This window comes from Pezoporus flaviventris, unplaced genomic scaffold (genome assembly GCF_033815535.1).
Source record: "Pezoporus flaviventris isolate CSIRO_AGI_PZ_B2104156 unplaced genomic scaffold, CSIRO_AGI_Pfla_v1 ptg000158l, whole genome shotgun sequence".
Classification (NCBI taxonomy): Eukaryota; Metazoa; Chordata; class Aves; order Psittaciformes; family Psittacidae; genus Pezoporus; species Pezoporus flaviventris.
This window is the reverse complement of record NW_026892706.1, coordinates 451,565-958,896: the sequence shown is the minus strand read 5'-3', so window position 1 is coordinate 958,896 and position 507,332 is coordinate 451,565. Positions and strand designations below refer to the sequence as shown.

The window sequence follows — 507,332 nt, the reverse complement described above, 5'->3', positions numbered from 1 at the left end:
TAAACCCCAAACAAATTCTGGAGCAGCTGCTTAAGAGATGGGGGTGGGTGAAGGAGAATTAGGCTGCGTGTTTAAGATATCAGAATGGGTTGTTTATGCCTCTGGAAGTGAAGGCAATGGAAGATGGTAGCGCGACCTCCCCATCCCACACGCCGGCCCTGCCGTTGCCTGGACTCTTCAGCGGGCGGCCCCTCCTTGCAGCGCCGCGGTTTCCGGAGGGGACGCCGCCGCAGCTGCACCGCGGAGCCGACCGGAGCGAGATGGCGGTGGCACCGTCCGGCCGGCGCCGTGCCCTGACAGGGACCCGCGATCGCTCCCTCCTCCGGGCTCCAGGCGGCGGCTGCGAGCCCCGGTGCGGCGGCGAGGAGGGGGGGCTGCCGCAGCGCCGCTCGGGCGGGGGGCGGGCGAGAAATGCCGAAGCTGCGTGGGGAGGCCTTCTGGAGGGAGACGCTGCGGAGCGCCCACTACGTGGTGGCGCCCATGGTTGACCAGAGCGAGCTGGCCTGGAGGCTGCTGAGCCGCCGCCACGGCGCCCAGCTCTGCTACACGCCGATGCTGCACGCCCAGGTCTTCCTCAGGGACGCTAACTACCGCCGCGAGAACCTTTACGACGAGGCTTGTCCCGAGGACCGTCCGCTTATCGTGCAGGTGAGTGCTGCCACTGGCGTCCGACCCGGCGGCCCGCAGCGCTCCCCGAGCGGCGGCGCCTGCCCGGTCAGCCCCAGCGCCGGAGCGGCGGCAGGCACTGCCGGGAATGGCTCCCCGGGGTTCTTGCGGTGCGCTCTTGGGTAGCGCTACGAAGGCAAGTCGGCATTGCCAAATACACCGTTGTCATCCACCGCGTTTGTGTTCACAAATCCAGACGTTTTCCAAATGCTCATGAGTTCATGCCAGTCACTTGTTACCTGTATGTGTTTATATATATATATATATACCTGGTTCTATGAGATGACAGAAATCTCATTTTCTTCCCCTAAATACTGCTAGCAGTACTTAGCTCATGATGGTGTGTTTTTCTGTTTATCCCTTGTGTAGCAAAGGGGATTTGGTATCTTAACCACAGAGGCCTGGAGCACTAGACTTCTCCCAGGGTTTCAGTCCTCTAAATGTCATCTTTACACATACGTTGCAGCTGGTCTTCTAGAGTCAAGGGTTGTTCCAGACGTGATACCATTCAGGGAGGATCACAAATTTTTGAGTAGTACTCTGAAACAATGAGTTCTGTACATAGCTATAGAAAAAAGAAGATAAGACACACTTTAAAGCTTGTGTTGCTTCTGCTTCTTGAGTACCTTGTGAGGTTCAGATATGTCCCTCCACTCCATCCCAAAGAAGGAGAGGGCTGCAGAGCTGAATGCAGGGAAGGACAGCCAGCATGAGCAGAGGAATGGTGTGGTTTCCACATGTGGAGCAGTTAAATGAATGGGGACTCTTTGCCCTGGAAGAAAAGTGTCTCCCCTGTCTGAGGGGAGAGATAAGAGAAGTCTGTGAAAGTAAGACTGGCTTGAAGATGAATAGGAAACAATTGTTAAATAAAGGTAGTGATAAGCTTTGAAAATTATTACCGCAGGATGTAATGGATGCTGAAAGATTACATGAGTTTAGAAAGCAAATGAAAGAAAACTCTCTTGAGGGTCATTAGGTGCAGCAAACACCACTTCTGCTTCCAAAGAAGATGTTTTCTTCCAAAGAACCAGTTTCTGCTGTTTGCTACTCATCTGTTGTTGACCATTATCAGAGCAGGATGAGGTGGACCTTTGTTCTGTCTCAATAAAGCTTTGTATATTCTCCTTTTTCTAAGAGAGGTACTTTCATTTGCCACAGAAAAATACAGGTGGCAGACTTCTAGTCTTAGAAAGCTCTAAGTCTTTTGAACACAGATCTTCAGCTCAGTAAACTCTGTTCTGGGAAGCCTACCTGAAGAGTTACTGTGAGCTTGCTACATTATTCGTCCCACTGGCCACTACTGGACATAAGGCACAGAGCTAACTAGATCTTCGCTTGACCCAGTACAGCAATCCTTACCAATTTCTGCAATATTTCTGGGCAGGTTTGGGTTTTGGTCACAGACTCTTGGAACCAGATTAAGCAGATTTGTGTCTGAGCCCTGCCAGCCCTGTGGGTTGTGGGTTTTACTGTGTAAAAATCCTCACTGATGTGGCATAGTTGGAGGCTTTCTACTGTTTTAAACATCTCCGAGAAGGAAATGCCTTTTCTTGTTTTAGTTACGTAATTTACATAATGCTGTAGCACTTAAGTGACATCTTCTGCACATGTGTTTGAGTTTAAATCCATGTTATTTAAAGGTGTGATAGCATTGTTTTTTGTTAATAATGAATTTAAGAAAATCTGTTTAAAAGCAAAAATGAGAATAATAGTCTGTTACTGTCCTGTTCAACAAAGCAGCTTCAAATTCACCTGTTTTTTTCTTAATAAACTGATTTTTGCACTGTTTTACATGCAATATTAATTATATTTAAGACTGAGCATTTGACTATCAGCCCAGTGTGTCTGTTTCACATTCCACACAAACGTGAATTCATTTGAGAGGCAGTGGTACTTAGCGGTATCTAAGAATTGTCTGAAGACCCAGAGACACCACAGGTAACTCTTTTCTTCTGCACTACCTTTATGTATCAAATGCTATAGCTGTTTGTTCTACAGGGGATCTTAAGTGTTGTTCCGTCTTTTTCGTGGATATTACATGTCAAATATTCTATAAATATTTCTTTGCCTCTCGAATGCTCATCTTTCTCAGTTTTTCATTTGAAGTTTGAGGATCTTTGGCAGGTGAGTGTCACAGTTTTTGTCTGTGGTGGGTTTTCTTTTTTTGGGAAATGGTGTTTGCTATTATTAACTGTGCATATTATACCTGTTTTCTGTAGCAAGTAGATTGCTTCATAACTATGTCATAATGTGTTGTCAGTACTTCAAGAAAGCTATTGCCTAATTATTCCACTTCTTTTTGTCTTTCTCAGTTCTGTGCCAATGACCCTGAAGTGTTTGTCCAAGCAGCGCTGTTGGCTCAGGATTATTGCGATGCCATAGACCTAAATTTGGGTTGCCCCCAAATGATTGCAAAGAGAGGTACGTGCAAATCTGAACCCTGCATAAATAGAGAAATGGTACGTTTCAAATGTGACTGTTGCTAGTAAAACACCAAGAGGACCAAATGAAACCAATTTTGCAACACTGCATTTAAAATTGTTACGCAGGAATGTAAAGTCCCCTCTTTCCTTGATACTTGCAGGGAGTTTATTCACATTAGCATATAAAAGGATAACACCTACCGGATCCCTAAGAGGTATTGCAAAGATAGCTGGTTTGAAAACCAGAACCAGTGTTTGAAAATTTTGAAAAAGTTAGGATGCTGAGAAGAGATTTGTTCAGTAACTGCTTATTCCTCTTCTAAAATGTCTTTCAAAGACTAATAGGAAGTGATCAGTGGTGTACAGAGCAAATAGATCTTTCAATCTGATTGGGTATTATCCTGAAGGGAATTTTTATACACCTGATATAAACTCCTGAAAGTTGGACTTCGAGCTGCTGGTGTCAACACAACAGCCTTAAGGAGTAGCAGTGGAAGTAGGTTGTGGGGATTCATTGTTTGTCCTGTAAATCTAGGGTGGCATGGGGGACAGAATGACTCACCTCTTCCAGTTTGGGCAGGACAGAGCAACTCTGTTTCCAGAGGCGTATGAATGTCTGGATCTTTGTATGTGAGTTTATGAATCTTGGTCTTCTCTACAAGTCTGTTATGTTATTTTATCATAGGTCACTACGGAGCATTTCTGCAAGAGGAATGGGATCTTCTTCAGAGAATGAGTAAGTCTTTAAAGAGGCCTCACTTTACAGAGACTTCACTTTGAGAGGGAGTAGGATGAACTCATTACTGAGAGGAGGTTTATGGATTTGGGGGAAAGGAGGTGCAGCATGTTTCTTTGGGGAGGGTTGTGTTTGTGTTTTGTTGGTTTGGTAAAAGGTACAAATCAGAACGGCCTCAAGGTGAGAAGAGAACCCAGGTCATCCGGTTGGGTGAAAATCCAGGCTGTGTAGTAAGAGAGTTGTCTTATTAGACTGTTGTATAAAAGGTAGTCAGAGCTTCCTCTTCCTCCTTCTCCCCCATCCTTTTCTAATATGATGGAGTACTCTTTTCTGCTTACGCCTGTATACACCTTAAGTGTTCATTTGAAAGGGTGATAGAAAGTACCTATCAATAGGGCTCCTAGGATTTGAGTTAGAATACAGCAGGTGGCTATATTATACATCCAAGCTCTGGAAGTAAAGAGAATTTCAAGCATGCCATTGCTCAGTGTTTTTTCTGTTGGTTTTGTTAGCAATCTTTTCAGTAGTTTTCCAATTTCATGCACTGTATAAACACTATGGGAGTTTAAAATGTTCTAGATTTCATCCTGATTGTGTAACCTACATTTACTATTAAACTGGGTCCACAGTTGTCAAATTCAGTTGATAAGCCTCTTTTGGCCATGGACAAGACTCTACTTGTCAGGACTGTTTATGTGAAGATTTAGAAAGAAGCAAAGCATCTCTTGTAGAAAAGGTGGACAAGAGAGTATTAATGTTGTTGGCAGAGTAGGAGTAGTACAATAGCCTGTGATTACAGTAAACCTGTACCAATGATGAAGATTTGAGGGGATGGTCCTTGAAAGTGAAGGTTTGATGTGGTGGAAGCATTAGGACTATTAAACGTTGACTATTTTATGCCTTTTTGTTAGAATGCAGATTTTGTGCTTCATGTTGTACTATTACTTGATTAACATGTGCAGTAAGGATTGCAGAGGACACTGCTGATTGTTTAAGCTGTGAGAACTGCCTAGCATTAACTTTTGAGGCTTTTTACATACCACACCTAGTATCTTGAGGATATGCACTTTTCATAGCATTGTGCAGCCCACTTACGTGTCTTTTCAATCTTCCCCAGTTTTACTGGCAAATGAGAAGCTCTCTGTTCCCATCACATGTAAAATCCGCGTTTTCCCAGAAATTGACAAGACAGTGAAGTATGCACAGATGCTGGAGAAGGCTGGATGCCAGGTAAGGTGGCAGCTGCTCCCTGTACTCTTGCATTGGACACACGTCTCTTTGTAAAGCATCTGGTGACCGGATCTTGGATTACAGTGGAGATGAATAGGCTGCATCATTTTACAAAGAGGAAAAATGGGATGCAGAGAGACTTTATATATTCGCAGTTGTAGGCAGCAGGCCAATAGTGTGATGCAGAAGACATCATGATTTCAGAGTCTCTCTTATAATCACTGCACAGGGTGGCATCCTTCACTGTGGCTGAGCATCTCAGTCTGCTGCAGAAGGCAGTGTGAGTGCATGAAGTCCACAGAGCTATAATAAAAACCTAGTATCAAAAATGACTGCCACTAGTGAGAAAATAGGCAGCTTTCTAGGAGTTAACTCAAATAGGAAGAGATGCTGTGGTTAGAGCAAGTACTGACAGTGTTCAGACCTTCTGCTGAGGAGCAAGCCAGATCAATAAACCACAAATTCCAAAGTGAATCACAAATAGGAGCCAGTAGAGGAGGAAATCTGTAGGCCCTCCCAAGATATGATCTTGTCATGCTGTGGAATAGCAATCTGAAAGAAGCCCAAGACCATGCCATGGTAGGTGAGCTGCTGATGCCTTTCTGTGATACCAGAGTCGTTGTGCTGTTGAAAGAGCAGTGGGAATTCAGTGGCATCCATGAAGTGTATGGCGTGAAAGGAAATTTTTGTCAGTTGGTTTGTCCAGTGGTTCATGCACATGAAAAGTAGATGTAACTTTGTTTTCTAGCTGCTGACTGTGCATGGCCGTACTAAAGAACAGAAGGGACCGCTTGCTGGCGTGGCGTCCTGGGAGCACATTCAGGCTGTCAGGTCAGTGAGCAGTGCTCGTCTCGCTGGAATTCTGCTAACAGATGATGAAGGTAGATTTTAAGTGGATTAAAGAGCAAACAAGTTTATGTGTGACAGCAGTAGAATTTCTGGGTTGACTCTAATTCTCAATTTTATGCATCTGTTTTATTCACTGATATAGAAAAGCTGTAAGCATTCCTGTATTTGCAAATGGAAACATCCAGTGTCTCAGTGATGTTGAAGAATGTATCCGTAAAACAGGAGTGCATGGTGTCATGAGTGCAGGTAAATAAAATGAATTTTTACTCAGGTGAAAATACAAACTATTTCTTACTCTCTTAGCAGCCCCATATACATTCATTAAGAGCTTATGTCAGACTGACTTAGTGAACAGCTTTGATTGAAAGCTGAGTGGCCATTCTCCCTCTTCTTAGAGTGGCCATGTCTTACCAGGACCAGGAATCACTTAAGATTATGTAAGAATTGTTATGTTGGACTTCTAGTACCATTGAGTGGACAGCTCAAATCTAATTACTTGACAAAGGCGTATGGGACTCCTGTTGTCCTGGAATATTTTCATGACATCTGTTAATCAAAGCAACAGTTTTTGAATGGATCTTGATGCAGGGCATGCATCCACTGATTAATATTCCTGTAGATGTTTCATGTTGGGTTGGGACAAGAAAGAACTGGCGTAGCTTCCTACAGGGAGAGCTAGGACAGAAACAGAGAAAGCTTCCAATCACTTGCACAGTTAGATCAATGAAATATTTTCTGGGAGGTTGTAGAATCTTATTCTTAGAAAATACAAAAGCTTTTGAAGCTAACAGAGAAAAGCATAGTGAGAAGCAGTATCTGTAAACTTAGGCCAAATGAATGTTAAGACAGACATAAGACAGGACATCCACTGTCCAAGTATTTAACAACTGGGCAACAAAAACAGTGATTTTTCTATTTGTCAATTTTTTTTACTGTCTTTATGTTAAGATTGGATGCCTTTCTGTAAAATGTACTTTAGTTAGATATGAGCTATTTGGCTCAGTTAAGAACTGTATAGTCAAATGTAGTATCCTGAGGTCAGACTAGAGTTTTATGTACCCTGTGTTCCTCTGTGAGTACATGGGTGATGTGTCTCTGTCTGGCTGGTGGAATCACAACAGAGCTGATCAAGCTCCAGAGCCTGGTTTTTATTTTCTGTTTCAATCCTGAAATGGAAGTTTGAGTATTTCTTTTCATTCCGTAGAAGGTAATCTCCATAACCCAGCTTTGTTTGAGGGCCGAAACCCATTGGTGTGGGAGATGGCTGAGGAGTATCTGGAGATAGTGCAGAAGTACCCTTGTCCATTGTCTTATGTTAGGGCTCATCTCTTCAAGCTCTGGCATCACACGTGAGTATCTCCAGAGAACTCTTCATGTTTTCAGGGCTTATCTTGCTTAGCAAGTGTCTGGGTTTTGTAGACAAGATTTTGTTTGGCCAGAATGAGTATGCTGCAAGGTTTTCTTTCCTGGACCTGGCTGGACGGAATGTGGGCTGAGGCCTTTACTCTTCACTGCATATCTGGAAAACAGGGCATGGGGAATGAACAAGTTACCACAAGATAACTAGGGTGTGAGCTCACAGTATTTCAACTGCCATGTGGTAATTGCCCAGATACACATATGCACTTTGTGGCGAACACGAGTTAACTAACTCCTTGTTCAGTGTGAGGCAAGTTGTCTTGCATTTGTTGTGGAGTAAGAGCATGGCCATGGGTAGTTACTGAGGAGTGGCTGATGCACTGTGTATTCATGTTAGCTTATCTCAAAGTACCTTGGTTGTGTGCCAAGTATTTATTTGAAAAAAAGTGGGTAGGTGTGGTTTTCTGTGGACTTACAAGAAAGAAGATAAGCTTCTACCAAAGGCAAGTGCAGCAAGAGAAATCTGTGAAAAGCTTTTATAAATATATTTTCAGTTGATCTCAGTGTAGAAATAATGAATAAAATGACTTGATGTTTGGGATTTGCCTCAGGCTTCAAGTTTACCAGCAACTGCGTGAAGAATTAGCAAAAGTGAAGACTCTAGAGGGCATTGTAGATGTCAACAGGGAGCTGAAACTACGATGCCAGGTACTAAGATGGGTCCTAATCTCCCAGAACAATACTGTCTGCACTTGGTGGGAACTTACCATGTATGTCATACAGTTGATGTCTGTTAGTCACTTCATTGAAACTTTGTGGCTTACCAACCTTGATGTTGGTAGTTTACTACAGTAGCAGCCCCCGAAGTCTGAACAGTTTTACACAGGATTTAAGAGTTACAAATCTGCTCCAATTAATCTCTCTTAGTAGAAGTTTTTTGCCTATATTTGACTGTCAGTAACTGTCACTTGAAATTCCAATTTGTGGTTTCCTGAAGTTTGAAGTATTATTTAAGAGTGTTGCCTGAGAACTTCAGGAAGACTGACTGTAACTCTATACTGCAGGAAGAAATAGCTAATCAGAAAGAAGGAGAAAAGCCAAAAGAAGGGTTGCCTTTCTTCCACTGGATCTGTCAGCCATACATCAGGCCTGGGTAAGTTAGTTATTTTAACATGGACAGAGACCAATAGGCCTTTCCCACCTATCCTATCAGTACAGGGCCACCCAAATCTGTTCTAGGAGCTTATATTAATTTGAAAATAAATGAAGACTTTGGATTGGTTTTGTTCTCATTTCTTTTTTTCTGGATTATTGCTTTGTTCATGGGGATATTGCTCATTGCATTCATCTTCTCCTTTAGAGCCTTCTCAGATTTCTCTCTCTCTGAAAAGTGAAAACCAGTAATTCCTCTGCAGAACAGAAAGAGAACCTGATGAACAACAAATACGCTACCTGACAGTACTTTATCATTATATGTAACATGGATGTTGCTGGTAACTGCCAGGGTAGCAAAGATGAGAACTAAATTGTATTCTATAAAGGATGCTTGTGTTGTATGGACAGACTTTTCAGATAACTTATTCCCTTTCTGTTGTGAAAACTGGTCTGAAGACAGTGTGTCTGTTACTAATAGCCAATGATAACAAAAAAGTTCACTTTTTCTATTCCACTTCTATGGGCAGTGACACTTCCCTGTAATTTCACTGTAATCATAGAATCATGGAATAGCTAGGGTTGGAAAGGACCTTAAGATCATCTAGTTCAAAACCCCCCTGCCATGGGCAGGGACACCTCACACTAAACCATGTCACGGAAGGCTCTGTCCAACCTGGCCTTGAACACTGCCATGGATGGAGCATTCACTACTTCCCTGGACAACCCATTCCAGTGCCTCACCACCCTAACAGGAAAGAATTTCTTCCTTATATCCAATCTAAACTTCCCCTTTTAAGTTTGAACCTGTTACCCCTTGTCCTATCACTACAGTCCCTAACGAAGAGTCCCTGCTGCTATGAGGTCTCCACACAGCCTTCTCTTCTCTAGGCTGAGCAGCCCCAACTTTCTCAGCCTAATAGAAAAGTTTAGAGTTTACCCAGATTTCAGTAAACCAGAACAGTATCTGGGGATCACCTGCTTGTTCACTACAGCCAATTTACGATGATATTCACTGTTTCAGGCCAAAGGAGAGATGCAAGGAGAATGGAGCCAGTGAAAAAGGTGCGCGAGGAAAACGTGCTTTGGAAGAGGAGGAAGATGGAAATGCTGAGCTTCTGTCAAAGAATAAACAAAAAAAGAAGTTGAGAAATCCAAATAAAAGCTTTGATCCATCTTTAAAACGTAAGTTCCATTTATTGGATTAATGCTTGGAAAGGTGCTGATATCCCATTTGACATAAACAGCCACTGTTTATTTTCTTTGTTCATGTAGGTAGAAATTTCTTAAAACAGGGAGGATTACTGGGAAATTTCAGTAGTAGGCAATGTGATTCAGTTTATGTTCATTACTAAAGAAAACTAGGATTAAAGAAGTAGGTCACTGATCCACTATAATCATCTTTTTAAGATCAGAATGCTTTTACAAACTGAATTTTAGCTGTCATTAATATTTGAAATTGCCTGTGCATTTCAAGCAGTTGTCCTCCTTTCTTACACTTGAGAATTAGAATTTTCCATGTTTGGATTTAGTTTAGAGGCACTTAAAAAGTCCTTGACCTTTGCACTGTTCTTTGAGGTACTGTATTTTAATTTTAAAAAGTCTCTCTCGCTAGAGAAGTGCCAAGCTGATGCTGCTTTGTTTGGGTTGGTTTACTTTCTTCCACATAAAAATACCATTGCTGAAATCCTCTCTCTTTTTCTAGCCAAATATGCAAAATGTGATCAATGTGGAAACCCTAAGGTAAGTCAATGCCAGTGGTCCATTAGAGCGTTTCTGTTAAATGGAAATTAAATGACCATGAAGTGGTCAATGGCTCAATGTCCAAATGAAGAACAGTGATGAGCGGCATCCCGCAGGAGTCCACACTGGGACCAGTACTGTCTAATGTCTTCAACAGTGACTAAGACTGTGGGATAGAGGGCGCCCTCAGCAAGTTTGCAGATGACATGAAGCTGAGTGGTACGGTTGACACTCGTGAGGGAAGGGATGCCCTCCAGAGGGACCTGGACAAACTCGAGAACTGGGCCTATGTGAACGTCGTGAAGTTCAACACGGCCAAATGCAAGTTCCTGCACCTGGGCTGGGGCAACCCCTGGTATCAATACAGGCTGGGGCTGAGGGGATTAGGAGCAGCCCTGAGGAGAAGGACTTGGGGGTGCTGGTGGATGAAAAGCTGAACATGAGCAGGCACTCATAAGCACTTGCAGCCCAGAAGGCAAATCGTATCTTGGGCTGCATCCAGAGGCACATGGCCAGCAGGTCAAGGGAGGTGATTCTGCCCCTCTGCTCTGCTCTAGCAAGGCTTCACCTGAAGTACTGCATCCAGATCTGGAGTCCTCAGCACAGGAAAGACATGGACTTGTTGCAGCAAGCCTAGAGGGGGCCTACAAAAGTGGTCAGAGGATTGGAGCACCTCTCTATGCAGAAAGCCTGAGAGAGTTGGGGTTGTTCAGCCTGGAGAAGAGGAGACTTTGGGGAGACCTTATTGTAACCTTTCAGTACTGAAAGGAGACTTATAAGAAAGGTGGTGACAGGCTTTTTAGTAGGGCCTGTTACAATAGAACAAGAGTTCATGGTTTTACACTAAAAGAGGGCAGACTCACACTAGATATATGAAAGTAACTTTTTACCATGAGGGTGGAGAAACACTGGCACAAGTTGCCCATAGAGGTGGTGTATGGCCCATTCCAGGAAGGGTCAGGTTGGATGGGGCTCTGAGCAACCTGATCTAGAGAAAGATGTCCCTGCTCACTGCAGGGTAGTTGGAACAGATGACTTTTAAAGGTGCCTTCCAACCCAAACTATTCTGGGATTCTGAGTCCTGAGGTAGGTGCATGACAGTGTTGAGTAGCACACACGTACCAAGTCCTGCTGATACATAGGGGAAAAAAGTCAGTTCATACTTGGGCAAAAGTCTCTTAACTATTAACCATAAGCAGAGGTAAAGGTGCTGCACAAAAACCACTACCATACGTAGGGTCTTTGAGATCATTTGTCTTCCTTTCCAAAAATGTGTTGTCTTCCTTTCCAAAAAGTAGCATTACAGCATGTGGTGTTGTTCCCTTTTGTAACAGCTGTAGTACCTTAAAACCAGCAGCTAGGGCTCAGTTTGGAGCTGCAACTACAGGAGACAGTGTATTTTGTGCTGTGTTCATTGTTGGGAGAACACTGAGCACTCATCTGGCCTGCTTTCATAAGCCACCCTATTTCATTGCTAATCCAGGTGACACTGCTTGGTGCGTCAACAGACCTCTCTGAAGCTGGGCTTAATCTCACTTTTGTTTTGCTCTTGCATCACTGTAGTGATGCCGACAGACCTTGAAATCTTGTGACTGGGCCTGTTTTATTTCCCTCCCCAAGATCATGTGTTTCTAAGCTGTGTCATGGAACTGGGGGAGAACAAAATAAAGTGTGAACCAAAGCATTGTAGCCTCCCAGATAGATTGCTAAATGCAAGTGTCAGCTTCCCAAGACTCAACTGCTGCTATCCCCTAAGGGTCATACATTCCATTTTAATATATACTCAGGTACATTTTTAAGCTGCAAGTAGGGAAATAATTCCTGTGGTAACATTTACTTTAGGCATAGCTATAGATGGTAGCAAGCATGTCGGGCACCATGCTTCACATCTACTTTGGAATGAACTACAACAAGCTCACATGCAACAAATGTCACAGTGCTTTTCCAAAGCACTGACAGCACTTACCTGCTTGTGTTGTGCAGCTCAGGCTGCCCAGCATGTTACAGACGCTGCAGAAGTTGAATCTGAATTTTTTTCTGTTTGTCTTGGTTTGGGGTATTTTTTTTTTGTTTTGGTTTTTGTTCTCTATGTACAGTTGATAGCTGGGGCTCCCCCCCCATATAACATCAGCTCTGTCATCTTCATTAGACTGAGGTGTGGCTGCCTAATACACAAGTTCATGATATTTTTCCAAGGTCTGAATGAGCAGAGCTGTATTGTTGTTGCTTATTGTAGTAAACACTAATAATTTTATTTTGACTGATGCTAGCTTCTTTATTCCCCACCCCAGGGCAATAAATGTGTGTTTAACATGTGCCGAGGCTGCTGTAAGAAAAGTGCATTCAAAGCAACAGCAGACTGCCCAGGTAAGTGCAGCCTCCTTCAAGTCACTGAGCAGACGTCCCATCTCCCACGTATGTTCATTGCTTTAAACTTGTTTTTTTTTCGGGGGGGGGATGAGGAGGGGAGGAGCTGTTAGTGTTAAAATCTACAGCCTTGGGATGCATAGTGTCCACTGTGAGAACCCATTTGGTGCAGCTGTAAGGAATGAGCTGTTCTGTTTGCCAGTGCAGTCATCTCATTTCAGATTTGTTTTTCCCCATTCTTGCTTCTTCAGGTCATGGATTACTTTTTAAGACCAAATATGAAAAATCCCTTTCATGGCAGAGTAGTCAAAGAGTAATTCAAAACCCAGAGGTCAGTCGGAGAGGAGATGTAGGTGTGGGGGAGACTGCTGTACTGAACGAGGCTGGTGACAGTGCAGTGTTGAAGCTTTGACAATGCCCACTTAAAGAACTCTGCCAGACCTCTGCTTCCCTGGGCCAAGGAACATGCCGTCTCCAGCTCACCGTCAGCTGTGCGAACTTGTTCCTCAGATTTATTTTAAGTAAGTTCTTGAAAAGTTTTAAGTAAAATGCTGCTTACTCAGGGAATTATCCTGCATTTGAAATAAAAAGGGTACAATTAAATTTCTCATGCTGTGTTTTAAAGAATGAAAATGCTGCATTTTTTGGGTGGGGACAACCTATATAAGCTGCCATCACAATCTGCCTCTTGTATGTTCATTAATCCTTCATCTCCTGTTTTTAATATTGGGGAATAAATTTCTTGTATTAGACCAGTCTTCTGGTGTGCTAAAAACAGTAACGTCAGTGACTTCTTCACTAGCAGAAAATGTGTCACATTTGTCTGAGCTTCCACACGCCACGTTTTCAAGTGCAAAAAAGAATCTAGCTGTACTTTGAAAATGTGAATGTAAAAGTACAAGATGCTGCTGTAATGACATTGTGTATTAACAATTATTAGTTTTCTACAGTACAAAGCTTAACTGTCTCCCATGAGCCGAAGGTTGGGGAAAAATCAAATCTCTATAATAGAAAGGGTTGTCAGAAACTAAGAACCAAGTTCATGAACCTTTCCCTGCTCAAGGTCTCAAACTTAACTACATGATCATTCTTTCCCCTTCCCACCTGATAAATTCTGTGAGAAGTGTGTCAAAACCAGACACAGATCTATACATGCAAGACTCCTATCTGGCTTTTACCCTTTTGTCCCCATGGGCTCTGTGTTTCTCCCTAGGCATTTGGCCTGTTTAGCCTTACAGTGTTTGGGATGCAATAAAGAATGTCAGCAGCCAAAAAAAACCAAACCAGCCCAAAAAACCCACAGCAGTGGTACAAGCTCTTTAATAGACTGAAAAAAAATGGAAGTCAGGCCATCCCCTCCTTAAGCTAGAATAAATAACTAAAGCTTAGCTCAACTTTGAAAATTTATCTCCTTGTGGCCTGTTTGCTGAATGCTGTTTCCGTCGCTGCATGCTCCAGCATATGCTGCAGTGTGAGCAGCTTTTCTTCAGAGGTGCTGGCACTGTCTCAGTGCACAAAAAGCAGCAGATCTGTTAATGCTTTCTTGTCACCTGTAGCCTACTGAAGGGGACAAAGCAATGATGCATTGTGAAGCCGGTTAACTGTGCAGTCTAGCCTTGCCTGGTCTGGCAAAGCTGGCATGTTATGAACAAAACCATTGTAGCAGTAGTGCCCACAACTCTAAAATCAGTAAGTCTTAAACTACTGTTCCTCCAAGGGAAGTGGTGAAGAGAAGGAGGGAAGTGGAAAGGGAAGGAGAAAGAAACAGGCATGGGGCAGGGGGTACAATGACAGTTACATGCCTGGCCTGGTCCTGAGCAGCTGTTCCTGCCCATCCCAAAAGGCTTGTCTGCAACTGAGAGCATCAGGCCCTGAGGGGACGGTAGTTGCCCACAACCCAAACCTCTGTGTCACATGGCCAGACCACCAAGAGGTGTGGTGTATGGCATGGTGTGCTAGGCTAAGTGTGCCTGGTTTAAGCCACTCACTTCGCCTCCATGGGGGCAGGTTTTAGTCATAATTGGTCTTACTCTTTTTTTAATTTATTCTAGGTTGGTGTGTAACAATTCCCCAACAGCTCCTGCAGCTTTTACTGGCCAGTGACAAGAAATTATCCTGTGGTTGAGTTCTCAGTCTTGCAAGCACATATAGCAAGCAAAAGGCCAACACAGTGGACCACTGTACAGTATGTAGTAATGCATTGAGTGCATACTCTGTATTACCACTTTCTGGTCTACAGTTTGAGGGTTTGGCTGGGTGAGGGGGCCATTTGTGTTCTTATATTCTTGTGTTCAGCCTGTGCCACAGGTTGGAGCTGACTTAGGTGGGTACCTTCCACAAATTCAAAATAGGTAATTTAGCAAAGGTAGAGCTGTTTTGAACACAGGTGGAAGGACAGAAACCAGGAGGGAAACTTTTATGGTTTCCTTCCTTGATGCTTCATCTGCCTGGCACTTGTTTTTCTAAAATCTCAACTGCGGAGATTTTCCCTCTGCCTGTCAGAATCTGTCAGATATTCCCCTTTGGAAGTTATGTTGGATCTGAAAGGAAATGCACTGGAAACCCAGTGCCCAGAATACCAGGTCTGCATTACTGAACAGTAATAGTCCAAAAACCCAAAGTGCCTCTAAGGTCAGGAGCCAAAGGCAGCACCAGGCCTCTGTGACCCCAAGGCGAGCCCTTCCCTGCCTCTGCAACACAGGAGGCAAGCCTGGTATTTTTTTAATGCCAGAAACACTCGGAGGCCTCAGGAGCTGAAACGAGGCCCTGTCTGGGCTAAAACCCATTCTGAACACGGGTTTTTTTTAACTTTGCAATGACCCTTCACTGCTTATGCACACATGCGCCTGTACGTGTTCATGCATGCACGTGTACATCCCCCCTCGAGCCCTGCAAGCTCAGTTTCTATTTCCTAACCTGCATTACAAACTATGTTAGTTTACAGTCATAAGTTGACACATGGACAGTGTGCTGAAAATTGAACTAGCAGTTCAGTACTACCCTGAACTCTAGTATCTGTAAACTTAGTCCATGGAGAAACATTCTCATTCAAAACATTAACAAGAGAGCCCATAAGCAAGATTAACAGATCCCTAAATAGAGACCACATGTGAAGCAGAGGCCTTGGCCTACCCTTGTGTCAACCACCCTTACGTTCACTTGCATCTATGCTGTGTTCATACATGAAACATACTATTTCTTAAGGCACCTTCCCTATCACACAAGCATGTGCATCTTGATCTCTAGACATTTGCCTACATCTAGCTTGCTTTTATCTAGCTGATCCCATGCACCAAGTCCTCTAGAGGGACCACAAGAGCTAAGAACTTCAAACCCATTTTGGAGGACTTAAATGCTGGCTAACCTTTAGTTGTGGCTTTCTACAGATTATGACAATAAAAGTAGTTCAAACTCTCCTGTTGAGTCTTCCCATTTCATTTGCTTGTTCAAGTATGTTATTGGAATAGCATCCTCCAACTCTAATCAGCTCATCAACCACTACTTTCAGCAGCTTTCATCATTTCTGACTACCCTTGTATTCAAATCAAGTTTAGCTACTAAGCTGGCAGGTGTTACTTAGCTTGCCTTGTGAATTGGAACTAGCACAGAAAGCAAGGGGGAGGGAAGCTTGTGGCAGGCACCCAAGAGCCCAGCCAGTAGTGTGGGAGAACCGTGTGCCTTATTTAAACATGGGAACTTGGAACCACATCTCCCACCTCTTGTGGAAATGTTCACTTTTTCCCTCGCACAAGCACACACTTAAGTATTCCGAGTTCCCTGGTCTGTTTGAAAAATCCCTCTTATAATAAAAAGCTAAATGTTATTATGGAATTTCAAACTGCTTATCTGAACCCTTACCATTTACAGCTTCCCCAAACCCATCAGAAAGCTCACTCACCGCTCACTGTGCCAGAGAAGAGTTTACAGAGTCAGAAAAGAAATGAGAAACATCTGCTGTGCTGACACACCAGTGGACTGGTGCTATGTGAGACATTCAAGTCACATTCTTAACCACACAGTGGGATTTCAGAACACATCTCTCACAAGCAGCCTCATCACAGAATCACCAGTGTGAAGAAAGGATCAAGCTGGCGTTAGGCTCCTAAATTAAGGAAGGTCCTTATTCTTGGGAATCCCAATTTGGACATCTCTATACAGAATTAGTGTTTAAGGCATATGCGTCCCTACCTGCTCTTCCAAGGCCTTTCTGAATAGGCAATGCAGACAGATGCACACTTGTCTTGTGGGCTCCTGTCCCATGCTGTGGCAGAAGACTGCAGTGCTCCTCCCACAGGGCTGGAAACTGCTCAGGCAGGCACGGCAACACAGAACGCGCTTTTCCACACGAGTGGAAAAAGTTTCAACCTGAACTTCCAAGACATTCTAGAAGCTGATACACTGCGATTGAGGAGGTGGAGATGACCACTGTCATTCCTTAATTAAAAAAGCTGGTGAATTAGGAGGCAGTATTACAACATAAATAAAGCTGAGCCATTTACCATTCAGGCTGGACACATCTGCACCCACACTAACTAGGGATTGCTTTCAGGCAATATACTCATTACCCTGTATAATAAAAAAAATTCAGCCTGCCAAGTGAGCAAGGTCATGTCCTATTTTGTTACTGTTTCACAGGCCTTCAAGAAGATACACAGTAGTTAAGTTGAATTGAAATAGGGGGAGGAAAAGGCAAAGCTCTGCATGCAGAATGATGGTGAAAATGACCCTGTCTTTGGGTTTGAGGGAGATTGGATTCTTGTGTCTAAATCTATTTTCAGAGGCACTCAAAAAAGTAGTAGTCATTCACCTGACAAAAAGGAAGGCAAATGCCTGTGTTGGCAAAGAGCTCGTGAGAAGAGACAGGCAGGATTAAAAGAAAAAAAAAAAAGGTCTAAAAGCAGCACATCAGCCCCTGTACTGGGCACTGGGAGACAAACCCCTGGATCTCAGCATGGATTTACAGGCTACAAACTTTATATACACATAGACTTCAAAGGCACATGGAGTATAAGAGTCAAAGCGAAAGCTACAGCTGTAGAAGCACTAAAGAACTGAAACAGTGGTGTCTGTGAGATCAGGGACAAGAAGATTACCTGGCCTGGTCTACAGATTTTCAGAGCTTTCCACTCAAATTCTTGTTTGAATTAGACCATTTTTTGCTAATGCAGCTACCCTTCGATCTGTAGCTTTTCGTACGTGTACTGAATTATTTCTTTCCTGACAAGAAAGTCATTAGGCATTATGAAATACGAATTTACTCATTATGCATTATGAATTTACCAAACTTCTAACTACTCAATCTCATACATTTCTCTCAGAGAGAGTTTTCCCATGACAAATGGAAGACTTTTAACCAAAGAACTTACAGGAACTACTGCACCTAAGTCATGAAAAGCACAGAAAGCCAGAGGGAGAGAGCACTGCTGCAATTGAGCCTCTGTGCAAATGCAGTCCAGGAGTTTTGCAACCAGAACATTCTCTCAAGTTGTCCTTTCTTCACAGTTCATCCAAACTACATCTTGAATCACATTGGAAATGACAATACAATAGCCTACAAAACACCATCAAGCTTAGCAAAAAATCAATGGCTTGAGACCAAACCCCAACTTTAATACAAAACTCCAAATACTCACAAGCTTTTTAATCCTGTTCTTTAATGCACGAGATAGAACAACTCATTAAAAAAAAAAAAAAAAAAAAAAAGGAAAAAGAGGAAAAGCATGAACACAGTAACAGGAACATCTGGAGTCAGCTGAGGCAGTTGCCAGACCAGTCAGGGCTGGATCAAAATTCTTAGCTTGCCTTATGCATCAGCTGAATGCAAAGCTGCAGTGACTTCAGAAAATTCAGTGCATATCTCCTTTTGTTAACACAGAACACACACACCTGGGCTGCCACCTTTAATCCCTTTATAAAAGGAAAAGCAGAATAAATGCACCTGGAGAGCAGGCACCTAAATTGGCTGTTTTCAGCTCTTCCCCAGGACTTGAGTGGTATTTTATGGCATTTATCCATGCTACCAGAAGCAAGTGTTGCACATGTTGGGAAACCATCACACACTATGGCAGTAAGACTGGACAAGCAGCAGTATTTGCATGAAGTAAGAAATTTACTGCTATGATAACACTAGACCCCAAAGGCAGGTCACACACAAGTGGGAAAAACATTAGCAAACAGGTCTTTGAAAACAGAGTCCAAAGAGAAAAAACCTGTATCCAGGTAAACATAACACCCTAAAATAAAGGCCTGTGACTGAATGCATGGAAGCGGTGCCGTGTTTTCTAGTGTAAGTGAAAAAGTCATTAAGGGTTTCTCAGAGGAAGTCTCCTCTCCCACCAGAACTCTACCTCCATAACTGCAAGCAATGGAAGTTTATCTGGAATAAACTGAAAGCTCAGCACTGCTAAAAATCAAGGCAAAACTTCCAGGCTAGTGAAATTCATCTTAGATCACACATGTCCATTCAACTTAACACTATTTTTGCAGCTTTGAAACATGAAAACTAATAGCAGCTGAAAAACTCTTAAATCAGCATCTGTGTGAATAACCTGACAGCTCTTTATGGAGTGGTGGAGAAGGAAAATGGAGGAAGATGTTCTACCAAAATTGAAATGATGACCCATTGCAGGGATGCTGTTTTTAGAAAGAATTTCTTTTCAAGGAGAATTGAAGTTATAGGAATATTCATTATTATCCACCGTCAGCCCTGACCCTCTCAATCTGACCAAGAAGTGAGGGAGACAGGGACAGTTTGTGAAGCTCAGCAGTTAGTGGGTGAGACAATGGGTACAGTCCTGGAGGGACCATTTCTTTTGGTAGTACACGAAGTTTTTCACATGTTGGTGCTCATCCTGGACTGGCTGTTTGCTGGAGTAAGTTCCCCTTGGCTACCTTCTCTCGGAGGAGACTGCAACAAGACCAAAACACATCCTCGTTAGTGACATGTAAATATCCTGCAGGGTGCTTCCTGAGAGACCAAATGAAGCATAGGTGAAGAACAGCAGGATTAACAACAGTGGGAGAGCACACCCCCAACTCATAAATAACGATGGCTTTCAAAAGCTTTGTCTTTACAACTTCTACAGTTACAGTTCACAACAACTGTTACTAAAAAAGTCAAATCAGAACTTTTAAGCCACTCTTATTTACTATGTACAAGTTGCTGTTGGCCCTAGAAGTTGAATCCTATCTGCTATTTAGTCATCATAGAGATTAATATACTATAGAATTTTACATGTTCTGTGGCAGACGGCCTATCTTCCCTGAGGGCGTTCTTTTGGAACTGCATCCTGGAAGGAATACTCCAAGCAATTCATGCATTTTTTACTTCCTCTGCCAAAAAAAATTACTAAAACCAATATTTGTTTTGATAAAAGATATGTAACGAATGAGTAAGTTAGAATCAACCCAAGCATGTGACCTTCAAAGGACATTCTGCATTGTATAAGCAGGTGAATGTGTTGGCCAGAAACTTCTGTTCCTTATGTATTTATATTTACTACTGTGAGAATCTGTCCAATCATAAGCACAAAAAATCCATTTCCCCCCAGAATCTTCAATTCACCAATTTTGATAGTTTTGGTTACAAAAAAAAGAAAAAAATTTAACATCTTTACATTGTCTCGAAGTCCACATTTAACACGCCCATACCTTCACATGTATTTGGTTGCGCAAGACCGCAGCACGCAGGATCATGGCTTTGGCACGGCGCTGAAACTCTTTGCCCATTAGTAAAGACTTCTCAAAAGTTGTGCTACGCTGATCTACATCTCGAGCGTAAAGAATCTGTAACCAATACAGAGAACTGTACACAAGAGCTGTGACAGGGTTCCACAGCAGGAAGTCCTTTCTGCACAAGGGTACAAACCCAAGGTATCATGGACTCTGAGTTCACACACAGCTCAGCCCTACTGAACATACCAGTCACAACAGGTGAATTCAAAGTGTTCCAGAATGGAGAGTTTCTAGTCTTAGTACAGCTGTTCAGTGGCTCTGATGCACTCACCTTACTGTGCGAGTCTATTCTGGCATTGATCAGTCCCTCCAGGATCAGCTGTGTAAGTTCATCTTCCAGAGCAGCCACTGTAGTATTAAAAGCAGTGGCCATCTTGCGCATATCTGCTGACACATAGGGGCTGAAGTACTAGGAAGAAGAAAACACTCAGTTGCCAACTGTACCCCCTGCCCTCTGGAAAACCATGGGAAAAGCAATTACAAAGATACGGCCTTTCTTACTGTTCATCCAACTCTGAGGATTACAGGAACAATTACCTGAATAAGGGCACGATTTCGAATCTGGGTGTAAAGTGTCCTGACATGAGGTGCAAGGTACATGTCCAGCAGCAGGTTGTCCTGTGCAAACAAACACAAACACAAACAGACATCCAAATATTATTCTTATATTCTGAAACAAATACGTGTATATAATTGCACATTAAGAGTATTACACTACAGCAAGACAATGCCATAAAACAAGAAGGAATAAATATAGCAATCTATTTTAAAAAACTTGCTAAACTACTCCCAATTTCCATTTGCCTTATCACGAGACAGAAGACACAGAACAGCTGAACACTCTTAGTAGCTACTTTTAACAGTCTCTGCTTCTCAGTGAAGGCAGGCGAAGGGTCTGGTTCTGCACTCTTATCCTGCAACTCACCTTCATCTCATCCAGCATCTTCAGGCATGAAGCATATTTAGATTCATAAAACTTGAAGATGATGTCACGAACCTGTGGCTCCAGCTCCAAAAACAATTTGAAGGAGCTACAGGTAAAGATGACAGTGATAAGACATTGGAACCCACCACTTAAATAGCCCACAACCCCATCACTCCAAGTTGCAAGGTTACAAACGCTCACTAAGATTTGAAAATGCCAAGATTTTACTCTCTAACAGATCACACAAACCATTTTCAACAGGGCTGGGAGCCTGGAACACAAAGAAAGGCAGCACAGCATCAGAGCTATGGTGAAGGAAGGCAAGAGACTTTTGACAAACCAAGCAGAAGTGTCTGTCCACACAAAACAAAAAAAATGTTAGTAGGAATAGGTCAAAATGAGGACACACCACCAGAAAAAACAGGCCATGTTTGTGCATGCACTGTGGTCTGCGCTAGCCAGCTTTACAGCCTTCACTAAGGACAGCATGGCATAGGCAAGTTGAGCATGCAACTGTCTTAGGAAAATAACCTATCGTAAGTGTGGGAAATCTTTGGGGTGCGCACACTTTCTCAGCGCTCTCCCAATTCTCCATCACAGATTTGCAAACCCTGGGATCTCAACCTATGAATCAGCCAATAAAATAGCACTATAACAACCCTTTTCTCACATCAGTTTAAAATTATTGCTTCCATACACTTGGCTGACCATCTTATCCTTGGTGCCATCTTAAGGCATGTCAAGGATAAGAGGGTTATGAGGGGCAGTCAACATGGCTTCACCAAGGGGAAATCATGCTTGACCAATCTCTTAGCCTTTTATGAGGATATAACACGGTGGATGGATGATGGCAGAGCAGTGGATGTGGTCTACCTTGACTTCAGCAAAGCATTTGACACAGTCTCCCACAGCATCCTCGCAGCTAAATTGAGGAAGTGTGGTCTGGATGATCAGGTAGTGAGGTGGACTGCGAACTGGCTGAAGGAGAGAAGCCAGAGAGTTGTAGTCTATGGGGCAGAGTCTAGTTGGAGGCCTGTAACTAGTGGAGTGCCTCAAGGGTCAGTACTGGGACCCGTATTATTTAATATATTCATCAATGATTTAGATGAGGGAATTGAGTGTACTATCAGCAAGTTTGCTGATGACACTAAGCTGGGAGGAGTGGCTGACATGCCAGAAGGCTGTGCAGCCATCCAGCGAGACTTTGACAGGCTGGAGAGTTGGGCAGGGAATAACTTGATGAAATATAACAAGGGAAAGTGCAGAGTCGTGCATCTGGGCAGGAACAACCCCAGGTTCCAGTATAGGTTGGGGAACGACCTGTTAGAGAGCAGTGTAGGGGAGAGGGACCTGGGGGTCCTATTGGACAACAGGATGACCATGAGCCAACACTGTGCCCTTGTGGCCAAGAAGGCCAATGGCATCCTGGGGTGTATTAGAAGGGCGGTGGTTAGTAGGTCGAGAGAGGTCCTCCTTCCCCTCTACTCTGCCCTGGTGAGACCGCATCTGGAGTATTGTGTCCAGTTCTGGGCCCCTCAGTTCAAGAAGGACAGGGAGCTGCTGGAGAGAGTCCAGCGCAGGGCAACGAAGATGATTAAGGGAGTGGAGCATCTCCCTTATGAGGAAAGACTGAGGGAGCTGGGTCTCTATAGTTTAGAGAAGAGGAGACTGAGGGGTGACCTTATAAGTGTCTATAAATATATAAAGGGGGAGTGTCACGAGGACGGAGCCAGGCTCTACTCAGTGGCAATGATAGGACAAGGGGTAATGGGTACAAACTGGAACACAAGAGGTTCCACTTAAACTTGAGAAGAAACTTCTTCTCAGTGAGGGTGACGGAACACTGGAACAGGCTGCCCAGGGAGGTTGTGGAGTCTCCTTCCCTGGAGACATTCAAAACCCGCCTGGACGCATTCCTGTGTAACATTATCTAGGTGTTCCTGCTCCGGCAGGGGGATTGGACTAGATGATCTTTCGAGGTCCCTTTCAATCTCTAACATACTGTGATACTGTGATACTGTGTGTGTGAAAGACTGAGGGAGCTGGGTCTCTCTAGTTTGGAGAAGAGGAGACTGAGGGGTGACCTTATTAGTGTATATAAATATATAAAGGGGGAGTGTCAAGAGGATGGAGCCAGGCTCTACTCAGTGGCAAACAATGATAGGACAAGGGGTAATGGGTACAAACTGGAACACAAGAGGTTCCACTTAAACTTGAGAAGAAACTTCTTCTTGGTGAGGGTGACGGAACACTGGAACAGGCTGCCCAGGGAGGTTGTGGAGTCTCCTTCCCTGGAGACATTCAAAACCCGCCTGGACACATTCCTGTGTAACATTATCTAGGTGTTCCTGCTCCGGCAGGGGGATTGGACTAGATGATCTTTTGAGGTCCCTTCCAATCTCTAACATACTGTGATACTGTGAATTCAGTATCACTGCAATTCAATCTATGACACACAAATATCCATTTTCTTCCCAAGGCTGTAATTCTCTTAACCTCGTATACATCACAGTTAGATTACGCCGCAAGTTGCATTAAGAATTATTAAATTGTATTAATACAACTAATGTACACCAGAACAAGTGATAACATGATGGCAAATTGTCTTACAGCTGCCTCTGTAGGGCTCTACACCTTTGAATTAATATCTGATATGCACCAGTAAGGGAGAGAGAAAACTGGGCTATGCATATGCTGGATTTGACCTGGGCTGGAAACTGCCATTGTAATACAAAAATTAACCACTGCGGTTTAGACAGTGAAATGTCACTTAATGCTATAGCCAAACTGAAGCTCTGTGATTCTTTTTCTCCTATATAGGAAAGCTATTACTTCTGACAGAATCCACTCTCAACTCCCATGTCCCAAAAGATGTCCAGGACATACAAACTCCTCTCAAGGCATCACTTACCTGCTGGAGATAACATTTCGTTGCAGTTCCTGACGGTCAAAGGTAGCAAGGGCACAGAGACCACCATACACAGCCACATTACTGGGAGATAACAGCTGGAAAGAGGGCAGGGAGAGAGACAGGAAGCTGTCACTGACTACTAAAATGGCAGAAGGATGGAATTAAGTATTCTACCCCAGTCCTCCCCTTCACACAGTGACAAGATTAGGCCCTGTCAAATGCAGTGGAACTACTCAGCATGCTCTCAGGCATTCACCCAGAGCCTGAGTGACTGTCCACTGTTAGGACAGGAGAAGCCAATTCCAACAGACAGATTGAGCTACGAATACATAGATCTGAGATGTGAGATATACAAATCTCACAGATAGTTCCCATGTGATCTAGAGTATATCATTTAGAGAACCCAAGAACTGAGACTAAAAAAGAAAAATGAAACTCAAAACTGAAAGCCCAAAAAACCAACACAATTCACAGCACCAAACTATGCAGGAGTGCTGTGAATATAACTACAACATCTGAATTTTACAGCCTAATACTTCGATGAATTACAACCCCTTCAAGACATGCACACACCTCTCTCTTAGTCCTCACCTCAGGGAAATCACAGTGATCAAATGATGCCAATAAGAAGCACTTTGCTGCCTGTTTGTACTTCCGAGCAGCTAGTTCAGCCAAGCCTAGGAACCAAGAAAAGTTAGTTTATGACAGCATACAAATGAGGAGAAACTGCAAAATCCGGAGAGTCCAACAGGCCCCTGGCATGGCTGCTAGTGCCTTCAATACTGAAATGAAATGAGACTCTCAGGCAGTATCTAGTGTCCTTTGAACTACGCTGACTCACACTGGCATCCTCTCTGAAGAAATTTACGGAGAAGAAAGACATAGCAAAAACAAGTCAGCAGTTACATCTCATCAGCTCTGTCAAATTTTGCATTTCTGGTGAGAAAATAAAGTCTGACAAATCTGAGAGAAAAAATAAACAAAGTGCACACTGCCATCAGAGAACCCTGTGGATAGTTAACAGGCAGAATGATGAGGAGACAATACAGGAAGCTGAAGGATTCACTCACCTGCTGCACATTTCAGTTTGGTGAGAATTGCTTGTGTCTGGCTGTCTCTTTCTCCTCTTTGCTAAAGGTTAAGAAAAGCAGTAGTGAGCAAACAGTATGAAAACCATTTTGATCACAACTGTCCTTGAGATAATTCATCCTAATAATTAACTTGCAAATCTCAACAGCAAGATAACTTCATCTCATTTGTCTTGGGAAATATAGCAGGAACGAGGAAGTCTGGTTTTACCATGAGTCAGATTTCCTACAAACAAATCATGGTATAAAAGCAACAACAGAAAAGAAATAGTACAGCAGCCAAGGAGACTGAATTAGAGAATGAACAGGCTGTAAGATGAAAGGAGTCTTATAGAGAGCAAGTAATGAAAGCGGAAAGGAATAAATAGTTGTACAAATTTTGCAGACAGAAAACAAAGGGAATACTCATGCAAGTTAAAAAGCAGGACCTTACTTCTGCAATTTCTGGTGTAGACTCAGCCTTGCTTACATAGCTCAGAACATGAGACCAATTCTGGAGGTAGACACTGACCTGTAGAGAGCCAGAAACAGTGCAGAACAGGCATGGATAAATGGTGTTACTTTAGATAAGCAGTATCATTACAGACATAAGAAGTGTAACCAGAACAAAGTATAGGTGGCCTTCATAGCAGATATCAGAAAGACACCAAGTACCACTTCCTGCAAACCCTCCTACCTTGATGACATTGAGGCACATGTTGATAACATGTTTAGCACTGGTGCAGTAATCACGGGCTCGTGAGTAACACTTGAGAGCGTTGCTGAGGTCCCCACAGTCAAGGTAATGATCCCCTAAGTCATCATGGCCTCTCCTGGAACACAGGAATTAAAATACCAATGAACTGTGTGCTCAGAAAGGGACACAGTCAGTTTGTTCCAAACAAGTAACTCAACACACTGACCTAAGGCACTGAATGCAGTTGACATCCTGTGTTAGGTGCCTGGAGGAGCAAAATGCTCTTCCTTGCTCCAGCAGAGCCTTCTGCATCTCACCTGATACTCTCCTTGATGGAGTTCCCTTTGTAATTTTTCAGATCTGTGTCGAGTTTCTCCAGTTTAAGAAGAGCTTTTTTGCGTGTAGCTTCAACCCAAGCTGAGTCAAGAGGAGGGGGTTCAATTCCACTATCAGGGACAGCATCGGGTGTATTCTGCAGTTCTCTAAAAGGAAAGAGTTAGAGTGGGGCTATTATGTTGCAAACTTTTCAAAACAGAGGTCTACTCAGTGGCCCTGCTATCCTAACAAACAGCTCTGCACACATAAACCAGACCAAAGAGAAAACAAGAATGGGGGGCGGATGGGGGGAAAGATGCCAAGATCTCCAGTGAAAACAGTAACATCGATCAGAAAGCACCACAGATGTTTACAAATTCTTCTCAATGTTATCCTACTGATCTTTTGCAGTTATTTTATTGACAAGCAAGTCATTGCTAATTTTTCAGGAACAACCTGCTCTATAAAACAACTGAAAGCAAGTTAATAACAGAGCTACAATGGAAATATTTAATGACTCTAAAGAGTCACTGAATCCAATCAAACATCTCTATACAGGACACAGGGTGCAAGTGTTTATGAGCTCTCCCCCCAGTGATATTGCAATGGCTTGGTTGCAAACCTACACTGTACAGATACTATCCAACTTCTTTTTCCATCCAGCTCAGATCAACAATACTAGCACTGAACTCACATGCCAGTATTTTAAACATTCTGAGTTTTTTGGGTGGGGTTCTTTGGGTGTTTTTGCCAACAGTCCTTTTCACAGCCTGCAATGAACATACTGTCACACATACGTGGTAAAGACTCCCAGGGCAAAACAGAAAAGAAATCAGTATGCATAGGAACAAAAATAACGGAAAGACAGGGAGTGTGGATGGCCAAGTGATGTATCAAAGGCTACCCTCAACCAGCAAACTTGTTGTGGGAGGGGGACAAACCAAAAGAAGACAAACAGACATGGTTTTAATTTCTGAACACCAGAGCATCTAGAAGAGGCTTCATCTGCAGAATCTACTAAGAAAAGACAACTATGCTAATTCCTATTTGAAGTAGTTGCAAGGACTAAACTCCCCTCAATATCTGCCTGTAGCCTTTTAAAATACTAAGACTTCAGAATGAGATTATGTCTTTAGTGTTAATCTTTTTAAAAAGCGTGAGACCTTAGGCCTGAACACAGATATTTCACTGCTATCAAATTCTAAGGGTAAAGACAATTTGCATATGGAACATCCTGTTATTATATGCAAAGTCCCAGACTGTGGCACACTGCTCTTAAATAAAAAAGCTCCCCAGGTTCCCATGATCTTTTAGTACCTGGTGGCCTCAGACAACTTTCTGTGTATTTCTTCGTACACATCAACATTGAAAGTTCTCTGGACAAATGAAAGAGCCATCTTGAGAGCTTCCACCCGCAGCTGGGGGCAGTGATCAGCAATGAACTGCAGTCGCTCGATTCGCATCAGCCCACTGTAGCTCGAGGCGTACTGCTCCAAATCCTGCAAACAAGATCTGCTCTTAAAAGGTGAAGATGCAAAACAAAATCAGGCTACTACTTTGTGACCTGCACAGGTTTGCCTGCAGCCCTGACCCCTCTATGGAGAGCAACACGACTCAGACAAATGAAATATCAGGTAAGCTTATTCCATTTTCATTTTCTTCAAAGGTTAGCAATTTCCTCAGAAACATGCAGTACATCACAATTTTCCTTTCTTTATTTCAGGTGTGATGCTGTCCATAAGGCATCAGATCATCCATTGTAAGCATCAGCTGAATCACCTGCTAGTAACTTTATCAAGTTTCCATCATTGGAGCTGAAGTTTCCTAAACCAGAAAGCCATTCCAAATGTGGTTCTTCCTTGAAAAATAATTAAAACCGGTTTCTATATGACAGTTTGCATTCTTTTTTTCCCACTAATTTCTTAAAATATCTCCTCTGAGAACATACAGGATCTTTTACTCTTGAGGAAGGATTTGAGTTTTAAATTCTGAACACTTAACAGATTTTAAGCCTTGGGGTGGAAGGGAGAAGAGAAGCACAAAATGACTAGTAAAGATATGATACAGCATGGCAGGGAGCTTGCCTGAAGTCAGAAGTCCACATGCAAGCAACTATAGCAGAGTGTTCAGGGCAAAGTCAAGCATTTAGTCAGTAGGAGAGACCCAATGCAGGTTGCCTGCCTACATCTAATACACATCCTGTGTCATGTCTGACCCCCTCACCCCTGCATGTCTAAATTAAGATACCGTTACAGATGTCACGGTAACATTTTCTAACATGAATGACCTTGCTCTGAGATTTAAACACCATCGTGTGCACTGAAAATTTGTGTTTAGGATTCCTGCTTTATTTGCCTCATAACTTCAAACATATAACATGAGTATTCTTTCTTCCACAATTTCATGCCTGATGGCGTGCAATACTCCTGAAATACCCAAGTAATTTCACTTCACTCTTCAGCTCTTTGAATGTCAAAGGGTAATTATGGTCCCTCACATAAGTTACAGTGAAAAGAAAATTGCTAAGTTTTGCGGCACACTAGATCTATAGCAATAGCAAAGACAAAGGTCACAACATAACTGCTTCATCACTCTAGCTTCAGAACAGAATTGAAATGCAATGAAATCAAACAAAGTATCAGGTCATAGCTAAAAACCAAACCAAACAACAAACAAAAAAGACCAAACTAACAAATCAAACAAAAAACACTAAAAAAGAGAGTTGTGCAGTACAGAGTGAGTAACCATGTGACAATTGCTAATTACGCACAGGGAGAAGAGGAACCATTTAAAGCTCCAGAAGTTATGTGAGATCCAAAGCTTCCTAACTAAATGCTTTATTTTGCAATTTTAATGTTGCTTTAACTTTTTCAATCAATATTTTTGTTCTCTTCTGCAACAACCATCTCTCAGTGTTACAGAGCTAATACATAAAAATTGCTCTAAGTATCAAACAGTCAAAAACAAACTAAAAATTGAAGAAACTGATACGAGCAAATACAGCCTTTTATAACTCTACAGTTCTGTGGGCTTTAGTCAGTCTCCAGAGGATCAAACAATGAAAGAATTAAATCCTGATTTATATACTTAAAGCACCTGAGCCTTGCTCCTCAAAGACCAAGCCTCAAAATACAGGAATTACGCATCTCTAAGTAATCAGAGATGGACTAAACTATCTCAGAACGGAAACTGTCTCAAACAGGCAGCAAGCAGGAAGTCACAAAGCAGCGATTCCTCCTTCATCTCAGAAAGTTCAGTAAAGGTCAGTACGCGACTAGGAGCTACAGAGGAGATCATGGCTATTCTTACCCCACCTTGCTTTGAAGAGAATCTGTTAATCTCTACATAACAATTTGATAAGGAGTAAAATGAGGGTTTTTCTAAAACCTCAAAGGAAGAGTCCATGCCCAAGAAATGTAATCCACTAGCCCTCAACCAGCACATACCAGAGTGGGGTTCTCCACCACATAGTTGATATCAGGTGCATTTTGCTGATCTTCTTGTGGATCTACGTCAATCTGCATGGGTTCTACTGCACCCTAGAAATGCAAAATGAAGTGAAAAGTAGTTTATTACATTTGGGCAAAAAAACCCTATGTGATTCAATCTATTAAGAACTTGCTTAAATACACATTCATTTTTTAAATGAAAAAACACTCCTCAGTCTTTGGACATGTTTAGCATTTTTCTCTAGCAATACCACTACTCAGCACCATGCTTTGTCTCAAACAAGCAGCACTAAGGCTCAGCATTCCCACAGAACATCTTATTTTGTTTGGTAGATTATTAGGCAAGACAGTGAAGGGGTCAATAAATCTGGTTCTACAAAGTATCTCAGGCATGCACCCTAAATGCCATATATTGTTGCATTTCTCTTCCTTGAGCAAGTGCAGGCATTAACATTCAGCTCAAGGAGCTCCAGAAATACCCCAAAAATCACAAGAACCTTTCAAAGGGGCTTTACTCAATGCTTAAAAGTAGTTGTTGGGTATTTTTCGGGGGGGGGGGGGGAGGGGGGTGGGGGTGCAGAGACAAAAAAAAGATGACAACTGTTACACTTTTAAGAGTATTAAAAAAATGTAAAGAACAGAATGCAGAATGATAATTCCAGAGATCCTAACAAATACTGGGGAAAAAATAATTATCAGTTGAACTATCCCACTATCTGAGTCCAACTGGTCACACAGACTGTCCTTTGCAGAACAGCAGAATTTTTTTCTCCCAGTATATCTTGCACTGCTTTGAACCAGTTCAGTGACATCAGTACAGCTATATCAAGACAATGCCTGCAGGTCTTCCCATTTAAGAAGTAACCTGGTTAGCACTTGGATGGGAGACCGCCTGGGAATACTGGCTGGGGTTAAACCATGACAAAGACCAATTTACTATACAGTCCCACAAACAAAACCGGCATGCTAGCATGAAATTCTTTTCCTTCTCCTAGTCAAAAGTGTGCTGAACATTCATTCCATATATTATTTTCCTGATTTGATCTCAGGAAAAACATGCTGAATTTGTGCAGATATTGCCATAAGCAACACCTGATTCGAAGCAAATTGTACAAGTGGGCCTTAGAAAAGACAAAACCACCTTGTCCCCACCAACACCAAATTATTTCCATGGTTTAATCGATTTTGTTGTCTGTTAAGAAATAAATTATTAGAGGGATTTGGGGGTTGGGTTGGGGTGTGTGTGAAGAGAAACAGGGCAGCTCTAAAATTTGATCCATCTTGTATTCCCCCACAGCCTGCTTATTCTTTCACAGACTGGTATGTACCAAATATGTACATATCTCAACACGGATGTGGGTCTCCCAAAATCTAAAGTAAAGCATATAAATGTCTGTTTCCTAGCTTGGTATAGTAAAGAATACGATTCTCTGCATGAAGGAAAGAGAGGAGGATGCAAAGGAGAGTTTGACTGTTCAGATCACTACCCAGGAAAACCGTGCATATAAACATTTAAGACATCGTACATTGAGACCATTACTTTTTCCATTTTTATCTACCTTATCTCTTTTCTTATATCAGAAACACTAAGTGTCAGGGTTGGTTTTTTTTTAGGCTGTGTTTGCCTACCATAGGAAAAACCTGATATGGGCTCCTTAGAAGAAATCAGCATTACAGAAATTAAGAGTAACTCCAGCTGGTGGAACAGAATGATTTGTGTCCTGCTGCGCTGGTAGGCTGTACTCTGCCTTTCTCTCTTAACTCCCAGATAAGGAAAACCACAAGTGGGCTGGAAGCCCCACTAGGACAGGCAAACTCAGGCATTTTCAAGCTAAGTCTTTATTTTGGAAGATGCAAAGTTCAATTAAGAACTACTCCAGCCAATAAAATAATGCTCCTTCCCCAAGATTTCCTGAGCCCAGCAAGGCACCCAGTTGGAAAGTTCCTCACAAGGCCTCATACAGGCCGATTCTCCGGCGTTCCCCTGAAGTCTCCGACTGTACTCACGAAAAGGTGCGACCTACTGCGGGGGTGCAGTCCAGACCTGCCACTGATGAAGAAGCTGAGCTGGATTCTGAACTATCCCTCATTCTGTCCCGACTTCCTGCAACCCTGTGCCCTGACAGAGAACTTGCTAGCTGCTAAAGGAAAGAGAGACCGTTAACTCGCAAAGGGATCACCTGTGCTGTTACTGAAGGTCCAGGCTCTGTACACCGACCCTCTCTGGGTTCCTGCGGCTTTCCCCCTGCACTGCCGACTCTCAGTTCCTCTTCATCGCCACCTCGGTATACCCTGCGCCACTACCCAGGCCCTACCTACGGCACATACAACGCGGAAATCAAGCAAGGGGGCCGCTGCGGCGGCGAGGAACGCCGTGGGCGCCGGCAGACTCTAGGCTGGGCGCTGTTCACTGCGATCGCCAGCGGAAGCGACACAACAGACCCGGCGGAAGGGCGAACGAGGGCCTAGGGCCGGCCGAGAGCGGCTCCCCTGCCCGCCAGGCAGCCACGGGCGCGCACCCGAGGGGGAAGGCCGCACCGCGCCACCCAGGGGGGCGCGGCAGGGCCAGGCCGCGCCGCGCCATCGAGCACCGCGCGGGAGCAGCGCGGGAGCGGGAACGGCGGCGGGGGGAGGCGGCGGCTGCCCCGTACCTGCAAGTTAAAGACCTGGACGGGCAGCGGCATCCTTCCCCTCGCGGCTACCACTTCCGGTTGACCTCCCCGCCTCTCCCCCCGCTTCTGCTTCCACTTCCGGCCCGCGCGGCGCCGCCGAACCGCGTCCGACAGGTGAAGCCCTTAAAGGGGCCGCGGCCCGTCTCGCCTCTGCCGCCGGAGCCCCGGGCGGCGGCGTGGGGGACTCCCGTCGCTGTGGGGCCCGGCCGCGCTCGCCGGCCCACGGTGCCCGGGGCGGACCTCTGCCGCCGGTCAGAGTGGCTCGGGGTGCCCGGGCGCTGCCCTCTGTCGGCCGCGGCGACCGCCTGGCCGGGACCGAGCGCTGCTGGGGAGAGCGGGAGGCGCGGCCGGGCTCCCGGCGCCGGCCCGCCCGGACCCGACGCCTGCCTGCGGGGCCATGAGGCGGCCGCGCAGCGCGGCGCGGGCCCGCGGGGCTGCAGCATGAGCCCCTGCCTGGGGCTCCGCAAGGCCTGCTTCCTGCTGTCCGTTAGCGCTGCCGCCCTGCTCCTGCTCCTGTTGCCGCGGGGGCAGCCCCCCGGCGCGCCCCGCCGCCGCCCTCCGCCCGCCGCCGGGTCGAGCAGGCCCCCGCCGCAGCGGCCGGTCTCCGGAAGCAGCGCTGTGTCCGGCACGCGGACGAGCTCTCGCGGGGAGCCGGGGCACGGGGCTGGAGGCCTCGCCGGCAGCTCGCAGCTCGTGCGGAAGAGCCGCCCTGGGACCGCCGGGGGCTCGGGCAGAGAAAGCCTGGAGCTGAAGGACATCTTCATTGCCGTGAAGACCACGAGGAAGTACCACAAGAGTCGGCTGGACTTGCTGCTTCAGACCTGGATCTCCCAGGCCAGGGGACAGGTGAGCCGGGGCGAGCGGCCGGGGCCTCGCCCCGGGGCTTTCCCGGGCGGCAGCTGCGTTTTCTCCTTGTGCTTGTTGAAATCCTCTTTCCTAGGGAGACTGGGGAAGGTCTCAGCCTACCTCCAAAAGAGTTCATCGTTGTTTGAGGTAGTTACGTGCAAGCTGGGATCAGTGGTCCAAGCAGAAGCAGTTTGCTGACTTTTGTATGACTGGAAAATGCTACAGGATAGTGAAAGATCCTGAGTGCTGGCACATCTAAGTGGAAGTTTTGTCTAAGTAGTTCAGCGACTTAGGATTTCCATAGAATAATGTGGAATTTGTTCCCTTGTTTGGGAATTTCAGTCCATTCAAGCATGTTAATGTTTTGCCCAGCAGTTGGAACAAGACTGTTACCACCAGGACCTTTCCACCCTTTCTTTCCTTTCTTTTAGCTTGCTTAACACCTGAGGATGACTCTTAGCCAAAGAGAGGGCATGGAGTTGCAGAGGGAGGGAGGTATTACAAAAAAAATCAGTCATTCCTATATGGAAATGAGCTGTCTGTAGCCCTAGCTGAGGGAAGTAAAATCTTGGATGCTGAAATGAATTATTATTTTACTGAGACTCTTCTGTTTGCAGTGTAAAAGCTTATCAAATAAGGCAGGGGGTAGAGTTGCTGGGGTTCTCCCCACCCCATTTCCGATGGCTACTGTTAACTAACAAGAGAGAAACCTTCTGACTTCTTACTGCAGATGACCAAAGCTGGAACTAGTTTCTGAAATTCTTGAATACGGACAAACCATTTTTGTCTTCCACAGACATTTATATTCACAGACTGGGAGGATCGGGAGCTACGTCTGAAAGCAGGTAAGCTGTGTAGTGTAGGTGCATGCTGTCTGCTAGAGCTGAGTGTTGTCTCTGTCATACTTGCCCTAGAAGTTGTTCTTTCATGCTGTACAAGCAATTAGGGAAGTTAAGATAGAGAAAACTTCTCCTTTCACAGGAGAATATGCTGCTCCTTCTTACCACCTGGACAAGATGCCTGGAACTTCCTGAATACTGGGTTCCCCTTTGCACCCACTTCCTTCTTCTTAGTAATGTTAAGTCTATCTGTTTCAAAGTTATATTAGGTATTTCCTTTGCATACAGTCTCATGGCACTATTCACATACCCTGTACTCACATTTTTATGTTCTGTACAGCCCACATGCCATATGCATAACCCATAAGACCTGTCCTGCAGTTTACTCTCCATTTGTGCACCATATGCGCTTCAGATGTACTGTATTTGTGCCAAATGTGCCCTTCTTTTGTAGTCTTTTCTGGACTATGCATGCTTCTCAAACCTGAAAGAGCTGGTCTCTGATTTTCTAGGGGATCATATGATCAACACCAACTGTTCCGCTGTCCACACCCGGCAAGCTCTCTGCTGCAAGATGTCTGTGGAATATGATAAGTTCCTGGAATCTGGGCAAAAGTAGGTGAAACACATTGTTCTGATTGACTTTGTTTCTTCCAGTTCTGTATTCACAGGAAACTTTGAATAACCACCTCTGGTCCAGTAAGGAGTGCAGCATTAGCTAGAATGTAGTAATGAGCAGAGGGAAGAAGCACAGTATGAAGCCGTGTTTGTAAACCATCATTATCTGAAACATGGAAAAGACGATAATCTAAAGAGGGTTATTCATTTCAGCCTCTTTCCAGAATTAGAATCTGTGGGTGCTTTCATCTTGCAAAGTTTGTCATTCAAGACAATGGGAAATACTTTTCTGCTCCAAGCATGGAAGACTAAGACTCAGCTGTTAAACCTGTAACTCGTTTCTTTGCTCTGCGTAACTTTCTTATTTTGTTTTATTTGAAGATGGTTTTGCCATGTAGATGATGACAACTACGTGAACCCTCGGACTCTCCTGCGTCTCTTATCTGCCTTCTCACACAGCCAGGATGTCTACGTGGGACGACCAAGCCTGGACCATCCCATTGAAGCAGCTGATCATGTCCAAAGTGATGGATCAGTAAGCAAACTTTGCAGTTAGTCTGAAAGACATCCTGACCTTCTAAGCTTTTAAAACCTTGAGAGTTTGTAGGATTCCCTGATAAAAACAAGTTATATAATCTGTAAGCAACAAACCTGGTGGTTTTTCAGAGGTAGGGTCCTGGGTTAAATGAATCTTCAGTCTGACCTCCTGTGCGTATGTATAATAGGTTTGTTTCCTGGGTGGATGTCTGTTTCTCTTCCTTTACTCAGGTATGTTGATGAACTCCAACAGTATGTGATATCCAGTTGAACCTCAGGTTTCCTTCCCTGTTCAGCCAAATGGGAAAATCTGATCATCAGTAACTACTGTGTGTTTTTCTTATTGTTCTTCAGAAGACAACCGTGAAATTCTGGTTTGCCACAGGTGGAGCAGGATTCTGTATCAGCAGAGGTCTTGCTCTGAAGATGAGTCCCTGGGCCAGGTAAACACTGCTCCTAGCTGACCTCCATCAACATGTGTGTGTTAGGTTTTAAAGCATATTTCATCTCCTGTGCTCCTTCTCACAGCTTGGGTAATTTCATCAGTACTGCAGAAAGAGTGCGTCTTCCTGACGACTGCACTATTGGCTACATCATTGAAGGGCTGCTGGAGGTAAAGCTGCTGCATAGCCCATTGTTCCATTCCCATCTGGAAAATCTGCAAAGACTACAAGGCGAGTCTGTGCTGCAGCAGGTAGGGAAGCCTCATGTTTTGTTCTTATAATTACATCTCAATCTGATCACAAAGAGTACTCTCCATAAACTTAGCACTCTTCAGCAAAGAAGGATGTCTGCAGACTTGGTCTGTGCCCTGGGAGCTGTGTCCCATCCAGTTTGTTCAGTTAGGTAAAAAGCACACTTTCAGCTTAGCCAGTTAGGTCATACAGCAGTGCCCTCCTTTGGGGATATGTTCTGCTACATTGAGCCCTGATATGATGCTTCCATCTCATTCTAAACTCTGACTTTCCATGAGTCACAATAGGAGCAAGTGTAGAAGGGGGCAGTACTTAGTTTACTTACTATGAAAGAAAGTATTTGTGTCTTTGCCTAACAAAATCTCAGTCTTAATTCATGCTATTCAAAAAGACTAGTGTAGCAGCTGTATCAAGTACCTCTTCAACAGCTAAGACATAGTTAAATGTCTGATCATTTTTAAGAATAATTTGTCTGAATCTCAAGAAACAGAATCAATGTTTCTAGGAAAAAAAACAAGTATTTTTAATTGCTTGGATACCTTTTTACTCATGGGCAGTAGATGGAGCTGTAAGGCTATTCAGAGGTTTTGCCTTTTGCTGTTTGGCACCATAAACAAAAGGGAGTGTGGTTTTGCCCCTGCAAACTGCTTGGCTACATTTTCCTGGCAATTGTATTAGGCAGCAGAAGCGTACACCTAGGGCCAAATTCCAGCAGCATGTAATCTCCTTCACACTAGTGAATTTAACTGTAGGCTGAATACAGCGTTGCATTGATGATCATTGTTTCCCTGAAGCTGTAACAGCTGACCCAAAATCCAGAAAATTTGCAATCAGAAAGAAACTGTGAGTCATCGTGTACCTGGCACCTGAAGATTTCTTAATGCAGGGCTTCTGTGGTAGAATAGCACCAAATTGGAGTTTGAGTTATAAATGTTGCTGCCAGGTTTGTCACATGGGAGTCCTTTGCATGCCATTTAACAGCCAAACGTTTCTATTTTCCCTCTGTGCTAAGACACTACTATTGCAGATTTCAGGCAATGGCCAGTGAGGATGAACATATATTATTTGGTGAAGATACAGGTATTAGTGGAATTAATGCCCTTAGAAAGCTGCTTATAACTCATCCTTCAGAGCAATGCAACTTTCAGCTCCTTCGTTTATTCTTCCACGTTGCCTTTAAGTGAGCTGTGGTCCATTTGATAGCTACTGTTCAGTGCCAGTATTGCTTATATTAAAACTAAACACTGTTTTTCAGATGTAATCCACAGTTCAGATTAGACAGGATCCTTGTCTTTCCTTATACCTCATGAATAATCCTACTGTCCCCACTGTTCTCTGCATTAGTGTTAAAATCTTGAAATTTTATTTACTTTTACAGGTAACCCTAAGTTACGGAGACCCTGAGAACAAACACAATGTTGTGAGTGTGGGAGGAGTGTTTGGCCTTCAGCAAGATCCAACACGGTGAGTGTCCACTTCCAAAACAAATTCTCCCTACCTTGTTCATGTTTATCAACTGTAAGATGTTCAGACCCACTTCTGGGGTTATTTTCTCAGGTCAGCTCTCATTACTGTGCCAAAGGCAGATAGACCCACTCTCTCTGCTCAGACTGCTACACATTCAATACTAGTATGCTCCCTGTATGGAGAATTCCAATCTAATTTTTTTCCCCTCTCTTCATAGATTCAAATCTGTCCATTGTCTGCTCTATCCTGACACTATTTGGTGCCCTGCTAAGAAGATGTCGTAATTCTTGTCCAGTCATTGACACCTGTATCTTACCTAGTTTGCATAAGATGGGAGTTGTGGTGGACTTTCTGTGGTGGTTTTTCTTCTTCTGGAAGACAACCAGAGGTATCTACAAAGGAGGTAGACAGACTGTTTACAAAAGCAGCTGTTCAGCTGCAGCCTGGGACATTCCAAGAAGAATCCTTGTTCTTCTGTGTAGCGGCTCTTTGCATATGTGTTCGAGTCACTTCACACTTTCATCTGATGCCATGTGAATCTGTGCTTGGACACACGCTAGGCAAATGCAGTACTTGCAGTGTTAGCATTCTTACTGCTGCTAGGGGCTTTTAGAGGCCACTGTCTTGAAGCTGGAGTGCTATAGCAGACTGTAGTCCCCATGGTGACAAGAGGGGAAGTTTTCACTCATCTTTCTTGGGAACAGAATTATTTAAGAGCTTCTATGGCCTGACATATTAAAACTGCAACTGTGGGCCAGAACAGGGTCTGTAAACACCAGAAATCCTGGAATCACTAGGGTAAAAAAGGCTGAAAGCTTTAGTCATGGGAAAACTCATGTAAGAGTAAGCTTACTCAGGACTGGATAAGAGTTGCTTGCATGCATGTTCTCCCCTGTAGTCCATGTGTACCTCCCATGGAGGTGATTGTCAGACTTGTCTCTCTTACCAGCTGAATTGCAGTGGTTGTTGATTATGATGGTGGTCTGTCAGATCCAAGCCTATTCCCTTGATGTTTGATCCTGAAGAAGTATTTGCCAGACTACATGGTAATCATCTCTCCTGTGTTGCCCACAGCAGGTGGTATGAGCTAGAGCATGATCGCTGGCTGAGGAAACACCTTGTTTCTGATGCTGTGCAGTGTCTTTTGCTGTCTGTGAGGGAGGGGGGATGCTCAATAGCAGTTAATGCCCTAAGGAAGTTTTTGATGGTATCATTTGAGGACCTTTAATTGTATGACTGTGATTACTCCAGTTTGTTCAGATAATCTGTTGATTACCCTAAGGTCTAGATCAGTGTTTATTAAATGTTTCAATAAACAGTTCATGCTGTCCCTAACAGGAGACTGTACAAGCACAAAGGCGGAAGTTCAGTGCTGCTGCTTTTTAAATTAAGTAACCTTTGTTTAGAAAGTGGAAGAAATGGAGCTACATTTGTTCCTTTGCTGTTAGCCCAAACTTTGGCCATGTCAATCATACCTGACATGAAGAACGATATAAAAAATGATTCTGCAAAACCTCTGTTTATTCTCACAAACTCCTCAGAAAATACTTGCTAGATTAGTGCTAGAGTCCGGGGCTGAGTTAACGGGTGAATAATAGAATGGCATTGTGCAAACTGGAATTGTGGTTCTGGGCTAGAATGTGGACCTAGCAACAGTTCCAGATTTCTGAACAGCTGAAAAGTGGTGTCATGCAGGCAGAGGCCTGCAGGGGATCCAAGTATGAAACTGAGCAGTGGTGGCAGTGCCCTGCCACACACTGCTCCCCACACTCTTGTTTTTAACAGAAACTTGTCAGTGCCTGCCTGGGTACAGTGTCCTCTCTGCATGATTTTAGTTAATTCCACTGAGGAGCAAACAAGATGATGCTACTTGCTCCAGTCCTGCAGCTCATGCTTAAATTTCTCCTTCATGTCGACTAAGGTGACCATGAGGTATTGGAGTAAGAATGCTGCAGGGAATTGGCTCCAAGTCCAGCTTAGCACAGTGGCTGTTCCAGAACAGTTACACCTGTAACTCTAACAGCCTGTTCAGAGGAGGACTTGTGGAATTCCAGGCTGTGGAATGTTCTACCTCTTTATTAGGTCTTCTGCTCACTAGAACTGAGGTGTCCTGTGGTTTTAATGATTTGTCGTTAATGGCTCTGGAGATTCCTGGTATCTGCAGAAACTTTTTTTTTTTTCTTTTCCTAAGCCTTGTTTTCAACAATGTTTCAATAATGTTTTCAACAATTCTGGTTTTCAGTCTCCTGTAGCAGAAAGCCATGAAACTTCATGAGTTCTTGATAAGGTTTTGCCTTCAAACACTGATTCTGCACTCTTCTGTTGGAGCCTTTCTTTCTCTTCCCCTGACAACAGCTCTTGTAAGGTATCACAGCCAGCACGGACTGAGTCATGATTGTGGCAAACTTGAGTTCAAAAATAACTATATGTGGATGGCAGCAAAACTGAGTAGTACAAGTTGAAAACTGTAGTCACTGGTCACCCTGACATACCTAGTTTAAAGAGCTGCCATACTCTAAGCTGGTAGGGTGTTTCTTAAACAGAGAAATGACCACGTTCTCCTGCATGGCAATACAGAACTGTTCAATCTGTCAGACTTCTAAGGTTTCTTGTGTTGACAATGCCTTAGGCTGTGTGGATACATTTGGATGCAGCTTTTTAATCAAACTACTGTCTCATACATAAAGTGATTCTGCAAAATAAATATTTAAATATGTCAAAGCCTGGTTTGTAATATTTCTTTACATATTCTCTATTCCAAAAGAGGACCATAAGCCTGCAATCCAGAAAGCGACATCCTCCTACCAGGCTCTTGTAATGCCAAATGGCTAAAAATCGTGTGAGTTACATGACTTGGATGTGCACAGGAACAGACACGGATGAGAAGAATCCTGGCACAATCTAATGATTAACAGAGTAAAGTAAAAGAATTTAAAGAAGAACTAAGTTAATTGTTGTAAACTTGTCTCTTGCACTTTCCTATTCTGTTTCTGCACTTACTAAATATGCTGCAGGAGCTCTTAAATTTAAGAGTCCTCAGCAATGATTGGATTGGGTAGTATTACTGCTTCTCTGCAGTTACACAATGCCAGCTCTGTACATCAGGCAGTGCAACTGCCATGCTATCACTGGAAATAAACCGTGGTGTAGTAGCTTATCTGTGACCTCTTGGCTAGTTCTAGCCTGTTTGTCTGTTGTACCTTCTAGTACGTTGCTGTTGTCACACAGGTGCTGCATGCAAAGTGCTGCATGCCCAGATCCTCGGGCCCACAGAGCCAGAGTACTTGGAGCTGATTTTCTAGGCAGTGACTATTAGGTGAGGGCTGCAGCTCGAAGTGGGCAGAGTAGTCCTGGGTCTTTTCATCCTCTGGTGAAACAGCCCGTTTTCCTGCGGTATCTCGGTGACACTTCAATGGGAACCAGAGCCTAGAGGACCGACCTCTGCACCCCCATCTCCTGCTGGGCGGGCCCAGGAACGGCTTCTTCCTGCGTCCTCCGGGAGCTGCCGCAGGGCGGGTCCGCGCTCTGCCCCTCCCAGGACGCGGAGCAGAGCCCGGCGCTCCCGCTCCTCCCCGTCCGGGCAAGCCTGGCCCGTGCGGGGCAGGCCCCGCTGCCGCCCGGCCCTATCAGACTCCTTCGCTCTCGGGCCCCGCCCGGCCTCGGCACCGCCTCGGGCTGGCGGGCCCGCCCCGGCCGCAGTCCGCTCTCGTTCCGCAGCATGGAGGCGCCGCTCGGCTTCCGCGGGCGCCGGGCGCTGGTGACTGGAGCTGGGAAAGGTGATGGGGGGCCGGGGCCGGGGCCGGGGCCGGCGGAAGCTCGGGCTGACGCCGTCTCCCCGCAGGGATCGGGCGCGCCGTGGCCGTGGCGCTGAGCAAAGCCGGGGCCCGCGTGACCGCGCTGAGCCGCACAGCGGCGGACCTGGAGAGCCTCGGCCAGGAGGTACCGACCGCCCCCCCGCCTCGGGACCTCCCGGGACCCCTCCAGGGCCGCGCCTTCCCCGCCCGCTGTAACCTGGCTGGGCCCCGCCGCGCCTCCCGCTCCCCTGGGGCCGCCCGACTCACGGGGGCCGCCCTCGCCGCAGTGCCCGGGCATCGAGCCCCTGTGCCTGGACCTCGCCGACTGGGACGCCACGGAGGCGGCGGTGGGCGCGGCAGGGCCCTTCGAGCTGCTGGTGAACAACGCGGCCGTGGCGGTGCTGCAGCCCTTCCTGGAGGTGACGCGGGAGGCCCTGCAGCGGTGAGTGCCACGGGGTCAAGCTGCCCGGCGGCCGCTGCCCCCGCCTGTGCTGAGGGGACGCTGCCGGCCGAGCCTCAGCCGAGCCCGGGCGCCAGAATATGGCAACACTGTCCAGAAACGGGTGTCTCCTAGAAAGGAAGCAGCTGTGCAATGGCACCAGACACGCACGCGTTTAAAAATGCTAGCGTTCCCCTACTTGATGAAGCTGTCTGGTTGCTACTGCTTGTGTCTGTTTACTGTATTTCGCACTTCTCAAAATCACCTTGCTCCCCATAAGCATTAAAAGGAAACCAAGTAAAGCACTGCCTAGTCCAGCTACTGAATAGCCAGAGCCTGTACTTTGACCTCATAGAAGGTGGTGTGCGCACACCAGCCAGCCTGTGCGGGACACAGGAGCACCTTTTGCTGTTAATCGAGCTCAGAGCTTCCAGTCTAGCTGCAACCCAACCTCTGCTAAATCGAAAGGCACTTGTTTTTAATTCAGATATAAAGAAGACAGAGCCAGGTAACGGAGTATAGAATTGCTATGGTGGGAAATTAAATTTGCTTGCTGCAATAACATGATACCTGTTTCTCAAAAGATCCATAGTTCCAATCAGGGGGCTAAGCTTTAGGATACAGGATGTGGCGAGTCTGCTTCCTTCTAAGAAGATGGGTCGTGCTTTGTCCCTGTGTTAAGAATTGCTTTTGCAGGTCTATAATCAAGGATCCATTTGTGACTAGACTATAAAACGTATGAATTCCACTGACTGTTCTGCAGAACTAGCAGGTAAAAACCTGACCAAGGAAGGCCTGTGTGACCCATCCTACAGATTTGCTGTTTTACTGCCATATGAAGGGTTTGATTGACCTAGGAAGAATCACTGGCTGAGGACCAGGGCTCACAGTTTAAACTTCAATAGAGGACCTACATCAGGCTGCTCAAGACCAGAGTCCTGCTGGACTAGTTCACCTCCTGCTGCATCCGGTGAACGCTTTGCTGCTGGGAGCGCACCCTTTCTTGCTGGCCACTCAGCTGCCATTCTTGCCCCTGTTCTAGAGTACCACCAGCATTTCCAGGACAGCAGCAGCAGCGCTTAGTCTCTGCTGCCTCCCAAAACAACTCCTCTCTGACCTGCAACCACTCTGCAACTTTTCAATTTGATTTATTTGTAGGTCTTTTGATGTGAATCTTCAGGCTGTGCTTCATGTTTCCCAGGTGAGAAAGAATTGTCACCACAGGTGTTTCCATGAATAGCAGTGACTAAGCTGTTCTACATAGTGGGGATAAGTGTCCTCTGTGGGGACTAAAGGGACTCTAACCCAAAGTTAACCCGACAATTTGCCCTTTGTTCTCACTTAGACTCTCTTTTGTAAGTGGAAGGCAGGGAGGACTTACTTCCTCTAGATGTTTTTGCTCTTTTGGCTACCATAATAGCCAGCAAGATTCCTCCTGAATGAAATAATGATTTCTCCTGTTATGATTCTGGCATCTCTCTTTGTTTTCTCCTCCTGCTTCCAGATTGTGGCTCGGCAGATGATTGCACAGGGGGTGGCAGGTGCTATTGTGAACGTCTCGAGCCAGGCGTCTCGGCGTGCTCTGCAGGATCATGCTGTGTACTGTACGTACGTGTGGTTTAGCAGCACCCCTCATATTTCTGACTGAGCTGGAGCCCCACAGCCACCAAGCTGCTGGCTGCCAGCTCTGGGTGGTGAAATAGTTATGTGTGTTTCAGACCAAGCGCTATGCGCTTAAATGCCTTGTGTTCTTCCCTTCTCTTGAAGGTTCCACAAAAAGTGCTTTGGATATGCTGAGCAAGGTAATGGCAATGGAACTAGGACCCCACAAGGTAGGATTCTTTCTGAGACAAAGAAAAGTGTGAAAGCTGAACCTGAGCACTTCAGAGCAGCCTGGTTAGATTGTTGCTCTTGCTTGATCCCAGATTCGAGTTAACACCGTGAACCCCACAGTGGTTATGACTGACATGGGGAGAATTAATTGGAGCGACCCTCAGAAATCTGCTGCCATGATTAATCGAATTCCACTGGGAAAGTTTGCAGGTCAGTGGTATAATTTGTTGTATCCAAGCCTTCCCTTTAACTGACATCACAGCCATAAGCAACTTGCTGCTTCTGTGGGAAAAGCTGCAGGTTTGCTGAATGGCTGCAGCTGAATTCCTGAAGCATTTGATGAGGACAGGATGAGAATCAACCTTATCTCCTCTCCTCTACAGCCCTCTTACGTTAGGAGAAGTGAAATGCACACTATGACTGGGAGGGGAGCATAAGTACTTGCTTTGAACTATGTATCACTTGATCACAACAAGGACTTTTTGATGTCCAGCTCTCAGCCACACTGCCCTGCATGCTGTGTCAAGCACAGGTTGGAGGTGGAGATATTTGCCTGCTCCCATTACAGCTAGAGGCCAAAGCATACTTTTTGGGATGTTTGTTTCTCTAGTACAATTTGAGGGGTGCATCAGATGTTCTCTCTCTTTGATTCCAGAGGTGGATGATGTAGTAAACAGCATTCTCTTCCTGCTGAGTGACAAGAGCGCTATGACAACTGGCAGCTCACTGATGGTTGATGGGGGATTTCTTGTCTCCTAAGATGACACCTGCATTTCACACCCGGCCTTAATTTCCATACTAGTACTTCATAGATGTAAACTGCATAGGAAACAATGACACAGACCCAGTCTTGCTGGAGAAGGCTGGAAGCTTTATGAGAAGTGTGGCAGAAAGCTACCTTTAGAAGATGGCTATATAATAAAGCTCACGTACACCGTCATGGAGAATGTTTATTGCACCAAATAAGGTTTTATCTTGTCACTCTACATGATGATTAGAAATTGGACCTTTCTTCCAACCCTATTCCCCCAAAACACCCCTTGAGAAGCTCTCCCTATTCCATCCAACTCCATAGAGCTGGCCTGCACTTTCAGTGGGAAGGGAAAGAAGAAGCTAGCAGACTCCTCATTGCTTCCTTTGTTGTCTTTAGTAGAAAAAAAACAAAACAGAGGCAACAACCACAGCCCTGCTCTGCAGAGACTGGATTAAGAGGGGGGGAGGCCCTGCTAAAGCCTGATGGGGGGGGGAGCAGCACCATGCTCTCCTAGTGTGTGCACACACAAAAAGGCAAGTACATCGATTGCACAGAGCTTTCATTCAGTGAGTTTAGCTAGTACCCAATAAAGCACCTAATGGTTAGTTCTTCATATCTCATTTACTTCGACTCCCTCCTAGGCTGGTTGTGATTTCTTTAACAGTCTCAGGCACATATCTGCTAGAGCACCTATTTGTTACCTGCTAGATACAGCAGGCTGGGCTAAGAGAGACCTTACCCCTCTCCCAGCTGCTCTTATCACACAGCACCATCATATCAGCTTCCTCCCCGCTCCCACAAGGATCTTCACCACCTGTTTCACCTGCAGGTTGTAGCCAGGCGTTTCCAAGACAGGATGGATGTCTCAGCCCTTTTAGCTTGGGGGTTCAGGAGAGCCAAAACAGCCTATTGCCCCAAGAAGCTACTTTGCCTTCCCCACTGTTCCTCCCCTGGGGGCTGTACAGCCCCAGCGAGTCTCCGGCCCCCGCTGCCCCTTCACATCAACACTGACGTTAAATCAAAGAGACATTTAAAAAACACTGACTTCGTACATGATGAAGGGCCCTACACATCCCAGCCCCCTCCAGAAACACCCAGCTAATATGCAATCTGTCAGAGGACAGCAACATGCTGAGCCAGTGCCTCCGCCACAGCCCTCAGAACACAGTACACTTTTTGCCAGGCTTCTTCACAGGCGGTGGGCAGAGCACAGCCCGGATGGCTTCATCGAACACTGTCTTCAAGCCCCGCTGTGTCAGGGCAGAGCATTCCAGGTACTTTACTGACCCTAGGGGGAAGAACAAGAGCTGCAGCTCAGCCACTCCAGTCCAACCAGGACATACTGTCCCTCAGACACTCCAAAGGAAAAGCTCAATGCCACAAAGATCTGCCAGCGTGTAAGACTCACCAATCTCCCGAGCCATGGCCAAACCTTGGGGGTAGGTGATGGGGGCCAGTTTCTTATCACGTAACCTTTCAATGGTGTCTTTATCATCCCTCAAGTCCAGCTTGGTGCCCACCAGGATGATAGGTGTATTTGGGCAATGGTGTCGCACCTCAGGGTACCACTGAAACAAGAGAGGCATGGTAAGAAAAGTAGCTGTAGTGGTAGCTGCAACAATGTGGATGCATTTATGATTAGGAATGAGGTTTTTACTACTATCTGACACAGTGGCAACACCTGAACAGGATACTTGGATACTTCTGCCTACAGTTCTGAGCTCTACAGGAAGAGACTGGTGTAGATGTAATTATGAAGGCACTGAGACATGGCACCATGACAGACACTGCCAGTCAACTCTGCACAGAGTTCTTCCCCTAACTGTATTTTAGCTTCCAGGACATCCTGCATCTTCTTTAAGACGCAGATTCAAAAAGGCTAAAAATTAGCCAAAGAAGTAATGAAGAAGAGGTAGACCTCTCTTAAAGCCTGCAGACTCTGACCTTTCTTTATCAAAACACAACTGCTAGAAATTTTGGGCTGGTATGTGTGGAGGGGCAGGGGATTCCACTGATCCTTCCCTTCCCCTGTTTCACCCAGAAGTGCAATACTTTACCTTGGCTCTGACATTCTCAAAGGAGGCTGGACTCACAAGGGAGAAGCAGATCAAGAAAACATCCTGTGTGGAAACAAGACGGTCAGCCATGTAGAAAGAAACAGCTAAAGATTATGGAGGGAGAATGGACAGAAAGCCCAATAGATGACAACCTCCTCCCGTAAGCAAGGATTGTGGCTATAAGAAATTCTTCCCCATTAAGGGTGATAAACTATTGAGAGAGGAAGAGAATGGACTTTTGAGTGTATGATTTCATCTTCTTTCACAATATTGGGCCTTGCATGTTAAGCACCCATGGCCACAAATACCTTAACACTGCTACAGGCCTCACCCCTGGCAGGGGAGCCAGGGAAACACAAGTGACCTGTGGCCCAACAGTTACCTGTGCCACTAAGAAAATAGGAGTATGGCTTGATGCACAGCAGCCCCACACCATTCCTTTCACATGAGCCTCCCTATGGCATGCATAACTTCAAATACCATCACGAAGCAAGGACTAGAATATGACAATCTCTTAGGAGAAATTCAGCTATGATACTCCTTAAACAACCAGAATGATGGCTGCAGCTGCAGGAATGTAGACTTTCCTCAAAGGAAAAAAGCCTGGCTGTTCTTGGGAACCTCCCTGACTCCAAGAGGGAGCAGTTAAAAGCCAGTCCAAGCTCAGCACTCACCGTCTGTGGATAGGAAAGAGGCCTCAGTCGGTCATAATCCTCTTGCCCTGCTGTATCCCAGAGGCCCAGATTCACTGGTTTTCCATCTACCATGACATTGGCAGAATAGTTATCAAACCTGCCAAGGAAGAGTCCCCATCAGTGACAGTCTGGTTGTCACTCACACATCTCCTTATGTAAAATCCAAGGGGGCAGTGAATCAGGAGAGGACACTGCAGCACAGTTGCAGTGGGGCTTGTCTGCCTTCCTCACATACACAGCCATCCCACCAGCACCCTCCTTGTGCTAGAAGTTCACAATCTGATTTGGGACAGCCTCCTCCCACCTACAAAACCAACTTCTACACACCCCTGCATGCAGAGCAGAAACCAACTGAAGCCCAAGGCCATTACTCACACAGTAGGGATGTATTCCCCAGGAAAGGCATTTGTGGTGTAACTGATCAGTAAGCAGGTCTTCCCTACAGCTCTGCAGGGGGCAAGAGTGACAAGCATTAAGAAGGGCACAGCAGGAAGCCCTATGGCAGCAAAACTCATCTTCCCCCACCCAAAAAGAGGTTAAGTACGTAAAAAGTTACTGAGAAAATAAAGTTACCATGTAAGAAAGCAAAGCTCTAACAGTCTGGAGCTGTCAGGGACTAGGCCTAAACTTGAACTGTGCACCTTGCCTGGGCCTGGCGCTCTCTCCCTCTTTTTCCCACCAGCCTCAGAACACCAAGCAAAAGTTGCTCCAAGAAGCAAAAGAGAGGGAATAAATTAGGGTTCTGTGCTAAGCTCAACACATGCATAATAATCTATCAAAATGAGCAAACAGTGAGGTGAAAAAACATGTGCCACCACAATTATTCAAGCTCCTCAGATATAGGAATTCTATGACAATAAATACAAGGGGAAAAATAAGTATCCGTAAACAAAACAGGCTTTAAAATTGACCACTGTCAGTTTGGAAAGAGATCAGTGTAGATCATTGCAAATACTAGCACAGGGCTTTGCTGAAGGCTGGTGGGATTGATAAACACATGAGCTTTCCTTAGCCCTGTAGCATCAGGGAAAAGCTTAGTTACAGGAACAGAGGAGTCCCATGAGCATAAACAACCTTCTTATAACTGTGAAAGCTGTGAAGTGAGGACAACCTTCCAGAGAAACAGATCATAGTGCCAGTGACAGGGAATGCTGTCTCTTCAGTGGCCAAGTGAAGCTGAACAGCCAGCAGAGGTGGGTATCCTCTACCCAGCTCTGTAACTGGAGTGGCATAAGGAAAGAATCCAGGAGTAAGCGAGACCCCAGGGAACCCCACAGTCCCACACCAGGATGACACAAAGCACAGCAAGAACCATCACAGCAATCCACCCAGCCTTTCCCTGGGACCAGGTCCCATCTCTTTGAGAACAGGGAGGTTGCATAAGGAGACACTGCACTGACTTCCCTCCTGAACCCTGACCTCTCTCCCAGCAGTCAGGAAAGGCACACGACTCATAAACCCCACATATACCCGTGACTGAAGAGTTTTGCTGAGTTAATTTAGTGTCTGCCCTGTCAACGTGCCCTTAAAGCAAAACTCTGGACTGCAAGCTTTCAGCTGAAGTCCACTTCCACCACGCTGTGCTGCTGCTCTCCCCTCCACAAGGCTGTGCTGTTTTGCCCGGTGGCTCTTTCTCCTGACCCCCTCCTTTTGCCCTGCAGACTAGAACCCGACAGGATCAGCTCAAGGTGAGGGGGTGACATGCATGGTAAGGTAGAAAGACCAGTCCCTGCCTAAGACCAGTTCCCATTTAGCTCTCCATATCTCAGCTCTGTGCTTGGCGTGGTGATCATAAAAGCAAACAGGAATTATGAGGAAAAATAGGCAGGACAAAGTAAGAAAAGTTACGGAGCAGCATAAATCTATTGTGCGCCTGCAGCTTGCATATAGGTGTGTTCTCAAAAAAAGGCATATAAGAAAAGCCTGAAGAGCAAGAAGGATGATGTGAGGCACATGGTGAAATCAGAAACAGCGTCGTATTTCACCTTAAAACACAAGCAACAAAAGGAGGTAAGAGAGAAACCTCCGAACATCAACATTTTTAGTGAGGACTTTGCGATGAATCAAGTTTGCCCGACGAAAAAGGCGAAATGACGGCTGCAAGCAGATTTAAGCCCCACGGAAAGGTGTCTGTGCTCCAGGCCAACCGCGAGCCCTGAGGCTCAGCAGCGCCTGGGGACGAAGGCCCATGTTTATGAACTGAGCAGGGAGCGGGACGCGCGGGGAAGGACAGCAGCGGCCGCCGCGGCAGCAAGGCCCCAGTCTCCCTTCCGCTCGGCCTCGGCTCACCGCTCCGACACCCGCGGCTGCCGGTGGGCGAGCGCGGCGCAGGGCCGCAGGAACCGCCTGCAGCGCTGCTCCCCAGGTGAGGAGCTACGGCGGGGCCAGGCGGCCGCGGACTGGCTGGTGCAGCCCCGCCGGGCAGCGGGCCGGGCCTCGCCGCCGAGCACCGCGCCGGGCCTCGCCGCCGCGCCTCCCGCTGGCGGAGCCGGCTCCCCCGTGCCGCGGGGCGGAGCCGCGCCGGGTCCTCCCTCCCTCCCTCCCTCCCTCCCTCCCTCTCGGGCCGCCAGGCCCGGGCCCGCTTTGTGCGGGGCTGCGGAGGGTCGAGGCGCGGCCGCCGCGCACTCACCCGTCGCCCACCACCACACACTTGATCGCCTGCATCTGCCCGCGATGGCGGCGCCGCCGCGACTCCGCCGCAGTGACAGCCCGCGCGTGCGGGGCGGGGCCGAGCGAACCGAGCCCAGCCGAGCCTGCCCGAGCCCGCCCGAGCCTGCCCGAGCCCGCCCGAGCCCTGCGCCGGGGGCGGCGCCTCCCGCGGGCGGAAGGCGGAGCTCAGGCGGCGCTCGGGGCCCGCCGGGGGCGGAGCAGCCGCAGGAGCGAACGCGCGTGACCCGGGCTGCCCGCGCCCGTCCCGCCGGCGCGCCCTGTGCTGCCCGTCACCTGCGGGCCTGCAGCGCTGCCCGGGCCCCGCAGACCTCCCCGCGCCGGCTCCCTCCCTCCTTGGGAGCCGCTTCCGGGCTCCTACCTCGGGTCAGGGTCAGAACCAGAACCTGAAGCCACACGTGGCCTATCCCCCTGCAACAGCCCTTCAGCCCCCCGCCGGGCTAGCAGGTTCATCACGGTGACACAGCAGAAGGGTCCTCCCCCGTCAGCCAAACATCAGCTCGCCCCTGTCCGGCGTTACAGCAAAATGCAAAAGCTCTTTATTAAAAACAAAACAAAAAAAGCCCACCAAAAAACCACAAAACCCAGTAAGAAAAATCATACAAACGAACCGGTCCACACAGAGCTTCACCCTCCCACTGCCTCTCAAAACACAGACGGCAAGTTCATTTCTCCCACCACTGACTCACTAGAGAAACAAAGAGAAGACTCTCACACTGCTACTTTGAGAGAGGTCTCCACTTCGTCTGATTCAGGTCCTCGCCCCCCTCCCCTTTCTCCACACCACATGAGGACACATTGACAGGAAAAGGAAGCACCTTCTCCCAGTTGAGCTCTGAGACAAGCAACGCCCCAGTGAATTGGAAGCATCTGCAGGGCAAGGCAGAGAGAACAGGTCTCAGTTCTGGGATCCCAGGAAGCCAGCAGGACAGTTTTGGTATTTGCCATAGTGGAATGAAATCCCTGATGCATTTTGGCTGTGAGGCCTCCAGCTCACAGCAAGGAAGCACAGATGCTGGCCCTGACCGGCCCACCAGGACAGGCCAAAGCCCAGCTGCCCAGTAAGGATATGGCCAGCCACTGCACAGTAGCCCCCCTCTGCACAGCTGGTTGCGTACAGTGAATACCTTCTGTGCTCCACTACCACCAGAGCCATGAGGGGTGGGGTAAAAGGGCCAACATGAACCCTGCCAGCCACTATGCATGTGGGCAAGAACTGGTGCGTCAGCAGCTTTGGGACCCCATGAGCATTTACAGTTCCACTTTCAGGGAACTGTAAATGCTGCTCGCTGCCTGTCATTTACCAGGTTTCATTGTAAACAGCACTGGCATCCACACAAATGCTTCAGAAGGATCACTGCCCAGGGAACACAGCCCCTGGTAACCACAGAGTGTGCCAACAGACTGGTGCTGTACAAAAGGACACAAACTACTTCAAATGGTGCAGCAGTGCAGAGGAAGGGCTCCACATCAACAACTCGGACCCATGAGCCTCCACCCCAGCCCCAGACAGTTGTTTCCTCCTCTCCTTTATGTGGTCAGGAGCAAGATTTCTGAAGAGCAAGAGAAATTTTCTGTTTGCAGGCCTTTGTGTCACCCCCCTCTGCCAAAACTGTTTCACTGAGAAAGAAGAGGCTGTACCTGAGTTGCTCACCTTCTTCCTGACAGCAGGTATCTGGATGTTTTAAGCAATGCTCTCATTTCCTAGAACTGTGGGTTCCCAAGGGGGAGCCCTGCACATATGCCATGATAGCATTCTGCAAGAAACTTGCTCTTTGGGCCTCTTCTTCCCTCATCCTGGAGATGTCAGCCTCTTTCATTCTCAGCTTCTCCAGCAGCACAGAGATTTCACCTTCTTTGTCCAGCATTGACTCACGGTGACTACTTGATAGGGCTGCAAAAGAGCAGCAGTATTAGTAAAGAAAATTAGGGTGTCCCTAGAAATAACAGGAATAACACATTACAGCCACAGCCAAAGGCAATGGAAACAGGATGATCAACAGGCAAATGAGAGAAGCTGCATGGGACACTGTGAGAGGGTTTGCACAGACAAGATGTTACAATTCACTGTGCAGGAAATCCAAATATTTTGCTTGATGCATTGCTTTCGGTAGTTATGTGAGTCTTGGTCTCCATAAAATGAAGACAAGAATCCCTGCAAATATGTCAGGATGGAGGGTAAAATTCCTGGTTGTGTACACAGGCAGGAAGCACCATTGTCACTACCTGTAAGTGTAGCTAAGTTCTAGGCCCACTGTAGGGTAATTCAGCATTACCACTTGAGAAGCATGAAAGGATTCATCACCTTTCAGCTGTCTCTCCAGGGCTGCAATCTTCTCTCTCAGCCCGTCCTGTGCTGTGCGTTCAGCCTGCAGGTGTCCAATCTGCTCCTGTAATTCCACTTTCACTTTATTCACCTCTGTCACTTTCTCTTCTTCCTTTCTGTTCAGGTCCTGACACAGAAAGACAAATACATTACTAACCGAACAACTTCGGCAACATGCTGTGCCCCTGTGGTGAGAATCTCTCTACTCCAGTCCAAATTACCTGCTGAAGCTCTTCTAGCCGCCTTCTGAGCCCATCAGCATGCAGGCTCAACTGACTGGCTTTGGCTTGGGCCTCAGCAACCATCTGTTTTTGCTTAAGGCAGCAGTTCTGAGCTTCATCCCGTGACTCAGTCATCAGCCGCAGCTTCTCTTCCAGGTGTTCTAGTCGTTGCTGCTGTAAGACACAACCAAAATGAAAATACATCAGTCCCATTCCATTCCTGCAAAGGGATTCTCCCCTTTTTGTTCCCAACATAGTGAACCTGCTGCTTTCTCTTGCCCTGGAAAACATTCTGATGGCAATGCTGCAACACCCAACTCGCCCCTGAGAGACAGCAGCATGTCCTTGGCAAAAGCACCAACACCAGTGCCAGCGTTCACAACTAATGCTTTAGCATCATTTCCTCCATATCCTAAATGGCTCGAAACCTCTGTAGGCAGCTAAGCAAGTTCTGTGCCCCACCACAGACACACATAGCAGCTTTTGTTTGTAAACACAGTAAAGCCTTTTCTTTTGTGATGTTACACCAAGTAAATATTCTAATAGCTTTGGTGTATTTTCCTTATCCCTTGTTCTCTTTCATGGGGTGTTGACTTCATTGCCATTTTCACAAAGTTTAATTGTACAGTGACTTTTTCTATCCAGCGGCAGTAGCCACCTGCAGAAATTTCTCTGAGTCCAGAGAAACAGGAGCAGCCCATGAATGCTGCTGTAAAACAGAAGGATTGACATCTGGCTGTTAGCTTCAAACGTCAAATGAAATCTGCTATGACAATATCCACATCAATTCTGTTACTACTGAAAAGCACAGAGCACGTGGGGATAGTGGTTACATTCTGCAGACAATTCAAAGCAGATTTTTCATTACTCCTTCCTCAGAAATCACACTATTCGCAGGTCAGTGAAACCCAGGGCAGGGAGTTACTCAGCAGTTCCCCAAGACAAAAACACAGACTAGGCAGCCAAATGCACTCCCTCCCACAGACAGGTCTTATCTTTACCTCCTCCAACCGTGCCCAGTTCCGGACTTTTATTAACTCCTCCTCTGCCTGGCCTCGCTCAGTGAGTGCAGCTGCTTTGGTTTGGCTCAGCTCCTAGCACAGAAACATGACAGACAAAGAAGCTGCATCACTGCAACACTCACCAGAAAACACGAGCAGCTTCCCATTGCAGGCTACACACAACACAGCCGTCTCCCTCACTCAGGGGCAAGACAAACAAATCCAGATTACACATACAATTTCACATCCCACGATTGCCATCTAAATTCAATGAGAATTTCAGTCACATGAAGCTATGTAATGGGTGAAACTTTCTGAAGACAGTGGAATAGGAGAGGGCAGCACTGGATCTAGCTGGAGGAACAGGTAAGGAAAAATATGCTACCCTACTTGGATCTAGATGGGAAACCTGAGAAGTCAAATCCTGGTAAGAAACTAATAATCTTCAACAGAATCTTTGTTTTATCAGAATCTAAAGGTTTCCCCTTAGAACCTTCTCCTTCCTTAGTCCAAAGCAGTAAAAATACCGAAGTAAAATTTTAGCTGGTAAACTGCCACTTTCTGTTCCTCCCTAAAGCACATGACAATTTTTACATAGGTTAGCAACAGAAGACTCCACAGAGCTCCCTTCGCAGCCTTCTCCTGCCACCACTACATAAGCATTCCATTGCACCTGGAATATCCATTCTCACCTCCTCCAGAGCTATCCTGATGGCTTCCAGCTTCTGGATCCTCTCCTGCATGGAATGTTCACTGGCCTCCATGTGCTGTGTCAAATGATTCACCTGTAAAGCAGAAGAAACCATTTAAGTAAGTGCCAGAAAACCACTCCTATCTCCAAGCATAGCAGCCTGGCTATTTGGCACGAGAAAGAGTATCCTCTCATTGACTCAACTACCACGGAAGAAAAATTTATCTCCAGAGCTCCACTAGGACAGTGCAATATAGACAGAATCTGCCCTCTGGAAACTGGGAATATTAGACAGAGATCCCTTCCAGGCCAAGATGAAAGATGGAGTCTGAACTCTCATCTTCAAGAGGTACAAAAGGCCAAATATTCATTTTCCACTTGTAACATGGCTGAAATCTTCCTGTCCTGAGCCTTTTCTTGCAAGGCTTCAAAATCTTCAATCTGTTAGTATAATTTTATTTTTGAGACATTTCACACCTCAGTAACACTCCAAAGAGAACCTGTCACAGCCTCTTGTCCTGTCCACTCAGACAGAATCCCCATGAAACATAACTGAGAAGGATCTAGTAAGCTGACCCCCCTTCAAGGCATCTTTATTTCAGCAAGCATGATGAAACTGCTTATTCATAACTACCTCTGTGCAAGACTGACACAAGACCCAGTCTCCAAGGCTCTAGTAGAATCACATACCACTCTGGCCCATACTCTTGCAAGCCACAAAATCTTACTCGCTGGTAGAATGTGCTGTGATCTCTTCAGCCAGGCTTTGCTTGCAGAAATGGCCTGTTACTCCCAAGGAAGCCTGAGGCCACCGATTTTTAAACTTGTTTAAGAGCAGCTGACAGCAAACAATGACCTCCAGCGGCGCCTGTATGTCAGGAGCAAAGTGAGACTAACCTCAGGATGCTGCAGAAACCCCATTCTTACCTCTTTCACCCGAAGGGATTCCACGTCTTCAAGGCTTTGTTTAAATCTTCTTTTCTCTGTCTCCAGGCGTTCTGCAGATCAAAACCAGGCATATCACAATTCTGGCATTATTTATACTCTATCACAAACTCTTCCACCCTTCCTCCTTAGTTGCCTTACCCATTAACTCATGGGCAGTAATCCCAACCCATAGGTGTCCATGAGCTCTTCCTGCTCCTCCACCTACCCTCAGCCTGCATGGCCCGCAGCTTCAGCTCTGCTGTTGTGTTGGTCAAGTCTTGTTTCACCTGGAATAGCTGATCCTGTTGAATTTTGCACTTCTTTTCCAACTCATCCACCTAAAAGGAAATTACCACCACAAGGGATTTTCTTCTCCTGTTAGCAGAGAAATTTGGCTGTACAGAACAATCAGCAGAGACACAAACAAGGATCCAAGTAGAAGCATATATACACAGCAGAACTGAACAATGTCCAAATCCTGCTCCTCGGCCTTGTACTTGCTCTCGTACCTGGTTTCTTAGAAGCAGATTTTTCTCTCCGGCTGCAGACAAGTCACGGAAAAGCTTCGCTTCCCGATCAGCACCTTCCTGCAAACAGAATCCTAATTATAGAATAGAATCAGAACAGTTAGGGTTGGAAAGGACCTTAAGATCATCCAGTTCCAACCCCCCTGCCATGGGCAGGGACACCTCCCACTAAAACATGCCACCCAAGGCTCTGTCCATTATGAACCTGTTCTCACCATAGTTCTTGCACTGATCTACACCTGACAAATCCAACCTACCCCCTGAACACTACAGCTCCTCTCTGCACCCACCACTCACCTCTCTAACTTACTTGACAATTTTTGTCACGGCAGCTGTCGTTAACCCACTAGTGTCAAAACATCACACTCACCTACCCCATCCACGCTCCCCCAAATCTACACAAACCACATGTGACCTGGAACCCTGCTCTCAAGCCTAACTATGAAACTAGGACTTATCCAGCTCACCTGTTTTTGCTGCTGGAGCTCCTTCAAGTGGCACTCAGCCATGCTGGTTTGTTCCTGCCTCATGGCATTCAGTAGCTCTCCCAAGTTGTGCACCTTCTGCTCAGACAGAGCCAGCGCAGCTTCAGTCATCTGCAGTCTACACAGAGAAACACTTTCCAGAGTCCTTTCTACAGCAGACACTTCCAGTGATCTCTCTACACCACATGGTACAAGATGTTAACACATCTTTGGCAGCAGATGAAATCTAGCTAGCTAAATCTGTACAAGGGACACGTCCACACTGACACAAAGCAAAATGAAATTACCTTTATCTAAGAGGAATTGAACAAGCCAGGCTTATCAGTCTGAAGTCTAACCACTGTCATGTGGATACAGCTCTACACAATGTAACACTGCTTTCAGGCAGCTCCACCTCATTGTTACTGAGCACACAATCTTGCTGGCCAGCTCCCTTTCTATCTGCAGCAGTTCTCAGAGAACACTACCAAATGCCAGGGAAACAGGTACAGGCTCTTGCCACGCTGTAAACTGTGCAAGCAACATGCCCCCATCCCAACCACACAATCCTTTTCTTCTTTTTACCCTCTGTAATTCACTTGCTCTTACACAAATGCACTGTAATTTTACTTAAAAGCAGGCTAAATATCTAGCATGGCAAACACAATGGTCTGGGTAATTTCTGGATACTCCTGCAGAACTAAGTGACACTGTAAGCCAGCCGCTCTGAAAGATTATCCCCCTTCTTAGCAGCTCTGCCCAGGATGGCCCAGACAGCACAGAACAGTGGGAAGGCAAAGGTTCTCCTACTCCATACTTGGCTTTCAGTGAATTCATAATAGAGTGCTGCTCATTCAATGCTTCCTGCAGCTGGCTGACTCGTGCTGCAGACATCCTGCATGTGGGGGGGAAGGCAAAGAAAAGGAAAAGAAAAAAGGTTGGTGATTTCTGCCAGGAAATGGAGAGGGCCCAATTCTGGTATCAAAGTGGAGAAAGCATTCAAAAATACAACTCACCTGTCACTTCTGGCTATTTCTTCTCTCTGCTTATCTATAGTGTCCATCAAATCCAAGAACTGTGAACAAGGCAAACATCAGCGAGGAAATGGAACTGCATCAGTTTCATTTCCATTTCTCATCTTTCTCGTCCTAGTGACAGTTGAAGACAGGTCAAGTCACTCTACTGAAAGCAAGCAAACTGGAGGTTTGATGGGTTCATTAACACATCAGACTGAGGTCACCAAGTGTAGGGACTCTGCACCACTGGGTGTCAGAAGGAAGTGACTCATATTTCTAGGGTTTTGCCACTTGGAAAATATCAAACCAGTTGCAAAAGAACCATCAAAAGCGTAAGTATGAGTGAAAAGAACATCAAAACTCCTCCAAAATCCAGAATGAATATGTTCAGAAGGGCATGGGGTATGTGTCCACACCCATACTGCCCTGGATCTGATCCCTGGGTATCCTAGCTCAGAAAAAGGACCCAATTTGCTAAACCATGCTGTGTGCTTGCCCATAAAGATGCACATGCAACTTCAGATGCACAATAATCCTGTCACTGAGTGTTTCATAAAGACACTAAGGGAAAGCATAGGATTCTAGCTGCCCCATTGGAACTGCCAACATGTAAGACTGCTGACCTGCTTGGTCTTCTCATCCTTCAGACTCAAAACCTCCTTGCTGAGTACGGATGCTCGGTTCTGTGTCTCACTCAGGATAGTCTGACGGTCTTGGTTGTGATTCATGGCTTGTTCTGATGCAGAGAGAGCAGATCATGCACATGTTTCCAAAGCAACAGCATAGCAAGCACTGCTGGCAGAGAAGCACTCAAGTGACCCCCCTGGCTATGAGAAGCACCAGGATAGTAGCACTTCTCATGCTGGCCCACAGGTTGGGGTGGCATCAAAGACAGCAACCTATATGGGGTAATTAACAGCCCAGCCACAGGAAGCCATTCAACTCCAGTGATGACAAAGGATGTCCTGTGCTGGCTACATCAAAACTTGGCTACTCAGAGGTGAAGAGAGTCTCAAGTTCTCCCGTGTTCACACACAACAATAATCATCAATTCAACCATAATTCCTTTTTTTTCCTCTTGCTGGTAAGTGACACCTCCATCTTGGCCAGCCCTCCCCAGAGGACATGAGGAAGCGATGTAGGGCACTGTGTAAGTGCTGTTGAGAAAGGGAGGGGAGTCAGGATAGCTCTCTTCTTTAGCAGCAACTGCTCTATATCCCTCAAGTGTTGAAATGGGAAAGGACTTACTTACTAATTTTTTTCCAGTGCAACAAGTAATACTTACCCACAGCTTTTAGGATATCACTAGGAACGTTGTTCCCAGCCAGTTCCAACCTCTTCAGGGTCTTATTGCTGTGCAGGCAGTTCAGCAAAGCTCGGCCACCCAGAAGCCCAATATTATTCCAACGCAAATCTATACAGAAAGTAAATTTTCAGCCCAGTAGACACAAATCTGCTGAAAAACACAGGCCTCAAGAGAAACCATGCTCCTTACACATCTACAAGCATGGCCAATAATCCCAGATGGTCCCAGCACAAACACAGGTGAATACTGTCTTGCTTCTCAAGACAAACAAGAGGAAGGGAAAATGACAGCCAAAGCAGGCAAGGCAATAATGAATCTTCAGTGCAGTGAAGTACAAGAAACCGTTACAATTCAAGAGGGATACAAATGTGCCTCTCACATTTTCATCTCATGAGCCTTCCTTTCACAACCAGAATCTGTGGATGAGGAAGAACTGGCACTAATAGCCACAAGTTCCTGAAGGAAATTCTGGCAAAATTCCTTACTTAGGGCAAAGCAAGTGTGAAGTAAGTCTCAGAGTCTGACATGAGCCGTGCCATCAGCATCCACAAATGGGAAGGCACCCACTCCCCCCTTCACTAAGGACTATTCTGCTCCAAGCACACAATTCTTCATCTCCAGATTTGGTTCCAGAGATTCCAGTTACAGCTCCCACTCTCCAAAGGCCACGGCACCATGAGCTCTACTCCCTGCACAAAGCCTGCAAAGCACTCCAGACTGATGCAGATTAGGAATGACGCTTAACCAGCTGGCAGAGATCAGGGCAGGCTGCAACAAACCTGAAAATATATGTGTGTGCATTTGTATATACAAAGGCAAACACAGAACCATCGCTCTTACCCAGCTCCTGAAGGCTGGTGTTTTGTTTCAGTGCCATGGCCAGTTCTCCAGCACCTTGATGGTTGATCTGGTTACTGCGCAGATCCAGCCGCTGGAGAAAGCTGTTTGCTCCCAGTCCCTGGCAGAAAGACGAGAAGCCCTCCTCCCCCATGCCAAGGCTGTTCCACTCCAAAATTAGGCTAGGAAAAATCAGGCAGGATTGGAGTTCATGAAATAAAAGGAGAGTTGCAAGAGCTTGAATTATACCAGAAACAAGCTACTCATTCAAACACCCATCTCTGCTCACAGACTCAAGTTTCAGAAAGCAGGATGCTGCTAGGATCCTGCATCCTCCAGAAAGGTTCCTCCAGTTCTCACTCCTTCACCTGTCCCATCCCCCATAAGAAACTGCACTTGACATTCCTCCTAGCTCAACCAAACGCACTCCCATCCCTTTTCTTATGCTGTGTGCCATCTAGCAGGACTGAAAGAGAGGTAGACACAGGTTTTTACCTCCTGATGGATTTGTTCTGCCTAAGAAGTTTTCCCAAAGCCTCGGCTCCCATGCTTCGCAGGTTATTTCCCTGAAACAGAAGCCCCAGGTGATCAGCAGGCTATGACCCAGCTACCCCATAAACACCACCAGACACACACGCTGTAATGGGGATGTCAGTCTGTCAAAGATGGTCTGAGTAACATTTGTCTCACATATCAGTCAGCTTTCCAGAAGAGGAAAGACCCTGGGAGGAGTGGAGGACACACGCACTGCTGGGATCACACAGGACCAGTGGGGCAGGAAACGCTGGTTTGAGATAAGCAAAACATTTTAACATACTTCATTCAAAAGGGCTCAACTGGCACCAGCACAGGGGAGAAGAAAGGTATGATGTAGTCTAGGATTGTGGATTCAAGGGAATAGCTGTGCCAAAGGACTACAGACAGAAAGTCAGTCTCACAGGAGAGTGATAATCACATCTGAAGTTCCAAGCCCAGGCCAGCTGAAAGACACGCACAAATTGGATAAACTCTGCAGAAGCACAAGTCAAACAACTAGTAACTCACTGATTAATACAGCAGCCCAAAGAAAAGCCTACATATGCCTCATCTGATCAAGCAGCAACCCACAAGAGATACACAGCAGTAACTTCCTATTAAAACTGAATAAAAAAAGACAAAGATGAGCTACAAAGTAACTTGGGAGAGTTGTGGCATTGCGTTAAGAAGGCAAGGACTGAGTCACTTGAGAACAAGGACTTTATGGAAATATGTATCTTGTAGAACAACCCTGCACCAGGACTGTCTATTTCTAATTCTGATTAAGCTTATACTCCTGTTTCCTTCCCCACCTTTTGATCTTAATTTTATTTGAACAAACTCACCTTCAAATCCAACAGTTTGACCGTGGTGTTGGAGCAAAGACCATGCAACAGAAGCGTTACACCTGAGTAGAAAAATACAACATTTATTTCAGAGGCACAACCCTCCGCCTAAGCCGAAGGGGAACCATCCATCCTTCCTAACAGCCGGCTCAGGAGCCACAGCTCTGATTCAACACGGGCCTGGTGAACGGCCACTGCTGCAGGAAAGTGCGAGTCTGAACTTCCAGGGCAGGTTTTTTGTGTATTCTCAAAAAAAGAAATGACCAAGTGAAGAGCTGCCGGTCCCGCTGCGCACCCCCCACCGCAGCTCTGAACGGAGCCCACGTCCAGATGGACCGTTCAGACAAGACATTCGCTGGCCCACCGAACCCGTGCTGGTCCCAGCAGGGACGCATTCCGGCTCCTGCAGGATCCCATCCAACGCTTACCAGCTTTAACGACCCAGCGATCAGAGCCAGCAATGGCAGCTGGATGGGGGGAGCAGCCCGCCCGCCTCACGGCCCTCCGCCGCCAGCCGAGCCCGTCCGGTACGAGCGCGAGCCGCTCCCTCCCCCGCGCCCCGCTGCCAGCTCCAGACCCACCGCGGCACCGCCGCCGCCACAAGGACCCGGCTGGGCGCAGGGACGGGCACCCCCCGGCGCCGCTCCGCCTCGCCCAGCGTGAAGGGACCCCCGGCCCCGCCGTCAACAGCCGCTCGCTGCGCGGCCGGGCCGAGGCCGGCTCCGGCCCAGGGAACCCCCCCGGCGGGCCCCCCCCCCACCTTCCCCGCTGAGGCCGCAGTCGCCCAGCGCCACCTCGGTGAAGGGCGCGGCGCCGGGCAGCAGCCGGCCCAGGGCGCCGCACGTCTCCAGCGACAGGCTCTGGGCCGCCAAGTCCAGGCGGCCGCGACCCGGCGCCGCGCCGCGCTCCCGCAGCCGCCGCAGCACGGGCTCCTGCGGCGCCGCGCACAGGCGCGCGTAGGCCCGGCGGAACTCCTCCATGGCCGTGGCCCAGCCCCGCCCGCAGGCGAGAGGCGCTTCCGGGGGCGGGGCCGCCGGGGCCATGGAGCGGGCGGTGAACGCTGGCGGGTTCCGGAAGGTGTGGCAAGCGCGGGCTGTCGGTACCGGGGGCTTCCTTCCCCCAACCCCGCTTACCCTCTCTCCTCTCCGTGCAGGAGACCGTGGACCGGCTGCTCCGCCTCCACTTCCGGGACGGGAGGACGCGAGGTACCGGGGTGGCTGCGGGCAGTACCGGGGCGGCGGCAGGCGGTGGTGGGTGGGCCCCCACGCTCTGCTTTGTCTTCGCAGTTAACGGCGACGCGCAGCTGCTGATGGCGGAGATGCTGAACGTCTTTGTCCGAGGTGAGCTGCTGGTACCGGGCCCACGGTCAGCCTGAACCGTGATGGGGGCCCGTGACCAGCTCGCGTCGCGGAGCCCCCTCCCGCCGAGCTCCGGCGGAGCTGTCCCAGTCCCGCACGCCCCGAGCCCTCGGCGCTCTCCTTTCTCCCTTCCTCCGGCAGAAGCGGCGGCGCGAGCTGCGCGGCAGGCGCAGGCCGAGGACCTGGAGAAGGTGGATGTGGAGCACGTGGAGAAGGTGCTGCCGCAGCTGGTACGTACCGGCAGAAGGACGCAGCTCAGCACTGTGCTATGGGCGGTGTTCTGGGGACCCAGCAGCGCTGCAGGCAGGTTTGCTGCTCTCTCCTTACAGCTTCTGGATTTCTAGAGGTCCCTGAAGCATCTGTCCTGCCAGCAGAAGATCTTGGTCTGACTGCATGTCTGGTTCATCTCTGGAGTCCAGCTCTAGGAAGAAGAGTCTCAACTTTTTCTTTCCCTGCTATTTCGCTTCTGTTTCCTCTCTTCTTTACCAACAAAGCCCTAGGCAACTGTGCCGTCAGATGCTGGGTTTGAAAGGAGGCTGCCGCACGGTTGAGTTTGGTCTGAGGCACTGGCTTCCATCTTGAGCCTTTAGCAGGAGCCTGCTCTGCACAGCACAAGAAGATGCTGTTGCTTTCTCAGCTGTGAGATACAGGTGCTGCTTCAGAGAGATGCATGGAAAAACTTAATGGCTGGAAATGTCTACCAAACCAGGCTCTCATGGCCTCAGCAGGCAGCTGTGGCAGAAACTTTAGGTCCAGCTCCAAGCCTGTCTAATGAATAGGTCATTAACAGGAGCTCAGGCCCAGGCTCTTGCCAAAAGCAGGTAACTGATCTTCATTTTATAAATAAACAGTGTCTGTCCCTCACTACTTTCCAGCATTTCTGCAGGGCTGTGACATCAAAGAACGCTTGGAACCTTTTAACCATTTGATATTCTCCTCAAGCTGCTTCCTCTCTGCTATAAATTTGTTCTCACAAAGAAACATCAATAAATTAAAACTGAGTCCCCCTCCCTCGTGTAGGCTTCTTTGCTGCAATTAATCATCGAAAGTCAAATTGCTTCAAAGACTTGCAAAGTTTCCCCCTCACCCACCCTCTTCTCCAAATCTTTGTAGGACGAAAGGAAGAAGGACAGAATAACAAACAGCATGTGTGAGAATCCCACATCATGGGCCAGCCTGGCCCCGCGGGCAGCGGGGGGGAGCTGGGAAATAAGAAACCTTACACATGGAGGCAGGACCCATGGAACTGAACTGCCTTTGTTGGGAAATCCGCAGCCGGCTGCAGGAAAGGCAGCTGACACCAGTGTGCCTGAAGGGTGCACAGTGCTGGCAGCTTGCTCTGCGATTAGCAACACCCAGCACTTCATGCACTGACAGCTGGAGCCAGGAGAGGCTCTGTAGGTCACTGGACTCTTTCAGCCAAGAGCTATCAAGGTTATTGCTCAGGACATTAGACACTGGGAGACTTCAACTAAACCCACGATTTAATATACTTGCGTGTTCTTTCTGATGACAGTACCAGCTTCAGCAGTGCTCCATCCCTCAGCGCTGCAGCTTATTTGCCAAGACAACTGTTTGTGCAGCTGTACAATGAAACCAACGAAGGAACTGACCTAGTTCAGCCTTCAGCCCCACAACCATATGGTGAAAAAAAAAAAGCAATAGCAAAAAATGCAAGTAGTGCTACCTCTGAATGCCCCAAAACGCCAGGGATTAGTTCAGCTACGGTGAAGTGATACTGAAGCAAATCCAGCACCTCAGGTATCTGCATGTATTGTTCTGTGGCAGGGTAGGAATCCTTATAGCAGCTACCTTGGTGAAAAGCCTGGAGTTTTAAATATCTGGGCATCTTGTCCCCCATATAGAATTAACTCGTACCTTCTTGCCTCTTCCAGATCTCGAATCTTTCCCCCTGTTCTGACTCCTGCTAACATGGAGGTCTCTAAAAGCTGCAGCCCTAAATAGGCTTGAATTACATACCTAGTCCATGTATAGCATTCTTGACTGAGGAGGATTGCTGATGGTAATGTTAATAGTAAAGCAGTATTTTAAAAGCAGCAGATAAAACTAACTCTAGGAAAAGAGGAAAGTAAGACTTCTGGTCTATCTGTTGAAGGTACCAATTTTTCATCCTCCTGAAAGAGAAACAGATTAAATTCCATTTGATGCATGGCTGAGTTACACAGGGACAAGCATGGGCAGAACTGACTGAGGTATTGCACGTGGTTAGCGATACGAAGTCTCCTAATCCTCACCCCTGTACTTCACCTATGAAACTGACTCAGTAATAATGATATTGATGCTTGTGTCCCTAAACTTTTCCTCTGTCCCCCCATATCAGGTACTTACAGGTGATATTACAGGTGATAGTTATGGTGCTCCCTCTGTCAAAACTGGTGGGATCAGAATAGCAACATCAAATCAGCAGCTACCTGATGTACTACCTGATGTCTTTGCTCTTCAAAAATAAGCCTAGTTCATCAGAAAGCACAATACAACTTCCTACCAACCAGACTTCTGTTTATTCTAACCCCATCAATCTAAACCACCAACACAAGTATCTCCACCTATCTTTAGCTATGGCTGTTAGCTGCCCCCTGATATATCCTGCATAAATTCAGCAAAGCAGCTCTAGCTACAGTCTATCTTCAGCCTGACATAACACCTGGACAGTCCTAAGTGTAGGCTCAGCCCACACTTAATTCACTAAAGTAATAAACCTTAAGCACTATTTCAGTATTTCTGGTCTGCTGCAGTATGTCTTTTATAGCCTGTCGAGCACCAGAAGGTCTTCCTTTCCACAGGAAGGATTCAGAGTAGCAGCTGTACACGGTGCTCTTGCATTCCCTGCTGCCAGCGGCCGGACGCATTCCCTGTTTATGTTTGGGTGTCATAGAAGACATCAATCAACATTTTTTGCTAAAGCATTTTGCTCCCTCCCCTTTGAGCCTCCTTCTTCATCTTCCACCTTTCTTTCATGCCTCCCCCTCCCTCTGAGTTTCTTCAAAGCATCTGGGAGCATTTGGAAGTAATTAGACCTGAAGGGAAATGTTGGCCAAGCTGGGAGACAATGACAAGTGCCAGGAACCCTGGGTGCCCTTTCTAGCCACTTTGAAGTTCATTCAGATGGTACAAAGCTCCAGTTTGCTTTGTTGGGAAAAAAAAGGGGGGAGGAAGGGAATGAGGCATGACAGGCCCATTGAAAACGGAGCAGGTTCCTGTGAACTGACAGAGGAACCAAGTACTGGGGGAAGAAACATATTATCAAAGAGACCGACAGAAAGGCCTCCTATGGCCACTATGCTTTATTACATTTACAAATTGTGCAGATGCACACACAGTTCAGGGAACAATTGTCTATGGCAGGGAAAATGGAAAACATATTACCGTAACATGGAATCCCAGCCTCCCAGTATGAATCATTGATCCATGGAGATGACTTCAAATAAAATACAGCACCCTGGCTACTGTGGCACTACACAGTTCACCTCCAGTGTAAGTGCAATTCTAACCAACAGTATTAAGCGCCACACAACATCTGCAGGCGGCAAAGATCTGGACTAGTGATTCCCGCTGTACCTGAATAGCACTGCAGAGAACAGAAACTCTGCTGAGAAACACTCAGACCATGGAAGTCCACAGATGGAGTGTCACATGAAGAGACCCTTTTACTGGATGTTTTTTTCCCCGTCACTTTTTATTCCATTAACAGATACCTGTGTTCTTTGTCAACAAGATTCTGGCAACTGAAAACAACAGGAGTGCAGCAGAAGAAGAGGTTCACACGAAAAGCCTATCTGAACTGTTGGAAGTCACCCAAGTACTTCCTCTTTGCTCACTTTCCAGCCATCTATACCCAGAATTATCAGCAGCACTAACACCAACCAGCAAGAAGCAGAGAGGTCTTATTCTAGACAGCACTTAACTATAGGTAAAACCGAATGGGATTGTATCTTGCTGCTAGAGTTCAGGCAGCTTGACTCGAGTTATCTCTGAAGGTAGAACTGGGAAGATTTAAAAATACGCATAGAAACAAAGTCCTTCACAGAAAGTATATAGGAATTATTTCCCTGTTAATTCTCTATTCATATTATTTGCATGCAAAAGAAGACTTAAACCTTTAACCTTGCTTCTGTGGCAACGAAGACTACAAACAGGCCTTCCACTCCTCCAAGTGGTGCAACTGCCACCTGAAATAGCAATTTTCTATTTATTACTAATGTTCATACAGAGTAGACCTCTCCAGGGTCACCAACAATTTCTTACACATTCTCAGTAATTTCCTCAGGGAAGGGGCAGAGCTGACACTGATCCAGCAGCCCAGAATGTTTCATCTCTTTCCACCTACAGAACAAACATAAGAGTATTAGAACACTTAACTGGGTAATTTGCACTGTATTGTTTCTCAATAACATGATCAGGCCAGGTTGGATGGGACTTGGAGCAACCTGCTCTAGTGGAAGGTGTCCCTGCCTGTGGCAGAGGGTTGGAATCGGATGAGCTTTAAGGTCCCTTCCAACTCAAACCAGTCTGTGATGCTATCTGGTTGTTAAGGGTTCTATACACTGCTGTACTTGGGCAAGAGTTGGATAGTACGTAGGAGTGCTTCTACAGGAGATGGAATGGTGAATGCATCATAACGTTCAAATCAGGGAACTTCATTCTACATGTTATTAACATGCACGTTGAAGCATGTTACTAACCTTTCATACCAGATACTGATAGGTAACCTGCACAGGTGAGATGTTATTTTGTACTTTATCCAGATAATCTTTACTCAGGAAAGAAAGTTCTACTCTTAAGTGGAATGCTTCAAGTATACCGAAAGTAGGAAATGGTAAGGATACGGTTTCCCACATGATCTGCATCAGTATCCCAGTCTAAAGCAGACAAGCCACAGCAGGGAAAGACACCAACCTACTGTCTGCAGCCTTCCAGCAACCATTTCACACCTCACACTGTGCTTCCTGGAGTTGATGGCCCCACAGTATCTTCCAGAATCAAACTCTAAAATTCTTATTCAGGAAGTTAACATTTGGCACTACTAGCCAGGGAATTCCATATAGTTCTTCCTAGTTTTATTGACATTAACAGGATTGACTGTCTTCCTTCCACCTCCTTTGCCACTGCACCAGAAAGTGAATACCGCCCATTGTTTAATTGGGGAATCTTTCATATTTTGTATAAATTGCCATATAAAAACCACATATAAGTTACTGGTTCTGGGACTAAAGTCAACGTTGCAGTCTTCTGTTATAAAAATTCTTAATGGAAATTTGGCTGCAACCTTAACTATGCAAAACCACTACTGTTGTGCAGGGAAGATTGAAAACAGAAAGACCAACTCAAAAAAAAAAGAGAGAAGTACTAAACCAGATTGTAACAGCAAAGGAAGAATGAGAAGAACTCTCCTCTGATTTCATGATACCTGGCAGCTTCAGCCATTTGGGTATTTTCCCAGGGGCCCTCCTCAGCACCGGTGGAGCTTCACGCGCGCTTGCTGGCTCTGGCTGCTCATTGGTCTTTTTGTCTCTTCCCACTTCTGGTTCAGACAGGGATGGAACTGTTGATTGTAAAGATGATGAAGCAGAAGAAACTAATGAGTTGGACAAACATCTGAGGAAAAAAAACAAGCAAATAGAATTAAGCTTAATCTTTTTGTAATAGCTCCTTGTACCACCTCCACCTTTAAACTTTTGAAGTCAGACAGAAAAGGTTCTTTTTCATCATAAAAGGATTTACTTGATGTAGTCACTGAAATCCTACTTTGCAAAGACGGACTCACAAGGCCATGAAGTCAAGTATGCCAGTATGACTGTTTCAGGAGAAAATGAAGTCCTAGTATCTTCAGAGCACACTTCTTTGTATTAAGATGGGCTCATTTCATGCTTCCCATTCCAAAAATACCCATTTACAACTCTATTCAGTCACAACATACCTGGCTACTAATACATCAGCTGCAGAAGGGGAAACAGCAGAGCTCAGCATGTCTGACTTCAGGTAACAGTCTGTTTAAAAATGAAACCCAAACACTTGTTTGGTGACAGAGACACTTCAATCACCACACAATCACATAGGTCTCAGCTCAGAAAATACCTGCTGTATACTACAGTAAATCTCCATCACTTTCCCCCAGCTGACAAAGGACACTTGTAAACTATAACAGTTTCTTTCACAAATTGAGGTTCCCATTTCCTCATTCAGAGCTCAAAATTTTGACATTTTCTTTCAGTGCTCACTGCATCTCAAACTTTTCTGTGGAGCCAGAGCTTTAATCTGGGAGAAAAAGATTCTAAGCATAACACAGAGGTATCAAAGAATCAAATATTCAGATCTATTCGCCCATCTACAGCCAGTCCACTACAACAGGAAGTCTGTAAAAGTCTTTCAGTGTCATCTGTCTAGTTAACATTTTGAACAGCAGAATTTCCTTCTACAGACTTCTATCATTCTTGTCTCCATAGCAGACAATGTCCACTCCACAGCCTAACAAATCTCATAGGAAAGGTGCTGTGTTTACATGTACAATAAAGCTAACTGACCAAGCTAGTTCAGAGAGCTTAAGCCATTCCGAACAGGAACATTTACCAGCACTCGCAAGGACTGCATTATCTTTTATCAGAAGAACTCTACACATAAGGATGTAATTCTCCTGGATCTACTACAGGAGCTATACAGATGAACAAGAGAGGAAATTTACTCACCCCTGCACTCTTCAGATCCAAAATGAATGACAGCAGTTGGAAAGAGTTTAGCCTGCAGCAAAAAGGGAAGAGATCACTGACTGTACATGCTTTCACAGGTCACTGTGAACGTTAGAGACAGGTTAGACAGCTACAGACAAATTCAGAGTTCAAGCTGAGGGCACTGAGCCATCTATAATTTGGAAAAGGCTCAACGTGTGTAGAGCACAAGGTGTTCAGGGAGAGATCATAAGATATGATCTATTCTTCTACACACAGGTGTGCAGCATGTGCTCATGGGACTGATGACCTGCCATTTGTCCTCCTCTGTCCCCATATCTCAGGCCATTATATTTCACCCACATTCTCCACTGCTGAGCAGACAACGTGAATATGATTAAGAATCTTTCAAGACCTGAGTGACTGATAGTAAGAGAAGGAAAATCAAGCTATGCCCTCAGAAACCTACTCTAGATGATACGATTACATTTACACCCTGTCTCTAATTGTAATTTGTCTAGTTTTCACAGCTTCCCAGGCTACAGTCTACCCTTCTATAAATCCAGCCTGAATTCCAAGTTCCTACTTGTCAGAATAACTCTGCCATATTCAAACATTTTTTTCATCCACTGAGCTCATCGAGTGACCCAGATAACTGCAGGACTGCACGTTCATTGCTTTCCACACTCAGTCCCTTACATCATGGCTCAGTAGCTTTACTCAATTACCTCTGCATAAATATATACTGAATAATTCAGTACAAAATTTGAATTATGTTCAACACACACAAAAACAATAACACTGTATTTCTCACCTTGATCCAAAAAATAAAGAAATAGATAAAAGCAAGCAACTGCCCCTCTTCATATCATTAATGCATACGTAGGAATTGTGCAGGGCAGGCTGCCTGCTCTTGAGTTTTCTTGAGCCTCTGTTGCCAGAGACATCAGCACAGTCAGGATACTGGAATAAGGGTCCTTGGACCCGATCCAGCGCAGCTATTACCAGAACTCAAAGGTTCTGTGCATTCATCTGTGGATTGATACCTAATACTTAGACCAAAAAACTGTGTTAACCAGAGGCAAAATGAAACATTGTCACCTCTCTTCCTGACTACAACCTTCAAATGAGTACATGGTATTACAACTCTGACATTAACCAAAGGCTGTAGACTTCCACATAAAGCATAGCCTACATCATGTTAAACTGAAGCAGGAGACTACTCCAAGTCTCAGCTCCTGCTACAGCAGTCAGGCACCTCCGCATCCTTGAACTGCCATCTTAGCAGAAATCATTATTTATTAGGTCTTTTACCATTTCCCTCCTCAGCCGGCAGGGCCGGGGGTGCTGCTCCAGCCACAGAGACGGCTCGCCATAAACTTTTTTAATTAAAAAGTACCAGACACGGTTTAGAAACCCCAGAGAAAACTCTTGCAAGAGCTTTGATGTTTCCACTGCATTTGTCTGAAGGGATCCCTCTATTTAGGAAATGGGTGCCTTAAAAAGCTCCCCACACACACACACACACATACACTCAAGCCTTTTACACACAACATCCTTTTCATGCCAGCTGCAAGTTGGAAAATGAGGGTTTTGTAGTGTGTCAGTGTTGGAATTTTTTAATAACCTCCCCTCTCTTTTTTTCCCCTCCTGACCAATTATCTTGGTAAATAATTAACATTCTGAAGGAGATAAGTAAGCACAGCATCTCAGAGCTCAAAGCCCTTTAGTTCAAAGCCCTGCCCTTTTCTCTTGCTGCCGCCACCAAAACTTCCTTGTCAATCAAGCTCTGGGCACACACATCAAAGCTTCATGTAGGAATGGCCCCAAGGGGTCAGAGAAAATTCATGGCAGGGCCTGCGTAAGGCGCAAAGAGAAAAAGAGTGAGAAACACAGACCAAGAGCTAGACAGACACACTCAACCACACAAACACACAGAATGTGCCCCAATATAAACCTCTACCCTATTTACTCACAGGTTCACAAATAACCATAGTTCTAAGTTTCAGGATCCATGTCCACAACCATTTTCCACTGCTGGCAGCACATCAGTCCACATGTTTCAGTTCAAAATCTTTTAATTGAAAGAAACTTAAAGGAACCTGACAGCAGCTCCTAACTATACAGAATCCTTCCCATGGCTCATTTCCCTGCATCCCTATCCTTTCCTAGGGGTCAGCCAGCACAGAGTCCCCTCTTGCCAAATCTACATCCAATAAGTTCTTTGCTTTAGACAGACGACTGGCTCATTCATCCGACCCTTTACCTAGTTTCGTTCGGGCAGGATTCTCCGGTACCATCCCCATTCCAGCACTTCCTGAGGGTGCAGCACAGAAGGTAGGTAGCTACATCTCACTGATCTCCCTGGGATTCAGCCAGGCCCTGACAGGACATAACGCTGTCTGAGGGGGGTTGTAACAAAAAAGTATTTGAGCCAGTGGAATGACCCCACTGGCCAAGGAATGTTTTGGCATAAAGATGAGAAGGGCTTTGCTAGCTGTAGTCCAGGAAAATATACAAACCCAAAGCCGGAGCCTTTAGTATTCTCTAACACTGCTAAGGATGCAAGGATCAAATACTGGGCAGACCATTACCTGAAAACTATATTCCCAAGTGAGCTGGTATTCCCTCATTTGTACTTGTTCTAATGCATACATCCATGTCTCTAGAACTCTGCAGTTCTTAACCTGCACAGGATTCTTATCCAAACCTGTGCATAAACACATAGAAATCTCTTAGAGTCACCCTGAGCCTGTCAGATTGACCAAGAGATCATAGGCTGTTTGAAACAACTATTCAAAAATCTCCATTCGGTTGTATGTGAAGAGTTACTACAGTATGAATGAGTCAACAGTTAGTTACTATACTCAAATACCCATCATTTCTCTTCTTTTCTGATTTCCAGCCAAAGATACAATGCCACTCTGACTGGGAAAATAGATTACCTTAATCTATTGAATTATAATGTTCAAACCACACTGTGCAAGGCATATTTACAAAATGCAGTTTGATCATTAATTTGATTGCAATAGCATCTAGAAACCCAGGTGAAAATGGTGTTTGTGCAATTATATACATGTAATGAGCAGCAACATGCAGTATACATAAAAATGTAAGAAAGCACAAGGGTTTGGGATTTTATTTTGGTTTGTTGGGTTTTGGGGTTGTTTTTTTGTTTGGTTGTTTGGTTTTTTTATTTGTTAGTTGAGGTGTTTTTGGTACAGATGAGAAACTGAGACATTAAACAACTTAAGGTCACAGAGGATGGCAAGTAGCAGAAATGAGAACTAAGTGTGTAAGTCTCCAGAGTCCTATCCAAGGCCTTAATCACAGGACAGCTTCCTTCTGAAGGGATCAGAAAGTCACTGACGAGGCAAGAAGTTGAGGAAGCCAGTGTCCTGCTTACTGTCCTCCCCATTCAACGAGTACCATTCCAACCAACCAACTGCTCAGGTTTTAAAGGTCTGAACAAAACAGCATCACTGTGTTACTTACAGTTGCAGAAGTTTAAATGAGAGCTTTCCATTTCAGAAGCCTGGAGACCAGCTTGCTTCTCATAAAGCCACATTTGCTGTAAAACCATGTAGCCAAGTAACTCTGAGCTTTACTTCAGCCCAGCCAGGCACAGTTGATCAGACACCACAGTGGTGAGTGTGGTTTAGGAATGCAGGGCACACTGGCTGCAGGGTGGTACTGGGGCTACTGCATTTCGCATTCCATGATAAAAATATCTACACTAGGACAACATTCCCCTGTGAATCCATCTGCAATACCCAAAAGGAGCACTGCTGCTTTGTTTTACTGCACATCTTGATAACTTGATCTCTAGGGCACAGGGAAGATTTCAGGCAGACCCTCCCCAAATAACACCTCAACACTTCCTCCTTCACCAGGTACCTCCAGACATACACATTCAAAAACCCCTAGAACACAGCGTTGCAAAATACATCCATCACTACCATGCAGTTACTCTGCTCGCTGACAGAGCGATGCTTTCAGACCAGGCAGAGACTGCTGTCTAAGGGGAACTTGCAGCTGCCAGTGAGAAGCATTCTTTCCGTTAACATGATCTGAAAAGATTAGAGTGCCACAGGTCTGCTGTTAGTTTGATGTTAAAAGAAAATAAGCACTTCAAAGGAACACACGCATGGAAGGAGAAACCCAAGCTACCAACATGAAATACTGCATAGTACACACACCCCAAACACATAAACTAGCTCTTGGAAAATTCAACTGGAAAGCCAGTGGATCAAAAGCTTCTCCAGCAAGACTGTAAAGCATCGCTGAAACAGAAATAAACACTCCAGTCATAGTGAAAGGGGCAAACTGACTAAGTGGTTGGTGTTTATAACCTGGGAACAAAGCTGCTCAATGTGGACTGCAACTGCCAAAGAAGATGGATACTCTGCAGCCAATACGGAAGAGGTATGATCCAGCTAGAGCAAGGGACCTTCAACATTCATAGGCAAAGATAAGATTTGAAAGCACTATTCTGAGAAGGCTCCTTCAGAAGGAATCCAGGTATAAAGAGCACTAACTGAGCTCTTGAGTTGAGCTCAGGAAGAGCTGGCCTTCATAACAGACAGCACGAGAGGACATTTGGGCAGAATTACCACTCCAACACTAGGTCCTACAGAAGGCCCTCATTGGGATGGAAGTGCCTTGCTGGAAGTCAGCTTCAGGGGCAAGGATGGACAGTGAGCAAAACAGACCGCACCAGACAAGCTACCAAAATCTGGCCAGATGAGAAAATCCTGAACGAGTAAGCAAAGAGCCAAGACTGCACACAAGAAGATGAATGCCATCCTCTGGGCTGGATGGATTTCACTATTAATTGCAATTTTCTTTGCTGCTGCTGGAAATACCTCCACCAGACTAACTCTGATGAAGTAATTTTTTCTGAAGTTGCATTCAGGCTCATGCCAAAAGCAGAGAAGACTTCACACTGCTCAGTTCGTAGTCAGCTTCACTGGACAAGCAAGCCAGACTTATTGCCCAAGCTGGCATTAACAAACAGGATATGGAAACAGAACCAAAGGCAAAAGAAGGAACAAACAGCTCCTCTGGATGTCTGCCCCATGGTACCCACCAGAGGAAACACTCAATGCGCTCTAAGATCTGATTAGAAGATCTAAATATTTATGTGGAAGCCTGCGATTCCTTCAGCTCCTCTGAAGATGGACGATGGCCTCCTGCCCTCTTTGCTGCCTTGACTTTTCCAGTGGCTGGTATTCTTACCTTCTACTAACTCTTTCCTAGCATTAACACAGCAATCAATGATTTTTTTCCACTAACCCACCCCAGATGTGCACTCCACAAGCGCATTTCTGGAAGGAGAAAGAAGCTAAGAAACAACTCCGAAAAGCTTGGCTAGCCTAGAAAAACACAAACAAGCAATAAGAGTTATATGGAACCTGATGCCAAGTGCTACAACAGGGATGCCTGCAGTTGATCAGTTCTAGAGAGCAGAACATTATAAAACACTTCAAGGGACATGAGGATAAGGCAGCCAGCAAAAACAGCAATAACAAAAAATCAAAGCAATGCCTTGAAGTCTTTATGGGTTCAAAAAACTTCACGTTGGCTGCCAATCTGTGAGCTCACTATACTGTAAATACACACATATTTTGGGAGAATTCACTTCAGACAGCTTTTTCAGCCCAAGTATCTTGGCAAACAAGTTGACAATATTTGTCTTTCCCCGGTTTTGCATCGTAAAGGTTCTCCCTTCATGGGAAGTCATCAAATTTAATGAATGTGGTTCCAATCTTACCAGCTTGAATAGAGTGAGAGGGTGGAGAGAAAGCAGAAGTGTTGATAATATGGTACTCCACCATCTGCAGTGACTCCTGCTATTAGCTACAGCACAAACTTCAGTCATGTCTAAATACTGAATGCTCAAATGTGCTCACATTGCTGCCTCGGACACCATCACTTGTTCTCACAGCCTGTACCAAGGCCGTCTGCAGAGTGCAGGACAGCCTACTGCTAACTTAGGACTGGGAAAGCCAGGCACAAGTCCATGATTCATGTCTGACACTGGACAAACAATCCCAAACAGCCAAGTCCCAGTCATATCGCAGAAGCAACTCTGCCCTCTACCCTAGCGGTGATACCCTCAGGAATCATACAGGCTCCTTGACAGTAAGTTGCTGAAACAGCCAGGCTGGCAGTGACCAGTGTCCAGGACACTGTGCCTGGGCTCAAGCAGGCTCTGCCTCTGTCTCAGCAAAGACCATAAGTTTCTAGAAAATCCTTCTGAAGTTCATCAAGAGAATTCCATAACCTTGAAGGATGCCATTAGAATTCTCTATGTACCAAGGCACTTCCCAAAGGAGAAAGCAGAAGGCAATTAATTAGCCTACGACTAAACTGAAGGGAATAAATAATTGGATGTTTCTCTGCCATAGTCTTACTTAAAAGTAACAACAGTGGCCCACTTGTGCTTAGACATGACACAGTCATGTATTTTGAAAAGAAGCAACCCAGAAAACCAAGGACAGACCGTGCAGAAGCCACAAGCCAACCTCTATTCCCTTACTCTTAGGTTTTCTTAACTAGTTCTCATTTTTCTCAAGAGCTTCAGCACTGTATTTGGAGAACAGGAATTTAACAAGTCCCCAAGAGCAAAAGCAAAAGGAACCACATTAAAAAAAGGAGAAGCATTCCTGGGGCAGGGTAAGCACAGACCTGCATCTGGAAGTCAGGAACAGGAATTCTAAGGTTCATACAACTTCAATTATGGCTCACAGTTATCCCTCACATACTTAGGTTCAGTGCAATCTGCCCTACGATTGCCTTTGTAAAACCGGACCAGAAAGGGAGCTCTGACTAAAGCACAAAGATTTCCCTTCCACAGACCACAGGATGTCTGAAAGGGGCGAAGCCCTCACCCATGCAGAGCCCAAAGCCACCCAGCACAGCACCAGGACCGCAGCCCTGCAGTGAGGTTGGGCGCTAACCAGCACAAACTTCTCACACTGAAGAGCTCATGGTTGGAAGGCAACACTAGAGAGCAAGTGAGAAGGGTGAGCAAGGCCTGTCCCCAGCACTGCCCCGCCTGGCCCAGTACCAGAAATGTCACCTCTCTTCCTCCTGCTCTGCCCCACTGTGATTTCTCCTGGAGTGCTGAGGCCCAGGCAAAGCAGCCTGATTAGCACCAGCCACCCGCAAAGAGGGCATCCAACAATAACACAGCTGCCAGGGACACAAAAGCCAGAGCAACTTCCACAGCCGTTTCTTCCCTGAGAAGAAAGGCCCCTTCAGCCCCTGCCAAGCACTCGGATCTGCCACAGCAGAGGGAAAGCCTACCTGAGCAGAAGACATTACGGCACAGGCCCTTCACTGGCAGAAGTTAGAGATGAAAAAGGATTTACACTGTTAACAGAGAGCAAAGCTTCACACAGAACCAGCCAACCTAAACTGGGATAAGGCACCATCCTCCCAGGTCAGAGCCCTGTGGTCTCTGACAAGCAGCAGGGTAACCACAATGGTATGACAAGCTCCCGTCAGGAATTGGTTTTTTCCTGTTTGATGCTTCATCCAAATAAAATGCTTATAAACACACAGAATCATTCTTGCCATAACAGGACATGACCTGAAAGGGACAAAAGGCCCCAGGCAAGGGACAGAATGCTGCATGGTCACTGGCACTAAACACAGCTCTTCCAATCTGCAAACCCACTTTACATAATGGCCATTTTACACCCAGTTGCATCAAACAACTCTTTTCACACATGCTCATCTGCCTGGCCCCCAGCACATATTCCAGCAGCACAGGGGCCACTGCCCCAAAATCTCAAGCTCTAAACAGACTGTGGAACCCAACCCCATCCAGGCACAGCATTTATTTCCCCTCCCTCTCTTCATCCCATTTTATCCTTCCAAGTTGCCTCAGCCCTTTGCAGCCTTCTCCCACCTCATCCTGAACACACATGAATTTCTCTGCTCCTCTAACAAAATAATTCCCCTGCTGTTTCTTGCCAATCCAGTGACACATCTTCACTTATTGCTAAACCTCTACTCTGCTCACCTCACTGGAGCAGTGTTGCGAGCCTCAAGCATTTGGGTCAAATCATGCACTCAATTCCAGTGCCCAGGGCCCCACAACCAAGCTAAAGTCTCCCAGAATAGAACTTGATATTTTTAAAGAACAGCTCAATTACAACAATGCTCTCCTGCTCCTTGCACCATGAACTCTATTTTGCAAGTCAGCTCTGAAGAACTGGGTGGGTTTTCCTAATTGTGGGGATAAGCTTTCGAAATCAGGAGCATTTTGAAATCTCACAGTGAATGGGCATAGGTGAATACAGGTGAATGCCTACAGCTGCGTACACATTTCCAACCATCTGAGGCTTCTGCACCAAATGGACTAAGGCAACAAGCTGCACCAGGAGCAAAAACTTTGCACAGTTCATAACTGGAGAAGGAGAAAAAAAAATAATAAAGTGAGTTCTTTAAAGTCACTATGCACTTTAGCAAGGTCCCCTGGAGGAAAAGTCTGCTTGGGTCCATTGGCATAACTGCATTAGCCAACTCTTGTAGAGCTAACTGATGCGTGTGAACAAAACCTTTACTTTCACAGAGCTGAAATTTGGTGTGCCATTTCATGTGTATTAGTCCGTTACCATTCAATCTATAGGGTAATTGAGTCAATACAGGAAGTGCTATCGGGTCAGGTAAAATGCCAAAGTAGCCCACTTCCAGCAGTACACAAGGATGTTAAGAACAAGTGTACACAGGTCACAAGTTCATTCATTCCAGCCAGTATCCTGTCTCCAACCACAACCAAAACAACCTAAAAAAAACAGATGTGCAGAGGAGTATCCCTGCTCTTTCCCCTAATAATATTAGCTAGCAATGATTTTCAGTCCAGAAGCTTCCTGACATGGCTCAAGAGAGGTTCAAGAGAGACTCACAGTCAATATCTTCTTTGCACTTGTCCAAATTCCTCTGGAACCAGTACATACTTGTAGTATGCAGGACCCTGTGACAAGAAATTCTACACCTTGGTTTTCTGTTGCATGAACAACTACGTTCTTCTATCCCCTTGATGCCGCTCACTCCTTCCCTGGACAGAGCAAGAAATAAATCCCTTCCAGTTTCTCCTTGATATGTCATTTCTTTCCCAATCATATCTTCTGCAGACTGACAAGCCCTAGCCTACTCAGTCTTTCTCTATGCAAGAGCCATTCCACACATCTGATGATCCCCATTTCCCTTTACTGCATCCTTCCCAGCTCCTTTTTAAGATGAGACCAGATCTGCAAATATTACTCAAGATGCAAGCAAACCCTGGTTTCATCCAGTGATGCTCTTCATTTTGTTATCTACTTTGTTCTGAATACTTTGGGTTTGAAAAGGAGGTCATTTCAATTTTGACTATTCAGTGATGAGCTGATGATTCATCACCTTGCTCCATGGCAATGAGAACCAACCCAACAGGTCACTGAGATGCATATGATACATATGATATGATACATATGATATGATATGATACATATGCATATGCTTACTAAACTGTTCTTATCTCAACCCGTGGGAGTTGCATTCTTTTGATTCTCCTCTCCGTCCCTCCGAGAGCAGGGGGAGGGCAAGAAAGGGGGGGAAGTGAGCGAACGAATTACCTGACTGGGTTTAAACCACGACAAGTTCAAATTATTTTTCCCAGCACATGCATCACTGCATTTACATACACTGAACCAGGTGGCTAAGAAGAAAATGCCAAGTCATACAACCGTTGGGAAATGTAGTAACCTCTCAAAACATCACGTTACAATCCCTAACAAATGTGAAGCACGAGGTTTGTCTTTGCACATTTTACAAATAATTGTAATGATCCTGTACTCTTAGATTATGTTTAAAAAATCCACTTTTCTTCAAGCATACCCAAATTCTCAACACAAGCACTTTTTACACACAGTTTAGTCAGACTGCACTGGGATTACATGTTGCATGGAAAAAAATAATTCTTAAATAAAGTTTGGATTTGCCACCCTTTGTCTTAATCAGATGCTGTTGTTCTGTGTTCACACAGAGGAAGTGGGAAAAGAGAAAAATTATTCCTTAAACCAGTCAATTTGCAGGAGAATGTCCAGCTTTCGAGCACTGTACCTTGGACAGTCAGTTCTGTCCTAACATCAGCTCTGCACCTCTGCTGTGCAACACCACAAACACTTCAGTCTCGGGACAGACACCACACATGGAGGATGCTTGACAGGAAAACTGACCAGGTTCTCCATCAGGTTGTGATTTCTAAAGGAATCTGAAAGACTGAAAGTCTGAAAGACAAATCCGGGTCTCTACAGAGCACTAATGTAACACATGTGTATGTCCCAGTGAGCTGCTGCAAGGAATGAATTCCACACTACATGTCACAACTAGGAAACTGGGAACTTCCCACAAGTGTAATAAGCACAAGTAACAGTGCCAGGTACAGAACAAAGGCTTTAACGCAGCAAATGAAGCACAACTCCTGCCAGAAGGTTTCAAAGACAGGGACATGTAATTATTTCTGTGGTGTTTCACAGAACAAGTTATGTTTCAGAAGACATCCAGAGAAACATTAGATGTCTGTTGGGGGCAAGGGGTAAATATAGGTGAGAAGATTTTGAACTTTATTTGGAAGACAGACCAAAGCTAAGGACTAACAAGGACTGGATACAGCATCAGAGGCTGGATGAATAGGAGGCACATACAGGTCAGCAAAGGTGGTGCTGCATTCAAGTTCGTTGAAAAGGCAGAGACACGCCCTTTTCCTTGTGGAATGAGTATGGTTTGCAAAGGATTTAGAAGCTAACTAAAAAAGAAGAGGAAGACAACAGTCACAGGAGATCTCAAGGTAGTAAGGACAGGCACGTGAGCAGACAGGGTGTTTCCCACCAGTGACAGAAACAATGGAAGAAAGCTGCATCAGAAAAGTAATACCTTGAATTCAAAGGAGCAACAAAAGATCCAATAGAAAAGGAACTGAGAATAGGATAAAGGTTGATTACAGAGGCAGATTGTGAGCCTTCGGCATCTAGGATGCACTTAACAAAACAAAAAGGAAAGCCCATCTTAAAGGAAAAATAAATAGTGTCAAAACTTGAAATCCATGAGATGCTAGAGGAAAATATAGCATACTGGGTGGGGGACAACATCACTTCCTATAGAGACACTGAAAAGAACACCGGATATTTTGTAGGGGCACAAGTCTTAAGGCTAAGGTAGGAAATACAGAAACACATCCCAGCCAAATCTTAGAAAAAGACAGAAGAAAAAACATTTCATGCAGGAAACCTCTGTTGGTGAGAGATGCAGAGACAGCATGCTTTGGAAAGGCGAAATAAGCATTCCAAAGAGCATGACAAAAAACATGTAAATGAACTGTAGGTGAGGGATGTGCTCAGACATGACAGCTTAGGACCAAAAGAAGAGACTGAGAAGGAAGAAGGCTGTGAGTAGTGTGGTGTATCAGAGCAGTCTGTGCTAGTCCCAGCTCTCGGGCTGCTTCCTTTGCCTCAGAACTGCTAACGAGTGCAGACCATTTTTCATTATCTGCTGTTCCTCTGAAAGTTTTCCAAATGCATCATTAGCAGTGCAGCCACAGCAGCTTCCCCTTCGTGGTATTTCTCAGAATCTGAACACAAGATTTGTCCTTTGCTTTTCCCATCATGGTTACCATGTGTGTCTTGAGACAGTGTTTTGGGTGGCAGATGTGGGTGAGATGGCTCAAATCAGAGGAAGCTGGAGAACTGCCTTCATGTCCGAATGGTAAAATCTCCTGGCTCAAAGATACAAAGTGCTTTCCACTGGCATTTTCATTATTAGTTAAAATATACAAAATGGCTTTCACAGTATCACAGTATGCTAGAGATTGGAAGGGACCTCGAAAGATCATCTAGTCCGATCCCCCTGCCGGAGCAGGAACACCTAGATAATGTTACACAGGAATGTGTCCAGGTGGGTTTTGAATGTCTCCAGGGAAGGAGACTCCACAACCTCCCTGGGCAGCCTGTTCCAGTGTTCCATCACTCTCGCTGAGAAGAAGTTTCTTCTCAAGTTTAAGTGGAACCTCTTGTGTTCTTTGAAAAGAAAAATCGTTGTTCTCCCCACCCACAATGACATTGTCTTACCAACACAACCATAGTCCCATTCCTGTTGGTGGAAGCACATCCATGCACTGCCCATTCAAACAGAGGCCATGGTCAAGTAGAGCACAGGGAGGCTGGTAAAAGCAGAGAGCCCTCGGGCTGTGAAGCTGGATGGAGGCCAAAAGCAACTGCACAGCAATTCCTGAGCCACACAACCAAAGAGGGCTGAGATCCCCAAGAAGCTCCAGGCTCCCTAGGAAGCTAAGCCTGTCACAGGCATGGTGACAATACAAGGAACTCCAGCATCAACAAAACCACTCCCAAAACTTCAAATTTCAGGAAGTAATTCTTAGCAGGGTATTAGGAAGGGGAGACACTTCCCACTGTGAACACAGAGATCCACACTTTGCTTTCCTGAATATTCATTAGTCTAAAAAAGAGCTGCACGTGTATCTCTTCCAAATGACCTGGTCAGGAAGTTGTGGAATTTGGAAAGCTCCATTAAAAACAACTTCAGAGGCATGCTAATCCCTACCTGATTCACCATGCTGTCTGACAAGTGCTTTCTCTGTCCCTCTCCTGCCCCACCCCTTCTGCTTCCTTGGGAAGCATCTCACTGCGGTCTGTCTGGCCCTGTCACCTGCAGCCATCTCCAGTGCCTCTTTACAAACTCCGTGTTGTTCTGAATAACAGCACATTTAAAAAGGGTGAGGCTGGGGCAAAGTCACTGGCCAAAATTACTCTATCAGTCTCTTAATACATGCGTAATTACACAGCCAACGGTCTCTGGCCAGAGACTTCAAGTCCACCTTATTGGATATTTGCAAAAAACCTTCAAGAGTCTGGATGTCTAAAGCAGACTTTCAGCCTTGGAGAAGAGTTACACACAGAGAGTACGCGTTCCTCCACGTACAAGGTGGCTTAAAATAGATTCTCACAGTGATTAACAATTAACAAAAAGCTCAAATTTTTGTCTAATATGGCCTCTAGCTCCTGCTACAGAAATTGAAAAGTTACCTATCCAAATCCTGTCTCCCATCTCTTACTATACTAAGATACAACTGAGTATACTAAGTTATATATACATAAATGTATACTAAGTTAGTATATAAGTATACTATATATAGTATATATAGTGTGTATATATATACTATATATATACTATAACTATACTATCCAACTAAGATACAGCAACCTTACCTTAGCTCAGCTCTTGTAACAATGTTTCAAGGTTAAATACAGTTCACAATCCGCAAGGCAATAGCATTTGTATGAAACAATGTGATCCCCCCACCTCTGACACAATATGCCAGTGCATACTGTTGCACAAGGTGGACCTCTTCTGGTGAGGAGCTTGTGCTCCAAAACACCTGGTTCCATTAGCCCTGGCTAAGCAGAAGCCTACAGGGATCACAGCATGATACAGCTTTGTTTCAAGGTAACTAAAGCACATGGCAGGGTCAAGGGGAGCAGCAAGTCAGAGAGATACACACACGTTGAGCACTTACCTCCAAGAGCGTCAAACTTTCATCATTCAAGATGGTTCTGGGAGGTGCAACAACTGAAGTTAAAAAACAAGTTACAAAACAGGACCACCCAAGAAGCAAAACAATAAATACAGCAGCTATGGGAGGGACTGCTGCTTATTAAAGCAGTGACGCATTCACACTGCCCACACAGGCTTCTTGCTAGGCACAAGCACAAAGTGCCTGAGTGAGCAGGTTACACCTTTGCACTCTGAGGCTGTATTTAGGGAAGAAATTCTTCCCCAGGTGCCTCAAGGCATTAAAAGATCCCATATGCACCACAGCTAGGAATAGGCTTTGTAAAGTAAGGCCAAATATTACCAACAGCACACTCACACAAGTAAAATGGCAACTCTGCATCTGCAAGATGGCTTCTTACAAAGGCTCTCAAAATGCCAACTGTGGAAAAAAGAAAGAAAGGTTTGCTGAACTAGGTTTGCTTCTTCAGATGCAGGGCAAAAAGGATACCCTGTAACAGCTGCTGATAACCTTTTCCTTAAAGGAACACTTTTACTACTACAAATATCTTGAACAACAACAAAAAAAAAACAACCAAAAACACACAAAACCCCCCAAACAAAGCTGGACTGGTTGCTCCCTAGGCAAATTTAAGGATACCAGTGAAGTTCTCCTAGGAAATCCAACAGCAGCTGTAAGATTTGCAGAGCCCAGCCAGGTGAGACTCTGGTAACTAATTATTAGTTCTTGTTCCATACAAAAGTACTAAAAACAACCCCCCTCACTGTAGGTAAGCATCAATGCCAGCAGAGAATGAGGGGATCTCCACTGCAATAGGAAGAGCTACTTGGTGTATGGTCTGGCCACCTTTTGTGAACTGATAGAGGCAGAAAGGTTCATCCCATTATTACAGTAGGTAAAGCTTCTTTTTCTTCTTCCTGGTTTGGGGTTTATTTCAGATTGGGACAAGGGGGTGGTGCTGGTTTCATAGAGGAGGTGTCCAAACTCATCTCAGTAACACACTATTTGGACACAAGCAACGGGATATCAGAGGGGACAGTTTCCTGACTGCAAGTATTTCACCACCAAGCAGGCTGACAGTCTCAGCCAAGCAGTCCTGGAAATAAACTCCCCTTAGCTAAATTAATCCCTCCAGATTCCTCACCCCATTCAGGGGCCCTGTAAGGACAGCATAACCAGCTACTGTTGCTTTTTCAGAGCAGTATTACTTCCATGGACAGCAGAAAGATCTGTTCAGAGCCATGCCCTTCTATCATGCAACTGATCGGTGATAAGACGTCAGCTGCAGCTACACAGACTGGAGACTGCTCTTACCAGTTTCACTAGGATGGAAGAACCCCTGTAGAACATAACGGTCTGGAAAACGGACTCTCAGCACCACCTAAATCAAAAGCAAAGCACATCAGGTGAATTATTATGGCTGTACTGTAACATCCCTCCTTGGCTTAGAATTGGTGAGCAAGGTGGGGTCTGGGGGTTTTGGCTGGTAGGTTGTTTGGTTATTTTTAAATTGGGAGATTTGAGATATTTCCATTACAGGAGTAGAACAGCATACTGGCAGCTCCTCAAAGAACATGGGCTGTCTGTCTTTCAAAGGCTGTAAGAGAGTTGATCTATAGCAACAGCATGATGTACAATGCAGCAGAACTCAGAGAGCAGGAGCGTCCTGCCTAAGTGATGTACAAAGAAGAAAGTTACACATGGACAGGTACAGACAGCGCTATCAGTATCCTCAAGTGTCCATAGCAGCAGGAATCCTCCTGCCATATGTCTGAAGTAATTCTTACCATTCTATTTCCAGCACTGGTCAAAAATACTTAACTTGGGAACTTAATCTCATACTGCTTTGCAGTAAGTAACCAAAGACAAAAACGGCATTAGGACTGCATTTATAAAGTAAGATATCTCCAATCTGAAACATCTTATTATTTAGCCTGCAGTCAGATACTTTCAAAATATAAGTCTACAGAGGAGAGGCTAATCAGAAAGCTCAGTCATTCATAGAATCATAGAATAGTCAGGGTTGGAAAAGACCTTAAGATCATCAAGTTCCAACCCCCCTGCCATGGGCAGGGACTCCTCACACTAAACCATGCCACCCAAGGCTCTGTCCAACCTGGCCTTGAACACCGCCAGGGATGGAGCATTCACAGCCTCCCTGGACAACCCATTCCAATGCCTCACCACCCTAACAGGAAACCATTTCTTCCTTATATCCAAACTAAACTTCCCCTGTTTAAGTCTTAACCCGTTACCCCTTGTCCTATCACTACAGTCCCTAATGAGCAGTCCCTCCCCAGCATCCCTATAGCCCCCCTTCAGATACTGGAAGGCTGCTATGAGGTCTCCACGCAGCCTTCTCCAGGCTGAACAGCCCCAACTTCCTCAGCCTGTCTTCATACGGGAGGTGCTCCAGTCCCTGATCATCCTCGTGGCCTCCTCTGGACTTGTTTCAACAGTTCCATGGCCTTTTTGTGTTGAGGACACCAGAACTGCACACAATGCTCCAGGTGAGGTCTCACAAGAGCAGAGTAGAGGGGCAGGATCACCTCCTTCGACCTGCTGGTCACGCTCCTTTTCATGCAGCTCAGGATATGGTTGGCTTTCTGGGCTGCGAGCACACACTGAAGCCAGCTCATGTTCATTTTCTCATCATTCATTCATGTGTGCACAACATAAGGGGTTTGAAACATCTGGAACAAAATCAAAGGAGATAGATTGCCTGCCCCCACCCGTGTCACTACAGGACAGCTGATTTTATGTGGCACAACTGTTGTGCAAGTCCCACAAGCAATAAACAGGGACAGAAATTTGAAGTGTCTTCCTGTAAGTAGCTCAAGGTCCTGTTATCACAACTGATTCCCAAAGTTACTCAACCCCCGAGCCTGTACTAGCCAGAGGGACCGGAAAAGAACAAAGGCTACCTTTGGGTAACGCTCTAACTTTTCCTTCAGCTGAGCCTCCCTCAGGGATTTTGTCATCAGTGGAGCTTCTTCCAGGCGTTTCCTAGATATATGGGAAGAAGACAAGCTGTCACTTCTGTAACCAGCAGAGTTGATGAGAATGCTCAATTGTTCTGTGTCTCTCTCTCAGCATTTTCCCAACCTTCTATGGCTCCTATCCCAGAATCTCATATATAGAACTACTGAGCATCAGCAAAAATACTATATAACATTAATGTACAAGTTTTAAAATAAGTTCACTAGAGCAGATGCCAGAGAAGTTATTAAGAAAAGCACAGGAATGTTTGCTTACACTACCCAAGAAGAGACAGAATTATTAATCCCGTAAAACAGTGCCTAAGTTGGATGTAATTACTCCAGGGAGCAAGAAGAGCTACTGAAGCTGTAAAACAATGCTAGCACAAGAAATTAATGGGTATTAGTTAGCTACAAGGAAACAAGAAGAGAAGTTTCAGATCATTCAAGAACTGGCACTGCAGACTGATGTCTTAAAAGGAGTAGTGGGTGAAAACAAAATTTAAAATGAAACAATGAATTCAAGAAAACAATTATATATTTTCCTGTAAGTGAAGAAATAAGGTTAGACCAAACAGATTCGATGCTCAGCTTTAGACCTTCTTCCTTGGTCACACTTAATTCTGAATAATCAATTTACGAGGCTAGATTGTGGTGAAACATTTGATCTTGTAATTCTGCACAACCATTTGCAAGTTAATCTCTTACACCTATACAATTTGAAGTATCTTGGGAATAGCTGCTGAACAAAACAAGTATAGACTTAACCGAGCATGCCCAGACTGTCAGCTGGTACAGCATATCCCAAGATACTGTGGAAGTGCCAGCTCCCTTCCCTCTTTGTGTACCAAATACTGATCCACACAAATTTCCAGCTCTTCACAAAGTCAGAATTAAATTCTAATTGCATTTAAAATACTGCACTATGTGCAGCGAGTTTTTGGTAAGATTTGCTACGTGAGATCAGAAGCCAACTGGTATCAGATTCATGTGTAACTTGCTTTTATTTTTACCTGTGTCTGTGAGGGGCAAATGCATTTACAAGCATCAGCGAATTTGGAAATTAGGGTTTTTTCTGGTTTTTTTTTTGAGAGTGCTGTATTCCAGTAACCCCCAAACAAATGATCCTACCTTTGTACCAATAAATATTCTAGACCTACAAATTGCAGAATTTTCAGGCCAATCTGTGATTTCATGTGGATTTCAACAGCCTTTGGGGAAAAAAATCAACTCTAAGTAAGAATTTCAAATCAGACCTGGTTAGAGTGTGAAGCAGGCTGTCCCATAGTCTCAGAGAATGCTTGTAATGTTTAAAGGAATGTTATGACTCACTTGAAACTAAATACATTCACGAAATTGATTTCTTCAGGAAAATACAAACAGCAAACTGCTGCTGTGATGGGGAGGCTAGTTTATCTTAATCTGGATTTTTAGCCCAGAAGTGGAGTAAGAGTAAAATCATGAAAATTTCACAGCAAGCTACTTGAACAGTGAGATGCATAGTTAGTCCAGCTTCCTATACTTCTTCCCCTTCTTTGTGTGTGTTCCAAACATTCTCATGTGACTAAATTTGATTTCACTTTATTTCCATTTAAGTAACATCTCAAAGTTGGTCTTTTCTGTTAAAATATAAGGTGTTTCTTAACGGCTGAAAATGCTACTAGTTACTACTGTAGTTACTGAGAGTTATTCCTATGAAGCTGGATTATTGTATTCACATATTTAGCCATCAAAAGTTACAATTTCTATTCATTTCATTCCTACTTAAGTTAATGTAAAGTCAGTTCAAAACAGATAGCATGAGCTCACTGCCACTTTGGGCCTCTAGTAAGAGCACATCTCACTACAAAGCCAGTGGCTCCTCTTTCAGAAGAACAGAGGAGGAAAGAAATAAAATGTGGTGGGGTGTTAAGTGGCTTTGAGTAACTCCCTGAAATGCAGAACACAGGAATTTTTCTTCTAATCCTTTCTCAGTGGGGGCCCACCCTCATTTGCCTGAGGTTCTCAGATAAACTTATCCCCACATCAGACCCACAGACACTTCGGGATGGAAGTTTCAACATCCACATGAAAACATTATCCCATGCACAAGCGCTCAACTGATTCACACAAAAACACAAGTCCTATCACAGCAACAGGACATTGCCCTTAAACTCAAATGGCATAAAAGGCAGAGATTTGCAGTGCTGATCATTAATTCATTAATTCCACACCCAGTAACTTATCTACAACCCTTTACCCAGAGATCACAGCCAGCTATAGGCAGTGTCACTCTGCTCAACAAAAGCAAATGAAGCAGTCTCAAGTAGGCAGCAGGAAGGGAACTTGCCTCTCACTCTGCAGCTGTGCCAAGCGTTTCTGCACATCATCCACTGTGACTTCAAAAAACTCATCAGGAAGCTCTTCTGGGCCAGCAGGAAGTGGTTCCAGAAGGTCCAGGTGACATAAAAGTGGCTCTCGGTCTACAGGCTACAAAATAAAAATGAGTTTCAATTAGTTTCAAACGCATTGCTATGCTTATGCTGTACGGGTCCTGGAAAAAAAGGAAAAGGACAATATTTGCAAATTGGTGTGGAAATCATGTCAGTAGGATCAGACTAATGACATAGAGGTTGGCAGTGTTGTCATTCTTTATTGTTGATAGAGCATGGGGCACAACTCCCCTCAGTAGGCAGCAGCAATCTGTTGTCAGAGAAGTCATGGCCCAGCAGTGACCTGCTCTCCACCATCAGTGTAGGAAGCCCAGAGTAGTACCCTCAGCAGTCATCTAATGTAAGAAGAGATAACTCCCTTCCACATAGTGCCTGTAGAATCCCTTCACTTACAATACAGTATTTTGCAGCTGAATCATATTTCTAGCTAGTTACAAGCTCGTTACAAGTACTCAGGAATCACCCCTGTCCCAAAATCATAAGCTCTCTCTGCTCTACTCCAAAATTTTTTCAGTACATAATCACTTCCTGACTATTCTATAACTTACACAGGTGTCATACTTCATACTACAGAATATAAGCTGTCCCTTAAGTTTTCACCTGCTGTGCATTCCTGTTTCACATGGTATCTTCTGTTCTCTTTGCTTCACATCCTCTTCCACAGAATCAATGGCACTAGCTCCCAACCAGGGTTCACTCCATTTCTTCTCACTCTGGAGAGCAATGCTGTGTTTTGGTTAAGGCAGTTTCTGACCTGAGTTCTCTGAACTGAGCCACTGCAGGGTTTCATTGTACATGTTGCAAATTTTTAACTTGGCTTCCAGATGCAGGAAGCTCCCCTGGACAGTGAAACCCCTTTTGTTTTGTACTTACAAAGTACTTAGCACTGAAATCAGCCTTTGGTGTAGGCAAAGTGGGCAGATGCAAGGAACAGTTCACTGTATGTATTAGCTACAATAAAGGCACTTAATCCATTTATCAGCAATTTTCCCTATGCCCCAGTTGCTGAGCAGCACACAGTCTTCAGCCAGCCAAGATACCGCTTACCAGCGCTGCCCTGCTCAGCTCCCCCTTCCAGAGCCCCCCATGTCGCAGTGGGCATCGTGAGGGCAAACCCTGAGGACAGGGTCCTGGCTTAGGACTGTGGTCACACTTATTAAAAAAACCAACGAAACCCAACACCAAGACTCACAACCCCTGAAAACCCCAAACCAAAACCCCACTCCACCCTCCCACCCTATGAGACAAACAGCATCTGCAGTCTCTGAAGGGAGAACATTATGTGTCCCTCCCAATTTAGAAGAGATCTGAGACTGGCTACTACCCTTATATAAAAAGCAGCACCTGTGGCAGTATGCGAATATAAACCACTACCAGAGTCGAATACACAAGAGGCAGTTACACCTATTGGCTCTTCAACAATTCAAGCTCTTTAAATCACAGAAATGTTTAAGCACACAGCATTTGAAAAACAAGCAGCCAGGAGCACTGTGGGCTGCAGGCACTGCAGGGCAAGCGGCGCACGGCTGAAGAGCCCCACAAGAACAAATACTCTGACAGTTAATACAGCACTGCCATGGAGTCAACTGCCAGCCTAACCCCAGGCTCTGTGAACAAACCTGATGCTCATTTCTTCTCCCTTTATTCCCTCATATATTCTTCCAAGTCTCCCACATGTTCCATCCGCTCTCCCTTCCCCCAGGCACAGGCCCCTTGGGAACAGGAGTCTCCCTCAGTTGTCAAAGGGACAACACAAATTACAAGGCAATGTTCACTCTGCTGTGGGCACTAAAGGGTAATTTAAGAAATTAAAAGAGGAGGTTGTGTGGGTGGGACCAGGGCTACTTTTAGAAAGTTGAGCAGGGTCAGCTCTAACCAGCGGGTGAAGGAGCCTTATTGCAGCTTTCCTGGGGCCGGGGGGATGCCCAACACTGCGGGAGGGATCCTGAGCATGCAGAGACACCCCCTGGGAAAGGGGCTGTTGCACACTGGTCACAACTACTGCCCACAGCTGCTTCAGTAAGGCCAGAGGAGAATCAGCTGGGGCTCCCCGAGACTCAGGAGTACTTCAATCTCCTCAAACAGGCTGAAGTTTCATTTCATTCTGAACACACAGACTGAAAATAGACAAAAAACAGACTGAGCAAGACATATCCTATGATCCTATGGCATGTTGTGAAGGGTGCTGGGATACAACGGAGAGAATTCCAGTGTCTGCATTAGCAAATCCTAAACTTAGCATTTAGTATTGGCTCTAGCAGGCACTTCAGCTAATGCTAACAGCAGCAGGATTCCACAGGAAAAGCATCAGTCGCTGCCCAAAGCACAGCAGTAGCTAAAGACTTCAGTCAAGACATCAGAAATCACAAGATAGCCAAAGGTAGACATACACTCCAGTCCTAAGCGTTCACCCCTCTTCCTTGCTGCGGGTTTACTGCTCCGGACCACTGCACGTTACAACTGTCAGTCAAGCCTCGCTTTCCACACGTTGTCATTTATCAGATAGGTCTCCATTGCCAGCAAGGTACTAAAATGGGCAGTCAGGAACCTCCTCTCTAGAGCCATTCCCCAGCCAACCAGAACTACCTACACAACATGATACAAAATCCACTACTTCCCAGACGTAAACACCCATTCCTGACCTCCAGCTTACATCCAGCCAGATGTCCCCATGCATCCCCTGCAGCCTACCTGTGCTGGCCCTGCACAGACACACGCTCCTTGAGCTCCAAGTGCGCTATTTTATCCACTTTCCAAGCCAACACCAAATGCTGGTATCATAATTTCCAGACCAAGACACGTTACCTATCTACTACTTAACATGAAGAAACATACTTTCCTGTACAAAGGAGCAGATCTGTGCATGCCTAACCACACCGCAAAAAAACCAAACCATCACAATTAAAAGTAAGAATTTCCTAACATTAAATGTTCAGCTAACCCCCAATATCAGAGTGAGAACTCTGCAGACAGCTCTAATGAGTGAGGGTTTGGAAAGATAATTCAGGTATTTTGAGATTGTTTTTCAGAGTTTCTGCAACTCAATTCCAAAACTGCACAATGGGGTCTGATCAGAGAAGGGCAGCACAGTGTCTACTAAGCCCTGCTTAGCAGCCAAAAGATCTCTGATCTGAGGATGCAGAGGCTGCCACATCATATCATCATCATATCTCTTCTGCCGTGTATTTGCACCCCATGTAATTTACATCTTGCATCCTTACAGACATAAGAAACACTCTTCAGACAGAAAGAGGAATCCATCCATTCCTACTGCTTTACCAGTTCTCTTTCCCTGGAGTCCAGCCATCACCCTGTTCCTTTTTCTTCATCCATTACCATTTGCTTGCTGAGGTATTCCAACAAGGCCTTTCTCAATCTGAGCCTTCTTTTAATGTGTCACCAACAAATTTAAGCACAGGCAGAACCGGAAAACTACCTTCCCCTTGGAGATTACAAAGAGGCTCCAGGTGCACCACCTTGCTTTCCAGCCCACATCCCAGCTTCCTGCAGCCATGGCCAAAGGTAACCACCTCCTGTCAAAAACAGCAGTTTCTACCTCCCATTACTTAACTCTGGAGGAAAGCAAGTTCTGCATTTTGCTGGCATGTTTCTGTCAGAGATACCTTTCAGGAGCCAAAGACACTCCGTAATGGTTTGTCCTTCATTGTTCAAAGTCTCTACCTCTGTTACCAAGGTTGAAATGCAAGACACTTTCTACCAGCAGGCTGAAGCCATCTATTCACACCAGCGTCTACCAGGCAGTCTAAGTAACTGCAGCCTCTGTGATAAAGCAGGTGCCAGGAGGAATGCAGCTCACTGGATGGTCACCACCACAGACCTAGGGAAGCAGGGAAGCTGAGGAAAATGTTCAAGTGAGTTTAAGTGAAGTAGTGGCAACTGTGCGTTCCACAGCAGCAAGCTCTCGCTGGAGACCCACCTCCTACCCACCACCTCAGGGAACTCTAATCTCATGGGGAATCTGGTGTAAAGTTACCTTCTAATAATTAATGTCCTGACATCAAAGTCAGCACGCAGCTGTCTGTAAACCATCCTTAGCCCAAGAAACGAAGGGACGCCAGCACAGATTTTATCCAGCCTCTCTCTTCAGCTTCAAAAACCACACACAGGCAAAGCATTAATGGGAAGATTCTTTTACAAAAATGGACCTTTGATGTTTAAAAATAATTTGTTTTGTTTTGGGTTTTTTCCTCAGGACTGAAAAGGGACAAAAAGCAGATGCCATGTGGCCAGCCCTGCTCTGCTGTAGCTGCTGAGAGCAAGGAGAGCAGAGGATGGCAGGAACAGAGGAGGGAACAAAATGTAATCAATCAGCAGCAAAAGCACCAGAGATCAAAGGGCTTGAAAGCAGCCGTCAAAATCACATGCTGTTTAACACAAGGGCAGAGCCCCCCCAACAGAATCCGCAGCTGCTTCCAAAGCTGCTCTCACACTGGAGGGGAGGCTGGCTCCAGAAGTGCCTCTGAGTGGTTTGAACTGGACTGCAACCCCCAGGCAGATGCCGGATTATAACAGTCCTCAGGCCACCGCTGCACAGCTCCGTGCCCAACAAGCTGTAGCCAGTAAAATGATGAAATGAGTCGTCTCTCCTGCCAGCATACAAAGAAGTACAGACAACGGGACCAGTGAAGAATCCCAGCACAAACCCTCGCACTGCTTCTTTTCAGACACAACTGAAACTCCTCCTTTCCAAATCCCCCATAGGCAAGAGTGCGACTGAAGCAAGCAACACATCAGACTGGACAAATCACCCAGCCTACCATTCAGTGCTCCATGCGCAGGGTCTGTTCCCAAAGGTTGATGAGGTCCACCTCCCGATGAGGTGGACCAAAACGTGTTTCTAATACATGAAAATATTCACCACTGGGTTGGCAAAGCCTCTTCCTGCTACGTTTGTAACTGCTCCAGAGTCCTTCCAGGGCCTGGCTTCTGCTCCTGAACAATTCGGAAACTCATAAAGAATGAACTGCCACCACAGAGAAGTCAACCAAGGTAGAATCTCCACACCAACTTGAGAACATACATACAGTCCTGCTAAATTCCTCCTGGATCAAGCTCCCTTTGAACCTCATCAGGCACTTTCTTTCTACCTAAGGCTTTCCATGGTTTAATCCCATGGCTGTATCAGAACCAGAGATAAACACAAAACTCTCACTCTAGGAGGTCCTAAAAAGTGGGAAAACATGAAGGGGATCTCTGAATGCTAAAGCCAACCACAGTGATGATATGTGCAGTGAAGGGGCAAGAGAAAGAGCTGGTCACAGAGAAACCAGGACATGAAATTCCCAATGCACAACAATGTGGAGTAAGGTACGAATTTAAAGCCTCCTGTAGCTTATTTTACACTGCCTGCCAGACATCCCCAACCTTGCTGAAGGCATTCAATTCCATACAGCTGCCCTAGAGAAAGCCTACTTAACAGCATTCAAAGGCAATCCTGTGATGGCATCACAGCACTCTTGAGCCATCAGTTCTGGTATCTCTACATGGGCTAAAGCATTTTTAAACAGTACAGTTTTACTACAGAGACACCAACAATGCAATGAGATGTGTAACTGTCTTGCTGGAAAAAGGGTCAGAAAGAGGTAGACTTTATTTAAGCAGCAGGATATTTTAGAGCAAGACAGAAAAGACTTTTATATGCAAGCAAAAATACAGAAGGAAAAGGATGGAAGCTTTCTGTTTCATCTGCAATACTAAGAAAATTAGACTCACAGAAGGGATGGGACTGGACTAAAAGAAAATTGTCTAGACCTGTTTGTTTGCGATTTTTTTTCCAAGTATTGAACTCTTAGCAAGTGAGATGGAACCATAGCTGAAAAATTCCTTTCCTAGCTCTATACCCCTTTCATTCTACCACGTGTCACCTAGAGTTAAAATGTAAGTCAGAGTGACCACAGGCAGAAGGAACTCTGAGGAAGCAGATGTTAACAACTGTCAGCATGGGATAATGCTGACAATGGACAATAGCTTTACGAAGGAGTTCTGTGTCCCACAGAAAGGCTCAGATGAGAAAGCACACCTTACAACCTAGGTGAAACTCTGACCATGTTTTCAGATCTTCAAAGTCATGGAACGAAGTTTCAACAACTCTATTAAGACCACTTCTGCTCCTAGGACAATCCTACAACAAGCTACAAATGTTATCCCTTTCCAGATATAAAACTAACAAGTCCATGTGATCTGGGAGGTCAGTCAGGTACAATAAGCAGTAAGCACCTTCAGAGTATTATAAAACACAAGTCTGGTGACATCTAGTTCTGCCAAGACATCTAACTCCATATTATGGGAAAAAGTCTTAAATATGGAAACACCTTTTTCCTTGTAGGAGTTCAGCCTCAAGCAAGGCAGGATAAAAAAAGCCCTCATTTCAAACAAGTTTTCCCTTACCTGTTCTTGCTCCTTTTGCAGTTCTTCGCTGTTCTTAGACTTCTTTGGCTTAGAAGGGCCTCCAGGGCTAGAAGTTGTTGTTGGCAACATTGAAGATGACATATCTAACTCAAGAAATGGTGCAGCCACAGAAGTGTCCCCCAGACATTGTCCATCTCCAAAAGAAGGGACAAATGGGGTCAACTCAGGCTCTGAGGAAGGCCGCAGCTCTTCCAAGCTGGCATGAGATTCTCTAATTAAGTCTTGCTTGTCTGTGCAGCTGTTTAAAGACATGGCCACATCCCCGTGGTCCAAGTCCTTTGGGAATGTGTTTGCTTGAGGTAGGGGAACATCCACTGCTCCTTCAATTGGGTCTTGCCTCACTGTCAGCTCATTACACTGCACCGTGGCACCCACAGCTTCCTCCTGACCAGATGAACCGCATTTCTTCATGACAACTCTTAGAGAAGACATCAAAATAAAGAAAAACAAAATCATTTATCCTAACAGTACTGCCCTCCCCATTCCCAACATGACCATGGCATAAAGACAGCTAGACTGAAATATCCCCTAATTTAATGATCTGCTGCTTCCAGACACTCACAAAGAACAAGCCCTAGCTGCTCTGAAGTTAAGGGTGGGGGACAGGGGTTTGCGCAAAAAAAAAAAGAAACAGAACAGAAACTACCAACTCCACAGGAAGAACTCTGGCTTCCAGGAAAAAGCAGCAGTGAGTTGTAACGCACAGCTTCTAATCGCTCCTACCTCCAGGATATAAAGCAAAGAACTGGCTAGATCACAGAAAGGCTGCCACTGTCCCCCACCTCACCCTCCCAGTCAGCAGGAGGCACTGCAGGGACTGGGAGGCAGGGAAGAATGAAGTGGTAGACAACTGCCCCCTCAGAAAGATTTTTCACTTTGAATTGTCTGTTCCACTCACAGGAAAGAAGAAAAATAAATAAATAAAGAGGAGGAAAGAAACAAGCAAGCTCCTTTAATGTGCACATGGGGGTCAGTGCCAGCAGCTGCAGCTGCGGGGAGCACATCTGGGCAGCAGTTTCTGATAAAAAGCAAATGCAACAATCCAGAGCTGTGTGGTTGTCATTCCTGAGCACTGTTTGGTGGTCACTGCTGAGCTCTCTGTTTGTCACTCTGAACTCTTTCTCTTGGGGTCCCCCCCGCCTTTTTTTATTTTATTTTAAATAAAACAAATTCACCCCCAGAGTAAAAAGACAAAATAGAGCCCAAACGTTGCTCCTCCCAACCTGACGATGGCGCTGCCTCCAGTCAGGCCAAGTGACTTCAGCGTTGTCTTCTCTAGGGCATTTTTTCCTGAGATCTGCAACAAAACCAGAGGGAAGTAATTGTGGCAGCTGCCTCCCTGGGAGAGCATGTAAAGTGCTCTTTCTAGAAAGAAGCTTCTATCCAAACAAACATCACACAGCACCAGAAACAGCACAAAACACACTCTGCAGTTGGAAATGAGATCGGAATGCATCTGTATTCACCTGTACTGCTGTACCAAATTAACTGCTTATTAAATGATGTGAAGGGAAGATGACCTACATATTCTTTCATCCCATACATCCGTCCCAAACAGATCCAACCTCAGCAAAGCATTATTTTCATGTCAGAAGTTAAATCACTGGCAACATCTCAGAGCCGACAGACAGACAATTTCATTACATACACCTCCCATGTTTGTAATGACCTGCTCCAGAATAAAGATGATCTGTCCACAGAGGTCAGCAGGAAGTGAAGGGACAGCTAGGGAGAGCAAATTCCGTAATACACACATACAAAATATTAAACAAAACATTAATAGCAAAAGATCAAAACACAGAGAAAAGCAAATATTTATTAAAATGAAGCCACTGTTTTGATTCAAGCTTTAAAAGAAGTTGGAAAGAAAAACACAAACAGGTCATTGAGCTCATTTTATGGGCTCAGAGGTCTAAACAGCCCAGTGTTAGGTTCCAAGAAAGTTTTTCCATACAGACACGTCATGCTTTGAAAAGACCAACATTTTTCTACTTCCCCTCTCAAGAAAGTTCAAAAGAAACACTTTCCAGGTTGGAAAGCAGAGCTGAGTTTTCTTATTTTTTAGGGACAGAAGGAGGAGAGACAGTTAAGACGACTTTGCTGACTTACCTCATCTCGCATGTAAACACAGACTGGAGAGAATTCACCATGTTGTTCCATAAACTCCCTGCAGTAAAAAGCAAAATACTGCAGCACCTGTAGACAAGCCTACTGCTCCCAAAACCAATGCACAGCAATAGCAAGAAGTGCCATTAGCTAGTAACCCTCTCCTCCATGTCCCAGGAGCAACAACCATTACACAGAATCAGTATTAGACATTAGGTAAAGAACTTGCTCCAATGCATTCACTGTTCCTTAAATGCAGCCCTGAAAACTTAAAACCTAAGTCGAAATAATTAAAGTTAGCTCTGAAATTAGCTGATCTTACCAGATAAATTTGAGCACATCATTCTTCATGTGCCTTAATACCCAATCTGGATCACAATTCAGTAATACTTGCTCTTTTTAATCCCTCCTCCAAGTTAAATAGTTACCAGACTTTAGACTGTACTTGTCTTGGGACAGGTCAGTTTCTTTCTGTGTGTGCATTACAACAAACAGAAAGAAATACTGCAAATTGAACAAAATGAAGCAAATCAGAGAAATGAAAGCTTGAACCTCAAGTTCCCTGTCTATCAGGAAAGGTGGATGATTACCATTTAGGAGGAGAGAACCAAGGCACAATGGAACGCACGTGCTCATCACATAGACCCGTAAGAGACGAAACCACTTTGGCTTCCACAACCTAGTTTAATTCACCTTCCAAAACTGCTTTCTACTTCAATCCAAGCAACTCTTTGGATTGAAGAGTCATCTAAAAATGTATGGAAAATATCTGACCTTAATGAATGATACCATAAAAGCAGCAAAGAGACACAGTCATTGTCAAAACTGTCTTCAAGTGTCCAAACTGTGATTGCTTCTATATAAAACAGCTTCAGAGCTGCTGAAGCTGCCAGCCAGGCAAGAGTGGGAGACAGAAAAGCAACAGTTCTCCCAGGCCTCATGCTAAAAGGGTATACAATGCTTGTGCCCTCAACCAGTCTCTGCAGAACAGACTCCAAGCAAAGATCCCCCAGAGACTTATTTTTGTATAACTCTTGTAAGCCAGCAGGCTCCTCCTCCAGCTGCTGTTAATCCGTTACATGCATTCACTGAGGCAAGCACACACATCAAACACACTGTCATTTCTTTGATGTGATGTTCTTCAGAAGGGGAACGGCAAGCAGATTAGATTCCTTCATGTAGTGATCTGACAGGGCCTGTAAACATCTTGTGCAAGGACTGCCGCACGCTGAGAGGAGGAGCAGCCTTACAATAGCTTCCAGACCTTCTCCATACCCAATTAGCCAAGATGGACACTGAAAAGCTGGGGGAAATTCCAGTGGATTTAGAATACTTCCCCTCACGCACTTAGAGCAGCTGAGTATTCCAGGAAAAGGTCTCCAGTTGGAAAGTCAAAGGAAGGACTCTGCAAAAGTCAGCAACTAGCTGACTAGTTAGTCAACTGAGTCAATACACTGAAAATCAGCTCAGCCCATGAAGTCTATATGGATGGCTACAGATCTGGCTTGGTTTGTGACTGTCTTAGGCAGCATCTTTGCTGCTTGCTGAACTTAATCAAAAGTTTGCAAAGTCCACCCAAACATCTGAGCTTCCAGGGGGCAGTAAAGAACAGCTGTGTCTTATGAGCTGAAGTTAATAATGCTTAGCACACTGGAGCAGTTAAGAAGCTTAAAAAGAGCAGCATGTACATTAGCTATTAGTATTACAATAACCTGTAACAAAACAAAACAAAAAAAAATCAACAAAAAAAACTCCGAAGGAGCAAAACTATATAAAAACCTCAAAATTTTAATTTTTAATTCTATATAAATGCTTATAATTTTAGTATTGAGAAATAAGCAGCAAAAAGCCACACAAAGGCTATTTGGCACTGTCCATAACTGCCACGCACACCAGTCTAGCAGTTCCTGAAATGCAACAAGCAGAGAGCACAAAGTACAAGAGGGCCCCTAAAAACCTAGAAAAATTGTACCTGGCTCCTTTGGTCTACCTCTTTCCTCAATCAAAAGAAAAATCATTGTCTTCTCTCTAGTATTTACACCAAGACTGTCCCTTCTGACTTCAGTAAATGTCACAGGGTAGACCAGGTCCCTGACCATTAAAGACAAAGCAAATGGTAAGTAAGGCTCATTTGTATCACTTTAGAGTCAGTAGACTTCCTCAAGCATTACCCCAAACTATGGTTTGATGAAACAGCACATTGAGTGCCAAAACTGACATGTACCACTCCTACCCACCTGCTGCTTCCTCCTTTTGGCTCCTTGTTTCCAGACATGCTACACTTCCTGTCATAACTGCCTATGAGAGGCAACCCTAAACTGGGTTAGGGAACTTATCTACCTGAAAGATAATGTAGGGACAACACTATTTTTCACCTGCATCAGCTATTTAAGCCAATTCCCCACAAAGCTGAAGCTGCAGAAACAATTTGAAGGGAGTTAGACAGGAAGGCAGGAGGTGAGCACTAACTCTTCAATGCCCTACCGCTATACAGAAGATGTCCCTGATCCAAACTCCCTCCCTTGGGCCAGCAGCACTAGTCACTTCTTTGATCTTGTTACAGGCAAGTCCTACTAAGCTAGCAAGAAAGGAACAAAATCGGGGGGGGGGGGGGGGGGGAAGAACATTATCAAGAGAAAGGCAAAGCCAACTACCATAGGAAAAAATGAAATTTGGGAATTCTGTCCAGAATAGAATGGTTGTCACAGCTTGAAGACTTCATCTGCCAAGCCATGACAAAAATAAAAGAACTGTCTTTGGAGAAAAGTTCATTAGCTCGACATTTCAAAACAAAACAGTATTTTTAAGTCAAACTAAAGACAAAAGAAAGTTCTGAATGTAGACTGGACTCAAATAATAAGATTTATAACACCTGCATATATTCAACAAATGTAGGACCAGAAATTCTTCCATTTAAACAGGACATAATCAATCTTCTGAAGATTCCACACTAGCCTGCTGAAAGCTCCATATTTTCTTGAATAATCATAGAATCACAGAACAGTTTGGGTTCGAAGGGACCTTAAAGCTCATCCAGTTCCAACCCCCTGCCACAGGCAGGGACACCTTCCACTAGAGCAGGTTGCTCCAAACTTCGTCCATTGAGCACTGCCAGGGATGGGGCATCATTAACATGGAAGTACAGTTTCTTCCTGGCCTTAGCAGTCCGTTACCAGTTCATGCCCTGAACAATGAGTGCTACTCCAGGATTAAAAAATAATAATGAAACTGTGGAGTGTCAAATCTAAAAGAGCAAGGAAAAGGCAAACATCTTGTGTGGTACCTGAAAAACCACAGTCAAATAAATGCAATTTCTACAAATCTGCAGGACTTAGCTGGATCACTGTAACTATAACTAAATATTGTCATGCAGAGTTACACCTAAATAAGTATTTTCTCACTGTGTTGCTCACCTAATCTTTGCAAAATGGTTGAGAAGTTCCCAGAGAGTCTGTTCACAGAGAAAGGTGTCTTGTAAACGGGAGCCATCATCCAACTGCAATGCGATCCGAACCTGTGGGAAAACACACTGAATTGATCTGGAAACTGAATGAAAACTTCCTTGTCTTTACAACTTGTTTAGGTATTTCAGTGATCTGTAGAACCTGCTATCCAAAAAACCATGACTTCCTTCTAAACACTTCCTGCAAAGGGTTACACTATTAAAAATGCAGAGGTGTATTCAAATGATTACTTTAGGAGTCTGGCATTTTTACCTGACTTCCCACTGGAATGGACAGCTCCTGAGCATGGAGGAGGCAATCCTTGACTATTAACCAGCTTTCCTGGGCCCTTCTTCCCTGACACATCCTGAACTGAAACGTATTCTGAGACAGGCCAATGCAAACGTCCCATTTAGTGTTTCCATGTGTCCCTACCAACGGGGTCAGTGCATCCTCCCACTCTGTGAGAGCGAGTGACACATGGGAAAGCATGCAGGGGAGAGCAAGAGTGTGACGGGAAAAAACAGGCTCCACACACTCCAGCAATCAACTGTGATTTCCTTGGTGGAATATGTTTGTCATCTGCCTCAGCTCCTACCAGTCCTTACAGGACTGCAAATTGTCATCTGCTGGAGACAGGAGTTTTTCTACATAAAGGGAACAGTGACATCATCAACAACTAGCCAACAGAACTAAGTTGTGTCATCCCACCATTAACACAACCTCCTGGTTTCTCCTATGCTGGAGACAAGTATTACATTATTCTCAGCTAGAGCAGAGTGATGACAGCTGACATCACCATTCTATAAGAACCCAGCGCAGAAATTCAGACTACTAGTTGCATCAGTTTCTGGGCAACAGTTCAAAGCTAAGCATGTCACGAAAGTCCTATTCAGTCAATTAGAAGTCTTTTTGAAAACCCCAGGCTCTATAAATAATAGACCAGTGCCAATTATCTTTTAAGTTTACAAACACATAAACAGAAGGTTAACAACTTTAACACTAGAACTGTACTGATGGTACCCCTGTATCACCCGCCACCACAAAGGAGAATTTGTTCAACTTGTCACTAAAGAACTGTCTTATGGGAATTAATGATTTTTACATGTGAAAGAAATCCATCTACTATAAATATATCACGTTTGCTGAACAAACTCGCAATTTATCCAGACCAGTGTTCTGGCTCTAGGGGTAAGACTGCTGCCAGTGACGACAGGAAAGCACACCTACTTCCATGCAAGTTACCTCAATAAAGAGACAATAACAAAAGGCACAGAACCAAATTCATCCCAACATTACCGCAGCCGGCCTGCGTGATCAAGCCCACATCTCAGCTGCCACTGTATCAGGGCATAACACCAATGCCACCAGAGTCAGCTCTCGTCAAGCTAACTGGCTGTTTTTAACTCCCTACAGTATTTGACACTCATTCCCTGTGGCAGTGAATTCTTTTGGTCAATTGTTCCGTACAAAGTGTTTTCTTATACTGTCTGTAAAATCCTTCCAAGTGGAATCTCTGCTCTTAGTTTATGGGACAGCGACTCTGTTTAGACTGTACTCTTCACAAGCATATTTACTGTATCTTCTCAGCTCCACAGAATAGCAACAAGCTCTCTGAGGGAAGCCTTGGAGTCACTTCTGTAGACTGTTCTGTTGAAATACAACTAAACCATAATAAGTTAAACTTTCATTGGCTCTTCTCCTTTGTGATCTAAAGCACTGATTCCATGTTATAAACCTTCTCTTACAATGCACAATCCTTCTCACCCCTTTCACAACTTTAACTGAAAATTTTAAGCAGATGCTACCAGCTTGTGGTATTTTTAACTAAATACGTCATATGGAGCACAAACTTCTTTCTACCACAAAGTCAGAAGAAAACATTAGCACCAAAACAAAGCACATGGAGGTTTTACAGAGAAAAACATAAGACATTTGTGACTCCCCATACTGCACTGTACACCCACAGTGAACTACAGCAGAGACTGAAAAACCTTTGTGTACTACAAAGGTCACTTTTCAATGTGTGTATCAGTTTGTCTTTGTGACAGGTAAAGCAATTGCCTATGACAAAATACCACTAACAATTTGACAGACAGACATTGAGAGAGTAGCACTAATAGACCTGAAACTTTCTCAAAAAATGAGAAACTCCACCTGAGGAAGTCTTTAAGAAGAGAGATGACTGTTAGTGACAGACAAATTTTCATTCCCAGGCCACTTAATTAAGACCGTACACCATTTGTACCACATTCAATGTTTATATTCATTAACACCTATGCATCATTTCAAAAATCATGTCTCCAGCTGTAAGAACGACACGCATCAAAGATTTTTAAACCTCCTAAACATGACAGTAATTCCTGTAGAACACAGCATCCGTAAGCTGTTTGCAAATTACACAAAGCAGGGACATTTGGCAACTGCTAAACACAGCGCATGTCACAAAACATTCTAAAGCTGTGTGAACACACCGTGAAGAGCAGTGCTGGGAAAGAAGCAAAAGAGAATCTTGTAAGAATGTGAGATTTAGTAAAAATTCAGAGGCAGACAACAGCAACAGAAATAGAAATTAGGAAATGGAACTGAGCTAGTAACTCAGCTGCTGAGCAAAGTCATCAGTGATGTTTAACTTCCTACACATTCATGACTACTAGTTTTTCATGTGCCCCAAAAGATCTCCCTACCCTCCACTTGCAACTGGAACTCTATCAACATGCCAACTGTAAGCAAAGACTTCCAGCTACTAAATTACCACTTTCCACCACACCTCAAACAGTCTTTGGGTGGTCTCCCACTCAAGCATTGGCCAAGTCTAACCATGCTATTGCTCATGAGATCTGACATGACCACATTCAGCAAAAGTGATAACTGAACTAATCGAGCATACCGCGAAAACCAGCGTACCATGTTTCCAATTTCCGCTCTATGAGAGACTGGCACCATCTCCAGCTTGGCATTGTTGGGCAGCCTGGCAAATCTCCACTGTAAAGAGAGATCCAACACGCTCCTCTGAAACCTAAACAAGAACAGAGCCCATGAAAACACCAGGAACCATCCTATGTAACCTTCAGATCACTTCAGGGACTGACAACAATGCAAAGTACAGGTATTGAGCAAGGTAACTCCCTGCAGGCTGACTAGGAGCCATAGAGCAGCATTCAACAATGCAGAACTGGTAACTCAGAAAACATTCCACAAAAATTATTCTGCATATCAAAAAGCTGCAGTTTGTGGAGATCACAGATAAGATACTCAAATTTATGTTTCTCCTCAGGCTTTAAGAGGGAAACAGAACTGAATAGTCAAGCCTGGTGCTCAGTGTTAAATAAAAAGGTACTTTTTTTACTGCCACTCAAATAATCTCTTGCTCATGATACCGTAAAAGTCTATGATCAAGAAACAGGGTGCGACTGGAGCCCTATCAGTCAGTGAGCTACAGCTGCGGGTGTGGGGAGAGACACCTCTGTGGAAGTTACACAGGATCTCGGTATCTATCCAAGAGCAAAGGGAACCTGGCATGGGGAAATCGGGAGAGGTTAACTGGAACAAAATCCCTTTGCTGGAGAAGAACAGCCCACGGACCTTCTCTCCCCATGACTCCGAGCAAACCCCCGAGCTCGGGGCCCGCAAGCCCGGGCACCCACCCGTGGCAGCCACCGCCCGGCAGCGCGCCGGGCCACGGGCAGGCCTTCGGCACCGGCTGGGCCCCTTGCCAAGGACGCGGCGGCCGACTCGACACCGCCGGGCCCGACCCTGTCCGGGAGCGCAGCCGCGGGCCCGCGCTGGGCCTCTGCCACCGGCGGCGCTGAGCAGCCTTCAATATGGCCCGGCCAGAGCTGCCGCCGGCCCCGCTGAGAGACTCACTTGAGGCCGTACTCGCCGGGGCTGCCGCCCTGCTTCCTACAGACCTCCTCGAGGATCTGCGGAGAGAACAGAGGCGTTACGGGCCGGGCCGGCCCTGCCGCCGCCGCGCCGCCGCCCCCCGGGACCCACCTGAAGCAGCACCGTGCCGGGCCCCACCCGTACTGTGACCCGCCGCCCGCTGGGGGCCAGCACCGACACCGCGGCGCCCCCCCCGCCCGCCGCCGCCATCTTCCCTCCCTCCGAGGCGCCGGCCCCGCGCGGCTGGGGCGGAGCTGGGCCCCGGGCCGCCCCTGCTGCAGGCCGCGCCGCGCCCCGCCCTGCCGCTGAGCCGAGCGGAGGTGAGGCGGGGGCCAGGCGGCCGCGGCGGGCGAGTCCCGCCCTGGTGGGGCCGGCCGGGGACTTCCGGGGCCGGGGCCGGGGCCTGGACCTGGGCCTGGGCAAGGGTCGGGGCCGAGCCGAAGGTCAGGGCTGGGGCCTGTGCCCGGGTGGCCGCGGCGGGAGGTCACGGTACTACCGGCGCTCGGAGCAGGGGCAGGGCAGCCTGGCGCAGGGTGCCCGGCACACGGGCGCCCGTGCAAAGCGTGCTCCGGGCACACGCTGTCCGCTCGGCCGAGGGAGCCACCAGTGGAGCGGGAGGAGCCGGAGCCAGGGTTGCGGCTCGCGGCGCGTTTCCTGCCGGGTTTGCGGTGTTCGGATCGGTCAAACAACTCTGAAGAAATAAAACGTTTCTTCGCTGTGCCGGGGCTTTTCCCGGCAGCGCACGGCGCGGTCCCCGCACCGAACCGGGCGCGCGGCACGTCGAGGCATTTCAGCTCTCTCAGCTCTTCACCAAGCGGTGGTGGCAGCGGCCGGCTCCAGGTACCAGAGCAGTGCTCCTGGGCAAAGCACTAAAGCTACTGACAGCAGCAGCCACGTTGCAGGGAGCGCTCCCTCTGCCATGCAGGTGTCCAGGCAGTGCCGCAGTCAGGACACCGCGGGTTAAGGCCAACCACAGCACCCGGTCGCCTCCGAAGGCCATTCCTTCTGGTCAAAACAACAACCAAACAAAGCTGTTGATTTTGCATCTCGGGATTAGTGTTGCAAACTCAATCGTTCAGGCAAGGGCACTGCAGCTATAGGGAGCTAAGATTATCTTATATTTTACAGCAAGATTTCATAACCTTTCACGCTCAGCACCACCTTTTCAGTGTTGAAGGCACTCTCAGAGATTCAACTCTTTTGTTTGCTATCATAAGGAAAAAGAAAAAAAAACACACCAGCCCTTAGTTTGGGTAACCACTGGAATTTATTTAGCCTAAGTTGTTACCACATGCCAAATACTTTCTCTACTTCTTCTATATTTGTCATATATGTTGAGCTCAAGTCCCCACTGCTACCCCCAGCGCCCACAAAAATGTCTGCTCTGTTTGGCTTATAAAGGAAAAATATCCTTTTAAGGGAAAGACACTTTAGTAAAAGATAACGCTTGTTTTTACCTTATCAGCAGTGTGAGAGAAGGGAGAAAAAGAGAGGATGGAAATTTTAGTGATGGAGAGACATCCCCTAGCTTATGCATGTGAATTCCTGAGTCCTCCCAACACCATAGCTACTCAATTAAGTTGTATTAATAGTAACAAAGGGTGTCCTGGTGTATAATGTGTTCTTTAAAAATAACACCTAAACATGCCTTTACACTTCTTCTTTCCATTCTGTTGGGAGGTATCATCATATTACCTACACAGCTACAGCGTTCAGGATATTGGCATCCCAGGCCATGTTTGTAAATCCTAAACACATTAAAATGGTTGAAGTCGTGTTTTACTTTCAGAGATGGGACGGACAAGGGGTGTATGGCCAGTTACCACAGGACAGCGCAATAACTCGTCAGTCATCTGTCAATACCCTGAAGTTGTCTGTGTGCACTTGTTTTTACTATTTTGGCTAAGCAGCTGTGGAACTTTCTGAATATAAACACAACGGCTGTATAGAGAGGTATTGCCACCATCCTCCTTTCACTTGTCAGTTCTTGGCTCATGTAGTGAAGAACTTTGTTCATACTCTGAAAGTCAATATTGTGCATGGAGGTCCTGACCATCCTCTCATGATTCTCTTTTGTAGGAGAGAGGCCCACATGGTAGAAGAGTTTCTTCCTCAGAACAGCTCACACCAAGGTAATCACAGCACTACCTCTGACAGCAGCTGGGAACAGCAGCACAACAGCAGACTGCCATTATGTTTTCCCCAGTATTAACTTCCAGTTTTCACCAGTCCGCATCTTGCAGACATCCCAAGTCAGAGGTGTGTCTTTACATCTAATCTGATGGATTACCCTCACATGAATTTGCCTAGCCACGTTTTGAGCCCACCTGCACTTTTGGCACCCACAGGATCTGGGGCAGTGGATGCCACAGTCAAATTGTGTGGTACGACAGAAGTACCTAACTTTGATTTAGAATTTCTTCCTTGGTGTTCCACAGCTTTTATCAAGAAACAATCACTAATCATTCTCTGTTTCCACCTCTGTAACACAAGTCTAGAGACATGCTTCTTATCATTCTCTGCATTTTTAATTGCCTTTGCTGTAAAATATGTGAAGAAGCCTTCACATATATGAGGCCTTAAGGGCAAGACTGTTCTGAAAGTTGACACATTTTTGCCTATGAAGGGTGCAACAAATACCTATGGTGTGCAAATTCATCTTAGTCTTTAAAATAGGGTTCAGACCCAAAGCTCTGCAAGTATCTCACACAGAGCGAAGACATCTTGTCCTTCCACTCATCAATACCTTCAGAGAAGGTAAGAAGAAGCAATTATAATGGCCATGTTAACACCAGTGATTGTTCAACTGCTGAGGTGGAGCAGCCATGAGATTCTAAAAGATACATTTTGACATTTTGAGTTACATGGAGCACCCCTCGAACTGGTCTTGTTTCTGTATGGGGGTAGCTCCTATTTGATGTCTGAAGCAGACAGCTGTTTTCTATTTTGCATTTGGAAGTGCCACATCCCTTAAAGAAACGTTGGTCCTGTTAAAAAGACACCAATGTAATTTGAGCTGAACATTTCCAAGTTGTGGGATTGATTATTCTGTTTTTTAATGATATGTCATAATCAGAAAGTGGCATGGAGGTTAAGGGTCACATTTCATACCCACAGCCACTTCTAATCTCAAATATTTATCTGAAATTAGAAGCATTGCAAGAGAAAGAAGTGGGAGGTAACTACAACCTGGAGTTCATTAAAGTGCTACAAAGAAAGAGGAACTCATTAGGGAATAGTTAAAAATACCCTTAACAACTTGGTTTTCTGCCACTGTCAGGACCAAGTGATGCCTGCAAGTCTGCCAGGTGGGCAAAACGTATGCCATGCCAAGACCTTCTCAGAACCTGCATTTCATTTGTGGTTACAGTGAGCAAGCTGCAGAATGACCTTTCCCTAAAATCACCTTCCCTTCCTGGCAGCTAGTGCTTTGCATTAGATCTGTACCCCTGGCACGATGCAAGTTTGCATTGCCACAGCCATACAGAGAATCATGCATAGATTTGCTTCATGATAAAGCATAGAAACCTCTCCCCCACCCCCACTTTTTAATTTCTTTTAAATTGATAGGAATTTAACTATGAACATCTAGAAATATGTTACCACCAGTTCCAAACTATAATGCAGAACAACAGTTACTTACCGCAGTAATGATGATTCCAAAAAGATTTCCTCCCATCTGTACCAACAGTATGTGCTGCCGATTACCAGTGTCCTGGGGATGTTCAAGAGCATGGCTCCCTACCACAGCATTGCACAGCACATTGTGTTGCGCTTTTGATCAACACAAGACCCAAGAACAAGTCAGGGGAGTTCAGCTCAGCCAGGGCTGCAGAGCTGCCTACACCAGGTGTGAGAGCTGGCTACAAAGGAGAAAGGTACTCAAGGCATAAGTGCTGGCCAGGACTCGGGGCATCATCCTCTCAGCTTCTGAGAGGCAAGTCCTAGAGCTGCCTTGATCCTGACAGAACTCTAAGGAATCTCAGAACTGTCTCATTTGCTATTGTATATCAGAGTCCAATACATTTCAACATACATGAGGACATAATGGAACACCCTGCAGGATATTTCATTTTGAAAGGCATTAAATAGTAACAGCATCTCCCTTAACATTATTCCCAACCATTAAGAATCTCTTGCTGGCCTCCTTTGAGCCTTACTCCCACCCATAAATATGCCCAATCTCCAGTGCCTGGAGCAGGAGTCCAATTCCTCCACAGCTTTCTCTGAGCTTCCTTCCATACCAAGCCCAAACCATTCAGTGTAGGGTGTTTCTTTTAAAAGAAGTTAGCAAACCTCTCCTTCTGAAGAACGAAATTCTTTGAAACCTGTGTGCACGTGGATGTTCTCTCAAGTTCAGCATGTCAAACTGTACTGGATTTAAATATCTAGAAGAGAGCAGTCTGTCATGCCATAACCTCACAAGCTGTATAATCTTTGCACTCTTTGTAACAGCCCCCTGCTCCTTTTTGAGAGGTAACACAAAAATGGTAAGAGTGCTCTGAAAGAAATCCTCCTGTTACTGGCACCAGAAGAGGTAAGGCCAAGACAGACACAATTTAAATGTCTTTTCTTCAACTCTTTGGACAAAGGCCCAAAGATCTGCAACTTTAACTTTGCCCTATGGTTTTTCAGTGGTGAAGCACACTCAGTTGCCCCTACACAAAACAGCTGGTACAATGTGTTACAAGGTTCAGTAACTGCAGACCCCCCCAGTCCATCCTGTTTTCTTGCTGCAACAAGCGAAATACAAGGTTCTGGAGTTGTTTATACCACCTGTTCCATGATCCTGAAGTTCTTTTGGGGACTTAGTGGTTCATCTGGTCAGACTTTTTGCAAACTAACCAGTTTCCAGCTACACCTCTGCTCAGGCAGCCAGGCATGGTCTCTAACTGGCAATAACTAGAGCTAGTGATGGATTGCTCGTATCTGCCAGCCAGTGAGGAAGGGATGTTTAGGCCAGTGTAGAAAAAGATAACAATGATACAGACTTGTGCTGGGACTAAAACTCTATTGAGTAGATGTAATGTGTGTGTGGAGGAGTGTGTTCAGTTCAGTGGCTTTTCCTGGCTTAAAGATACTATTGGTACTATCAGCACTTAAATAAAAGAAAACATTTGGAGGTAAAACTCTGCCCGAGGACAGAGCTAAGATCAAGATTAAGTGAGAGTAACTGAAAGATTAAGAACAACCTAACATGGCAAGCAACTTGCAAACCTCTGTGCTCTATATGTAGGAAATTTAGAGCTAAGGATACACTTAATAAAGTCCAAAGGTAAAAAGTACACTTGCAGCAGCTGGTCAGCCTTAACTCCTGCTCTGCAAAATCTCTCCACTTACTGTTTTAAAATGATACTATTTTCACCTTTTCTAGTCCCAGATAGATTGCATTTCCCGGTGAAGACAGCCGGGCTCCTGCTCTTCTCTGGAGGGCTGTTGAGCGGGTGAGCTGCGCGTCCTGGTATCTAAACGAAGATGGAATTATTCAGGGTGGAGCGTTTTATCTGTTTTTCCTCGGTTTTTAACACCGAGGCCTGTGACACAGACATAACTTCCCTGACATGCCAGTTCTCACAGGTGACACCCTGGAAGCTGGCACTTAACGTGGCTTTTTCTGCGGGGTTCTTCTTGCAACCACCTGGAATGTGCTAGCCCGGGAGTAAACAGGGAGAGCTGCTGGGGGGAAATCCCCGAGGGTGGCTGAGCCCCCGCGGCGCGGTCCCTGGCCAGGGGCTGCAGCCAAGGGGAGGACCCGCCGCCCGCGCGGAGGCTGCCCCCGCGACGGGAAACGCTCCCGGCCTCCCCCAAACGCGGCCGGTAGCGTCCCGCCGCCGCCCCCGTCACCTGCGGGCTTCCGGCTCCCCGCCGCGCCTTGCGGGCCGGAGCTAACCCCGCACCGACGGCGGAGGGCAGCTGGGGGGGGGGCACCTCCGCCCACGAGGAGCCGGGGAGGAGCCGCCGTCGGGGCTGCCAGAGGGGGGCATCGGGGGGGCGGCGCGGGCCAGGGGCGCTGCCGCGGGGGCTGCCACGTGCGGGTCCTCGCGCCCGCACGGCCCGACCCCCCTCCCCGGCCCCCGAGAGGCCGCCGCGCGCCTCCGCCGCCCTGCGGGCGAGGCTGGCGGGCGCCACCGGCCGCGGCCGCGGTCCCGGCGCCGGCAAGGGCGGCGATGGCGGCGCCGGAGGCGGGGGGCTTGGGGTGCGCCCCGACGGAGCGGGCCGCCGTGCCGGTGCGGCGCGGCTCAGACCCCCCACTCCCTCCGCCTCGCTCCGAGGGGGCGGAGGGCAGGGCAGGGCGGGGGCTGGCCGGCTGCTGCCCCACGCGGCGCCCGGGCTGGCGGCGCCCCCGGCGCGCTCCCCGCGCACTCCGTGCCCCTCTGTCATGCTCGCCGCCTGGGAGCGGGTGGCGGGCTCCTGCGCCGGCAGCCGCGCCGCTAAGCCCGCGCCTGCGGCGCTGTCCTCGCTGCCCTCGCCGCCCGCCGCCGACCCCCGACCCCGCGGGCGGCGCGGCGGGGCGCGGCGGAGCGCGGGCGGCGCTGCCCGCCGCCGGGGGCTGGCTGCTGCTGCCGCCGCGGCGAGCGGCGGGTGGCGGCGGGCGGCGATGGGCACGGCGGCCGTGCACCTCCTGCTGCTCCTGGGGCTGCTGAACGCCGGGCCCGGCGGCGAGGGCAGGAAGGGCTGGCGGCGGAGGGGCCCGGCGGCCCGCGAGCGCGGCGAGGCGGTGGCGGCGGCGGCTGAGAGCTTCCCGCTGGACTTCACGGCCGTGGAGGGCAACATGGACAGCTTCATGGCGCAGGTCAAGAGCCTGGCGCAGTCGCTGTACCCCTGCTCAGCCCAGGCGCTGCCGCACGACCTCCGCCTGCACCTCCTGCACAACGCCTCGGTCACCTGCAACGACGGCAGCCCGGCCGGGTGAGTCCCCGCGCGCCGCCGCCGCCCGCCGCGGCTGCCCGCGCCGCGCGCCCCGACCCCGCCGCTCCCCGCCCGGCCCCGAGGGCTGTGGCGCCACCTTGCGGCGGCGCGCGGCGCGGCGGCGACAGGTGCAGCAGCGCTCCCGGGAGGCGGCGGCGCTGGTCGGGGAGGGCGCGCGCTCCGCCCCGGCCCCCGGTAACGGCGCCGCCGCCGCTGTGTCTGTCCGCAGCTACTACCTCAAGGAGTCCAAGGGCAGCCGGCGGTGGCTGCTGTTCCTGGAAGGTGAGCGACGGTGACCGCTGCCCTCCGTGCCCTGGCGCGGGGCCGCTGTGCCTCGGCAATTCCGGCCCCGGGCGGCTGACCCCTCTCTCCCCTGACAGGAGGGTGGTACTGCTTCAACCGGGAGAACTGCGACACCCGCTATGACACCATGCGGAGGCTCATGAGCTCCCGGGAGTGGCCCGCGACCCGTGTGGGTGAGTCTGCCCGGGGAGGCAGTGCCCGAGGAACGGCACCGACCGGGACGGCCGCGCGCGGGTCGGCATCGCCCAGCGCCCCCAGGCACCCCCGGCATCCGTGCGGGCACGCGTGTCGCTGCGCCGTGGCTGCTGCCGCCCCGTGCCACGGCTCGGACAGGCTCTCGTGCCACACAGGTGCTGCTGCACGGCTGCCCACGCGTGCTCGGCGCGACGTTAAACACGGGCACGTCCTCCCAGACCTGATGGCATCTTCAGAGCCGGGTTCGGTTTTCTGGGTTTTGCAGCGACTTCGTGTTCCTCTCACTCCTATCGGAGGAGCTCGGGCCTCACTCGGTTTGTCAGGACACAGGCACTTTCTCCCGCGCATGTTTCCTGCTGGGGGACCAGGCTTGTGAGTGTGGGAAGGAATTGGGTCTACCATACGGGTTTCACCTGCAGCTGCCTGGTTCCACCTTTCCCCGTTTACAGCTGTGTAAACTCACATAACCGGCTGCAGGCATTCTCTGAAAGTGAATGTTTGGTGCATGTGTAAAGTATTTGTAGCATCTTCCATTATCAGATGTAGGGAGGAATTAGCACCCTGATGCCCATGCTCCTGACCAACAGGCTCCTGAGGCAGCAACGAAATGCTGAGCACTGAAATCATGAGCTGCTCTCTTCATCCTCGCTGTATATGAACACCAAAACCTCTCCCATCACACGGATCTGTACTTGCATGTACTGGCATTCACCTGCTATGATTTGGGTTTGGGGAAAGGGCTAAATCTTAGGTGTGTGTCACTGGTTCTTTTCTGTGCTACAAGTGGCCTCTAGACCAGCTTCATACCCAGCGTGAATCAGATTCTGAAAGTCACGTCTGCCTAAGGGCAGGTTCAGAAACACCCCTCTCACTGCCCTTAACAATGTTTCGGCCTGGATGTTTGCTTTCTGTATGTTCAGAGGTGCTGCATGAAGTCACAGCCTGTCAGCAGTGCCTTTCTTTTCTCTTTGTGCCCATCTGCAGGAACCGGGATACTGTCGTCACAGCCGGAAGAGAATCCTCACTGGTGGAACGCCAACATGGTGTAAGGAGAGACAACGGAGGGCAACAGGGGGATACTTAAACAGCATCTCCTGCCTTCTAGGCTGGCAAGAATGCTACAAAGACAGATTAAGACCAACACTTGCGGGAGGAAATTGCATGTTTCCTCATTTGTTTCAGTCCAGCTCCCTAACAACCAGCGCTGGCAAAGGCTGGAGAGACTTCAGTCCAGGCTCCTTGGAGTTGTAGGGTGATCTAATGAAGAAAAACTGGGGCTAGCTTAGAGAGCCTTCTCAAATAGCTGAAGTGCCAAATACTGCTGTGAGTGGTGGGCTGAGGGCTCGAAGGGAGAAATGAGAAAGACACTAGTTTAAATACGCATCTCTTTAAGGGAGCAAGAGCAGAGGAGGGGGCTCTTATCTGGCATTCTGCAAGCTGGAGACAAAAAAGGGAAGATAAATTAATTCCTGCAAAAACCTCCAGTGGTTGCAGTCAGCATTTACACTGCTTTGAGAAGGTCTTCTCATTTTTTGTGTGAGAAACTGACACACAGAGTTTCCCCGTGGCAGGCCATCCATCGTATCAGTGGGACAGCTAAGAGCAAAGTCTTGGTCATTGTTCTGTCCACTGAGCTCAGTGCTTCAATTAGGTTGATAAAAGACATGTTATTTGTTGATTGAACTCAGTAAAACTACCAGTGTTCAGGAGAAAAGACAGCTCCGACTGTCACTTGGTGTGCCAGAAGGTAAGGTGTCTGACGGGGAGAGAAACTTCCCTTTTTTCCTCACCAGGGCTTAATTTTCTGCCAGTCACCTGCCCCTGTCCTCCCCCCTCCCAGGATGTCGAAGGAACATCAGTGCTCACACAACTCTCTCTTGCAGATTCATCCCTTACTGCTCAAGTGATGTTTGGAGTGGTGCCTCTTCCAAGTCTGAGAAAAGTGAGTGTTACTGATGGGCTGTTGCTGCCCCAGACGTCACACATTAAAGGATATTGCCAGACTTCTGTGAAGTTACATGAATGAATAACAGGCTTTTTCTTGCTGAAGGGCAGGAAAGGATATCAAGCCACTTCCAGATAAAACATCCTGATCTCTTTAGCTTGGGCTGTTTTGACATAGTTCAGAGCTGCTTTCAGAGATGTTGCATCGATGCAGTTTGTGAGGATTAGAGGAATAGAATTCCTTTTAGATGAATCTCCAGGTTCCAGCACACAGCAAAATAAATGGTGTAGCTGAGGAACCATGGTGCGTCGCATGCAACTTTGGCTTTGCTGACCTGAGAGGCAAGTGCAGTAAATTTAGTTTCAGACTTGTAGCAGGAGGATATTTGGCCTTTGAAAGGAGCTGTCCTGTGTCAGGCCGTGTGCAGGTTGCTTTGGGGAACAGGAACAGTTCATTTTAATACATGCAGTGCCATCGGCTGTCATTCTGATGATGATGGAACTCAGAGTCTGCTTAAAGGAGTCTTTCTGAATTAAGCTGGGCTTCCTGCAGGTGGATTGTGCTACCTCAAGTATTTCTCTGTGTTTCCCAACTGAAGCAGGATTGGTGTCTGGGTGCAGGGATGCCTATAAAACCACCAGGGGTTTAGCTATCCTCTTGTTTGTTCATGGAGAGTTTTCTTTGGCCAGGATGAAATTAAGGTTACACAGCACTGTTGATGCTGTGAGCAAAAGGATTTGGCCCAAGCTGCGCCGTGCTGTGGCACTGAAAAGGCAGAAGGTTAACACTTCTCTTTGAGCTGGTCTGTGAGTTCTGGCCTTAAATCAGACACTGTCACTCCATGTCTGTGGTCACTAATGCTTGCACTGGGAAGCTGACTGCTGGTGAATACCATGCATACACATTTCGTCACCATAAGGGAGCTTTTTGCTCCACTGGTTCTTTTAGCTGTCCCTGTGAAGCAGCTGCTCTCCAGCAGAGAGGGTTGCCTCTTGGAGGTGCAGCCCATGTAGGTGTAACCTTTGTGAAACACAGCTTGACTGGAGTGGCTTTATGAACTGGGGAGAAAGGGAGGCAGGATGTTGGAACTGAGATTCCAGGTGGTAGGAGGGTGTCTGTGTTCCTTGTGTACAGAGGAAGGCACCCAGCACCTGCCTTCTTGTTCTCTGCATGTACCGATTCCTGCATGCTGCTGTTGGAGGGTGTGCTCGTGCTGCTCTGTAGGCTCTTCTCTTTCAGAGAAGCAGGGGGGGAGTATCCTTCGTTAGATGTACCTGAGATGGGTGGAGAAAATGGGCCTGGTTTTAGGTTGATAACCTCTTCATAAGGTTGCTAAGCATTCATGGGGAGGAAGCAAAAGTCTTAACCTGAGCAAGAAACAGTTCTGTTGACACTGAGCTATCTCTTCCAGATGAATATGCCTTCATGGGAGCACTGATCATTCAGGAGGTTATAAAGGAGCTGGTGGGAAAAGGCCTTGGCACTGCCAAAGTGTTGCTGCTAGCAGGGAGCAGGTAGGTACCTACATTTCCTGTGGTGAAGAGAGGAGATTTCCACAGCAGAAGGCTGTTAGGGGGCAGGTCTCAGCAACAAACCCCGTATCTCTTCTGTTTTCTTCTTTATATGGTAAAACCAGGGATATAGAATATCAAGGTGAAAGATTTGCAGGAGGGAGGGAATGTTTTGTTCTTCCCTGCATCAAGTGTGCTGGCTCCTGTTGGCCCACACCATGAGATGTGTGCCGCTGGGGAATGGACTTCGCACATGTGAATGGAGCCATCAGACTTGCCTGACTGGGTGCTCTGAACCATGCTGTGCTGCACAGAGCTATGGACTGCTCAGCATATGCTACATGGGTGGAATATAGAAATTTGCGAAGGGTGAATTTGTCTCACTTCAGATTCTTTCAGTTTTTGAGCAGCCAAACCTGACTGATACAAAGCACATAAATCCCCCAGAAGAATGAATAAGAACAGATCTGGTTTCTGAGGTATCACAACTGTTACTCAGCACTGGCTTTATTTCTAAGTGGTTTGAAAAACAAAGGAATAATTTGGTGACTACCAAGTTTGCGGTGCCTTGCTGTGTAGACAGATGAAGTTGTCCATAGGGTGTCACTGCTGTGAGAGGGTATATGTGCTAAGCTGTAGCTGTGTGCGCTTCATGACTGCAGTGTTAATGTTGCTGTTGCAGTGCTGGAGGGACAGGAGTGCTCCTGAATGTGGATCGAGTGGCAGAGCAGCTGGAGGAGATGGGTTATCCAGGAATTCAGGTTCGAGGCTTGGCAGACTCTGGATGGTTCCTGGATAATAAACAGTATCGCAGAACAGACTGTATTGATACTATCACATGTGCTCCAACAGAAGCCATCAGAAGAGGCATAAGGTACAATCAGATGCTCTAAAGGGCTTTTGTAAGAGGTTAGGGCATGGAGAAGATTACCTCCTCCTCTATCTTCCTCCATTTTGATACTTAAAGAGTATTTATCATCTACATTGGTATTTTTTCAATGATTTTATTGGAGAAGACAATAACTTAAAATCTAGACGTGCAAAAGATTGTGTGCAATTGTGGATGCTCTAAAATGTGACTGATGGGACAGTATAGCCAAGATAGAATGGAAAGGCTATTGTTAAGATTGCACTATGGCTTTCATTCTGTTACTGCTTTGTCTTTTAGGTATTGGAATGGGATTGTTCCTGAACGCTGCAAGCTACAGTTTAAAGAGGGAGAGGAATGGAATTGCTTTTTTGGATATAAGATTTACCCTACTCTTCGATGTAAGTATGAGAGGAGAGATATCAAATGGATTCCAGGGTTTCCTCTGTATCTGCAGCTAACTTAGAGCAATCCCTTTTCCAAATCTTTTGTCTTCCCAGGTCCAGTCTTCGTTGTCCAATGGCTCTTTGATGAGGCCCAGCTTACTGTAGACAATGTTCACCTCACTGGCCAGCCTGTTCAGGAGGGGCAGTGGCTCTACATCCAGAATCTGGGTAGGGAGCTAAGAAACACCTTGAAGGATGTGACGTAAGTATTCCATTGAGGAAAATCTGGCACATTTCTTTCTAAGAGACATTTTTATCCAGCATTCTAGCAGCATTTCTCACATCTCTGCAGAGTTGAGTGTTGTGAATTTGGTGGCTTTCAGTTCATCTACAGCAATGATCTTGCCTTTTATTTCTGGGTCAGTGCGAAGTAACTTCGAGCTTCACAGCTGTCAGCTGCCCTTTGTTATCAATAGGAACATGTTTTTTTCTTTCCTGCCTCCAAGGCAAGGTCAGACTCCTTGCCACCACGCAGCCATTTACCTCGCAGGGATGTTTTGAAAATCATAAAACATCCAAAGAGTTGATGAGACAAGAGAGGAGGAACTGTTAATGTGCCTTACTTGCTTCACATGAGAGCAGGCACTCAGGAGTCCTGTTGCAGATGTACACTGTTAGGCAGGAAGCAGTCCCTTTTCTTCTGGATACTTTCCAGTCCAGACAGGGTTTATATCACAGTCATGGCTGTTCCTAAAACTCTTGCCAGGGGCAGCAAAAAATCTGCCTTCTCCTGAGTCCGGAAGGTTCTCTTTAGTAGGAGTGAGTTTGTCCTTCCAAGACCTAATCCATGTTTCCTTTCTTCCCTCAGTGCTAGCTTTGCTCCTGCCTGTTTGTCTCATGAGATCATTACACGCAAGTGAGTGCTTTTGCAGATCCCATGAGTGGGCAGCTGGGGGGATGTGCTTGTTCCCACAGCCTGATGCGGGCTCTGCCGTTGTCGTTTCAGTCACTGGACGGACATCCAGGTGAAGGGGACGTCGCTCCCCCGTGCCCTGCACTGCTGGGATCGGAGCCTACACGAGAGCAACAAGAATGGAAAGGCCCCTCTGAAAGGCTGCCCAATTCATCTGATCGACAGCTGTCCATGGCCTCACTGCAACCCCTCGTGTCCCACCATCAGGGACCAGTTCACAGGGCAGGAGATGAATGTGATCCAGTTCCTCATGCACATGGGTTTTGATGTTCAGAAGATGGCACAGCAGCAGGGCCTGGAGCCCAGTAAACTCCTGGGGATGCTCAGCAGTGGTAACTAGGAAGGGCTCTGCAGAGGGGCGGAGATTAGATCAGGAGGAGACTCTGAGCCCTTCTCCCACACTTCCTAATTTTCCCTATGCTCATGCAGGCAGCCGCACGCTCACACCCATGCATGCTCAGACTTGTACACACCAGTACCAGTGCTCCCACACTCTTGCACACTTAGGATGTGTCCAGCAAAAAAAAAAAAAAAGGCAATTTCTTGCTTACACCATTTGACCAGAACGTGTTACCTCCAAACTCCAGGGCTCAGCTTCGCCCATTCACATCCTTTTCCTGTGTTACACAAGGCAATCTGATACAGGGAGTAGCAAAGCCATAAATAGCAGCAATGAGAATCTTCCCCAGGTCTAGGACTTCTTCCCTTGCCATGAATTTTACATCATAGACTTGATACAAGTGGTGAACAAAGCAAGCACTGGATTTCTTGTGTCCAACTAGGAGTGAAGGAACGATAACCTGACTGCCTGGAGGTCAGCATCTCACGGTGCATCATCACGTACAAGCCCAGGACACGTGCTAGGGATGGACACTCTTGTACTCAATTTACTTTCATATTATTTTATAAAATGACTTTTTTATTACTTTTTTTAAACTAAGCAAGAAATATAAATGATATTGTTTTGTAACATATTTTTTTTAAATAACGAAGAAACCTCTTGCTACTTGGGCAATGTGGACATATTTATTTTAATATGTAAAACGCTATTTATAAGGGCTGACCAGAGAACCGTACATACGTCTTTGTAAAGTTGTATATGCTGCTCGTTTGGATGGGTCACTTGTACGTGGGAGAGGGCTGAGGGTGGTGTTGGTCTTCTGTATTAATTAGACTTCTGTGTTCCCCTTGCAGTATGCTTTGTCATTGTTTCTCCTATGAAGAGGTTGTAATATGGGGTCTAAGTACAGAGATTTTCACCCAGCATCTGATGTTTGCATACTTGCACAGCACTTTCAGCTTGACTCTGATTTGGCAGGTATTCCAGAGCATTGCATTTGAAGATGCAGGGACATTTGGTTTTGCAGCAAAGGCCTCTGTTCTACTGAGAGCCATGTCTGATGAGCCCGTCTGGCCTGTCTTAAAATGGGGAGCATTTGGAACATAAAAGGCAGAGAACACAAGGCAAGCACCAACATATTTCTATTATTTTAGTCATTTGTGAACACACCCACCTCAGAACACAGAGAATCCCCTTTGATGGTAATGGGAGGAGAACAAGGGAGGGATCAGGAATGTGTGTTGGGGCTGGAAAGAGGAGAGACCATTCCTCAGGGGAAAAGCACACGGGCAGAAGCAAGAAAGCAGAAAAGCTCCGTCCTGCAGCACGCTGCAGCTGGTACAGACAAACCTGCGCAAGCAGCACTGGTTGCATCCCTTCTGCAGGAGTTCTTGACACCAATGTGGTGTTGGCTGCACCCGTGTGTGGCTGCAGGAAACCGGGGCCCAGTTTTACAAGGCACGTCACGCACTGCCGAGATGGGTCCTGCCAGGTTGCAGGGCTGAAAGGGTGTCCTGAACCTGGACAAAGGGGCGGTGCTGTTTGTGAGGTCCCTTGGCTCAGGCGAGTGAACCCCAAAAGGAACAAAACTGCAGCCATTCAGGTACTTCTCATGGACTCCAGCAAACCCTTGGGCAGCACCGCATGGGCGATCGCCCGTCCTCCTGAGCAAGGGGGGTTACGACACATCAGGTAAAAGTAGCTAAAGAGAAATGGTGCTCCCAGCTGAACTGAAACCCAGGGAAGCTGCCAGGACGGACATGTGGGAAGTGGGATTCCTCTGAGAGCTGGAGCCACACAGAGCCAAGTGCCGGTGCTTGAGCACCGGCCAGGATTTCAGCTGGCACAGGTTTGTCAGTTGGGAGCACCAAGAGAAGCTGCTGTGAGCACCAGTTGTTTGCAGGATGATGCACCCCCAAATACAGCGCCTGCCCTGCGCTGCGTCCAGTGATGTATTCCTGCTAGGGAACAGTAAAGTAGCAATACTGGTGCTGCAGCTGGGAATGCTTTCTGCAGAGCCAGTCACCTGTGTACCCAAGAGTTCATTTCTAAAAGGCAAAGACTTTTTGGAGAAGGATTTTTCCTTGCAAGCGCAGCTCCTCTGTGGTACGGGACATTCCACAGCACAGATGGTAACAACTGCTGCTAGAATGAAGGATTAACATCACAGAGAGTCGGGAAGGACAAGACCTGAGGGTGAAAGCCCATTCACCTGGAGCTCCTGGGCTCCCTCGCTGCATTTCCTGCTTGTTGTGATGTTAATTGTGCAGCTTCCACCCCAAATGAATGCAGGTTTTCTACGTTTAGCACCAGAGGTCTTTTAAGGAAGATGGGAGGGGTTTTCATGGAAGAGACGCTGAGGTTACAGGGTGGGGAGCAGGCTGAGGGGAGGCACGTTTTACCTTCACATTCACAAAATCTGTGCTGTTCTCACACAAGTCTTTCTGTAAAGTTATCCCTGGCCTGCGTGCGAGCTGCTGGAGCGCCGCAGTCACTGCTTTTCACCACGAGCAATCCCGGAACCTGTGTCTGTCTCCATTTGTCTCTTAAACCGCAGCTGGATCACAAGTGATGCTGCAAAGCAGCGATTCCAGCTTAAATAGCTCCTGTCCAACCCCCCGGTCCTGGCTGCTCTGTCAATGCCACTGCTGTGCGGGACCAACCGTGTGCACCTGCAGCACGAGTCAGACCCGTGGCGACTCCCGGTTCAAAGCAACCTCTGCCAGGCTCAGGTTTCCTGTTCTGCTTGTAAATCCGAGGCCAGTGCCCTGTGCCGGCAAGGCCGAGCAAGAGCCAGGGAGGAGGGTGGGAACAAGCAGCTGGACACCGGACGTGCGGCATCACCTCCCAGGCCCCTTCTGCCCAAGCCGAGACTGGCGCTGCTGCAGTCACGGTCCGTGGGGTGGTGCTGAGCGCAGGCACCCTCCCCGGGGAGCTGGCAGCTTCCAGCTCTCTGAGTCCCAGGCACAGCTCGGTGAAGGGTCCTGGGAGAAGAGGGAGCGTCCTTCCCGCAGGCAAAGCCAGGCTGCCCCAGAACTGCAGCGAAGGGCACGAATTAGAGCAGAGCCTCTTTTGTCAGCTCCTCTTTACAGTATCTAGCACTGCGTGTGGCGATGTCACATCGTCACGTTAACATACAAGCATGGAAGACATTAAGCCATTATTACCAAGCACAAGGGTCAATTATAATTCCCAGCCAGGAAGTTAGAGCTGGAAGCAGCTCAGCTGGTGAGCATCTCGAATCATTCAGAACGGGTTTAAGGCTCTGGGCCTGGCCTGGCCATCCTGATCTCCCCACCAGTGCAGAGCTCTGGGGATGACCCCGCTTCCCCCCTGGGACCAGCACAGGGGGAGCCAGGCTGCAGGTGTGGAGTCAGTGACGCTGCCACCAGGCAAGTGAGGAATTTTGTACTGTGCTGTGGTTTTCATTTTCCCCATTTGGAGACTGCATCAGGAATTTTCTTTGGAGCTTTCAGAGTTAGAATTAAGAGGCTTTTGGGTAAAGACCAAGTCTGGGGAAATGTGTACCAAAATCAGCTGCCTGGGAATGCTTTGATGCATGAGGAGGGAGGGTTTGACACTGTGCATTGAAACCTGAGCTCCAAACCTGAGCTCACAACATCAAAGCAAGTCTATTGTTTTGGCTTGGGTTTTTTGTTTGGTTGTTTTGTTGGTTGTTTATAACTGTCTTTAGTTCTGGCACTCAGAGATACAGGAAGAACTGGTTCCCACGTAAGTAAAACAGACAGGGAAGTGCTTGAGGAGCCCGTGAGGATAGGTGCTCAGAACCTCCTCAGCACCATGCCCTTGCTAATGCTCAGAGCACAGCAGTGCCTTTCACAGCAGGTAAACCTATCAATGCTCCAGATCAAATGGACCAAAGTGAGTCAGCTTTTATTGTAGCTTCTGGCTGAAATCCTTTCACAGGGCTTGTGGTGCTGCCGGGCTCGAGTCCCCGCTCAGGGGCTGCAGCACCGAGCTCCTGCTTCTGCAGGATCACGTCCCCCTTCCCCAGGGAGCCTCCACGGTGCGGAGCAGCTGCGGAACAGCGGCGTTCTGGTGACCCCGGCTTGCGGAGGAATCGCAGCAGGATAATTACAAGCCCCTGATGGAGCTCACAGCTTCGGTGTTAACTAACACCCGCTCGCCGTGGCTGAGGGGGGCAGGACTCATTCCAGAACTATTAATATAGCCCCTATTTATACTCGCGGGTCCCTGCAAGCAGCACAGCAGAGCTACAGCTGCAGAGCTAAAATGGAATCAATGTCAGCCCCCAAGGAGAAAGTGATTCTCTCGGCCATCTGAGGGGAAGGAGACGGTGAAAGGACAGAACAAGGCCGGTTTCAGACCTGAGAGCGGGGGTGAGCTGCTCGCGGCACCCTGAGATCCCAGCTGGTGGCAGAGTCAGCCAGAAACCTCCCTTCAGCCAGCAAGTCTGTGCTGAGGCTGCCAGGAACGCAGCAGAAACGCTGCCCAGCGTCAGCACAGCACCCACAGTGCCGGTGGAGACAAGGCGGGGACTGGAGCTGCTGCTGCACTGATCCAGTACCTGGTGTGACTCAGGACAAAAGAGCAGAAGCCTAAAAAGAGGTTTAGGGAGGGCTTTGGGAGCACCGTCTGCTGGGCTGTAAACAAGATGGAGAGCACAGGAGGGCCGTATCTGAACACTGCTGCAGTGACATCCCCTGTGGGAATAGCTCGCTTGCTGCAGATGATGTTTGGATGCACCACATTCAGCCTGGTAGCCCACCAGGGCGGCTTCAGTGCCGCGTATGGCACTTTCTGCATGTTTGTCTGGACCTTCTGTTTTGCCGTCACCGTCTTCATCATCACCTGTGAATTCACGCACCTCCACAGCTGCCTCAGCATCTCCTGGGGAAACTTCACTGCCGCTTTCGCCATGCTCGCCACACTCATGTCCGTCACGGCTGCGGTGATCTACCCGCTCTACTTCGTCCAGCTTGACTGTTACCCCATCAGCTGTGAGGTGAGAGACTTCCGCATCGCCGCCAGCATCTTCGCAGCCCTCCTGTTCCTTGTGTACGCTGCCGAGGTGTTCTTAACCCGGGCGAAACCGGGGCAAGTCACCAGCTACATGGCCACGGTCTCCGGGCTCCTGAAAATTGTGCAGGCCTTCGTGGCCTGCATCATCTTCGGGGCGCTGGTGAACGACAGCCAGTATGGCAAGTACGTGGCGACGCAGTGGTGTGTGGCCGTCTACAGCTTCTGCTTCGTGGTGACAGTGGTGGTCGTGGCCTTCAGTGTTACAGGTAAGACCACCTTGCTGTGGTTCCCCTTCGAGCGCTCTGTGGTCATCTACACCCTGGGGGCCGTGCTGCTGTACGTGAGCGCAGCCGTCATCTGGCCCGTGTTCTGCTTCGACAGCAAGTACGGCTCCGCGCAACGCCCCGGCTCCTGCGCCAAGGGCCGGTGCCCATGGGACAGCCAGCTGGTCGTCGCCATCTTCACCTACGTGAACCTGCTGCTCTATGTCGTGGACCTGGCGTACTCGCAGCGCATCCGCTTTGTCCCGCACCTCTGAAGCGTGGGGCTGGTGCTGGGAGCAGCAGCAGCCGGGGGTGGGCAGGAGGTGGGGTGCAGGAGGAGGCGCTGATCAGGCCCAGGCACAGGAGCCACCGACTGAACTTCGGGGTCAGGACTGACCTGGCTAGCAAATGAATGACCTGTCACGCGTGGGCTGGGGAAAGCCCAATTCCCATCACCCAGCGTCTGCCCAGCACCTGGTGCCACAGCAAGGAACGGCCTTTTGTCTCCAGGCAGCAGAACTGCTTCCTGCAGCAGCAGCGGGTCTGCAGGCTGCTGCATCCCAGAGCCAAATATTAGGAAAGGCACCAAGGATTTTGAAACTGTTACCAGCACTTAGCCGTAATCAAGTGACTGTCCAGGAAGTGGGAAAGTTAAAAGTTGCACTAAGGAACACCAGTTCTGGACATGAAAAACAATCCCTCAGAGTTTGGGTTAGCCTGGGCTGTGTGGTGAGACATGAAATGATTGCGAGTTTGGGAAATTCCAGTCAGGATGTTTCTGAGAACATCGTAGCTGTAATAGTGTTGTGAAGATTGCCAGTCCTTTCCTTTCCTCTGCTCTCCTCTGCTGTTTAGCACAGAAAAGGAATATCTTCAAGCATGCACCTTGGGGGGGTTGGAAACGTGGGATATTCCTATTTGGCAAACACTGAGTCATTAGAGAGATGAATGTTTGTGAAATTCGGGCTCTGCTGCCAAGAAATGGCACAGAACAGAGCCAGGCTGCACAGTGTCCATGTGTACATTGCATCCCCGCCCGAGGGTGGCACTGGGGGTACCTTGGCGCGTGCTCCCTCTGCTCAGCCGCCACCGTCCCTTTATCCCCATGGCACAATCACGATTTCTTTTCTGGAAGCTTAAAGGCGAATTCTGGGGGTGGGGGGGGAGAGGTGAATGGATCTCACAGTGCTGCAGGAAGAGCAAACCGGGGGGGCCTGGCTGGGAAGGGAGAGAACCTGGATACAGCAGGAGCAAGCAGGGTTGCTCCTGGGCTGATGGGGCGCTGGGGCTCCTCAGCTCCTCGTGTTACCAATGAGCTGCGTTTCTCCAACCCACCCCTGACAGAACACTGTTCTAAGCCCCACAATGCACAGCACAGACCTTGAACTTCATTTCTGACCCGGAGAGAACCAGAGTGGCCCCAGTTCCTGCGCAGGCCTGGTTCAAGTCTCATGGAGCTGCGTGTCAGAGCAAGGCTTAGTTCTTAACCAAGCCAAAATAAAGCTGGATGGCAGATGGGTACCACACCTCCCGAGATCCGTGTGCGTCATCCTGCTCTCACACAGCTTTTCTTCCATCAGTAGTGCCCCTTCTACTCCCTGCTGAAACCACAGCTCAGTTCATTTTGCTGTATGGAGATTGAATGCAACCCCAGGAGTATCCAAACAAGACAGGCGAGGGCTCTGGCTCTGCTGTCTGTAGCAGTCACTCAGGAAGAAGGAAGGCAGCTTCCCTCGCACCAGTGCTCTGCATGGGGCTTGACAAGCAAAGGAAAAATTTGCTTGGACAGGTTGTGCTGGGTAATTCTGCCCCCAGTAATAACCAGCCTGGAGCAGTGGGAATTACGATTCCCCTGAAAAGGGTCAAGAATCAGTATCTAGAACGAAGGGAACGCACTGAACGCCCTTCCAAGGGAGTTTTTCTCTTCTGTGATCCCCATTAAGGGCAGGAAGTCTGGAACATAATGGTCCAACAAGAGGCTAGCCAGCTTGTTCTAGGGCAAGACACAAGACTATGTACTACAGATACACAAAAGCAAATGGGGGGTTGTACAATTAGGAAATGATCGCTTGGGAAAATGAATCCATCTGTACAGGAGGAGGCAGTGCACAAAGAGCCACTGCCTGCGCCAGGAGCCTGGAGCAGTTACCATGTAGTCGCTTGAAACCACTTATTTGTTATTACTACAGAGTGCTTGGAAGCAGGCAGGTGATTGCGGCTCCTGCGGCACTGCCAGTCCTTGGGGCAGCAGAGCCTGCATGGAGCTCCTCAGCCAGCAACATCTTTTCCAGCTGTGGATTCACTTGCTTTTTGTTGTGAAGATTCTGCACCAAGTAGGAAGGACCAGCAGGAATATGGCAGAATCTACTACTGACACAGGTTGATGCAAATTCCACAGTGCTGAGGATGTAAAGGTCCAAGAGAAACAGGGAAGTGGGGAATGGTGGGGGTAAAATTCACTGTCTTCACAGTAAGGAGGAAATAGAATTTAACATGGAAATCATGATACCACTGACTGGAGGAGTGGAAAGACAAGTCATTGCCAAGAACAGTGTGTTCAGATTTAGCTTTCTCATCTGCCAGCCAAAGGCTGAGCAAAAAATGTTAGCATGGTCAAAATGGCAAAAAAAAATAATTGTGTGGACAGCAATCCACTCTCTTAGGAGAAAAAAACTACCAAAAAAAATCAAAACCTCATGCTCCAGTGGTTAAAACACTCACTAACCATTGGAAACTATGAGATTACCCAACCCAGGACAGACACAGCCACTATCTGCTTAATGTGATTTTCACAATCAACTTTGTCGCGATTCAGTTAATTTAAAAACCCTTTATTTTCAGAGCTTCTCTTCCCCTTTAACAACTGCTGACCAGGTAAGCGGCCACACAAGGGGCTCTACAGACACCCATCCCCTCGCCTGGTTTCTAAGCTAATGTCAGATGTACGTGCACTCATTTGGGATTACGGACTTGGGTCTGCATCCGATCTAGATGAGTCCTAGAGCATCGCAACCTGAAACAGAGATTATATAACATAAACCTGACTCTTTCCTGGGTTCTGGGTTGGTGGGTTGGTTCTTTTCCCCTTGTTTTCATGTGGACTGGGACTCAGTGTCCCCAGAACACCGCGTCCAGGGACGCTCATCCACAGGAGCTGCGCCGAGATTTTGTTCTGTCAATAAAGGAGCAACAAAGCTAAAGAAGAGCAAAGCCCCAGCCGAAGCAGCGCTGCCGGGTGCCCGGCTCTGGCAGAGGCTGTGCTGAGACTACCGGGTCCCCTCAGCCGGGCCCTGAGAGCGGGCGCAGCACTGCCGCGGTGCGTGAGCCCGGTCACCGGGAAACCGCTTCCCACGGAACATCCGCGGGCAGCGGGACCGATTCTGCAGAGCAGGAACTGCGGCAGCGCTCCAGGGCCGCTTTACCGGGGAGTCGGGGAGCACCCGCCGGGCACCCGCACCGGGCGGCCGCGCAGGCGGGACACCTAGAGCAGCCCGTACACCTGCCTGGCCCGGTGAGGAACGGGAGAGGCCGCGCCCACCGCGTGGGGCCGGAGCATCCCAGGAATGTCCGGGGCGGCGGCTGGGGAGGGGCCGGGCCCGCCCCGCGCTGGCGCCACGCCGGAGGCGGAGGGAGGCGGCCCCCGCCGCCCGCGGCACCGCCCTGCTGGGACGCCCCCGGCACGGCCCTCCCGGCGGCGGCCCGGGGCCAGCGGCGGCGCCCGAAGCTTCCAGAAGGGCGGGCACCACCGGCCGGCGGCTGCTGCGGGCGGACAGCGCCCCCTGACGGCGCGGCTGGGCGGAGGGCCCCGCGCGGCCCCCGTAGGCGTTGAATGATGCAACACCCCGCGCCGGTTGCGCCAATTGCTGGCGAGGGCCGCGCCGGAGGTCCCGCCCCTCGCCCGTGAGTGGCGGAGGGGTGGCGCGGCCCCGCCCCGCCGCCCGCCGATTCGCTTCGTCTCCAGGCCCCGCCCATCAGCCTCCCGGCCTGCGCGGCGCGCGGCCACGTGTGCGGCGGCGGGGCCCGGCTCCTGCAGCGCTGCCATGAGCGTCGGCTTCATCGGCGCGGGACAGCTCGCGCTCGCCCTGGCCAGGGGCTTCACGGCAGCAGGTGCGCGCGGGGCGGGGCGGGGAGGGCCGGGAGCGCGCACGGCGCTGGGGCTGACGCGGTGCCGTTCGCAGGGGTCCTGGCCGCGCACAAGATCACGGCGAGCTCCCCGGACACGGACCTGCCCACCGTGAGCGGGCTGCGGGTGAGTGGGGCCCGGCGGCGGGCGCTGTGTGTGCCTTCTCCGGAGGGGCCCCCGGTGACAGCGGCCCCGTTTCTCCCGAACTGCTGCAGAAAATGGGCGTGAACTTCACGGTGAGCAACAAGGACACGGTGAAGAACAGCGATGTCCTCTTCCTGGCCGTGAAGCCCCCCATCATCCCCTTCATCCTGGAGGAAGTGGGCCCCGATATCGAGGCGCATCACATCGTGGTCTCCTGCGCGGCCGGGGTCACCATCAGCTCCATCGAGAAGGTGAGCGGGCATGGGGAGGGCCGGGGTACCCCGACAGGAGCCACAGCAGACACCCAGTGCTCAGGAACTGACCTTGCACTGGTCCCGCTCCTCCGGCCCCCAGGAGTGTGTGCGAAGGACGGGAGATGCTCGTGCTTCCCAGGGCTAAACTGGTGCTGCAGCCAGGTGATTGTTTTGGGTCCCCACCAGAAGAAGCTGTAGGAGCTTTGTGCCAGCTCCTCTGTCACACGAGGTATATCAGGTCTTTCCCTCAGCAGAGGTGGGTCATGGCTGTGGCTTAAAGCAGGGGATTTGGGATACAGGAGTGTCTCTTTTCTCTTTGCTTGTGGTGTTCTTGCCAGGGGAGAGTCCCTCCCTAGATAGCTTCTTTGGTATGCCAAATATGCACTGAACCTCATTTTTCTCCTTTCTTTTCTTTCCTTCTTTCTTTCTGTCTCTAATGATTTTCTGTCCTAAGAAACTCTCTACCTTCTGCCCCACACCAAAAGTGATCAGGTGCATGACCAACACCCCTGTCATTGTCCGGGAAGGCGCTACAGTCTATGCCACTGGGACTCACGCAGATGTGGAGGATGGGAAGCTCTTGGAACAGCTGATGGCCAGCGTAGGCTTCTGCACCGAGGTGGAAGAGGACCTGATTGATGCTGTAACAGGGCTCAGTGGCAGTGGCCCTGCTTATGTATGTGCTCCTTCCTCAACTTGGGGTAGGCCTGGGCATAGCAGTGGGCTTTGCATGCAGGGAAGGTCCATGCAGCTTCAGTTTGTCATTCCTTGTTTTCCTCATTGCTCATGTTAGCGATGAGACGTAATCCAGGTGTCCAGTTTATAACCAGCTCGGGTCAACAACAGAAGTCTGTTACCAGTTGGATAAGTCTGAAGTCCACAGCCAGTGTGCAGTGTCCATGTTGCAAAACATGGACCTGCAGTTAGTATGACACAGGAGCTGAATGTCTCCCATTCCACCCGCTCCAGAGTGGGAAGCAGCGGGAGGGAGGCTTGGCATGGCAGCCAGTGAAGGGGAGGCAGTGAAGACAGTGAAGTCTGTAAGCGACAGCAGACCTAGTGTGATCCTGGAGCCCTGGATTCTCTCCTCCCTGAGACGCTCTTGAAGTGGAGACGTTCACTCACCTTCTTCCTCTGTCTGGTCTCAGGCGTTCACTGCCCTGGATGCTCTGGCAGATGGGGGAGTGAAAATGGGTCTTCCTCGCAGGCTGGCTGTTCGGCTTGGAGCACAGGCTTTGCTGGTCAGTATTCCCTCTCCAGAACATGTTTGATTCTGTGCAGAGCATTGTGCGCATCATGGGTTTGAAGTGGTTTCAGTCCTCTTACCAAATGTACTGTGAGCCCCAGATTTGGTTTGCCTGCACACAGGTTCCCGGTGAGGGGACATAGGAAGGGTCTGCAGCACCCTGCTGGTGTGTGGTATTGTGGGAGCTGGGGCTTGGGGAACCCTGACTTGTCTGCAGGCTTTTCAGCTCTGAAAAGTGTTTTGGCAGCCTGCTAATGGCTGTCAGGGGAGCTCCGTTTGCCCCTGTGAGTGCTGGGTGCTGCTCTCCACAGTGGTGAGCAGGAGTGTTTGATGGTGGGTTTCTCGGTCAGCTCTGGCAGCCGTTTTCTCTTCCTTGCCTCAGGGTGCTGCCAAGATGCTGTTGGAATCTGAGCAGCATCCCGGGCAGCTAAAGGACAACGTCTGCTCCCCCGGGGGAGCCACCATCCATGCCCTGCACTTCCTGGAGAGCGGTGGCTTCCGCTCACTCCTAATCAATGCTGTGGAGGCTTCCTGCATCCGGACAAGGTCAGCACCAGGGAGGTCCTACAGGGCCTCCTACAGAGGGCCTTGCCCTGCACGCTCCCCATCTCTTCCTCTTGCTATGTCTTAACTCTCCCACCACCCCATTGCAGGGAGCTGCAGCATTTGGCAGACCAAGAGAAGATCTCCCCAGCAGCCATAAAGAAGACTTTGCTGGATAAGGTGAAGCTGGAGTCTCCTTCTGTGTCACTGGCATCTGCCAGCAAAGTCAGTCTGTTCAACAATAAGCACCCCGGCAGCAAGAAGAACTGAACAGGCTGCTGTAGTCTGGCTGTGCTGAATATCAGTCTCCTCTGTGCCCTTTCTTTTTGTCTAAGGGGAACGCTCGCTCTGAATGCTGGTGTCCGCCATGCCTGGCTCTTGGCAGCTGTGGGACGGTGCAGTGCTGTAGAAGAGGGTCTTTAACTTGTAGTGGGGTTGGTGCAAACTGTCCCTGGCATTGCTGATCTCTCTTGGGCAGGGGTGATGCCATCTTCAGAGCTTCATCAAGAGCATCGTTTGTTCAGAAGCCTTGGGTACTTCTCGGGCAGTGTTCGAGTTGTCCCATGCAGAGATGGCTTCTAATTGGATTTTTAAAGAGGTTTCAGAATGTCTTTTTGTTTCCAAGACCCTATCTTGCATCTGCTATCCGAGCCTGTGTCTTCTTACTGTCTTTATTAGCTAGAGCAGATGCTGCCATGAAGATGCAGTGCTGTGCACTATGTTGGAGGCTGCACACTAAAGCGCCTCTCGGAAGGGACCAAAGTGCCTCTGCCCCATCTTCCATCTGCCTTGACTTTGAGACAGATGGTGTGAACCTCTGGACACACTCTTTCTCTCTGGCACTGCTCCTTCTCTCTGTCCTGGTGTGGGGAACCGTGAGCTGCTCTCACTGTCCCTACTTTGCTACTAGCATTGCTTGGGCGGTTGGGCAGGGAAGGGGTAGTGAGGGCTCCCTTTTCGCTTGGTTGCTGAAACTTCTTCATGCAGGTGATTCAGGAAAAGCATTTTGGTATGGATGCAGAGGCTGCCAAAGGTGCTGGTAATGCTAAAGCAGTTTTAGTGCTAGGCTCTGAGCTGGTAGCAAGAGTTTGACCCTGTAGGCATGACAGATGGTTGCTCCTCTTCCCTCTAAACATAATAAACTGCTGCTCCAACAGAGCTCTGGCTAACCCCAGCTGTTTGGACTGGGTGTATCTCTTGCCTCTGGCAGTGCCCACTGGGTCCTTGCTGCCTGAGGGAGTGTGCTCAAGGTGTGCTGGCAACCTGACTGCAGATGGTTTGTCCGGGGGCGGGCAGGGGAGCACATCAGCCCACTGCTCGTCACCAGTGCTTCCCGAGTAACAGCCCAACAGCTGCTCTGGGGCCCTGTGCTCACAGTTTTCAGGGATTCAAGAGAAGGGAAGGAGGAAGGGCTGAGTATCCCAGCCGCTGAGGCTTTCTAGAGGTGCCACTGCACAAAGATTCCATGGAGGCAAGTGAGTGCTGCATGTTCCTCCATTCCCATCTCAGGAGCTGAAAATGAAGAGGAATAATGAAGAAGGATTCCATTTGGCTGATCTGATAAAGTGTGATGCAGAATAAAAGGTGGGATGGCCACCCCTCTGCAGAGAGGCTTCTGGGCTGCCCTTGTGTACCCCCAGTGAGGCAGAGCTATAGATGAGCTTCCTAGATGCTGTAGAGCCACGACTGAGCTGGTCAGCAGCAGGGGACACCAGCCTGTCAAGGTCCAGGAAGGAGCCCTCAGGGCTCGAGCTCACAAGTCCCGAGCACAGCAGGGAACAGCGGTGCCGCTCTGAATGACCAGGGCCGGGCCTATTGATGTGGCCTTAACTCCCAGTTTCATTGCTGATGTTCCACTTGCCCTTCACTGCTGCACTCATCTTGCCAGCGCTGCTTTGTTCTAGCACAGCAGTTAGTTCAGCTGGCAGCAGTATTCCTGCGTTATGGACCCACCGTGACGGGAGCAGAGCTGGGACCACCCTGAGCAGCGGGTCCTGACCCCGGGGAGTAGGAGCCAGCCCCGGTGTTGGCGCTTGGCCCGGAGCAGGGGGGCTGCTGCAAAGCACGCTGCTTGGTCAGTGCCTCCGCTGGGGCCCGCCTGCTGCTCCGGCAGGTTCAGCAGCTCCAGGATGCTGCGGGTGCAGCCGAGGAGCCGGTTTCGCCGCGGAAGGCCGGAGGCTGCACCAGAGAGGCCGGGAGGCCCACCGGGGCCTTGGCGGGGGGAGCCGGCACCGGTCAGGCCATGAGGCACCGCCGGTCACCGCCGCCGCCGCCCCTTTAAGGCGCGGCCCCCTTAAGGCCCGGGGCGGTTGCGTCGGGCGCTTCATGAATGGAGCCACGTGACCCAAATATCACGTGACGCGTCCGTGAGCGGCGGCAGCGGCGGCGGCTCGCGGCGTCCCGGTCCCCCCCAGCGCGGCCTCCCCGCCCGGCCCGGCCCCGGCGGCCCCGTGAGGAGGTGAGACCGGAGGGCGCGGCTCGGGCGGCGGGCGCGGCCCTCGCACCGGGTGGGGGGGGCGGGCCGGTCTCCGGGGGCGGGCCGGGGCGGGGCGGGCGCGGCGGGCCCGGGATGGCGGCCGGGCCGCCGCCGGTTGGCGAGTGTACCGCGGGGCCGTGGCCGCTGACTCACGGCGGGGTTCCGGGGCCGTGACCGCCCGGCGCTGCCCGCCCCTGTCTGCTGCCCCGCCCGGTTCCCCGCCCCGCGGCCGAGCAACAGGTGCGTGGGGCCGACAGCGAGCACCTCGGGCGCGTCCCGCCCCGCCCTTCCCGGTCCCGTGCACTCTGCGGCCCGGCGGCCCGGGCCCGCCTCTCCCGCGCCCGCTGCTCCTCCGGCCTCTCAGCTCCCCCACTCCGGGCGGCGGCTCTCGGCGGGTCCCGGGCGGGGCTTCCTCAGTGACCGGCTTCCTTCGCCGGCCGCGCCGCTGGCTTCCCTCTCGTTGGGTGCGCCTCTGGGAGGTGGGCAGGCAAAGGAGGGTCTGGAGAGGGGGGCGAGTCACGGAGGTGTCGAGCTCCTTTCCCTGCGCAGGGGCTTGGTCACAGGACATGCTCCATCACTCCAGCACCCATCACGGTGTAGCTGATGCCGCCTGGGAGAGGGCTGGTGGCTGAGGTGATGCGGTTCCGAGGTTCTGGCCTGCATCCTGGAGGGGCCTGTGCCTCGTGCCCTGCCAGAGGCTACGGTGGGTGCAGGGAACGGGCTGGGGCTGTGGGTCTGCTCGGTACAGCCTCCTTGGAGCTGAGCAGATCCCCTGTGTGGTGGGAAGCAAAGCCCCTTTGGTGGGACTGCGGAACAGGCTGTGGCGCCAGACTGACACAGAGCGTCAGTGTGCCCTGGGGGTCTTGCTCTCCAGAGCTGGGGATGTTTCTGACCACGGTATGTGATGTTTGAGCTGTGAGGTTAGAGGAAGGCACTGCCAAAGGCTGGAAGGGCTCTCCGGGAGCCAGCTCTTCCCTTTATCTGTGTAAGTGGCTAAATCCGGCTGGGTGGGCAGATTCCTTTATGGAAGATTGGCTGTCCAAATGGCCTGGGTCGGATGTGAGCTCACCAGAGACTCCTGGGGGGGGGGGGGGGGGGTGCACGGGGCAGGCCCAGCCCTGGCTTTGTGTGTAACTGGGGGAGTCACCCAACGCGCCTGGGTTACCGGGGGAGCTGCGGGAGCTCCGGTGCGTAAACGGAGCCGGAAACGCACCGGGAGAGCCGCGGCGAGGCAGCCCCGGGCACACCGCGCTGCGGGGCCGCTCGGGGCGCGCCCCTGCCCGGGTCCCCGCGGCGGGGCCTCCCTCCCGCCAGCGCCGTGCGGCGGAGCGGGTGACGTCAGCGTGTTTACACGGGGCTCGTGGCGGGGCGCTGACGCCGGGAATGTGGGGAACGGCGCTGGCTCATGCGCGGTGCGGGCGGGTCCGAGCGGCGCCCGGCGGCGGTGGCGGCGCGTCGGCTGAGCCTGCGGGAGCGCGTTGAGGCTGCGTTTCCTTCGGCGCCTTCCCGCGGCTCTCTCTGGGAAGCCCTCAGGAGCTCACCCGGCCGCACTCCGAAGAGCCAGGCCAAGTCTGCGCTCTCGTCTTGCTGCCAGCTCTCGGGTGTCCCGTCTGCGAGCTGCCGGACTGCCCTGCCCGGTGCAGCGCCTTTGTCTCCTTGTTTGTTTTATTTCAGCTTTGCTGTAGTGAAGGTCGTTGAGCGCGTGCCAAGCGCCTGGAAATTCCTTAGTGCCCCAGGGCAGGTCCCCTGCCCCTGCCTGCCCTGGCTTCCTGTGCGCGCCAGAGGTGCTGCAGGGATGGCATTGTTGGTCTCCCAGGTATTCCCTGCCTTCGCCCCTTTTCCCAGCAGCGGTGTCATTTGCCCCGTAGGAGCAGAGGAAATGCCACAGAATGGGAAAGAGCGAAGAATCAGGTCTACAAAGCAGCTGGCTGTGTGCCGTCTGCCCTGTGTTAGCTGCCTCTCTGCAGCTACCTCCTCTGGGCGGCAAAGTGACCCTTCCTGTGCCAGCACTGCCAGGTTCTAGCATACATCTCATATCGAGGAGCGTTGTCCTCTGGGTATAAATAGCCTGCCTCCAGGAAGGCTGGAGGCTTTGGGAACAGCTCTGCCGGTGCCCTGGGGAATGCTGACCCCATTCACCTCTAATAGGTGGTAGATGCACTGCGGGAGTCTGTGTCACAGCTGCTGGAAGAGCACAAATCCATATTTGCTGACTTGTGCATCTGTTGTTTTGGCTATAACCGTGTATCAGTGCCTCCTACACTTAGCAGAGCGGTGGCAAACTAAATTGTTGTTGACTGTTGGGCACTGAAGAGACAAAAGGGACAGAAGTGTTTGTAGGCTGTGCTTGCCTCCCAAGGAGCTGTGCGGTTCTGGCTGCCCGAGGCACAGCCATGTTGGTTGAGCAATGTCTGAGGGATTCATTCATTGGGCAGTGCAGTAGCCCTCTGAACTACAGCCTGAGGGGAGCAGGTATGCAGGGACAGAAACGGGAGCCTGTTTGGAGTTACTGTGGGAACAGGCCTGGGGGGTTTGCTGTCACTGACTCTGAAGTCCTGGGGCAGTGAAGGAGTCTGTTCTCTTTTTTTGGTTGCCCTTGCTTCCTTATGAGCGTACCTTGGCTCTGAAGCTAATGGAAGGAGAAGGTGGTTCTGGGACCAACAGGGACTCTCTCGCAGAAGAGATCAACAGCTGGGCTCAGTTTTGTGTGAGTGGGAGAAGGGGAATGCTGCTGCCGCACTGGCCCAAGACTGTGATGGGATTCCAGTGTGCCCAAGCGCTCCTTTGTGCTGCAGTGTCAGGTTGTTCTGTTCCTTGGGAAAGGTTGGGTGCAGAGCTTTGACTGGAACCTGGGTGTGCTGGCTTTCCTGGGGAGCACAAGACGTTTGGAGAGCTGTGAGCACAGCAGTGGTGTTCCCCTCTCCCGCAGGATGCCCAGTGAGCTGTGTTGTGCTCCTTGCTGAACTGCACTGGCTGCATCCCTGGGGGCACCTATGGGCTGGTGGGACTCGTGTCCTGGGGTGGTTCTGGAGCTGGAAGGGCGAGCGGAGCACCAGGGCTGCGGCTGGCAGCGGGAGGCCACGGTGCCAGTGACGCTGAGTCAGCGTGACTGGCCCTGAGCAGCGAGCCCGGACCCGGCCGCTGCTGCCAGGCTATTTTTAGATACTCATGGCTTCCGTGTACTCAGGCTCCTCCTCGTGTTTTAATTTCCCCCACCCCAAGGGAGAAACCGGCATTGCCCAAAGCCTCTGTGGGAGGGGGTTGGAAGGGCAGCGGTTCCTGCTTAGGGACAGAACCTGCCGCTTTCAGTCCGGCTCAGGCGGGCGCTTGTTGAGGGTGTTCCGGGGAGCGGTGTGGGATGTGCTGCATTGCCAGGGGCGGCCCTGCCACAGACTCCGCTGTGTCCCGGGGGGCTAACCTGACTTTCTTCCCTTCCAGCACCTGCTTGACAAGGCTGTCGTGTTATGACGACCCCCAACAAAGGAAACAAGGCCTTGAAGGTAAGGCAGGTGGATAGAGGGCTGCAGGTGGTGGGTGCATCTGCTCTAGGTTTCACAAGTGTGTGCCGCCATCTCTTCCAGGTGAAGCGGGAGCCAGGTGAGAATGGGACCAGCTTGACAGATGAGGAGCTGGTGACCATGTCTGTGCGGGAGCTGAATCAGCATCTGCGGGGCCTGTCGAAGGAGGAGATCATCCAGCTGAAGCAGCGCCGGCGCACGCTGAAGAACCGGGGCTACGCGGCCAGCTGCAGAGTCAAGCGTGTTACCCAGAAGGAGGAACTGGAGAAGCAGAAGGCAGAGCTGCAGCAAGAAGTGGAGAAGCTGGCATCAGAGAACGCCAGCATGAAAATGGAACTCGATGCTCTCCGCTCCAAATATGAGGCTCTCCAGAACTTCGCCAGAACCGTGGCCCGGAGCCCTGTGACCCCTGCACGGGGGCCTCTCACCTCCAGTATGGGTCCCCTCATCCCTGGCAAGGTCGCTACTACCAGTGTCATCACGATAGTGAAATCCAAAACGGACGCCCGGTCTTAGTGAAGCGAGAGTTGCCTCAGCTTGTCTGTGCAGGGCAGTTAGGCACAAAACCAGCCTGGAACCCCCAAAGCACAAACCCTCCTCAGATGGGTCCGGGTTCCTTCTACTTGGCGCAGGACTGGCCTGCTGATCACTCCAGTTTTGTTTTGTTGTGTCCAGATTGGTATGAGCAGTGGTGATGCGTCCCTTGTCCTGTGCAGACAGAGCCTCCCGCCCAGTGATCTGCAGCCCTCGGGCGCCCTTGGGACAAGCTGCGAGATCTTGGGTTTGTAGCCAAGGAACGTCTGTGCAGTGTGGCTGAGGGCAGGCGACGGGAGGGCTGGGGAAGGTCTGGAGGGAGGCTTTCTTCCCAGGGCTGGGAACCCTAGTTTTCAGTCACTTCCAAAGGTTTTATTTCATTACTCTTCCTGGTGGTGCATCTCGGTGCCTGACTGCCAGGCACCTGAACCTGCTGCTTTTGTCTCATTTGGTACCTGTAGTTGCCGTTGGGGTGTTCTGTGTAATAGGTTTGTATTGTTTTCTTGGTGTGCCTCTGTGCCCTGACAGTGGGTTTCCCCTCAGATGTCCGTGGCGTTAGCTGTGTGAACTAGCAGTGGTGGACAGAAGGATGCTGCTGTGCCCCTGCCTCTGCCCCAGCGCTGGGCCAGAGCACCCCAAGGGAGGGAGGGAGGGAAGGTACCATGTTGACTGCAGGCCGGTTTTGTGCCTAATGTCTTGCACTGAACAAGACCAAACTCAATAGTTGTTCCCGTGTTTTGAGGGTATCAAGTGTCTCTAGTGTGATGGTTTACACGACCAGTTTATGTGGTTAAATAGCCCTTTATTTAAAGAGAGAAAGATCATTTTAAGAGTTATTAAATTATCTAAGTTTAAAATTAAAATCAGACAGAAAAGAGAGCGTATTTATAGTCAGCTTTTTTATCTGAGAGGGTGAGAATATTTGACCATCTGAATGGGGAAATATTCTCGGAGACTTTGCTAGTAAAAAGTTAATAAATAATTTTAAAGTTTCTCATGAACCTCCCGCACGCCGTGGCTCTGAGGTTAGTTTTTATAAAGAGTTATCAGACTTTATTTATAAAACTTAGAAAAAGACAAAAAAAGAGGCAAGTCCTGTTTGATATCTTTTTGCAGTTGTACCAAAAGTGACTTATTCTTGACCTCGTTGGCTTCCGTCGTGTCCCCTCGTGTTGCGCTCTCTGTTCTCTGAGCTCGCTGTGCTGTGCTGGTGCCAGTGGCTGCCTTCGCCGTGTACTGTCGTTTTCTCGCTGCCGTTGTTTTCCCTAAGCTCAACCGAGAGATGGAGTTGGCATCTCTGCATTCTCCGGGAGGATTCTGGCACACTGGCAAAGGGGCTGCTGTTCTTGAGGGACGGCTGGTGTAGCTATTGGTGATGCCTGTCCAGAAACACGTCCCTGCAGAGGTGTGCTGTGTGAGCAGCCGGCACCGGAGCGCTGTTACCTGAATGGGGAAACCGTGCTCTCCTCTCTCCAGCAGAGCTGGCAGAGGAGTAACATAAGGGAGAACTGTCCAAGTTTAGGAAGAGGCTCATGGGATTTAACTGTGGAATTGGATCCTTCGGTCAGAGCTTGTGTCGCTCTTGGGGCTTATCTGACAGGGGACAGTGCCGGTTCTGAGTGTCTGTAGTGCTGGAAATGGAGCTGTGGCCTGGTTACTGCCCAGCCTGGTACAGCTCTTGCTTGTGAGTGTTGGAGGAGCACTCAGAGCTGCGCGACACAGCTGAGGAGCTGTTTGTGGCCAGGCTCCATTTCCTCAAATACTTTATCCCCCCTGCCCTCCCCAAAGCTTTGAGCTGATTACTGAGTAGTTGCAGAGAAGCAAGACATGGGGGTGAAGTCCATGTGAGCTCCTGGCTGCCTAGAGTCTCCTGAGTGGAGGGGACAGGCCAGGATGGCACAAGTGACGCTGCAGCCTTGTGGGAGGCAGTTTACTGTATTTGGTGGGTTTGATGCATTTTTCGCGTAGCTGATCTGGTACTGTTGTCCTCAGGGCTGAGAAGCAGGTAAACTGATGGAAGCTGCAATGTGGCAGGAGAGGAGCAGATAGTTGGTGGGCATTTCCTGCTGGAGAAGATCAGCTTTGCTCTGACTGATTGGGAGTTTAGGGAGGAGCTGTTTTGAGAGGTTTTCCCAGTCCCAGAACTTTCTGAACAGGGAGCAGGTTAGAACATTGCCTCCAGGCTTCCCTCTCCCAGCCCTGGGCTGCTTCTCGGAGCTGAAGCATGCCACTTCCCAGCTGTCGACTGGGCTACACGCTGAGCAGCACTTGGAGCTCTGGGCTCTAACCTTTGTCTTCCAGCTGGTGATGTGCCTGGAAGAGGTGAGACCTTCCAAAACGCGATGACCTCCAGTTGCTTGCGGTGTCAGCCCCAGCCCTGTCCCTCCTGGTGGCAGCCTGAGGTCAGACCTGTCCAGAGCTGAGCTCTGAACCCAGCTGGAGGCCTGGTCCTGCACTGCTGCTGGTGAGACTGTGCCGCTCTGGAGCGAGAACCAGAGCCAGGAGGGCAGAGCCGGCGGCAGCGCTCCCCGCTCCGCCCCCTGTTAGCGCTGCGCTCTGGGGAGCGGGTGCGAAGCCGTGGCTGGAGGGGCCGGTGCGGGGGTGCCGCTCTGTGGGTGCGGGGGGCACGCGGGTTCCCCGCGGGCGCCTCCGCTGTGCTCCTCGGGGGAGACGTGCTGGACCCCGGGGTGTCTCTGCAGGCGGTGCCGGGGCCGTCCCGCGGCCTCTCGTGTACAGTGTTCCGGCGTGGCGGTTCTTGTCCCGAGCTGCTCGTCCCTTTGGTTCCCTGCTGTGACGGTGTCGTGTTTTCTTTCTCCCGCCCCGGGGCCCGGGGGGGGGGGGGGTGCGGTGCCGCGGGCCCCCGGCGATTGTGTATCGTGTGGTGACTTGTGTACGGGCGCCGCTGCCCGGCGGAGCGGGCGGTATTTATTGGTAAGTTATGCCGGTATTTATTGCTGTACATAGAGCCCGGCCGCCGCCGCCCTTTTGTACGTGACAATAAACCGCTTCCAAACAGCCGCCGCCTCGCGCTTCCTTAGGGCGCGGTCCGCCGCGCCGCTGGGGGGCGCCGCCGCGCTCGAGGGGGGCGGGGCCGAGGGCGGGCGGAAGCGGCCCCGCGGGCGGCGGCGGAAGCGCGGCGCTTCCGGGGGGGGGGGGGGGATGGCGGCCGGCGGCAGCGCGAGCCGCGCGGAGCGGAAGGCGGCGGCGCGCGCCGAGCTCCTGCAGCAGGAGGAGCAGCGGGACCGGCGGAGACAGGTACGGCCCTGCCCGGCGCCGGCCGCCCCCGCCCCGCGGCCGCCCTGACCTCCCGTGCCGCGCAGGTGTCCCGCATCTGGAGGAAGCCGCCGGCGGAGCGGAGCCCCGAGGAGTGCCAAGTGCTGGGCGAGAGCGACGACATCGTCCGGGAGCTGGAGCGGCGCCGCAAGCGGCGAGAGCGGCTGCGCCGGCGGCAGGAGGAGGTGCGCGGCGGGGCCGGCGCGGGGGCGCTGGAGCTGCGGCGGGAGGAGCCGCGGTACCGGGAACGTCGCTGCTCCGCTCGCGGTTCCCTCCCTTTCGGGGCTGCCAGAGCCGTGCGGGCGCGTGCCTCGGGACCGGGAGATGGATCCGCGTGTGCTGCGATCCGGGACCCCCTTGGGCAGGAACGTGTTCTTTTCAGCATGGAAAAGACGGGGGGTGATGGGCACAGGTTATTCCTGGGGAGATCCTGGCTGGGCACGGGAGGAAAGGAGAACCGCCAGCCATTAGTATGATCTCCACAGGGAAGTGGTGGATTCCCCAGCACTGGACACTTAAGATCTGGCTGGACAGGGTGCTGGGGCAGCTAGCCTAGGTCATGCTTTGCCTGGGAAGGTCGGCCCAGATGATCCATAAAGTCACTTCCAACCTGAGGTTTTGGGATTCTGTGGTTGTTTTTCTTCGGAAGTCAGTTCTGGTAACGGTGATGGCCCTTGTCAAGCGTGCAGAGTGCTCTGCTCCCCACAGTTCACCGTATCTCAGAAACACGTGAACTTGCTCAGTTGTGTTTTCCAGGTATGTGACGAACCAGAGGAGTTAAGGAGAAAGGCCACTGAGCTGGCTGCTGCCATCTGCAGTGCCAAGCACCTCGTCATCTACACGGGAGCCGGGATCAGTACGGTAGGTTTTTTTGGGGTGAGTGGCTGGAGCTGTGGGAGCTCCTGCAGGGCTGTTGCAGTGTTGTTTGGGCTATTTTTGTGGTTTCTGACTGACTGCATGGTGCATGTTTGGAGCCTGGGATGCGGTGGGAGCACACACACCATGACAAGGGCAGTGGTTAGTTTGCATCCTGGGCTAATGCCTCCTGCCCAGGCGATTCTGAGGCTGCATCACCTCTGTGAGCATGTGAGGAATGTGCTGCTTAAATGGGAAGATCACCAGTCTGCCTCCATTCTTGAGTGTCTTTGACTGCTTTTGGTGTAAAACCTAAAACCAAATTGACTCATTAACATTGTGCTAATGGACAAGCAGGAGCAGCTGGTGTTACTGGAACTTAGCAATGACACTCAAGAAATGCTGTGATGGCCTCTGGGAAAGTGGAAATCTGGGAAAGAAGTGGCTCTTCCTCTCCTAACGTGATGTGTCACCTTTACTGATACCTGAGATGGGAACCCTACTTTCTGTCCCTTTTCTACAGTCTGTGCTGATACGGGGCACGATTCTGGGCAGGGTGTATAATGTTATGAGTATTTTTTGCTGAGTGTGAGCTGCCAGAAATCAGTCTAATGAAAGTAAGGAAAGATTCAAAAATTAAGTTCTGTGTAAGGAATGGCAATACCAAGGATCAGAAGGAGTTCTGGAGGGACTCCATAATGGTAAAATTGGAGAAAATAAATACTGGGAGTGAAAATGGGAGCTGTAAGGTAGAAGAGATGCTGAAGAAAGAAAGAACATGAAATGAAGGTTTTACTGCAATTAGGGAACCACTGCTCTAGAAACCTTGGAGTGAATTAAAAAGCCCCTGTCAGTGAGGAGTGTCTGGAGGTCCTGGGTGCGACCGGGTTGATGTGTGTGAGGACAAGGGTGTGAACCTGCTGCCAGGCCTCATTTTTTCTCCCCTGATGACACAGGCAGCTTCGATCCCAGACTACAGAGGCCCTAATGGCATATGGACGTTGCTGCAGAAAGGCAGGAGCATCAGGTAAAAAGACAAATTCCGAGCTGTGTGGCAGAAAGCTGAGGCTGAAGGAGACGTTAATGGCAATTCAACTTTATTTTTTTCCTTGCTCCTTGTCAGGGCCACAGATCTGAGTGAGGCAGAGCCCACGCTCACCCACATGAGCATCGCCTGCCTGCACAAGCACAACCTGGTAAGATGCTTTTGTTGCGCCTCACTTTTGTTCCTCTGTGTATGGTAAATAAAGCCCACCAGGGGAAAAAAAGCTTTTCATGAGGCTGCCTAACTCCCGTTTTCACTCAGGTGGCTACACGTCCACGTGTATAGATCACACATGCTCACATACAGCTGAGTGTCCCTCGGGCTTGCTCCAAGCTGTAGCCCTGGCAGCTTTTCCCCTTGTGCCTTGTCTTTCACACTGTGTGCTTGCATCTTGTGAAGCTGGGCTGGCCACAGCGTCAGCACCACTGGCAGCTCACTGATACTGCTGTCTGGCAGGAGGAGCTCTCACAAAGCTCTGTTCTCCAGGCTGCCTTATTTCCCATCCGTCCTGCACCGGGTGATTTGGTGTGTGTTGAGACACCTCATTTGAGTAACACAGTCAGTGCTGTGTGTGTGTGGTGACTGGCTCAGTGTGTTGTTCTCCTCAAGGTGCAGCATGTGGTGTCTCAAAACTGTGATGGGCTGCACCTGCGGAGTGGGTTGCCCCGAGCAGCAATATCCGAGCTTCATGGAAACATGTACATAGAGGTGAGTGGCCAGAACAGGGTGAAGTTACTGCCTGGGGTCTTCACAGGGAAATAATACAAGCTATTTATCTATCACTAGCTCAAGAAGAACTAGGAAAAGGGCTACTCTTTGCTTAGTTAAGGCCATCAGGTTTGGGATGAATGAGCTAGCAAGCACAAACTGAAGCATTCTGTCCGACTCTCGCTGTACTTGCTAAAGCTTTCTGCTTCTGTCTGTGCTTCTTCAGGCCTCCTCTGAAATCCCTCCTATGGCAAAGCTCATAGGCTCCCTGTAATTCCACTTGCTGGCTGAGGTTTTCCAAACTTTCCCTAGTTAGCATCTGATTCCTGATGATCCCTCCTAGCACCTCCACTTTGTTGTCCCCAGAAAGTGCTTTTCTCCTGAGAGCAGTGGCTGGTTCCTGGCCTCCCACAGTCTGGATGCTGGTGGTGTAACAGGGTTTTGCTTTCGTCCCGTGCCAGGTCTGCACTTCGTGTACACCCAACAGAGAGTATGTGCGAATATTCGACGTGACGGAGCGCACAGCCCTGCACAGGCATCACACTGGCAGGATGTGCCACAAGTGTGGGGCACAGTTGAGAGATACAATCGTCCACTTTGGGGAGAAGGGGACGTTGAGGCAGCCCCTGAACTGGGAAGCAGCAACAGAAGCTGCGAGCAAAGCAGATGTGATTCTTTGTCTGGGTTCCAGCTTAAAGGTAACTTTAGAGACTCGGTGAAGATTGTTAGCAGCATTCCCTCTTGGTGCTACACCTTGGTGCTGAGCAGTCTCCTCCCAAACAGACAACTGTAAACTCTGGTGTCAGGATTCGCCCACCATCTGTGATAGTCTCTCTTCCTCCCTCTTTCCCCTCCTGGTAATACATTCCTTTTCCTCTCGCCGATGCGGGTCGCTGTTCCGCGGCCGTTGGCTGTGCTCAGCACCTCTGTTTTGTGACAGGTCCTGAAAAAATACCCCCACCTTTGGTGCATGAGCAAGCCGCCGCCCCGGCGTCCCAAGCTGTACATCGTGAACCTGCAGGTGAGCGCCCTCGGCACGGGGTGGGAGGGTGCGGGACAGCCCGGGGCGGGGTGCGGGAGGTGCTGCAGCCGCGGCTCTGCTGTCGCTCCTGCAGTGGACCCCCAAGGACGACCTGGCCGCCCTGAAGCTGCACGGCCGCTGCGACGACGTGATGCGGCTGGTGATGGCGGAGCTGGGGCTGGACATCCCGCGCTACGAGCGGTGAGCGCCGCGGCCCTGCCCCGCACCCGGCGGTGCCCGCCCGGGGCCGCCCGGCAGCCGTCCCACGCTCGCCTCTCTCCTCAGGGCGCGGGACCCCATCTTCGCGCTGGCCGAGCCGCTGCGCCCCGGCGAGGAAGGGACGCACTCGCGGAAGCCGGTGGCGCCGCCGCCGGGCGCCGAGGAGCCGCCGCGGAGCGAGGAGGCGCCGCGGGAGCAGCCGGGGCCGCCGGGCCGGGCCGGGGGGTGGCTGGGCCGCGGCTGCGCCAAGGGCTCCCGGCGCAGGAAGAGCTGAGCGCGGGCGGGGCCGCGCCCCAAGATGGCGGCGGGGCGGGCGCGGGGCGGGGCGGACGGCGGCCCCTCCGGTGGCTGTGCCGCGGGCGCGCGTTGCTGCCCGTGACAGCGCGGCCATGCTGCGCAACGGGGCGGCGGGCGGCGGCCCCGCGGCGGGCGGCAGGGCTGCGGCGCGGCCTGTGCGCGTCTGGTGCGACGGATGGTGAGTGCGGCGGGCGCGGGGCCGGGCTGTCGCGGGGAAATAAACGGTGTTGCCTGCGCTGGTGCCTCCGGCTCCTCTGTGACCGCGGCCGGGCCTCGGACGGGACCGGGCTCCCGCGCGATTTGTGCGGCGGCGGGAGAGGAGCCCCCGCCGGGCCGTGCCCTGCTTCGCCCGGGGCTGGGTGCAGCGGGACCGGGGCGCTGCGGCTGCCCCGCGGAGCCCGGCGCGATGTGGCAGCGCTGCCCCGTGCGGGGACGGTGACCCCCGACCCGCGGGCCGGCTGCGCCCGCGGGCTGACCCGGCCGCTGTGTTTGCAGCTACGACATGGTGCACTACGGGCACTCGAACCAGCTGCGCCAGGCGCGGGCCATGGGCGATTACCTGATCGTCGGCGTGCACACGGACGGTAAGAGCGCTGCCCCTCGAGTCGCGCAGCGGCGTCACCCCGAGAGCGGCCCCCCCGGCACAGAGCGGGCGGCCCTCGCCTCCCCGGGGAGCAGCAGCCTCCAGAGAGCGGCTCTTCCCTGGGCAGGGGAGAAGGGCTCCCCCTTTCCCACTTTCTGGAGCGAGGTTCCGTAGCTCCGAGCTCTTGGGTTTCTCTGAGGCGTGACCCGTGTCCCGTGCTGTAAAAACAACTGCACCAGCTGAAAACCTCGCTGGTTCTGCTGTCGCAAACTATAGAGCTGATACTCCAAGGCACATCAGTGTGTGGAGAGAACTCGTTGTAGCCCATTGGGAAGTTAAGTGCGAAGAGCTGTTTCTTGTGTGTGAAGACCGATTTTAAATTGGTTTATGGATGCGTATTTTCTAGCATGAAGCTGTTGTTTAATGGGAATTTTCCCTTGGGGCTGCCAGGCGGTCCAGGTACCTCCCAGTAGCAAGCATCTGGGTGCAGGGAGGCACTGGGTCCTTCTGCCTTCCGAGGGAATTCCAGTGACATGCTTAGGAAATGCAACTGAATTGAAATCCTTTCTGATCTAGCTGAGGCTTCCTCCTCTACCCCAAACCAGCTCCAAGCTGAGTATGAGTCCATGATGCAGTTCACCCACCCGTGAGATGAGTGAGGCTCCTGTAGGAGAGCATCTTCATAGCTGTGGTACATGCTTCTAATGGGGCTTTTCTGTTTCTTGCTCAGAGGAGATTGCCAAGCACAAGGGCCCCCCTGTCTTTACACAGGAGGAGAGGTACAAAATGGTGCAAGCCATCAAGTGGGTGGATGAGATTGCTCCAGGAGCTCCCTATGTCACCACACTGGAAACTCTGGACAAATATAACTGTGACTTCTGTGTGCACGGTGGTGAGTGATATTCTGAGGTGTTCCATTAACAGAGACCCTGTGGGGCTCGTGTGCTGCAGGCTGAGGAACGTGATGGCCAGTGGGTACATCGTGTGCAGGGATCTGCTTCCTGGCTCCTGACCTGCTGTGGTGGGGAAACACGGCTGTGTGCCAGGCTTAGCATGCTGGGTACCCCAGGGGTGGCCACATCCCTGGGCTATAAGCAGCCCTCTCACTGACAGAGGGGACGTGCTGTCTGACAGCTATCCTGAGGTTGCCCTTAGCGCTAGCAGAAATCTGTGCAGACCTTAACGTGAAAAATGCTGTTAAAAGGTAAATGCAGAAATACAGTTGTGTTTAAATCTACTTATCCTGGGATGAGATCAGATCTGGAAAGCTGCTCTCCCTTTATCCAGCTGATAAGCTGTTCAGGGGCTTAGCTGAGTGTGTAGTCAGAGACCCAGTTCCTATTGGGAACACTTTTCAGTTTACAGTCACTGAAGAGCACCTGTGTTCTGGGAAACATCCTTGCCCTTGCACTCTGTCCCTTCCTGGGCCTGCTGCTTGGATTCACGCAGCCTCAGCCCTTCCCCAGCCCCTCGGGAGGTGTTCTCTCGGTTTGATCAGGAGGAGTCTTTGCACTCATGTCAGGGATCTTCCTCATCTGATCCCGGCGCCTGCCATTGATTAGCCAAGTATTTCACTAAGTGTACATAAATCGTTAATCCTGTGAGACAGACGAGCTTTTTCACGTGGACAGGCTGATTATCAAATTCCCTGTTAACTTAGTTACGTGTCCTGAACACGTTTGGGGTGCGTGACCCTTCCTAGGCTCAGCGGGGGATTATGGCAGCAGAGCTGCGCTTGTGGCCTTTGCTCCGGTTGCCCTGTGCTTATCCCCTCTGCCAAGTCACTCTGTACTTGCACCTGGGTGATGCCCTCACGCTGCAGCTTTGCCAGGTTGTGTTGATGCAAAGATAAGTTTTGCAATAGCTGAGCTGAACTGGGAGGGTGACAGGCACAAACCCACTGTTTGTGCCCTCTCCTGGCACGCAGGGCTGCGCTTGCAGCATGTCCTTGTGCCCTGACGTGAGGGTGTGGGGTTTAGGACTCCTGTCACCCATGAGCTGCCAGCGCCTGCTATGAACAGGCTGTTCTGCCAAATGAGAATGGGTTTTCACTTGTGAAGACTTTGCACTGTCACTGAGAGTAAGTGAGAGGTGGTTTTGTAGAGTGAGTTGGGAACTGTGGCAAAGACAAACCAGAGTTAACTCTGAGGAAGGGTAGCTCCATGTGGCTGTACAAGTGTCATCGCTGCAGGAAGGAACTGGCTGTTGGAGGGCTATTAAATTGGCTGGAAAGGTTGTAACATGAGCCAACAGCCAAAAGCAGTCCTGGGGATGTGAAGGTTGAGGTGCTTTTTGGTAGGCTGATGGGGGCTGCTCATTGTCATTCAGGCAGTAATTCAGTCCTGGCTGCTGCTGGTGTCACTGCAAGGGCAGCTGGCTCTCATCTTCTGGGCTACCTACAGAACAGTGGGCTGGATGGCTAATGGTGATCAGCATGCAGGACTATGCTTGTCTCTACAGATGGAGTGGTCTTGCAACCCCCTGGCGTTCCCGTGGGATGCAGGATGTATCCCCCTGCCATCAGAGCAGCTACTGTGCAGCAGGGCTTGGGTGCGGTTCTGAGGCTTTTCTCTCTCTGCAGACGACATCACGCTCACGATAGATGGCAAGGATACCTATGAGGAAGTGAAGGCTGCGGGGCGATACAGGTAACCTGCGGCTGCTCCCCTTCCTCCCCTGCTTTGGGCAGAGTTTCTGAGAGTTTGTGCCCTGAAGGGGATCAGATAAACCACAGCTGTCCCCGGGTTACACTTGAATTTAGCTGTGTTGTGTGCCAGAGCTTCAGTTGGTTCTATCACTGTGGCTGTGGGAAGTGTTGCAGCCTGGCAGCTGGTGGGGCCTGCCTGGTCCTGGCAGAAGCTAGATCTGGCCTCAAGGCTTCATTGGGGGTTGGCTCTTCTTGGGAGCCTGTGCAAGGTAAGCTCTGCTCATGTGAGCAGTTGCTGTAGGGTGAAGAAGATAACAGAGGCTCAGTGAATGGATGCTGTACTTTATATCAAGAGCAGGTAGAAGCACAGCCCCTCGTTTGGGTTTGTCAAGTGTTGTGTGGTAATGGTGGGAAATGAGGAGGAACACCTTCCTGTGGCTTCTGCTCTATCTTTGCTTGTCTTCCTGCAGGGAATGCAAACGCACCCAAGGTGTGTCCACCACTGACCTCGTTGGCCGCATGCTGCTCATGACTAAGGCTCACCACAGCAACATAGTGAGTCACAGGGCTTTGGGTGGGAGTTCAGAGTCCTGGGCATTTGCCAGCTCTTTCCTTTTGCTGTCCCAAATGGCAATGGAGCTCCTGGGCCTGGCTCCTGGGTGCAGGGAGAACTGGCAAGCTGATTATGGGCAGTGGCAGCAAAACAACCTGCTTATGTTTGCTTAAGCCTGCCTGAGATCACAGCGATCTCAGCCCGTGCTGCTTTGGAGAAGGGGGAGGTTGAGGGGTGTTGAAAGCTTCAGTCCTTGGTGACTGGCCTGGGAATCAGGGAATGTTACAGGCACTACAGGCTAGCCTGTGCCTTCCCCGGGGGTGAAGCTGCACCCTGCAGCCAGGTTGATCCATCACCCCTGTGCTGCCACAACTGGAAAGTCCTCTTCCTTCCCACTGAGCTGCATGCTTCTGCCTCCTGCTGTCTCTAGTCTGATCAGACCTGCCTCGAGTCTCTTCAGTTCACTACATGCTAGATAGCTGATGTAGCCAAAGGAAAATAAAGGAAGTAGTCATATGGTGGAAGTTCCTATATAACTGCAGGGACAAGACAAAGGACCAATTCAGGGATCAGGGGAGATCTTCCAGTTTGCTGAGCTGTTAGATTGGCTTAGATGGACTTCAGAAGCTCACCCCATGCCATGGTGCAGTGCTCTGGCTGGCCGCAGGGATCTGAGCCCATCTCCAGTGGAGTGTCTTTGGAAGTAGGAGGGACACCGTCCTCTTAGGGGCTTGCGTTGTTGTGGGAGGACGTAGGTTTGAAATGCTATCAGGTCTGCAGGTTGGGCAAGAGCCACCGTCACTGCGTGGTGCCAGGCGGGGATCAGATGAGGACACGATTCATCTGACTCACGCTGGGACACGACTCTGGATATGAACTGGTTTGTCAGTGTTCAGAGCCAGGGATCTGGTGTGCAGCCTGGGCCACCCACGGCCATGTTCCTGGTCACGTGAGCTATGTGAGTGCTTCAACATTGTGACTCTTTATCTCCCTTCAGGATGAGGACCTAGACTATCGGAAGCACACTGACAACTTTGGGAAGGTAATGTGAGTTCTGGTCACGGATGTCTCGTTGTTGTCCTGTCCAAGAAGGATTCCAAATGTGCTTTCAGCCTCTGTTGCAGGCTTGTTTTCCACCCCGTATTTAGTAGCAACCTCAGTAAGCGTTTGCTGCTCGATAAAGGAACTGCTGTAGTTAGTGAAATAGGTGTGGCCGTGCAGGGCCAGAGGGTGAAGTGTCCTTCAGCGATGCCATGGAGCTGCTGCACCCATTGAGCCTTTGCTGGTGTTCTGGCTTGCTTGTACGTTCTTAACCGCTGTTCTTTCGGGTCCCAAGTGCCTGCAGGGACAGCCCAGGGAGAGCCTCTGTGGATGCTGCTTTCAGTGCTCATGTTCTCAAAGGTGTTGCATCAGGTCTGGGAAGTGTCTGTAGCAGGCACGCGGCTAGCATGAGTGTGCTGCAGGACTTGTGTGCCTGGTGGAGCCGTCCTGGGTCCGGCTCAGGCTCGCACTGCCTCTCAAGAGCTGTCAGCCCTCCTCTGTCCCTGGGTGTTGGACTGTGCCCGATTAACAAGTGCCAGTACTTAGAGCTTTACTCGAGCTTTTACTCACAGGGGGTTTGCTGGTTGGGCTGAGTTATCCTCTCTGTTCCCCACCACGTTGGGGTGTTTGAGCAGCATGAAGGGTCTGTTGCTGCAGCATGGCTGTTCCCTGGTGCTTGGATCACCAGGTTCCTGCATGGCCCCACGCTGAGCCCCCTTTGCATGCTGTGTGTGCCTGACTTGCCCGCTCTCGCCGGGGTTGTCTTTGTTCTTGCCAGTCTGGTAGAGCCCAAGCTTTAGGGGTCAGGAAGGTGCCCGAGGGGGTGACCCAGTGCCTGTTCCCAAATCTGATGTGTGGGGGGCTAAAACTCCATCCTCGGTTTCATGGCACTGGTATCGGCTCCTGCTGGAGCCAGGGGGAGGCTGCTGGAGGCTGGAGAGGAGCGAGGGTAGGTTGTGTGTTACTGAGCCTTGTCTCTCCTGGCAATCCAAACCTGCCCTGTTGCTTTCCTCCTTCTTGAGCTTTCTCCTCGGCATCTCCTGAGCTGGCTGTCAGGGACGATTTGCACCGTGTTTGACAGAGCAAAAATGGCCTTTGAGATTGCTGAGCTCTTTGGTGCCAGGAGCGTGGGAAGTCTGAGCTGCTGAGAATTGTGATACTTGCAAATTGCCTGCGGCTGCGTCTGTGTTGTCCAAACCCCTCCTGGAGCCTGGAAAGGAGACGTGTGTGGGGTGTGTTTTCCCAGGGACCAAAGGGTCACAGTCCTTGGACGGGCGTCTCACAGTTCCTGCAGACATCTCAGAAGATCATCCAGTTTGCTTCAGGGAAGGAACCACAGCCCGGAGACACCATCATCTATGTGGCTGGAGCCTTCGACCTGTTCCGTATCCTGGACTTTGTTTTGTCAGGAAAGCAGCACTGGTCTTTCAGTTTAATGTTCTCATGTTCTGAGGCGCCAGACCAGGATATTTGTCTCTTTTTTTTTTTTTTTTTCCCCTTTTCCTTTCTTTCTCTCTCTGTAGTTGTGCAAGTGGGGGTAGGCAGCATTCTCACTGCCTTAGTTGCAGGACACTGAGGAAGGAGCTGTAGCTGCTCTCTAGAGAGGTTTGTAGCTGTTGGAGGATGGCAGGGAGACAGGTGGTTGCTCTCCCTGCTCTAGTGATCACACTCCAGTCCCCCCGAGGGCTGGCGTCATGGCCCAAGCACCTGCCCGGGCCACCTGCAGCAGTCTCAGAGGCACTGAGCCAGAACACCCAGATCAGGTAGAAATTCTGCACAGAGGCAAAGTTGAGTCCATGTGATGCAGAGCTGGAGAGGTCTGGTTTTTGCCCAGGACCTGTGGAGGAAGGAGGCGACTGGATATGGGCAACGAATAATGCAGAAATCGAATCCATAGGATTTATGTCTCCCACTGTGGTTTTCCAGTGTATCTGTTTCTGTCTCCCTTTCCCTGTTTTCTGTGTTAGTTTCAATTCCTTAAAGTGTTCTACAGATATTGGGCACGTAGATTTCCTGGAGAAGGTTCACCAGCTGGCAGAGAAACCCTATATCATCGCTGGGCTGCACTTTGATCAGGTCAGTATAATGTTGTCCAAAGACAGAGCATCTTGGCCCCTGTTCTTTCTGTGCTCAAGAAGCCGGGAACAGGATGTGTTGGCCAAAACAGGGTTTTCATGTTGGGAGAAAGTGAGAGGGAAAGGGGTTGCTTTGTCTCTCTTTAACTGTGCCTGGTGCTTTGTTTAGGAAGTAAATCGTTACAAAGGGAAGAACTACCCCATCATGAACATCCATGAGAGAACACTCAGTGTGTTGGCCTGCAGGGTAAGTGCCTCTTGGGTTGGTGTCTCTGCACCATTTCAGAACTTGCCTGGAGCTTGGTGGTGGTCTCCTGTAGCCAACAACCTCACGCAGGTTCTTTGGCATGTGCTGGGGAAGCATAGACGGGTCACTTCAGGCTGCCAGAGGAGCTGGTGTGCTCTCAGGAGTCGTCCCTGGGCTCTCCTCTTGTGCTGGCTAACCTGAGCTATTGAACTCCCCCACCTCTGGTTAGCAAAGGCAGCAGGGAAGAAAATTCCAGGGAAAGAAATATGGGGAGGCCCAGAAGTGTGTTCTCTGAGCTATAAACTCCTGAATTTGCTGTATATACTTTACCAGAAAGCATATTCTGTAGTGGAACTAAAAGATGCTGTGTGACAAGCAGTGGCTGCTAAACCTCCTTCCGTGTTCCATTGCTTGAGTTCCTACCTCTCTAACTGGCTGACCTGCTTAAGGATGTTCATGAAGCAGGCTGGCCCCTGGTTTGGGGGTGTTGGTTTGTGGTTTTGGGGTGTGTTTGTTTTTCCCAAATCTGGACTCTTTACCTCATTTTTCCTCTAGTATGTCTCAGAAGTGGTGATTGGAGCCCCCTATGCTGTCACTGCTGACCTGCTGGATCACTTCAGGGTGAGTCTTTGCATATAGATGGATGTGAAGATGTTGGGTGTGATGTGCTTGGGGAACTGAAGTGGTGCAGTAAAACACAGGGGTGTAGAGGGGAGAAGGTACAGCTCAGCAGGGTTACTGGCAGTGCCAGATGCACCACCAGGGCCAGTACAGGAGGGGTGGCTTTGCTGGTCTCCAGGCTGTGCTGCAGCAGGTGCAGTGGCAGGGAAGGTCCTTATGCATTTTATGGGTCTTGTCAACAATTTTGTATCCTTCTCCAGGTAACACTTGTGTGTCATGGGATGACAGAGGTGGTGCCAGACAAGGATGGTTCTGACCCATACGAGGTAAGGCGCCAGCTGCTGTTGGCTGTGCTGCTTTGTCAGCATTGGATAGAGGCAGTGTGGCTTCATGTTCCCGAGCTGGGAACTTGTATTGCAGAGGATGCTCCCAAGCAAGTGCAGCACAGGTGAGCCTGATTTTCATCCATCCTTGAGGGTGGCTGCTTGGAGCAAAGGTGTAAACAGCTCTGTTCTTGCAGTCCCTCTTTGGTTTGCCTGTTTCTGGTGCCTTCATGGCAGAGTGAGAAATCCTGTAGCCTTTGCTCTATGCCAGTCCTGGGCAGCTCCCACAAACATAAGGCTTTGCTTTCAGCAAGTAGTTATCCTGCCTCCTAGGAATCATTTTGTGTTGTGCCTGGCTGGGTGCCCTAGAACCTGCCATGGCTTCTGCTCAACATCCCCTGCTGAGCTGTAACCCTGAGCGTGTCTCCCCAGCTCAGTCTGCTGTGTTTGTCCACAGGAACCGAAGAGACGTGGCATTTTCCAGCTCGTGGACAGTGGCAGCAACCTCACCACAGATCTCATTGTGCAGAGGATCATCAAGAACAGGTTGGTTTTATCTCCCAGTTCTGTCACATACTGTACTGACCAGCTTGCGTGAGGACTAATGAATGGGATCAAACAGGGAGAGGAGTGGTTACCTAAAGGCACAGAGTCAGTAATTGGTCCTTCATCTGCCATAGCTTGGGGAGGCTGCCTAGATGTGGATGTACTGGACTGCACAGGGAAAGGAACAGCTGAACTCCACTGTGTCAGTGTGTGTCACTGTGTTTTACTGGTCTTCCTCTTCCTCTATCAGTGATAAAATTCCCTTGCTCTATTCCCAGGGGGAAAGAGCATGTTGCTTCTTTCAGAGCTTTGCTCTTTTAGGCCTGAGCCCTTTGCCTTCAGTAACCTTGGCTCAGTCAGTGGTAAATTTGGTTTTGGTATTATTAAATGGTCTGTTCCAGGACAGGCCAAGCACGGAGCAGCAGCGTCTGCTGCTGGGGCAGAAACAAGTGGTGTTTGCCCAGTGTGGGAGCCTGTGAAGTGGTGGGAACAGTTATGGGAAGCTCTGGGTGCTGGCTCTTGAAAGCAGTTGGGAGGTTACTGGTGGTTTCTGAAGCGCTCTTGGAGCAGAGTAGCAGGAGCTATGGTGCTCCCCTGCTCCAGCTGAGATAGAGATGGATGAGAATTTCATGGCATTTTGTGATTGATGCAGGCTGGAGTTTGAAGCTAGGAACCAGAAGAAGGAAGCAAAAGAGCTGGCTGTGCTGGAGGCCATGAGGAGACTGGAAGAAGAGAAGCACTAGGCCAGCAGAGAGCTGGTGTGTGGGTCACAGATCGCCGCAGCCTCACCTCTTGGGAGCAGACAAGCTCTTGGAGGGGACCCCTGGACGGGGACCCCGCTGCTGGTGCGCAGGGTGTGCTGTCTGCCCTCTCCTGGCCTAGCTCCTCCTCCAGTAACTGCAGCCAGTGAGGCCAGAGCCTGCTGCTGCTGCTGCCTGGTTTCTCCTCCATCAGCCCCTTTCCAGGGGAGAGATGACAGGGAAAAAAAAAAAAAAAAAAAAGTAAGTTTTAAAGGTTTTAATTCTAACCCATGTTTTAACCCCTTGATGTGCTTTTACTGTTGCCAGTTCTGGCTTTTAGTAGGAGGGAAATGGAGCAGATGCCCAGGCCCCAGGTTTGGCTGGAGCCTGTGCTCCTGAGCAGCCTGGGGGTGGTGGTGGGAACGGTCACCCCGGGGACGGCCCCTGCACAGACAGAGCTGCTGCAGCTCCAGCTGGATCTGCTGTGCCCCGGGGCCCCAGGAAGAGGCAGCAGCACAAGGGGCAGGGGCACAGGCACCCCCAGGGGCTTCCTCCACAACCTGGTGCTGTCCAGACCTGCTCAGAGCCTGGAGTCCCACCTTGTGCCCAAGGGCTTCCCTAAGGGAGGGACTGGAATTTCAGCTGAACCCAGGGCTTCTTGTAACGTGCAGCATGTGAGTCCCTGCACAGTGGTGCAGGGCCTGAGGAGGACGGGTGCTGAGCCCCTTCCTGCCTCTTACATTCCAGGGTGCAGCAGCGGGTGCCCTGGGCCACATGGTCCTTCCACACCAGTTCTGTTGTCCTCTCTGTTGTAAACTTTGTTGCTGGTCATTAATAAAACATTAAGAGTTCTGTGTTGGTATCTTTGGGCCCAAGGTGGGGTCACAGAAAGGGGCCAGGTTCTGGGCTGGCGCATCCCTGTTACAGCTGCTTTTTCTGGAGCTGTGGTGGGAGCCGAGGTGAGGCTGCTGCAGCAGCACCAGCTCTTTGCCCTAGGGCACAGCCGGGTGCTGGGCATGATGGGGTTGCCCCGGTGCAGGGACAGCTCTGGCCGGAGCCGTTTGTTCTCCCTGCGGGAGTTTTTTGCTGAATTCACTAGAAATGGAACCAAACCGTGCGAGCGGCCCTGGCTTGGCTGTGCTGGGCTTTCCGGACAATGAGGTTACAGCATTTGCACTGGGAGGGTGTTCCGGCAGTAACCACCGAGTAGCGGCGGGGCCCGGCCCTCTCGAGCCCGGCAGAGCCGCTTCTCCCCCCGCCCCGCAGGCGGGTTCCGCGGAGCAGTCGTTTCCCCCCTTCCCGTCCCCGGAAGGACACCGGACACCGGAGAGGCGCGAAGCCGCCGCACGTTTATTGAGGGCAGAGCACGGCCCGGGGCGGTGAACGGCGCCCCTCGGTGTACCGGCGCCACCGTCACTCCTTGAACTTCCACTCCTGGCGGCACATGGGGCAGTGCTGCTGGACCTGCTGCGAGTTGAGCCACTTGAGGATGCAGTGCATGTGGAAGCAGTGCGAGCACTGCCCCCACACCAGCGGGCAGTCGTCCCCGGGCACCTTGCCTGCGGCGCGGAGAGCGCGTCAGCGCGGTATGGCCCGGCCCGGCCCGCCCGCCCCGCCCCGCGCACTCACAGTCGGGGCAGCAGCCGTTGAACGCCATCCGGCAGATGCCGCAGTTCTCGTCGTTCGCCACCCACAGCCAGGACGCGACCCCGTGCCAGCTCCGCACGCGCACCCGCATCGCCGCCGCCAGGGCCGCACCTCCGCCGCTCGAACACCGCCTCTTCCGCTTCCGGCGGCGGCGCAGCGCGGCCGGAAGTGCAGGCCCCGGAGCGGAGCCGCCATCATGGCCGACAAGATGGACATGTCGCTGGACGATATCATTAAGCTCAACCGCAGCCAGCGCGGGGCCGGCCGGGGCGGCGGCCGGGGCGGCCGAGGCCGGGGCGGCGCCACCCGCGGGGGTGGGCCCGGCCGGGGCGGCGTGGGAGCCGTGCGAGCGGGAGGCGGCGGCCCCGTGCGGAACAGGCCGGTGATGGCCCGGGGCGGCGGCAGGAACCGGCCCGCGCCCTACAGTCGGGTACGGGACGCGGCGGCGGCGGCGGCGACGGGCGGGAGCGGGGCCGCCTGCGGGGCTCGGCGGCGGCGCGGGACGGGGAACCGGGCTGGGCTCTTCGGCGAGGCGGGATGGGGCGGGCGGGCGGCCCTTTGTCCGCTCCCTGCGGCGCGGGCAGTGGGGCCGGCGCTCTGCGGTGCCCCGGCGCCGGTCAGCGAGGTACCGGTCTCGTTGCAGCCGAAGCAGCTCCCCGAGAAGTGGCAGCACGACCTGTTCGACAGCGGCTTCGGGGCGGGGGCCGGCGTGGAGACCGGCGGGAAACTGCTCGTCTCGAACCTGGACTTCGGCGTCTCGGATGCGGACATCCAGGTGGGGGCTCGGGAGCGGCGCCGCGGGGGATGTTCATGGGGGGTTTCATTCATAGCGTCGGGGTAGGGCACACCAAGCAGCCGCGGGAGCGCTGCAGGTCCTGCTCCCTCCCTGTGCGGACAGAAGAGCCCCGGGTGAGTTAACTCTGCATCAGTGGTGAGGTTTGTGCCACGAGCCCTCATCCTGCAGCGGCTCTGGTGATCCTGAGGGGCTGTAGTTGGGAGCAGCCACCATTGCCTGCGGGGCGCTCATGGTGTTGTAGGGTCTCTGCCTTGGTGCAGGGGGGAAGGTGCTGCTGTTTTGCTGGATCCAGCCACAATGGGAGAATTGACCATAAACTGCTCAAACTCGAGGTCTGTGTAGTTGCAGCGATGCCAGAACTGTGCTGCGTGTACAGCCGCACGCTCTGGGTGTACAGGTCCTGGTTGTGTAGCTCTGCTGAGTGTTGAGGTGTTCCATGGGTGTACCTGGGAGGAGTTATCTGTGAGGGGTTACCTGTGGTACCCACTGTGTTGTTTTCTAGCCAAGTGATGTCCTGTGCTCGTGTCCCTTCTTTCAGCCGTGCTTTGGGTAAGAGCCTGCTGGGTTCTCCTGGTTGGGTGTCGCTGTGCTCTGTCTCCATACCATGGCATGGGGCTCCCCCGGTGGGGAGGGCACCGGCACCAGCAACACCCGCGAATACCGGGGCTGTATTGGCTCCGTGAAGCGCTTTCTTTTGGAATGGTTTCTGGTCCTCACATCCTGACCAGGGAAAGCAAGCAACTGCAACAGGCAGCTGCCTTTGTTGTCGGTTAATTCATTCGGTTGCTCCGTGTGCCTGTCTGGCTGTGCCTGGGGGATTGGAAGGGAGCTTTTTGAGGTCACCTTGTTACTGGGTAATGCACTTAAAACCTGCCCTTTACCCCTGTAAGTGCAGATTTGGTTTCCGTAAGTGTGTTGCTCTGTGAAGTGACCTCAGTGTGACCAGCTCCTGTGCTTCCTGCAGCCGTTGAGATTCACTTTTTCTGCTGTTGGCTCTGACTGATGTGTGGACGAATTTCCACTCAGGGTTATTTAGCAGCAAAGTTGATTTAATGGCTTTGCACCTATTTGTTGTTACTCATCCTATAATGGAGCGCTGCCTCAGGTGTATGATGCCTTGCTTTGTTCCTGTGTTAGTCATGTCACTAACAAGGTTCAGCAGGTGTACAGCAGGCAGGAGTGGCTGGAAGGAGCCTCAGATGTGCAGAGCTGCGCAGCGCAGACTGAGCCTGGCTCTGGGAAGCTGCTGATGAATGCTGGGAAACGTTCACCTCTGGTGCATGAGCACAGGGAGGAGCAGAGCCGCAGCCCTGCTGAGCATGGTGTGCTGGGGAGGTGAAAGACGTGTGGTGCTGCGGCCACCACAGCGGGGCTGTGGTGGTGGCTCCACAGTGGGTCCAGCAAGAGGTGACTGCTCCCTCTGGGCAGTAATGGGGCAGATATTGAGCTTTTGAGGCATGGGGTGCAGGGGTACCTTGTGAAGGGGACATGTCCTGTTGACATCTCAACGTAGCACCTGCGAAACAAAATCGGTGGCTCCATTTGCTGCCTCTTCATTTCCATCCTTTGGGGCAGCAAATGACGTAGAAGTGCAGACTGGTTTGGGTTGAAAGGGAACTTAAAGCTCATCCAGTTCCAGCCCCCTGCCACGGGCAGGGACACCTTCTACTAGAGCAGGTTGCTCCAAGCCCCTGTGTCCAACCTGGCCTTGAACACTGCCAAGGATGGGGCAGCCACAACTTCTCTGGGCACCCTGTGCCAGCGCCTCAGCACCCTCACAGGGAAGAGCTTCTGCCTAAGAGCTCATCTCAATCTCCCTTCTGTCAGTTTAAAACTATTCCCCTTATCTTGTCACTACATGCTCATATAAAATGAGACTTAGTTCAGTAGAGGATGTTCTTCATCCCAAGTTTTGGGGTATATTCCTATGGGTTGTGCTTCTAAATTGCACCTGATCTGATAAAGATTTAGTTGGGGGAGAAAGAACTTCAGCACAATGAAACTGTGGCCATCTTTATATGTGTTCATAGGCTGTTCTTCCTCTGTGACATGGGTCTGGATTATTTTTATTAGTCACTCTTTGAGTCAGCCTCAAGGCAGCGTCCCTTGAGCCTACTCTGCTGCTGTGAACATGTGCCTCACACGTGGTGAACTTGAAGTCCCTCTTGGCTTTGACACCTGTGGCACCTCCCTGCTGGGGTTGTGCTCCCTCTTTCACTGGTCCTTTGTCTGAGTTGTCCATAATGATTTGAAAGGCACCTCTGGTGGTGTGTGTAGGGATGGGCCGGCACCATCCTGGGCTGCGCAGTGTTCGCGGCACTGACGAATGTCTCTGCTCTTCCCCTCTTTCTCAGGAGCTCTTTGCAGAGTTTGGAACCTTGAAAAAGGCAGCCGTGCACTATGACAGGTCTGGCCGCAGCCTCGGGACAGCGGACGTGCATTTCGAGAGGAAGGCGGATGCGCTGAAGGCGATGAAGCAGTACAATGGCGTCCCCTTGGACGGTGAGTGCGTGGCCGTGGCGCCTGCCAGCGCCTGCATCCCTCCTGCACGTCTCCTGCATCCCTCTTGTACCCCACATCCTGCTCATACGAGCCCCCGGGCTGCTCTTCCTGCAGGGCGCCCCATGAATATCCAGCTGGTCACGTCACAGATCGACACACAGAGAAGACCAGCACAGAGGTGAGTGTTGAGCACCCAGTGCAGGGCAGGAACCTGCCTGGGCCCTCTCCTGTGGAATCTCTGTGGGTTAACCACCAGCCACTAAATCAGCTGCTTTTGAAAACTGGCAGTGTAAATAGAGGTGGCATGACCAGGAACCGTGGGGGTTCGGGATTTGGTGGTGGTGGCGGCAGCAGGCGAGGCACTCGTGGTGGAAACAGAGGGAGAGGCAGAGGAGCTGGAAGAACTTCCAAACAGCAGCTCTCCGCAGAGGAACTAGATGCACAGCTGGATGCTTACAATGCCAGGGTAAGTGCTTCCCACAGCATCTCCTCCTGGGAAATGTGGCAGCCCAGAGTCAGCAGGAAGAGGTTTTTCATAGAATCCGAGCCTAGTTTGTGTTGGAAGTGACATTACAGCTTACCCAGTTTCAACTCCCTGCCATGGGCAGGGATACCTTCCACTAGAGCAGGTGGCTCCAAGCCCCATCCAGCCTGGCCTTGAACACTGCGAGGGATGCAGCAGCCACGGCTTCTCTGGGCAGAGAACATTTTCCAGGTTTTGGGATTAACACCAGCTCCCTCTAAAGCCAGGCAGTGCCTCGGTGCAGTGTTTGGCTCTGCTCTCCACAGCAGTTGAGCAGCTGCTGTTGCTGGCAGCTGGGAAGCTGTTTGCAGGACAGCTGCAGTGAGCAGTAGCTGCAAACAGAACCCCCAGGGATAATGGGCTGTGAAAAGGGAAAAGCAAAAGGCAAAAACGGGAGTCTCTGCCCTGTGGGTGGATTAAAATCTTAATAGAGAACCGGGGTCGTGTGTGTGGTGTAGGAATGGGTGAAGTCCCGGTGAGAGTGCAGTGTGGGATGAGTGGAATTGCAGATGGTGGCTGGGGGAGGGGGGAGGAGCAGCGCAGCAAATCTCACTTGTGCCCTTCTGCTGTGGGGCAGCTGCCCCCTGGGAGCTCCAGGGCCGGCAGGGGTGTGGGAGCTGCGTGTGCCCCGCGGTGACGGCTGCTCTCATCTCCTCTCTTCCAGATGGACACCAGCTAAAGCGGCGGGCACAGGGAGGATGCGGCTGTGGCTCCTGGCTCCCGGCGGGGCTGCGGCCGCCACCTGGGGATGGGATTTGTTTTATTTTCGTTCTGGGATAGGTTTTAAACTCCTGTAAAGGTTTTTTTTAATTCCGAGCAGACCCGTTTTGTACCGAGTTATTTTTGGGATAAATTTTACTGTTGCTGTTGGGCCGAGGTGGCTTTTTCACCTTCGCCGCAATAAACTAGAACCGTGTCTAGAGCTGTGGATGCCGCCCCCCGCGCGCGCCTTCCCGCGCCCCGCCCTGCGGCGCTCTGCTCCTCCGCCCCAACTCTATGGTCGGCCCCGCCATCGCGCGGGAATCCCCCTGGGCCAATCAACGCGCCGGGCTGTGGCCGGAAGTGAGGCGAGAGGCTCGGATAACGGGAAGTGACGGGCGTGTCCCGGAAGTGCGGGGGCGCGCGGGCGGCTGGGCGGATCCCGCGGCGGTGTCAGCGGAGCGCGGTCGAGCGGCGCCGGTAGGAGCGGAGCGGGCGGGACGGGGCGGGCGGGGCGGGGCGGCGGGCACCGGGGAGGGGGAAGGATCCGGCCGCGGGGCAGCGCCTCCGCCGCGCGGGGTCGGGTGGGCCCGGGCGGGGCCGGGCCGGGCGCACAGCACCGCCTGTCCCGGGGCCGCGGCAGGGTGCGGGCCCGGGGCCCCTAGTGCCCTTGTGCGACCTTCCGAGCGCCGCGGGAAGGCGCTGACCCGGCTGGGCCGCTCCGGGGCGGGGCTCTTGGGGCGCGGAGCCGCGTTAAGTTCGAAGCGCGGCCGGGTTCGGGGGTCGCGCCCCCGCTGGAGCAGGGTCTGCTCCCGGCCTCCTGCCGGGGTTCCGCCGCTGCCCGCGGGGCGGGGGGAGCCGGGGCGCGGGCCCTCGTTTGCCTTGAACAGGTTTTCCATAAATAGTTTCTAGTCATAGAATGAGGGGCTCGGAAGGTTTCCTTCCGTTCCTTCCGTGTCAGGGCAATGAGCCCCTTTGTCCCCGCGGTGCCGCACGTTAAAGTAGCGGGGGCATCGCCGTGCGCGGAGGCTGCAGCTCGGCTCCTCCGAGGGGAATCGGCCTCTCCGGCCTCCCCAGCTTCGCAGCAGGTCTGGAAGTTGTAACTTCCTTTCACTGAGAGGAGCTCCCAGTCACGTGAAGGGGACGAATTGTTGTTGCCTTGAGGGTTCGGGCCGTGGCCGCGCTGCTGCTGCTCTGCCCGCCCGGGTGCTCCTGCTCTCGCTCAGCGGGGATGGTTTCGCTGCCGTTCTCCGTTGTACAGACGGGCCACGAGCCGGTGGTGTCTGCGCTGCAGCCGTTACCTCGGTGTGTGTTTGCACCCTGGGGACAGGGTTGGAAGATTCACATGCGGAGCTCTGCTCACTCCTCTGGTTTTGCTCTTGACAGCTCCTGCCTTGCAGGTGCGCTGCGGAGCAGGGCTCTGCCACCAGCAAAAGGGAAAACTAAACCAAAGCACGACATGTCCCAGCTGCCGAGTGCCCAGGAGGCAGCAGCTGGTCCCAGCATCCTTTATCCCAGCGCTGTGAGGGGATTCGGGAGTTCTGCAGGATGCTCCCACACAGTGACTGGTGCAGCGGTGTTATCTGGGTGTCCCCTTGGAGCCCAGATTCCCGGGTGGTGTCAGAGGCAGCCCTCACCTTGGGAAGCATCAGCGGGTCCCCTTCAGCCCCTCACCTGCTGCTGCCTTGGGGGTATCCGAGACCCATTTATTCCTGGTCCCCCTCGGTGGTGACGCTGTGTGCAGGGTGGCAGCGCAGCCTGGGCTGGGTACTGCAGCTCAGGCTGCTTGACCCCGCAGTGCCGCAGCGGCTGGGATAAGCAAACAGATCCGGCGCAATCCACTGGAAATGAGCCCGACAGAAACGGCTCTGCACTGAATTCCAGCCGAGCGGCTGCCTGAGCCTCCCCTGGGACGCGGGAATGAGGAAGGCTGGGATGCGGGATTGGCACGTCTTGTGTCCGAGGCTGCCCCGTGGCCTGTAGACATCCGGAGCCATTGGCTCATGAGGAGGCTCGGACTGACCCGGCTCCCACCGGTGCTGCGAGCTCTCGTCCTGGGCTGAGGGAGCCGCTGCTCACCGCTGCAGACGGGCAGGGCTGGTCCCCCGCAGTTTCCCTCTTGGGCAGGAGATGGGGCTCTCGCATTCGCTGCTGTTGGCTCCTGGCTCCTGCGCCGTAATGCCGACAGAACCCGTGAGGAACGGCTGGCCTGGCAGAGGCAGTGAATTCCCAACGGGAAGCGATTCGGCCTCCTGCTGTCTTCTGCAGGCTTCTGTGGCGCCGGGCACAGCTCAGGGGGTGCCTCTTGCAGAGCAGTGGAGGCACCAGCTCCAGTGTTCAGCCACTTCGCTGAGCCTCAGGAGCCAGAGAACCACCACGCAGGGCCCCTGAGCATCTGCTTGGTGTCAGGAGGAGTTGGTGAGGAATATCCTTCCAAACACGCTGAGGCCTGAGGCTGAGCTCTGAGAGGCAGCAGGGCCTGGGGCAGGTCAGCAGCATGCGGGAAGGCTTTCCCTAAGGAGCTGAGCCCTTGGCAGGGCTGTGGGCACGTCCCTCTCCTCCATGTTGGTGCCCTTGTGGGGCAGTTCTGTTCTCTCCCAGCAGTGCAGTGGCTGCTCATTCACCATCCCAGGCTCTGGTTTGCTGACCTGAGCTGTAATAACAGCTTTGTCCCAGAGGCTGAAGGTTGAGGCCGAGGCCCTGATGATGGTTGGGATGTGCTGAGTTCTCTGCCATCTCAGAGCTGGTTCCCACCACTGCTGCTCCCAGGGAAGCCTGATGGAAGAGCCAGACTGGTGTTTGTGTCTCCAGGGCTTCCCCAGAGAGCTGCACCCTGCCTTGGCCTGAGCTGCCCTTGATACAGGGCTTTGTGTTGGTCTCAAGGGCTGTTTTCTCTCCCTCATGGGTTTCCATTGTCTTAGATATCCCGTGAGGACCTGGGTGGTTCTTGAGGAACCCATGGAGGGGGGTGATTGTGTCTTGAGCTCTGGATCCCAGGGTGAAGGCTAGAGATGCAGGAATGGAACCAAAGAGCTGGGCCTGTGGGGTGTTGGGTTTTGGGGTTGTTCTGTGCCCTCTGTGGCACGGTTATTGCTAAATACCTGCGGTGGGAGGGGTTACCCCAACGGAGCTGCTGTGTGGGAGGAAGCTGTTACCGGACTATTGCACCCGGGGTTGGTTATCGATGAGCGGTGGCTCCGGGTGAGACCAAAGAGTGCATTTCTCAGCCCCACAGGGCCTGCAGGACATGAACTGCTATTTCAGCTGCCAGAAATCAGCACTCACACCATGGCTGCTCCTGTGTGAGCATCATCCAGACCTTGTGCCAAGCCCTTGTGATGACCCCAGAGTGTCACACCACCCCCCACCTTTGGTGATAAACCTTACTCAGGCTTTAATACCCAGAAATACCAGTTGCATCCATTGCAAGTGTCCTGCCCCCAGACACACCAGGAGGCTGCCAGGCCAGGACAAGTCTGTTCTCAGGTTTGGCAGTGGGCAAGGGGCAGGGAAGGAACCCCAGGAGCTGGAATGTGCCTCACCCCAGAATTGGAGAATTTGGATCTTTTCAGTTGAAAAAGACCTTTAGGACCATCAAGTCCAACCGTTAACCCGGCAGTGCCAAGGCCACCACTAAACCTTGTCCCGAAGTGCCACATCTACACATCTTTCAGATCCTTTCAGGGACGGTGACTCAACCACTTCCCTGGGCAGCCCGTTCAGTGCTTGATAACACTTTTAGGGAAGAAGCATTTCCCAATATCGACCCTAAACCTCCCCTGGTGCAACTTGAGGCCGTTTCCTCTTGTTGTGTCACTTGTTACTTGGGAGCAGAGACCGACCCCACCTTGCTACGACCTCCTTTTTGGTAGTTGTAGGAATGAGAAGGTCCCCCTGAGCACCTCAATGTCTCTCTTTTAGTGAGGAGCCCAGAGCTGAACACAGGATTTGAGGTGCAGCCTCACCAGTGCCCAGCACAGGGAAACAGTCCCTGCCCTGGCCCTGCTGCCGCACTGGTGCTAACACAGGCCAGGATGCTCTTGGCCTTTCTGGCCACCCAGGCACAAGCTGGCTCATACTCAGGCACTGTTGACCAGCAGCGCCAGGCCCTTTCCCGTGGGCAGCTTTCCAGCTGCTGTTCCCCAAGCCTGGAATTGTGTGGGGCTGTTGTGACCCAAGTGCAGGACCCAGCACTGAGCCTTGTTGCCCTCAGCCCCTCAATCCTGTGTCCTGGCAGAGGGGCTGGTCCCGGTTCTCCCACCCCCTTTCCTTTCTCCTCTGTGTTTGCTGACACATCAGCTGTAGCCTTCTCTTCTGCAGAGGTGTGCAGAATTTCACCTCCTGTGCCTCATTCCCTCCTTTGCCATCCCCAGCAAAACAGGCAGGATATTTATGGCACAAGAGGTGAGTGGGGCCGGGGGGCAGCTCTGCTGTGATGGTCACTGCAGGCGTGGGGAGAGGCGGCTGTGCCACGGGTGCAGGTCACGCATCAGCCTGTGTTCAGGTGCGTTGCGTGTGTTGTGCTCCTACCAAATGTTGCAGTTCTTGATCCGTGTGGAAGCCAGATGCTGCAGCAGCAAGTGCAGCCCTGTGGTCTGTTGTGAGTTGTTTGTTGGCGTGTTGCTCCATGTGGGACTATTGAACGGGGGTGGGAATGCCAGCTAATGGCAGAAACACCTGGATCGGTCAGCAGGTCACTGGTGAAGGGTTTTGTTTGCAGAGCTTTGTTTCCAAAGCTGTCACTGGAAGTGTTTTAAGACTTCCGAGGGTCCAGGCTGAGGTTTGCTGTTGGTGCCGCTGGGCTCAGCGCCCACAGGAGCACCAGGAACCTCCGTGGGTGCCGCTGCCTTGTGCAGTTCTTTACCTGGGTGCTGGCGTTGCCGTTAGGGTTGGGGTTAGGGTTAGGGTTGGGGTTAGGGTTAGGGTTGGGGTTAGGGTTGGGGTTAGCAGCGGTGATTCCCGGTGGGAGCCTCCGCAGCCGAGCCAGGCGCTGCGGTTTCGATCCCTTCTCTGGAGACACGGAGCTTCGGGAAGGGCCGAGTGGGGGCTGCACCGAGCAGGAGCCTCGTGCTCCTGCCCTGGCACCCGACTCGGAGCGGCTCCGAGGCACGAGCTGTGAGCTCCGCGCTGCAGCAGAGGCTCCGGGCACTTGTGCCCGTGGTGGGGCAGGGCTGTTCTCAGCAGGAATTGTACGTTGTAGAGAGCAGAACTGAACTGGGGTTGTTGTGGTCTCAGGTTTATTACGAGATTACCCGCTTGTCTTGTGGAGCAGCGCATCTTCCCTATGGCTTTGGGTGTTTACTTGTTCCAGCTTATGAGTAAAGCACCGAGGCTGAATTTTCCCCTCTCTTTGTGGGCCTCCATGGGCTGAACATGAGCCTTGGTCTGGAGGAGCCTGCAGGGGGTGCACCAGGGGCCTTGGCAGGGCTTTGTCCCTGCAGGCGCTGTGCCACGGGCCCCGGGCAGGGCTGTGTCCCTGCAGTCACGGTGCTGAGGAGGCCTGGCTGGAGCAGGTGGGTGCAGTTTCACTTCTCCTTCCCACTGCAGTGTACGTGGTGCGTGTGAGGATGGCAGAGCAGGAGCCCACAGCTGAGCAGCTGGCCCAGATTGCAGCTGAAAATGAGGAGGACGAACACTCTGTCAACTACAAGCCCCCTGCCCAGAAGAGCATCCAGGAGATCCAGGAGCTGGACAAGGACGATGAGAGCCTGCGCAAGTACAAGGAGGCGCTGCTTGGTGCCGTCACTGTGAGCGCAGGTGAGCCGAGGACGTGGCTGTGCCTCGCTCAAGCTGCAGCTCCATCAGTCACCTCCTTCCTCCTCCCTGCTCCCAGCCAGGAGCAGAAAGACATGTCTGTGCTCCCTGGGCTGATCTCCAGCCCTTGGAATAAGGTGCAGGAACTGCAGGTGTCACACTGCCCTTAGAGGGGGCTGCTCATGGGGACACTGTGGGCTGGCCCCACATGGTCGGGACCTCGGCCAAGGGGGACATTCTTCTCACTGATTTTCTTGCTCTTTCTAGAAGAGCCCTGGAAGGAAAAGGGTTTGTGTTGGCTGGTTTTAGGGAAAGGTGTTTAACAGCCTTTGCACTTGTCTTCTAGATCCCAATGCTCCAAACGTGGTGGTGACCAAACTGACTCTGGTCTGCACGACTGCCCCGGGCCCTCTGGAGCTGGACCTGACAGGTGAGCTAGGGAAGAATTCCAGCCCTTCCCGGGGAGAGCCACTTGGAGCAGAGCCTGTGGGAGCCACTCCCTGTTGGGAATGCCTGTGCTGCAGGCATGAAGGGTTTGTCCCACAAGCCTAGGCTGGGGCCTCCGCAGCCCTGTGCGGAGCAGCCGTCCCACTCCAAGAGTCACCGCCTGCTCCTGCAGATACTGTCCTCAACGCCCCAGAGCACAATACAGAGGGACCCTGAGCAGCCCTCTCCCTTCTCTGTAGGTGACCTGGAGAGCTACAGGAGGCAAGCATTTGTGCTGAAGGAGGGTGTGGAATACCGGATAAAAATCTCCTTTCGGGTAAGAACGGAGGTCTCAGAACAGAAGAACAAATGAACATTGGGACGCTGCAATCCCAGAGCGATTCCTGACCCCCAAAAAGGGGGGTGATGGGGGAAGCAGTCTCCTGCTGTGGTGGGATGGGCCATGTGCTGAGGAGGTTTGAGCCTCCACCTTAGTGGAAGATGTCCCTACCTGGGGCAGGGGGTTGGAACTGGATGAGCTTTAAGGTCCCTTCCAACCCAAACCAGGCTGGGATTCTGTGGATGTCTGCACAGTCCTTGCTTGTCTCCCTGCAGGTTAACAGGGAGATCGTGTCAGGGTTGAAGTACATTCAGCACACGTTCCGGAAAGGAGTGAAGAGTAAGTGCTGCTCTGAGGCGGGTGCTGCTCGTGAGGGGTTCTGCTTCGTCTGCTGGGGGGGCAGCCAGTCCCAGGCACCGCAGGGTGATGTGTGAATGTTCCTGGTCTGTGCGGGGCAGCAGCACCCACAGCACCCGGCTGGACACGCTCCTGCCTGGGGAGCAGCTCGGTGCTGACGGAGGGAGTCGCTCCCTGCAGCAGGAGCTGTTCCTGGAGCAGAGCTGTGGATGTGGGTGACTCCTCTGTCCTCACAGCTTCATTATGGCCTGTAGCTGTCACAGGCCTCGCATCTGCTTTAGCCTTGCCCCAGGTGCAGGGGAGGCTCTAAACCAGGCGCTGTGCTCCACTCTTGTCTTCCTGTAGTTGACAAGACCGAATACATGGTTGGCAGCTACGGCCCTCGAGCAGAGGAATACGAGTTTCTGACCCCCATGGAAGAAGCCCCTAAGGGAATGCTGGCCCGGGGCAACTACAATGTCAAATCCAAGTTCACAGATGATGATAAGACTGACCACCTGTCCTGGGAGTGGAACCTGACCATCAAGAAGGAGTGGAAGGAGTAGCCCTTCCCGAGGCCAAACCCCAGAGCGCGTGAATCAGACAGTGGCTACCGTAGAAATTCCCCCTGTACCAAAGTGCTGACATTGGAACCCTCCTCCCTTCCCCCCACCCCATTATGATTTGACCAGAGCTCAGTTTTGTATTGTGCCCCCTCCCCAGAGAATCTCTGAGTGCATTGTCCAAACCCTGCTGTCTGCATCTGGTCTCCAGCTGCCTGGCCTGGGCCATGCTGCTGGTGCAGGGCTGGGCCCCTTCCTGCTTCCCACCTGCCCTTATCCCGGTAGGTGCTGGAGGGGAGACACCTGTGCCCTCATAGCTCCTGTGCTTGGCCTCCTGTGCACAGCTCAGGGTAGTTACTGCCTCCAGCAGCTGAAGGACTTTGATGCCAGGCAGCTCCTGTCCCCATGTGTTGGCTCAAGTCATGCTCAGCCTGCCCCTCCACCCCGCCGGTGGCTGGGAGCTCTGGCAGCTTCATTTGTGGATGTTCCCTGTAACCATGATGCCTTAATGTGTAACACGGATCCTCTAGGGAGGGGGCCCTGCCCCTGTTACACTTTTTAATCATGTCCCCTGGTTTTGGCATGGCGCTCATCTCGGTCACACCCCTCATGGGTTATTAGGTAAGAGTCACAACTTCCCGCTTTGCTGCTGGTCCTTCCTCCCTCGAGACTGGACATCTCCAGAGGGAGGGTGGTGGGTGATGAGGGCACGGGAGGCACCGGCTCTGCCGTCACTTGCGTCCCTTCCCGTCCCCTCACACCCCGGCAGCCGCAGTGACTGCGAGCACTGAGGTTCCAGGCCAGCGCCCACCCTCCTGCCGGCTCTGGGCTGAGGATGGACTTGGCTGTTTCTGCAGCTGCTCCTGACACGGTCAACCAAGAGCTTGTGATGGACAAGCTCCAAAGCGGTTAATGCCTTATGTATCTGTTCTGCCTTTACAACCTGTGCCTGGCCTGGCGGCAGTTATTGCCTTCACACTCCGATGCCGCAGCGGTGCCCGGGGCTGCGCTGTCGGTGCCTGGGGTGGAGGAGCCCTTTGGGACCCCTGGGCCGGACAGGCCCGTTCCCGCTCCGCAGCCGCCTCTTGGGATCAAACCACACTGAGGCTGTATTAGAACCGGGACCAAGTACATGTGGCTTTCTCGTAGCTACGTCTCTGCCTCTAACTCCCCCCTGCCCTGCCTCTAGAGAGGTTTTTGTTCATTTGATTTGGTGCAATTGTCTGTAAGTCCTAGACCCGGGTTAACAGGTTTGGAATCATCGTCTGCTTCTCCTTTTATGAAAGTAAAATAAAACCTTTGAACTGACTGCCCACCGCGCTCTGCTTCTGCTCTGGGGTTGGCGGGGAGGGCGGGGAGGGGGGATTCTGCCAGTGCCCGGGGCAGGAGATGGTCCCTGGGCTTAGAGTGAAACGGGACGGGGCAGCGGCCCTGCTGCGGCACGAGGAGGGCGTGGGGCAGCGGCAGCTCCGGGGGCGCTGTGTGCTGAGCCCCGGCTCCCCGGACATTCCTGCATGCGCCGAGGAACGCAGGAGTGACTGGAGAGGGAGGCGCCGCCGCGATAAAAGCCCGCGGGTGTTTGCGTTCGGGATAAGGAAAGCGCAGCCCGGGAAAGCTCTTCATGAGCCCCGCAGCGCTGGGGGAAGGGGAGCGGCCGCTGCTTGTCCGAGCCTCGGGCTCTGACCGGGGGGAACCGCCGAGCGCCGGCCCCGGGAAAGCGGCTGCAGCCGCAGGGACCGGCCCGGGACCCGCGACAGCGCCGCCGGAGCCCGGGGACGCGCCGGTAACGCGCGCGCCACGAGGCTCCCGGTGCGCCGGCCCCGCGCGCCGCGACGGGCCCCCGCCGGCACGTGCCGCGGAGCTCCACCCCCGCGAGCGCAGGAAGCGCCGCCTTTCACTTCCGGGTCGGGTCAAACAGCGGCGGCGGCGGGCCAGTCAGAATCCACCACGCTCGCCTGGCCGCGCGCAGGCGCAGTGCGCGCCGCCGGGGCCGCCCCAGTGCCACGTTCGAGGGCACGCGGCCGCGCGGGGGGGGGCGGTGCCGACGAACCGCGGGTGACGCAGCGCGGGAAGGGGCCAATGGCGGCCAGCGGGAGGGGAGCGCGGCCGGCAGCCAACCCGCGGCGGCGGGCAGGGGGCGTGTCCAGCGCGGTAACCAATGGGAGCCGCGCGACGGCAGGATCTGGCGCGCTGGGCCAATGGCGGGCGGCGGCGGCCGGGGAGGCGGCTTTATAAGGCGGAGGCGGCGCCGCGGCCGCACGTCCTGGCCCGGCCTGTTCCGACCCCGCCGCCGCCATCAGCGCCATGGCGGGGCTCTGCGCGCTCGCGGCCCTGATCTGCCTCCTCCTGCTGCCGCCGTCCGCTGCCCCCGAGGAGGAGGACGGGGTCCTCGTGCTGCGCGCGGACAGCTTCGAGCAGGCGCTGGCGGAGCACCGGTACCTGCTCGTCGAGTTCTGTGAGCGCCGGGAGCAGGGGGGCTCTGGGGCCGGGGCTCCTTGGGGGGTGGGGCCGGGCTGGATGGGAGCGGGGGGACCTCTCCCGGAAGCGGGACCCGCCGGCGCTGACGCCGCGTCCCGCAGACGCGCCGTGGTGCGGGCACTGCAAAGCGCTGGCGCCCGAGTACGCGAAGGCGGCGGCGAAGCTGAAGGCGGAGGGCTCGGAGATCCGGCTGGCCAAGGTGGACGCCACGGAGGAGGCGGAGCTGGCGCAGCAGTTCGGCGTGCGCGGGTACCCCACCATCAAGTTCTTCAGGAACGGCGACAAGGCCGCTCCCAAGGAGTACACGGGTGAGCCGGGAGCAGAGGGCAACGACGTGGCGCCAGGTCCGTGTCCCGGCCCCGTGCCCCCGGGAGCGCGGCTGTGCCCGGATAAGGTCCACTGGGGCTGAGCGGCGGCCGTGCTCAGCAGGTGCTGTTCTGGGGCGGTGGGAATGGGGCTGCCGCTGCAGGCTCCTGCGCTGGAGCTGGGGACATCCCTCCTGTGAGGTGAAGCAGATGGCTGAGGTTTGTGTAGGAAAGTGGAGCAACCCAAGCCCGGGTTGTGGCTCAGCTTGAATTATTTAAGCAGCGAACTGTGCCAAAAGCTTGAGTGGTTGGGAAAAGGAAATATGGGATGTAAACTAGAGGTGTGAGGAAGACCAAGAGCAGCAGGATCCAGCTAAACCAAACCTTGTGCTCAGCAGTGAGCTGACCACCCGCGTTCTGTTTTGGAAAGGGAGAGGGGAAGCACTCGCATGGGAAGCCTGCTCCTGTAGGAGTGTGGTCATACTGGTCAAAGTTTAAGAAGGTGCTTGGCCGGGAAGGATGGATTCCGGGGAGCCCCTTGTACCTTGACTTGGCCACTGGGGATCAGCAGAACCGCCCTGGGAGGGAAGGGGAGAAAGTTGTGTAAACGCTGTGTTGGTTCTGCTGGTGCCGGGGTGGGGGTTGGGGTGAGCCGGTGGCACAGAAGCGAGCGGGTGCCCCTGTCCCCACAGCTGGCCGGGAGGCCGAGGACATCGTCAGTTGGCTGAAGAAACGCACGGGCCCGGCTGCGGCCGCACTGAGCGACGCCGCTGCAGCTGAGGCGCTGGTGGAGTCCAGTGACGTGGTTGTGATTGGCTTCTTCAAGGTAGGGTTTGTGCTTCCCTCCAGGAAGCTGTTGCCTGGGCAGCGGGGGGGGGAGGCTCTCCTTGTGCTGTCCTGCCCTACTTGATCTTCCAGTTCTCTGGCAGGTGAGCCCAGGGATCTTTGTGCTGCGCTTTGGTGTGTCCCGTGTGAGACACCTCTCTCTGTTCTCCAGGATTCGGCATCAGAGGCTGCAAAGGAGTTCCTGCTGGCAGCTGAGGCTGTGGATGACATTCCTTTTGGGATTTCCTCCAGTGCTGATGTCTTCACTAAGTATGAGCTTAGCAAGGATGGCGTGGTCCTCTTCAAGAAGGTACTGGTTGGTGCAGCGCATGAGCACCACACTCAAGTCCTCTGCCTCTTCTTACCTTCTCTAATTAGTTAGACTCAAAGAGGGCAGTCCTGGATGAATCCATATCGGTCTGACTGTTTCCAAGCCTCAGAGCTGGGCAGGGGCAGAGGAGTGGAGCCTTCAGTCAGCAGAGAGAAGCCTCAGCAGCTCCTGGCCCTCCTGAAGCTGCTGGGCTCCGGGTCCAAGCTGTTGCTTCACTCAAGCTGTTTCTTGGCTGTGGCTGCAGTGCAGTAACAGCCTGATACTTAAAATACTGCTGGCTGTAGGCAATGAAGTCTCCAGCAGAACAGCACCAAGCTACTCCATGTTCACTTGCAGCTTAGCAAAGCTGCTTTAACTCATACTCGAGATCGACCTCTGCTGTAGGCAGTCGAGGCTGCATGCAGGAGTTGTTCTGTGTCTGGCAGCGCTGTGGGTTCTGCAGGAAGTGAGTGATACCAGTGGAGTTCCTAAGAGGATTTGCAGCTCCAGCTGACTTAGGCTGGGGCGGTTGGGTTACATGCAGGGGGATCTGGCCATCTACAGAGTCAGAAATAAACTTACTCATGCCTTTTACTATCAAAATCCTAAACCACTGGCATGAATTTTTAACTTGGAGAGGACAAGTAGATGTTTCTTGGACTTTGTGGTACCACACACATGGGTGCAGTGGGGCAGGATAAAGCTGCTTTGGCTTCAGACTTAATAAATCTGTCATCTAATCGGTCATTGTTCTGACCAGTTTGGTGTAAGACAGGCTGAAGAGTTGAATGAATTCCTGTCACTCTTTGTTCAGCTAAAATAGCATGTTTGATTCCAGTACACCTGAATTTGCACTTTTGCTGTTACAGGCTTGCAGACTTCAGCTCTCAGACAGGGGGCCCTCAGATTAGTGTGGCTGAGGGTGCAAGTAAATTTCCTGCTGTGTGGTTCAGAACACCAGGGCTTTGCAGCTCAGGGAGTTGGGGTGAAGGGAACAGCATTTTGTTCCTGGCTGACTCACTGCCTTTATCGTGCTCTTGCGTGCAGCTCTGTAAGCGACCTCCCTGCATGCTCCGTTCATGGCCAGCGCTGGGCTGAAACTGCTGCTTGCAGGGCTTCTCAGCTTTGGCTTGGGGGTGCCTTTGGAATGAAAAGCAGTTCTGCACCCGGCAGCTCTGTCAGGTGTGTGGGGAGTGGGAGGAGCCGTGGTCCAAAGGGCAGTTCAGGAGCTGCTGGGTCACTGCAGGAGCGCTCTGCTCGGTGTGGAGAAGGCGAGATGTGGACGCTGCCTCCCTGGTCCTGTTTTAGTGCCATGTCATGAGAACTCTCAGATAAGCCTGTCACATTAAGGGGGTCTTTACCCCAGTAAGGGGTATCCCACCCCAAACCAAGGTGGAAATGAGCACCAATGCTGACAACACCAGGGCATAAGAAATAGTTTATTCTACCAGCAGTTCTGTGTTTGGACTCCGGCAGCTGGTTGGGTTTGTTGGATTGGCATTCTCCTCTTGCTCCCTGTGGAAGCTGTGCAGACCTGCAAAGACCCTTGAAGAACTGCTGAACGTCGCCTTAGCACCTTCGGAATACTTTGAAGTGTTTACAGAGTTGATCTCCAATGTGGAGGGTATTGCTCAGCTCCTCAGCTGACACTGCTTTGCCTCTTCCAGCAGGAGGTTATCTGAGCCCGGGCTCTTGCTGTGCCAGTGCCTCGGTGCTGCCCAGGCACGGGACTACCCTGTCCCTCCACATCCTCTTTCACCTTGATGGGCCTCCACAGCTGTTCCCTTCCCGGCCTGCCAGGGAGCTTCTGAGAACCTGCCCAGGGCTGCAGGTGATGCCCTGCTCTAAACTGGGCCCTGGCACCTCTCCTGGCCTGTGTTAAACAGGTGCCCTTGTCTCTAACAACAGACTGGACCAGCCCTGCAGAGCCAAGTCAGTGCTGCTCTGTGCAGTGACCGTGGGCTCAGCTGTCACACTTCCCATAGCACTGGTTCAAATGTGTGTCTGCTCTCACGTGGCTGATTCCTGCAGCAGAAGCTGCCTGTGCCCTGGGAGCTGCTTGCTGTGGAGCATCTACCTGATGCCTCCACAAAGTTGAGGCTCAAGTCCTTGGACCTGTTTCACGTGTTGCTGTGTGACTGTGCAGAACAGTGCCAAGATTAAGCTGTCTTGTAGCTGCTCACCTTTTGCTGCTGGGGGCATGGTCTAAGGCTTTGCTTGCCAGGAAGATTTATACCTTGATCCGGGTGTTATGTGAATATGTGGTGACTTTGTTAAGAGCCAGAAGTCTGCTCTGAGCAAGTGCAGCTGAGATCTGCTGGGGCAGTGACTCTGGTGGGATCTGAAGTGTTCTAATGCAAGAATTTCTGGGTTTGCAGTTTGATGAAGGCCGCAACAGCTTTGAAGGGGATCTCACAAAAGACAATTTACTGAACTTCATCAAGTCCAATTCGTTGCCTCTGGTCATAGAGTTCACTGAACAGGTTGGTCTCTAGATACATGGTAAGGCCTCTTCCCATTGCCACCACGTGAATATATCAAAGCTTAAATTGCAGATTGTGTCGTATCTTGGAGCTGACACTAGTCTGGGGTTATGGAGGAGTGTGGAGAACACAAGGGAGTGGAGTCAAAGCTTCTGCTCAAAGTCCTCCTTTAACCTGGAGGCTCCTATGGCTTGCTCAGAATAGCAGACCCAAACTGGTCTTGACACCAGTTTGCCTCTTCCAGAAATAAAGTTTGTTTTCTATTCCTCAGACTGCTCCTAAAATCTTTGGAGGGGAGATCAAGACTCACATCCTGCTGTTCCTGCCAAAAAGCGTGTCTGACTATCAAGAGAAGCTCGACAACTTCAAGAGTGCAGCTGGGAACTTCAAAGGGAAGGTGAGATGGGTTTCTTGCATTATGAGTTAAGTGGCCACCTCCTGCAGAGGAGTGCAGCACGGTCTGTCGCTCTCCATTTCACAGTTGTGGAGCAGGACTTGTAGCAGCTCTCACTCTGCCTGTGCCTCATGGTGAAGGTGACTGAGTCACTGGCTTGCACAACTGCTGAGGCAATAGCAATCAACTACAGACTTTCCCTCTTGTGGATGTAAATCTGACCCAGCCCTTAAATCAGGGCCAGGCTGTGCCCGTGCTGCAGCTCGTGTTTGTGCTCTGGCAGGGTGCCCTCTTCATGGGCTTGGAGAAGGAAGAGTGGCCGGTTCAGTCACTACCTGTGGGAGTGTGTGTGTACTGTGTTGTTAGCCAAGAGGTGCTCGTCTTCACCAACTGCCTTTGACTTTTTCCTCCAAAGATCCTCTTCATCTTCATAGACAGTGACCACAGCGACAACCAGAGGATTTTGGAGTTCTTTGGCCTGAAGAAGGAAGAGTGTCCAGCTGTGCGCCTGATCACCCTGGAGGAGGAGATGACCAAATACAAGCCGGACTCAGATGACCTCACAGCTGACAAGATCAGAGAGTTCTGCAATAAGTTCCTGGAGGGCAAAATCAAGGTAAGGAAGAGAAGTGCTGCTGGCAATAGTACCAGGGCATGAAGACTGCGGGCCAGGGAGCTGGCACCCGAGTGCAGTCGGAGCTGCCAGCAGTCTGTGGAAGGTGTGAACTTGTGCAGCCCAGTTCAGAGCTTTCAGCTCTTGTCTCGGGAGCAGGCTCTATGCAGCTTATACCAGAGGTGACTGTTTGGTGAAACTCAGCCCTGTGGGAATGGCAGCAATATCACTTCCTTCCTGTGGAGCTCAGTGGCAGCTCTCTGCAGAGCAGCACCTGATATTCCCACTGGCTTTGGATGGGGAGGAGACTTTATGTAGGAGAAGAGGAAGTGGCTGCTTCAGTGCTCGCTCACAGCCTGTGATTGGGGTGCTGAGGTGGGTGGTTAAGCTCCGGGTTGCCAGGATGATTGCGTGTGCATTCCAGCAGCTGTGTGGCTATCTCTGAATTTCACTTCTTATTCCAGCCCCACCTGATGAGTCAGGATCTTCCTGATGACTGGGACAAGCAGCCTGTCAAAGTTCTAGTTGGGAAGAACTTTGAAGAAGTTGCTTTTGATGAGAATAAGAATGTCTTTGTGGAGTTCTGTGAGTATCTTTCAGCAGCTGATTCCAAGTAACTGGCATGAAAGGAGTGCCAAAATTCCGCAAGACCGGGATTAGGGAGGAAGCACCCTACAGGATCTAAGCCGCAAAGGGAGTGCCCTGGCTGAAAAGACGTGTGTGAACTGTCTGTGTGGGCACTTGGGGGGGGCTGGTGGTCGCTCATTAGGCTGCTGGTGCTAATTGGCTTTCTGTAATTAACAGATGCCCCCTGGTGTGGTCACTGTAAGCAGCTGGCTCCGATCTGGGACAAGCTGGGAGAGACCTACAGGGATCATGAGAACGTTGTCATTGCCAAGATGGATTCAACAGCCAATGAAGTGGAGGCAGTGAAAATCCACAGCTTCCCCACACTCAAGTTCTTCCCTGCAGGCTCTGGCAGAAATGTAAGGAGGCAGCTGATCAGGGTGGTGCAATGAGGGAGCCCCAGGAATGCTTAGCTGCCTGCTGGAGCTGGCTTGAATGAGCCTTTGGGAGGCCTCTCCACTCTGTCAGGATAGAACACACCAAGTCTACAGGACATGAGAGACCCTGTGTGGGAGCTGGGCTGTAGGAAGGAGTTTGGTGGGGGTGGGAGTGGGGAAAACAGGGAGCATAGAGGACAGTGTGCTCATCTGCAGGCTATTCTTTCCTCGCAGTGATCTCTGAAGTCTAGTGCCTGAGCTGTTTTCCTTCGTCTCATATGGGTGAAGGTGAATTTTTAAATTCCCTTTTGCTTGGCATGTTGACTTTTGCTCAGAGAGAGAATTCTCCTCCCCAGGCCTGTGGTTCTGTAGGTGCCCGTAACCATTATCCTGATGTTTTTCCCTATGTAGGTAATTGACTACAATGGGGAGAGGACGCTGGAAGGCTTCAAGAAATTCTTGGAGAGTGGAGGTCAGGACGGGGCAGCAGCTGATGATGTGAGTAATGTGAATGTGGCAGCAATTCTGGGCCTTCAGAACAAGGAGTGGGGGTCAGACCTGGTGCTGGGCTTCTGTCCTCTGTTCCAGATAAGATTCTGGGTGGTTCTGTGGCAGGAAAGGTATTGCTGGTGATCAGCATGTTCACCAGCATCAAATTTTCAGTTGCAGCCTGGCTGCCAGTGGCTTGTAAATGACACCTTTCATTGGCAGCACTTCAGTTGGGTGTGAAATAAATGCTTTTCAGAGGCCTAAACAAATGTGTGGAAACAGTTGGTGAAGCTGTAAATGTTCACAGGCTGTCTCTGGCTGTTGTGCAAACTGCTGGAGTACTTTAGGGGCTTGTTCTTTACTGAGAAGTCCTGCTCAGCACTTGAAACTTAAGTAGTATGATGCACATTACGTGTCCTGTGTATCTAGGGTGGAGGCTTTTACAAGTGAGGTACCAGCTTCCAGGGGTTTCTAATACATAATGTCCCAGACGTTGAGCTCTTGGTGGAAGTCTCTGGGTGTTTAACATGGCAGCAGAGAACAGTGAACAGATCAGATGTACTATTCTAGGATCTGCCTAGTGCACCAGAAACCAGCAGCTGTCTGTAACCTGTTACAGGATCTGGAGGACCTGGAGACAGATGAAGAAACAGACCTTGAAGAAGGTGATGATGAAGAGCAGAAAATGCAGAAGGATGAATTGTAAACAGAAGACTGATCGACATCACCCAAAATATCAGACACTAAATTGGCTGCTGTTATGCAGCCCAGCGAGTCAGAACCATTGAGATTTAAAGCAGAAGGTGAATGACTGAAAATCCAGGGGTTGGCTTTTAAAGTAACACTTTCCCCTCACTTGTCTGTACACTCGACTCTTTTCAAAGTTTGGCTTTTGAGAAGGGACCTGTCACCAGGGAGCCGTCCCCGCTGCGCTCCTCTTTAGTGGGATGTACTCTTTTGTACACAGCTTTTGCTTGAAGTATTCTGTTCTTGTGGGTAGAAGCCGATTGTGAAGCCGCAGCACGAGCCCTGGCTCAGCCTCCTGGAGCTTTGCCACTGACACCTCCCAAGAAAATTTTTTTTTTTTTCCCTTTGTTTCTTTTAAAACTGCAGCCTGCAGCTGATTTCTGCACCTGGCAGGGTCCTTAATGCTCTCAGCAGCTCTTCCCTGGAATTGGCCTTCAGTGTAGGTAGGCAGCCTGGTGAGAGGTATATATGCAGGTGCTTCTCTTCATGCTGGCCAGATGTTTCCTTTCCCTTCTGCTTTAAGACACTTGGAGATGACTATTCTGATCACCCAGAAGGGTGGAATACTGTGCACTGGCTGTGGCAGGCTCTGGGGTGGAGGTGAGCGCTCGCCAGTGCAGGCGAGACCTGGCTCTGTTGCCATCCTTTGATCAAATGCAAGACTTTGCAATCATTTTCCATGCATTATTTGGAGGGGGTCGACAGGGGGGTGGTGTGGGAGGGTCTGATGAGCCGGATCAAACAGGACACTTGCAATTATTGGGGTTTGGGGAGGAGCTTGAATGGGGGAGTGCCTCAGAGGCCTGAGCTGCATCAGGCTGGTTCTTAGCATTCTGCTACAGTAACATTGGAACTCGATTTGTTGGCCAAATAAAGTTGAGATTTTAATACTACTCTGTCTCTGTCTTTTTTGGAATAGGGGTGGATGTTTGCTTTCTCAAAACTCTACCCATGGTTTTCAGAGAAAGGGCACTTCCAAAACACTTGCAGCATTGCAGGTGCCTTCTGATGACTTAACCTAAAGCTGCTTGTGTTGTCTGTAAAGGGAAAAAGCTTCAGCTTGGCCATGTCCTGTCCAGGTTAGACCTGTTCTATTAGCAGTGATCAGACAGGGGCTTGGGCTAGCTGGCCCTCACTGCTCCTGAGCAGTTAACCGAGGACTCTGCCTACGGCGGGACCTGGGGCTGCCTGCAGCAGTGGTGCTCAGGCTCATATGACCTGTGAGCTGAGCTGCTATTTCCAAACCAGTCACTTACTGCTGGAAATATTTTTGTAAGGAAATAATGCTATAAATGTCAGAGGGGAGGGCAAGGTGAGGCTGGAGGGCAACACGTGAGGCTACTGGTGTCTGCCACTGAATGTGGGTGCTTGGGGTGGTAGAACAGGAGCATGTTCCATGTGTGTCTGCAGCTGCAGCCTCTTCTGTGGCTCCCTGGAGCAGGGCCCTGGCATGGTCTGCACAGGCCTTTGGCACAGCAGAACCAGGGCTGGGGCTGAGGAGGGGGCTCTCCTCATGCACCGAGGCTTCTCTTGGTAGAGCAGGGCATTGTCAGTCACCCTGTGTACACAGCTAATTGCTGTTCTAAGAAAGGAGGCTAAAAGCAGTTCGCTCAGTCTGTTAGTGTTCTGTCTGCAGTAACCTTGAGCAGGGATGCTCAGTGCAGAGATCAATGCGTTTGCCAGCAGATAAACAAGTGCAGGCGGTTCTTTGGTGTGTGCCTGAGCTGCTGCAGGGGCAGAATGGGGGAGCTCTGTGACTCCTGACACGCCTACCTGGACAGGCCCATCGGCACAAACCAGGGCACCATGTGCTTGTGTATCTTCAATGACCAGACTGTGACAGGGAAAAGCACAGGAGAGCAGTTGCTTGAACCCTTGGTGGATCTGAAAGATTCCTGTGTGGTAGATGGGTTTGACAGCTACAGCTGGAGGGTAACAAATGCAGAAGTGTCTGGTGGTGCTGCTGTTCTTCAGCTATTTTCAGACAGTTCTACAGCAGCCTGCCCTCGTGTTAAGTAGGACATTGAACACTGTGGATTGGCATCATGGGCTTCTGGTTCTGCGCCTGCATCAGGAGCACCAGTAGCACTGCTGTGCTCCAACATGCTGGTGCTGATCCTCGTTAGCTGTATGCTGCCTAACTGCCATGCTGGGCAGCACAGCTCATTCTACTCCTTTCAACATGTCTGATGCAAGTACAGCAGAGTGACTTAGCTCTGAATGTATTTGGCACTGCAGCTTTGACACGTCCGCTGGTTCCCCTCATTGGTGCTCATGCTTGTGCCTTTTCCCTGGCACACGTGTCTGTGTGTGAGGGCTTGCTGCTGGGAAGCTCTGGTTTTGGGGCTTTGGTGCCTCCTCGGAAAAGCTTTCCATGAAAAAGCCAGAGCAGGTCTGACCCCTTGGATGGGGACATGGACAGGTGGGTGGTAAGATGAGACACCCACTTCTGCCCAAAAGTGGCTGCTGGCCCGGGCAGCTCGATTACGAAGTGTCGTGGCAAAGAGCATGAGCTGCATGTCCTCAAAATAGCCCGTGGGAGCCTTTATAACACAGCGCTGGGGCAGAAACATCAGTCCTGGGCCAAGGGCCTGCAGGAAGCACATGTGCTTACTGCTGCCTCCTGTGTCCTGCATGGGAGCATAGGGAGAGCTTCACGACGAGGGAGACCCGACCCACCAGGGACACGAGACGGGTGTGAGGGACTGCAGTGGTGCGGCTGCCATCATTCCACTGCTGAGGAGGGACCCAACACACCAAAACAGAAGAGGAAAAGCAGCACCTGGAGGACAGTGAGCGGCAGGACGAAGCACTGAGCAACGTGCGCCTCCTCTCCCCCCACAGTGCCTGAAGGCTGCCACCAGCATGAAGGACTATTACCTGGTCTCAATGCCACGGTACAGTCGGTACAGGCAGAAACTGAGAGCTGCACGCACCGTGCACTTCCCCAATGACATCGTCTTTCAGGACCACATCAGGCAGGGGGACCTGGAGCAGGTGGGCAGGTTCATACGTGCCAGGAAGGTGACACTGGACACCATCTACCCCTCTGGTGAGTGCTGCCGGGGCTGGCAGAGCTGGAATGTGCAGTGGCACACAGGGAGCTGTGTGGCCAAAGCTAGGATATGGCCCACATCAGCAGGGTGATGGGTTGGAATCGAGTCGTCTTCCTCCCCAGTGAGGAGCGGTGCCTCAACATTGCCAAGCAGGGCCCAAGAGAGGCCCATGCCAGTGCCCCAAAATCTTACCCAGCAGCATGGCCAGTGAAGGGGGCAGCTCGACCCCTGCGTCCCTTCAAGGCACGCTAGGGACCTACAGTGTGGTGGGATCTAGGCAAGCAGCAGTGGGCACAGGCTGGTCTGCGAAGCCCTGCACGGGACCATCCACCCTCTCTGGAGCATGTGCTCCCGCTCCGTTTCTCACAAACACCACCCTCTCTGCGTATCTGGGTCTGTGGACTTGCAGCAGGTCTGTCTGTGGGAAGGCATCGTGCTGTGTTTGCACCAAGCCTCACGAGCAACTGTTCATGGAATGCTGTGATCCACAGTGTGCAGTCCAGAGGGCAGGTTTGTCCCTTTCCTGTGCTTGGCTTTGGCTTCTGCTGTCACATGGACATGGAGACAGGGTCTCAAATGACCTCGAGCTTCCTCCTGTCCATGCCAATTGCTTCAACACTTGCTCCATGAGAGCTTCCAAAACTTGGACAGCACAGAACCCTACACGCACTCTGCCCATGTCCAGTGTGAGTGCCGGCCAGAACCTGGGGCTGGCTGCTGGCCAGGGACTTCTGCAGGAAGGGGCATCTACTCCTCCCTGGATCTGTCCTGCCTGCCCCAGTGCGGAGGTGGGTGCTACCCCAGCTTGGGTAGGGCGTGGAAGGGGAACAGAAACCTGCAGCAGCTCCTCTTGTTTCCTCAGTCTCTTTCTTTCCCCAAAGTCATCTCCCTGATAACACGGGTTTGCTGCCTCGGTCCTTCCTGGGCCGTGGACACTTGTGAGCTCAGCACTAAGCCTCCTGTCCCGCTCCAGGGCTAACAAACCCTCTCCTTCCAGGCATGGCAGCCCTCCACGAAGCTGTGCTCACTGGGAACCTGGCCTGTGTCAAGCTCCTGGTTAAGTACGGCGCCGACATCCACCAGCGAGATGAGAACGGGTGGACGCCCCTGCACATGGCCTGCAGCGACGGCTACGCCGACATCGCCAGGTGAGGAGGGAGCTCCTCGCTGGGCCCGGCATAGCCCCGAGCACCGGATCGAGAGCGGCGGGGCTGCAGCGAGCTCCGGCGCCTCCTCCTGGGGGCTGCCCGGTGTCGGCGGTGCACAGGGGCCTGCCCGGGCTCAGCCCCCGTCTCCTGCAGGTATCTCATCTCTCTCGGGGCAAGCCCGGAGGCCACCACCGACAGCGGCGAGAAGCCCTCGGACCTCATCGACCCCGAGTACCAGGACCTGGTGCAGCTCTTCGGGGCTGCCACGATGGGCTGAGGCGGCGCTCAGCGGGGAGCGGAGCGGGGCCGGGCCCGGGCTGGGCCTGGGCGGGCGGGCAGGAGCTCGCCGGGAGCTGCGCCCCGGGAACCACTTTGTACTTTTCCAATAAACCAAGTGCCGGCACCGCCGGGTCCGTGCGCGGGGCGGGGCGGGACCGGGGCGGGACCGGGCGGAGCGGAGCGGAACGGAACGGAACGGAACCAGAGCGGGGCGGGACCGCGCATGCGCGCTGCGGCGCTTCCGTGGCGGCCCGAGGGCGAGCGGAGGCGGGAGCCGGGCCCAGGTGAGGGGCGCGCGTTGCCATGGCGACGGGCGGGGGGCGGCCCGCGGCCTAGCCCCGGCCTGGCCGCCCTCTCCTTTCTCCCCGCAGCCACCGAGCCGAGCCGCGCCGCCGCCGCACCGCCGCCATGGCCAGGTGAGCCCCGCCCGGCCCCGGGCCCAGCCGCGGCCCCGGGCCCGGCTCAGCCCCGCGCTTCGCTTTCAGCTCCCCCGTGTCCCGCGTGGTCTACAACGGGAAGCGGAGCGGCGGCCCGCGCTCCCCCGGCGCCGGCAGCGAGATCTTCACGCCGGCCCACGAGGAGAACGTGCGCTTCATCTACGAGGGTGAGCGGGGCGGGGGCGGGGGCCGGGCCCGGCGGCGGCGGCGGCGGGCGGCCTCTCACCCGTGTCCCCGCAGCCTGGCAGTGCGTGGAGCGCGACCTGCGCAGCCAGATGGGCTCCGAGCGCGGCCTGGTCGAGGAGTACGTGGAGAAGATGCCGAACCCCAGCCTGAAAGGTGAGCGGGGCCGGGGGCTCCCCGCGGCTCCTGCCGGCCCTGGCCCGGCCGCACCGCGCCGCGGCCTCTGCCGCCAAAGCCCCTCCTGTCTCCCCGCAGCGTTCAAACCTGTCGACCTGGGTGATCTGAAGAGGAGGAACACACAGGACGCGAAGAAGTCCTAAGGCGAGTCCCCGCGGATCGGCTGCGCTCCAAGGGCCTCAAGCAGATTTCAGTTGAGATTTTGTGTTGATTTCCTCCTCTGGTCTGTGCTCCCAAAAGCCTACGGGAGAGCCGGTCAGCTCCGGGGCTGGCTCGGAAGCTACCTGAAATCAAAGGTGCTCGCTGAGGATGCTCAGAGCCTGTTGCAAAGGGTTCCAGTCCCCCACTCATAGCTTTCTCTGGCCTCAAGCTGTCCTTCTCCTCTTCATGCTGGGCTCACAGGTCTCCTGTTCTCCTTCCATCTCTGCCCCTGGTGCGTTGTGTGTGTGGGCTGCCTGGGCTCTGGTGTGTGGCAGGGCTCAGGGCAGAGCAGACCGGCCGCGTTGTCAGCAGAGGCAGCGCTAGCTCTCTGTTTCCTTCTGTGCACCGAGGATTTACCACTGCTGGGAAAGAAGGAGGGAGCATCAGTTCCATCCTTGTGCCTCGGGAAGGCAGCCCCGTTTCGACACCCCTTGTGCTGCACCAGTTGCACCCTGGTCATTCTTCCTTGCTTCCATAGAGTGTAATTTCCACTGGGGCTGCTGGTGTCTGGGGCTGGTCAGTGCTGTCAGAGCTGTTGGGCCTGTATCCGAGGCTGGATTTACTTTGTGCTTAGATTGGGCCGATCCCTGTGGAGCTGGAGGTGAAGAGCGCTCGGGTGTCAGTCCTGGCCCCTGCCCCGAGTGCCTGTGGGGTGCCTGGAGGGGGGTTTGGTGCCCCCACCTCAGAGCTCTGCAGCTCCAGAGCAGGCAGCAGCAGGGGGTGGCCGGTTCTGACTGTTGCCGTCCCTTCCAGAGCAGCGCTGGGTTGTGTTACACCAACACCACTTCCAGATGTGCACCCATGGATGAGATCCGGCCTCCACAGCTGGCAGGAGTGTCACTGGGGGGGCAGCTGTAGTCAGTGTAACTCACACCAGGGGGGGGCTTTCTTGGGCCCCTCACTCCAGGCAAGGCTCATCATTGGTTCTAAGGGCAGGGGCTGCCGGGGCTCTGGCCAGCACCAGTTGGTTTGGGGGGTGCAGGGGACCTGTGGCTGCCATTCCCTTTCTTCTCCTGAGTCACTGAGCTAGACTGTTCTGGTTTGGTTTTTTTTTCTATTTTTTCTGTTGTCTGTCACTTGAGGCGTGTTGTAAATAAAAGCTGGTGTCCTTTTGGGTCTGCCTTGGTGTGGTGCTGCCCACTGCAGCCCACAGGCCGCTGCCTTGGCCGGGCACAGGGCTGGTCCCTTCACTGGGGGTTGTGTGCTTTGGAGCAGTGGGATGCTGCCTGGTGCTGCAATGGCCCAGGGCAGGGCTATGTGGCTGTGCCATTCCGGTGAACCATTCCCTCTTGATTCCCTTGTCCCTCCGCTGCACTGTGGGTGCTGCAGCCACGCTGGCGCAGGGCCCTTGTTCTTCAGCTTTTTAGTTTTACAAACCATTCCTGTTAGAGGAGCCCCATGTTTCCCATTTCAGACCTCAGCAATGGCCGTAACGGCCTGACCAAGTCCTCGGGAGCAGTCACAGGGCACAGGAGCTGTTGCGCACTTTTATTTCTTGTTTCCAGAAGGAATCTTGCCCTTGCTCTGGGCTCCTCATTCCACCACAGGCGTGTATGACCTGGCGCTGCTGGTAGCACAGTGCCCTTGGGCACTGGCAGCCCTCCTGCGAGCCAGCATCCCAGGGGCTGTCACTGGACTAGACATCTAAATGTTGAGACTATTAATACACCCGGATCCTCTTCCCTCCCCTGCTTCGATGGCATTTAAACTATACTTAGCATTGCTAGAATTTCTCCTCAAGTGCATCTTTACACTTAGCCATGACCCTGTTTCCCTCCCATCACCAAAGCATTCTCAGGGTGCAGTGCCTGGTTCTGGCACAGAGGGGCAGTGCAGGAGCCACCCTGGGGAGGAACCCTGCAACCCGTGGCGTGCAGAGGCAGGAGGTGAGAGTTGCCCTTCTCCTTTGACTTCTCCTGCAGGATGTGTCCTGTGGTGTGTCTGGGAGCGCGGCAGACGTGTGGCTGCCCTGGCTCGAAGCATGGCTGGAGCCATGTGTCCTAAGGGGTGGGAAGGGGCTGGATCCTGCACCTTGTGGGTGCTGTGAGGGGAGCAGGATGGGGCTTCCCCAGCACACCAAGAGCTGACACTGCTGGGGTGCAGCAGCTCATCCATGGGGCCTGTCCCCCATGCTCCGGTGCAGTGAGCTGCCAACGACTGGCTCCAGTGCCCAGCCAGGGTCATGGCTGGTGCGGAGCGGGCTCTGTGCGGTGCCCACTCCTCTTCCTCCCCTGGCCAGCCACTGCCACAGAGCCCAGCTCTGCTCCCTGCGGCGGGGGCTGCAGCTGTGTCCCAAGGCACATACTGGGGGTCCTGCAGCCCAGCCCCACTGGCACCTGCCTTGTTTGTGTCTTGGCTCGGGCCCTGTGCAGCCAGAGGCAAAGTCGCTCCAACCCTAATGCAATGTACAAACCCCATCCCATCTCCAGGGCATGTTTATAAATACTAATACCACACCGGGGTGAGGAGGGCGGTGGGGGGGTGCCTGTGAGGGGCTGAGGCCGCAGGCACAGAAATGAGGCTGTTTACCTCTAAAAATCGAATCCAGTGAGGGTTTATTTTCCCTATGACTCGGATACTGTGCTTGTCATTAGATTAACTGGTGGGAGGAGGAGAGGTATGCGTTGTATCATTGCATTAGCAGTGCGAAGAGTGGCCGGCAGCAGGCAGGATCTACTTAGAACACCAATTTGTGGTGCTCAATTCCCTTGATAAAGTGGGAGTTCTCATGCGAGGCGCTGCTGCAGCCGCGGGGGAGCTGCTGCCCCGGTCACTGTGATGGCTCCAGCCCCGTTCCACACCTTTGGTTCCCAGAGGTGGGACTGCAGCAGCCTGGGCTCGGCCCCAGCACCACTGGGGAAGAAACTGTTCATGCTGAGGGTGCTGAGGCGCTGGCACAGGGTGCCCAGAGAAGCTGTGGCTGCCCCATCCCTGGCAGTGTTCAAGGCCAGGTTGGACACAGGGGCTTGGAGCAAGCTGCTCTAGTGGAAGGGGTCCCTGCCCGTGGCAGGGATTGGAGCTGGAGGAGCTTTAAGGTCCAACCCAAACCAGTCTGGGGTTCTCTGCCTGGGCTGTATGGGCTGGTGGCAGCACCTTCACTCCACCAGGTGCTGGGAATAGTGGCTCCTGATGGGCAGCCGAGGGCTGTCTCTGTGTGTTTGTGTGTGTGGTGTACAGGTTGTGCTGCCTGAGATGCACTGTGGGGTGCTGGATGCAGGCTGTGCTGCCGAGACCTGCACCCTGGGGTGCTGCCAGGGCGCACATGGCAGTGCCACGCCATTGTGCTGGGTGCAGGCTGTAGGGGGACATGCACGAAGCTCCCCACAACCATCAGGTACAGCCCTGCTCAGGGTGCCACCAGCCCTGAGCCCCAGCCAGCCCTTGCCATGTGCCTTGGCCCCCAGGGGTGGGGGTCAGGACTCAGCTGCCCCAACACAGGCCCCTTGGGGGGTGATGCGGCCAGCCGGGGAGCAGGACACAACAAGGGGCTGTGGGGCAGTGCCATAGACATTGCCACAGGGATATCACAAGGGCTGGTGCTGGCTTGGGCTCCCTGTCATGGTGTGCAGACGTGGGGCCCTGGGCAGGGTCTGGGGGTGCTGTTGGCTCTGTGGGGCCATTGCAGGGGTGAAAGTGGGGTGTTTCCATGGCAATGCTGGAGCAGCAACCCCGCGCCTGCAGTGCCCATATTTACCTTCCCAGAAACAGCTCCCTGCTCCAGCAATTTGCCTCAATTAGGCCCGTTACCGCGTCAGGAGGCCGCAGTGACGCAGCGGCCGGGGGGCCAGCGGCTCTGTGGGGGCTGCCGCCTCCAACCCCATGGCTCTGCACAGGGTCTGTCCTGTCCCCCTCCATGACCCCACCCCTGTCCCTGCATCCCGCCCACACAGACCCTGGTCCCTCATTCCCCTCCCCTTTGCCCACTCAGCCCCACAGCACGGCTCCATCACGGGTAACGTCCCCACGGCACCGCTGCGCTGCCCCATCGACTGCCGCAGGCACCGCGGCACAGACCCCTCTGCCCCACGTCCCCGCTGCTGGCTCTGCGCCGGCCCCTGGCGCTGGGTCCCGCTCGGCTGCGGCAGACAGAAAATTGTCAAGTAAACAGAGGAAAAGTACTGGGTGCTGGGAGTCGGGCGCAGCGCAGCGGGGCTGCGTGTGGGGTGCACACAGGGGGGCACCCCAGGAGCCATCATGTGCTGAGGGCCCAGTGCTGGGGGACGGGCAGTGCCCCGGGCAGCGGGGTCACGCCAGGATGCTGTGCATCCCATCTTCGCCCCACGGGGCAGGGTGCCCCTGGCCAGAGGTTCGTCTGCCTAATCCCTGCACACCAGGCAATTGTGGTGCCCAAAGCCTCGGCATCCGGGCTTAGCGCTCATGTGCACAGCACAAGCCTCTTACGGTGCCGGTCCCCCACGCTCCCTCCCTGTCACCAGCACAGAGGGACCCCAGGGCCCTGCACCCCATGGCGCTGCTCACGGTGCCGGCACTGGAGGTGGCTGCTGCCCGGTGTGTCTGGGCCAGCTCCCAGGAGAGCGGGGTGCCGGCGGGCAGAGCCAAATGATTTAATTAAGGGCTGCTGGCAGCGGGAGCACGGACCCGATTAGCAGCCGGAGCAGCGCGCAGTGGGAGCTGGAGCCCCGGACAGCAGCAGCGCCGAAGCTGCTGCCTCCTGTCTGATGCTTGCATGGGGCTATGGGGTTGTGGGGCAGGCAGTGGAGCTGGGGCACAGGCAGTGGGGCTGTGGGGCTGTCTTCTGGTACAGCCCATCCATGCTTGGGTAGCCCAGCTCCCCATCCGTGGCTGTATGCGTCACCCCATGGTGCCCATGGTATCCCCCATGCCCACAGCGCGGACAGAGAGGTGCAGGCAGAGCTGGCCCTGCAACCCGGCACGGGCACACACCTATTTACAGTTACAACACATAAATTACAGCACCGCATGAAGGGTCTCAAAGGCGCACACAGGCAGCACCACAGGACGAACACCAGCCCCACACACGGATTCCCCCCCCCCCATCCTTCCCCACACCGTCTGGGTCCTGCTCTCCCTGCCTCGCTGCAGCCAGCCCCGCCACGGCGATTCCCCGCGCACTCCCAGCCACGGGCGGCATCGTCCCGGCAAGGGCAGGGTCCCGCAGGGAGCGTGGGGCCGGGCCCGGCTCAGAAGTGGCTCTCGGCCGTGGTCTCGGGGAACTCGTAGCAGTGGTGCCGGTCTCCCAGGGCGAGGTGCTCAGCGGCCCCACGGCCGCTCCTCTCCGGGCGCTCGGCGCTGCGGCCCAGCCCGTTGGCGCAGCCGCTCACCAGCTGGTGCTTCTCGCAGGAGCCGCCGGCGCCGTTGCGGGCGCTGGGCGCGTGGCTGTACGTGTGCTTGTACTCCTCGGCCAGGTCCTTCCCCAGCTTCCAGCGCTGCCACCTCTTCAGCAGCTCTGCCTGCACCTGCAGGCAGCGCCGTCAGTGTGGCCTCGTGGCCCTGGCTGCCCCCCCGGCTGCCCCCCCATAGCATCCCCCTCACCTCCTTGTTGACGAAGCAGTAGAGAATGGCCACCAGCATCCCCTGGAAGAGCAGCATGAGGTGCACGGCCGGGACACGACCCCAGCCCTGAGCTGGCCCCTCCAGGATGGGGGGTCCCAGTGGCTTGGGGCTCACCTGGAAGGAGCTCAGGAAGAGGTCGAAGAAGAGCTTGACGTAGCGCAGGGTGCCCTGCGCGTGCTCGTCTGTCACGAAGGCGAAGACCACTTCGTGGATGCCCAGCAGCGGGATCAGCGTCAGCGTGGACTTGGCCAGTCTGTGCAGAGGGGCGTCACGGGGCGGTGCATGAACAGATACGTGCACATGTACACGCATGCACATCAGCGTGTGCACCATGGCCCCGCAGGGCTGGGACCGTGCCCGGCACCCACCTGAACTTGTAGTCAGTGTAGCGCATCTGGTGCGCGCGGAGCTTGGAGACCAGGATCTGGATGATGCGGATGAAGATGAAGAAGTTGATCTGCAGAGGAGCAGATGAACTGTGAGGGGCAGGGGCAGGGAAAAGCAAGGCGGCACCATCCCCTGCCCAGGGCATCCCCTCTCACAGATGCTGAACATGGGGCTGCAATGGCCAGAGCCTCGGACTCACCAGAATGGCAAGGAACACGGGGAAGCGAAGGATCCACCAGAAGCCCATGTTGTTGTTGGTGGTCCAGCACCTGCACAGGGGAGACACAAGGACAGGGACCAGGCAGCTGCTAGAGCCTGGTGTGCCATTGGCAGCCCCAGCTGAGCAAGCACCATGGCCAAGCACTCTTCTTGCACGGGGTGAGGATTTGGAGCTTCTCCAGAACCACCAAACCATCCCCACCATCCCTCAGTGTGTCCTACGCGTGCCTGCCCATGCCCCCCGCATCCACAGGCTGCTGCAGGGGCTGGTACTCACTGGATGTTTTCATAGAGGAACTTCACAACGACCCAGGGGATGAGGAAGAGCAGGGGTGCTCCTGGAGGGGAGGCAGCAGGGCCAGGTGAGGCACAGCAAGGGATGGGAATGGGGCTGGGGCACCAGCCACCTGCACTCACCCCAGCCGATGCACAGGTAGAGGGTGAAGTAGCTCCGCTCAGAGAAGACAGCCACCACCAGGAGGTTGTGCAGGTAGATGCCCTCCACCAGCAGCCAGCAGTAGTTGGCCACGATGCCGTACTGCATGAAGACTGTGGCCGCACGGCAGCCCGCAGCTGCCTGTGGCAGGGGTCAGCGCTGTGGTGCTGCCCGCACACCCCCGGCCCCCAGCCCCACACTCACCTCGTCGCTCAGCCAGACATGCACGTTGTAGTCGTCGATCTTGTCGCTGTAGTGGGTCTTGAGCAGGGCATCGATGACCAGCACGGAGACGCCCTTCAGGATGAAGGAGGCGAAGAGGTTCATGTGGATGTAGTTCCTCATGCAGTGCAGTTTGCTGCAGAAGTGGGGAGCTGCGGTCAGTGCCCACACCCAGCCGCTGGCACAGCCCCAGCCGCTGGCACAGCCCCAGCCTACCCCCATCTCCTGCCCCAGCCCCCAGCACGGGTGGCCATGCCCATGCCCATGCCCCTACCTGAAGCCCAGCAGCAGGCCCAGGGCGAGCAGCAGCGCGCACAGGGACACCGAGTACCCCACTGTGTACATCACCTTGAAGCTGCCGTAGGTCTTGGCAAACTTCTCCTGGTGCAGGCAGGAGCGGGTGAGGATGGGGGAGGGTCGGGGGTGAGCAGGGGCAAGGGAGGGCTCCCCGCACCACTGCCCCCCTCTGCCCACCTGCGCCGCCAGGTCCTCGGCGTCCTGCTCGCACTGTGTGGCGTTGCGCAGGGACTGTCCCCTGGGGCCCGTCACCCACTGACCGTCCGCCCCACAGGTCTTGAAGACATGTCCGTGCTTCACTGCACAGAGGGGAGGGGACAGTGGGGCGTGCTGGGCCCTGTGTGACTGCCTGGACCAGAGCACGCACACGCGTGTGCACACACAACACACGTGCACGCACGTGCACCCTCCAGCCGTTACCTTTCTGGTGCCAGGGCAGGAACCAGGGGCAGGGGACGCTGGCGGTACTGTTGGGCGCCGTATCGGGCCAGCAGGAGAACTTGTCAAAGGTGCGGTTACAGACCAGCTCTGCGGAGGAACGGACGTGGCCGTGCCTTGGCCTCACCTGCGCAGGGTCCGGGCACTGGCTCCACGCTGGCCCCTGTCCCTGGTGCCCGACCCACCGGGACCCCTGCAACACTCACCGGTGGGCGCGGGCAGGCGGCTCATGTTGTGGTGGCATTCCTCGCGATACGCCTTCCAGCTCTCCAGCAGGGAATCTGTGATCTGGGCGCAGGGGCCCTGGGGGCAGCGGCGAGTTCTTGTCACCCTTGTCACCCACACCCATGGGGGGATAGCCGCGGGTGAGCACAGGCTATCACACTGTGCCATGCTGTGCCACGTGGCTGGCAGGGCCGGCAGGAGAGGGCAGGGGACACCGTGATGCTGCAGTGAGGGGCGGCTTGGGCACAGGCAGCACACTGGTGTGGGTTATCCCGTCCTTACCTGGCAGCAGAGCAGCAGCAGCAGGAGGCTGAGGACACGTGGCTGGAACATCCCTCTGCATGGGGAGCAGCGCAGGGCCCTGGTCCTACCGGCCCTCGGCACCTCCTCTGCCCTGGTGACGAAGCCGCTGGCACGTGGGTGACCCTGCACAAGATGCTGGGTCATGGGGAGCTGCCACGATCACAGCCCCACTCTCCTGCCCCATCCTTGCCCCCCTGGCTCTAGCATTCAGCTGGTTGGTGTGTGCTCTCCAGCAAGGCTGCAGAGCTGCTCTGTACCTGCCATCTCCTCAGGACAGCATCGGAACTGTGGCTACGACACCCCTCTGCCCACCAAGCCAAATTCCCCAGCTCCTCCCTGGCCAGAGCACCAGAGATCAGCCCTGCACAGGGCAGACCCTGGCATTGCCCCAGTGGCTGCCTACAGAGCCCCCTGTGCACAGACACAGAGGGGGCCACCCCACACCCAGGCCCTGAGAGCCCAGGACCTCTCTTCATGTCTGAGCATCTTCCCAGAGGAGGTGCCCCACTGCTTCCCCTCCTCGCCTCCCCACTGCTGCCACTGCTCCAGCAGCACCAGCTTCAGACCTGCTTCCAGCAGTGGAGGTGGCCAAGACCCCAGACACCCTGGGACACCCCGGCCCTGATCCTGTCGGTGTCCCTGGTGGGATGGGGACAGGCCAGGAGACGATGGCCGCCAGCCCCAGGGCATTAACCAGTAACCTGAAGGGATCCCGGCTCTGCCCTGCCCCTGGGACCAGCTTGTCCCTGCCGTGCCACTGCGTCTCCATTGCCCCCAGCTCAGGCGAGCGAAGAGGTGCCTCGTCCGACACCCAGCACCACGTGCACAAAGCCCAGCTCACACGGCCCTGTAATTCCCTCCATCCCCCTAAGCCGGTTATGGGGCTCCTGAGGGGGATTTCAGCTCTTCCAACACGGGGCTTCTCTTACTGTGGCCCCACGGCGCTGCGGGGTGAGGGGCTGCAGTGCTGGTGCCACCGCAGACACTACAGCATCACGGTGGGGGCAGTGGCTGCGCTCCCCGGCCAGCGCCGCTCCCAGGGCTCCCTGCTCTGCCTGAGCCTATTTTTATCCCTGGGAAAGTCGCGTCCCGCCCGTGCAGACCCACTCGCCGTGTCGCAAGCGCGGCTGCTCGAGGAGCTCATTAATCAGAGCGCGGGGCTCCAGATGCGGCTCCGGGAGCGGCTCCTGCCGGCGCCACCGTATTTAGACAGTCCCGGGGCAGAAGGAACCGTCTCCAGGGACAGTCCAGGGTGGGCTCTGGGAGCAGGGACCTTCGGTGGGTGCCCACTGGCCACCAGCCCCGCACCACCCTATCTGTCCTCACCCCCCTCGCCAGCCCCAGCCCAGCTTCTCTGTCCTCATCCCTTTGCCAGCCCCATGTCACATCCCTGTCCTCCTGCCCCATCAGCCCCATGCCGCATCCCCCGCTGCCCCATCCCACCGCTACCCATGGCCCAGCTCCATGAGAACCTCCCGGTGCCCGGCCCCTGCCGAGCATCCCTGCCCTGGGAGGAAGCCCTCCTCCCGACACCGCGGGGCAGCAGCGCCTCGCTGCCAGCCCCTCTCCGGGCCCGGGGAGGCAGCTCTGGGCCAGAGGTGTCTCTATTCTTAGCTCCTGCACTGGGATTTAGCGGCGGGGAGGGCTCTGGCCCGGAGTCCCCCGGCCCCGGGGCGCAGCCGCGGCCAAGCTGGGCAGACTGCACTGGGTGAGGGGTCCTGGCGCGGGGCACGTCACGCTCCTGCTGCTCGCACCGGCTCCCCCTCGAGCGGGCCCTGCCCGGGCTCTTTGCCCCAGCCGCCCGCGGTGCCGTGCAGCCGCGCTCTGTGCGTCCCCGCGGGGCTCAGGGCCCAGGGGCTCGGCTGCCCCATGGCGTGCTCCCAGAGCCCCGGGCTGTTTCTATCAGACACGTGCAGAGCAGCCATGGACCAGCTGCCCCTGCCTTGGTGCAGATGGGCAGTGCAGGGAGGGAGCAGAGGACCCGTGTGGCTGCTACGGGGGTCTGGGGTGCTCGGACCTGCCCAGTGTTGGTACCCAGAGCAGTGGTCACTGCAGGCTGGATGTGCCAAGGCCACCAGTAATGGGAGCCCCTCAGCAAGGCAGCACCATAGGAGGGACCCAGCTCCACCTCCCTTCACTGAGCCCATCTGGCTCCAGATGGTTCACAGCCCTTCACCCCCGGCCAGGACCAGGCTTTGGGGTCACCCAGCCGTGCTGACCATGGGCACTGGTGGAGGTTCCCGGCACACAGTGGGTGCATTGGGCTGCGATGGGCACAGGGGACTTTTGGCCCATGCTGGCATTGGGCAATGTGGCCTGTTCCCGTGTCGCGACTCTGTGGCTGCTGACCCCACAGAGGCTACATACAGCTAACACTGCCCATGACAGGAGAGGGGGGAACAGGAACCAGCCCCAGGATGGTGGCACCCACATGGGGAAAGGTGCTGAGCTGGAGGTACGGAGGTGTCAGACATTGGCTCCATCATCCACCACTGTGGTGGGGAGAGTGGAACCATCACCAACGTCTGTGTTCATGTGCTGAGCCCTTCCTGAGCCATTGGTGCCAACTCCTGCAGCACTGGGGGCAAAGCGGAGAACCTGGAAGCCCCTCAACCGGCTTCCCTGTGCCCCCAGACCTGCAGCTCATGGCCCTCAGGTGTGCTGGCCTGGGGAGGGAATGGGGAGAGCCCAGTACCCAGAATGCTGCACTGCCAGGCTGCTGCCACTGCTGCGGCACTGCAGCAAACAAGAGGGGATGGATGGTGCTGCCCTGCAGCAGCTCTGTGCCCTTGCAGGTCCCCCTGGCCGGCTGAGCACCAAGCAGCCCTGCCTGGGGTCAAACTCCCTCCTCCTCACACCCCCGTCAGCTTCCAGCAGGGATTTTGGTGCTCCGCTCTGGCTGTCACCACACGTGTGAGGGAACGAGTTCCACATCTGGGAGCGCTGGAGCCAATTGCCACATGGATCAGCGGCTTGGTGCAGCCTCCACGGGGACACTCATGGGCATCTGCAATGTGAGCCGGGAGGTCCCTGGGACAGCTATGGCCCTGCACAAGCACCAAGGGGCTGGTACAGCCCGGCACAGCCTGGCACAGCCTGAGCCGGCCATGGCCCTCCCCACAGCGCAGCCCCATGCCCAGCTGCTTGCTCGGTGGGTGAGGGGGGAGGCTGCGCTCTCCGGACACAGGGATTAGCCCCCAGCGTGCTAATGCGGTGCTTTCCATGGCTGGCTTGGCTGGGAGCTCAGAGCTCCATGCCAGCACGGCAGGGGCTTCAGCACTTGGCAGATGAGCAATGGTGCAAGGCCAGGGCTGATGCAATGCCAGCACGAGCCTGGCCATGCAGATGCTGCTCCACTTTCTGCCCAGGACCATGGCAAAGCAGGACAAGCCATGGGGGAGACAGTGGCGGTGGGGAGTCTCAGGGGGTCTGTCCCTGTTCCTGTCTCTGCCCTGAGCTTGGGGATGCCACCCGCTCCCCACCTGCCACCCACAGTGGCTCCAGTCCTCTCCGGGGAAGTGAGTACCGTGGACTCTGGCAGCGGAGGCAGAGCTGAACTGCCCGGAGCAGCCCTCTTGACATCAACTGGTTTGCACAGAGCTGCAGGGCTGTGGAAGCACTAAGCAGCGGCACACAGAGAGAGGCACCCACGATGGCAGATTCTGAGTCACTTTGGACCAAGCAAACCTAAACCAACCCTGACAGCTTTTTCGTCAACAGCAACATAGGACGCAAACAGGACAAAAGCTCTTTGCATCACCTCCAAGACAGCCCTGCCACCAAGAGAGCATCTTCCATAGCTGTCTGGTACCAAGTACCAGTACCACACTGCTCAGTACCATGTGTGCTCTGCCAGCACACCTGTGCAGCCAGGCAGTGCTTAAATAACACCCCTTGCCTAGCAGGCTCTGGCGAGGGGATGCTGAGCCCCTCAGCATTGTGTGAAGGGCTCACAGTGAGCCCCTGGCCCCATTTTTCAGGGGGTGAAAGCTTGCACTTCTCTGTGAGACACACATGGGATGCTGAGCACCCTGGTCATGGCTCAGCGAAAGGGGCATTTCTTGTTCATCACATCGCTTGAAAGCCCATGACACGCAGGAGGATGGCGCGAGAGACACGGTGTAACACATGTGGTTGGCATGTCACAAGGGAAGCAAAGGGCTGGGAAAAGTCTGGGAAAAGGTCAGTGCAGAGCTGCATGTGCACACGCCTGTGCTGGGAGCTCAACACCCGCCTCCCCACCAGCTCGTGTCACAAATGGACACCGTGGTCATCAGGGAGCTGGGGACGAGCTCCCAGTGCCCCACTGAAGAGTGAGCTCAGAGCCTGCCCTGCCCATGTGGGCATTGAACACAGCAGCCATCCTAGAAGGGTCTCGCAGTGTCCCTGCCTGTCCTGAGTCACCCACCGCACCACGGCATGGCCAGAAACCAGCCATCAGCAGCCCGGAGGCCGGAGGTGCTGCAGGGTGGCCGAGCCCAGCCATGGTCCCCAGACCCACTGGGCTGGGACACACAGGCAGGGACAGGGCACTGGCCACGGGGGACCAGGACAACAGGATGCAATGGAGGAGCCCCGGGGCACGGAGCAGAGCGGCTGCCCCGTCTCCCTTGCTTCTGGCTGCCGCTGCCTGGCTCAGCACAGGGCACGGAGCAGCGCTGGGTGCATGCTCTCAGCCCTGTGCTGCTGAGCAGGGCTCGCAGCCACATTTGTTCATTAACTATTTTGAATGCACATTTTGCCTCTTCTCCGTTCAGCCTTTTCTCTTTTTCCCTCTCCAGGCAACAGAGCACAGAAAATCCTGCACCGCGGCGGGCGGAGCGGGGCAGGATTGGTGGGAAGGACCCGGGCTGGCAGCTGGGGCGGCACTAACGCGCTGAGGAGGGGTCCTGTGGGCCCTGAATTTTCCTGCTGATGCACAGATAAAGCTGAGGAAATCCCAGGGGCAGCAGCTGGATTTGCCATGGGTCAGGACACTCACAGCAGGGCTGGGCTCCCTCCGAGGGAGCAGGACGTTGGGAAGCGCAGCGCCGGGCATGGGGGGATCTCAGCGGCTGCTTTGGAGATGCGCTTGCGGTCAGGAGGACGGCAAGGTCACATACCCAACATGTCCTGATTAAACAAAGCCATTTACCAACGCCGTGTTGACACAGCAGAGCTTGGGACAGAGTCACAAAGGGCATTCGCGATGGGCCCCTGCAGCACCCGGGAGGCTGGGGCGCTGGGAGGGTGGAAAAGTGTCCCCTGCTTGCTCCCCTCGGCTGGGGAGCGGCAAACACCGCCGTGCCCACGGCGGGAGACCCGGCGGGCACCACCTGGCTCGGGGTTTCCCCGGGAGATGCTCCCGCTGAGGCTCACGACAGCGCCCGGGGTGCCGGTGCCGTGAGACCCGGCGGCAGAGTCGCTTCCCCTGTGCCAGCGGCAGCGGCGCGGGCTGGGAGCAGGAGCAGCTCCGCCGGGACCCCCTGGCCCAGGACACCGCTACCCGAGGCGTTCAGACCCGACGGGGCCGGCGCCCAGCACCGGGGCGGCTCCGGGAGCTGCTGCTCCGGACTCCTGCGGCTCTACCGCGGCCCCGGGGATGCGCATTCGCCACCCGAGCCCACATCCCCCCGACGGGACGGGCGGTATCCCGCCGGACAGGGACCCCCGAGACCGCGGGGACGGGCGCTCCTCTCCCTCCTCACCCGCGCTTCTCGTACCTGTCAGGGCTGGGCTCGCAGCAGCTCCCCGGTGCATCTCCGCGCTGGCGGGGACCGGTACCGGAACCGGAGCGCTCGTCCGCTCCGGCGAAAAGTTTTGCCGGAGCCGCGGCGGCGGCGGCTGTGGCGGCCCGGGGGGAGGGACCGGCGCGGGGGGAGGGACCGCGGGCGAGGAGCCGCGTCCGCCGCCCCGCTCCCCCCGCCCGCACGGGTGGGGCGCAGCCCGGTGCCCCCCGCCCGGCCCCGCATCACCGGCGGCCGCACTGCAGAGCTCGTCCCCCCCGCAGGCTCCTCCGCCCCGCTCCCGGGAATCGGCTCTGCTCGGCGGGGGCAGCGGGACCGCTCCGGCCCCCGAAGGAGCGGGACCGGAGTGTCCCGGGCTCCGGTGCAGCCCCGCTGGGTGCCGCTGGGTCCCCCGGGGTGGTTTCTCCAGCCCCGCTGAGGCGGCCCCTCTCGGGTCCCGGGCAAACCTCCGCTGGGAGGCAGGAGCTGCTCTGATCCCCGCTCCGGCCGGCTGCCGCTGGAGGGGCCGGTCTGTGCTCACAGCTGGCGAGCACATCCCGCCGCGGCAGCTGGTGACCGGGCACACACCAGGGCTTGCGGACCCACCGCTGCTGCCCCAAAGACAGCCCCGCCACCCCACGAGAACCGGCAGCCCCAGCACCATGTGGGCATGAGGAACCCTGTGGGACCCCCCCCAGGTAGCGGGGCTGGGGATTGGGGCGCTACAGGGGGCTGGTAGAGGGCAGGATGGGACCAGGGGGATCCGGACAGCAACAGCAAGTTCAGGTGCCACTGGCAAGGGGCTGGTGCCAGGCCAGAGGCCTCTCATTCTCCGATGTCAGTAAAAAGTGCTCCTACGTGTGCCACACTCTGGCATGTGTCTGGCCATCGGCCAGTGAGGCTGCGGTGAGGCTGCTGTAAGGGACATGGGAAGAGGAAAGGTGGGTGCTGTGGCCCAGGGCTGGCGCAGATGGTGGCATCACGGCTGCTGCTGGCTGGCACCAGGCTGTGCTGCTGGAGGGCAGTGGGGTTGGGATGGGCCCCTCAACTCCATCGCTCTCCTGCTCCACCCCAGCCTGGGTGTGGGTGCAGAGCAGCACCCACCAGCGCGGCTGGGGGTTAGAGCCAGGGGTTCAACTCGCCCCACACTCACCTCACCATGGCTCTCACCCGGGGCCAGGCGCAGGAACAAAGTGGCGATGCCAGCCAGCATCATTAGGCTTCGTTAAGGTGACGAGCTTTCAGTGCTCTGCCCGCCCGCGCTGGCTCTGTTCCGCCTGCTGCAACCCAATTAGTGACACATCCAGGAGGCAGCTCCCGCAGTGAGGCAGAGGCCGGCGGGCGCCCTTGGCATGGCTGATGCTGGGCACAACTCGGCACAGGGCTGGCCCAGGGCACTCAGCCCACAGCTCCCCACTGCATGGGGCTGGGGCAGGTAACAGGGCACAGACCCCCCCCCGGCATGGAGGGAGCTGTGCTCTGCTCTCTGCACTTGGCTCCCAAACTGACCCCTCGCAGCAGGAGGGGGCACAGCATTCCTCATCCCCTGAGGCAGGACACCAGGCCCTGAGCTTGCTCCACCTTTTATTACACATGAAGGTCACAGATATTCCAGTTCTTTGATCCGCTGGGACCACCTCATGCAGGGGTGGACATGGCCGGGGGCTGCAGCCCCCATGCAGGGTGGTGCAGGGTGAGGGGGGCACAGGGCAGCCCGGATCCTGTAGCCTGGGACAGGGCTGGTGCAGGACATGGGGCAGGTCCTCGAGCACTCATTGCCAGGTCTGGGGCCATGCCCTGGGCGAAGAGGGGCCAGGAGAGAGGGACTCCCACTGGCAATGGAGCAGAAGGGCAGGGGCTGGGCAGCTCCCCCCCTCCCTGGTCTCCCATCATTGGTATGAGGCACAATCCCTGAAGAAGGCAGCAGCCACCGGTGCTGACGAGTTTTGGCCAAGCAGGAGCAGCGGGGGAGTGTGGGGACACAGAGGCTGTGCTGGGGCCAGGGGAGCAGCACAGGGGCCACAGGCACTGTGGGACAATGGGGCTGTGCTAAACCTGCACCTCCCTGTGCCCCTTGCCAGCACCACCTGTGCCCCAGCACAGGCCTTGCTGAAGGGCAGGCTCTGACCCCCAGCCCCACAGGCAGGAAGGATGGGGCTGAGGGGGGCATGGACAACACTTGTGGGCAGTGGGAAGACGCCAAAAAAACCCCAGACCAACAGTGCAGAGGGGACAAGGGGCCCAGGATAGCCCGGAGGTAACAGAAATACTGAGAACAGGGGTGAGAGGAAGGGGAATGCTGGGACTGGCCAGGCACAGCGCTGGCAAGGCACAGGAGCAGGGGTGAGGGCCAGGGGACTGGCACCGGCTCAGGTAGTGGAGGGGTCCTGGGGTCTCAGTGGTGACCCAGCGCTCACCCTGGGGTGAGGCAGGGCCTGTCCCTCCTCCTCAGGTGCTCACTTTGATCCCAAAGTATTTGCGTAGCTGTTCCAGGAAGACAAAGGTGAGGATGGTGTGAGGAATGAGCCGGATGGCAGCAGGAATGAAGCCCTGGAAGAGGACGGGGAGAAGGGGAAGAGTCAGCGTGTGTCTGGACCTGGGCCTCCCCGTCATGGCCAAGGTGCCCTGCAGCACCCTGAGCGGTGCAAGGCTGCGGGCACAGTGAGCCCCAGGGAGCAGGGGCCTTGGTGATGGGCAGGGACAGTCACAGCAGTGAGGGAGGCACCGCAGCCATCGCTGTGCACTCAGATCTGTGCCAGGCATTGACCCCTCTGCCCCAAACACATCAGTGCAGCATCACTGCTGTGTCAGCAGAACGGTAGCAGAAGTTCCAGCACAGGAACCAGCCAGGCTCCGGCACAGGAACCAGCCAGGCTCCGGCACAGGAACCAGCCAGGCTCCGGCATAGGAACCAGCCAGGCTCCGGCACACGAACCAGCCAGGCTCTGGCACAGGAACCAGCCAGGCTCCGGCACACGAACCAGCCAGGCTCCGGCACAGGAACCAGCCAGGCTCCGGCACACGAACCAGCCAGGCTCCGGCACAGGAACCAGCCAGGCTCTGGCACAGGAACCAGCCAGGCTCTGGCACAGGAACCAGCCAGGCTCCGGCACAGGAACCAGCCAGGCTCTGGCACAGGAACCAGCCAGGCTCCGGCACAGGAACCAGCCAGGCTCTGGCAGCAGGGTCCCAGTGCTGCTCTGGGCGCTCACCTCTGCTGCCAGCCAGCCCAGCCTCCCCCACTCCACCGCACCAGCCCATCCCATGCGGCCCCAGGTAGGCACCTTGTAGAAGGCGAGGGGTCCGAGCTTGGCAGTTTCCATGGCACAGTGGGTAACACCCTGGAACAAGAGGGACAGACATGAGGAGGTGGCAGGAGGCAGGGGCCAGTGCGCAGAGGGGACAGGACGGGATGTACTCACCCGGTACTCGCCCTGGGAGTTCATGAGGCGGGTCTTGAGCACGTCCAGGGGCTGGCACAGGAATGTGGCACATCCGCCCTGGGGAGAGTGAGCGGGTCAGCAGCTCATGGTGCCAACAATGGCCAGGGCACCAGAGAGACACAGAGCTTCGCGCCCGGCCCTGTCAGCAGCTCTGGCAGCCCTGCCTGCCAGCAAACCCCATCCCAGTCCTGCCTCCCCTCATCAAGCCCTGCTCACAGCGATGAAACTGGCCAGGAAGTGAGTGAAGATGTTGTCTGACAGCAGCCCAGTGGCAAGAACCAGCTGCTTGGCCTGGTCATAACAGGAGAGCTGCGGAGACACGGCCCATTACTGGCACATCCACCCTCCTCACCACAGCAGGGACAGCCCCTGTCCCTACCCGGGCACCAGCTGTCCTCCAGAGCTGTCCTACCTGCCCAACAGTGACCAGGGCCCCTCGGCTGGATGCCATTGTGGCTCCAGAGAAGAGTTTCTTTAGGCCCTCTGCGGACAGACAGATTGGGATCAGCACAGCCCTGGGACATCACCCACACTCCCTTCCCTGCCCAGCCCGTGTCCCAGAGTGTCCCAGACTCCCCACCCAACAGTGCTTGAAACACAGCAGCAGATCTGCTGCACAGCCCTGCCTCCTTCCTGCTGCCGTTCATTCCCCTTCCCACCCGCTCCAGCCCCCCGTGCTTTTCCCAGCAGCTCTCCCGTTCACACCGGAGCACAGCCGGGCTGCCCGGCCCAGCCCCAGCCAGATGCTGCAGAGGTGCTCTCAGGCCCCCTTCCATCCCCTCTGCCTGCCCCGGCTGAGCGAGCACACGCGGCAGCTCCAGCCAGAGCTCCCGGCCCCATTCATCCAACCGCGCATTCCCGGTGCCAGCAAGGAGAGCGCGGGCAGGCTCACCCTACCCGGCTGGCACGGCCTCACCTTCCCGAAGGACGCGGTACATGCCGTCCAGGGCATGGGAATAGCTGGAAGGAGCGAGAGGGGAAGGTGTCAGGGTCCGAGGCTTCCCGGCAGCCCCGCGCAGGCGGCTGAGCTCCCGGGGCTGTGCTCCCGCAGCCCCAGCCCCGCCGTCCCCACGGAACGAACGGCCCCAGCCGCCGGTCCGGTGCTGCCCCCCCGCGGCCGCAGGGACCCCCGGTCTGCACCCGAGCCCTCACTCACTTGCGCCGCTGGGAGGGCGGCTGCTTCACGTCGTTCTGCATCCTGGAAGGCAACGCACCGCGGGGTGAGGCGGGGCCGGGGACCCGCTGTCCACCCCCAGCCCCAGGGCCCCGCCTGGGCAGCGGGCAGAGGCCCAGCAGACGATTGTGTCTCCCGACTGCAGCAGGACGGGAAAGGGGTCTCCAGCCCCACAACCCCCAGAGGCCGCACAAGGGGCTGGGGCTGTCGCACCGAACACAACAGCTCCAGTCCTGGCACAGAGCCTCCCACCGGCACCAGCCTCCAGCCGCAGCACGGCCGGTCAGGAGAGAGGTCAGGAGCACGGGAGCACCCACCACCCCGACTGCCGTCACACACCAGCCACGAGCTGCCCCCAGCAGCACCAGGACGTGGCAGCACCGACCTGACGTTCACCAAGTCTGCCGGTGTCCCCACGAGCCCGCCGGTGAAACCTGCAGCAAAGAGCTGGGGTCAGGGGCTCCTGCGGCCTGAGGCAACCCAGGGCGAGGGTTCCTCTGCCCCACTCACCTCCCACTGCACCCAGCAGCACTTTCTGGTAGAAGGGGGGAGGCCCCTGGCTGCCCCGGCCTAAGCGGTCCCGCGCTGTCTCATAGATGCCGAAGCGAGTCAAGGAATACGTCATCTGGAGGAGAGGAGGAAGAGCCACTGGGTCCCACTGGGCAGCCTGTCAGCTCCAGCCCCGCTGCCAGACAGCAAGGGCAGTGCTGCGGCAGGAGCTCCATGGGGGACCAGAGGCCACCGATGCACGGTGGCACTCACCTGCCGGCACAGGGAGGCGCTGAGCCCGTTGTACAGGGCCAGGAAACCGTCGTTGCGGATCACATGCATTGCCATCCCCATCATCCGCATCTTCACCTCCTGCTGCGTCTGCAGGTGGACCTGGGGCAGAGCCGGCAGTGTCAGGGCACCGGCCTGGTGCTGGGTGCAGGGAGCGCAGGGACAGCCAGTCTTGCCAGGATAACTTGTTAGCACTGGAGCAACAGCTCGAGGCTCCCTGCACCTCAGCAGCACTTGGAACCTGTCCCAAGCAGCCTCAGAGGGAGGAGGCTGGTGGGAGAAGGTGAAGTGCTGAGGCACCTGACCCAGCCCCTCCCAGGCACTGCGCTGCTCCGAGCACCCACTCCCCCGAGAAAGGCGCTGGGCCAGAAACACGAGTGAGCAACCGGCAGGAGTTTGCTCTGAGGAACCACGCCGGGGCCATGAATTCATGACCTCGTGCTACCCGCACCCTCACCACACACGGCGGCCACGGCCTCCAGAAGTCACTTCCCCTCCTTCCCAGCCACAGGAATCGCAGAGGCAGGAACACAGCCCCGCTCACGCGCTGGATGCCATGACCGGGCACAGCCTGGGAAGGAGGGTGCTCCGCTCCCAGCCTCGGCAGCGGGACATGGGGCTGGCCGGGACAGAGCAGCATGTCCTGAGCAGCCCCCTGCCCTACACCACAAACATCACGTGTGGGTCAAAGGGCCAGCAGATAAAATTAAGAAGAGCAAAGGGCCGCTGGCGGGGGCCCAGGCCTGGCTCCCGTTACGGAAGCGCCGGAACGGCCGGAGCGTGGGACACGCCACAGGACGCTGGGAACAGCCTCCCTCTGTGCGAGGCCGCAGGGCAGGGACCTGCCCCCGGGCCCGGCAGGCGGAGCCTGGACAGCAGCGGCCGGAGCACGGGCAGAGGCACCGGGCAGGCAGGTAGGGCAGCGCCGCAGCAGGAAGCCCGCTGCTGCCTCCCTTTCCAGGGCCGCGGGCGGGCAGGGGAGGAGCCGGGCAGCGCTGCGGTCACTGCCGGGACAGGCAGCCCCGGGGGCGGCCGGTGGCTGCCCGCGGCTGGTTCCAGTGGTCCGGCGGTGCCACGGGCTGGCTCCCACCAGGTTAAGGTCCAAAGGTACGGTGAAGCACCCTTCACCCCCTACCCTGCAGGCCCTGGGCCCCTCGTGCTTCCCCAGGCCTGCACCAGCCCCAGAGCAGATGAACTCTGGGCCAAAGGCAGGTCCGCGGTCAATATCCAGGTGTAAACTTGCTGGCAAAACCAGCCCAGGCTGCTGGGCTGCAGGGCACACAGGGGCTGCCTTGTGGGGACACAGCCCAAAAGTCACACCCGTCACTGGCTCAGAGGCAGACCTGCAAGCATGTGCCAGACAAATTCCCTTTCCTGGCACCTCACCAGGGCATCCTCCGAGCCCCCGTGGGCTGCCAGCCAGGCACAGCAACAGGCCGAGGGCCGGGGAAGCAGCATCCCCCTGCCAGTGCCGGCTCCTCTCCTGGGCCGGTGCCCGCCGCATCCTCTCCTCTCTCCAGGCGCGGGGTGGGTAGGGGCTGCCTGCCCCAGGCCGTGCCCTCCCGCTGCCCCTGCGAGTCCTGCCCGGGCTCCTTGCTGCTTGGCACAAGGCTCGGGCAGCGCTGGCATTCGCCCCGCCGTGGGTGCTGGCAGCGCAGGGCTGCGCGCGGCGCGCTTTGTGCGGGAGCAGGGATGCCAGCCCGGCCAGGGCGCCTCGGTGACACCTTGGCCTGAGGACACGGAGTGCAGCGGGCCCGCGTCCAGCGCTGTGAGCCCCGGAGGCGCTGCCGTGCCCTGCCCGGGCTGTCCAGGGCGTCCTCCACGACCCCGCATCTCCCCCTGGGCCGGCACCCTGAGCTCCCCGGAGCCCCCCCCCCCACCGCATACCCACAGCTGCCCCTGGGCCCGGCCCGCGACCCCTCATCCCTGTCCCTGTCTTCCTGCATCACTGACGTGTCTCCGTCCCCCCGCCCCGAGCCCAGGGCCGCGTCTCAGCGCGCTCGGTGGCCCCACAGCTGCGAACCGGTCCCTCAGAACCGGCTTCCTGCAGCCGTTCAGCGACCCCGCGCAGCCGTTAAACATCCCCTTGCGGCCGCTCCCTATCCCCTCCGAGCCCCCCCCCGCCCCCCGGAGCCGCTCTCCATCCGCTCACCTTGAGCAGGTCCAGCGGGTGCGTGCAGCAGGCGGCGCCGCACGACGCGAGGCCGCCGAAGTACCAGCGCGATACGCGCCGCTCCGCCATCGGCGCCTCTCCGCGGGGAACACACGCCCCCAGCCGAGGCCACGCCCCCTCAGCAACATGGCCACGCCCCCAAGCAAACCACGCCCCCTTCGGGGGCAACGCCACACCGCCCACCTGCAGCACCGGGGGTGGAGAACCGGGACGATGATGCCTGGGACTGGGAAGGGAGGGAGCCCAGCAGTGGGGCTGCCATAAGGAGCCTGGGGTTGTGGCGGAGGCTCCTCTGCCTCACAGTCCCGGGCCCCAGAGCCACGTTTCCCACCCACCACCTGGTTAACAGGGAGGGATGAACCATTTCTGAAGGGTTTTCGGCTATTTATGAAGTAGAGTTCATCGCAGTGCCGGGACCAGATGGCAGCCCCACCAAACCGTAGAGCATTCTTGCACAGGGCCCCTTCCAGAGAGCATCCCCACTGCACTCAGAAGCACCCGGACCCTGGTGCCGGGGATGGTGGCAGTGGGGGTGGCTGCCATCGCACCAGTCCCTCCGTGGTGAGACAGGGATGTCTACTCCAGAACCACAGTCCCTCCTGCTGCCTCCAGTGCTGCTTTGATCTTCTCCGCTTCCTCCTTGGAGACGTTGGCCTTGATCTCCTGCGGAAGGGACTCCACCAGCTTCTTTGCCTGTGGGAGGGAGAGAAGTGTGAGATTGGAAACTGGTTTTCACTAATTGGCTTAAGAGATTCAGAGCCATGAGACTGACCTCAGCATAAACCCAAGGTCCAATGCCCAAGACTTTCACTTGAGCTATAGCACATCAAACCAGGGGCTGTTTAAATCTGACTGCAAGTGATGGCGCATCCCCTTCAGCTCTGGAAGACCTTTATCAGTGAGTAACTGCTCTTCAATTCCTCCCACTGCATGCTCAGTGCCCCTGACATGCAGCCCTGGTGCCTGGGCTGCACCACAAGGGAGCTCCTGGCCTTTCCAAGTGTGACTGTTTTGGTTCACATGTTTCTGCCAGCAGGGAGGAGGCTGCAGGGTTCAGCTGTGCCAGAACACACTGTACTGGGTAAAAGAACTCCAGTACCGACAACACAATCTTCCCATTTGTGGGACTTTTTACTCAAACCACTGGTACGCTGCAGTTCTTCAGTGGTTAAGACATGCTGAAAAGCTGCTGAGCTCATTTAAAGGGAGTTCCTGCAGGGCTGCTGTGAAGAAAGGACAGGAACCCAGACAATAACCCCTGGTGCAGTCGGATGCTCTTCCTCTCACCCCAAGCAGCACAACAAAAGCTCCTCAGGTCCTTAAAACAGAGCTCACAAGGTTCCTGTGGCACAGGGCTGCTGCAACACCTCTGCCATGTGGCTCTGCAGGTACTGAGCACCAACAGCCTGACTCCTACCAGCAGAAAGAAGGGTTTGTGGCTTTGATTCCAGCTGGGGGCAGTGATGATGAACCCACGGTGGCAGAAAAAGGTGGTTTTGCTAGGGATGAGGAGGGGTTGTGGCATAGGCAGAGCTTGGCAGAACAGAATCCGGACAGGAGCCCATTGTGGCTGGCTGGGATGAGGACAGGGGAACAGCCAAGGCTATCTCCAGTTAAAACCCTTCTCGCCAATGCCTAACCACTGCTCTAAAGCAGCCCTGGTCAGAGCGGCTGTTCCTGGTGCCCTGCAGCAGGCCCCAAGCTGGTCTTGGACAGATCAGCTGTTCCAGCCCCAGCCAGAGTACAAGAAGACAGGAGGTGAGTGTGTGCCTATGCAGCTGCCTCAGAACGCCTTTCCTGAGTGCAGACTAGAGCCCAGCTTGTGCTGACAACACCCCCATCTCATCGAGTTGTTCCTGGGGGAACTGACCTGAGCCCATCGGTGCCCAACACCAGAGGTTCTCCCAGCAATTCTGGCTTCCAAGTCATGGAGAGCCCTACAGGCAGGGAGGGATCCCTGCAAGGCTCGTTAGAACACCCCAACCAGATGAAAGCAAAACTGACAGTAAAGCTGCACCAGCCACGCTCTGAACACAATCTCACAAGCAGCAGTGATGGTTTTGAGTCTGGGTGTGCTTGAACCAAAGCACCAGCTCGGATAGGTCACACCTGGCAAAGTCTGCCAGCAATAACCTGCATCTACCAACCTCGGACCTGCACGGGAGCTGAAACTGGCTTGTTTGGCAGGTTCCATGCACGAAGACAAGTTGTTCAGCTTGAGTTCTCCAGGGAGCTGCTAATTACCCACTGGTTGTGTCCATTACTGGGTCTGGTGTTTTAACGTTCACATGAGACCCATCAGCTGGACCAGCCAAGCTGACAGTCACTCAAGCCAGCAGCCAGTGACACTCATGGCTCTGCCACTGGAGTTCCTGTTACTGAACTGTTTGCTTTGGGGCTGATCAACATGAACAGGTCAGAAGATTTTCTAGAAATCCTCTCAACTCCTGGGCTACCAGTAAGAGCAGCCTCTCCTCCCTGCCACCATGTGAACAGAAATGGCTACTGTTAACTCCAAGGCATGAAAGCATCACCTGTAGAGGTCTGAAGCACATCAAATGCTTCCCCAGTAACAGTTCTATCCCATTCTTTCTTCCCAGCCTATGTTGTGGCTCAAGGGCACGAGCTCAGGCCCTCACAGGACTGTGAAAAGCCCATCTCCTCCCAGGAAAAAGGAGGAGGCACTACGTATGAAAAGAGCAGCTCTGGAAAGGGCCAGAAATATGGGCTGCAAGATGTGTGAACTGGAGAAACTGGACTAAATTCAGAAATATGACGGCCTTGACCAAGCAGGGAGAGTCCCAGCAAACCCAGTGAGCTGGGACCCCGGCTGCTCCCAGCTCTGCAGGACAGCTCACAGTAGCTCTTGGATTTGAGGCTGGCACAGAGGAATTTGAGGTGTTTGCTCTGAGCCTCCTTCTTCACCCCCTTGCTCCTGCCAGGGCCTCTGCTGTTGGCCACGCAGCAGAGGCGGGGGGAAGACCCTTCCCTAAATATGCCAGATGCATGGATGCAACCAACTCCTGCTCCAACCTCGTCTGCTCCCCTGCACCGGGACTGTTCTCCCAGGCCCGGGGCACCGCAGCCCCCTCCTCACCTGCACAAGGTTCACTCCTGGCACGAAGTTCTTCACCTCCTTGATCAGCTTCACCTTGTCGGTCGCCTTCAGCTCCGTCAGCCGCACGGTGAAATGGGTCTTCGCCTTCTTCAGCGGCACCTCCTCCTCCTCCTGCTGGAGCCACGGGCGGGCGGTGAGCAGAGGAGGGGGAAGCCCAGGAGTGGGGCCCGGGCCCCCAGCCCACCGTCCCCTCCACATGGGGACCCGCGGGGCCCAACTCCCGTCCCCTCCCCAGAGAGCCCGGTACCTGAGGAGCCGTCTGGGAGGGCAGGAGGGTGGCAGCCGCCGCGGGCATCACGCCCACGTCCGGGATCTTCAGCGTCTCCTGCGGGAAGAGTGGCCGGTGAGGCGCAAGCGGGCAGGGCCGGGCCGGGCCGGGCCGAGCCGAGCCGAGCCGGGCCGGGCCGGGCCATCCTCGCCACCTACCTTCAGCAGCGCGTTGAGGTCGGCCACCTCGAGCAGCGTCAGCCCCGCGATGTCCCGCACGAGCTGCTGCACCTTGGGCGAGTACTGCTTGGCGGCCGTGTCCAGCGGCGCCCCGGCCAGCGCCTCGGAGCGCCGCGCGCGGCCCGTGCCCAGAGCCCGCGGCCCGGTGCAGCGCCAGGCGGGCGGCGGGCGGCGGGGCAGGCGCGGCAGCAGCGCGCGGGCGGCGGGCAGCATGGCGGCCGCAGAGGACACGGCGGCGCTCTGCCCCGCTCTCGATGGTTCCGGCGGCCCCCGCGCCGCCGCTCGGTGGTGGGGCGGGGCGGACGCTCTAGCCGCCGGGTCCGCCAGCACTCGTTCGCCCCTGTCGCCGCCCCGCCCGTCGCAGCACACCGGGCGCGGATCGTTCCCAACTCTTTATTAGCGCCGGTCGCGCTCGGTCTCCCCCACGGGGACGGGGTCGGGGTCCCGGGGACGGGGGGGAACGGGGGGGGGTGATGGGGAACGGGGCTCGGCGGGACGGCGCGAGGCTGCTCCTCGGGCACCAGGCACGGTCCCGGGGCCGCGCTCCTGCTGCTGGGTCCCGCGGAGTCCCGTCCCCGGGGCCGGGAGGGCAGGACGAGGAGCGGGAGAAGGGACGCGGTTCCGGAGGTCGAGCAGTGTCTCAGGCGGCGCCTCGCCGAGGTCAGTCGAAGGAGATGAGCTGAGCCTCGCCGCTGCCCTGCGGCGGCTGCGCCGGGGCGGGCGGGGGCTGCTGCGGAGGCTGCTGCTGCGGGGTCCCTCCCGCAGGTGCCATCTGCAAGAGGCGAGAGGCCTCCGTTAGAGGCGGCCCCGGCATCACGCGCCCCCCGCACCCGGCGCCCGCACTCACCTGCTGGTAGAGGGGCTGCTGCCCGGGCAGGTAGGACTGCTGAGCTGGCAGAGAGCTCAGTGCTGCTTCCTGGCCCGGCAGGGCAGACATGAGACCCTGAGAGAGCGAGGGGCGGCTGTCAGAGGGGCTGAGGGACACGCAGTGGGGCAGAGGCCAAAGACCCCCATCTCCACCTGGCCAACAGCAGCACAGGCCCAGGACTGTCCCATGCACTAGAGCCCACCCTGCAGCCAAGCAGCAGCCAGTGGGACAAGGGGTGCTCACCTGCATGCTGTAGGGCTGGTAGCCCATGGAGACTGACTGGGTGCCCATGTAGCCCATGGCACCTGACTGGGGGGCTTGAGAGATGGCCGGGATGCTCTGTGACTGTGAGGCTGCACTCTGGGGAGGAGAGGCTGGTGAGAAGCGGTACCAGCTCGACTCAAACCATCACCCCAGGAGCAGCAGCACTCCCCAAGCTCCACTGGAGACAGTGCAGCATCTTCTGTCTGTGCCATGGGGAGCCCAAACCAGCCCTGACTCCAACCCACTCCCACTGTGAGTTGAAGCAGATCCAGAGATGGGACCAACCAGCCCATCCTCCCTGCTGGCAATCCCATTGCCAGATCCCCGAGCCATGCAGAAAGCCCCAGCCCCTACTTGCCTGGTAGCCCTGGGTTGAGGTCGGCTGGTAGGAAGAGTATGCAGGGGTGGTGGTGGGCACCGCGGGGCCCTGCTGCACCGCCTGCCCACTCCCTGCCCCTGCCTGGTACATGTAGGCATTCACCATGCTGGGATCTGGGGCAGAGAGGCAGAGACTGAAGCTACCACCTTGCCCGCAGCCTCCACCCCAGTGGGCTCAGCTGGGCATGTACCTGTCCCTGCGACGGGCATGGCTGTGTACGGCCCAGTGGTCCCCTGCGCTGCCTGGTTCATGTACACGCCATGCATGGGAGAGCCTTCCACTGAGCTGGCTGGGCTGAAGGTGCCAGGGAAGCTGCTGGGCCCAGAGGGCTGGTAAAGCACCCCACCGGCTGCGGGCATGGCCTGGAGCTGTTGAGGGAAGAAAAGCAGCTCTAGGCCATGTCCCCTGGGACTGGGCAGGAGGGTCTCTGGCCCTGCAGACGTACTTGGGCATAAGGCAGGGAGAAGGCTGGCATTTGGGCTCGCATCTGGATGGTCTGCTTCTGCTGTTCCAGGCGCATCTGCCTCTCTTTCTCCTGCTCCTGCAGTCGCTGGATGGCCAACTGACGCTGCATCTCCAGGTACTCCTGTGGGAACAGGGCTGTGACAGCCACAAGCCAGGATGCTGCAGCATCCCGCCCTGCCAGGGCAACCCTGGGGCAGAGCAGCCAGCAGGCCTGAGGGCTGATGTGCCCCACATACCCTGGAAACGCTTCCCTGCCTCACCTGCTTCTTCTGCCTCATGATCTCCAGTTTCTGGGCCAGCTGGATCTGGCGCTGGCGCTCTGCCTCCTCTGCTGCACGGCGCAGCTTCTCCTGGTGCTCCTCCCGCAGTGCATTCAGGGCTCCGCGCGCATCCCGGATCTGGGCCAGTTTGTCTTGCAGGCCCTCGTAGTACACTGGGGAGGGAAGAGACACCTCAGCGACCCGCCTGGGGCAGAGCACTACAACCTTGTGCACCACACTGCCCGCTCTCCGGAGAGACTGCATCCCAGCAATGCCAACCCCGGTGCTGGGGAAAGCCCCGGCAGCCACCCCAAGACACAGTCCCATGGCCACAGCCACACAGCTCCCACATACGCCTGCGCTCATCCAGCTGGTTGAGCAGCTCCAGCAGCTGGGGGTGCATGTTGTTGATGGACTGGAAGAGGGACAGGACGGCAGAGTCGTTGGTGATGCTGCGGCCCCGCATGTGGTTGCTCTTCATGCGGTTGACAAACGTGGTGACTGCGTTCTGCAGTGCCTTCAGGAACTGCTCGTGGTTCTCCTCAGACTCGCCATTCTGGTACTGCTGCTGGAAGGACAGGGCAGCCCCTCAGCTCTCCAGTGCCAAGTCAACTGCAGGCCTGCAGTGCTCTGGGGCCAGGCTGCACCAAGGAGCTGGGTGCTCCTTGCCCCTCAGAAGCTGCCTGGCAAAGGTCCAGGCCCCCTCTTACCTCCACAACACTGAGCGGTGCAGGGTGGGCCTCCCCGGGCTGGGCAGCTGGCTCTGCAAGGGACAGGGGTGCTGATGGCGTGGGGCTCTTGCGAACCTCCTCTTGCTTCTTCTCCCAGTAGTTGCGGTTCAGGTACCGAGCCAGCTGCCAGGGAGAGAAGGAAGATCAGCATCATGCTCCACAGGGAGCAAGCATGTGCCATGGAGCAGCAGTGCCTGGCTCCTTACCTCTGGGTCAACGTCCTCAGCCAAGGGAGCAGAGGAATTCTGTAAAGAGACAAACAGGGAAATGTGATTCAGAGAAACAGGAGACTTTCAGCTCCCACAAAATATCCTGCTCGAACCTGGCCATGGACAACCCAGTGCTGAGCATCAGCAAGAGTGTGGAAGGGAACAGCCACCTCCTCCCGAGTACAGACCTTGCTGACAACACAGCAGTGCTGTTACAGAGCAAGGGGCTGAATAGGGCAAATCTCTCAGAGCAGGAATTCAGCCTGACACAACCAGGGCAGACTCTGGGCAAGGACAAGGCCTGTGTCCACCTGAATCACGTTCGGGGCCCCCACGAACGTACCACGGGCGGGGAGTAGAGCGTGCTGACCGGGGGAGCTGAGGATGTGACGGGAGTGGGCTCAGCCTTTGGGTACATGGAGTAGGTTGTTTTCTGCCTCTGCAAAACAGGAAGAACAGTTGGCTTGGGGCCTGCCCAGGCTCTGGTCAGCAGCAGACTGGGCACACCAGGTGGGCGAGTTCCTGGTGATGGCCAGGCGTGGCAGACCCAGCCTCATGTTCCGCACAGTTCCCACAGGACAGCGTGTCCCTGGGCTCCCAGCCTGGGCACAGCCTGCTTCCAGGATTTGGGACTGCAGTGCAGCACAGGCCTTGCTCCACTGTCACCCCCTCATTCCACAGGCCCTGTGACTTGCTCTGTGTCTTGTGACACCAGGACATGCCCAGGATCTGTCACGGCACAGCTGGGAGATGCCCAGCACATCACCCCCAGCAGGGCACAAACCATTCTCTCCTTCTCCTCCGCCTCTGACTGAGACAAGGCAATTGCGAGCTGCAGCTCCTCCTCCTCTTGCAGCGCTGTCTCATCACGCTTTGGAGGCAGCTGCGAGCAGAAGGAAGAGGTGGTCAGTAAACGGACACCAAATAGGTCAGGATCACTACAGCACCTATAGGCAGCCACTCACCTGGGACTGCTGAGAGAGGGGACTGGTCAGGTATTCGGGGGGCAGCTCGGAGGTGGCAGCAGCTTTACCCTCAGCTTTCCTGTAGTCAGAAAGACATGACAGTGCAGGCTGAATGCTCCTTCCTCCGCACCAGAGCCCCAGCACTGCACAGCACTGCAGCTGAAAACCCCATTCCCAAGAGGATGGGAACCCAGCCCAGTGTGGGGAACCCTCACTCTGCTCTGCTCAAAGCTCCTCCCTCACAGTCCCAGCTGCTGCAGGCAAAGAAACACACCACAAAGGTACTGACTTGTTGAGATGCTCGTAGCAGGGCTCACAGACTCTCACTTCCTTCTCAATCCCAAACTTTGGGATGGTGGAATACTTGGAAGAGCACTTCCCACAGAAGATCTGCCCACAGGCCCTGCAATGATGCTGCAAAGGATGGGAGACATCAGTGTGGCAGCAACACGCTCCTTCACCATCAGACACCACCGCTCAGGCACTCCTGGCACTTCCCCGCCAGCAGCCAGGGAGCACTGCCCAGCCCCAGCACTTCCCGGCAGGCTCAAGGAGTCCTGCAAGTCCCTGGGGACTGCGCAGGACCAGGGAACCCAGAGGGGCAGGAGCAGCACCCACCTTCCGCGTCACAACCCCAAACTGCACTCGACATCGGTGGCACTCCTCAGCATCCACCCAGTCTGGAGCCTGTCCGGGGTAAGGAGAATTGGGTCAAGGAAGGCGAGAGCCTCAAGGAGATCGCCTCCTCAGAGCTCCTCAGGAGCTAACTAAGGTGCTCTCATGAACAGGGATACTAGAAGCATTTGCAGCTCAACAGGAATTACTGATCCCCACATTATCCCCTCTCATGTTCCTAAAGACTGGGATGCTTTGGGCAGCAGTGATGCTGGGAGCCACCAAGCAGGGCAAGATGAAACCAGCTCCCTGTCCTGCTCACTCTCCCCTCCATGCGGTAGCTCTGTACAGGAGCCCAGAACTGCCAGCATGGCACTGGGAGCATTGTGCCCCCACCCTGGGCTCTAATCTGCACAGAACGGAAGAGTGCAGGAGCTGAAGGTTCAGTAGAAGGGGACAGGACAGTGAGGTCTGTCCCACAGCACCAACTCCCTCCCCAGCAGCATAACTCACCCGTTCTGCCGCGAACATGGCATCGCTCTCCTTGAACTCCGGGAATACATGGCCTGGGGGGAAGAGAGCAGGAGCATGGACCAGTCCTCGAAGCACTAAGGAAAGCCTGGGAAGATGGAACTGCAGAGCCCTCCCCAAAGGACACCCTGACTTCAGGCCAGTTTCCTGAAGCAGCACCTCACTGCCAACCCTTAGCTGCCAGCTGGGCTGATCCAGGGGCAATGGGGTTGTTCTCTCTTTGCAGTGGGATTCAGTCACCTCAAGAGGTTCATTTGGTATCAAGACACCAAGAAAAAGCTCAGTATTGAAAGTCCAGACTTTGCTAACACCAGACAGGGTCCTGACAGCCCTTCCCTCTCCTGCAAAGCTCCTCCAGAGCAGAGCTGCTTGGCCAGTTGTCCACCCACCTTTGCCCACAGAGTCCTCACCTTCAACCTTCATTATCTGATAGGTGTCCTGCACCACCTTGTACTTGGGCTCATTGCGGAAGGCATGAGCCCAGGCCTGGATAAGGTACAGGATCTTACTGCGGACACTGGTCTCCACTTGCCTCTGCACAGAAAGGGAAGAGAAAACAAATCCGAGAAAAAGGCCCTGAAACCTGAAGGCTGGTGTGAATCTGCTGGAAGCCAGAAATACCAGTCAAGTATTTCAGAAAGACTTTAGAGCACTTGTGCAAGGTGAGAGCTGTCAGAAAGCCACAGGAAGGACAATTCACAGCAAGGGCTGCCTGCTCCTTCAGCCCAAATATGAACACATCCTTCGGAGCAGCGTGGCCCAACCTGACAATGGGTTAGGATGCTTTTAGAAAACACCCACAGAGCCTGGTGTGAGCGCTGCCCTGCCCAGCTCCTCTCACCTCCCACAGGAGCTGCTTGTCCTGCACTCAGAACATTGGGTCACCTACAGTCACGGGGCTGGGCAGAGCAGCAGCAAGCGCCTCAACCAGCACTGCTGAGGCTTCGGGAACTGGCACTGCAGGGTGCTGGTGCTGGGCTGTCAGCGCCTCCAGCCCCAGTGCTCCTGCCCAGGAGCACCCGAAGCTGCCCAAGGTAGGATCAGCAGGGCAGGTGCCCTTTGGAGGCAGGGGCTGTGTCACAGTTCAACTTGGCAAGCCTGTTCCTGCCCCAGCCTCGAGAGCAGCCTGTCATCAGCTGCCTGAGTGACCACAAGTCCACATGACCGGCTGCTCCAGAGGCAGAGGAGCACTGTCCAACTCCGATTTCAGCTCAGCTCGGCCCACACAGTGTGACTTACTGACCATTCCAAAAATCCTGCATTCCACACGTGTCACAGCCCTCAGCCTCCTCAGAGCTGAGACCATTTTACCAGCACTGGGCATTCACAAGCAGCAGAGCATAGAACGGGTCTGCAGCAGTTATGGAACTACAGAGGCAGAGGAGGACTGGAGAGAACCACAGAACCTCTTGATCTGATCTCCTCAGCAGGAGTGGCTGTGCTATTACCCCTGGCCATGACATTCCTGGCTCAGCAGATCCTGCACAAAGACTGAGCCAGCCCTAGCAGCAAGGTGACAGGAGACACCCTGGTACCGTGTGCGAGGTGATGGGACCTGCACAGCTCATTCACCAATTATGTGGGTCATCCGGTCACCTGTTTCTGATGAAGACAGAGGCTGTAAGGAAGGAAAAGCTACGCTTTGCCTGGGCGTTGCACTCTGGGCGGGGAGCCAGAGACAGGAGTTCCCAGTTCCACTTCACCTGTGGAAGTCCACTCCAGGGACACAGAGAGCCCCTGCAGGTATGACATTATATCAAACTGGCAAGTGACGGCTTGTGCCAACAGCCCGTCAGTGAAAACAGCCAGGTTTACATCCTGCAAAACTCCTCAAATGATTCCACAGGCCAATGGAACAGCCCCAGTAAAGAGGAAGCTTTTGGCAGTTCTCCCCTTGCTCTTTACCCTCCTGTGTGCCTCACGCTGTACTGTGAAGGGAACCCCTCAGACCTCGATGAACCGCCAGAACATCCCCTGGTTCCCTTTGCTGCCTCCTGCCAAGCAAAGCATTGCACCTACCATGAAAGGGTCAAGGCCTTTGCTCCTCACATCTCACATTACAGCCAAACATCACCTCTGCTCTCAAAACATCATGTCTCCTGAGCTCTCTACACACCACACCACGGTTTGCCCTTTTCTCAACTGCATTTCCAGACAGTTTCCTTTCTGTTCCTTACACAAAGGGAACAGAAGTGAGGACACACACAGAACTCCTGCTTTTCCAACCTCATTCCAAAATGACAGTAAACCAAGCTGTATTTACCTTGAGTATTTCCTTCAGTTCCTCCATAGTCTGTTTATTGGCCACCTCATCATGGACCGTTTGGCCACAGTTTTTAACCACTGACTCCATGACCTGCAGGGGCAGAGGACAGCATTAGCCTAACACATTCCTCCCTCTCTGCAGCCTGTGAGGAACCCCAGCACACAGAGACACAGCACTATGTGAGCAATGGGTTGCACTGGGGCAGCATCAGTAAAGCCACGCTGGAGCCTGAGCTCCCCTTCTCCTTCCCAGGGGTCTCTGCACAGCTGCTGTGTACAGACCCCAGGGAGGGAGTCTTAAATCCCACTTTGCCTGTTCCTAAAGCTGAGATGGGATTAAAGATGGAAATTCTCATGCTGATCAGTCACAGAACTCCTGTGCTAGAGCTGGGAGGAGGCTCCAAGCTGTGACCAGATGCTGCATGCAGCCTGTGCAGTACAGAAGGCTTGGTAAAACTGGGATGTTCCCTGGCCAGCACCATGGTTTGGGCTGACGTTACCTCCAGCGCGTAGAGAGCCACGTGGGGATTCTTGTCATTGACTTTCTTCTTGATCGCGTTGACAGCATATTTTGCTCTGGGTAAGGAGAGAGAGAACATGGTCTTAGAGAGTGAGGAATCCAAGGGGAGATTCCACTTGCAGGTGGTAACCTGCCACCCCCCCAAACAACAGAGTCTACAGGCTCAGAATCACAGAATGGTTAGGGATGCAAGAGACCTTAACATCACCCAGTTCCAACCCAGTTCCCCGAGGGCAAACTGGGAGAAGGAAAAAGCACGCTCAAACCCGAGTGCCTCTGAGGGTTTCAGGCCAGAGATGACCTGGGCCCCCCGAGGCCGGGGGGATGGCAGCCCCTCAGGGTGGGTGTGCTGTGCTGCGAGCAACGGGGCAGCGCTGCCGCAGGCAGGCAGAAGCCGCGCTCCCGGTGCGGCCGAAGCCCGGGAGCACTTACTGGGTGTCTCCCTGCCGGATCATGTCGCAGATCTGCAGGATGGATTCCCAGTCCGTCTCCAGCAGGAGCTGGCTCGTTGCCTTATCTGCAGGGAACAAACCCACGGGGCAGCTCCAGCCGCTCTGCTCCCCCCGGCCCCGCTCTGCGCACCACCCCCTTCCCCGCCGGCGGTGCTCGGGGGCCAGGAACGACCGGGTTGTCCTGGACCGCGCCGGCGCTTCCCCTCCAGACCCCGGGAACCCCGGACCCGCCCGGTGCCGAGCACCAACCCCGGGGGCCCACCCCAGCTCCCTGGGCCCGGCCAAGACGCGCGCCCCTCGCTGCGCCCGGGGAGGCCGTGCCCAGTACCGAGGAGCCGCTCGAAGGTGCCACCACCGCGCCCCATCGCGTCCCCCGGCCCGGCCCGGCCCAGGCCAGCTCCGTTCCACCGCCCCTCCGCGGCGCTTCCGCTTCCGGCTTCCGGGGGGCGGGGCTCCTTCCGGGGGCGGGGCTTCTTCCGGGGGCGGGGCCCCGCGTCGGATGGCGGGCGCGGGGCGAGCGGTGCCCACTTGCCTGGTGCTGGGGGTGGCCGGCGGCGGGAAGAGCCTGCTGGCGCGGCGGCTGCGTCATATCCGGCGGGGCGGACACCGGGGGGGGGGGCACCGGGGAGGGGCACGGGGATGGCCCCGGGGGGCGGGGATCCCGTCCCGTCCGCTTCCCTTCCCGTCCCCTTCCCTTCCCTTCCCCTTCCCTTCCCTTCCCGTCCCCTTCCCGTCCCCTTCCCTTCCCCTTCCCTTCCCCTTCCCTTCCCCTTCCCTTCCCGTCCCCTTCCCTTCCCCGGGACCGATCCTTAACCCGCGGCACAGCTGAGCGCCGAGGAGGGGCCCGCGGAGCTGGGCGAGCCCCCGGCCACGCTGCCCACGGTAGGCAGGGCCCGGAGGGGCGGGAGCCCGGTGCGTCCGCGGGGCCCCGGTGCACGCAGCCCAGCCGCCTGTCCCCGCAGGTGGGCACCAACCTGACCGACCTGCGGCTGCCGCGGACCGTGACGCTGCGGGAGCTGGGCGGCTGCATGGGCCCCATCTGGCAGAGCTACTACGGCGAGTGCAGCGCTCTGCTGGTGAGCGGCAGCCGAGCGTGTCCTGAGCCCGTCCTCGAGTGAGGGACTGGGCTGGGGGCGCAGGGCAGGGGGAGCCCCGGCCCCTGCAGCACACCCGCAGCAGCACCTTCCCGTGTCTCCTCCAGTTTGTGGTCGATGCCGCCGACCCGACCCAGGTCTCTTCGTCCTGCGTGCAGCTCCTGGCCGTGCTCTCCGCAGCGCCGCTCGCCGCCGTGCCCGTGCTCATCCTCTTCAACAAGATGTGAGGAGGGGGCACCCGGAGGGTGGGGGCAGAGGGCACTGAGGGGCTGCCATGGCTCCTGCGTCCCTCCCGTCGGGTGGTGGACATGTAAGGAAGCCTGGTGTGTCCTGGGGGGTGGCAGCAGCCCTTTGCTGTACTGCCCAGGCTGGCTTGGGCTGTGGAGACCCCCGAGCCAGGGGCTGGGCTGGCAGGAGAGCCGGCATTGTGGGCTGATGCAGACCGTCCTGCCGGTGCAGTGACCTGCCCTGCTCCATGTCCGTGGCGGAGATGAAGTCGCTGTTCCGCATGCAGGACATCGTGTCCTGCGCCACACAGCCCATCACGATTCTGGAGACCAGTGCCCGTGACGGCACCGGCCTGGCCGAGGTCCTGCAGTGGCTTCGGGCCACCCTCGGAGACCCGCGGTGACACTGGCCCTGCCCATTGCCTGCACAGACGCTGCCGGGAGCGGTGCTGCAGGCTGGACGTGGGCAGGACCCCGCGGGACTTCACAGTAAAGCTTGCACTGTATTGACCAGGCTGGCGCCTGCCCTGTACTCAGTGCAAATCCCTCCTCGGGAAGGGACCAGCAGGAGACGGGCTGTGCAGCCATGGGGCTGTGCTGGCACCTGCGGGATGGGGGAGGTTGTGGGCAGCAGAACTGGAGGCTGTGGAGGTGCCTGGACCAGGCTGGGCAGGGCAAGGGCTGGTGGCACCTCCCAGGTTGGAGGCTGAGGGCATGTGAGGCTCTGGCAGCAGCTTTGGTTTTGCCATACAGGGCACAGTGGGGTGACCTGGGTGGGTGTCAGGAGCTGGGGCTACCTCAGCTGGGGACATCCCATGAGCTGCAGGGAGTAGCAGCCTGTGACTGCTCTCTGGCACTTGGGATCAGACAACAGCTGGGTCAGTGCAGAGAACCCAGCCTATGCCCGCAGGAATAACCTGTGCCTGACAACTGCTTCGTGTCCGTGCTGACAGTCCCGTGCCCAGCACGAGTGCTGGATCATGGGGGTGGTTGTGGCCACCTGGGCCTGGCACATGCTGTGGCACAACCCTCCTGGGTCTGTTGGTGTCATGCCACAGGGGCAACCAGCTTGCCAGGGCTGCGGTGGGACACAGCTCTCAATGCTGGGGGCTGCAGGGACCACACTGATGGTGAATGGTTCCTGGCACCACACACAATGGGGCGGCTGCTGCTGCGGTCCTTTCCCTGGAGCATGGGCACAACCTGATGGGCAGGAGACGCTGAGGAGCCTGAGCAGATCCAGCCCCTGAGTCACCAGTGCTGGGGCACACCAACACCCCAAAACCGCCCGCTCCCAGCCCACCAGGTCCAGACACGGGCCGGGAGTCCTGCACACGGCTGTGTTTAATGGGCAGCTCAGTCTGAAGTGGGGGACCAGAGCCCCCGGTTCCTCTGCCCAGCCCTCAGCACCACGGTGGGTTGCTGAGCCTGTCGTGTGGGCAGGCGCAGGATGACTGCCTGGGGGGGACACAGGCAGCCTTGTGCACGGGGAAGGTATGGTGCAGCTCCTCTCCTCCTGCTGGGACATGGGGCTGGAGGTGCGCTGGGGCTGTTCTGGGCAGTGCAATGGGGCTGCAGGTTCTGTCCAGCCAGTGTCACTGTCCCCAAAGGCTTCTCAAAACAGCCCAAAACTGTCCTGGGGCACTCACGGGAGGGAGCATTATTCTCTGCTGACAGTAACCACTCATGGAGACAGCCCCAGCCCAGGTAGCTCTGTGCTCTACGGTCCTGCTGCATCCCCAGCAGCTCCGGGCAGTGGGAGCACCCACGTCCCTGTGCTCCAATAGGTCCTTAACCACGGCAACCCAGAGGAGAGGATGCTCCACAGCACTCCCTGGTCCTGCTGATGGCTTGGAAAGATGGAGAGATCCATTCCCTGACTGCGAGCAGAGTCCTGTCCCGTCCTGCTCCTTCCTGGGCATCTGACACTAAGAGGACAGATACAGACCCTGAGACACTGAGTGTCTGCTGCCCCATTCTGCCCCACTCTAAATGTCCCCAGCCACGTCCTGTTCCCTGCCCCAGTCCTATCCCAATCCTGATCCTGGCTCTGCTGTCAGCCGGAGCCATTCTCAGGCAGCAGCAGCACCATGGATCCAGCATCTCCTGGGACACACTGGGTACCAGAGCAGCCTGGGCACCTCCCCAGCAGGATCAGCCCTACATCCCTGGCTGCCTGTGCCAGCAGAGCGAGTGGACATGGAATGCTGGGCTCAGCCCAGCACCTCCTGCACCTTCCTGCTCCCCAGCAAGCAGTGGGGCTGGCCCTGGCCATGCTGCTCCCACCATTCCAGCACAGCAGAGGAATGCCCACGTGCCCAGCTGAGAGCCCTGGCAGTCCCTGTCCTGCTCGTGCAGGGCTCACCCGGGGCTCAGGCGCGTCTCCCCCTCTGCTCGTACACAGAGTGAAGCTTCTGAATGAGAAATACTTTGTCTTCCCCTTCCTGCAATGAGAGACATCGCAGTGAGCAGCCGCGGGACGTGCTCTGGGATGTGTGAGGTGGCATCGGGCAAGAGCCCGAACGCGGCCACGCCGGGGCTGCAACAGCCGGGCCAGGCTCACGCACGTTGGCGATCTGCTCCTTCAGCAGGCGGATGATCCTGCGCTGCCCTCTCAGGACCTGGATGTTGAAGTAGGTCCCGGCTCTGCAACGACAGGGAGGTGGGGTGGCAGCATCGGGGACACCGCACCCTGGAGTGAGTGTGGCTCCAGCCCTGCTTGGGGCTGGGACAGGGCACCCCAAAGCACATCCCTGGGGGCAGCCTCGGGTCCATACTCACAGCAGGACCCCGGAGATGAAGAATGGGAGGAATGGGTTTTCCACCAGGTGCTGGTGGGCCCAGGTGAACCAGGTGATGTTGGGGTTGGACTTCTCCAGCACTTGCCCCCAGGCCTGCCAGGACTTGTAGATGGTTTCCAGCCCCTGGAAGGGGCCACAGGTTTCTGACGGCTGCACCCTGAGCACACAGAGCAATGGGGCCGCTCAGAGCTATGGGCAGCCCATGGCCCAGGGCACTGCCCAGCCTCAGAGATCCAACCCTCCAGGGACCAGCCTGCCCAACCATCCCCCTTGTCCTGCATCAGGAACAGACGGGAGCAGTGGTCACAGTCCAACAGCAGCTGTGCTGTGTGCAGTGACCAGCAGCTGGGCAGCATCTCCCTGCCCAGGGCAGCGATGTGCAGCCCTGTGCCAGGCTGATGTGCTCCATGTGCCATGAGGGCTGGAGGCACCATCTCCTTCAGCGGGCAGCAGCAGTTCTATGCCCAAGCCATGGTCCGGCACATACTCACGACCAGATGGTGTACAAGAGGAAGATGGCTGCACCCAGGAAAGATGGGAAGCAGAGCAGGGTGATGAACACGGTGCTCATGTGAGACGCTTGCCAGGGCTTGCTAGGGGACTGGCAGTTGTGCACCAGGCTGGTCTGCAGGCAGGGAGCGCAGTCCCGGGCTCAGGGAAGCAGCCACAGGAACATGAGCAGGACAGATGCTGTCCCATCCACGCGCTCCACTGAGCAAGCCTGGAGACACCCTGTCCTTGCTCCCGAGGCTGCGCTGGTGGCTGCAGGGCAGCCCGTGGCACTGCACAGTCACGGGGAGGAGGCAGCTCTCACCTTTTTGATGTAGAACAGCAGCAGCAGCTTCAGGACCTGCACGGCCGGCAGGAGCGGTGCAAAGAGAACACCCATCCTGGGAGAGGGGGACCATGCACTGAGCCGGGTCGGAGCCCCAGGGAGGCAGCGGCGCAGCACCCACACCAGCTCTGGTCAGGCTTCCACGCAGCCAAGAGCTGGCACCTGCGCCCCTGCCTGCTTTGATTTGTTGCCCCCATCCCACCCGTGCGGGGCTGAGGGGTCCCCCATGACCCCACTGAGTTCCCAGTGCCCGGTCCCAGCCAGCCCCGGCGCTTGCAGGGCCCCCGGCGCATTGGACAGCAGAGGAAGGAGCTGTGCCAGGTGGGACGCGCCTCACCAGGTCAGGGTCTGGCCGTAGATCAGCTCCAGCACGTTCCGTGCGATGTCAAACTCGGGCTTCTGGTTCCTCTTCAGCCTCTTCTCCAAGACGAGCCTGGGCAGGGGCAGAGCTCTGCTCCCACGCTGCTGCTGGGGCTACGGCAGCGGAGCCGGGGGACACCTCCCGGGGCAGTTACCTCCACACCAGCTCCCCGAGGAGTGTGTCCAGCAGCGTGAATACAAAGTCCATCACCACAAAGCGATACAGGTCCTGCCCCACACACGTCTCCCAGCACTGGGGAAACAAACGGAGTGGCACAGACCCGTTGGCAGTGCACCCTGCCGGCTCACACTGAGCCTCTCATCACCCCAAGCCCTTCTCCTCAGGGCTGCTCTCAAACCATTCTCCACCCAGCCTGTATCTCTGCTTGGGATTGCCCCAGCACACATGCAGGACCCCGTGAGGCTCCTGCTGGCCCACGTCTGCACCATGTCAAGACAAGCTGGCAATGAGGCTTCTCTTCCTCGACCTTCCCATGGCTGTGAGGGGCTCTGGGACCTTTTCCTCCCTTGCACCCATTTAGCAGCCACCCCAGCTTTGGAGAGCCCCTGTCTGGCTGTCACCCCCCTCTCCCCTGCAAAGGAGCAGATGGTGCCTGCGGTGCAGAGCCCTGCTGCAGCCTTGGCTTTGCTTTGTGCTCCCTGGGCAAGGGATAGTCTTTATGCTCAGGATAGCTCCAGGGGGCTCACAGGGGCGCTGGGTGCCCCTTGCACTGACCCACACAGAGTCTGACATTTCACAGCAGCACTGACCTCCTCCATTGAGCAGACAACCCTCCGGCTGAGCCACTGGTAGCAGAGCAGACCAAGCAGGACCATCTTCAGAATGAGGTTCCTGGGGAGCAGGAGCAGGGCCAGGAGCCCCTGAGCCCTTGGGTTGGGAGGGGGCTGAGCCCCACGGACAGAGTGCCCGGCCCCAAAGCCTCCCCACACCGCAGGTGGGGCACAGGATGCTCCCGTCCACCCTACCTGCAGACGGCCACGTAGACCTGAGCCCCGGGGTAGTCCTGCCTCTCCCACGCTCCCAGCAGGTTGTACACATGGGGCATCACCGCGTTGAGCCCGGACACCACGAGCGGCAGGGCCAGCAGGAGGGTTTCCTGCTGCCGCTGCCCCCCGCCCCGTGCCCGGTGGTCCTGCTGGACCTGGCGAGCAGCACCTCGGTGAGGACATGGGGAACGACGCCGTGGGGCTGCCCCTGTCTCCAGGGCTCCCCTGTCTCCAGGGCTCCCCAGTACCCAGCCCAGTGCCAGGGCGAGGGGCAGCACTCACTACGTGCATGTGCTGCGAGAAGCGGTGCACAGCCACGGCGCAGCCCAGCACCGTGCTCAGCGACAGCAGCCAGGCCAGGAGCAGCACCGCGCCGCGGCCCAGGCGCTGCCACAGGCTCCGGGAGCAGGAGCGGGAGCGCTGCTCCGCCAGCAGCTCCTGTAGGGCAGAGCCAGAGCCAGTGCTGCCCAGCCTGCTCCGGGCTGCACCCAGGTGGGACCCAGAGTGCGCGGGACCAAGCCCAGTGCTCACCTTCAGCAGGGTGCAGATGTTCTCACACTGCAGCTTCACTGAGCGCCTCTGGACCACCTTGAAGTCCCAGGCACAGAACACTTTGACAGGCAGGTCCCGTGAGGAGCTGCCTACACGGTAGCTCTCCCCGAAGGAGCGGGACATGCTGCAGCGAGAGGGAGGTGTCAGAGCACCAGTGCTGGGTGAAGGCTGCGGTGCCCGAGGTGCTGCCAAACCCACCTGTACACCAGCAGGACACAGGTGATGAGGAAGGAGACCCCAACACTGGACATGTAGGCCAGGGGCATGTTGTATGGGAGCGGGGGTGCTGCGAGGGGGCATGTGCTGGGGCTGGAGGCGCAGGGGCTGTTGAGGGTGGTGTTGCTGTAGTAGCCGTAGTAGAGCAGCGAGTGAGTGAAGTAGCCCTGTGGAAAGGCACTATGGGGCCCACAGCTCCCCGCCCAGCCTGGCACATCTGGGCCAGCCCCTGGGGAGAGCTGGGTTGGGGCAGCACCAGGGCCCTCTTCTGCACCCTCAGCACTGATGGTCCCAGTGCCCTGGCTGTGCAAGAGGAGGGACTGGGGCATCACTGTGGTGGGGATGCAGGGATGCAGGAGAAGGACGGGGCACCGCTAGGGGTGGGGGGGATGCAGAGCTGAACCCAGGGCTGGGAGCAGCTCCTGGCCTGGGGATGCACTGGCCGTGGTGCAGCGCTTACCGCTCCTGTGAGGAGCTCAAAGCCAGTGAAGGGCTGGGGGTTGGCTGAGGCAGGGGGATACGCAGCCTGCAGGGCCACCACAAAGACCAGGAGGATGAGGAATGAGATGATGTTGAACATAAAGAGCGTCTTGAGGAAGAGGAAGTAGGAGAGGACACTGGAGCCGAAGCGGCCACCAATCTGCTTCAGTGCGTAGTGCCAGGGCTGCGCGGCGGGAAGCAGGGACAGGAGCCTGTACCAGAGCCTGCGGCAGCACTGCAGGGACAGCACAGGGAGAGAACTGGGGTCGGACCCTGCACCGGAGCCCCCGGTGCTGCTCTGCACACCCGTGTCCTGGACTTACGAGGATGATGTGGTCCTTGGACCCTCCGCAGGGAGACGGCTCCTGGTGCTGGGCACGGTGCCTCGGGGGCCCCCTCTGCCCGCTCAGCTCCTGCCTGCCCAGCAGAGAGGGGTGTTAGAGGGGGTGTGGGCCCCGGGACAGCTCTGGCTGTGGGAGCCCTGTGGGGCCAGTAGGAAAGGGCGTACCGGAGGGCGCGTTTCTCTGCCAGGCACAGGGGCACAGTCAGCAGCATGTGGCTGCGGTGGCTGGGCGAGAGGCTCAGCAGCTCATTCACCAGCAGGCTCCGCTTGTCTGGGGGCACAAGGAGCTGAGCAGGATGCAGCCACCAGGACGTGCCTGTCCCAGACCTGCTGTGGGGACAGTGCCTGGCGATGCTCACCCTGCAGTGTGGCCGTGGCGGGGTCGGTCTCCAGGTCGTACAGCCGCAGGCTGGGCCGCGCTGCACGGCAGAGCTGCTGCAGGGGCGGGCGGCTGCTCCGGCGCCGCAGCCGTGCCGTGCGGTTGTAGTACTGGGATATGATGGCCCCGCGGCTGCGTCCTGCAAACGACAGCGGGCACAGGGTGCGTAGCCACAGGACAGCAAGGGGACAGGATTGCTCCTGGGTCTGGGGCTGCCGGGTGGCACCTACCGATGGTGCGGCTGGGCATGCTGGCAAGGATCCGCAGGGAAGCAGAGGAGTACCCGGGGTGCTGCTCGCCCTGCCCGGGCTCTGGCCAGGCTGTGGCACCGGCGTCTGGGGTAACCTGACAGGCCAAAGGCTCTGGGAGAGGGAGGGGAGCACATAGAGCAGTGAGAGCCAGAGCACCTATGGCTCTAGTCCCTGTGGCTTTGCTGCCCTGCTCTGGCACTAAAGCCAGGCACCTGCCCCAGTGTGTGCTCCCTCTGGCACACCCTCTTCTCCAGGGCCACCCTCCATGTCCCCAAGGGCAGGTCTGTCCTGCTGCCTGCACTGGCGAATGGTCAGCAGGCTCCTGCACATGCTTTGGCAGCAGCTGGCCCAGGCAGGGTCCAGGCACACACACTGTCCCTGTCCCACCCTGACTGTGGCCATGGGGCTTTACCTCTGCCCCTGTCCTGCATCTCCAGCTCCAGACCTGCCTCCATCAAGCTGCTCTGCTCCTGGATAAGCTGGTGGAAGGAGGTGTGCAGGGCTCCTTCATTGTCTGGGCTCGGCTCCTCGCTGTGGGGACACAAACCTCTGCTCCTAGGGCTGGGGCAGGCTCCAGGGCCTGGAGCCATGGCAAAGCCCCAGTGCCAACCCACAGCCTGGGCATGCTGCCCTATGGCACAGGCACCCAGAGCCTGTTGGGGGGGCAGGATGCTGGAGGCACCGTTCGTACACACCCATCACTCCCGGTGTCCTCGGAGACGTGGAGGGTAAAGGAGGGTGGTTGGGACATCCTGCAGGGCCGAGGGGTTTCGGTGGCACTGCGCTCCCTCCGGTACGTGCCCTGCCACGGTGAGCAGACACGGGTCAGCGGGCCTCGTGCCACAGCACCCCGATTTCCTCAGCTGCCCTGGGGGTGCCGGCCGCTGGGACGGGGATGGAGAGGATGCTGGGGCGAGCCGGGGCTGTGGGGCTAAACCCGTATCTAAACCCGTGAGGAACACAGGGTCCGCCCGGCCCGGAGCCAGCGGGCCGGGACCTGCGGAGGGGCAGGAAGGAAGGGCAGCGGAAGGCGGCGCAGGTTCCGCCGAGCAGGTCCCGCCGCACGGGGCGCCCGCACCAGCCCCGGGCTGCGCCGCGGGAGCCCTCCCGCCTCCGGGGCTCTGTGCTTCCGACCGGCACCCGCGGTCCCAGGGCGGCGAGGACGCCCCTTCTGCGGGCCCACGGGGCTCGAATTGGCCCTGCGAGCTCGAACGGCTCCCTCCCCCCGAGCAGAGCCGTACCTGCCCCCCCCAGCCTGTGCCCTCCCGGGACCCGAGAGCGGCTCCACAGAGGCCCCGCCGCTCGCGTCCCGCTGCCCCCGCCTGCCGGAGCCCCAGCGCCTTCTCCTTCCTCCCTTCCCTGCTCCCCCTCCACCACCCCAAGCCTCGGCAGCCCTCCCAAGGCGGACTGAGGCTGCTCCGGGCAGGGGGTGGCACCCGCGAAGCTCCCGGCCCGACCCCCGACGCCCCCCCCCCCGACATCTCCCGCCCGCTCCGGTACCAGGAACCGGCGTCTCGGCGCGGGAGCGAAGCCGCCCCGTCCAGCTGACCCCGGGCCAGCCCAGCGCTCCCGGGGCCGAGAGGGGCGATCCCCCAGCGAAGCGCCCTGCTCCCCGCCGGTCACCGAGACCCGCCGCGGGGCCGGGCCTGTCCCGCGGCACGAAGTACTTCGGGAGGTGCCGAGCGCTCCCCCGCCGCGGACCGCGTGGAGCTGCCGTGGGGCCGGGGCTCCCCGTGCGCGGCTGCCGCTCTCCCCACCGCGCGGCACCGATCGCCAGCGAGGCCCGGAGGTCCCGGGGCTGGCGCTGCGCTCAGGGGCCGGGGTGGAGGGGACCCGGTCCCCACAGGCTGAGCCCGCTCCGCCCCGCCCTGTTGGCAGCGGGGACCGCCCTGCCCGGTCCTGCCCGCCCCGGGGCGGTACCGCGCAGAAGCGGCGGGGACGCGGCGGCGGCTCCGGTGCAATGGAGGGCGGCGGCGGCGGCGCTTACGGGGCGGCCAAGGCCGGCGGCGCCTTCGATCTGGGCCGCTTCGTGCAGCAGCCGCAGGTCGTGGCGAGGATCGCCAGCGCGGTGAGTCGGGGCTGGCGGGACGGGAACTGGAGGGGCCCGGCCCGACCCGACCTTCCCCTCCTCTCCCTGTCGCCCGCCCCCTCCGGGCCCCCCCGGCCCGGCGTTCCCTTCCCTTCTGCCCGCCCCGGAGCCCGCCCGCCACGGCCTTCTCCTTCCCCTTCTCTTTCTCTCTCCCGGCCCGAACATTCAGCGGAGCCCGGCCCGGCCCGGCCGGTGCCGGTGCCCCCAGCCCTGGCAGGACTCCTCGGCCCCGGTGCTGCCCACCGGACGCCCGCTCCCATCTCCGCAGGTCTTTGCCCTGATCGTCTTCTCGTGCCTGGTCGGGGAGGGCTACACCAACACCTCCAGCTCCTCCCAGCTCTTCTGCATCTTCAACCGCAACGAGGATGCCTGTCGCTACGGCATCGGCATCGGCGTCATCGCCTTCCTCGCCTGCGTCTTCTTCTTCATGGTGGACATCTACTTCCCACAGATCAGCAACACCACGGACCGCAAGTACCTGGTCCTGGCAGACCTCGGCTTCTCAGGTGCATGCGGGTGTGGGCAGGGCTGTGCCTCCTGCGCTGCCACAATGGCTGCCCTTGTCCCATGACGTGGCTGCTGGTGCCTGGCGAAGGGAGTCGCTCCCGCCTGGAGCACTGCCCACAGACCACGCGCTCGTAGCTCAAGGCGCTTCGAGGAGCCCCGGGAGGCTGTGCCGGTGCCTGCGCCAGCCACCAGCCCTATGCAGCCTGGTGGGAGCAGGGTCACGGCTGGGGACCCTCCTGGAGCAGCAGGGTGCAGCCCTGGCCCCTCATGCTCCTGCCTTCCTCCTTTAGGTCTCTGGACGTTCCTGTGGTTTGTTGGCTTTTGTTTCTTGACCAACCAATGGGCCTGGACACGGGCCGAGGATGTGCACATCGGGGCTGACTCTGCCCGCGCTGCCATCACCTTCAGCTTCTTCTCCATCTTCTCCTGGGTGAGTGCTGCCGCGGGGGAGCTGGGCACTGCCGTGCTCGGGAGGGTGGTGCAGGGGCTCCCCGGCCACATAACCCTGACGCCACCGGCCCCTTGTCTCTCTAGGGCCTACTGATCACCTTCGCTTACAAGAGGTACAAAATGGGGGTGGAGGACTTTGCTCAGAGCTACATCGACCCCAGCCCGGAGGTTTCAACTCCCTACTCCAGCTACCCCAACATCAGCCATGAGAGCTACCAGCAGCCACCTTTCACCCAAACGGCGGAAGCCCCTGAGGGGTACCAGCCGCCGCCAGTGTACTGAGCCACGGCCGGGGCCCAGCAGGGATGGCTGCACCGGTGCAATGCTCTGCTGTGGGATGCAGGGGAGGGACCTGCCACGTGAAGGGGGATGGTGGGTGGGAAAGTGGCTGCTGCTTTGTGTGAAGGCCACTGGCCGTGGTGTGAGGTGCAGAGCTCCCCAGTGATGGGACCCGGTGTGCAATGCACAACTACTGAGTGCAGCCCCATGGCTGTGGGGAGGGTGAGTGTGTGGGGGTGGCCCTGTGAGGCCAAGCTCCTGCCCTTGGGGAAGCTGCTGTGGGGTGAGTGTGTGGTTTGCACCCCTAGCTCTGCCCTGGCCATGCCCATGACTGCTGCCCTATTCTGGTGCCTTTCCAGCCTCGCTGGCTGCAACCCCTCAAGTGCCAGCTTTTGCTGCCATAGCACAGCTGGGCCATCCGGCTCCTGCCTCTCCCGTGCCTTCCCCTCAGCTGCTGCTGGGTGAGCTTCATGCCAAAGCCCTGTCTTATCTCACCTCTAAACTCTGTGCTGTGCCTTCCCACAGCCTGCATCAGAGCTGCCAGTGCTGGGTGATGCTGTTTGGGATCTGTGGGAGCAGTGAGTGCTGAGATCTCAGTGGGCCCAGGGCTGACCCTGCTCTCCAACAGGGGCCCTGGGTGTAATTCCTGCTGCTGCAGCCCCTGCACTTGCCTCTGCATCCCACACCCTGCTCAGCTCCCGGCCCATGCCAAGGCACTGGTGCAGACTGCCTATCTCAGGTTGTGTGTGCTGCTGCACCCAGCAGCAGTGTGGTGTGTGAGCTGGCGCTGCTGGGGCTGGCCTTCCGAGTAGTTCTTTGCCACTGTAGATACAGAATAAACTTTTTCACCTTGCCCCCCCCCTGTCTCTCTTCTCTGGGGAAGCAAAGCAGGATTCCTCCTCTCCCCCCAAGGCCCAGGGCCCCCAGGCCAGGGAGCAGCAGAGCAGACCCAGCCAACTCCTGCACTGCAAACAGCACACTCATGCTGGGTCTATTTTTAGTCTGTTGGGTAGGTTTGGGCTCCAGCACAGGCAGCTGCTCTAAGCTATCAGCCTGTGCTGGTCCCTGCAGGGGAGCCTGCTCAGAGCAGATGGGTATAAAACACACACAGAAACTCATTTATTTATTAAGCTTAATTCATCGAGTTAGTTATTAAAGGGGAAAGCCCAGGCCTGGCACTTGCACACTTGTGTGTGCTAGAACTGTTACCACCTCGAGTAATGCAGAGGGACACATGCTTACCAGATGGTGTCATAACCTCCCAGGGAGGTCCCTCCTCCTGGCTGCTGGGTGTAGGCAGAAAGCACTGCATTGCACAGGGAGATGTGAACTGGCCAGAACCAAGAGCTGCTGCTTGGAGCTTGTGGGCACTGGCCTAAAGGTAAAAGTGCTTTGGGGAGGAATAAGGAAGAAAACCCAAACCTTCCAGAAAGCCAAAGGTCAAACAAAGGGAGAAGAGGATCCTTCAGCCAACCTGCAGCAGAGGAATCAGCCTTGAGATGTTTCAGAGAGCTCAGAAGGCAGCAATGTACATGACTAAGAGCTGAGAACCACTCACCCAAAGCAGAAACCCTTCTCCACGTCACTGGGTCTTTGAAGGAACAGCAGCCCAACCCTTGACAGGTTGTCCTGAGCCTCCAACCCCTTCACAGGTAACTGAGCATCGAAGGGGCAGCACTAAGCTTGGCCCTGAGCAAAATCCCCTTCCAAAAGAACCCTGTCTTAAACACAGAGGCTACTGCTAGACTAACACTAGTAAGAGCCTGCTGTCAAGCTGCCCATCACCCTACCTTTCCCCCTCTTTGTTTCAACAAAGATTTACAGGACAGTTAGATCAAGAGTGTAATGGCAAAGGGATGAGCCACATGCAGTCATTCAAAGGGAACACCGAAAGCCAGGCTGAGGGATGGGTTATCCCCTTGGACTGCATGGAAAAGGGAAGTGGGTTAAACACACTGAGTTACCGTACATTGTGTCTTAAGAAACCTGGGATTTAGCAACAGGGCACCAGAGAGAAACAGTTGCATTCCCAGGTGAGGGAACCAGCCAGCAGAGCCAGGCTGAGCCTATGCCCAGCCCAGGAGAGCAGCTGGAGCAGTGGGAACCTGCAGCCCGACTGCTGGGACAGGGTTCCAGGGCTGGTTTGGTGGCAGCATCAGTAGCTACACTTGTCCCTTCCTGTGTTCTGAGACAGGAACTCCCTTTGAGCCAGGCTTCTGCTTCTGTGTCAGGTGCAGCTGATCCTCTTCCTCCCCGTGCCTGGAGCAGGGGAGTGGCAGGGGCTTTGCAGGGGGCACTGGACAGTTCGGTTCTGTGGAAGCAGAGGAAGCCGGAGCAGTGGGAGCTACAGCCTTCAGCTGCCTTCTGCTTGGCCTCCTGCACACAGGAGCCCAGCAGTCAGGAAGCAAAGATCTTGCGGCAGGAGGCAGCCACATTGAGCTGCTTCAGCATCAGGGGCACATTCTCCTTGTTCTCTGGCCCAGGCTGAGGGGGCTGATGGCGGAAGTAGCAGGCTCTGCAGACGGAGTGGTACTTGTCTGCTCCTCCAATCACCTCAACCTGGCAGGAAAAATGGGGGAGTGACTGCAGAGCTCAGCTCCCCTGAGAAGATCCCTCCAGAACAGCAGGACTGGCAAGGTGAAGCTACTGCAGGGCTTTCTCTTCCAAGGGAATCCTAGACTGGTTTGGGTTGGACCTTAAATCTCATCCAGCTCCACTCCTCTGCTACGGGCAGTGACCCCTTCCACTGGAGCAGCTTGTTCCAAGCCCCTGTGTCCAACCTGGCCTTGAGCACTGCCAGGGATGGGGCAGCCACAGCTTCTCTGGGCACCCTGTGCCAGCGTCTCGGCACCCTCACAGGGAAGAGCTTCTGCCTAAAAGCTCATCTCAGTCTCCCCTCTGGCAGGTTCAAGCCATTCCCCTTGGCCTGTCTCTACAGGCCCTTGTCCAAAGCCCCTCTCCAGGTTTCCTGTAGCCCCTTTAGGCACTGGAGCTGCTCTAAGGTCTCCCTTTAAGGAGCCTTTTCTTCTCCAGGTTGAACCAGCCCAGCTCTCTCAGCCTGGCTCCTTAGAACTCACCTCCCTCTCTGCTCCCAACCTCTTTGTGTAGGAGGCCTCTCGGTAGCACTCCATGCACACAGCATTCAGCTTCACCACACTCTCTGCCAGCGGCACCAGGTTCAGGATGCTCCCGAAGGCCTGTGCCAAGAGAGCAGGATGGTTCTGTTGGATGGTTCTATGAGGGGGTCAAAGCAGCCGCTGTACTAAAAAAATGTCTTACCTTTCTCTGGAAAGTGCCATCAAGAGCAGCAACTATGATGGTTTTTCCAGTGTTGGCCATCATCTCACAGAACTCCACAATGTCTGGGAACTAGAGGGGGTACCGAAACAGTGTAAGGAGTAAGAAGGGGCAGTACTCTGCTCAGGATCCAGCAGCACAAGGCACAAAATAAAATGGAGGCATGCTGCCTACCCCTAAAATGGGCTCCAGCCCCCCTGTCCTCAGCCTGCAGAAAGGACAGCCTTTGACTGTACAAGCACAGGGGGATCAAATAGCCCCAGGGTATTCCTCCCCCTATTCCCCCCGAGGATTTAGACCCTGGGCTGCACGGGGGAACTCCCATCCTGCAGAGCTTCCCAGGACCTGCCCTGGCACTTACAAACTGGCCCTCATCGATGCCGATGACTGTGGAGCTCAGCGCCTCCTGGTACACGTCCTTGAGGAGACAGGCTGGCACGGCCTCCATGGTGTTCCTTGGGAAGGGAGAGCAGGTGAGGCCCGCAGCCGAGCTGCTGGGCCCGCAGCGGGGGTGCCCCTGCTGCAGGGACTCACTTGTCGTGCGTGGAGACACCGGAGGACCCGTAGCGCGTGTCCTTGGCGTATTTCACCAGGAGGCAGCGGTACTGAGCGAGCTGGAACCGCCGCACCCGCCGCATGAGCTCCGTGCTGCGGGAGAGACGGCGGTCAGCGGGACCGGGGCCGTCCCCTGAGCCCCACACAGGCCCCCTCCTGCTCCCGCCCGCCCCCGGCCTACCTCTTCCCGGAGAACATGGGTCCGAAGATCACCTGCGGCAGAACCGGGTGTCAGCGGCTGCAGTCCGCGCGACGGAGCCCCACAGGCAGCTCCCGCGCCCCGCCTGGCGCTGCCCCGGGCCCCCCCGCAGCCCGGCCACAGCACAGACCCCCCCCGCCCCCGCCCCCGCCCCCGCTCCCGCTCCCGCTCCCGCTCCCGGTACCTGGATCTGCCCGCGCGGGCGGCCGGGGGAGCCGGGGTGGACCCCGGGCACCGTGAGGCAGCTCATGGCTGCGCTCACCGACCGACTGACCCCGGGCACCGCTCCACCGCCCCGCCCCACGGCCAATCAGAGAGGCCTCCCGCCCCGGCTCCGCCGCGCCAGCCAATCGGAAGTGTCTCTCGCCGCGCCTCGGGCCAATGGCGGCACAGGCGCGAAAATTCTTTTTTCCCCTCTGAGAGCCCGCGCCTTCCCGGCGTGCACCGCGCGCCGCACTGCGGTGACGTCATCGCTCTGCCTGCCCGCCAGGTACCCCCGGCCACACCCCCCGGGCGGCCAATGGGAGCGGAGCTGCCCCGCCCGGGGCTCCGCCCCCGTCACGTGCTCCGGCCCCACCTCCCGAGGTGCCAATGGGAGCTGGACGGCCCCGCCCCCGGGCGGACCTGGGACCGGGACCGGGACCAGGACCGGGACCGGGATCGGGATCGGGATCGGGATCGGGACGGGGACCGGGACCAGGATCGGGACCGGGACCGGGACCGGGATCAGGACCGGGATCGGGACGGGGACCAGGACCGGTCCAGGCCGCAGCATGGGCGGGTGGTGGGACATGGCCGCGGAGGTGGGTCCGGGGGGTGGGCAGCGCACGGCTCCCGCCGGGTTGCGGGGTCGGGGCGCCTCGCCCGGTCCCCGCCGCGCCGCAGCCGCCGTGCCCCGCAGGAGCTGGAGCAGCAGTACTCCCCCAGCCGCTGGTCTCCCCGCCTGGGCCCCGACGAAGTGATCCAGGCCCACCTCGCGGCGGCGGCGGCAGGTGAGGAGCGGGCTGCCCGGTCCGGGGGGCCGGGACCGGGAGCTGGAGCGGGGCTGACCCAGGCGCCGTGTCCCTTCTCCCACAGGAACCCAGCGGGCCCGGGCTGGCGCGCAGACCTCGCTGCACGTCCCTTACGGAGACGGGGACGGCGAGAAGCTGGACATGTACCTCCCCACGGACCCGTCTGGAAGTAGGTGACGGGCAGGCCGTGGCAGCGGTGGTGGGCGGGGGCTGTGACCCCTGCTCACCCCGGGCTGTGCTGCACAGCCTTCCCTGTCCTGGTCTATATCCATGGTGGATACTGGCAGTGCCTGAGGTGAGGCAGGCTGTCGGCGAGGGAATCCCTTGGGAAGGGAGTCTCCAGACCCCGTTACTGCTTCCCTCCTCATGACACCGGGCTTGTTCTCGGTATGCTGGGTCTGGACCCAGAGACCGCGACCCCCACAACCTGGCCACCTTCTGTTTCCCTGCAGTAAAGACGAGTCAGGGTTTGCTGCCCCCTCGCTGGTGTCACAGGGCGTGGGGCTGGTGGCCGTGGGCTACGACATCGCTCCCAAAGGTAGGTGCTGGCCGGGAGAAGCTGTGGGTGCCTCTGCTAGCTCCATGCCCTCCTGACGCTCAGCTCTGCCCAGGACACATGGACGCCATGGTGCTGCAGGTGCGGCGCAGCATCGCCTTCCTGGTGGAGCGCTACGATAGGATCAGGTGGGCTACAGGCCACCCCCGGGCCCCTCTGCCCCACCAGCACAGCTGGCATCTGGTTGTCAAGGCAAACTGTGCATGTGGTGGTCCCTGCACGGGGTTTGGTGGGGGCAGCCGACCCCTGAGCTGTGATGGGGCTTTGACAGCTCAGTCTGAGCGCTGGGCAGCACCAGTGGCTGTGGTGCCTTTGTTGCGGTGTGAGGTGTCAGCCGATGGACTGAGAAATGTGTTTGGGCTGTGTTTGGATTGTGGCGCTTGTGGAGAGAGCAGGGTGTCCCCAGGCTCCTGTCCCACTGGCTCATGGCTCCCTCTCTGCAGAGGCATTTATCTGTGTGGACACTCAGCGGGGGCTCACTTGGCAGCCATGGTGTTGGCCACGGACTGGACGGAATACGGTGTGGTGCCAGATATCAAAGGTAGCAGCACCATGTCCAGGCACAGGGGCTCAGAGGGAGATGGTGTCTACACCCAGGAAGTGGTGTCTCTGTTGCCTATATGGGGCTGTGGGAGCTGAAGGAGACAAGTTGCCCAAGCTGATGTCAGCCAGGACATGCTGGGAGTGTGGGACTTGGCTCCTGGACAAGCTGCCCCTGTGCCCACCAGCCACTCTCTGAGGTCTGGGATGTGACACGGGCACAAGAAAAGTGGTCTCACAACCCTTCACCCTCCTCTGGCCCAGGAGCTGTGCTGGTGAGCGGCGTGTACGACCTTGAGCCCATCCTGCACACCTATGTGAACGATGCGCTTCATATGAGCCGGTGAGCGGGGCTGTGCCCTCTGCCTGCCGGGGCACGTGGCTCAGTACACGGGGCTGCAGCCACTGCCACCGCGGTGTCTCCTCAGGGAGGTGGCCCAGCGGAACAGCCCCCTGCTGCACATCGCCCCTGCAGCACCTGCGGCCGCAGCCTGCAAGGTGCTGGTGGCCATGGCCCAGCACGACTCCCCTGAGTTCCGCCGGCAGTCGCGGGAGTACGTCCTGGTGAGCGCCGGCAGGAGCCGGGACCCGCCCGGCTGGGAGGAAGGGCTCGGGTGCTGTGTCAGCAGCAGTCCTGCTGCTGTGGGGGATGACAGCGGCTCGGCTCGGCTCGGGGGGATGCTCATCCTTGAGGAGCAGTGATTCCCTCTGCTGATGGGGGACGGGTCCCTCCCACCAGTGCCTCTCTCTCTGCAGGCCCTGCGTGCAGCTGGCTGGTCCGTCTCCATGCTGGATCTTGCCGGCGTGGATCACTTCGACATTGTTGAGAAGCTGTCTGAGGACAGCTACATCCTCACTCAGGTAGGGGAAGAGCCCCCATCCTCCCTTCCCTCCAAGCACAGCCAAGATTGCACAGCCCGGGGGGCTGTGCTGAGGGGAGTGCTCCCTGCATATGGGTGTGGGGCTGCAGCCTCAGGCCTTCAGGAGCAGAGGAGTGGGGCCAGGCACTGCTCACAGGGCTCCACTCCTCATCTCAGGTGATTCTGAACATGACTTTGAGTGCCTGATGGCATGGCGGGAGCAGAGATGGGAAACAGCCCTGTGCATACCCAGCCCTGCTGCCCTCCTCCCTGGCTCCCTGTCTGCCCTCCTCCCTGGGCTGATGCCTGCAGCCAGGCAGGGGGCTGGATCAGGGGAGCACCAGTTACTACCGGGGATAGCATTCCTTTGCTGGGGTGTTTCTGCCCATATGAAGTGCGTGGAGCTGGCAGACATGGTGGGCTATGTCTGGACAAAGGGGTGATGATGTTTCTTCCCTTTAAACTGCTTATTGCCAACACAAAATAAACAAGGAATAACTGCCGCCTGGGTGGAACTACTTCCTGGGGAGCTGGGGCTGTGCTAAGCCAGCAGGTACCTCCGGGCTGTGATGATGTCCCTGCTGCACAGTCAGGAGAGCTGCACACCTGGGAAGAAACACCCTGCGCAGCCACAGCACTGCCAGAACATGTTTATTTCATGCCCTGACCATCCCTCGGGATCTGCCTCTCCACTGCAGCATCCTCACACCCATGCAGTGCACGTGAGCCAGGCACAGCGTGTGGCCTTGGGGGGGGGGGGTGTCTGGCTCCACCTTTGGGTGCTCTATGGGACCCAGGTTACAGTAGCTAAGCTGCTGCAGGACCTAAAGGATGCCCTGAGGATGTGTTTGCTGGGTGACCCACAAGGCAGGGACCCTGCCTCTGAGGGGACCAAGTGGCGGAGTGTGCTGTGGGCTCCCAGTGTTACCTCTGGATGTGTCTGTGAAGATGCTCCCACTGCTAGGCAGGCTGGGGTATCCCCTGGGCTGGGCTCACACTGGCTTGCGGGATGAACGCTGTGCTGCAGATGCTGTGGCTGGTCCCAGCACCTCAGCTGCCAGGACAGGGCTGGGGGGATGCTCAGGCTCCCCTTGCACTCGGAGGGGTTGGGCGCAGCCCCAGGGTCAGCTTCTCCTGGCACTTCCTGGCCACAAACTCCAGCTTCTTCTTTGCAAGCTCGGTGTCGCGGGCCGAGATGTCGCAGTGCCAGACAGCGCGCACGGTGTGTGCCGACCAGGGGAAGAGCAGGACACTGACAGCGTGGCCAGTCTGGGCCAGCTCCTCCTCGCTCACAGCCCGCAGGTGCTCACAGAGCTCCACAGGGGATGGGTAGGCCCCGCTGATGTTCACCATCACAATGTTGGTCTCCACCGCCGTGAGGTTGACAGAGCAGAGGGGCGAGTTCAGCTCCTGAATGCCTGTGGGAGGTAGGGGTGGCAGGCACCGAGCCCAGTGGCTGGATAACCGGGAGGGGAGGCTGCACTGGTCTTGGCTGAAGGAGGGGCCCTTTGCCCTCCCCTCTGTGTGGCACTGTGGGCACAGGCACAGCATTGTCCTGGCACTCCAGCCAGGCAGGGACCGCAGCATCATCCTGGCCTGGCTGGAGAAACAGCCCAGGGAAGGTGCCTGTGCCGCTGTCCTGCAGCAGTGCCGGGTGCGCTGGAAGGGGTGGCGAGCCCATGCCAACCCAGCAGTGCAGCAGCACAGGGAAACAGAGAGCAGCATTAGGCTGCTTCTGCCTGCGCCTCCCGCCATGCAGAGGGCCCCCAAGATACCTTCAGCAAAGCGCCAGGCATTGTCGTGGTCCCTGCGCAGCGTCACCCCCATGCGCTCAAGGCCAACAAGGGCTGCAGCTGCCAGCACTCCGGCCTGCCGCATCCCACCACCCAGCAGCTTCCGCATGCGCCAGGCGTCGGCGACAAAGTCCTTGCGCCCAGCCAGCACTGCACCAGCTGGGGCACCCAGGCCCTGCTGAGACACCAAGGGGTGACCGGGGCTGCCCCTGCTGGGATGTGCCCAGGGACACCCCAGCCTGCAAGCTGGGTGCTCCGTCCAGTGCCCCTGAATACAGGCAAGGCCCCAGTGAGCACCTTGGAGAAGCAGAGGGCCACAGAGTCGCAGTGCTGGGTGATCTGAGCTGGCTCCATGTTCTGTGCCACTGCCGCATTCATCAGCCGTGCTCCATCCATGTGCACCTGCAGCCCGTAGCGGTCAGCGAGCCCACGGACCTGGGGGGAGGCACTGAGCTGGAGGGACCTCTGGGCCGGCCAGCGCCAACACAAGCCACGTTCTGAGCTCTGGTGTCCCTGTGGTGCACCCTGCCAGCACCAGCAGCCGGCTCTGGCTGTGGACTCGTACCTGCTGGAGGTAGGCAAGGGGCAGCACCCGGCCCCCAGCAGAGCTGTGCGTGTTCTCCAGGCACACAAGCTCGGGGCGCGGGTGGTACCGGCTGCCGTGGGCCTCACGGATTGTCAGCTCCAGCAGCTCCAGGTCGAAGGTGCCATCGGGCAAGTCCGGCAGCGCCTGGGAGTGGACACCAGCGACCTGCGCTCGGGGCAGGGCAGAGCAGAGCTGACCGGGTACGGGGACGGGGACGGTGCCCGCGGCTCCCAGCCCAGTCCCACTCGTGGCCCGGGTGATGCCGGTGATGTTTCCGCGCAACCCAGCGAGGGCTCCTCCGCCGAGCGCGGCGCCGGCAGCCAGCGGAGGGCAGCAGCAAGCCGCCCTCCCGCCCTCCCCGTCTGCGCTGCCGGGGCCACCGGGGCCGCCCCGTCCGCGGCACCCACCTGCGCGACCCCGCCGTGCTCGTAGACGTGCAGATGGGAGTCCCGGCCCAGGATCACCTGAGCTCCCCGGCGCTGGCAGTGGCACATCACTGCGAGGGAGAGCGGCCGTGAGCGGGCAGCACCCCGCTGGCACACGAAGGCTGATGGTGCAGCACAGCAGGAAGGTCCCAGCACCGCAGCCTCCTGCGGGCACCGGGCGCCTGCTCTGTCCCCCAGGTGCTGGGAGTGTTGGAGGTGAGGATGTACTGGGAGGGGCACGGTTCCCGCATCCTGGTGCACACAGGAGGCCAGGGCTGGAGCAGGTCCCACACTCCCAGGCAGCACATTGTGGACCCTGGCCACAGAAAGGCCGGGAAGCAAAGCGGGTAAAAGTTAACATAGCAGGGCAGAGGCCACACATGGGACTGACCCAAGGCAGGGGGGGGTTGCTTAGCAGGGAGCAGTTCCAGAGTCCAAACAGAGTTGTGCTGCTACAGATGTGAGGTAGAGGGGGCTGAGAAAGGGGTGAGGAGATGCACCTAGGTCAGGGAGGACCTGCTGCCCACAGCTCTGTCCTGTGGCCACCTGAGTGACTTCCCTAGCAAAAGCAGGGCTCTCCTTGGACCTTGGGGAGCAGAAGGGCTGTTCTCACCTTCTGCACCCTCCATGGGCTCAGGGCACAAATCTGCCCCTGGGTTTGTGACCTGGCTGTCCAGGGCCAGACAGGGGCTAGGCACAGCCCCAGCACTCACCAGCAATGAGGTTCGCCATTGTGGCCGTGGGCACAAACAATGCCTCCTCCATGCCCAGGGTCCCCGCGGCCAGGCGCTGCAGCTCTGCAGGAGGGAGAAGCACCGGGATCCTGGGGGGGGGGGTGTCTGCTGGCTCTAGGGCGTCGATAGGGAACCCCACAGGCCCAGGCTGCTGCCCCCAGCCTCGGAGAAGCCCCCTGGGGCTCCCCATCCCCACTGCCCTTGACTTTGGGTGGCTGCAGGCAGGGACCCCACCGTTAACCGTCGGGTCCTCCCCGTAGTCGTCGTCGCCCACGGCGGCGCGGGCCATGGCGCTGCGCATCGCCGCGCAGGGCTGGGTCACGGTGTCGCTCCGCAGGTCCACAACGAGCGGCGGGAGGCGGGGGGACCCCGCGGCTGCACCGAGCACATCCCAGCCCCCGCCGCGGGCAGCCGCCCCCACCGCAGAGCGCCCCGCGCCGCCAGCATCGCCGGGACCGCCCCGCCGCAAGGGCTCACGGGCGGAGGGAGGGGCGGGGACCGGGACCGGGATCGGGATCGGGATCCGCGGTGCGGGTTGCGCGACCCGCAGGGGCGGCCGGGCACAAGGCAGCGGGCACCTCCCGGGGCTGCCCCGCAGCGCGGCCCCTCCAGGCCCCCATCCCTCCATCCTCGCTCCTGCCTGGCCTCTGCCCAGTGCCCACCGCAGCCCTGAGACACGGTCGGGGGTGCTGGACACGGGTGGGCGCTGCTGCAGCCCCCGGCTCGCCCGCGGGCCCCTGTTTGCCAGGAGCACCCATCCCGGGTGTCCTGCCGGAGGGACCCGTGCCCCCTCGGCCTTGGCTCCGTGAGGACACACACGTCCCATGGCACCATGTGCTGGACGGCAATGGCTCCTGCCACACCGCCAGCAGGGACAGTGCAGGGTGACCTTGCGGCTGGGAATTGGCTCTGGCTTCTGGCTGCGTCTGCCCTGGAAGCAGCTGACGTCCTGTGCAGCGCAGGCAGCACGTCCGGCAGCTCCACCGGTGTTGGCTGCAGAGCTCCACAGCTCTCGGCACTCTGCCTGCACTGGGGGGGCACCAGCACCTGGCAGAGATCGCTGGAACAGGGGAGCATGTGCCCAGCACAGCAGCGAGACTCCCCCCCCCCCCCCCTCCCGGTGACCCACTGGGCTGGACCAGCCAGAGGCTGGTGAGGCTCTATGGGGCAGACCTGATCCATGATCATGGGGCTCTACTGGGAGGGGCTACACCACAGCCCCTGCTACACCTCTGCCTTCTTCCTCCCTTCACCATGTGCCAAACACATGGCCTAGGACACCCCAGCTCTCCCCCCCCATCTGAGAGCCCCCTACCACTGCCCTGGCTGGCTGCCTGTGCCCTGCCTGCATCCTGCCTGTACCCCTACACCCTTCCTGCACCCTGCCTGCACCCCTGCACCCAGGGCCTCATCACCACTGCCTGCTGCAGCCCTGCTGTCAGACCCTCAGATGAGTGATCCATAAACAGTCAGTCCTTCACAGAGACGTTTTTCACACGCAGGGCCACATGTTAACAGTTTTTCTTTATTTACTGCCTCCATTTCCTCTTTGTTCCAGGAACTTGTCCTCCAGCTTCAAGCTGCTCATGATTAGGCAAAAAGGCCTCTAATCTCCCCGATCTGATTTACCGTCACTGAGAGCAGACGCTTCCCGTTACTGGCCCTGGACCTAGAAGCACGGACAACTGAGCTGTGCCGGCTGCCGAGCCCAGCCGAGCCTCCCCAAAGCTGCCCCGCCACACGCGCTGCCTTCCCAGCAGCTTCCTCTTCCAGTAAGCCCTGGGCAGCCCAGCCAGGCACGCTGCAGGTGACAGGCTGAGGAGGGAAGTGCAGCCCTGGGGCCCTGAGCCTGGGACCCCACTGTATGTGGGGCAGCTGCCCTGAGGTGGGGCAGGCTCCAGAGCCGCTGTCTCCACTGCCTTGGGAAGTAGAGCATCCCTAGGCCTCCCCATCTGCTCACCCACTCATCCTCTCCTGCTGCTCCCAGCTGCGGTGGCCCTGGAGTGCCCCATGGGTGCGGGGAGCTTCCATCTTGGCCATTCCTCTCATCTGAGCCCCTCAGGTGCTGGTGCTGGAGAGCTGAGGGGGGTGGCTCTGGCTGCGCAGCTCCCTCTTTCCAGCCCAGGCAGGGGCTCGCTGCTGGGAAGCAGCTGCATCCTCGGCAGGGCCCGAGCGTGGCACGGCCTCCTCCGCAGAGCCCCACGTCGTGCAGCCCCGCTCCTTTCCCGGGAGCTCCAGGCTGGGACGGGCCTCGGGGTGACCCCGCTGCGGCACCCGGAGAGCTCCCCCGGCAGGGCTGCGGTGGGGCCGGCACTGGGGACCACGGGCGGGGTTGGCCAAGTCAAGGCTTGCGGGCAGCGCGAGGGCAGCACCGGGGACTCGGCCGTCACCTGCCGGCGCCACCGCGTGAACGCGGGGCCGAGCTCAGGCTCCCGCGGAGCCTCCCCGGGGCTAAGATTAGAAGCCGAGGCCGGGCCGGGGAGCGCAGCCGAGGAGGGCGAGGATCGGGTTTCCCCCCACCCCGCCCTCCCTGCCACAGAGCTGGCAGCCGCCGGGACGATTCCCGGAGCCGGCCGGGCTCCCCCTGCCCCGGCCCCACCGGCAGCCCCAGAGCAGCCGCTGCCAGGCCCTACCCGCGACACGTCCCGGCCCCGAGCGCAGCGTCCCCTCTGCAGTGCCTCAGGAGAGGCTGCAGGACGGGGAGCACGGGGTCGAGCACCAGTGTGGCTGTGCATCCTCGGACATCACTGGGATGAGGCTCAGGGAGCCCTTCCCAAGCACTCGTGGCTGCCCCGGGAGCAGGGCTGGCACTTGGCTCCCAGCATCTCAGCAGAGCCGGGGGGCTGCGGGCAGGGGCTGTGGGCACAGGACTGCCCTTGGTGCAGGCGGTGAGCTGGGTGTCTTGTGCTGGGTGCCTCGCGCTGGCCACGTGCCCGGCAGCGACCCTGAAGTGCTCGCCATGAGCTTGGGGACATTTTCCTGCCAGGCTTCCTTGGCCCCGCGGTGGCCCTGCCTGCACTGCCTGCGTGGCAGGCACCATAGCTCATCCTCGTGGGCTGGGGCTGGCCACCCTGTAGGGTCTGCTCCCAGCTGGGCAGGGGGAGCCACTATCAATCATCCCTGGAGGGGAAGGAGCCGTGGAGCCAAGTGATTTCCTACTGTCGGGAACTGTGGAGCGATGCCTGGAAGCGCTGGGACGTGCTGGGCTCCTGGCTCAGCCTGCTGGCGGCACAGCCAGGCCTCCTGTGTGCTGTGCCACGCTGTGGTCAGTGCCAGCCTGTGCTGGAGACGGCACTGAGGAACTGGTGCTGCCCTCTCCACCAGCGCTGGTGTCCTGGTGCAACGCTGCTGTTCATGTGTTGGGCACACCTATACTGGCGGCTGCTCACACACGACACCCAACGGGCCTGAGCCCAGAACAAACCCCTCGATGGCCTCACTGGGATGCACCTGCCAGGTCTGGTGGAGTGGCACTGCCAGGGTCAGGGCTGGTGAAGGTGGCCAGTGCCATGCGAGGTTCGGCTGTGGCTCTCACACCGCTGTGGTCCAGGGCCGTCTGCTCCCCACGGGGCACTGGTGTGGGACACGGTGGGCAGAGCTGCTGCGGGTGGCCGTAGGTGCCCGGGTCCCGGGACTGGCCTGGCCCCAGTGGTGGGGCCGCGGGCAGGGGCAGCTCTGTGAGGGTCCAGGGGCTCCGGGAGCAGAGCACCATGTCCCACCGTGCGGACAGCGAGCCCCGCGCGGGCCGGCGGAGTGGCCGGTGCCGGCCCCGGTCCTGGAGCCCCTTGGGTGCTGCCGGTCCCGGTGCCGCGGGCGGTGCGGGGCCGGCCGGTTCCCCCGTCCCCAACCTGCCGGGGCCGCTCGGCTGACCCCTCCCTCCGCCGGCAACAACTTTTCCAGTAAAACCACCGCAGAAATCCCGGCTTCCCGACAGGACCGCCCCTCGGCCGCCGGGGGGGCGCGGGCCGCCCTTAACCCTTCCCGGCCCGGCCCCGCCGCCGCCTGACGCCCCCCGCGCTGTCCCGCCCGGTGTCTCCGAGCCCCCGGGACCCGGCGCCCCGTGGCGCCGCGCTGGGGGCTCCGGCCGCGCGCCCCGGTTCAGCGATGCCCCTGCCCTGGCGTGCCGGGGGCGAGGGGTGGCAAAGCTGGAGCGCCCAGACCCGCCGTGCTCGGCGAGCTGGGCACAAAAAGGAGCCCTGGTCCGGCGGGACGTGGCACCCGCAGACTGCCCAAGTGTCACTCGACTGGAGGGAGACCCCTGAGCTCGTAGTGCCAGCGGTGCAGCTCGTTCTCCTTCCCAAGGGGCAGCTGACGTGAAGGGAACAGGACTCAACCTTGCCATGGGCAGAAGTATCCCAAGGTCCAAAGAGCCGGAGAACTGACTGGGAAACAGCCTCTTTCCAAGGGGGACTGTCCCCAGTGATGCATGAGGGTGGGCAGTGCTGGGGCCATGCAGCCAGAGCCCTTGCTTGGGTGGACACCCACGGCTGGGCCTGGACGTGGTTCCAAGCTGTATGTCCCTGGGCTGAGGAGGGGGAGAAGAGACCACTGCAGGCGGGTGGTGAGGAGGGAGCAAGTGGCTGCCGTGTTCTTGCTGGGTGGGACGCAGAGACGTGGCAGATTGGGGTTGGATCCACGGGATGTGCGCTGTGACAAGGAATAGTGCAGGGGCTGGGCAGGACCCCTCGGTCCTGAGCCCTGGTGCTGGGAGTGGCTCCTGGAGCACCCTGGCCGGCTGGGGCTGTGTTCCTCTGGGGTGCTGCCTGCCAGGGGGGCAGAGCCAGGCACTGGGCACTGAGAGCTGTGTGGCCATCCTTGGCCATGCTCTGCCTGCTGCCAGCCCCAGCCCCACGCTGGCTGCTGCACTGGCCGAGTCAGGGCTGAGGTAAGTGCTGTAATTGTTTTCTCTGTGGCCCGAGATGAATAATTGAGAGGTCTTTGAGGAGAATTAATTAGCCCTGTTATTGGCAGCAAATGCTTCTCTCCAGATGATGAAATAGATCCTGAGCCACCCGTGGGGCAGGCAGATGAAGGTCACTGAGGCTGCTCTGGAGCTTGGCAGTGACAGATCCATGGGCCGGCCCTTCTGGTGCCCTGTAACCACCATGGGGCAGGCGCCAGCTCCCATTGCCTCCCGGCAGCACCATGTGCCCAAAGCTCACTGTACCCATGGCAAGTGCTTTGTTCAGGGGACCCTCTGTGAGTGAGAGCAGAGGCACCGAGGGGCAGGATCCTGCCCCCGCCCCATGCAGAAGCTCCTTCCAGGCTGCTCTGGACTGGCGAATCCTTCTGGACAGCCCCAGCCGGCTCTGGCAGAGCTCTCCCCGAGGCCATGGCACAGCACAGGGGGGCTGGCCCCATGCAGAGAAGCAGGAGTGAGCCATGAAGCCCTTTGTCTTCTCAAAGCTGTCAGCTTTGAAGGGCAGCAGTGCTGAGCCTGCCCTCAGTCACCCACTGCAAGCTCACCAGTGGACCTGTGTCCCCATGAGTCACTAGTGCTGATGAGGACATGCAAGGACAGATCCCAATGCTGTGGTGTGGAGCCTTCTGCCCCCCACCATGTCCTTGTGGCTACTGCTTCCTCCCAGCTCACAGCCCATGCTGGGGGCTCCTGCCTTGTGCAGACCCTGCTACATCCCCTTGTGTCTCCTTCCTCGGGGCTGCCGCGGTGGTGCCAGCTTGGAGGTTGTGGCCTGTGCTTCCTCCTCTTCTCCTCCTTGTCCTTCTCCTCCTCCTCCTCCCCTGGGCATGAGGCAAAGGGCCCTGCAAGGCCAGAAATGCTTAAACAAGGATTTCCTTGTTGCTGCACGAACTGTTTGCCTTGCTCCCAGGCCAGCGTTAATGAGGTTTGGCAGGAGGCACCGGCAGCCCCAAACATTGGATTTCTATAAATCAACCTAGTGCTAATGCGTGGGGCTTGCAGGGGTGGAGCTGCCGGGCCCTGGTGCACAGGACAGCAGCCAGCAGGCGGCTCAGGGTGGCCATGGAGCTGCTCAGCATCTGTGTGTGGGACCGCAGGGGAGGGGGGGGAGAAGTGTCCCAGCCTGCGGGGCCGCAGGTGCTGTGCGGCACAGTGCTCGGGGCAGGCTGGGCTCAGTAACCACAGACCCTGGGGCCATGGGAGCCCCTCTGGGCCTTGAGCAGCTCCCAGGGGAGCTGGAGGCAGCCCCAGGCACAGAGCATCCTGTGAGGGCAGAGGGATGCGACCGAGGGGCTGCGGCAGTTCCCAGCGGGAAGGTCAGGGCGGCCCTGGCTGCTTCCAGGAATGACAGAAAGTGTAAAGCAAAATAAAGCAGCTTCCCACATCTGCCGCGTGCTGATCCCTCCCCACATACCCCAGCCCCGGAGAGCCCGTTGGGTACTCAGCGAGCAGCTTTGCCCCCTGCCTGCCTTGCCCATGTCGCACGCGCTGCGTCCCCAGCCCTGAAGCAGCCTCGGTCATGCAAAGTAGCACAGGCAAATGCGCCAGCGCTCCGGGAAGCATCGCTGCGGCTGGTGGCTACCGGGAAGCAAGGCTGTGGCAGGGCCAGCACACGGGCCTGCTGCACCAGAGCTGCCCATGGCACCCTCATCGTGCTGGGCTGGCCTGGAGCGGCTGTCCCTTGGACACTGGCTGTGCCATGCTGTGCATGGCTGGGAGACTCACTGGGACACCTGGAGTGGGGCACAGAGGAGATTCCCATCAAGGGCTCTTGCAAATGGGCTCTCACAGGTCCTGCTCCCTTCGGGTCAGCCCTGTGTCCAGGAAAGCAGCTGCTGGGAAGCAGGACCCGTTACCTCTGGTTTCCCACCGCACTGTGCTCCCTTGCCAGTGCAGGGCTGCGGGCAGCTGGGCTCTTTGCTCCTCTCACCCATGGGCTGGAAGCGGCACAGCCTGTTCCCCCAGTGCAGGGGCTGTGTTGGGTCCTGGGCTGGGCCTGGGGCAGGGGCAGCCCCGTTACCGCAGAGGTGTGGGAGAGCAGCGGGGCTGCCTGGGAAGAGCCACCAGCCCCGAAGGTGACATTTCGGTTCGTGCTCTGAGTGCACTTCCCCTCATCAAGAAACCTCTGCTCTCGCTCTGAGAGTTTCTGCAGCATGTGGAAACCGAGAGAAAGCCCGGCCCTGGCATGGCCCCACTGCCCACCCAGGGTCACCCCTGCCTGACGGGAAAGCCCTGGCCCCCTCCTCACCAGCCATAACCTGGTACCAGGCTGCAGCAGCCCATGTGGATGCTGTCCCCCCATTCAGCAGCAGCCCCCTGCAGTGACACCACACAGGATGGCACCAGGATATGACATGCCTCTGCCCTGGCAGTGTCCCGCATCTGCTCCGGTCACGCTGGGTTGTCTCCAGCGCTATGGGGGTGGGATGTGCCCGGTCGGATGCTACTGCTAAGATGATGTGGCCACTGCATCTGGGACCTTCTACTTCACCTGTTGGCACCTGCCTGTGGGTGTGAGCACAGTGGGGTGCTTTGAACCACAGTGGTGGGCTCCGAACTGCAGTGGTGGGCTCTGAACCACAGTGGTAGGCTCCGAACTGCAGTGGTGGGCTCTGAACTGCAGTGGTGGGCTCTGAACCACAGTGGTAGGCTCCAAACTGCAGTGGTGGGCTCCGAACTGCAGTGGTGGGCTCTGAACCGCAGTGGTGGGCTCTGAACTGCAGTGGTGGGCTCCGAACCGCAGTGGTGGGCTCTGAACCGCAGTGGTGGGCTCTGAACTGCAGTGGTGGGCTCTGAACTGCAGTGGTGGGCTCTGAACTGCAGTGGTGGGCTCTGAACCGCAGTGGTAGGCTCCGAACCGCAGTGGTGGGCTCTGAACTGCAGTGGTGGGCTCTGAACTGCAGTGGTGGGCTCTGAACCGCAGTGGTGGGCTCTGAACTGCAGTGGTGGGCTCTGAACCGCAGTGGTGGGCTCTGAACCGCAGTGGTGGGCTCTGAACCGCAGTGGTGGGCTCTGAACTGCAGTGGTGGGCTCTGAACCGCAGTGGTAGGCTCCGAACTGCAGTGGTGGGCTCTGAACCGCAGTGGTGGGCTCTGAACTGCAGTGGTGGGCTCTGAACCGCAGTGGTGGGCTCTGAACTGCAGTGGTGGGCTCTGAACTGCAGTGGTGGGCTCTGAACTGCAGTGGTGGGCTCTGAACTGCAGTGGTGGGCTCTGAACCGCAGTGGTAGGCTCCGAACTGCAGTGGTGGGCTCTGAACCGCAGTGGTGGGCTCTGAACTGCAGTGGTGGGCTCTGAACCGCAGTGGTGGGCTCTGAACCGCAGTGGTGGGCTCTGAACCGCAGTGGTGGGCTCTGAACTGCAGTGGTGGGCTCTGAACCACAGTGGTAGGCTCCAAACTGCAGTGGTGGGCTCCGAACTGCAGTGGTGGGCTCTGAACCGCAGTGGTGGGCTCTGAACTGCAGTGGTGGGCTCCGAACCGCAGTGGTGGGCTCTGAACTGCAGTGGTGGGCTCTGAACCGCAGTGGTGGGCTCTGAACCGCAGTGGTGGGCTCCGAACCGCAGTGGTGGGCTCTGAACCGCAGTGGTAGGCTCCGAACCGCAGTGGTGGGCTCTGAACCGCAGTGGTAGGCTCCGAACCGCAGTGGTGGGCTCTGAACCGCAGTGGTGGGCTCTGAACCGCAGTGGTGGGCTCTGAACCGCAGTGGTGGGCTCTGAACTGCAGTGGTGGGCTCTGAACCGCAGTGGGGGTTCTGAACCACATCTGGTGGGCTCTGAACCGCAGTGGGGGTTCTGAACCACATCTGGGGAGCTCTGAACTGCAGCTGAGCACCGCAGCGACAACCCATCGGCGGCAGCAGCTATGCGGTGCTGAGTGCAGGGGGCACTGGTGGGACCCACTTATGGGGCAGCCGTATGGGACATGCACAGCTCTGTGGGTGGGGGCACCTGTGCCATGCTGGGGACATGGGCTTGTCCTGGCGTCCTCAGCAGCTCCAGCACTCCCAGGGCCCTGCTCCTCGCCTCATGCTGGTGCCTGCACCCTCGGCAGCTGTGGCTGTGGTGAGGCTGGGGCTGGGAACAGGAACCCCAGCAGGAGGTTGTGCAAGGAGGAGGGTCCCGGCACAGCCCTTACCCATGTCGAAACTCCACTGGCTCTTACAGAAAAGCCCCTGGGCAGAATTCCTGACAGGGGTGATTCATTCCCCGCTGGAAGCGATGACTTTGTGTCTCCAGTAAACCCTCTTCAGCCCAGCAGGCTACAGGGCAGCAGTGCCCCAGTGCCCTCACCATTGCCAGCACATGCTCTGGGGTGCCAGGGCTGCCCTCAGGCCCGTGGGCAGTGCTGGGTGCCAGGTGCCGGGTGCTGGGGTGCTGGGGTGCCGGGTGCTGGGGTGCAGGTGGCTGAGAGCCACTGGCAGCAGAGGGGTGGGTGCCATGCACAGAATTGTGCCCCAGCTCCTGTCCCCGCGGGGCTGCCCCTGCCCCGGCTGCCACCCGAGCCTGGTGCTGCGTCCAGGTACTTTGGGGGTCCGTCCCCACCAGCGAGGGCGCACGGGACGGCCCTTTCCAGGAAGCGTGCGTGAGGGCAGCCAGGCTGCAGAGTTCCCGACAGCAGCTCTGGTTTTAATAACAGCAAATCAATGGATGCCCGATTCCGGCCAGAGCAAACCCCTGCGCTTCCTGCCCCGGCCTCCCCGGCCGCTGGCTTCACTGCAGGGCAGAACCGACCAGGGTGGGCTCCCTGAGCCTGGCGACTGCACGGGCACTGCCGGGCACTGCTGGCCCACGCCTGCTTCACCCTGCACCGCGTGGGAGGGCCCGGGTCCCCCCTGCCCCAGCGAGCCCTGGGCTGTGCCCACCGTGCACGGGCTGCTCCGTGGACGGGCATTCCCATCTGGTCCCGCAGCCCTGTGCTGTGATTCAGCCTCCCTTCCCCGCGGGTTTGCACAAACCTCCCGCTCTCTTTGTGCTTGTTTTGAGAACAGATTAGTCATGGCTCTTAGCTGGCTTCCAGCAAACTGCACAACAGCACCATGGAAAAACGAGAACAGCAAAGTGATGACTCAGCAGGGCTCACGCTCCTGTCCCTTGGGTGCCAACTGTCCCCTGCTGCTGCACAGCCCCGGGCATCCATGGGGACCCCCAGTGGGTGCAGCAGCAGGGCCAGGGTGGGTGATGCAGGGAAAGAGCCCGGGGCAGAGCTTGCCAGGAAGCAGCAATGGATGAGCAGGGGCTGAGTGGGGGATGCCAGGTCCCTGGGGGTGACGGGCCCTGCAATGCAGCCTCTGCCCCATCCCGGAGCCTCATCCTGCACCCAGCAAGTGGCGGCTCCCCTCCAGCCTGCTGGCACCTCACTGCCCCCGGTGGAAGCATCCCAAGGATGGAGCTCGGCTCAGCATCAGCGAGGCCGCACGGTGCAGGGGCTGCTGTGTGCAGGGGCTGCTGCGGTGCAGGAGCTGCTGGGACCCCGCTGGAGCCGCAGGGATGGGGATTCCAGTCTTTGGGCTCAGCAGGCACTGGGGCCCTCCCGGGTGGCACCTGTGGCTGGGGCCGTGCCAGTGACAGGAACGCTGGGGCGGGCCCTTCCCGTACCTCACACCTCGCTCAGCAGCTCCCACTGCCCTGCCCTGGCCGGCTGCCCGGTGGCACGGTGCACTGCCAAGCCTCCCTGCCAGGTGGCTTTCTCGTGATCCCACGGCGCTGGACACCAGCTGGTGCCGGCTGCCAAGGATGAACAATGTAATTGCTGGAATTACAGTAAAATGCTCCCATTCCCACTCGTTAAATGCTGAAACAGGGCCCTTGAGTCCTTCTAGGGAACATCTGCTCCAGCTGTGCCCTCTGCCAGTCACATGCCCCATCCTTGCCCATCGTGGTGCTGCCATCACCCATCGCCACCAGCCTGGCTGAGGAGCTGTTCCCTGCTGATGGGACCCAGGAGCCGTGGGACAGGCACAGCCCTTGTGGGCACCTTTGGGTCCCCAGCACTGTGCGCTAGGGCACACAGCTGGACAGGGAACAGCAGCACCCACCCCACAGATGTGGGTTCCATGTCCTGAAGCCCCATCTCCAGCTGGGTGTGCAGCAATGCTTCTGCTGCTGCTGCTGCTGCTGCTGCTGTTGCTGCGCCGGGGCTGAGCCAGGGCTGATACGAGGCCAAGGGATGCTCCAGGGCTGGGGTTTGGCACCTGCCCATGGCTGCTCTGCTGAGGTCATGCGAGGACTCTGCACTGTGCCGGGCAAGCACACCCAAGGCAGCTGGCAGCCTGGAGCACCCACGGGGACCTCCCGTGTTGTGCCACTGGTGTGCCCGTGCCAGCAGTGACCACAGTGGTGGTCAGTGCCTCACTGCTCCCCGTGAATGCAGGTGCAAGAGTGGCCCAGACCCAGACCTGGCTCTCTGGCTTGGGGGCAGGAGGGGGCTGACCCAGGGAGGGCACAGGATGGGGCCTGCCCATGTGCTGGCACCCACAGCCTGTCCCGGGCATGGCACAGGCACTGTTTGGCAGCAGGACCCTCTCCCCTGGCGCAGGAGCAGGGCCGGGGCTGCCGGGAGCATCCATCCACCCAGCGCCCCCGGCACCGGGCTGCTGCTTCTCCGCCTTGGCTGTGTCCCAGCTGAGGTCCAGGAGGGGGGGGCTGCGGCTGCCATTGCCGCAGCAGCGTGGCCTTGTTTGCAGCCCTCTCTGAAATGTCAGGACTTCCCTTGGGCTGCGGCAGCCGCTGCCGGGATGAAAACTTCCTCCGGGGTTGAGGAAACTTGCGGGGGGGGGATTCCCCTTGGACCTTCCTCCTCTGTGTGGGCAGGGAGGGCTCTGCCCGCGCCGGTGGTCGGAGGGTGCAGGACTGAGCCTGGCGGCCCCAGCTGCGGGGCAGGGGCAGGGGCAGCGGCTGCTCCCTCGCAGGGTCCCTGGGGCGGGTGAAGGGTCCGGGCCCCTCACAGGCAGCGGGACCCCCGCGAGCAGGGAGCCGGTGGAGGTGGCTGGGGCGGGGGAGCCAGGGCAGCGCAGCCCCGCTGAGCTGCTGACGGAAAGAGTGAGGAATCCGCAGCGGCTGGCTCCCTGCGGGATGACTATGGTCTGGCTGGAGAAGCAGCAACAGAGCGGGGTTTCCATGGGGATGTACACAGGCCTCTGGGCTCGCCTGCATCCCAAAATACACCCTGGCCTGGGCACAGGGTCCTGCTGCTGCTCTGTGCTCCCTGCCTGCCCGGGCTGGGAAGAGCCAGGGCCCGAGCCAGGCACACGATGTAGGGGGGCAGGCCAGCCCCTGCAGGTCCACCGGTCACCAAGGCTCTGCCACCTCTGCACCAGTGATGGGATGTGTTACAGCCAGCTGGGGCTGGGGCCTTGTGGCACACCACAGGGCATGTGAACCTGCCCAGGGCAGAGGGCGAGGTGAGGGGATGCTGTGGGACCAGAGGGATCCCACAGGCCCCAGGGACATGCATCTGCAGGGCTGCACATCCCGGCTCCCCTTCCAGAACAGGGACCCGTCCCCATCCCTTTCCTGCACCCAGGCAGCTGACGCCAGCCCTGGGCTGTGCCGCAGAGCCCGAGCTCGTGCTTCCCAGCAGCATTCCGTGGAGCAGATGTCTCAGTCCCTGTTCCCAACCATCCCTGTGGGCCTGGCTCGCAGAGGAATTGCTATGTAAGGAGCAGGTGGTGCCGTTTACAGTAAGTCCCCGACTGCTGTACAGCCCTTTCCTGCATCTGACTGGGAAAGGTGGCGGTGGATGTGGGAACGTCCTGGAGCTGCAGAGCGGGGCAGGAGGAAGTGCGTGAGGGTGTGACATGGGGTCAGGGTGTTCGCAGCGAGCTCCCTGCCTGGCCCTACTGCTGCCGGTGCTGCCGCTCGCTGCCACCACCCTTGGGTGACCGCCAAGTCCTGGGTGGCAGGACAGGAGATGGTGGTGGCCATGCGGGGCCACCTCTGTCCTGCTGCAGGCTGTGGGTCGTGCCTGGTCCCACGGCTGCTCTGTCCCATGCTGCATGGGGCTGGTGCCTGCAGTGCAGTCTGCCCTGCTTGCACATCCCGCCAGGAAGGACCCAGTGTGGCCCAGGGACAAAAGTGCTCCAAGCAGGAGGGTCCCATTCTGGCATGGCCACTGCTCCCATGAAGGGAGTGGGATGCTCCCTCACACCAGGGGCATCTGTGGGTCCCGGGGTGGGGGTTGGGTGCCTCTGGTTCTTTTCTGCTCCCCAGGGATGGCCCTGGCTGTGTCCAGATGTGCTTTGCCGTGTGGCTGGGTACCCACAGCAGACCCTGGCCGAGCCCCCCTGAACACCGCTGCCTGCAGCTACCACAGGCTGCAGTTGTTTCCTGTTTTGGGTCTGCAGATGCTGGTACACACCAGAGCAGATTTCCTGCACCCCCTGACCCCACAGGGCTCGGGTTTGCCGTCCCAGCAGCACTTCCTTCTCATGCCAGTAACAAGCCAGCAGTGTGGTGGGAAGCATTGGTGGCTGCTCTGTGTCTCCCTGGGCAGGCAAGCCTAGCGCAGGACGTCCCCTGTTACTGTCCCACTCGGTGGGCAGCCTCCTGTGCCCGTCTGGTGCCCAGCCCCAGGGGACACAGGGTGGGGGGGAGCTGCCGGACCACAGTGCCCCAGCCCTGCTCCCAGCCCCCTGTGCTCATGGATCAGTTCCCATCTGGTTCCCAGCACCACCACAGTGACAGGGTTTAATCCGCACCGAGGACACGCTCCCCAGGCAGGGAGCCCCCTCGGGTGAGCTCAGCGGCTGAGAGGAACTGGCAGCCCATGACACACTCCATCAGGCGCTCATGAAACCCGGGGCCAAGTCCACTCGGCTCCTGTGGGGAAGGCGGGAGGTTTGTGAAAGCCGGGGCAGGGATTTGCCGCTGGCCGCTGCGTCAGCGCTGCCGCGCGCCTGGGCTTCTTCCAAGAAAGCCGTGGGGCTGGCGGAGCTTCCCGGATTCTCGGCTCAGCAGTGGGCTGCAGCCACGGCCAGAGCAGGACGGGAGAGGCCCTGAACGCAGTGGATGGGGCCCTGCTGGGAAGTGGCGAAGCCAGGGGTGCTCCTGCAGGGATCGGGGTCCGGCCAGGGGTGTTGGTCAGTGCTGTCACAGGCAGCTCAACCACCCTCCCCAGGGCAGCTTCCCAAATCTGCCCCCCCCCCGTGGGGTACTGCAGAGCCATTGCTGTGCCGGGGGTGCTGGGGTCCAGGGTTCCCCATTCCCTGCGGTGCTTTGTGCTGCCGGGAGCTACGATGCTCCAGGTCCCTCCCCAAGTGCTGGGAGTACCGTGGGAGCGATGCTTGGCACTGGCTGGGGGCTGCTCCCACCCTGTTCCCTGGCACGGGGCCGGGAGTCACCGGTGCTGCCGGGAGCCCTGACGTCGGGGATGTGCCTCGGCAGGGCCTGGCAGGCGGCCACCCGCACGCATGGACATTCCTCACATAGCTCCGGCGGGTGCCCGGGCAGGCCACGGCGCTTCCTGGCAGCCACGGCCCCGTGCAGCAGCACCAAAATAGTCGCTGGGACCATGCCGTGCCTGCGGCCCGAGTGGGGCCATCACCATCCTTCTGCCCGTGGTGATTCCTAAGGGAAGCCTTTTCCCAGCGGCTGGAGTTCCCTGGGCAGGAGCACGGTGCCCAGTGCCCGGCACGATGCTCCCAGTGTGGGACTGGGTGCTGCGGGCGCTGGGCACAGCCTGATCCCTGCTGCAGGGGTCTGCAGGTTTGTGGGGGGCTGGTTCCCTCCCAGGAGTTTCCCTTATGCCCCCCCAAACACGGGTCTGCAGCCAGGCATTGCTCCCCTCCAGACACACAGAGCTGAGGGGTTATTCCAATGCCTGCTTCACACCCTCACAGCCTCTGGGAGTAGGGAGCCAGGAGACACCCGAGGGAAATCCTCTCCCTCCTCATCTCCTTGCTCTGAGGCCAGGCGGGTGGGTTCTGCACAGGGCAGCCCTGATGGCTCTGGGATGGAGCAGTTAACTCTGGCTGGGGAGGGCAGGACCCTCTCTGCCTTCCTGCTTCCCCCTGCCCCAAGCCTGCTGTGCTCACAGCAGAAGCACCACAAACCCCTTTTCTCACCCCACATCATGCCCTGTTCCTGGAGCCCTTCAAACACCACCTCCACCTTCCCCTCCCCAGACTGGGCTGGGGGCAGGAGGGAAGTGCTGCAGAGCCAGCGCTGCACTTGGGGCTGTGCCAGCGGCCAGCCTTGGCCACCAGCTCTGCTCCTCCACGCCCGGGGCCATGGGCTGCGTCCCACAGTCCAGGGACAGTTTGTGGCTGAACCACGTTCCTGGAGCCCCGAGTGGACCCAGCTGTGCGAGGCTGAGCTGTACCTGAGCAGCACTGATGCACCACGCCTGAGTCACCGCAGGATCACCCCGCACCAGTGGCTCCAGGAAGCCGGTGCTGACGTGGTGTAAACACCATCCTGGCGGCAGCGAGGGCAGAGGCCAGTAGGGAGGTGGGTGACCCTGGGTGGGCCCGAGTGGCCTCAGGGCACAAGGGAGGAAACGAGCCAGATCTGAGGATTTTCATTAAAAAATAGTGCTCTTTATTATAAATTATGGAAACGTTTCCTTTCTGAATATAAATATAAATATGTGCAAAGTTTCATCTGAGTTTTGTTTTGGTTGAATTTTCAAGCATGGTTTTGCTCAGCCCTCGAGGCTGGAGGTGAAGATGGAATCTTTATAAAAGACAGTGATTCACGTTGGCCTGTAAACATCCCTTCGGTTCAAAAAATAAAGTAAAAAAAAGCCAGAAAAACCCAACCACTTCTCCAGGCGGACACAGAAAAGCACTTGTGAGACGATGCACTCCAGGGGCTCCTCCCATGGGAAGCAGTGCCTCTGGAGCAGCCGGGCAGAGGTGGGTGCAGTAACGGTCCGGCAGCAGCGGTGGGGCCCGGGGTGCTCCGTGGGACTCAGCAGCCTCAGGACTCACCATTTCCCCTACGTTTTTTCGGCACATCACCAGGACTGTTATCTCACAGCATCACCAACTGATGTGCAGTGACCCACGGGGCAGGGAGAATATTAAGGCTTAGTGCCCTGGAAAATGGCAAAGAGGGGAAAAAAGGCAGCAACCTCCAAGTCTGGGGCCTGGTGTGAAAGGAGCTTCCACTCACGAGGAGGCAGCAGGAGGTAAAGTACAGTATGGGCAAAAAACACTTTCCCCTTAAAACCGAGGAAAAGCGATGAGGCACTCGCAGGATCCAGTGCGTTCCCTGCTCTGGTGGCAGAGGGGAGCTCTTGCCAGGACACCCCAAGGGGGATGTGGCTGCCGGGGCGCCTGTCCCTCCATACGGCAGGTGCCGTCCTGGCTGCCCAAGTCCGTGGGGGCTTCGCCGACAGAGTCAGCCTCCACGCTGGGCACACTGTAACATCCACACTCTGACCAGAGCAGTCTCCTTCTCCATGGAGAGGGGGTGTCGCACTTCCTCGGGGGGGGGGGGGGTATCCCCCAGCACCAAGGCTCACCCCAGTCCCTCCTTTCCTCCACAGAGGGAGAGGCTTGCCGTGTCCCATGAGGCGTTGTGCCTGTCCCCTGCTCTTGTGCTTGTAGCATGCGATCTCGCTCCACCAGCCCCTTAGAGAGGGGCATCGTACTGGTCCAGGAACTCCTTGATGGGAGCCGGCAGCTGAGTCATCTTCTCGTAGGAGTCCAGGTGCCCGTTGACAGTCTTGCGGCAGAGGTGCTGAAGGGTGGAGACGCTGGAGGAGAGCGGGCGGCTCAGCACCAGAGGGATCTTCTCGCCACCCGAGTAGATGTAGTAGGTGCGCTTGGGGTGCAGGGCCCCCCCCGGCTGCTCGGGCACGGGAGGCATGTAGTGATGCACCAGCTTGAGCACGCAGTCGAAGCGGGGCACGGGTTGGCTGCTGCGGGGGTCGCTCTGCAAGGAGAAGCTGCCACCCTCGCACTGGATGCGCAGGTTCTTGGTGCCCGACTCTGTCTTGACGCTGAGGGTGAAGAAGTGCCTCTGGTCTGAGCTGTCCCTGATGAGGAAGGTGCCGGCAGGCTCAGTGCTCAGCAGCAGGTTGGCCTCGCCTCCCGTCACCGTGCTCCAGTAGAAGCCGCTCTCCTGCAGCTTGCGCACGGTGTTCACCACCAGCTGGTACTCGCTCTTGGAGCTGAACGTCTTGAGGCGCAGGCTGGTGTCGAGGGGGCGGCTCATCCCGGCGGCGGGGAACTTGCTGTGGGTGACCATGGCGCAGGGAGCCAGCTTTGCGTGCTCGGGGTGCTGCTGCCGGGAGCAGCCGCTGCTACACCATCACCTGCAGCAGAGATAACGCTGAGCCTCTGCACCCCCGGATCCCCGTTCCCTTCGCGGGAGCACCGGCAGCGCCGGGCTCCCGTATTCCCCTTCCCCGCAGGGCACCGGCATCGCCTCGCCGGGGAGCACCGCTTCTGCCGGTCCCCGTCTACCTCGCTCACAGGGACGCACCGGCAGCTCTGGACCCTCTCTGTCGCCCTCCCGGGGCACCGGTATCCCCGGCTATCACCCTCCCAGGCAGCACCATCCTCCGGCTACTGCCCTTCCAGGGCATGCCCGGTTCCCCCCCTCCGGGGGTCACCGTGCCACCGGTCCTCGGCTATCACCTTCCCAGGGCACCGGTACCCCCGGCTAACACCCGCTCCAGGGTCACTGCGCCCCAAGTCCTCCGCTACCACCCTCCCGGGGCACCGGCATTCCCGGCTATCCCGCTCTCTGGGGAGCACCGACATCACCACTTCCCGGCTGTCGCCCCTGACGGGGGGGGCACCGGCATTCCCGGTACGGGGCTATCCCTCCCCGCAGGACACACCGGCCCCACGGCCCCCTCCCGGTGCTTGTCCCCGTCCCGTCCCTCCCGCCGCGGGCAGCGCTGTACCTGGGGCTCGGGTGCCGGGGCCGGTCTCGGCGGTGGACGGCGTGGCCCGTGCGCGGCGGCAGACGGCGGCGGAGCTGCCAGGGCCGCCCGGGGAGGCCTCTTATAGGGGGCGCAGAGCCCGCCCTCGGGTTCCTGGAACTGCGCGGCTTCTTGTAACGCTCCCCGGCGCCCTCCCGCCGCCCCGCCCGGCCCGGCCCGCCTCGGCGCGCCGCCAGCCACCGCCGGCCCATTCCGGGCAGCGAGGCCGCCCCCTCCCGCTCCCCTCCACGCTCTTTCCTTCTAAGAAGAGGAGAGTCCTGGCCATGGCCCCCCCGCGCTCCGCGCCCTCCTCTCCCGTGGCCGGCCGGGACGGGCTGCCCCGAGCCCTGCCCCCCCCCGGCAGGGCGGTTGCAGCTGGGGCCCGGGGATGCCGGGGCCCAGGGAGGGCACCGCAAAGCCACCCCCGCGTCTTTGGGGGCACCCCCATTTGGCACCCGATCAGGCAGTGATGGTTTGGACCCGGTTGACGGGGTGCACCGGTTCTGGCATCAGCACATTGCTGGCCTTTGTGTCAAGGTGCCAAGCTGCTGCCAGCAGCGCTGCGCTTCCTAGGGGAGCACTGCGAAATACCCCCCACCCCCCCCCCCTACTGACACAAGGGGACAATAAGGGGCAGATCCTCCCCCGATGCCGTGCCAGGGGCTTCCAGGAGACGGCCACCCGCCTGAAGACTTGCTCCCGGGCAGCTGTGGCCCTCGAGGGCTGTGGGATGGTGGAGGTAGCCCCAGTGGTGCCTGTGCCCGGCAGCTGGGGGCAGTGCTAGCTCCGGGAGCCCTTGGGTGCTCCGTACGTTCGGCTCTTTGGCACCCGCCGCGGCAGAGGACAGGGGCCCAGGCGCCCATCCGCAGGGGGCGAGCAGCCACAGCCCTGCCGGCCCTTGCCCAATGCCGCGGTGCAGCGGGCTCTGTCCCGAAGGGATTTCTGCACCCCGCTGCGGTGCCCGGGCCTGGCAGGGCAGCAGCGAGCGGTACTGGGGGCACCAGGGCCGCCATCCCCACCTGGTTTCGCTGCATTTTCGTTTGGTGATTGTCGGTGTGGACCCGGGAAACAGCCCCGGCTTTGTCCGCCGGTTTCACACAGTTTAATTTGCCCTGGAGGAGCCGGCGCTGCCGGTCAGGGATAAACTCCAGGCGCGCACTTCTGGGAAGTGAGGCTGCGGTGAACCAGAGGGGCCGGGACGCGGACGAGCTCTGGAGCTCTGCCTGCGGCCGCGGGGCGCGCGTGCAGGGACGGGCGGGACGCTCCAGCCGGGGCGGTGGCTCCGGGCTCCCCGCAGCGGGGCTGCGAGCGGGACCGCGGGGCTCCGCTGGGCACGGGCACGGGCACGGGCACGGGCACGGACCCGGACCCGGACCCGGACACGGGCACGGACCCGGCCCAGGCGAGGGGCTCGGCCGCGGGAAGGAGTCGCGTGGGCACGGGTGGCTGTGGGTGACCGGAGGGGCTGACACTGCCGCGACGGCGGTCACGGCTGGCGCGGGGCTCGGGACGCGCCTTGCGAGGGCAGGGAGGGCCCGGACAGCGAGCCCCGGCCGGGCCTTCCCCAGTCCTCGGCTGCGGCCCCTCCCGCCGCTCGGGGCCCTGCGCTGAATGGCGGCGGGGGGGGCGGGCGGCAGCAGCGGCCGCCGGAAGCGGAAGCGCGTGACGGCACGTCGCCATAGTAGCGGCCGGAAGCGGAAGCGTCGCGGGGCTGATGGCGGCGGCGGGGGGTGCGGCGCTGTGGCGGCGGCTCTCGGCCTGGCTGCCGCGGGGCCGCCTGGGCCTGGCCGCGCTGCTCGGCCGCCTCTCGGATCGCCTGTCCCGCGGCCGCGACCGCCGTGCTCGCAGGTAAGGACCGCGCTGAGCGCCCCCGGCGCCGGTTCTGCGTTACCCGGGAGCGTTGCCCCCCACCCGCCGCTTCTCCTGTCCCTGCCGGGTCGGTCCCGTTCCGTTCCTGCCGCTGCGCTTTGCGCTCTCTGCTCGCTTGCAGCGGCCTCAGTTCCCCCGCGGCTCTCAACAAGCGCTGCTCAGCCTCCGCCACGGGACTGCAGGGGTTTGGCTGTGCCCGGGTTGGGGTTTGCCCGTGGAAGGCGAGATCCCCCCGCCTGCCCTAAGGGAGAGAGAGGTGGGAGCAGGGCTCGGCCCGGCTGCGCTGCGGCTGCGCCTGAGCGAGAGAGGTGAGGGGAGCCGGGACCGCGCTCCCTGTGCAGCCACCGTTGTGCTGGAGCAGGTGAGCTGTCAAGCACGCACACGGGGTGTTCTCACCATCATTCTATCATTCCATCTCCCCTGAGCTGCTTCTGCTCTCCTGTTGGCCGCTGCCTTAGTTTTGTGCCTCTTTCTGTGGGGCTCAGCACAGGTCATGCTAAAAGCAAAACGTTAAATACCGAGAGGGGATTGTTTTTCTGTAGAACCACATCCTGGCTTCAGAAATGATCAAACAAAATGCTTTGGAGTTTTTAAAGCTCAGAAACCAGCCTTTTCCCCCAGTCTTCAGGCATTACTTTGCACTGTACTGGTAAGAGAGTGCTGGACAGATGTTATGTGTTTTGGTTTGGGTTTTTAAACCCATTCTGCAGGGGCAGCCTCTCGCATCACAGCACGTCTTCATGCTGCTGCTCTCTGCTCCTTGCTGCTGTCTCATCCCATGTTCTGCCAGATGTTCTTGTTAAGCCAAGGAAATTCTTACCAAGCTTCTCTTTTGGTTTCGTTGGTGTTTTTAATGTAGATCGGTTACTGGCCTGAGCCCTGGAATGAGACATCTGAGCTCAGACACGCGATCTGCAGGTTCCCCGGTGCAGTAACGTCTGTGTGGTGAAAGGACAGCACCGAATCCTGCAGTTTCACTTCACCGTTGGTTCTGCAGATGAGGTTTTGCACCGAAGGAGTGTTTCAGCTCCATCATGAGTCTCAGAACCAAAACCACAACTTTTAAAAATAGAACACACACAAAAAATCCCTCATTTATATTTAGGGTCAACATTGACACAGAAAAGATTCGAGGTGGTTTCTTGTAGTTCCGTTTTCTCTTCCCAGTTAACTCGGTGGTGAGGAGTACGTGGGAAGGGCTCCCCCCACCCCCATTTCTGTTTCTCTGAAAGCTGGTTTGTTGAAGTGTGGAATTTTGGTGATTTCTTCATAGTGTTACAGGGTTCCTGGCTGTGGGGTGTGTTCAGCTGGAAGGATCCTGTGGTGTTTGGGTCGTCACGAGTTCAGTGATGGGTGGGTAGAAGCTGCTGCTTTGGCAGGTGGTTGCTGTCGCATTGTTACTGTTGGCTGCAGCAAAATACTGATTTCTGGGCTAATTATAAAAGCCTCAGGCCTTCAGCACTGAATAAGGTCTGAAATGCCAGTGTTGGATTAAAAGATCAAAGAGTGAGGAGGCAATAAAACTCTTGAGTGCAGAGTTAGTGGGTATCATGCATGTGTTGGGTTAATCTGGAGGCTCAAAACGAACGGTGCTGGTGGCACTCACGGGTTGTACCGGCAGCAGCCAGGAAGGGGCTCTCTCTGGAGCACAGACCACGCGCGGGCACTGCCACTCATGGTTTTCATGCTCTTTGGCTTCTTGGAAATGGCTTCTTGGAATCGTTTCTAGAGAATGGCTTCTCAGCCACTGGCTTCTGGAAGTGCACGTGGCCAGGATGTACGAGTGGGATTATAAAGAAAATATTTATGTACTGAAACCAGTCTTTCTTGTATTTTCTTTCTGCTTTGATTCTCCTTTTTGACCTCATTAGTGGAACATTTCCATTGCTTTAGCAGCCTGTTGGTAACTGTACAGCTGGTGGGTGTCAAGTCTGAGCCTGGTCCACATGATCCATTGAAAACCACCATCCTAGGAATTCTTGCAGGGATTGACTCAGATTTCTGATGTGATGAATAGTCAGTGACAAAGTAGTGGATTTTCCAGGAAACACAACTGCCAACTGTGGCTTCTGCATAAGGGTGTTCAGAAACCTTGTGAAGATCCAGTGTTTTATCGTGAAGCAAAAGAGTGAAATCATCTTCCTGGAATCTGAGGTCATTTTGGCTTTGGATTGTGGTAAAACCTAAGAGTTCCTCGTAACAAATTCTGGTAAAGGTCGTAAGCGAGTCTCTTTGTGGTGTGTGGTGGGGCAGGCACATGGGGATGGGTCACGGGATGGTGGCTGCCTGTTGGTCCTAAGGATCCAGCCTTCCTCTGGGTGAGACCAGCAGCGTGGTTCTGTCTCACTCCTGCCAGTAGGACCTGCAGGCCAGAGTGTGTCTCTAGTTCAGTCCCTTGCTCACTGATTCCCGCATCTCATGGGAGTTGCTGCTGCTAATTGTGTTGAAATGTGGCTTTGTCATGTGGGCAGCCTCCTGCCAGGGCTTGTTGTGTGACTTGATGAATTTGCATGCACAAAGCCTCCAGAGAAGACAAGATGCCTTGTGCTTCTTTCCCTGCCCCCCACCCCCATCAGCGTGACTGTTGGCAGTAAGTTGGTTTCTTCCCAAAGTGACTTCAGATGAATCAAATTTCTTCTGAAATTCCTTTTTAAAGAATGAGCTTCCTGCTGTTTCCCTTACGGTTCCTTTGAAGTGTGTGGAAGTCTTGACCCTCTTTTAGTCCTTGTGCAGAGTGCAGGCAGCGTCCTTATACAGGCTGCCCTGTGTTCCTCAGTTGTGGTTATTGGCTTGTACCTGTTGAAACGCACTTGATCACCTGGTCCTTCTGGTGCTGTGACTTCATTGCTTTTGCTGGGACTTGTGCCAGACACTTCTTGTGTTGTGGATCTTTCTTTTTGGATACATGTGAGGGGTTGAGGCATTTTTTCATTTTGTTGAGGAACTTTCAGAGTTCAGCTGGGGTTAAGGAAGGGAAATGGTGTTCTTGCCGTCCTGTGCTGGCCCTGGTTGCAGCTCTTTCTTTCCCTGCTTGGAGGCTAATTGTGGGAAGCGAAGGCTCCATGTAAAGAATTTCCCCATCTTTCTTTCCACAGATCATCATGGCTTCTCCTAGCCCCATTGCTCACCCCTTCTGTTCCTGTGATCACAGCCCCACCTTGTTCCCTCTGTCCAGAAGGAGCACACAGGTTCCAGTGGATTGGGAATCTGGTTCCAGAGTTTGGAATCTCCAGCTCACATATCAAGGTGCTTTCATCCCCAGCTGAATTCTATGAACTCTTGAAGGTAGGTTGTGGGTTCCAAGTTGCAGCTCTCCTGTGCCCTGAATCACAGCAACTTGTGGTCACAAGACCAAGGATGACCCTTAACTTATGTTCTGCTGTTCCCAGGTACAGATAAAATCAGCCAAGCAGCGAGTGGTGATGGCTTCACTCTACCTGGGAACAGGGCTCCTTGAGCAGGAGCTGGTGAGTGTGGAAGGGGTTTAGGAAGGGGAGAAAGTGACTGAAGGGAAGTGTTTGCCTTTGTGACAAGCATCCCGCTCCTGTGGTGGAAGAGCTGTGTGTGAGGAGCAGTTTGTGAGCTCGTAAAGTCCTGAAAACTTTGATACAGGGATTCTCCTCTCCCAGAGAGTTTCGTAGGGTTCCTGGCTGCATTTGGGGTGGAGAGGGAGGAATTTGGAAGGGAGGTTGTTTTTGCATGTAGTTTCTGTTTGAGGCCTAGTATAGAGCCATGGAGCTTCCTCACAGGATAACTAGCCTGAATTTTCCAGCCTGTCAGAAGCTACTGTGAGTGTCCATAGGAGGTTTGTGGAACTGGGATCAGGGGTAAAGGGTTTTTCTGGACATTTCTCTTGAACACAAAGTTGATGTGTGTTCTGCCCCCGAAGTGCAGCAGCAGCTCTGTGCATTCAAGACAGAGGTCAGCTTTGCTTCATGTTGTTTACCTTTTCCGTTTCCTGTTCTTTCCCCTGGAAACAAAAGTGTTATTTGTGAGCCCTTTAAGGCAGAAGCCTGACCTTGGCCGGTTTCTCATGCTAGAATGAAGATTCCACAGCAGGATAAAGGTGGACAAAGGGCTGCCCAGGGCTTTGCCTGGCTTTGTCTGGGCTTGTACACAAGATGTGAGTTTGCATGTGACAAGCAGCCTTGCAGTTAAGGGATGAAGCTGCCTCTGCACCGTTTGTGAGTCGCTCCAGGGTTTCTCCTTGATATTGCAAATCCTGTGTTTCGGGAATGATGGTGGGAATTTTTCTGCTAATATTAATTGCTCTTCAGAGGCTCAAGAATGTGCACATGCAAAATCGATGCCCTTTCATGTATTGCTTTAGGCTGACAGAATAGGGTGCCAGTCTGAGAGATGCAGAGTCTAAACTAGCAGTGATTTGCATGAGTGGGAAAGACTCTTAGCAGGGTGTGGAAGCTTTCATGGCCACCAGCCTCCTGGCTGCTGCGTGCTTTCTTTATAAAGCTTTATTTGCTTTCTGTAACCAGAGAAATGTCTCTCTGCAGGTGGATTGCTTAGAAGAAACACTGGAGAAATCCTTCCAAGCAAAGGGATCGTCTGACCTCAGAGTTTCCATTCTTCTGGACTACACCAGAGGATCTCGGGGTAGGTGTTACAATGCTTTCTTTCTTCAGAGGCTTAGTGTACAGTTAGGCTGCGTAGACTGCTTTTTCAGAGAGAGTTTGTCTTGACCAGTTGGACCTACTTGCTTAAATCATACACCTCTCAAAAGTGGCCTTTTGTGTACCAGGAACTACTTATGCCCAGAAGATCTTCAAGTTGAGCAGCTTTTCTTCTGAAAGAGGTGGTTGGAGCAAGAATGACAGAACTCTGCTCTGTGAAGCTTGTGCTTTTTTGCTTAGTTCACTTGTCAGTGCACTTGCCCTTATCCAACATGCTCTCTTATATTTTCATTTCTAAAAGAAAGTGGAAATTGTCAGAAGTAGCTGTACACCCTTGTGGTGCCTCTTTCTGGCAAGTGTTACTTGTGCAAGTTGTGGCTTGATCAAGAAACTTGGAAGGTGTCAGACCTGCTCAGTGGTGTTTCCAGGACCCTTTCTCAGTGAAGGTGCAGGTCTGAGTGTGGGTTTCAGAACTGACCTAGTGCAAGTGAAAGTGACTGAAAAAGAAATAAAATGGAAAGGGAAGAAATGGAGACAAGTTGAGGGCCAGCAGATGAGCTGGGTGCTCTGAGGGCCAGCAGATGAACTGGGTGCTCATGCTGTGACCAGCTGTGGTGCCATGAGGTATCCCCTGGCTGATGAGATCCTCTCTGTGAAACTCCCCTTGTCTCCCAGGTCGGAAGAATTCCCGGACGATGCTGATTCCATTGCTGCAGCGATTTCCCGAGCAAGTCCGTGTGTCCCTCTTCCACACCCCAAATCTGCGTGGGCTGCTCAGGCTCCTGATTCCAGAGCGCTTTAATGAGACCATTGGACTGCAGCACATCAAGGTCTATCTCTTTGATGATAATGTGATCCTCAGCGGGTGAGTCCTGCCTCTTCAGGCCCTTCCATGCTTCGTTTAGCTGAGGTGTTGAGGCAAGGTGTGCATGCTGCCAGCACTGTCTGAGCGTCATAGCTGCCTCTGGCCGTTCCATAGTCATTGTAGCAATGCTCTTCTGAGATGGAAGAGCAACCGCAGCTCTGCCACATGAGATTTTCATGTGTAAGAGAGTCTTTCTCAAAAGGGAAAGAGAAAGGTTTCTCAAGATTCAAAAGGAAATGGCCAGTTTGTATTTAAGTTATGTTCAGAGTGAAATCTGTGATGGGCCGAGGTGTTCAGGATCACAGGCCTATGCTCAGTTCTGGAACTCAACTCTTCTTTTTCTCTCCTAGTGCAAACCTGAGTGATTTGTACTTCACCAATCGCCAGGACCGCTATGTTCTCCTGCAGGACTCTCCTGAGATCGCAGACTTCTTCACGGAGCTGGTGGATGCAATTGGAGACGTGTCCCTGCAATTGCAGCGAGATGATTCAGTGCAGATGATGGAGGGGATGGTGCACCCCTACCAGGGTAGGAGGGAGTTCTCTTACCTGGTTGGAGGGTATGGTCCAGAGGAGGGGGGTGACAGTTGGAGCTGATGGATGTTGAACTCCATCCATTGGCAGGTTGCTGGGTGTCTGACCATTGTTACCAGGCTCAAGGGTGTCCCATTTCTGTGACACCCATTGCTGGAATCAGGTTTGCTCCAGTTCTGAGATTGGGTCTTTTGGGGTGTTCCTAGCACAGTGGCTGTCACCAGATCACCTGGCAGAGGAGAGAACTGGCCCTGTACCTGTCTCATTGCTTGTTTGTAATTCTGCTGATGACCTTAAACAAGAACTTAAATTCCTTGAGAGGTTCTTTCTGGTTTTGATACTAATAGCTGTAAAATGCCAGATGTTCTGTGTGTACATAATGTGAAACTTTCATCTGTTTTTGAGACTTGGGGAGGAAAGTTGTGCGGTCTCTGTGTTAGCTCCTTTATATTCTCATGTTGGTGTCCCATCAGTAGTTTTTCCTGCTACATGATAGGTGATATGTAGGTCTGTACCTTTAGGTCTGAAACCCAGTGTCATGTGTTTTTCCTGCAGGGGACAAGGTGGCTTACTGTGAGATAGCAAATCGGAAGGTCATGGAGGTGATCAACTCTGCCAGGACCCGGCAAGAGCTCCTTCATGCAAAGACTTTCCACAGCAGCCAGCAAGGCAGCTCCTTGTTATCCCAGAAGGGCTCTCAAGCATCCAGGGATCTGAAACCAGAACCCGACACCTGGATCTATCCCTTAATTCAAATGAAACCTTTTGGGATTCAAATAGATGAGGTGGTCACGGAGACGCTGCTGACAGAGGCTGAGCGGGACGCCAGGATATACCTCACCACTGGCTACTTCAACCTGACCCAAGCGTACATGGACCTCATCTTGGGCACGAGGGCTGAGTATCGGATCCTCCTGGCCTCACCGGAGGTGAATGGGTTTTTTGGTGCCAAAGGGGTGGCAGGTGCCATCCCTGCTGCCTACGTTTACATAGAACACCAGTTCTACAGTGAGGTCTGCTACCTCCACCAGCAGGAGAGGGTCCAGCTGCAGGAGTACTCGAGGGCCGGGTGGACTTTCCATGCCAAAGGTAAGATGTCCTTCCCCAGGAAGATTAGTTCAGAGGTGTTTGAGGCTTGTGCATACTTGGATTGTGCAACTGGTGAGGAGATGGCTGAGTGCTGGGTCTGGACTTGACCTCCAAAATACTCATCCAGCGGTTGAACATCTTGTGTAAACCTGGGAGGTTTGGATCACTCAGGGCACAACCATGCAAAGTCATGTCTTGCCTCTGGATTTCTCATTTGAATATAGACCCAGAGATTATCCAGGAACTGTCCCATGGTGACAGTACTTTACTGTCACCATGGGGTGATGAGAGGCTTAATGTGAAAGCATCTGGACGTGTTTATGATCACAGTAACTGGTGACTGTGGTGACTGTGCTGGGGCCCCCGGGGTGCGATCTGTAGCAGGAGCAGGAAGAGAACTTGCTGGTGCCTCCCTAGGGGTCCTGGGTGCTGTGTTCTCGTGGCAGCAGGTTTTCACAGGGATAATACAGGTGTTAAGGAATTTGTACCACCTTCTGTTCAGGGCATACAGAAAAGTGCAGCACAGTGAGTAACTGCACCCGTGTGCCTGCTGGGAGCTGAAGGGGAAGTTGCTGAGAAATGCATGTTGCTTAAAAAATGTAGTTAATAACAAACAAAGGTAATTAATACCGCTAGCATGGTCTGCTGCAACACCTCAGATTCTTTCCTGCTTGATAGATGTGTACAGCCTTCACAAGCTCAGTGCCACCTTGATCAGAGCATGAGTGTTTCCCCCAACTGGTTGTTGCTGGTTGTGTCTCCAAATTCTCCTTCCAGAAAATGCAGCCCTTGACTCTTACGTTCTCCTACTTTAGATGCAGTAGGAGGTATTTGATTGCTCAGTAATAGATTTTAATGATGTGAATAACTTAGGAAGTCTAATGGAAGGGTTATTGGTTTAGAGAAGACTGATGCCTGTGACACTTCATAACTGTCGAGGTTCTCAGGGTCTTCCCACATGGAGGTGCCCCAGTGGAACTCCTCACAAAATGACTTGGTCTCAGGCTCAGGCAGCCCTTGGCCGAGTTGACATCTTTGCCATGTTCTGTTTCTCAGATCTCCTGCAAGCAGAGCTCTGGGCTGTGTCACGGTGTCACTTCCTGTGATGGTTCAGTGCTCCCCTTGGACAGCAATTCCTGTAAGCAGTTCCCAGCTTGGCAGTAATTTCCGTGAGCCATTCCTCAGCCCATTCCTCAGCCGTATGGTGCTGAGGGACATCCCCATTGTTTGCAGCACGTGGGATTTGGGCACTGGAGGATGCAGCCCCCAGGCTCTGGCCTGTTTCTTTTCTGAAGTTGTTCTCCTCTGTTTATTTAAGGAGGCAAGTGCTCATGACTGTGGGGATGCCTCTGTGTGCCCCGCTTCCTGCAGGGCTGCCCAGAGCAGGTTCAGAAGTGGCAGGGAGAGAAATCTGCTCAGGCTTTCTCTTCACTCAAGAAAACACACAAGTGTTACTCGCTGCCTCTGTGTTGAAACTACAAACCTTCCTAAGGAGTGTTGTGCCCCTCCTGCAGCGAGACCGGTCACTCTGTCCAGTAAACCCTTATCTCAAGTCCAGGGCCTGAAGGAGGTGCCTGCCTGGGAAGTCCTGTGTGGTCTGTCTTCCAGGAAGCACATGCTGAAGTGATCTGTGGCTCACAGGTTCCCCCCTTGCTGGGCACTGCTGACTCCAAGTGGGATTTTGTGGTTTGGTGTGGATTGAGCTCGGGCATGGGCTGCTTTTCCAAGCTACCAAAGTGTTTGTGGCAGCTAGTCCCTTCTTGGGCAGCTGTGCCTTCCAGAGAGGTGCTTTGGGCTCTGTCTGTGTATGGTATTCTCTAGAGAGGAAGTTCAGGAGGTCCCGTGCCTGGCAGGAGGGATGTTGGAGGTGTGTGCTGCCTTTGCAGGGCTGCAGGGATCAGCGTGTGGCTCCTTTCCCTGACACGCTCTGCCCCTTGGCGCGTGTTTGATTCATTCTGCAAGAGTCACCCAGTGTGAGTGAAAGAGAGTACAGGGCGGAAGAGGGAAAAGGAGGAAACCTTGGAGACAGATGGAGGGCAGTTGCACATGGAGCCTGGCTGCTGAGAGGACGTGAGATCTCCAGCAGCCCATAGTGCCCATTGATACTTCCTTTTTGGGCTTAGACAAGACACCCCTTTGTCTCCTGTAGGATACCCCTCCAACTCCTCTTAAAACATTTTGTGTCCTCAGGCACAACAACCACCAGGGTTCTGACTGTCCTTGGGTTTGTTCAGTGCAGAGCTCTGCGGGAGTGGGAAATACAAACCCCTGCAATGAGAGGGGCTACCTGAAGCCTCCCTGCACATCCACCCATCTTGTGCTGTGTGGCTGTACGTGCTGGTGGGGGTGACGCAGGACACCTCACGATTAGATCCCTTCCATGCAAGTGGGATGACAGTGCCGGGCAGGTGCCTGTTTGCACGAGATAAACCTGTATGACTGCTCGTGAACGGTGGCTGGGAAATGGCTCTTCCCCTTTCTGGAAAGGTGAGTCACTGTTTGAGCAGATCCTGCCAGGTGGCTGTAAAGTCAGAGACACCCTGAAGCCTTGGTGCTGCCACGTGACTGCTCCGAAGGAGCGAGGAGCATGTTCCTGCACCGGGCAGAGCCTTGTGCTGCCCTGAGCCCAGCACTGGGCACCGTGGCGGTGGCAGTGGGGTGGCAGAACTTGATGGGTCTCGCTCCCCCTCAGTTGCTTTGTGGGGTGTCCCAAAGCCCCCCGTGTCAGAACCAGTCTCTCTGGGGGGGGTGACTTGTGCAGGAGCCAGTGGTGCCTGTGGTTTGGCCAGTGCCAGCGCTGTGCTGGGACATGTAACTGAAAGTGGCAGCGATGCTGCTGACTGCAATGTGGGGGCTGGGAGGAGGTTACAGGAACCAGCAGTGAATCGGCAGTGTCTTACTCAAGGCATTCTTGGAACTGCTCTGGGGTTGAGTTAGGAAACCTGCTGCTATTTTAAGGACTAGGTGGTTTTTATGCCACAGTTTCTTTGTTGTAGTCTTTGTGTGACTTGCAGTAGGGATAAGCCATCTATCAGGGACGTGCCCAATGCTGTTCTAAGTGCTTGTGCTGTGCTGAGTGGAGAGCAAACACTCCTTGGGTCCATTTATACCCAGGAATGGCTGTATGGGCTCTCCTGGGCAACAGCCCTGGCTCTGCTGTGGCATCCCTGCCGTGCTGCAGTGGGTGTTAAGAACAGCGTGGTGTTTCCATCTTGTGCTGGAAAAGAGAGTCCTGGGTTGTGTCACGCTTGCCTTTGTTGCACTGGTGAATTCGTGTGTGAGCTGCAGTGGTGAGTGGGCTTGGGAGTCCTGCACCCTGGCAAGAGTGATTTCATCTTCAGTGGCTGCGCAGGAAGTGAGTGGGTGCAATAGTTTGCACTTCTCGTACGAGTCTTTATTTCATGTGAATTCACCTGTCAGAGCAGGAGATGCCTCTTCATACGCTGCCGTGTGCAGCTTTGGGAGGGGGTCAGTCAATGGGTGACTGACCGTGCTGCTCTCTGGGCTGGTCCAGACCTGCCCTGTGCTCTGTGTCAGTTTTGCTTCACTGAAACCCAGTTTGTCTCATTTCAGCATTTCTGGGATATGCTGTGGTGCAAAACAACCTGTAACTTGATGATGGTGACTTATTCTGGGTTATTTGGGGCCCCCATGCAGTGTATGTACATTCCTGAGCACGTGTCCCAAGGGTGGCACTGGGTGTGGTGCAGCCCTCTAAGGGCACCCATGTTTGAACAGCACAAGCTGTGCCAGGGTCCTCCAAGGTTCATATGAAGATTTGCAAGATCATTGCAAGGAAGCTCCTGTTGTGTCCTGATCTTTCATGGTGACTGTCATCTAATGTGCTTGGCTCATTCTAAGCACATGTGTGAAGCTGCCCCAGTCACATCCTTTGTCTGCCAGGCTTCCTTTCCTCTCCTGTTTTCCCTGCAGGCCTCTGGCTGTACCTGGCAGGAAGTGATCTTCCCTGCCTCACCCTCATTGGCTCTCCTAATTTTGGATATCGATCAGTTCATCGTGACTTGGAAGCTCAGGTCGCGATAGTGACCGAAAACAAAGCTCTGCAGCAGCAGCTCCACCAGGTGAGTGGCTCATCCTGGGGGGATGACGGGGATGTTGTGCTGCTGCCTGTCACACAGGGAATGCTGGTGACACAGTTGCAATAAAATCCTACAGCTGCAATAATTCTAAACGTCCTTGAGCAGAGGAAATCTCAGGAGCTGTCAGTTAAGTGACTATTGATGAGATGCCTGCTGCAAGTGCCTGTTTCTGGGAAATGGAGACAATAATGGGAAAGAACATGTGTCCCCAGTGAACTCGAGCATCAGGAGTGCTCAGGCACTGGATGCTGAGCCATGGCAAGCAGGGAGGATGTGCTTGCTCCTTGCTGCTCACACAGCACGTTCCTGGGCCTCAGCCCCAATGTTTGGGCACAGCCAAAGTCTCACTGTGCTTGAGGGTATGAGGTCAGGCCCCTGGAATTGCTCATCTTGGACTTGTGGAGGGTTTTGTTTCTGGGGCATGTGGGAACTGCTTTGTAGGAATATGAAAGCCAATCCTTCCTTTAGCTTTTGAGTGGCTCTGAGGAGGTGAGCAAAGGCCGGACTTTTAGTGTAGCTTCTGCAAGAAGAGGGTTTCTGGTCTGGTTGGATTGCCCATGAAATTACATGACGCAATATAATCTTGAATGATAATATGGCAGTCTTGGCACAAACTGCCGCAGAAAAATTATGGACTCAGTCCGAGATCAATGGGGTCAGACCAAAGCCGTTTATTATAGCGTATCAATCCTTTTTATGCTGTTTCTCTGCCTCGGCTTACAATAGCTTGCTGTATTACAATCAGATACATTTTCTTGTAATACACCACAACTACGGTTACATTTACAATAGCTCGCTGTATAATATTTGGATACATCATCAATAGCTCACTGTAGTATAATTAGATACATGTTCAATAGCTTGTTGTATGATGATTGAATACATATACAATAGCTCAGTATACTATGCTGTGATACATATTCCTGCAGCACACAGCAACTAGTAACAATAAGCTTATGAGAACTTAACCTTTAAAATTTGCTACCAGTCCACTATTTCGTATCTTAGCACAGTCCAGTTTCTTCTTATCTTGCTTGCACTGCTACTTTTGCTACTGCTACTTTTGCTCTTTACCTACTTCATCCTCAGTTCATGTTGAGCTCCAGGTAGGCACTTGCTGACTTGGGAATGTGGCCATTCTTTGCTGAAAATCCATCCACAACAAACATTTTTCAGTGGATTAGTGCTCAGTGTCCCAGTTTGGTGTGGTTTTTTTTATTTAGTATTATGATTTTTAACTGGGCAACTTGGACTGCTCAGCACTTGCTGCTTCTCTAAATCCTGTCTGTCTTGACTCTGAACCTTCCGCTGGAACTGACTGTCCAAAGTATTTCTCATGTAGAGTTCTGATTCAAAACAAATTGGTGTGGTTCTTCTGTGTGTGACTTAGGGATCTCAAAAGTGTATCCTGTTAAGCCTAGCCCTGGCGTAAGCAGGCACAGTTGTCTTCAAGATCAATGGGAATTGCCCTGTTGCATCAGGGCTCTTCCACAGGATGAGTCAGAGTCTGTCTAATCAAAAACAATTCTATTACTGGAAGAGTTGCTCGAATATTTCAGTTCATGTCTTGCCTCTGCTTGTTTCTAATGGAAGGGAAGAATCAATGAAAATATGACAAAGGAATTTTCTCAGGCGGTGCTGCAGTGATCTCATTGAAAGGGCTTTAAACCATTCCCATTTGCTGGAAGCTGATTTTGAGGTTGGCTGTTTGTTTACTGTACTGTGATCTTTATTTAGAAGACTTAATACATTCCTGGGGTGCTGCCATGAAATCACTTTGTCCATGTAACATCCAGTTCCACTGGAAAGTGCTGCTGAGCTCTGGGCTTGGGTGTCTCTGGGTGCTCCCTCAATGAACTGGTCTCTCTTCCTGTGATCAGACAACCTCATTGCACTGGCTGACCATGGGGCACGACCTCAGACCAGGGCTGGCTGGAGCACTTGGAGATTCAAAAGTCAGACTGATTTGGCACACACATGTCTTCCTTCTGTTGTTGGTTCACCTTTGTGGTATTACTCTCCACTGCTTGGTTACTGCTTCCCTACTCCACTCTCAGTTTATACCCAGCGCAGAGCCTGTTCTGTTGATTGTGACAGCTTAGCTAACGAGAAACAGATTATGAACAGATTTACAGGCTGCTCTTTGTTTGCCTGTACCTCTCAGCCTGTCTGCTTTTGATAAGAGAACCGCTTCTACCTTTGATCAAAGAGCTGCTCTCACGTGTGATGTGAGTGTGTATTATCATGGTGACAGTTCATTTCCTCCAGCAGCACTGTGTACACATGGGAGAAGCCAAAGTGTTTTTGGTAATTCAGTTGAAATCACTTCTGCACCTTCGGTTGAAACATGGTGCTTGGGCTGTGTCTAGAAAGAGCTGCAAAACCATGTCTCAAGGCTATGGGCAGGTTTCCTCTCCTGGCAATTGCAGTGAGGGACTCAGGAGCTTTCTGAAACAGAAGCTCAGCTCTCCTGCAGCTGTGGGGCACAGCAAGGCAAACCCTCCTGCCTTTGCTCTTTGTGGAGTTTAAGTTGCTAATTCTTGAGGTTTTATTATTGAGTGTACTAAGAGTCATGGGGGGATGTGCTGTGGCAGCAGATACGAAGGCAGATCCTGTGCTGGCCCCTCTGTGGTGTAGTTGTGCTGCATGGAATGAGGCTCTTTATGTGCAGGCTTGAAGAGAAATGATACACCTTCTTGGCAGGGGCCATGGCCAGTTTTATCTGAGTATTCACTTTTCCTCCTAAAGGCCATTACATGATTTAACACTTAGGATTCACTGGGATGATGTTTCTTTCCCTGTACAGGAGCAGGAGCAGCTTTACCTCTGCTCAGGTGTAGTCTCATCATCAACATTTGAGCAGCCAAATCGTTACGTGAAGCTGTGGGTGAAGCTGGTAACACCTCTGATCAAGAATTTCTTTTGAAAGAAGAAAAGTTGCTGCTTTGGGTGAGTTTTCTGCCATTCTTATGGGGAATTTATATTGCACTGACTGCAGTTAGGAAGTACACATGATGGAAATATGGATGATGTGAGGAAAAACCTGGCATCTTTTCTGAGGTACTTGCCTCTGACTAGAATCATTGTGCAAGGTCTCTGTCGGGTTTCATCTGGAATTTCTGGAAGGGTCAGTGAAAGAGAAGCCTACAAGGGTATTTCCCATGCATAGGAATAAAACTTCCAGTTCTGAAATGTCCCTTTCAGAGTTGTGTGGGGAGGAATTGTGTTCAATAGAAAACAATGTTGGAATATTTAAAATGCATTATCACCTTTTTATCTGATCCCTGTTTTGTTTTCCCCTGTAGATGTTGGTTAACAGGGGCAGTTGTTTTACCTTGTCTGTTCCATACAGTGCCCTGGATGTGCCTGGCTGTTCAACCACCCACTGACTAACTGGAGCCCTCCTGAGCTTCCTGGAACTGCTCCTAGATTTCTCTCTGTGCTGTGCACAGGTCATGCAGTTGGCACTTCAGTCTGTGTCCTTGATGCTGAGGGTTCACACACCCATTGTATTTACATATATTTCCCTCCATCTCTGGGGACCCCTTTAATGTACATGTTACAATGTGTTACGAGTGTCTTTCACGAATTATGGAGAGGCCTGAGAGGACCTTTGGTGCTAATGTGAATTTTGGAGGCTTCCCCCTTGCTGAGAGCGGGAGGCTGAAACCATAAAAATGTGCTGTACAGAAGACAGAGTGCTGTGAGGAGGAAGGGGATGGGGTAGTTGCTTGCAGTTGTTCTGTTTGGTTTCCTCCAGTGGTCTGGCTCCCGACCAGCACTTTATCAGAAACCACCAATTGAAACCCAGCATCCGTCAGGAGAAACCCCATGTCCTGAAGGAGCAGGTTCACCATGACAGCAGCCCCAGCACGGCTTTATTGATACTTTGCTAAAATACTTTGGTACAATCAACCTTAGCCTAAGTTACACAACACTGAGTTATTTTTGCAAGTAAAAGGATCCACTTCAGCTCTGTAAGAGCAGAGCCACACCAGCAAGGACCCACTTAGCAGCTTTCTCTTTTGTCTTCAGGTTAAAGGTCCAGACGTAGGTGGGACCTCGCGTTCGTGTCTTATAGACAGGACATTCGTAGATGTTCTTGGTGTCCACGCGGTCCCCAGGGATGGCTCTGATGAGCATGACTGGCATCATGGGCGTCAGCTCCTTCAGCCGCGAGTCTGCGATCGTACCCGAGGAGATGTCCCAGCGCGCACCTGCAATGACACCACAGCGGCAGCGTCCTGGCTCTGCCCTGCCTGTGACACTGTGGGGTGCTCTCATAGCTGCTGGGGGGAGGGAAGGAGCTGCTGTAGCAGCAGTCAGGGAGGGAGTTGCAGCCATGGTTGGGACGAACATGTTCTCATCTCCCTGGGACTCATGAATGCATTTTGCCTTATACCTGTGGGATGGCAAATAAATTCTGTCCCCACTCATCCCCTCAGCATGGGTTTGCATGAACAGTGCATGGCCCAGGGTGGCACTTGGCCGTGGTGGGAGCCATGCTAAGCTGTCTGTGAAATGGGCCCCTTTGGTGCTCTGCTGCCACTGCCCTCTCATTCCCCCTTGCTTTTTAGCAGGAATTATTTTAGGTTCTGAGGTTCCTGATTTGTCTTGCTCTCACATCAAATACAATATAATACATTTACTTTAGTAACCATGTAGCTTCAGCCACCCCAGTCCCCAGGTTTATGACACTCAATTTCCAAACCCCAAGTGTCTGGTTTGTGACCGGGCGGGTGCTGCCCTCAGCTGGTGTGTCCCGGGACTCAGAGTGTGAGCCTGGACTCAAGGCTCTGCTGCATACCAAGGGCTGTGCACATGGGAGTAAACCAGTGAGTAGCAACAGCCTGAAGGATTTTTAAGGCTGCACTGGCCTTTCTCCAGGTCTCAGCCATCTAAAGGATGCAGTCTTTTACCTTCCATGAACAATCCATGCACGTAGGAGCCTTCTCGGGGCGGTGCTGTTATCTCCTCATGGTTTTTCGTGGTCACGTCCACTGCGAGGCACATCTTGTCCAGTGGCCACTCATTTTTCCTGGCCATGGACTGCATGATGGCCGTGAGGAAGGACTGGGGGTTGAAGAATCCTGCCAGCCACACTGTTGCAGGCAGCACAAAGTCTGTTGTCCACACTTCCAGTTCCTGAAAAATAAAATTAGCAGAGAGTGAAATGTGTGCTTTGAGGAGCAGAACAGCGCTGGGAGCAGGGACAGACAGAGGTGATGCTTCACAGGCCCCTACACAAATGTCTAGCATCTTCTAGCCGGGGACACGGGGCTGGAGGTGGGTAGTAGTGAATCAGTGGCAGCCTCCTCTGCAGCAATGGAGCTGAACCCTTCACGTGGTTCGCAGGAGATGCTGCTGTTATTTTTTTAGCAAAGGTACATTTAAATAGATGGTTTTATGAATGATTTTTTTTCTTCTGAGGCATATAAAGCTCTGACGGGGTTAACGATGTTCTTTCTTTGGAAATGGTGATATACTCTAATGGGGAACCCTTCTCAAACCTCTGCTGTTGTTCTTGGGTAAGAGGCCACTGCAGGTAAATCCAATGGCTTAATATTGAAAAATAAAGCAGTCAACCACTGTACACCGATGGAGGTGACCCCTGGTCCTGTGTGGTGTCTGCTTGCTCTCTAAGCTTGAACTTCCATAGGAAAGGTGCTCACCCTGATGCGCAGGAGCATGTCTGCATACCAGGCTCCTAAGCTGAGGAGAGAGGGGTAGGCATAGCGGGTCCAGGACTCGGGAACGGTGTCGTAGAAGAGTGCATTTGCCAAGTCCTCCATGTCGGCCGTGATCGTTAGCTCACCCTTTAGAAGAGACACACGGGGGCAGCTTTAGCTGAAGGCAGCAGCTGGGGGATGTGCTGGGTCTGAAATGCAGCTGCAAACTGGGAATGTTTCGTCCGAGAGAGCGGCTTCCTGGGCTTGGCCTCCTGCGTACCTTGAGCCCCAGGTCCAGCTCCTTCAGCGAGCGCCTCATCTCATGCATCAGGGAGTTCATTCTTTCGCATTCCTGGAAGGCGACCACCACGTATGGGGTCTTCTCCTCAGCTTTAGCCATGAGCTGTGCCATGATGAAGGGCTCTGGCAGCCGCTCCATGATTTCATCAAGGACTGACTTCACCTGGGAAGAGCAGGGGAAATGCTGTCAATTAGCAGACCACAGCCTTAGTAAGATTTTTCTGTTCTGCCGGCATGTTTTTCTGTGCTTTCTCCTCTGTTACTAATACTCTATTCCTTTACTAACTGCTCTTAGATCCTGAAGAGCTGCAGCTCTTTTGATAGCCAAGTTACTTAAATAAAACCTGGACAGCAATGTCCTGCTGAGCCAGGACTGCAGCATTTGTTGTGAGCTCTGCAGCAATAGGCACTGAGCTGGGATCACTCTGTACTGCCTTGCACTGGTAAGAAATCACTTGTTGCCACAGGGCATATTCCCCATCCGTTGTGTGAGTGTCTGTGCTCCCCACCTGCACTCGGAATCGCCATCACTTACTGTAAGGAGGCAGAAGCTCCACTTGCCTTTTCCTCGCGGGAGCTGCCCACGCCACCTCCCGCGTCCGACTCCTTGGGCTGCATCTCCAGAACGGTGTGGAAGAGCCTGTCGGAGGTGACGGTGAGGAAGCCGATCTCCGCGTTGGGGTGCAGCCCATACAGGCAGGGGCTCTCGGGGGGCAGGTTCGCATCGATGTACGCGTGGTAGCCCTGCACACAGGGCAACACCGGTGTTACTTTAGCGCATCCGGACAAAGGAGTTGAGTGGCTCCAGCCTTGGGAACGTGGCACCGTGGTGCCGTGGTGGGGGCACAGCTCCTGGTGGTTCTTATTCAGGGTGGTTTTTCACTCACCTCTTACCTCAGTTTTTCACTTTCCCAGCCCCAGGAATTAGTTTTGCAGCTATTTTACATGTTTCCGCTATTTTTCCCTCTCCCCTCCCCTTTGGTTATAGCATGAGGGAACTCTTGACTAGTGAACGCTTACCCGAGCAGTGGGTTTCCACAGCAAACGGCAGTGCTGATCTTACCTTGTAATCCAAGCTGGGAGGGACCAGGAACCCTGGAGCCAAGTACACTTCCCCGTCCAGCATCTCCACGCGGATGTACTCGCTGAGGTACGTGCGGCACAGCCGGCGGTCCCAGTCATCCGTGATGTGCCCCCCGTACATGATTTCACCAAAGAGGTACCGGAGATCGTCCCACGGCACCTACAGGGAGCAGCTCACCATCGGATTCTTGTGGCTGCACACGTGCTGCAGGGCCACAGAGCTCTTGGAATGATCTGTCCAGTGTCCAGGGAACCGATGGACCCTGGACCACAGGGTCTCATTGACCAAGTGAAGGGGGCAAGACAGGGGACCTTGTCTTGGGTGTCTCTTGTGTTCAACCACAGATACCACCTTGTCCTGGGCCATCCATACTTTGAACCCATTATCCCATCCTTATTCAGATCAGTGTTGATCATGTCTGTAAGGCCAAGGGAAAGCAGGACTCTGCTGAAGGTGAGACCTCAGTCCTACTCATTGCATCCTCATTCTTGGGGCAGGCTTTGCCTTTTGGGTGAAATGTCATTTAAAAATACCGAAACAAACCCAACCAGCCACTGAGGCACCAGCCAGAGCGAGCCCTTGTCCCCACCTGGTGCTGAACCCAGCCCAGGAGGACTCTGCACCTTCTCTGCTGACATTTTAAGAAGGGTTGATTGTCATGGTGTGTTTTGTGCTGGGGTACAGTGTCTTTGTCAGCCCCTTACCTTGGGGTTGGCCTCCAGATAGTTGAACAGGATGTTAATGGATATGGTCAGGTCCCCGCTGTTGAAGGGGTAAGGTCTGTTCCAGCCCTGGGCACCAAACTTGCGCCGTTCAGCCACCACTGCGTGGAAGTAACAGAGTGCAAACAAGATGCGTTTGAACTCGATTTCTTTGGTGCACATCTCCAAGGTATCCTGCAGTGGAATGAAAGGGAGAGGGGATTGGCAAGTGAGTAAATATCCCTGTAGAGAGGAGGACAAAGGAATCTGATGGTTGTTTATTAAATAAATAAACATGAAGTTACCTTTTAAAGACTTGCTGATTTGTTAATTTTTGCACTCATTTGTTTATAAGCAGCTTAGGACTACAGACACACACATATACATAGACCCGCCCCTGCTGACAGTGCCGGCAGCTCGCTCATGGCACCAAGCTGCAGCAGCTCGACATCCAGCCTTGGGAAAGGCACGAGCCATCCAGCACCCTCCCTGGTTCAGGAGCCTGGGGTCAGCTCTGGTTACTCCCAAATCACATCCCCACAGGTGGGGCTCTGGGCACACAGGAGGATGTGCTGGGGCGGGCCAGCTGCTGTGCCTGCAGCGATGGCCATGCTGATGCTCAGCCCGTGGTACCAGGGCCAGGGTGAGCCCTACACAGACCTGGCAGCTGCGTGCAGTGGCGGGTACCTGTGTGAAGAGGTCGAGGGCTTGGTGCAGGTTGGCGAATATGCCCGTCGGCGGCTCGTTGGTGATCTTGATGGAGTTTTCCAGCAGCCCCTGCGGGATGATGTGGGACTCGGGGGTGGGGGCCGGCTCGGCGCTCATGAACAGCCGGTAGTCGTTGTGGCTGCCTGTGCTGTACTGCTCCACTCTCTTATCCAGCGTGCGCAGCCACCGGGCCACCAGGTGGATGTTCTGCAACAGAAATTCTCCTGTACCACTCAGACAAGCCTGGACCCAGTGGCTGCGTGGGCTGAGACCGCGGCTCTGCATGATGGCAAATCCACCGGGATGGGAGCCTGAGCTTCAGCCATCCCGCGTACTCCACTGGCGCCAGTGGGAACACCAGGGATGGGAGAGCCCAGGGGCACTCTGAGCCATGGCTGGCAGCAGCGCTCACCACCTACCTGCAGGATGACCCAGTGCCCCTGCTCAGCTGCCACCTCCAGGGCTCTTTCTGCCATCGGTTCCTGGCCCTGCCCCAGTGACACGTTGTGGATCCTCCCATTTTCGATGGTGAAGTTCAGTTTTCTGCCTAGGGAGGGGAGGAAACCACCACAACCTGAGACCCTTTCTTGGTGCTGTCGGTACACGGAGGGGCCGCGCTGGCCGCTCGTGGCTCACGCCACAACCGCAGCAGCCACTGAGGGCCAGTGCTGGTGAGGAGGGGGCAGTGGCTCACCCAGGGCCTCCACGTCTTTCAGGGGGTCGACACCAGGGGAGAGAATGAAGAAGAGCGGCGTGGAGGGGCTGCTCTCCTTGTACACCTTGGCAAGCTCAACGCTCCTTCCTTCCACATACTTGCTCCCCATCTTCTCTTTCACAAAGGCCCTACAGAAAAATAAACCCATAATGTGAGTTAGGACCAAGCATGGTCACGGCTCAGCCGGTGTGGTGATGCCGCGGGGCTCTGGCCAGGACAGCACCTGATGGCGTAGGTCATCCTGTCTGGCCGCATGCACCGCAGCATGCACAGCTTCTGCAGCGCAGACTTGTTCTTCCACTCCTTGGGGAACACCTCCTTCTCTGGCAACTCTGACTCCACAAACTTCTTCCATCGCTTTGCTGAGCCCTCAATGTCACTGTCCAAGTTCCTGAACTCCTCCATTTCTGAGAGCACCTTCAGGTCCCACAGAGAGGGGACAGATCACTGCTGGGCTCTCGGGGACCCTAGGGATGGAGGGGACCCTCCACTTGGAGGTGCTGCAGGTGACCCCGCACCCGCCGCGCTGCCGTCGCCTCGGCACAGCGGGCGACCAACCTTGATGGCGCCCCAGCAGCGGTGCTGCAGGAAGTCCACGGGGGACGTGACGCCGGTCTTGGAAGGGAAGCGCAGCAGGAAGTCCAGCTCTGCGGGGTTCAGTTCTTTCTTGAGGATGAGGACCTGGCAAGGTGAGAGCGCAGCTTTGCCACTGCCCCGGCACACACAGCCCCTGCGCGAGGGCTGCACCTCAGGGGCGACACTGCTGAGCATCCAGCAGCAGCGCGCAAGTAAGAGAACAGCCTGCCTAAACCCACACAAACTCACGTACAGGAAGATACCACAGACAGCCCAGACCCGTGCGCAGTACCTGGAAGGCAACCTGGGCCAGGAAAATGAGTTTGTCTCTCTCAAAGAGCCCCTGTGCTGTATACACATAGACCGAGTAGGTGATCTCGTCCGTCAGGTTCATCACCCTTTCCTTGATGTCATCGCTGGGCGTCGCGCGCTCGATGGCTTTCTCGAAGATCCCGTGGAACGCCTGGGGAAGATGCAGCGGCAGCTCAGCGCCTGCACCGCGGGGGGCTCGGTACCAGCTGAGGCACCACGAGCCCCCAGCCCAACCCCATCCTTGCTCCGCGCCTGCCTTGAGAGAGAACTGGTAGATGGGGTTGATCTTGTTGAGGTCGCTCAGGATGAAGTATAGCAGCGACGCTCGCTCTGCCACCGGACGGTAGGTCTCTCTAGCGACGTTTGTTTGCGTCTCGGTGACTTTTGCTTCTTTGACCTGGCCGCACACCAGGGTCGGTGTTACCAGCGCCCTGGCACGTGCCCAGGCAGTACCCAACCTCTGGCTGAGTGCCAGGTGCCCCAGGACAGGTCTTGCTGCCTCACTGGAGCACCTCACTTACCTTTTCCTCTATTTCCATGGCCGTGCGCTTTGTGGTTTCCAGGTTCTCCACCAGCACCGTGTCCCCCAGGAAGTCCCCTCCAGCAGCAGAGAGCCAGGCGAGCAGTGAGTCCTCCAGCTCCTTCAGCTTGATCTTGAAGTCGTTCTGGCTCTTTGTGAGGTTTGCCTACAGCACCAGCACACAGAGACACGCGGCGGTCAGCCACCAGCTCACGGCGAAGCAGCACAAGCGCCTGTGGCAGCACCAGGCTCCATGGGGCAATGCTGGACCCATGGTGGGCTCTGACCGGGACTCACTCTGCTCTTGGTCAATGGCAGCAAGCTGCTGGAGCTGAGCTCTCACCTCTCCCTACCAGCAAACCCCTGCAGCAAGCCCAGACCCCTCTGCCATCACCTCACCGGCAGCCGGGTCCGTACCTTCAGAGCCTCCAGGTCTGGGTGCTCTTTGGCCACCACAGCAGCCAGAAGCTGGTCCTCCAGTCCCTCCCGCGTCACCAGGAAGTTGATGAGGGTGCACTGAGCCTGCACCTCTGGCTTGTAGTGCGGGTTGAAATATTTGGTGTGCAGAATCAGGCGGAAGCTTGGGTTATATTCCACTTCTTTGTCTCCTATTCTGATGTACCTGTTTGGTTAATTAAACATTAATTTCCATGCACTTGGCAGTAACTCACCACAGACAATCCCTCGACTCCAAGTGCTGCTTCTGGCCACGTGAGCTGTATTTCTGTGGCCAGGAAAAGGTGTAGCGAGGGCAGAAGTGCCAAAGGCTGAAGGGGCAGGAGCTAGAGGTGCCCTGCCACAGCCTCCCTTGGCTTCGGGGCTGATGCTTCTTGCAGGCTCCAAGTGACAAAACAAGGGAGCCCCTGAGCCCCATCCCCGCAGTCCTGGAAATAAACCCTCCCAGCTTATCAGACCTTATTGCAGATGCACAGGGAACATGGTGTAAATCACTAAATGAACTGGATTCTCAGACCAGGACAGCCCTAAAGTCACATCAACCACAGATATCCCCACTAGGAAACACCAGAGAAAACTGGGAGATGTGGGCAGAGGCCAGGGCAATTACAGAATCACCTGGGTTGGAGAAGGCCTTTAAGATCAAGTCAAACATCACCCAGCAGTGCCAAAGCTACCACTAAACCATGTCACCTGGGGCCTCATCCACACAGTTTGTGAACACTTGCAGGGATGGTGACTCCAGCACTGCTCTGGGCAGCCTGTTCCAATGCCTGAGCACTCTCTGGGGAAGAAATTGTTCCTAATCTCTGATCTAAAAGCAGGGAAGGGTCAGGCCCCAGCTGCTTTCTTGCACAGGGGTGCAAATCAGCATTTTAGGGCCGCAGTGGCTCCTTGGAGCAAGCAAAACTCCTTGGCACCAAAGAAGAGGGTGTGCTGACCTGCCCTTCTTGGTGGTGTTCCTGCCCAGCAGCTGATCCAGCACCGGATCCACCGTCTCACCCATGTCTTCGATCAGCAGCGTCTGGCCCTCGGAAACTGCCCGCTCGATGATGTCCAGGTAGCTGCAGTGGGACGGGAGAGATGTGGGGTGGGATGGGGGGGGGGAATGCACTGCATGGGGTGAGCTGGGGTGGGTACCCTGCAGCGACTGTGCCCTGTGGGATCCCCGTGGTGACCCCCAGCCCTGGCCCTGCAGAGGTCTCAGTGCCCCATGAGCGCTGCTACCTTTGCATGCCCTGGTTTGATCAGGCCGTGGATGCCCACAGCATCCTGCATCCCCCCTGGAACCTGCGGCCATCCTGCAGAACCCAACCCACTTTTTCTGGCCCAGGCAGACGGCCTGCAGCTCCTGCCCGTATTTGTTCTTGATCCACTTGATGCCCTGGAGCTGGGTGTCCACAATGAGGGGCCAGCGCTCGGTGTTGCAGAGGATGGTGGCATTCTCGGTGGACGTGCGGTTGCTGGGCAGCCCCTGGTTGCTCCAAGTTGCCACGTCAGCAGAGTCGGTGAGGAGGCTGAGGGGGTCCAGCCCCGGCGTGATGGGGATGGGCACCTGCGAGAAGGGGCTGTTGGGTGCCCGCAGAGGAGAGGGAGCCCCTCGGTGCCAGCAGGCATGGGGATGGGACCCGTGGCCACTCACCTCCAGCTTGCTGAGGAAAGGGATCCAGTGCTGGTCCAGCAGCTGCACCCTGTACTTCCTGGTGAAGTAGCCGACGTAGGACACAAAGGCGGAGATGAGCAGCACGTCCCCATACACTGTGTTCTCCTGCTCCCTGAGCATCTCCACCGACTCAGCCCAACGCACGTTCTCGGATGCCAGGCCCCCAACAAGCCTGGAGGGGTCAGAGGAAATGGTGGCTGCTGCGGGGCCAGGGGACACTCAGCTGTGATGCCCCATGGCCCGTGGGATTAACCCCTCTCTTGATGATAGGCTGCTCACACCAAGGCACATGGCTCCTTGGCTGTAATCCCCCACCCTCCCCAAATCTGTGTCCCTGTTCATGCTCCAGATTCTTCCATCTGGGGAGGGTACGGGGGGCTTTTATGCTCCCATGACGCCCGTGCCACTGTCACCAGGCAATGCCAGGGAGCAGCGGGCAGGCAGTGCTTGCACGGTACCTGTTTGCCAGCGTGATGACTCTGTTGGTTGCATCAGCCTCCTGCTGACATTTGAGTTTCTCAGCCGTAGCTTGCTCAAACTTGGCGGTGAGAGCGGCCAGGTTGGCGTTCAGCTCCTTCAGAAGACAGCACAGCTCCATCACCTCCCGCACCCAGCGCGGGGAGCTGCCAGAGGCTGCTGCGGTGGCAGCGCCACCACCCTTGGGGTCTCCGGGGGGAACGTGCACTTACAGCCACTTTGTTCTTGATGTGAGCGAGCGTCTCCTGCGCCTCGGCCAGCTCGGCATTGGCTTCCACCAGCGCCTGCCTCTTGGGCTCCACCTCGCAGTACACCTCGTAGAAGCGCACGATGTTGAGGCACCAGGAGCACAGGCCCGCGGCAGCTGTCGACTTGGACATGATGAACTCCGGATCAAAAGTGGGGTCTGACTGGTAGGGCCTGGAACAGGAGAACACACCAGGCTACAGCCCCAAGCTGCACCCCCGGGGCTGCCCATGGCGGGAGGGCAGAGCAGGCGCCTGGATCCCTCCTGGCCCTTGGACCACACAAAGCTCACTGGGTGATGGACTCTCCTGGATGCTGTGCCCAGGGCTGGGAGAGGGACAGGAACCAGCCATGGACTCACATAAACGCCTTGAGACAGGACTCAGGGATGTGCTCCTTGTCGTACTTCTTTAAGGCATCAAGGAAAGTGTCTACTTTTCCCATCATAACTTTTGCTGCCTTCCAGCTCCTATCCTTCGGAATGATGCCCTTGGGGGCTGTCAGCACCATCACAGCTGCTGTCACGTTCACCACTGCTTGGGGTGGCGACCCGAAGGACTTCAGCTCTGTCAGGTTGTTCTGGAAAGGGACCATGGGGCCACTGAGCATCACCCTGGTGCGGGGACACCGGCACCAGCCAGGAAACCACTTCCCACCGCAGGGTCACCCACCTTGTTGAGGGTGTTGAGGGCCTCCTGGGCAGCGACGAGCGCTGGCTCTGCCTTTGCCAGGTCGGTCTCGCAGGCTTGCTGCTTCTCAGCCACGATCTGGGGAAACGAGGGGGCGGGATGGGATGAGCAGCCAGAACCAACAGAGCTCCGTCCCGTGTTGGACCCTGGCGTGGTGGGCACCAGCTCACCTTGTTGATGGCCTGGACCTTCAGCTCCTCTGCATCAGCGATGGCTTTCTCCTTGCTGACCTTCTCTGCCTCAACACCCACCATGTGGATCAGTTTATCTGTGTTCTCATTCTTCACCTTCAGCTCTTCCTCCTGGATCGCCAGAGTGGCTTTCAGGTCTTCCACCTGGATAGGGGAGAAATGGAGTGCATCAGAGGGTTGATCCTGCTGAGCCCTGCCCAGCCTCACAGCAGTGGCTGGGTACAGCTCAGGGACCTCATGGCCACCGTGACAGCCCTGCAGGGATGCGCTTCCTCTCGCCTCCCTGCATCAGACACACAGGGGATGCAATGCATAAGTGATGCTGTGGGCAGGCACCTGGGACGCCGTGCTCTGCAGCTTCATCAGCCCCTTCTCCAGCCTCTCGATCTTGGCTGTGAGCTCGTCCCTCTTTTTTGACAGCAGTTTCTTGTAGAGCTTTATCTGCTCCAGGAAGGTCTTTGGCGTGGTGTAATTATAGCGCCTTTCCACGGCCAGGTAGATCTGGGATATCTCCTTAACACTTATGTGGACATATGCCATGAACTTGCTGATGGAGACCTTGACCTCGGGCTGCAGCAGGAACACAGGCAGTGAGATGCTCTGCCAGGAGCACAATGACCATGCAGACACTGTGAAGTGCATCTCTGAGAAACGCAGGCGACCACAGCACTAATGACACTGATGCTTGAGCTTAGCTCTGGTTTCCTGCCTCTTATTCTCTGGGGTTAACTTGGGCTGCACGGGGGAAAAGCTACTGTTTCCAGGCTATCTGTGGTGCTGTTTTAATGCCAAAAGGGAAACGAGGAACTGCTCAGCCCCACCTGCCCAGTGTGGGGCTGGCTGGAGCCCGTCCCTGGGCACGCTGCAGCACGGAGAGCAGCAGAGGGGCAGGTCGTGCCCCAGAGCAGTGCCAGCACAGAGGGCTGTGCACAGACACGGCGTGCCCTGACCCAGCGTCCCGGCTCACCTCGATGTCCTTTGTCTCCTCCAGGAACCTGCTGCTGACGGCCACGAGCGCATCCTCCGGCCACTCGTGGAACCAGTCGATGGCCGCGCAGTTCACCAAGGCAGGGAACCTCCTTGCGCGCACCCGCAGCGTGGAGCCCACCGGGGAGAAGCAGAGGATGACCTGGGGCAGAGCACGGCTGCTGAGAGCAGTGTCAGCAGTGCTGAGTGGGGTCTCATAGGGCAGGGGGGATGTCAGCAGTGCTGAGTGGGGTCTCATAGGGCAGGGGGGATGTCAGCAGTGCTGAGTGGGGTCTCATAGGGCAGGGGGGATGTCAGCAGTGCTGAGTGGGGTCTCATGCTGCTGGCAGGAGCACCACTGTGTGCTGCTCATCCCGATCTGCCCCTGGGGCTGGGGGGTTAGGGCCCCACACTGTAATGAACCAGTTCTGTGTGTCCTGTCTGCAAGCAGGGAGCACCGAGAGCCCCCTCCCGAGTGAACACCCACCTTCAGCTGACGTCTGGCTTTCTCTATAAATACTTTCCAGCAGTTTTCCCTTGTATCTTGCAATCCAAAGTATTTCACTTCGGGTTTCATGGCATTGAAAATGTCTTCTAGTTCATCATCCTGGAAGAGCCCCGGCACCTCCCCAGACGCCAGGAAATCATTGATTAGGACCAGGAATGCTTCTTCAACAACTTGGGAGTCTGTCATCAGGAACACGGTGGGGATGTTCTTCACTGCTGCCTTCACGTACTGGGCGGCGAGGTCCAGCTGGGCAGGGGAGAGAAAGCGTCATGCCCCCTTCAGCCCCTCCACAGTGACTGGTGCAGCTCAGCACCCTTGGGCTGCCCTGGGAAGCCAGGATGGTGCCTTTGGAAAGGAGCACTTGGGAAGGAGCTGGGTGCCACCTGCTCTGCTCAGGCAGGGTCATCTGCCAGGGCTGCCTGCACCACATCTGCTCTCATGAGCAGCTCCTGCCCGTCCCTTGGGGGGGTGTTCAGAAAGCACCTTTGAGCAGATGGCAGGGTGCAGCAAGGAGAGCAGAGCCGTGCGCACCCGCCCGGGGGCCTGGAGGAAAGCTGCGCTCACCTTCAGGTCCTGGATGCTGTAGCCTTTCTTCAGCATGATCTGAAACACTTTCAGGTTGCTCATATAAGCTGCCAGCCGTGCCAGGCTCTGCTTTCCGCTGCCTCCAACCCCCACCAGTAGCGCGTTGCCCCAGGGAGACTCTAGGATCCGACTGATTCTGCAGATATGAGACGCTGCATCTTCAAAGAGCACCTGAGGAGAGCGGGAGGGGAAAGCTCCGTGCTCTGAATTTCAGCTGGAAAAGCAGCAAACACCCCGAAGCGAACGAGCCCAAGCAGGACGCTGCGGGAGGTGCGAGCGCTGCCTCACCACTCACCAGGTTCATGGCCGCGTTCACCTTGTTGTAGCTGTCCAGGGCTTCCCCCAGCAGCTTGTTGAGGGCCGGCCAGCTCGGCACCGGCATGTACTTGGGATCCCCCATGCCCCGGGCGAAGTGGCAGAAGATGTTGGGCTTGGCGAACAAGACGTCCTCGCCGAGGTTCTGGGAAAGGCAGTGCCGGCTGTGGGACTCGGCCACGGGGCTCAGCTGCGGGGCTCATCCCCACCGGGCCGGGGCCCTCCCTCATTTTCCAGCACAACTTACCTGAAAGTACTTCTTGCAGGTGTCCCCCAGCACCTTCCTGAAGGTTGTTTGATCCTTTTCATCGACGAGCTTGTCTCTGTACACCCGCTCCGCTTCGTGCAGCCAGAGGCGCACCAGCTCCACGGGGCTTTTCAGGCACTCAGGGGTGGAGAACAGCAAACCCTGACAAACACATGAGTCCCTCAGTCTTTGGGGGCTGTCTTATGGCTGCTTGGAGCTGAGTTTAAAAGGCTGGCTTTGGGAACTTAGTGCTTTACAGCGACATGGTGCACTGCAAGGACTCATGATGCAGGAAAAGAAGGAATAAGAGTGACAAAGGAACACAGATGTGCTAGAGGAAACAGCCCTCGCACTACCTGGAATACGTTGGAGAGGTCCCGCAGGTTGAAGAGGTAGTGGAACTTGATGGCTGTTGGCAAGAAGGTGGAGGCGACTTTCTGGTGGAGGGCTGTGGGCAGGAACTGGGGGTGAGCAGTGGGCACGGGGCTCCCAGTGCTGGTGCCCGCCTGTCATGGTTTAAGCCCAGCCGGTAACTCAGAACCATGCAGCCGCTCGCTCACTCCCTCCCCGCTGCTTCTTCCTCCCCTGCTCCCGGAGGGATGGGGAGGAGAATTGAACAAACGTAACTCCCACGTGCTGAGATAAGAGCAGCCCAGTAACTAAGGTATAACACAGACCACTGCTGCTACCACCAATAATAATAATGATGATAAGGGAAATAACAAGGGGAGAGAATACAACCGCTCACCACCCGCCGACCGATACCCAGCCTGACGCAAGCAGTGATCTAGCCCTTCCGGGTAACTGCCCCCAGTTTATATACTGGGCATGACGTGCTGAGGTATGGAATACCCCTTTGGCTAGTTCAGGTCAGGTGTCCTGTCTCTGCTTCCTCCCAGCTTCCCCTCCTCCCTGGCAGAGCATGAGGCTCACGAAGTCCTTGATCAGGATAAACATTACTGAGCAACAACTAAAACCATCGGTGTTATCAGAGCTCTTCGCAGGCTAAAGTCAAAACCACAGCACTGAACCAGCTACTGGGAAGGAGAAAAATGACTGCTACTGCTGAACCGAGGACACTGCCCCATTCCCCCCGGAGCGGCAGGGGCTCACCCAGTGCTGCTGTGACCAGCTGTGACTGCAGCTCCTGCACAGCCACAGGCATCTTCTGCAGGGCGAGGTGCTGCGCGAGGATGGTGCTGTACACACTCAGCAGGGCCTCCTGGCCCGGAAAGCTCACGGCAAAGACGCAGAAGTGTCGCTGTGCCCAGGGGCAAAAACTCAGGCAGGAGTTTTGCCCTGCATAGGTTGATGCAGGCATCCTGCACCGTGATGTCCCCCATCCCATCCCATCTCACTCCACCTTGGTCCAGTCCCAGGACAGTGAACCTGCTGGGACAAGCCCCCATCCCTGTGTATCCTGTTTACCTGCAGCCTGGAGTCGATGGTGAAGGACCCTGTGGTCGGGTTCATGCAGGCCACATACTGGCAGTTGTGAATGTCCTTCAGGGTCAGTTTGTTCCTGTCGTACCTGCACAGGGACCAGCACTGTGATGCTTTCCCCAGGGATGGGTTTCTCCAGTTAGACTGTGCCCCAAGAGCCCCATGAAGCCCCATTTGGGGGGGATGTGGGAACAGGGATCCCCATTTCCCTGGTGCTCAGCAAAGCCTGGCACTGCTCTTGGCAATGCTACGTGGGGCCCTTCCTGCACCCCATAGCCAGATCTGGCCCCAAGCCTCTCAATGGCAGCTGGCACTTGCCACCTCTTCCCCCGTCTCAAGGGAGCCTTCTGCACTGCACGGTGCATTGCCAGGCACCAGGAACCCCGCCAAGGCTTCCCCGCCGGCGCTGGCAGTGCGGCTCTTTGCTTTGGGTGGGGTTTGGAGTCCCCAGCAGGGAGTTTTCCCATTCCTCTGCCAAAGCCTTCCCCGCAGCTCCAGGAATGAGCAGGCTGCGGGGGAACAGGAAGCTCAGCTCTGCAGCAGTGTGGTGGGGGGAGGCAGCATGGCACGGGATTGCCAGGCAGAGGGGCACCAAGGCCCCATGGCAGGGGCCACTGGCCAGATACCCACCAGTGCCCGTGGTCCATGTGCTGCCGGATGAGAGTGTGCGGTGCCACGGTGCCGTACTTGTCCACCTCCGGCATGTTCATATCGTCGATGAAGTAGATGAGCCGCTTGCTCCCGGGCGGGCCATAGTTCCTCCCAGATTTCTTCTCCAGAGGCTTCTCAAGGACAGCTGCAGTGGGAGGAGGTGAGCAGTGGGGCAGTGCTGTGGGGCACAGCCCGGAGTGGGGCCGGCTGCTGGCTCGGGCTGGCCTTACCCTGCAGCATGGCTGAGGTGGTGTAGAAGTTAAAAGGCACAAACTGCACGAGGTATTCATCTGTGCTGAGCGTCTCGAGCTTGTCCCGCATCAGGGCTGACTTCCCCGTCCCCGTGTTGCCCACCAGCATCACCGGCCTTTTCTTCTCCATCAGCAGGTCCATGAAGAAGCGCAGGCGGACGGTCTCGGTGGTGTGCACCAGGGAGGCCTGGGGAAACGGCACCGTCAGTCCCTGGAGCTCGCCTCTTGCTGCCGGGGTCGTTTGCAGGCAGGTGCCGAAGCCGTGCCTGGCTCTCCCAGCAATGCCGGCTGGCCTCACAGAAGATGCTTTCTCTGCACAAACCTGGTCCCTCTCTAAAGCAAAAGTCTCAGGCGCTTGGTTATTCTAAAGATTTTCTGACCAAAGACAGGAGCTCTCAGAAAAACGAGTCATTAAAGCAGCACAGCCCAGACCCTGAAACTGTCCAGTGGCTTTGCTCAGCCACCGCAGGAATCAAATTCCTCCCTGGCCCTTGGCCCCTGGCCCTTTCCCTGACACAAGCCCCCTCCCTCAGGACAGCATTTCAAAACACATGTAAATAAAGCTTTAAAGCACATTTTTGCTTTCAGACAACAGTTATTATTTCGTGAGAGCCTACAAAGCCAGAGACTGACCTGAAATTAAAAAAGAGGAGTCGGAACTTGGAGCCCCGCTGAGGTTTCCGTGGGGTGAAGCAGAGCCGTGGATGAGGTCTGCCTGGTGCCACCCAGGGGAAGCCCATGGAGTAGCAGACAAATAAACCGCAAGCACAGAGAGCCTGCGGATACCTACCTGCAAAGGGACATCAGGGTTGAGGTCGAATTCTGGCACTTTTTCAGACCAGAGAGTGAATCTCTTCGATTCCGGATGAATGAAGTAGTCAAAAATTGTCCCCTGAGAGGGAAACTTGATGGTTTTGAATTCGTTCAGCCACCACTTGCTGAACTCGAGGCGGTAATCCATGAGCTGGGAACAACCAAACGGAGAGCAACTCAGAAAGTGGCTTTAGTATCGTCCGGAGGGAGGCAGCCGCGGGCAGGAGGCTCTGATGAGCAGGGAGGCGCGGGCAGGCGCTGGGTACTTGGTCCTGCAGCTGTACCTGGTCCTGGAACAGGGCCCCACCAAAGGCCCAGGTACAGGCGAAGACGAAGTAGAGCTCATAGAGGTCCCGGGATGAGTCCGGTGGTACGTTCTGTGGCGTCAGGAGGCACTCGAGCAGGAACAGCACCATCTGTATCAGCGTGACCTCGGCGATAGGGGTGATCTTCTTGAATCCAGTCTTGTGCTTCTCTAGGCACACCGGCAGGTACTTGTCAAAGAGGATTGTCAGAACGGCCTTCTCGGACTGCACTGTCCTCGTCTCGATCCAGCTGGTCACAATGCTGCCAGAGGGACAGGCAGGGCTGCAGGCAAGTGCTCAGGACCCTTCCATCCCATCCCATCCCATCCCATCCCATCCCATCCATCTCCCTCCCCAGGCTCACGGGCTCCAGCCCAGGTCAGCGGGGTTGATGTAGAGGATTCCTGCCCGGGACACGGTGGCCGGTGTGGCTGTCCGCAGGTGGCTGATCTCGAAGAGGAGCCGCATGGTGGGGTTGAGGGGGATGCGCTCATTGCTGGCCAAGGTGAGAACCTGGGAAGCAGCCCATAATGGGAGCATGCCCTGATCTTGGGGCACAGGCGTAAACACATCGGATCACCTTGAATTAATGAGCAAGTAAAGCTCCTGGGGTTGTGATGGCACCGACCTTATTGTCATCCATGACCGTGTTCAGGGACTCAATCCACATGGGGTCAATATCTCCATCGAGGATGATCCATTTGGGCCCTTTATGTGTGATGTTGGCCAGGTCACGCATTGCTGTAGAAAATAGACCTGCCCCATAGAAAGACATATAAATTTGTCCTTTTGAGTAACATTTGCTGGGGGGACACGCAGGGCTGGCTGCTTCCCTGAACCGTGTTCCTCCTCCCTCACACTCCACTAAAATGCCCCAAGAAAAGGTCTTCCCATTCCACCACCACATCCCAAAGTGTTTACAGAGACATGCTTTATGAAGTGAATCATAAAGCTGCTGCAGGACTGCTTGTGCCGGCTCCCGCGCGGGTAAGTGACCGCTCACAGCGCCGGTGTCTCACCGTCCTTCCACTGCCGCGTGGACGGGTGAATAACGCCGAACAGCTCATCGCAGGTCACAGCCTTGGGGTCGAGGTCCACGGTGACTGGCTTCCGCTTCATGTTTCTGTAGGTCTGGTTGAGCGACCGCAGCACCTGCGCAGAGGAACCGTGCAGCCGTGGTGCTGGGCCCGGCCCTTGCGGTGCTCAAGGCTCTGGCGTGGCACCGGCTGCGCTGCCATCCCTGCCCCAGGCACAGCTGCTGACTGCGGCTGGCAGAGGCGTCTGAGAGGATGGGAGAGGCCATGGGATGTGCTTGACCAGGGGCAGGAGGGGACTCGTGTCCTCAGGGATGGTTTGTAGCTACCTGGGACTTGCCACAGCCGGCGTTGCCGATGACAAAGACGGAGTGTCTCACTTGCAGCAGCTCCTCCAGCTGCACCACCTTCAGCACGAAGCTCTCCTCTGCCTGCAGCTTCAGCTCCAGCACAGACTGCTTAATGATCTGGGAGGGAGAGCAGGCATTGACCACGGGCATTGACCACAGGCAGCTGCCACAGCCTCTGCGAGACCCCAGAGACCACCTGGCTTCCCCCAGATGTGCCCAATGCACCTTCAGCCTCTGGACCCTGCCAGGGCTGGGAGGGCCCCGGGTTCGCACCTCCTCCAATTGGAGGTCCCGCTTCCTGGGAACATCCAGGGCTGGGAACAGGTCTCCAATCAGCCCCATGAAGACAGGCAAGTCGTCTGTCACGATCTTGGGGATGTTGAAGTCTCTTAAAGCTCTCATCAGAACTTGGTCCTCAGCAGAGTTCGGGTCCTCTCTCTTCAAGGAGCCTGCTACCACCAGCACGGGCTTGATGGCCCGCAGTCCCCAGTCATAGTGGTCCTGTGACAGGCAGCAAAGTATTAGACTTCATCTGTGGTGAGGGAGAACTGCTTTAACCAACACTACTGAGGAACACCCTCTCCATCACCCCACCCCCAGATTATCCACACAGTGTCCAGACAACCAGCCGTAAAGCGAGCCTATTTCCAGGACAAGCCCCAGCCTGGGCTTGTTTCCTGGAAGCACGTGCTTCTTGTAAGTCACTTCTGCCGAGATGAACAATACCTGGATGCTCTCATCTTAACTGACTATATTCTATTTGATTCTGGGTTTGGAATTCTTGATTTCTTCTGTAAAGCAGAAATATGCCAGATGATGCACCAGCGTGGAAGTGGAATTTACCCAGCCATAGACCTGAGCTATGCAGAGCATCAGCCAGCACATTACTACCAACAGTCTTACTACAATCCATCAGACTTAAAATTCAAGTGAGCTCTTTCATCTTCAAGGACTGTGCAATACTGTGAAATTACCTGTTTAGACAGAAGCTCTTTGCAGAGTGCGTACAGAGTAATGAACTTTCTCGCTAGGAGCTTCGCATCCATAAAACCTTCTGCAACAAGCATGATTTCACATATCGGCTCAAAATCAGGGACCACCATGGCGCAGGGCCTGTGAAGGGCAGTAGTGGTTTGCAGGGCTGTGCATGAGCACCCACAACCCCTCATCCTCCCACAGCCAGCAAGAATTTGCGCCTGGGTTGCCAATATAATCCATTCCCTGCTATTAGCACCACGAGAGCTGGGCAGTGATTTACACTGGCTGGGGGCTCTGGGGGTCTCTTGTCCAGCTTTCTGCTCCAAGCAGAGTGTCACAACTGGATCAGGTCACCCTGAGCCTTCTGCAGTCGCAGTTTGAGTCCCTCCAAGGACAAAGATCCCACAGCATCCCTGGGCCACCCCTTCAACTTTTAACCACATTTTTAACTATTCTCAACTGGATTTGTAGCTCAAGGTGGCAGCTGGACACCCCCAGCATCCTGTCCCCAGGCTGAGCAGCCTCTGAGCACCCCAGGGCTCTGAGCAGGGCTGTCCTGGGAAACAAGGTGTCCCCAACACAAACACCCTTACTTTCACTAGCAGGGGCTGAGGTCACGTTATGGATGCAGCACACGAGTGTTGCTGCAGAGGTAAATGCTGCAGTTACTGCAGTCACACACAGACCCATCTACCTACAGTTACCTGAACAGAGCTTTTAAGTTTTCAGGCAGCTCTGTCCGTCCTGCATAGCCAGGGTTCATGGTGATGAAGAGCCCAACTGATGGGACCAGGCTGATCATCTCCCCAAGGAAATTGAAGGTTTTCTTCTTGGCACGAACTGCATCTTGAATAGACTTCACCTGCCAGTGAGCAGAGGTGTCGGTGCTGGCAGCACCGCAGGACCCTGTGCTCACCCTCACCAGCCACCCTGGAAGGAGAGCCTGGAGGTCTGCCATGCCATGAGCAATGCTAGAAGTAATACTGAGAGTTCGCCAAAGCCACAGCACCAGGTGATGGCAGCGCCAGTGGGTGTGATGGGTCATTGGGATGGGACACAGACGGGCTGCATGACCTTAAACGTGCCCAAAGCCCCCGTACTGCTACACTACCCCTCCATCTGCATCCCAACACGACACAGTGGAAGTACAGCAGCAAACCATCCCTTTGAAAGTCAGGTTTAACTGAGAGAACATTCTGCATGTGACCTGCAATGTCTCATCCAGTCCCTACCTGCTGCTGGTGTGCACAGAGAGCACGTACCTGCACAGCAATCACGGACAACACCTCCACTGCAATGCGGTTGAACTCATCGAAGCAGCCCCAGGCGCCGGTCTGAGCCAGGCCTTTGTAGATATTGCCACAGGACTGCAGGGAGAGCACCAGAGATGCTTAACACAGAGGCTGCAATGTGGGGATTTGTTGAAACAGCTCAAGTACTGGGAGCTGCTCTTGCTTTTGTGGTTAGCGCTGTGCCCTAGGGAAATGTCCCACAGTGTTACAGCTCCCGAGGGTCCCCCGGGATTCCATGGACACGAGCTGGCTGGAGCTGTGGTGGGAATGAGTGATACAGGAAGGCATCAAGGGCTGTGGCCGGACCCACATGCGTTGTGCCAGGGAGAGAGCAGCTTTAGGGCACTGGTGATGGTTGCTGCAGTCAAACACAGGGGCTGCACGCTGCAGTGGTGCCTCCTGACAGAGGGTCCCCCCCATCTTGGGGGGCACCCCCTGACTCTCACCTCAGTGGCACCGTCCCTGTCCGTACCTTGTAGTCCATCTGCTCGGAGCAGTTGAAGACATACACCATGATGCCCACAGCCCGGCCCAGGTCCTTGGTGGTCTCTGTCTTCCCGGTGCCTGCGGGCCCAGCGGGGGCTCCCCCCATGTAGAGGTGCAGGGACTGTGTGAGGGTGATGTAGCACCTGCGGCAGGAGGACACGGGGCTGAGCGGTGCCGGCAGCGCGCACGGCCCCGGCGGGAGGGGGGAGCCGAGCACCCACCTGTCCGTCAGCGGCGTGATGACCAGGCGCGGCGTGTTCCCCACGTACTCGTACGAGTACCGGAGCTCCGCGTCGCAGATGTTGATGTAGCAGTGCTGCATCCCGCTGTCCCAGCGGTGCCGGAGCTGCGACTGCCACGGGAACTCCTGCGCGCTCTCCACCTGCGGGGCGGCCGGTCCCGACCCGCTGAGCTCCCGCTCGCACACCGGGACCATTCCCCACCTCTGTGCATGAGGGGAGGGCGCAGGCAGGTCCCAGTGCAGCGCTGCGGTGGGTGAGGATCATCCCTCCATGCGCCTGTGCGCAGCCCCACGCTGAGGATCGCGGCGGGAGCCGGCAAAGCTGCTGCTGGAGCTGGCTTTGCATGACCCCAGCCTGGTCTCGTCTGCCCCGGTCGTGCTGCCACCTCCCCAGCTCCCCCCATGCACCCAGACATCCCATGTGTGCTTTACTCATGCTATCGGGATACTGAGAAAATATTGAGAAGTGATAAAATAACAGGGAATCTGTGCTCAGAGCTGCCAGAACCCCAAGCAGTAAAAATACCCTCTTGTAATGAATACCCTTGCAAGGATCATTTTGGCCACAACATCCCTGGCGTGGACGTCAATGGTGCAGATTGTCATGATCTTCATCCTGTCTCCAGGAGCGAGGTGTCCAATGAGTAGTGAAATCAGAGCATTTAGCTGAGCAATCTGAGGAAGGGAAGATGATGAACAGAAAACTGATGTCATTATTTGCCCATCTCTCAGTGACCCCTGGACCAGACCTCGCCTCTTCCGAGCAGAGAGGGGCTGCAGGACAGCTCCAGAGCAGGTCACCTCAGGCTGGCAGGAATGCCAACCTGCTTTCTGTGGTAATCCTTCATCGCGTTCTCATAGCCTTCCTCCAGCCTCGAAAAGGCCATGCCAACTTCTGTGGTCCACCAGATCTGGGTGCATGTCAGAGCAACCTGCGGCAAAGCACGGGGAAAATGTGGCCATCAAGGGAAACATCCCAGTCCCAGGAAGGCTGTGGGGGGCAGCTCCTGCCTGTGCGGGGTAGTCGAATGCCCACTGCTCCCGTGGCTTCTCCTCGTAGGTGGTCATGGCCTCGAGGATGAGGGAGCGCAGCGTGGAGCGCATGCTGGCCAGCACTTGGTTCAGCCAAACCTCCACCTGTTGGTCACATCCAACAAACCCTGAGCGAGCGGCTCCCTTCCCGTCTGTGTGTGACCCCACACTGCCCCGCACAGCGAGCTTCTGCCTGCGCATCACAGCAGGCTCATGACAGACACCAGCGCGGGCCTGCAGGACGCTTCCCGTGGCAGTTTATGGGGTATGGGCTGAGGGTGGCCAACAGCGGGGGGAGAACCCCGTTGTGACCACCTGAGGGGGCTGAGATGACTCTGATACTGCTGCAGCGCTGTTAACCCATAGTGCAGAGCCCATTTCTGAGCTTTTGCATCTGAAAGGCTTCACAGCTGCATTTTGAACTGCTGTTAGTGCCCAGCAAGCACAGGGCTCATCCCCATCCCGAACCTGCGCACGCCTGCCCCCATCCGCAGAGGCTCCGCGCAGCTCAGCTCACCTGGCCAGACAAGTCGCAGTGTGCATCAAAAGCCACGTACTCCTCGTCCAGACTGAACATCCCCAGTGCAACCTTCATGGGCTTTTTATCCACAGCTTTCTTGAACTTCAGCTTAGCCAGGCTGTCAAACAACTTCGCGAGGTGACGGGACACCTGAGGACAGAGGCACGGCCGGTCAGGGGCTCCCATCCAGCGCAGAGCTGCGGTCACCACCCTCCCACATGGCTCTCGGGGTGCTGCATCCCCGAGAAGGCGGGTACCAGGGCTGGCGTCCTGCCCCTTAGGACTGAAAACATTTCAGAACTGCTGTAACAAGTGAGCACACAAGGGACACAGGACTTATCTCCGTGCTTTGCACACAACCCTTACTTCAACTGGCTCATTCCCGTTCGATAAAATATCAAGCAGGTCTGCAGAGGAAATAAAGTAGAATCTGGGAAAAACCAGTCTTTTTGTCTCGAGGTATTCAGCCAAAGCCTTCTCACAGACCACCAATCTAACAGAAAACAAGGAACCTGCAGTTAAGCCCTGATGTAGTAGTTTTTGCTAAGTACTTGTCATGTTGAGACAAACGCCACTTGGGAGAAACCAAACTCCTCCTTTGGCCTCTCCATCATGCTTCACCAGGACAGCTCAAACCTCACCTCTTCTGCAACTCTTCCAGCTTCTCGTAGAGACCGCTCTTGTTTGTAGCTTCAATCACATTGGGAGTTTTTACTGCATCAGCCATTAACTCCTGCAGGAAGAAAAATAATTCAGCTCTACCCAAAGCAGTGACGAGCTCGCGGGCCCCAGGAACAGGCTTCGCACTTTGAAATCCTTATCAATAGCCTCAAAATGCTTCAAGTCCTCTGGCAGCTGGCTGCGGATGTCTTCGGAGCCAACGAAGATGCTTTCCAGGTGACTCCATGTCCTCTGTACCTCAAACCAGATGCTGATAACGGTGTCAGCAGTCAACAGCTTGTACTGCCAGGATGACACCTCCTGAAGGAAGAAGGTGAGGTACTTGGAGGTCATCAGGTTCTGCAGCTGCACTTGGTTGTCCTCCAGCGTCTCAATGAGCTCCTCATCCGACTTGAGCAGCATGATGCCGGTCCTGGTGTGAGGCTCATGCTCAAACTCCATTGTCGCCCAGGTAGCATCCAGGCTGCTCAGCACCTGCAGATGGGTGAGAAACGAGCTGGACTCTGTGGTGCCGAGTCCCAGGTCCTGTGGAAAGGAAGCAGCAGGAACGTCTCCTCCAGGGGAGGAGCTCTGTGGTACTGCACTGTGTGGGGACTCCAGCCCCTGGGAGCAGGAACACGAGTGCTGACAGCATAGAGCCACATCAGAGCAGGTATCTCAGCAATGCAGGGGAGGAACTGAGTCCCAGTTACCTTCTCCATTCTTAGCTCCTTTATGGCTTTGTCCACGATGCCATGAACCTCGTCCTCAAAGTTGTGCAGGTTCAGCTGCAGCAGATCCGCGAGGGTTGTGTTCTCAGACATGGTGAAGTTCACCTGGAGCAGAAGCAGCACCGCTGGGACATGGACTCCCCTTGGCAGGGGCAGCCCAGTCCTCAACCAAATGAGCTCACTGACACATTTAAAGACCCGACACAAATATTTGCTTATGGCCAGCTTTTTAAAGAGATTGCATGTTTCCTGTGATGGATGCAAATCCCAGGCCAGGGGCTGGAGACAGGGAGGGGTGGGAGTGTTTGGAGCACCTGGGTTGCCTGCATGAGCTCCTGCCAGTGCCGGGCCCTGATGGCTGGATTCTGCAGCTTGTTCACGGTACGCAGGGAAGTTATCATGTTCTTCACACTGTTGTCCAGCCCTATGAATGCGTCCCAGCTTCTCATCTCCTTATCCAAGCTCCTAATGTCTTTAGCAAATTTCTTACAGTCGATATCCATCTGCTCAACATCAATATCCTTCCACCTGGTGGTCTTCCAGGCGTCAACATGGCTGTTAACCTGAATTTGGGAATACATGCTCACAATTAGCAGGAGCGTTCCTGCCCAGTGCCTGTGCTGGGACACACAGACCTGGCCTAACGCTGTGACAACAACCTGCTCTGTGTCTCGTCCCACCCCTCATGGCATGAGCCTCTTGGAGGAGCTGGCAGCACTCTGCTGTCAAGCCCTTGGCCTGCAGACACCGCTGGGCATCGTGCCCTGGTGCAGGGACCAGCATCAAGCCCAGGGCTCCCTGTCCCCACGCTCACTGCAGATGGCTGCTGGCAGCCACCATCTGCATACACTGGGCAGCTCTTCATGGCCTCAGGAGCTTCAAAACCATGAGGAGCAGCCCAGCACACTCAGGACCCTGCTCTGCACATCCTCGTCTCCTGCCACCTCCTGCCCTCCCTGTGCTGGCTCACAGGCTGTGGCACGTACCAGGACGATCATGTCCCAGAGCTGCTTCAGCAGGCACACCTCCCGCTGGCACGCTCTGAGCTCTTTGTACTCTGGGACCAACACTTCGAACAGCCTGGCTGACTCGGACAGGGCAGCCAAGTCACCCTCCATGGCGGTGATCAGCTTCCGCTGCTGGAAGGAGAAATAGAAAAGGTCTCAGCCAGGGTCAGCGTTAGGGACGTGTCTCCTACCCTAGCAATGGCTCTGTCCCTGCTGCGGCATGGTGGGGATGGGAGGCTGCCTCAGAGCCAGACCCTCCCCATTGGGATGGAGCTGGAGCAGAGCCCCTGTGTATGGGGCTGGGGGTGGCCAGGCAGTGCCAAAGGGGACAGCACCATTCCTGGTGTCCTCCCCTTCCTCACCGTGTTCAAGGCCACGTAGGGGTCTTGGTGAGTGAACAAGAAGGGGGCACCTTCCCGGAACTCCTCCTGGAAGATGCGCTGCTGGACCTGCACGGGAGGACGGGGCTCAGGGGGCAGTCGGGGAGAGCAGCTGGGGCTTCCCCAGGCTGCCGAGCCCCAGGGCAGGCACCTCGAACTGCTGGCACTTCCTGCTGATGACGTTGCGCTCTTTGGCTTGCAGTGGTGCTACCTTCTGCTTCACCTGCAGGCAGAGCCTCTTGGTGCTGTCCCACTGCTCGGGGAGCTCCTGCAGCCAACACAGCACGGTGTGGGCACCCTGGACCCCCACAGCCAGCACCCAGCCCCCCGCACCCCACGGGGCTCACCTGGAGCTGCAGGTAGACCTTCTCCGACATCTCCACTCCGTAAGTGCTGAGCAGGGCAATCGCCTCCTTCAGGGGCTGAAACATGGTGTCGGTCGTCGCTTGCCTCCCCTTGACCCTCATCAGGTGCCCCATCACTGCCACCAGCCCGTCATAGTCTCCCTCCTCCAGAGGTTTACTCAAGCCGGTGTTGGTGTCTTTGATGAACTCCTCCAGGTCTGTGAGGCTGGGAGGAAGGTGCTGGTTCTCACTGGGCGTCCCCGACAGGGCTCACAGCTGCCCCTGTGCCTGCCATGGGCTTGCTCTGCAGGGCACAGCCCCAGGGGATGCACCCACCACCTCTACCCATCACCATGGGAGTGCCCAGCACTCGCACCCACACCTCCGCGGCTCCAGCTCTGCCCTGGCACATGGCGGTGCCTTGCCACAGCCCAGGCAGGCTCCGGTCACGGGGAGCACCCTGTCCCTGTGCTGGGTGCCTACCTGTTGGTGACGTGGTCGATGAGGTGCTGCCGGAGCGCCAGCGCCCGGTCCTTGATGGCTTTCAGCAGCGCCTGCTTGAAGGGGCGGCAGTCGCTCTGCAGCCACCCCCCAAATACCTTGGTGCTCGAAGACCCCAACAACTCCTTGCACAGCACCTCACATGTGTCAATCTGGGGACGAGAGCAGGTCAGCGGCCAGCACCTCCCCGGGCACCCAGCACCTCCGCAGGCACCGGCCCCGCACCTCCTCTTGAAAGTGCTTGAGGGACGGGGCCCCTTCAGGCAGGGGCTCCTCTGGCCACGTGTCCTCCTCCTCGGGGATGCGGGCACCGCCGAAGGTGAGGAAGCGCTGCAGGAACTCCTGGGGGTCCTCCAGGCACAGGTGGGCTTGCTTCTTGAACTTGACGCTGTACTCCTCGCCTTCTGACATGGCGCTGACCACCAGCATCACCACCTCCTCCCGCATGCTGCTGAGCTCCGTATGCTCCTCCAGGGTGGTCTGCAGGGATGGGCAGAGCTCTCAGGGACCGGCTGCGGGGACCAGGCACCCTCAGCCACCTCCAGCCGAGCTAGGAGGTGCCGCCTGCCGTGGCCCAACCTTGTAGCTGAGCTTTCCCTGCAGCAGGCGAGGGATGCACGCTGCGGCCACGTAGATATCGCTCAGCAAGCTCTCTGTGAGCTCCAAGAAGCTGTTTTCGTCTCCCACCTCCAGCGAGGGCCGGTACTGCACCCTGCCGTCACGCAGCTCCATTTGCACCTCGAACAAAGGGGCCACGTCGGCCTGAAACAGGTCATCACCTCGTGTGGTGCTTCACAACCTCCGTCACCCCAGCCCCACGGTGGGGACAAGGGGGGACACGGGCCCCTCTGGCACTCGCTGCCCCGTACACCAGGGCATGTTTGGCCACTAAACAAGTGCCTGAAGCCACCACCAGTGGGCAGCGGCCACCCCGAGCAGGGGCAAACCTGGACCTACATCAGGGGCCATGTTGTTGAGCAGCAGCTGCAGAGATCTGCGGACAAATCTGAAGAGTGCGCCCAGCACGATTCCATCCACGTAATCCACGTAGTCCAGCCATGTCTGTGCTGACACATCAGCCCTCAGCAGATTTGCATTCTCCTGTAAGCAGGGAAAAACAACTCTTATTTGTCCATGAGCACCCAGTAAATGTCCCAGCTCCAACCACCAAAAGTGCACTGCCTGTGGCCCCGTGGGTCCATCCTGCCTGGCTGTCACACAGGTCCCACATCCTTCCCTTTCTCCCTGCTGTACAACACTAGAATGCAGCCAAGACCTCACCCGAGAAGGCAGCAGACTCCTGGCTTCCACAGGAGCCTCAGCTCAGCATGTAGCACAGACCCCAGGTCCGAGCCCACTGCTCACAGTTACAGAGCGGGGACAGTGCTGGGTTCAGAGCACTGCAGCACCAGGCACACTCCGCGTTTCACTGCCCCAGATGAAACGTCCCGGGACGTGTCTCACCTCCAGCATCTCACGGATCTTTACGCCTGCATCCTTCATGGCAGTGTAGCACTTGGCTAGGGTGTTTGCTCGTCCATCCAGGTCCAGGAGCGCTGTTTCCTTCTTGTCCTTCCTTTCGAACAAGGGATCTGCTGAGCACACCTGCAGGGAGAAGACAACAGAGCTGCTCCATGGTGCCGGGGGGCTGGGGGGGGGGGGGGTAAATCCCTGCAGGAAGCTTCCCGGGAAGGCACCAGCAAAAGCTACCTCTATCAGCTGGGTGATATTTTCCACGTTTAACTTTGCCTTCTGGACCCTGTTCTGCAAGTCATACAAGACATCTCTCATCTGCTGGATGTACTCCATGACGCCTGGGAGGGAAACATGCACCCAGGACTGACGAGTTACACAGACCTCCCTCTCCAAGGCAATGAGCCATGGGGTGCACCAGGGCTCTTCATCACAGTGGGGGAACACTGTCCAGCCCCCACCTCACCCATCCCCTGTTTTGGGGACCTGAGGGCAGGTGCTTGGCCAGAGGTGGGAAGGTGCCAGGGACCCCCCAGAGCACACACAGCAGATCTCTGGCCTCGGGTTTGTACCTTCATGGTGCCAGAACAGGGTGCTCTCCGCGCAGGCGAGCTGCTCATCCACGGCCTCCAGCTCCCCCGCCACCAGCGGCAGCTCCACTGGCAGCAGCCTCAGCTTCACCTGTGGACCCAGCGCGGGTGAGCAGAGCAGGGACCGCCCCGGTCCTGCTTCTGCCCCTGCTCCAGCATGGCTGTACTCGCCTCTGTGAGCCCCGGGCTCCCCCCATGCTGTGCAATGGCAGCAGCAGCTTGGCTCAGCGCTGGGGCCAGCCAGGATGCGGGGTGATGGTGACGTGCCTGCTGCACCCCAACACCCCTCGGCTTCCAGGACCCATTTCATGAGTCTCCCCCCGGGGCTCCTCGACCAGCCTCAGCCCGGCCAGTGCTCAGCTCATGGAAAAGCAGTTGGGCTGTCTTCCCTTTGAGACCTGCCTCATTGTACCAGCCAGTGATAAGATCCAGGTTGTCCACAAACTGTTGGAACATCTCATTTTGAGCAAAAAGGGTCTCAGCGCTGCTTGGGATATCCATCTCTTGGAAGTTCAGGTACTTCACCTCCCGCAGCATAGCCATGAGCTGCGAGACACGATGGCCAGGAAAAGACTTGTGAGGAAAAACCCTTGAGGTCCCGTGCCGAGCCCCATTCACTGACGCTCAGGGGAGGCATCGCTGGCACTGCCCGAGCAGCACCAACCTCTTTGCTGAAGTTCACACTGAGGAGGGAAGATTGGAGGTCCCTCAGGATCAAGGGCTGCTCCAGGCTGAAGCGGCAGTCCTTTAGGGCCCCCTGCACCCACTCCATGTAGACCTCCTCACGGAAGCCTTGCAGCAGCCCCATCATCTCTTCATACTTCTCAGACAGCAGTTTGGCTTCAGCACTGACCATCACCCTGCCGAGATCATGATAAAGCAGCAGCTGCTGCAGCGGGAGGAGACACACACAGGGCCAGACCCTGCCCCGTGTCCCATGGGTGACCCACACGTACGGGTGGTTGATGGAAAACAAGCCCCTGTACTGCCCCTCCAGGCGCTCCTGCAGCTCCAAAGCCCACTTGAGCTGCCCGGCCACCGGTGGCATGTTTTTATTGATGGCTGGGCCCGTCCCGTGCGGCAGCGGGGAGGAGATCTGGGTGTCATAGAGCACCTTCACATCCTCCAGCTCGGCCTTAAACATCTCCAGCAGGGCTGAGTAGTGAGGGGAGAGCTCAGCTTTTATCACAGGTCGCTCCAGCAGATAGGAAAACATCTGCACCAACTGCGGGAGAAAGAGGCGCTGCCTTTGGCTCTCCAGAGCGTCCCAGAGCAGCCGCTGACCACCCACGGTGCCCCCAGCGTGGTGCAGCGTGCTGGGGGCACAGGTACCTTCACAGCGGACGTCAGGCAGCTGCAGTCATCGAAGCCTTGGGAGAAGATGGCGGCCAGCCGCCTTTCCATGTCCTCAATCTTCTTCTGGAACTCCGCAAAGTCTGTGTTCAATTGCTGCCAGGAGAGAGCAAAATGATTTAATCTGGTGAAGCCCCTGCGCTTCCTTCCGAGATCCTTCCTGAAGGACTTGCTGAACCTGGAGGCTGGACCCCATGACCTGCCTGACGTGCTGCCATGGGGCAGGTTTAGCCCTTGCAGTGTGCCGACCAAGGCATTTTGTTTCATTTAGCAGAAGTTTAAGCTTGGTACCAGCATCCACCCACCTCCTCTGTGGGATCCAAGGAGTCGTATTTGCAATCAGAAAAATCCTTGAGGATTTCAGCCACCTCGTTGTAGATCTGAAACACCTGAGTCCCGAGGATGTTTCCTTTCACTCCTCCCAGCTCTGCCTTCTCCAGCTTCAGGAACTCTATAGCTGTCTGGTACAGGTCCTGGCAAGCACAAACCATCACCTCACCTGGCTCCTCTTGGTGGCCAGCCTCAGCCCCCCATGTGCTGGGGGTGCGGGTGCAGGAGCTGCACTACCGGTGCACAGCTGTGTCCTGTGAGCTCCCTGCTCCCAAGGAGCATCCATCCCAGGGACGGGTGCCGTGCTGGGCTCGAAGCTGTGCTCCCAGCCACGCATCACAGCTGCCCCCCCTGCACCAGCAGCCCCAGCCCATCCCAGGGTTGCAGCAGTTTGCCCTGTGCCGCTCTCGGGGACCAACCACATTGCGCCCCATGTGCTGTGCTGTCACCTCAATCGTCTTGAGCCTGTGCAGGAAGGACTCCATTCTCCTGAAGATGATGCTGGGGGGGAAGTCCCAGAGATGCGGGTCCTCCTGCAAGGGGACAGGAGCCATCAGCAACCAGACCTGGCATGGCTGGGGCTGGGCAGAGCCACACCATTCCCTGCACCCACCGGGAACAACGTGGGCACCAGGTCGGAGCAGTAAGTGTTGTAGGACTGGAAGAGGTTCTCTATGACGGAGATGCTCAGTTTGATTGCCCCCAAGGTCTCTTCAGGTTGTCCTTGCAGCCCCTTCATCACGTCCTCGGGGCTCAGGAACTTACGGGTCTAGGACAGGCAGAAGCAGTCAGGGGCTGTTGGCAGAGGGGAACGCGAAGGGCTCCTTCTGCCCTGCCCACCCTCTGGGCCCTGGCGACGGCCGGTGACCCACGCTTGCCTCAAACCCACTCCAGCCCTACGCTGGGCTTTACTGGTCCCTTGACTGGGTGTCTCTACATCACCCGAGCTGGGGTCCCCACAACTGCCCCGTGCCACCCCTCCCGCTGCTGTCCCGGAGCTGCCGCAGGTGGCTCGGGGTGGGGGCTCTACCAGCTCGATGAGGAGGTTGCAGATCTCCTGCAGGATGACGACCACGCGTGTGGGGGAGCTGTAGTACCGGCAGCTGGCCCGGAGCAGGCGAACGGTGCGCAGCGCCCGGTCCACGTAGGGCTGCAGCTGCGGGAGCGGAGCCCCGTTACTGCAGGGCCGTGGTTGTGTAACGAGGGTCGGCAGAGCCGGGCTGGAGCCAGACCGCAGCTGCCTCTACCGGGACGAGAAGGCAGTGCCTGGTTATTTTGCCACGTGCAACTCACCTCGGAGTAATCTGCTTGCTCCATCTCTTCCAGCAGCATGCAGAGCGGTTGCAGGTGGGAGCTGATGTCCTTGGCTTCCTCCAGGCCTGGCCCAAGGGAGAAACCCAGGACTGGGTATGGGGAAGCCTCGATGGAGGGGCAGAAGCAGCTGCCCACCATCGCCAGGGCACTTACCAGCACTGACGTCCTGGAACACGCTCTGCAGCACCGGCCAGAAGCAGCTATTGGCCTTTTCCAGCATCTCTGCCAGCACTGTCACCCGTGGAGAGAGCAGCTGGCAGGGAGAGGTGGCCGCCTCAGCACCAGGGCTCAGCACTGGGGAAGCAGCCACCGCCTGCCTGGGCAGTACCTGGTCATTGATGCACTGCAGGTTCACTGCCCTGGTGTGCCAGAAATTGAACTCGGCACTGGGCAGGGGGTGCAGCCCCTCCAGCAGCGGCTCTGCCGAGTCCTTGCTCAGGATATCTCTGATCTGCTGGGACCACTCAATGACGATGGTCTCTGTGGCGTGAAGCACCGAAACATCCATGGACCCTGCCAGGCTGAAAGGGGATGGGGTCACTCTCCCACACTGGGACCAGCCCTGAGCCGTCCCCATGTGGTCTGCCAGCCCAGCCTGGCCTGAGCATCCCTGAGCTCTGCTGCTGGGGATGCTGTGCCCAGGGATGCTCAGGGACCGAGCCGGTGCTGCAGCTCCCGTGCCTCCCAAAGGCACTCAGGCCCCTGCCAGGCTTCACTGGCACCAGCAGCACCCACCAGTCGAGGACGGTGCTGGAGCCATCCTGAACATCCAGGTGCTTGGGCAGCGGGAGCAGTGGCTTCCCCTGGATCTTCCCGCCCATCACAAAGTTCTCGTTCTTCAGCCGGTGAACTTGTCTCGTGACATCCTCCACCACCACCCCAGGCCAGCCCGCAGTGTTCTTCTCGCTCAGGAGCAGGGGGGACACGACCTGGGGGACGGGGCTGGGTCAGGTCTCCCACTGCAGAGGGCATTGTGCAGCAGCGCTGGGGAGCAGCATCCCCTCCTGCTGCCCACCCGAGCACGGAGGTTTTGGCTGATGCATTTCTCGTCAGGAGCCCCCTCAACCTAAGGTGGATTTCCAGCTCTCATGGGAGCAGTGAGTGCACCAGCAAAACCCTGGTACTGAGGAGGAACGTGGGGGTTCCCAGGGCTTTTGGGTGCTGTGGGCAGTTCTTTGAGTGGGAACATTCATGGGAAGTTTTGAGAGGAATCCACTCAGGCATCCCCCACTGCAGGGATGGGGAAGGGGGAACGTTGCTGGGTTTTTAAACCCATAGGGAGGAAGCAATGAGTCCGAGGCACAGGAGAAACCCGTGCTTGTGACCATCATCACCTCCGTGTCCAGGTGCTGGGAGGTCAGTGCCTGCAGCAACTTTTCTTCTAGCAGTGTAATTCAGTGTCTTTCTGAGCCCACCTCAAGCACCGGCCCATGTGGGGAACCCACCTCCTCCATCACGGTGATGAAGTGCTCCACGGGCGAGGGGCCGATGTCCCCCACCAGCAGCCTGCTCTGGCAGTCCTCCTGGGTGATGCTCTCCTTCTTCTCCTTCACGAAGTAGACGCCCTTGCCCCTGAGGGCTGGGGGGAAGCAGGGGGTGGCCTGGGGCTGCCCGGCTGGATCCAGCCCCAGCACCAGCTCCAGCACGTCCTCCTGCCCGAAGAACTCGTTCAGCATGGCCACGGTCTCATCACTGCCCATGAACTTGTTCCACTTGTCGGGCTGAATGCTCATCAGGTGCATGGCAAAGCTCTTCAGGAAATCGTGCCGTGCATCCGCCATCCTGCCCGCACCCCAGTGCCTGGGGAGACCCGGGCAAAGCCCCCTCAGCACCGTGCTGGGCAGGCCCTACACCCCTTGCCCAGCTCCAAAGCCACAGGGAGCTGCTGGTCCTCATCCCTGCCCGGGCCCATCATCTCCCCTGGGCTCCATCCCCCCCAGTCCTGCCTGGCCCTACCTCTGCCCTGCCCCGTTGCACTCTCAGCTTGCCAGGAGCCTCCGGCCACTGCCTTCAGCCTAACCGACACCGGCACCAGCCCAACCGACACCGGCACCAGCCCAACCGACACTGGCACCAGCCCAACCGACACCGGCACCAGCCCCAGCCCCACCCAACACCAGCCCCACCCTGACCAATACCAGCACAGGAGCCCAACGGACACCAGCACCAGCCCAACCACCCGTGAAGTGGGGGGTTCTGCCTGCCCCACGCTGCACACAGAGCACAGGAGGCTGGTGCTGAGCGCGGTGCAGTGTTTATTTGCTGCGGATCCTCAGCACCAGTGTACAGGCCATGGCAAAAGGGAAAAAGAAAAATAAGGGTTGGAACAAAAACTCCTGCCCCCCCCCCCCCACCTCCCCCTGGCCTCCGCACAGACCGACCCGCCATACAAAATCATCTGAAAGGAGAAAACTATACAGGAGTATTTACACCTCTGATAAATAGACTAACACTGACCAGGTGCCTCCCTCCAGGCCGGGGCACAGGACACGACACGAGTGCAGGGCAGAGGGGGTGTCCAGCCCTCGAGCACATCCCACCGCAAGCTCCTCAGCAAGGGCTTGTGTGTGGGGATGCAGCAGCCACTGCTGCCCCTCGCCAGGACTGCCAGGCAGCACCGTGCAGAGCTGCTGTACCATGGCCCACACCCTGGCTCCAGCACCCTGCGGCCAGGCCAGGACACCCGTGTGCCCCCTGTACCACCATTCACTGCAATAGGGACAATTCAAGGCTCCTGCGCCCACAGGGACTGTCCCTGGCACAGGACAGCTGGAGGGTCCAAGGCAGCAGCATGAGGAAGCTCAGGACAGACCCAGACCCGCTACAACGAGGGCCAGAGTTGAGCCTCCACAGGACTCCCAGTCCTGCAGCACCCCAAACCCACCAGCTGCTAAGTGCAGCCTTCATCCTTCCGATGGGACACCCCAAGTGAATTAGGACAAGGTGCTGGGGAGACCCAGAAGCATGTGAGGCTCCACTCAGGATCTGGAGGTGTTGTGGTGCGGTGCTGCCTGGTGCACACACACTGCACTTCCCATCCTGCATCCCAGCCTGGGGCAGGATGGGGCTCCCCACACACACGGGTGTCCGTGTATCAGCTCAAGCCTGGGAAGATGCTGGAGATCTGGAGATGAGGCAGTGATGGGGGGCAGAGTCACCGAGGCACACATGCCTCCTCCCATGGTAAAGAAACTGGGAAGCTGAAGCTGGGTCCTGGGCTCCGAGGGCCAAGTTGCAGCGTGGCCCCAGCCCCACAGCATGGCAGGCAGCTACTGGGGCTGCCAGCACACTCGGTCTCGCAGAAGGCTGCTAATGTCTCTTAGTGGAGGAGAACCTTCTTCTTCCTGGCAGCCAGCATCTCGTAGAAAGGGTCCCGGCTGATCGCTGCCCTGCGGGGGGAACGAGGGCTTGGGTTAGTGCACAGCCAGGAGGAAACTACGGCAGGGCCTCAGGTAGGTCCCTTGTGCCCTGGGAGCGTTTGTTCCGACCATCCCTGCAGGGTGCCCTGGGAAGCATGGTCCCCTTCGGGCACAGCAGACAGGTCTCTGCTGTGCCCCTGCCCAGCGCCTGCCAACTGCTCCCCTGAGCACTCACTTGATGCACTTGATCCACTCCTCCTTCTCCTCAGGTGTGGGGGCAGAGATGCGGTACACGGTGTGGTTCCCCTCCACCACACGCCCGTCCGCCTCCGTCTTGCAGGCCTTGATCACCTGGTCCTTGTTGTCGGGGATGTAGAGCTCAAAGCAGTTCTGGGAGGGAGGAGATGGTTCAGATGCAGCCCCTCTTCCAGCAGGACCTCAGGCTGGGAGGGACGAGGCAGAGCACCAGGGCTCCTGTCGCACATCCTCCCCCAGGGCAGCCGGGAGGGACAGACCCGCCTCTGACCATCACCAATGGCCCTCCCACCAGCCCTGGACACCACAGGGGCTGGACTCAGTCGCTGTGATGGGTGGAGGCAGTGCTGGCTGCGGGGCACTTCCAGGCCTGCAACACCTCCAGCTTCCCCTGCCGCAACCGCAGCACCGGGGCCAGCCCCAGCTCCAGGGACCCCTGCCCTGGCTCTCACCGGCTTCTTGGAGTCCTCCACCTCGCGGATGCTCAGGTTTCCAGCGGGATGATGCCACGGGGCTCTTTATCCTGGAGGGACAAAGCAGATGCATTGGTTACAGGCTGGGCACCACCAAACCCCACAGGGATCCGGTGCCCTTTCCTGCCCTGCCTCAGCACCCCGCAAGCACCGCTCACTAACCGTTGTGTACTCGAAGTAGTAAAGGCAGTTGTCAGTCAGGATGAACCAGCGTCGCTTCCACGTCTTCACCCTGCCTCCTGGGAGCAGAGAGGGATGGGTTGGGTGCAGCCCCAGCTGGGCTGGCGGGACACGGAGGCTGCGGCAGCGCTGGAGCCCGCGCGGACACACAGAACAAGCACTGGCACCGAGCGCAAGCAGAGCCAGGCAGCGCGGCGGGCAGCAGGCAGCACACACTATGCCGGCACGGCACGAGCGCGAAGCAGACGGATGAGGATGGAGGTGGAAGGTAGTGGAGGCACCTGTTCCCACCCAGCATGGAGCGCTGATCCAGCATGGCCAGAGGATGCTGCAGCCACGCAGCTCTCGGGGGGACACACTGACCATGGTCCTGCTACATCCCAGTGCCAGGGCAGGCATCAGCCCAGGACCACACTTGAGGACTGCTTGGAGGGAGCTTCAAACTGCACCACAGACGGCTAAGCTGCTTCTTGGGCTTAGGGTCCTCCAGCCCCAGCTCCAGCTCCCCCTCTGCCACACACCTGCAGTGGTGGCAGACGTGCTGCCACTATGTGCCCAGCACCCAGGAGGTGCTGCCCAGGTCCAGCACCGTGTGCGCTGGGGCCCTGCTCATCCCCCCACCCGCAGACAGCCCCACACCTCCCGCCTGCCGCATCCCGACTGGCCAAACCCTCCGTCCCTGCCCCACAGCCAGGCCAGTGCCAGCACTTCCTTGAAGAAAAAGTCCCTCTGCCTCCGTCCAGCCAAACCCACCCCAAAACCTGGGGCTTGACCAAGGGCCACCTCCTCTGCTGGGGCTGTGGGTGGGAAGAGGCCAGAGGTTCAGGGCCCAGGGCTCTGCAGAACCATACAGGACCAAGGGCCATTGCAGCCCCAGGGCAGCACCGATGGCTGGCACCCTGGGGCTGCAGGCAGTGGAGCGGGGGGCACCGCCAGCACCCAGCACAGTGACTGCTGGGAGCCTTTGGTGCAGCACAGGGCACCAAACAGACAGCTCCTGCTGCTCTCATCCAGCTCCAGGCACTCAGCACCCCCTGACACCACACACAGGCTGGGGCCCTTCTTGAGGACATCCCAAATCTGTCCCCTTCCCTTCACTAAGATGTGAAGACCCGCTGTGGCCAGGCTGAGCTGCCTGTGGACACAGCAAAGCACAGATGGGCAGGTGACTCCGTCTGTCCCTGGCACAGGGCAGTGGAGGGGATTGGCAGGCCCTGGGGAGCGCTCGGCATCAGCGAGGCTGGTACCCATGTCCCTGCCCTGGCAGTGGCGGTGGCAGCGTGTCCCCACGGCAGGTGAGGGCCCTGGGCCGTGTGGGGGGTTAGCAGCAGCAGCAGCAGCAGCAGCAATGAGACTCATCACCAGCAATTAAAAACATAAAGGAAACGAAGACCCAGCGGCGTGAGCAGAGCAGGGAAGAGGGGTACGTACCTCCTGGATTTGGGGGCAAGGAAAGGAAGAGCCAAAATCATGGAAACATACAAATGAGGGAGAAAAGAAAATTAAAAAAAAAAAAAAAAAAAAAAGGAAAAAACTAAAACCAAAAAGAGGAACCCCCGCACCCCCCCTCGCCCTGCGCGGGTCAGTGGGGCATGGCTGCAGCAGGGAAGCTGTGAGAGGCCGCGCTGGCGGCACTGCCATGGGTCAACCTGCCCTGGCTCGCTGTGACTGTGGCAGATGGATCCTCAGCTGAGGAGAGGCAGGGCCTGGCTCACCCCCCAGCCACCCCATGGGGTCCCTCCCTGCCCCATGGCAGCTCTGCCATCTCTGCATCCCCCTGACACCAACAGTCCCCACAGCAGGTGCTGCCCTGCATGAGGCCCTGCCACCCTTTGGGCTTGCTCAGGACAGGAGGGCCATATCTGGGCTCTCCCTGCGTTCCCCCAGCCAGAGCTGGGAGCAGATGGCCCTTGTTCAGCCCCACAGCTGGGCTCTGCTCTGGTCCGGGCATGGAGCAGGGTGAGGTCCCTCTCCCACACCAAGAGGTGGCAATAAGGCTGAAACAGCCCTGGTTGAGTGGCAGAGCCTTGATCCCAACAAGAGCCCCTGTGGAAAGGTCCCACCAGACCCCAGTCTTGCAGCACCCGTTCCCCCTCACTTAACCCAGGCAAGGATCCCCCAGAGCTGCCGAGAGGAGAAGCCACAGGAGCCAGGGCGCAGGAGGGTGGTGCAGCGGGGATGCCATGCACGCTGCCTGCATGTGGAGCCATATGCAGGAGGGAGAATGCTGTGGGGGCGAGGCAGGGACTTGTCTGTGGCATGGAGGGGAACGCGCGCAGCCTGGGGCAGCTCGCCACTCACTCCCAGGGCCTGCTCTGGCAGGATGCTGCTGTGATTGCTGAAGAGAAGGGCCTCGTGGTCTCTGTGCTCCAACACCAGACCCTGGTATCAGCTCTGCACCCTGGGGCTTGCCCAGCCTCGAGACAGCATCCCCCGGATGCCCACCCAGCCACACCGCTGTAAGTGAGCTCCTGCCACCCAGCCCAGGGAACATGAAGGGCTGATGGATGTACGGATGGACATGCGGACGCTGTCCCCACAGGGGCTGTGCCCTTGTTGCAGTCTCTTGCTCCTCAATAGGGCCACACTCTGAGGAGCCAGGCCAGCAGACGGTGTGCAGGCAGCCCAGAGGCATCACACCCACAGCCCTGCTCTGTCCCTGGGGACAGCCTGCCCTCCCCGGGCCATGTCTACCAGCACTCACCAAGCTTCAGCAGCCAGCCCTCCCGGTCGGGGTTGAAGAAGGTGTGGGTGAGGTCGTTGCCATCATCCTCAGGGATTTTGAAGGGTTCGTTCTTGATGCTCTCATACAGATTCTGGTACAACACGATGCAGTGTCAGCTCTGCTCTGCCCAGGAGCCCCGTGACAGGCCAGCTGTACAGCCCATCCCCGGTCCCTCCGCATCCCATCCCTCACCTGGAGCAGCTCCTCTGGTAGGTCTCCCCCATCGTTGATGCCACGGTTCATGGCAATGAAGCGCTCAGCCGTGGGTTTGTCCTTGACGTTGGGGTTGTGCAGGCTGGTGTTCAGCATGATGATAGCGAAGGAGAGCACGTAGCAGGTATCTACAGGGGCAGAGGGGAGTCAGCCGCAAGGCAGGGCCCAGGGCAGAGGGGCCAGCGAGACACTCACCTGTGGACTGGAAGACGCCGGGGTTGCACTGGCAGTACCGCTGCGCGAAGGCCTCCATCATCCGGTCGATCTTCTGCGCCTCCCCGGGCAGCCGGAAGCTCCACAGGAACTGCCTGGGAAGAGCGAGGGGTTGCGCTGCTCTGGGGGCTCCACACACCCTCTGCCCCCCCCGCAGCCCCCATGGGCCACGCTCAGCCCCCTCTGCTCACCGCAGGGCCTGCACGAGGTTGAGGTCAGTGAACTCGTGCAGCTCCACGAAGGCGTGCAGGACTTGGATGTTGAACTCGTCCCTGCGGGAGCAAAGCCAGAGCTCGAGGGCTGCGCTCGGCTCGAATGCAGCGCTCAGACCCCCGTGTACCCCACTCGCTCGAACTGCTGCAGTGTCCCAAGAGACCCGAGCTGCCCTGGGCCAGCGTACCTCTCGCCCAGGTAGTCACCGATGGCGGTCTTGTTGAGGCCCTCGCCCTTGTAGAGGAACTGAGCGATGTCCTCACACGTGTTCTTCAGCAGGTCGTTTTCGATCAGGAACTGGATGCCCTGGAGGGGTGCAAGAGGCTCTTCTCTGGGCCTTGCTGCTGACCCCTCCAGCCCCTGGCCCAGCAGGACCACGAGGTGGCAGAGCCCAGCACAGCCCCGCTCCTCATGGTACCTTCTTGGGATCCATGTTGAACTTCTTCCTGCCCATGGCCACCTGCTTGTTCCTCTGCATGTTTTTCCTGCAGGGCACAAAGCAGCTTTGAGTACCCAGCAGGGATCTACCTGGCTGCCTCCTGCACACCTTTGGGCAGAGCACTGCAGGAAAAGGGTCACCCTGAACCAAGCAGGAGCCCAGCAACTCTGCCCCGGCCAGGCCCCTGCACTGATCCTGCAGGGGGCAAAGCTGTTAAATGGCTCCAGGTCCCTGCCCTGCTCCATGGGGTTGCTTGTGGCCTTCTGGGCCGCAGAGCAAAGAGGAGCTGCCGTGCCCCACCTGCAGGGTCACCCTGTGCAGATGGGTGCTGGGTATGGCATCCCAACACGTCACCTCTGCATGGGGGGACTAGGGGAAACTGGGTGAGGTGGGGCTCTGGAGAGAGCAACCTTCAGGCTCCAGTGGGGCTGGTGGGAGGGTGACGGCCTTCACGCCCCAGTGTGTGATTGGACACAACACTGGGAGTTACCTCCTGCCGGCTGCAGGACCCCCTAATCCAGGGCTGGCACTGCCTGGCCAGCCAAAACAACAAAGTTGCTGTGGCGAGACAGAGGGGCTCAGGCTTGGGAAAACAGACTTTGGGAGCAGCAGTTCAGGCTGGGATCCTGCTGCCGCTCCGAGGAATTCAGAGCGCCTGGGAAAGGCACCAGCACCCACGGGATGGGGCTGCACCACCCAGCGGCCCACGGCACAAGTGACATCCAGGGTGGCCTTGCCATGGCAGAGGGGCTCAGCGCAGCCCTGGGCTGTGACAGTGAAGCACTCACCTCTCCTCTGTGGACCCCAAGTTCTCGATCTCATTCGTCACTTCTGCTATCTCATCTTTCAGCCGCTGAGGGAAAAAGTGCACTGAGACAGGAGGTGCCTCCTTCCCTCCCAGACCCTCCGGCCTTGACAGTAACCTGGGCCCAGTCCCCCAGGAATAGACCGTCCCTTCCCTCCTTCCCAGGCAGAGGGGCTGAGCCACCTCGGGGGGCACTTGCAGCGGGGGCTGGCTGCACCCCACTGCTAATCCCCCTCGATACCACCATGCTCGAAGTGCACAGGAAGGAAGAGATTGAGAGGTTAACAGAATTATTCCCTAATCCCTTTAGATCATGCCCAGCATATGGCAGTAATTAGCCTCTGCTGCCTTAATCAGGGACATGACTGACGAGTGTCCCAGATGAGCATTGACCTCGCAGCCGCTTGCCAGGGCAGTGGCCTGGCCCAGGGACATAGTCCCTGCCTGTGCCAGAAGAGGGCTGGCACGGAGGTGCCAGTGCTGTGGGGAACGGCACAAGCACAGGGCCCAGCGCTCTGCAGGCACCATGGGCTCACCGGCTGCCAGCCTGGCCTTGGTCCCCACCGGGACCCGCTCCCATCCCCAGGGCCCCACAGGAGCAGTGCTGTCAAGCAGCGGGGAGATCACAGGCTCCCTGCATTCACTCATGGGACCAGCTCATCTCTCCCTGCAGTCCCAGAGCTCCCATCTCCTGCCCTAGAAGGTCCACAAGAGCCCCTGTGGGCTGTGAGGAGCCAGGGCTGGCAAGGAAAGGGGATGGGAGCACAAACTGAACCCACAGCCTTGCCTGCTCCTGCATGGGCTGTGCAGATATGGAGCACAGCACCCCAGTCCCACAGCTGTTATGGACAGCCCTGGCCAGAGCAGCTTCTCCTCCCCACTTCCACTTTCCCAGCAGCAGGGTGAGGGACCCTGGATGGGGCTGCAGGGACCCTGACCAGCGACATGGGCAGGCAGATTGTAGCCTGCCTCCCAGGGGACGACCCCGGGAAGATGCTGCTGCACCGGGAGCGGGGGATTTCCCTCAGCATCACACCTGTATGTCAGCCAGCAGCTCCTGCTTGCGGCGGCGGATGTTCTCCAGCTCCTGGCACTCCTCCGGGGTCAGGTCACTGGGCACTGTGCGGAGACACAGTCAGGTCAGCACGCGTGGCCCTGGGAATCATCCCACCAGGCTCCCGGGGCCCATCAGGAGCCGTGATGCGGAGCTGCCAGGTGCCCACAGGAGCCGGACTGGGAAGCAGCGTCCCCGGCCCCGCACACAGCGAGTGCTACAGATGGCACGTGAGGAATGCGAGGGCCAGGGACGGCCCCACAGGCAGCAGCTGCAGGGGGGAGCTGGGCACCGCCGGTTCCTGCTGATTCAGCCCGCGAGCAGCAGGGACCATTGCGGCCCCTGGACCTGCTCCAGCGCTGCTCCTCCCCTGGGGCTCGGCCCCACAAAGTCCCATTTAACTCCCACCACTCCAGCCGGGCCCGTGGCAGTGCCTGTCCTGGGCCCTGCTGTGGCCCACAGCACGGGCTCCACACAGACCTGGAGCCCTGGGGGCTGCTCTGCCACACCGGGCCGGCTCCTGGCAACCCTACAGCCCCCTGTGCTGGATCTGTCCTTCCGAGCCAGCACCCGGAGCTGGTGCACCCTCCAGACAGACTCACCTACACACCATGACATCCACATGTCCATGTCACCCTGCAGGAGCCTGGCACCCCTCCCCAGCACCATCCCCATGGCTCAACCCTGGGGCTGCCACATGCCCCCCTTGCCCCAGGACGTTCCCAGTGCTCCTTGGTGCATGACCTCCTGCTCCACAATGACATGGCATGCATTCCCGTTCCCTCCTGTTCCCAAGGTCACTCACTCCCCAGCAGTGCTCCCAGCCCTCACCTGCTGCCCATGCCTCCCACCTCTGCAGCGGGTTCCAGCAGCTCCAGCCACCACCGCAGCCAGCCCCACTCACCCAGCACGGCCGCCTGCCCCGTACCAGGTGCGGCACCCTCCTCAACCGCGCATCGCTTCTCCCCGAGCGGCCCCGGGGCGATGGCGACCACGCAAACAGAATCCCCGAGCTCAGCACTTCCCTGGCTCTGCTGGAGCTTTCTGACGAGCTTCCTCCTTCGCAAAACTCCCCCCTGCCAAGGCTGGAGGCAGCCCCGGCTTGCGACACCGGCCCTCCAGACACCACGGCAACACTTCCCAAAGTTTTCAGTCTCTGATGCCAGCAACTATGAACCAGACAACCCAACTCGAGGCACCAGGCTAAAAGTTATTTCAACTCAAAGCACCGGAGGCCTCGTGTTATCAACAGATCCAAGCACCTTCTGCACACCCCAGCGCTGTTCCTGCGGGCGCTTGCCCGCTCTGCCCAGCGCCCAGGGCTCCTGGCAGGCCCAGGCTTGCTGCAGGAGGAGGCCCGAGCCGCAGTGCGCCTGTTGCCAGACACAAAAGCCTCTAAATCCCAGGGCTGCAGCGGGTGCTGCAGAACCATCCTGCCCCACCGCGGCAGAGGGGAAAACCGGTGCCAGGGCTGGAGCTGCCCCAAGACTGGAGCCAGCAAACGGAGCAGTGGCAGGAGCCTGCACAGGGATCAGGAGCAACAGCGCAGCCTCCTGCTGCCCACCTGCAAGCAGGCAGGGTCCAGCCGGCCGCGGGGCAGGCGCAGCGCAGGGTGAGATGCGGCAGGTCTGTACCAGAGCCTCTGCAGGTGCTGTGGAGGAGGAGGGTGAGCACTCGTGACACAGCCCAGCCATGTCAGCAGCAGCCAGAGGAAGAGAAACCCCAGACACAAGAGCTTTTCTGGGGAAGGAATAGGGTGTTAACCCTTCCGCACGCTCTGCTCCGCACCCGCCTGCGGCACCGAGTGCAGCCCCACTACTGCTGGTGGTGGGTGAGCCTCACTGCAGGCAGAGCAGGGCTGCAGGGACCGGGAGGCTGGAGCCAGCGCTTGCTGCCCTGGCTGCAGGATGCAGGATCCCAGTGCAGGCACCGAGGCCCCAGTGTAGGGCCCGGGGGGTCCGCAGCTTCTGCTGCTGACAGCAAGCCCAAGGACCCCACACACCAGGGGGAGCAGGAGGGGGACTGACAGGATCCATCCGCCTGTCCCAGGCTCCAACTGGGAGCAGCAGCCTCTGCAGATCCCCCCAGTTCCACCATGCCCAAAGCAAAGCACCCCTGTGACACCCAGACACCATGCACGCTCCCCCTGGTGCTCTTTCCTACCCCACTGCCCTCAGACAGGCAGAGCCCGGCCTCTCCAGCCTCCCTCCACCCCAGCTCACCGCTGCCCTGCGTGCTCAGCACCATCCTGGCAGGACACCTCCCCGGCTGTGCCGGTGCTGCTGTGGCTCAGTGGAGGTGCTGCTGCTTTGGGGCGCAGGCACCTGCCTGCCCCAGTTCTTCCCCGCTGAGTCAGGGCCGTGCTGTACCAATGAGCACCGGGGCCACCTGGCGTCATCCGGCCGCACCAGAAGCCAGCACCAGCACCACCCTGTTCCTGCCGCCATCAGGCCAAGGCTGCCAACGCCTTAACTCCTCTGCTCCCGGCCAGGGGGAACAGGACAGCCAGGGCCCTGTCCTGTCCTCAGCCCTGGGGCTGGGGACCAGGACGTGTTGGGGTCCCAGCCATGCACTGGGCCTGGCCCAGCCGGGCCTTGGGACGCTTGACCCAGCACATCTTGAGCTCACTGCGGCAGTGCTGGGGGCTGTTCCCTCCACCAGCTGGGTCCCCCCCCGCCCCAGCAGGCCCCAAGCCCTCCCCTTCCGGCTCCTCCAAAACCCCCACTCCGGGTTCAGGTCCCATCCAGGCTGTAAAGACTGAGCCCCAGTCAGGACCAAGGGTGCTGCGGGGACCACCGGTGCCTACAGCCCTCTGCAGACTATGGCAACAGGAGCAGGAACAGGAGAAAGGCCAGGAGTGATGTTTGTCCCCTGGGAGGTTGCTCCCCACTGTCTTTCCCCCTTGCTCCAAGGGGCCTGTACAGACCCCACTGCTCTGTACAGGACCACTGTGCAGCAAAGTCCGGTGCTTGCAATAGGAGCAAACCCCTGGCACATCCCATCCCGCTGTCAGCTGCCTGGAGAGGCGGCGTGAGCCTTGGCCACCTTGACTCAGCTAAATCCAGCTCAGCAGCGTGAGATGGAGAAACAGCACCCAAGCAGCGGCTGCAGAGTGAGAAGAGGAAGGGCTTCGGGAGCCTCACTTGGCCCTTTGGCTTCCAGCTGCACGGCAGCAGCAGCTGCCCTGCCGCTGGCTCACACCGTGCCTGCACCGGCCATGCTGGCAGGGCACTGGGTTTAGGCTGCCTGCAGCTGGGAGACCCACGGGGCCCCCCGAAACTTCCTGCCTGTCTCAGCACACCACATCCTGTTTTCACTGCGCCATGTGCGCATCCTGGGTTGTGTCAGCCCCACCCTTCCCCACCGACAGCAGAGGTGCTTCAGGAGGAGGATATGGGGCAGGCGGCTCCAGGGAAGACCCTCCCTGGTGCCCAGAGCCACCCACAGCCCTCGTCCTGCTCTCATACATCCCTGCCTGTCACCAGAGCCTGACCAGGAACTCACATCCACCACCGCAGCCTCCTTGCTCCTGCACTCCCCATGCACAGACCCCAGCCAGCAGTGCAGCCGGGTGAGCACTGGCTCCGCCATGTCTACACGCACTGAGCACCGTGCAGATGCCGGGAGCGCAGCCCCCACATGTCGCTTGCCCCCTGCAGCGCTCACCGTGCCGGGCCTCAGAAGGAGCAGAGCCTGCTGCTGCTTGGCCTCAGCTACTGCCGGCCTCCAGGGCTAGGCCAGCCCCAAGGCACAGCCAGCCCCGGGGCCACGCTTGGGCAGGAGCCCAAGCAGATCCCGCAGCAGCAGCAGATCCTGCAGGCAGCCAGCCCTCAGCAGCACCCCCAGTGCAGCAGGCACTGAGTTTTCCTGCATGGATTCGGGTTTGGAGAGTGCCACCCCAGCTGCCTTTGCAGCCACACACAATTGCCACAGGGGCAGGAGGGTGAGGGGCTGGAGCAGGACGTGCCACTGCCACAGCGGGTGATGTGCATCCTCACAGCCACCACCGGCTCTGGAGCACTCCCGGTCCCAGCAGGCACCGGTGCGGGGTGATGCCACACGAGGTAGACGGGCCTCAGCACTTAGAGGCCCAAGCCTGGGCAGGCTGGTGGTGCACAGGGGAAGAAGGTGGTGAAACAGCCAGGACTCTGCCGTCGTCACCGAGAGCCATATGGAGCTGGAGCCGCAGACACTGCCATGTCTGCTGGGAGGCCGGGGACCCCATGGCAAGCAGAAGGGAGGGGGTGAAGTGCCTACCTGCCTTGGCAGCCACCGAGGGGCAGAGGAAGGCCTGGAAACTGGAGGCACAGAGCTCACTGACCGTCCCCATGCCGCAGAGGTGCCGGGGCAGGCAGGAGCAGGCAGAGGCCTGGCTGGTGCCGGTGCCTGCTGGGTGCAGGCAGGGCGGCTGCAGGACTCCCGCTGGCTGGAGTTGGGGAATGTGGCTGTGCCAGGGGAGCTCTGGCTCCGGAGCCCACGCGCCAGCCCCAGCCAATCCCCGCTACCCTGCCTGCGCAGCACCCGCTCTGCTCCCGGGCTCCGGCCGCCAGCGGCTCAAAGCCACTTAGAGGTCGAAGAGTTTGGGAAGTGCCGGCAGCCCCCGGCCTGCTCTGGCTGTGCCCTGGCAGCCCCTTGTCCCCGCGGGGGGCCGGCAGCGGGGTATTTTTAGAGTGGTTTTATCCCTCCGTATTAGAGCATTAAGCATCGGGAGCTGGCGGTCGCGTAGCAACCAGCACTGCATGAGGGAAGGTGCTCCGAGACAAGGCGGCTGTGGCGAGGCGTGGGGAGTGGGGGGGCCGGGGCCGGTGCACCCCGACGGGCGCAGCCTGCCCCGGTGTGGTGCCAGTCAGCGGCTCAGCTCCCAGCAGCACAGCAGGCCCCCACGGGGCTCCTGCGGCAGGACTGGGGGTGTCCTGCCCGGGACCCCGGCCTCAGGGTGAGCTGTGGAGCTGAGGGCACGGCACAGCCCTCCTGCCTGCAGCCCCGCTGCACCCCCGCCCCCCCCAGCCCACAGGCATCAAGCGAACCCAAACCGGCCCGACAGCTCTTCCCCTCAAAGCAGGAGCGATCTCCAATGCAGGGCACGGCCATGAGTAAGAAACCCCAGAGCCTGTCGGGGCAGGAGGCAGCGACCTGCGGCCAGCCCGGCTGCCAGGAGCCAGCAGGCACCGAGATGTGCTGAGCCAGGGGGAACCGGAGCCAGGCAGGAACCAGGCCGGGCAGGAGCGGTAAGGGCACCCCAGGAACAAGCTGCCCTCGCAGGCAGGAGGGTGCAGAGCCAGAGGGGACCCAGCTCCCAGGGCTGCAGGCAAGAGGAAAGGTGGAGGAGAAGGAAGAGTGTAGCCCAGCACTTGCCGCTGATGTGACCGACCCGGTTTTGGTACCACTTCCCCTTTCCCAGGGGATGAAGTGGTGGTTGCCACACCACCAGGAGGCAAAAGGCCAAGTGAGAGGAGCTGGGGCAGCTGAGCTAGGCACATGGTGTGGCAAGTGCTGCCCAGGGCCTGGGCCAGCATCTGGAGAAACCCTTTGTGGCACGGGCACCCATGGGTGCTCTGGCAGACTGAAGCAGGGCCAGGCAGCATCACCCATGCTGCACAACCTGGGCACCCAGCTGGATCCTCATACCCTGCCTGGGCAAGAGGGGCGCATGCACCCAGGGTCACGTTAACCACAGCTCCAGGCCCTGATCTGTTGTCTGCCAGCCTGAAGAGCTGCCCCCCTAGAGCAGAAACCTCTGACCCGGGTGCGCTGTGAAGGCCCACATGGGCTGAAACAGCCACTCAGGGACACACAGGCCCTGCTGCTTCCCTGATGTGTGACTGCTGCGTGTCAATGCTGTGGTTTATCATCCTCTACTCCCAACAACTCAGAAGTCCCTGATGGCCTGTGCCCAGCACTGCACTGCCGAAGCCCCGACAGCTCCAGCTCTTGGCTCTGTTCTCCAAGCCTAGTACCATCCCTGTGTCTTTGACCCGGCAGCCCCAGAGCTCTGGGGAAGCTGCTCCTCAAGCCAGGCTCAGCCCTGCACCCCACCTGGGATAGGGCTGGTGCGTCACCGGCAGCATCCACCCCCAGCCCCATTCCCCTCGCTGCAGAGGTGCACACCAGGGTCCTGGGCTGCCTCCAAAAGAGCTGAGCCCGAGGCCAAGGGGCTGCCAGGGCCTGCTAGTAAAACAGAGCTGGCAGCAAGGACAGGATCCCCCAGCCTGGCGGCGGGACTTGACAGCCCACCCTCCTCTGGGCAGCTCCTGCACCTCGCACAGCCCATCCTGCATCCCAGCACCAGCCATCCTACCCCAGACAGGCTGCCTGGACACAAGCCGCTTTGCAGGAGGCTACATCAGCCCCGCTTAGAGAAATCCCTTTATCCCTGAGGCCAGAGTGAGCAGTAATCCCTCGGGTGCAGCAGGATTACCAGCACTGCCCAATCCTCCTCACCCTGGGGTGAGGCAAGACAGATCCCAGCTCAGGGGACAGTGCCAGGCAGAATCGTGCTCCCATGGCTGCTCACTGGTGCTCCAGCTTGGCGGGACAGAGGCAGCAGCTGGTTCCCAACAGGACACCACCACCACGCTGTCCACACACTGCTCTTGCCAGCTTGTCTAGGGATGGTCTCATCACGATCTCTGCGAGGAGATGCTGGGAATGGGGTGGGAGCGGGGGGAGCTACATCTGTGCCACCAGCTGCTCACCCGGGATTTGCTCTCTGCTGAGGCTGGAAGAGGGGCCGCGTGTGGAGGAGCAGACACTGGCATCACCACAACCCCTCCAGCAAGAGCCTCCCCACTGGGCTCCCACCATGCCGAGGCTGCAATGTCCCTACAACTGGGACAGCAGTGGGGATCGGGAGGTGGCTGTTCCACCTAGCATTGCTGCCCTGCGGCACAGTGAGCAGGCAATTCCTGATGCTGATGGATGGCCCAGGACAACTTCCAGGCAATTCCAGGAAGCAACGAGAAGCTGCTCTCTGAATTGCTCCCTGCAGAGTTCTCCCACTAATGGGCTGCATCTGACAGCGCCTGTGCTGGGCTGCAACCAGTGGGCTGGGTGCTTGCACCTTATCTCACACAGTAACCTCCCTGCTGCCAAGCACAATCACTTCTAGGGTAGAACAACAGCCTCTGAACTGGCTGCATTTCACAACTGTCACAGGCAGGAAACCAGCCCATGAACCCTCTGCATCGGCACCAGCAGCACCCAGGTGACTGCGGCTCATGGGGAGAACAGCCACCAGCACAACGGGCAGCACTGAGACCTGGGTTTGAGATCACAGCCAGCCTGACTCCAGCCTCCTCCTCAGCAAAGTCCTTGCGGAAGGAAAACCCACCTGCAATCCACAGGAACCCACCTCAGAGGGTGGAGGCACAGGCAGTGCCTTCCTGCTCCGTCCTGCTACCCGGCACTGGGAGGGAGTGCTCTCTGAACATGGAGGATGCAGGAAAGCAGGGAAGCAACATGCACTTGCATGATAGACAGGACCTTCAGCAACTGAGCCGCCTCAACCCTGCCAGGACCAGGCCCTGGGCACACCCTGAACACTGTGAGACATTCAACAGACCCCATGGACACAAGCTTCCGGAGACCTGCAGAGCCTGAACTCAGACAGGGCTCAGAGGCAGCATCTGAGCACACAGCAGAAGGCAGGCAGCGACTCCCTGAGCCCAGCAGCACCGACACGGAGGGCAGCGGGTCCCTGTGGCCCTGCAGCACGGACACCGCGGGCAGCTCACGAGCGGCGGCAGCACCGGCAGGGCCCGGGCGCAGATGAGGCCAGGCCCGGTCAGAACTGAGCAGCACCCAGGAGCCCACCCCGCGCTCCCCCACACAAACCGGGAGCCGCTTCTCCCTCGGCGCTTCCTCCGCCGCCCCCCCATAGGCGGGAGCGGCTCCCGACGGGCCCGCGCCCCCCCCCCCGAAGACCCCCCCGCGGACCCCGCTCCGCGGCCCGGCCCGCGCTTACCGTAACTGCCGTCCTCCTCCATCGCGCCGCGGATCCGGGCCCGCCCGCCTCAACGACGGCGCGGAAGCCGCCGCGGACGGTGTCACATGACGCAGGAGCAGGCGGTACCAGGCAGGCCCCTCCCGCAGCCCCGAGCCGACCGTTACCGAATCATCACCACGTGTTTACTATGGGTTCGCACGACCAAGCGGGCTTTGTGACGTGCCTGCTGCAGACCCGGGGAGTGCACTCCCCCCCCCCCCCCCCGAGCCTTTGGGCAGCAAGGCAGTGCCTGTGCCCAGCTCCAGCCTGGCTGTCCGCTGCCACTGTGGAAACAGGCAAGGTGAGCACGAGGCAGAGGCTCACCCTCCAAGGCAGACCTCATGCCCCAAAAGACACTGTCAGGACTAACAGTGTCATGAGGGTGCAGGGTGCTTGGGAATACTGGGGCCTGTCCTGGGCAGGGAGGAGCTGGGGGTAAATTTTTACACCAGCTGCCAAAGTCATTCGCACCACAAGCATGACACTGTGCCTCCACCCTGGAGGGCTGGTGGCTTGACTGCCCTAATGGCCCTTTGGAGCACTGGTGTGCGGTCTCTGGCGCTTACAGGTCTATGCAGCTGCCTGGTGCTGCTCATCTTCCCCTTCCTCCCCTTCTTTTCCCTCCTTGCATCAAGGTGGGCTCCCAGTCTGGGTGGGCTCGGGGGGATGACATGAGACAGCTCTCCGGGGCCTGTGAGCCCGGCGCCTCCCCGTCACAGCTGCGACCTCCTGCCTCTGGCCCCTCCTGGGACTCCGAGGCCTCCGCTCCGAGAGAAGTCTCTTCTTCTTGGGCGGGATGGAGACCTCCTTCCTGACCGCTGGAGCGCCGAGGCTGCTGCCTGCCTCGAGCCGCCTCTTCTTTGGGAGCGAGCCGGTGGTGACCAGGCTGGGCTCCTCCCTGCTGCAGAGAGAAAGGTGGTGTGAGGGGTGGTCATGGACCGGCACTGTCCAGGGGGGAGGCTGGGTGCCGAGGGGCTGGGGCAGTCCAGAGCAGGGGAGCCAGATGCCGAAATCACCCCCGAGCCAGCGCCGAGGCCAGAGTCACCTCGAGGAGCCCCCCGAGGCCGCAGCTGGCCTGGCTGCGGTGGGCGCTGCTCACCTGCACGTGCCCAGAGGCAGCAGAGCCGAGCCGGGGCAGCTGCTGGTCGGTGGGAAGCGGCTGCCAGCGAGTTGCGCGCGACGCCGCGCGTGGTGGGCACTCCTGCCCAGCTTCCTGCCCTGCAGGGACCGGCACAAATAAAGACTTGGTGAGCTGAAGAAAAGAGGTTTCCGCCAGCCAAGAGGGGAAAATCAAAAGGGGAGCCCAGGCAAAGGGGACACCAGAGGGGGAGGGAAGCGGGGTGGTGGAAGAGGAATCAGAAGTGCTTTTAGGTAGGAGCACCAAGGAAAAAAGGAAGCAAGAAGTTTCAAGGCCAGAAGCCCCAGGGCCCGGGGCTGAGCCCTGGCTGCACCGCTGTGCCCAGAGGGCAGCTCTGAGCCCTCCTGCTCCCGCTCGCCCCACGGAGGGCTGGCGAGGCTGCCCTGTGTCCTCAGCAAGGCAGGAGCCACCTCTCCTGCACCACTCATGGGAACAGCAGCAGCTCGGCCCTCCCTCTGAGATCCCTTGAGCACTGCCCAAGAGCAGCCTCCAGGACTCACCAGGGATGGGAACAGGGGCCTGTGGCTCACAGTTTTCTTTGTCTCTTTGGAGACGGTGCCCTCAGAGCCAGTCAGCCTGGGGACAGCTCTGGCAATGGGCCTGTCCAAGCTCTTCTCTGGGCCGGAGAGTCTGGAAGGGAAGGGCACGGGTTAACCGTGAGTCTTTGACCAAATGGAATGCTCTCAATCAGAGCTGCACACGAGAAACAGGAGTCAGCAGCTCCAAGGAGGGAGATGCTCTTCATCGACAGCAAAACCATGGCAAGGGGCTGGACCTCTCCTGCACGTGGTGCCAGCCCTGCCCCGCAGTGGGGTTGGGGGCCGCAGGCGCTCCCACCTCAAATAGAAGAGCAGGTAGGCCTCCTGCTTCAGCGCCTCTTGGATATTACTGTGGCTCACCACACTGTCATTCATTTTGTACCACTGCCCGTTGCTGGCCTGCAGAAGGAGCAGAGAGAATGGGGTTGGGCTGTGTCCAGGGCCTCTCCTGGCCCGAAGACCAGCAGGAACAGCACCCACCAGCAGAGTTCCTCTGGCCAAAGCCCACAGCAGCCCAGGGCAGGCAAGAGGACTCTACAAGAGTGCTTCCAGCAGCGAAGCACAGCCTGACCCAGCAGCTCCCAGCCCAGAGTGCCCTGGGCTCACCTTCACGTAGCAGTAGTAGTGCCCCGCGTGGCAGCTGTACCCAGAGTGCACCAGCACTGCATAGAGCCCATACAGTACAGGATCCCCCTCGTTCTCCGACATGTATGGGCGGATGTTGAGGAACTCGGGGTACGGCACGGCCTGCAGAGGAAGAGAGCGTGCCTCAGGAGCCTGCACAGCAGACGGGTTTCCTGCTAGAGCAGGAGCAGCTCAGCTGTCCTGCATGTCCATCTCCTGAGGGAGCAGGGGCTGCCCTCCCCAGGCAGAGGTCACCATGACGAAGGCGCCAGGACGAGCTCCTAGCGCGCGGCTGACCAAGAGCGGCAGGGCCACCTCCCACCCTGCTGCTCGGGCCAGGAGACAGCCCCAGCTCGGCACTGCCGAGCACTCACCTTTGTGATTTTCTCCCCGTCATACGTGAACCGCTTCAGTGAGAGCGTCAGAACGTTGGGGGCTCGGTGGATGCTGAAGCGTTTTGTTGCCGACACTCTGCTGTTGCATCTGCACAAGAGGAGCTGTGTCACTCAAGCTCTTCCACCACCCAGATGATTGCCAGCTCTGGCCAAGTGGAAAACCCCATGGAAAATGACCCTGCAGGCACCAGGCACCTGCCCACGGCCACATCTGCTGGCCCAGGTTCTCCTCACGAGAGGATGGAGCTGCAGAGCGGCAGCTTTCACCACAGGCTTCCGCGGCCTCACGCTTTAGCGGGGAACAGGTCGAGAAGCCCTCCCGTGATGTGGATTTCCGCCTGCTTCCCACCGGCGCAGCCACAGCCCCATTCCTGCCCACAGCCCCACACTCACCCTGCGCACAGGTAGCAGTTTTTCCCTCCCAGCAGGTCTGGCTTAACCAACTGCTCCAGCGCCTCGCATAGGTCTTCGGCTTGCTGCAAGGATGTAGGAGAGGTCAGCGCACGGGGGGCCCGGCCAGGCGACAGCCCCGCTCCCTGCCGAGATGCCGGCCCCAGGAGAGCAGGAGCACCGGGTCCCCAGCCCGCTGCAGTACCCAGATCTCCAGAGCCAGGTCCAGGAAAGGGTCGTACGTGTCCGAGGCTCTCTTGCACGACAAACACTCCACTGCAAAGGAAAGAGCAATGAGCACACCCCGGCACACGGACCTGCACAACGCAGGAACTGCCTCCCCCTCTCCGAGTTTGAGCTCTGGGACGGGAGCACCCGGATGCGCAGCCTGAGCCTGGCACAGAGGAAGGCTGCCGATTCCACTGTGTGCTGGCACAGCGAGTGTTGCCAGGGGGCTCATTTCCTGGCGGCGATGAGCTGGGGATCCGCAGCCGACAGCTCTTGCCGTCGCCACAAGCGGGCTCCTGACCCACAGGTCCCATGGGACTGAGAAGCTGCAGCTCTGGATCATGTCCACGTGCTCAGTGATTTTCCCAGAGCATTTTAACTACAAGGCTCCCGGCAAAGCAACAGCCCCGAGTGACTGCAGGCCCAGGGCCTGGCACCGAGCACTCACCACGGGATCGCAGGTTGCCGCCAAAGATCTGGTGGACCAATGTCGTTGTCTGGGTCTCGCAATCCAACCTACAGACAGCAGCCCCGGGTCTCACACCGTTCCTGCACTACGGCCGCCCTGCAGCCACCACGGTGTCCTCAGCACAAACTCCTGGCTGGAGCTCAGAGCTGGGCACTGCAGGGGCAACGCAGCTTCCCGGGGCAAGGGCCCAGGAACACGAGTGCCGCCTGGGGAACAGACTGACCCCACAGAACCCTCCAGCAAGAGGACAGCGGAGAAGAGCAGCGACAGCCCATCAGAGAGAGGCCCCACGTACCTGGTGCAGCCACTCAGGCAGGACTTCTGTAGAGCGCTGATGGTATAACGCAGGAATTCATGCGCATCCTCCTGCTGACCGAAGCGCATGTGCCCAGCGATCTCTGCAGGAGAGGGGGGAATCAGCCCCAGCACGTGCTGCGAGAGACAGAGCCCTCCTCCCTCGGTGGCCCCAGGGGTCGAGCCCCCTCAAACCAGGCTCGTGTCGGCCACAGGGGAGCCCCACACACAGCCCATGAGGTCACCAGGTCCCCGCAGGCTCCATGAGTTCTCCTGGCCCCTTCTCAAAGGTTCTGCTCACACATTACTCCCTGCTCTCCAGCACGGCTATGGGAGGGAAGAGGAGCACAGTGGAGTCTTTCTTACCTTTGAGGTCTCGGACGAAGGCCATTGGCTCTATCACGCTCCCACTGTTGGCAAAAGCCTGAGCCACGTGGTTCTGCATGATACATATCATGCAGAAGCTGCCTTGGTCACCTGTGGCAGAGGAGAAGATGACAGGAGGTTGGGAACAAATGCAGTAGAGGTCAAAGCAATACAGGAGACGGGGCAGTACAGTACAGGTCGGAGCAATGCCCATCACATTCCATTTCAAAGCCACACATCAACAGCATCTGCTGCCTGTACGCATCCTTCTGCTCTCACGCAGGCAGGGGCTGTTTGGGATGTCCAGCTCAGTCCCCATGAAGCCAGCAGATCCTGCTGGAGCCATCTTAGCCCTGGCTACACCCACCACGGAAACAAGTGTCCCCAAACACAAGGATGCAAAGCTCAGGGATGCTGCTATGGCCGGGAAAAAGGAGCTGTACACAGGAACAGCATCTCCGTGGAGAAGTGGCCAGAGGGAGCAGAGAAGGCTCATCCTGACAGCCACATGGCCCTTGCCACAGCCACGCGTGCTGAGATACTGAGCCCAGCGCGGGGAGCAGGGACCTGCCAGCACAGCTGCCCACCGAGCCAGGCCCCACTACTCACGGGTGCAGCGGTGCTCCTTGGAGAGCAGGTAGTTAGCCAGCGGCGGGGTGTATGTGAGGCACTGCACGGTGGAGTTCAGGAAACATGTGTTCCCGAGGTTACGCAGTCCTGCACCGACTGGGTGCACCTGCTGCCACTCCATGGACAGGTGCTCCATGGGGAAGAGCACCTTCTGGGGCGCAGGGATCCCGTCCCCTGGGCCCACCGGGGCATCGCTGCTCTCTGTGGGATGAGGAATGGTGGGTGAGCTGTGCAGTGCGGGCCGCAGCTGTGCCCACTGAGCCCGGTACTTACCCTGCTTGACCGGCTGCTCCTCCTCGGCGGCGCACTGGGGTCCAGCAGCCTTGGCCGGTGAGTTCAGCCGCATGTACTTGCTGCAGAGACTCTGCAGCTTATTGAGGAAGCTCCAGCTGGGGGGCTCACTCTTGGCCACCTGCAGCACCACCCTCTTGGCAACCTGAGTCAGCAGAGAGGCCACCTTCCCCCTCCCGCTCATCTCCCGCCGGGCCCACTTCACCACCTTCCGCAGGTTCTCCATGATCGCCATGGTGAACCCTAGCGCTCTCGGCTGCAGGGAGAGGTGGGGGCTGAGCGGGGGCACTGGGCACTTCTCTTCCCACCGCACAACGTGCGCCAGGCACAGGCGTCCTCAGGAGCAGGCGCTGCTGAGCCCGCACCCAACCCTCGCGGCGCTCCGCCCCGCCAACCGCGTCCACTCCGCGAAGCCCGCTGCTCCGCGTTCGTCCAATCAGCCGCGTTGAACCGACGGCTCCGCCCGATCAACCGCGTGCTGAAGCCGTGGGGAGGAAGCTCACTCTCCGCCTCCGCGTCCCGCCCAGCTCCGGGCGAGAGGACCGAGCTGAGCTTGCGCCTGCACCGCTTATATAGTGCCGGGGGACCGCGCTGGGGCAAGCGGGCTTTGTGACGTGCCTGTTGCGGACCCGGGGGGGACGCTCCCCCCCCCTCCCCGAGGGGCGGACGTGGGGCCCGAGCATCGGCAAGAGGTTACAATGAGAGCACAGGGGGCAGAGCCGGCGCCAGAACAAGTGGCAACAGTAAACTCAGGCTGCCAGCAGCAATGGCACGTGTGATACAACCACACAGCGCGCGGGCGGGACGAGGGGCGCTGTAGGTGGGGTTTTCTTTTTAATGTCTCTCTTTAATACGTTGAAATTGCCCGGACTGGTCCAGTACGACATCTTAGACCTGACAGGGATGCTCAGCATGAAAACACCTCCCAGAGCTGCGCTGGGTGCACGGAACGGAGCTGCCTCAGACGGGCAGCCCCACGGCACGTGCCAGCACCGCTGCACCGCGGGAGTGGATCAGAGAAAGCAGGACCCGAGGTGCCACAGGGGTGGTTAAACAGAGGAGGAAGGGGATTCCTGCGGCTGCACACCAGTGGGCTGGTTGCTTGCGCCTTATCTCACACAGTAACCTCCCTGCTGCCAAGCACAATCACTTCTAGGGTAGAACAACAAAGCGCAATGCACAACTGTCACAGGCAAGAAACCAGCCCTTGAACCCTCAGCATTGCCAGCAGCAGCAGCACCCAGGTGACTGCGGCTCATGGGGAGAACGGCCACCAGCAGAACGGCCACCAGCACAACGGGCAGCACTGAGACCTGGGTTTGAGATCACAGCCAGCCTGACTCCAGCCTCCTCCTCAGCAAAGTCCTTGCTGAAAGAAAACCCACCTGCGACCCACAGGAACCTGACTCAGAGGCCCCAGCAGCACTGACCCTGCAGGCAGCTCACGAGCAGCAGCAGCAATGGCCTAGCACCGGGGCAGGATGAGGCTGGCCCCAGTCAGAGCCGAGCAGGACCCAGGAGCCCACCCTGTGTGCTTCGCCCCAGGCACCAGGAGCTGCTTCTCTCCCGGCCCTTCCTTCACCACCCCACCTGCGGGAGCGGGTCCCACTGGCCCTAACCCAGAGCTGAGCACTACCAAATCACCAACACATCTTTATTGGTGGCCACGGCCGCCCCGTCCCCGCGAGGCGCCAACCCCCATGCGCAGCACAGGAAGGGCCGGTGGAGGGGATGGTGTGAATGGTGACTCAGCATGGTGAAGAGGGAAAGGGGGAGAAGGAGCGGGAGGAGCAGCCCCAGGTGCAGAGCGCAGCCGGGGTCATGGGGCTGGAGCTGGAGCAGCAGCAATGGTCCTGAGGCACTTGGCAGGAGCCCCCCCAAGCCGGGCTCCAGGCCTGGGGGGAGAAAGGGCTGCTCCAGGCCTCGGCGCAGGGAAGCTGCTGAAGGAGCCCGGACAAGGCACGGTCCTCCTGGGCTCCTTCACAGCAGAAGGCAGGGACATCGAGCGTGGAGATGTGGGGAGCGGTGTCCTCTTCCCTCCACAGCAGCTCCCAGGACAGGGCTCCATGGCAGGGACCTCTCCTCCCGCTCACTGGCATTCCGTCTGGAAGGAAAGGAGCCGTGTGAGCACCCGGCCTGCAGCTGCCCTGCGCCTGCCCCCTCCAGCTCTGCTCCGGGCCCCTGGACCTGCTCACCTCAGAGCCGGTGGCGCAGGCTCGCTGCCTTGGCCGCATGCGTCACTGCCCAGAAGCTGCGCTGGCGGTGCAGCCACTGCCAGGGATTCTGGTGTCTCTGCTCCCTCCTCCGCTTTTTAACCTTCTTCACCTGTGCAGAGGCAGGAAGGCTCTGGGGGTCAGTACACGGTGGCCCAAGGTTCTTCCCACCAGCCCAGCCAGGGATGGGGCCAGCACCCACCTTCCCTCTGTCAAACTCCTCATCCCACTCATCGATGATGGTCTTCCTGCGGGCTGAGGCTGCAGACTGCATGGCATCCCAACTGACAGCCGAGACGCCGCCATTCCAGGTCAAGACTGCAAAGCAGCGTTGTCAGCACGGGGCCCCGGGCCATGCTCCACGGCTCCCGCCAGCACAGAGCCAGGGTTGGAGCCCCTCACTCTAGGACCCCACCTGGGTGCAGCAGCTCAGGCCCTGGCAATGATCAAGGCAGGGGAGCTGCGCTGCTGCTCACCCACGCAGGCAAGAAGGGATTAATTACCTTGTTTGCCGTAAGCTTTGTCCAAGGAATCCACAAGCAGCTGCTCCACCACTGCGGACTCCAGCTGGGTCGTTGGTGCTGCGCCAGCCCCATCGTCACATACCGGCCTTTGGGCAGCAAGGCAGTGCCTGTGCCCAGCTCCAGCCTGGCTGTCCGCTGCTACTGTGGAAACAGGCAAGGTGAGCACGAGGCAGAGGCTCACCCTCCAAGGCAGACCTCATGCCCCAAAAGACACTGTCAGGACTAACAGTGTCATGAGGGTGCAGGGTGCTTGGGAATACTGGGGCCTGTCCTGGGCAGGGAGGAGCTGGGGGTAAATCTTTGCCCCTCCAACTGTCGGCAGAGGAGCCGATGCTCTTCATGGATATCGTAAGGCTGCTCTGCTGCACGAGCAGTACGCTGGCCTGCAGAAACCCAAGCAAGGGCAGCAGGCAGAAGGTGAGGACCACCAGGAAATTAAATGGACCACAAGCACCAAGGACTGGAAACCAGTGCCGTTCGGGCAGACAAGCTGCCAGCTCCCCCCTGCCAGGCACCAGGGTGGATGCACAGGGTCATACCTGCAGCACAGATGACTTGGGCAGCTGGATCCCCCACGGCCTGACTGCTGGCACTTCCCCTGCACTTGTGCTTGTGGTGCCTGGCCACATCAGCCTCTGTTCGCTGCTTCTTTGCCCTCCAGGGCTTCACGGCAGCCACACTGCAGCTGGGGAGGGCAGCTGGGATCAGCTCTCTCCAGCCAGAGTGGAGCTGGCACTGTGTGGAGCTTCCCCACAGCTTAACAGGATGCAGGGACACCCACACCGCAGCGCTGCATTTGGGAAGAGGTGAAAGCACCCGCAGCAAGGCAGCACTTGGGCTGGCCCCATGCATGGGTCATCCCACCCGCAGGAAGACAAGCAGCACCCGCAACAAGCCAGGGAGGCTGACTCCAGGCAGAGCAGAGGGGAGCAGGGTTCGCATGTGGCAGCAGGCCCGAGCACAGCAATTACCTCTCCTCCATTCTCCTCCTTCTCTTCTTTTCCCAACTTGCGGCAGAGGTGGGCTCCCAGTCTGGGTGGGCTCGGGGGGATGACATGAGACAGCTCTCCGGGGCCTGTGAGCCTGGTGCCTCCCTGTCACGGCTGCGACCTCCTGCCTCTGGCCCCTCCTGGGACTCCAAGGCCTCCGCAGTAAGAAGTCTCCTCTTCCTCGGGGGTGGGACAGAGACCTCCTCCTTGACTGCAGGAGTGCTGAGGCTGCTGCCTGCCTCGAGCCGCCTCTTCTTTGGGAGCGAGCCGGTGGTGACCAGGCTGGGCTCCTCCCTGCTGCAGAGAGAAAGGTGGTGTGAGGGGTGGTCATGGACCGGCACTGTCCAGGGGGGAGGCTGGGTGCCGAGGGGCTGGGGCAGTCCAGAGCAGGGGAGCCAGATGCCGAAATCACCCCCGAGCCAGCGCCGAGGCCAGAGTCACCTCGAGGAGCCCCCCGAGGCCGCAGCTGGCCTGGCTGCGGTGGGCGCTGCTCACCTGCACGTGCCCAGAGGCAGCAGAGCCGAGCCGGGGCAGCTGCTGGTCGGTGGGAAGCGGCTGCCAGCGAGTTGCGCGCGACGCCGCGCGTGGTGGGCACTCCTGCCCAGCTTCCTGCCCTGCAGGGACCGGCACAAATAAAGACTTGGTGAGCTGAAGAAAAGAGGTTTCCGTCAGCCAAGAGGGGAAAATCAAAAGGGGAGCCCAGGCAAAGGGGACACCAGAGGGGGAGGGAAGCGGGGTGGTGGAAGAGGAATCAGAAGTGCTTTTAGGTAGGAGCACCAAGGAAAAAAGGAAGCAAGAAGTTTCAAGGCCAGAAGCCCCAGGGCCCGGGGCTGAGCCCTGGCTGCACCGCTGTGCCCAGAGGGCAGCTCTGAGCCCTCCTGCTCCCGCTCGCCCCACGGAGGGCTGGCGAGGCTGCCCTGTGTCCTCAGCAAGGCAGGAGCCACCTCTCCTGCACCACTCATGGGAACAGCAGCAGCTCGGCCCTGCCTCTGTAGCCTGGGCTGGGGCTTCTTCCACCCTCTCTGGCCAGGCACGATCCCCAGCCCTGGCTCTGCACTGGCTGCCAGCACAAGCCCTGCTTCAGAAGACAGAAGGCACCTGCTGAAGGTCCCAGACAGAAGCTCAGGCTCACCTTTCTGGCAGAGAGCGCCAGCCTCTTGGCCGGTGGTGGTGATGTGCTGCTGCTCTGCCCCACAGCAGCGCTGGCCGACCACGGGGATTTCACCTTCCTGCGCCTGGTGGTTGTGGGGGCAGCTGGCGCGGGACCGGGGACGTCGGTGCCACAGCCTGTCTCCCGAGAGGTGCTGGAGCTGCTGGATCTGCTCCTGGCCTCCTGGGAAACTGTGTCCAGCTTCCCCACTGCTGCAGGCGCTGGGCTGGCAGCACTGCTGCTTCCCGAGTCCTCCTCCAAGTCACGGGCTCTATGCCCAGTGCTCCCGGGCTGCTGGGTGAGGCCCAGAAGCACTGTGGATGTGGCCCAGGCAGGTGGCATCCTTTCCTCCCCGGAGCTCTGCTGGGGATGATCTGCTTCAGCTGAGCTTGCTCTGCTGGTGGTGCTGGAGCCCAGGCGTGACTTGGACCTGGGAGGCTCTGGGCTCTGGGCTGCGGCACGGGGCAGCGCTGTGCCCACGCAGGAGGCTTTGAAGGCCGCTCCGGTTGGCAGCGATGTAACGGGCAGCTTCAGCGGGGCGGGGCCGTTCCGCAGCTCTGGTCCCGTACTCAATGTCCTGCGGTCCACGGGCACCCCGACCTCCGGCCCTGGCCCCCTCTTCTCTGGCCGCACGCTGCGTCCCTGCACAAAGAGAGAGGGAGAAGTTCAGCCTGGAGAAGAGAAGCTGCGTGGAGACCTCAGAGCAGCTTCCAGTATCTGAAGGGGGCCTATAGGGATGCTGGAGAGGGACTCTTCATTAGGGACTGTAGTGACAGGACAAGGGGTAACGGGTTAAAACTTAAAGAGGGGAAGTTTAGATTGGATATAAGAAGGAAATTCTTTCCTGTTAGGGTGGTGAGGCACTGGAATGGGTTACCCAGGGAGGCTGTGAATGCTCCATTCCTGGCAGTGTTCAAGGCCAGGTTGGACGAGGCCTTGGGCGATATGATTTAGCCTAAGGTGTCCCTGCGCAGGGCAGGGGGGTTGGAACTATATGATCTTAAGGTCCTTTCCAACCCTAACGATTTTATGATTCTATGATTCTAAGTTCAGGGAGGAGAAAATTCAAGGAGCCAGGGGCACAAAGTGATCCTGCCCTCGGGGCCACACAGGCACCCTCCACTGAGCAGGACCCGTCCTGCAAACAGCCTGCTCCCTGCCCAGCTGCAGCAGAGGGGCCCGAGGGACAGCAGCTCCCAGCTCCTGTGAGCACTGCCCAAGAGCAGCCTCCAGGACTCACCAAGGATGGGAACAGGGGCCTGTGGCTCACAATTTTCTTTGTCTCTTTGGAGACGGTGCCCTCAGAGCCAGTCAGCCTGGGGACAGCTCTGGCAATGGGCCTGTCCAAGCTCTTCTCTGGGCCGGAGAGTCTGGAAGGGAAGGGAAAGGCATGGGTTAACTGTGAGTCTCTGCCCAAATGGAAGGCTCTCGATCAGAGCTGCAGGCGCTCCCACCTCACATAGAAGAGCAGGTAGGCCTCCTGGTTGAGGACCACCTTGACATTGCTGCAGCGGACCATACTATCATTCATCTGATACCATTGCCCATTGCTTGCCTGCAGGAGAAAAGAGGATGGGGTTGGGCTGTGTTCAGGGCCTCTCCTGGCCAGAAGACCAGGCTGGCGCACAGCCTGTACCCCCAATGCTCACCACCATGCACATCTGCTGAGTATTCTCCCTCCCACACCCTGCAGGGACCCAGCAGCTCCCAGCCCAGAGTGCCCTGGGCTCACCTTCACGTAGCAGTAGTAGTGCCCCGCGTGGCAGCTGTACCCAGAGTGCACCAGCACTGCATAGAGCCCATACAGTACAGGATCCCCCTCGTTCTCCGACATGTATGGGCGGATGTTGAGAAACTCGGGGTACGGCACGGCCTGCAGAGGAAGAGAGCGTGCCTCAGGAGCCTGCACAGCAGACGGGTTTCCTGCTAGAGCAGGAGCAGCTCAGCTGTCCTGCATGTCCATCTCCTGAGGGAGCAGGGGCTGCCCTCCCCAGGCAGAGGTCACCATGACGAAGGCGCCAGGACGAGCTCCTAGCGCGCGGCTGACCAAGAGCGGCAGGGCCACCTCCCACCCTGCTGCTCGGGCCAGGAGACAGCCCCAGCTCGGCACTGCCGAGCACTCACCTTTGTGATCTTCTGTCCACCACAGAAGAATCGCTTCAGTGAGAGCGTCAGAACGTTGGGGGCTCGGTGGATGCTGAAGCGTTTTGTTGCCGACACTCTGCTGTTGCATCTGCACAAGAGGAGCTGTGTCACTCAAGCTCTTCCACCACCCAGATGATTGCCAGCTCTGGCCAAGTGGAAAACCCCATGGAAAATGACCCTGCAGGCACCAGCACCTGCCCACGGCCACATCTGCTGGCCCAGGTTCTCCTCACGAGAGGATGGAGCTGCAGAGCGGCAGCTTTCACCACAGGCTTCCGCGGCCTCACGCTTTAGCGGGGAACAGGTCGAGAAGCCCTCCCGTGATGTGGATTTCCGCCTGCTTCCCACCGGCGCAGCCACAGCCCCATTCCTGCCCACAGCCCCACACGCACCCTGCGCACAGGTAGGAGTTCTCCCCTCCCAGCAGGTCTGGCTTAACAAACAGCTCCAGTGCCTGCCATAGGTCTCTGGCTTGCTGCAAGGATGTAGGAGAGGTCAGCGCACGGGGGGCCCGGCCAGGCGACAGCCCCGCTCCCTGCTGAGATGCCGGCCCCAGGAGAGCAGGAGCACCGGGTCCCCAGCCCGCTGCAGTACCCAGATCTCCAGAGCCAGGTCCAGGAAAGGGTCGTACGTGTCCGAGACGCTCTTGCACGACAAACACTTCACTGCAAAGGAAAGAGCAATGAGCACACCCCGGCACACGGACCTGCACAACGCAGGAACTGCCTCCCCCTCTCCGAGTTTGAGCTCTGGGACGGGAGCACCCGGATGCGCAGCCTGAGCCTGGCACAGAGGAAGGCTGCCGATTCCACTGTGTGCTGGCACAGCGAGTGTTGCCAGGGGGCTCATTTCCTGGCGGCGATGAGCTGGGGATCCGCAGCCGACAGCTCTTGCCGTCGCCACAAGCGGACTCCTGACCCACAGGTCCCATGGGACTGAGAAGCTGCAGCTCTGGATCATGTCCACGTGCTCAGTGATTTTCCCAGAGCATTTTAACTACAAGGCTCCCGGCAAAGCAACAGCCCCGAGTGACTGCAGGCCCAGGGCCTGGCACCGAGCACTCACCACGGGATCGCAGGTTGCCGCCAAAGATCTGGTGGACCAATGTCGTTGCCTGGGTCTCGCAATCCAACCTAGAGACAGCAGCCCCGGGTCTCACATCGTTCCTGCACTACGGCCGCCCTGCAGCCACCACGGTGTCCTCAGCACAAACTCCTGGCTGGAGCTCAGAGCTGGGCACTGCAGGGGCAACGCAGCTTCCCGGGGCAAGGGCCCAGGAACACGAGTGCCGCCTAGGGAACAGACTGACCCCACAGTCCCCTCCAGCAAGAGGACAGCGGAGAAGAGCAGCGACAGCCCATCAGAGAGAGGCCCCACGTACCTGGTGCAGCCACTCAGGCAGGACTTCTGTAGAGCGTCGATGGTATAACGCAGGAATTCATGCGCATCCTCCTGCTGACCGAAGCGCATGTGCCCAGCGATCTCTGCAGGAGAGGGGGGAATCAGCCCCAGCACGTGCTGCGAGAGACAGAGCCCTCCTCCCTCGGTGGCCCCAGGGGTCGAGCCCCCTCAAACCAGGCTCGTGTCGGCCACAGGGGAGCCCCACACACAGCCCATGAGGTCACCAGGTCCCCGCAGGCTCCATGAGTTCTCCTGGCCCCTTCTCAAAGGTTCTGCTCACACATTACTCCCTGCTCTCCAGCACGGCTATGGGAGGGAAGAGGAGCACAGTGGAGTCTTTCTTACTTTTGAGGTCTCGGACGAAGGCCACTGGCTTTATGACATTGCCGCTGTTGGCAAAAGCCTGAGCCACGTGGTTCTGCATGATACATATCATGCAGAAGCTGCCCTGGTCACCTGTGGCAGAGGAGAAGACGACAGGAAGTTGGGGGAAACAGAGTAGAGATCAAGCCTGTACAGGAGAAAGGTCATCACTTGCACAACACAGCTCAATTTTCTCTAGGAGGTCTGTGGTACATTCCAGCTCTGAGGCATCTCGAGTACACAGGTACCAGCACCTGTCTCATGACGGCGCAGCATGCCCTGCTGCTCTCTTTGCTGACAGCTCAAAGCCATGCCAAACATGTCGCCTTTCAAAGCCACACATCAACAGCATCTGCTGCCTGTACGCATCCTTCTGCTCTCACGCAGGCAGGGGCTGTTTGGGATGTCCAGCTCAGTCCCCATGAAGCCAGCAGATCCTGCTGGAGCCATCTTAGCCCTGGCTACACCCACCACGGAAACAAGTGTCCCCAAACACAAGGATGCAAAGCTCAGGGATGCTGCTATGGCCGGGAAAAAGGAGCTGTACACAGGAACAGCATCTCCGTGGAGAAGTGGCCAGAGGGAGCAGAGAAGGCTCATCCTGACAGCCACATGGCCCTTGCCACAGCCACGCGTGCTGAGATACTGAGCCCAGCGCGGGGAGCAGGGACCTGCCAGCACAGCTGCCCACCGAGCCAGGCCCCACTACTCACGGGTGCAGCGGTGCTCCTTGGAGAGCAGGTAGTTAGCCAGCGGCGGGGTGTATGTGAGGCACTGCACGGTGGAGTTCAGGAAACATGTGTTCCCGAGGTTACGCAGTCCTGCACCGATTCGGTACCTCTTCTCCCACTCCATGGACAGGCGCCCCACAGGGAAGAGCACCTTCTGGGGCGCAGGGGCATCGCTGCTCTCTGTGGGATGAGGAATGGTGGGTGAGCTGTGCAGTGCGGGCCGCGGCTGTGCCCACTGAGCCCCCGGTACTTACCCTGCTTGACCGGCTGCTCCTCCTCGGCGGCGCACTGGGGTCCGGCAGCCTTGGCTGGCGAGTTCAGCCGCACGTACTTGCCGCGGAGCCTCTGCAGCTGCTCGGAGAAGCTCCGGCGGGCCGGTTCGAACTCGATTTTCTGCAGCAGCACCTTCTTGGCAGAGCCGGCCAGCAGCTGGGTCATGCTCCCGTTCCCGCCCATCTCCCGCCGGGCCCTCTTCATCATCTCCCGCAGCCTCTCCGTGACCGGCATGGTGAGGCCCTGTGGCTCCGGCTGCGGTGAGAGGAGGCAGCTGAGCGGCGGACACCGCCCGGTTCCTTTCCCCTTGCAGGACTGCGCTCTGCTGGCACAGCAGGCCGCAGCCTGGTCTCACCCCGGCCTGCCCGGCAAGGCGCGGCCTCGACACCGCGCACCCCGCGGGTCACCCACCCCGGGGGCACCGGCTGCGCCCCCCCCCCGCACCGCACCGCACCGCACCCCCCTCTCCCCCCGGCACGGCACGGCACGGCACGGCACGGCACGGCACGGCACCGCACCGCACCGCACCGCACCGCACCGCACCGCACCGCACCGCACCGCACCGCACTCACCGCGCGGAGCGCACCGGACGCACGTGCCCCGCAGAGCCGGCGCCGCTCCCCCGGCAGCATGGCTGCTTCCGCGCCTGGCCCTTGGCGGGGCGGGACCGGCGTCCGCTGCACCCAATGAGAGGCGTTCAGCCCTTGGCTCCGCCCCGCCGAGCCTCGACGCCCAATCAGAACCCTTTATTTCCCTTAGCTCACGCGGCCGCATCCAATCCGCCTCCACGTCCTTCGCAGCGCCGCGCCAGCAGACCGGACTGACGATGGACTGCGCCTGCGCCAGACGTCCCGTGCTGGGGGCGGTGCTTCGCGGAGCCTGTGGCGTAGGCACCGTGCCCCCGCCCCCCGGCCTGGCCACGCCCCCTCGCCCGCGGGGCTGCTGCCCGCGGCGCCGCCTTCCGGTTCCGCCCCCTCCCCGCTCCTCCCGTTCCCTCCCCTCCGAGGGGCGGCGGCGGGGCCCGAGCCTCGGCAGGAGTCGCAATGAGAGCACAGGGAGCAGAGCCGGCGGCAGAACAAGTGGCGATATTAAACTCGGACAGACTACCAGCAGCAATGGCACGTGTGATACAACCATAGAGCGCGCGGGCGGGACGAGGGGCGCTGGAGGGGGGGGGGGTGTCTTTTCTTTTTAATGTCTCTCTTTAATACGTTGAAATTGCCCAGACTGGTCCAGTACGACATCTTAGACCTGACAGGGATGCTCAGCATGAAAACACCTCCCAGAGCTGCGGTGGGCGCACGGAACGGAGCTGCCTCAGACGGGCAGCCCCACGGCACGTGCCAGCACCGCTGCAACACGGGAATGGCTCAGAGAAAGCGGGTGCAATGGGGGGTGCACCAGAGGAGGACGGGGATTCTTGCAGCTGCTTGCAGTCTATGCTCCCCCCGGTACAAGACTCCATCCTCACCACTGTGGATTGGGGAGCTCAACCAGCCCAGGTGCTGCTGAAGACTACGGCTCAGCCAGTACTGCACGAGGAGACGGGAAAGGCTCTGCACCCAGAACTCCTGCCCCTGTGCCCTCCTGCCTGCAAAGCTGCTGTGGCTAAGCCCATGCAATGACAGCAGCTGCAGAAGGGGCTGCAGGAGCTCTGCCCCCATGCAGACGGCTGCGGTGGGAATGGCCCCACCACGACGCTGGGGGAGGTGGTGAACCCTGTGCCCACCTCCAGTTCCCCGGAGGAGAGGAGCATGGAGAGAGGGGCAGCGGATCTAGGGTGTGTCACAGGGGGGGTTCCTCCAGCCATGCTAAGGTGCCCCTCCAAGCACCTGCACAGGAGCCAGCCGGCTCCACAAAAGGCCTATAGCCCCTCACACACAGCCAGCGGTTCTGCCCGGAGGGCTAGACCCTTCCTGGATTCCAAGGGAAGGATGGGCAGGGGTTGGGGAGGGGTATTTGGGGTCCCTGCTGCTGGCAGGTGGCAGGGGACACTGCAGTAGAGGGCCTGCCTGGCAAGAGCCCCTGGTGCGGAGGCACTGGTAGACCTGCTACACAGACGGGGCAGCTCCCGCCACTCCCAAGGGTTTTGTTCCTTCACAGATGCCAGGGTGCCAGGGCTGAGCATGGCCTGGTGGGATTCAGCCCCCACTGTGGGTTCCCCCCATGCCTTGCTCAGCCCTGCCACAGAGCAGGTCCCTGTCCCTGCCCCCCTGCATGCCCATGGCAGCCACTGCAGCCCCAGGACCACCATGGCCAAGCGGGTTTTCATGCTGTCTCCAGGGACTGATATCAGCATGGACCAGTCTAACATCTCGCAGGTTTTTTCTACTGGCTACTGGAATGCGCTTGTTTGGCTTTAGGGGTCCTCAATGTCAAGAAACTCTTGCTTGGGGGGTGCCATGCCGCGGTACCAGGCACATGAGCCATCGCTCCTCTTGATGCAAGCGTAGTGTTTCGCCTGCCGCCCATCCACGTTGTTCTTCTCCATCGCCCAGTCTGTCCAGAGACACTCATCCGAGGAGGAGACGAAGCAGGGGATGGAGAGACAGCGCGAGATCTGTGCGGAACAGAGACCACCACTGACCACCCGAGGGGGGACAGTAGGGTGGGACGGGACGCGGGGAAGCAGCATGGCTCTGCTTCACTCGCCCCCAGTTCTGGACCAATGGTGCCATGCTGCCCCTTCCCTGCATGGCATGTTGGGGATGTGACCCTGATGTGGGAGGACTGAGGGAACCCCTGAGTGTGGGCCCCAGTTCCCAGCTGGAGAGAGACAGAGACTTGGATGACCTTCCTGTGTCCCCCAGCTCCCTGCATAGCATCATCCTTGAAGGATGGGGAGAGCATCTCGTGGCTGAGCCCCTGCCCACCCCGGGGGAGCCCGGCTGCTCACCTTGCATTCGCAGCCCATCTGGTACCGCTGGTTTAGGCTCTTCTTCTGGGTTGGGCTCAGTGAGTCCCAGGTGGAGACCAAGTCACAAAGCGTGATGTGCATCTTGCCATTGCCCTCTGACTTGCCTGTGGAGGGGCCAGAGGCAGCTCAGAGTGTCCCCCCAGGCACCCTGGTGCTGAGTCAGGGTGCTGGGGCTCGGCCCGGCAGGGGCTGGACTCTGCTGCAGTCCAGCACAGAGGGCTGGTGGTGGCAGCAGAAGGAAGGGGGGGCCTTGCACACGTCATGGGTGCCTCAGGAGGCCACAGGGCCACCACTGCCACCGGTTTCCCCAAGAGCCCTCCCTGCGGCCACCCACCTGCAATGAGATATTCCTTTTTTCCGCCGGTGTCCAGCAGCCGGCCGCACACGGCGGTGGATGGAGCCGTGTAGATGAACTCTATGTCCTTATCAGGGCCCTTGAACATCTGCCGAGAAGGTGCAGGAGTGAACGGCTGCCATGGAGGCTGCCCCGTCCCCCCGCCTCCTGCCCCAGTGTGTCCCATTACCTTGATCTGCTTGATTTCATACTGGATTCGTTTGATCGGATTCCCGTATATGTCATTCCCTGAATCCACCTCTTTGGCAGACACGGCCTTTGCTCGGATCACTGCAATGGAGAAGTGCTGAGGTCAGCAGGGGTGGCCACATGGTCCTGCTCACCTGCCCCATCCCACCACGGCTCCCACTCTCGCAGCCAACGCTGCTGCCCCCCACAGAGCTGCTGCCTCGCGCTGTCCCCAGACGGACAGGGCTCTGGCACACAGGGGAGGGTGATGGGCAGCACTGCAGCAGCACCCTCACAGTGGGTGATAAGGAAAGGTCAGCCCAGTATCATCCGGTCACCCTTGGCCAGTGCTGTCCCGAGCTCTGCTCAGCTGCTGCTGGACCCATGGGTTCAGGCTGGCCCTGCCTGGGCTCACGCCTGTCACACAGATGGCACCAGGACAGCTAAAACCTGCCAGCAGTGTCCTGGAGCTCCACTGTATTTGTCCCACAGTCATTAACTAAACCCACCTCTGATGAGGGCCCCAGCCGAATGCCTGCATGGCCTGGCCAGGCTGGAGCAGAAAAGGGCAGAGGGAACTACTTGGAGGGTCACCTTTGGGTGCGGAGGGAGGTGGGAGCTGCATCCCCAAGGCACCATCCTGGCTGTTTGCCATAGCGAGCACAGGCACCAGCACTGCCCATCAAGTGCTGCACAGGCAGCTCATCCCGGGGTCCCCACCCCAGCACAGAGGGGTCCCTGAGCCACCAAGGTGATGCTCTGGCTGCAGCTCCGTGCCAGCTCCACACTGCACAGGCACAGAAACTGCATCCGCCGGGGCCGGGGGCTGCCAGTGACACTTCCTGCTCTCATCTGCCTACAAAGACAACCCGGGGACACCGAGAGCTGAGGCAGTGGGAAAATACAGCCCAGTGAGGGCAGGCAGCGAGGCCCCAGCCAAAGGCAAGAGCCCTCCCGGCTCTGTGTGGCCCCGGCGCAGTCCCAGTGCTCAGTGCCACCGGGCAAGGTCAGGTGCCCCAGAGCCAGTGAGGCCATGGCACCTTCAAGCCAGTCCCCCCGGTCAGGCTGCCAGCAGAGCCCAGGGATATGGGAACCTGCATGTGAGTGCTTGGCACGTGGCAGTGACCTGCAGGGCAGGCAGCAGCCAGCTCACCCTTACTCACTGGCTCAGGACACGGCAGCTGGTTTGGTGCCGCATGTGGTGGCCTGAGCCCCTGCACTGAGCCCCGTGGCTCCCAGCCCTGCCTGGCTCCTTCCGCCAGTGTGGGAACTGGGGCTCCTGGCTGGCCCCAGGCAGCACCAGGGACACCAGTGGTGCAGGGGACAGCAGCAGCCCCAGGGCCACAGCACCTGCTCAGCACCCTCAGGAGCCCAGGTGCAGAGCAGGGGCTTGCAGGGCTCCCTGCACTGCTGAGGGTACCACCATCCCATGGGAGACATCTCCCCATCCCTCAGGGCACCCCAGCGCCCTGCCAGCCCTGCTCCATGTGCAGGTGGGATAGCGAATGGGGAGCCATGCTTTGGCCGGGGCAGCAGCGCCAGCCAAGCTGGGGACCCATCATGTGTCCCCCACTACATGGTGGGGTGGGAGCAGCCAGGGACACGCAGGGTGCAGCACCAATGGCACAGCAAGGAGAGGGAACCTGACCGTGGTCTATAAATACCATGGGCACGGGGGCACGCGGATGGGCTATTTCAGCTAAAGGTCAGGAGGGCACAGCCCCACTTGGGCACTGTAAGTGCCAACTGAGCTCACTCTGGAAAGGAGACAGTGGCCACCAGCATGTGCAGGGGCCCAGAAGACACTTCCTAACACAGCCACTCCGGGTTAATGGGAGAACTCGCTCGGTGCGGGACGGGCAGACTCAGTGCCTGCGGGTACAGGTGCTGCACTGACGGCTTTCCCAGCCAAGCTCCCATCCCTGTGGATGGGCCGCGGGCACGCTGGCAGTATCTCAGCCGAACGGCCAGCCCCTGCATCCCGACCTGCAGCAGGCAGCAGCCCACATCTCTGCCCCGGTCCCTGCCCCAGGCTGGAGCAGCTCCACTCGGCACACACTGCCTTGGTCTCTGCTGCCAGACCTGCGTCTGCTCCTCTGCCTGTACCTCACTGCAGGCACGGGCCGCCCCTCGCCCCTCACCCAGTGGCTGCCTCGTCCCCCGGCCCTCACGGCCCCACGTCTGCGGCAGAAATTGGGTGCAATGGAGCTGGAAAGCAGTGCACCAACTCCGGCCCCGCTGCTCCAGGCGCGGGGAATGGTGACTGGTTCAGTGGGCTCCAGCCTTTTCCATTCACGTGCTGATGAATCATTTGACAAAAATGCAGCCCAATTCTAGGCGGATTTGTTCTGAACAGTGCGGCTTTGTGGAGGGGACGGCTGCGCTGCGCTTTCCCCGCCAAGACCCCAGCAGCTCAGCCAAGCAGCTCTGTGCCAGCCAGGAGCCGGAGCATGAGCAGGGCGATTCGCAGGGATCGCAGATGGGAGCCCCTGAGGAAAGCCCAGCTGGGACCCCTGGGACCAGGAGGCAGGGCCAAGGGATAGAGGAAACCCCCAGTGCCCAGAAACCAGTAGTGGACCTCACCGAAAACCAACGTCATTGGCCACATCACCTACCACTGGCCTGGACAGCCACAGGTGCTCAGACCCTCCATGAAATGGGCCACAAGGAAGGTTCCCAGCAGACCCCGCAACACTCCCCCTGCCCGGGCAATGAGCCCATGATGAGCAGGGACAGACAAGGGCTGCGGTGCAGCTCTGGCAGCAAAGCTGGGGGCAAACAGCATCACCCAGGCCATAAACCCATGGGGACGTCTCTTGCAGGGGCCTCTGCTGAGCTGAATGGGCAGGGAACAAAGCTCCCTTCTCCGGGGCTGCTGGCAGCCGGCTGAGCGGAGGGGATGGCTGCCAGTGCCAGCACTGCCCGCTGCCTGCCCGGCATCGCCCGGCCCCACTGGGCACCCACCAACAGCAGAGCAGGGAACCCTGTGGGGATGAGGAGGCCGGAGCGATGCAGAGTGGCAGAGGCTGGGGCTGCCCCGGTGCATGGCAGTGCCAGGGGAGGGGGAGGGCAGCGCCGTGGGGAGGGCAATGGCAGCACCAGCACCAGGCCCTGCTCAGCCCGCACGGGAGCCACGGGCTGCGCTGCCACGGCCGCCTGCGTCATCCCGGCCTCTGACGGGAGTGGGATGGGACCCAATCAGCGACGGCCCTGGCGTCAGCCCACGGCCCCTCCATGCCGTCCGCTCGGGAAGGGCCCTGGTGCTCGGCCGGCGACACCAACACCAGCAGCTCCTGAGGGCAGCCCCTTGGCAGAGAACGGCTCCACCGCTGCCCCTAACCCCCCTCTGCTGCATGGTCCCTGTCGCCGCTCTCCCTGTGCCCCATCCCCAGGATCAAGCACTGGGATCGATGCAGTGCTGCCAGGGCTGCATTCATGGAGCCCCTGCTCTCCACTGCCCCATTGACCTGTCCTGGGGCTGGCACCGCCACACAAAGCCAAAGCCACAGCCATGCCCAGAGCATCGCCTCCTGCAACCCCTCATCCCCATGCTGCTCCAGAGGAGACCAGGTAGAAGCCGGGTCTTGTGCTGTGGACCCCGGCCTGGCCATATCCTCATCTGGCAGCCGAGCATCTCCAGAACTGCAGGGAGCAGCCCCACTGCCCATCCCATGGGCCAGGAAGCACAAGTGCAGGCAGGACCGGTCACTTGTTGCAATGCACCAGCTCCAGTGACACAACTCCCAGCCCTTCTGTGACACCCAGCCCAATGCAGAGGTGCATCCACCACCACATCCCTAACAGGGCCCAGCCTGGACACGGGCTGCTCCATCTGCAACAGTCAGGAAAGGCCCCAGCACCCCAGGCTGTCCCTGGGCTCCACACACCCTCATGGAGGGAGCTGACTGAGCATCCAGGAGAAGATGAGAAGCAGCAAGAAGGCCAAGGATCACAGGCTGCAGGAGATGGATCCCTGTTGCATGGGAAGAGGGTGGGGAGCTCATCCAGGATGAACCCTGCTTCCCTGAGCCCAGCCCCTTCCCTACCTGGGCTCAAACAAGGCAAGGCTGATCCAGACGAACCACAGACAGGGCTCAAGCTGGGAGCCAGGACGAGGCTGCCACAGCGGGATGAGCTCCAGGCACCCACGTAACAGACACCAGCCGAGGGCAGCGGGACAATGCAATCCAGGCACCAGCCTGGGCACTGCACCCTTCCGGGGCACAGCAAGACACCCCAGGGCCACTAAGACAGACGGTGACTCAGCAGCTGAGTCACGGCTGAGCCAGCACCCCGGGACAGGCCTGAGTCACAAGTGCCCCAGAGCAGAGACTGACTGGAGCATGAAGGGAAGCTGCAGCCACGCTCACGGGCATCCCCCGGCGCAGACACTGCCTCTAAAAATCCAGTGCTCCATTTTGTCTGGAAACCTCCCTGTGCCCGACAAGCTTTGTGGTGGCAGCAAGGCCGGGCAGAGGCAGGCACACGGGGCAGCAGCCAGATGCCGTGGACCTGCTGTTGCGAAGGAAAACCAGCAGTAACAGGGTCTGGAAGGAGCGAGTGCAGCCTGGGAATCTGTCGGGAGAATCCTGGCAGAATGAGCAGGGGACAGGGCAGGGCCGTCCAGAGGCTGAGGCTACCTAAGTGTTTGGGAATGTTACCTCTCCAGCTGAGCCTGGGAACGGCCCCGCAAAGGAGAGCGTCGGGAGCTGGGGCTGGTCTGTTTGTGCAATATGTTAAAATCCAATAAGGGCATTATTCACAGAAAGAGGAATCCAGATCCCGGCGCTGCCAAGCCCTCCCTTTCAGCAGCATCCAAGCCGAACAAAGTGGAACGGGGGAGAGGAAATGCCTGGAAACAAGGCGCAGACGGGAGGTGACCGAGCCCGGCGCTGGCTCTGCCGGGCCGGTGCCGGGCCCCGGCGGCTCCCCGCGCTGCCACGTCCCTCCGCGGCGGGATCGGACTTGTGGGAGGCCGGGGCTCCCCGGGCCGGCGGGGCCGCTCAGCGCGCAGCCCGGCCCAGCCCCGGCGGCTCCTCGCATCGCGCGGGGACCCGACGCCGGGCGCGGGGGCGACGGCTCCCGCGGGGCGGCGCGGAGGGAACGGGCACAGCCGACGGGGGGACCGCGCCCGGCCGCGCATCTGCTCCCGCCGACAGCAGCTCCGGGGCGCGGAGCCCGCACCGCGCGGCGCTGCGGGCAGGTGCCGGGCCCGGGGAGGCTCTGCCCGCTCCCGCCCGCTCCGCGCCAACTTTCCGTCCCTTCCCCCGCCGCGAAGTTGGCGCGGGCCGGGCCGGGCCGGGGCTCGGGGCTCCGTGGCCGCTGCCGGGGCTGCGGGGCCCCGCGGTGGACAAAGCGCGGGGCTCGGCGGGCGGCGCTCACCTACGTCCGCGTTGCAGAAGGCCTGCTGCGGGTGGATGGGCGAGCAGCTGCAGGCGTCGGCCGGGCGGGCCCTGCCGAGCAGCAGCACGAGCAGCCAGGCCAGCAGGCTGGGCAGCGCGGCGGGCATCGTGCGGCGGGGCTGCAGGCTCAGCGACCCGGCCGAGAAACCCGCATCCACCGCCGGGCCCGCCCGAGCCGCCGCCAGAAAGTTTGGGGCCGGCGGCCGCGGCGTTGCGGGCGCTGCTGTGGCCGCTGCTCCGCTGCCTTCTATGGGGGTGTTTTCTTCCTTCCCCGGCTGCCGCTCAGCCTCGCTTTTTAACGTGCTCCGGGGATTCGCTGCTCCTCCTCTGCATGGCGCAGGGCCAGCCCGGCTGCTCCCGCCCCTCCGCACGGCGCGGCTCCGCGATCGCCTCCCCCGGCCCGGCCCCCGCCCGCCCGCCGCCGCCCCGGGACCCGGTTCGCAGCTCTGGCTCCCGGCCTGCGCCGAGCGGAGCAGCGGATCGGGGGAAGGCAGCGATTTTGTCGGTGCCGAGGCGCGTCCTCCGCGCCTGTTCCCCCCTCGCCCTTCCTCCCCTCCACGGGCCGCAGCTCCAACCCCACCTTAGCCCAGAACCTGTTGCGCGTCGTGGTACAGCCCCAGCAGAACCCCACAGGGCTGCTCGGTGCGATGGGGAGAGAAGCAGAAAGGTAAAAGTGAGAAAGGTTGAGACAAAGGTGGTTTAATAGATAAAGCAGAAGCCATGCACAAGCAAAGGAAACGGGCGGGTTCATCCACCACTTCCCATCGCAGGCAGGTGTCCAGCTATCCCCCACCCATCCTTCCATTATATGTCAGTGATTTGGGAAGACAAATACCATCATTCCAAGCATCACCCCCTCGTTCTTCTCAGGCTTCATATGCTGAGGATGATGTTCCATGGTCTGGGATATCCCTGGGTCAGTTGGGGTCAGCTGTCCCGGCTGTGTCCCCCCAAATCCTTGCGCACACCCAGCCTGCTCAGTGGTGGGCTGGCATGAGGTGGAAAAGGCCTTGACGCTGTGCAAGTGCTGCTCAGTGATAATGAAAACATCCCTGTGTTATTGACACCATTATCAGCACAAACCCCCAAAATCACCCCATGCAAACTACTGCAGGAAAAATCAACACAGCCCCAGTGAAACCAGCGCACTGTGACACTGTCACTGCACCAGGGTGCTGCCGGCATCACCAGACCTGTGCCCAGCGCTGCATGGGCACGCTGCATCTCTGCAGCGGTGCCTTTGGCCCGGCTCTGCCTCCTGGCAAGGGCACGGCATCTGACCCCACGATGCCAGGTGCTGCTGGCACACACTGGCAGAGCGAGCAACCACCCTGGCCACAGAACCTGCTCCTGAGCCAGCCACGCGCCGCAGAGCTGCCTGGCCGCAGGTACTCACGTTTGAGGGACGTGCCAGAGCTGCTTGCCTCTGGGATAAGAAACAGCAGAAACGCGGGCAGCTGAACGCAGGCCAAGCCCTGCCAGAGCCTGCAGGGAACCTGTGGGAGGTGGCAGCTTCATGGCACTGCGATGTTGGATGGAACCTGGAGATGAACCCAGGGTCCCCAACATGTGGGGCATGCCCCACATGCAGACTGCGGGGCACATGGTCTGCAGGTGCTCCGGGTCACCAGGAGTCCTGCCTGCTCAGCTGCAGGCCCTGGTGCTGCTCTGAGGGCCTGGGTCACTACAAAAAGGGAGCATGGGCAGGCAGGGCAGAAAGTGGGAGGGTCTGGGGACCCAGGGGGCACAGTGTGGGGAGGCCCCACTTCCTGCGGGGTGCAGAGGTCCTGGCCTGGCGGAACAAGAAGGAGTCCACAGGGCAGGGACTGCCCCAGGGAACCAGATGGGTGCTGCAGTTGCCAGCCCCAGGCCAGGAGGACCGTGGAGGAGCGAGGCCAGGAGCGGCCGTGCCGAGTAAAGTGCAGGCAAAGGTGAAGCGGCCAAGGTGGCCCGTGGCCAGTTGGCACCTGGTGCCCTGGGCTCGTCACACAGCCCCAGAGGCCACGTGCCCAGGCCGGGGCTGGCTCTGCCCGTGATGCTGGGACAGGCAGTGCCCAGGGCAGCAGCAGAGGGAGCGCAGCCGCTCAAGCCCAGCAGCTGAGTCATAGTCAGGGCTAAACGAAAACACGTGTCCAGCCCCAGCTGCACTGCTCACCCCGCTCTGAGGTGCTGGACACTGTAAACAGGGGCGGGGGTGACACAGCCAGCCTGGGCTCTCGGGAGGGCCCTGTCCCCACCAGCTCGCCCCTGCCAAACCAAGGCAGCACCGCGGAGCCAAACACCAACCCAGCGCATCGCTGGTGGTTGCTGTGAGGCAGGGCTGGGGCTCGGCCAGGCCAAGTGTGTTGGGGTGGGAAGGAGGCCCCGTGCCTGCAGATGCCCATGTTCCGCACTTCTGGCTCCCAAGACATGTGCTAGTTCCTCCTGGGGGCCGCTGGCTGCCACCGCGATTTCACAATGCTGCTGGTGAGCACGGGGCTGCTGCAAACACTTCCCAGCTGCTGTTGGCCCTGGAGAAGCTGACCTGGTGCTCCCAGCTCTCTCTCCTGTGCCGAGCACAGCAGCCCTTGGAGCAGGCTTGGCTGTGGCTTCCAGCTCCCAGCAGCTCCTCTCTAGGCCCCGGCTCTTCCTGGAGCTGACGGCTCTGGAGGCACCTCTGGAGCCTGAGCCACGTCTGACAGAAGACGCATGACCAGGACCATGCACCTCCTTGGGGAGCAGGCTGGGAAAGGAGCAGGGGTGTGCCCCCAGCACGCACGGCCACAACTGTTGGCCCCATCAGTCACTTGAAGCCACTGCACTGGTGCTTCCCCCAGCCCTGGGCCAGAGCCCATGTGCCAGAACAGCAGTGCCAGGAGTGGCCCCAGTTCATGGTGCTTGAGGCCACCAGAAGCCACAGCACCACTGGCAGTGTGGTAACTGCTGAGTCCCCTCGGTGATGGCAGAGGAATACACCACAGCCCCCCCCCCCCCCCCCCCCCCCCGCCATGAGACCTTCCCCAAGCAACAGTGCCCAGGGCTGGCCGTCACCTCCCCAGCTAACAGGAAAAGGGAAGTGAAACGGCTTCTGGGGAAAGGCCTGATGAAATCCCCCATGGCCGTGACACTATAGATGGGCTTTGCCTGCCCTGGCTGTGACACCCTGCATAGCCCTGTCCCGTCTGTCACCCTGTGACCCCAGCAATCGTGCCTTCAGGAGTGCTCCTCCCCATAGGGATGCTTGTCCCTATGTCTCCAGTACATTCCTGGTGAGGTGCTGGGGACCTAGCTCAGAGGTTCCCCTGCAGGGTGGCCACAGCACAGGTTGCGAGAGTGGCTGGGCTGCAGGGCAGGGTCAGACCCACTCCCCCAGGTACCAGCACCGGCCCAGTGCTCTGGCCAGACACCCCCCTCCTCCAAGGGAGCACCACACAGTGGGACAACGCAGCAGAGCTGGGGCTCAACCTTCTCCTTCACTGCAAACCCAGCGCTTGGATGCCACCAGAGCCACAGAGGGCTTCTGTCACAATTAGGGGCTGGCACTAATGGCCTGACTGGGGATCCAACACATGGGGCCATGGCCGTGTCTGCTGGGCTGAAGCTCGCAGCAACCTGTGGTGGCAGTCCCTTGCCACCAGGTGCCACTGCCGAAACACTCGCACCACGCCTGCTGCAGCAGAGCAATGCTTTACAGGAGGCACCAAGGCCGAGGACAAGAGCTGGGAGCAGAGCCTGGCGTCCCTCTGCTAAGCCCAGGGCTGCCCCCGGCTGGCACTGGCCCCGCGCCCCTCCAGTCCAGTGAATCAGTCGTTAAATAAACTCAATGCCCTCGTATTTCACGCTCCCGATCCTGGTCTCAGGCAGGAGGAAGCGCCCGTCCAGCGTGAAGGCCATGATGTAGCTGGCGATCTTGCCATTGTCCTCCTCCGATTTCAGCGCCACGATGATCTGGTCATCCGTGTCTGGGATGAACTTGAAGGAGGAGAAGCCGTGAGTGGGGACCACGTCCCCCACGCGTCCCACCGTCACGTCCCCGAAGTCCTGCGTGGAGCTCAGCAGCAGGTTGGTGCCGCGCCGCTCGTCCGCCTTCTCATTGTAGCGCTCGTGGCTGGCGCGGCGTGGCAGGAAGAACCAGCGCTGCAGCGTGTCGCTCCAGGACACCGACTCATGGATCAGGTAACCTGCAGCAGGGAGCGGCGGCTGACGGCGTGGGGCACCTGCCAGGCTCCGAAGGACACCGCAGCGGGGAGGTCACAGCCCCATGCAGGCAACCACCGTGAACGTTTCCACCTCCTCCTGCCCACTGCCCATGCAGGAGTCCCCCCAGTCCCTCCCAGAGTGGGACAGGGGCACCCCAGCAATGGCCTCCTCTGCCCTGGGGCCTGGCTGCCAGGCACAGTGCTGCTGAGCCACCCTCCAGCTGCTTGTGCCAGACGGGAGAAAAGCCCTGGACAGGTTTTTTTTTCCCCATCAGGACAAGGGGAGGGAGGGCTTTGGCATCCATCATCCCTCAAACCTCCCACCGGTCCCAGTATTTATGGGGAGGGAGACCTCAGCCACGGAGGGTGCGGGACAGGGGGTGGCAGGAGGGAGCTTTGCTCAGTACCTGGGGGTTGGATGCCCGCTGCAGCCCTCAGCGCGTTGTAGTTCGCCACCCAGTTTTCATGGCCCACGTCGCCCTTGTAGCCAACGACCTTCACCCACTCTGGGTTCTCGTTCACCACCTCCCCTGTCGTCGTGGTCCACTCCTTGCCCAGTCCCCCCACATAGAGGTGCTCGTCCTTCACTGCCAGCCACTCTGCCTTGAAGCCTGCAGTGGAGAGAACAGCATGAGCTGGGGCTCAGACAGCACATGGACATGGGACTGACACCCACTCCCCTGAACACCACATCAGACAGCTCAGTGCTGGGCAGAGCCTTCCCCCATGCAGCCAGCAGGTCCCCAGGCAGGAGCTACCCCCGAGGCACAGAAAAAGTGCACCCGCCCCAGCAAGCTTCAAAGAGCCAAACTGCTCTGCGCCTGCAGGATGGGACAGGATGGAGGAGCTCACCTTTCCCCACTGTGCCATCCCCATCTGGGAGGATCACCCAGGGCACCACCTTGTTGCCCTCAATCTGGTAAACCACTCCTGTCCGGTCATCCACGGCGTACAGCTTCCCGTTGAAGACAACCAGCTCGGAGAGCTCCATGCCCCTGCCCTTCTCAGCCAGGTGGGACTGCAGCATGCTCTCATCTTTGTCCCACTCCACTGTCACGCTGTCCCCGCTGTCTGACAGCACCAGGTAGCCCTTCTTCAAGTAACTGAACCACGTGTGCTCCTCAGAGCCCCGGGACTGTGTGTCCAGATCCGCGATGACTCCGATGCGGTAGCGCACACCCTCAGGGTTCCTCTGGGGTGGGGACAGCGGGTAGGTGTCATTGTAGCGGTCACCTGCCTGCAGGCTGAGCTGCCAGTTGTGAGGATTGGGCGGACCATGCCGTGCCGGGGAGGACCGATGCAGGCAGAAGAGCAGCAGCACAAACCCCACGCAGGCTGACGACAGCACGATGGCCTTCCAGCGGAGTCGGAAGCGGGGGTCAGCACCCTTGGTCATGGACGCGAGGACAGGCAGACCACCAACGCTGATCCGGAGGGGGCTCATAGACTCATCGCAGGGCGGGACGGGCATCAGACTGCGGACGAGGAGAACCTGTTGAGAGGAAGGGAAGAAGCAAATCAGAGAGCTGGAGCCTGGCACTGCACTGAGCCTGGGGGGAGTAGAGCACAGTCATGAGGGAGCAGCCAGGGGCCTCATCCCTTCTCCTGCACCATGAGAAGGTGCTGCCACCTCACACAGGGAAGAGCCAGCACGCCAAGGGGCTGCTTTGCTGGTGGACCCACTCTCAACCCCTTCTCACCCCTGCTCTGCAGTTCCGGACCGGGGCAAGCCCTGGCGTGTTGGCAGACGCACATGGCCTGCTCAGCACCTCCACCTGCCCCAAGTCCGCCGCAGCCCAGGCAGGGAGCTGAGGCCACGCCAAGCCCCGAGACCTGTGCTGAGGTGCCCTGCTGAGCAATGTCCCTGCACAGCCCCGGCAGGAAGGAGGGTCCTCTCTGGCAGTGAGGCCAACCCTTGCTGCCTCCAAAGCAGCCACCGTGCCTGGTCCAGCTCCCAGGGCCCCTGGGAACCAGCCTCACTGGCGAGCGTGTCCCCAGGCCCCACAGGGACACCGGGAGATACGTGGCAGCTCCACCCACACAGGATGCCAAAGCGTGAGCAGGAAGCGAAGCACCCGAGTACAAGGGACAAACACCCCGACCTGCCCAGCCTTAAAGTCACAGCAGCCCCTGCTTTCCCCCTGCCCATGGTCACAGCGTATCTTCGGGCACGACTCGTGTGCGGGTGCCCTCAGCCCACACCTCGCTGTGCCCACCTGCAGTGCCCAGGCACCAGCAGCTCCTCTCCCTGCCCTTTCTCTCTGTGCAGCGCAGGGGACGTGGCAGCTCCACGGAGCTCCTGCAGATGTCAAACAACCCCCCCCCCGGGCGCTGGAAGCCACCCCAACATCACCTGGGCCATGCAGCCCAGGGCAAGGACCCCCAGCCCGGAGCAGGACCCCAAAGGAGGGGTCCCCAGCTGCCAGCTCAGGGCTGTCCCCAAGGACCCGTCACCGCCGTGATGGGGCTCCGGGCCTGGCGCTGGGCACGGGCTGTGCCGCGGGGCTCTCAATGCGCCTTTCAGCAGCCCGAGGGGCGAACAGAGGCTGCATTGAGCGCGGGGGGGCGAGTCCCGGACAGGCGGGAGAACTCCCGGCCGTGGGAGAGCCTGACGGGATAGGGACGAACCCTGTGGGGACGGAGCGCTGGCCCCATCCCAGCACCTGCCCTGGGCACGGACACGGGATCCCCGACCCCGCGAGCATGGACACGGGCCCCCAGGCCTCCCCGGCCACGGGCACCGGCACCTCCGGGCCCCACAGGCATGGACTCGGGAGCCCTGAACCACCTCCCCGGGGGAGCTGCCGGGAGAACGGCGCACCGCCCGGCCCGAGCGGGGCCTTGCTGGCCACCGCGCCCCTCCGCCGCAGGGCACAGCCTGGGGACAGCGATGCTCCCACCCGAGCGGGGGGCTCGGGGCGGCACAGCTCGGCAGGGCCCCGGCCCCGGTCCCGGTCCAAGCCCCTCGCCCCCCCCGGTCCCAGCTCACCGCGGACCCGCCCGCGCACAGCCGCTGCAGCCACCGCTACCCCACGGCCTACAGCTCCCGGCAGGCCCCGCGCGCCACGGCAGCCGGCAGCGGCCAAACCTCCTCGGCGGAGCGAGAACTACGACTCCCAGCAGGCCCCGCGCGGCACCGCCCACCTCCTCCCCGTCCTCCCGGCCGCGGGGCCGCTGGGAGCTGCAGTCCGCCCCGTACCGGGCTCCTGCTGCCCAGCCCCGGGTGTGCCCGTGGCGGGTGCCCGGCGGGCGGGACCCCGCCGCAGCCCGCAGTTCCTCCGCCCGCGCCCCGTGTCCCCCGGTACCGGGGTGCGGGGACGAGTCCGGGACACCCCCGTGTGCCAGTTGTCCGCGGCCGCCCGCGAAGGGCCGGTTCCCGGCTGGGGCTGGGCGAGCCCCGGTGCCCCCAGGGCTGGGAAGCGGCAGGTGGGTGCTCCGGAGCGGGGCAGGGTCCTGCCCCACAGGGCAGCCCGCAGGACCGGCCCCGTTGAAGCCCCCGTGCCGCCCCCGTCCCCTGCCCTCGGACCAGCGCCGGTCGTGGCTGCGGGCCCGGTGCTGGCAGGAGCTCCGGGAGCGCACATGGTTAACGCAGCTGGCGAGGGAGGGCTGCGCGCCCCGTTCCGCTCCTCCCGTCCCATCTTGTCCCATCCTGTCCCGTCCCGCTCCTCTCCGCCGCCTCCGCTCTCCAGAAAGTGCATTTCCGCCCGGGCCGAAGGAGGAAACGGGGCCGCGGGAGAGGGAGGCAGCGGAGCCGGCGGGGCGGTGCGGGGGGATGCTCTAGGGAAGGGACGGCAGCGCCGGGAGGAGCAGCCCTGCCCCGGAGGTAGGTTGGCGGCAGGCTCGGGGGGGCCCTGCAGGCTGGGGACCGGCGCCCCACCTCGCTGTACCCATCCGCGGTACCGCCGGCGGCAGGCGGGACCACTCAGGAGGCGCGTCTGCCTCGTCAGGCCCATGGGTGCTCCAGGACACGTCCAGCGAGGGGGACCAGAAGCCCTCAAGTCTGGTCAGTCGAGCAGGGACCTTGACCTGGTGCCAATAGGTGGTGGGGACCACAGGGACTGTCCTGTGAGGGCACAGGCCGACCCACAGCACCATGTACCCAGAAAATCCATCCCCATGAGCAGTCAAACCCAGGGCTGAGCAGCCCCATGGCATGGCCAAGGGGACACGGTGGCTGCAAGCTGCACTCAAGCACATATCACAGGTGCTGTGGGTGCTGGAGGGTCACAACCATGCCATGGTCCTTCACTCCCGCCCTGCTGCCTGCTGGGTCTGCACTGCTTCGGTGGGCAAACAGCTCTGCAGCCATTCCAGCTGCTACAGCAAAAGGCGGGGGGTGAATCCCAGCAGCACAACCCCAGAGGTGTCCCGGCTCTGCTGCTGAGGCCTGGGGAGGGTGAGGTGAGCACACAGGTTCTGCTGAGCCCTCATCCCTCTCCCGGGGTTTGCTCTTGTTTCATCCTGGTCTTTACCGCCGCCTGGAATGTGTTTCAGGATGTTTTGGTTTGCAGCCCCTGAATTTAAATCCTCCAAACTGATCCTGGAGATCGTCCAACCCCAACAGGAAAGACAGTGTCCCTCCCGCAGGACCGGGTATGCCATGCAGGCAGCTTCTGCAGAGGAGCCCCACATGCTTCTGGTGACGGCACCATGGCCATGGTGGCACTGTGCCAGTCCTATACACACACAGCGCAGCTGCCTTCATTTCCAGCCCTGTGGCAGCCTGGGAAGCTGCCTTTCTTGGTGGGAATTTCCTGGTGACGGATTTCTTCTCCTTGTGGAGCAGTTCCCTGCAAAGCTATGTTTTCCCCAGGGTTGAGCCTGCTTTGGGTCCCAGGGAAATGTGTGTTTTGATAGTCCCAGAGCTGAGGGAGGGTCACAGGCTTCTCAAAACCTCACAGGCTGCATGCCATGGTCTCTGGCATGTGGCTGACGGAGCTGGAGGCCAAGCAGGGTAAAGAGAGCTAGGTCTAAGGCTATGCAGGATGGTATCTGCTCACAAGCCCCTGACTAGCCCCCTCTGTGCTTCTGTCCATGGATCTGCTTCTCCCCTGCCTGCAGAGCTGAGCATGGGCAGGCACCAGGCCAGGGAAGATACAGTGCCAGGATGCCCATGCATGGTACCCAGAGCCCTGCTGTCCTCATACCCAGCGGCAGGACCCCAGCCAGGATAAGACAGAGGCAGTGGGCACACAGGCACCTGGGAAGCATGTGAGGGGACAGGCCCTTAGCAGAGGGTACGAGCAGTGGGAAAGCCCTTTGGAGCCTTTCCCCATCCCTCTGCCTCTTCCCAGCCCCAGCGCAGGTGACTCATAAGCCTGGCATCCATCCTGGCCTCGAACGCCCTCCACACCCACTGCTGGAGCAAGCTGGGTCCCCGGACACCAGCCACACACCTGGGGACATCAGTAACTGCCCTGAGGCTGCCAGCCTGGCCATTACTGACCAGTGACCCTGGTGCTCACAGAGCGGGTGTTCACCAAAACAACAGGGTTCTGCCCCAGGAGCCTTCCCGTGGCCCTGGCCCATCCCCAGAACACAGGCTGTGCTGCGCAGGGCCCTGTGCCGATCCGGTTGCACCCTGGCACTGCCTCAGATGCCAACCGGCTGGGCAGTGCCACATGGTGTTTGGCCATGGCTGTCCTGGCGCCTTTGGGGCTGCAGGGTGAGGTGCTGGTGCCTGGCCCTGTGCTAGGAGCGGATGCAGCTGCGATAAGGCAGGGAAGGGCAATGGAGCTGCCGGGGTTGGGCCACAGTGCCACCGGCTACTGATAAATACAAATATTAGTTCTGGCCCCATGCAGGATGTGGGCTCCCAGGGAGGTTTCTCTCCATGTGGGCCGGCTCCCAGCCCACATCCATGTCTACAAAGAGGTGGGTCTTATCTCTTTGCAATCCTCAGAGCAAGGGCTGGCAGGTCCTGGGGCACAGGAGCCCCTTTCACAGGGTCTGTGCAGCCTGTGCTGTGGACACCCTCGCACGCTGTGGGGCAGGAGGGATGCAGCACCCTCCCTGGGGTTGGCATCCCACACACAGTCAGGGCTGCACCCGACATTCTCCCATGCCATTTGGAGCTGCCTGTAGCTTTTATTTCGGATGCTGACATCCCACGTTGCTGCTCTTGGGCATTCATGGGAGGCATCTGAAGCTGGGCTGGGTAGGAGCAGCAGCGCTTGGACAGTCAGACAGAGGCTGCTGCTCTGCTGCACCCTTGCCTTCCCAGGGAATTCCCTCTTCCGTGCATGCCAGGGGCTGCATGGCCTCATGTCTCAGCCTGTTTGCGAGCCCAGAGACCCTGCACTGCCCAAACATGGGTCTCCCAGGTGCTCACTGGAGCATCACAGAGGTACATGGCCCAGCTAATGCAGCTATTTAGGTACAGATGGTCCCTGCAGCTGCAAGGGATACAGTGACCATGCTGCAGGCTCTGCTGGGGAGGAGGCTGCTGGAGAGCAGTGTTGTGGGGCTGGAAGGGCAGCTGTGCCCTGCCTAGGGCTGTGCCATTCTCTGGGTCCTGTGCTGGGGACAGCGCAGGGCACAGCCAGGGCCAGGCAGCCCTGCAGCATCCCTCACTGTCCCCTGAGCCGGCCTTGGCACCTCACAGGGCACTGCCATGGAGGGGCTCTGGGTGCCTGGTGTCCTGCTGCTTTCCTGCCTGCTGCTGCCCTCCCCTGTGGGCAGCCAGACCAGACCCAGCCCTGACCGGCGTTTGGAGATGGACCCCACAGAGGCACCGTCCCAGCACCACGCTGCCAGGTGAGGGGATCCCAGGGGAAGGGCGTTTGGCAGTGGGGCCCACGGCAGTCCTGGCACTGCAAAGGGCCTCAGCCCCCCATAGCTCCCCATTGCTCTTTGCTTTCTGCCCTCCACAGGGCCATGCAGGAGCAGCAGGTCAGCAGTGCCCAGGAGATGCCCCTGCAGCGCCGCTGCGTTCACTGCTGTGAGCAGCCCAGCCAGCGCATTTACCACCCCCAGTACCAGCCCCTGCCTCAGATCAACATGACCATCCTGAAAGGTGAGGGCTGGTGGGGAACCCCCCACTGCTGCATCACTGCCCACAGCCAAATCTGCCACCCAGGCATTCCATGCTGCTGGGTACCACCAGCCTGGCCTGGCAGCACCATTGCAGTGCAGAGCTGTGCTCCCAGTGCTGGCCTCGCACGAACTGGGGGCAAGAAGTTTGGTCTGGTGCCCAGGGAGGGGGTTGGGGGATCCCTGCTGCCCTCGTCCCTTTCTGTCACACAAAGGCACTGGGTTTAGGTGTGTTGCTCACCTCTGAACACGCACCCGTCCCTCCTGCTTTGGCCAGGTGAGAAGGGGGACCGTGGTGAGCGAGGCATGCAGGGCAAGTTTGGCAAGACAGGGGTGGCCGGCAGCAGGGGCCACGCAGGGCCCAAGGGACAGAAGGGCAGCATGGGCGCCCCGGGGGAGCGCTGCAAGAGCCACTACGCTGCCTTCTCGGTGGGCCGCAAGAAACCCCTGCACAGCAACGACTACTACCAGACCCTCATCTTCGACACGGAGTTCGTCAACCTCTATGACCACTTCAGCATGTTCACGGGCAAGTTTTACTGCTACGTCCCTGGGATCTACTACTTCAGCCTCAACGTGCACACCTGGAACCAGAAGGAGACATACCTGCACATCATGCGCAATGGGGCGGAGGTGGTGATCCTCTATGCCCAGGTGAGCGACCGCAGCATCATGCAGAGCCAAAGCGTCATGCTAGATCTGCAGGAGCAGGATGAGGTCTGGGTGCGGCTCTACAAGGGTGAGCGTGAGAATGCAGTCTTCAGTGACGAGTACGACACCTACATCACCTTCAGCGGGCACCTCATCAAGTACAGCGGAGACCCCTGAGCGCTCAGTGGCTCCCCGCTCCTCCTGCCCTGGGCAGGTGTCCGAGGAGCCCCTGCCATCCCTCACCCTGGGCACGCCAGCACTGTTAGCTGTTTGCCCATACACGTGCCACTACCCCCAGCAGCCGCACAGTGTGTGAGCATCCCCAGCGCTGCTCCTTGAGGCCCATCAAATGGACCTTGAGGAGTCAGAGGCATTTCCAGCCTCTGCTGCACTTGAGGCCAGGAAGCAGCTGTGCACTGGGTGCGGGCAGGGAGCTCATCCCTTCTTGTCCCTGCTCCGGAGCTGGGTTTGCTGGGACACAGCCTGAGCTGACACCAGCAGAACGGGTTTGACTGCTGGTGCCCTGGAGCAAAGCAGCGCAGACATGTGCACCATGTTCCTCCCTTGTTCCCTTGTACTGTGCCACACTCTGCAGGCATCTAATCCTGGAAGAAGGCAGAGGGTGCTCAGCGCCCAGCAGGGAAGGCAATAAAACCACTAAGGGCCCCTCTTCCTTTTCACAGAGCTGGGTCCCAGCCGCGTGGCCGTCGGGCACCCTCTGAGCTAACACTTCCCCCATGCAGATTGCAGCAGTGCCCCTCCACAAGCCCCATCACAGCTCCTCCCACCGCGGCCTCTGCTTGGTACCAGCACTGCTGGGGGGTGCTGGCTCCCCGGGCAGCCCTGGGTGCGGGGCCTTTGGCCTGAGCCGCTTCCTCTTCAGTTATGTTATCTGCTGCCCAGACTTTGTATTTCTGTAGATGCAAGAGCAGAGTGGGGCCCAGGGCAACATCCTGCCCCCCTCCCTCTGTACAGCTTTAAACATTAAACACCCCATGATTTCCAGTTCTACTCACACTTTCTGTGTGTCCTCTTGCTTTGCGTGCGGAGGCTCCAAGTGGCTCAGGGCAAGTTCCTGCTCCCACAGTGCAGGGGCTCCCTGAGAGTCATGGGCTGTCCTGGTGCTGCTGTGCTGGTGGTGGAGCAGGAAGGGCAGAGCATCCCTGGAGAGCTGGGGTGGCCGGAGCCAGGCTCTGAGGTGCAGCAGCTCTCTGAGGGCTGGGAGCTGAGCACAGTAACAGACCCATGAGCAGGGTGGGCTGGGGGTGATGGTTGGGTTTACCAAGAGTCCAGATGATCTGTGAAGTACCTGGTGATGAGGCAGGTCTGAGGGCAAACTGTGCGTCAGGGGCTGGATCTGTGGGTCTGTGGTTGAGCAGAGCAGAGCTGAAGACCACCATCTTCCTATCACAGCAAGGGAAAGAAGAAATGCTCAGGGCTGAGCTTAAATAGTGCTCCATCCCCAGGGGTGGGTGGTGAGTGGGGTCCAGGTGAGGCTGGTCATTCCATCAAGGGCTGCTGGTGCCTCAGCCCCAGTGCTGCTGTCCCTGTGGGGCTGGCAGAGACCCTGCTCATGGCCCAGCCCCATGGGGGGGGGGGGGCGAAGCCCCACAGCATTAGTAGGCCCCAGGCAGGACCGGTGCTGCTGGTACTGCTGGCACACGCCATGAGAGGAGGGAAAGGCTGCCTCATGGGACGCCCACCAGCACAGGTACCAGCTCTGTTCCAGCTTGTACAGTGGGACTTGCTCTAGGACAAATGTCGCATCCTGGGATACATATCCCATCCCAGGACACACAGTACATCCACAGACACATGATCCTGTTCCAGCACACACAGCCCGTACCGGGACACACGTCCCCTGCCAGCACACACAGCCCGTACCGGGACACACGTCCCCTGCCAGCACACACAGCCCGTACCGGGACACACGTCCCCTGCCAGCACACACAGCCCATAGCAGGACACACGTCCCCTGTCAGCACACACAGCCCGTACCGGGACACACGTCCCCTGCCAGCACACACAGCCCGTACCGGGACACACGTCCCCTGCCAGCACACACAGCCCATAGCAGGACACACGTCCCCTGCCAGCACACACAGCCCGTACCGGGACACACGTCCCCTGCCAGCACACACAGCCCGTACCGGGACACACGTCCCCTGCCAGCACACACAGCCCGTACCGGGACACACGTCCCCTGCCAGCACACACACCCCGTACCGGGACACACGTCCCCTGCCAGCACACACAGCCCATAGCAGGACACACGTCCCCTGTCAGCACACACAGCCCGTACCGGGACACACGTCCCCTGTCAGCACACACAGCCCGTACCGGGACACACGTCCCCTGCCAGCACACACAGCCCGTACCGGGACACACGTCCCCTGCCAGCACACACAGCCCATAGCAGGACACACGTCCCCTGTCAGCACACACACCCCGTACCGGGACACACGTCCCCTGCCAGCACACACAGCCCGTACCGGGACACACGTCCCCTGCCAGCACACACAGCCCGTACCGGGACACACGTCCCCTGCCAGCACACACAGCCCATAGCGGGACACACGTCCCCTGCCAGCACACACAGCCCGTACCGGGACACAAGCCCCATCCCGGGCCACTCGCTCCACCCCTGGACATGGGAGGGCGCTGGGGCCGGGGACGGGCGGAGCTCCTTCGGCCGCGCCTCCGGCAGAGCGGGGCCGGGCGGCGGCGGGCGGCAGCGGAGCGGCGGCAGCGGTAGCGCCATGGCGGAGGCGCAGGACGGGCCCGGGCGGCGCGGCAAGAGGCCGGGGGACGGGGAGGAGGAGCCGGGCGAGGAGGAGCGGGCCGGGCGGCGGCGGCGGAGGTGGGCGGTGGGATCGGGCCCGGGATCGGGCCGGGGATCGGGATCGGGATCGGGGCAGGGACCGAGCTCCGGGCCGGTCTCGGCGGGCGCTGGCCGCGGTGCTGGCCCGGCCCGGCGGTGGGTGGCTCTGGCGCTGTCCGTCCCTCACCTCCTGCCCGGGCAGCTTCCAGCCGGCGGCGGAGTCCCGGGGAGCCACGGTCCTGCACGATACCATCAGCACCCGCCCGCAGCCCCTGCCAGGTGAGGCAGCACCCCCGACCCGCGCTGCGCTGCTGCTGGTGCCGGTACCGAGCCGCCCGGGCAGCGCTTCCCGCTGACCCTGTCCTCTGTCCCCCCCCGCCCCAGCGAGGCACTTTGACACCAAGACAACAGAGCCCGTCAGCTTCTTCTTGTCTGGCCTGGAGGAGCTGCTGTCCTGGCAGCCCGATGGCAACGACGACTTCAACATCTGCGCTGTGCAGCTGGCCAAGCGCCAGCCCCCGCTCCACAGCAAGAGGCCCCGGACACTGGTGTGCCACGACATGCGTGGCGGGTACCTGGAGGACAGGTACATGCTGGGTGGAGGGGACGTGGCAGGGAGGCCCAGCATCTCAAACCTGTTCTATTTCTGCTTGATTTGTTTCCCACGGGCAGGGACGGAGGGGTTTGGGGATGGAGCACCGTGACCTTGCTCAGGCCAGCCCTAGCTGGGGTCTGTGGGGTAACTCAGTGCTACAGCTCTGTACAGCTCCTGGGCTGTGAGTCAGGCTCCTGCCCAGCCCCGCAGCCGTTGCCGGCGTCCTCCTCGCCGTGCCCAACCCTCCTCTTGCTGCCGCTGCAGGTTCATCCAGGGTTCAGCCACACGCAACCCCTACGTCTTCTACCACTGGCGGTACATCGACATCTTCGTCTACTTCAGCCACCGCACTGTCACTATCCCACCCGTGTGCTGGACCAACGCGGCGCACCGGAATGGCGTCCTGGTGCTGGGTGAGGAAGGGCCAGCTGCAGGGCTGGAAGCTGCAGGACCAGGCCTGCGGGAGCCCTGGGCATGCAGTGACTTTGCTGAGGTGCGTGGCTGACGCTGGTCTCACCGTGTCCCCAGGCACGTTCATCACGGAGTGGACGGATGGGGAGAAGCTGTGCGAGTCCTTCCTGGCTGGCGGGGAAGAGGCATTCCGTGCCGTGAGCGAGCAGCTGGCGCGCATTGCCCAGCACTACCGCTTTGATGGCTGGCTGGTCAACATGGAGAACACGCTGAGTGTGAGCTGCGGTCCCCTGCCCATCCCCGGTGCCCGGCTGTCCTCACTGCCCCATGCTGACCTGGCTCTGCTCTCTCCTGCAGGCGGCAGCGGTGAAGAACCTGCCCCCCTTCCTGCGGCACTTGACCGCACAGGTTCACAGTGCCGTGCCTGGGGGCCTGGTGATCTGGTATGACAGTGTCCTGCAGAATGGCACGCTGAAGTGGCAGAATGAGCTGAACCAGGACAATAGGTGAGGCCGGGCCCTGCCCCACCACTTTGTCTGGGTGGAACTGACACTGGGTAGGGGCTGAGCCCACCCCAAACCCAGGGTGCAGCACATGGCCTGCACAGGCCCTGGAGGGGTGGTCTGCGGGAACTTGCACTGACCCTCGTCCACAGGGTGTTCTTTGATGCTTGTGATGGGCTGTTCACCAACTACAACTGGAAGGAAGAGCACCTGGAGCGCACGCGTGCGCTGGCCGGCCCGCGCCAAACTGATGTCTATGTTGGCATCGATGTCTTCGCCCGTGGTGATGTGATCAGTGGTGGCTTTGACACCAACAAGGTGGGTGTGCCGGGACCCTCTGCCTCCCCCAGTGCAGGGCTGCCTGTCCCATGCTGCTCACTGCTTGTCCCTGCAGTCGCTGCGCCTGATCCGCCAGCACGGCCTCTCCGCTGCTGTCTTCGCTCCCGGCTGGGTCTACGAGCACCTGGGCGAGGAAAACTTCCTGCGCAATGAGAACAAGTGAGGGTGGCTCAGAGCGGGAGGGAGGAGAGGGGAGATGGGGCCAGAGCACTCCGGGATGCAGGGCAGTGGGATGGGGCTGCAGGAGACCACAGCTGCTGTCCAGGATGGGCTGGTGAGGCCGTGGTGGGGCAGTGGCCGTAGCTGGGGGTCTCTGCTCTGATCCATGCCTTTCCCTCCAGGTTCTGGGGCTTGCTGGCTGAGTACCTGCTCACACATAGCGTCTGCACTCTGCCCCTCGCCACCTCCTTCAGCCTGGGCATGGGCACCAGCAGGTTCCTGGATGGGAAGGTGGGTGTGGGGTGATTATTTGGCTCCAGCTGTGCACGGGTGGGCTGTGCAGGGGGGTCCCTTCTCCCGACTCCCCACCCAGCCCAGCTCGCCCTGTCCTGCAGGTGGAAGAGGCCGGGCCCTGGTATGACCTGAGTGCACAGGAGATCCAGCCCCTCTACCCGGAGCAGGAAGGCAGGCTGAGCACAAGCTGCTGCCTGCAGGATGCCTGGTGTGGTGGCAGCTCTCTGAGGCTGCAGGGGATCATCCCTGCCGGCGAGGAGCATGTGGCCATCCGGTGAGCTGCGGGTGAAGACCCTCACCACCTTCTCAGTGCTGGGCTGGCATGGCATGTTGCACGCGGTGAGCGTGCTGCAGGGCTCTGCCCGCACTGCCCAGCAGACCTAACCGGATGCATCTTCTCTGTCTCTCTCCTCTCTCTCTCTCTGTCTCTCTCTGGGTGGATTTGGGGTCATCAGCCTTTTCTCTTTGCAGATGCCGGCGCCCCCCAAGCTCTTCCTGACCTTGCTCTACAAGCTGGAGGGGCCGCACACCGAGTTTACTGTTGCGCTGGAGCTCACCACCTGGGACTCGGGGACCTGCTATGAGGGCAATGTCACCTCCCTGCCCGGTGAGGACCCTACCCCTTCCCATGCTCTCTGTAGCGAGCACCCACTGCATGGTGGTGGCATGGGACCACGGGGGCATGGGACCAGCTCAGCCCCTCACCCCCCTGGTCCCACTCCCTCCAATAGAGCCCAGCGGCCGTCATCACCCCCGGTTCCTCTCGGCACCACCGCCCGGCCTCGCCAAGCTGCTTGCCTCCTGCAACAGTGGCTCCCATGGCTGGACCAGCCGGTGAGTGCGCCGCTGGCACCGTGTGCCCATGGGTAGGCATAGGCACCCCAGGGCTCCCCTGGCACCGTGCCTTCTCTGCCCCTTTGCTGTCAGGTGCTATGAGCTGGATCTTCACGACTGCAGCCTGCGCGACCTCTCCCTGCTCGTGTCCCGCCAGCAGCCCAGCCCACAGGAGATGCCCTTCTCCTGCCTCCTCGGGGAGGTCCGGGTGAGTGCCTGCCCTGCTGCTCGCGGAGCTCGCCGGTGCTGCCCCACCTCCGCCTCTCATGGAGCCGCGGTTCCCTCGGCAGGTGCTGGATGCGGCCAGCGTGGCGGCCGCCCCGCCGCAGATACAGAGCCTGTTGGCCTCGCAGCTCTGGTGGCAGGAGGGCCCCACGGCGGAGCAGCTCTCGCTCAGCCTCACCCTGCGCTGGACCTTCCCGCCCGGCCAGGCCAGCTGGTTCCGAGTCTTCAGCCAGGGCGCCCGCTGCCGCCAGGGCCAGACGGCGCCGCAGCTCCTGGGGCTGGCGCACGCCTGCCTGTACCGCGCCGTGGGGCTGGCGGTGCCGCGGCCGGCGGCCGGGCAGTCCTGCCGCCTGGAGCTGCTGGTGGAGCCGGTGCTGCGCAACGAGCTGCCCGTGGACCCGCAGCTCTGGGGGCGGCTGGTGTTGATCTACTCTGCACCAGCCACGGGCACCAGCAGAGACGGGCATTAAAAGCAAACGTGGTGCGGCGCCATGTCTGTGTCTCCTCTGTGCTGGTGGGGTGGCTGTGGGCTCAGCGGGTTGAGGCTGCATCTCATAGAACCGTGGAACGGCTTAGGTCAGAAAGGACCTCGAGATCACGCAGTTCCAACCCCCTGCCGTGGGCAGGGACACCTCACACTAGACCATGTCGCCCGAGGCTCTGTCCAGCCTGGCCTTGAACACTGCCAGGGATGGAGCATTCACCAGTTCCCTGGGCAACCTGTGACAGAGCCTCACCACCCTCGCAGTAAAGAACTTCTTCCTTACATCTACCCTGAACTTCCCATGTTTCAGTTTAAACCCATCACCCCTTGTCCCGTTGCTACAGTCCCTGATGAAGAGTCCCTCCCTGGCATCCTTGTAGGCCAACTGATTCGGTGGCTCCCTCTTCTCCCATCACCATGGCTGGGCTCAGCCCTCACAGCTGGGTGCTTCCCAGGGCCCCCCAAGCTCCTGCCCGGGGACACCTGCCCTGAGATCTCTCCTAGCCCCACATCCCCTCACCTCGGGAGCAGCCTGGTGCAGGTGCGGAGCTGCCAGCAACAGCTCTGCTGCCACGCTCAGCGCTGGGGGCTGCACCATCCGCCATGGCCCTGCCCGCGCCGCCGCTCGGGGCTGGCCTGCAGCTCTCCCTCCATGGCTGCTGCGGAGAAGGAGAGAAAATTTATAGCAGCAATTATTTCCTCACAGTCTGGTGAGCAAGCAATTAGCAGGCAGGGCGCAGGAGCGCGCCACGCAGCGGGGTCACCCATCCCCAGCTCCCCCGAGCACCAGCCCCGGCCCACAAACAATGCTGGCTCCTGGTCAGGAAAATTAATATGTCAGCAGTTAAGATGCTGCTCCGCGGTGGGGACTCGCTCTGACATGAATTATCTGAGGCTTGAAAAACGAAGGGCTCAGCACAGCCAGCGGTGAGCTCCTGCTGTGCCTGCATCCCGCTCCCTGCTCCTTCACTGTGGCAAACCCACCCCAACGGGTTCCCCCCTTTGCCTGCCCAGAGGTGTGCCAGGACAGCCAGATCCGCCGTGCCAGCCATGGCCCTGCGCCAGTCAAAACCTGAGTCGCCCTGGTTGAAGAAAGAAATCTTTATTAATAATTTCAATAATAATAATAATAATCCTTGTAATAATAATAATAATAATACTGTTTATTAGAATGGTCACACCTTTGAAGCATACAGGATGGGCAAGTGCCAGCCTGCTCGCCGGCGGCCGGCGCAGGGGTTGCTGTAAGGAAGAAGCCAGTACAGCGGTGGAAGGAGCTTTGTACAGGGCAGGGGCATGGGGCCGGGGCGGCCGGGGCTATGTACACTGGGAATAGAAAAGGGGGAGCTCGTTGCTGGAGCGTTGGGGTGTCTGCAGACTATAAAGTGAGGTTTGAGGAGTGGTGGTGCCGTGGGGGGCCGAGCGCGAGGCCGGCGGGATGGGGCTGCACCCTGGGTGGGCTCTGACCCAGTGTGCCGGCTGCTGCAGACCGAGCCCGGGGCTCAGGCTGGTCCCCACGGGCGATGCCAGTCTGGCCCTGGGCGATGCAATGGCCGAGACCCCGCTCCGAGGGCTGGCAGGGTCCCACTGGCCTGGGCAGGGATGGGGAGCCAGGAGCACGTCCCGTGCCACGCAGCAGGCAGGAGCGGGAGCAGGGTCGGGGCATTCCTATTGGAGCCCCAGGGGATGGGAGGGGAAGGGGATCACAAGCGAGTTGCAAGAAGCTCCTCTTAACAAAAGTTCCCTTTAAAAGGCAGAGGCTGGTCCCCTGCAACGCCCAGCGCCTCAGCAAAGCGGCTCGGCGCGGGAGCCGAGGCCTCGCACACTCGACACGCTGATGACCGGCAGCTCAGGAAGCACGAGGCTGGATTCCCACCCCAGCACAGTCCCGGAGCCGGGGCTCAAGGAAGACGTGGTGCCAGGCGCCGTGGCCCCTCCGGACACCCCGGCTCGGCCTGTGCCGGCTCCCCCTCCGTGCGACGGGCTCAGGGCGAGAGGGGCCCCTCCGGTGTGTCCGTGCGTCCAACCGTGCTCGCCGCGGGCTCCGCCGGGACTCCTCGCGCGGGGCGTGCGGACATTTGGGGCTTTCACGTGGCTGCTGCCGCTTTGCCTTTTTTTTTTATTATTTTTTATTTTTGTTGCTTTGCTTTTGATTTTTTTTATTTTTCATTTTTTGGGGTGTGTGGGTGGATTTTTTGCCCTTCCTGGTCCCAGAAGGAAACAGCGGCGGTTTCACTACAACAGAAACAGAGAGGCAGGTCTTTCACTGGAGCCGCGCGTGGGCAGCCTGGCCGGGGCCACGCTGATGCCATCCCGGCCCCCCCTAGCCCCACACTGCGCCCCAGCCCGGCTCAGCCCCTGAACGTGCAGCAGCCCCTGCTGGCTCCTCTCTTTCCTATGCCCCTTGGGCTGCCGTAGGCACCGTGCCCCCCGTGCCTGCACGAGCATCCCCTCGGCTTTGCAGGCAGATAAGCCCTCTGCACCCCAGCAAGGGCAGTGCCTGCCCGGGGCTCAGGTCAGGGTGAAGCCACACGAGGACCCCACAACCCCCCAGGCTCTGGGTGCTACCAGGGCCGAGGGCTGGCCCTGCTCCCCATGAACCCCAGGGATGCAGGGACAGGAGCTGCCCCATGTCCCTGCAGGCAGATGATGCAGGAGACCCGGGCAGGCGACAGGGTGGAGCAGCTCGAGGTGACCCTATGGCCTGTGGGCACCGCGGCCCAGGGGAGCCTGGCCGTGCCCCAGCCCGGGCACCCCGTGGTTCCTCCAGAGCCTCGGCCGTGGCTCTGGCTGCCTGGTTTGGTTTGGTGCTAGTGAGCAGTCAGTGTTAGTGGTGGGAGGGGCTGTGTCTGTCTTGCTAGTAGGGAGTGAAGCGGCTGTACCCTCCTCGGTATAGACTAGCCTGCAACATCAAAGATGAAAAAAAAGCCAATCAGTATTTGAGAGAGAGGCAGAGCCCAGTTCTTCCTTTCCTTTCCTTTTCCTTTTGGTTTTCACTTTTTTTTTCTTTTTTTTCCCAAATGACACCAAATCACTTCTGTCCTTGGGATGTGAGGGGCAGGCAGGGCTGAGGGGGTCCGGTGCTGCCCAGGCTCCAGCACGGCTGTGGGTGCTGCCTTGGTGCCGTGCATGGGCAGAGGCTGCAGGGTGCCCCCAGCATGGCAGCACCGTGGCCAGGCTGCTCCCACCTTCAGCGACTGCGGAGCCCTTCCCCATCCCCATCCCCATTCTGCACATCCCATGGGACAGCGGGGCCACTGCCCCTTGCTACCAGCTGCTTGGGTACCAAGGAATGCCGAGGGGTGCTGAGGGGTGCTCGGCAACCTGGCCCCAGCCATGGGGTTAAAAAAAAGGAAGAAAAGGAGTGGTTGGCTTTGAGATCCCACATGTGAGTGGGATTTTTCATCTTTGATGCTGGTTGTGAAGCTAGCAGAGAGCCGTGGGCTGCAGGCACCAGTGCACATGCATGCTCCCTGGCACAGGGATAAGAAAGGGGGTCCTGGTCCCTGGACAAGGCTTCGGGGGCAGCTGGGTCCCCCAGAAGCAATGTTTGTGGGCAGGACAGTGTGGGACTGCCACCAGCTGGGTGTAATGGGAAATGTGGGGTGAAAGGTGGGGCTGGGGGTCATCCTCTCTTGTGGCCCTGCTTGTGCACAGAGCCAGGCAGGGGCTGTGCTGCTCCTGCCACCAGCTCTGGGATCCCCATCCTGCACCCCACATGCAGGGCTGCCCCGCACCCTCTCAGCGCCTGCCCCATGCCCCATGGGCTCCCTGGGCCGCAGCTCGCGCCGCGAGGCAAAGAAAGGCCGCAGGGGCTGCTCTTACCATGGTGCCGATGCTGTATGTGGCGGCGGGGCCGATGGTGTGGTGGTACGGGTCTGCCGCTGCATACACTCTGCCGTAACTAGGAGCAAACACAGCAGCGGGTGTTAGCGACTGGGGTCGGGGTCCCAGTTCCCACTGCAGCCACCCCTGCCTGGCCACTGCTGAGCCTGGGAGACCCCTGGGATCACCCCACTTCTTCCCCCTGGGAGCCGCAGGGTCCCAGTTTGCAGGACACCCTCATCACCCCTGGCTCCATCCTCACCCCACAGGTGAGGTGCTGGAGTAGGAGCAATGCCCGCGGTGCACAGTGCTTACCTGTCGCTGTATGCTGCCGCCGCTGCCGCAGGCTGGGCGTATCTGTAGGCAGCATAACCCCCCTGCAGGAGAGAGACTGCATCAGGGACAGGCAGCACCCTCGGGGGGCTGGGCACCCCCAGATTCTGCCCGGGAGCAGCGGTGGGACCCCAGTGCCACCAGGCACACTCCGGCCTCATTCCCATTCCCCAGGGCCTTTCACAAACATTAACCTTAACAAATTAGTTTCCAGAGGAGAGAACGTCACCTCCTGATGGCTTTAATGAGGTGTCACGTTCGAGAAACCCGTCAGCCGCCCGCCTGAAATATGGCCAACGGCTTCTTAAAGATGGAGGTGAAATGCCGGTGTAAGACAGTGCACCAGCACTCGCTGGGGCTGTAAATCCCTCAGTGCGGGGGCTGGCGGGGGGCTCAGTACCCTGCACGGTACCACCCTGCCTGCCACGTCCTGTCCCCATGCACCCGGACTCCTGCTGCCTTCCCAGGGGCTGGCAGGGGCAGAGCCCTCCCCAGAGCCGCCTGATGCTGCTTGCCCCTGGCCCTGGCCCAGACCCGGCCCGGCAGCACTTACATAGATCTCAGCTCCATAGAACCCGTCCTGATAAACGACCCTGCAAAGGAGGCAGAGGCGTCAGAACCTGGGCGCTGCCACTGGCACAGAGGGATCGGGGGCACGTGGGGGAGCTGCTTCCAGCAGTGCCCACCCGGGCAGAGTGAGAGCACATCCCAGGCAGACACATGGGACAGGCCACAGGGATGGAGGAGCCCAGGGTATCATGGCTGCCGGCAGCAGCCACAGCCTGCCGTGGCTATGCCTAGCACAGTGGCTGTGTGCATGCCAGGAGAGTATCCCATTAAACCAACTGACGCTGCTGGAGTTACGGGCTCCTTTGGGGTGCAGGAGGCTGGTGAGCACATGGGTCACCCCAGGAGGCAGCAGCCTGGGGGGGTTCACAGACCCCGAGGCCAGGCTGGTGCTGATGGAGCTGCTGCCCATTCCTGAAGGGAGAGCCCAGCAGTGCCAGCACTGATGGCAGCAGGGTTAGAGCAGCGGCAGCAAAGGGACCCCGCACCCCGAGGCAGGTGCCTGCCGGCGCCCGGTACTCACGCTCCGTAGGTGGGGATGGGTGGCGGCGGTGGTGCAGCACGGAACGTGTTGTAGACGGCGCGTCCTCGTCCCCGTAAGTGTGCCCCTCGATAGGCCACGGCCGTCCCCGTGGCGGGGTACGGGAACCCCGTTACTGCAGGAGGGAGGGAGGGAACAAATGTGGGCTTCCCGCAGCAGCTCCCCACGGCACATGTCTGGGACCCATGCCCTCACCACGGGGCATCCTGTGCCACAGCCTGACTCTGTACCCTGGGACACGGCCCCATGGGGATGTCGGGGTGAGGGGCTGGGGAACGCTCAGAGCAGTGGTGGGCTCGGACACGGCACAGAGCCAACGTTCAGGTGGATCTGCAGTGGGGTTGGCCCCAACCCACCATTACCTGCGTAGAACTCGGGGCCGTAGACTGCTCCCACCACAGGGTTCAGCTTCCAGCCTGTGGGCAGGGAGAGATGGTGAGGCCGGGGACACCCTCCCCGCAGTGCTCCCTCATCCCCAGCAGGGCTCTGGGGGACCACAGCTCCCACCCCTGTGGCCTCAGGGCCCAGGGTGCTGGGAGGCTGCACCCACCCTGGAGAGGAGCCGCAGCTCCTACGCTCCTCGTGCTGGCCCTTACCATTGGTGTAGGGGTTGGCAACCTTCTTGTTGGTCATGACACGGGCCGTGGCATTGTTCACCTGCAGAGAGAGCGGATGGGGGCTCAGCGCCTGTGGGCAGCGGGACTGGCGAGGCCGCGGTCCGGTCCCGGGCCTGCGCTGCTGCACTTGGCGCGATGGTACTGCTTCGGGTGCTGGAGTGAAGGATGCACGGGGAGACATGGGGCGAGTCTGCCCCAGCTGCCCTGCCTGCTGCAGCACTGCCTGGACCCCCGGCCAGCCCAGGCCTCCTGCACCAAGCACAGGAAGGATGTGTTTGTGCTGCCCTGCTTCCCACCTCCTGGACGCAGCATCCCAGCTTCTGTGCAGCATCCTTCCCTCTCAGGTGCAGGGAGATGGGGACAGCACATGGAGCAGAGAGCTCATATCCTCCTTGCAGAGCTTAGGGTGGTTGCACGGTGGGCACGGGGCTGAGCTGGGGTCCACCAGACCCCTCTGTAACTGGCAAAACCCAGGCAGAGACCTGGCCAGTGCCCCAGCTCTCCCTGCACGTGAAGGCTTGGTTTAGCCAATTGCTCTTTGTGTCAAGTGAGGAGCTCCCTGCGGCGGGCACACATGCTCCTGTGCCACGCTCATGGACACATGCACGCGGCGGGCAATCCTCCCCTGGGTGACACCCAGAGCCACCCCAAAGCATCCCCTGCCCCAGGCAGGGCGCAGGGGACACAAGCACACGCAGGCATGGCACTAGCACACTTATCTGAGCACCTCAATCTTCCGGCCCTCTACGATGGTGCCATTCAGCTTCTCCCGTGCCCGGTCGGCATCTGTGCTAGTTTCAAAAGTTACAAACCCAAAACCCTGTGAGCAGAGGAGAAAAGGAGAAAGAAAGAGACAGAGAGAGACAGAGAGAGGGTGTGGGGACAGAGAGAGAGAGGGTGTGAATCAGGAGAGCTGGCGCAGGAGAGGAGGCTGCCGCAGTGCAGAGGTGGAGAGCCTGGGCTGGGGTCCCTGCAGGGTCCCTGCTGAGGCCCCAGCATCACCCATGAGCTGGGAAAAGAGTCTGGGAGAGGGGCACAGAAAGCAGGGAAGATACAACAGAGACATCCACACACAGAGGGGGTAGAGCGAGCCGAGCCCTCCCCTCCCTCCGGGGTTCGGGGTGCAGCATACACACAGCCCCCCCAGCTGGCACGGGGCAGGGGGATGGGGCTGCCTGAGGTGGGTCCCCCCAGGGTGGGTACCCTGTGCCTGGGTCCCACAGGGCAGGAGAGGAGGGGAGAGCGGGCACAGGAGCCAGGACCCTCCCCGGGCTCACCGTGGCAGCGCTGGCCGCGGGCAGCACCCACCTTGGAGCCCCGCTCATTGAAAATGATCTCCACGTCCAGGATCTTCCCAAATTGCTGCAAGCAGAGAGCAGAGGGTGAGCACTCAGAGCCTCTGGCACAGCAGGGGCAGGGGTCTGCTGCCATGGGGACCAGAGCAGGAGACCAGGCCAGCGGACCCTCGGTGCCATGCAGGGGAGAGCCCCCAACCCTCCCAAGACTTTTCCAGGACTTGACTACCGTCCACAATCTCAGCCTGCACCGCTCTGAATCCTAGTGAGGGCTGGGAAACGGACAAGGGGAGGGCGACAAGGGCTCTGTATCCCCCATCTCCATGCACAGGACTTGATCCAGAAGCCCAGCTGTTTATTGGGGCTCAAATCCTGCATAACAGCAGCCAGCAGTGCCACGAAAGCACTTGGCACGCCTTGGGCTGGCAGGATGGGCCCTTGGGACAGGGACAACGCATGGTGCAGCACTGAGCAGAGAGCAGGGGATGGGGGTAGCTGGATGAGGCTGGACTCACCCCGAACATTTGCCGCAGGTCGGGGTCCCGGAATCGAAAGGGGATGTTGGAGACGTGTAACCTCTTGGGCTGCTGCTTGTCTGTGGTATCTGTGGAGTGTAGCTGCTGGCTGTCTGTCTGTGCCGCCTCATCTGTCTGCTGTGGGATACAGCTGGACGTCAGCTCCAGCCTTGCCAGCTCCACGTCCCCAAAGCAGGGATCAGAACTCTCCTGTGCTTGGCCCCCAGGGACACCCTGGACCCTGTGGTCCCCAAGCTCTGAGCACCCCATGGGTCTCCCTGCAGCCTGGTGAGCTGGGAGGATGCCGGATGGGATCTGCCTGTGGGGAGTCAGGGAACGCCAGCCTGGGAACCAGCCACCAGCCCTGCCTGCACCTCCCCGACTCAGCCAGTGCTGTGAGTGGCAGCAGGGCATCGCCCACCCTGCGAACGGTGCAGAGACCTGGGGGGCTGAGCGCTGGGGGGGGGGAGAAGCAGGGGGTGACCCATAACAGAGAGCATTGGGTGGCCTTACACCGGCCTCTCCTCTAGTCACCCCAGTGGCACTGGTGCCTGGGTGCTGTGACCACGGCACGTTGGGGTTCCGGGGGGGGGGGGATGCCTGTGGTGGGGGTGCCAGACCCGCCCAGGGGCTGCTGTGGTCGGGCTGGGAACGTCTCAGCTCAGCGGTTTCCTGGCTGAGCTGCATTACAACCCCGTAATTGAAGCTATCTGGTGGGAAGGCAGCCAAGCAGGTAGATTACAAGTGATTAGGAATGCTGGGAGGGGCTGCGAGCAGAGAGCCGGCAGACGCGGCACCCAGCCCGGCACCCGAGGGACCACGGCGGGGCTGGCACCACTGCCTTACCGGTACCGGCTGCGTCCCGGCTATGGACTGTGTGCTGGCGTCGGTGCCCGGCTGCTCGGCGTGGCTCTGTGCTGGTGTGTAGAGGGTCATGGCGTGCTCCGGTACTGTGCTTTGCCCCGAGTAGTCCGGCGTGGGGTGCGGGTGCGGCGGCGCGAACTCTGCGGGGATCCCGTTCTGGGGGGGCGGGGGGTACTGGGCCGGGGGGTAGGGCTGAGCCATTGCGTCCGGCGGAGCCGTGGCGTCCTGGTTACCCTGCCAAGACAGCGGCACCGGCCCCTTACCCGCTGCTGTCCCTGGGGTGCCACCTGCCGGGGGGGGTCCTGCTCCCGCAGCCAGCCCAGGCTACCCCAGCCCACGATGCCCCAGCCTTTGGTGTCCTCCCCAAGCCTCGGGCTGTCTCTGTGCCGCAGCAGCTATTGGGTCTCATTGCCGCAGCTGAGCCCCCGTCCTCTCCTGCTCCAGAGTCCTGCCTGCCCGGTGCACTGGGCTCAGGCAGCAGGAGGGCAGAGCCTCCCTCCACAGGGCTTAAGTAGGGGAGCCCACACATCACCCTCTCCTCTGGGAAGGAAACCAGGACAGTCCTTGCTTTGGAGTCCAGCACGAGGACAAGCAAAGCCAGGCCAGGCTGGCAACATCACTCTGGAAGGCTGCAGAGCACTAGCACCCACCGGCAGCAAACCCGATATCCTGGTGATGGTGGTAGCATCAGAGAGGACTAGGGTCGGAGGGAGGGGACCAGGGAGGATGCCGATGACCTCTTGGCAAACACAGGCAGGGATCAATTAACTGCTAATTATTTAATTAGGCCCTTTGCTCTAACACAGCTGACTCGACTGCCCTGGTCAAACAGGGTGAGCTGCACTCATGCCATGGGGTGAGGGCTGCCCATTGCCTGCTGGGGTACAGCGGGGGGGCTGCCAGCCTGTGCCTCACACCCACCATCCATCCATCCTCACAGCAGGCACCCAAGGGCTCCCCTCCCTTGCACACGTGTGTGCTGCACCCGCTGCCACACACGAACACCCTCTGCGGAACACGGCAGCAGCCCCTCGGATGCTTTACTGCCTCCATGGCAGCCTCTCACCCATGAAATACATCTGTGGCTCAGCCTGTGCTGACAAGCTCCTTAATTGTGTGTGTGGCCGATTTATGGAGCACAAGGACATTGGGGGCAGAGGGGGGAGCACTGCCAGGCACCGCTGCAGCCGGCAGGGCCATCGCACCTGCAAGGGAGGCAGCAGAGCCCACACTGGGGCCACGCTGGGGACCACATGTGAACCCAGTGTGAACAACCCTGCTACAGATCTGCAAGTCACTGGCAGACTCCTGCCAGCCCTGTCCGTGCTGACTCAGCTGCTTGGGGACGCGCCAGCCAGATGCTCCTGCCAGCACGGCTGGGGGTGCTGGTGCTGCCGATGCTGTAGGAACCCCATCCCCGGTGCTGCCATGACCCAGCTGTTGTCTGCACCGCGGTGTGAACCCACCTTGCAGGCTGGAGGGTTCCATCCTGCACCCAGCCTGGCCCTGGCGCCTGAGCCTACTCCTGGGAGTGGGCAGACACTGAGCTCCCAGTCACACTCCCGGCGCCTGACCCTAGCCTCCTGCATGGATGGAGCCAGGAGCAGCCTGCAGCGCTCCTGCATGCTCCGCTCTAGGTGGATACTCATCCTCTTTATCACCATAGCCGGGACCAACCACCACAGCAGCAGGAATGGGCACTGATGCCCAGCAGGAAGAGCCAGCAGGCAGGGGGACGCAGATGGGTGCTGGGCAGGGACTGTCCCCACCCACCCAGGCCTTAGTCCCTGCTGGCTCCTTGCCATGCTGCCCCGACAGCCACGCTCAATATCTCTTATTAATTGGGGCTGTCGCAGTGCTTGTCTGCCCAAGTATTATTTCATTCAGGGACCATTAGGTTCCCCTGTTCTGCTGCTTGCTGTCGCTGGGGCTGCTGGTGCTGCAGAGGCACAGAACCATGGCTCCTGCTGCCTCCCTCTGCCGGTGCTGCCCGTCCATCTCCGGGGCTGCTGGGCTGGGTGGCAGGGGTTGCCAGGTATGAGGAGGGGATGGCGACAGGTTTGGCTGTGCAATACCCATTGAAATGACAGGGAACAGGCTGCTGCTCGCTCTGCACCCTGCACTGCCTGTGTCCTCCCCTCCTGCTGAGGATCCCAGGGACAGGGAGCCCCATCCATCCAGCCGCTCCCCAGACCCAGCCCTGGAGTGCGGAGCTGGCAGCACCCTGAGGTCCCCTGTATGGCGTCCCCTATCCCCTGCTCACAGCTCAGCACCACACCACCAGCCCTGCGCAGCGGCTGGCACGGCAGGTAAGGGGTAGATATCATCTTTAGCTGATTAAATGTCCCTCATTAACGAGTTTCTTTAATTAATGAAGTTTTTGTGTTTGCTCCACTTGCTTTCTCCTCACTGCACTCTGCCTCCTCAGCACAATCCAGGCCATTTCCTTTCAAGTCATTTGGCGCGTGGGGCCAGTTCCTGCCGACGCCGCACTTTGGTGATTGTGCCTGTCAGCTTGGGGCTGCCGGCGCCATTCCAACGTTTGCTCCTTCTTAAGAAAACAAGGCACCTGCAGCCCCGTGTCTGAGCAACCGGCAAAGCACAGAGCACCTGCGCTAACGACAGGGCACCCGCTGGCCCCGGCACCCTGCCCTGAGCCAGCACAGCTCACCCTCGATGGGCATCCTGCCGGCACAGGACAAAGGAGCAGGGTGCGACCTCCCCTGGGTTATCAACCACTCATGAGCCACTGTCACCTCCTGCCACCCACCTCTGGCCATAGACAGGCAACGCGGTGGCCCCATGGCCCCCAAGGCAAGCCAGCGAGCCATGCTGTGCCCTACCCAGTGCTGCTGTTGCAGGGGTGGCACTGCATGGTGCCAGCACAGCACCGCTCAGTATGGCACATATATAGCCTGGCTGGAAGCTACTGTGCTGAGCCCTGGAGCAGTGGGGAGGGGGCACAACCCTGTCACCACACACCTGCCCACTGCCAGCGCAAAGAGAGCCCCCGAGAGCAGCACACACCGAGGAGCCTGCAGCCATGCGTGTCCGAGCAGCAAAGGAACACGGATTCAGCCCAGTGCTGGTCCCTAATGCCTCCCACTGGGAACCAGCCATGTGCCAAGGGGTGTAGCACAGAGCTGGGGCCCTGACCCCGTCACAGCATTCAAGGAGGACACCAAGACGCTCCTCCAAGCTGCACAGCCTCAGCACATCCTGCAGGGTGGCTGCTTGCTGCTGCAACAGGTCTGCAGCACGGTGCTGTGGTGGGACCCACTGTGCCTGCAGCAGGACCCAGAGCTGTGACAGGGAGGCTGATGGGAGCATCCACCCTGGTGCTCGCTGCCTTGGAGAAGGGCAATGCAGCAGGGCCATGTGGCACAGATGGGCTTGGCAAAGCCCTGGCAGCGGCAGGAGGGTCCTCACATGGCCACACATGCCCCCCGGCACCCAGGGACCACGGGCCATGCCCAGCACAGCTCATCCGCGTGACAGCCACAACGTCCCCGCTTCGATCCAGCCGTTTGCTCATGCTAATGACTATCAACATGAAACAGGGGCCGTGAAGGGGAAGAAAATTACTCCCTGAAAAGGAATTGACTGATCCCCGTCATTTCTCAAGGAATCACTGACCTGTGAATATTTCATTACCCAAAATGCTGCGCCATCCATACAAAGCAGTGCCTGGCCCCCAGCAGGCTCCAGCCACAGAGCCCCAGGCTGCAGCATAGGGTCGGGGCGCTCGCGTTGGGGGCCTCTGGATTCCAGGAGGTACAAGCCCTGTGTGCCACAGGGGACAGCAGCAGTTGCTTCTCCTCTCATCCTCTCCAGAACGGGGCCATTGCAGCCCCATGGAACTGGGGAGGGACAATGGGGGAATCGCCCCCGCCGGAAGGAGCCGTAAAGGGAGGTGAGGAGCTGCGGAGGCCGGAGGTAGCAGCCGCTGTGCTTAATGTCTTCATTAAGGAGGAGGCAGGGAGGGGTGGGAGCTTGCTAATGGCATCTGCCAGTGATGCTCAAGTGGGAAGCTCTGCAAAGAGCAGCAGGGCTGGAGAGAACAGGCAGGACCCGAGGGGCAGGACTGATGGTGCAAGAGGAGGAGGAACTGGGGGAAGGCAGGGCAGCCTGCTAGCATGGGAAAAAGACCATTTGCTGGGCTGCCACACACTGTCCCAGCACCTTCTGCCCCCTTTTCCTTGCTGCTCCTGTCCCCCAGCAGAGCTCAGTGGCCAGTGCACTGCCAGGGCTGGACACTGCTTCCCTCTACCTGCAGGAGCCCAGGAGGACCTGGTGGCCATGCAAAGGCCGTCAGGAGCAGAGATGAGATGCCAGCCCAGGCAGCAGGCACAGCCCATGTCCCATTGTCACCTCCCACGTGGGGCCAGGGGGGAGCAGGGTCCGGCCCCAGCTTCCGGCTCCACCAGCTGGAAACTTCGAAGCTGAGGCCACATGAAATATTCATGAAGTAAATGGTGCAATTTCATCTGCATTCAGCCAACTTCATGTATATTTCAGAGTATTATGAAATGATAATGTTGTGTAACCGAGGCGAGACGGGGGTGCTGGGGGGGCTCCCAGCCACCCCCACGTGCTCACGGCTGACACGGTGCAGGTAACTGTGACAGAGACGGGACAGGATCAGGCCCGCAGCCAGCGGGAGGACACACAGCGCTGCTCCATCCCAGCACTGCCAGTGGTGCCAGGGCTCACCCACAGCAGCTCCCAGCCCCGAGCACACGCTGCTGATGGCACAGCCAGGCCACCCCTGTCACAGCTCTTCTCCCCGCAGCAGCGCAGCCCTGCTGCGCACAGTGCTGGCCAGGGTTCCCAGCAACGCTTGGTTCCCATAGGCCACGAAACGGTTTGGGATGGGCGGACACACGAGGCACAAGCTCAGCTGCAAAGCAAAGGGATGGCAATGGGCTGGAGAGGACCCAAATCCTCACAGCATCTGCCTGAGCTACCTGCTCCTGCTGAGCCCTGCAGTCACCAGAGTCACCGCCATGCACTGCACGGCTCTGTGCATCAGGGTGACCAAAAGCCACACCAGAGACTGGCCTGTCTGCTGCTGCCAGTGGTGCCAGGAGGCAGCCACTGTCACCTCACCTCTGCCAGGAGCTGGGGGCACTGGAGAGCCCTGGCAAGGGCCGCATCCACCAGCCTCATGCTTCAGCCGTGGGCATGACACCGGCTCCAGCCGCATGCGTGCATCCTGCTCCACAACTCATGGGTCCCCAAGGAGCCCAGCCACTGCCCGGTCCTGGCCCCACTCCTGCAAAGCCTCTTGCACCAGGAGCCATCCATGGCCCTGTCACTGTCACACTGTCATCACGCTGGGCTCTGGCACAGCCGCACGCGGCGCATGCTCACACCAGGCAGTGTGGGGCACCGTGGACCCATGTGTGCGCCCGGGCGAGCGCTCTCACGCAGCCCTCTCTAATAGGCAGTCAGGAGCATAATTTTTCCTCTAATTACATATTCAGCACTTCTGAGAAAATGAGATTTTGGTAATTCAATTGGACTGAGAAGCAGGGCTATAATAAAATGAAATTTGTAACAATCGCACAGTTAAATTAGTTAAATGGAGAGGAAGGAGCTGTGGAAAATTGACCCCTCGATCTCCTAAAGACTAATCAGACATTTGAACCCAGTTGTGCTAACAAAGCCCCCAGGGTGTTGCAGCACAGCACGAGGGGGAAACCAGAGGTGCCGCGAGGGAAGAGCTGGAAAACAGCTGGGACCACGTGGAGCCGCAGAGGGGACCCCCAGCTCCGGACCCGGGGGGGGTGGGATGGGTTTGGTGGAGAGAGTGCCAGGACTTGGCCATCAGATCCTGGTGAAGGCCCGTGCCATGGTCCCACCAGCTCCTAGACATTCACCACATCCTTGACCGCGCTTGGGTGTATAAAGGCTGGTGAGTCCCTCTCTGCCATTGGGGACCACAGGGATGCCGGCAGCCATGCCCTGCAGTGGGACATCCCTGGGTGGGGACAGCCACCGCAAGGACACCAGGACAGGGATGCAGCACACTGCCCCGGGCAGGCAACGCTGGGGGAGAGGGGTGTCCCGCAGCTGGAGGGGCTCTGCAGTAGGTACGGGGTGATGAGCCCCAATATTTATCCCTGTGCTCATCTTTTCTGGTTTTTCTCATGAAGGAAAAGCAGAAAAAGATGAGTTTCTCATTTGCAAGTTAATTAGTCTAATTACCTCTAATTAAGAGCTCCCCACACAATGCAGATCACAAATACGCTGCCACTGTCGCCTGCTCCCACTCTCTTCTCCCCAGTTCTGATTTTACACAAGAGCTGTTTGAAGGCTGAGGGGGGGAGATGCTGAATAGGTGCAGCCAGGGGGGGACGACAGTGTGGGATCCCCCCAGCCTGGGGCTGCTACCCCCTATCAGCTGCTGCCAGAGCTCCTCTAGCCCCACCAGTGCTCCCTGAGGACCCCAGCCTGCAGCCAGAGCTCAGCCCATCCCAACCCCTGCCAGGGTAAGGAACTGGGAGCCCGCTGATGTGCCACCACCCTGTGCCACCAGGACTGTGCTGCAGCGGGGCACTGGGACCTGTGGGGATCACGTCAGCTTACGTGTCATTTTCTACTCAGGTAATGCCAGTGGTGAGGGATCACAGTGTGGAGATGAGGGGAAAATCATGGTAAAGTGCTGCAAGCCTGGAGCTCAGGTGAAGGGGAGCAGCCAGACCTGCCTGGTCCCCCTGCCATGGGCCATCAACTGCCACCACCCTGTATCCCACAGCAAGCCCCAGTCACCTCTCCGGGTGCCAGCCACAGTGACCCCCTGGCTCTGCAGACATGCTCCAGCCCCAGCACCCATGTCGTGGTGATGGGAGGCCTCCTGGAACCAGGGTGCAGCAGCCCCTGGCTCTGATGGAGGGGGCATGGATGAGATCCCTGAGGGTGTGAGTGGGACTTGGCTCCACAGGTGCTGACCCAGCAGGTTCCCACCTGCCTGTCCCACACAGCAAAACCCCGGCAGCTCCAGCGCAGGGGCAGGAGCTGCCCAAGTGCTGCTGCTGGCACCGCCTGCATCCCCTTCCTGCGCTCCTCTCACCGTGCAATAGGTGACTGCTGCCAGGGATCACATCTCAGCAGTGCTGTTCACACAGGGGCTGGTGCGAATCCTGCTGATGCTGTGCAAACCCCATCTCTAAGAGCCGTGCAGCACAGCCGGGGTGCCACAGCCGCTGGGGTGAGGGCGCTGCCCTGGCAATGCTGTGGCTGCCAAACGCTGGAGCCGCCGATCACTTGGGAAGGGGTGAAGCCCTGCGGGAGCCAGGAGCTCGAAACCTGCTGGTCACACAAACTGCCAGGCTCACACGGGGGCTCACCCCGGCACAATGGGGCTCACCAGGCGATAGCCATTGCCGCAGGGAGCATCCTCAGTGTGCACAAGCAGGGATGTGCCTGTGTGTCCCCTGCACCGGGGGCTCATGCCCACACTTGTTCTATACCCCCATTTACCTGCAGTGCTCCCTGACCACTCCAGCTCCTGCCCGCTCCCTGCTACCCACCAGGAAGGTCAAAGCCCCAGCTTCCCATGGGCTTGGAGCCTCCTCTGCCCCACTGCCCCACCCCGGGCAGCCCAGCACCAGGAAGACTCAGCTCCTTCCACACAGACACTTGGTCCCCCCCCTGTACCGAGGCACTGACCCAGCAATCCCCAACACCAGCACTTCCCCAAGCTTCCCTGTGCCCAGCCCACGTCTGCCCGGTGTGCCTGCTTGCCAATACCAGCATCACCAAAGGGACTAAAGCCCATCCTGGAGGGCTGCGGTGCTCTTGGTGCCCACGCTGCTCACCACTGAAGGCCGTTGTTACACAGACACAAGCCGTGGGAACAGGGCAGCATCGCTACTGCTTCCCACAGAGCCACCGTGCTCACGCTGGGGTTGATGCCAGCAGCACCCTGCTTCTGAGGTCCCTCTGGAATGAGGGACGTGATGCACCCGCCACGCATGGGAGTCCTGTCTGGGACCAGCGACAGGTCGTGCTCATGGGGAGGGCAGCCGGGAGCTGAGGCACCACCGCATTGCTGCAGGTCCCTGGAGGAGCCCAGGGTGATCGGCCCCAGCACCCAGCATCCCACCCAGCCCTGGCTCCAGCCTCCGGAACCAGTCTGGTCCTGGGGCAGCGCAGGGAAATCTGGTTTCAAACGCACTTTCCCATTTGGGTGCTGGGCCCTCAGCTGGGGGCAGGCGGGGGCCGGGGCCGGGAGCTGGCGCGGGCATCCTGCGCCTTTCCTTCTCATTAGCCTTTCTTCGTTAAACCATACCCTGCACCCACTGCCTGTAATGCTTTAAAGAATGATAGATACTAAATCTAATTTAATCTACTCATTCACCCATCACTACAGTACTAAAATAGGAATATACCTATAAAAAGAGCATCGCCAGGCAGTGTAGGCCCAAATTACAGCTATTGTGGGAAAAGCAGCTTTGCAAAGCTAAAATTAATGTCAGTGTTTTCAATATATTGAAGAACAAGGAAAGCAGGTTTTTTGCAGCTTTCGAGCCCGTCCTGTGCTATGGAAGGCGGCTGCTGTGGTGCGGGAGAGCAGCCAGAGCCAGGAGCTGCTGTGCCGGGGCTCACATCCACGCGATGCACAAACCAGGGGAGAAACCAGGTTTGAAACGAACCCGCTGCTGCAACGCGCGACAATACAGCTCAGAATAGACGTGCTCCCTAAAAATATAATATGCTAAACTTGGCAGCAGCCCTTTTGCAAAGGAATTTTCCAAGCAGCTTTTTGCAGAAGCTGTTTCCCGGTGGGTCGGGTGCTGCTCAGCCGAGCCTTGGGTGCTGTGGGCTGGGCAGCGCGGTGCAACTGCAGGCACCAGGGATGCACCAGAGATGCTCCTGGTGAGCGGGGCCGGGGGGGGAGCTCAGCCCGCCTAAGCATCAGCCAGGTCCTGCACCCAGGTCTTCACACAACACTGCCTGCACCAGGGTCTGTGCCTCACTCAACGCTGATGCTGAGCCTCAGAGCATGGGTCTGTTTTGGGTCAGCACCATGCCTCGTCCTGGAGCAATTAGCTGCTTGCTTGTAATTACAGCAGAGAGACTTTTTAAGCAGCAACTGATTCCTCTGTTAATGAAATGGAGCAACCAATGGCTCGCTCTGCACCCAGGTCCTCACTGAGCAAGAGCTAAACGTTACTGCCAAACCCCACCAAAGGATACGGCATTCCTGCCTGTCCCACTGGAGTGGGCTGCTCGGTCATGGTCATGCGCCCACCCTGCAGCTCCCTGCTGGAGCCCTGGTGCTGGAGGTTGGCAGGGCCAGGGGATCCCTGCAGGCAGCGTGGCTGCACCATGCCGGGTGCTGTGAACCACAGCTGCTGCGGGTAGTGCTGGTTGAGCCGACGGAGCTGCAAGGTGCCCGCATCCGCCTGCATGAGCCCTTTGCACTGCCAGAGCCCGCTGGCAGCCGGATCTTCCCTGGCGCTGAGCTCATCAAAGTCCAAGGCAACTTCATCTCTTGGTCATTCCTCCAAATACCAGCCCTGTGAGAATGCTGGAGCCAGGGAGCTACGAAACACAAGTGACCTCTTAGGGATCAAATACAGCAAATACCAACAAGCTGCCTGCAGGAAGAGGAGGTGTCCAAAGGGGTAAGGTCAGTTACTGCACTTGGGGGCGGACCCTATCACCCCCAGCTCACGTCCCCCAGGCCAGCACAGCCAGACACACACCCTGGCGCAGGAGAAGCCAGTGGCCACCCAGGCCTTTGGCACCATCCCCATACATCCCCAGGTGTGATGCGCACACATCTGCCTCCCTACGTACACACACACGCTGGACAGGGAACCGCAACCCACAGGGTCCAAACCGAGCCCGCCGAAGGCGCCAAGTCACGATGCCTCCGAGTTGAGCTGGCTGGGCAGAGGCAAACTCTGTGGCGGGCATGGGCTCCCTGTGCACTCCTGTAGTGCAGGCGTGCTGAAGGTGTGCGCATCCCAACTCCAGAGCAAATTTGGGGCTAAAGCATCAGGGAGCAGGAGGCTCCTTGCACAGCTGGGCAGGATGAGAAGCCCTAAGCCCCTTCCCCATGTGACAGCATCAGTGACATCCCTCTGCCTGACACCTCGTTGTGACATGCACCAGGAACTCCCCATCCCCAAGCACCGGGCGAGGAACCTCAGCAAATGCCGAGTCCCGGGGATGAGGACGGAGATTTTGGCCTCCATCACGGTCATTAGCTGGGTGAAAATCCAACTCCAAGTCTCTTCCTAAAACCCTCCTTCCTGGCTCATGAGTCCAGACCCGCTGCCAAGGAGCAGGAGGCTTCTGGGAGAGTGGGGAGGAAGAGACGCTAAACACGATGGTCGAATTAAAACAAACAGGGCGATGGGGGACCAGGAGCTGCTGGCTGCAGTTTGCTGCGCGGTGGGGAACAGCTTCTCCTTCACAGGGACCCCGAGCTCCCCCGTGCACAGCGCAGCCCCTTCCGCTGCCCTCACCACTGCTGCCCTGCAACCGGCAGCCGCAGCCCCAGGAGCCAGCAGGGAGCTGGAGGCGCTGCAGGGCACACGGCACATGCCAGCCCCTCGCTGGAGGGACAGGAGATCCCACCCAGAGAGAGAAACCTCCCGTGCAGGCAGCAGAGGCTGCAGCCCCACGTCAGCGGCAGGTTCAAAGCACCGTGCATGCCCCTCAGAGGAATGGACCCCCCCAGGGACAGGTCAGGGCTCGGGGCTGGTGCCCAGTGTCTGATGTGCCTCGTGGCTGCAGGGACCTCAGCACTGGCTGACAGAGCCGAGACTGAAATCCAGACCAGCCCCAGCTCTCCCCAGCCTCTGCCTGCAGGAGGGTGCAATAAATCACGCACCCATCTTGGCCGGCCTCTGCAGCAGCCCCTGCATGAGCCCTGGCCCCGCACGCAGCCCATGGCTGCTGCTGCACTTGTACAGCCAGCAGCGGCTTTGCCAGCCCCCTCTCCAGATGGAGCAGCCCTGGGCCTCACTGCTCCCACAGACAGCACAGCCACGCTCCGGCCACCGCATTCCACTTGGACACAGGGTACAGACATCCCGAGGGACCAAAAGGCTCCCTGCCCATCCCCGCTGGGGCCGAGGGTTTGCACCAGTGCCTGGTCCTCCCTGCCGGGGAAGCCGTACAGGCCACAGCGAGCGCGGTGAGGATGCCATGAATTTTTAAACTCCTGAAAGCACAAATGGAGCAGTTCTCCTGGCTGGAGATGGGATTTCCGATGCAGCAGAGCGGCTGGAGGAGGAAACGCTGCTTCTCCCGAGCTGTGCTTCCCCCGGGACAACACGCCCGGAATCCCAGTGCACTGGGTGCAGCGCGGGAGCCAGGGCAGCCCATGGGACAGAACGCTCTGGCCAGGAGTTAAGCACCAAACCCATGGCCTGGGCACCCTCTGGCCAGGCTGCCCAGACCTGGAGCTCACCCAGACCCACCGTCCCTCCGGTGCCTCCGCAGCATCTCCCTGTCCACAGCGAGACAAACCCACACACGCTTGACCCTGCAGCCTGGCTGCAGACACATGTAACATGACAGCACACACAGATGCGCACACGCGTGTGCATGCACAAGCTCATCGCCTTCCCTTCTCCCCAGAGGCTGCTCACGCCACGCAGGAGCCTCATTCCTCTCATTCCTTTACCAGAGCATCCATCATCACCGGCAGCTCTGCCTGCCGCACTGCCCGTGCCTAAGCCCGCTCCCAGTCCCGGTCACGCTTCCAACTGCCATGGAGGGGAAATCAGAGGAACCCCAAAGGAACCACAGCCGGGGGCTGTGAGCTGCCACCGCTGCCAGACGGGCCGGTGCCGCGGGGCCGGGGCCGGAGAGGCCCCGCGCCCGGGGAGGAAGCAGTTAAGCTCTGACCCTCCGCTGAGGAGGAACCGGCCAGAAACACGTGTGAAGCGAAAGCAAAAAAATCCCCCGCAGAGGGCGACTTACCTGTTGGAGGTAGAGGAAGGCTGGAGGACAGGGGAGAGAGTGAGGAAGCATGCCTGAGTTGGAGACAAGGAGGCAGCCCGAGTTAGCCATGGAGCACAGCATGTGTCGACAGGTAGCCGTGAAGCTGCTCGCGGGTCCGTCCTCTTCCGCACAGCGCTATATCCTCGTCTTCCCGGCCGGCCCCTCGGGCTCTCCCCTCCTCGCCGTCCCTCCCGACCCCTCGGCGCTAGTTAGGAGGGTTCATCTGCGGCAGGCCGCTGCGCCCGCAGCCGCGCTCCGCGGTTCACTTCGGTGCCATTAGACACTGGCACTGAGCGCACGGTCTGCAAAGGGTGTGCGTGAGCCAGAGCGGGAGCGGGAGAGAGAAAGGAAGGGGAGGAGGAAGGGAAAGAGGGCTCGGGAGCGAAATAAAAGGGGTGGGAGTTGGAGGAGGAGGGGGAGTCCCCTGTGCATTCAGACATCAAACAGAGCTCTGTATAAAATGAAGAGAATCCGTAATGACATGAGAACAGCTGATCCCGCACTTAACCCCTCCGCCGCCGCTTGCAGACGCTTCCCACCGCCCCGGCCGCACGCCGCCGCGCTGCGGGAGCACAGGCAGGATGGGGCCGGCGGCGGAACCGCCTCCCATCGCGGCGCTGGCTCCCGGGGGAAGAAGGGGCTTACCGGGAGTTTCGGTGATGCACCGCGGGCGCCCCGGGAAGCCGTGCGGAGCAGCCGGCGCTCCCAGCCCCCGCGATGGCAGCGCCGCAGCCGCGGGGCTCCCCATGCACACGCAGCCGGACACATGCACACGCACCACGCTCTCCCTGGGACACACACACGCAGACGGGGCCGGCGGCGGGCAGGGAGCCATGCAGCAGCCCCAGCCCCCGCCCCGCCTCCCTGCGAGGCACAGACCCGCTCACGCCTGCAGCACGCATGGCCCCGGCAGCCGCCGGCCTTCGCGGTGGGAGCCGCCGCAGCCTCGGCGCTGCCAAGCGCAGGGCCTGCTCCGGGCAGGCTGCGAGCCCCGCTGGCGCGGGGAGCTGCGGGAGCACCGGCATCCCCGCGCGCCCTGCAGCCGTGAGGACCCCCTGCCCCGTGCTGGCAGCGGGCGGGGGCGGCCCTGGCGGAGCTCAAGAGGCTTTTTGGCATTTCAGACTGGCCTGCGGTACTGCCGGCAGCCCTGACGCATCAACGCCGCGCACACCTCTGGTACAGCTGCCGTAGCAGCAGCCTACATGCCAGTGCCCGTGAGGGACAGCCGGCACGGGCACACGCTTGTGCTCGTTGGGGTCCCTGGTCCCACCTCGTGCAGCACTGGCACCCTGAGGTGCTGCAGAGCTCAGTTCTGTCACAGGGGTTCCTGTGCTGGCGTCCCACACTGCCGGCACCGCATCACACCTGACTTCAGAGCCGGGACGGCATTGTGTCTGGCTATGTGGGAAATGAAACGTGGGCTTGGTTCAGTTTCCATCTTGGCCAAATGTGATGCACAAAGGCAGGTCTGTGCCAGCAGCTGCTGATGCTCCGTCTCCGCTGGAGCCTCCAGCACACAACCAGCCTTGATCGGAGGCTGGGATTTTCCACAGTATCCCCAGGCAGAGCGACACGCTGCAGTGTCCTGGTACACTCGCAGCGGTTCCTGCTCTGCTGCAGACACTCCACAGCAGTGGCGTGGCCGGCAGGAGCGACCGGGCAAACCTGGTGAAACAAACAGCTCTGGGAAAAGCTGCCCCGAGAACGGTGTCTGGGTCCTGAGGGTGCCAGCCCCCTGCAGGGTCCTGCTCCTGGGGTGACCATGCTCCAAAGGGACCATGGGGTGCCAGATCAGGCAAGGGACATGGGGTCTCATCACCACCACCCCGTGGTACTGAGAGGAGCCTGGCAGCAACATCTGCTACCAGCAGCATCCTCTGGCCACCACTCCATGTGAGGAGCATGCGCTGCAGTGAGCTCCCATGTCCCACCGTCACTGCTCGCCCTCCACTGCCCATGGCACCACCACAGATCCCAGTAGAGCATCCTGTCCTACACACCTCGGTGCCTAGAGCCAACACTGCCCACTTGCCTCCAGCTCCCCTTCCCTAGGGACTCTGGCAGCCCCAGTACCATGCAATCCGGCATGCCCTGGTGCATGGGCAGGACGTAGGGCTGGAGGACAAACACTGTGGGGAGAGGAGCCCACCAGACCCCATGTACACCTGAGCACCCCACAGCACTGCACAGTGAGAGACACCCTGGGCAAGGTGATGGGCAGCTTCCGAGGCCCTTGGGCTGGTCGGGCTCCATGGCAGCTCCTGCGCTGCTCAGGCAGAGGTGACCAGGGAAGGGCATGGCCCAATGCTCCGGGCTGCGGTGCCCAACCAAGCAAACCATGGGAGGTGGGAGCCAGCTCTGGGATGAGGTAATGTGCCTGTCCTCCGCACCAGAGCCTGGCTCCGGGCAGGGTGAGTGACTCAAAGGCGTTCCTGGCCAGTGGCAGTGCCACAAGCCAGCAGCCGTGTCATGGGAAGGTCCTGACTGGCTCCAGCTGCAGGGCAAGGAGAGACGCTGCTCTCCTGCAAGGAGAGTGCATGGAGTGATATGCTGGGCAGAGACCCCAGCCCCGCTGGTGCAGACCCTCAGCACCACCAGCATCAGCAGGAACCAGCCATGTTTCTCCAGGATAAATGCAATGGGGAAACCGGACACGGATCAAGGAGCCAAGGAGCATTTGAGTCTCCTCTCCCCCTCCTTCAGCCATCGCCAGCATCAGCCTGGCTGCAGAGATGCCCTCACAGCAGCGGGGAGCCCCCGTGGGACACCAGCACAGCAGTGCCAGCCCAAAGCAGGGAACATGTCACCAACCACCACCAGTGGATGTCCCTCACCTGCTGCTCCCACCTGCCTCGGCAGTGCCACTGCCGCAGCCAGGCCGATGGCACCAGCAGTGCACCAGGGCTGTGCCCAGCCCTGCGGAGACGCAGCCCCAGAGGGGCCCCTCCAAACCTGAAGTCTCCTGGAATGAAAGTTTATTTATCTGTTTAATTAAGATGTGTTCACCAGGCGCACAGACCCCGTTCCATCTGTCTCACTTACAGCCGCGTCCCAGTAAAATTAAACCTAATAAATATCAGAGGAGGGAAAGCAAAGGGCACATGTAAGATATATGATCAAAGGCAGAAGTTGCACAGGGCTGCAGTTCTAAGCACATCTTTCTCTCTGCCCTTCGGGGATGGGTTGGCGATGCGCTCCCGTGCACAGGATGGGGCTGGCTTTCCTTCAAATCAGCACTTTTCCCTTTTTTTTTTATTTATTTCCAATGAACCCTTGAGGACTCCTTGGTTTTTGTTTTCTGGAAGAGGGAGAACAGCATGGCACCAGGACAGGAGTGGCCTTGGCCACTGGTCTAGAGCCCAGCAAGGTGCCAGAGCCAAGTGGCAGAGCCTGTGCTGGGACAGCTGAAGGGCACGTGCCCCTGAACCATGAGGGAGCCCACCAGGAAGAGCTCTCAGACCACAGGGATGCTCCAGTGCAGGTGGCTGGGAGCCGGCCTGGAGGCAGAGCTGCTGGAGGTGCCCAAGGCTGGGGGATGTCAGAGCTGCCGGTACCCAGCTCCCCTCAGAGGAGGAGGTGGAACACTCGCCTCTGCCATCCAGAAACTACATCCTACAGAAAGGAGGGCTCCCAGCTCTCTCTGGAGCCCTGGCAAGGGCTCTGCCCTGAGCCTGCCTGAGCACAGGATGTCCCAAAGCCACGGCAGTCATTCATTAAAAGCTCATTAGAAGTTCATCACAGACACAAGGCAAATAGATGAAGGCACTGGTGGATTAGAGCTGCTGTGAAGTGAAGGGAAGGTCCCACACTGCTGGCACAGACCAGGACAGCGAGAAGGGACTGACAGGGGTGACGGGTAACAGCCCTACATGCCAGCAGGCTCTGCCCCACTGCAGGGAGGTCCCTGCCCACCTCCCCTCCACATCCACACCATCACTGTGCCACTGCTCCCTCTGCTTGAGAGATCCCAGCCCCTCTCTGGAGACAGCCACCAGCCACGCAGAGGTTCGCAGTGCCTTGCTCCACCTCTAAGAGACAGACATGGTTTAAACCAACCACAGGTGTACTGGATCCTGATATGGCTGACAGGGAGCAGCCTTGCCAGGGCACAGGGGTCCCAGGAGTGCGTGTGGGGTGTCGAGGAGGATGTCCCGGCTCCCTGGGGATGCCTGGCCCAGCCGTTTCTGCACCCTTGTCACCTGCCTGCCACCTTGTTCTACATCTCCTGCTTCCTCCTCCTCCTCTTCCTTGTCCAGCAGCTCCCAGAGGGGTTACTGGAACCCTCGCCTGCTCTCAACTCCCAAAGAAGCCAGAGATTACAGTGAAAACCTTTACTCTGCAGCACCCCAGCACCCTCACTGCTGCTGCTGCCTCTGCCCTCAGCTGCCACATCCCTGCCTGCCACATCGCTGGGTGAGGAGGGGACCATGACCAGCACGCGGCAGCTGTGGCAGCCAGGAGGCGAGCAGAAATGCAGAGAAAGCACATGAAAGTTTAATGGGATCTAGGGAAAACCGCCACCTCACTGGAACTTTCCTTGCCCGCTGCAGGGAGGGATGGGATAGGGACCTGGAGATATTTTGACCTCCAGCCAGATCTGCCAGTGCTGTGCGGAGTGGGACAGCGGCTGGGCCAGTGCCTGGGGATGTCCCGCTGCCCTTCAGGTGCCTCGGGACCCTCGGTGCTCACCACAAAACAGCGCCCAGTCGCAGCATCCCGAGGTGCACAAGCAGGGAAGCGGGGGCTCCCATCCCACCACCACCCAGCACGAGCAAACTGGTCCCAGGCACCTTCTGGCAGCCGGCCATGCTCGAGCTCACTGCGGGACTCACGGCAGCTCCCGTGGGGCACGGTTTATACCTGTGGCTGGGCAGGACAGGCGGGAGCCATCACCGCAGCAATGAGAGCGCTGGCGCCTGCCAGAAGCCCTTGTGCTTGGCACAGTATTTACACAAGGCGGCAATCAGGCTCCCCAGATGGAATGAGCATTATCGTGCAGGCAGCAGAGCCGGGGTGCAGCAGATACTGCTGAGCACTGTGGGCTGAGCGGGCAGCACCAGCAGGTAACACGCTGCACCACACCGGGCAGGGCACCAAGCACCAGTGCTGCTGGGGCCAGAGCCATGGCCACTGCGGAGTGGAGGTGATGCAAGGAATGAGCAACTGCAGACCTGGGAACCCGAAACGCCACATTCCCAGAGCCCCTTCCCTGGGATCAGACCTGCTGCCTGATGAGGGGTTCCCAAGGAAAACACCCCCACTGCGGGCTGCAGCGGGGCTTTGGCAGCTGCCCGGGGGCACCAGTGCATGGGGCAGGATGGGATGGTCAAGCCCAGGGCTGTTAGTGCATCCCTGAGCACGGGCACAGGGGGCACTGCTGGTGCAGGGCACAGGGCAGCCAGGCAGGGATCACACCAGGAACAGCATACAGGTGGGCAGAGAGGAGCACCAGTACTCTGCAAGTAGACACTCAATCCTCATTATAAGGCTTTTTAAATGCACAGACAGGATATTAGCGTTTAACCAGGCTCTAGGACTCCAGGGCAAACTTTAAAAATCATAATATTTATAGAACCCTCCTTCCACTCACCCCACATGCTCTTTATTTCCTCTGCAATTACTGCTAATTTGAAGACATTTTGCTTTGGCATCTCAGCCTGTTGCGGTGCCGATTCCCGAATCACCCGCTGCTGCCTGCCACCGCAGTGCTCCCACGGGGCCGTGCTCCTGCCACACAGGGAACCAAACCCCTGTTCCCATGATGGAGAGGCACCTACAACGCCAAGAAACCACCACGCAGGGAGCAAAGCCCTCTCCCAGCCTTGCTGGGACCCGCCGCACCGAGACCCAGCCCATGCACCGCATGGGACGGGGAGGGAGAGCCTCGAGCATCCTGCACTGCCCAAACAAGCAAACACCCTGCAGGAGCTCCCATGGGCACAGGCACCTGGCGGTGCTGCCTGCACCCAGCACTGTCCGGAGCTCAGCAAAGCCACACGGCACCTAAGGAATCTCAAGTGGAAACTCCGGAGCAGCTGCCTCCAGAGCCATTGGCAGCTCATGAAGTTTCTGGGCAGAATTAAGGCCCCAGCAGAAGGTTCCTGCACTGAGACCTCTCATGACAAAGCACCTTATGCCTGGAAGCTGGGTCCCTGAGAAACAATGAATTCACGTTATCCTCCTCCTCCCTGTAAGCTCCTTTCCCCACATCCCCCTTCAGCCGCTCTGCTCCCTGCTCCGGAATCCAGCTCTCTGAAGTGTGTATCCCCCCGCAGGCTGCCACAGCCCCCCAACACCTCAGCCAGCTCCAGGGGAGTGGGAGCAGGAGGGAGGTGGTGAAAGGAGCTCGTGCACTGGCTTAAACCCCAGTTCATGGGCCAGGATGGCACAGGGAGGCCCCCAGGACGGTGCAGAGCCTGATGCTGAGCCCAGCTCCTGCACCTTTGGGTGCAGACCTGCAGGAAACTGCTGTCCTAAATCACCTTCCCCTCTGCTCCCTGTCCCAGCCATGCCAGGAGAGCAGCTCGCACCCACATCCAGCATCCCATTCCTGACCAAAGTGCCTGGACAGACCCCATCACATCCTCCTCTTCCCCATCCCTGCTCAAAGCCCTTGGGATGGCTGGGGGGATCTCAGCATCCCCCTGGATGGCTTAACAGACCCACTAGCATAGGTCCTGAGCCCTGGAGAGCCCAGCCCTCCATGCCCCCAGCTTGGTGGGGAACAACCAGACAGAACCATGCAGGCTCCAAACCACCTGGACAGGAACCCACCAGAGCACAGCGCTCACTAACCCGGCACAGCTGAGAGGGGATGGGGCTGGGGGTGTTCCTGGGTAGCCCCAACCACCCCATGCAGGAGACGGGGCTGCTGCCCGCAGCCAGCACCGTGCAGAGGGAAGGCAGGATGGTGATCGGGGTGCCCTCAGGCAGTGCCCAGGCAGGGACCGCTGCCTGCCTCTGCCTCCCTTCCCAGCACCAGGCCTGCCTCCAGCATCACATCACATCCCCTGCCTGCAAGCCACGAGGAAAGCTCTTCCAGCCTGGCATCAGCCAGGAAGCAACAACAGCAAGAAACAGCCCTGACCCTGAGCAAAACCCGGCAGAAAGGGAGGGGAAATGCCCACCCTTCATGCTGGTACCTACCCAAAAGTACATCATCATGTTGGCAGCTGGGTGCTGAGGAGGGCCGTGGGACCGGTGGGAGGGTGAAGGGCTGCTCCCTGATGCCAGCTGCGCGGAGCCCCGCTGCTCCTCGGTGGGCTCTGTCCCCTCGGGTGCTCAGTGTCCAGCTCCAGTGCCAAGGGCCAGCATGGATGAGCACCCTGTCTTCTCGCCTCACTTTCTGGCACAGTGCGGTTGCTCGCTGCGGGCTGCTGTGAGCTTCAGAGCCAGCTGCCAGCATCCGGCATGGTGCTGTGGGGTGGGCTGCAGAGCAGGGATCAGAGATGGACACAGGGCAGCCCTGGGGGTGCGGGGGGTTTATCCACCCCCGGAAATAAACTGGGAGAGGGATGGAGAGAAACGAAACCCTCTCTGTTCTCTCAGAGCCCAGCGCAGGGTGAGCGTGCGGGGGGAGGCCAAGGTGAGCACCCGGAGGCCAGGGCTGGGGCGAGCGCAGCAGCGTGTGGGCTCCGGCGCAGCAGCGTGGGCTCCGCTGGCGCTCGGAGCAGCCGATGTCCTGCCGCAGCATTTCTCAAGCGCCCTGTCGGTAAGGGAGTCCGTCCTCGCTCTCGTGGTTAACCTGCGAGGTGCCCGCCGGCACCCCCGGTTCGCACAGCCACATGCTCTCCATCCCCGCTCCCCGCAGGCAGGGGTGCGGGGCCGGGGTCCGGCACACCCGGCTGGGTTGGGCTATCCTGGGGCATCACCCACTTTGCTGGATGCAGCCAAGCTGCGGCCGAAGCTATCCCCATGTGCAGAGCAATGGGGATGGCCCCTGCACAAGCAGCTACCTGGGATGTGACCACCGTGGTGTGCATGGGAGCAACATCCGGGAGCCCCACCGACACTGGGGCACTGGCCCCGGGCATCACGCCCCGACCTTGCACCCGGGTCCCAGCTTGGGCATGGCCCCTCGGCTCGCTGCTGCGCAGGCACTAAATCTCTGTCCCCCTGGGGCCCCACTCGGTGGAGGAGTAACGGGACCGCGAGCACTCGACTGAGAGTGAGGGAATAAATAAGAATAAGGGGAGGCACAGGAGCGAGAGGGGCGGCAGATTGGTCTCTGGGGCCCCGCTGGCTCTGACACCTCCACCCCATAATCATATTCAAAGCAGAGCCGCGCTGAGGCATTTCTCCTCCAGCACAGCAATAAAAGAAAGCAACACTCTCAATAATTCAGCACCAGGAGAGGGTGATAAAGCAGAGGAGCCACCACTGCAGGCAGCTGGGATGGGGGCTTCCCACTCCCTCCTGTATCTTGGCGATCAAAATCCTCTCCTCCTCCTCTGTGACCTGCAAAACCAGCCCCAGCCGTGCCCTGGAGCCCCACAGCTTGCTGGAGGCCCATATCACTGCATGGGACATGCTCCCAGTATGTGTCAGATGCAGAGACCTGGGGCAGAGCAGCCCAGTGCAGCAGAACAAACCCCCTCCATCACCACTCGAGCCACAGCCGAGGGTCACTGGGCAGGGAGGCAGCTCAGCTCCTTGGCACAGGTCCCTTTCCAGCACTGTTTCACCTTCTCCCACTTCAGCATCCACAGCTCCACATCCACAGCCACCAAGGCACCTCTGCAAACAGTGCCTGTCACCTGCAGCCACGTCCCAACTCTCCCATCCAAACCAGCACCGGGGCTGCTCAGCTGCAGGACACAGACCCCACCGCAGGACACGTCATCTCTCCAGACACAGTCACGGCCTCCAGGCACCCGCAGCCCAGCCCGCAGCATCCCCAGGGACCGACCCGAGTGCCGCCAGCCCCACTGCTGCCGACCAGCACATTTCCCCCCCAGGCTCAGACCCGCAGCCCAGCTTCATCCCGATAATCTTGGCTCCTGCTGCCACCCCCTGCTCCCACTGCTGCACAGGCACCTCTGGGCCAGTGTCTCCCATCAGCATCTTCATCCCCAGCCCCTTGCCTTATCTTTGCTCCTCTGCTTTACCCTCTGAGGCCATGGGGGAGCATGGGTTTGTGCTCTACTCAGTAGGATGGACCTTTGGAGGGACCTCGTCCCCCCACCCTGAGGTGGGACTAGAGTCTACTGCCGTGAAGCAAAGCAATGTGAGGTTCTGATGGGAAGAAGCCATCCCCATCTGCCCAGCGGGCACTGGGCTGGCTCTCTGTGTACGTGCACAGGCCATCGCCTGCCTGATCTGGGTCTCAGCCTGGGTAACACCATGAACTCGTGTGACACAGCAGGGGCTGCAGGACCCTGGGGCAAGCATCACTCACAGCAGACAACTGCCAGGTCAGGGCAGGACCTGGGCTGGTGCCAGTGGTAGGGGCAGAGTCCCCTCCCCAGGAGCTGCACGGAGCACAGACAGACAGAGAGCAGCGTCAGCACACACGGACAGCTCACAGACACTGCAGCCCTCGCGCCACTCACATCACGCCTGCACGGGGGCTCAGCGCCTGCTGGGTGCCGGATGCTGGTGGAGGGGAGCATCCGCCACCTCCAGCACAGGCTCTGCCCCATGCCCCCTGGCCCCGCAGCAGCAGCACCCAGCCCCTCACATGCAGGTGTCAGCATGCAGCTCTCAGTGTGGCCCCAGAGGGATGCCAGGCCCCGAGCGCAGTGGCTTGGGCTGTGCAGCCACTGCCCAAGCCCCAGAGCAGCCCTCGGCTCTGCAGCAGCACCGAGCGCCTCGTACCTTTTGTTCAGCCCAGCTCCTCCTGCGGTGCTCACGCTGGGCTCTCTAAGGAGAGACAAGAAAGAGGAGGAAGGATTAAAATCAATGATCATCATCACTAACCTGCTTACAGTCAATGCTGTTTGCTCATTGACTGGCAAAACGTTCGGATACAAGTAGGAACGTGAGGATGAGCTCCCAGCGTGCTGGGAAACCTGCTCCGGCTAAGAGCTGTGGGGTGGCTGAGCCCTGACATGGATCAGCAGCAGCTTCTCCAGCTCTGACAGCAGACCCCGATCCTGACCCAGCTCTTATGGACCACAGGCCCCTTCCTCAGCTTCCCTGAGCGTCTGCAAGCACCAGCCCAGCCCAGCCCCATGCAGAGGACATGGGGTTGGATTGGACGCAGCCCTTGGCAAAGGAATGGACACAGAGAGTTCAGCGTGCCCAAACCCTCTGTACACACCAAAGATGCTGCGGTGGTCCTGCCCCTGGCAGTGCCGTCCCTGCCTCGCTCCCGGTGCGGTCCCACCAGGAGCAAGCCCTGCAGCTCCCGGCACTGCTGCCCCGGCTCCGGGCCCTTCCTGGAGAACATCGCCAAATTTCAAAGAAAACTTCCTGAAAGCTGCACTTCAACTAATTGGCTTCTGCAGCATTGCCAACACAAATGTTCATAAATCATGTCAGACCCTCAGAAATAATGAGAACAGCTTATACATCACGAGAGTGCTTTAAAAAGAGAAAGCCAGGGCTGTTTCTGTTTGTTAATCGCTTCTTTGGGGATCAGGAGGTGTCGAGCCCTGCAGCAGCAGCGGCTCTGCCATCCAGTGTGAAGCTGCTGTGCTCCTCTAGAGCATCATCCCCGGAAAGCAGCACCCTAAGATGCGGCAGCTCTGGGTGTCAGTACCCTGTGCCCAGGGCTGGGGGAGCAGACGCTGCCCCAAGCCCATGTCCAGATCCCTGTGAGCATTTGGATGTCCAGAGGCCCAGCCCCGCACGGTGGTGGCTCTGGAGTAGCGGAGCCAGTTCCCAGGCACCTCTGTTAGCAAACACGGCTCTCAGCCGCGCAGCAGGATAATCAATTATGGTAATTCCTGCCTCAATGAAGCAGATTCATGGAGGAGCGCAGCTCATTAGGCTGGTGCTGACTTCCATTAGTGCTCTTATGATAAAAACCCTCCAGAAAGCTCTCGCCCAGCCAGACTCGGCGTTTTCCAGCCTCCGGAGCCGCCCTTCCCAGCCCTCCGCCAGGGCGGACTTGGCTGTGGGACATGGGAGCCCTAGAAAGTTGGTTGGGAGCTGCCTGCCCCCAGAACGGAGGGGACGCGGTGCAGGCCAGCGGCGCTCCTGCCTCCAGCCCCCGCTCCCGAGCTTGTCCTCACCGAGAAGGCGCTCGCAGGAGCCCCGGCTGGGGAAGCGGGAGACGGCGCAGGGGGAGCAGAGCCCCAGCCTGTGCTGCGGCGGGTTTGGGTGCGCTGGGAGCCCAGGCAGCCGCTTTGGCCATTAATAATTGAAGGGCCCTGGCTCTCCTCGGGGGGGAGCCGTGATGGGTAAAGTCTCATTTCCCAAACGCGCTTCCCAAGGAAGGCGCCTTCTGAGAACCTCCACAGAGCACCGCAGGGCCCCAGCAACCGGAATGCACCGTGGGAGCTCCCGCAGCCCGGCACCAGGACAAATCTCTGGTGGTCCCAGGCACCGCAAGGACCGGAATGCTCCAAACCGCCCTGTCCTGCACCTGCATCAAGCAGGAGAGGAAAAACCCTGGCAGAGCACCGATGGGGGCGGGCTAGGAACAGCTCCAGACAGTTGGGATCAGCATTCCTGGTGGGTCTTGCCCCTGCTCCTGCTTTTCTGGCCGAGCTCCAGGTTCGTTGGCTCTAACTGGAGCCCTGAGCAGCCTTGCAGGGACCCACATCCTGAACAGGCGAGCCTAACGCAGGCAGCTCACCAGCAAAACCTGACCCAGCCAAAACCACCCGGATCCAGAGCCCTGGTGCTGCACGCCAACAACCCCCATCCCCCCCTCACAATCATGGGGCAAACCCCATGGTGGCCCGGGCTCACCAGCCTGATCTGCTGGGAAACTTCTCCATAGTTTGCCAAAGCACATTTTGCCCCCCCTTCCTCCCACCAAAACCCCTAAATTAATTTTGCTTTTAATTAAATTCATTAGCAAAGATTATCTGGCTGAGGAAAAATAATATCCTGCCCCTCCCCCGGCAGCCCTCTCTATTTATATCCCTATATACATAAGCAGCAGTGAATATTTCTTTATGGGCCATTAAGGGCTTAGTGTTTAATTTATAAGCATGCTCTGTGGCGGGCGGGATGGCCGGGCAAAGTCAACACTTTTAATTAAACGAGAAGGAGTTTTGTCACTAGGATGACCAAGCGCCCGCTCCGGCAGCTCTGGGGTACGTGGCAGGTCCCCACTGGGAGCCCCCGTGCCGCTCTCGAGGTTTTTCACCACCGCTGGTCGCGGTGATGCTGAGCAACTTGCGGCTCCCCCCACCCAGGGAGACCCATCTGCCTTGGCAAGGGACAAGTGGAGCCCATCAGCGCACAGGGAGCAGTGATGCCCCTGCAGCATCCCGGTCCTAACTCCGGTCACCAGCACACCACCAGCCTGAGCAGTTGCTGTAAGCCTTTCAACCAAAATCCTTGCTGCAACTTCTGACAATTCCCAGCACTTCCACACTTCCTCCTGCCTGAAACCTGTGGCTCTCACAGCATCACCACCTCCTCTCTCCCAGTGTGCTGCACTCACAAGGACAAAGTGCTTCAGACACACACTCCTCTAGGAATCATGGAATTCCATCCTGGTTTGGGTTGAAGGGACCTTAAAGCTCCTCCAGCTCCAACCCCTGCCACGGGCAGGGACCCCTTCCACTGGAGCAGCTTGCTCCAAGCCCTGTGTCCAACCTGGCCTTGAGCACTGCCAGGGATGGGGCAGCCACAGCTTCTCTGGGCACCCTGTGCCAGCGCCTCAGCACCCTCACAGGGAAGAGCTTCTGCCTAAGAGCTCAGCTCAGTCTCCCCATTGCCAGCTTAAACCCACCGGCAGAGCCAGTGGCACCCGCTTGCCTGCCAGGCACCACCCAGGAGTCTGGCATTCCCAGCTCATCCCACTGGCATCCCTCCCACAGCCCCTTGTCCCATCCTGCAGCAGACACGGGGTCATGGGAGAGAAGGAGCAGTGTGTCCGTGCAGAGCTGGGCATGTCCCGGTGCCCACAGCCGCACTCGGTGCTGTCCCAGCAGCAGCAGCCTCAGCTCTTGGCAGCAGGAGAGCGCAGCCCTTCCTGCTTGGAACACGGCGCGGGGCAGCTCTGAGTAGGCAGGTTCCCATTAATGGGGTATTTTATCTTACAGGAGAGATTAAATCTCTGTACAGAGAGGCACAAAAGAGCTGAATCAGCAGCTGGCCAGGGGATGGCAGGTTTAGCCATAAGCATTTGGCATCAGCACAGCATGTCAGAGCTTCACCCTCCCACAGCCGTGCTCCACCAGACAGAGTCCAGCATCCAGCCCCGAGCACCCCACACACACACCTCTCCCTGTCCTGGAGGAGCCGCAGGCAGCCTGGGTTATGATGGGACCAGCCCCAGTGCCATTGTACAGCCCAGCAGCCCCATGCTAGTCCTCTGCCATGCACCCAGCGAGCCGAGCACCCGTGGCACCAGTGGGCTGCCTCCCTCCCATCTCCATCATCTCAGCACAGCAGGGATGGGTTTGCAGGAGGTGCCCCAGCGTGGCCACGGTGCCCACAGCAGCGTGCGAGGGACTGTGTCCGGACCTCATCCCAGGCACAGCCCTCAGCAGGTAACACAGTCCCCAGTGCCTGCACCGTGATGGGTGCCCCTTGCACAGCTGTGTCTGAGCTCCCCCAGGCACCATTCCCCACATCCAGCATGGGTCTGTGCTGGCCACACACAAGGATCAGGCGTGCGAGGGCTGGCCGCCGCCGTGAGCCAGCAGCAGAGTGGTGATGGCACTGTGCCGCTCACTAAAAGCATGAGTGTCACTAAATCAATAATTCATTTACTTTAATGAGATAAGTACTTTGAAAACTAATTGCAAACCTGCTCCATTTACTCCGACCCGTTATAGCCTTTAATGTAAATGGCAGAAATGCTGCTGGAGGAAGAGGAAGGGCTTTTGATGGGGGATAGTGTGTCATCTTTCCCCTTCTTCTAAGAAAGGGAAATATCAGCCATAAACAAGGACAGAAACCAAAGTAACTGGCCAAATCACAGCATGGAATGCTGACGGTGGAGCAAGGGGAACACACAGCCCCGCTCCTGGGGCCACCACTGTCTCCTGCACATGCTGACACCGTGGAAGGGTGCACCAAGAAACACCCCAAAGGACTGTCACTGGCACCAGGGAGACAACAAAGGAGCAGAAATACACCCAGCACATGGGAATGCTGAGCCCCAGACAGCTGCCGAGGGCAGCAGGCAAAGAGAGACACCACATCTGGGGCCCTGTCCTGTCCTGGCAGCTGCAGGACTCAGCTCTACCCTAGGCAAGACCCTGGTGCTGCGTGTCCTGGCAGCAGGGCAGCAGCAGGGATGGAGCAGCAGACGGGATGGGGCACCACCATTCCCAGTGCAGCAGACCCCCTGGCTGGACCATGGGCTGGCTGCTGCTCACACTGCAGGTGGTCACCCAGCTCATTATAAACCCACCACCACAGTGCTGGCACAGCATCCTCCAACAGCTCCGGCACCAGCAGCCAGTGTGGGCAGCACAGGCAGGGGCAGGCAGCGGGCATCAGGGGGGCAGGGGTGTCCTGCCAGCTCCCAGCACCATTCCTGGAAAGGAGCAGGCGGCTCCCGGCAGCGATGTCGAAGCGTTCCTGAAGGGCAGCGGGAGCTGGACGCCAAGGGCTCGCTCATCGCTCGCTGGAGCAAACGGCAAGTCATAAACCAGAGTCGTGACAGAAGAGAAAATGTTCCAGAGTCCACAAGGACCAGGCCAGGGTAAATCCATCTGCTCAGCAATTTAGCTACAAAACCCTTCCCAATCATCTGTGCGGGAGGTCCTTCACCCCCAGCGCGGCTCTGGGCAGAGCAGCTCCCACTCTGGCAGCTGCCGACACCTCACGTGGTGTCCTGGGGCTTGGTGGTCCCACAGGTCCCACAGTCCCCCCGTGGGGACACTCAGGGAGGGGGTCACGCCACCCTTAAAGTGCACCTGGGCCAAGCCCGTGCTCCAGGGACCCTCTTCCCAGCACTGCTGCAGCCAGTGGCAAACGGGGACCCAAACCCTGTGCCCGGGCAGGAGGGACGGTGTCTGGGCAGGCAGCAGGCAGGGACCCTGGGCAGAGGGACCCACAGTGGCACCGGCTGCGTGGGCTCTTCCCTGAGCTGCTGACTCGCTCACGTGGGACGGTGCACGATCCCTCCTGGGGTCCTGAATCCACTGCACCATTTGCGGGATGCTGGAGGGCTCCTGGGGAGCCCAAATCTCACCTGGATCTCCGTGACCAGCCCTGCAGCAGCCAGCCAAGGAGCTACTGCTGAGGAGTAGTCGGGATAATCCTGGTCTGCTGCAGCAGCACAAACAGACCCGAAGATCTCCCTGCAGGCATCCCTGTGAATCCCACCCAGCTGCTCCTGCTGCACAGAAAATCAATGGCAAGCATCTCAATTAATCACACCGGGGGCAAATTGATTAGGAGCCTAAATAAGGTCAACATGGTTGTCTGCTTATAGGGTAGGACCCCTTAATCATCATTTTATCTGCACCAGGCTGCGGAACCAGCAATCACACCATCACTGGGAGCACAGGGGGATTCTCACTCATCTCCTGCAGTGGCGAGGACCAGGACAGGAGCTGCGGCTCTGCTGTGTGGAGCTGACTCCCCCACACAGCCACGCGTATGAATTCCATACCCAGCCACACACAGCCGTGGGACCCGACATGAGCCCTGCCTGCCCACGAGCCCGGCTGTCCCCTCTGATCCAGAGCGGGACAAAAGCAATTAAGCTCTGCTGCCCTGGGTGAGGTGCGTTCCCTCCTGACCCCAAACCCAACAGCTCACGCTGCAGATTTGGTTAGCCCTGACATTATCTTAGATTGTGTACCTGAAAATAGTGTTACTGGCCACAACAGCACTGAACCTCTGCAGAAACCCACCCGCAGGTCCCCTCTCAGCTGTCCTTGGCATCTGGAAATCCCTTGGGATGCTTCTTAGCTCCTCCAAGTGCCACCCATGCTCCTGTCTGCAAAACCACCCTCCTGATGGACAGCACGGGTAGGAAGACACCCAGTGCCAGCGGAACTCATCCTCCCTGCGAGTCACCGGGCAGCCGGACCTGCGCCCCAAACACAGCAGATGATTCCTTCCCACCCTGGCTTTGAGACCAAAAGTACCTCATGTCAGAGCAGCCCCCAGCGTGCTCTTTGGGGGAGAGCCTGCTCAGCTCGTCAGGGGCCAATAACACCGTTTGCTTTGCCAAGAGACTTCCCAAGTGCAAGTGAAACCAGTTCAGTCTGGTGTTTTCTCAGTCAGGACTCCACTAACAGCATTGCCCTGCATCCCCCACGGTGACTGCTGACAGCCACAGGTCACCGCATCCCACCGGCCCTGCCAGGGCAAACAGGGCTTTTCCCTCTCCCTGTGCAGCGCAGGAGGAGCCCCAAGCCTCTCACGAGGGTGTCAGCACTGACCACAGGGAAGGCATGGCCAACACAAGGCTTGTCCCTTGCTGGATGAGACCCTGTAGAGGTCACGCCTAGCAGCATCCATCCCCGCAAGCCACCGCGCATTGCCCATGGCCCCTCCAGCACCAGTGCCCCCCTCACCTCACCTCCCGCCACTCCCTCCTGTTGTAAATACACTTATAAATATCATAATCTGGTTTAATATTTAATATAGCCAGGTTAAATAAACATTCCCAGCCCCATAAATAATCATTAACAGAGGGTTCTAATTGTGCTGTTGGGATCCTGCTTCATGACTTATTTAGAGGGCGGATGCTATTCCCATCCTTGGCTCCCCCATACACCATAAATTAACCTGTGGCTCAACCTCTTTAGTGCGAACCTGATGGGACACGACAAAAGGAGACAGCTCTGCTTGGGGGGTGACCCCTGACCGCTGGGATCACTATGGGACGGAGCAGGCTGGGAGATAGGAACCGGAGCTGTTCGAGGAGCCTGCGGGAATGTAGAGCAGCCCTGCAAAGGGTGAGGCCATGGGAGAAGAGCCGCCATATTGGGGTGTCCTCAGCTGCAGGCACTAGGAGCAGAGGTAGGGGACCCGTGGGTGAGGAGCAGCCGCCCAGTGTGGGGTCTCTGCTTGGTCCCTGCTTCCCAGAGCTGCAGCAGCAGCGGCAGCGGCACAAGGGCATGAAATGCTGCCGGATGAGCGGAGGACGGGAGAGGCTTTTATCCTCAACACGAAGCTACTGCAAAATTGATTGGAAACAATAGCAAAAACCGAAAAGAAACAAAACCCCAAACCACCGAGAACCTGGAGCGCGGGAGCTGGCCGGGGGCGAGCGCTTTGAAAGCGCGGATCTGAGACATGGAGGACAAGTAAAGTGCAGGAAAACCTCCGTGTGAGTGTTTTCCCCTCAAGGGACGCGTTGATGCATTGCTTAAAAAAATAAAAGGTTTGGGTTTTGCTCTCTGTAGCTTAATTTCATCTGGAAATGAAAAACTACAAAAGTAAATGGAAGGATCCCTCACCACTGAGCCTGGCTGCCATGCCGCAGCCCCTGGGCTGGTTTTGCTGGCAAACCCTCTGTGAGGCAGGATGAGGGCTCTGGGGAGCAGCTCTGTGTGCCCAGCTCCACACGGGCACACTCCCACAACCTGGGAGGAGCAGGAATGCCCAAGGGGAACCCAGACACTCTCATGCTCCCCACATACCTTGGGCTGCTCCTGCTCGGGGCTGATGGGTCACACTCAGAGGTTTGTCCCCTAAGGACATCTCGCATCCTCCAGCCACGAGGGCAGTGGCCCAGGGCAGCCCCACAGTGGGCACACCAGCGGCTCTCTTTCCACCGCCCCAATACCTCCTGCATAGCAGAGGGGACATAGGGGACCCTGAGGTGACAGCCTCTGGAGCAGTTTTGGTGTCTCTGGCATATCTGTTCCAGGCTCTGTTCAGCAGAACCAGAGGACCCTCCCCAAGACACATGTGCTCAGGGTGGCCCCGGACAGAGGCAGCCCTGGCTCTGGGATGCAGCTCTACAGAAAATGGTGTATTTGATCTTTATCTGTCAGGATTTATATAAAAAGGGGATAGTTCAGCTCTAAATGTAATGAGTTGGAAGAACAGCCCTCCAGTGGCTTCCTCCAGCGAGCACAGCATCAATTATATCGATTGCTAAAACTAACTAATAACCCTAGCCCAGGGCTGGGGAGCGTTCCCCCTGCACAGCATCCCAAAACACCCCATTGCACCCAGTGAGCCTGGAACGGCCGGAGGGACCCCCAGCAGGGAAAGGGGAGGATGAGCACGGGCACAGCCCCCAGTGCTGCTGGAGGGGCAGCATGAGCAGATGGTGATGCACAGACCCTGAGCTCTGGGCTAGCAGGAGGGAAGAGCCAGGAGGAGATGGATGGGGAGAGATGCAAAACATTCCCTTCAGATTCATACACCCCTCCTGCATCCACAGCCATGGGCCCAGGGCTGGTCCGGTCCCAGCACTGCCGGGTGCCCCCACCATGCCCGAACCACACACGGTGAAGCCACAGGCTCTGGCTCCACAGGAGGTGGTGACCGATGGGAGCTGGGAACCAGCATTTGTGCCTATTGTTCTGCTCTGCACACTTGGGATTCGAAATCCTGGGAAGCTGCTACAAGACATGATCCCTCCAGGCTCTGGAAACGGATGAAAGGGGACTTGTAAAGTCCCCATGTCCCTATTTCTCTGATCCCTATCTTTTCTACCTTTGTGCATTTCCAAACAGGCACAGGGATGCATCTCTGCATCCCCCAGAGAAGGCTAGGGCTGAGATACCACTGGGATAGCTCAGGATCACTGGGACTGGTAGCACTGGCACAGTCCTCTCCTGCTTCCAACTTGCTGAGCTTCCAGAAAGGGAGCAAAAACTAAACAGGGAGGGAAATGCTAGAACCCCTTCCTGCAGTGAGCGGGAGTGAGTTACTTAACCTGCTGGAAATGAGGCTAACTTGATAGAGAAGAAATAGTGTTTCAACATTAATGACACGAGCATCAGCCCCGATCACAGGGATATTAAACTACATGGTTATTTGACTGCAAAGTTACCTCGTGCACATACCCAAGCCAGTGCGAGCACAGACCCCTCGGGCACCGAAACGCCCTTACAAACCCATCCAGGAAGGGAGAAACACACACTGTTCCTGTAAAGGTAATTTTAAACCCCCAGAGACTCTTGTCCTGATGTCGGCGGGGCCTCTGCCAGAAACTGCCATTGGAAACAAATCAGTCCATGGAGCACGATGCTCCTCAAGCGAGGTCACTGTGACGAGCAAACGGGTCCCTGCTGCCACAGCGAGCATCACTGCAAGCATCACTGCAAGCATCACTGTGAGCACCGCGGCTCCTGCAACCCTCTGCCCCAGCAAAACCCCTCTGAAAGCCCTGCAGGTGTCCAGGAGACAGAGTACACACGTGTGATAGGAGGGAGCGCACATGTGTGGATGGGCATTGCATGCAGCACAGCAGTGTTATTAGTAAATAACCCTTAACTAACGAGCATCTCAGCAACAGGTGACGGTGTTACCCCAGGCAGGGATGATGGCGAGCTCCATCCTTCCACTTTTCAGTTGTGTCTTCAGGGAGGGAAGCAGGAGCTGGCCAGGGTGAATTAGACAGACTTTTGTCACGTTTAATACCAATTCATTTTGCAGACTGCTGACGCAGCAGGATTTCACAGCTTGGAATTTATGGTTCTTTTGAGAGACATGCACAAAAAAAAGGGAAAGAAACCACCCTGCCACCAGCACAGAGCCAGAAACTCCACTGGGAAAGAGCAAGACTCTGGGGGCACCGGTGAGGACCCTCCAGGAGAACAGAGCTCAGCATCAGGGGCCCACAGCACCGGTTCTGCACCTTCAGGAACACACCAAAGGTTCCCACAGACCCACATTCCCATGTCTCTGCCCGCGGTGCTCCTGCCCGTGCCACCAGCAGCTCCGGAGCACAGGCACCGGCAATAACGGAGCCGTTATTACACAGCGCTATTCGGCCCCAAGGGGGTTTTATGCAAAATGACACACAATATAAATGACTGTTGTAAACAGAGAGTTTAATAAAGGGCTGTGTGTGAATTTACAGCCTCCCCAAGGATAATTAAAATTATTTATCTACTTACCTAGCTAGCCGCTGGAGCAGTCTATTAATTATTATCTATTATACAGGGCCTGCTTTGCATGCTGCCAGTGCATCGCCTCCCTCCAGCATCCCTCATGGACGCACTGCAGCGAGGGGAGGGCTGCGGGGAGGGCTGCGGACAGGGCTGCAGGCAGTGCTGCCACGTTCTGGGGTGCTGAAGGACTTCCTGGGCCCCTCACACCCCTCTGGAGCACCTTGGTCCATCAGGATCATAGAGTCACAGACTGGTTTGGGTTGGAAGGGACCTTAAAGCTCCTCCAGTTCCAACCACCTGGCACGGGCAGGGACACCTTCTGCTAGAACAGGTTGCTCCAAGCCCTGTCCAGCCTGGCCTGGGTGTTTCTGCACCAGGGAGACCCTGCCTGGCTTTCTTAAGCAGCAGTTCCCAGCTGCAGGGCTGGGAGCAGAGGCAGAGCCCCAGGCACAGTGAGGGATGTTGGACACGATTCTCTTCCTGCCCAACTCACCGGAGGAAAAGCAGATGGAGATGCCACCTGCATCCCGGAGTCATGCAGCACCTTGGGCTCTCCCTGCCTGCTCCCAACACAAAGGGAACTGAGGTGCTTCACAGGGAGCCCAGGTCACGAGAGGCAAACGCACCTTCCCGAACGCCTGGTGCAAGGCACAGCAGCCACCCTGCAGCCTGGTGCGGCGCTACCTGCTCCGCTCTATTTATTAGTGTGACAGAGCAATCATGAGCGCAGAGGCACTGGGATCGCCCCACTCCTCTCTGCACATAAAGATACCTCAGGGGGCTCTGCCGTGCGGACACTTAACACTGGTTTATTGGCTTAATAAACCTGGGCAATGCTGCTAGGATCTCCAAACCGGCCGGGAGCGGGCAGAGCTGGTACCGGGAGCCCGCATGGGGCTGCCCTCGCTTGTCGGGAGCACAAGATCCAGCTGCTCGATGCCACCGCGGGCACCACGAGCTGTCAGCTCCCACCAGCAAGCCATTAATCACAGCTGCAATTGCTCTCCCTGCCCCATCACTGCAGTGGCACCGGTGCTGCTGCCAGCACTGGCATTGCTGGGACCCCCATGGCCCCTGGGGGACACTGTCCTCAGGCACCACGCAGTCAGCAGCACCTTTCCCCTCAGCTGACCAAGCTGCGGTAGGACTGGAGGTGCCGGTTGGTGGCACTGGGTAGGACCAGGATGGCTCCAGGGGTTGGTGGCAGCTCAGCACAGGAGCGCATCATGAGATGTGCAGCCATGAGAGCAGCTCCATCATCAGCTCCAGCCCCTCAGCAGCAAAGGGCTCCTCTGCCTCAACCCGCAGCGGTGCCTGCTCTGCTCTGACCCCCGGCAACTGCACTTCCAGGCTCACAATCTGATCAAGAGCCACGTGCCCCAGTTCCAGGTCATTACTCCAGGACAGAGACCCCTCGGCTGCCAGCAGCAAGAGCTCCAAACCAATTAAAGGCAGCCCAGTGCTGCCGCGACCACGTGCAGGGCCCGGCCTTGCAATAAGCAAGATGCAAAGATGTTAATGGAAGTGCTTAAGGGCCGTGTCAGGGGATTCTGGCAAACAAGGGCACGAGGCGGGGGCAGCTTCCTGGGCTCAGCAGCACTGCTAAAAGGCAGCTCTGAGCCCTGCATCAGCCTAGGACAGGCTGTGGGGAGAACAGCTCGAGCATTGCTTCCTAAACCCCTTGGTGTGCACCCTGCAGCAGCCCGGGGGGAGGAGGAGGGTGCTCCACGCCCTGCTCTGCTCTCCTGCCACTCCAGGACCACTGGCGTGGGGACAAATCTCCCTATGGAAGAGGGCTTGGTGACAGTCCCCACGCAAGGGGCAAGGTTTCAGCACAGGAACCACAGCCCAGCTCCAAGCACACACCCTGCAGCCTACCCGCACCCCGGCGCTCGCAGGCACAGACACGTTTCAGATGTTAAATACCAAATAAGGTCCCCATAACCAGGCTGGAATCGACTCTGCAGGAAGAGTCGATGCGTTTGGCACCACGGCCGGGCACTGCTGGCTCCTGCTCTGCGCTATCGGCATCGATGCAGGGTTCCTGCGGGGAGGGGGCAGAGCAGCAGGGATGGGGCTGGCATCAACAGGCAGCAGCTGAACCAACGAGAGCCCCTGGGACCTGGGGACAGGCAGCTCAGGGGCCTGTCCTCCTGGGATCAAGTTCTGAGAGCACGTGGCAGGATGGCTCAGGAGCCATTCCTGCACCCCAGGCAGACCATTGCCACGGGACAGAGGTGCTGGGCTGAGGATGGCCGGGCAGGAGCTGCAGCTCTGTTGGTGCTCAGCCATAAACACACCAGTGCCCACTGGCACAGCTGACAAGGCATCGCCAACAGCCCATCAAAGGGCATGACCAGATACACCTTTAACACGCTGCCCTGGCACCCTCTTGGGCCCCAGGCATGGCCAGGAGCCAGCGCTATTCCCAGTGGACTCAGGAAGGCCACACGCACAATGCAGATGGGATTCCTGCCGATGTCTCAGCCCCGTGCCCTGGCGCAGGGATCAGAGCAGTGCAACCCCCCGATCCCCTGCCTGCTCGGGGTCACAGCACGCTGCCAGCACGGCTCAGTGTCAGCACACCCCACGGCGCTGCCTCGGCCCCGGGATATTTATTGTTCCTGCCTCCTAAGCCGGGGCCGCTCGCACTCCATTAGAGAGCTCGTGCCACGGCGTGGATCCCTTTAGCTTGCAGAAAAAGCAGCCTCACAGGAGGAACCCACCCGGCGCTGCCCGCGGGATGACGAACGATTATGGACCATCTGCACTTTCAGGAGAGGAGAGATTTATGAGCGGCACAGACAGCCAGAAGAGTGTCCATTACTATAACTCACCGGCCTCTCCAGAGATGCTGGAGCTGGGCTCCACTGCTGCAGCGGGAAAGTCCAGGTTAAGCGTTGGCAGGCAGGAAAATCAATTATGTTTTTTTTTAATACAGTGCTGGAAGCGGGAGGGGGTGGGGGCAGCCAGGGACCCCCAGACAGAGCACTGAGGAGCAGGGGGTCCCAACAGCCCTGCTCCTGCTTGTGTGTGCTCAAGTGGCCATGGGCAAACCAGCAGGGCTCCTCATGGCCACCCATGATGAGGACAGTGGTGTTGAGCATGAGCATGAGCATGAGCAGGATCAGGCTTCGGGAGCCAGAGACACAGCTACTGTGCAACATCCTCACCTTGAGGGGTCTCAGCTACAAGTTAAAGAGGGCCCGGGCCACCCCTCTCCCCCCCAGCAGCAGCGTCCACAGTCACCTTCTGCTTTAACCGGGGACAGCACAAGGAAGGGGGAGCCTCAGGGGAGCAAACCGGTAACTTCAGATAACCTGTTACACACTCTGCAGGGACCTGCTGGCCCTCTCCCTGCCAGGTCTGGTCCCCCCACAACAGGTCTGTTGGGGGGCTCCTGCCATGGCTGGGGGCACAGCGGTGGCGCTTTCCCCACATCCTCTCAGCAGCCAAGAGCTGCCCAACAGAGGCATCCTGCCACGGCAGCCAGCACCAGTACTTTACACAACAGAAATAAAGAGACAAATCATTACTTAGGGGAGCGTGAGCAAGAACCACTTGGCAAAGCCCATCACTGCCCTGCCCCTCCACTGCTGGCAGGGAGCAGCAGGGTCACACACAGAAAGGATGCTCAGCTCCCAGTGACCCAGGACAACGCGGTCCGGAGCACACGGTCAGGTCTTACAGCCCTTCAGAGCATCCAGCCCCGGCGAGGAGGATGCTGACACGATACAGGAGCCTCTTCCACACCCAAGCTCCCAGCTGGGCACATGGAGCTGCAGCTCAGAAGATAAAAGCTTAGAAAATCCTGTATCCAACATGAAAAGCAGTTTCCCAAATTGGTTTTTGCATCTGCAGAGCAGCTCCCCACCAGGAGCCATGAGCAGCCGAGGCCAAGGATGGTTCCCACTGTTCAGGCTGCTTTGAGGTCCTGTTCCAAGACACAGCAAGAAAGGACCAGCCTCTCATTCCAGAAGATCTGGTGAGCACCGAGTCAGTGCCATTGCTGGGACTGCTGAGGAGAGCTGCCTGCAGCCCTGCTCGATGGAAAACCAGGATCTGACAGCACCCAGCCTGCAAGCACAGAGGGTGCCCATGGCACAGGGAGGCAGCACCCTGTGCACAGGACCCCAGGAAGAGAGATGAGTCACAGGGAGAAAGCCCAGACCCTGCAGCTGGTTCCATGGACACACATTTCCACACACACGCTCCTGGGAACCAGCCCTACAGCTCCCTGCGTGTTTTCGCTACTGGCACCCATCACTTCCACCCAGGTCTCTACAAGCAAGACCAACACACGTCAGCCACGTCCAGGGAGCAAGCAGGGTGGAAGGAGGCAGCAGATAGGATCTCCGAGAGGAGGCAGTGAGAAGCAAGATGCACACTGAATAACAATGGTGGATCCCCCTAGCTTTGGTGTTTTTAATGGTGGAATCGACTGTCAGGCAGCAATTAAATGGTGTAATAAAAAGCTAAGTGCTCGTATTTCAAGGTTCCTGCCTTTGCTCGGCGGGGAGGTGCAGGGAAGGGGGCTGCTCCCACTCCCCACGGGGCTCAACCTCTTCCAAGGAAGAGCAGAACTCTTCAGGAGGTTACACACAGTTTACCCAGGAGCTGCCAAGCATGGGCTCACAGCACATAAATCTGTGCAAACTCCCCCTGCCGCCTTTGAGCAAAACACCTCTCACACGTCCATGGCCTCCCGAGGGACCCACGGTGGCCCCCAGGAGCCGTGTCCTTGTGTTTCCTAAATCGGGTGGAGAGCAGGAAAAGAAAATGATCCCAAAAGCTACAGCAGATGAGCTCTGGGAGCTCTGCCTGGGCCTCCCCCACTGCACACCCTCTGGCAAAGCACCTGGGGCACCGGTGGCCTGGGCTGCTCCTGGACTCCAACTGTCCCCTCACCTGCCCGCAGCTCAGCCCCGGGGCTCAGCATCCGACACAACCTTGCAGGAGCTGCTAAATCCGGGGCTTTGAGGGCCAGAAACACTCCAGGAAATCCTGCAAGGGAGATCCCAAAGAACCAAGGACATGTCACAGCCAGGAAACACGCTCCAGGCATGGACCACAGCGCCCAGGATCCCACTGCGGTGGTGGGAAACATCCCTGCAGCCCCTCGACCTCCCTGCTCTGCCCAGGCTGGGGGGCACACCCAGCCCCATATGCCGCTATAGGGGTGGGTGGCCAGGAGCTGACCTGGCGCAGGCACTGGGACCAGGAGTATCCCCACAGTGGCTTCCCCTTCCCTCCCTGCCACCCGCCACGCAGGATGAGCCGTAATGAAAACCATGTGCTTTCCTAACCTCTTTGTGCATCTCGTGTTTAGGGCCCTGGCTTTATCAGTTTTTATCCTGTGTAATATTCATCACACTGGTTTATTTATGGGCCCCCTCTTCGGGAAGGTATTTTTCAGGCCTGGTGAATAAAACATAAGCCTTTGCTGCTTGTCAGAGGGAATGCAGCTCCTCTGCTGTCAGCCTGAATAACGGCCTTCAGCTTCCTCCAACCGCTGCACTTTGGGAGAAATTTATTTGTATTTGGGTTCGCGTTGGTCAGCGAGATGTGAATTCTTTTCCCCTCAGAATAAATGAAGCTTCAGCTCTACAGCAAGGGCTGGGAGCAGGACGGGAGCCTGATCCCTCAGGAACTCTGCACCAGCGCTGGGTGCTCTCAGGCTCCCAGGACCATCAGCATCAGCTCCTGCCCCATGAGAGCACCGCTGCTCTGCAGTTTGGAAACACGTTCCCTTTGCCCGTAGGGATCCCCTCTGCCCTTCCAGCCCTCAGCACTAAAGCACAGGCAGGACACAGCAGGGAAACTCCATCCCCAGCCCCGCTCCCAGGGACACGAGCTGGGCATTAGAACAGGTGATTTCCAGGACGGCAGCTGCCCTGCCCGCTCCTGGCTGCGGGCAGGGATGACAGGCACACGCGCCTGAGTGCTGGAATTGGACACGTCCACATGGGCTGCTGCGATATCCTGTGCCTGAGCAGCGCCTCCAGTTCACAACGACGCTGGTTACCAGCGGCAGGATCTGGTCCTTCCCCTGTCACGTGCCGGGGACGGTGAATACCATCACACACACTGTGCTGGCAGCGCTTTGTACCTGCTTTGCCGATAGAGACAAACTGCACCCAAGGATCCATCACGTCACGCTGCCAGCGCCAGCTGCTGTGGGTAGTTCTGCAGCAGTAAGTAAAAGGAGGCAGAATCCTCCTTTGCAGCAGAGATCATCGCAAACAAACCCCGCTCACAGCAAACACCAGCAACAGGCTGCAGACTCCACGACCTGCCGAGCATCCCTGATGTGGCAGGAGCTCCTGCCGAGCCCTGTCCTGCTGCACTGCTCCCACAGGGAAAGGGCGTTCGGAGCATCCCAGCAAGGCTGTGTCACTGCGCAGAGACAACCACCAGTGTACCCCCAAAGCCAAGGTGCCTTTACACCCCCACCAGCTCAGTGCCATGCACCCGCAGACACCTCTCCCCTTGCAGGGATGCAGCCCTGGGCAGGCACACATGCTGACACCCATCAGCTCCCAGGCACACATGCAGCCCTGCACGGCCCGTGGTGGTTGCCACCACACCATAGGGCAAACCCTTCATTTTGCCAGTTAAGGATCTCCTGGCTGCAACCCAGGACTCCTATTAACAAATCAAACCATAAAAACCAACAGAAGCAGCCAGGAGATTTCCCTCCATCATCTGCTGATTTACAGGGTTACTGGTGTCAGCACTTTAAAAGAGGCAAAATTCTATCAAAGAGCCGCTAACACCCGGTGCTGCGTGCTTAAAACAATCACAGACGCTCAGCTGAAAAGACTGCTTGGGATAGAATTCCTTGATCTTTAATTATTAATATTCCAGGCAAACTAGTTGAATTCTACAGAAGATGAGGAGAAGCAATCAGAGTTAAAAGTTAGCTGAAGGAGCATCATGCATCATTTGCACAAGTCCCTCTGGCATTGCTTGTGCCAAAAGGAAGAGAGGGTGTTTGGAAGCTCAGAAGGGAGAAGAGGGAACCGGCTGCACATGATGCCCCCCAGACACAGAAAAGTGCAGAGCACCTTCCAAAGCAAGGTGAATCTCTGCTCCCCGCCAGCCAGGAGCAGGCACCGGGACAGCCACAACGGCTCCATCCACCACAGGAGACGGCCGCGGCTCCGGCCTCCCAGCTGCAAGCGGCAGCAATCCCACACCATGCTCTGGCACCCGCCGTGCCTCTGCTCAGTCCATACCCCCACTCGTCTGTCAATCCCTCATCAATACCTCTTCCTGCTGCTGATCAATGCGCCTCATCGCCTGCGGTTCAGACAAGCTCCTAACGCAGACACTCCTATAGCCCATAGCACCTACAGCCACCTCGCTGGCATCCCGCACCCCACCTACCCCCTTCAACACCCCAGGTCCAGGGGCTCAATACATGAAGCCACAGGCAGAGCTTGGTGTCCAAATATAGCTCTTGCGGTGATGGCCAAAGCCCCCGACCTTCCCCCAGCAGGGTCAGCCCCAGCCCTGGCACCACCACACTCCACCTCCATGGCCCTGTGGCCCAGTTCAGCCTCTCCCCCACCAGCAGCATCCCTGCCATGGACCCTCGCATGGGGACCTGCACCACCCCGTCACCCACAGGAGATTCCACAGCCCAGCATCCGCATCCAGCCACTGACGTATCCCAGCCGGCTGTCCCAGCTCACAGGAGCCACAAACCGAGGGCTCCTGGATCACACACAACTGTTCTCTTGACCCTCTCCTCTCCCTTCTTTGCAGTTCAATTTTACTTGCCTAGTTTTACTTATCTAGCAGAAAATGAGAAGCCAAAGCTTCTTGCTGCTTCATCTCGATTCAGTCAGTTTTATATCTCACAACTGCACATGCAGATTGCTCTGCTGCTTTATTTGTTCATTAAGACTTTAATAAAAATGTTATAAAAATGGCCTTTGTTGTTAACTGCAATTTCTTGTTTAATATGCAAGTTGTGCTGCTCTCCCCAGAGCCTCCTCGAGCCTCTCTGTAAATAACCCCGGCGCATGGTGCCTGCTCTGTATTCACGCACTACCTGAGCCCAGCCAGGGCTCCCCTCCAGACCCAGCTCAGCGAAGAGCTCCCACAACCACGCTCAGAGGCATCGCCACTCCCACGGGGGAACCCCAACACAAGCACACTTGGAGTCCACAGCGTCCTCATCCAGCATCACAGGCAGCCATGCAGCCTGGGCCAGGGAAGCAACAGAAGCACCTCTGGAAGGTGCTGCAGGCTCTGGATGAGGGCAGGAAGAAGCCCTGCTGAAGCTGCGGATGCTTCACTGCACACAGGTTTCCACCCTGCATGGATGCGACCTGTGGGTCAGTGCTGCATTTCCAGACACCAGCCCCCCTGCAGGGCCGGTGCTGATGCCAGGGCTCCAGGCAGCTGGCACATCCCAGATTGCTGTGAGGCTTTATGGATTGCAGTGCCGCTGCTCAGCAATTCCTCAGCACTCCAAAAGGGCCTATTACCACTTGCCTGCATCTCTGTGCAGTGCAAGTCATTCCGCTCCAATGCCTCCCATACCGAGCATCTGCCTCAGGCTGGAATTTTGAGGGAAGTTCTAGCGAGAATGGTTTAAACATTTCCAAGAACGAGGCTGTGGAAAAATGCTTGTTTGACACGTTAAAAAGCGTTGAACAAGCCAATGCTCAGAAGCCTCTAGAGCTTCCTCACCCGGAGCAGGGCAGGAGGCAGCCAGCGCTGCTGTCCAATGCGGAGACACAGCCCAACCCACGGCCATTTCTCCAGCCTCGCTGTGCGAGCGGGTCCAATCCTGCAGCAGGGACCCCATCACCCTCTGCAAGCCCTCAGTCCAGCAGCACCTCACTGCATGTGCTTCAGTAACACAAGTGCTCATCCGTAGGAAACTACGAGAACCACATGGACTAAGGGCCATGGCCATCAAACACGGGGAAATGAAGCTGTTAGAGACTCCAACTCATTCAATGGCTGCGATACCACTTTAATGGTACATTTAATTCATACTCAATTCCAGGGGAGCTCCGACAGCACCCCCCATAGCATCCACATGAAGAGCAGATAAATGGGCTGTACTTAGTGCTGAGACAACGAGCACCCGACAGCTCCAGCACAGTCGCACATGAGAAATGTGTTAACAGAAAATGTATCCTGTGACGTGCTCTGCTGGCATATCTGCTAACACATCCTCAGGAACCGGATTCCAAGGGACAGAGAGTTCTTCAGTGCCCCGACACCAGGGATTAGCAGGTACATGCAGGGTTTACATTTGTAATTCCTACCTGCTCCATGCCTACAAAACTCCAGCCCAAGGACCAGGGACACAGGGGAGCACGAAGAGATGCAGCAGCAGCAGCAGCATGGCAGCGGGGTGGTGCTCACTTGCAGAAGAATTCAGCAACTGGCAGCCAGAAACTCCAACTTCTGGAGTGAAAACTGCTCCCACCAGCACTGCTGCAGCAGCAAAACGAACCAGGCATTAGCTTGGCGGAACACCGCTAACAGCTCACCATCAGCACTAAAGGCAGCTTTCTGGTTGCTAATTCGGGATGACTGAACCGCACAAAGCTTGAGATTTCTTTGTGCCATCATTCCTCACTCTAAAAAAAAATCAGCTCGAGAAAACGTTGAGCTCTTGTGGCAAAGCCAGTGTTGGCAGCTCTAGTGCATCACACTGCTCCGGGACCACATCACAATCTACCAAAGCCCGAGTCCCCGGAGCAAGAGAAGTCAGAACGTCACCAATAAAGCGCAACTTTACAGCTCCGGCAGCCTGACAGCGCTGGGCTAAGCCTCCGAACACGCAGCACTGTATCGATGCGCTCCCCTAATCAAGTCAGAGCCGGCCCAGCCTCGCTGCCTGCAGCACATTTGCTCAATTAGAGGAGAACAAATAAGGCACCAAGCCAGGATGGAAGTGGTGAGCCCTGCGCTGAGCTCACAAACAGCAGGCAGCTGCCCGCTCTGAGCCTGCCTGCCCGCACGCTGCCGGCCCGGGGCACCCCCAGCTCTCCCCTCCATCCTCTCCCCTGGTGCACCCTGGAGCTGCCTCCCACAGCCAACACTGAGCACCCTACAGTGGGTCCCCGTCCTCCCGCTGCCATTTGGAGCACAGGATGGAGGCACCCAAAGGAAAACTCCCTTTCCCAAGGAGAACGAGGATGAGAGCCAGGCAGGCGCAGGGCAAGAGAGCTCGGTGCACAGTTAACTGGATGGAGCCAGGCCAGTCAATGTGGAAACCGGCAGGAAATACGGGCACGTGTAGCAAGAGCCACAGCAGGTCCGGGGGAGCCAGGCAGATGGCAATGCAGGAGGGGGCAACTGAGGCAAAGACCAAGGCAAGAGGGACAGCAAAGGGCAGAGGGGAGGAGTAATGGGCAGGATGGGCCACCTCAGCCTCCAGACCAGGAAACCTGACTGACACCAGCCCCACTGCCCGGCCCCACAAGGCCAGGGCTCTGCTAGGCTGCAAGTGGAACAGCGAGGCTGTAACACGAAATCTCATCGCAGACCTCCTGTGATTCCTCCTAAAGCTCCTTCTCACTGCAAGGACCTTTCTCTGCTCCTGCTCACAGGCACACAGGCTATTTTTTGCACATTTTACAGCTCTGTCACATCCCACTGAACTCCTCTATCACCACCAGCTCCAAATCCACAACTCCGGCGGTGGGATTTCCACCCAGGCAGGGATGGATTACGGCACCTCAGCTTGGCAGCAGCAATAATCCCCTGCCTTATCGGTGCAAGTAGCTGTTGGTGAAGAGCTGGAGCTCGTGGGGACCCTGGCGCTGCCCACCCCGGCTCGAGCAGTGGGAGGAAAGCTCCTGCCCTGCCGGAGGGTGCCAATCCTGCAGCAAACCCACTGCACCAAACCCAGCACCAACAAAGACCCTTCTCACACCACCACAGCACTGTATGTCAGGGCTTTACCCCCGGGAGAGCTGGGCTGGCAGGGCAAGGGGACGGAGCTGCCTCCGGCACTGATGCATGAAGCAGTTAAACCTCAGCTCAAAGTCATCGTCGACTGAGCCCGTTTGCTGCACAGACCCCCCTGCCCCTGCGCTCCCGTCACGCCTGCCGGGCTCTTCCCCTCCCTGCTCCTCATCCCTCCGTCCCCAGCGCGCCTCATCTCCGCGCTGGTCCGTAACCCCCGGCCCAGCCTGCCCCATTACTGCGAACACGCAGGGCACCAGCACAGCAGAAGGATTTAATTGCATGTCAAAATTAAATCTCTTTTGATGAAGAACAATTCAACTATGGCTCTGCCTAATCAAATTAACAAAGTCGTTTTTGATTTTCAATTATCTTCTTCGCTAGAACACTTTATCCGTGCTCCTGTGATACGACTGACAAGCCCCGACTAACAATCGAGGGTGTTTTTGTGCTTCAGCAACATGGGGTGAACACCAGAGCCTCCCTGGCCTGTCCCTGCCCCTCTGCGCCAAGAAACAATGGGAGCAAACACACAAGGTTAAAGAACTCCACCAGAGCCCACAGCTGGGGATGAACCAGCTCCTCTCCTCAGGGAGCTTCCTGTGCTCCTCCCAAGCAGACCCCACGGATCTTCAGGAGAAGCAGACAGGACCCGGCCCTGGGACCCCAGGAAGGGGCATATCCTGCACCCACCAGTGCCAGCAGGACCAGGAACACACCCTGGCGCTGGATCTGCTCTGAGCTCCCTGCAGCTGGAGGGACATTAAGCTGTGATGGCAGGACCAAAGGTATTAAAAGATGCTAATTTAATTAAAAGAACATGGCAATGGCTAAGTGAGCAAGCAGAGAACACTCACTGGTAACAAGGGCACAAGTGCAAGAGCAGAGGGGTGCAGGGGCGCTGGCTGAGCTTCCCCTTGCATGAAGATGGGTTCAAGGCCCATCTCGCCTCCCCATCCAACTCAGATGCTCAGTGCATGCAGGCAAGTGCAAAAGACTCTTCTCCTGGATTATCCTCCAACTCACAGCCTTCTCCCACCACAGCAGGCATCAGGGAGCCTCAGGCAGTTCTTCCTCCTCATCCCTAGCACCGTTTCTGCTCCCAAACATGGACTACAGCATCTCTTCCTACTGCAAGATCTCTGGGGCAGGGAATGGATTGTTACTGGCACCTTCCACTGCATTAAAACAGCAGCTGAGCAGTGATCTACCTTCTCCCCACAGTGCTGGAGGGGAAGGTGGGAGCTGCAGTCCCATGGGTATTGCCTCTGGAGATGGGCACCCCGACGTGGATGCAGCTCCCATTGTCCTGTTCACAGAGAGATGCAAGTACACTGCTCCTCCAGAACATCCACTGCTTCCAAAGGGAAGATTAGAGTCCCTCTTCCTGGATGAAGGGATGGGCTCCCATTCCCGAGGCTCTGCGCTTCCAATCCCTTTTGTGCCTTTTCCAAAGAGGGGCTGATCACATCCTGGCAGATGTGGGGAGCAGACGCCTAATGGAGGCCATCTGCCACGTTTCACAGGGAAAATTATTCAGACTCACTAGGACTTTAATTTAATCAGCTGGCACTGAAGTGGGCACCGGGCTTTCATGTGAGCAGGTGTGAGCACAAACCAGCAAAGGCGCCTTTCATCCCGCTCCTGAGCCCACGGAACGGGAGCGAACGGTGCTCCACCGGCGCTGAGCACCCGTGGAAAGGCACAACTTGTTCTGCTACCAAGGAGTGCTTCCACCCGGGAAGCTCCTTGAGTGGCCCCAGCACCTGGGAACCACAGTGAGCAGGGAAGATCACTGAGACAGCATGAGACCAGATGGGGCACTGGTTACAGTGGAGGGAGGCTGCTGGCCTCGCCTGTGGGCGAGCTCCTGCCATGGAGTAAAAAGGGGAAATGGCACAAGTGGAACATGGCACAGGAGGGGAGACAAGGACAGAGGTCCTGGAAATGGTTCATTAACGCCCTCATTTGGTCCCTGTAAGCAGAACCCACCTGCCCTGCAGAGAAGGGCAAATCCTCCAGTGACCTCCAGCCAGTCTGGTGCGGAGGAAAAGTCTTCTTGACCCCAAACCCAGGGCACCTTTACACCCAAGCCAGTAATTATGTCTTATCACACAAATACAGGCATTAACCATGCCTCTCCCATCAATTATATGGCTTTCTCACGACCATTGCATGTCCCGACTCAGCTAAACCACATTTTATCAAGTGACAGCCCCACAGAGACACAGCTCCTGCCATATCAGCCCCTTCCCTCTACCAACTTCCATGGCTCTCCAGCTGCATGTTCCTATCAACACTAGCTTGGTACTTGATGTACTTCAGCTACCACAGCGGTCCCACAGCATCCCATCATATTCCCTGCATGACATCATGGGATTGCCTGTCTGCACAGCACATGCCCTGAGCTGGGCTGAGCTCCCAGCAGGATGAAACAATCCCAGGTTCTTCCATCCCTGAGGCTACCAGGAAGCTTCACTCACCTGCCTGCTTAGGACCCTTCCAAGAGGCCATCGTCCAGCTTAGCTGGAAAAACCCATGGAGCTCAAATGCAGGGAAGGGAACAGGGATAACCTGGCAGCTGCTCACATTTAGTTTGCACCTTCTTTGCTAGTGAGGAAGGAAACAAACGACCTGTGAAGGGAATGGAGCGCAGTGATTCATTACCCCTGATGTGTGATGATGGCTTAATTATTTTTCTAACTGGGGAGAGACGCTTTCTGACAGCAGGTGCAAATTAATTCTCCACTGTTTTAAGGAGTGATCGGCCCAGGACAAGCACAAAACTGGAAAACCTAATTAAATTGGGAGCTGGGTGGAATAAATGGAGCAGGGAGTTTGTTTGCACGGTGCTGATGGGTGTTAACAATTGCTGGTGAAGGCACCAGGGCACCCAGCAGGGAACTGGAGGTGTCTTAGAGGCTCCATGAGCCCGGCCAGGCTTTGACCATTCTGGGCAAGAGACATCATGGAAGTCACAACACATCCCACTGCTGCACTGAAAGGGAAAGCCAGGGCTCTCCCGAAGGAAAGGCATCCAGTGCTCCGATGTGCTGCGCGGAGGAGGATGCATTAGCACGCTGCCAGACAGATGTGCAGTACCAGGGATCCCAAATCCCTCTGGGATCCGCATCCCTTGAGGGCCACACAGCACCCAGGTACGGAGCCAGCACCCACTCAGGTGATGAGAGCAGGCAAAGTGCCTGTCCCCTTCCTGCGCAACCCGAGCGGGTCAGACATCGGAGGAGTCTGTGCCGGGCTTGCACAGCTCCGGCCCAGGCTTCCAGAAGCAGGAGCGGAGCCCCCGCGGCTCTTCCCAGCCCGGCGCCGGCAGCGCCGGGCTCCAACGCTGCCCATTCCTTCAGAGCGAGAAATATCCAACACCTGAAGGGTTTTGCCACGGGGGGGAGCAGCCCAGGACCGACGGAATATCCTGAGCTCTGTGATCAGGGAGGAAAGAGTTTATGTGGAGCAGTTGCCATGGAAACACTATTTATACTTCCCTGCAGCCCCACATCCCGGCTCTCCCGGCCACCGCTCGGGCTGGGGTCTCCATCACCCCCTTCCTCCGCTTGTGCTGCGGCCCCCAGGGTCTGGAGCCCCTCTGCAACTGCCAGCACCATTCCGGAGGGCTCCCCCATCGTAGAATCATGGAGTGCTTTCGGTTGGAAGGGACCTTAAAGCTTATCCTGATCCTGTCAGACAAGCCCACGGTAGAGATCGCTGCTCCCCAGCCTCTGCAGCATCCAAGTCCCAGCTCAGCTGATGCAAAGCTAAAAACAGGGGAGATGAGCAGCTTCAGGAGGTCAAAAGGGTGTCCAGGTCTCCCTGCTCATTCTCCCACACAGGGATGCTGCTGCTGGAGGAGCTCACAGCAGCTCATTGGACCCCAGCACATGGGGACCCTCCTGCCTGCAGCCTGCCCTGCCAGTCCCCCCCACACACTCCAGCAACACTGGAAGAAAGAGCCCTAATTGCTTTTTGTTTTTCTGCTTCTCCCATCATTAAATCCCTTCTTCATCCCTAATAGTTTGGGATTATATGAAGGTTAATATGTTTCAGGTTCCACACAAGTACAGCTAATTAACAAACAGTCCCCTCAATTCCCTTTAATGCCTACACATGTAATGCAATCACTGCAATTACCTGCTTCCCAAAGCCATTACAAACCACAGAAAATTAGCTGGAACAGGTGATGAAAACCTTCTTTTATTGGTTCATAAAAAGAGCCGGGCTCCAGGCAGCAGCTCCCCACCACGCAGCTGGAAGGGGCCAGCACCCTGCCCCACATCCCTGCAGCCCTGAGCTTCACCTTCCCTTGGATCCTTAAGCCCAGACTCGCTGCCTCAGAACCTCACCTTCTACCACTGAAGGCGAGTCTGTAACTAAAGCAAATCCCACCCAGGTGCTGGCAGAACCCCAGGGAAGGGAGCAGAGCTCTGCCTCTGAGGACATCCTCATGTATTTGGTCACACAGGTGAGAGCAGAGCCAAAGCCAGACCTGGCTCAGGGTCCTCGAGGCTGGCACATTTGTCACCATCCCGAGGGATGCACAGCTAAATCCTGGCATGGGGAAAGGGAGAGAGCTGTTCACCATCCACCCTGGAAGGAAAAGGGGAGGAAACATAAAAATCAAGTACTAGGAGAGCTCCTATCTGCCTCCCCATCATTCCAGATGAAGAGCATCCCCCATAGAGTGCAGGAGGGACCATGAATGAGCCCCGCAGCCCTCACTGAGCCAGGGCCAGTGCTCCCTGCCGAGAGATGCGCTGCTCCTGCAGCAGTTAAAGCACCTCCTATCTGCCCTCAGGAGCCACAGAGGGTGAGACCCAGCATCAAGGAATGCAGCGAGCTCCCAGCAAATTGCTCCACTGCTCCATTAGCCCTTGTAAAAACCCTGCACCTATCCGGAGAGTTTCAATTTCCAGCTACTGGGTCTCATTGTGCCTGCGCCTGCCTGATGAAAGAGCTCTCTAATAACCAGCATCTCCTCTCCTCCGTAACAGAGGATGCTCCGTTATTTACACTGCAGCAGCGATACGTGCCCCTCTCCAGAGCCTGCCACAGACCCCAGCTGGGCACGGGGCTGCTCCCAGCACAGCCACAGCCTTCCCAAGGGATCCACACCACAGCTTGTGCTCACTCCAGGCAGGGTCTCTGTGCCAGCAGGTCCATGTACCAGCCATGGGGGTCGTCACTCAGCTGCAGAAGGCAGCTGTAACCTGAACATCTTGCACTGGGCTTTCACAGACCTTTATCTGTGCCACGCAGGCACCAGAACCATGCACAGTGAGGATACTGCAGGTGAGGGAGAGATGTCAGCTCTTGAGGTCCTGCCCATCACACCAGCCTCTCCACAACCACATCTGATCATCTGAGCATCCTCCTGGAGTGCCCAGAGCACCCTCCAGTGATGGGCCTCCCATGCCTCAGCTGCTTATACATGTAAATTGGGAACAGCCTCACAGCACAGGAGGAAAATCACTGTAAACAAAATTGCTGTTGCTGTGGAAACCATTAAAAATAGATTCCCCACGCTCCCCCTTTTGTGCTGGGTATTATACAGCTGGGTTCCTTCATTCCACATTATTATTACTTTTTAATTATGAATAATTTCCTCCCTTCTATAGGAAGATGGAGCAGAAAACAGAACTTTCCAAACAAGGGGCCTTTAGGATATGTTTCAATATGCAAATGAAGGCAAACATGCATTCTGTACTGTTTACGCCACAGGGTAAAAGCTTTCTGCATTAACCCTTCCCATGCCACATTTCCATTTCTTTCCCTTCCCTTAGGATAGTTGGGCTGCCCTTGGTCCTGCAGGCGCCTGGTTCAAGGATGAAGGCACAGAGCAGCAGAACAGGGTGAGGCCTCATCCCCAGTTGATGGTGTGATGCTCTCGGGACACAGACCAGCCACAGCTGAGCTACTTGCCCAAGTCTTTGGTCACCGTGTGTCAGATGCTCTTGGGGAGCATCTTTGTGAAGCAGGGAACTGCTTTACCTTCACAGGAGCAGCCCTCAGTGCTCTGAAATGTTAAGACCAGCACAACTTCTGCTGCCTCAGCCCGATACAGAGCAACCTTCAACCATCAACAGAGCATCACAAGCAAGGAAAGGAAAAACGCTGCCCCATGGGGGCGAGTCCCCGTCTCACCGAAAAGTGGCAGAAGTCCCACCTAACTCCACTGTCCTATGGCACCCCCACTGACACAGGATTTGGTCTCCGAGCAAAGATTTAAAATCATTTGGGAAAGCGTGTACCTCAGAAGATGGTCCCGCTCCAGAACCTGACTCAGTCGCTATTTGCGGCCCAAGCCAGCAGGAGAGGATGCTCCTCCATTGGGAACACGGTCAGGCACCAGCACCGTGCCGGGTGCCAGCTGAGGGCCTGGCAGCACCTCAGCTCCTGCCCGGCCTCCAGCAAGCGGGCACCTCCATCCTGGCACACGGAAGGCTCCCGAGCAGGCAGCCCCGGCCCACGGCCATTGCTTCCCTGGCTCCGCACACGTTTCACGTTGCCACAGAGGAGCAGATGGATGGTCCTGGGAATGCTCCCAACGCACGCTGAGCCAATGTCCTACCTGCTCTGAGAACGTGCTGCCCAGGCTCGCGATGCTGCCCAACACAGGGCTGCGGGACAGGCATCTGCCTGCCCATCCATTCTGACCTGGGTCAAGATAAGGAACTGCACAAGCGGCACTGATGCACCAAGGACACCCCAATGTAATTTAATTCCCCATAAGGTAACCAGGTCCCTCGATACAGGAGCAAAACCACTGTTGACTTCAGAAAGTTTGGGTAGCCCATAGCACAGCACTTCTAAGTAAAGCAGAGCAGCACAGTGTAGGCAGAAGCATGACAGCACAGGATCAAAAAATGGGTACAAGTCCCACAAACTGGCCTTTGGAGTGTCTGATTCCATGACCGAGACCAGAAAGTTTTCTTGGGTTTGCTGCATATCCCAAACCAGAACAGGGCTGGAGTGGAGAAGGCAGAAGATGCCCTGCAGCATCCAGGTGAGGGGCAGCCTTCTGGGGAGAGGAGGAGTATTTATTTATTGTGGAGCCTCCCCCCCATGACAAGAGTGAGCATATCCTGGTATGCTACATGGAAAAAAGGCCAACACCATGCTGAGATTACAGTTTATTACAGCTCAGGGCTGGGAGGGCCATTAAACCCTGGGAGAGCAGTGGGCTGACCATGGCCATGCTCTAATCCCATGTTCACTCAAGCTACCACCTCCCTACCAGACAGATATCCGTGTTTGATCCAGAGATGTCAAGCAACGGAGAATCCCCACAGGCTTAAACTGCTCCAGTGGTTAATTACCTTCCCCGATAAAAATATGCGCTTCATTTCTAGTCAAAATTTGTCTAGCTGGAGCTTTCAGTGCCTGGATCTTGTTATGTCTTTTCTGTGCTAAATTAGAGCGCTCTGTACCCACACAGATCTCTTGATCACAGCCCAGAACCGACCTACGTCGCAAAGCCACCTCTTAAACTTCTCTTGGATGAAAAGTTCAACCTACTTAAGCAGTATCTCCCACAGCAGAGCACATATTCTGACTCTGAACCACTTCTGCAGCTCTTTCCTGCATTTCGCATCCCACCAGTGTTTTTCCAGCACAGACACCAAGAGTGGTCTCAGCACCCTGGTGACACTGCCAGCACTCCCACTGCACAACTATGGGAAGCTTCTCAACCAAGAGATCAGCAGGCTGCAGCCACACTGATGCGGGTAAGGGATGCTCAGCGTCCTGCCCTGGTGCTGGGAGCAAGGAAGGCAGCCATGGGGAGTAGCTGCCCTCCCTCTGCTCCTGCCAGCTTGTTTTCCAAGCAGGACAGTCCCCAGTCCCCTTTGCCCTGCCAGCGAGCTGTGCCTGAGCCAAGGGGACAGATGAAGCCGGTGCCCCCCCAGCACCGCTTCCTCCAGGCTCAGCGGGTCCAAGTCACAGGTTTGTCACCACTGATCCGGGCAGGAGCAAAGCTCCAAGAGCCTGACAAACGCCTCCAGAGCTTGTGGTGGGGTGAGCAACCAGAACAGGGGACACCCCAAACAGCAGCCAGAGCCCAGGGGCACCCAACTTTCTGCCAGCCCCCCGGGTGCCCCCTCAAAAGGCCACAGAGCAGCAGGAGCCTCTGCTCCCCACCCAGAGCTCCACAGTGCCCGAGAGCCCCTGCACAAGCCGGAATGGACCCACGCCACAAGGCTGACAGCATGGAAGCACCATGGGGAGCAGCACGGAGCTGCAGGAAATGCTGACGGGGAAAGCAAGTGAGAGGCAAAGCCTTCACTGACCCACACTCGAGGAACAGCCCAGCAAACCGGGCGCACACCGGGACCAGCTTCTGCAAACGACCCCTCAACTAAACCAAACCCAGTGCAGCCCCTGGCCCGAAGCTGGGAGAGGAGATAACCCAGGGGATCACGGGGAATACTCACAGGCTCCTGTCAGCACATCCATCTGCGCCAGTCAGACCAGCACCAGCGAGGGAGGGAGAGAGGAAAGGTCTGCACTGGGGAGACGGCGATGCTCAGAACCCCCCAAAATCCAGCCGCGCAGCGCCCCCCGGGGCACAGCTTCCCGAGCTCTCCTCAGGCAAGGTCCTGCTCCAGCCACAACTGCATCCTTATTTAATTCCCAGCAATTACACTCACATTCTGCTAGACAAATAGATTTTACAAGCCCTCAGTTAAATGGGGATAATTACGGCTGCCTGCACCAGGGGACAGCCCTGCCCGGGCTCAGGAGGAAGAATCACATCCCGCTCCCACTAATGCTGTAAATTAGCGAGAAGCATCCCAATGGCAGCAGAGTAATTACCAGCTCCTGCGTCCCCCCTTCCTGTGGGCTGCTGCTCCCCCCACTCTGCATCTTCCTCCCTCGCAGTACGTGTGTGTTTTCAGGCATATGCTGCTGTTAATGGGGCTTCTGTCACTTCAGCTGCTGGCAGAGATTATTTTATCTCGGGAACCCTTTCCCAGTGCCAGAGCACAGGCTTTCAGCTCTAAATCATCCACAGGGGAACTCACAGGTGCGGGGGAACAGAGGATGAAAGCATCAAATTTTTGGTAGCTCTGGTTGTGCTTTGTGCCACGAAGGACCCAACAGCGACAGGCAGAGGGGAACAAAGGGGGACCCAATGGGACAAGCCCCTGGGAACACACCCAAGCCCAGCAGGCAGAGAGGAGTCAATGGGGAGGGAGGAAGGATGGGGCACAACCACCCCAACAAGAGCAGAGAACATCATTTGGTCCCCGACTAGCACCAGGGAGGAGCTGGGAGAGCCTTGGGGCAGGGAACAGGCTCCAGCCTCACCAGGACACCCAACAGCAAGCACCAACTACACTGCACAGCCTGCAGAAGGACCTTAAATGCGGCTGCTGCTTAATAGCCAGCTAAACCAGAGCACGAGGCAGGAAGGAAAATAAAAACACCATTAAGAGACTAAAACAAGAACAAAATTCCCTCCACGATCCCACTAACCTTTTCCAGCTCCTCTCCATGCTGCTGCACTTGCTGAGTAGAGCAGAGCTCCCCCCCTCCTTCGTGGCTCTTATAGGGCAGAGCCCTCATTGCTCCAACCACCCGCAGATGTGTCAGATGAAGGAGAAGCCTCCTGCAGCAACGAGGGAAGCCCCATCACAGGCTGCTGCCAGCGTTCCCTGCCGGGGCTGTCAGGGGCTCTCCCGTGGTCCCAAGCCCCTCGGAAGGGGCAGGTATTGCTGCAGCGGGCAATGCCAGGGGCTCCCACACGTGTCCCTGGCAGGGATGTGCTGGGGACAGTCCCCACCAGCAGCATGACCACGAGTGGGCTGCACTGCATGGGGTCTCTGCTCCTCTCTCCCCACCTGCAGTCTCTGCAGCACAATAAAGATAAATATGCAAACCAGGATGAAAGGGCCCCATTTTTCACAGCAGCTCCGTGACCCCTCAGAGAGCTCCAAAACTCAGGGGACAGAGTCAGTGTCTCCCCACTGCTCCCCAACTTGTGAGCTCTCCTCAGCACTTGGGCACTCACTAAGATGCTTTAGAGCCTGGGTTGAGCAGGGCTTAGGCTGGGAGTGCCAGGAGGCAGACGGTGCACTTCATTACAGCAGGTCAACACAGAGGGGAGGGGAGCAGAGGTGAAGGTGAGCGCTGCTCCCATGCTGAGCACTGGCTGCTGGAGCCCCACATGAGAAATCACAGTCACGGCGATGAGCGAGCACACAGCCCCCCTGACATCGCATCCCTGCTCACATCCTGCCCACAGCCCCTGCTCCAGATCCACGTGATGAACCCAGGAATATCCTGCTCTGGGCAGGAGGGCCAAGCACCAGGCTCCAAGCACCGGTGCCGAAGCACTGCCAACACCCTGAGGAGAGGGGGCACCGCTCCACGGCTGGCATGATGGTCAGCGGCATAAGGATGCTCTGCAAGGCTCCTGCCAGGGAAAGCTCATGCACTTTACCACTGCTGAGAAGCTTCTGTGTTCCTGAAATACCATCTTCCCCTGGGCAACTTCATATGTGAATCTTGGGACTTGCTGGAGCATTAAACCGACATCTAGGTCACAGTAAGGAATAGCTCAACGCCTCCAGGAAAAAGGGTTTTCCTTTCATGTCCTGGTGCCTCCCCCAGCAGCTCGATGCCCAGCCTCGGAGCGAGCACTTAACAGAGGTGACCACTTCCAGCCTAGCGTGAAGAGGCTGTGGGGGTGGCAAAGGGATTAAAAACACTTCTGAGACCTGGTCTGGAGATAGGCTGCCATGGCTGGAGCCCTCTCGCCCCTCCTACATGGGAATGGGGGATGAGAGGCAGGGGTTTGTCTGATGAAGTGTCCTGTGGCTGCACAGCAGGAGCAGGGCATGACAGATCATAGGGATAAAACAGGAGAAGGGTGACGAGCCATTGGCAGAAACCAGCTGTAAGCCTGGGAGCTGGTGGCGCTGGAGATGGGTTGGCTGGGCTTCAGGGGAGTGAGCAGCAGAGAGAAGAGGGTGATAACAAGAGCTGTGAGGGGTGCCTGATCCTGCATCCCAGCTGATGTGGAGGCCTCGCTGTCAGGGAGACAGAGTGGGATCAAAGTGCATCATTGATTTTTAATAACAGCAGGTAACACTCTGGGAACCCAGCACTCGGCCCCAGTTTCTCTTCCCTGGTCACCTCATCTTGCTCCACTCAGTGGCACTGCCCTGGGGCTGAGAATTCAGCACAGATCCTGCTCCCACGGGATCACTGATGCGGGACTGCTGTCTGCCCCATTCTCCTTCACCGATCCCTGGTGGATAGTTGCAGGACCAGGATCCATCACAGGATTCACATGGTCCCTGCAGGGCTGGAACAGAACACCTGCAGTTCACCACAGAGGAGAAGGGGCAGAGGGGCCGGGTTGGGGCACGTGTCAGGATGATGGGCGCAGGATGCGCACCCTGACGGTTCCATCGACTTAGCTACTTCTTATGAGAAATCTGTTCCGAGCCTTTGCTCTCCCCGGCTGCTGTCACCTCAACAGATGCCAGGCCAGGAAGAATAATCATCCCGGCAGGAGCCTTTGAACCAGAGCGAGCGGCTTCCCAGGGAGGGGGACAGGAGGTGGGAGAAAACTCATATTTGCAGGAGCTCTGGAGCACTCAGAGCTGCCCCAGCCTGACACGGGGAGATTCGCTCGTGCCCTCCTCTCCCTCCCTGGGGGGAAATTGCCTCGTTCAGATGTGCCGGTGAAGCACAGCTTTGGACAGGGGACGGGAGGTGCACATACATTATCACTGTGCTTGCAGGCGCCGACCAGCCACGTCTGGGAGTGCTGGCTCACAGGCTGCCCCGGCTGAGTGGAGCATCACCGTGCTGCTACCCAGCACTTCTTCACTGTGGCATTTAGAGGACTTCTCCTTCCCTTTGGGAAATGAAAAACTAAGAACCTTCATTAATCTTACTGAGGCAGCAGAGATCCTTTCCCCAGCAGGACAAGCTAGACGTCTGGCACTTGATAAACCGCAGCCATGTGCAAACCCCATCCCCATCTCCTGCAGAAGAGCCTGCCCTGAGCTCCTGCCTCCCTGCAACATCTCTGTGCTCTCCCAGCACCCACAAGCTGCCGATGGGTACAGATTGGGTCCGCCATCACCATCCCTTTCCATGTACATCTGCATCTGCCCATGGAGCACACAGCCCACATCTGCCCAAAGGGCAGCTATGGCAGCAGTGCAGCTCTGGGGACCGGCGCAGGCAAAGAGCCAGAACAGACACAGATGTGGTGGAAGGAGAAAGCCAGGTTTCATCAGGCCTCACGTCTGACACATCCCGCTCCGGAGCACATCTCACCCCCAGCCTGTAACACCGGGAGCACCGGAGCACCCGGGGGGGGGAAGGCTGTGGCACGGGGGCACCACAGGCTGCACCATGGCACAGGTCACCGCTGCCAGACAGGCAGGGACGGGCACGTCTGCAGGATCCAGGGACAGTCCGGACTGCACCACGGGATCTGACCCCTGCACCGGGGCGCTGGGCATCAGCACCGGAGGCAGCGGGACAGGCAGGAGAGGCCAGGACAGGTTCCCGGAGTGCGGCAAAGCCCCGGGGGGAGCAGATGTGGGGATTCCCGAGGCTGGGAGTGCCAGACCTGCCCTCCCGCCTGCTCCTCCCGCGAGGAGCTGCTGCTTCGGGATGAGTCATCGCGGGGAGACGGGTTCTATTTAAAGGAAGTATTCGCAGAAAATTGAGTTTTAATAACAGGGCATCAAACGGGGAGAAAACACCGAACTTCCAAGCGGAGCTAAGTTTCCCTGAGTTAATTTACACAGCACATTCACTGCTCGAAGGAATGAAAACCACAGAGAGCTCCTCTCCCTGACAAAGTAGCGAAGGAGCCATCTCCTGCTCCCGTTGTGCCCGAGCATCTCCTGGCCATAGAGAGCCGGAGTCGGGACCGGTCACCCTGGCCATGGCTACGGCTGGGAGCGAAGCTCTGGGCTCAGAGCCGCGCCGCTGCCGCTCCTGCGCTCCCAGGAGCCTTCGGGCGGAGTTCAGCCGGTGGGAGGGCGGGAGGAGACAGCGCGGAGCTCGCTTAAAAATAGATCAAACCCTCCGCTACGGAGCCATCTTATTAGAGCAGCTCAAGCTGCCGGGCTGGTGACACCCATGGAACACGCCGTCGGCTCCCCAGATGAACTTGAAAAGCAAGCGAGGGGAAGCGGCAGCAAAGCAGGCTTGTTCCCCAGCACAAAAAAAGGAGCGGGGAGAAGCCCCTCGCCCCGTCCCCAGCCCACATCTGGTCTGAACTCGCTCGCACCAGGGTGAGTCTCTGGGTTGCCCAAAGCTGCCCAATGTCCAGCAGCCCCTCTGCCGGCTCCTCTGCCCAACACGATAGCTCCCACAGTACCCTTACCTCATCACACACCCTGCCTGGCTCTGGCCAGAGCCAGAATCCCATTTAGAGGGGTGAGAGAAGCGCCTTCAGGTTTCTCACTGCTGCAGCAGATCCTCGCTCCTGGTCCTGCTGCCCCAGAGCCTTTCCCATGAGCATCCATGGCTCAGAGATGCTGCCAAGTCCCAAACCTCACGTGGACACACAAAGAACATGGACAAACAAAGCAAATCCAATCCCATGTCTCTGAACTCACACCGGAGCTCCCCAGTATGCCAGGCTGCCGGATGTGGCTGCAGGAACTGCTGGGTCCCGGGTGCAGCCCCCAGCCAGCTCCCGGCACAGCCGGAGCAGCCTCTGGCAATGGCAGCGGATGAACCTTTCCAGCCTGGTCCCAAATCAATCCATCACCTGATGGCAGGCTCTGCTCCCTGCCAGCGCTTGGCTCCCAGGGGAAACGGCTGGGCCAGAATTTCAGAAGCAATCAGTAACGGGGGTCACCTTTCCCTGGGTGCAGATCCAGGCGCGCTCCCTGTGTTCCCTCTGGGCACGCTACAGCTGACTTTGTTTTTAAAAGGAAAACTGGGACATGGGACCAGGAAACGAAAAAACAAACACAGAAATGCCTCAGAATCAAACGTCCCAGAGAGCTCTCTGGAGAGGAGGAAAAGACTTTTAATGTAAGTCACCTTTTGTCATTTAATCACCACCCCTCTTGCTGCCAGCAGCCCAGTGGTACGGACCGGTAATGGCCACCCAGTGGGAAATCTGGCCTAGGGAATGCTTGGTCCCACTGGAGAGCAGGTCTCTGTTCTGGATGACCAGCATCAGAAGTTTCCATCCCCTGGTCCCATTTGCAAAAGTCGGGTCCCTTCCCTCCGGAGCAGCTACAGCAGCTGGAGGAATGCCAGGGTCTTCTCAGAGGAACATTAATGATGCCCAGGGAAGAGCTGGTCATGTGTCATGGGGACAATCTGGTGCCAGGCAAAGTGCTCCATGGCCCCAGCCCCATGCAGATCCCTCCTGGCCCTACCAGACCAAGGTAGGACCATCATCCACCACCAGTCTGCCCTGGCTGGTGGGACACGGTGAGCATCGGGGATGGAGTGGCTGGTCCAGCCCTGCATGGCTGGGGGCACAACCGAGTGCTCTCAAGAGCCTCGCAGCTTCCTCCCGCAGCCAGGGGCACGCAGCAGCCTCCTCCTCCCAGGGAACATCACCCAAATGATGGAACTGCAACAGACAGAAGAGGGCAGCAGCATGGGGCCAGAAATAGCTGGGACATGCTATGGATGGGGAGCTGTCCCAGGAAGGACAAATCCCAAAGGAAGCAGTGGGGAATGTCACACGTTGGTGAGCCAGGAATGTGCAAGAGCTGTGGGAGCCGTCCCCTGCCTGCACCAGTGATCAGCATCTCTGCCCGGCCCCGCACGCAGCACCCCAGCCCTGCTGGCTCCCCAGAGCCTCACATCACCTCAGGATGCCCCCAGGCTGCACCAGCACAGTCCCGCCGCTGGGCACAAGTTAAGGGAAACCCCTCCAATTTCTATTTCCTTCCAGTACCTTTCCAAGCTGACCCGTCCTTTGGGAAGAACAAACTCCTCCATCTACCTGGCTACCTCCCTGGTGCAGTCTTGCTCCCAGCATCTTGCCCCAGTGGGATGCCCCGAGCTTTCCGGGATGAGCAAAGGGAATCACTAATTCCTCCAGACCGGCCTCGCCTTGTCCCTGGGGCACTCCTGAGAGGAGTCAGCACCGACACAGGAGTAGTTTGCAAACCACATCGCTGAGCTCTTCAGCATTTTGACTTTTCGCCTCTCCCCTGATGGGTTCATGACTTCCTGCAGGAATCTTTCCATGCCTTTACAGCAGTTTGGAGCTTATAGTACTTGGCATCGCCTGCTCCTCTCTGGCAGCCCAGCATCACCAGGCACCAACCTCCTGCCACATAAAGGGCCTGGCACAGACACAGCACAGGGAACACCCTGGCTCAGAGGAACACATCTTGAGTCCATCTAAATAACACAACAGCAAACAGCAGTACATCTGCACGGGAAAGCTGCCTCCAAGGGCAACCACATCAGGACCTGAGAGGCTGCAGCCTTCAGCTGTGAGGCCAGCAGAGCTTTATTTAATGTAGCAGGAATCAAGTCCTCAGCAAGGGGAAGAAAGCTCCCAGCGAACAGACCCAGAGCAGAGCAAATAACCCGAGTGAGGAAGGGGGGAGGCAGCCGCAGCACAGGGCCCCTGTGCTGACAGCACGGGGCAGAGGAGATGCTGCAGCAAACAGGGAAAGGTTCATTAGTTATGTAAATACAAAGATAATACAAAAACAAGCGAGGCTGCTCCACAGCACGGATGAGTAGAGATAAAAGTAACCGAGGTGCTGCCTGCAAACCGACTGAGCAATTAGCTTCAGCTTTCAGGAGGGATGTGATTAACCCGCTGCCGACTGCAGGCTGCGTTACGCAGCGCAGGAACAGAAACCGGAGCTACGGGCTCCAAAGCAGGGGCAAATCCCCAAACATCCAAGGAGCTCAAATCAGAGGAACAAGGAAACCCACCAGAACCAGCCCAACCCTCAGCCCAACCACAGACGTGTCACGCTGCGATGGGCCATGGCCCCGAAAAGAGCAGTACAGGGCCAAGGGGCACAGAGACACCCACCCCCAGACCCTCCCAGCACACAGAACAGAAGCTCAGGGAGAAACAAGGTGGAAAGAGGTGACAGGCAGTAAGATGTGACATTGCCTTACCACATGCAGCTCATGCCAGGGTCACTTGGTATCTTCCTTCAGATAAGGGCAATGCGAGCGGCTCAGCCAGCAGCACCCCCCCAGCGGGAGCATTGGCTGGGGGGGAGCCAGCAGAGCCCGAGACCGCAGCGACCGAACTGCCCCGAGTTCAAAACACTGCACATAAGGACTACACGCAAATATCTGCTCTAACCTGGAAAAACACACAGAGAAACATCGAGGTACATTACTCAGTTACAAGCTGACTATGAGTCACCAGCTCCTGCATCTGTGAAAAGCAAGGGTGTTTCTGGGCTGCCTGCAGAGAGATTTCCAGGAGGAAGAGGCAGCAGCGATGCTCGGCTGGGGCCGGGGCCTGCAAGAGGGATTGGGATGGAGCAGAGCTGCTCCAGAGTGAGCAGGAGGACGGAGGGGCTCGTCCAAGCTCAGCCAAGGCTTCTTCTCTATGAATATGCAAGAAGCAGATATTGGAGAGGATCTGCTCAAGCTAAAGGACAATGTTGGCACAAGTATAAATGGGTGGAAAAGGCTCCAAATAAAGGGAGGCAGAAGGAAATCGGGAGGTTTCTGTGCACAGGGAGCGACAGGCACCATCTGGGTGCTTGATGAGGAAAGGGGCTGTGGCTTGGACCGCCTGGACAGCAGGGACCAGGCCCAGGGGTCTGGGCCTCTTCCTATATCACACCTTTAAACTGCTTTTAAATGGTATGGGGATGTTTCCCCATTTCAATTACTGGAGCTAAGCGATGCCCACATCTGAGCAGCGCCTTCCCTACAGAGCAGCAGAGACCAAGAAGAGGTGGGGGTTCACCCATGGGCACCCACCACCACCACACCAGAGCCCTTTTCCACTGCATCCCTGGAACACCGCTGGCCAGGCACCCTGCTCCACGCACCACCCAAATCCCTTCCCTAACTCCATGCAGAAATCCAGGCTGCTAATCAGATGGAAAGTCTCCATCCCATAATAAACAGAGCGTACTATTTATAAACCTGAAAACGTCTTTATTATTATTATTTTCCCCCAGAAAAGCCAGCAGCCCCCCCCGGCACGGCTGTTACACACACCCTGCCGAGGACTCGCGGGTCCGCGGCGCCGGTGTCACCTCCGCAGGCAGTGCCCAGCGGAGCAGATGGCGGTGTGGGCGTTAGGTACCAGCCTCCTGGCAATCCGAACATCTGTTACCGTTAGAAAATGCTAATTGCCATCAATCAGGACAGCACCTACCCACATTTACATGCGAGCACAAAAAAATTACGTCTAAATTTCTCCGAGTACAACACTTGCTGCATGTTAAGTAACCGGAGCTGCTCAGATGCTGCAAGGCAGCCTGGCACTGGTGGCTGCGGGCAATGCACCGCATCTGAGCACCCAGCAGCACCCTTCTTCCCCAGCAGAAGGAAGGTGCCTGCCAAGGACCCGGCAGAGCCCATCCCTGGGGCAGAGCCCCCCGAGTGCAGGCACCCAAGGGAGGCAGTCCCTGTTCCTGCTGCAGGTGCCGCAGGGTGCATGTATCTGTTACTGTGCGTCGCTCCCCTCTCACCTGCAACACACCAGACCCACAGAGAGCATTTTGCCCTCAGCTCACTCCCTCTGGTGACTGCAGAGCACCTTTGGGCCCCACACCCCAACTGTGGGTCTTAGGTGGACCCATGAGATCCCTGTATCCCCACTGCTGCTCCCCTCTGCCCGCCACATTGGGAGAGGCTGCAGAGCAGCAACTGCCTACCCCACTCAGCCTGGGCAAGGCACCAGCCAGGCCACCAGCATCTTGCTCCATCACCATGGACCACTTGAATCCGCTGGGAATTGCCTGGCCCTGGCTGGTCCTGGTGGTCCAGCTATAAGAATATGAGACTCTTCATCCCCAAGACACACAGGAACCATAATAGCCCCACCATGGTTTATCAGTTTCCATTATAAGAATTGTAGGGAAAGATTTGCAGGAGCCCACATGGGTGTCGCTGTGAGCCTGTAGGGAACACAGCCTGGCATCCCATGCGCCTGGTCCCACAGCAGCCATTGGGCTCCAAGGCTGAGATGTGACAGCACTTGTAGCATCTTCCCTTGGAGGTAAAGGGAGGCACCAGGGCACCAGCTGCCAAAGTGAGAGGCAAATCCTGTTTTGAGCAGCAATTCCCATTTTGCAGCAGCAGAGGCACAAATCTGGAATAGCAGCCTGGAAGGCAAAGCTGAAGCAGAGGAGCACAAACCCAAGAAACCCAGAGCATGGTGATACCCCAGCCGCAGCCCCCTCCGCAGCGGCACCAGGGGATGCGCTGGCAGCCGGTGCTCCTCACCCCACAGCACTGCGGGGCCCCCACCACCCGCACAGCATGGAGCTGTGCATGAATGCAAATGATGCTCCGGGCTGGTGCCAAGATCTCCTTGTTCCTTCCCCAATTTAGGACACCTCTTGGTGCTGCAGCATTCCCGTAGCCGGGAGGCAGTTGCAAGGGTGTCCCCCCCATGCAGGGGACACAGACCTTCAGGCACCATCCCTGCTGATTTTGGGGGTCAGTGGACTGGGGGGGGGGGGGGGGGCACACCTTCCATCCCTGTCCTTTGGGCTCTGCACCTCACCAGTGCCCAGTGCACTTGCCAAGTTCAGCCCCATGGCCATGACCCAGCTCCATGCCGGTGGTGCCACCACGCACCCTGTACCCAGGGCTGCCCCACGCCTGGCCCAGCCACGCTGACTGCAGGTGCCGCTGCTGCGGCTACTGCAGGGAATTCAGGCTCTTCCCAAAGAGGAGCAAGTGGAGCAAGGAGGAGCGAAATCGCTGCTGAGGTGAAGGAGACAGGGGCATGGGATGGAGAAGCTGTGAGGGAGCATCAGAAGAGCCTCACCAGACACACTGCACTCCTCCCATGGCCAAGGGGCGTGGGGGACCACAGTGCACATCCAATTTCCTCGCAGCCATTCCACATGGTCATGGGGCTTCGGCTCCAGTCCCTGGCTCACCCCACAGCCCTCCCCGGTCCTGGCTCCCTGACAAACTCCCACCGGCATGAGCAGGTTGCAGCACCGCTGCTCGCTTCCCGCAGCTCCACCATTAGTCAGCAGCCAAGGGAATCACTCAGAGATACAAGGTCACTCATAAACACCATCTGTCCGAGAACCGCTCCTCGCCCTGGGGAGAGCAGGAGGGAAATTACTGCAACACACCAGAGGCCACCGTCCCTCTCCACTGCCCCTGCTCCATACCAGCCTACGGATGAGGGCACTGCAGCATCCCCACCCTGGGGACCTCTGCCCCTTGCACTGGCAAGGCAGCCCCACTGGGGCAGCCTCCACGTCACCACAGCCCCCAGAGCCTCCAGGAGCAGACGGGAAAGCCTCCCAAAGCAGGGGCTGCAAGGTGGGGGGTTTGGTGCTGAGGAGCATGGGGAGGCCACGGCTATAAATACAACCACCCCCAGCAGGCAAACACGCCAGGGCTGCCAAGATAAAGCGCGCTCACCCCAGCCAAGAGCCAGCTGCAGGTCACCACCCATGTGAAGGCAAGTGAAGAGGAACGCACCGGGCAAGCAGCACACGAACAGTGGCTGGGCAGAGGCCACCATTACCTCCAATGCAATAGTGAGGATACAACCTACCTTGCACAGGAGGGACCAGCCACAGGAGCACCCTGACAGCCTCCAGGAGCCGCCTGCTCTCAGCTCGCTCCCTCCAGCACCACCCAGGGACTATTTATGGGGAGCTGAAGTCACTTGCACTTGGGCTCTGAAGTCACACTCGTCTCTTGTTCTATTTCTCCTGCTCTTCAAACTGTCACAGCACGGGTGCTATCTTTACCGAGGCAGTTGTCCCACACACACTGTGTCCCAGATGCACTTGGGTCGCTGCTCACAGCCAGGCGCTTTCCCAGCACCGGTTTCTCACCAGGAAGCGTGGCACGGCCACGGCACGGGGCTGCCAGCACCGGCTGGGCACCGAGCGAGGGACTGACTCACCCCCCAGCCCAGCCAGCAGGTGAGTATTTCACTGGAGCTCATTTGCAAGCTTAATAACGGGGAGCACGTCCAAAGTGCTCGAGTGGTGCTTGGGGTGCCTCTACTGAGGGGGCAGCCACAGTGTCCAGCCAATCCCCTCGGCAGGGAGCATCCCAGCGGCTACTCCTCACATCCGAGATGCTCCCGGCCCCTGATGGCAGAGGTGGGCATCACCCTCCGGGGTCACCCACCGAGTGCCCGCATCTCTGTGGCCCCAGGGTCCCGCGGGCCGGTCCTGGTGGTACCGCAGCAAGCTCCGTGGTGATGAGATCCTTCCCATATGGGAGCAGCCAGCAGAGCTGCCAGCTCCCGGCTCCAGCGCTTGCTGCTACATCTGGAAACTCTTCTCACCCTTAATTGTGCTTAATGCTTTAACACGCGGAGTGACTAATAAGACAGTAATTGGGCGGCGTTAGCAGCGAGAGCCGAGGGGGGAGCGGGGCTGGCAGTGCCCTCGGAGCCCTGCTGCCGGCGCGCTGCAAGCACCGCAAATCCCGGCAAACCGCGGCGCTTTTCCCTTCCCGGCCCTTCCCCGGGCGCTGGCAAACCCGCCTCCAGCACGGGCAGAGCAAAGAGCTGCGGATGTCAGCTCTGCTCATGGCCGCCTGCGCCACGGGAGCAAGGGAGGAGACGCAAGGTCCTCCCCACACCGGGCACCACGGCACGGGCTCCGACTTCCGCTGCTCACGGCAGCAATGCGAGAGAAGCGATGAACAGCTCAGCCGCTCCCGGTGATTTATGGCTGTGGGGAGCTGGGGCAGAGCACAGCTGCCCCCATGATGCACCCGTGCCCCAGGGAACTGTGGGGTGACCCCCCCCCCGATCCTGGGGCAGTCCCCTGAGGGCTCATGTTGCTGCTGGACCTGCCTGTGCCCCTGCTGCCAGCCCTGTGCCCACTGAGCTGCTCCACAGCGGGAAATAGGCACAAATCTCGTTACACACTGGCTGAGCCTCCCCGGGCGTGTTTTCTATAAATCTCCCGGAATTTATTATACGATAACTAGCCTGGAAAAGCTAAATTAAATCCACCGCCAAGAAACTGGCTTTCGAGTGTGACCTAATTTACTCGCTGGGAGAGGAGGGAGGGAGCGGGGATCCCGGTGCCAGCCGTTCCCAGGATGACCTCCCGGTGCAGCCGCACACCCCCCGTCCTCCTTCTCCTCGCTGTGACTTTGGGGACGGAGCTGCGCAGCCTTTCATGTCTGAGCGGATCTCGCACTCCCACTCGCTGGAACAAAAGCGCCTCGAGGGCTCCCCTGTCAGATGTTTCTCCATTGCTCAGCTTCAAGCCTCCCTTTATGGAGCACTCTCCTCCCGGGCAGGCTCCAGCAGGTTTGGGGATGATGGGGAGAGTGGCTGCAGGGGCTCCGCATTGATGCGTTCCTCCAGGCTGCTCCCACCACCCCAATGAGCCTCATGCATGGCACTGACACCAGCATTTGCAGCTCATGGCCGGCAACCCAAAGCCTTCATGCATGGCCCCAGTGAAGGAGGTGACTCTCAGGAAGGGAGGTTTCAGGGCAGAGCAGAAAGCAGCAGGGAAGAAATCTGCCTGGGGAAGAGGCTCTGGTCTGAGCACAAGTGAACCCAGCTCTGCTCTGGCTCCCAGAGCGGGTCCTGGCTGCAACAGCTGCAAATTCCCAGGATGGGAACTCATCTCCTGTGCAGGGACACAACAAACATCACCGCTGGGGTAAAAACCGACTGCAAACCCCCACAAACAGCAGCACAGCCCCAGCCCCATGACCAGTGCACTGCAAGGTCCCAGGAGAGGCACCCATGGCTCCTGCTCTGCATGGGGCACCCGTGACAGACCAGCTCTGGTGCACCATGGAGCTGTGGGCAGCCTTGCACGGACCCTTGTCCCACAGCCCCATGCTTCTCCCCCCCCAGCAGAGGCTGGGCAGGACCAGGCATCGCCCTCGTGCTGCCACCCCTGTCCACTGCTGGGCTCAGATCTCTGTGCAGGCAATGCGGGCAGCACAGGGCAGCACAGGCTGGGCCCGTGGTGAGGGCGATGTGGGCAGAGCGAGCCCGCGGTGCTCCGGCAGACCCGGGGGTGGGCTCGGGCTGGCACATGGGCTCGTGCTGTTGTTCTGGAACGGAGTGCACTGGCACAGCGGCATGTGGGAAGCTTGCATAATAGTGCCAGCCCACACTACGCCTGCTCCTTCCCAGTATGATCAGCCCCTCGCTTTCATGAGCAATAACATCCACCCAAAGTTTTCTAAAAGACAAGGGAAAAAAGCTTCAAGGTGATACACAGAGCTCAGCTGCCTTTGCTGCCTTCAAACTGATTAATGCAGCTGGGGAAATCCATCTGCACAGCCTCTTTGCAGAGGCTTCTCTAATCCCCCTCTTGGGACGACCTCTGCCCTGCCGAGGGATGAGGATGCTCAAAATCTCGCTCCCTATTTGAAGATTCCTGAGCACGCTCTTGGGACCAGGGCAGAGGAGAGCAGCTCTGCAAGGCAGGGACGTGCGTCTCCCCAGCACCAGGACCCTGCCACTGCCCCACTGGCAGCCCTATGGAGCAGAAGGAGCTCAGCCCACAGGGCAGGATTAGAATCTCCCATTCCCATCCCATGAGGAGCAGAACAGCCGTGGCTTCTCCCTGTGATGCCCCTTTCACCAGTCGTCTCACGGAGCCTGAGCCTTGGGCACTTGTGCCTCTATGGGTGGGTATGGGGTCTGTACTCAGTGCCAGTGCAAAGCTGAACCGGGGGCTGCTGCAGCAGGCACAGCCTATGGGAAGCAGCAGATTCATCCTCCACCGAAAACCATTCCCAGGCCCCCCCCCCCCCCTCCCCAGTGGGAGCCACGTACCTGGAGGCCACGAGCAGGAACCTGGTGCTGTGGTCGCAAGCAGGAGCTCACACTCGCCTTTGCCCCTCGGAGCTGTCTGGAAGAGCCTTTGGGGTCTCACAGCAGCAGTTCCTTGGCCTGAAAGAGAGAGGGAGAGGCTCCAGCCCTGGCCCTGTGTGGGCACCGCTGCTGCTAACGGAGGAGGACGCTCTGAACACCAGGGATGGCTTCCAGGCGCTGCTTCTTTAGCAGCACCAATCATCTCACGCTGGAGAGAGCTTTGGAGAGTGGCCCCATTGCCCACCATGCACAAAGGCACCCTGGCAGCAGGACCCTGCCCACCACAAAGCCCCCACAGAGGGGGAATCACATCCAGCCCCGGGGAACAGCTGCAAGGGGTGCACGGAGGGTCCCCAGCAGGACCATGTCCCAGTCTCTGCACTGATGCAGGATGCTGAGGCTGGTTCTGCTTCCCCAGGGAGCCTCAGCAGAGCACATGGAATGGATACAAGGAAATGCAAAGGCTTCTTCCTAAGGGAAAAATACCCCTCCCTGTCGCCACCAGAGCCTCCTCCTCGGCATCCTGCAGTCCCACATCACACTCAGCAGGTCTGAGTTGTTTTTCCCTGACCCAGGTTGAACAGGAGATAATTTAACAGCTTGTCCCCCCAGGCAGCCCATCCATCCATCCATTCATCCATCCATCATGGCACCGACAGCAACATCCACCCCACAAACCTCGCCAGGCAGCCCCTGCCTGCCGGGAATTCCTATGCCTGCACTGCACAGCAGGAAGGGCTCGGCGCGCTGGGAGCGAGATTTATCCCCTCAGCAGAATAGGGGGCAGAGGCCGGGAGATAAGTCACAGCAAAGCTGCAGGAGCGTCTCTCAAGGTCCTCCAAGGTTGGCTCATTAAAAAGCGAGGAGAAGAGGAAAGGAAAGAAAAATGCCCGCAGTGGTGTGGCTCACGGATCATCCTCCTGCCTCCAATGAGCCGAAACCGAGAGGGAAACAGAAATGGAGCTGGGATCCCCTGGGCTGGCTCTGCAGCAATCCCCAGAGGCAGTCACCGGCATTCCCCAGTCATCCATCCCAGCAACATCCCAACAAATGCAGCAGCATGTGCCTGAACAGGGATGCCTGTTCCCAGCAGAGCAGGAGCGTGGCAGCCCTGGGGGCAGTCAGAAGGGGCAGGAGAGATGGAAAGCAGCTGATGGCAGCCCACAGGCTCTTGGATGCTGACCCGGGGGCGGGGGGGATGAGGAAGAAGACGGGCAGAGGGATCTCAAACACAGCACAGAACTGCCCCTGCAGTCTCGCAGCCCCCTGGGAGGCCTTGGCCAGTGCTGCTGGGCTTGCTCCATCAGCACGAAACACGGGCAGGCGCCTGCCACCACTTTGGAGACAGACCACAGAGAACCCCCAGAGAACGGTTTAACAGCACAGGAGCTCCCCAAACTTGCTGGAATTCCTCTTCTGCCTCATTAGTCCTGCTCATCCGGCTCTGCTCCTGATTAGCATGCAGAGCTTGAGCACAGCTCAGCAGTGGGGAGCTCCAGCTCCCCAGCCCCACCACCCCAACACTGGGGTGTCCCCTTCAACACTGGCCTGTCCCAGCCCAATCCCACGGGGTTCCTCCCCAACACCTTATTTCCAACACAAACTCATTCAGCCGCAGCTTCCAGGCTGTCATTGCAGGGTTTACCCAAGACCAAAATAACCCCCCCCCGTGCACAAGCAGCGAGGGCAGGACACGATCAACACAGGGAAAACCCAGCGGCATCCCTCAAACAAGCTGAGCACAGTCATGTTTTTTCAGCACCTTCTATTTTCAAAAGCAAACCCACGGGTGTGCAGAGGGACGATGGAGCTGACGCATTCCCCACCGCGGCAGGGACATGTTCCCCCCGCAAACGAGCAGTCCAGCCCCAGGAGGGGAGCGGAAGCGGATTGTGGAGCCCCACAGGGCATCTCCCCAAGAACCACCAGGCTTTTACCACACAATAAAACACTGCGATTACATCTGCAAGCCAGCCCCAGGAAGGCTAAGAGGTTTTATCAAAGCCAGCAGCACCCCAGGGAGGAGATGGAAAGATGCAGCTGCCCGCAGCATCCGCAATCCCAGGGCCGGCCTGGCAGCTGCTGCTGCTGTGGAAAGGGCAGGATGAGGGGTGCAGGACAACGGGTGCAGGTTCAGGGCTCATTTTTAGGCTGAGCCCCAGCCACGGCCCCTCGCTCCTGGGAGGGTGCTCGGCCCCAGCCCAGCACTGTCCATTGGACCCCACCGTGACAGTGGGGTGATGGAGATACCCCTCTCAATGGGGCAGTGCTGGGGAGGACAGAGGGGGTTTGGGCCGAATTCCCGCAGTGGTTTTTCCCTTGGTTGCGGAGGAGGGGGAGAGTGGAATTGCCTTTCAGCAGCAAATGCAATGAAGCAGCACTCTGAGCCTGTGCAGCCAGAGATATGGCTCCTGCTCCAGCCTGGATCAGGAGCTATTTCCCACTTATCTGCGCCGAGCCTGCTATCTGTGCAGCAGAACACGGCACTTGGTAATAGGATTTTGATGCTGAACAGAAGATGTTCCCCCCCCCAAGTCTCACTTACGTCACAGTTGGAGGTATCCATGTCCATAGAGGTGACACGGAGGAAGGCTAAAGAGTTTCAACTCCTGTGCTGAGAGAGCAGCTTCTCCTCTAGCTGCAAAACAGCAGAATTAAAGCAACCTAATATTACCTGCCTGCTTTGTGCCCCAACTCCAGCACAGTCCTGGGGAGAACATCCCTGTGGCAGCAGCCCCCCAGCACCACTGACCCCCAGCACCACAGCCCTGGCAGACCCCCATGGGAGCAGGCAGAGCCCCCCCCCCCGGGCATCACCCGCTCTGCTGTCGGCTGCATCCCGCACCACGGGGACCTCCCACACGCCGCAGCAGCAGCAGGATCCAGGCTTTGGGTGGCACATCCACGCTCACAGCTGCCTGAGGGGAAGGGGAGGAAGGATTGTCACCTCCCTGCCGCCCTCCTCCCCACCGCAGCGAGAGGAAGGTCCCACGCAGCCCCGCCGCCGGAGCTGGGAAAGTCTCTGCCTGCCACAGACAGAGCCGAAGGGACGGGAACCACCCCCGCCCGGCGCGGGTGACATGCCACCCGTGGGAACGCTGCCGGCGCGGCGTCAGGGCTGTCACCGCGGCGTCAGGGCTGTCACCGCTTCCCACGGCGCAAGCCGGGCGGATGAGGGGCACTTGCAGGCAAGGCACAGGCGGGAGGCTCGCGGCACTCACAGTGGGGCTGGGGAGAGGAAGGTCCGGGCTGAGAGCCCGCTCGTGGGGTGCAGCCTCACCGGGGGCGCATCACAGTCCCGAAAAGGCTGCGAGCGGGCAGAGGATGAGGAGCCAGAAGGAAGAGGCTCATTAGGAGCCAAGCAGGGAGGCAAGCGGAGGCTCTCAGGGGGCTGGGTGCATCCCTTCTCGGAGCATTTGCATTTTCCTAGCCCAGCTCTGGAGAGCAGGGAGTTACCACAGCCTCAAGAGCCCCGCTGGACTAAAGGTGCATTACGATTAGATGAAAGAGCTGTGAAAAAAAAAGGAAAAGACAGGCAAGGAATGGAATCTTGAACTAAAGGATGGAGAAAATAGGCCCAGAAAGTGCCATGGGAGCCACGGGGTGGGAGACAGAGGGAATACATCAGTCCCTGCCCCCCTTGCCTGCCAGGCAAGCACAAACCTGTGGGGCACCCCCCCCAGGCTTTACAGGTCTACAGCCCTCTGGTTTCCAGTTTTGAACTGAGGAACTCCCCCTCTTTGCCTTCACTCATGCCCTGATGCTCGGAGGCAGAGCAGCTGCTAAGGCAGGGCTGGGGTGCTGCTCCCCTGGGAACCCCTGGGCTGGGCATGGCACCCACTGAGTGCAGAACTGCTCTGCAGATGCACCTCTGCCATGGACCATGGTGACAGCCACCAGCATCAGGGTCCTGCACCACCACAGCCAGTGGCACCAGCGGTGATGGCCAGGGAAAAGGGTGCCTCTGCCAGCCCCACCAAGGAGCACCCTGGCGCTGAGGGAGTGAAGCACAGCACCGTGCAGTGAGGTGAAGCAGCGGTGATGGCTGAGCCACCACAGACCCCATCCCAAACGATGCGCAGCGTGTGCCAGGAGCCGGGGCAGAGCCAGGACTATGCTGCAGCCTGCTTCTCTGCACAAGTGCATTAGGTATTCTGCACAGCACTTTTGCTGTAAATCACTTCCTATTCAGGCTCACTGCTGAGGGTCTCTGAAGGTCGATTTTCCATGGTTATGACAACAAAAACTAAAATTGGGTCAAACCTGAAAGGTATTATCTTCCTCCAAGCTGCTAAATGCACAATAGTAATGAGGTTGGTTAAGCAATTCACCCACAGACTGCATTATTTGCTCTGAAGATGTATTAACCAGTTAAATGAGCGTGATAAGGCAGCTCTGCTTATTTCTCCCACCAGCCACACAGAAGATCTGAGGTTCTGGGTCTCTGTATCCTGGCTAATAACCGGGACCGCAGCCACGCTGACAAAGGCGGCCGGCGCCACGCCACTGGGGCCAGGCCCTGCCCGGCCTGACTGCAGGAGCACAAAGGCAACTTTAGAGGCACACACAGGCTGAGAGCCATTTGGGGAAGTCATTACACTTCCTCCCTCCCCTTTCTCTTTCGTCTTCTAAAACGCTCTCCCCCACCCGACTTCCTGGTGGAAGGGGATGGAGCCGCTGCCCACCCCGGCTGAGGCAGGTTTCAGCAGCAGCCCCGCTCCGGGATGGGATTTATCCCTGCAAGTGCATGTGGCAGAGCCAGTGGCTTGGCATCTGCGCCTGCTGCTGCCGATGTGTGGGACCCATCCCACAGTGCTGCGCCTTGCAGCCTGTACCCAATGGATGCTGGAAGTCCCTGTGGGAGCTCTCCATACCCACCACTGGGGATGAGGGACAGCTGCTGCCCAGGGCACCCCCCTCAGAGCCTCCACTCCAACAGGGCCACAGTGCCCACGTGAGACACAAAGAACATTTGTTTTTGTGGGAATTCTGCTGTTTTCCCTAAAACAAAACCCCATTAATGTAAATGTAACTGATGTAAACAAGCACAACCCTAAAATCCACGTGCAGCTGAGTGCAATGGGGGAGAGGGAGGGAGGAAGAGAAAGAGGGAGGGATGAGAAATGCTTTAATTAATCCTAAAATGAATGAGATGGAAGAGCTCAAACTGCATGGAAAGCATGTGGTACGGTGCAGGAAGGGGCTGCCCAGGACACATGGTCATGCCCATACCTGCACCCCATAGCAGCAGCCCATCAGTGGCTCAGTGCAGCCGGGATCTCACGGGCCATGGGATTTCACAGGGTGCACAACCAGCCACTACAGGCAGCCCTTGGGGTAGGCAGCAGGGAGGAGGGCAGGGAACAAGGAACAGGAAAGCCGTGTTGTGTCTCTCCCGGTGATGCAGCTGGTGCTTTGCCAGGAGGAAGGAGCTGCATGGAGAAACGCCAGCACTTTCTAGCACAGAAGGATGAAGGTATCCCAAAGTGGGATCGATGTCAACAGGAGCTCTGGGACCAGCACTACGACCCCCATCAGCCCCCTCCCGCGTGACCGAAATACAGCTGCGAAACGGTACCTGGGGAAGGAGGGGTTGACAGATCACGGAGCAGGTCCAAAATGCTCTAAAGGAAAAGGGCTGTTCATCAGGCTGGCAGGGTCAGCCAGAGAGGCAACAATGGGTCTGTACAGGGCAGCGGGACAGCAGTGGTCCCCACACACTGCCCGGGCTCTCGAGGGGACAGTCAGCTACCCGGGGATGTGTTCAGCACATGCAGCCCGCTCCTCCTCCCCATAAAGATCTTAAACCCTGTCCCTTGCCATCAGCTGCTCACTGGCTGTATTTTAGAGAAGCCGTCCCGTGCTCAGCTGCTGGAATCCCTGCAGGGCCGGGCGCCAGGGAGCGGGAATCCCTCATCCCAGCTCGAGGTGGACTCCTGATCCCCGGCTGCCCCACGGGCCGGCCCCCGCGCTCAGCCCTGCCAGCTCTGAGCGCACTCATGCTCCATCCTCCAGGCTGCAGTCCTGCTGCTCCCAGACAGAGCTCCTGAGGGATCATCCTTGATCCCAAACCTGGAGAGCGAGTACACAGCACGGCTCCTCTTGGAGCAACACCGACCACCAGTGCTGCTCCTCCAGAGCTACAGCAGCTTTCCAGGTTCACCTCTCCCCAACACAGCTTGAGTCAGCTGCACGGGCACATCACCAGCACGGGTGCCACCTCTGCCCTGGCAGCGGAAAGCCAGCCCGGCACCGCACTCTGCTCCGGGACGCACCAGCCCCTTGTTCCCTTACCTTGGCACAGTATTCATGCTGCCGAGCTCCTCAGCAGCGAAGGCTCTGGCACGGGCAGGCGGGACAGGGGCACCCCCAGGACCCACCCGAGCACCAGTGCCAGCACCGTGCCTCGCTCTGCACCTCACCAGCCCTCCCAGCCACTCGTGGCTCCCGGTGCTGCCTTCAGAGCTGGCTGCTGCAGCGCACACATCCTTCCCCCTGCCCTTTCCAACGCCGCCGGTGATGGGAGGGAGTTCGAAATGCCAGGAGAAGCATTCCTCATTTTGAGAAGCTGGATCATGGGAAGACTGGCAACAGCCCAGAGCCCATTGAAACAAGCCCCAGATTTATGATCACCGTGGATGAAGAGACAGAAGAGCTTTATTGAACCTGGTCAAGACCCCATGGGAAAGCGACAGTGAGAGATCCGAGTGACCGGCAGCTCCACCTCCCCTGGGGAAAACAAAGGAGACACAAGAAAGGAGCCCCCGGCAGCACCGGGGGGGGTGGCTGCCATGGGACAGGGTACAGGAATAGGACACACATGGGAGCAGGGACCAGGCAGATGCTGAGACAGCAAAGCATCACTGCTGGAGCACCCCGCACTGCCTGCGGCACTGATCCAGCCTCCCCCTCCTCCTCCTCCTCCTCCAGGGCTTCTTCCTCTCCTTCCCCTCTTTGTCATTGCTCTCAGCTCACGCCTCTTCCCTGCTCTCCTTCATCTGCTGGCAGCAATAATCCAGGGCACTAACGCCCAGGCAAATCCCTCAGCACCGCTCCCCGCTGCTGCTGACCAGGGTTTTAATGCCTCCCCCGGCTGATGCCCACCTCCGCCAGCTGCAGGAGGCTCTCCCAGCATCCCTCCTCTGCTCACTGCACCTAATGAGGCCCTGGGCACACTGCGGGGAGCGGCGAGGAACACCCAGCACCTCCGGGCTCAGCTCAAACCTGGGCTCTCAGAGTGATCTCCTGGGAAGCCGTGGCCCCAGCAAACACACCAAGGGCATGGACAGAGCAGAGCGGAGGGGCTGCAGGCTGCCGGCACGCCACGTGCTCCTCAGGGACAGGGAAGGGACAACTGCGGCTCAGCGTGGTCAGAGGGATGCTTCTCAAAGCATCGCAGCACAGGGCTCTGCAGAGGCAGCACCCGGGGCTTCGACTGCCCACACACCAGCATCAGCCAGCTCTCAGCACTGGCACAAGCACCAGCCAAGGGCTAAAGCTACCAGCAGCAAGAACAGCGTGGGATGGAGAGCAAGGATCTTCTCCCAGCACCAAGGCGAGGCATCATGGGATGGATCTGCAGCTCAGGGGGACCTGGTGAAGTCCCAGAAGGAAAACACCAAGCCCTGTCCCCAGAGCAGAGCTGCCATGGCCAGCTGGGCAGAAGCATGCTGTTGGAGCAGAGGGATGAGCCAGCAGCGTGCCCCCCATCAGCCCTGCCGCTACAAGGCCACATCTGGATGCCATATCCAGCTTTGGCCCCCAGTGCAGGCAGGCTGATGCACTGGAGTGAATCCAGCAAAGGCCACAGTGATGGTCAGAGCACAGGAAAGAGATGCAGAGGGAGCTAGCTGCTCAGCCCAGAGAAGGGGAGGCTCAGGAGTATAGGGAGGGCAGAGCCAGGGCAGGCAGCAGGGAGAGCAGTTAGGTTCCCCCTGCAATATCCTATTTCCCCATCAAATCTTGCCTTTCACATCAGCAAAGAAATTTTAGAGGTAAGCAGCAGCTGCGTTCCAGGAACCACAAAGCAGAGGCAGCACTAACTGACAGCAACCAGAACCAGCTGGTGCCCTGCCAGCACCACCACCAGACCCTGCCTGGCACCACTGGACCCTGCCTGGCACCACTGGACCCTGCCCGGCATCACCGGACCCTGCCCGGCATCACCACGGCTCTGTGCAGGGAGGAGAAGCACCTCAGACAGAGGGCTCAGGGGTCACCCCCAGCCTCCAGCCCAGCGAGCCCTCGCCGCCAGCACACCGCTCACTGCCAGGCTGCAGGTCCCTGTGTCCCATCCTTTAATTAACATTCCACATGTAAAGTTGGGATTGTAATTACTGCAACTGATTAACAGGCCGAAGGTAGCCCATCTCCGAGGGAGCAGATTAGCAGAGTCTCTCTCGAGCTCCTGCCTCACCTCGGCACTGCCCATGCATTCTAAGCAGGGGCGTGATGCCCCCACGGTGGTGATTAATGGTGATGCCGGATGAGGAGGACACTCGGTGGCTCCGGCCCCACTGTTCTCCCCACAATCACAGTGGAGCAGGATGGGACCAGGCTCCAGTGGCCGGGGGCCATTAGAGGGGAGGATGCTGGATGCCAGCAGCAACTCCCAGAGCCTCCTGTCCCTGCTGCTGGCACAACCCCTGCTCAGGCAGCGGCACAGGGAAGTCGGACACGATTCGCAGGAAGCCAAGGACCCTGTGCATGGCCAGGACAGCGCCGCCTCAGACCCGTGGAGCTGAGAGAAGAGCCCCGGCGAGCATCTCCCTGGGGGCTGGCTCTGACCTGGCCACAGCAGAATGCCCGAGGCTCAGCCAGGCCAGGAGAGCGCCCACGGCTCCGACTTTCCCTGCAGAACCTTCCCCTTAACGGGCTACTCCAAAAAAATCTACTGGCCAGAGCCAGCGCCCCTCGCCCTGGCTACCTGTCAGCCCAAGATGCAAGTCACCAGCCTGCTCTCGCTCTGCAGCGCCGTGGAGTCAGGACGTCCCATGGGGCCAGGGTGTCCCGTGGGAATGAGACCCCCACCTCCATCACACTGTGGTGCCCACAGCACAAGACAGCAGAAAGGGAGCCCAGCCCTGCCCCACGGTAGCCCCCAGGTTCCTGCACTTTGGGTATGGAAACACATCAGAACATCCCATGTCCCAGCTTGTCCCTTCCCAGCCCCTCCCCAGAGCTTTGGGCCCCACACCCTGGTCCATGCTTGACCTGGGGTGTGCAAAGGGGACCCACCAATGGAGCGTGGCCAAGGCGGCTCCAGTAATTAGGAGCAGATAAGGCTCGGAGCTGTAATTACCTCCCGTCCGATGGCAGAGCGTGCGGCGGCACGGACTTTTCTTCCCTTCTTTTCCCCAAGACTGCAAAATAAATTATCCTGCAAAGTTAGCAGGGGCTGAGCTATGGAAACAATTAAACAAAAATTAAATCTAATTCATTTATACTCTGAGCACAAAGTGGATAATGTGGGGGTTTTCTTCTCTCTCCTCTCTTTGCCTTGGTGTTACAGAGGACTATTATGGGAAATTAATCACAGGGAAAAGCAATGAACGTGATCTATCACTCTTTAAAAGTGCACTGTAGTGATTATATAAAAATCTATTAGAGAGGCCAGGAAATAGCAGAGTGACACCGTTTAAAAGGAAAAAGGAGACAGGGCTGGTGGCAACGGGATCGATTCCTAACAGACGGGTCCATGGCAGAGGGAGCGGGAGGAGGTCAGGCCCTGTGGTGCCTGCAAGCCCGTGCCCTGCCCCTGCTGCTCCTCCGTGGACCCAGCCCGGGATTCACACCCAGACAAGCAGCACTTCAGCCCCTTCAGCCTGCACAAGGTCGGCCATCCCCGCGCAGCTGCAGCATCCCAATCCACCCCATCCCCTGGTAGCTTGGGGGATCCCGGCACTGCCCCCATCCGAGGGGTCCCCAGCAGAGTGACCCCCATCATTACCGGTGAGAGCAGGAGCAGCCTCTCACCGCAGCACTCTCGGCTGTTTAATGGCTGCTATAAAACCTTCACGGAGGCAGATTCCACCATCAATCCTGCCAGGCAATGGGGCCAGCCCAATGCTTTAACGACACCATCAATCCAAGCTGGGCTGGGGGAGGCACAGCCAGGCAGGGACCAACCCCACAGCCGGGGTGAGGGGTCTGGGCTGGCCCCAGATCTAGGACATGGCATCTCTCCAAGCGGCTCCAGATCCCTTGGTGTGTGATGAGCAATCCTGCACCCACCCGGAGCCTCCTGGGGCGCCACCTCGGAACCGCCACTAACAACGCTCCACCAGCTCTACGTTAACACAGCAAATGCCTTTATGGGAATATAATGGAAGTTCCTCCTCCCCACCAGGCAAATAGAAGCCCAACGCTCCACTTGCCCTCCAGTGCGTCTTTTCAATGATTTAGAAAAAAAAGAGTGAAAAAAACCCCTTTGATCTCAGCAGCCCATTTGTTTAGGCCATGCTGGGATTTAATTGAGGAGGGACGTCCTTGAATAAATGCGGAGATGTCCTCGCTCCCCGGGAAGTCTGCTGCGAGTTGTACAACCCACTGCGAGAGCTTCCCTGCTCCTCCAGGGGTATTCTGGGACACACAGCCCCAGGGCCATGGCCACATCACCCGGGAGCCCCTGCTCCGCTCATCGCCGGCGCGCCAGCGGCGGGCAGGCTGCGGTGGCATGGGATGGGTGAGGGAGGCACCGAGCCCCGGGGGACAGGGACCCTGCTCTGCCTCCAAACCCACCATAGGCACTGGTGTGGAGGCCGGAGCAGTCACCAGCACGGTGGGACGGGAGCAGGGGTGTGCTTGGTGCTGGCCGAGGGATGGCAAGCGGATGCAGCATGCAGAGAAGCCAAGTTACAGCACAACGGAAGGCGAGGGCAGCCTGTCCCTGGGAGCTGGCACCCGGGGTGCCAGCACCGGCCCCTGGAAAACGCCTTCCACACTGCCAGGCTTGACAAGAGAGGAGGAGCCGCAGCGGAGGTCCCACGGCATCGCCAGCCGCAGCATCGCCAGCCGCAGCAGGCAGCTTCCTGCTCATTTCCTGCCTGCAGCTGCCGGCCCAGGCACCCCGCTTCCAGCCCTCTCCTGCCAGGTCCCTCTTGGCAAGGGGCAAACGCATCCCTATTGCCCAGCTTGGCTTCTAGCAGCCGCAGAGCCTCAAGCTAAGGAAGGGGACCGGCCCTGGGGATCTGCACACCTCCAAAGAGCCAGAGCACGGCAGGAGGGAATCCCTCAGCGGTGGCACTGTACCCACAGGTTTGGGTCTTATCTACCGCCCCTGCCCAGCACAGCCAGTACCTGGCACTGATCAGCCAGCATCGTCTTCATCCCACTCTGCCCTGAGGCCCTGGTAGAGAAACCCCCTGCAGCTGCCCCTGGGAAAGCTGAGCCAGAGGCAGGAGAGGGCTGGAGGGCACCAAACCCATGTCCAGGGCTGGCTGCAGCTCCATCACCTCCACCTCAGCCCTGAGAAGGTGCAAGGGCAGCCATGGCTTGGATGTGCTCCCCTGGGAATGGGGAGCAGGACCAGGAGTGTCCTTGGTCCTGGCCGATAGAAGTCATTTTACCCTGGAAGGAAATTAATGTTGATAAAGGCCAGCACAGGGAGCTACGGGAGAAGACACCGGGAATTCCCAGCTCATTAAAGCATTGGCATCTTAAAGCCCATGATGACAGCAGCTCCTTTTCTCATCCATTAAAGTCCTTGTCATCCCGCTCCCCAGGAGACCTGCACTCAGCTCTGCAGCCATCCCACCAGCCCATCACCGCTGTGGCCAAGCCCTGCCATCGGCACATACTGGTGCAGAGCCACGGTGTGCCAGGGATGCAGCTGTGCCGGGAGAGCGCAGGGGGCTCTCAGCCCAGGCCTGTGCTGGCTGAGCTGCGGCTAAAGGCGAGCTGATTAAAGCAATTAGGATTTTAAATAGTAACAGCAGAGTGGCTCATCAGCCTGGAGAGGCAGTCAACTGACGAGTCTGAGCATCCTATTTAGGGACCTCAGTTGGCTGAGGATCCGGACCAGGCCCCACCGCTCCCTTCCCAGAGAGGAGCTGCCAGGTGCAGGGGTGTCCCAGGGACCCCACAGCATCACACGGAGCAGCCTGGCTGGGGGTGCCTGTGGGAACAGCCCCACACAAGCAGCCAACTCCATCCCACGTCCTGTGGCCACCCCGAGGACACCCAGCACCCAGCACCGCATCAGCAGCGGTCCCAAGGAGCACCCAGCTGCCCCCTCCTCCTTTCTTAAGCTTGTTTATTCTCTCTAACGATAAAGGGTCTGGGAAGGAACACGGAAAGAATTCAGCAGTGCTCCTTGGGAGCAGCACTGCACGCCAGCAACCAGAAAGTACCTTTTGCAACAGATAAAGCACAGCGCAATTTGTCTGCTTGGACTCGGAGTCTGATATGCCAGAGATTTAAAGCAGCCTGGTGGGAAATCCGCCTGTTTTGGTGTATACGGATCTCCAATCACAAAGGAATCCAGACACAAATACAGATGCAGGAACAGCACAAACAGCTGGGAAATGCTCTGCACCCTTCCCTCTGCTCTGATTTCCTACACTTGCATTTGTTCCTTGCTGTTGCTGGCTGACCCTGGGGAGCAGGAGGGTGCAGTGCCTGGGGGTGCACCCCCCAGGAACAGTGGGGATGCCTGCAAGGAGCTTCCCGTTCCTGATGCAATGGGTCCTGCAGCCTGGTACCGGGCTGCTGCTCCAGAACCCCCATCCCTGCTCCTGTGGCTGCATCCCAGAAGGATGGCATCGCTGTAGAGCATCTCAGCACCCACAGGGTTCCCTGGTCCTGGGGACATGCAGCTGTACAGACACTGTGCTGTGTCAGACAAAGCAGGGCAGAAAGCCATGGCCTTGCAAAGGGGCAGGCAGGGGCAGGCAGGGCAGCGCAGGCAGGGGCAGGCAGGGCAGCACAGACAGGGCTGGAGCCACTTGCTCTCAGATGGGGGAAAAAGGGAGAAAAGGGCAGGAGCAGGGAGGGCAGGAGCTGCAGCCTGAGCACAAGCCACTTGTCAACTTTTCTGCAAGCTCCAAGATGCTGTAGGAGGGTACTGGCACAGGCATATTACATTTATTTATAGGCCTTTCTGTGGCACTCAATTAAACGCTGTGGTGGAGATATTGCAGTGTGAAGAGTATTTAGAGCCGTTTAACACCTCTTAGTCGGCAAAAGCCCATCTGATTCCTGCAGCAAGTTAGGAAAGTGCACATAGCAAGGGCAAGAGCAAGAAGGACTGCCCTCTCCCAACCCCATCCCTGCTTGTGAAGAAATAGGATCACTGCACTTGTGGCAGCTCATCCATGAGCCTCACACAGTGCTCCACTGCTTCTAGGTCAGCAGGAGAGGGACCAGTGTCACACAGCAGGACACAGAGACACACACCTCGACCCTGCCCAGCGCCAGGAGAGCTGCCTCACTCTGCTGTACCTTGGGGTACAGACAGCTCGTGCTCCCAGGGGCTCCCCATACCCCACTAAAGGATGGGACGTGCCCACAGAAGGACACGGAAACTCCTGATGCTCAGGACTGGCTCCTTCAGAGCCTCCCCTGGGTGTCTGTAACCGCCCTGCAGAACCTCACCGCAGCTCGTCACGACGGCGAAGGGCTGAGCCAGTAAATCTGGGTCTCAGGAAAGCCACTGGGGTGGAGGGCTCGAAGGGAAGGCTGACAAGCGCCCGCCAAGGCGAGCTCTAACTGCACCACGGCAAATTCACCGGGGGCTCTTTGGCCCCTGATCGCTCGCCGCCCTCTCCTGCTGCCCCTGCTCGTCCCCCAGCCAAGCAGCCCTGGAGCGCAGGGCAAGGCAGGAGCCCAGCCAGGGCTGCAAAGCCCAGAGCCACTGCTGCCGGTACCCCCAAATTGGAGCTGGGTTCCGCAGGCTCTCCTACGCCACCCCCATGGCACCGGAACCCAGCAGCAGTTATTTTGGTCCACCTGAGTGTGTACAGGAGCCCATAGAATCCCAGAGTGGTTTGGGGTGGAAAGGATTTTAAATCTCATCCAGTTCCAGCCCCCTGCCACGGGCAGGGACCCCTTCCATAGAGCAGCTTGCTCCAAGCCCCTGTGTCCAACCTGCCCTTGAACACTGCCAGGGATGGGGCAGCCACAGCTTCTCTGGGCACCCTGTGCCAGCGCCTCAGCACCCTCGCAGGGAAGAGCTTCTGCCTAAGAGCTCATCTCAGTCTCCCCTCGGGCAGGTTCAAGCCATTCCCCTTGGCCTGTCCCTACATCCCTTGTCCCAAGCCCCTCTCCAGCTTTCCTGCAGCCCCTTCAGGCACTGGAGCTGCTCTCAGGTCTCCCCTTCAGGAGCCTTCTCTTCTCCAGGCTGCCCCAGCCCAGCTCTCTCAGCCTGGCTCCAGAGCAGAGCTGCTCCAGCCCTCGCAGCATCCCCATGGCCTCCTCTGGCCTCGCTCCAGCAGCTCCACGTCCCTCTGGTGCTGCTGCCCCAGACCTGGATCAGGACTGCAGGGGGGTTCTCTCCAGAGCAGAACAGACCCCCCCAGCCACCCAGTGCCTGCACAGGATGTGTCCTCCCCTCTGCTCAGTACTGGACCCTCAGAGCCACGGCCAGCAGAGCCAGTGAGCAGCATCCACCAGCCGGGGCTTGCCCCACCAGCTGCTCCCACGCACCCGGGCTCCTGTCGCTTGCAAATGGATGCAATTAAGTTTATACTGCAGCTGGACCAGAACTGCTGTTTCCTTAGCTTGGCAACACGACCCCGGAACCCCCCATTATACTAATCACTGTCAAACGAACACAATCGTAGAACGCATAAAAACCCGGTGTACTTCATGGTGAAATATAACACCGCAGAAGGCTGCACTGTGCCATAAATCTGCTCAGCACTTAACACTGCCTGCTAAATGGCCCCGCTTAATTATAGCTCTATAAACATGACTTTATAGCAATATCAATACAGTCAAAAATCAATCCCGCTGATGGACAAATGGACAGACTCACGTCCTGCTGACCCTGGTGTGGGGCACTGCTGCTCCCTGTGGCACAGACGAGCCGGGCTCCATGCTCCCAGGGCTCGGCAGTGATCCCTGGGGATGTGCTTCTCCCGGGCACCTCGATCCTACTCCCTGTACCTGTCCCGGGCACACCAGGACTGAGCCACTCTCTGCTGGACGCGGTTTCCAACCTGCCTTCACCCAGCACTGCTGCCGAGCCACAGACAAGACATTAGCATTACAACCCACACTGATCTTTGTCAATTATGCTCCAGTATTTGAGCTCTAACCAGCTTTAAATTGAATCAGGACGAAATCATCAGTATAAAAAGAGCCCGCACCAGCCCTTCAATTCCAGCACTGGGAAAAAAAAAGTTATACATCTCATAATGGCCTTCTACCCCATAATGAACAGGAAAAATAAATTAGATTCCCAGCTAAGGGTATATTTATACAATTTCATTATGCGCCCATGAGCAAGTCTGGTTTTCACCAAGATAAAAATGAGCTCTCAGCAATGCTCGTACTAAATAAATGGAGTGAGTTAACAGCTTAACAAGGAGCGCGATAGAGGGCTGAGGAACAATGTCAAAAATGGAAAATAAAAATAAATAACAAAATTTAAACGCTAGAGTTTCCTGATCCGTGTTGGTGCTGCCGGCTTGGACCCACACACTGCCTGCACCCGGCAGCGCCTGCAGGCCGGCGTGATGGAGCCAGGGACCACGGGCGCATCCCAGGGCAGGGAGCACGCAGCATCCCGCCCCGCCTGGAGCAACGCCAGGGAGATGCCTTCCAACTGCTTCATTTCCCGGCTGCTCAGTGCACAAGTGAGCCAAACCCAGAACACCTTGCTGGCTGCTGGCGAGTCCCACTCACTCCCTTGCTGCCACACTGTCCCTGCGGGTGCCGGGGCTGTGTGTGCTGGTGCCCACAGGAGAAGGGAGGCTCTCTGCGGCAGCCTTGGGGCTGGAAAGGGACATTCGCAGCCTGGAAGCTGCTCGCAGGCTCTGAAACGCTCAAGCCAAGCACAGTTCATCTCCCAGTGCTGCCCAGTGTGGGAAGGATGCTGGTGGCACTGGCTGGGCCCTGATAAGCTGCTCCTGCACTGGCTATGGGGAAGGGGCACCAAGGAAGCCAAGGGCTCACCAGTAGCTCGGCTCCATGGCAGGTTTGCAGGCAGTGCCGCACGGCTTGACACAGGGATGAGGTCCCAGGCCCATTGCCCAATACAGCCAAGCCCCTCTCCTCCATGGTCTCTTCCTGTCAGTATCACCAAACCCAGAGGGAAATTCCCAATTCCTTCCTCTCAGCAGAGCCTGTTTAACCAGCCTCCAGTTATCCAGCTCAGCCATGAGCCAAGCCCCAGGCTTGCTCCTCCTGCTCCACTTCCAGCCTTTCTGCTTGTGTCCGCCCCATGAACCTCCCTCCCTCCCAGCCAGGAGGGAACCTGGCCAAGCCGCCTGCGCTTGGACGGAGCAGTTTGGAGGAACTTGGAGGAGCTTCTCGCCCTTTGCAAGGTTATCTGCTCCTGGAGAAGGCTCCTCCATCCCACCTCCTGCCACTACTGGAAAGAGCATGTCAGCTCGTCCCGGACCACACATCCATCTGGGCTCAGCATCGTGTGTCTTCTCCAGCACAGTCAGGCTGATCCTAAATCCATAACCCACACTTGAATAGCTCATCCATTTAATGGCAGATAGCTGCCAGCAGGCAAATCTGTCCTCTCAGCAGCAGCAAACCCAGAGCTAAGCAGTTGCCTTCTTTTTCCTTTTTCTTTTTTTTTCCCTTTTTAAATCAATTGTGAGGCCACATGGTCCAGCGGAGTGATCTGGAGACCAGGAGCCATCTCCAAGACGGAGCTGGCTGCCTTGGCTGCCTATCACAGCTCTCCTGCCACAAGGTGACATTTCCCCCTCCATCCTCCCTACCGCAGGGAACCCAGAGGATTAATAGTTCAACAGGGCTTTGGAAATATGTGTGCTGAGAGTTGTGAGCCTGATTCATAACAAGAGTTCCCTCCCCTGTTACAGAGATTAATCGCCGGTGCAAATGCAAACACCATTTGGGCTCAAGCATCCCAAAACGCAGCAGAGCAGAGCACGGTGCTGCCCGCACCCATGGATGTGCCTTTACCTCGAGTAATACAGCAAAATAAATCTAATGTGGAAGGAGTCAGTGGAAAGCAACCGAGCGCTGCAAGCAGCCAAGGCCAAGTGCCGGAGCCTGCCCGCGGTCCCTCTTATCTGGAGGAAATGCTAGGCAGCCCTGATGGAAGCTCTGCTCCAGCCCTGCACACCACAGACGCTCGGCCCATACAGGCTGGTTCACAGCCAGTTTATCCTTAAACACCTTAATAAATGCGAAAGCCCCAGATCCCTTCCAGAGGAGCCGTCCCCATCCCCGCAGTGGCGCAGACACTGCTGTGGCCTCTCGCCTGCCAGACATTAAACACCCAAACCCATCCCTGTGCGCTCTGCCTGGCCTAATGCTGCCCCAGGCATGTTCCTGGCTGCTGTGCCCTGATGCAGCCGAGCTCTCACCAATGAAACCAGTACTCCCAACACTGTTCTCCCAAGGACAGGATGGAGATCTCCTTCCCCGCAAGGCAAGGACCCTGCAACGTGCTGTTGCAGCTGCTCTGCAACCACTTCCTTGTGTCCCTACAATATAACTGCTGGCCAGATCCCTTTTAACACATGATTTTAACCAACCCCAACAAGAGCAGTGTCCCAGGTTGCTGGAATCCTTTACACCTCTCCCGAAGGACCAGCAAATTGTTTTTCACTCTCTCAACTCAAGAGAAGAGAGGTCTCAGCTCAATACTAATTAGAGTGAACTGCAGCCTTTAAGCAGGCGAAGGTCAGGTTGCCACTGAGATGTAAGAATGATCTAATCAGACACCAGGCTCAGATAGCCAAAAAATTACATCCTTGAGGAGATGGTAACAGTTCGGATTTGCCCTGAGCTGAGCTGCCTGTCCTGCCTGCACTGCCCTGCCTGTACTGCACTGCCAGGCCTGGAGAAGATGTAGGAAGGGGAGTGATGAAGCTCACACAGGCAGATGTCGGGGGGATTCATTGCCACCCCTGTAGCCCCTGGCAGGGCCATGGGTCCCACCACAACACTGGTTCCAGTAAGGAAAACAACTTTGCATCCCCTGCCCAAAACTTGCTCTGCCCCCACAGCCCTCCTGCTGCCCCTCTGCCCGCTGGACCTGCTCCTCGCCCCCAAGCAAGGAGGATGCAAGTTCAGTGGGGCTGGATGCTACCGATTAGATTGCATCTGTCTGGGTATAAATAATTTACTGCTTGATGGTCAGAGTGAATTTAATTAGTTCTTGTTCTGCTGATAGAATCAGCCCACCGCTGCTAAAGCATTTCACTCCGAATTAGCCTGAAAAGGACTAACAAAGCAGTGCTAATTTTACACACACGCCATCCCCCACAGTCTCTGCAAATACAGCTCCGTGGTGCAGGCAGCACTGGAGCGGGACGGCGCGAGGAGCAGCCGGGGGTGAGGCTGGGGAGGAGGACAGCGGGTGGGCAGCGACAGGCACCAGCTCCGAACCATCCCTCTTCTCCTTTAGCTCTGCCCTCACTGCCAGCACCAGGGGACCTGGGCAGGGGGCAAGGGGACAGGGACCCTGTGAGGGGCGGAGCTGCTGCCCCCATGTCCCTTCCTGCCCAGGAAGGGTCTCCCCAACACACAGCAGCCACTTTGCCCCCTCTACAGCACCCGGGGTCAAGCCTGACCACTTGCCGTGGGAGGACCACGGGCTGCCACCACCTTGGAGAAACACCAACACACGCCAGCACTCCCCAGAGGCATGCGCCGGTCACCTGGAAGGGAGAGGAGTGGAGCGAACAGCACCAGAGGCCACAGGAGATGGACATGGAGCCCTGCGGTTGTACCCCAACAGACGGCTCTGCTCCCCTCTCCGTGCTCAGCACCCCAGTCGAGGGCAGGCTGCACATCACCCTCGGCCAGGGCAGAACGCGGCGTCCCGATGGCTTTAGGTGCAACCCAAGGAACAGAGGCAGCAGACCCCGGGATCACATTGCTCCAGGCTGTGAGCAAAGCCATTGCTCCCCAGAACCCACTGCAGCAGGCCAGGGCTGGCAGCGAGGACACAGAGGCGGTGTCAGCCCATGCAAGGTGTCCATGGGCAGCGGGGCAGGGCCAGGGCTGAGCTCCCACAGCCACATTGCTGCGTGCTTCCCTTTGCTCTGTAATTACAGCCCGGGTTCTCCTCTAAGGCCAAAGCCTCATGACCGCAGTGCTTTACTGGTCCTGCCTCCCTGCCCTGACCTCCCCTGTCTCCACCACGATTTATGTCCCACGTTAGCAGTCTACCAGAGCCGCTTCCCGTGTCACCAGGGAGAGGTGGCATTGCAGCCACTGAGCGTGCCGGGAAACCCCAATCCCACCGAGCACAAACCCCTCCACAGACGCAAACCCAGGTCATTTCTGCCCGAAAGTGAGATCTGGGGACATGAGGCCAGTTGGAAAAGGCTGAGCGAGCACTTCCAGCAGTGGGGATGCTCCAGGCTGTGACGGAGGGAACCTGCCTGAGGTAACTGTGCAGGACACAGGGTGCTGCTGCTGATTTCTACCTGCAGCAGAGGCATCCCCACCATGAAACCACCCCCAGCAGCTCAACCGCCACATTCCCCGCCGCAACGGCCACACTAGCACAGCAATTTAACAGGCTCATTTTCTCCACTCAGCTCCTAATGGCAGGGCTCTGGCTCTAAGCCTCTAATCCAACAGCATCTCGCTCAATAAATCACCTGTGAAAGCAAAGCACCAGCAGCTGCCAGGAGCCCACGGGCAGCGTGCACTCCCAGAGCTCAGCAGCTCTCCCTTCGCCCTGACCAGCAGGTGATGGGCCACCAGCACCACAGACAGGGACTGCGGCAGCACCGCATGGGGCAGGCATGGCCGGGGTCCGGAGGCATTTCCCTCTGCCAGGAGAGCCTGTATGATCCTGCCCTCTATTTACATGTAAGCTGTGCTGACACCTCCTCTTCATCACAATGCCAGAGTCTTCCTCGGAGGCCGTGCATCTCAAGTAGGACAGCACCATAAATATTGCATAGGAGGTGTTTCTAATCCAGTTATGGGTTCAGCCTCTCACGCTCTTCCATCAGGGAGCCTTGAATTGAAATTGAAGTGTATTAGTATAATTTTATCAGATTTTATTAAGCCTGGGGTCTCACGTTTTTGATGTATAGTTTTAATTAAGTTTTAAGTCAAAGAATGCGGTCACTCATATTTTATCCTGCCATGTCACATCAGAGGGAGGCAGTTCATCAGCACCTACAAAAACTTCCCATCGCCAGTGATGGACGTCCATGAACTTTGCCTGCAGAGACCATCTTCCCTCCACCTCCCACAGCCTGCACCCTCCCTCCAATACCAGTGCTCCTGCAGGAGCACAAGCAGGCAGGGAGGCAGGGAAAAGCCTCTGAACAAAGACAGGAGCAGGGAAGGTGGCCCGGAGGCAGCTGGCACCGGGGGCTGCTCCTGGCCGGGCTCAGCCACGGCAGCTGCTGCTGCCAGCGGGACAACGGGCACCGGACCAAGAGCAGGTACTGGGAACACTGGGAGAGGCACTGCCTGCCCGCACTGCGAGGGACGGAGCCAAGGGTGATGCTCCGGCTGAACCCATCACTGCTTCCCCTGCTCCAGCTTCCCCTCCTGCAGCAGACGGGTAAACCCAGTGTGCCCATGGCACATCCCAGCAGCACAGGGACAAGGAGAGGGGAGCTGGGGGCTGAGGGAAGGGCAGCAATGGCCAGGAGCAGCTCTGGGGCCGGGTGCTCATCTCTGAGCCAAACCCTCCCTGATCTACAGCTCCCCAGGGCCCTGTCAGGTGAGGGGACCCTGCCCCACAGTGTAGCCATGGACCAAAGGGTCCCATCTCAAACCATGAAGTGTTTAAGTACTGTTTGCTCCTGCCACAGGCACGCGGCCTCCTTGGTGCGCACTTGTCAGCCTGCCAGGGAAACCAGAAACAGGGAATTTCCCCATGGAGCAGCACCGAGCAGCCGCTCTCAGCAAGCACAGAGCCGGACCCACTCCTTCCAGGAGAGCCCCTTCTCAAGGGGTTCTACAACTTGGCCCTTCCCAAGCATCCATCCATCAGCGTGGGGGGAGCTCAACCATGTGCCATCCCAGCCTCCAGCACCAGGATGAATGATCACCTCTCCTCTGAAGCAAACATAAGGCTCTGTGCTGAGCCACGCTCTAAAGCCAGCAGCCAAGCCCGGATTGTTCCCTCCAACATGGGAAAAGGGAATCCTCGGGACTGCCCTGAGCTGGCAGCGGGTACCCAGTGGGTGCAACACTCCCCGGGCTCGGTACAACCGTGGCACATGCCAGCCCCAGCCCATGGGTGCTGCCCAGGCTCGCAGGAGCACCATCACCAGCCAGGAGCACTCCTCTCCTCCAGAAAGCCGCCTGCGGCCGCGAGGTCTGTGCAGCTCTGCCAGCGAGGGCACAGATGGTGCCACAGCTTGCACCGCGCTGCCTCACCCGCCATGGTCCCCCAGCCAAGCTCAGGTCTCCAGAGACCTGACCCAGAGCACCTCCATGTCCCCCAGCAGTGCCCCCCCGGGCAGCAGGGCTGGGGGGGACGGGAGCTCTGGGGTCACACCCCACACACATGGGCCAAGCTTCCCCTCAGCTGGGGCAGAGGTCTCGAAGGATCTCTGTGAATGGAAGCAGCAACAGCCCAGAAACATGCCAGGTCCTGGAGCTTCTCTTGCATGAGAAGGGAGGAGCCAGGCGTGGACCTGCCTCTCCAAGCTGAGGCACTTAAAAATTTATCATTGAACTTGCGGAAATGAACTCAATTAAAAACCATTTTAATGGCTTTACATTAAAGAAAATAACTCTCATGTTTCCCAGCTGAGGCTCCTGTCTGTATGAGCAGCAGAAACCTCCAAGCGGGGCATTGCCAGTGCTGGGTCACCACTAACATCCCGTGCCAGAGGGAAGGACCAACGGAACAGCCACGTAACACAGCAGCAGGGCCCATGGAGCCCCTGCTCAGGGAAGGGGAGAAGGACCACAGGAGCTCTCGGCCCTCAAGCAGCACCCACTCCCCTGCTCCAGCATCCCACTGCCCCCCAGGATAGTCATGTCTCGCCCTGGGGAAGAACCAAGGGGTGCTCGTGGCCACCCCAGCACCCTGTGACTACGACACCATCAGCAACCACCACAAATTCTTTCCAAAGAGGAGGGAGGGAATCCCAGGATGAGCAGGACTGGTTCTGTTCATCAGCTGCAAGACTGATAGACTTGGAGGGTGGGGAGCGTATTTTGCATTTCCTTCCTTATCCTTTGCAAAGAAACAGAGATTTGGGTTGGATTTGAATTTCATCCAGAAGAAAAGAATTTTCTTTGGAAAGAAAGCAATTGGATGGCTTAACTCTCTCTGTCCACATATTCCTATTAAAATGGGATTTGAGGGAAAGAAAGGTGGGCCTCTCCATGCCCCAGTGGAATGGGGACCCTGACTGCACTGGAGCTGCACTTGCCAAACAAGGGGCGCTCAGGGCAACAAGCAGCAAGCGCAGCACGTCAGCGGCAGATGAGGCACATCCCAGAGTATGCCCAAGTCCATAAACCCACCCCATAGCTCCAACCACAGCTGCCACGAGGCAGAACCACTGAATCATGGAATGGTTTGGGTTGAAAGGACCTTAAGGCTCATCCAGTTCCAACCCCTGCCACGGGCAGGGACCCCTTCCACTGGAGAAGCTTGCTCCAAGCCCCTGTGTCCAACCTGGTCTTGAACACTGCCAGGGATGCGGCAGCCACAAGGAGGTGCCGACAGGGCTGCATCCAAGCTGGAGAAGGATTCCCGAGGTGCCCAGGGTGCAGCCTGCTCACCCCGCAGTGGCTGCATCACCTCCCCGCAGTGATGCAGCAGCACCCACGCAGCACTGCAGCTGCCTGCCCCGCATCCCCTCACACACAGCAGTGCAGCGGGAGGCCACAGGCACCAGTGCCGAGGCTGCAGATGAATTTAAACCGGGCAACAAGAGAGCAGGGGAGCGAGAGGGGAGCGAGCGCTGCGTGTCGTTTCACTGCGTGTATTTATATCCTTCACCGACGCAGCATCCCTTTGTAAAGCCACAGAGCGCGGAGAGTCGGGGCTGTCAGTTCAGCGGCATGTTACAAGTGTTTGATATGGAGATTTTGGCAGTGGGAATGGATGTACCTCGCTGAGAGGTTTATGTAAAATGACAGCTCCTGGAAAACGAAGCACTCAAATATATAAAGGGAAAAAAGTACAAACAAAAGGGAAGAAGAGAGGCCTTGTGCAAAGCTCAGAGCTCTCCACCCTGCGAGCATCTCCCCACCACAGCGTGCAGGCAGCAATGCAGGCAGTGTGCAGGCAGCAGTGCACCAGCTCCACTCGGCTGGTTCCCTTCGCACCCGCACTCCCCCGCCTCCAAGCGCTGCCCCATTCCCATTTCCATTCCATCACTCCCCCTCTCCCCTGTTTACGGGACTGAGCCTTTTCTTGCTGCCTGAGCGTAGGCGCACACAAGTGGAGGATGCCTGGAGAGCGCTGCTGGAGCAGACCAAGAGATGCTCCACAGCTCCTGCGCTGCAGGGCTGGGAAGGGGGGATGCTGTGCGCACAGATCAAGGCAGCGGCTGTTCCTGTCCCGTACCCCCCCACGGTGTACCAGGAGATGGAATCACAGAATCTTTCCACTCAAGCAGGTCCACTGAACACTAAGTTCTGGTCAAAGAGCAACTCCAACACCCATGCAGGAGCCTCTACAGAGGGCACCCCAGGAGGGACAGACACATGGGATCCCACCCCCACCAGGTCCAGACCCAGCTTTCCTGGAGAGCAGGGATTTTGCTCCCCCATTGAATCCCACCACATCTTCCCCAGCATGCTCTGCTGCAGCCGCTTGCTCCTTTGGTTTTACACCCTCCTCCACCACCTCTGCCCAGCGGGATGTGTGCCCGTGGCCAGGGTGGAAGCAATTCCTACTGCAGCTATAACAATCCATAAAGAAGCTGACTTTTTTCTTACCTCTCTGAAATGAAGGATGGTGATTACCCTACATTCCAGTCCACAAAGCTTAATCCAAATTGATGGCCTCCCAGAGATTGCTTCCCTTGCCTATCGCCCAATCCAACACCTGGCTCTCCCCTACCCACATCTACTCAGTAGCAAAACATCAGAATAACTCACATGGGTTCTGGATGGAAAAGCCATTTATCCTGGAGTGAACGGCTCCAAGTCAAGACATTAAATTAACAGTGTGCTAGGAAGGCAGCAGGGCAGGGATCTGCTCAGACCTCTTCAGGAAAAAAACCTTCTATAACCCCAGGGCTGCTCCTCAGAGTCTTTGCAGCAGATCCGGAGGATAGGTGAGGACCATGGTGCCCCCAAAGCCCATCTGCACAAACCTCACCGTACACCCCAAATTCTAATTCATGACTCAGGATAAGCACAACTCCAGCGCTGCCTGGCTATAAATAACCAGGAGCAGAAGTGACAACAAGAGGCTACAGCTGAACCGAGCACCACATCTCATGGGAACACAGCACAACTCCCCGCGCTCATGTGAGACCCAGGGGAAAACTCCCTCAGATCCTATCCCTCAGCAGGATCCCCCAGTACACTGCCCACTGGGAGCAGAGGCGCTCACCGGTGACTCAGCAGGCAAGGCCATGGGGGACCCTCAGCCATGGGCACCAGGATGCAGACCCCTGGGAGGTGGCAGCTCCTTCCCTGCCTCTGAAAAGCCTCCAGGCTCAGGCCGCTTGGCTCCAGCTTTAAGCATCCTCCTTACCACAAGCTCCCATTGACCTGGGGCCTCCCCACACAGGAGCCCCGGCATTCCCAGCAGCGTTGGGCTCCGACAACTCGACCTCGGGCCCGAGAGCTGCCGAGCACCCGCTCACCAGCCCTGCCTTTGCTGCTGGATGTCCTCATCTCTCCTCATCTCCCGCACCGCAGGTGTGCGCAGCACTTCACGCCGGAGCAGCCGCCGAGCTCCCCGCCAGGAAAGCTGGCTTTGTAATTAGGCAGAAAACAGCAAATGATGACAACGGCCCACGGTGGGCAGAGGTGGGGGCTGCTGCTCCGCGGCCAGCAGGAGCTCTGGGGCCGTGCTTGCAGCTCCTCTGCTTTGCTCCTCACTCGCTGCCCACAGCCGGCCGAGGGGATGCAGCGGCAGCCCCAGAACAAACAGCAGGAGGAGGAGGAGGAGGGAGAAAGGAAGAGAAGGCAGCCAGTAACTTCAGCTGCTCCCCATCACAGCCCTTCAATGTGCTTGGGGGGTCCCCAGACATGGATGAGAAGTACCATCCATGCTCCCAAAGAGGCAGGCGGGAGGGAATTGTGCTCCATGCAGGATGAAACCAAAGCCGTGCCACATGCACCAGCCTGCCCTGCGGAGCACTGCAAGCCCTGACTGATGCACCAGAAGCATCCCTGCAGACAGCACCGCCGCAAGCACCAGGACAGGGAGTCTGCAGAGCCACACACCTCCCCCCAGGGAGGGACGCCCTATCTTGGCTCCAGCACCCACCCAGCACCCATTGCACCCCAAGGGGAACTGCTTTGAGGAGCAGCCCTTGGGGCTTGCACAGAACCATAGTCACCAGGGAGCCTGACAGCAGCTGCAGGCTCGGCACTGGCTGCCGTTGCTCCCACCTCCATGGTGGTGTGCGGTCGTGCCAGGAGGCTGATCCCAGGGGAAGAGGGAAAATAAACCCAAACCCAAGGGGTAGCCATGGAGCCACTCAGGCCATGTGACAAACACAGCCATGAACATGCCCGTCCAACGGGAGGATCCTGGGCAAATCCGAGAGGGTCCAGGCTCTGCTCCTCTTCCTCATCCTCTCCCAAATTCTCCTCAGCACCAGACTCGCATGCTGGTGCGTGCGTGCGCATGTGTTTCCATCCCAGGCTTTAAATGAGGTCTTTGCTGAGAATTTACAGTTCCCTCATGGCCTCAATCTTGCAAAGATTGCTTTTTTAACACTGTTGGGCTTTAATTCTAATAAGCTTCCTCTTTATTACGGAACCAGGTCACATTGCCTTGACACTGCAAGAAAAATCTTTCATCGGGAAGGAAAACGGAGCAGGGAAAAAGAGGAATCGAGGGAGGGAGGAGGCAAACAGGGGAGACAAACAAACAGAAGCTGCTCACTTCATCCGGGGGACTCTGAAGCCGGCAAAGCGGCGGCGGGGCAGCAGCGGGGCTGCCGGAGCGGTGCCTTCCCGCAGCACCCCCGAGCGCGATGAGCTATTTCTGGTGCCGCTTCACCTCCCACACACCCTCCCACCCCGCGCTGCTTCGGAACGCGAGAGGAGCAGGGGGGGAAGCTTGACAAAACTTTGACGGACGTAATGAGGACGGAGTTCAGCCCTGCCCTGGGCAGATGGCCGCTACCACCACCCGGCGCACGGCTCCTCATTACCTGCCCGGCGCCGCGGGGACGGGAAGGAGCGCAGCGGATCAGAGCGGCCGTGCCAGGCACCCGCGAGACCCAAGCGCCCCTGCCAGCAGAAATCAAAGCCCTGCGCTGGCAGGAGGCAGCAGCACGGCTTCTCCTTCCCATCAAACAACTGCTCGCGCACCGATTTCCCCTTCTGGAGCTCCGCACCTTCCTGCATCCCAGTCCCTGGGCTGGCTGCGGGCAGCTGCTGCCTCCTCAGCTCCCCAGCTTCTTGGGTTCACCTGGCTCAAGAACGTGTTGTCACCAAACAGCTCCTTTTCGTGTCTTATGTCATGGCCATTGCCATGGAAACAGGTTGATCTCATACCTCACCTCGGCTCCTGCGCCTGCATCCATGGCTTCCCAGCGCAAGATCAGGAGAGGGCTCATTTGGGGCTCATTAAACCCGCAGCCTCCACCAACCCCATGGTAACAGGGTGACCCAGCACTGCAGGTGCCAGTCCCGGTCCCAGTGCCTCCTGCCACCTCCCCATGCTGCTGGGGCCAGGTAGGCAGCCCCGGAACCCACCAGCAGCAAGGTTCCCTCTATCCTGAGGTTTGGATGTCAGAGATCTTGATGGGACAATTAACACTGTTTTGCATGCAACAGTGTACGCAGAGCAATGGCCGTGCAATGTGCATCATTGCTCGGGTCAGGTAGCACAACTGCCTCCCTCCTGAGCTGCCGGGGACCCAAACCTACCCTTCAAACCCTTCCCGCTGGGTTGTTTGCTCAGCACAGAAAAGGCTGAGCTTTACTAAGCCAAAACAGCCCAAGCACAGGAGCTGGGAATGCCTTTTCCAGGCCCAGCAAGGGACGAGGCTCCTGATCCGCAGGCTCCCCCCGCGAGAGCACAGCCAGGATTGCAGCGGGGGGAGGCCAGGCCTGCTCCAAATGTAGATGTTTTAATTCTCGGCGCTGGCAGCTGCACTCGAGGCAGGGAAGCCATGCACAGGGGTAACCATGGCAACTTCACGGAAGTTAAATAAAAACTTCTTTAAAAAAAGATAACGAGGTCCCTGAATCATGCTTTATCAGCTCTGTTGCTATAAAGATCGAGATGCAGCCAGCTCAGGATTCTCTAATTACTTCTGCAATATACTGGAGATAGCTTTATTTAAAAAAGCCTTGCCTATGCGTATAATGATTCAGGCCCCTCTCTCCGTACCAGGATTTGCATATTCCATGAAGCACCTTCCCAGGCAAAGCCGGATCTGCCTGCGAGAGCCCTCCCGTGCAGCACCTGCTGTTTGCGGCTCTGGGGGTCCTGTGGCTGCACCCCAAGCCCTGCTCTTGCACAGGGGGCATGGGGAAAGCCCCAGGGATGCTGCTGGTACGTCCTCCCTCCGCAGCGGGATCACCCTGTGCATCCAGCCCGGCTGCAGCACAGCCCTGGGTGGCTGCAGCAGTGATGCACTGACGTGCACATCGCCTGGACTGCCTGCAGAGTCCCTCGGCGCAGAGCGGTGCTCCCAGCACCAGCCACCCCTTGTGCATGCTGAATACCCGTAACTGCACCACACGCCATCCCCGAACACCAGGGCTGTGACACCCCGGCCTCGGGGCACCTTCAGGGCCTGCTAGAGCATTATGGCAGAAATTCCTTCACTGCCCAGAAACCAAACCACAAGCTGTGCGAGATCTCCAATCCCTTTTGCCTACAAAACAGACCCCAGGAACTCCTGCCGAGCTAACAGACCTTCCCAGCCTGCAAACAGCCAACACTCCATTGCACCCAGCATCCCACAGTGCTGTGCCCATCGGGCGTTACGGACCCAAATGCTGTTTGGGGAAGCTGCATTAAAACCCTCAGCTCCCTCAGTCACAGCAGTAGCAAAGGCAGCTCATGGAGGATCTGCCAGAGCCCAAAGGCTTCTCAGTGCTCCCAGTGACCTGGAGCCTCCCAAACCCATACACAGGGGACACTGGTGCCATCACCACCCGATGTCTCCATCCTGCCATCGCACAGCCTAAGCCCCAGAGAAAAAGGCACTGAATGCTGCTGGAGCCCAGCCAGGCTCCAAACCCCAACCCAAGGACCCTGACATTGAGCCACTAACCAAGAGCATCCACCACACGGAACAGGTTTATTCTGATCATTGCTGGCTCAGAGCCACTGCTGCCTTCCTCATCCTCAGTCCTTGTGGGGCAGGCAGACCCTCACCCTGGGGTGCTGCAGAGAACCAGGACATGGGTGGGATGGCTGGGATGGGGAGCAGGGAGAGCAGCTCTGTCTGGACTCCAGTTTCCAGTTACAATTTGTTTTTCTTCCCTAATTCCTATTCCTTCCCATTTCCTTTCCTATGGCCAAATCCCAAAGACACCATATTTAGCAAAAGGATGCCAGATCTTGTGCTATCAAGAAGGATGTCCCACATGCAGGGTCAAATAGTTATTTGGATCCTTTGCTTTCACAGCTTATGGTAGGAGTAAGTGAATTATATGTATTATTTACTATGTTTCTAAACTCATTTAATTTAAGCTGATTCCGAATGGAAATTAGAATTCAATTAAAATGTGGGGGAAAGCCAGCATTTTGAGGCAGATTATTAAGTAAAGCTACATTAAACATGTTGGAAGCATAAATATCTCGGAACAAGTTCTATATTTAAAAGTGGATGCATTCAGCAAAGGAAGTATCATCTGTGGTCCAGGAATTGAGGAGCCTGTTATCAAGGGCAAGATTTTATCAGCAGGTCTCAGATTCTCACATCTGCGTCTCCCCCAGGGCCTGATTGAGTCCAGAAATCTGGAAAACTCTCCCTTTTCCTCCAGCTCCCAGCTTCTGCATTAATTGTTTATCGATCCGACACGAGGGGAATATTCCCTCCCTGCTGCGGAGGAGGGGAGCCTCTTGTCAAAAGTTGTTTTACCACTTCCATAAATTCCAGTTGCAATGACTTCCCCGGGTTCAACAATCCCGTTTTCCAGAAGCACCAGCCCCACCCGCACACCACGCACCCATTCCTTGGGATCATTTTAGACATTGCTTGATTCCCAGTTTCGAGACACTCTGAACCCATCCGACTTCCCAAAGGAAGCATCAGGTCCTCTTCTAAATGTAAATCCCATTTTCACCTGCCTCCCACTGGGACAGAGCATCCCCAAAGCAAGACACAGGCAGCCTGGCGCGGCTCGCAGGGAATGGCACACAGGGGAGTTTGACATTGCACAGATCCTGCAGCATGGGGCTGAGAGGGGACGTCAGGAGATGCCAAGGAGGGATTGGGATCAAGGCCCAGGGTGGGCAGGAGCCATTGGCATGACAACCGGTACCAGGCAGTGAGTAGGGAGCACGCACGCAGTGGATAATGAAACATGAAAAGGGATTCCAAGCTTGTGTGCTCATTTCTATCCATTAGAAATTCAATCTTGTCTAGTCTGGAAGACACAATGATGCCTGGAGCATCTGAGTGCGAGCTGAGCAAAGGGGAGAGCTGCCTTCAGACTGGTTTATTGAAGTTTCAAAACAGAATTTTAATCTCAGTAACTAATGAAATAACAGAGGAGAAAATTTTGCTTCCTCGTCTGGTGTCTCAGCCCGTCAATTTGTGAGAACGCGCATCCCAAAACACCTCAAAGCATTCCAGGAGAAAGCCATGGAATGGCACTGACAGCAGCCCCTGCCTGCACTGCCAAAGGGCACAGAGGAAACAGGAGGCTGCTGCCGGTGGAAGGCAGCACCAGAGCGTGCAGCTTGGGCCACTGCCCCGGTCACTGGTGGGACACCAGTGGGTGCTCCCAAGGGTCCTGGGCACAGCGAGTCCCCCGGGGCCGGACAGGGCTGGGAGGGCAGAGGGTCACCACGGCACCAGGCCTGTCCCTGTCAGCTCACCCTGGAAACGCGTCACCTTGTCACTTCATTGTATTCACCACCGACGAGCAGCAGGCGTTCAGAGCAGCCTGAAAGGGAGCAGCTCTGCAGTCACCTTTAAACCCAGCCGAGGCACTGACCCACTCCACCACCTCAGGAAGGCACCTGGGGCTCCGGTACTTCGTATTCCACATGTGCAGAAAGGAGAGATGTTGCCAGCCAGCACCTCTGCACTGCTCCGTGGTGATGCCCGAGGAGCTGCAGGCTCCCGGCACCACACGGCTTCAGCCACTGCACCACCTCCATCAACCCCTCTGCACCAAGCTCAGCCTCAAGCCTCACCGCCAGCTCCCCTTCCCCTTCCAGGTTTGTTTGAAAAGAGCAAATCAGTCATAAGAACTAATTATTCAGTGTGCTCTCACCCCATAAGGCAGTAAATTAAAAGAGAACTCCAATAAATTACGGAACTTCCCTCATGCCTTTTATTATCTCAATAACCTTCAGAGGGATTTATCTGCCGTCAGCTGATCCATTTGAAAAATTGTGACGACAAACTAATTTAGTAAATGCACACACTTAAAAACCTGTATTTATACACCGAGGGAGTAAATACAGCCAGTGCTGCATGAGCTGCTCTGGTGGGGACCCCTGCATCCCCATGAGAACCCAACCCCGGCCAGCTCATGCTCCAGCTCCCCTCCCACACCAGGGTGATCCAGGATCCCTCAGGCACCGAGGCAAATGGGCCACAAAAACTACTGCACCCAGGGTGGGAAAGAGGAACCTGCAGTGCAGGACCGGGAGGCAAATCAGCAACAGCAGCACAAGGGACGTGCTCCACCAGCAGCGAGTGCAGGGCAGGCTGCCCTGGCATCCACCGCCTGGGACATCAACGATTAAGGACGACATGTTCTAGTGATGGGAGGTGGTGAAACAGAACGCAACTGGGAAAGAGGCCCTTTAGTTTGAAAGGGAAGGAGAGAAAATTCCCAGCTCTCGCCAGGGAACATAGGAACAAAGGGACTGTGGAAATGGGGAACATACGGGGTACGCACGACTGACCGTGTGTGGGTCAGGAAAGCTGGTTTTCCAAAGGCAGCATCCCATGGAGCATCCTAAACCATCCTAGCCTGGCCAGGTCCCTCCCATTCAGGAGCAGCAGGATGGGAAGGGAAAGGATGGGCACTAGAAGGCCCCCAGGAGATGACAGCTTGTGGCTCCTGACCGTGCTGCCCCACACCGAGTGCTCTCCGGGGGCACACGTCTGTCCATGATGGCTCCTTCAGCACCTCCAGCTCTGCCACATCCATCCCCATGCAGTTCCTAAGCTGCCAGGAAGGAGTAATAGCCACAACTACAAGGCTGGGGTTTCCCAGTCCCATCCCAGTCCCCCTGAGCTCCTTTGAGTGCTCACAGCCACAGTGCTCACCAGGCAACTGCCCTGCAGGCTCCCACCTCCCATCTTTGGTGTGCCAAAACCATCCCTTCAGCTCCCTACACAGAATTCACATCCTTGTGAGAGGATCCCAAAAGCAGCCACCTTAACCCTGACAGAGGTGCACTCAACACTGCAGCAGTGCATTTGTGTACCCTCATGCTGAGGCTTCCACGGTGCCGAACAAACCCATGGATCACTTCAAAGGATGGCGGGGAAAAACCAACCCAACCTTCTGTATGTTCTGTGAAACAACGAGCAGAGCCTCCCCACAGCTCTCAGAGCCAAGAACACGTTCCCAACGACTGGCCAGATCTGGGCAGCCCCAACCCACTTCAATCATCCCTCCACAAAAATTACCAACTCCAGGTGCTTTCTCTGTCTATTATCCAGAAAAAAAAAATAGCCTTAATTTCCTGCTTTGTGAGGCTTCATCACGCCTCAACCATTTTAGCCTGAAAGCAGGAAGCTCTGTGGGGAGCAGAGCACCTTCATCTCTATTTGCACAGCTCCCAGCACGGCCTCCAGCCTGCGGGTACCACTGGAACGCAGCAATACCAAGTCAGCAGGATACATCCTCAGCACGCTGAGAGACCAACCATGAGCCCTGGACATCCCAGGAAACACCGGGAAGCATTAGCAGGGGAAACAGTGCAAGGTGATCCCCGATGCCAAAGCTCACAGCGACTGGCAGCCACCCCAGCACAGAGCCCCCCAGCACCGTGGAGGCAGCAGGTGCCAAACCCCCATGAAAGGCAACTGAAAATAGTCGGTGGTGTTAATGTCACTGGTGAGAAGCTGAGAAATCCCGGTTTCCCAGCTCTCCCCCATCTCCGCCTGCACACACCCGGGTGCCATGAGTCCTCCCCAGGCTGCTCCAGCCAGACGGATGGGTCCATGCCCGCAGCTCCTGCCAGGCTGCTGCCTGCACCCACTGCCCGTCCTGCCCAGCACCTCGGCAGTGTGGCACTTGCGCACGGTGGCACGCACAGCAATAGGGGAGCACAGCACATGGGCATTGGATAACGGCACCTTGCAACACACGCAACACAAACAGAGGGTGACTCCAAAGGGCCTTTGCCAGCCATCCATCCATCCCTCCCTCCCCGTGCACCAAGCGCTTCGCAGTGAGCTCCTCCTGTGATGGAATTCCTGGAGACAGGCATGAATTCAGAAAAGAAAAAACCCAGGGAAAGCTGCCTGGCTCTGCTCGCTCCCGAGGCTGGGTGGGAGCATCCTTTCCTTTTTCCTCCCCTCCTCCCTCATCCCATTAACCCAGACTCCATCCCACCCAACTTTGACAATTTACCTTCACCTGGAGGGTGTGATTTCAATTAACGCAACGTTCCTGTGAACGGCAGCGCTTAATGAAGACATCTGCTAAGAACCGACACTGCAACCGAACGAGGAGGGGGGCTGGAATCCGTTTGCGGGCGAGCGAACCGCTGCCGGCTCCAGCTCGAGATGATGCTGTAACGAGCCGGCTCCGTTACCGGACACGCTCTCAGGGTCCCGAGCAGCCGCCGCACCGAAACTCCATCCCGGAGCGGAGCGGACCGGACGGGTTCCGCCGCCCAGAACAACCTCCCCCCCCCCACCGCGTCCGCCGGGATGCTCCCGGTGGATCCCTCCCGCCCAGCCCCACCGCTCCCGTCCCCGGTAACTCACGCGCTCAGCGGTGCCCGCCGCGGCGGCGGAGGAGGCTCAGGGCAGCCGCGGGTTCCCGCCCGCCGAGCGGCATCTCCCGAGCAGCGGCGTCCGGGGCAGCCCGGCGGCAGGAGGCGGCACCGGGATGCGCGGGGCTGGGCTCGCCGCACCGGGCAGCCCCGCACGCGGCTGCGCCGCCGCCCCCGGAGCCGCCGAACCAGCGCGACCGCCCCCGCCCCGCCCCTCGGGATCCCCTCCCCCTGCCGCGGGGAGCCCCGAGCCGGGGAGGGGGGGCCGGGACCTGACCCAACAAAGCGCCGGTTTCCCCCCAGAAAACGCGCAGCGGCCGGGGCAGGAGCTGCCCGGGGCCGCCCCCATCCTTCGGTCGCTGGGGCCGTGCTCACGGAAGAGCAGCCCCCGGGCACCCCCCCCATACCCGCCCGGGGCCGCAGCGAGGGAGGTTTCTATTCATCACTGCAACCGCTGCGAAAACCGAGGCCGTGCGGGATGCGCGCATGCAGTGCACGCCGGGTCCCCAAAAGCTCTGGGCCTCCCCCAGCCCCTCACCCTGCCTGGTCAGCCTCAAAGCTTCCCTGGGCATGCTGCGGGAGCAGGCCTCCAGCGGTCCGGGCTCTCTCCCAGGAAGGCAGCTGGGTACGGTGCATGACCTGCATCGTCACGTTTTTCCTAAGAAATACCTGAAATACCTGCAGCCGGCTTAAGCCACCTTTTATTCCCTATGAGCTCAGCCCATGGTCCCTCTCTGAGACATTATCAGCATCCCGCAGAACCCATACACAGGCTCCCCATGTCCCCTCCAAACACCCTTCACATTCCCCCCAGGGGCTTTGAGAACACTAGAGAAAACCATCAGGGTTCTACAGAGCCACAATGTGAATGAGGCCCATAAACTGCATCTCGCCATCCATTGTGCATGACAAACGAGGGTATTTTTAGCCTCCCAGCCCCGCTGCCCTGGCAGAGCCGCAGCAGCTCTTGTGCTCAGACCCGCAGACAAAGACAGCGCTGGGCTGGCTCCTCACGCTGCCCCGCTGGGCTGTTTCCTCACGGTTCACTGAGCCTGGAGATGCTTTAGGCAGCAGATTTGGAGAATGAGGAACCAGGAACAGGACAGAGCTCAGTGCTGCAAAGCTGCCTCTGCATTTCAAGGCTTTGAAATGGGTCCCTGTTGACATCCATTCCTAGAAAGGCAAACTGGGACCTGCTCAGGAGGTGCAGCCTTGCAAGCTGGGAGAAGTGGGATGCTCGGGATTGCTTGGCAACCCCACAGGAAAGGCCTAAGCTGAGCAGCTCACACCTACACCAGGGCAGGGAGAGGAGCCCGCAGGGGTAGCCTGTCCATGGGACTCCAAGAGGGCAAGCATCTGAACCCGGCTCTGGGAGAGGAGGAGGAGCAGCAGCAGAAGGGGATAATGGCAGAGAATGTGCGAGAGCAGCAGTGGAGGGAAGAGGAGCAGTTCAGAAAAAGCACAAGTCAACAAACCACTGCCTTCTGGTGAAGCTGTTACGTGACCAGAGGGAACAAGTACTAATCTGGAAAAAAATACTTGTTTTTCTTTTCTTCTTAGCTTATTTCACAGCCTATTTGCCATTTAGGGCCTTCCTTTGGAGGCACTCAGAGCTCTTAAATCACTGCTGCCTTTTTGTTTTTATCCTTTTCATAACCACTGCTGGAGTAAAGAGATGACAAGACCTGTTGTGGCTCCAACTTGGGTTTTTCCTGCACGCAGATGCTCTAAACGTGGAACACAGCAAAACCCTCAACCTGGGGATCCTCTCCATCCCTAATGACCCTGTTATTCCCTCTGTGGAGCCCCAGCAAGGACAGGGCCAAGCAGCCAGACCCAGATTTGCAGGAATCACCTCTGTAAGGTACCAGATGCTGTTGGGTATTGGGAAGCTCAAGGGCCCAGCTCAAACCTGGCCCTGCCCGGTGGTTCACCCACATCCACCAATGCTGAGGCATGGTGCCAGCTGGAGCCATCCCCAGAGAGCCACCAGGACACCAGGTACCTGCACCAGCTTTGGCCACAATAGAGACGGTGGGATTAGAGGGCAGGACCCAGGTTTTTGGCATGGGTTGGACACCCTGACCCAAAAAACCTGAAGCAGAACATGCGGTACCCAGAGAGGAGCTAAATGCATGTCTGGTCCTGAACACACTCAGGCTGCAAAGCCCCCTCCAGCACTGGGAGAGGAGCAGCAGAGCCATGCTAATGTGCCCCAAAATAATGCTTTTTAAAATAGAATTTACGATAGATTCCATAGCGAGGTTATGCAACATAATGAGCAAATCTAAAATGCAATTGTCGCTGTGCATTAACAGCAAAACCCTGAGCCTCTATTACACTGACAAACTTATTAAATCCGGGAGCACTGCACCGCATCAGCCAATTACCAAAACAATGCCAGGATCCGGAGAACAATCTGATCCCCATTAGGGGCAAGGAGCGAGGGCAGCGGCCACACAACCGGGCTGCCCGCAGCTGGCCTCCTGTCAAGCATCGCATGTGGTGTTATGTCTTTGTTGATGGGGGGTTTGCAGCCACTTCCCCTGTTCCAGGGGAGACACAGCAAAGAGCCTGCAGCCACCTCAGGGCCCAGGACCTTCCCAAAGCAGCTCTGGAGCAGAGCTGTGGCGAGCAGCGGGTGGACATGAAACAGCCGGGATTCAGCCATCACATCAACGGTGCTCTCCGAGGAGCCAACATTGTTTTGTGCCATGGGCAGAGCTGGGTCTTAGCTCATTCCTGGCACATGTTTTCGGGGAAGGACATTTGCTCCAGCAGCAGGACAGGGCACACAAAGCCTGGCGGCCTCTCACCTCCCATTTTGCCTCCAGGAAATCCCATCAACGCTCATGCTACGTCCTTACAAGACATGAAACACGGTGAGCGTGAGCCAAAGCTGCCCATGCAAACACCTACCCGAAGCGTGCCTTCACCTCGGTGGAGTGATTTGACACAGCACTAATTATGCAAATTAATCATCAGTAAATCAGGTCCCTGTTTGTTTGTTTATGTTGCAGGTTGCACAGCACAGGCAGGAGGCGGCACCAGAGCGGAGCTGCTCTTTGGGCTGAGGTGAACCCTTTGGTAACGTGTGGCATGACCAGAGCTCCCCACATGCTCTGCTCCGATGAAATCCTGAATTGATTTGCTGGTATCAGACCGCTCATAGCTCTCGGTGTGTCACAGCAGCTAATGAACCGTGCCAGGGATGCATTTATAACCTATGAGCCCCTTCCATCAGGAAGGGGTTTTCTTCCCCCCACCCTTTACTCTGAGCTTCTGAAAGTTAAAAACCAAACCAAGCACCAAAAAAGCACCAGTATCAAACACCTCTATTGAAAGTCAAGCACCGTGTGATTTCCATCCACCCTTGGGACCCAGCTCTCAAATGGCTGCAGAAAATGCCTGGACAAGTCACCCGCATCCCGCTGATATTCCCAGCTTGCCCAGAGCAGATTCCTCCCCTTCCCCAGACCATCACCCTCCAGGCGGAGAAGCTCTCACACCTTCTGAGCAAAGCTGTACCAGCAATACCTATAAAACCTGCCTCTGGCAGCATCCCAGAGCCAAGCCATAGATCAGGGAGGAAGGGTCCCTTCACCCTCCTTCTCATCGCTGCAGATGGAACCAAGAACCTGCTCTGAAGTCCCAGTACAGAGCAGGGAGGCAGCAGTGGGAACAGAAATGCAGCAACAACAGAGGGGCTGCACCCACCCCTCAGTGCGCATGCTGCAGGACAGCAGCGCTTCAGATGGGAGAGGAGTTCCCCCTTGCTCCAAAAGCAGCGCTTCGGGATCGCAGAGACAACTCTATCGGGGAACAAGAGCTAATTAAATCTACTGGGATCACTGAAGAGGAAAGTACTTAATATTCTGCATGGGATTTAATATCTGAAAGCATGGATGGCCTCGTTTCAGCAGAGATCTGTTTCTCCCTAACATCCGACTTCACTCTGCGGCCAGCCCTGCTGCCGGGGGACAGGCAGGACACTGACTGCAAGGAACCATGCTGCTGAGTCAGAGAGAAACAAACAGCGGGAGAGCAGAGCATCACTAGAGCCTGGTGCATCCCCAGGTGCTCCTGATGGAGCAGCAGCTCCACAAGCCAGAGAAGAGAAGCCTCCTGAGGGGCTCTGCCACACCTGCAACCCCCCAGCCTCCAGAGCAGAGCCCAAGGGTGCACCAGCCTGATGCCAAAGACCCCAGAACTCCTCTGGCCCTGTTTCTTTCGCCTCTTTATGCCCTGATAACGTCTTTTTCTCTCATGCACATGAAAGCGAGCAGAAGTAGCAATAATTTTCTTCTGTATTTATGCCACCAATACCTTGAGCTAATTCCTGTAACTGCCAGCATGGAAGCACTAATACCTCTGCAAAAGACAAAGCAATTATTTCTCAACATAGCTCTCTCCCCTTGCATTGTCACCATCCAAATCACCAAAACCCTGGTCTGTTGTCAGCATCTTTGCCTAACAGGGCGAATAGATACTTCATCAGATGCAGTGGCATCAGGCAAGCAAAGAGCACCCATAGCCTCGGGCAAAGTCAAAGTGTGAGTGACACAAGCCAGTGTCTGGAGGCATCACCCAGGGACAGCCTGGATAGGAACAGGACCCGGAGGAGGGCTGAGGCTCTCCAGTGCCTTGGCCAGGAGGGCCCTGGAGGTGCCTGTGTTGGGAGAAGGGATGAGGGAAACGCCAAGCAGAGAGGCCCGGAGCTGGCTCTCCCACAGGCCCCAGCACATCAGCTCCTGTGCAGCCACCCAACTCCTCTGGTGCAGCAGAGACAGCCCCTGCTCCCCCACAGGGGATGGGATCATGCCACCGCTTGATCCAGACACAGGCACGTTAGCGGTGCTCCCAGTGTCTCCTCTGGGTGGAGACACAGCGTCTGCCTCAGGACCCCCCACAGCTCTAGACCTTATTATGCTGTGGGTCTTCTCTCAAGAAATTAAAATGAGCCATAAAATGACAGTGAAGTGAAATAAGGGATGGAAAGAGCAGGGAGAATGTAAATGGTGGCATTAGCTTATGTACACCACTTGCAGAGTGCCTGCTCCCCACCGGGTCAGTGCAGCCCCAGAGGAGGGGAAGGTCCCACACCACTGAGATGAGGCCATAGCTCCTCTGCATGGGGGTCCTGGGGGTCCCTGCCCCAGCCAGGGGTGCCCACCCTATGGAGCCGTAAGGGGTTCAGGGCCCTTGGACAAGACGTGGTGCCCCCAGCCCTGCAGATCCCTGCGGGTTTGCACGAAGTCCCCAGCCCCGTTCCCAGCCCAGCAGAGGACACGGGGAGGGAGAAGCAGCCACAGAATTACTGCGCAGACGCCGGCTCCCGTCCATGGGCTGAGCGGGTACCTGGAGGCAGCAGCACACCTGGGTGACCTACATATCACTGCTCATGGAATATTTAACAGGATCTTCTCAACGGATTGTGCATGGGAAACCTCCGGGCTCTTGCACGCAGAGAAAGGTGCATAACAGAGCCTCCATCTGCAGAGACCGGCACTGCTGCCTGGCCTCGGCTCTCCGAAAGGTTTAGGGGAGCAGATGGAGACAGGAACAGTTGCTAAACCACTGCACTTGGCTGGATGCTTATCAGCATCCTCAGTGCTCAGAGCTCCCAAAGCTGGGGCCCACCATGCAGGGGATGAGTACCAGGATCTTGCTTTGGCTGCTTCCCATCCCTGCAGGGGACTGTGAGGGACATCCCTGGCATCATCCACTGCCTGGAGCTGCCCAGACACCTTCATCCCCATGGGACAGCATCAGGGATGCTCCAGAGCCACTGGCACCATGGTCCAGCTCTTAACAGCAGGATGCAGTGATGCTGTCAGCTGCGATATTCCTGCAGCCCCATCCCAGCTCCTGAAGGTGGGAAAGCAGCCACCCAGGGAGGGGACCTGCCCTGGCACATCCCACAGGAGAGGGAGGGAGGCCAGATTCCCACAGACTGCCCCCAAAACTGCTTTCGGAACATTTCATATCCAACCTACAGTAGCACCACCAGTAATTAACAACTAAGGTTTAATTAAACATTGATTAGCAACTAATTAGTCTAATGATTAGTCACCTGAAGGAGACAAAGCAAAATACTGGGGCTGCCAAGATAGGAGCAGGAGAAGGCAAATGATGAAAGATGAGAGGCAGCTGAAATTCCTCCCCTGCTTCCCTCTGGGCCCAACATCCCCTCACATGTTGGTGCGTTACAAATGAAGCCTTCGAAGTGAATTTTCCTAATTGTGGCAAGTCTGATGGAGCCTCAGGTGAGGGATGTGGAGGAGATGGATTTTCCTCATCTTCCCCATCAGATCTCGGGCTGTTAATGCAGCTGAAAAGTCTTTCCCTGCTAGAGGAGACTCCATCTCTGTCGCCGTAACAAGGTCAGGGGGAACTTTGTGCCTTCACTCCACACACCACCATGAAATTCCCTCTCAGTTCCTCACAGACACAGACCTGGTTCCTTATCTCCTGCCCAGTGGAGGGTCTCCTATCACTGCTCCCCCTCCTGATGCAGCTGAGCCTGAGCAGGGCTCCGTCAGACTGAGCTTATGGGGGGCCAGGATGGACCAGGGCTCTGGGTCCCAACCTCTTTTCAAGTGATCCTGGCCAGCAGGACCTGAGAACGAACCCCTGAGGGGATCGGGAAGGGTTAAACACCATCCCCTCACCCCAGGCCTCCCTGCATCCACGCACAGAGCTGCAGGTGTATCGATTGCTTCTCGCATCTCATCAGACTCGGATCGGTACCAATCAATGGGGTTAGGTCAGGGAGAGAGGCAGCTCGGTGGATACCGATACCTTCCTCCTCCTCCTCCTCCTCCTCTCACTGGGAACGGCAGCCGGTGGGAAGCCCCAGCACAGCTGTATCCTAAGCATCCTTGGGCCTCTTTGCAAAGGGGCTTCTCAATCCCCTCGGAGAGGTGGAAAAGAGGCAGAGACCAGCAGCAGCTTTCTCCCCTGGGAGGGAGGGGGCTATGCTGGGCTTGGCCATCCTGCAGACTGGGGGAGCAGGAGAGGACCAGCTGTGCCAGGAAGAGCCCCCGCTGCCCGCATGCCCCCCAGTCTGTCATGCCCACACTTGCCCAGGTGATCTGAGATCACACAAGCTTCATCCCGCTGGATGCAGGAGATCTGTCAGCAGAACGGAGACAGCAGCTCTGGCTGCGGCTGTTTCATGCTTCTCTACAAAGCAATCTGCTGCTTGGGCTCCTCTGTTCTTCCCTCTTATGCAACTGCACAAAATAAAGAGGGGAAAAAAAACCTGCTGGATGCTAATTTATCTGAGGAGCTCAAGCAGGGTTGCACAAGGCAGCAGTTTCAGCAGGAGAAAAACAAAAGGGAACAGCCATGTCTGAAACGCTGCTTCAGAAACCTGCCCATCCTCACTGCCAGGGACTCCTGCCCTCCCCAGCTCCCCGCAGGGATCCCTGCATCCTGCCTCCATCCCTCTCTGCCTGCACCCTGGCTCCACACTCAGGGCAGGACCAATCTCTGCTCACTTACGCAGAGAAGCAAAGTGGGGGCAGTGGGATCACACATCCAACCAACCACCCTGGAGCCTCTGGTGCTTCCAAGGTGGCAATCCCAAGGGATTGCAGGGGGAACTCCAGCAGCTGGGCCCAACTTCAGCACCAGGCTGCGCACATCAGCCCAGGCACACGATGGAGCTCACCCACCGGAGACTTCGGGCAGGGCAGGATGGCTCGGGACAAGCACTTGATCCATATCCCCAGCCACTGGCTCCGCAACCCTTCCTCTCACCCTGGGAGCCCATTGGCAGCACCCTTCTGCTCTCCTTCAGTGGGGCCTTTGGCAATCGTGGGTTTAGTGGTGCAAAATGCAGTTTAACAGCAGCCGAGGCTGGGGGATTGATTTCTTGTTCTGCTTTAAGTGCAGCTAATCTAATAGATAATTTATTTAAATTGATAGGGCAGAGAAATTGCATTTCTATCTTCTCTGAATAGATCGCAGTGTGTCTGGTGACCCAGGCGAGCTGGAGTGCGGGGCTGGGCCCCTGACGGGCCGCGGAAGAGCTGCCTCGAGCACCTTGTAATATCCTTCAGTTCATTACCACTATTTGAGCAAACAACCAGTATAGATTGTTTTGTTACAACCGCTCTTAACGTGCAAGGTGTGTGCAAGCTGGCACCTTCCTTAAGTGCTCACAGGAAACCTCTCCCTCCAGAACACCAACCCACTGAAACCAGCCCATTGGAAAGGGGCTGGGGATCCCCCAGATCACATCCTGATGCAAATGGGGATTCACAGCCCTGGATCCATCCTGCTGGGAAGCCCGTTCCAGCCAGGGGCTGCAGTCAGAGCGTGCCTGGGGATGCACTCAGCAGCTCACATGGTAGAGCATCGCCCTGCAGCCGAGCAGGGGGAGCGCACTTGGGCTGCAAATGTTGCTTTTATACCTTTGGGAGTCATCTTTAGTGCTCTCTGAGCTGTGTGGCTGCACTGGAGCACATAGGCTCCCCACAACAGGCTCCAGCAAAAACCTCCAAGGGTTTTCCCAGCACCAGGGAGAAATGCTCAGGACAAGTAGGGAAGGAAGGGCTCGGGGCCATCCTGTGCCCCCTGGTAGAGCTGCACAGCCAGTACCCATGGGGACAGCAGCAGCACAGCCATAGCTTTAGTCTCAAGCCCCAGCTCGCTCTCCCTGTGATAGCTCCAATAAAGAGTAAATCGCTGTTATTCTGCACCCAGCTCTTCTGATCCATCCTGATGAGGACCTTCCCTCACCTCCTCAAAGTCACCATGCAAAGGAATGCATCCTGCAGCACAGAAACCCGGGGGGAATCCATCCCTCTGGATTCCCCAGGAAGCCCTATAAGGGGTATCTGGGACCCCAATAAGAGGTAATAAATACAAGGGAGGCTGTTGGCAGACACAGGAGGAGCAACAGGGGGTTAAACCCTTGATGGATGCTCCTCGGTGGCTCTGCTGGATGGGAAGTGCAGCCGTCCTGCCCGGGCTATGGCACCACCAGTGCTCCCACAGCCTCTGCCATTGGCTTCTAGTAAGAGCCAGCCCTAAGCCAGGTTCCCGGGTGCTGCTGCTCAGTGTCTCATGCCTGCTGCAGGAAACCCGCCGCTGCGCGGGAAGCACTGTGCTGACTTGATTACACGATAAGGAACATCAGAAATGCAACTTGTTGCCGATTTCCCAGAGTAATTAATTTCATCTGTATTGAGCAAACGACATAATTTGAGGATTTCTGGGTTACGGATTAAGTAAAGACCAGATGAGAGCATCCTCTGTGCTTGGAGATTAATTAGCAGTGCGAGGTGAGGGAGCTCTCTCCTCGCAGGGCTGCTTTGCTGGTGCGTTTTCAATCCACGTGCCCAGTACTGCACCACACTGCCATAGAGCAGCAGTGATCCACCAGGCACGGTGGGTCTCCCAGCCAGCGCTCATTCCCACACCAGGACATCGGGGGTGCAGTGAATGAAGCCAGACTTTGAGGCTTCCCTGCCTGGCATAGCTGAGCCTCCATGTTTAGCTCTCACGAATGGCATTCCTCGGAGAATATAGACCCAAATCTCAAGCTCACTTACAAACACTGCCAGACAGACTGCAAGTGCACATAAAGGATAGACTTAAACTGACTGGATAAGGATGGGGATCACTGCCAGGACCTGCATGCATTGCACCATCCCCAGGCTGCTCTTGCCTCAAAGCCTCTCCCAGCAAAGCAGGGCTAAGATCTCTTGGCTGTGCAGCAGCATCTCTGGGAGCAATGGGGATAGCAGGGGAGCAGCAGAGCTCCGGGGAGCTGGATGCTCCTTCATCCCATCCCCATTCCCATCACCCTGCATTGCAGCCACCTTTTGCTTTTTGTAGCCATACCAGTGGGGTTGGCACTGCAGCCTCCTGCTCCTGCCCCAGGGAGATGTCCTGATCTGCTCCATCCCCTCCTCCCTGCCCCCTCCTGAGGCACAGGCCCAGGATGTCCCCCCCCACACCTCAGCCTCACTGAAAATCATCTGAGTGGGGTCAGACAAACAGGGCTCTGTGCATGTATTCATGAGCCAGGCATTTTATTTAATGCGCCTTGCGAAGCAGGATCAAAGATCCAGAGCAGCACCTAATTAATTATTTTCCTCGTCTTCTGTACCATCCCCTGGTTGAGCACCGAGTCCCAGCATGTAAAAGCCTCCCTTTCAATGATTCTGCATAATGAGATGGATTTGGACTCCAGCAAATTTGTTCAGTTTTATGGAGTATTATATGAAAATGCTGTGAAATTAAGTTCTGTCTTTGCTATCGCGCCGTGGCCATCAGAGCGCTTTTATGTATGGCACTGAGACTAAAAGATGGGAAAGCGAGTCCTTGCTGCAGTAATGTGGCAAATGGGGAGAGGGAGGAGCCGTGCAATGGAGATGACATGGTGAAGGGTTAGACTGGGGGAGATAATGAAGGAAACAAGAAAGCAATGCAGATGAAGAGTGTTGCAATCTAAAAGCTTGGAACTGAAGAGGCAGCAGTCATGAGGCTCCAGTGATGGGCAGCGTGCAGAGGGCTCCCTTCTCTTCATTTTCCCCTCTACAAAGTGCTCCAGCAGCTCAGCATGAGGGAGGTGATTGCCACAGTCCCAGGGGCACAGGCAGAGCCCCTGAGAGAGGGTGGACAGGTCAACCCGGGGGTGTTCCCAGTGTAGCCTTCCCTCTGGGAAGCGTTGCACCCCTCAGCACCAGGGAAAGTGCTTTCCATCTTGGAGCCAGCTCCCCTTGCTGCCTGCCAATCCCTTCCCGTTCTTTCCTTCTCATCTCTTCCCACCCCCAGCCTTGCTCTGCTTCCTCCTTACATCAGCCCTGCTCCCCTGCATTTACCCCAGAGTGAGCTGTGTTTTCCCTCAGCAACTTTATTACCCGTTTCCTTGCCTGACAGCAATTAAGTAGATGCTTCACTTCCAATCCCATGGCCCATAAACACTGGGAAAAGAAAACGTTATAAAGAAGAAAGCAATCCAGTCTGCACAGACACATGCACTAATGTACAAACAGACAGAGGGACAAATGTGAGGACAGGGTGAAGCTGGTGAAGATGCTCAAGCCCCTTCCTTTGTGCAGAGTCTGCAGAACCCTCCATGCACCCGCCGCAGCCTCCAGCTGCGCAGGCAGAGGGGAGAGCTCTATAATGCATGAAGATGTGAGCTGCCTCCATCAATCCCCGCAGCCCATCAGCCCATGCCCAGGGCTGGCTCCCACTGCTGCTGCCCCACTGCTCACCTTGCAGCACTCTGGCACTCACACAAAAATGCAAAAACCAGCCCAAACCAGAGGCAGCAGCACCCCTTCCCACCCCCCAGCCCCCAGGATATATGGAAATTTTTGGTGCTCGACAGCCCCCTCGCATCCCGGGACCAGCCTCGATAAATCCCAGCTTTCAGATTGCTGGGAACGTCTTCCTGTTCCCAGGCTGGCAGTGATGGATGCGTCAGATCATAGCACGAGCCCCAGCGCCACAGAGCCCAGCCACTGGTGAGAGCTGCTCCCACGGCGGGAGGCTCTTGGGGTATGAGCCACTGGGAACAGGGAAACTCAGCAGACACTTTCTGATTTCCATGACAACTGTAACAGGGTGTTTGCTGGTTTGGGAGCACCAGGGCGCGCAGGAATGTGCTCGGTAGGCACAGAGCAAGATCAGCCACCTCAAGCAGGCAGCAATGCCTCATGTGCACTTCTCTGCTGCTCCCGCACCAGCAGACAGGAGCCCCCCCCCTCCACAGGGCTGCCCAACCCAGGTGTGACACTAGGGAGGGTAGACCTGGCAGCTTCCTGCTCCGTGGTGGCCCAAGGAGCTGCTGCCCATCATCACCCACCGCGGGATGCGCCCTGTGCACCAAGGGAAGGGTCCAGGGGAACCTGGGGTACCAGGACAGAAAAAGGCAACAGCCTTTCTCTGAGAGCACCGCCTGCTGTCGGGGCAAGAAAGGGACGGAACCAGATCTGAGCAATGTTTCCAGAGCTGGACAGCTCTAGCGGAGCCTCACTGGGTGCAGCATCCTGTGCTACTGCCCAAGGAGCATCAGAGGCAAGCACAGCCTGCCTAAAGCAAGCTCCTTTCCCATCCCCAGAGGAGCTTCAGCAAAAACTAAGGGGAAACCAGCAACCAGTTAGCAAGAGAGCACAAAATCCAGGCAATTACTGAAAAGCTTTGGACATGGCTGTGAATCCATAGCTGCCAACAGCATCCCCACACTAGGAAGGTAAAAAATAAAGTAAAATCAAGATGTGGACAGAATCTGATTTGCCATAGGTGAAAAATGGCTTAATTATTTCTAGTGCCAGAACCACAGAAGGACATTTCCCCGTTCCCAATCCACAACCTCCCACTAATTAGCAGCCCTGGCAGAAAGAAAAATGCTTCAAGCTCCAGGAAGAGCAACAGCCAGAGCCCCAGTGCCCCACACACATCCGTATGCGCAACACAGGCCGGGCACGGAGCAGTGCTCAGGACAGCCCCACTGCACCGGGAGGGACCCCATGGGAGGTGTGGGAGCAGAACCTTGGCCCCTGGGGAGGGAAGAGCCAGCACTTCCCAGTGCCTGGTTCTTCATGGATGGTCCCAGCTCCGGGCAGTGATGTCCTGCTCCTGTGCTAACACTGGCTCCTTCCCCGGCTCACACCACAAGGTAACAGCCTGGGGGAATAGAGGATTTGGAGAAAGAAACAGGGATCTGTCATGTCGAGATCAAGAAATCCAGAGCCTGGAGAGGAACTGAGCCATGAGGGGGGACATGGGCTTGGGAAAAGCTCAGAGCAGTTTCCAGCCCAGGGCTCTCTGGGGACAGACTGGAGGGCAGAGATAACGGCTCCCAGGCCTCTCCTCTCCCCTTTTATGCAGAAATCTTTTAAAAGAACCAATGCACAAACCCAAAAAAAGTTAGCAGGAGGCCCTGCCCCCTCCCCGGCAAACTTGGGAACACGCTGTCAGCGAGAAAAATGATGCTGGCAAGGGAGAAATCCACTGGGGTTGCTGGCAATTTCCCAGGCTCCAGCCCCAATGAGTGTTTATCAATAATTCCAGGATCTGCCTGTCGCAGCCACTGACGGCAGCGCAGGCAGGGAGGTGTCAGCACAGCCCTGGGCGGGGGGAGACAGAGAACAGGGAAATCAATTACCGGCTCCTCAGGAGCGGGGATTTGCCGGCATTACAGGGCAAGTCTGTTCGCCTGGCTGTAACAGGGAAACACTGAAACCAGCCGCAGTGACACCAGGGCATGTCCTAAGCCTGGGCTGGCTGACACCACGGACCACTGAGAGACCCTGTAGGTCCCGGGGTGGCCATAAAGCTACTGCAGAAGAGGGGAGGACAGAGCAGCAGCGGCTGCCCGTGGCACCTAATCCCTGCTGATGCACCCACCTTCCATGAGGTGTCTAATTGCTCCTGCACCAGGGGCTGAGCACCCCTGAGCCACCCAGGGGTGCTGAGCACTGCAGGAAAGGAGCAGCACTTTTTTCCTCATTTACAATTTAAACCTGTTGCCAGGTTGTTTCATTTGATGCCACCTATTTATGAGAAATAGTGAATATCCATCTCCCTTATACCACTCCTGAATTTAGAGAACTCTTTCCTGCACCACCTTTACAGTCTCCCTTCTAACCAAGAGAGTGCTAATTTATTAGTTTCAGACAGAAGCTGTTCTGTGCCTTTGATCAGCCTTGTCATCCTTTTCTTTACCTTTCTAGTTCAACTACCTCCTTTTCATGATTGGGCAACCAAAGCCGCACTCAGCATTTGCACTGCGACACATTGCACCCCGGCAGCGCTGCTGCTGCCTCTGCTTCAGTCCCTTTCCCAATAACTACTAACAAGCAATTTGCCTTATTTGACTGACACTGGGCACTGAGATAGCATTTTCATGGAGCTACCCACAGCGACTGTGAGGTCTCTTTTCCCAAGTAGGGAATATCACAGTAAAGGTCTGCTTCGTGTTTTGGAGTGAGGGATGTTCTCATCTAATCATTGGATTTGGTGACATTCATCTGCCATTTTGCCACCCCACCACCTACACTGTGAGGTTCTCCCACCACCCTGTCCCATGAGCTTTATGTTTAAGCTGCTCCTGTTATTCCTGATAAAAGCCAGCCATCAGCACTGGTGCTGGCAGACGGGATACCAAACTAATAGCTTCCAAATGAGCTCTCCGAGGTGTGGGACACAAATTCAGCCCCTCTTCCTGTGTGTCTGATTTAACTACTTGATTCTTTAGAGGCAGTGAGTTCCCGGGGGGTCTGATCATGTGAGAATGATGACACACGTATACAGGAACAGGGTCCTTCAGTTATTTTTTTTCTTATCACTGCAGTGGTGATACTTTTTTCATAGAATCACAGAGCCACAGAATGGTTTGGGTTAGAAAGGACCTTAAAGCTCACCCAGCTCCAAGCCCTGCCGCAGGCAGGGACACCTTCTCTAGACCAGGTTGCCCCAAACCCTGTCCAACCTGGACTTGAACACTGCCAGGGATGGGGCAGCCACAGCTTCTCTGGGCACCCTGTGCCAGCGCCTCAGCACCCTCACAGGGAAGAGCTTCTGACTGAGATTCAGACAGCCTCGGTCTACCTCCCTTTGCAGTTTTTCCTCCCAGTGCGATTTTACACCTTACAGAAAACAAGCCCAAGCACCCCGTGGACATTCAGCCAGCACCGTGGCTCCTTTCCGGCAGGGCTGGGGCAGCCGGTGCCCTCCCCCGGGCACTGGGGGAACCAGCACGGAGCGAAGGCTCCGCCGGACGGGGGCCGGCACCGGGGAGACCGCGCAGGGCCCGGGCGCCGCCGCCGTCAGCACCACGGACAGCGTCAGGCCCGGCGGGAGCGCGCGCAGCACCGGGCCGGGCCCCCCCAGCCACAGCCAGACCCCCGTGCGCTCTCCCGCTGTGGGAAGAGCCCCCAGGACCCAAGCTCGAGTCCATGCCCGGGCAAGCTGTGAGCAGCCAAACACCCTCATGCACGGGGAGAGGCACTCACCATCCAACACTCCCATCTACTTGAGACAAACGTCCTCCCTCTCTGGCTTTCGCAAGCTCCCGACGTTCCTTATCCTGTTCTCTAAGAGGTGCTGAGGGCTGCCCATCCTGCTGCCTGCAGTGGGAAGCATCTCCCAGTACCTCCATCTCACAGAGAACCCCTGCTTTCCCCCTGGGACCAGTCATTTGGCTGCTGCAGGAGATTTCGTTCCAAGCAGCTGGTCCAGCGTCCTAACTGGGAGCAGACCGAGAGCATTCAGTCCTGCACTCCCTCTGCTAAGTTTCCATTGCCCCTTTCAAAAAGAACATTTCTTTATTAATATTAATACTCTGCATCGTGTCAGGTCTCACATATTTATGCCCTCCCCACAAGCTCCCTGTCTGTCTGTCCCTCTTCCAGTGGGAAGTGAACCTGCAGGCCATGCCAGTGCTGCTGGGTGTTCCCAAGCCCCGGTCCTGGTGGGGCTGTAATGGGCTGGTGACACCACGATATTTATGGGTATTTCAAGAGAAAGAGAAAGGCTACTGGGTGTTCATATGTTCTTGTTGTATTATTTAAGAGAAACCATTTGAGAGCACAGGAGCAGCAGTGTCTGCTCCCAAAAGGAGGAAAAATAATGGAGGGGAATATTTGCAAAAAGCTCAGTTAAGTAAATATTTTATACCCAATAATGTTACGGCTTTTGAATGATACATGCAAGGGAGTTGAAAGGAGGTGAGGCACAGAGCGAGGCAACACAGCTTGTGTGGTGTGAGGTGAGTATGGAGGTGTTTGAGGGAAGGCAAAGGAGAACACCGTGCGCTGCCAGTGCCTCTCACCAGGGCTGGGAGAGCAGCAGTGAGGGAGGCACCACCAGGATGGAAAGGAGTTCAGTGTAAAGTCCCTGGCAGCCCAGTGAGAGGCAGGATTTGCTGTGCAGAGGCAGGGTACAGCACAGGGTGCCCAGGAGGCTCACAGCCCTCCTGAAGCATTGGGAACAGTGGATGCCCCATTGCTTTGCTTGAGAGAGAAGCAGACCTGAGAGGGGGCATGGGAGCAGGGACCAAGGGGCAAAGAACTGGAAGGCAGAGGGACTGCCCTGGCCAGGAGGATGGGGGAGGCAGGGAAAGCAGAAGGGAAGGCAGGCAAGGCTGGTGACTGAGGAGGCAAGCAGAGCCAGCATAGAGGAGGCTGTGACCAGTCTCTCTGACCAGAGGAATTCTCCTCCAGGCAGGCAGCAGCACAGGGTGAGCATCTGGCACAAGGCAAGCACAGAAAGGAGTAAAATACCATTAAGTATAATAAGAAATGTACTTAATCAATGAGCTCTGCAGCTGAGATCAATGGGAGGCAGACACAGCCATTAGCTAAGAAAGCTGAGAAAGAGCCCCAGGCTCTGATGGAGCAGTCAATGCTGGGTTTAACCAAGCAGCAGAGGAAAGGTTCCAAGGGGGGAGCAGAGCCTGACCCCACGCTGCTCCTCTGGGCTCAAATCCCCAACAGGGAGCAGGAAGAGGAGCCAAGGCCAAAGCCTGGTGCTGGGACTGTAGACCAGGTATTCATCATGATGATGAGTGCAAGAGAGGGAATGGGACCACTGCTGGCAAGGAAGAGGTTCTAGAGCACCTCATCATCATCCAGGGACATCACTTGGGCATGGAGAGCAAGAGCCAGGGGCCTTCTCCAGTGGACGAAAGGCTCCAGTGAACTTCAGGCACTGGCCATTGCCCCAGAAGGGGATATGGGACTTCTGTGAGCGAAGCCTCACCCACCCCACTCTTTCCTCTCTGCTCTTGTCCCTATTCTCACCTCAAGCTCTGTGCTGGATTGCTCCCCAAGGACCACCTCATGGAAGAGCTTCAAACTAGATGGTGAAGAGGTCACCCTCCCAAGAAGGTTTTGCACCAACCCATGTAAACAGAGGTGCTGCTGACCCTGGGGCTGTGCTTTAGGCAGAGTTTCTGCATGCACCCATGAAGAAGAATAAAGCAGCAACTCAATGGCAGGCTCCCTTCTCCCCTGGGTTGAACTTAGAGCCCTGATCCCAGAAGGCTGCTCCTGGCCCTCTTGCAGCACAGGGCATGTGTTTCATCCACACGTGTCACCAGACCCTACAACTGCCACTGCAGGCTGTGCACCATCCCGCTTCCCAGAGCCCGCAGCCCCATGGTGGACCCAACTGGGGGTGACCCAGGCATGGGATGTGGGGGTCACGGTGCTGCATCACCTGCCCCTGCTTAGCCTCAAACACTGACCACGTGTCCATCAGACCCAGCCCAGCTCCCTCCCCACACGTCCCTCCCTCCGGACCCAACGAGCAACACTCGGGGATGGGGGGGAATTACCGGGGGTTAAGGCACTGCGGGAGAGAAGAGGGCACTCCCGAGGGGGTGATGGGGCATCACCGGGACCCCCGCCCGCTACCGCCGGACCCGCCGCTCCCTCGGGACGCCCCGAGACCCCGCCGGCGGCTTAATAGCGCCACCTGGCGGCCGGGTCCGGCGCAGGCCCGCGCTGCCGCGGATGCGGGGCTCCGAGGGAGCAGGTTCAGGGGGATTAGACCCGAACTCCGGTACCGACACCCAAGCCCTGCTCGAGAGCTCCCGGCAGCAGCCGAAGCCTCTTTCCCAACCTCCCTAAGCCTTTTCCAGTCTTCCCGAGCTGCCCGGCGGGAGCACCCTTCTCCTCAGCGCTCCAGCCAAGCCTGGGGCTGCTCCTGGCTTTTGGTTACGAACAGCACCACCCTACCCCTACCGCTCTGCTCCTGGCTTTGAGGCCGTTACCAGTTCTTTTACCACCTGCTGGTGCTCCACACCCATCAGCTCTACCCAGCTACCCCTGCTGCCTCCCATCCCCAGCAGCTCCCTCACCCACCCAGTAGGTTCACACACCCCTCACAACCACTCAGACCCAGCTGTAGAGCTCCTCCTGGCTCTGCTCGCCTGGGCACCATTAGGACTTGAACCAGGACATCCCAGCTCCAGGTATCCCGGTGGTGCTCACAAGCATACCCAGGCCCAGGTTCTGGGGCAGTCACGTGCTGGGGGCCAAGAAAAGCATTGTGGACATGCAGCGCTTGTCTGAGCTATACCACACAAAGAGCAACCCAGGGCACCTCCAGCTGCTTTATTCAACTCTCTCCTCACCCTCCCGGACATCTTCCCCCTCTTTCCAACAAGCTCCATATGCAACACCTTAGCAACCAGGACCATGCAACCAACCTGCAGAGCAGAGCTGCTCCAAGCAGGACAGTAAGGCAAGGAAAAGAAAATCCAAACTTGCTTTTCATCAACGAATCCTCCATGTCCAAGTGCCCTGTTTCCCACTGCACAATGCCGGGGAGGGGGCTGCAGCTCAGCCCTTCCCCCAGGACAGCAGCCACACACCCTCCCAAAGACCCCACAGATGTCCATCCTACCTCTCCCGAAGTGGCTCAGACCCAGGGCTCTGCCATCCTTCCCATTCCCAGCGCTTCCTCCCTCTGCACTCAGGCACAGCAACACCAGAAGTGCTCTAGAGGGTGTGCAGGGCTTTTATAGTAGCCCCAGCACCTCCCTGCAGCCAGGCTCAGCTGTGAGGCCCCGGCATCATCAGTCCCATCACTGGGAGCAGCTGTGGCCACAGCTGAGAATCCTGCAGGTTGATTTTCCATTTGAAAGTAAAAAATGAAGAAGGAAAATGGCCTGGTCCTGCCTGACCGAGCTGCTCCCCCTGCACAGACCCCACCAGCTGCAGGGAAGCTGCAGCTTTACCCACAGGGTGCTGGGCACATTGCTTTTTCCAAAGGCTGAGCCCCTGACCCCAGCCAAACAGGGCAGTTCCAGTGGCAAGAGACTTCTCTGGGCTCCTGATTTCTATTTTCCAGCCCCTTCATCTGTCTTCTCTGAGTTATTTGGTACCCAAGCATGGGGGGGGGGGGGGGGGCATTCTCAGCCTGAACACACCTGAACAGGGACCACCTTCCCCAGTTAGTGCAGATGTGACCTGGAGTGACCACAGCCCCTTGGGCACATCTGCCTATGGATGAGCGCCTTAGTGCAAGATAAACCACATCAGCCCTTTTAACTGGAGGATGACAGCGTTCCCAGGCAGGGTGGCCAAAGGTGATGCTCTTTATCTGTGCCTATTGCTCCTCAGATACCAAATATCAGAAGGGGCCTTGAGACACTCCTGTTACTGCATATTCCTCTGAGATTAGAGCAGTGCTGCCTCCTCTCTAGCCTCTTCCCTCCCAGCCGAGCTGATGAACACGATAACTTATCGGGACCTTCCCCTGCGCTGTTAGCAGTGGCATGGACACTTATTGACCCACCTCAGAACAACACACTGAATATTTAGAACTTTCCCTGTGCTTGGTACATGATAACATCTTTATCATATGAGCCCTTTAAACCCTCAGTGCCTGCCAGGACCCTCTGTCCTTGCTGGAAGGACAATATTGGACCCAGGGCAGCAAACACTGATAACAAAATAGTCCTTGAGTGAACTGCAGCACCAGGGCTGGCAGAGGAGGCTGCTCAGCTCCTGTGAACTCAAACCTCTCACAGTGTCCTTGCACGACCCTGAGAAACACAAGCACAGGGGAAGAGGCGACCGAGATGTTGATGCACCCTGAGGAACTGGTCCAGATGGGAATACTCAGGGATGCTCGTGTCTACAGAGAAGCAGGAAGGACGAATGGTGGCATGTGTGTGAGACTCATCTGCCCAGCTCACCCCCGGGGCAGAAATGCCAAGGGATGAGCCCAGACAATGCCAGGGAAACCATGGCTCTGCATGGCGAGGGAGGGGATGGTTGGGCAATTGGGAAGCAAAGCACCAAGGAATAAATCTGGAACCTGAGCCGAGGGAGCTCAGCAAAGACACAAAGGCTGTGAGCTCAGACCCGGGGGAACGAGGGCAACCTCTGATACATATATACACAAAAGCCTTAAACTCAGCTGAGAAATGGGTTGTCAGCAATGATTAAACCCCAGAGAAGTCATAAAGCAGCAGCTATTGATAAAACGGGATGCTGATAACGCACAGCTCATCAGTGAATAAGCAGATGAGGGTCACCCATGGTGAGCAGCAGAGCCAGGACAGCAGGGGCTGGGTGGTGGCACACAGAGGCTTCTGAGCCAGGCTCACCCTCTGCAGCATCCCTGGGGGCCGATGGTGTGGCCAGGATCAGGAAAGAGCCTCTTTCCCCAGTGTGTAGCTCCACAAAACCACACTGAGAACCTCCAGTAAATCCAAGCTCCTCTGGAACCCCTGAGCACCCCTCTGGAGGTGGAGGGGCGGCCCTGGGAGGGGGAGAGTTGCCTTTTGAAGCTGAACTGCTGACCCAAGAGCAGGGCAGCACAACCTGCAGGGAGCCAGCTCAGGGAGGAGGAGGTGGCAGGCGCTGGGGGGAGGCAGGTTTCACACAGGCAGCCTCCCGCCACGGGAGCGGGTCTTCCCCTCAGCACTGGGAGAGCACCCAATGCCACCGATGGAGGAGGCAGGTCCAGTGCCTGACCCAGGAGATGGAAGTTAACGCACTTGAGTTAGACGAAATCTAGAGAGGCTCATTCCGATGTGAAGTGCTGACTGAAGCCATGCACCTGATCAGCAACTGCCAGATTAGATAAGAACTGAACTTGGTGCCACCCCGCATGTATTAATGGGAGCTCTCTGGATGTCTGGGCTGTTCCAGCTCAAGGGCATGAAGATGTTCCCTTCACTGGGGTTCCTATTTGCTGCTCTCTCTGTAGCAAGATGCATCCCTGTGCAGCAGGTTCCCAGCCGCAGCAAAGTCCTCCTGGTGTCCTTTGATGGCTTTCGGTGGAACTACGACCAGGACGTGGACACCCACAACCTGGACGCCATGGCTGCAGAGGGGGTGAAGGCTCAGTACATGACTCCTGCCTTCATCACCATCACCAGCCCGTGCCACTTCACACTACTGACCGGTGAGTGCCCCCAGCCCCAAGCGCACGGCAGCAGTGCAGGCTGGGGAAGGCCAGGTTTGAGGCTTGGGGATCAGTGAAGGACGTGAAGTAGAGCAGCCACCCAGCATCAGCGTGAGAAGCTGGAGAATGGAGACCGGGCAGCAACTGCTGCAGAAAGTGGTAGAGCTGGAGCTGTACTGAGCCCAGGCAAACAGCACCAGATGCTGTAGGAATTACGCAGCCACCACCTAGATCAGGGTAGGAATTATAGAGGCCACCCCAGCAGAGCTCACCCTAAGTTCTGCTTTAACAACATATCAGATTAACTCTTTTGCACAGATTTACTCCTAATGCATGCAATGAGCAGCTCGAGCTGGGTGCCTGGCAGTTTTTACTGGATTTATAGTCTCTACAGGTTGCTTCATTTCTCAGTGGCACCTCTGCTCATCCAGTCCTGTTCACAGTCTGGGGTCTTCTCTTGCAGCCTCCAGACAGCCTTTTTGATGTGAGACGTTTCTCCATCCCATTTGGTCCCATCCAGAGGGACCTCGACAGGCTGGAGAGGTGGGCCCAGTTGGATGGGGCTTGGAGCAAGGTGTCCCTGCCCACGGCAGGGGGTTGGAGCTGGAGGAGCTTTGAGGTCCCTTTGAACCCAAACCATTGTGTGGTTCTGTGATTTCCTTCTCTTTCGTCCCATGATAGCTGCAGTTAAAGTTTACCTCTACCTCCCTATCTGCCAGGGCCACAAACAAGATTAAAGTACAATTGAAGCAGCCTGAGGCTTCCTTTGCTTTAAGCACTAGTGCTGAGCTGTGGCACAAATTAGCCTCTCCTGCAGTGTCCTCCCTTTGTTTTTATCAGTACACCTACACTACGTATATTATATAGGTGTCGAAGATCGATAGCCTTTAATCCATGTACATATTTGAGTACAACACATGCTACAGCACTGCAAACACTCAAATCTAATTACAAAGGCACCAACACAACATAACATTCCGTACAATACTGTCCTAACCCAGATTCCCCACTCAGGGTGTGAGAAGGCAAGAGCTGCAGAAGGGATAGAACTGAACCTGTCTTTATCAAAGGTAAATAGCAGCAGCCCAGCCCATAGCCTCCTTCAATAAGATAAATTATTTTTGAGACAAGGGAGGCGCACTAAATGTAATCTGTCTGGACTTCAGTAAGTATTGGATCCAGTGGCACATGGGAAATCATTAGTTAAGATGGAGAAGATGAAGATCCATACAAAATCTCTAATATGGGAAGTACAGAGCTACAGGGGAGAGGAGGGCAGGTGATGCTGAGAGGAGATTGTCGGGCTGCAGGGAGGGCAACAGGGGAATTCCTGAGGAATCCATTTCAGAGCCAATCTTATTTAAGATTTTAATTAATAACCTTGGCATAAAAGAGTGGAACATGCTAATGAAATCTGCTGATGGGAAAAGGCAGGGAGGCACCGTCAATGTAAGGGAGGATGGGGATACAGTGCACAAGTAACTGCAGTCTTCGGGACCAGAATAATAATAATAGCATGAAATATAATAGTACAGAGGGCAAGTCTGCCATTTCTAAAGGGAGTTTCTACTGCATGCCCACCTCTGCTGTGAGCAGCAGAGAGAGCAAAACACCAAAGCCATTAGTGAGACGCAGGATAACGGGGAGCCCCATTCATGCTGAGAAGGGCAGGGGCAATCTTAGGCAGCACCAGCACTTTCAGGGGTGCTCGGGGCCCAGATGAGACCTGCTTGGCATCAACCCCTGACGTGAGGAGCAGGCACCCCCCGGCATCATCCCCTGCCCTGGGAACTCCCCCTGGTACGAGGCAGAGGAGGAAGGAGGCAGAGGGAGAGCTGGGAGGGGAAGGAGAGGAAGAACCCCCCCCATCCACAGCCCCACTCAGCCCATCTCTCCCCACAGGGAGATACCTGGAGAACCACGGGGTGATCCACAACATGTGGTTCGACACCAGCACGGGGCAGAAGCTGCCCTACCACAGCACGCAAGGGGTGGACAGCTGGTGGGACAACGGCAGCCTGCCCATCTGGATCACAGCACAGAGACAGGCAAGTGCAGCCCCTGCCTCGCACCCACCGCCCTGCGGGATGCAGCCTCCTGCAGTAAAAGCTGCAGGCGAGCCCCCATCTCCAGTGGCCACGAGCTGACACCTCCTGCAAACAGCACGCAATGAGACCCGCAGGAACTGGAAGCCCAGACAGCACAGGAATAATTACGATCATTCTATTCAAAATAGCGAAAAGTAGTAGTTTTGTTTCAGCTCCATTAAGACATTAATGAAACTGGTTATTCTGCTGCTGTTAAAGAAACCTCAGCCAACTCCCTAGGGAGGACCAGGAGCCAGGACTGCAGCAAGGCTGTCCTAGATCCCCTTAGGCTTTGAACCTGGCTTTGGGACAGGACCTGAGGCTTGGCCCAAGACCTGTCCCTTTGCCTGTATTTACCTGCCAAATTGGCTCCACTGGTTTCAGGGTGAGCACTTACTGACTGGGGTAAAACACACCTGCACGTCCTCATGGCCAAGAGCCGGCAGGTCCATGAGAGGTACAGACAGGTCACTGTGTCCAAAGTTATAACCAGTGTTACCGATACAGTGAGAATCCAACAGGCAGGAGTTCTGGGAAGGGCAGAACTTCCAATTAATCCCTTTTAATTGGCAATAAGCAAAACCTCATTAGAAGCAGAGGTAGACATTAGGGGGCTTAATGAACTAACCATATTAGTAGGTGGTAGTGCTGATGGATGGAGATGATGCTGCAGAGTGAGCTCAGGTGAGTTTGTGCAATGTCTTCACTAACAGGGTTTAAAGACAGGCTCTATCTATTTCCCTGGAGGAAAAGCAAAGTACCAAGGGGAGGAAGTGAATATGAAGTTGGTGGAGCCCCTCCTGTTCAACTACAGCAATGAAACCAACTGGAGGCAGAACATCGACACCGCGATGGAATGGTTCACGGTGAACAACCTCGACTTCATCGCCCTCTACTTTGGTGAGCCGGACTCCACAGGGCACAAGTACGGCCCCGAATCCACGCAGAGGAAAAACATGGTCAGGCAGGTGGACAGAACCATTGGTTACTTGAGGCAGCGCATCCGGGAGAGCGGCCTGGAGTCAAACCTCAACCTCATCATCACATCTGATCACGGCATGGAGACTGTCATAAAGACCAACGAGATTCACATCCAGACTGTAGAGAACTTCACCTTCAAAGACATCCAGTTCGAGCTCTTAGATTATGGGCCCAATGGACTGCTGGTACCAAAAGAAGGAAAGTTAGAGCATGTGTACTCAGTCCTCAAAAACGCCCACCCAAACCTCCACGTGTACAAGAAAGCGGAATTCCCAAGAAGATTCCATTATGCCAACCACTCTCGGATCACCCCGCTCTTGCTGTACAGTGATCCAGGCTATGTGATCCACGGGGTAAGACATATGCACAGACACATCTTACTGTCTTGTGGGGATCTGCCTCTCTCCTCTGTCCTCATAGAACCCCAGCACTCACACTCCATTGATTCATCTCCCAATAACCACATGGCAATTCCAGCTCTGTGTAAAGATCTTCTCTGTTCAGAAGACAAAAGGTCCAGAAGTCTTGGAGCAGGACTTGCATGAACACAGAATATCAATTGCAGGGTCCTCTCCTAACCCAGCTTTAAGGCCCAAAGGCAGCTTCCCCCTGCAAAGCTCCTCAATACACCAAAATTTGGACGCCCTGACATTTAGGGAGGGAACTTGCAAGATGTGATTGCACAAGAGCTGTGTCTGGGCAGCACCCTCCAGCTTCCAGACTTCCGAAACTAAAGAAATGAGTGTTAAACCCAGTGGCTGGGAAACATGGCATGGAGGAGAGCACCTAGCTTGAGGCTGGGGATTTGGGCACTCACATCTTCCCTCTCCCTTTCAGAGGTACAAGGTCCAGTTCAACAAAGGGGAGCACGGTTTTGACAACGAGGCCATGAACATGAAAACCATCTTCCGCGCCGTGGGACCGGCCTTCAGGCAGGGGCTGGTGGTGGAGCCCTTCGAAAGCGTCAACGTCTACGCCCTCCTCTGCCGGCTGCTGGGCATCACCCCCGAGCCCCACGACGGCTCCTTGGAGCCCGTCAAGGCCATGCTGCGTGAGTGGGGCCACGGCACCGGCCACGCTGCAGCAGCGGAGCTGCGGCACGGGCTGCGCTGGGGGCGCGTAAGGACCCGCGCGGGGCGGGTCCGCGGCACCGGAGCCGCTCGGGGGCACCGGTCGCGCTCCACCGGGATTCCCGCGGGAACAGCGACCCCTGGCGGTCTCCGCCACCGCCGCGGAGCGGGCGGCTGCGGGCGCCGGTTCCCCGGGCGCGGGTGGGACCCGGCGCTGCCGCTCTCCTGGCCCCAGGCTAACGCTGACTCCCCCTCCAGGTTCCAGGGCTCCTCTGCCGCCCGCACAGGACCTGCCGGTGGTGCTGGGAATCGCTCTGGTGCTGGGATGCTGGGGAGGAAAGCGCTGACGCCCGTCAGAGGCAACTGAGGTAGGGGACATCCAGAGGAGCCCCTGGGTGCTCCTACCCAGGCAGGAGGCACCTGTCCCACTCCTTTGCGGTTTGCCCCTCTGTGAAACCACTCCCCACTCCCGGGAGCACAGCAGACCCTTTGCAACCCAGCAGAGGGATTTTTACTGCCCAGGTTGGCCTTGACACCATCAGTCTGCTCCATGCCTTCATGGTGACTGAAGACCCATCAGGACAAGTAATTCCCGATCCCATCTTCAGCATGGCACATTCCCAATGATACCCACAGGCTGCATGTACCTGAAATCCACATGCAGTGCTGTGCCCTCCTGTCTTGACAGCCCCCGGCTTCTAGGCAACCCTACCAGAGGAGATGAGGAGGGATGCAGATCATGAAGACAACCAATCCTGGTCTCAGATCATTGCAGAGTTCCCGAAACCTCCCCACATGAGTGATTCATGCTCCTCACAGATGACTGAATCCCAGGGGAGATGCCTCTCCCAAGCTTTGGGGTGCTCACTGGGATATGCTTATGCCCAGTCTGACTTTGACAAAGTCTGCATTACCCCAATGTCTCCATCGGCTCAAGGTATCATACAATCGCAGACTTGAGTTGGAAGGGACCTTAAAGCTCATTCAGTTCCAATCCCCTGCCAGGGGCAGAGACACCTTCCACTAGAGCAGCTTGCTCCAAGCCCTGTCCAACCAGCGTGGGTTGGACCAGGAACAGTTAAAACATGTTGAGCATTCAAAGCAATTAAATGTATTTGTCTGAAAGTACCAGGAGCCTCCTGAAAATGGCACTGGGCAAAGGCAGTCTTCCAGCCTGGGAGCCTCGAAGGGATCCCAAAGTCAATCGGTGCTTCCAGCCCCTGCCCCAAGAGCCCTGGGTGCCCTCAGCACCGCTCTGCCTGTCCCTTACAGCTGTGGAGAAAAATAATGGGAAAAACCCACCTGCAGGATGCCCCATCCCAGCCCTGCTCCTGGCTCTTCCATGGGGCATTATGGGGGCAGGTCCCCAGACCCCATCCCAGAGGCTGAAGCTCCCCAGCCCTGTGCCTCATCTCATGGGCTCGATAAACATCTGTTGCCATAGAGACTCGCACAGCGCCTTCCCGCATCGCCTTCACCAGCCCATGAAACAGGAGACGCGCTTGGGAAAACAGGAAGAAAATGTTTGGCTTGAAACCGTGCTGGGGGTGGGGGTCAGGCCTGCAGCACACTCCGAGCCCGGCACAGAACCACGGCGAGGCTCTGGAAGGGGAGCACAGGGGCCAGAGCTGCAGATGCTATTGCAAATACAGCAATATTAATAGTGCAGCAGCTGCCCTATAGAACCCCAGACTGGTTTGGGTTGGAAGGGACCTTAAAGCTCATCCACTTCCAGCCCTGCAGAGCTCATCACTCAGTTTTGCCAGGCTCCATGTGCCAAAGCTCACTGGGTGCCCAGAGTCGGATGCAACTGGTACAGAGCAGGATGCTCGTAGGGCTGGTCCTATCCTAGCTCCTAGCCCCAGGCAGGTAACACGGAGCTTATAGTGGCCAACCAACCTCCTAGCAGGAATCCTACCTGATAGCTGGGGTTTGCCTCAGCTGTGGATGGAAATTCAGCTCCGGATTCAGCAGGCAGCGTTCCAGTGAGACAGGGCTCTGACAGGAAAACCTCTCTGGGGCGGGCACTGCTTCAGTTGAAGAACGAACCTGCTGAACCCCTACCAGAAAGATTCCCCTTGCCCACGAAATCACAGATGTACCTTGGAGCAGCTCCTGCTGCTCGGAGAGGGGCGGGGAACAGAAAGGGAGCTTTGAACAGGGCACTCCAAGATCCGTACTGCAAAAGTATTTGGGGCTACACCGATGCAATACCGGGTCAGTACCGGTGCGCTGCTGGTGCATTGCCGGCTATACCGGTGCAGTACCGGCAGCCGGCGGGCGAGGGCTCCCGAGCCGCGCTCTCCCCGGAGAGCCCGGTACCGGCGGGGTGGGGGGCGCTGAGCATCTCCCCTAACTCGCCGCTCGCCCGGAGCCATCGGCTTCCGTCGGGTCCGGTGGCTCCCACGGGAGAACCCAGTCCCTCCTGCTGCACAGTCCAGGACCCACCTCGGGCAGCTGCTGGCCCCGGGGTGCTCCCGGCGCTCGGCACCCATTGCAGCCCTGGGACTGCACCAAGTGATGCCCCGGAGAGCCACATCCCACACTCACTTCCATCTTCTGGCCCTTTCCTCCAAAGCAGCCCCGGCATGCAGATGCTTCACATCCCAGGCTGGAGGGGTGAGACAGATCCTTCACCGTGGGGTGAGGATGTTTAGCCCCACAACCCCTAGGTTTCTGGAAGACACTGTCCAGTTTAAGGAAAGCCTTTAAGGCTTTAAAGCCTTACAAAGGCCTTAAAGGGCTTTCCCAGCCCTTCCTTTGCATCTCACACCTCGTGCGCTTTCGCTGTGTCACATTTCCACCAAACATTTGCCCAACCAACAAAGCCCTGCCTGGCGTCTCCAGCAGACCCGGCACTGGTTTGTGCAGAGATTCCCGCTCCATGGAATCCTGCATATCCCCCCGCCCTCCTGCCCCCAAATAATTCATTCCCTTCCCTGGGGCTGGGGGTCACACAGTGGGGAGAGCCCTGCTGCGTCTTGCAGCCCAATTTGCTATGCATTTCCACACCATTTGCTTCCCTTTCTTTTTCGTGCACTGGAAAGATGCTTGCTGCCCAGGGGTCCCAACTGCTCCAAGATGGTAACGTAACCACAAGCACACACGTATTTATTTATGGCACACACACAGCTTGCAGGAAAACTGCTGCATCCTGAAATGCCCGATCTGGGGGTAGCACGTGCCCCTACAGTTCCCACTGCCACACGATGTGCTCTCTGGTCATCCCATCGCACACACTGCACAGCTCCATCCCACCTGCAGTGCCCAAATGACACAGATCCCTGTGCTTCAGTTGGCTGCTGCCTTAGAAAAACAACCACCATTCACCCACAGCAACATGGCCACAGTGGCCCCAGCTTCATGCTCTGGAGCCGGGCACATTGCATGTACTTGGCATCCCCTAGGAACCTCCCAGTGCTGTGATCCTGATCCCTCACTCAGGCAGCCCCGAGCCGGTGGCACGGGAGGGAAGCCCCTGACGTGCTCCTTTTTCCTGTGGGGAGCAGGCAGAAAGACAGAGGTCCCATGGGATGGCCACACTCTCGAGGCCCCTGCGCCTCCCTGGCCACAGCCCATTGCTCTGGGCACCCCAGGGAACAACTGTGTCACCCAGTGCTGGTATAAATCCCAATGGGATGGGTCCTCACTACTGCAGCCCTGCTCAACATGGCCACTCCAAACCCTGCAATGAAAGCCAGAGTCCTAACAGGAAGGTTTGATCCTCAGGTGGACACCTTCCTCCAACAGCAGAGCATGACAGCCCCCTGCTAGCAGCATAGCCCAGGTTACACAGCATTCCTGGGATGTCCAGCATACCTGGGAAGAGCTACAAATCTTGTTCCACTGGATTAGTCCAGGGATTTGAGCCTGGGGGCTTTTTAGGACTCCAAAGGTTTTCTCCACAACTGCCAAGTTAACTGGCTCCCCTGTCACCTACCTCAGCTGGAGCGGGGAACGTGGCAGCCAAGTTATCTACTGCCTGTTCCCAAGTTTCCCCGGATGGAAGCACAGAACTCAGCCCATCATCCCTCACACGTGGAGCAGCAGCAGCAATGGGCATCTCCCACTGCATCCCCCCAGCAGCAGGAGGCAGAGCTGGGCAGGAAGCACTCATGGACAACTTCAAATCTTTTCATCACTAGAACATCCTGCAATGGCACCGAGGAAGCCGGGCAGTGGGACCAGCACCCCTGGCGTTGGAAAGGGAGGGCAGTGGCACTCACTTGGTCACTGCTGAGCCCAGGAGCAAACGGTCTGAGCCACAATGCAACAACTGACAAGATCCCAACGCAGAAACACACGCAGGGTTTGCATCCACTGCCTGTCTGTGTAAACCTCCAAAGCCACGAGTTTGGGCTTTCTAAAGCTCACATCAATTGGGTTTCTTTTCCCTTTTCTGAGAAAAAGTGAGATTTTTCGTTTCCCCACACAGCTCCATTAAAGACATCAGATCTCAGGAAACCTGGGATCAGCCTGGGAAAGCAGAGCAGACACAGCCTGGGCTCGGTGTGCTTTGTGTTAGAGGAAACACCCGCTCCGCCTCAGCCGTCACATCCAGCTTTCAAACAACACAAAGTAAGGGGCAGCTCCCAGCTGGGGAGAGCTGGCAGGAAGCAGGAGCCCACCACGGCCCATGTGCCCACTGCGACCAGTCCCCGTGAACCCCAGGGATGTAATGGGATTTCCAGCCCATGGAGCAGCACAGTCCTTTTCCACAACAGGGTAAAAAGGGGACTTGTCTCCTCGCTGACACAGAGGCATGAAAGAAATACGGGCTGTTGCTGGAGAGGAACCGCTCAGGCTGGCACGAATGGTGGGAATGAAGCTGCTGAAAAAGCCCCGGGCCAGGCACCAGCCGTGAGCACACGCTCCACCCTCAAAGAGACCCCAGTGTCAGGCACAGAGTCCCCCTGCTCACATCACCTCTTCCTCCTTGCTCCAGGAAGGGATGAGCTATTCTACTCCTGTATCCTCATGGGAGCTCAGGAATGCCAGCACCCACCCGACGTTACCCAAATCGGGCCTCATCTCCCGGTGGTGCTCATCCCAGCACCAGCATCCAGACCCCGGCCAGCCCCACACACTTGGTATGGCTGGTCCCAGAGCTGCCATGAAGGGTGCAGTGCCCGCATGCTGCTTGTGCACGCAGAGGGAAGGTCGCCCGTGGGTTTAAGACGCACAGCACACAAAGAGCAGGGCTGATGGAAGGTGAATTAACTCCAAAGGGAAAGCGCAGCGCAGGGTTACGTTTCCAAGTCACCTTTGGGTAACAAAATGCTTCCAGCGTTTCTCCTGGTCAGTGAACAGCCGCAGTAATTGCAAAAGGAAAACAATAAAGAGGCTCAGTGCACAGCCTCAGACAATTACCTTGCATCGAGCAGCACCCCAGGGACACCCACTGCCCTGCAGACCCCAAGGCAGCCCCACTACGGTACCCAAGCTACTGCTCCCCCTCCATCATGCCAGGGGTCCCCAGCAGTGACATCCTTGCCTCTAGCCTGGAGCTCACAGCACTTGCCTAACCCCGGCATCGCTTACCGGAGACGGTGCTGCCCAGGTTCCACGTGAGGCCCCGCGCGCAGGACACCCCATCGCCATCCACGTCCCGCTCAGCCGAGGGCCACCACAGCCACCGCGACGCCGCCGGCGCGCCGGACACTCAGTCCCCCCTGGCTCCGGCACGGTTAACGGCGGGCTGCGGGCCGGCGGCTGCCAACTCCCCGAGGTGCTGACTCATCTTCTTCCATGCACCATATTTCATCGCTCCACGCCCACCGCGCACAACCGCCGGGTAGCAGCTCCTCACGCTGCCTCGCACGCCCCGGTGGCGTGCGGGGCTGCGGCGGGGTCACAGCCGCGGCGCGTTCAGTAGCACGGCTCAGTCTGCCACCATAGCTCGATTCACCGGCACGGCTTGGCTCGGTAACACAGCTCCGTTTGCCGGCACCGCTTGGCTCATTAGCCCGGTTCGGCAGAGGGGAAGGATAATGGGTCAAGCCCCCGTTGTCTTCAAGCCTGGGTCTGACCCGGCGAGATGGTGTTTAGGGGTATCGCCCCCCTCCCCCCCGCGGAAACACGTTTTATTATATTGCAACCCACAACCAGACCCCGAACCAGATCCACAACCAGAACCGAACCAGAGCCACAACCAGAACCGAACCAGAGCCACGCCACAGCCGCCTGCTCGGGCTCGGCGGGGACCGGCGGAGACCAGCGGGGACTGCCCGCGACCCCGGGCTGCCCTCCCCAAAGCCGCTCGGTCCCCGGGAGGGACCCTCGGCCGCGGGACCAGAACCCCCCCGGCACAAAGCCCCGGTCCCCCCGCCCCATTGTCCCGCTCCGCCGGCGCGCGCAGGAAGAGGAGGGGTCGCGCGCAGACAATGCCTCCCCCCCTTTTGCCCCCACCGCCACCATCAAGCCCCGCCCCCCGCTTCCCATTGGCCGGTGCGGAATTTGGGGAGCCCCCCCCCCCAAACTACCCGCCCCCCTCCCTCCCGCTGCCGGGGGGCGCGCACGCGGCGATGGGGGGGGGGGGGGGCTGCGAGGCGGGAGCGCGCGCGCGTGGCCGCCATCGGGGGCGCGCCCGGGGGCTCCCCTTGTGTGTGTGTGTGCGTGCGGGGCCGGGGCCATGGAGGAGCTGAGCAGCGTGGGAGAGCAGGTCTTCGCCGCCGAGTGCATCCTCAGCAAGCGGCTCCGCAAGGTGGGACCGGCCGCGCACCCCCCCCAACCCCGCCGCACCCCCACACCCCCCCAACGCGCCTCTCGCCGTCTCTCTTCTCTCCGCAGGGCAAGCTGGAGTACCTGGTCAAGTGGCGGGGCTGGTCCTCCAAGTGAGCGGGGCTGCGCGGGGGGGGCTGCGCGATCGGTGCGCGGCCGCGGGTGCCGCCCGCCCGGCCGCTTTTGTTCGGGTCGCGCCGCTCCTTTTGTTTACAAATAAGCGCGGCCTCGGCCCGGCCCTCCCGCCGCCGCGTGGGGCTCGGATCGCCCCCAAGCCCCCTCCTCACACCGGGGGGGCCGGGCCGGGAATCCCCCCGTTAGCGGCGAGCCCCGCGCCCCCCGCCCTCCCGCTGCCACCGGAGCTCCCCTGGGACGCGCGGGGCTCGCCCATCCCCTCGGCGGCGCGGCCGCCCCCTCCCCGACCTGCTTCCCCCGGCCCCTTCTCCCGCGGCGGTACCGGTCCCCGGTGCGGGGATGCTCCGGCCCCAGCAGCACCGGGCGCACGGAGGGCCCGGCTGTCCTTGGGTGAACTTCCCGGTTCTGGGCCGCTAAGAGGGTGGGGGGGGACCCCCAGCCCCTGCTCTCCCCCAGCCCCGGGTCGTGTGTTACAGGCACAACAGCTGGGAGCCCGAGGAGAACATCCTGGATCCAAGACTGCTCCTGGCTTTCCAAAAGAAGTGAGCGAACTCTAAATATTTCTAAGGGAACGATAAAGTCAATTAACTTCTAATTGGCTGCGCGTGCAGTGGAAGTTGTGGAAACAAGAGCCCGGAGCTCGGCCCGTGCCTTTTGTGGCACGGCCCTTTTGTTCACCCCCTGAAATCACAGCCCAGGTCTGCCCAGCACGGCTCGGTTTTGCACCCACCCAGGGCTGGGTTTGCACTGGCTGCACAACAGGGACACGATGATGCCACAGAGACCTTTGGCTCCCGGTCCTGGTCCAATGACCGGGACCTCAATGGGGATTGCAGGACTGGGGACTTGGACAGCACGAAGTGCATTCATGGAGGGCACTTGTGAGAGGGAAAGGAGGTAACAGTGGGAGAAAATGGTGTCCTCTGCCCAGAAGCACCAATTGCACAGCAGGGATCAGGCATGGAGGTAGGAAGGTAGCCAGCTGGCTGTGATAATCACTGAGCTGCCAAATATTTTGGCTCCATGTTAATAAAAAATTGTGACAGTTTATGGTAAGATTTAATTATAATTTGTTTCTGGGTCCATTTTTCAAGAATAGAATCTGGTGGATAGTGCAGACAGCATGGTGCTTAACTAGCTGTACGTAGTGCAGCTTAACACCGTCCTTAACCAGAGATACAAAGTGCTGTAGTGCCCTGAAAACACTCTTGCATCACATCACATCCATGGTCCAACTCTTCTCTTGGCCTGTGCCAGCCCCACAGCGTGCATGATCCAGCCGCCATGTGGGGAAGTTTAACTTCCCAAGGCCCCAGGTTTCCAAGTTCTTAGGGCTCTTTGACTGCACTTGAGCACGGTGTGCCTATAAGAGAAGGGTTCAAGTGAGTGATATGCTGGGAACCCATAGGATCATGTGTCGGAATGAGTTAAGGACACTACCCAGGTGCTGGAGTGGGACCTGAACCTTCAGCATCCCCAGCAAGTGAGGGTTTCATGACAGAAGCAAGAGAGGAACCAGGCTGGTTTGGGATGGTTTTTTCTTCCCTGCAAACGTTGTCCTCAATCATTGTTTCTTCAGGGAGCACGAGAAAGAAGTGCAGAATCGGAAGAGAGGCAAGAGGCCCAGGGGCAGGCCCAGGAAACATGTGGTGAGTCTCGGTGCTTGTGGAAATCCACAGCCATGATGGTGCTGGAGGGCACCAGCACGTGTCTGTTCACAGCATAGGGTGGCGGCTGCTTGGGCTCCAGAGGGTGGTGAGGACACAGTGATGCCAGCAGGGGCTTTGGAAACTGCAGTGATGGATAGGGGGATGAGATTGCCTGCAAGGAGGACGTCCCTTCATCCCTGCAATGGTGGAGAAGGAGACAGAAGAGTTCCCTAGGTCCCACTTGGTATTTAAGCCTGGTTGGCTTTGCCCTGTGCGCTCCCCAACTCTTTCATGGCAGAGGATGAACAGATCAGCCAACATGGAGGAAGAACCTGTATGTGCCGAAGGCACCCAGACAGGCAACGCTAAAGGATTTGCAATGTCCGTAATGGCTCTTCAGGGATTTGTGTTAACTTCCCCTGTCTCCATTGCTTTGCAGGAACCAGAGATGCCTGTAAAAACTAAGTCAAGTAGCTCCTCTTCCTCCACATCCTCCTCTTCCTCCTCCTCTGATGAAGAGGATGAAAGCGACCTGGAAGCAAAGAGAGGTTCCCGCAGCAGAGAGACTCATCCAGTACCACAGAAGAAAGCTCAGATCCTGGTGGCAAAGCCCGAACTGAAGGACAGCTCCAGGAAGAAGCGTGGACGAAAACCTCTTCCCCCAGAGCAGAAAGCAGCTCGAAGGACCGTGAACCTGACAAAGGTGCTGAAAACATCCCGGAAGGAGGTGGGCAGCAGCAACAAGCTGATGGGGAAGCTGCAGCCCCAGCACGGCACACAGGGCTCGGGCATGGCCCTGCTGAAGGACCCACCGGGCACCTTGGCTGGGCTTAGCTCGGGGGGGTCATCAGCAGAAAACCTGCCCAACATGATGAAGAGCGGCTCCACGAGCCCAAACCGAGCCATCAGCTGGCAGAGCTCCATCGTGCACTACATGAACAGGATGTCCCAGAGCCAGAGCTCGGCCGAGAGCTCACCCCTGGGCAGGCTGGCGCTCAAGGCGCAGGCAGCCAGTAAAAGCGGCTTAGGGCTGGACTTAAAAATGAGGAACCAGAAAGCATCTGGAGAGCTTGGGCTGAGCACGCAGGGACCCAAGAGTGCCAAGGCTCTGGGTGGCGCTGGAGGGGACCAGAAGTCAGGGTTTGCTGCAGGAAGCCAAGTGCTACACAATGGCAGTAAGATGCCTGCAAGCTCGTCCAGCTCCGGCTCCCAGCCGGCCTCCAGCCAGGAGCTGAATCTCCAGGCTCTAAACCTCCAGAGTGTCAAAAATGGGCCGAACGTGGCCGGTGGGAGCAGCGTCCCCCGTCACCTCTGCACTGCCATGTCCAAAGGCGCCGGTGGTGGCACAGCTGCAAGTGCAGGTGCCGGTGGTGTGAAAGGCAGCACAGCGGGTGCTGGGTTGAATGCTGCCAGCTCGGGCTCGGGGGGGGACAGCAGCAAGAGCAAGAAGCAAACACACCGGGCAGGAGACAGGGACTTGGCCAAAGGCGGTGCAGCCGGCACGCAGGATGGGCACGCGGCTGCGGAGAGCCGCAAGCCAGCAGCACTCTCCGAAATGAGCACAGGTGATGAGACCAGCTCGGATTCGGACCGGGATTCGGCTTCCTTCCCGGGAGTGGGTCAGAACATGTCTGTCTCCATCCAGACCAATCAGGACTGGAAACCCACCCGCAGCCTGATCGAGCACGTCTTTGTCACCGATGTCACCGCCAACCTGATCACGGTGACAGTCAAGGAATCCCCCACCAGCGTTGGGTTTTTCAACCTACGGCAATACTGAGCCCAGGAGCATGAGAGGAGGAAGAGGGTCCTTCAGCCTCTCCCTCCACTTTGCCCAGCTCTTCCATCAGGGTTTTTCTTTCTTCGAGTGAATGCAGAGACCTGCTGGGACTCATGTCCAGAGAAGCTTGAGAGAGACGCAGTGAAACCTGCTCAGAACTGCCAGCGGGTCGATGGATCCCTCCCGGCTTTTCCCCATCCTCGCCTGGAGCAGCATCCGGAGCAGAGGCAGCTGATGCTGTTCTCCCGGAGCAGGGGCACTGGTGCTACCGGGGCTGCCAGGCTGGCAAGTTTTGAGCCAGGCTTCACTGAATGTGGGTTCCTTTGCTTTAGACCTTGAAACAGCTGCTGCCAAGGTCTGCAGCTCCCCAGCAGCAGGAGACGGGCCAGGCTTCTACTCAGGAGAGCAAGAGGAGATCCTTTTCTTTCCTCTGGGCTCCCCACGTGTCTGCCCCTGCACCGTGGCGAGCCGCAGGTCAATCCAAACGAGGCGGCCGCTGCTCGCAGCCCTGGGGCCAGCTGCATCCGGGGGTTTTTCAGGGTATGCTCAGCCCAGCCACCCCCCTGGGCCAGGTCACTTCCAATGATGCAGTCCACGACGTTCCTGTTGTGGTTTCCAGCTGATAGGGAAATATTGTTTACATTTTTTAATAAGGAAAAATCCTGGTTTTGTCTTTGAGGGAGAGGAATAAACCCCGTCGAGGGAAGGCTGAAGCCCAGGTGCCACCGACGGCGGGTGTCAAAGGAGCCTCTTTCAGAGCAAGGGATGCTGTTAGCAGGTACCTCTTTACTGCCTGCGGTCCTACCTTGGGAGCCAGAGAGCTGCTGATTTCTTCACAGTGACTTGATGGCAGAGGAGCTGTTTGAGGAGCTCTGCACAGGTGGGTTGGAGCAGGTGGAAGGGGAAGGAAAGGAGAAGGGGCAGGGAGCAGGCAGTAGGTACCCGAGGCTGTTGTTCCCTGAGGAGATGGAGACCCTGCAGCAGCCATTCACCTTTGTCTTGCCATCCTGTGCCAGCAGCTGGGTATTCATTTTGGCTCATGATTGCAAGCAATAATGGCTTTTTATGGAGGTTTTTTTTCCCTACTGTAGATTCCTCTTATGAGCCAAAATTAGCAGCAGTAATTCAGGCAGAGTTTAGTAGCATTCAAGGTCATTTTTGTTCTGCTATGGCTGAACTCTGTTCTCAGAGGAGATAAAAAGCCTGAACAAGGTTAGGAGGTGCCTCCAAAGGGCTTCCCACCAGCATCAGGGCTCCCCACGTGCTCGGGGCATCTTGCTTTGCCACAGGCAGGGACATTCACAGGGTCATCACATACAGAGAAGAATGGACCAAACTGCAGGTACAGGTAATTCTGCCACCACACACACTGCAGTTGCATTTGCTGCTGGTGGAACTGCAATTCTCAGGTGAAATGAAAATGCCAGCACTGGCTGGATGTGCTGCCTGGATCTTCAAGAGATGGATGGTTGCATGGATGGATGGAGGAACGGTACCGAGCAGTGGCCACAGCCTTTGCTGGATCAGCCTCCAGTGCTCTACAGTCACTGTCCCTTAGCTTTTGTATTCAATCCCCAGATGTCCTGTTGGTTATGGCTTTGAAGTTGTGTTACAGTGCCAGGGATCTGTCAGGAATGTGTGCAGTCGCTGTGCCGTGCGTTGCTCTGCAAGGCAAGGGGCCAAGGGGAGAGGAGGGAGCATTGTCCATGGAGGAAGCTCCCAAGGATGGAGCTGTCCATGGAAGAGGCTCCCAAGGATGGAGTTTCCAT

At 56.7% G+C, this 507,332-nt stretch overlaps 43 protein-coding genes across 82 annotated transcripts; 23 read left to right on the top strand and 20 right to left on the bottom strand.

Moving 5' to 3' along the window:
• The first annotated feature begins 284 nt into the window (after positions 1-284).
• DUS1L (dihydrouridine synthase 1 like) lies at positions 285-14,875 on the top strand. 2 transcript variants are annotated; one of them, XR_009747773.1, is made up of 14 exons: positions 285-648; positions 2,979-3,087; positions 3,775-3,825; positions 4,943-5,055; positions 5,804-5,886; positions 6,047-6,150; positions 7,109-7,253; positions 7,875-7,971; positions 8,328-8,416; positions 9,440-9,600; positions 10,121-10,158; positions 12,450-12,525; positions 12,777-13,046; positions 14,577-14,875. XR_009747773.1 is itself a non-coding variant. In XM_061479912.1 (13 exons), exons 1-13 carry the CDS (start codon positions 412-414, stop codon positions 12,935-12,937), a joined length of 1,464 nt encoding a protein of 487 aa, XP_061335896.1. In that variant the 5' UTR covers positions 285-411; the 3' UTR covers positions 12,938-13,280. The 2 variants fall into 2 exon arrangements, 1 of the variants encoding a protein (XP_061335896.1); XM_061479912.1 differs by lacking the exon at positions 14,577-14,875 and having other exon boundaries at positions 12,777-13,280.
• Positions 14,876-18,161: 3,286 nt separating this feature from the next.
• Positions 18,162-32,426, bottom strand: GPS1 (G protein pathway suppressor 1). 2 transcript variants are annotated; one of them, XM_061479910.1, is made up of 15 exons: positions 32,275-32,416; positions 31,804-31,938; positions 29,621-29,713; positions 27,492-27,673; positions 26,177-26,341; positions 25,860-25,995; positions 25,617-25,694; positions 25,166-25,226; positions 24,687-24,772; positions 24,096-24,190; positions 21,185-21,290; positions 20,797-20,877; positions 20,531-20,668; positions 20,176-20,310; positions 18,162-19,432 (listed from the first exon to the last, which is right to left on the bottom strand). In XM_061479910.1, the coding sequence occupies exons 3-15, from the start codon at positions 29,696-29,698 to the stop codon at positions 19,358-19,360; spliced, it is 1,416 nt and encodes a 471-aa protein (XP_061335894.1). In that variant the 5' UTR covers positions 29,699-29,713; positions 31,804-31,938; positions 32,275-32,416; the 3' UTR covers positions 18,162-19,357. The 2 variants fall into 2 exon arrangements, with proteins under 2 accessions (XP_061335894.1, XP_061335893.1); XM_061479909.1 differs by lacking the exon at positions 31,804-31,938 and having other exon boundaries at positions 32,275-32,426.
• A 209-nt stretch (positions 32,427-32,635) lies between these two features.
• RFNG (RFNG O-fucosylpeptide 3-beta-N-acetylglucosaminyltransferase) lies at positions 32,636-37,787 on the top strand. The gene is made up of 8 exons (XM_061479938.1): positions 32,636-33,141; positions 33,938-33,986; positions 34,493-34,595; positions 34,980-35,133; positions 35,490-35,578; positions 35,664-35,829; positions 37,209-37,294; positions 37,515-37,787. The coding sequence occupies exons 1-8, from the start codon at positions 32,737-32,739 to the stop codon at positions 37,579-37,581; spliced, it is 1,119 nt and encodes a 372-aa protein (XP_061335922.1). The 5' UTR covers positions 32,636-32,736; the 3' UTR covers positions 37,582-37,787.
• Positions 37,788-40,916: 3,129 nt separating this feature from the next.
• DCXR (dicarbonyl and L-xylulose reductase) lies at positions 40,917-44,303 on the top strand. Its single transcript, XM_061479921.1, has 8 exons — positions 40,917-41,073; positions 41,139-41,236; positions 41,379-41,533; positions 42,689-42,731; positions 43,035-43,134; positions 43,298-43,362; positions 43,456-43,573; positions 44,019-44,303. The coding sequence occupies exons 1-8, from the start codon at positions 41,016-41,018 to the stop codon at positions 44,120-44,122; spliced, it is 741 nt and encodes a 246-aa protein (XP_061335905.1). The 5' UTR covers positions 40,917-41,015; the 3' UTR covers positions 44,123-44,303.
• Positions 44,294-49,635, bottom strand: RAC3 (Rac family small GTPase 3). Its single transcript, XM_061479922.1, has 6 exons — positions 49,499-49,635; positions 47,245-47,316; positions 46,849-46,966; positions 46,175-46,237; positions 45,526-45,685; positions 44,294-45,405 (listed from the first exon to the last, which is right to left on the bottom strand). The coding sequence occupies exons 1-6, from the start codon at positions 49,531-49,533 to the stop codon at positions 45,275-45,277; spliced, it is 579 nt and encodes a 192-aa protein (XP_061335906.1). The 5' UTR covers positions 49,534-49,635; the 3' UTR covers positions 44,294-45,274.
• Positions 49,636-51,178: 1,543 nt separating this feature from the next.
• LRRC45 (leucine rich repeat containing 45) lies at positions 51,179-61,208 on the bottom strand. Of its 4 annotated transcripts, none has more exons than XM_061479915.1 (17): positions 60,974-61,208; positions 60,214-60,275; positions 59,348-59,418; positions 58,856-59,034; positions 57,995-58,123; positions 57,333-57,445; positions 56,710-56,768; positions 56,511-56,588; positions 55,697-55,832; positions 55,212-55,289; positions 54,929-55,040; positions 54,703-54,773; positions 53,777-53,869; positions 53,085-53,177; positions 52,084-52,257; positions 51,842-51,989; positions 51,179-51,430 (listed from the first exon to the last, which is right to left on the bottom strand). In XM_061479915.1, the coding sequence occupies exons 1-17, from the start codon at positions 61,191-61,193 to the stop codon at positions 51,234-51,236; spliced, it is 2,013 nt and encodes a 670-aa protein (XP_061335899.1). In that variant the 5' UTR covers positions 61,194-61,208; the 3' UTR covers positions 51,179-51,233. The 4 variants fall into 4 exon arrangements, with proteins under 4 accessions (XP_061335899.1, XP_061335900.1, XP_061335902.1 ...); XM_061479916.1 differs by having other exon boundaries at positions 52,084-52,254; XM_061479918.1 differs by lacking the exon at positions 59,348-59,418 and having other exon boundaries at positions 60,974-60,988.
• Positions 61,177-62,581, top strand: CENPX (centromere protein X). The gene is made up of 5 exons (XM_061479919.1): positions 61,177-61,290; positions 61,367-61,418; positions 61,500-61,553; positions 61,713-61,801; positions 61,901-62,581. Exons 1-5 carry the CDS (start codon positions 61,192-61,194, stop codon positions 61,913-61,915), a joined length of 309 nt encoding a protein of 102 aa, XP_061335903.1. The 5' UTR covers positions 61,177-61,191; the 3' UTR covers positions 61,916-62,581.
• Positions 62,582-64,832: 2,251 nt separating this feature from the next.
• On the bottom strand, positions 64,833-103,359 carry ASPSCR1 (ASPSCR1 tether for SLC2A4, UBX domain containing). Of its 4 annotated transcripts, none has more exons than XM_061479934.1 (16): positions 103,218-103,355; positions 103,089-103,144; positions 102,129-102,240; positions 99,192-99,292; positions 95,782-95,839; positions 94,896-94,969; positions 93,652-94,090; positions 87,141-87,280; positions 84,758-84,839; positions 83,148-83,214; positions 82,191-82,253; positions 81,837-81,889; positions 68,276-68,327; positions 67,510-67,579; positions 67,000-67,187; positions 64,833-65,915 (listed from the first exon to the last, which is right to left on the bottom strand). In XM_061479934.1, exons 1-16 carry the CDS (start codon positions 103,314-103,316, stop codon positions 65,902-65,904), a joined length of 1,668 nt encoding a protein of 555 aa, XP_061335918.1. In that variant the 5' UTR covers positions 103,317-103,355; the 3' UTR covers positions 64,833-65,901. The 4 variants fall into 4 exon arrangements, with proteins under 4 accessions (XP_061335918.1, XP_061335919.1, XP_061335920.1 ...); XM_061479935.1 differs by having other exon boundaries at positions 103,251-103,331; XM_061479936.1 differs by having other exon boundaries at positions 102,129-102,206; positions 103,218-103,233.
• A 6,330-nt stretch (positions 103,360-109,689) lies between these two features.
• Positions 109,690-117,389, top strand: NOTUM (notum, palmitoleoyl-protein carboxylesterase). Its single transcript, XM_061479877.1, has 11 exons — positions 109,690-110,015; positions 110,245-110,297; positions 110,396-110,491; positions 111,498-111,558; positions 112,397-112,455; positions 113,870-113,972; positions 114,652-114,843; positions 115,138-115,238; positions 115,338-115,485; positions 116,092-116,139; positions 116,230-117,389. The coding sequence occupies exons 1-11, from the start codon at positions 109,705-109,707 to the stop codon at positions 116,534-116,536; spliced, it is 1,479 nt and encodes a 492-aa protein (XP_061335861.1). The 5' UTR covers positions 109,690-109,704; the 3' UTR covers positions 116,537-117,389.
• A 3,214-nt stretch (positions 117,390-120,603) lies between these two features.
• On the top strand, positions 120,604-122,125 carry MYADML2 (myeloid associated differentiation marker like 2). 2 transcript variants are annotated; one of them, XM_061479958.1, is made up of 2 exons: positions 120,604-121,806; positions 121,922-122,125. In XM_061479958.1, the coding sequence occupies exons 1-2, from the start codon at positions 121,173-121,175 to the stop codon at positions 122,011-122,013; spliced, it is 726 nt and encodes a 241-aa protein (XP_061335942.1). In that variant the 5' UTR covers positions 120,604-121,172; the 3' UTR covers positions 122,014-122,125. The 2 variants fall into 2 exon arrangements, with proteins under 2 accessions (XP_061335942.1, XP_061335941.1); XM_061479957.1 differs by having other exon boundaries at positions 120,613-122,125.
• A 3,639-nt stretch (positions 122,126-125,764) lies between these two features.
• On the top strand, positions 125,765-129,271 carry PYCR1 (pyrroline-5-carboxylate reductase 1). Its single transcript, XM_061479939.1, has 7 exons — positions 125,765-125,910; positions 125,982-126,052; positions 126,142-126,321; positions 126,779-127,000; positions 127,473-127,565; positions 127,953-128,116; positions 128,224-129,271. The coding sequence occupies exons 1-7, from the start codon at positions 125,844-125,846 to the stop codon at positions 128,381-128,383; spliced, it is 957 nt and encodes a 318-aa protein (XP_061335923.1). The 5' UTR covers positions 125,765-125,843; the 3' UTR covers positions 128,384-129,271.
• Positions 129,272-130,413: 1,142 nt separating this feature from the next.
• Positions 130,414-135,642, top strand: MAFG (MAF bZIP transcription factor G). Of its 3 annotated transcripts, none has more exons than XM_061479803.1 (3): positions 130,414-130,571; positions 134,028-134,089; positions 134,171-135,642. In XM_061479803.1, exons 2-3 carry the CDS (start codon positions 134,054-134,056, stop codon positions 134,621-134,623), a joined length of 489 nt encoding a protein of 162 aa, XP_061335787.1. In that variant the 5' UTR covers positions 130,414-130,571; positions 134,028-134,053; the 3' UTR covers positions 134,624-135,642. The 3 variants fall into 3 exon arrangements, with proteins under 3 accessions (XP_061335787.1, XP_061335789.1, XP_061335788.1); XM_061479805.1 differs by lacking the exon at positions 130,414-130,571 and adding an exon at positions 130,805-130,829; XM_061479804.1 differs by lacking the exon at positions 130,414-130,571 and adding an exon at positions 130,904-131,068.
• A 2,112-nt stretch (positions 135,643-137,754) lies between these two features.
• Positions 137,755-142,051, top strand: SIRT7 (sirtuin 7). The gene is made up of 10 exons (XM_061479847.1): positions 137,755-137,896; positions 137,962-138,099; positions 138,671-138,775; positions 139,726-139,796; positions 139,893-139,965; positions 140,424-140,522; positions 140,984-141,220; positions 141,463-141,543; positions 141,638-141,744; positions 141,829-142,051. The coding sequence occupies exons 1-10, from the start codon at positions 137,801-137,803 to the stop codon at positions 142,034-142,036; spliced, it is 1,215 nt and encodes a 404-aa protein (XP_061335831.1). The 5' UTR covers positions 137,755-137,800; the 3' UTR covers positions 142,037-142,051.
• Positions 142,052-142,085: 34 nt separating this feature from the next.
• Positions 142,086-151,858, top strand: PCYT2 (phosphate cytidylyltransferase 2, ethanolamine). 3 transcript variants are annotated; one of them, XM_061479853.1, is made up of 13 exons: positions 142,086-142,237; positions 142,555-142,643; positions 143,373-143,534; positions 145,224-145,290; positions 145,760-145,844; positions 146,840-146,884; positions 148,130-148,268; positions 148,877-148,959; positions 149,128-149,205; positions 149,761-149,826; positions 150,087-150,152; positions 150,607-150,695; positions 151,348-151,858. In XM_061479853.1, exons 1-13 carry the CDS (start codon positions 142,152-142,154, stop codon positions 151,436-151,438), a joined length of 1,146 nt encoding a protein of 381 aa, XP_061335837.1. In that variant the 5' UTR covers positions 142,086-142,151; the 3' UTR covers positions 151,439-151,858. The 3 variants fall into 3 exon arrangements, with proteins under 3 accessions (XP_061335837.1, XP_061335836.1, XP_061335835.1); XM_061479852.1 differs by lacking the exon at positions 143,373-143,534 and having other exon boundaries at positions 142,099-142,237; XM_061479851.1 differs by lacking the exon at positions 146,840-146,884 and having other exon boundaries at positions 142,099-142,237.
• A 907-nt stretch (positions 151,859-152,765) lies between these two features.
• Positions 152,766-179,319, bottom strand: ANAPC11 (anaphase promoting complex subunit 11). Of its 2 annotated transcripts, XM_061479873.1 has the most exons (3): positions 179,315-179,319; positions 153,065-153,183; positions 152,766-152,994 (listed from the first exon to the last, which is right to left on the bottom strand). In XM_061479873.1, the coding sequence occupies exons 2-3, from the start codon at positions 153,171-153,173 to the stop codon at positions 152,849-152,851; spliced, it is 255 nt and encodes an 84-aa protein (XP_061335857.1). In that variant the 5' UTR covers positions 153,174-153,183; positions 179,315-179,319; the 3' UTR covers positions 152,766-152,848. The 2 variants fall into 2 exon arrangements, with proteins under 2 accessions (XP_061335857.1, XP_061335856.1); XM_061479872.1 differs by lacking the exon at positions 179,315-179,319 and having other exon boundaries at positions 153,065-153,198.
• Positions 153,279-157,823, top strand: ALYREF (Aly/REF export factor). The gene is made up of 6 exons (XM_061479858.1): positions 153,279-153,512; positions 153,726-153,857; positions 156,233-156,380; positions 156,495-156,558; positions 156,669-156,846; positions 157,568-157,823. The coding sequence occupies exons 1-6, from the start codon at positions 153,279-153,281 to the stop codon at positions 157,580-157,582; spliced, it is 771 nt and encodes a 256-aa protein (XP_061335842.1). The 3' UTR covers positions 157,583-157,823.
• Positions 158,007-166,330, top strand: ARHGDIA (Rho GDP dissociation inhibitor alpha). The gene is made up of 6 exons (XM_061479864.1): positions 158,007-158,082; positions 163,150-163,359; positions 163,703-163,786; positions 164,043-164,119; positions 164,398-164,461; positions 164,825-166,330. Exons 2-6 carry the CDS (start codon positions 163,170-163,172, stop codon positions 165,022-165,024), a joined length of 615 nt encoding a protein of 204 aa, XP_061335848.1. The 5' UTR covers positions 158,007-158,082; positions 163,150-163,169; the 3' UTR covers positions 165,025-166,330.
• Positions 167,285-174,777, top strand: P4HB (prolyl 4-hydroxylase subunit beta). The gene is made up of 11 exons (XM_061479829.1): positions 167,285-167,476; positions 167,601-167,807; positions 168,497-168,630; positions 168,802-168,939; positions 171,318-171,422; positions 171,694-171,819; positions 172,232-172,432; positions 172,894-173,014; positions 173,234-173,415; positions 173,845-173,931; positions 174,542-174,777. Exons 1-11 carry the CDS (start codon positions 167,326-167,328, stop codon positions 174,626-174,628), a joined length of 1,539 nt encoding a protein of 512 aa, XP_061335813.1. The 5' UTR covers positions 167,285-167,325; the 3' UTR covers positions 174,629-174,777.
• On the top strand, positions 175,724-179,274 carry PPP1R27 (protein phosphatase 1 regulatory subunit 27). Its single transcript, XM_061479870.1, has 3 exons — positions 175,724-177,721; positions 178,723-178,873; positions 179,027-179,274. Exons 1-3 carry the CDS (start codon positions 177,535-177,537, stop codon positions 179,148-179,150), a joined length of 462 nt encoding a protein of 153 aa, XP_061335854.1. The 5' UTR covers positions 175,724-177,534; the 3' UTR covers positions 179,151-179,274.
• A 31-nt stretch (positions 179,320-179,350) lies between the features above and the next one.
• MCRIP1 (MAPK regulated corepressor interacting protein 1) lies at positions 179,351-181,264 on the top strand. The gene is made up of 5 exons (XM_061479871.1): positions 179,351-179,436; positions 179,524-179,568; positions 179,638-179,756; positions 179,830-179,928; positions 180,028-181,264. The coding sequence occupies exons 2-5, from the start codon at positions 179,561-179,563 to the stop codon at positions 180,090-180,092; spliced, it is 291 nt and encodes a 96-aa protein (XP_061335855.1). The 5' UTR covers positions 179,351-179,436; positions 179,524-179,560; the 3' UTR covers positions 180,093-181,264.
• A 3,762-nt stretch (positions 181,265-185,026) lies between these two features.
• GCGR (glucagon receptor) lies at positions 185,027-194,063 on the bottom strand. Its single transcript, XM_061479820.1, has 14 exons — positions 193,915-194,063; positions 188,192-188,335; positions 187,891-187,987; positions 187,667-187,774; positions 187,424-187,545; positions 187,224-187,330; positions 186,932-187,085; positions 186,709-186,868; positions 186,569-186,629; positions 186,272-186,341; positions 186,054-186,142; positions 185,800-185,938; positions 185,665-185,706; positions 185,027-185,588 (listed from the first exon to the last, which is right to left on the bottom strand). The coding sequence occupies exons 2-14, from the start codon at positions 188,240-188,242 to the stop codon at positions 185,313-185,315; spliced, it is 1,476 nt and encodes a 491-aa protein (XP_061335804.1). The 5' UTR covers positions 188,243-188,335; positions 193,915-194,063; the 3' UTR covers positions 185,027-185,312.
• Positions 194,064-195,484: 1,421 nt separating this feature from the next.
• On the bottom strand, positions 195,485-201,580 carry SLC25A10 (solute carrier family 25 member 10). Its single transcript, XM_061479878.1, has 11 exons — positions 201,467-201,580; positions 199,297-199,416; positions 199,045-199,159; positions 198,920-198,968; positions 198,517-198,558; positions 198,277-198,320; positions 197,773-197,843; positions 197,577-197,669; positions 197,340-197,417; positions 197,202-197,258; positions 195,485-196,467 (listed from the first exon to the last, which is right to left on the bottom strand). The coding sequence occupies exons 1-11, from the start codon at positions 201,554-201,556 to the stop codon at positions 196,366-196,368; spliced, it is 861 nt and encodes a 286-aa protein (XP_061335862.1). The 5' UTR covers positions 201,557-201,580; the 3' UTR covers positions 195,485-196,365.
• Positions 201,581-201,850: 270 nt separating this feature from the next.
• Positions 201,851-205,280, bottom strand: MRPL12 (mitochondrial ribosomal protein L12). 2 transcript variants are annotated; one of them, XM_061479865.1, is made up of 4 exons: positions 205,032-205,280; positions 204,853-204,930; positions 204,585-204,719; positions 201,851-202,180 (listed from the first exon to the last, which is right to left on the bottom strand). In XM_061479865.1, the coding sequence occupies exons 1-4, from the start codon at positions 205,263-205,265 to the stop codon at positions 202,064-202,066; spliced, it is 564 nt and encodes a 187-aa protein (XP_061335849.1). In that variant the 5' UTR covers positions 205,266-205,280; the 3' UTR covers positions 201,851-202,063. The 2 variants fall into 2 exon arrangements, with proteins under 2 accessions (XP_061335849.1, XP_061335850.1); XM_061479866.1 differs by having other exon boundaries at positions 204,585-204,716.
• Positions 205,281-205,495: 215 nt separating this feature from the next.
• Positions 205,496-214,039, bottom strand: HGS (hepatocyte growth factor-regulated tyrosine kinase substrate). Its single transcript, XM_061479876.1, has 21 exons — positions 213,905-214,039; positions 213,557-213,641; positions 213,105-213,180; positions 212,603-212,695; positions 210,750-210,873; positions 210,322-210,374; positions 209,812-209,880; positions 209,483-209,607; positions 209,194-209,272; positions 209,013-209,111; positions 208,572-208,667; positions 208,226-208,264; positions 207,999-208,142; positions 207,643-207,856; positions 207,289-207,461; positions 207,009-207,149; positions 206,754-206,931; positions 206,543-206,676; positions 206,164-206,280; positions 205,900-205,995; positions 205,496-205,824 (listed from the first exon to the last, which is right to left on the bottom strand). The coding sequence occupies exons 1-21, from the start codon at positions 213,939-213,941 to the stop codon at positions 205,714-205,716; spliced, it is 2,283 nt and encodes a 760-aa protein (XP_061335860.1). The 5' UTR covers positions 213,942-214,039; the 3' UTR covers positions 205,496-205,713.
• Positions 214,040-214,058: 19 nt separating this feature from the next.
• On the top strand, positions 214,059-466,587 carry ARL16 (ADP ribosylation factor like GTPase 16). 3 transcript variants are annotated; one of them, XM_061479868.1, is made up of 6 exons: positions 214,066-214,164; positions 214,401-214,458; positions 214,539-214,652; positions 214,778-214,893; positions 215,130-215,343; positions 466,576-466,587. In XM_061479868.1, the coding sequence occupies exons 1-5, from the start codon at positions 214,076-214,078 to the stop codon at positions 215,299-215,301; spliced, it is 549 nt and encodes a 182-aa protein (XP_061335852.1). In that variant the 5' UTR covers positions 214,066-214,075; the 3' UTR covers positions 215,302-215,343; positions 466,576-466,587. The 3 variants fall into 3 exon arrangements, with proteins under 3 accessions (XP_061335851.1, XP_061335852.1, XP_061335853.1); XM_061479867.1 differs by lacking the exon at positions 466,576-466,587 and having other exon boundaries at positions 214,059-214,164; positions 215,130-215,408; XM_061479869.1 differs by lacking the exon at positions 466,576-466,587 and having other exon boundaries at positions 214,069-214,164; positions 215,038-215,408.
• On the bottom strand, positions 217,204-223,922 carry TMC6 (transmembrane channel like 6). Of its 3 annotated transcripts, none has more exons than XM_061479823.1 (20): positions 223,746-223,922; positions 222,818-222,924; positions 222,535-222,653; positions 222,102-222,233; positions 221,852-222,010; positions 221,658-221,763; positions 221,473-221,566; positions 221,130-221,384; positions 220,652-220,836; positions 220,433-220,577; positions 220,184-220,339; positions 219,881-220,056; positions 219,665-219,746; positions 219,049-219,146; positions 218,871-218,966; positions 218,513-218,588; positions 218,190-218,323; positions 217,679-217,855; positions 217,465-217,543; positions 217,204-217,341 (listed from the first exon to the last, which is right to left on the bottom strand). In XM_061479823.1, the coding sequence occupies exons 2-20, from the start codon at positions 222,871-222,873 to the stop codon at positions 217,270-217,272; spliced, it is 2,397 nt and encodes a 798-aa protein (XP_061335807.1). In that variant the 5' UTR covers positions 222,874-222,924; positions 223,746-223,922; the 3' UTR covers positions 217,204-217,269. The 3 variants fall into 3 exon arrangements, with proteins under 3 accessions (XP_061335807.1, XP_061335808.1, XP_061335809.1); XM_061479824.1 differs by lacking the exon at positions 223,746-223,922 and adding an exon at positions 223,623-223,668; XM_061479825.1 differs by having other exon boundaries at positions 217,262-217,341; positions 217,465-217,518.
• SYNGR2 (synaptogyrin 2) lies at positions 224,025-226,302 on the top strand. The gene is made up of 4 exons (XM_061479859.1): positions 224,025-224,190; positions 224,480-224,717; positions 225,009-225,148; positions 225,253-226,302. The coding sequence occupies exons 1-4, from the start codon at positions 224,083-224,085 to the stop codon at positions 225,448-225,450; spliced, it is 684 nt and encodes a 227-aa protein (XP_061335843.1). The 5' UTR covers positions 224,025-224,082; the 3' UTR covers positions 225,451-226,302.
• Positions 227,839-229,767, bottom strand: TK1 (thymidine kinase 1). The gene is made up of 7 exons (XM_061479860.1): positions 229,683-229,767; positions 229,481-229,512; positions 229,279-229,392; positions 229,106-229,199; positions 228,727-228,816; positions 228,525-228,644; positions 227,839-228,006 (listed from the first exon to the last, which is right to left on the bottom strand). The coding sequence occupies exons 1-7, from the start codon at positions 229,746-229,748 to the stop codon at positions 227,845-227,847; spliced, it is 678 nt and encodes a 225-aa protein (XP_061335844.1). The 5' UTR covers positions 229,749-229,767; the 3' UTR covers positions 227,839-227,844.
• AFMID (arylformamidase) lies at positions 229,779-232,743 on the top strand. 3 transcript variants are annotated; one of them, XM_061479854.1, is made up of 11 exons: positions 230,149-230,301; positions 230,400-230,490; positions 230,576-230,680; positions 230,758-230,806; positions 230,964-231,049; positions 231,123-231,195; positions 231,511-231,608; positions 231,872-231,950; positions 232,036-232,171; positions 232,364-232,468; positions 232,645-232,743. In XM_061479854.1, exons 1-11 carry the CDS (start codon positions 230,272-230,274, stop codon positions 232,672-232,674), a joined length of 882 nt encoding a protein of 293 aa, XP_061335838.1. In that variant the 5' UTR covers positions 230,149-230,271; the 3' UTR covers positions 232,675-232,743. The 3 variants fall into 3 exon arrangements, with proteins under 3 accessions (XP_061335841.1, XP_061335840.1, XP_061335838.1); XM_061479857.1 differs by lacking the exons at positions 231,123-231,195; positions 231,511-231,608 and having other exon boundaries at positions 229,779-230,301; positions 232,645-232,724; XM_061479856.1 differs by lacking the exons at positions 230,964-231,049; positions 231,123-231,195 and having other exon boundaries at positions 229,779-230,301; positions 232,645-232,723.
• LOC133283219 (uncharacterized) lies at positions 233,102-236,452 on the bottom strand. Its single transcript, XM_061479845.1, is given in 8 exon segments — positions 233,102-233,885; positions 234,243-234,435; positions 234,558-234,695; positions 234,826-235,011; positions 235,254-235,342; positions 235,985-236,068; positions 236,240-236,365; positions 236,368-236,452. Coding segments are annotated over 8 exon segments (1,239 nt in total). The 3' UTR covers positions 233,102-233,547.
• Positions 251,439-253,928, bottom strand: SOCS3 (suppressor of cytokine signaling 3). The gene is made up of 2 exons (XM_061479862.1): positions 253,782-253,928; positions 251,439-253,184 (listed from the first exon to the last, which is right to left on the bottom strand). Exon 2 carries the CDS (start codon positions 253,115-253,117, stop codon positions 252,500-252,502), a length of 618 nt encoding a protein of 205 aa, XP_061335846.1. The 5' UTR covers positions 253,118-253,184; positions 253,782-253,928; the 3' UTR covers positions 251,439-252,499.
• On the top strand, positions 255,514-272,492 carry PGS1 (phosphatidylglycerophosphate synthase 1). 2 transcript variants are annotated; one of them, XM_061479827.1, is made up of 10 exons: positions 255,514-255,647; positions 258,764-258,953; positions 259,058-259,135; positions 260,180-260,279; positions 260,972-261,161; positions 261,512-261,690; positions 262,251-262,784; positions 266,718-266,866; positions 269,691-269,833; positions 270,920-272,492. In XM_061479827.1, the coding sequence occupies exons 1-9, from the start codon at positions 255,514-255,516 to the stop codon at positions 269,808-269,810; spliced, it is 1,674 nt and encodes a 557-aa protein (XP_061335811.1). In that variant the 3' UTR covers positions 269,811-269,833; positions 270,920-272,492. The 2 variants fall into 2 exon arrangements, with proteins under 2 accessions (XP_061335811.1, XP_061335812.1); XM_061479828.1 differs by lacking the exon at positions 270,920-272,492 and adding an exon at positions 270,237-270,842.
• On the bottom strand, positions 270,854-303,970 carry DNAH17 (dynein axonemal heavy chain 17). Of its 2 annotated transcripts, none has more exons than XM_061479821.1 (80): positions 303,869-303,970; positions 303,337-303,691; positions 302,627-302,820; positions 302,220-302,412; positions 302,045-302,144; positions 301,871-301,956; positions 301,608-301,733; positions 301,191-301,346; positions 301,027-301,110; positions 300,553-300,720; positions 300,227-300,343; positions 299,851-300,119; positions 299,559-299,754; positions 299,297-299,440; positions 298,877-298,985; positions 298,542-298,645; positions 298,296-298,436; positions 297,789-297,932; positions 297,411-297,593; positions 297,057-297,311; positions 296,814-296,983; positions 296,334-296,556; positions 296,138-296,254; positions 295,969-296,055; positions 295,586-295,738; positions 294,914-295,162; positions 294,582-294,704; positions 294,016-294,363; positions 293,850-293,941; positions 293,575-293,701; positions 293,206-293,358; positions 292,668-292,793; positions 292,481-292,588; positions 292,200-292,331; positions 291,637-291,797; positions 291,402-291,558; positions 290,900-291,004; positions 290,342-290,499; positions 289,634-289,772; positions 288,933-289,160; positions 288,639-288,776; positions 288,295-288,427; positions 287,904-288,031; positions 287,640-287,788; positions 287,255-287,537; positions 286,948-287,121; positions 286,137-286,344; positions 285,886-286,051; positions 285,241-285,343; positions 284,926-285,073; positions 284,169-284,260; positions 283,813-283,974; positions 283,546-283,710; positions 283,230-283,421; positions 282,645-282,911; positions 282,159-282,320; positions 281,528-281,761; positions 281,171-281,335; positions 280,983-281,078; positions 280,673-280,890; positions 280,278-280,485; positions 280,047-280,162; positions 279,568-279,760; positions 279,245-279,480; positions 278,867-278,989; positions 277,887-278,091; positions 277,471-277,635; positions 276,930-277,346; positions 276,620-276,742; positions 276,285-276,478; positions 276,041-276,189; positions 275,766-275,893; positions 275,326-275,553; positions 274,642-274,833; positions 273,917-274,096; positions 273,415-273,597; positions 272,834-273,016; positions 272,557-272,700; positions 271,804-272,029; positions 270,854-271,101 (listed from the first exon to the last, which is right to left on the bottom strand). In XM_061479821.1, exons 2-80 carry the CDS (start codon positions 303,670-303,672, stop codon positions 270,854-270,856), a joined length of 13,485 nt encoding a protein of 4,494 aa, XP_061335805.1. In that variant the 5' UTR covers positions 303,673-303,691; positions 303,869-303,970. The 2 variants fall into 2 exon arrangements, with proteins under 2 accessions (XP_061335805.1, XP_061335806.1); XM_061479822.1 differs by having other exon boundaries at positions 279,568-279,625.
• On the bottom strand, positions 304,130-319,909 carry CYTH1 (cytohesin 1). The gene is given in 15 exon segments (XM_061479848.1): positions 304,130-305,221; positions 305,223-305,280; positions 305,486-305,640; positions 305,958-305,998; positions 306,001-306,028; positions 306,141-306,217; positions 308,863-308,974; positions 309,076-309,224; positions 309,292-309,404; positions 309,501-309,581; positions 309,710-309,828; positions 309,941-310,007; positions 310,750-310,814; positions 311,803-311,885; positions 319,784-319,909. Coding segments are annotated over 15 exon segments (1,191 nt in total). The 5' UTR covers positions 319,806-319,909; the 3' UTR covers positions 304,130-305,200.
• On the bottom strand, positions 320,435-325,403 carry LOC133283258 (ubiquitin carboxyl-terminal hydrolase 36-like). Its single transcript, XM_061479925.1, has 13 exons — positions 325,151-325,403; positions 324,857-325,078; positions 324,248-324,358; positions 323,883-323,985; positions 323,567-323,634; positions 323,096-323,166; positions 322,894-322,976; positions 322,480-322,588; positions 322,088-322,228; positions 321,780-321,880; positions 321,443-321,572; positions 320,821-321,056; positions 320,435-320,705 (listed from the first exon to the last, which is right to left on the bottom strand). Exons 1-13 carry the CDS (start codon positions 325,401-325,403, stop codon positions 320,435-320,437), a joined length of 1,899 nt encoding a protein of 632 aa, XP_061335909.1.
• On the bottom strand, positions 326,938-335,598 carry LOC133283237 (ubiquitin carboxyl-terminal hydrolase 36-like). Its single transcript, XM_061479875.1, has 20 exons — positions 335,530-335,598; positions 334,939-335,200; positions 334,667-334,864; positions 333,936-334,046; positions 333,571-333,673; positions 333,255-333,322; positions 332,784-332,854; positions 332,582-332,664; positions 332,169-332,277; positions 331,777-331,917; positions 331,499-331,599; positions 331,285-331,414; positions 330,027-330,686; positions 329,390-329,508; positions 328,877-329,191; positions 328,445-328,590; positions 327,885-328,040; positions 327,584-327,699; positions 327,364-327,493; positions 326,938-327,272 (listed from the first exon to the last, which is right to left on the bottom strand). Exons 1-19 carry the CDS (start codon positions 335,587-335,589, stop codon positions 327,365-327,367), a joined length of 3,078 nt encoding a protein of 1,025 aa, XP_061335859.1. The 5' UTR covers positions 335,590-335,598; the 3' UTR covers positions 326,938-327,272; position 327,364.
• TIMP2 (TIMP metallopeptidase inhibitor 2) lies at positions 337,266-344,079 on the bottom strand. The gene is made up of 5 exons (XM_061479861.1): positions 343,780-344,079; positions 338,399-338,499; positions 338,209-338,317; positions 337,854-337,978; positions 337,266-337,517 (listed from the first exon to the last, which is right to left on the bottom strand). The coding sequence occupies exons 1-5, from the start codon at positions 343,904-343,906 to the stop codon at positions 337,317-337,319; spliced, it is 663 nt and encodes a 220-aa protein (XP_061335845.1). The 5' UTR covers positions 343,907-344,079; the 3' UTR covers positions 337,266-337,316.
• On the bottom strand, positions 347,010-351,100 carry CANT1 (calcium activated nucleotidase 1). 2 transcript variants are annotated; one of them, XM_061479849.1, is made up of 4 exons: positions 350,967-351,100; positions 348,830-349,469; positions 348,385-348,588; positions 347,010-347,959 (listed from the first exon to the last, which is right to left on the bottom strand). In XM_061479849.1, the coding sequence occupies exons 2-4, from the start codon at positions 349,446-349,448 to the stop codon at positions 347,589-347,591; spliced, it is 1,194 nt and encodes a 397-aa protein (XP_061335833.1). In that variant the 5' UTR covers positions 349,449-349,469; positions 350,967-351,100; the 3' UTR covers positions 347,010-347,588. The 2 variants fall into 2 exon arrangements, with proteins under 2 accessions (XP_061335833.1, XP_061335834.1); XM_061479850.1 differs by lacking the exon at positions 350,967-351,100 and adding an exon at positions 349,668-350,089.
• Positions 351,272-356,671, top strand: C1QTNF1 (C1q and TNF related 1). 2 transcript variants are annotated; one of them, XM_061479815.1, is made up of 4 exons: positions 351,272-351,800; positions 354,562-354,733; positions 354,850-354,992; positions 355,287-356,671. In XM_061479815.1, the coding sequence occupies exons 1-4, from the start codon at positions 351,557-351,559 to the stop codon at positions 355,835-355,837; spliced, it is 1,110 nt and encodes a 369-aa protein (XP_061335799.1). In that variant the 5' UTR covers positions 351,272-351,556; the 3' UTR covers positions 355,838-356,671. The 2 variants fall into 2 exon arrangements, with proteins under 2 accessions (XP_061335799.1, XP_061335798.1); XM_061479814.1 differs by having other exon boundaries at positions 351,282-351,800; positions 354,582-354,733.
• On the top strand, positions 358,369-362,437 carry ENGASE (endo-beta-N-acetylglucosaminidase). The gene is made up of 14 exons (XM_061479813.1): positions 358,369-358,520; positions 358,684-358,760; positions 358,866-359,067; positions 359,341-359,489; positions 359,605-359,762; positions 359,845-359,993; positions 360,143-360,308; positions 360,385-360,488; positions 360,671-360,779; positions 360,884-361,056; positions 361,238-361,389; positions 361,514-361,616; positions 361,710-361,824; positions 361,907-362,437. The coding sequence occupies exons 1-14, from the start codon at positions 358,420-358,422 to the stop codon at positions 362,309-362,311; spliced, it is 2,163 nt and encodes a 720-aa protein (XP_061335797.1). The 5' UTR covers positions 358,369-358,419; the 3' UTR covers positions 362,312-362,437.
• On the bottom strand, positions 363,412-501,040 carry RBFOX3 (RNA binding fox-1 homolog 3). Of its 14 annotated transcripts, none has more exons than XM_061479834.1 (16): positions 470,242-470,413; positions 436,832-436,948; positions 392,669-392,713; positions 389,999-390,317; positions 382,832-382,884; positions 370,865-371,116; positions 370,019-370,156; positions 369,517-369,570; positions 368,936-369,028; positions 368,188-368,248; positions 367,954-368,007; positions 367,574-367,706; positions 367,037-367,076; positions 366,466-366,527; positions 366,151-366,229; positions 363,412-364,560 (listed from the first exon to the last, which is right to left on the bottom strand). In XM_061479834.1, exons 4-16 carry the CDS (start codon positions 390,255-390,257, stop codon positions 364,558-364,560), a joined length of 1,281 nt encoding a protein of 426 aa, XP_061335818.1. In that variant the 5' UTR covers positions 390,258-390,317; positions 392,669-392,713; positions 436,832-436,948; positions 470,242-470,413; the 3' UTR covers positions 363,412-364,557. The 14 variants fall into 14 exon arrangements, with proteins under 14 accessions (XP_061335818.1, XP_061335817.1, XP_061335819.1 ...); XM_061479833.1 differs by lacking the exon at positions 363,412-364,560 and adding an exon at positions 364,577-365,227 and having other exon boundaries at positions 370,019-370,153; positions 470,242-470,418; XM_061479832.1 differs by lacking the exons at positions 363,412-364,560; positions 470,242-470,413 and adding exons at positions 364,584-365,227; positions 500,821-501,040.
• ENPP7 (ectonucleotide pyrophosphatase/phosphodiesterase 7) lies at positions 490,901-495,626 on the top strand. The gene is made up of 5 exons (XM_061479924.1): positions 490,901-491,141; positions 493,044-493,189; positions 493,942-494,562; positions 495,047-495,260; positions 495,538-495,626. Exons 1-5 carry the CDS (start codon positions 490,901-490,903, stop codon positions 495,624-495,626), a joined length of 1,311 nt encoding a protein of 436 aa, XP_061335908.1.
• An 800-nt stretch (positions 501,041-501,840) lies between the features above and the next one.
• CBX2 (chromobox 2) lies at positions 501,841-506,877 on the top strand. 2 transcript variants are annotated; one of them, XM_061479914.1, is made up of 5 exons: positions 501,841-501,982; positions 502,069-502,112; positions 502,611-502,676; positions 503,714-503,780; positions 504,184-506,877. In XM_061479914.1, the coding sequence occupies exons 1-5, from the start codon at positions 501,911-501,913 to the stop codon at positions 505,561-505,563; spliced, it is 1,629 nt and encodes a 542-aa protein (XP_061335898.1). In that variant the 5' UTR covers positions 501,841-501,910; the 3' UTR covers positions 505,564-506,877. The 2 variants fall into 2 exon arrangements, with proteins under 2 accessions (XP_061335898.1, XP_061335897.1); XM_061479913.1 differs by having other exon boundaries at positions 503,714-503,783; positions 504,223-506,877.
• Positions 506,878-507,332: the final 455 nt, after the last annotated feature.

Coding starts and splice junctions, on each gene's coding strand:
- ASPSCR1 (XM_061479934.1), bottom strand. CDS start 103,316: ATGGCGGCGGCGGGCGGGGGGGGCGCCGCGGTGTCGGTGCTGGCCCCC. Junction 81,890..82,190: donor AGAGTTGCCATTTTACTTGT/GTGAGTGTGCTG, acceptor TTTTAACTTCAG/TTGTTGCACCTCCCAGAACC. Junction 67,580..68,275: donor TGGATCTGAAGAGTGCAGGG/GTGAGTAAATTT, acceptor ATTTTTAAACAG/ACTGTTACCTGAAGTCAGAC.
- GPS1 (XM_061479909.1), bottom strand. CDS start 32,307: ATGCCGCTGCCCGTCCAGGTCTTTAACTTGCAG. Junction 27,674..29,620: donor TGGTGGAGAACCCCACTCTG/GTATGTGCTGGT, acceptor TCTTGTTTGCAG/GATTTGGAGCAGTACGCCTC. Junction 25,227..25,616: donor CTACACCAGAAATTGCAGAA/GTAAGGTCCTGC, acceptor CTTAACCTTTAG/CAAAGAGGAGAAAGAGACAG.
- DCXR (XM_061479921.1), top strand. CDS start 41,016: ATGGAGGCGCCGCTCGGCTTCCGCGGGCGCCGGGCGCTGGTGACTGGA. Junction 41,534..42,688: donor ACGCGGGAGGCCCTGCAGCG/GTGAGTGCCACG, acceptor ATTTATTTGTAG/GTCTTTTGATGTGAATCTTC. Junction 43,363..43,455: donor TGGAACTAGGACCCCACAAG/GTAGGATTCTTT, acceptor GCTTGATCCCAG/ATTCGAGTTAACACCGTGAA.
- MCRIP1 (XM_061479871.1), top strand. Junction 179,757..179,829: donor CGTGCGCTTCATCTACGAGG/GTGAGCGGGGCG, acceptor GTGTCCCCGCAG/CCTGGCAGTGCGTGGAGCGC. Junction 179,929..180,027: donor GCCGAACCCCAGCCTGAAAG/GTGAGCGGGGCC, acceptor GTCTCCCCGCAG/CGTTCAAACCTGTCGACCTG.
- LRRC45 (XM_061479915.1), bottom strand. CDS start 61,193: ATGGAGGAGTTCCGCCGGGCCTACGCGCGCCTGTGCGCGGCGCCGCAG. Junction 57,446..57,994: donor TGATATCCTAAAAGCTGTGG/GTAAGTATTACT, acceptor TCTCTGCATCAG/AACAAGCCATGAATCACAAC. Junction 55,041..55,211: donor ATCTGCTTCTAAGAAACCAG/GTACGAGAGCAA, acceptor ATTTCCTTTTAG/GTGGATGAGTTGGAAAAGAA.
- P4HB (XM_061479829.1), top strand. CDS start 167,326: ATGGCGGGGCTCTGCGCGCTCGCGGCCCTGATCTGCCTCCTCCTGCTG. Junction 167,808..168,496: donor CGCTCCCAAGGAGTACACGG/GTGAGCCGGGAG, acceptor CTGTCCCCACAG/CTGGCCGGGAGGCCGAGGAC. Junction 171,423..171,693: donor TCATAGAGTTCACTGAACAG/GTTGGTCTCTAG, acceptor TCTATTCCTCAG/ACTGCTCCTAAAATCTTTGG.
- HGS (XM_061479876.1), bottom strand. CDS start 213,941: ATGGGGCGCGGTGGTGGCACCTTCGAGCGGCTCCTCG. Junction 207,857..207,998: donor CACCGCTCAGTGTTGTGGAG/GTAAGAGGGGGC, acceptor CTGTCCTTCCAG/CAGCAGTACCAGAATGGCGA. Junction 205,825..205,899: donor AGCAGCCCCTCTACCAGCAG/GTGAGTGCGGGC, acceptor CGCCTCTTGCAG/ATGGCACCTGCGGGAGGGAC.
- CANT1 (XM_061479849.1), bottom strand. CDS start 349,448: ATGCCCGTCCCGCCCTGCGATGAGTCTATGAGCCCCCTCCGGATCAGC. Junction 348,589..348,829: donor GGATGGCACAGTGGGGAAAG/GTGAGCTCCTCC, acceptor TCTCCACTGCAG/GCTTCAAGGCAGAGTGGCTG. Junction 347,960..348,384: donor AGCGGGCATCCAACCCCCAG/GTACTGAGCAAA, acceptor TCCCTGCTGCAG/GTTACCTGATCCATGAGTCG.
- PGS1 (XM_061479827.1), top strand. CDS start 255,514: ATGGCGGCGGCGGGGGGTGCGGCGCTGTGGCGGCGGCTCTCGGCCTGG. Junction 260,280..260,971: donor CTACACCAGAGGATCTCGGG/GTAGGTGTTACA, acceptor CTTGTCTCCCAG/GTCGGAAGAATTCCCGGACG. Junction 261,162..261,511: donor GATAATGTGATCCTCAGCGG/GTGAGTCCTGCC, acceptor TTTCTCTCCTAG/TGCAAACCTGAGTGATTTGT.
- PCYT2 (XM_061479853.1), top strand. CDS start 142,152: ATGCTGCGCAACGGGGCGGCGGGCGGCGGCCCCGCGGCGGGCGGCAGG. Junction 148,269..148,876: donor TGGAGCCTTCGACCTGTTCC/GTATCCTGGACT, acceptor AGTGTTCTACAG/ATATTGGGCACGTAGATTTC. Junction 149,206..149,760: donor TCAGTGTGTTGGCCTGCAGG/GTAAGTGCCTCT, acceptor TTTTTCCTCTAG/TATGTCTCAGAAGTGGTGAT.
- DUS1L (XM_061479912.1), top strand. CDS start 412: ATGCCGAAGCTGCGTGGGGAGGCCTTCTGGAGGGAGACGCTGCGGAGC. Junction 7,972..8,327: donor AGCTGAAACTACGATGCCAG/GTACTAAGATGG, acceptor TCTATACTGCAG/GAAGAAATAGCTAATCAGAA. Junction 10,159..12,449: donor ATCAATGTGGAAACCCTAAG/GTAAGTCAATGC, acceptor TCCCCACCCCAG/GGCAATAAATGTGTGTTTAA.
- CBX2 (XM_061479914.1), top strand. CDS start 501,911: ATGGAGGAGCTGAGCAGCGTGGGAGAGCAGGTCTTCGCCGCCGAGTGC. Junction 501,983..502,068: donor TCAGCAAGCGGCTCCGCAAG/GTGGGACCGGCC, acceptor TTCTCTCCGCAG/GGCAAGCTGGAGTACCTGGT. Junction 502,113..502,610: donor TGGCGGGGCTGGTCCTCCAA/GTGAGCGGGGCT, acceptor CGTGTGTTACAG/GCACAACAGCTGGGAGCCCG.
- AFMID (XM_061479854.1), top strand. CDS start 230,272: ATGGGCGGGTGGTGGGACATGGCCGCGGAG. Junction 231,951..232,035: donor GATGCGCTTCATATGAGCCG/GTGAGCGGGGCT, acceptor GTGTCTCCTCAG/GGAGGTGGCCCAGCGGAACA. Junction 232,469..232,644: donor ACAGCTACATCCTCACTCAG/GTAGGGGAAGAG, acceptor TCCTCATCTCAG/GTGATTCTGAACATGACTTT.
- SOCS3 (XM_061479862.1), bottom strand. CDS start 253,117: ATGGTCACCCACAGCAAGTTCCCCGCCGCCGGGATGAGCCGCCCCCTC.
- PPP1R27 (XM_061479870.1), top strand. CDS start 177,535: ATGAAGGACTATTACCTGGTCTCAATGCCACGGTACAGTCGGTACAGG. Junction 177,722..178,722: donor GGACACCATCTACCCCTCTG/GTGAGTGCTGCC, acceptor CTCTCCTTCCAG/GCATGGCAGCCCTCCACGAA. Junction 178,874..179,026: donor GGCTACGCCGACATCGCCAG/GTGAGGAGGGAG, acceptor CGTCTCCTGCAG/GTATCTCATCTCTCTCGGGG.
- DNAH17 (XM_061479821.1), bottom strand. CDS start 303,672: ATGGCGGATGCACGGCACGATTTCCTGAAGAGCTTTGCCATGCACCTG. Junction 301,957..302,044: donor GTTCCAGGACGTCAGTGCTG/GTAAGTGCCCTG, acceptor CCCTTGGGCCAG/GCCTGGAGGAAGCCAAGGAC. Junction 292,332..292,480: donor AGGATTACCACAGAAAGCAG/GTTGGCATTCCT, acceptor TCCCTTCCTCAG/ATTGCTCAGCTAAATGCTCT.
- TMC6 (XM_061479823.1), bottom strand. CDS start 222,873: ATGTCCCAACCACCCTCCTTTACCCTCCACGTCTCCGAGGACACCGGG. Junction 222,234..222,534: donor GATGCAGGACAGGGGCAGAG/GTAAAGCCCCAT, acceptor TCCCTCTCCCAG/AGCCTTTGGCCTGTCAGGTT. Junction 217,342..217,464: donor TGAAGGAGCAGATCGCCAAC/GTGCGTGAGCCT, acceptor CTCTCATTGCAG/GAAGGGGAAGACAAAGTATT.
- ARL16 (XM_061479868.1), top strand. CDS start 214,076: ATGGCGGGCGCGGGGCGAGCGGTGCCCACTTGCCTGGTGCTGGGGGTG. Junction 214,459..214,538: donor CCCCGGCCACGCTGCCCACG/GTAGGCAGGGCC, acceptor CTGTCCCCGCAG/GTGGGCACCAACCTGACCGA. Junction 214,653..214,777: donor GCGAGTGCAGCGCTCTGCTG/GTGAGCGGCAGC, acceptor TGTCTCCTCCAG/TTTGTGGTCGATGCCGCCGA.
- TK1 (XM_061479860.1), bottom strand. CDS start 229,748: ATGAGCTGCCTCACGGTGCCCGGGGTCCACCCCGGCTCCCCCGGCCGC. Junction 229,200..229,278: donor GGTGTCTCCACGCACGACAA/GTGAGTCCCTGC, acceptor TCCCTTCCCAAG/GAACACCATGGAGGCCGTGC. Junction 228,817..229,105: donor GCATCGATGAGGGCCAGTTT/GTAAGTGCCAGG, acceptor TACCCCCTCTAG/TTCCCAGACATTGTGGAGTT.
- MAFG (XM_061479803.1), top strand. CDS start 134,054: ATGACGACCCCCAACAAAGGAAACAAGGCCTTGAAG. Junction 134,090..134,170: donor AAGGAAACAAGGCCTTGAAG/GTAAGGCAGGTG, acceptor CATCTCTTCCAG/GTGAAGCGGGAGCCAGGTGA.
- RBFOX3 (XM_061479832.1), bottom strand. CDS start 390,257: ATGCTGGCAGCTGGCTCTGAAGCTCACAGCAGCCCGCAGCGAGCAACC. Junction 382,885..389,998: donor ACATGATGATGTACTTTTGG/GTAGGTACCAGC, acceptor TCTCCAACTCAG/GCATGCTTCCTCACTCTCTC. Junction 366,528..367,036: donor TCTATGGAGCTGAGATCTAT/GTAAGTGCTGCC, acceptor TCTCTCCTGCAG/GGGGGTTATGCTGCCTACAG.
- MRPL12 (XM_061479865.1), bottom strand. CDS start 205,265: ATGCTGCCCGCCGCCCGCGCGCTGCTGCCGCGCCTGCCCCGCCGCCCG. Junction 204,931..205,031: donor ACCTCAACGCGCTGCTGAAG/GTAGGTGGCGAG, acceptor CTCTTCCCGCAG/GAGACGCTGAAGATCCCGGA. Junction 204,720..204,852: donor CCTCCCAGACGGCTCCTCAG/GTACCGGGCTCT, acceptor CCGTGGCTCCAG/CAGGAGGAGGAGGAGGTGCC.
- ENPP7 (XM_061479924.1), top strand. CDS start 490,901: ATGTTCCCTTCACTGGGGTTCCTATTTGCTGCTCTCTCTGTAGCAAGA. Junction 493,190..493,941: donor GGATCACAGCACAGAGACAG/GCAAGTGCAGCC, acceptor CTTCACTAACAG/GGTTTAAAGACAGGCTCTAT. Junction 494,563..495,046: donor CAGGCTATGTGATCCACGGG/GTAAGACATATG, acceptor TCTCCCTTTCAG/AGGTACAAGGTCCAGTTCAA.
- NOTUM (XM_061479877.1), top strand. CDS start 109,705: ATGGGCACGGCGGCCGTGCACCTCCTGCTGCTCCTGGGGCTGCTGAAC. Junction 110,492..111,497: donor GTGGCCCGCGACCCGTGTGG/GTGAGTCTGCCC, acceptor GCCCATCTGCAG/GAACCGGGATACTGTCGTCA. Junction 116,140..116,229: donor CATGAGATCATTACACGCAA/GTGAGTGCTTTT, acceptor TTGTCGTTTCAG/TCACTGGACGGACATCCAGG.
- ENGASE (XM_061479813.1), top strand. CDS start 358,420: ATGGCGGAGGCGCAGGACGGGCCCGGGCGGCGCGGCAAGAGGCCGGGG. Junction 359,068..359,340: donor GGCGGGTACCTGGAGGACAG/GTACATGCTGGG, acceptor CTGCCGCTGCAG/GTTCATCCAGGGTTCAGCCA. Junction 361,057..361,237: donor GAGGAGCATGTGGCCATCCG/GTGAGCTGCGGG, acceptor TGGGGTCATCAG/CCTTTTCTCTTTGCAGATGC.
- GCGR (XM_061479820.1), bottom strand. CDS start 188,242: ATGTTCCAGCCACGTGTCCTCAGCCTCCTGCTGCTGCTGCTCTGCTGC. Junction 186,869..186,931: donor ATGTCTGGCTGAGCGACGAG/GTGAGTGTGGGG, acceptor CCCCTGCCACAG/GCAGCTGCGGGCTGCCGTGC. Junction 185,939..186,053: donor TACACTGACTACAAGTTCAG/GTGGGTGCCGGG, acceptor CCCTCTGCACAG/ACTGGCCAAGTCCACGCTGA.
- SLC25A10 (XM_061479878.1), bottom strand. CDS start 201,556: ATGGCGGAGCGGCGCGTATCGCGCTGGTACTTCGGCGGCCTCGCGTCG. Junction 198,969..199,044: donor GCTGCTGGGTGCAGTGGGAG/GTGAGTGGGGCA, acceptor TCTTTGCTGCAG/GTTTCACCGGCGGGCTCGTG. Junction 197,259..197,339: donor ACTCCCAGGGCGAGTACCGG/GTGAGTACATCC, acceptor CTCTTGTTCCAG/GGTGTTACCCACTGTGCCAT.
- RFNG (XM_061479938.1), top strand. CDS start 32,737: ATGAGCCCCTGCCTGGGGCTCCGCAAGGCCTGCTTCCTGCTGTCCGTT. Junction 33,987..34,492: donor GGAGCTACGTCTGAAAGCAG/GTAAGCTGTGTA, acceptor CTGATTTTCTAG/GGGATCATATGATCAACACC. Junction 35,134..35,489: donor ATGTCCAAAGTGATGGATCA/GTAAGCAAACTT, acceptor ATTGTTCTTCAG/AAGACAACCGTGAAATTCTG.
- ALYREF (XM_061479858.1), top strand. CDS start 153,279: ATGGCCGACAAGATGGACATGTCGCTGGACGATATCATTAAGCTCAAC. Junction 153,858..156,232: donor TCTCGGATGCGGACATCCAG/GTGGGGGCTCGG, acceptor CCTCTTTCTCAG/GAGCTCTTTGCAGAGTTTGG. Junction 156,559..156,668: donor CAGAGAAGACCAGCACAGAG/GTGAGTGTTGAG, acceptor GAAAACTGGCAG/TGTAAATAGAGGTGGCATGA.
- ARHGDIA (XM_061479864.1), top strand. CDS start 163,170: ATGGCAGAGCAGGAGCCCACAGCTGAGCAGCTGGCCCAGATTGCAGCT. Junction 163,787..164,042: donor TCTGGAGCTGGACCTGACAG/GTGAGCTAGGGA, acceptor CCTTCTCTGTAG/GTGACCTGGAGAGCTACAGG. Junction 164,120..164,397: donor GGATAAAAATCTCCTTTCGG/GTAAGAACGGAG, acceptor GTCTCCCTGCAG/GTTAACAGGGAGATCGTGTC.
- ANAPC11 (XM_061479873.1), bottom strand. CDS start 153,173: ATGCGGGTGCGCGTGCGGAGCTGGCACGGGGTCGCGTCCTGGCTGTGG. Junction 152,995..153,064: donor CAACGGCTGCTGCCCCGACT/GTGAGTGCGCGG, acceptor TCCGCGCCGCAG/GCAAGGTGCCCGGGGACGAC.
- RAC3 (XM_061479922.1), bottom strand. CDS start 49,533: ATGCAGGCGATCAAGTGTGTGGTGGTGGGCGACGG. Junction 46,238..46,848: donor CTCTTTCCTATCCACAGACG/GTGAGTGCTGAG, acceptor GTTTCCACACAG/GATGTTTTCTTGATCTGCTT. Junction 45,686..46,174: donor TTGAGAATGTCAGAGCCAAG/GTAAAGTATTGC, acceptor CTCTTGTTTCAG/TGGTACCCTGAGGTGCGACA.
- SIRT7 (XM_061479847.1), top strand. CDS start 137,801: ATGGCGGCCGGCGGCAGCGCGAGCCGCGCGGAGCGGAAGGCGGCGGCG. Junction 138,100..138,670: donor TGCGCCGGCGGCAGGAGGAG/GTGCGCGGCGGG, acceptor TGTGTTTTCCAG/GTATGTGACGAACCAGAGGA. Junction 141,544..141,637: donor TGTACATCGTGAACCTGCAG/GTGAGCGCCCTC, acceptor TCGCTCCTGCAG/TGGACCCCCAAGGACGACCT.
- MYADML2 (XM_061479957.1), top strand. CDS start 121,173: ATGGAGAGCACAGGAGGGCCGTATCTGAACACTGCTGCAGTGACATCC.
- CENPX (XM_061479919.1), top strand. CDS start 61,192: ATGGCCGTGGCCCAGCCCCGCCCGCAGGCGAGAGGCGCTTCCGGGGGC. Junction 61,291..61,366: donor ACGCTGGCGGGTTCCGGAAG/GTGTGGCAAGCG, acceptor CTCTCCGTGCAG/GAGACCGTGGACCGGCTGCT. Junction 61,419..61,499: donor CCGGGACGGGAGGACGCGAG/GTACCGGGGTGG, acceptor TTGTCTTCGCAG/TTAACGGCGACGCGCAGCTG.
- PYCR1 (XM_061479939.1), top strand. CDS start 125,844: ATGAGCGTCGGCTTCATCGGCGCGGGACAGCTCGCGCTCGCCCTGGCC. Junction 125,911..125,981: donor CAGGGGCTTCACGGCAGCAG/GTGCGCGCGGGG, acceptor TGCCGTTCGCAG/GGGTCCTGGCCGCGCACAAG. Junction 126,322..126,778: donor CCATCAGCTCCATCGAGAAG/GTGAGCGGGCAT, acceptor TTCTGTCCTAAG/AAACTCTCTACCTTCTGCCC.
- C1QTNF1 (XM_061479815.1), top strand. CDS start 351,557: ATGGTTAACGCAGCTGGCGAGGGAGGGCTGCGCGCCCCGTTCCGCTCC. Junction 351,801..354,561: donor GGAGCAGCCCTGCCCCGGAG/GTAGGTTGGCGG, acceptor CTGTCCCCTGAG/CCGGCCTTGGCACCTCACAG. Junction 354,734..354,849: donor TCCCAGCACCACGCTGCCAG/GTGAGGGGATCC, acceptor TGCCCTCCACAG/GGCCATGCAGGAGCAGCAGG.
- TIMP2 (XM_061479861.1), bottom strand. CDS start 343,906: ATGCCCGCCGCGCTGCCCAGCCTGCTGGCCTGGCTGCTCGTGCTGCTG. Junction 338,318..338,398: donor ATGAAATCAAGCAGATCAAG/GTAATGGGACAC, acceptor CCTTCTCGGCAG/ATGTTCAAGGGCCCTGATAA. Junction 337,518..337,853: donor AGATGGGCTGCGAATGCAAG/GTGAGCAGCCGG, acceptor TGTTCCGCACAG/ATCTCGCGCTGTCTCTCCAT.
- LOC133283258 (XM_061479925.1), bottom strand. CDS start 325,403: ATGGCGATCATGGAGAACCTGCGGAAGGTGGTGAAGTGGGCCCGGCGG. Junction 321,881..322,087: donor ACTACTACTGCTACGTGAAG/GTGAGCCCAGGG, acceptor CTCCTTCTGCAG/GCCAGCAACGGGCAGTGGTA. Junction 321,573..321,779: donor TACCTGCTCTTCTATTTGAG/GTGGGAGCGCCT, acceptor CTTCCCTTCCAG/ACTCTCCGGCCCAGAGAAGA.
- LOC133283237 (XM_061479875.1), bottom strand. CDS start 335,589: ATGCTGCCGGGGGAGCGGCGCCGGCTCTGCGGGGCACGTGCGTCCGGT. Junction 332,278..332,581: donor AACTCCTACCTGTGCGCAGG/GTGCGTGTGGGG, acceptor CCTCTTGTGCAG/ATGCAACAGCAGAGTGTCGG. Junction 327,494..327,583: donor AGGAGTTTGACAGAGGGAAG/GTGGGTGCTGGC, acceptor GCCTCTGCACAG/GTGAAGAAGGTTAAAAAGCG.
- SYNGR2 (XM_061479859.1), top strand. CDS start 224,083: ATGGAGGGCGGCGGCGGCGGCGCTTACGGGGCGGCCAAGGCCGGCGGC. Junction 224,718..225,008: donor GGCAGACCTCGGCTTCTCAG/GTGCATGCGGGT, acceptor TTCCTCCTTTAG/GTCTCTGGACGTTCCTGTGG. Junction 225,149..225,252: donor TCTTCTCCATCTTCTCCTGG/GTGAGTGCTGCC, acceptor TTGTCTCTCTAG/GGCCTACTGATCACCTTCGC.